General features: G+C 40.5%; 4 protein-coding genes across 4 annotated transcripts; 3 read left to right on the top strand and 1 right to left on the bottom strand.

Moving 5' to 3' along the window:
- Positions 1-84,395: 84,395 nt before the first annotated feature.
- Positions 84,396-85,367, top strand: LOC104255537 (2-oxoglutarate receptor 1). The gene has a single exon (XM_009809640.2). It carries the CDS (start codon positions 84,396-84,398, stop codon positions 85,365-85,367), a length of 972 nt encoding a protein of 323 aa, XP_009807942.2.
- A 21,103-nt stretch (positions 85,368-106,470) lies between these two features.
- LOC104251771 (2-oxoglutarate receptor 1) lies at positions 106,471-107,442 on the top strand. Its single transcript, XM_009812501.2, has one exon. The coding sequence runs from the start codon at positions 106,471-106,473 to the stop codon at positions 107,440-107,442; it is 972 nt and encodes a 323-aa protein (XP_009810803.2).
- A 42,924-nt stretch (positions 107,443-150,366) lies between these two features.
- Positions 150,367-469,931, bottom strand: HS6ST3 (heparan sulfate 6-O-sulfotransferase 3). Its single transcript, XM_059823629.1, has 2 exons — positions 469,372-469,931; positions 150,367-151,072 (listed from the first exon to the last, which is right to left on the bottom strand). Exons 1-2 carry the CDS (start codon positions 469,929-469,931, stop codon positions 150,367-150,369), a joined length of 1,266 nt encoding a protein of 421 aa, XP_059679612.1.
- Positions 469,932-495,071: 25,140 nt separating this feature from the next.
- Positions 495,072-576,505, top strand: UGGT2 (UDP-glucose glycoprotein glucosyltransferase 2). Its single transcript, XM_059835649.1, has 38 exons — positions 495,072-495,192; positions 496,338-496,450; positions 499,755-499,929; positions 501,873-501,969; positions 503,049-503,124; positions 505,740-505,840; positions 508,973-509,072; positions 513,813-513,873; positions 519,271-519,362; positions 520,947-521,097; positions 522,093-522,212; positions 524,825-524,910; positions 529,046-529,181; positions 530,728-530,859; positions 532,183-532,347; positions 532,792-532,915; positions 532,993-533,091; positions 533,465-533,482; positions 534,933-535,027; positions 537,674-537,880; positions 539,226-539,357; positions 541,325-541,452; positions 543,071-543,166; positions 544,948-545,050; positions 549,303-549,382; positions 551,028-551,217; positions 552,088-552,246; positions 553,364-553,449; positions 558,218-558,302; positions 560,029-560,114; positions 564,287-564,385; positions 565,660-565,744; positions 566,160-566,342; positions 567,569-567,729; positions 568,028-568,142; positions 571,783-571,899; positions 573,595-573,739; positions 575,735-576,505. Exons 1-38 carry the CDS (start codon positions 495,181-495,183, stop codon positions 575,755-575,757), a joined length of 4,233 nt encoding a protein of 1,410 aa, XP_059691632.1. The 5' UTR covers positions 495,072-495,180; the 3' UTR covers positions 575,758-576,505.
- Positions 576,506-576,716: the final 211 nt, after the last annotated feature.

Below are 576,716 nucleotides of genomic sequence, written 5' to 3'. Positions count from 1 at the left end.
TATGAATAGACAAGAGGAAAACAAAGCTCTCATTCACTGGCAGCTCTGTCCCAAGGCCCCATTGTTTCCTATGGACTGTTTTGCATATTATAAACGCAGCTTCCCAAAAATCCATTATTCCTCTATCCTGCAAGCATAAACTTTCCTTCAGGCTCTACCATCTCCCACCCAATTTGTGAAAACCCTCCCCTCCCTGGCACAGCTGAAATGAGCTCCTGCCAAGGAGGCTCCTGCCAGCCAGCCCTTGCTCTTCCCTCAATCACCCCCTCCACTCTGCTCTATTCTGCCCTATATAAAAAAGCAAAACAGACCCAAAAGAACCCCCGAAATAGTTGATTCTGGTGGGTCTCGAGAGACCCCAGGACACGGGTGGTAACTCCATCCATTATTAAGATGGCCTGGTGCATCTTGTCAGTATTTTCCACATTCTTTTGACTTTGCCAAACGAGAGCTGCCCGTGTTAAAAATTTTCCATGCTGGACATCTGCTGCAGGATTTATTTACTTTTCTGCCAAAACACAGTTTGCCCATTTCTGAGACAGCCTGGACAAAAACACGTTGCTCTGCCACTCTTGTAATTCACTCACCGGGGAACTCTGGCTCCCCTGCCCGTGCCAGGGCAGTCTTGAAATTTGGTGGAGTGCTGATCCCTTGCTTTTTTGGTTGTTGTTTTGTTAAATCAAGGCTATGTTTTTTGCTGTACTCATGAAAATATTTTCCTATTTGACAAAGCTTTAAAACCTGCTAGAATTCAGCTGACAGACACCATCTTTTTAATCTTTTTTTTTCCCCGATCTCTCCAGTGCAAGCCTCAGAAAATGTTCTGCATTAAGCGTCCACCACCACCTCCATTCGTCCGTCCGTATGTGGTTGGAAAGGCACCAGCCCCACAGTGCGTCTGAGCATGTAATGGGCTCAAGTTACAGGAGATTAGCAGGATTTCCCCTGTAACTGCTGCTCCCATCTGCCAGAGACCAGACATTGGAGCTGACAGCAGGAAGACAACCTCGCCTGTTGCTTTCATGACCCTTTGGCTGGTGCCCCACAGACGTGCAGGGGACAGGCCCTTGAGAGCGCACTGCAGAGGGGGTGTGAGAAAGGTTGGGTGGACCAAAACGTGACAAGAATCTAGGCAGAAGAGGCAGAGACGGCAATGAGAAGGAACGGAAGGAAGGATGAGATGCAAGAGTCAAAGTCCGGTTGTGCAGAAGGTTACAGCAAGGAAGATGGTGCCCAAGCTGGATGAGGAGCTGGGGCGAGTAAGTGGCACAGGCACCATCAGTCAGCAGGAGCCAACCGCCCTCCCCATGGACCACATGCACATTCATAGGGCAACACATGCTGAGAGCTTTTGTGGTCTGTCAGTTTGCTTCTAAAGAGGGAGGAAACGTACAAGTTACCTTAAAAAGAAAACCACCACACACACCAAAAAACCCACAAACCCAAGACAAGTCACTAACACAACGCCCTGAAAGGCACTGCCTGAACAACCCTACTGCAGCACCACCACTTCACAGTGCATATGCCAGTCTTCAACCGCTGTAGAGCTTCAATTGCAGTCAAATGGGACTGAGGTGCTCCCAGGTAGCATTCCTAGGACTCCCGAATCACGAACGCAAAACTAACAGCCATGTGCCCACCCAGCTCCTCGCATGGGTTATTACATTTTAGTTCCTCCCTTGCCAAAGGATCAGAAGCCCCTCAACTCAATAGGGCATGCTGAAAATAAATCACGTTACATTTGTGAACCCTTCAGCTAGGCCCCATCAAAAAGTTCAAGAGAAAATGTATGATCTTAAAAATGGTGCTCAAGTAGTTTGCAGCAAATAACGCGTGCGTTCATGGACTGAAGAAAGAGATATTTTTAAAAATACCTGCTCTATACATTAAGGAGCGAGGAGTTCCAAAGTCACTGATCTCAAATTGAGATGTGCCCATGCGCCCATTCATTTTTCACATTATTTACAAAGAAAAAGGCCAGGATCTCAATTTTCAGGCCAATTTATAAAATCATATTATATATTTAATTGCAAAATTACATCATCTTAGAGAAGCTAAGAAATTCAGAGGTCAAACACAACAAAGAATAACAAATAAGGGTAAATTCCCCAACTCAGAAAATGCCATCTGCTCTGCTTGACATGCTCCTATAATTAACAAATCAAAGGGAAAAATGCTGCTAAAAGTGATTATTACATACAATTTTTTGAAGGGCATAGATATAACTTTTGGAGAAAAGTGGACTATTTGAAGTAATAAAGAGGAGAAGAACTGGAACGTGCAGAACCCGCACAGTTGTTTTTCCTTCTTTACTCTTGAATCACAGTGATTACGTCTAATCCCAGAAACAACAAAACTTCTAGATGTAAAGGGAGTTTTGCAAGAAGTGTGGAATATATAGAACACTAACATTGAAGACCAAGCAATTTATGTGACATTCAGTACAGCAGAAAGATGATTTTGAGCCTTGCATAGATGACCTGTGGCAACAGTGACATTTTGGTAAGTTCAGCAATGGCAAGAACAACTTCAGAACTATTTCTTGTGTCAGTAATAGACTCTTCCCTTTGTAACTTCCCACAACTACTACTACCGGCAAAATTCAACCTTGATAGCTATGGTCTGAATGACAGCAAAAAGAAAAGTCAAGGCAGCTGCCAAGGTTTTAAAACTAGGCACCTAGATCTATTCATGCATAATACCACTGATGCCAGGCTTTGGAAAATACCTCACTCTCTCTCGGGGCTGAAGTGGTGGTAGAAATCTTTATAAGTTACAAGAATAAAGAGTAATGCCAAAATTCAAGTTACTAACTGGAACCAGGTATGCTATTCTGAAAGGACACTGCTAGGTCTAATTTTGCTTTTAAAAATATGATTATCAGAAAAACTTTAAGTCCAGGATTTAAATTGTTTTACCTTCCTAGCACCCAGACATCCCAACATCTCCCTAACCTAGGAAAACTGGAGATTGATTGTGCACAAACACAGACTATTTTCATTATATATGCCGAGAGAAATATGAAAAGAAAACACACCACAGAAGTAAGCGTATATTCAAGTTGCATGTTAGGATTCTATCTTACCAAAATCAAGGTGGCTTCTGGAGGCCTTCCAAATCCCCTCTCTCCTTCTGCTGGTTGCACAAGAAATTTAAGCCGTGTCTAAATTGTGAGATCCGAACACATGGGTTCAGTCTGCATCCTGACTTTATTTTGGGATGACACCAATTCCCCATCAGGATGAAAACTGAGTACACGTGCACTGTTCCTTCACAGGGTGGTTTCAGTTAGGAAGGGTGATGAAGGCACCAGCCAGAGGAGAGCTGCAACACACTCCAACCAGGCTTTGTAGCTGAACCTTTGAGAGAAATATCGTGGGTGCCATGGAGAGTGGAGCTGCCTCTGGATTGTAGCTTTACGCACTTAGCTTGAAACATATTTGACCAAATATAAACAAGCACATCTCACTGAGTCACTCTACTCCCCCTCTCTCTTACTGTCACTGAAGAGAAATAAGCATTTGTGGACTGTGATTCATCCTATCCCAAAGTAGTTATTCTAAGAGATTCTATCATATCCTAAAAGCATCTGTGTTTCTCTATTGGCTACCTGAGACGGTCACCCTTAGGCTCCTTCTGTCATGTCCTTCATTAAACATATAAGAGGTGAAATCTTACTACAGAAGAAGCTTTATTAGGAACACAAATATTTAGACACTTAAGTTACATGCACTGGATAGCACTTTTGATTTTTAAATTCATTTTAAATAACTGAAGACATTAACATATAGCTAAAGAACACCTGTATTTTGACAATGTACAGTTACAGCTTTGGTGTAAATCCTCAGCTTGGCATAAGCATGTTCCAGCTATGTTGCTATATAAGCTACATAAGTTTGTTCTCTAAGCTATGCTGAACATGTTGCAGGGTTTTTTTTTCGCTGACTGAATATCAATCCTTGCACTCACTCACGCTTTCTTCCTCTGAACAACTGATTGACACCAAATTAACCTAAGAGGAGTTGGACTGCGATCCTCCTCCTGATTGTCTTTTTTGTTTTGGAGGGGGGTATTTTTGGGGGGAGGGAAGGTTGGTAAAACAACCAATAACTTTCTGACTCTGTCTAGATAAGCCAGGTAGTATAAACTGGCAAAATAATAACCTAGGTAAAATAAATTGGCAAACCGTCTATATTGCCTTACTCTTAGAACACAGACTTATGCAAAAGTTTCCCCAGGAAAATGATTCAATTTTTCTTCATGACAGCTGAAAAAAGCTGCTTACAGTTTGCTGATCTGAAATATGAAATCACAATAGTATTAACACATTAACATTTGAATTTTAGTCATCCAAACCCAGACGTCTAGTGCCTTCTTAGATGCCCTAGGGAATTCCTGTTGGCCTCCACTGGCCACTGCTGGGAAGACTGGGTTACTGGTATGTCCTGGCTTATATCTGCCAGCCCCATGCAGACATCCCAGATATAAAACAGACTAGTGTCATTTTAGATGCCATATATTTAAGTACCTGTACCCAACCAAGAATGTAAACCATTTCCTCAAAACATATCGGAATAAATCTTCCCAACTTTTCCAGCAGAATGTAAAAGGGTTACATACAAAACAGAAATCCTTTATCTTCAACTGCTGAAGCCTACTCAGAATAGATGTTTTATGAATCACAAAGAATCATAGGGTAAAAGCACAAGCACTATTTAAGCCAGCAACATATATCGTAAATTCAAGATAAATCCTTCTCTTTGCTAACTGACTTCATGTCCCCCTATTTTGTACAGCATCCACCACAACCAGGGAATTAACTGATGGAAGTCTCCCAAGCCTCTCACTCCAGCTGAAATAAACACCAAATGCTTTTAAGTCTTCATAAAAATGTATTTTGAATCCATGTGGTTATGAAGAATACTTTCCAAATGAGCCAAATTAAGAAGAAAGCAAGCGTTGTACCCTTTAGTCTTTAATACCCAGTTGGAAACAATGCGAAGGTGTAGACCACCACTACTCACTAATGCCTAAATTATCTTTAGCAAGACCCCTGTGTATTGGGAAGTTCTTCCATTGCTGATAAAAACATGCTCCTTCCTCCTCAGATCCCTCCATGACTAATTTCCTCCATAGCTATTGTTCTGGCCTCAGATTTGGAGTAGCTCCTATTCAAACACACAACAGGAGGAAACCATTTGATAAATCACCTTGTCAGAGAACCTACTAACCTCAGCCACAAAGCCACGTGGGCATAGGAAAACCCTCTTGCGTTTCAGGGAGCATAGGTGGAGGATGCACATACTAAACTTCTGCCCCTTATCCTGAGAATTTGCTGGCTTCCCATAATAGCCAACCTACTAGGAAGATGCAGGAGCAAGATTTGTCCTCTAAAAAGTTCCTAAATTACCAAAAATAATACTTCACATAACTACATGAGAGAAGTATTCCAACTATGTTTTCTGCAGGTAAACCAAATATTTTTTTAATCTTCTACGAAGCTTCAGTTATCAGCCTCTAATGTATCCCAGATCCTGCATGTAATTCAAGCAATGGCTGAAAATAATAAATCTCCTGACCGGTGATGTAATGAGGACTCTCTAATTATCCTTTAAATCCAAAAGCTCTATTTTATTACTCCATTATAAACCCAAAGGGAAAAAGATGCCACTGAAACTAAGCTACATTTTTAATTTTCTCACCTTCAATTAGCACAAAAATAATTCAACTCACTCTTTCTAATTCATTAAAATCATCCTATTGTTTTTGCACACTACTGCAATACAGGTGTAAAACATCCCATTGCTATTTAACAGGCGATGCTAGCTGTCGCTTCCCTACAAGCTGCTACTTAACAGCCTGAGCCTGAAGGGTAGATGCTCAGGGACATGCAGCAAAATCAGCAAGCAATCTCTACTGTAAGCAGAGAAAATAAGCTCCAGGAGACTTCACAGAAAATGAGAGCCAATTGGATAATTTTTGGTTTTTTAAAATCCATAAGAGTAGGATTGAATCCCTCACCCTTTTAGAGCAATTAATAACCTGCACATGTAAGAGCAGAGGACTCCATATAATTAACAAAGCATTACTTTGGCAAGGAGGGAAGGCCTGGAGTATGTAAGTACAGGGTTTTATTTCTTTCTGTGAAGTATGGATGACAGGTAGGAGAAAGCTATGCCAAGTGAACTGCTGGCAAACAACTAGTCTTTTGGTTAGCAGGCAGCGCTGTTTTGTGAAGTCTATGAGTTTGTGTTCACATAGGCAAGTTTTTCTTTAAACAGCAGAGTTACATGCGTTCAAACAGTAATGAGTTTTGCACAATATTTCCATTTTCACCTCAGAAAAGGTTGTTTTATTTCAGCTTGCTCTCTGCTTACTGTGAAGTGCCAGGAATACTTTTGTTTGTATAACGTTTTGAAATGTTACATGTGGATCTTTGCCTAATTACTCTGCCACATAATACCGTATACATGATCATGAACCTTCATTTTTCCCAATGTCATGTAACAGAAACCAAAAAAAGTAGCTGTATACACAAAAAGGAACAGGAATTGTTTTCACTCAGGAAAAATAAGCAAACAAGAGCAATGGAAGGGCAAGAAACAAGGTCCTATAGCAGAAGCACTGGGTGTAGGATAAAAAGGCATCCAAAAGCCTCATCTCTGACAAAGCATGGTTCAAGCAGTGCACGTCAAGATTTAATCCCGCCACCTGAAAAATGAAATAAATTAGAGAAAGAATGCCTCAAAAATCAAGATGTATACAGGATTTCATTCACCAGAGGTCCAAAGATAGAACAGAGTATTTATTTGTAGGGAAAAGTCTGTAAGTGGCTAGCGTCCAGCTTTCTAACACGGGATACTTCACCTCTTTTGTATTTTTCTCTGACTCTCCTCTCCCTCTCAAAAAAAAAAAAAGTATTATAAAATTGACAAAGCCATTCATTTGGCTATTCCCCCTCATATCAACTCTAATAACAATAAAATATGAGCACTAATACATATCAGTAAAGCCAAAATAAGATTAGAAGGCATCCTGTCTGCTACTTTTGGCTTACTTAAAGGTAGTACTAGGCAAAGGGGACTGCAGAGGAAAAGCGCAAGATGAAGATTACACAGATCTTTTGCTGTGGGGTATATAGTCTTATGAACTTAAGATCATAAGGCCAATTTCACTGCAGTCCACCTGCCCTCTTGGTGACCGTAATGCTACCTCATCCTCTGAAGCCATCTTCAGCAGTCCCATAAGGAAGGGTTTTCCCTGTTTGGGCAGTGTTAACCATCAAAGAGTTCTGCCCCTTCCCTCTGGGCCAGGTGAGACCAAAAGAAACCTGTTGACAAAATAACCTGCAGGTCCTCAGGTCATAAATACTTAAGCCCACAATACTCATCTCAGTATTGGTCACTGAAGCATTATTGTATGAACTACAAAAGCTGTATTGAGAACATGAAATTAAGTTTGCCAGCCACCAAGCATCCCACAGTAGCTGGTCAGCTCTTCAAAGTTGTCTAAAAAATTCTTCACTTGGGGGGAATCTGAGCCAGACTCCTAGAAACTTCGGTTGGAAGAAACCTCTGGAGGTTACTTAGTCCAGCCTCTGACTCAAAACAAGACAATCACCACCAGCAGGAGATCCGGTCAGCCATGGCTTTGCTTTGATGAGTCCTGAAAAGCTCTGAGGACAGATACTAGCTTCTCTACATGACCTGCTGCAGTGCTGCATTACCTTCCTAGTAACAAGATTTTCCCAATGTCCAACCTGAATCTCCAAAGCAACCATTTGTTGTCATTGTACCTTGCTGCCACCTGGCACTACTTAGTAGAGTTTGGCCCTATTATCATCATACCCATCCTCCAGTAGCTGTAAACAGTTACTAGATTGACCCTTAGCCTCCTTTTTCATCCAACTAACGCAGCCCAGCTCCCTCAGCCTAGACCTCTATTCATAATAGTAGCTCTTCACTGGATCTAGATACGGCAACAGGACTTCATCTGAGCTAGAAGTACTGCCTTTGACAAAAGCAGCGACCCTGTGTTCAGTTCCCAGTGGATGAACTAGAGAGACTTCTGTCTTTATCTCTTCCCTTTACTGTTGGCAGCATATACAAGGGAGTATCACTCAGATGTTTTGCATTTGCTTCTTTTGAGTCTTTTTTGAACTGCTGACAGAAGGGATAGGTTAAAAGCTCTGGATCCGGCACAGAAATGTTCACAGAATTTTAAACCTTACTATTTTGGTCCTCTTGGATATTTTGTGTATTGAATGCACTTCCATTTTACAAAGTTATCTACGACCAAACCACCTAACAACAAAAAATGAAGTTACCAGTGCTTACTTTTCTAGAAGAGTTCTCTACAGGTCGCTCAAAAAACAAAATTTGATGCAGACACTTCCTATTATGGCCATCGTCAAAGATCTCTTTTTTTAGACAACGTAACTTCAAGTGTATTGGCAGCTCCAAAAAAAAAAAAAAAAGAAACACCAAAACCTTTAAGGATATCCCATTCATTCTGGGTTTTTTTTTCAGTCTGTTATGCAGAAAGCAACGAATAACTATGAACCCACTGACAAAATCCTACTGAAGTAAGCAAAGTGGAACTACAGCACTTTCAATCATTCCTCCTGTTTAGAAAACTCATCGTCTCAATCCTAAAAGCCTTGTGCACGGAGTTCTATACAAGCCAACATTTTAGCCCTTTCCAGTTTATTTCCAGCAGCAGCAGGGACCAGTTCTAGCAAGTTCGACACTGCTGGTACCACATAAGAAAAAGTGCTTCAATCATCTTTGAAATTTGTAAAGAAGAATGAGGTAAGCTTTCTAGAAAGTGAGAACAATGCCGTAATAATCCTCCTGTCAGCCCTAGGGCCACTGCCACAATTGAGATGACCAAACCGCTCTGCTGCTTTATGAGGGAGGAGTATTGAGCTCCACCCATCTCTGGCCTCCAGTTATTGCCACACTATTAGTCAAGAGGCCTCTTTATAGCTCAGAATGTGTATTGATTTTTCTTCCCCCTTCCTCTAATTCACAACAGTGAGGACAGGTTATTTCAAGAAAATGACTGACTGAAGCCATCGACAACATCTCCTTCTACTGGCATGTGCCTTAATCTTACCATCACGGCTATTACACCCTCAGTCTTCCTGTCCACACTCACCACTGCTCCCACAGGATGCACATCCAGGTCTAACCATTCCCAGGATTCAACAGCTTGCACCTCCAGAAAGACTCACAGGGTGTCCATGCCTCTCCTGTGGCACCCAGCAAACCGAATGGCACAGCCCACTTCATCTGCCATGGTATAGACTGGAACGGGCTGTTCAAGGAATTAAGAAAAGAACCAGAGAAATCAGATACCTTCTAAAAGCTTTAAGTACCAGGAGAAATACACTGCACCACAAACAGGAAGCAAAGAGCTTATTTATGAAATTAAGTGAATGAATTGAGTAACATAAGACCCACCTCTAACTGCCAACAGGCAATACACAATCCCAAGAGTGAAATACCTGATATGCATTGCATCACCCAAAGCTGTCTAGGTGAGATCTAAATCCCATGTCTTTTTGTCCCTCACAATACCAAATCAAAGACTCAGGCACAAGCAGATGGCAGGAAGCACTTCATTCACCTGTTCTGCAAATATGAAATCTAAGGTGCCTCTACTGATGCATCTTTATTAGATTTCATTAATCTGAAAAGCTAAAGCTAACATTTTTTCACTTAAAGACTACAACAAACAAACTGCCTTAGGAAGGCTGGCACTAACATCTTGTAACGGAAGGTAGCAAAATGTCCCAGAATGATAAATCTTCGGAATTTCAACAGATACGTTGACAAGGCTGAACATGCTGAAGTCCCCAAAATTAATCTTCTCATGTTTTGTATGAAAATCCAGTTTCCTCATAGTCCCCTTGGCACCTTCACAGGTCACCTCTGCTCCAACCTGAGGAGCTGGTCTTATTTTTGACCTGACCCTTGACAGAGAAGTTGAACATGAAGGATATCACAACACTACTGCCGTTACGGGAAGAGCATCACCTCATTCAAGCAAGTGAAAGAATGTCCAATTTCCCAGGAATTAGGGAAAGCCTCAGTAGAGCAAAGACCAAGAAACTCCAAAATCTTCCCCAGCTTGTGAACTGCCAGGAGGACAAGGGCCTGAGGGCTCAGGGAACCACTGACTGGTACCACTAGCAATGATCAAAAATACAGTCAGCTCCTAACAACTACTGCTCCAGTAGCAAACCCCAAAATCACCTTGATGTTTTGATATCTCACCATATACACACATAGGACAGAAATTCCAGATTTGAGAACAGCAAAAAAAGGCTGAAATAATTAATGCATCAAAGCCTATGCCTTAGGCCTTCAATGCTCAGGGCCTACGACGTCCACATAGGCATATTGCACTGCAAGGCAATGTTCTACTTCGTGAAAACCTTGTGCGCACTTGGAGAGCCCTCTCAGGTAACAAAAATGCACTTCACCCATACCCACCAACAGCCAGCTTACACAACTCAAGTTGAGCACATTTAGACACCCCTGCACCTTAAAACAGTTTTTTTTTTCTCTGAGACCTGTGAATTCAACCCATACACCCTTCCAGTCTTAAATCATTAACAAAATACTCAGAAGTTTCTTTCCCCCTTGGAAATGTAATAGTCCTACCATTCCTGAAGAAACTCACCATGGATAGACTGTCCCGGGCACTCACTGGCTAGTGCCAAATCTCCCATTCCTGAAAAAGGTCAGCAACAAAGCCAACTATCAGTTCTCTTAAACGAACCCAATGCTATAGATCAGGGACACCAAACTAAAGAGAGGACACGGACCTTCCTATACTTCAAAGTATCTCCTGTCAGAGGTGGTGACGGCTGATAGACACTCAACCTCCCAGACCTCCTTTTTGATACCATCAGGCACAAAGTATTCGTCTCTCACCAGAAGGGTGGGGACACCTCACAAGAGCCCACAAAAATATGATGAACAGTCTGGGTCCTTCCTGGATAAACCAGGAGGAACGGGGAAACAAGCAGCAGTACAATATAGCAGCAGTGGGAAACTGCTCCCCCATCACTCAGTCCTTCCCCTGTAGACACCTACAAAGCTCAATTCCCTCTACACTGCTTTCTAACATCAGCATCGAACCACCAGGTGAACCAGCCAGAAAGCATCTCAAATTCTCACAATGTGGAGACACAACAGACCTATTTATCCTTCAGCACAAACAGCTGCAGCACCATCAAAACAAGGAGAAGTTAAACCTAAACCTGGAATTCGGTGGTGAGCAGAGGAAAACACTGTCAAGAGTTTGCAGCCACAGATAGACCCTGGTTTTGTTGCTTTAAGATACATGATCCCAACTGGTCATAGGTCAGAGGTATTTCTGGACTTTACACTGACCTTATACTTCCATACTGAAACATTACTCAATGACAATGTTGCTGTCTCAGCTCTATCTAGGCAAAGAGTGACCTGCGTCTCCAGTACACTGCAGACAGCTCATGAAGCCTTCCAGTCTAGGAAATGTGATTTCTCCAGAACATGCTATGTCTTTCCCCAGTAATACAGCTGGGTATCATCATCCTCCCATCTTCCAGGCTCCATCCTCACAGTGCTCAAGCATCTACCTCCCATCTTACAGCTCTCTGTGGCCCTGGGCAGCAAAAGGGCCACGTTGGGCTCCACAGAGGAACAGTCCCTGACAATCATCGTTATCATCAGTCACCCAATGTGAGCCGAAAAGGTCGGTGTGCAGCTGCAAGTCAGGATAAACTGTTGAGTTATTCAACACTTCAAGCTCTCTGAAGAAGTCGACTCTTCCTTCATACCTGTAGCTGATTGAGCCATATCAACTACATTTTTATTCCAAATTTACCTGACTGTTTCAATATGCATTTCTCTGAAGCTGTAAGTGAGTTGTGTCGAACCCAGTTATCATAAATAATCCAACCACAACGATCAAGACAGCAAGAAGTGCAGGGGAAATATCAGCAGTAGAAAAGAAAGAGATTGTTTTTGTTTTTAAAGGTTTATTCATCAGAAATGAGTGACTTGAAACTGAAAAGCATTTTTGATCAACACTCTTCCTGACTTCCACTTCAATGACATTTTAATGAACACTTTCTAACTAGCTCTGCTTATGTAAAGTTGCAAATGAACGTGGGAGAATACTGAAGAAAGGTAATGGGGGTAAAAAAAAAAAAATAAAATTCCATCAGGTATTTTATTTCTTGGATGCCTCTGAGAAAATGAATAATAATTCATCTGGGGAAAAGTGATCCAGCAAAGATTCAAGTGGTAAAAGACATCTGGAAAGGAATAATAAGTAGACAGAAAGAGTCTGAATTATGATAGAGGGACATGAAGAAAGATACAGTGAGATCTGGAAGCCAATTAGGTTACTTTGTAATTCTGCAAAGATGAAGGTAGCATGTTCACATCTGTCCTGAGTACTTCAGCCCCTGACAGCAAACAATAAACTGCCAGAAAAAAAAAAACATATAGAAGAGCAGTAAATGCGATTGTAGGACTGGCTGGAGCCATCTGAAGTGAGATTTCTACCCTGATAACTGACAGTAAGAAAATACCTTCTTTGATAACAGGTTTAACATGGTTCATGGTCTAACATGGTTCATGGTCCTTTATTTCTGTTTTTCTTGGCAGGCTGGACCAAATTCTGAAACCTTCCAGTAGAACCACAATAAGACCTATGAGGGCCTATTAAAAGCGGGGGGGAAAGGCAATATAAACAAGCAGGCTGTTCATTCACCTAGCATGGCATGAGTTTCAGTGAGAACATGCCAAACCTAAATAAATTAGGCTGTGTAATTTTACTCGGCGGCGTAAGAAATAAAATAATCATGCAGTGTTGCTGAGATTCCAAGAGCTACCCAGAGGATGCAAAAACATATAACACCATCAGGCAGCAATGGGAATACCAATTTAATACGCTTTTTCTTCTTCCTGCCATAAATTTTTAACAGAACTTTTTCCAGTGTCTTGTAGCCAAGTTTTTAACCCAAGAAAAAGCAAGACTAAGAAGGTTCCCAAAATGGCAGTCACATGCCACTGGTGGCAGGATTCACGTACCACTTTTGCTACAGTAGGTATACCACAGTTCAAGAACCCCTAGGTTAGTAGAAAAAGTAGTCTATTTAGTATTGCACACTACAATTCTAGAGACTCTGCAACCAGCAGAGAAATTACAGAGCAGCTGTAGTACAAGAGATGAAAATTTCACCCACCAAGTGTTACCATCAAGTAGACTTTATTTTTAATCTTCTTATGACAACTGTTATTCTACAAAAGCCAAATTTAAGAAAATTATGCTCAAATGAAGATTTCAGACTCACAATCCCAAAAATACCAATGACAAAGATGTGAGATTTTAGCAGGTCTGCTCATGTCTAAAAACAGGCCATTTCTTCAGAAAGAGGGCCGTAAATGATAAAGGAGGTAAGTTTCAGAGGGAAAGTATGTTGAGGTGACACATGTCATGTCATCCACCCACCTATCCGCACAATGCAGAAGCGCCACTCCCTGTGGTGACAGCAGGGATGCCACAACAAAACAGCCCATCTTTTCGGCTATAGGAAAACATTACTGTATAGCCACCATCCTGCAAGTTACCTTGGACGGACAGACAGACCCTTACACTAGTGCAAATCGCTGCTGTAGCCCACCGCTATTCCAAACTTCACTCGCGTGTAGACGAGCCATAGCACATGCCAGCAACTACTGCAAGTGCCAAAGATTGGCATGCCCCAGCTCGGAGCTCCAGCCTGTGTCCCAAGTTTTGTTGCTAAGATCTCCAATGAGTAACACCGGCTGGCACCCCCCTACCACCTTATCACAGGAGACAGAAACCGCAGGGCTCTACCTGGGGTTCATACACCCTCTAGAAGCATATGAAGTTGACGCTACACAAAAGGGCCTTGTCCACAGCGGGAAGAGTTACACACCTCCCAGCAGCAGTATCAGCTGTACTGGATATATGCAAATAGCATTAATGACAAATACAAGTTACAAATTGGCATAACTGATGCTGAAGCAACTTTTTTTTTTTTTAAACATACTCAAAAATTGTACGAAAGAAGCTTTCCACTAGTACTTGACAGTAACTTTAGAGCATTTCCCAAAAGAGTTTAAACACGTATTTGGCACTAAAGCTTACTACAGGTACTTTTTTCATTTGCACAGTGTGGTATGTGCACACATGAAGGGAAATGGGAGGACAGATGGCTAAATCTATGCATATTTACCAAGGTACGAACACCACGTTAAAATCATAAGCACTAGGCCAAGTCACGTGGTTAAAATTAATTACACTTCCGCTACTACCTACAAGTCCACACTGCTTTAAAAATCTGCAAGTCTGAACAAGAGAGTCAGTGTGACATGATCGCTGAAATATATTAATCCCACATGGATATCCTCCGCAGCTGAATTAAAGGCTACAAGTTGTTCCACGCTACTGTTCAAATACATACTCAGCAACATTACTGCTGTCTGTTCCCCTCGCAGCAGAAATGCAAATACGTCTAAAAGAAACAGAAAACAAAACATCTGGAAACAGAAGCCTACAGGCAATGTTCTCATAGCTCAAAAAAAATGTGTATATATTCCATTTATACACAGATAAATATACATGTATGTACATACAGGGAATAAAGACACAGGGCTTCCGCGCCAAACCAGTAGCAAGAAAAACATTTTAACTTCTGCCAGTTGTCCCCCCCTGTCACACTCACCTTCACGGGGGGCAACTCCCCCCTCCCCGAACCCGCCCAGCGTTACTCACTGCTGGCCACCGCGAGCCCCCGGCGGCAGCGCCGAAGCGGGGGGCGCGAGGAGGCGATTCGGAAGGAGCTGCCGGGGCGGCCACGGCCCCCGGGGGCCCTTTTCCTCTCCCCGCCAGAAGTAACAAAAACTTAGGACTCCGGCTCGCTGCTGCTCCCCGCAAGCACGCCGTGCCAAATGCTGAGTTAACAAAACCATAAATCACCGCTGAACCAGATGCAACGGGCAGGCAGCAGCGCCCGCCGCCCCGCCCCGCCCCGCCCCACGCCGCGGCGGCTCCCCCAGAAAAGCGAAGGGGAAGCGGGCGGCGGGGGCAGGGGGGCACCCGAACAAGTGCCGGGCCCGGGGCGCCTTCCCGCGCCCTCGGCGGGGCGGCGGCGGCGGCAGCAGGAGAGGGAGGAGAGGCCGAGGCGGGCTCGGGGGCGGCCGCCGCCCGCCCAGGTGCGGCGGGACGGGCAGCGGCTCGGCCGGGCGCGCCCCGGCGGCCACTGCCCGCGCAAGGAGGCGCCGCGGGCCGCCGCCGCCGCCAGGCTCCCCCGGGGCCGCCGGCACCGCCGCCGCGGCTCCTCCCCGGGACGGCGGAGAAACGAAACTCCCGCCGCCGCGCACCCGCACCGGCCCCGCGCGGCCCGGCCCCGCGGCGGGGGGAGCACGGAGACGCCGCAGCACTCGCCGTCCCCCCGCCGGCGCGGGGCGGGGGCGGGCGCCGGCGCGGGGAGGTTGGCGGCGGCGGCGCGGACGGCTGCCTTACCTCGGAGCGGGGCGCGGAGGGGGAGCACCCGCTTCTCCCGCCCGGGCGCAGGCGGCTCCGCGCAGCGGCTTGTCACCTCTCCCGCCGCGACCGCGACAGCGGCGGCTGCTCGCGTAGGGGCGGTCCGGCCCCTCCCTGCCGGGGCCGAGCGCCGCACCGCACCGCCCCGGGGCCGGGCCGGGCCCGCCCCCCGCAGCCCGCGCCGCCCTCCGCGCCGTCCCGCGGCAGCAGGGGCTGGAGCGGCGGGCAGGCCGCAGCCGGCGGTGCGGGCTGGCCCTCGGCGTGTTGCGGGGAGCCCGGCCCGCCCCGCGGCCAAACCCGAGCGTTTCCCCCGCAAAGCAACGGGGGCGCCGCGGAGGGGCCAAAGCGCTGCGTTTGAGGCGTGTTGGTCTGCTTCCTTCGTGTTGCTGGAGCCATGGAGTGTCACCATCGCCGTAGGCGATTTTCTGGCGGAAACAGTCGCGTGGTTTGGCTCCCAGAGCTCATTCTTCCCGGAGTCGTGAAGTTTCTGTTCCCCTTCAGTGACATTCGCAGGCAAAAAAGTGCTCTCCCCTTGCCCACAGCAGCCAGCGCAGGCCCGTGGTACCCCTCGGCCCCCATCCTCCTGCAAGCTGCTCTCCCTGGAGCAAGGGTTGGCACCTTTCCCTAAAAAACATGGAATATCCCCAGCCAGAGAGAGAGGGGAGCTGCAACGGTTGCCAGTTTGCCTCCAGCCCATCAAACTGCACTTGTTCTCCACCGGGTGAAGCTAAAGGTGGGGTTCAGCGGAGCTGCCGGGGCACTGCCGACTCTGGCCGTGTGTCCCCTCGCCCCCCGTGATCTCAGCTAACCCCTGCGCTGTCGTCTGGAAGGGCTGAAGCCTCGTCAGACAAACCCCACAATTCGTTTCCAGGTGGTTTAGCCAGGAGCAGGCTCTCCAGAAAGGAGATGGTCGGACACGGCCAGGAGTGAGGCCACGGCTGCCCCACCCTAAGTGGACCTAAACTGCTGCAGCATCGCCATGTAAGGGGGGAATAAATCAGAAAGCATCTGCACTTCAGTTTCAACTAAATTCTTGTAGTCTATCCCCGAGGTCTTCTGCAAGAATCAGTAACTGAACTTCAGATTTTTGCTACTGCCAAGTGTGTTACATCTTGAGAAAGAAAGTGAGCCTTTAAACTTAGCCACTTCCTTTGGCGTTCAGAGGCTGAAAAAGAGACAAAAAGAAAACATTTTTCTTTTTTTTTTTTTTAAATAATGAGCAGAGTGATGAATTAATATTTTAAAGCTAGTTGGAAACCAGTTCTAACCAGTCTGTTCAAGGCGACCCCATGGATAAAGGTGTTTGAATATAACCAATGAGAAAAGGTATGTTAATATTGCTCTACTTTGAAAGGGAAATATCATAAATGGAATAAATACAAACCCCAGCCAGAGCCTAACGGAGGATGCCACCAGGTACAATAAGCACCCTCTCCTAGCTGTTAGGAGGAGAGAATGGCTTTGAAAAGGGGGAAAAAAATAAGAAAAAACATCTGCTACTGCTGCCCCAGCTTAACACACTACTGAAGACAGTAGTCTCCAGGCGACCAGGAGCAGCAACAGCAACATCTCTACTCATTCCTTGCCTCCATGCTTATCATTTTGGTCTTGGTGAATGGCAGTTCTGTGAAGCAAAATAAGTGAGATTAAAAAACAATGTGCAGGGAAAACATTTTACAATCTTTGTTAAATGAGAGAGGGTAGAACTGAAAAAGATGTTGTTAAATATGCAAAAAGCCTCCACAGGATGTTGCAGCAATAGGACTTCAGCACACAGCTGATACCATAAAAAGCAGGATCTCCTGAGAACTTCTATTAGCCATCTACTCGGAGTGAAGCAGGATTAAATATATTTCAGGCCAAATCCAACGTGTCTTTTTACTCCGCTTTTAAAATCCTCAAGTGAAGTACCTATTCTTTTCAGGCAACTTATTGTGCCCGTTAACAGTTTTTGCGCACGCCCCTCTCTCTGCAAATTAACCTGATTAAATTTGGTCTTCCTCCTGTGATTGTGGAGGAAAACTGATGTTATCCTATTTATGACAATCTTTTACATATACGTCTAGAGCTATCATGAGGTATATTTTCCCTTCAGACTTCTCTTTTTGATTCAAATTGTCATGTTTTCCCAAACGTGTGTCATTCTTGTTGCTCTCTTCTAGACAATTAAATGTCATGTCCACAATAGGACACTGTGGAACAGGCAAGCCTTATCAGTAATGAAAAAAGTAGAATAATTAATGATGACTTACATATCGTGTATTTGCCAATAGATCCCTTCATGAGATTTATACTTGTTGCAATGGCAACTTCATGTTGACTCATCGCGCAGGGGATCAGTGCCAACAGCACCCTTTATTCGCCAGCTATTCCCTGTAAGAATTTCACGCCTTCCTAAGTGCCTACCTGGCACTTGTCCTCATTTTGTTCATTTTGGATACTCTCCACCAACTGAGAGTATTTTTTCAGTAGCCATAGTTTATCAATGTACATTCTGAAGTGGCTTACTGATATTAGAACATGGATCTAACATTTTGCATTTTTCTTTAAAAATACTTTCTAAATCAGTTTAATGAGGCTTAGTCAATATTAACCTACTTTGAAAGGTGCCGCCTAGAAAATTGATGAGAAAGCAAGACGAAGTTAAATACCATTAACTCTAACATTTGCAGGGGTTTTTTTGTCTTATTTGTATTGTTACTTTTTACTAAGACCATACCACAAAGACTGAAGGTATCTTACCATTAGAACAAGTCATATGAATAGGGTCATTCATATTTTACAAAATGATAAAATGATATTCTGAAATTTTGCGTACTCTTAAAGCCCATCTGTCAAATCTTTTAATAGAGCATCAGATCCATTCTTCTGGTCTCCACTCTCCACTCCCTGCTGCTCCACCTGCACCTCGGGGGCTTGTCCTGAGGCCACCAGCCATGTCCCCTGCCTGGAGTCCAGGAGCATCATCCAAGCTAGCCTGCAGAAGGTGCCCGTAGACATCAGTTTTCCACCAGCAGCCATCCCCCACCCAGTGGTGCCCTCATGTGTCTCCACACGTGAATTTCAAACATTGGGATTCCAGGAATTTTTACGTGACGGTAGAAATGTGGTGTACGCAATCTGTACACTGTGCAGCCCCTTTCTCTGGAGCCTCAAATCAGTTTGGGAATTTCATACAATGGAAGATGTATGGAGTGAAAAAACTTGAGCCCATACTGGCATAAGCCGTGCTTTTAATTGAATAATACTAGGTACCAAGAAAATCCAACAATTTCGTTTAGGTCATGGCAAACTCCTAAGTTCAGACACAGATTCTCTTTGCCCCTTAATTTTCAGGGCTACCAATAAAAAGAAACTTTACAAAAGTCCCTTGTTAGTGTCTATATATTCACATGCTGCAGCAAGGGAAAGTTGGCATGCTTTCACTGACGTTATGCCTGTCTACACAAGTTGAGATTAATTTGTTGTTTCAAAGGCAGTCAAGTCAGTTCAACCCTATCTCATTTTTTTAAAGAACAGAAAAATTCAGCTGAGTATGAAGTTTTCCTGTATGTCGGCACCTGTATGTACATACAGAGGCCATTAGGATTCATAGCCAGCGCTGTAACTCATTCTTTTCTTTCCTTTTTTTTTTTTTTAATAGTAAGGAGAAAACATGAAACTTAACCTACACAAGTTAATTGAACAAATATTTTATTATTTAATGCTGGAGTATCAGGTTTCCGTAAATAATTCACCCAAAGTTTGTGCAATGACATCACCCAAGGAAACAAAGTCTATGAGCTGCTGCTTCTGCACAAGTTTTGCAATGCCTTTTTTCATGTATGCAACATTAAATTTGTTCATATGATGATTGGGTGATCTGCCCCATCTGTTCAAGGATGCTTTTTGGAAATAATACTTCAAATACCTTCACGATACGTTTATTAGGAAGTTTCACAGACCTTCATTATTTCAGCACTTCAGGCCATAGTGGATTAATAGATTACAGATTCCATGTGCCAAGTGCTATTAAATTTGCTCAAGACACAGCCACAGAGAGCCAGCCCAATGACTTTGTTACTCATCTTCAGCAGTCACAGCAGAAGCCATCTTATCCCATGGCAGACTGAGCTTTGCGTGCTATACTCAAAGAAAAGGAGAAACTAAGGTTGACCAAGGGCTTGGTAGGGGCTGGCTTCTTCTTTGATCTGCAGTGACGCCATATCTCCAGATAATCCTAAGAGAAAACCCGTGCCCTGTGCTCCAGAGGAAGGTAGGATCCCCCTGACTTGGAAGCAAATTCTTTCCCCTTTATAAATTTGTTGAACGCTTTGGCACTTTGTTCACCGTGTGACAGAGCCATATCAGGCAAGCATCTGAGAAGGAAGGTTCTCCATACGATTTCAGAAAATAAGTGCTTTCCCACCTATGTTCCAGCTCTAGGAAAGACTCATTTCCAGTGCGTCAGAGGGAGACAACACTCTACCCAGAAAATACAATTGGACTATTATTGTACACGAGAGAGGAGCCTTTCCTTACTGTGACAGCCAACCAGCTGAAGTCCAGACATAGAAGATTTTAATACATTCATTGTCTTAATGAAGAGCTGCAAATGTAATGAACATGCTCAGGGCAATACAGTGCTCATATCCTCCAGCAGCACTGCAGAGCTATACTACTACATACGACTCTTCTCTGACCCTGTGGCCAAGTGACACAGTGTATGTTGCATGGAGATGGCTAAACTTTCTTCTACGCCCAATAAAGCTGGCCACAGTTGTGCTGCCCAATGTGCACGGTTATTACCTGAGCTTAGGGGATGGTGCTGTCTGTTTGCATGGTTAGTATTGTCTGAAAGCATATTAGCTGTCGCGTAACTATACCATGTGTTAGGTAGTCATTAAACAGTATGGACCAACGCAAACTGCCAATGCTGAGCCCATACCATTGTCCTGTGCAGTTTGCTTGTGTGCATGTAACCTCATAGGCTTCTCAGCCAAAAGAAACATACAGCACTATGACCACCCATCCTGAAACTAGGCTAAATGATATGCGTGGAGATGAATTCTGATTAGGTTTTCACCCATTTAGTAAGCATGAGTCCTCCACCTTCCCTAACAACCTATTCCAACAGTTATGTTTGCTGCTAGCACACCACCTCTCATTTCAAGTTTGTTTTTAGCCAACTTCAAATTTCCAGCCACCGAATAGTGTTGTTTGTACCTTTGACATCCAGGTTCAAAAGCCAGCCCTGACTGAGATCTCTCCTTTGCTCGTTGCTATACCTAGCAGTCAATTTAATTCTCTTCAGTCTTTGATAAACCACACGCACTGCATTTCTCAAGTCTCAAATTGTAAAACTCCTTTCTGACCTTGAGTCTCCTACCCTGTAGATACAGCTAGTCTTGCCCGATCCCTCTTGGAATACATTGTATTTGGCCCTTTTAATTTGCCTTTTTGTTGAATTGTGACTCTCAATCAGATGGTTCAGCCCCACTGGCAAAAGTAGTACATGCTCTTCAATATTTAGTATCATCTGCAAACTTACCACGATATTTTATGTTGTCTAGATCATTGATAAAAGTATTAAGCAAAAAAATTGATCTCTGGGAAAAAACCCTCATCACAATAATTTTCTTTGTTATGTCTTTTCATTAACAGTGACAACTGGAGATCAATCAGTGAGTCAGTTTTTAATCCATGTAATGTTAATTTCATATAATGGAAGTTCTTTTAAATCAGTGTTATTGTGGTATTGACTAAAAAGCTTTGAAGGAATCAATGGCTGTTACGTGAACACAGTTGTCTCCAGCACTCAGAATTACATACTTTTCAAAGCAAGCGAAAAAGCACAGACACCTCCCCCAGCAAAGGAACCGTAGTAAGCTCTACCTTCTGGGATGCCATGTTGACTGATCTTAATTACATTTTAACCTCTAATTTTTGTTAATAAGATCCCAAATTAGCAATCTCTCTGCTATGGTGATGAATGAGATCGTTAATTATTCAATAGGTCCTTTCAGGCTTTTAAAAACTGAGGCAACTTTGACAATACTTTTCTGGAATTACCCAGGACCTAAGAAAATGCATTATTAGCAGCTGCAGACAGGTATTCGCCCGACTCCATTACGGCTGAAGTTAAATTTGAACAGATCCTGGCCTGCTTGCTCTCTTGCAGGTGATATTTATTCTTTTTGCCACTTTTTCATGTGGTTACATAATTCCTTTGTTCCAAATACCAAACAGAAATCTCTTATAGTGTTTACTCACCATACCTCATGTGTATTTGATGTCGGATTCTTCCTTTCTTTTCCTTGTAATACTTAGTAAAAGTGCCCTTTTACTGCATTTAGTCCAGTTGCCCACTAGTAGTCCAGCAAGTAACTTTTTTTTTTTAATCTCGATACTTTTAATCCCTGTCATTAATTTCTTTTTTTCTCACCTGAGTCTATACAAATTGATTTTATATTTTCTCATTTCCTCATTTCATTTTTTAATGAATGGGTGGCTTTCTCTCCAGTAAAAACTTCACAAGCTAATGAAATCATGGCTATCTACATATCCAGCTGGCTATCTTGGAACAACTGGCAGTTTCTCTTAACATTTCCTACTTCAAAGCCATGTTCTCTGTCCATTATGCTGACAATTAGTCTAAGCTTTGGGTAATTAGCTCTTTCAGAGTTTCATAAATGAATATTGGTGCTAGCATTACATGTTTACGCAAGTGGAGTGTAATCAGACTCTAATCAGAAATACATAAACAACAGAGTAATTTTTAGAGTGACAATTAACTATTCTTTGTCAAGTGAAGGTCTGATAATGAGTCATTCCCCTTGGGAGCAGGGCAGACTGCATTAATAAGCTTTGAAAAGAAAATAACCCTTCTCCTTGAAGTTTGTCACTTATTTTTCCATAGAAGCTATCCAGCAGACATTCCCTAGGTTGAATTAACCAATGATATATATTTTCCGTCTTGATGTTTTATATGTAGTTCATAAGCTTTAGCATAAACCAGTTTGTCACAAGGTAAGATCCAAATGTTTTGACAACTTATATATAGGAGAACATATTTCAGGCATTTTACCCTATAGCTTTTTAAGGCTGGTAGAGAGCACAGCAATAATCCAATCAGACCTGCATTAAAACAGGACCTACATCAAAGCCATATCCCCCTAAACTCACAGCATCAAGAGGTCAGATGTTGCACCAGTTATTCCTACTGCCATGACATTGTCTAAATCAGGGCAGAATTTAATACTGCAGATGCTCATCTGGTAGGGAAGTTGTATTTTTAAAATAATATTCTTTTTGTTTTTATACAAAACTCCATCATGTCTCTGTTTCTACACATGCTTTTTAAAATATAATTTTTGTACCTAATGTAACCAAACTGTATAATTCTGTAAAAAGATAGCACACATATTTTTAACTATTGTTAGTTCCCTACCAGAGAAGTTTTCTCAGACTCATTAGTAAGGTTGTTAAAGTTCATACTTTACAGCTTCACCTACATCTATTTAATAATTTACAGGGTGGGAATTGCATCACTGAATTCTGTTTTGACAAAGCACTTAACTTCAAGGATTTGTTTAAGTTCATTGCTATTTGTTAGGCCACTTAAGTATGTCTTGAAGTTCCAGTGGAGCCTTGGTATGTTTAAATGGTTTGCTGAATAGAGATGAATTTAAGTACGCATATTTGGTTTTTGGTTTTTTTCTTCTGAAATAGAGACTTATTCTGCAATTTAATATATACTTTCAGTGTTTCTCCTACTAAATGTCTAAGAATGATAGCTGTTTAAGAAATCTGATTTTAAAATTACCTAGGAAAAATATGCAAATATTTTTTATAATTTATCCTTTGAAATACAGAACAAAGCATTGAAATATCCAGTGGCTTATAAACTATAGTAAATTTTTAAAATGTTCAAATGACTCTTATAGGGATATGCTCAATGAATACTTAACAGATCCCTAAAGCTACTGGCACAACTTCACAGAAGTTATGTCAGAGTTTTATACCTATGCAGCACTGCTGCAAATGGATAATGTTTAAATAATTCATTTCCTTCTACAGGCAATGCATTGACAAGCATAGGTGCCCTCCTAGCTACCCGAGCCTTAGTTACAGTGTGAAAAAACAGTTGAGAGTTTCTGGAAGCACAAAGGTGCAAAAGTAACATAATGAAGTACATCGTGTAAATTTCGACATGAAAAATGAGCGTTGAAAACAAGAGGCAGCTAATCCATTTAAATTTTTAAAAATCCATTTAAATAAAAAAAAAATTTAAAAAAATTTAAAAATGTACAGTATAATTGTCCCAGCTGCAACGAAGCAGGTTCACAACCAGGTGATACCGAGTACCCTGGTTCTCATTGCTGTCTGAGTTGGGTATTCCACACACTCGGTGCAATCAGAGAGCAAAGGCCCGGAGAGGACAGCCAGGAGCTGCAGATGAGACGATCATGTTGGGTGACCCTGGCAGAAGGTGGAACTGGAACTGAGCAACCAATTAGAGCAAAACCAGAAGGGTTTTTATTTCCAAATCAATAGAGAGAGCAATACAAAGTGAAGTTGCAGATGGGAAAATGATACATGCTTTCACATCTACATAATTCACCACTGATGTATGATTCATATAAATGCTTTATTGTGGATAAATCCAGTGCTGCACTGTGAAGAAGCTATGCATCTGTAGGTTAACTAATAGGGTGTCTGGCACTGAACGGGGAAATCTTGTACTTGATTTTACATCTTGTACTGATGTTACATATGGAATAAAACTGATTTGGCAGCATCCTATTTCTAATTGTGATTTGGCTAGTCTGGACCAAATTTACAGCATGTAGGGTACAAATGGTGTCTTAAATATGTTGAACGTATGCTGTTACACTTAAATGGCTGTCTACACTGTGTTTTACAAATCTGAAGAGGCACATATGTTGGGTATAATCCCCATTATTTTATCTTTGGCTTTTCTCTCCTACAATTTGTTGAGTGCCCTTTTTTTTTTTTTTTAAACCAACATAACTCAAAAGAACTTAACAGTGGAAGTCCTCTGCCTACCCAGGTTAGTCTCTTCTTTATTTTGAAAACTTAAATAGAGCTTTATTTGGAATAAAAACTTTTAAAAATGAAGCAGTGAAACCTGTTTCACCTGGAAGCATTATGGAAACATGGTACTTCACCAGTGAAGGTTCAGTTGTAGTTTGTGACACTAGAAGAAGTTATGTTAGATAGCATATAAATATACAGTATAAATTCATTTTACCTAATCTTATGGATAAAACACTCATCTTTAAAGGTATGGTTATTTTATAGCAACACATCTTAAGGGAGCTGGGTGGAGTTGAAATTATGTAAGAATATTTCTGTTTCTTTTTGATGGATTTTAAACTGGATTGCGAAAACCAGCTGCAGCTGAAAGTTGCAACCATATGAATTCCTAGGTAATAACAAAGGTCAGCAGGATTTAGCCCTTCTTATTCTGTTATTTTACCTACCATTATCTACCTTTAAATGTACCATTGCTGGGGCACTTGAGTTCTCCGCAAAGCAAATTCAATCCAGTGGAACTATAATACAAAGTAAGAGTGGCACCGTAGAAAAAATGAGTCAGGCAAAATGGATATGAAATCACTGGATAATAAAAAAAGTGCACTGTGTGTAAACCGAGGAGGTTGTTGCACAACTATTTCTGTTACCGATCTTTCTAATAAATTTGGAAAACCAGAGAATTACATGGATTAATTAATTCAGTGGAAATCTCAGTTTTGGGCTTCAATTTCTCATTGCCAAAAACAAGAGCTGGGGGTCTGATACAGACTTTTCTATCCCCAAGTAAAACTACCACAGTCTTTTTAAATACTCAATAACATCTTTTTGCTGCATGATCAATACTTCACCGCACTTTGCCTCTTCAAAGTGCAACGTAAGTGCTACGAATTCAATATAATGTTAGACTAAAGTTTAATAGGCTAAGGATTATATTCATTTAAAAGAACGCTATCAAGTCCAAAATTACATTAAAGTAAGTCCTCTTATTTGTGTTATTGATTAGAACGAGCTACGTTTTCTTGGAAGACTGCTATGCCCACCTATATGGGTCCTGTCTATTTTAACACAAGACTAACACCAATCCTAAACCACCTTATTTCTTTTACTTTTTCTCTGCCTGAGCCATCATAGGGTTTCTGCACTTCATACCAATACCGCAATATAAACAAAGTCCCCATACCTTTAAAGAGGCAAAGGCTCATGCCTTAATAATCTGTACTGAACTTAATTCTTTGTATTTAATATATATTAACAGATTGTCTGTCACAACAGCTTTTTTTTTTCTTTTTTCTTTTTCTGTCTTTTAATTATGGCTGTATCTCTCTATACCAGAGGATTTTCCTATTTGCTCCCATTGCTTCTGCAAGAAATACAGTAAAGATTAGTGGTAAATATTACTGTTTTGAAAATACATCTTATGTATAGGTTTCCTGAGATGGTGCCTCATACGTCGGGGAGAAAAGGCAGCAACAGCACATTTCCCCTTAGGACAAGACATAAATGCTGCCTGGATCATGGCCAAACAGCCTTGGTGCACACACCACAGGTATATATTCTCAGTGCATCAGGCTGCCTGGGCTCAAGAGCACTCTAAGCAAAAGGAATACTTTATTTCTAGGCCCTGCAATGAAGCTAACGAGCAATATACTAATCCAGAGCCAGAGAGCATGGAGAAAATTATGTTTTTGAGAAAACATGGCTTCTCCAGGGGGATGATGAATGTGTGTGACAGAGGCTCTGGAAAGAAAACAGACTTAGCCAGATCCCAAAACACGCTGGGCTGTCTTAAGGATGGAAACTAACTCTGTTCTTTTCCTGTATCTGAAGAGGGCCGCCCCAGTAATTAGGTAAGTCAAAAATGTGAGTAGGTTGTTTGCCAGAGAAAATAATTTCTAAGCAGCACTTTACTCAATTTGCTAATAATTTTCAACTTGCTTTCAGAAGGCTCTTTTCTCATCAGCTATCGTGACTACCATGACAATGGGAGGTTGTCCCACGACACACAGAACCATCTGATTCCAGTCAAAGGGGAGGAATGCTGTGAAATTCCACACCTACCCATGAAAGGGGCTGAGGCCTAATGCTTAAAAGCACACGCTCATTTGCTCTCCAAATCATACGCCACTGCTTTACTGTATTTTATAAAATCATTGCGCACCATATGGAATTAAAATAGCATCTGGGAATTGGCTCAGAATTCCAAATTTCCTTATAATCCTCAGCCATATCTTTCCTATTCACACATATACCGTGGATATTTTCCGAATTATTTATAATGTCTACTTTCTAGATGACAAAAAAGGTTATCTATGTGGTTCTTCAGGAATTTCTTGGCCTGCTGTATTTTTAATTCCAACACACTGAATTAGAATTTTATGTCCCTTTTTACTTACAGACATATATACTTATAATCTGTAGGCGATCATCAGCACCATTTCGTCTTTGTATTTAAATCCCCATTCAAAATATTTTCTCTTATAATCTTATTAATAGTATTGAAAACAGCACCCATATATCTGTGTGTTTGCACTCTTGCAGATAATGGTGAAGACCCTTACATGCGTTTTGCAGCTGTGTACCAGCACTGTAATGCTTCCAGCAGATCCTTCAACACTCGGCACACACACATATAGGGACAGTCTTATTAATATTCTCAATCCTTTATAATGATGTTTTTTGGACAAATAGAGAAGTGGATGTCTACAACCATTTCAGCTTCCCAAAGAGACATGTAAATGAAGCCTGATATGCAAGTTCTTATTTCTCATCAGATATAGATCCAGAAAGAAACAACAGAGAAAGGGATAGATTTGGAGACATAATTTTATTATGCTGAAATTCCTTACAAGAGGAACCATGATACCACAATCTTCTTCAGATTGTCTTCTGGAGCATGTGAAATGGCAATGAGCAGTGACTGATATTACACTTGCATTATTTACAACTCTTTAAAAGGCAGATTTAAATTATTCTTTTAGTTACTATGGTAATCTAGGAGACCTTTGCAGCCTCCAGCTTTTCTGAGTAAGGAATGAACTGTTGCTTCAAAGCACTTTCAATATTGCTACAGAAGATTATTTATGATGCTTTTTTTTTTTAATCTTTCCCTTTTATATTCGTTTGGCTGGTAACACATTAGATTGCTGTCATCTGGAGTGGTGACTTCAATGTAATAATTCTGGCACCAGATCTGTAGACAGCATGGGTTAAAGATGCTCAGACTTTTATCCTCATGAGTAATGATGTAAACTTAGATTTGCCACAAATCAGATCATAAAGCTACTCCTGATTAATAAAATATGAGGTAAAAATTTGGAATTTAATTTATTATAACGTTACATAGATTTTTTTTTTTTTTTATGTCTTCATTGGAGGATTTACATTGGAGGTAATATTTAAATTACCCTTACAGATGGTCTCTTTCTGTTGAGACTTACGAGAAGTGTTTCAAACTACTACCTGAACTTCACTGAATAGTACTAAACATTGGTAAACTGCTTTAAAATATTACTCTATTACTCAATTTTAGTGCAACCTCGATGCAAATAAATAGATTTTTTAAAATAATTACATACCTATGAAAGGTGATGGACTGGGGGAGCCCTGAGATCTTAACTCTTAGAGAAGGTGGGATGATGAAGTGTGGTGGAGCATTTTGTGATACACCCACCAGTCTTCAGGGAAATCAGCCTGACATCACCTCGACTGTTTTTGGGAGTGGTCAACCTGATGATAACAGCTTTCAGTCATTAATGACCTGGATTTGACTTGAATCACAGATGAAAGGATTAGCTTTAAACTTGATTTATAGTTGATTTTTTCTTGTTTGAATGTCAGTGGATATAATTTGTATTCCTTTCATCCTGATTAGAAATTATAATTTCAATTAAAATACACATTTTTTAATTTTTTTCTGCTGCATTTTTCCCAAGTCTGCAAAGGTAGAGGCACTTAAGCATTCAAGGGATTTGGGTAGGCTTTGCATTCAAATCACTTTCTTTGTCCAACCTCCTGTACACACTGCACAGAAAATTTCACAAAAATATAACATAACTTAAAGTTTGTGTAAACAATCATATTGTGGTGGTAGCCACCATCTCAGAACTTCTGATAGCTTAACCTGTTTCTCTGGCGTTTCAATCCATTATCTGTGTAGCATCACAATGTAAGTAAAATCCATATTGCTAAAATTCATGCTTCTTTCTAGAGGAAGCCATCAAAATAAAACATTTGGATTTTTCCACCTCATTTTAGCCCATTCTTCAATTTTAAGCTTCTTTTACATGCTCCTTCAAAAGAATGCATATGGAATGACCCTGGGTTTAAGTTACATGAATTGTACACATCTTGCTGATCTAAAAGAAATGTTGAATCAAGTGACCAAATACAATTAGAAAATTAATTCAGCTGTGTCTACATTGACATTTTGGCTTGGACCCTTAAAGCAGTTTTGAATCAAATTCCCCAGTTGTTCACACTTACTGCACATTGTTGCGTAAAAGGAATGGGTTTTGTATACACAAACTAGATTTCTTTCAGAGAAACTAAATCTCAAGCCCCACACCAGGTGCTCCCCAAATGTGCTCCATCCCTGTGAGGGGGTCCAAACCACAATGCCCAAACCAAACTTCAGACAGTTTCTAGCTGCATGTGTGCCAGAGACATTTGGTCCAGAACACCAAAATAGACCTAGTCTGAGTCAAAACTTCAGACCACATTTATTGAAGATGTAGAAGGCTCAGCATCTGACAGTAGATCTATTGATCTGCTCCTAATGCATCAAACTGCTGGCTGACATACACATAGCCTGAGTTTTCTCTGCACGTGCAGGCCTGGTGCAGCTAGAAGGAGGGACGTGTCTGCATGCTTTTTGCACACCAATGTGCAAACCCGTGCTCTGAGACAGCCATTGCTGTGGTTGACTGAATCACAGCTACTAAACCTTGCTACAAGATGTGCCGATCATCGCACTAGCATTGCTACATGGCTTCTGCGTGGCTCAGCATGCGGGTCAGCTCGAGCCTGCCCGCCAAAGACTGAGTGCCCGTCCTCAGGGCACTGCTCCACATGTGCTGGACGAGATTCTGCACGAAGCTTCCTTAAGAGCAGGAAGATCACCCAAAGACGCTGTTCCCAGGCTCGGGGCCTGTTCCGGTGCCCCTCAGAGGAATGTTCTAATGATGGCATGCAAAATTATACAACGCTATCAGATTTCAGCCAAATCGGGACCATAGGTCACGTACAACACAGCGATGTCTGGAAAACAGATGCTCCTCATAGCTCTGGTTATCTAAATGTATGTGGTTGATTGCCTTTTTCACGTTAATGAATAGAAATCATGGGAAGACTTCAGATAAGAGATTAAAATAATCACAACTGCCGTGGGTCCAAGAGGTCCAAAGATGTTTTCAAACACACTTAAAAATGCAACAGCTCTGAAACTACTCTGAATACTTGACACAAAGAGTCATCTCTGTCAACATACATAATGTTCCCCTTATTGTTGTTGATGAGATATTCAGAATAAAATTCTGAGGCTTATTTTTAAGCCTATTTGTGGATTACTTCTGGCAAGTCGGTTTTACAAAACAATCCTAACGAAAAGCACACAGTGTAGCTTTTTATAGCAATATATTTTCTATTCCTCTTTTTTATAGATACTTTATAGTCCACCCATCTTATCACATAAAAGGAAAAACACTTTCATTACTGAGAACTGGCTTTCATATGAAATAGCATAACTCAATACTTTTCCGCTAGGTAGGAAAATGGATCCTTCCTTGTTAAAAAAAAAATCTGTTTTCATTTCATTCTTTTCTCTTTATCAACCAAAGTAAAGATGAGCAAACTTCAAACATATGTTCAGTATTTCAGCTAAAAATCCACCAGTGTATTTGAAAAAGCCAAACTTCAAAGAGGCCAGAAGACAGTTTTTCTCTTGTAACACAACTTCGAAGGACACTTACCAGAAGACCCATTCGGTTTTGGCCAGAAAATCTTTTAGTAACCAGAAATGACAGTTCACGCATACATTTAAGTCCTAAATTCTAATGCCCAACATTAAATGCTCAACCATCTCTACAGCCACCACGCACAAGAGCTTTGCTTTCTCTTTCTGTCTTCCAGTTAGTTCAGCTGCTTGCCTGTACTCATCTCTCCCTTTCTTATCAGACATGGAGACATCGTAAGATTAATATCTGTAACAACTTGTTCAAAATATAGCATTATTCCTGCAGGGTACAGAGGACTGGATGGCCAAGCAGCAAAATTTGCTACTGTGAGATTTATTCCTATAAAGTAAATGAGGGAGAAGTCAAGAAATTATTAATCTCCCTTAGAAGATAAATTCTGAATGCAACCTTGAAATGCTTTTTAGCATTTCACAGAATTTCATTTTCATAAAATTGATCTTACTGCGTAAAACATCAAGCAAATAAAAAAAAGGAAGGAAAAGCTTAAGTTAGTAACTCCTGACTGTCCTAGACCAAAACAAGTCATCTTCATTGTTCTAGAGATACTCACTGAAGCTGTTGTCACTAGCCAGAGCTTCAAAGTCATTGTATGGCTCAAGGCATTTTAAGGAGATGTACAGAAGCAGAAGGTAGTTTGCTCTAGTGCAACTCAATAGTGAAAAAGGAGTTAGTTTTGGGTAAAAAAAAGGCCTCTTGCCCTCAGCAATCCTTCAAACACGCTTGCTGCACAAACGTAAGCACCCTCTTGCTGCTTTTGAGAATGAGTCTTCCATCAGGCAATATAGTCCTGTTGGAGTCAAGCAAAAGTTAATACCAACTAGTCCTAATGTGACCTCAGCTGGACTCCTGTGTGCAGCTCTGCCCACCCATGGTTAAGAGAGAGGAGCTGAAATTCCAACAGTTGCAAATGGTATACAGATAATCCAGGGAATGGAGAGCTTGTTTTACGAGAGGAAACTAAAAGGCTTTGGATTGCTTAGTCTAGCAAAAGGGTGACTGGGGGGAATATGATTCATGTCATGTGCTTGGGCTTGTTCCAAGCTGTGTGAATCCTGACCCGCAGGCCAGAACACACGTGCTGGCTGGCTAACGGGCAAGTCGAACAGATCAAAGTCATGCCAGAGCCTCTCCAACAGTGGCCTGCTGATGTGGTTGCCTACCTAGCAAAACTTCTAGTTCCTTAAAACTCACGACAACTTAATATCTGAACTTTCAAGACCTCTGACAAATTCAGCTGAACCTGAGCCATGGCTTCAAAAGATACTGAGGCTAGAGCAGACTGAAACAGACCGAGTGACAGCCAGAGATACAGAATCAATAGTTTCTTAGGAAAGCAGCTGTGGACACCTTATTAAAAATGTATAGTGACAGTAAACATATCTTAAACAAGGAAACAATGGTGAGACAGAGGTAAGGGAAGAGCAAGAGATATTTGCATGCGTTGAATAAGCCAAGAGAGAAAACAGCTCTTTGCGACTTTTATCAGCACGAGCAGTGTATTACACTTTGAGCTTCTCCATTCAACAAATATACACTGCAAGTAGGAACAACTACATAAAAAATACAATAAGCAGCATACTATATTATTATTTCAGATGACAACAATCATAGTTTAAGGAACTGCGCTGAGGGGAAAAAAAACAGCAATCTGATTAGTGAATCTGGTTGCAACACAGTCTGCCTACTACAGGTGCTACATTTTAGCATTTAAACACTTACTTTAAGAGGACTGGTTCACCAAGGTACCCATGTAAAGAAAGAGATGGCTGTCTCTGAAGACCTCTACCCCTTCACTTCTTAAAGAACTTAGGCCCTTACCTTGGGAATGGTCATTCAACAGGCATCTAAAATTGAGCTACAAGTCAAATATCCAAGATGCATGGATCAAACATGATCCTTACAGGGAAGTATGTTCTCAAATCCTATTTTTTGAATCTATACCTTACCGATTGCAAGAAAACACTTATTTTCATTATTTTTTACACGTACACTGTGAACAACACTGTTTCCCGGTCCCCAGCATTGTAAAGTGTAGATCCCTCCCATGTACATTCAGCATTTCAACATCCCACTGAAACATTTCAATCTAGTTAAGGAGTTGGCTTGGAAGGCTGATGGAACGATCAAATAGATGTAACTTTCAGCTGCTCTCATTCATGGGTTTCCATAAGAAAATGCTGGGTTTTCCTCCAGTACGTGTTATGAGGGAATTAAATTCTTTTTCAGTCACATTCATTTACAGGAAGCAAGTCAAAAGTTAAAGACTCCACAGACCACCAGACTGGAAGGACTTGTAGTCAAGAATTAAATTGTGTTTGAAATACTCAAACATTGTTGTCTTGTACTTATGGCTTATAATCAGCAAGACCCATTGGTCACACTTTCTGCTAGTGGCCAGGGCTTAATTAGCACTAGGTATCAATTGCAACAGGCTGTCAGTACCATACAGACAGATTTTCTCAGGAGGATGAAGGCAATGAGAAATGGTACAAGAAGATTTTGTGAGAGGTGGAGGGGGTCCTGTACCACCTGCAACAGGAGGAATGCCAGGAGGATTGGCTTCTCTGTCATTTGTGTGGTCTGTCATGGCTTCTGAGACACACACACAGCAGAGAAGAACTGAGAAAAAGAAGAGCGCAGGGGATCCCATGTCACTCGTGGTCAACCACAAAGAGTGCTGCATCACGTCGGTGAGCAGGGTGATGTACGCAGTGCTCCGGGTGGCTGGGAGACACCTTCCCCCAAATCCCTGCTGATGGCAGCTTCTCTGCCTTGCCACTGCCAGGGTCAGTGCACACAAAAAAGACTGAATTCCAGATGTTGGGAGCTCTCTAGTGGCCCTTGTCTTCTGTATTTCTACCAGAAAACATGAGAGATTAACAGTGAACATACTACGTTCATCTGACAAACATGTCCCCGTGAAGAAACCACACGGAGACTCAGAACTGCAGCTTGACAGAGTTTTTACAAAGGTGGGGACTTCTTTTCCAAAAAATCCTAACTCCTAAAAAACAGAGAAAGAAAAAAGGAAAAAAAAAAAAAGAGAGAAAGAAAAAAGGAAAAAAAAAGAAACTCTGGCCTTTTCTCTCTTTATTCAGCCCACCGGTAAAAAGATGAGCCTGGCTTTTTATTCTGGACTGTTCTGCAGTCTAGTTCTCCACAGGAAGCCCATCTAATCTAACAACTGCCTCAGACTGACTCCAGGCCAGTAACTGGATCGGAGCTGGAAGACCAGTGCGTTGCTGTAAAGCCCCACTGAACTGGGCCACCTTTCAAGATGAGTCTACCTAGCACTGTAATTATGGAACAGTTTTTCAAGTGAACATGATGTATTTCAAGGAATATAATGTATTTAATACTTACGGTATCCTAGCACTTGTATGAGACATTAGAGAGGGCGTAGTAAAGCACAGTCTTGCCAGATGGACTGGATGATCCAATATAATGAAAACCTTTCATTTCTAACATCTGTAACAATGTCTCCATTTCAGGCATTTATGACAATGATCTTTACTTGCTGTATTTTGGATTAGTTGTCCAAGTGATATCCTTTCCAAGTATTAGCAGACAGAATAATAACAGCTCATCGTTGTAGATGGCAGCAGGCATAAACAGTAGGAGACATTAATTATCACCCTTTTGGTTTACAGCAGCAGAAACCACCATTAAAAGAAAAAGAAAAAACCCTAAGTACAGGGTAACTCTTTGCTATCTAAGCTTCGTTTCCTACCACAAAGTGACCTAAAAAGGAAAATAAAGTTGAACTTACACCAAATTTGGTTGTTTTTTTTATTAAATGAAGTACAGAGGCAATCTGGAAAAGTATTTTTGATCTGCCTATTGGTTACATTGGAAATTCTGACATGTAATATGTGGACAACAAAAGGGATGATGATCTGAGATGTACCAGTAGAAAGTGAGCACAGGAAGAAGGAAAGGACTTACTCAGATTAAGCGTTTGTGTATCTGTTAGTAGTGACAAGTCCAGAGTAAACTGGGACAAAAGGACAGGTGGCACAAAGCATAAAATATCACTTCCATCTCTGTTAAAACACCAAAAAAAAGTAGCCATGCTATTTTTTGCTAGGTGTGACAGTACACTAGTATCAACCCTTCTTTGCCTTAATTGCATTTTCTTATTTTCATTATTACATTAATAAATCTGCTTTTTTGCCACAAATAATTTGGGCGTTACTGCAGGGAAAGCTTTCATAAGTGTAGTGATTTTTGGTATCAAATCAATTCATAGCAGTTGAAATAGTGCTACAATCATTAAAATTGTAAGGTTCTCTATATGCATCATGCTTCCCAACTTTGTTACTATTTCTGTGATTAGACAATTTTTGTTGAGGTTTTAGAAAAGGTAATAAGAAGATCACGTTAGCGCTGAAGTCTCCCTCAGAAAGATATGGATTAGGGAATATTCTCTCTAAAGGAAATGTGATTAAAGTTGAGGTTCTAAGATTATACTAGCAACATTTAAAAACGATTGGGATAGAATTGAACTTAAATCATGTAATGTGACTTTACTCTGGAGATCTTTCAATGCCAAATCTGCATCCTGAAATAATCCTGCAATAATTCTGTTTTAGCAGTTCCAACTATTTTAGATTTTCTATTTGTAATCCTGAAGTTGACCAGAGGTGTTTGATATTAAGGCTGCGTAGAACTGTTCAGGAAAGAACAGGCACTAAAAGCAAAATCATTTATCCCACAGAAGATCTGACACTGATCCAATTGACCTATCATAGTATAAACAAATTGCTGCTATACCACATCAGCTCTTCCTGTGTGATTTATTAGATTGTGTGTTTGTGATCTCATCCTCTAGTTTTTCAAGGCTAATGATTCTTCATATACCTATTGTTGGAAATTTCTAATAGCCTCTGCTATGTATCTGACGTTTGATATATACCAAACCAATTCAATTTGATTTTTAATGCAGCACCCCAGCTCTGCTTTTCAGCAATATCTAATATCAACATTTGGATGAAAGTTCTTGAAATCCCCCTTCTGATGGGAATGCAGGAAGGAGAACTCTGGGGCACGGAGAGGCACACATAACAACCCCCCCGTGACAGTGGGCTTCAGGTGAGGTGTTCAGCTCAGGTATCATCAGTCTGTTCGTTGATGGCAGATACTTTTGCACAAAGCTTGTTCATGACAAAACCATAATTTGTCATTCCTAAAAAAGGCTGTAAGTCAAAGAGTGCTTAACAGTTTAAGATAGCACCTCCACTCTCTGCAGCTCATTCCCACCTCTGCACTACTGCCTCCCTTTTGCGGACACAGCTGCTTCCACAGCTCCAGGCTCAGTCAGACGGGAGATCGGGTCAGGCCCTGTGTTAGCTTTCAGCCTGGTCTGTTCCCCAGCCTTGTTCCTGGCGTAACCACGCAAATATGTATGACTCCATAAAGCAGGGAGTGAGCAGCTGGGGACTAGTGAAAGCTTATTCTGGTTTAAAGAGTTCCTCAAATTACAGACTTGGCTAGGAGCCACACAGAGTGATGGCTACTCAGGCCGGTCAAATCCTGAAAAGACCCCTAGGAACGTCAGAGGGACTTAACCTAGCTAGGCAAACAAATAGCACAATGGCAGACTAAGGTCAATGTCGCTAGATAATGCACGTGTGAAGGGAAACTTGGAATTATTTGTGATTCTTATTCAGGAAGGACACCTGCTTACCGCTAGGGACAGCTCAAGTGAAAGCCTTTCTTCAGTACACAACTATATTCAGAAACAAAACCTGGCATTAGATTGCCTGAGAACAGCACAGAAAAAACACCAAAAAATACTACATACCCACTATATTGAAAGAAAACAGTTGCAGAAGTGATCGCACCATCTGCCAACAGAACACGGTACAAAACAGAAGTTGCGGGTATTGAGAGGAAGGCAACAGGAGTACAGAAAAACCAGGCACAAATAGATTGAAATGATTGGGATTGTTCATTTCACAAAGCAGACATTTAAAAGAGAAGATGATAATAGTATTTAAAGTAAGGAATGGTACAGGCAAGGTTGATAAAAAGCTTTGTTGAGACAGCTTTTTTCCCTGGCTCAACGCAAGACTACGGAGACATTTAGTGAAATTGTACGGAGGCAAATTAAAAACTGATAAAAAAATTACACTTTCTAGCACAATATGTAATTAGAGGACACGGTGCTGATGCAGGCAGTGGGGTGTATGGAATAATTTGAGGTTGCTCACCCCTCAGTGAAAGAATAAGCTACTTAGCATGCAGGGTAAGGTAAGAAAGCATGAAGTTAGGCAGTTACTGTAGAGCAACACTGATTGCCACCAGCTGCTGACCTACACTAGCTTGCTCTCTGTCCTGACTTGTAACCATCCACCTCTGGTCTTGCTGAGGGGTTTGTAATCTGACAAACAGCAAGACTCCCATCTTCTGACTAGTGTGAGAGGTGTCTATTCAAAGGAAGTCAAATACATTCACTTTATGGGATTAAATGTATGCAAGCACAGAATCGTGTAGAAGGGGATTTCCTAAAAAAGAACGGTTTACAAAGGGACTTTTCTGTTCTGTTTCAGAAGAGATAAACTGTCATGTCTAAAGATTTAGGCCAATGCGATGCACCTGACCCTCGGTAGGGAGCTGAGGTGACAACTCTCGTTTTCCCACCATTGGGCAATCAGTGAAGGCCAATATGTGAAATCGACAAAATAAATCAGTTTGGAAACAAGATCTAAGGCTGCATTTATCAGAATTAAGTAAAAAATCTGCACATAAAACACTTCGGGCGGGGGGGGGGGAGCAGCATTTCAAAGCAGACTGTTGAGAAGTGACATTATCCCGTCACCTGCTAAAGACAAATGACTTGCAAAGACAACTACAGTGGAGGCAGCCGTATTTCACCAGTGGGTTCTCCGGCTCCCGTAGTCTCTCGCTATCAAACCGCGTGCCTGCGAGACCGCGAGTTGGCGTCGCCACGGCGGCCCTTCCCTGAGGAGGGTTTTGCCGCACGCAGAAGCGCGCCGGTCCCCGGCCCGTGTCACGGCGGGGCGGGCGGCCCTCTCCACCACCAAGCACCACAGCACGGAGGCCGCAGAGCCGAGCGCTGGCAGGAAGCCCGGTCCTTTAACGACGCTGTTCCGGCACCTCCCTCGCACGGGGAAGACGGCCGCCGGCCCTCCGCCAGCCCCGCCGAGACCGAGAGGGCCGCGGCTTCCCGAGACACTCCCACCCGGGCACGGTCAGGAGGAGGCAGGGAAGGGGCGGTCCGTCCGCTGAGGGCGGGCGCGCTCGCTCCCGGCGGCACCGTGGCGGCACGTCCGCCGCTCCCATCCCCCGTGCGCTTTTCCCACCTGCGGTGCCGGGCGTGCGGCGGCTCCGGGTCCCGCTGCCCTCAGGCCGCGGGTGGCGGGGCTCCTTCTCCCCGCGGCGGGCGCTGCTGGCGGTGCGGGGCCAGCGCTGTGAGGCGGACCGCCGCCAGGCGCGGGCGGTTGGCCCCGGCGGCAAGGCCTGTGCGCGACATGGCTCCTCGCCCTGCAGGGCCGGGCCGGGCCGGGCCGGGCGGTGCGCCTCCAGCGCTCCGGGGTGTTAGAGGCGTGCGGGAGGGTGGCACCTCGGCCGCATCGGGGCCAGGCCGTGGGGGCATGAAGGTGCTGGGATCCTTGCCGAGAGCGTGACCTCCGCTCCGTGACACCGTGGTCTTTGAGGCTCGGGCTCGATGTTGAGCAGTGCTGCAGAAGGTGTCAGGAAAATGGCAATGCAGTGCGTGGTTTTTAAGTGCATCCTTAAACAAAATTGTAACACTGCGTTTACACTACAGGTGGGGAAGAGAAAGCCACATGATACGGTTGGGGTGCAACATAAAACCAAGGGATGGTTTTATTTCACTTTCTTGGAGCTAACAATTCCTTTGAAAGAAAGTAAAACTGAGCAGTTGCTATAATTTTAGTCACAAATTTACTACGGGGGTTTTTTTTGTTAAGAGGAAGCAGAGACCCAGAGATGCACCAGCAACTGTGTTGGTTTCTCCCACTTTAAGGTCCTTCTCTGTCCTGTCAGCTGTGCCCACTTGTTCTCTAAAATTATTTTCCTCTTCGGTGAGCTGGCTTTACCGGGCCAGCTGTTCTGCTCCCCCTCAGTCTGCTTCGCTGATAAGTCCCACAGCCACAGAAGTTACTCTTCCCCCTGCCTCATCCAAAAATGAATTACGGTAGCAGCTCCTTTGCTTCGTTTTGGAATCACCTGCTACTATCTCTTTATGCAGCACAGCCTTACGTACACTGTTATCTCCTCTCTTCCTTAGCCCAATTTTTCATCTTTAATAATGTTTGGGGTTTTTTCTGTCATGTTACTCTGTGTTTGGTGATTGGGCTTAGGAAGGAGCAGAGTTACTCAGTCTAGTTATGGTCAGATTTTTGCCTTCCTGTGGTATAATTTTGAATATATTTTCTCTGACTTCTCCCTTCCATCCCATTCGTGAGGGATAAGGCAGCTCTGTTGTAATTTATATATATATGGTATGCAAGACGGCCCCACACTCTGGGAAGTATCTAAGCATCTTTGCTTTTAATAGGGCTGAAAACACTTGAGTATCTGGGCTTTGTTATTAGCATAGTCACAGCCAGATTATATTACTTTAGTTTGGTAGCAGTTTGTAGGCACTCTGTGAGAACACAAGCAGAAGGCAAGACAATCATTTAGCGAAGTCCTTGCAATTTGATACAGAGCACAGCAACTGTCCGTAGAAGGTTAGGACCTATTTGTCGAAGAGCTCACCAAATCATGTTTGACTAGCAAGGTCAAAAACTCTAGGAAATGAACCAGAAAACAATCTAAATTGACAAGGACATTTTTCTACAGAGATCTGGGGAGCTGTTTGTGCAGAACAAGCATCTGCCTGGAAGGCTGCAGAGGACTGTGGAAGAGTACATTCTGGGGGGGTTTTTTGATAGCAAAGCTTTGCTAAACTAGGTACCTGTATAGTCCTTATAGTGTTTGGGGAATGGCAAATCTTTCTAAATTATCCTTTGCCTTGACTGTTAAAATTTGCTTTAATCTCTGAACGATGTTTTGATAAAATGATCTTGTGTTCACAGACTACTAAGGGGAAGCATTATACCCAGACTGCCAGTATGTTTGGTACACAGGGTGATAGAAGAATTGCAGCATTGGCACCCAGAAGTTGCCAGAGCTCACACTTGAGGGGACATACCCAGACCGGAGAAGAGGCAGCTCGCTTGGTACTAATAGCGCTTGTGCCAAGAACTGTTAAGTTGTCTCGAGTTCGTGGAAATGTTGGCAGTAGCACTGAACAGTACCTCTGTATTTACTGGGTGAAGAGACAAGAGGGAGAGCAAGACAGTAGTAAATCCAAATGACCTATTTGTAAATGTAGAGGTCATCACATCCATTTTGTAACAGCTTTTGTTAAGTAATATTAGCTATATAAAAGTGCTCAAAATTGATGTTATTCTGGGCATGTTTTTCTCTGAGGAATGTTGAAGACCATTTTGGCTCCTAACCTCCATGTATGTTCTGTCACTGTTTTGAAGGAGAGCTACAATAAGCCAGTGAAGTCAAGCAGAAAATACTGGGCATAAGTGAGAAAGATAGAAAGAAATCCAGTGTTTCTCCACATAGCTAAAATAGACCAACACTGTTTGCTAGTTGAAAAAAAGCTGCTTGTTGTGTCAGCAGAAGCACAAGTTTCAGAGTTTACAAAGAGAACCAAAGCAGAGACAAATGTTAAACTGCCTAACTTTGTAATGTCAACACAATTTACATTCAGTAATTAAGTATGAGACTGACCTAATGAGACAGGCGATAACCGTATTTCAGGTTCAGTGGTTCTCAATAACAGCACTGTAAGAATGCAACCGAGACTGGAGACATGAAGGTTATTTTTAGAAGCACTAGTATTAGGGCAGTGAATAGAAATAAGGATGCTTTTCTCAGGTAATGAGTATCTTAACCAACAAGTGTAATTCCCAACATTTTGAGAGAAGACTGCACACCAGAAGTCAGGACCAAAAGCTTATATAGGAGCACACCTCTACTAAGCAAGAAGCAAAGATTAACTGCTTTCCTGCTGGAGGAAAAAGGGATGTCTACTATGAGATTTTCTATAGGGTAATTAGGAACCAGCTGTCTGCTCCTTTGGACAGGGAAAAAAGAAAGAGGGAGCCCAAGAATCAGGCTAGAAAACTTAAGACGGGACATATGAAGGAAAAGACCAGCACTGGCAGTTAATGGGGGATGAGGAAGGAGACTTCATGAGGGCCATGGCCAGCCAGTGTCTAGAGGATGTAGAAAGTTGTTGACCTAGCTTTTTACTCCCAAGCAGGTCTGCAAGGATAGGGAAACAAGTCCATGCCATCAGCAATCCAATAGCTCATCATACAAGCCTCAACTTACAATTAAGCTAAAGGATGCAGCTGTGGCTGGTGACATAATGTGGTGAAGTTCCACACATGTGGTTGAGACTACAACCTTGAGACCACTTTTTGTGGAAAGAAAACACTGGCTGTGCGGTTTATTTGGACGAAAGTGAACCCAGAAAAATATTGTCACCCTGAGCCTCAAAAAGAAATCCTATGGAATGAAGGATTGCTTCTGTGTGGCATTTTCTTCTAAACTTTAAGTGAATGCATAGAGGTTTTGGTCTCACTGAATACATTGTAAAAATCAACAAGGCAATGATCAATATTTTTGAAGAGATATTAAAACTGTCCTGAAGTGTCTGGCATCCTTGGTTTATTGAACTTAAGATGAGGTTTAAACTAATCCATCGATATTTTGTGATCTGCCGTTTACACCTATTAAACCCTTACATGCATTCATCAGTGGAAGCATTAATGGTGACTAGTACCGCTAAAAATTGGGTATTGCAATGGGGACTACATGTAACAAATAAATTCTCTTGACCCCAATGAATGTAAAATATTGCTGGGTTTTTAGTAATACCCAGTGGGACGCAGAAAAGCATTCCTGCTGGTATGCTAAACTATTCTGTGATCAATAAAAACTGTATGAGAACACGAGACTGGATAAATAAAACTGTCCATATAATTAATGTATTCTCTTCTTCCCCAAGTATTGTGTTGCTCTTCTGTACCTCTGAACTTCTGTGCTCCCACTGCACCGCTGTAGCTGTTTCACATTTTTATCATCTGCTATTTTGTTCTGCCTTCTCCCTTGTCATTGTTTTGTAGTGTGTCAGGGACAGAGGAGGAGGGAAATAAGGTTGTGATTTTGTCAAATGGCTACAACTGGGGGAAAAAACCCAAACCCACCAACCAAAACAAATATACTTGCTCTTACCAGGGACCCATTGTGAGAGCAATAGGATGGGAAGGAGACCTTGAGCTACCAACAGACTGGTATTCTCTACATCTACTTATGCCAGCTGTGCAGCTCATCAAAATCCAAAGCACTTTTGATACAAAATCCTAGGTCTGCCAAAACCCCATACTATGCAAAATGACACTTGCCAACCAAAATATTCATGTGTCTTCCCTTCTCCCTGCTTTTCCACTGACGCTCCTTTGCCAGTCACGTTTTCTCATCTGTGGGCTAGTGAGTGAGTGAGTGAGTGTGCCCCTACTACTCGGCACATCTACTCCCAAAAGCAATGCCCTTTAATGGCGTTTTACTTTTGGGCTTTTGAACCACAGAATCTGGTGACAATTCACAGATTGTCACCTCCAAAACCGCTGATTTCCAGTGCTCATTTAACCAGGTGAAATGGCCATGCTTTAATGGAGGTGAAATGGCCAAGTCCAATTAGATCATTGGTACTCACGGATGAAATAGCCCTACCATGTTCAGCAGTTATCTCAACACATTTTAGTAAATCTCATTGCCTATAAATTAACCTAATTCTCAGTCTTAAGTTGTACTGCGATACTGGTGTGCATTGTTATGAGCTGCTGGGAAGCAATGATAGCTGATGACTCTGCATATACTGTGCAGTAGTTTTGTGGGAAAGAATATCACAGAATCACAGAATCACTAAGGTTGGAAAAGACCTGTAAGATCATCAAGTCCAACCATAAAAAAAATATGTTTAAGGAACTCCTTTACAGGTAGCACAGATGAAGTTGGTTTTGTTTCTATGTGCCCAAGACAACCAGGGTGTATTTTCAGCATCTACTATGCAGAGATAATGCCCCTCTCCAGAAGGGGAGGACTGGCTGCTCCCTGGGGCTGGGGTGGTGGGAGCGGAGGTGGCTCCCCGGGCTGGGTGGGTGGTAGGGCAGGGCTGTCCCACAACCCCAGCCAGGAGCAGGGCAGCCGGGGAGCACTGGGGGTGGCCCTAGCCCCAGGCATCGGGTACCTCTCTGGGGATGAGCCGAGGCTGGGAAGGGACCTCGGCCCTGGCTCAGTGTGGCCCAAGTAGCAGCCGGCTGGGTGAAAATCCTAGCAGCAGTGTGTTCAACCAAAGCTAGAGTACAGAGGCAGCACCAGGTTTTCCAAACTTCGCTACTGAGATTTCTTATGATTTCAGAAACATCCTAGAGTAAATATATTCCTTGTACTCTATTCAAAGTAGCTGCTTTGAAAACTCTCCTACATATCTCTAAATGAGTCTATATCCTGCATTTAGCATGAAAGCATTTACTAACTCTGAAACAAAGGCCACTAAAGAGCTGAAAATACAGTTAATTTGCTGTTGAAAGTAGTTTGTCAGTTCCTAGTACAAGGTCTTCAAAGGTTAAACAGCTATATTTGAATTAATTTGAACAGATTCATGATTGCTGGGAGTGTTCTGGAAGCCCTGGGCATGGTGAAAGCTAAAATGTTGCCTTCTTAGTTTTACAGAGTGAAAGACATCTGAATTCAGTCCTTCCTTATCTATGTATTTATTTTTATAGTTATGGTATCACAAAAATAGATTCGGGGCGGGGAGAAAGCTGCTACTTTGAAAAGATTTATACCTCTGGCAAACTGGGAGCAAGGGTAGGGAAACAAGGAAGTTTCTGTCAGAGGGATTTCAGACTGTTAGTACTCACTGAATGGATGACAAAAAACAATTTGAGAAGATGGAAAATATTTAAGTATTGTATGTTAGTACATGACACAATTCCTTTACGCAATGTCCCATGAAATGAAAAAAACCAAACAATCTTTGGGTTTTGCTTCTGAACCACTATGTTCACTGAGCGCAACTGGTGAGCCGCTTTTCCTGCAGGAACAAGAGACAGTCGTGGCATATGGAACTGTGTATACAGTGTCTACACAAGTACGTAAACAATCCCTACCTCCTTCCCCACAGGCACGTTCTCCCCAGGTTTTTCTTTTCTGCTGAATGTGCAGTGTGGTAGTTGCTGTACAAGATCTAAAGAGCAAAAGGTTTTGAACTAGGCAGTGCCAGACCAGATCATAATTTGCTCCAGTGTGGAGCAAAAATGTGTTTCTCCATCACTTACTATAGGGAATGCGTGTAGGAAGCTTCATTCTTCCTTCTGTTCGAAGACCCAACTTTGGTTTACTGAAAGAGAGCAGAATTTTGTCATAAATCTCCTGCAAATTCTAGTTCAACATCTAAGTTACTTCCTGCATATACCAAACTCAGAAAAATTCCCACTATATTGTTGAAGGCATCTAAATGAGGCACCTCCATTGAAAGCTTAGTCACCCATGGTCCCTGTGGGGAAAGTGAAGGGAGACAGCCCTCTAGAGGTGTCTATTTTGCCCTGTTGAGATATTAATTCCTTTCTGGAGATACCACTATAGGAAACATTAAGAATCTGCATTCTCATTCAAGTATTTCAGTTAAGTAGCTAAAATGAGAGACCATGAATTTTTCCCAAAGCTTTCAAACAGAAATTCCCTCCCTGGGATTTCTGTTATCCAAGTCTTTGAACTATTGCTCCAAGATGTCTTTAGTCACTGCCCAGGCTCCTTATCAAATTTATTGCAGACGGAGGACTTACGCGCACCTTTCCCAGCATCCCGTCATCGTCCACAACTTCAGGACTTCCTGAAGTGAACACAGCGTGGAAGCCTTCGTGCTGGGTCAGGGTGATGCATGAACAAAGGGGCTGTTAAGCAACCAACAAGGCTTATTATAGGGTTTTCCAGGGCAAGGGGAAGGGAACAGTGGTATTAAAATGTATAGTGTTGTGGAATGCTTTTGTGTATTTCATATTCTCTATGACCAGATCCTCAAAGGCTCCCAGCTGATACTGAAGTGCCTTAACTACTACCAAAACCTAAGTTAAGAGTTAGGAGCCTGGTTACCTCTGTATATCATGGCCTATAGATACTACATTCAGGGATATGAAAAGCTGATGATCTATTTATGGAAGACCTTGTCTACAGGCATGTAAATCATGCAGATAAATTTTATTTAATAATGAGAACAAATTTTAATTGTGTTTCCTATATTAACAGTGAATGGCTGCTGTTCGGTATTCCTTGTGCAAACAGTGGATCCCACAGAATAAGACAGATCATAAAAGGCCAGATTAAATTAAGCTGAGGTTCATCTTGCACTGATGGAGTGGTACAAGATGTCAAGAGTGTGAATAAGGTCCACAAAAAGACTGAAAAGAAAGACAGTAATGATAATACTTGTAAATCATACCTCAAAGGCACAGTAAGTTGTTTTCCTTCTGCATCACCCTGACTTGAAAGTCCAAATGACTTTTAATGAAAGTTAGGCTGCAAGGTGCATATGGAGTCTTGAAAAATGTAACCTGTACTCTTAAAGCTTTGCTAGAGTAATAAAAGCCTTAAAGAAATGTACAAGCACAAAATATTGCCAGACAGTTGCTTAGTCTGGGAAGGAAATAGTGATTTGGGGTGTCGCCATGGCCTGACTATATGTAAGCGCTTGCTTTAACGCTGAGTGCTGTAGAAGAGTGCTGGGGACTGACGCAGCTCTGAGTCAAGTCCAGGAAAATCATTCCACTGTCTTCAGTGAAAGCTGGACTGAGGTCTTGGTTCTGAAATAAGAGGGTGGTCTTTCTCACCCATGGTAAAAGGCAGGCTGAGTTGCAGTCAACTTGACTTTAGTTTTTCTTTTTGTGTTTTTTCACTTTGTAGATGCCCTTGCAGGCTTTTATCTATTCTAGGAGTCCCATGAGACAAGAACATTCATGCTGATTTCATGGAATGGACTGAGAAGTTTCAAGAGGCTTTCTGAGAAGCACTTTATGCCGCTGGCTAAAATCTGAAATACAAATCTACAAGAGAATAGGGAATTAGGCTAAGAAAAAAAAAAAAAAAGAATGATACACGAGACAGAAACACGGCAACAGCAACAAAAACACATTTTTCTCTGAAACCATGTGCTATTACATTTTATTTTCTGTAGAGAGAAGAAAGAATTAGAATTCTACTTAGGTATCTTCAGCTGAAAGGCATGGAAGTAGGGGATTGGAAACAGATATTGATGGCTCTAAATAATCACTTTTCTTGACAGGGAATAGAAAGTTCATCCTGTAATGCACTCAGAAAACTGCTTACCTAAAGTCACCATCATTTTAAGAGGAACCTCACATGTTTGTTACTTGAGAAAGAAATCCCATATATACAAAGCTTAAACAAACAAAAAAGGAAAATACAGATACTGTTTTTTATCCACTCATTTCTGAAGGTCTCCATCACAGCAACATCTGAGCATCCATGGATTCCAGCCAGACCTTCAAAACATCCACAGAACATGCTAGTGTTTCTCTTATTTACTCTTAATGGATATTATTATTTCTTATCAGAAGTTGTTTCAGTCTGGAATTTAACTTCTTCTATGTGCATTTTTTTCTCTTTCCACTGGTATATATGAACTGTATTAGTATTTGGAGAGTACAGAGAAAGGAAAAGTAGTAGGATAAAAATGAATGGTGTTTATTTTTCTTTGATTAGATCGAACAGCAAACAGTGTGAATTTGGGTAGACAAAGAAGCCTGTTATTCCATTTTTGGGTGAGATTAACTGCTAAGTAACACTAAAGCTTGCACAATGGTCTAGAAAACTGCTATCAGACTAAAAGGATAATAAAATGTTTTGGACAGAATTCCAAACAATGGTGAGTAATGAATATCTAACGATCTATAATTCTGAGAAAGGTTTTTCTTTGAGGCTATGTGTTAGAATTACATGCACACACACATACTCAAAATACTGCAGTACTCAGCATAATTTATGTACTTGATAAAATGCCTCATAGTAGCACAAAAATAGAATTACACCAGGTGCACAACAAACAGACATGCTACTTTTAAAAAACTCAAGTAAGCCAACTGGAGTGAGAGCCAATGAGAGCAGATGATCAACATATTTATTTTGAAAGCAGCCAGAATGCCTCAACCTTCTTCAGTCACAACTATCTAAACGAAGTCATCGTAGTCCCAGATTCAGCTAATCCCGGTTGTGGCTCTGTTGTCAGGTGAGAGTAAGAGTAATTCTTCTGCTTGGGCCAACTTTACCATTTCTCATGACTGCCATTATTGTTTGCTTTCTCTGTCTGTGGTCAGATAAACCTGGGGCTTCCTAAAGCCATGACCTAAATTCCTATAACTTGATGTCCAAATAAAAACACAGAGAAATCCACAAATTCTGCCCCAGTAGCCCTAGGCTCCAGGGACACAAGAAAATAAGCCAATGACACAAAGAAGAGAATTGATACAAAGTCCAAGGGAAGGGGACGTAATTGCTTTTGTGGAGCTGAAGGACAAATATGACTGACAGTATAGCAGCGTCTTTGAAAGATGTAAACTGCAACTCTGAATTAAAACTGGACATTCCTTCTCAATAATTTTCGCTAAGCAAAGAAAAATATCTTTGAATATTGGGATTCAGATTCTAGATTTTAATATGAATGCTCAAGAAATAGATGCTAAGATTGAGGAATTCTAACTTATCAGAGGGAAGTAATTTTACAGGACTTTTTTTTTTAAATAGTCTGGGTGGCAAGGGAAATCGTGAATGTAATATCAAAGTATGGTCAATGGTAGAAAACAGGGGAACAGGATAAGCATCTATCTGGTGAGAAGTAACAATTTCCCAGAATCTAATTCTAGCATCAGAGTAACTAAGATTCAGCAAAATGGAAATACCGCTGATGTAAAGTTATCATTACCTAAAAGTTTTAAGGGGCATAAGTGTCCTGTCTGTCAGCTGTAAGGACAACGTACTGTTTGGTCAATTTGGTATCTTGGCTTTCAGAATTTATGGATGGTGAAAGCCTTCGCTGATAAACAACTTAGGTGACTGTGGAGGCACTTTGTGGTGAATACAAATAACTGCATAGGACAGGATTGGAGAGGAGAGTCAGACAGGAAGAGAAAATGCAAGAACAAGCAAGCAGATCTGGAAGTGACACAGAAAAAGCAGTAATCAAATGGTTTATGTGAGCAGAGAAAAAAGTTTGGGGACTGTGATAGGTAGGTGAAGTACAGGAATCGGACAGCAGAGGAGGTGGCTCTCATGGAAGTACCTTAACCATGATACAGTGATTTTACCTTGAAAACAGGTTGAGGGTGTTGGAGGAGAAGAGTAGGAAACCAGAAGGAAATCAGAAGGAGAGGAGTTGAACAAAATGGGGAGAGACCTAGAGGTACAGCGAGACTGGCAATGCACAAAGCGAACATTGTTCATAGACTTAGAAAGAAAGCTGTTGATGTGTATTTCAGTTGATGTGTGGCTATGAGAAAGGTATCAAAATGGAGACACATTTAATGATGTAGATCTGTCCTGGAACTGTGATGGCGTACTTTTGTCAATTAGCATTTTAATGAGTCATAATAAAATACAATATGCGGATGTAATCTGTGCACAAATGCTTGAGGAAATGAAAGACTGACTAAGAACCATTGCATAATTTCAGCACAGAGAAGTTATTGCCCAATTGAGATGTCAAAACCATGCAAATAGAGATGCCTTGGTCCTACTAGGTTAATGTTCAATTTGTTCTATTACCATTTCAAACATCAAGAAACACAGGCAATAATATTTCTGATTTGGATATTTAACCTTTATTCCAGTAGTTTCTCTTCTGGATGAAATGAAGCCTAGAGCTAAAGCACTCTAATTGAGAATAAGGATCTTCACCTACTTCTGTGATTAGGCAAGGGTCTTCACATAATAAATCTGGCAATATTTTCCCTTATATCAATATTTCCAGGACAAAAAGATCTGTTCCGTAGACCTTCAATTCCTAATTTATTGAACACAGACATTCTCAAATCCTGAATTCCTTTAGAACAACAGATAGTAAAGCTGAGAATCATTTTTTGCCATTTTTTTTTCAGTAGGAAAATGTCAATTTATTGAAACCTCAGTGATGTCTGGACTTTGACCACAGCACAGGGACCCCCAGGTGACGTTATGTCGGTCAGCTCCTAAGAAGAAAAAAACCATCCTGATTAAAAAAGAGAAACTTTTAAAATAATCCTTTTTTCTTTTTCTCATGATATTTGATTTGTATGCTTCATCAGAGTAGAAATGGATTTTGAAATCAGTTTTCCATACAGTTGGCAAAGGTTTTTCCTTACATGACTTTTCTTGCACAATGATATTTAATGTTCCCAAGAATAGCATGAAGAGAAGAGAATACAAAGTACCAAATCAGGGAACAGATAGTTGGATAAATAGGGAATTTAAGACAAGGAGCTGTTAAGCACACTCCTCTTACTTCAGGAGTGAGTCCTTTTCAAGGACAAGGGAAAAACAAAATGTACAATTCAGCTCCATGGCGGTAGGTGTAACATTTTAATAGCTGGCACACTGCCTGTATCTGATGCACTTGTTCAAATAGGCAGATGCTGGATTGGATAAATGGAAGGGCATGTAAGGACACGGAGTCTAGCTCCTCGCTGCATTTATTATCACAATATCTCACTGACTGCAGAATGTGGGAAGAAAGTTCCCTGGATGTTAAGAGAGGCTTTATACTGATAACCTGAGGTGGAGGCTTTTGTTGTGATTAATGGAAACTAAAGTCATAGAACAACTGAAACTATTCTATGTCCAACTCAAGTACTGCTTTTAACATTTACCAGTAGAAAAGCCTCTGTCTCCCAAATACCAACTCAAATTTAACTCACATGATTTATATTCTCACATGGGTAATCTTATACTACCAAATTCTTTATGAGCAGGTATTTTAAAGCCTGCACACTTCCATTTTTTTACAAAAGTCAAATACTTCTTTTTTTTGGACTGGGTATGATGGATGGCATGGCTGATTAAAGACCCCAGGTCTGTCTTGCCATGCTCCATGTCCCCCTGTAGCACCCAGCTGTTAAAGCCTGGCAATCAGTAGACTGATGACAAGAAAGCTTACCATTTTAGAGCAGAAAGGTGCCAGGTTTTCCGTCTTGTTTATTATGTTTTAGGGTTGACATTGACTTTCATCTCACCCAAGGTACTAGGGATGGCGTTTTTTCCTTAAAAAAAAGGTAAGGCTCTCTATGTCTCTGGAAATGATTTCTCATGCAAATTTGTTTGTGTGCATTTGAGAAGGAAAGCGGATTTTTAACGTGTGTATTCTTTTAGTCTTTGATGGTAGCACACCACACATTTTATGTATGTATGACGTTATTGTTACTAAAAAATGTCTCGGGGGAAAAGCTCTAACCGTATCACATGGTTTCTAAGGAAAGATGCTCGGATTTGCAGAGCTGCAGAGCACCTGCTTGCGCTGGGTGAATTACAGTCACAGAGGGTGCGATACCAGTCCCCCAGGTACGAAAAACAGCTTCTTAGAAAGTATATGCTCAAATATCTGTTGCTGCCATGAACAACGTCACAGGTGTCCGTGAGTCAGCACTGCAGTCCGTCCTATTTTAACGCAGAGACGGAACCAAAAACTTCCGCAAGACAATAACGCGGTGTGGAACCGCGGCTGTAATGTGTGCAGGGATCCTCCCGCCGCAAAATGAATTAAAAAAGGAAAGGAAATGTGTATTTGCCCGTGCAGCCCTGCTTTTTGGTGGTGGTGGTGGGTTTTTTTCGGCGAGCAATGACTGCTCTCTGCTACTTGATAGCCGAGGCTGGCAGCGCTATGGCAACCGGGCTGCGGGAAGGGCGGAGGGGAAAAGTCGCTTAGCAACTGGAAGCTTTAGACAGGCAAGGCTGGTTTAAAGCACAGCAGTTCAAAAACACCCAAACCAAACCACAAAATCAACAACAACAAAAGCAACAAAAATCCCCCCCACCCCATAGTTGCTACCATCAGAAGAGATGAAATGATTAAAATACAGATCACAAGAGTTGAGGATTTAGAAGAAAAGAAGAAAAAAAAGGAATGACAAAACCAGTAAGAAAAGGAGATAACAGCTTAGGGAGAAAAAAGTAGAGATATTTTATACTGATCATCCTAGATGCAAGCTTCATCAATGCAAACAATAGCCCTAAAGCAGCCCAGACTATTCCCCGTCACATCCCAATACTGTTCTGCAAAGCAGAACTCCCCAGGCATCATCCCCCCAGCCCCTGAGCTTTGGCGGGGAGTCCAGAGGGGCTCGATGGGTGCAACCCTGAGCCCCCATACAGCCCCCGGGCAAGGCTGCTGTTGGCTGCTGGCACCCAGAGCCCGCTGGCAGCGGGGCTGCAGCTCCTTGGGGAGGTGGAAGGGGCAGTGCCTGCGTAGTCTTGCTCCTGCTCATTATTTATAGCCTTCCTCCGGCATGATAAGGACTCCACAGGCAAGAAAAAAAAATAATGTGAAAGGTTATCCAATACACCAATTCAGATTTTCAGTAATAATTTTCCAGAGATGTTTTTCCAGTGCTCCAGGCACCCTAACACTTCATTAATAATGCAGTAAAATCCCAGCAACATCACATTAATCACTCCGGTGGGAACCCAGCCAGTCAGGCACCTCTTTTTCAGTCCTCCATCCTCAGCCTTCTCTAAGCACTGTCTCAAACAGACGTCTTTCACTGCATGCTTGGAAAGTTGCCCAATTTGAGCTATTTTGGACTAACAAAGGGACAATTTCATCCAAAGACACAGAACCCCCACAGAGCTGCTGCCCTCCCCCTCCCTAGTGTAATGGGGGCTGGGTGTTTCTGCTGACCATTGCCCAGGCAGGAAAACATGAAAGGAGAGACTAAGCTGGTCTAACCTTCCCTTTTAAAGTCTACCTAGAGGCTGAGGGGGAGCTAACTCGCATCTGCAGGCACGAGGAGCCACAGACTCCTTGCGGAGTGTGTGATCCAGCCACTGAGCTGCTACGTTCTGCATAAGCCACGGGGTTTGTTTTTGGTGGTGTGTTTTTTTAATGCAGAGAAATCATTTTACTGGTGGAAAAGCCCGATCAAGCAAAAATGAAAAGAGACGCTGGGAATATGTCAGTCTGGTCAAATATCAGCATAGTCAAGTCGCAGGCAGGTTGGCTGGCAGATCTGGATGGCATAGTTTTTTTTCCAGCCAAGCAACCCAACCGGCAGCCAGAATGAAGAAGCTGCCCGAGCTCCCGGCCACCCCTGCGCCCTGGCCGGTTGGCAGCCGGTCCCATCCTGGCTGTCTGCCTGCTCCCTCGGACCCCGCTGCGGCCAGCTGCTGACGGACAGCCGGCTCTCCGGCTGCAGCCTCGCCACCTCCCGGGCTCCAGGGCTCCTGGCTGAACCGGTGTTTTTAGGGCTTATAATGCTACAGGATTTTGTGTTCACGTTTACCAGCAGCATTGTCTCCCCAGTAGATAATGCTGACTAAATCGATATCTTACAAAGGCACAAAGGAGTCAGCTTGTGACTGATACACAATACTGGTTAACAAGACACATACAATGGTGGTATTAGTGGGAGGAAAGAAAAGCTCAACTTTCTGTCAGTCATAGGTTCATTAGAAAGTAAATAGTTGTTAGCAGGCAGAAAAACTCTTTAGACACGTGAAAATGGTACCAGTTCTGAAAAAAAGTAAGAAAGGAGAAATTAATCTTGCTTTAATGCTGGTGGAACTAACTCAAACTGTCTTCCCTCAAGTAACCTTTTTAAATAGAATTCTGAAATGTGTACATTAAAAGACCAAGATCTATGAAAATCCGATTTTTCTTCGTTAAAAATGCCCTCAAAGCGTCTTACATATGCTTTGGCCAGAGATACTGTCAACCTGAAGCTTCTTGAGGAATGTCATACATTATTGTAACACTAATAACCAATAAAAGCTTCTAGAGTTATAAGAAATAAATAACGTGGAAAGTACATTATCTTTTCCTTTTGTCTCTTCTAATGTTTTTCTAGAGTTCAGGGAGGTCTTACAGTCAGAGGATGTGAGAAGGAGGTATATAAAATGCTTTAAATTCTCCAGTCACAACAGAGAAAAGAGGCTAATTGTTGCAGACAGTCTCCATATTTTTCTTAAAAAAAATTCTGTGATTCTTGGGTTTAGAAGTCTGAGAGACATACCAGCATGCCCTAACAGCTAGGTGTTTATTTAATCTTTTTTTCTTTCTGACAGCTTTGTGCTCATCAGATGAGCTGTCAGAGGCTCCAGCACAGCCTGGGAGTCCTGCTCCTTTATTGCTGTACATCATTTTTGGCTGACAAATTGTACAAACCTTATTGCAGTTCTGCTTGTTTTGGAGCAGAAATGGCAAAATGTAACCCGTCTCACTCACATGCTCTTGTAAGTCAAATAGCCATAGATTTTAACATTGCCCATGGAATAAGGTACCACACTCAAGTCTAGGACGTCAGAATCCTGATACAACTGTGAATATGTAGATTCACTTATCTCTCTATCTTCTCACTCACCCCTCCACTTGAAAAAAGTCCCAAAGGTAGAAAAGTCCAGGTATTAAAAACAGCAATGTAAGACATATGAATATTGTGAAGTGCGTGGGCACTACCATTTACTGAGCTGCTGGCTGCCAGTGACATCAATGAGCTACTGGATTAAGCTATATAAGCTGTAAGGGTTAGTTTTGCCTTACTTTGCATGCCATATATTGCAGCAAATAATGTATGGGTTGGTAAGGACAGGCAAATGAATTGATTTTTTGTTAAATGGTAATTTGTGGGAAAAGATAGTGGTAGGATCTAATTTTAACATAATTCTTACTATTTGCTTTCTGTAATAACACTCTAAATTATATATGCCCTTAGAGGACAAATAAAAACAAAAATATGGAAAAATGAATGTGATACATGCAACTGAAGATTGTTGTGACAGATACAAAAGCAAGCTAAGCTTGCTCAGGCCACCTGTTTGCTAAATCTTGAGTATTTCACCTTGCAAGTTTAACGGTCTTCACCAGAAGTTTCTTGCACCCCGAAAAGCCTGACTGTTTTCTGTTTCTCTATGCAGGGACACTGTATTATATTATGATTATCATCACTAGGAAAGCCTGTGAAGACAAATGTGTTGCCCGAGTACCATCTAGTGGAGGGAATGCTGGAGAGCGATATAAATGAACATGCTGGACCCACCACCTCTCCTGGGGCTTTCCTGGCCTGCCTCCCTCCTCTGCTTCACCCCTGCCCTCTCTGCTGCTGCAGTCACGTCCACTGCCGAGCACTCCCTCCAGAAGTGATTGCAGAATTTGCAGAATGGCGAAGAAATTATTTGAGGTGGGATCCAAGCCCACCAGGGCAGTGTCGGGTCTTTGGGGAAAGAAGATGCAAGCCCGATAAATAGTTGTCTTCAAGTTGCGCAGAGACTTTCTCAAGGCTCTCTCTCCCCGAGTCCCACAGAGGCTACCTAGGATGGAAATGCCTTTTAATAATACAGACCGGCAAGCTTAAGAACATTTTGGAATTTTACTCTGTTTTCTGAAGAAATTTATAGGCAAACCACACGTCAGTGATGCCACCTGTTTCTTATTTGACAGCAACCATCTGGACAGCAAATACTCTAATGCCAAGAAAGTCATTGCAGTCTGCAAGGCAAGATAGAGAGCTGTAATTTAAATGCCCGAATATCAACCACAATATGAAGAATTATATGTGGCCCAAGGGAGGGATGCATAAAATGGAAAGCATGCCTGTAGCAATAAGACGTGCATTAGAGGAAACAATGATTAAATATGTAATGTATGGGCTTGACTGGCCTCCTACTCACCCTCCTTCTGTTTGCAACGACCACTAGACAGCAGAGAAAGCCTTTCCAGAGATAAAACCAACTTCGAGGTGGAGCAAGCAAAGCAAAAGTAGCAAAAAGCCAAGCGGACGCACCTCATGCACCTCATGACCTCATTCTTTCACACCCCCCGGACAGCAGTGAAGTAAGCAGCCCGTGCGTGCAGCAAAAATGCAGCTGACTTCTGGCCGCTGGCTGCTAATCTGACTCTCTCCTTCCCCTAATCTTCCTCCTCAGTGTCCCATCAGCCACGCGTTTCCCTTCTCCTCATTTCCTTCTACCCACGTCTCGGTTTATTTGGTTCCTAAAGATTAAAGTAAAATGAGAAGTAAAACCAGAAAGAGCACTAGGAGAGTTAAGGCCTGTATCTCATTGCAGCAGGGCAGTGCTCTGCACAAGTAAGAATAAAATTCAATCGAGTGTATAGGGCAGTAAGGCAAGAATAGGGAAAACATTGGAAATTGAAGCATGTAATTTGCTTTTGGAAGGTGGAGTACTGAGCCAGGCAGAATAACAAAGTGATGATTTTTAGTGCTGCTTGACCAGCTGGCAATCCTCCCATCTTCAGACTGAGCGCTAACTTTTAAACTATGCAAAGTGCCTCCTGGGGCCACAAAGCCTATCTCTAAATGAGAGCCAGGGGAGGGAGGGCAGGCTTCAGTGGTGGGTACTAAGCACAAGAGAAGTGCCTCAAGGTAGCAGTGAGGCAAACAAACAAACAACTCCTTATTTGCATTCTCGAAGTTCCTTACAATAGTAGTGGCCACATGGCAGTGATCAAGAGAAGAATTACCTGTGACAAAAAAGAGGAAGGAATTACTATCAGAAAGCAAGGCAACAGTGTTTACTGTAGTCTTAGGCCATAGCTGTAGCATACATTAGTTATGCTTGGTATGAGAGATCCAAGATATTTTGGAATCAAACTTGAGTATTTGATGCTTTCATTGGGTGATGGAGTAGAAGGTCTTTCCCACGTAATTCTCCCAGACATAGGTATCATGAGAGTGTTATCTCCATGGCTGTGGCCTATGCTCCATCCCGCTGAGACAGACAGCTCTACCTGACACCTGCAGCGGTCCCTCAGAAGACTTTAACTGGGCCTCCACCTCCTTCAGCACCAAGGGGGAGTGTGCCTTTGGTGGCCAGCTCCACGCTGGAAGACCTTGAGGGACAAGCCCAAGCCAACATCCCCTCTAGTCTCAGGAGTGCATGGAGATGCTAAAAAGCTAGCATGGTTATCTAGGTCAAAATTCTTGCTCACACCTAAACTGTGTGACTTTGTATGAAAACATTCAGCTAGACTGGTGTCTCCGCAAACCATGCCCCAAGACTTGCTTAGAGAAAAGGTCTAGAATGGATGGCATGGCAACTCCTGAGACCATAAGCATGGAAGAGACAGCATGGTCATGGCTATCAGTCCTACTAACTGTGCAGCCATGCAATATCCCTAAGGCTTAGTCTGCAGCAGAAGGGGAGGAGGCTGGTCAAGTAAGCACAGGCAAAGGGAACAGAGGTAACGAGCAGGAAGAGCCCATCTGTCTCTGCTATGTGATGAGTCCCATGGCACTTCCCTGCTGTGTCTGTAGGCTGCACTGCCAAGTGAATGGAGAGCCTTATGCTATTTCCAGTGTCTTGCTGGGAAAAGGAGAGGACATTGGAGATCAATGATAGAGCTTTGGCTAGGTTTGCTGAGTGATTGCTGGCATGTGCTGTGCTGCTCATTGGCAAGATCTGGGAACGCTACCAAAAGCACTCTGCTCCCTGGGAATGGCCTTTACTGGTCTGGAACTGGCTGCAGAGCGTCCTGCGTGCGAAGTTTGCTTCCCTCTTCTAACACGAGCCACTGCATGGGGCGGGGGGAAGACATAATGTTCCCACAGGAGCATGAAATCCCATGGAGCTCTGCCCAGGGTTGGTATAAAAGGTTTCTCACCAGTCTTGGTGTTTTCCCTGCCTCTGTTCCTCTGTCCTGAGAAGGGAGCAGTGCCTCTTTTGTCCCAGACTGCATGCAAGATTCTCCTCAGTCAGACCAGTTTTTTTAGGATCCTGTCCTGCAAGTGCCAGCCTCTTGCCAGAAAAGCACCTGGAAGGCTCTCTATGCTTAAAAGTGAATGATTGCATGTTACGCAATGTCTTCCGCTTGCCTGACAGAGGTTATGGTGTATTTAGCCTAGCTCACGTGGTTAGGGCTCTCAGGTCATCATTCCCCAGCATTTGAAACACTGGGCTTCTGGGCTGGAAAAAAGGCAGTGGTAGAAATGTGGGCAATGTTTTGGAGCTTCTTAAGCTCCTTGGCCACCAAAATAGAGACCAAGTCTCAGGCTGAACTGTGGAGAGCTGTACACCACAGTAAGCTGCATTGGATCCCCACTTCAGGTCAACGAGGGATGGATTTCTCTGCTGAGTGCCTGGCTCTGGCCAATGCCTGGGCTCACTTCTGCAAACTAGCTCACTCCAGGACAGCATGAACAAGACTGCACCAAGTGCGACTCCTTCCATCCTACACAATCTTCCAATGTTTTACACCCTCAGACATGCCATACACATATGCAGCTTCATGTTACAAAGCCACCACTCTGGCAAGCTGCAACACATTACTTCAGATATCTTGAACTGGGAAAAAAACCACATGAAAAGAAGCGTTTTCCATTGGACCTCATAGGCACCACATGGGGTGGGAAGTCGCAGGGACAAGAGCTATGTAGCATGGATCTCTCTGTGCTTACCACGTGGCCTCAGCAGTGAGGATTAGCTCCTGGCTCTCTTCTATTTAGCAGTGTAGCCATAGGGTCTAAGTAACCTTCTCCAGCCCTATCACAGCTAGAGTTGTAGTAACATAATCCTATTATTCTTAATATAGCTCAAGCTTAGGAAATTATTGTCAAATTCAGCCATCTTCCATAGGTACATTTCAGACTCTTTGAAGGATACGATTCAGCATTTCTGAAGAATAATTTCATGGTGGTTTAGATCCATATCCTGCATCAATAAATACATTCTAGGCCAAAGAACACATATATAGAGGTGTGGTTCTTATTTCTTCCAATTTCTTTTATATTTGAGGAGATTGCAGGTTGTTTTTTCTATCAAGAAGTATGATGTGGTGTGCATATGGCTATGATATAGATGCTGTATTTGGAATTACCAGAAAGATGAAATTTACTAGGCGTTTCAAGAGCTTTGCAACTGAAATACTAAGTCAAACATCATGGGCCCAACAGTGTTCTGTTTATACTGTAGCAGCCAGAGTGAAATTAATTCATAAAAGTAGAGCCAGAAGGATTTGGCCAAACACCTATTTACCTTAAGGAAGAGTTAAAAAAAAAAATTAATGATGCTTTGGGAAGATGTCAGATTGATAGCATGAAATGCCCATAACCAATAGTAAAAATCTACTCAGTTAAATGGATGCCATCTGTGTGTTCTGGCATTTGGTAACATAAACAGCTTTTGATATGTTTGGACTTAGAAGCAAAACTAGAACCGGTAAAGCTTCCAGAAATCATAAAAGGAATAAAAGAGTATGAATTCACGTGTTTCAGCAACTCGTATTTCACATTTGTAGCTCAAAATTTGTTCCATGACTTTATCACAGAAACAAGAAGAGGGACTACAGATACAGCAGCCAGGAAACGTCTTTGTCATTGACAAGGATTAAGGAAAGAAACAGGAGAAAATGGCTACAAGAGGCTCAGTGCCAGACTATAGCCCAATAGACAGCCATGATATGGATATGGCCTGCTAGGGGCTTGCCTGAGTCTGGGTCATCTCTATTACGACAGGACAGTAGCATTGTCACATAAAAACCATTTCTTTCATCACAGTTGTTTGCATTTAAAATGTGAGCTTCTAGTAACTTGATTCACCCATGAACCAAATATAAGCTGGTCTGATCTATGTTACGGGAACGCTAGTCTAACTTATATGCCCACTTAAATCTCTGTGCTTATCTTACCTGTGGTAGATTAAATTGACTTTCCTTAAGTCTTTCAGAATTCCTTTTGCTAAATGGAAACATGAAAAAACTCCATTTTGAGGCAGATTTGTTTGGGAAAAAATAATGAACCAGTGGTATGGAGTATCATTTTTGGAAGGGAGGTCATATTGGAAGATCATACTATTTACAGCCCTAGCTAATGCAAAACGCTGTTCCCAAACACTACCGAAGGGCAGTTAGTTTTCAGAGGAAGGCTGGTAACTGTTGATACAAATCTAGCAACGATACGTAATAGTTTTATACTTGGCAGAGAGCCAAGGAAACGCCACCAGTGTTTGAAACTGCGGGAGTAATATGCCTGTTGCCTATCTCAACTGAATTTGACCCAGAACACTGAAGTTAATGTAGCTGTTCTGTAGGGGAAAAAATAATTGGGCTTTGAAATAAAAAGAAGTCAGGAATTTGGATTTCCTTGCTCTCCAGCTGACTGCTCTCCAAGAGCACCGTACCTTTTCTCAAACGCACACGAGGGACCCAAAAACTGGCAGTGCCTGTGACCTGCCTGCATCTCGATGCTGTCTGAATCACAAGGCACTTCTTTGCTTTGGGCTGGTAGAGGGTTTGGTGGTGACGGATGGCAGTGGACCCAGCTGTAGGAGCGATGGAGGTCGGGTTGCATAAAGTGAGGAAAGCAGAAGCAGGTCTCTCTCAAATAGGTACCTAGACATAGATGGGATGTATTTCACTCACAGGTGCTTTTTTAAACCACAAAGTAGTTGATGTTATTCAAAGCACCAGAGAAAACATTTAAAAAACCACAATATTGATTTTCAATGTTTTCTGAGGAAAAGAGGAATGCCTAGATCCGCAGAGGAAATTGGGCACTGGAGTGCTCTGTGTTCCACCGAATAACTGACATAAACCGCTTCAACATTCCTTGCAGATGAACTGGGATCTGGGCTGCTATTATACCACATAATTGCCACGGAAGCAACTGGATTCAGTTTCCAAGAACTGAGTGCAAGTTGTAGCATCATGAATGACACATCAAAAGAGCCCGAAATGAATGCCTGATTTATGGCGACTCGGTGTTAATGGCAAAGATCGTCTTCCTGCTTTGCATTGAGCTAGGTCAGAAAGTCCTAAGCAAGATGGACAATCTGTCCAAAAGTCTGCAGGTATCAGATATTTTAGGAAGTAAATTATAAAAAAGGATTTTACAAGGTATTTTGTGAACATATTGAGTGCCCTAAAACTCTTTAAAAACCCAGCTTTGTGTACCCGTGCTGAATAAGTGACATACATACGTAGTCATTTATGAACATTGCACTGAAGTTGTAAATGTAAGTATTGACATAGTAGCTGTGCTATACTTCATATATGACAATGGAACATTAATCTTGGAAAAAACAATCCTTCAAAGCTGTAAGCATTGCTCCTGAATACTTTTTGGTTTTTTCCATTGAATTTGCTAAAAAGTCAGTTGGACTCTGCAAAGGCAGAGGGACAGACATAATTATTTCCCTTCTGACAGCTGAAAGGATTTTATTGGGACACTGAAAATATGAAATGCTTTGTTCAATAGTTGGCACTGATGCCTGTTTTAGGAGCATAGACGGAGTGCCACAGTTCCTTTTCATGGTGGCTGGATAACTTTTGTCAAAGAGGGACTCCATAAACAACTGCCATGCACGGGATTTAGTATGTAGAATGCTATTTAAGCAGTTAATTTAAATGTGAGGTAGTGCCCTACACATACGAAAGGGTTGTTTTCTTTCTTACCCTCTAGTTTCTAAAAAGGATCTTTGTCAAAATGTAATTTATAACGTATCATACAACATATTTTAATAGAATAGCTGAGATGGGTTGTATTTAGTCTAAAAATTACAGGGCCCCGCCACCATCATCAGAAATGCTGTATTACCTTTGAGATTTGGCAGGCTTTTAAGATCACCTCCCTTTAAATTTGAAAATGCTTGCTGACATTCAAGTCTTCCTGCCAGGAGGACTCAATTCATTAACGCACTTATATGGATGGCTATTTTACTGTTTCTTTAACTGAACTTTTATGCTGTCTGCCTGCTGTGTCCTGAGTGCTGCGAGCATTTCAGAAAGTAGGTGCATGCTGTGAAGGCAGCCCTCTCTGTAAATAATGTTCCAATTAATAAGACAATTATACAGCACTGCAGTGCTTTATTGGTCCTCTCTGTTACTGCAGCGTTGGTCTGAGCACAATAGTTAAGAGAGCATCAACATTTTCATATAAGCCCCCTTCTCTCCAGAAGCTTAGACTTAGAAATTCATACCATTCTGAAAATTCAATAGTGAAGAAACAGAAAGGCATGCATTTTACAGTGGGTTTATATAAAATTGTTTATAGATTATATGAGTAAAATTAAAATGAGAAGAGGGGATTTGGTTTAGCATCTTTTTATATGAAATGCTTTCTACTTTATGGGTTGTAAGAGTAAAAACAGAATGGAAATGTAACTTCAGTAACATTTAAAAATGTTTACTATAACTCTCCAAAAGCATTTTAAACTGAAATTTTACAGCTCATTAGTCTGTTATATGAACGGGTCCTGCAATGACTGTGGATTGAAATTGTTAAGGTCCAGGCACAACCTGTAAAGACCTGGGTAGAATTTAGCTGCCCAATACAAAAGATCCGGCACCCCCGCTGAGCTGCTCTGTCACCCTGGGGGTGCCTGTGGTCTACAGCTGCTTTGCTTTTTTAGTTCCCCAAATGTCTTGGCTTGTCCTTCTGGACACAGAAGGAGTTTCTGTCTAAACCACTTGGTACCTATGTCATGTCTCAGCCCAAAAGAGATGCAAGAAGTAATGGCTGTTCTTCCCTCCAGGCCCCGACACTGTAAGGGAGCCTCAGACTATCGCCTCCCAGGTAATGATGCCCTGAAGGGCTACCAAAATCCCACTACTGCTTTCTTTTAAGAAGATTTTGTCTTTTTCCCATATGACAGCTTTTTCATCAAATAGTCAGAGAACTAATGGAAGAAGGAGGATGTCCAGGATGAGGCCAAGAAATAAATGAAAAAAAGAAAACAGAAAGAACAGACCTACAGCCTGGTGGCGACAACACATGAGTGGAGGTGACAGTCCTAGGTCTCTGCATAAAATGCAGATACGGTCTTCCATCATGTTCACCTGTCAGTACATTTCTATATATACATACATAAATGTGTATGTATAAAAACACATTAATTTTTAATCAGTTAAAATGTTATGAGAATCCTATAAAGCATATTTCAGATGTAATCAAGCTTAAAATTACTACTTTAAATAATACTAGCATCATTTTTCCATGCCTCTGTTGCAAGCCATTATGAACCTTTTAATTCTATAAGATGTAGAATGTCTCTTTTGTATATTTGTGTAAATTTCAGTGCAATACAGGTCTAATACTCAGTTGGGATCCTTCAGCTCTGTGATAATATATAATAAGTATCAGTTTTGCTTATTTTATGCACACGTGGTTGTGCATTTTTCAGATTATCAGTTTGGAAATCCTCCTTTCTCTTCTTATCAGCTCTCACGGCGTTGTTGCAGGTTATTTACCGTGGCTTAGATTTTACAGTATAAAATACATAATACAAACTTCAGAGGCTTTTCTAATCTACTTGATGTAAAACCTGTGCTCAGCACCATTTGCCTGACAGGGTGAAGCTGTTCTTTAAGCTGGCCATCAGCCGAACCACATGAATTTGCACTATAGTTGTCAAAGGATGGGAAAAAACCCAGCTGTTCATGTGCTTGCATTCACTTTTCAGGAGCACTCCAAGGTCAACTACTAAAACCAAGCTGTCACCTCCACTCCAAGTTCTTTTGGCCTCAGTTTAGGTGCCTGTGGTGGGGAGGCCCACACCTGCACTGGCTATCTCATCTCCCATTATACCCAGACTGGCCTCGTCAGTAGAGTCACTGGTGTTTTAAGATCAAGTTGAAGTGCTCACTATAGGATGAGGTGCCTGTACCCTCTACACCGCTGACTGTATTGTCCAGCTTTCCATCCCCCGTGAAGACAACCTGGATAATTTGTTTAGCTGTTTTGAGGTGAAGCCACTCCTGACTTCAGCATTCCCGCTGACTGCAGAGCACGGGCAGACTGGAAAGCTGTCTTGCCATCGGTGTATATTTATGCATTTTTTTTACACTGGATCAGTATGGTGAAATCCTGAGGGGAAAAAGAGAGCTTTACGTTTATTGCAGATACAAGAAACCAGGGAAGTGGAAGAACAAGCACGCTCAAAAAATCTACCTACTGACAACTCTTACGGGGCTGTATGGCAAGCCAGATCCAGAAGAGTGAAAACCACAAAGCTGTTCCTTCCCCATGGTGCAGGGAAGGTTTTTCCTATCAGCCAAACTGAATGTTGCTGAAGTGCATCATGTTTCAGTACGTGGATGCCCAGCTCAGGATATCTGTGCTACAACACGTGCAGGCTGCATTGTGCTTGCTTGCAACTTCATACCAATAGTTTAGTCTGACTAGGGGATTTATATCACTTGGGTGTTTCAGAGATGCTGGCACATGAACCTGGCACAGCACGGATAAGAGTATAGCAAAAGTAGAAGCCGCTTTCATCATCTGGGCAGAAGAGCAGTGCTAAGCACGACACAGCTAATCTGCTCGGAGGGTGTTTTGCCTGCTCCCTTTTGTCCCCCAGCTCTGGCAGGGCTGTTGTCAGTGCAGCCTTGGGTAGCACTTACGTCCTCATTCACTTTAATCAGGCTGACTGAAGTGCAAAATGATGTCACATTTGAGAAGACAAATTGTAGTCGTTGAAACATTACTTTGTGAGGCTACGTATGAAGGTCTGTCAACGGGCAGTGGGAACCACTAGCATGAGCCTAAGAGAAAATACAGGCCATTTACAGATTGTTGGCCATGAGTTTAGCCTACCCATGCCTGCAAAGTAGAAATAAAGGTTTTCATTAGGCTTTCTGGGGGTGCAGATGTTCCCTCTGTTGGGTGCCCAACATAATGCCAAGGAGGTGCACTTGTTTCACTAGGGCATGCACCAGAGGAAAGGCGATTGTGGGGAGGAGAAAGAGGAAGCACGACACAGGAGAAGACACAAATAGACCTCAGTAATGTGATCTTTCTCCACTGGAAATATTTCTCCTGCTAATACACCGCCTCTTCTCATTGCTATTGGTGCCAAGGTAGGAAAATGAAAGCTTCTGGAGGAAACCAGGTTTCCCCTTTGTGGGGATTGTGGGAAGGCACGGAGGCGCTTGGAGTGGGATCATTTCCATGTGTGTATGGCCGTGGGGAAGAGGGCGATGGGGAGGGAGGTGTGCCCAGGAGCCAGGCTGTCCTGCAGGCCTTCGGGACAGATAAACATCCTTGCTCTAGAATTTAGGTGATAAAATGTTGTAACAGCTAGAGAAGGTTGGGGAAGGAGGGGTGAGTGAGCCAGCTTCCACCACTGACCTCCTCTCCACCAGGAACCAGAGGGGAGCAACAACGGCTCTGTCCTTGTCACACCAAACCCCCTGCTGTCCTGCAGACAGGGCACTAATGACTAATGAGGTTTATCTGTGGCAGCCAGGGCTCAAACGCTATTTTGGGTGCCAGCCATCACATCATGCAGTAATTTTACGGAGGGGTGTCGCACACAGATCCCAATGCCTGTTATGGAGATTGATGTGGCTGGAAGTGCTGAGCAGAATGTCTATTTTTGCACTGTTCCTGTTACACAGCTGAACAGCTGGCTCTGCGCTTTGACAGCCACCAAGGAAAGCCCAGCCTGGCTTAAGAGCAAGAGAGCAGCATGTCAAGATCCTTGAATTTCTTTTGGTAGTGTATAACAGAAGCAATAGAAGCAGAAGAAATAGTAAGAGAACCAAGACTTGTATGTCTACTTTATATATGTGTGTATATGTATTTTAAATACTGTTAGGTTTCTTCAGGCACCTTGCTTTGGGTTTGTCTGTGACATTACTTTTTCATTCCAATGTTATATAGTATTATTCTGAAAGCACTTACTATGAAATCTATAAATTCATACAAGCTTTTTTAAGGAAATCCCAGTCTTCTGAGCAGCTTTGTGGAGAGAGACTGTTTTACTAGGTCATTTGTGTGATTACTCCCCAGTGCTTTCCCTTGCACAGCCTTTACTGTAAGCCAAAGACTTTGCCAAGAAAGCAGGCCGAAATGAGGGTGAAGACTGATTACGACAAAGTTATTTATAACGACCATAAAATTAAGTCTTATCAAGTGACAGCATTATCCCATGGTAATAGACAAATTCTTCTTTGTTTGGAAAAGCTAATTTGTATATAAAGAATTCATGCTGACAGCTGAAGCATGACGGTTGATATGTGCAAGTTGACTTGCTTTCCTAGGGTTAGCGCATTTATTGCAGCTCTGAAAGCTCAGATGGACTGTTTACGTGCCTAACCAGTGGCTCAAAATGTAAGATGTTTGCAAACCTCGTAACGTTTTCAGCAGCTCCATTTCAGGCTATTGAAAACCATTAGTAATGCACCACAATAACTGGTTAAAAGAAAAACATACTGTTCAAACAAATCTCCATTAAACTGTCATCTTTATTTTTATACGTCTTTTATTGCTATTATGGGGATTTGTGTGTTTTTTCTTCATTTTCTCCATCCCTCCATTAGCAAGAGGTAAAAAGTGACTGCCTAAATGGACTTTTTTCATGATTTGAATTGTACACAAGTTGAGCACTGTGCACAGAACGTGGAAATAACACATAGCGGTACTAGTTTTGCTTGCAATGCAGATGCAGAGTCGTAAAACAAGTTCAGCTACAGCTCCTGCAAATATCACAATGATAACTTATGTCTGCTTCTTGCTCATGGGCAAGTAACCTTCACCTGGGCCAAATAAACTGCAGTGATTCTGGTCTGTGCATTAACAGCGAATAAATGTCAAGGTGGAAGGGTAGGAAGTTTATTAGATTGAGATACAAATAATGAATGACATCATAATGAAGCTTCTAGTATTTAAACCATAAATGAAAACAAAATGACAGAAAAATACTGAGCAAGCTGTCAGAGCACTAATTTTTTAAAGGCCAGGGAAGGACCCCTTTCCTGCCTCCTCTGTGGCGATGGCCTCCCTGGGGTCCGCCAATACCTCCTCCCCACAGGACGAGGAGTGAGGTGTTAGGGCTTCCCCCACTGTACAAATCAGCCAGGCCCCACAGGAGGGATGGTCATGGTGGTGGGGGGCGGCCGAGCTGTGCTGCGATAGAGGGAGGAAACCCAACCCTTCTCCCAGGTGCCCAGCAAAGGACAAGGGGTGACACAGTCAGTGGTGGCAGCAAGGAAAATGCCAATGAAATCTTCCCCATGAAGGTGGTTAAGCATTGAAGCTGTTTGCCCAGAAAGGTGGTGGATCCTTGGAGATGTCCAAAATTAGAGTGGTGTTCATTATTCCAGTTTTCTGTACAAAGTGATGGATGCTGGCAGCACCATGGTCTTTTGCTCTGCGCTTGCCTCTACTCAAGTTAGTATAGAGATGTTGTTTAAAAATACTGTGCCCCATAGCAGCATGACAGTGGCAAATATTTGTGGTGTTGAGCTGGCCTTAGCCACCCATGCCACCGCAGTGCCTACTGACAAGTCAGGCTCTGAAGGTCAGAACATCCTATAAACTGCATAGGATCTGCGATGCCTTTTAGCTCCTGCCAAGTCACTTGCTCGTGACTGCAAGGGCAAACAAATGCACGCCCTTGGCAGCCGTGCGGCTTTCGCTGTGCTACAGTATTTAATCACATGCTAGGCGTAGTTGATAGAAGCAGCTTTTCTTCCCCCACTCTTTTTTGGGTAGCTCTTTTGCAGTTCTCTTCCCAGTCTTAACACTTGTTTCCGTCCTTATCTTACTTCGGGAAATCTTTAGCTTAGCACTAACTCTACCTTTTGGGTTTCCTCTGTGAAACTTCAGACTAAACAGGTAAATTATTGATGTAATAATAGCAGCTCCAAGTTAGTTTTTTAGTATTTCCTTTTAAGAGAAGTAAAAAAATCTAGGCTGCACCAGGACAGTTTTCTAGCATAACCACCCTGGTGAAAAATTTTTGGTGCTTCCTCTGTAGGCTAGACTTTGGTGAACAAAGTTAGTGACTAAAAACAGCTGAGAATGTATTTTTGGAAAACTCTCTTTTTACCTTGAAAATATCATAGTATAAGCAGCCCACTGAAAACTATGTTAAAAAATGATACATAAAGTTCACACAATGTAAGAAAGGCATTAAACTATAATGTCAGGAACGTCAGTTGCCATTGAAGGCTATGGAGCTATTCAATCAGTGATTGGAAAGCACTGATTAAAAATATTCAATTGTCAGAACTAAAAGATCATATACTCCTTGAAAGACAGCAAATGACCAAAGCATGTTCCAGCTATAGCTAATTCCATTCTAAATGCACATTTGTAACGTTTTCTTGATTTTTGTAACGCTTTCTTGACTTTCACTGAAAATTTGGCAGTTGGACTAGGTGATCATTGTAGGTCCCTTCCAACTGAAATAGTCTAGTCTAGTCTAGTCTAGTCTAGTCTAGTCTAGTCTAATCTTGGTCCCTGCTGAAAGGCAACCTGTTTCTGAAGTTTAAGCAGAAATGTTAGACAAGCTTTGAGCAGGGAGAATGCTGGAAAAAATACCTCTTCTGAGACCTAAATATAGACATATATACACACATACTGTATCTACATACCTTGTTGATTTTTCTAAACAACTATTTAGGCAAAGTAACTAGGGAAAGATACTGAAATTTGGCCAGAATATAGCCAAAAAGAGGGCCTTTTGGCACTCTGGTGTATATTGCCTTACTTCATAGTGATGATCCTTTAAAAAAAAAAGTGTTTTTTTTAATACAATACATATTTTGCTTTGTATAGACTACCCATGCACTGACCCTAAGGCCCCAGCGCATATGTGCATGTGGCTTACTGTACAACTTGCCTCTCCTTCAGCTGTCACTCACTCAGCAAGGTACGGAGCAGACTTTTGTAGATGACAGCAGGTAAGGCAAGGCTGATTGCAAACATAAGAGTAAGCGCTCGCATTCATATCAGTAGGAGCACAAACAGTTTCAAAGACAGAGAGGAAAAAATGCTCTTTCCAGCAAATATTTTAATGTCCATATTTATTGTTTTGGGAGTTTTCCCTTTGAGCTCCTAGCAATGAATGATACTGTGGAAATTATTATTGTTAGATTTGGGTAACATTTTTTTGAGAAAACAGTTAACATGGCAAAAATGGTGGGTTTGTTTTTCTCCAAAGCAATACCAATTTCCCCCTGTTTTTTTACCTGGAATCGGAGCTGGGGTGGAATGGGAAGCTATGGTCATAAGCCTTGCGGATAAGTTTCTTCCACCTGCTGACTGGGTGGCCAGCAAGCTCCATCGCTCACTTGGGAAGTGGGGAAACTGAGTTTAACTTCTGGTACTGCCACCAGGGTTTTAAACCCAAATATCCTGCTTCTCGGGAGCATGCTGCACCCTCCTTGTTGTAAGATACAGAGGATGGAGCAGGGGAAACGCCCTCAAACTCTCTTGTCGATGGCACAAGACCTTGAGTGACTGGGCATCTGGTGGAGCAAGGAGAAGAGGCGATCACCCCGTCCCCCGGTGAGCAGTCAGCCCTCCCCAGCGAGCAGCGACACTCTTCCTTCGTTTCCCAAAGACTTTTTAACAACATGGAGCTGTGCTGCAGGAGAGACTGGCAAGCAGCCAGCCGTAGACACGCTGCTCAGGTAGCAGAGGCAAGTGAATGTAACTCCTCCTTAGGACAGGCAACTGTGCTCTCCCCGAGCCATTGGGTAAAAGCTAGCAGGAGCAGGTCAGATTTTGGGAGGCTTTCGGTAATATAGTACAGCATTTTGTTTCTTTTGCTTGTCTTGATGATCGAAAACTTAGCTTATTGTTTTATATTACAACATACTTCAGTTTTTCTCATTTACTTGTTCAGTGCGCACTCTATCTGTGAAAAGTGAAAGAAGATTAAGGTGTGTTTCAGGATCTTATTTTTTTACCTTTTTTTTAACAAAAACACAGTGTGAGATTGGAAGGAAAACCCCCACAATTATTGCCGAGTTTGTAGTCCATTAAGTGTTCATACAGCACCGCAGACACCAGCATGATGCCTGAACACTGCCCAAAGGGCTGTGAGTGGTCTGGAGGCCATTTGCTACAGACGACTTTGTCTACCTTTTTCCACCCAAGGGAATTACCTTGTTAGGAAGTTTCTAAAAAGCATTTTATTAGGGGTTTTTTGGTGGTTTTACCAGTTTTATGGATCCAGTGCTGAAGCCAAAGTGAAGAGTGGAGTACGTGTACTGGGATGGAGCTGGTGGTACTGGCATTGCTGATATCCAGAGTAAAGTGGGTCTTCAGCAAGTCAGTCCTAGGGCCTTTTCGCAGCCTGCAGGAGCCCTCCTCCAAGGGTGAGGTTTACCTTTCACCATGGAGGTCTCACAGTGTCCTGTCTCCTCTCAGGACAGGTCATGATCCTCACCATACTACTACAGCTGCCCAGCACTTGGGGATGAGCTTCTCTGAAGCATCGTGAAGGTAAGGACAGACATTCTCACCGTGAGCTGCTGTTGAGTGGAAAGTCATTGTAAGCTGGAGATGTTTGCAACAGTCTTAGCTGCTGAGGAGCTGCTTTATGCTCTGTATTAATATCCTAAAAGGGAGCACACAAAGCTCAGGAATATTGCCCTTCAGCATGGTAAATGTGTGTATAGCTACTGCATGGTGTTTATAGAGGCATTACAGTCCCGTATAATAATTCTGTTTCAAGAAATATAAAAAAGAACACCCTTGCACGATGTTTTATAATCACATATTTGATTCAAAATATGTCTACAAAGCCCAATTTTCCTGTCCTACCAAACTTCTGCTCACAGTAAAGAAAAGTGTGAGGCCAGCATAAGTCTCCCACGTCTTTTGTTTGCCTGACAGGCAGGTGGCTGTGCAGTGAGCTGATAATCAAAGGCTTTACTTCAGAGAAGCCATAATTTTTCTGGTCCCTCCATAAAACATATAAACCTTTCAGAAATAATTCATGTTTGCGACGATGTGTCCGAAGGAGGGTTGTGGGTGTTCTGTTTTTTTTAAGGATGAAGACATTACCACCTAGTGGCAAGACTTCAGAACATAGCAAACCTGGTGTCAAATCTTGGGTCGAAAATCAGGTATCCTGACTTTCTATGCTTGACATGGCAGGCATAATGAAAAAACAAGAACAAGGCAAAAAATAATTTGAATTGTGAATGCGAACAGGCAGCAGAAAACTGGGTGTACATGTGTATGAGGGGTGAATCTCTGAAATTCTCAAGCTGAAGCCTGCTGCTTGCCAGCTGCAACCGGTATGTGCTGGTTGTAAATTTTCATCCCACCTGAACTGAACAAACATGGCACATCCTGAATCCTCCAATTAATAAATAGACATGAGGCAAACCCTGCAATTAGGAGGCTGATCACACATTGTGCTTCCGCGCACAGGCTGTTTAGACTGGGAAAATTAGGCTCAGGGTGCTGGAAAGAAGAGCTGGTGCTGACGAGGAGGGTTTCCAAAATGAAATAGCACTCTCAGAAAGAAGAAGGGAGCCTGGAAAAAAGAAAGCAAAGATCTTGCCTGAAGAAATAACCCGACAGTGGGGGAAGATGCAGGAGACCAGACAGCTTGTGGCCCGTAATGCCCAAGACTGTTAACAAGGAGCAGCAGCACGGCATGAACCAACCTGACTTTCTGCTCAACCGTCCTGGGCCAGCAGCAGCCTCCCTGCTGAGATGGATAGTGAGACCTTATGACCATAGTGCTGGGGGTAGCAAGGGAGTGTGTGCCTCAAATTAGGGTAAAACTCTTGTCTCCCTGTTTTAAGAAACCCGAGTTATCCAGAGCCACTGCACGCTGTTGTTCACTGTCTCTTGCTCATGATGGCATCCTATTTCCAAATCACAGAATGACAGAATCACTAAGGTTGGAAAAGACCTGTAAGATCAAGTCCAACCATCATCCCAACACCACCATGCCCCCTAAATCATGTCCCACAATGCCACGTCCACATGTTCCTTGAACACCTCCAGGGAGGGTGACTCCACCACCTCCCTGGGCAGTCTATTCCAGTGTTTCACCGCTCTCTCAGTAAAGAAATTTTTCCTAATATCCAGCCTGAAACTCTCCTGGCACAACTGGAGGCCTTTTCCTCTTGTCCTGTCACTTGTCACTTGGGAGAAGAGACCAACACCCACCTCTCTGCAACCCCCTTTCAGGTAATTGGAGAGAGCGATAAGGTCTCCCCTCAGCCTCCTCTTCTCCACACTGAACAACCCCAGTTCCCTCAGCTGCTCCTCATAAGACTTCTGCTCCAGACCCCTCACCAGCTTCGTCGCCCTTCTCTGGACACCCTCCAGCACCTCAATGTCCTCTTTACGTCCCTAGTGAGGGGCCCAAAATTGAACACAGTATTTGAGGTGCGGCCTCACCAGCGCCAAATACAGGGGCACGATCACCTCCCTACTCCTGCTGGCCACACTATTCCCGATACAGGCCAGGATGCCGTTGGCCTTCTTGGCCACCTGGGCACACTGCTGGCTCATCTTCAGCCGGCTGTCAACCAACACCCCCAGGTCCTTTTCCTCTGGGCAGCTTTCCAGCCACTCTTCCCCAAGCCTGTAGCGTTGCCTGGGGTTGTTGTGACCCAAGTGAAGAACCCGGCACTTGGCCTTGTTGAAACTCATACAATTGGCCTGGGCCCATCGATCCAGCCTGTCCAGATCCCTCTGCAGAGCCTTCCGACCCTTGAGCAGATCAACACTCCCACCCAACTTGGTGTTGTCTGCAAACTTGCTGAGGGAGCACTCAATTCCCTCATCTAGATTGTCGATAAACATATTAAACATATTAAACAAGACCGGCCCCAAAACTGAGCCCTGGGGGACTCCACTTGTGACCGGCCGCCAGCTGGATTTCACTCCATTCACCACAACTCTCTGGGCTCGGCCATCCAGCCAGTTTTTTACCCAGAGAAGAGTGCACCTGTCTAAGCCATGAGCTGCCAGCTTCTCCAGGAGAATACTGTGGGGGACAGTGTTGAAGGCTTTACTAAAGTCCAGGTAGACAACATGCACAGCCTTCCCCTCATCCACTCGGCGGGTCACCTGGTCATAGAAGGAGATCAGGTTGGTCAAGCAGGACCTGCCTTTCATGAACCTGTGCTGGCTGGGCCTGATCCCTTGGTTGTCCTGCATATGCCCTGTGAGCACCTCTCCATAATCTTCCCTGGCACCGAGGTCAGGCTGACAGGCCTGTAGTTCCCCGGATCCTCCTTCCGGCCCTTCTTGTAGATGGGTGTCACGTTGGCAATCCTCCAGTCATCTGGGACCTCCCCTGTTAACCAGGACTGTTGATAAATGATGGAGAGTGTCTTGGCAAGCTCCTCCGCCAGCTCCCTCAGTACCCTTGGGTGGATGCCATCAGGCCCCATAGACTTGTGAATGTCCAGGTGGCATAGCAGGTTGTTAACTGCTTCCTCCTGGATCATGGGGAGTTTATTTTGCTCTCCATCCTTGTCTTCCAGCTCAGGGAGCTGAATACCCTGAGGATACCTGGTCTGGCTATCAAAGACTGAGGAAAAGAAGGCATTAAGTACCTCAGCCTTTTCTTCATCCTTCGTGACAATGGTCCCCCCCCGCATCTAGTAAAGGATGGAGTAAATGATCCTTTTCATCCAAATAAAATTTCCAAACAATGTAAATGACTGGATCCATGAGGTTTCCCTTGATGTTACCTAAACCCCTTGGTTTAATTAGACCTGTACAGCTGCCAATGATTTATTTTCTCTTGACACACTACCTTCCTCTTCCATAATCTCTTAGGTGGATGTGACTTGCTGTTATGAAATAAGCTGTACATTGACTTCCTCTGGAGAAATTCAAGAACTGCCAGACTGACATAAATCCCTGTCACTGCCTTCACTAGGGTTATTAATAACACTGTTAATTTGATAAATCTTAGATTTTTCAAAAATTCTTCAGAAACCAAGCATTTAATACTTGACTGAGATCTCTGTTGGAGTGGGTATAGGGGAGGGATTCAGAAAGAAAGGAGTTTCTAGCAGATGTGTATTAGTGAAATGTTTCGCCTTCAGCATCTCTTTCTCAAGTGATATCCCAGTTGTGTGATTCCTCCATTCTGCCTCGTTCTTGAAATTGCATATCCTCAGCAGACATTAATAATAAAGATAACTGGTGTCTCTTTTTGTAAACACCTGCTGGTCCTATACAGTGAAACTGAGCTTCTAGGGATCTGGAGACAATGGGAAGCATTTATGTAGTTGATATATCAAAACAGTGGATTTTTTTTCTGGTAGGAAAATTATCTTATGTGAAAAGTCTTTAAAGTGGTGACTATTTGAGAAAGAGCCTGATTTCTATAAGAGATCACCAGCCAGAACTCCAGCAGAAATCAGAAATTACTGTGATTTCCATGCTTCTCTAAAACATGAAGTTTACTTTTGGGTACACTGAGAATTGTCACCCCTGTGACAGTATCTAATGTTTCTGTTCAGGGAACTTGGTTTCTTCTTACCAAGAAAAAAAGAACAGAACTAATAGCACAGGTGCTTACACAGGTTTCAACTTTGCAGGCCTTTTACCCCTGTCTGGGCACGGGTCTGGTCTCCCAAGATACTCGAGGGGACTCTGAACATGTTATTCAAAAATAAGGGACGCATAGCAACACACACAATTGTGGTATGAATTTCTCTGCAACCTTCTGAAGGCTCCAGCCCTCAGTGCTTGGGGGATAACGGTGATGAGGTGGTTGCACAGCTGCCAGAGAGCTGTTGAGCAGAGAGGAAAGCAGGATTTGCCTGCATGGCCCAGGCTGGCAGCCTTTCATTGCCAGACATTACACTATCACAGATATTGGAGCGTATTTGGTTTGGTCTTCACACATAACACGGATGGCCAAGAAATTCTCCTTCAGCCCCTTAGTACCCAAATTTACTATTAAGTTTCCACTGGTTTATGTATCAAGATGGCAAGTTTTTGATGAGATGGGCAGTTCTGCTTAATTCAGCAGGGCCCCAACACACATTTCAAAGACTTGAGCTAAAGAAAAAAAAAGTACCAAAAAAACCCTAGAAATGCAGCTTTCATTAAAGACTCAGTATACCTTTTTTAGGGATTCAGAACAAAGTGTGGGTACAACATCTTGCCTAGGAAGGAGAAAGCTCTGAGGGTACCTTATTGCAGCCTTTCAATACTTAAAGAGGGCTTGTAAAAAAGGTGAGAGACTTTTTACCAAGGCCTATAGTGACAGGGCAAGGGGCAATGGTTTTAAATTGAAAGAGGGTAGGTTTAGATTGGACTTAAGGAAGAAATTTTTTATGATGAGGATGGTGAGACACTGGAACAGGTTGCCCAGGGAAGTTGTGGATGCCCCATCATTGGAAGTATTCAAGGTCAAGTTGGATGGGGCTTTGAGCAAACCGATCCAGTGAAAGTTGTCCCATGGCAGCGGGGTTGGACTAGATGATCTTTGAAGGTCCCTTTCAATCCAAACCATTCCATGATTCTATAAAAGCTATGGTTTTCTATGTAGACATCTTTTTATCTGAAAATAAAGTTTTCACTCAGTAGCAATTATGCTCAGCAGTCACTCTTCTCCCCCGCCGTACACACTTCTATAAAGGCTCCATCCTTTCAGTGGAGAAACCAATCTCTATACGTTAGGCAAGAGTGACATCTACTGTCCATCACCACCAGCAGAGCTGATACATCGTTGTCCCCTGGCTGCCACCCGACCTCCCCGGGTTATAAGGACATGGGTGGACTCTGCGCATTTCTGCCCTCAGGTCTTCAATCCATACTGTCAATTAAAATGAATGAGAGTCAGTGTTTTAGTAAATATTATTAAATCACCCAAACGTCTAGTTGAGGAACAAAAATGAAATTTGGAGTTAGTACCAAAGTTAGGACACGTATGAACAAAGCAGTACTACTAGCAACTCAAAAACAATGAATCAAGAAGGTGGGAGCTCTCAAGAATTGGGGGTACACAACCAGAGAGCCCAATCCTTTTTCATTTTGAAGCAGAGTCTACAGGAAATGAGAATCTGGGCTGTGAAATCAAAGTCAAATCAAGTACGCCATTTGAACGCTGAAGCATTTTTATATTGAAAACAGATTACAAAATAATCTGTGAGCGCAGATCTCAAAGCTTCCCTGCCAGGACTTGTGTGCGCTCCTAGCCTTGTTCTACAGTGAAATACCACAATGCAGACCTGCAAGAAAGCATTCCTGCTAAACAGAAGCTTGAAAATTTGTTTATCAGAAATTAGATTAAAAAATAGAAATATTTTTCAGGCCACAAGTCAAGTCAAATGAGTAATTTCAGGATACAAATTTATGTTTAAATCCAGGCAGCTTTCTGCATGTGAATGCTGGGGATAACCAAGCATGCACATATGCACACAGCCATACGTATCCAAATCCTAAGTATGAAAAAGGAATATAAAGGACTGCAATATCTTGAGGAGTAATAGAAAAATAGAAAACAAGAGAATTTTGCTATTTCAGCTAACAACTTCTCTTTTGCAGCCTTCAAGACTCCTGGGAAACGGGGATCAGACAGACAAGTCTGGCTGGTAAACAGGACTCTAGCTGTGGAAAGGGATTGGCTGAAGTCTAGCGCAGTTTTGCTATACCACAATTTGTCTTTCCTGAAACAGCAGGACACTTAGATACTTCTTGCTCTTGAAATGATGAGTCTTTGATTTTACCCTTGACCTTTACAGCCTGCAGACTTTGGAGGATCATCAGACCTTGGAATCAAACAGGTTGGAAGGGACATCAGGAGGTGTCTAGTGCAATTGCCTGCTCAGAGCGGGGTTGGCACTAATTTCAGACCAGGTTTCTCAGGTCTGTGTCCAGCTGGGACTTGAAAATCTCCAGAGATGGCACCTGCATAGCCTCTCCAGGTGGCCTGTTCTGCTGCCCAGCTGCCTTTACGGAGAAAAGGTTTCTCATTACATTATCTTACAGGGCTCTCCAAATTCTTTTTCCCACAAAATTTGACTGGATTACGTTTTCAGTTTTTAACCGCAAAAAGACAGCAACAGAGGGAATAAGGGAAAACACAGGCCTTTGCGAATGCCACCTGGCCCATGGGTCAGCCAAGCATGCAAGGGAAGAATACTGTATCAGGCACTGCTTAGGACTAAGAAATGTTTGACAAGAGGTGACCATCACACCTAGATCTGCACCGTCATCTGCTCTTCCACAGTGCATGCTCAGTGTTTGGTAACTGGTGTCTCTGCTGGACAAGGATGTCATATGCAAGAGTTTTATTCCTGTCTTACAGTGAAAGGACATAAGGGCAATGGAGATCCATGGCAATGTTTGCTTTTTGCCTGAGCTAGTCTTCACAGAGCATGAGATCTTATGGGCTTCCTGAGCCTCATCTTCCTCCCTTCCCAGCCAGCTTCCCTGATTCTCTGCTGGCCACCACTCTCTTCTTCTTGCCTTTCCACATTCATGCTGGTCTTGTTTTGCCTAAACAGGACCTCTGCAGCCAAACAAAAGCAGCAGGGTTCGTCTTTAACTGCTACGGACTGGGCATGTAAGTAACTCACACTGCAAACCCGGTAAAGGGAAGGGCAACTAGGAAATTACTTTGGAGGACTCAGCTGAGCTGCAGAAAGATCTGTCAATAACACCCATCCTTGGCAGAACACACACCCTGAAAGGTAAGAGAAATCCTCAGCAGGGTGTAGTACAAACAAGGAGAAAGGATTTCTCAATGCCATACCAGAGGCAGAGTGAAAAAAATGTCAAACTCTTGAAAGCTGAAGGAAAGCAGAGAATAAAACTAAGAAGCATGAACTTCTAGTTAAGACACAGATTGTGGGCCCCCAAGTGTGATTTATGATAACCCATCCCTGAAATATACGTTCTGCAGTAGTTGCCTAATTTGCCATAGCATTACAATCCCACTGAACTTAAGGAAAAAGTGCTACAAATAAAACATACCAAAGACTAATGTACCAATTACATATCCTGTTGTACAAGGACCCATGGGTATTTTTTGGCATGCTTTGATTTTTTTTTTTTGTTTCAGTCTAATAAACAATGACAAAACATGTGGGAAAATAAGTTGGGAACAAACGTACATCTGGAATATACCCATCTGACTTGCAGAGCTGCCATGCACAGGAAGGGTGTGCATCCATCTGGCATGTGCCCATCTACCCTGCTAGGTCCTGCAGGCACACCAGTACTCCCCTGGGGGCAAAGATGTGATACCAAGAGCAGAAAAAGAGATATTAGCATCATGTTTTAGCAGCCTGAGTTTCCCACTGAGCACAGGAAGGAAGTACTCAGTGCAGGAAGGGGCAATGAATGGCCGGAAGAATGCATGGTGTAGGCGCTTCAGAGGCAAAAATTGCCAAGCAGCCAACTCTCAGGGGACAGCTGCAGCCTGGGAATTTTATGCAGAGTCAAAAGGAAAGGAAAGTTTGTCCCAAAGGAAAAACTGTAGGTGTGAATGAAAATATATGCATGTGTTGTGCATGTTTTAAATAACCTTGATGGCAATCGGTGAACACATTTCAATGGCGAGCCCTTCAAATCTCTCTATTGCAAGTATAAAAACTCTCTGTTGGAAAAAGAGGGGAGCAACGCGAACAATGAAGTCAGAGAAGAGATTTATTAGAGGAATCAAGGGCAATTAGTATGCAACCCCTATTGATGTATGTAATGCCTTTGAAAACCTTCTATCGGTCCTTATGAAATCTGGCAAAGATAGATAACATCTTTGAAGTCTTCAGTTATAAGGGACCCAAAACATCACGTCAAAGTCAGAGCAGTTTCAAAGACAAACATTCTTTGCACAGGATGAAAATGGTTCAGAACTGTATATACTGAGATTACACAATGGATCATATGAAATTTGTGTGAAAACACATGCTAAAGAATATCTAAATTTGAGCAAAGAATCCAAGCTAACTAAATTATTTAATAAAAACTCTCTCCAAGGAGAAAATACAACTAGGTTTTGCTGGGAGAGACAGCAGGGGAATCCCATTTATTTTCTGGCCAAAAGAGGCAATCTCTGACAACTGGATCACCTGAAGGTATTTTACCATGACACACATTTTGGAAGCAAGCTGAAGACAACCTAGTACACAGTGTAATCACACCTGGAAAGCAGGAGAGACACTCTGACAAGGCCTGCGTTACAGAGGCTTTCCTCGCTGATGTTGCATGACAGAGGTTGCATTGCTGCATGAGTTCACTGCTCCATATGACAGAAGTGGGCAGAATAATACATTCCTTGTTGTGTTGTTGCTGATGCAGCGGCAGAATAAGTTTTTTGTGATCCTTAGACTCCATTCATTGCAATCCTCCTTCTCTCTGCCTTTCTCTTTCACCCACCCTGGGTGATGGTTTCCTAGCCCAGGACATCTCTTTACATTCCTGTCTTTCCACCATGGTGGCGGAGAGGAAGATTTTCTCCATTTCTAGATTTTTCAAGAGGGCAGGGACACAATGATCTTCTCTCCTCTCTCCCCCTGGCAGGACAGAGTGCCCACAATCATCACTTGGTGCTCCAGCTGTGGTAAGAAGGAATACCTATGTGATCAGTGGATGAAGGGACAGAGAGCCCCCAAAGCAGGAAGGATTCCCCAATTGCTGCAGGAGAACATTAAGGCTCAGGAGGGTCAAGTGTGCAGAACAGGCCACCTTTGACACCCTTCAGCAGCATCCTGCGGGGTAGCTTGGGCAGAGCTGACTGATGCATGCACACTGGGGATGCCTGGGATTTCTGCGAGTCTGGTACCACAGGCAGAGACGTGGCTCCAGCCACATTGCCTGCGATGCAGAAATCCACGACAGAGGCTGGAGGATGTCATGTTCTACCTAACAAAGCCAGTGGGCGGAAAAAAGAATAGGCTGTAGAAGCCCTGATGCTATTGCAGGATGCCCGAAGCTACCAAACTGATCAGGAAGAAGTATGAAAGGTGATTGGGTTATAATGTTTAAATACTTCCACAAAAACAGAACAGCCATTGCTAAATGGGCTTCTCTCTCCTTATAGCAGAGACACGTATAAAAAAGTTGAAAGGCTGCAAGCACAAACTAGAGAGTCATATTAAAAATCTAAGGAAATGATTTCAACTGTGGGCATGATTCACCTTTAGAACAAGCTATCAAAGCAATAAGAGGATTCTACCTCTCTCTTCAAATCAAGATTGTCCTCCTATTAACAAAAAAAAAAGTGCTAAACACAAGTTATTGGGAATTTTAAGCTAATTCCTATGGCAAGGCCTTGGGGATACAACCCTTAGACTGGGTTTTCTAGAGGTCCTACTAGCCTTTAAAACCTACAAATCTCTCCTGCAAAGCTGCATGATGGTATCATCTCATGCTGCTCTGCAACTGTACCAATGTTTATGAAAAAGACACTCGATGCTGGTTTAAAAATTCTGAAGTTGAAGAATCTACTATATTACTAAAGGGATTTGTTTTAGTAGCTACCCACCCTCACTGAAAAATACTTGTTCTTTGCTGCCAGCCTGGATTGGCATAGCTCCAGCTGATACCAGGAGTCTCTTCCCATGGATGTGATCATGGCTATCATCCATTCCTGTTTAAATCTGCTCCTGAATAAGTTAACCAGAGAAAATCTCTAAAGCCTCAAAAGTCTCTCAAGGCATGTCACAACATTTCTCAGTACTCCATTCATTCCTGAAGCTCTTTTCCAGCTCCTCACAATTTTTCAAAATCTTTTTCCAGAAGTACAAACACTGAAGTATTCAAGTAATGATCCACTTTTGATACCATTTGAATCATAAAGCCAGAACAATATCCACTTTTACTCAAAAATACCATGCCAGAGCAGACAAAACAACAAATGATTAATAAATTAAAAAATGAACAATGAACTTTATACATAGACAGGAATTTATAAATAAAATGCAGAAAGTTCTTCATCTATGTGTGTAGGGATAAACTGGGACTCCTGAGAACATACAGCTTCATACTCTTTCTATAAACAATGGTGACTCATATCGACTGTTACTCAGGGATATGTTGACAACTGTCAGTTTATTTCTGAACACTTGTATTTAGGAGTCCAAAATTAATGATCACATTCAAGGTTGATGTGGCCAAACTTATACCAGAAAGAGATAAGGAGACCAGATTACATACGATGGGTAAGCTGAAAGTCATTCATGCGAAGACGGCAGATACTGAAAACATCAGGTAAAGAAACAGGACAGTTATGCCATCATTTTCAAAGTTATATTTACTAAATAATTTGAACGTGATTCACCATTACATTATGCAGTACATAATTGCTCATGTTTCCAGGTTCACATCTCTTATCATCATGAGAAAGTAAATAATAGCTTCAAACGAGATCTGAAATAAAGTTCAGTGTTGGAAAACATTCAAGTTCTTTTCAGCCTCATCTAAACATTTCACTCTCAAGATAATAATTTTCCTACCTGTTTTTAAATATTTAATTAAAAATCAAATTTGGAATGCTTATGCTTTTGAAAGTGTTTTCTTTGGGGGGGAGGTGGGGGGGGGTGTGTGTGGAATAGAATCCTGGAACTGGTGTAAGGATCATTGCTTTGAAGCTGAAAGTCAACGGAGCACAGTTAGCCCAAGAGTCAAAACCTATTGAAAAGGAAGAGGGAGAGATCAAGCAAAACATGTAAATACTGGCTCTGTAGGAAATTTCCGCAGTGTCATAGTCTCAGGTAGCACCACACACTGGAAGGTTGAGTCACCCCATAAAATCTTTAACTTCCACACCATAATTACCCCGGCACCTCTGGGTGGGCCCATGCTCCTCACAGTTCACTGTGCAAAGGAAGTAAAACCCCTGTCACAGGGCACCCCAGAAGGTGCCTGTGCCCTTCTTCCCTCTCCAAAGGGAGAGGAGAATTCTGCTAGCCCCTTCTTGAGGGTTGGCCAGCACATTCAAGGAAATGCTGGCTTTCTTCTGTTTTATTGCCTGGACATTTGGGGACTGTAAAATGCTCCGGATCACACAGTAGGCTGCGTATTTTTTCAAACATAGGCAAAGGGAGCACATAGTTTGACTTCCTTCCTAGGTTTCTTCATTCCTCTGACCTCTGGACAAGTCATGCCAGCAGAAAAGCATATTACCCATGTAATACGGTCAGGATAGTTGTCTGGCCCAGTCATGCCATCCCTTTCTCCAGCAAAGCCCTCCTCCAGCCAGGTCGCCCTCACAAGCAGATGGTCTTAGATACATCTCCCAGCCACAAGACCCTGCTTGTGCCCCGGTTGCACAATCCCTGCTCTTCCAGGGAGCCAGGTCCCTCCCTGCAGGAGGGGCAGCTGGTCCCACCAAGCTCCCAATTTGGAGAGCATGGGTACCTTCACCCTCCTTGAGAGGCAAGGGTTTGATCTCAGCCCCCAACATCCACCAGACCCTCTTCAGGGCAGCTCCTGCCAGTTTGAAACCCTGCTCTCCCCCCACTTCTCTGCCCATCTCCCACCTTTCCTATTCTGTGCTCTAGGACATGGGGAGCAGATGTTCCTTCAGGTGGGCATTGTGGTGGTGCTGCTTCTCCCTGCCCGAGTGCTGCTGGCCAGCATCCCTTGCCAAGGGCCGGAGGTGCACGTAACAAACTGCTCCAGCCAAACCGGACAGGTTACAGGTGGTCCCAACTGATTTTGTGAGTGAGACAGGGCAGGTCCCCACCTTCTGTGCAGGTGGTAGAAATCAGACAGGAGGACAGCCCACACCAGCACAGCCCCACCACTGGGGATGTGACAGCAAGCCCGCAGGAAGGCCAGAGGGGTCAGAGCAGCTCTTGCTCAGCACTGTGGAGCCCACACTGCCTTCATCCGTCAGAGACCTGGAAACAGAGGCAGACCGTTCCCGCAACCTGCCTGATAGCCCTGGGGGGTTTGCTACAGCTTTCCCAGACAGTCTCACTGCACAAGCCTATGGAATCTAAAAGCGCACTTTGCCAGCTGGAGTAGGGTATTTAAGGAACCAGATATGAAGAGGAGAGAAGACAGCACCAACAATTTACAGGTAAAAAGCATATTTTGATTTAAAGCTGTGAATATAGAGTCAGGGCAAAGTGGAGAGAGTTGAGCAAAGGGTTAAAGGACAATGGAAGCATGGAGCAAATGAAACTTACCTGGGAATGCGTCTAATACTCACATTAAATCCACATACTTTTTCAGCATGGAGATACCTCCCTGAATTATAAAGGGTAAGGGAAGGAGGGCTCACATCTTCGTCCCTAAATACATCATTTGCACCTCTTACATCTCAGCCAGTGGAAGAGTCAAACAGTGAGAGCCAAATCCTATTTAATTTATTCAGCAACACATCTGTGTGAAATATAGTCCAATTACAGGCATTAGGTTACTTTGCTATGGCTGCAGCCATTTGGCTTTTATTTCCAGCAGGTTCCAATTAAATTATCACAATGCAGGAGCAGACAAGTTTCCCTTATACGTGACTGCAATTAAAGGCATGCAATCACAACATTTTTTAAAGTGACTCCAATCAATTGGTTACAGTAAAGAATACCATGTAATAGAGCAGTGACTCCACCGTTAAGACTGAAAGAGGGTTTCTATTTCAATAATCTAGTTCCCTTTTATTACGAGTTCTGTTCTTGGATAATTCATTTAAAGTTCATTATGTGTCTACAGCATATATCATTTGCCCTCAGCTTGGGCTGCAGAAGTCCCATTATGGCCAATTACTTAGTGTGATAAAATCTGCCACAGTACAAGCTGTTCTTTAATTAGATTTAACTTTTGTCTAAATTCTATTTGTAATTCAGACAGCAAAATAATAAGGCCAACAGCAAAGACTTGCTGTCTCCTTTCTTTGGTCCCTGTGGTAACCTGTTAGGTTGAATGTAATCTTAGGGGAGTTCAGAACTGAGATCCCCACACCCCTGTGCTTTTCTTGCAATACTTGTCCCCACTCGGGTTTCCTTAACCAGCGCTGGGCTTGGGGGTGGCCTGGCCTGGGAGGGAGTCACACGTTCCCTGACCCGAATCCAGCCCTATCAGATACCTCACCAATGGCAAAGGGGACGGCTCCGAAAGCACCTGAGAGTGTGTGGCTGTCAGTAGGGACTGCAGTGGCCGAGTGCCACTGCCGCGCTCTTTGGCGATCATAGCTATTTGCTCTCCAGCCTCTATAGATTTGCTGCGGCAGCACATTGGTTTGTGGGAAAAAAGCTGCTGACAAAATGATAGTCCTACAAAACCACGAAGAAAGTGGTGCAGGGAGCAGCACCCAGCAGTGCCCTGCAGCTCGCTCAATAGCTGTGCACTGTAAACACCACGGTGTTCACGGTCCTGGTGCTTCCAGCGGCAGACAGCACGCCGCAACCTGCTGCTGCAGGATGGGGCCTTTGCTATTAACCTGGTTAACCATTAGCCATACCAGAGGCTTCAAGTTTGTTTGGGGACAGCGGTATCACTGCATTACTTCTTAACTGAATTAGAGCCACTGAATTTATCTAAACCATGCCCTGCACCATCCCCAGCCATGAGAAGAGGTTTGAAGCTGTTTTGCACTTTAAAAACAAATGCCGGTGTTTGGCATGCATCTTCTCAAGCTCCAGCCTCAGTTTTCAAAGTGTTTTAAATATGTTTGAACCAAATGTTCTACACAAATCTAAATTCAAATCCTGCAATCTGTCTCTGTGAGATCTCACAAGTGAGTGAGAGTAGAAGCTACATAAAGAAAATTCAGACTGGAACAAGGAATCAAAGTGATGATTCAGTAGGATCCATTTTAACGGATCCAGGCCACAGTAATTTGAGAACGGGCATCATCCTGTAAGAAGTTGTATTCCTCCAGAAAAAAATTACTCTAGAGGTTTATTCATTTTTTTCCATCAAAACATTTACTCCACTTTAAAAGAAAGAAGGCATTCACACAAATGCACTTACGGTATGTAATATTAACAGTTATTTGCCATGTCCTTCAGTGGCCCCGTATTTTCTGTTGTAGAGACTATGTACTGGGTCATATTTACTTCCCTTGAATCCTGCTCAAGTCCCATATTGTATCTTGCAAATGGCTGCTGGGCAAAGTTGGATGAATTCATTCTGATATTGCAGAAAACTACTAGCTATGACTACTGTCTAAGCAAAACACCATTTGAAAGTTTTACAGGGATAGAAATTTACAGCTTATGACAAGCCTAAAAATAACCTATTCCTTTGCAACATCAATCTTTTTAATGGACTAAAAGAATGAAGTATTCCTGTATTAGCTGTTTCCAAGGAGCAGGGAGAAAAATGTTAACCAACTCCAGCACCAAAAAGAATATGAAAACATTTCAACATCTGTCCTGTTTTCCACTTAATGAACAAGGATGCAAATAGCACTTATGGAGCAGTTAGGTTTTGGACTTTCCTCTCTATACTTTTACTCAGTAGCATAACACAACTAGTCTGTCCTTCTGCTCCACTTGACCCCTGATAAGAGAAGAAGGTGAACTTTATATACCAGGGGACACACATCACACACTGTGGGGCTGGGAATCCCTTATATTACAGCTTCATTGTGCCTGCGCAGACCCTTCCCTGAAAATATGCGTTTTAAAATAAAATTGTATCTGTCTATATATAGATATGATAAAAGGCCTCTAGATCAGGATCAGTTCTCATCAAAGCAGCAAGACTTTTCCTTTATTAAATAATGGCACTTTAATAGTGGCACTGATGGGAAGTTGAAAGGAAAGACCTGGTTATTAGTTGTTTTTAAGGGCTATGAGAAGGTCTTATCTCCCAGTGAACACTAAGCATTTCTCTGTTCCTTAAGCACTAAGGAAAAAACATGAACACGACAAATGATGACTTAGTCAACCCCACCACCTGGCAAGACACTGAAGGTCATTTTTCCAGCTGGACTGATGTAGATGTTGGTCTGAAGACTTTGTACCTCCCCATTATGTACAGCATTATCTTCCTGGTGGGCTTCCCGGGAAACGTCATTGCAATTTGTGTTTACAGCTTCAAGATGAGGCCTCAGAAGAGCAACACCATCATCATGCTGAACCTGGCGCTCACAGACCTGCTCTACCTCACCAGCCTTCCCTTCCTGATACACTACTATGCCAGCGGGGAGCACTGGATCTTTGGCGAATTCATGTGCAAGTTCATCCGCTTCGGCTTCCGCTTCAACTTGTACAGCAGCATCCTCTTCCTCACCTGCTTCAGTGCCTTCCGCTACGTGGTGGTTGTCCACCCTGTGAAGTTCTTCCACATCCAGAGGAAGCGGTGGACAGCGGTGGCTTGCACAGCCGTTTGGGTGATCTCACTGGCAGCTGTCAGCCCCATCAACTTCTTGGACTCCTCAAAAGAGGCACACAACAGATCCTTATGCCTCGACCTTACCAGCAATGAAAACCTGGGCACAGTCAGGTGGTATAACTGGCTGCTGACTGGCCTGGCCTTCTTCTTGCCCTTGCTGACAGTGACTCTGTGCTACGCGCTCATTATTTACACCTTGGCTACCGGGCCCCACACGCAGGCTTGCTACAAACAAAAGGCTCGCAGGCTCACTGTCATCCTCTTGGTGGTCTTCTATGTGTGCTTCCTCCCCTTCCATGTCTTTTGGGCGGCTCGCATTGAACTACGGTTGTGTCCAGTCAGCTGTCACGTGGAGAAACAAATCTACTCTGCCTATATCGTCTCTCGGCCACTGGCTGCACTCAACACATGTGGCAACCTACTACTTTATGTTGTGATCGGAGGTAACTTCCAGCAGGCCATCCTCTCTCTTTCAAGGTGTAAGTGGAGCAAATAAGTCCAGCAGCCCAGGAGCAACAATTACGTGACTAAGTCAGAAATTGCATTAAAGTTATGAAGGAATCCCAGCAAACCTGGGATGGCTTTGGTGCTATAAGCTCCTGCAAAGGCAGGTGTGTTGATATGGTAGAAAGAATTGCAGCTGGCTTCTCCCTCTCCCTGCAGTAGAGCGCTTATCAAAAAGCTATCTCAGGAGCAGGTTTATATATACCTCTCTTAGCAACCAAAGAATGTGGAGTGAAAAGAAAAGATTGTAAGCCACCTCGAAGGTGGAATTTAAAACCACCCGACTGGACTCTTTCCAAAGACATTTGGGAAGTGCAGGGTTCTCTTGCTTCCAACTTTGCAGTTGATTACAGAAACACGGAGAGCTTAGTTTCGACATGAGAACAACTTCCATTGATTTCAGTGTTGTCACTGATGTAGTGCTTAGTTTATTACAGCCCAAGTGAAATGCATCAGATATTGTCACAGTTGCTGAAACTGCTGAACTACATATTTAGAAAGCACCTAGATAAATCTGATGTTTTCAGATGAGATGGACCTGATAAACTTCAGCATAGGGCACTGAGGAACTGAATGGTGAAATCTCAGAGCTGGCCTAGGGAAGGATGAGAGGAATACCAGAGGAGGACATACATGGTGAATGCAAGGAGCTATCTATATATACAAGGAGATATATATAAAAAAAGGATATATGTACACACATATATGGAAAAAATGAAGGAACAAGGAATTAACAGTGACATTAATGTCCATCTCAGAAAAATACTGAAACAAACAATTTGATGATAAGTCTACAGAAGATGAATACAGGTGAGTACCAGCCAGTATGGATCTGTCAGCTATGTACAGTCCCAGATCATTCTGATTTCCTATTACAACAAATTAACAGGCTTGTACATGAAGGAAAAGAAGAAGATGTCATATATCTTGACTCCAGAAGGAGTTTTGTCTGAGATGACACTCTGTGTGTAAGCTAAGGAAACAGTCTGGACAAAACTATTTTTGCTGGTTACAGAGCTGTGCTCAGAGTGGAGATATTAGTGATTTACTATCAGAGTAGGGGGAACCACTGAGTGGGGATTTGACCAGTCTGTCCCAGGTTTAGGGATATTTAGTGTTTTCATTAACAAATTGGATGATGAAATAAAGTCTGGTTATTATATTTGCAGATGACATGAAGCTGAGAGGACAAAATTACATTGACAAATTGCAACTATGGTCAGAATATGCACAGGATGCTATTAGACAGTGACAGCTGCGAAGTACTATGTTTAAGCAGAAATAATGAACTGTGCAAACACAAAAGGAGAAAAAAAATATTTAGGTAGCAGTTCAGCACAGAAAGATCTGTGGTTACCATGAATCACAGGCTGGACAGGAGCTGAGAGTTTCAGTGGGCTGACAGTGTCTGCTGTGGCAAAAAGGACAGATGTCATGCTGGGATGTATGAGTAAGAACATAATGCGTGAGATTTCTGTAGCAGCCCTTAAACCCTTTGCAGTCTTGTTACCCTCTCAGCTGGAGCACCATGCTGCCCTTCAGGGAAGACATAGATGAGAGAAACATGGTAAGAGCACTCAGAGAAACTACCACAGGGGAAGGAACCAGACAGAAAACCAAATGGTCTTAAAACCCCTTAAGGGTGGATATCAGGATGGACCTTCTCTCAGGACGGGTGATGAAGCACCGGAAAGGACAGGTGGAGTCTCCACCACTGGGTGCCCCTAGGAGCAGGCTAGCCAGGTGCTTAGCAAGAGGGACACAAGCCTGCCTGGCCTCTGGAGGTGCCTTTTGGCCATGAGGCTCTGCGATTAGGCATACATTGCCAGCAACATTGGTGCTAGTGAAACAAGTAGTGCCTGGGAGCATCCCCGGTGCCTGCAGGCAGGCAGGCAGCGCTGTGCAGGTACTGCACCTACACATGACAAATGATGACACTGTAGTGTTTTAACATGCCTTGTGGATATTTAAAATACTTGATGTGGTAAAGGCTCAGCCATCAGATGCATCTTCTCGAAGCAGTGCCACAGGCCTTTTGACCTGTTTTCTCTTTTAGATTGTCCTCTTTTGTATTGTTGTCAAAGTCTGAGTTCTACAGGATGCCACTATGTGGTGATCATTCATGGTCAAGGTACCGGGTTTCACATATGCATGTTTGATTCAAATCCACAAGTTACACACATACACAAGATGAGTCACACGAAATAAATATTGTCTGACCTAGATTCATAACGTCCCAGCTCTCCAACATGGCCAAAAAGTACAAATGAACTGCATAAATTCTCTTCCTCTTCCACATAAGTGAAAGCAGAAGATGTGTCTACCACTTACACATACACATCTGAAGGAGTGGATTAAAAATTATCTTTTTTCCTCTCTCAGAGCATTTTTAATTCCTGTTCTCAGAAGCTCTTCCTTCTCAAGCCCAAGCCAAGCTTATCACACACGAACAGAAGCACTTAAAATACAACTACACATACAATATAAAATGGAGCAGCTGAAGGTAAAAAGTGTGAAATGGACATGTTCAAGGCTTTCCCTCTCTGACAGCAAGAGTGACAGTCCCACAGTTTCAGTGACTTGGAGAGGGGCTACCTTTTTGCCTACTCCTCTCTCTCCTTAACATAGCTGTTGTTTGGTTGCCTTCTTCCTATCTCACCGGCTCACCCACCACCTGTCTTCCTTTGGTTTGGGCTAAACTAGCTGATTTTAAAGTGCCAAAGTAGATTAGGGAATGCTCCTGGGAGCCATAGTTCGCTGGTGGGGCAAGAACCTCCGGAAGGGCAGTCACGTCTTCCAGTAGCATGGCTGGATCTAGAAACGGAAAAAAGCTCAACTGTAATGCAGGCATTTTAAAAGCATTAAAGGACTGTTCAGGTGCTCTGCAGGACTGAGAGATCATTATCTCATGTGACTCATTCCTTTTGCTTACTGTGAAGGGTGACATCTCACTAGCTTCTATTTTTAGCAGCTGTTAAGTTTACTGCTGAAACAAGGATAAGTGCTTCAATTGCAGTAGACAGGAGATGCTTTCCAAGCTCTGTATATACAGTACGATAACACAGCTACATAAATTACTACACTATTGCAGGCTAATTCACAGCATAGTTATGGTCCAGTAACCAGACTTCTGTCAAAAGTCTCTAGCAGGTTTGTTTGCAAAGGCAGTCATGTCAACTCAAGTACCTAGCAGCAAGCTGCGCTCTGCCTGGGACCACTGAGGGACCAAGAGAATAACTTTGCAAGGTAAACAGGGTTCACACCTCTCAGGGGAATGTCAACCCTGATGATATTAAAGATGAAATTTTGGAATTGCCGACTGGTTTTGTAGACGTGTCAAACCTTACTCTTCACAATGACTCACATACTGTCACAGATTGCAGCAGAGCTATTTTCTATCCTTAATTGTCAGGAAAGGCAATCAGCAATTTTTTTCCTTTTCTCCCCAAATCATGTGTTCCCATAAGAAGTAAAAGCAAAAGGCCCTTCTTGTACTCAAACCTCTCAGAGAGCAAAAATGCTGACTGTCATATTCTGCATAAAAAAATTTTGCAAAATCTGTCCTAATCTGACTGCATCTAGCTGCCTTTCAAGCAGTTCTGTGTCATACTGAACAACTAAGAAGAGAGTGTGAAGCAGACTGCGTGTAGCATCAAAATGAATAGCTTGGTAAACAGCTAGTAGAGAGAAAGGCTAAAATAGCTTGAGAACGGTCTACTCTTATAAGGTCTGTGTTGGATATTGATGTGAGACAAGGCTGCGATTTTATCCCGGTGTAATGGTATGCGTCGTCAGGATGCTGCTGCATTAGCTGTACAGTGTAACTATGGTAGTGATCCACCTCATGAAGCAGAGGGTAGTGCCAGCCTCACCACTGAGTCATTTAGACCTCAGATAGATGTTGTCATTTTGCTGATAAGGCTAAGCGAGCAGAGTAAACATTGAATGACTGCTTCCATCTGTGAATATTTTGTACTCTGAAAATGCAAGTTCAGTGAACCTAGACTTTAAAACAGCAAACAACAAATGAACACATCGCTATTCAACTCAGAATCACAGAATCATTAAGATTGGAAAAGACCTGTAAGATCATCAAGTCCAACCATCAACCCAACACCACCATGCCCACCAAACCATGTCCCGCAATGCCACGTCCACATGTTCCTTGAACACCTCCAGGGATGGTGACTCCACCACCTCCCTGGGCAGCCTGTTCCAGTGCTTCACCATTCTCTCAGTAAAGAAGTTTTTCCTAATATCCAGCCTAAACCTCCCCTGGCGCAACTTGAGGCCATTTCCTCTTGTCCTGTCGCTAGTCACTTGGGAGAAGAGACCAACACCCATCTCTCTGCAACCCCCTTTCAGGTAACTGTAGAGAGCGATAAGGTCTCCCCTCAGCCTCCTCTTCTCCAGGCTGAACAACCCCAGCTCCCTCGGCCGCTCCTCATCAGACTTGTGCTCCAGACCCCTCACCAGCTTCGTCGCCCTTCTCTGGACATGCTCCAGCACCTCAATGTCCTTCTCGTAGTGAGGGGCCCAAAACTGAACACAGGATTCGAGGTGTGGCCTCACCAGCACCAAGTAACTCCTACCAGCCCCAAACTGTATTTGCCTTTCCCTACCAGCAGAAAAGGAGAAGAGATGTAAAGGAAAATACTTTGTGTGTTTCCTCACAGCTCCCTTATGTTTTGTGAACGTGGAGGCATTCAGCGGTGCCAGCTGATGCCACTTCAATGTAAAGGCCACAGAGTTAAGTCTAGGAGGGGTGAAAAAAGTTTACCCTAAAGAAAGTGTATTTCAGGGCCTGTTTTCTTAATAGCTACTGGAAAAGAGCAGTACTTTTGACTAAGGCATCTTGCTGACTCGGTGCCTGAGCCCATCGGGCAGAGCAGAGCGTGTCAGGCACCTCCTAAAGCAGGAGAAAAAATACATTCCTGCTTTTAGTCACAGCTGGACTCTGGGGCCAAGAAGGAGAAAAAGTAAAGTTGGTAAACACTGGGCTGAGTGTCTTTCTAAAGTAAAATTTAAAGCTCAGATGTCAATTTTTTAAAACACACAGCGGGAACATGATTTTTCAGGCCTGCTGCAGGCAAGTATAATGCAAAGTATGCTCCATTCATCATTGCTAGAACCTTAAAAGGCATTTGAATTAAAAGGTATTTTATCTTCTGAGATCCCTTCTTGGTTTTTTTGCTCCCCAAAATGGTTGATATCACTGATTTCTAAACCAAAGGAGAGGCGGTTGCCTGGAAACTATAGTACCGGTGATGCTCTCCACTCTTACAAGGAAAACAAAGTTCTGAGCTTCTGGGTTTTTTTTAAAAAAAAGGAAAGATGTGTTTTTCCAAATTACTTTATGGATTTCCTTTTACTTTGTGGAATAGTGAAAGAAGATAAGGCGAAGAAGAAAGAAATACAACTTTGTGCACAGACACACAATGCCATACTGAATCCTAATAAAGCAAGGTGGAAGGTAGAGTTCCTGGAGACATCTTCCTTCACGTGTTTTCATTAAATACAGTTTTATTTCCAGCACGCCCCTTGCTACCCAAGCTAGCAAACCTGATGCCAGGTTACTTGGTCCTTCCTTCTCCCTTCACCACATCCAGCCTGTTGCTCAAGACCCATCAACTTTTTGGAAAAATGATTAGGAAATTCATTCTGTCCCTTCTAATGGTTCTGCTAAAATCTTTGTGCTTCCAGTTTGCCCTCGATCAGCACGAGATATTTCTAATTGCCTGCATCCCAGGGCACTTTCAAGACAATTCCCGTGCATCTGGCAGAATTCATATTTTGTCAGTGGATCTGTGACAAGGTATTTTGGTACTACCACAAGAGCACCCTGTGATATTCTTACATCTCTCCTGCAATTTTCAAGGACTTTCATGGTGCCAGCCACCGTGCAAAGTGATGCCCTGGACCTGCAGCTGACAGGGCTAGAAAACACCTTCTCTGGGGGTGCCTCAAAAGGCATGCAAGGTAAAGCCTCCTGCTCTGCTCTTGTTACAGATCTGTTAAGCTGGGCAAAAAGGAGGTGACTTGGCACAAAGCAGGGAAGCATTATGGGTGGATATATTTCCAGCCCCAAATGATCCCAAAGGGGCAATTTTCCACTGTGTGAGCCAGGCTGGCCTGATCACTTACAACCTCAGCAATAATGAAGAAGACCTAGCAGAGAGTGGCATACAAATGCACTGTGCAACAATTTCAAGCAATAAATCTTCTTGAAAATTCCTTTTTCCCTTTACTTCATGATGCTTTTTATCAGCAGAAAGTTATCTCAACAGACAAGGCAGCAGTGCCTGCCTACAGGAGTTTCCTCACATTTACCTTTCTGCTAGTAAGCTGCTCTGAGATATTTATATATTGCCCCTATTTACAGGTGATGAAACTGAGGCATAGTGGAGTTAAGTGGCTTGCCTCCGGTCACAAAGCAAATTAGCAGCCAAGCAGGGAAGAGATCAGTTCCCAGCCCAGAGCTTTTATAAAGTGCATTTTAGGCTTAGGGTAAGATTTTCAAGGGAGTCTTGATTGCTCAGTTGTGGCACTTCAGTAATAAAAGTTGAATTAGAGCAGTTTCTGTGCTACTCAGGCCCTGGCTCATCCTCAATGCCATACTCTGCATCTGTGGAAGGAGCACTTCTGTTTTCTTTCAGAGAAGGTTTTTGGGGACCAGGTCTTTATCACCAAAGTTATTTGGCTACCACTGCGTGTGATCTCCGCCAAGAGCCAGTAATTAGCTGTATTCATCCCATTTACAAGTTTATATCAAGTATTTGTTAATTTGCAGGTTAACACGAAATATTAGCAGCATATAGGGAAAGTTTTCAGGCTGAAATGTGTGCATTGCACCACAGCTTGAGAAGTTGCTCTCCCTGGGATGCGAAGGTCAGAAAGAGGTTCCATAACTAGTGAGCTGCCTTCACCCAAGGGGCAGGGTACCACTGCTCACCATGTATGTATGCTGACGTTGGAAAAGCACACAGGTTCAGCTAACACACCTCAGAGCTGGGGCCAGCCCCTTCCCATCACACCATAGTTCAGATCCAGTGGCCCATGTTCTGCCTTCAGATATGGATGTCAGCACTTTTCTTCTACTGGTGGAAAGGAAAATGGGGTTGAGATGCAGATTTTTCATACATCTTCTGAATTTCCATCCTCACTTCAATTCAACATGATTAATACAGCTATACTTATGTACCAGAGCTAAATATTTGGCCAACAAACACCAGCGAAAATCTAAATCTGTTCCTCTAACAGAACAAAATCCTAGCAAACATAGCCCCCATCCTTTTTCCCAAAATACAAACCTGGATCTCGCTGAGGGAGGGGAAGGACAGCAATGGGGCATGGTGTTTGCTGGAAACACAATGAAGATGGGTCCTGCAGTAATTCTAGGCTGTGCCCAAGGGGCTCCAGCCTCCCATACTCCCGCAGCTGGACTCTGCAGGTGCTATAATTCAAATTCCCACTAGAGGGTAGACAAAACTCTTCCAGTAAGAGGATCACTCTGGAAAAGCATAAGTATGCAGGAAAACAGCGTCTGATTTGGAAAAGGTCTGCACTGGAGAAGCAGCAGAGAGTAGAAAAAGGAAAAACAAAATGATGTTCATACCATCTGCAAGAGCAAGATGGGAGCATTGATCCAACTTTCTCTAAAGAAACACAATCTCTGGTTTATACTTTTAAGTCAAATACAGCTAGGGTGGCTATGTGGTTATAAACATGTAAATGGTAAATCAAATACAGCTGATCTTGCCCTTATGGATGTTACCTTACAAACAGTGCCAATTAAGTGTATCAAACTGTTAGAAAGGATAAATATAGGGAATTAGAGTTTATCCACCTCGGGGCAACAGTGAATTCACCTTCTCCTGACTGCCTTGCCAGAAACATCAAACAGTGAATTTTTCTCTCTCTTTCCTTATTGACCGCTCTACTATTGCAGGAAATAACAGCTTGTGTTTTCTCCTCATGCATTCCTCCACTGCTGAAATGCAGACAGGTTTCTCTGAACCTTGCTGCGGGAGTGGAAAGTATGGCTGTAGGCATCAACACGTCTTCCTCTTCTTGCTCTCTCTGAAAGAGCAGATCCTTCTCCAGGTGAACCTGACTGTCTCAGGGAGCTCCCTGCATTGCAGATAAGGGCACTGGGAAAAGATTTTCTCACCACATATCTGACTTCTCCAAAGCAGGCTTTCACACTGGTTCAACAAGCCCAATGCTAGGAAAGCCAAAGCAATTCAGAGTTTATTTTCTAATTTAGTCCCAGATCTACAAAGATGGCATAAGATCTGGAAGCACCACCTATGTGAGCTAAATGCCATTTTTCAATGCTAAGCAAGGGTTTAATATGATCTTTTTAAATGTAACTTGTTTATGCTGACAGAGGTAAGAACCAAAGAAGGCCCGTCAAAGAAGTGGAGCTCTCAGAGGCATTCCTGCAGCTGGGATGCCTCCCACAGCTAGGACAATTAAAGGCTGAAATAATTGTACCTTGGAAGACAAGCATGGCAATTTTTGCTACAGCAAGAGCTGTGCTCTCTTGTCTCCTCCCTAAATAGATGTGGGTTTTTGAAGGGCACATTGCCCCTCTCTTCTGGATGGGTCCCACCTGCTGGTCCCACATAGTCTTGTGGGTGGCAATGACTGTCTCTCCAGTCAAGTGAGTTGATGAAACTGAGTGAGATGTGGCACTATAGGCAGTAGTATCCACAGTTGTCACATCAAAGGCTAAATAGGAAGTGTGCCGGAGAAGGATTACATTTGTGGCCCTAATGAGCAAAAGAGAGGAGCCCTTCAGGCAGCCGCACGTGTTTTCACTGCATTAAGGCATGTGAATCTATTGCAAAGAGATACTCATGGCACAATATTGGGAGCAAAGGATGAAGCATTAATCCTGAAAAACAGCCATGCCAAATGAGGTTAAATTATATATTCTCTGTTGACTTGTACCGTAACTTGTGAATGATAGCTCTGCTGGATACCAGCATGGGCTAAGGGAGGTAACTGGAATTTGGCACAAGGCTGCATTTGGTGTCTACCAGACTATTTCAAGAGATCAGATTTCTCTACCCTGTGGTTATCAATACCTCTACCACCTGAAAGGATAATTGGGACAACTACTTCAAGTGATACAGATCGCATGCAAAAAACTTCTGTCTTAGTCACTCTAAAGAAAAAGTAAATTTTTATTGAAGAAAGACTTATTGTTATAAATTCTGTGACAGCAAGTGAAAAGTGCAAAAACTCTCTTGCAGGGAGTCAAAAAGCTGGATTTGGTAAGGAACAGATGGATCTCAGCAGCTGTGCTCTTTCACCAAGTAGTTGCCTCAGGGGAGCAGTTGATGTTAAATTTTGTACAAAATTTGCTTTTCTTGCATGAACTAAGAATACTGAAATACAGAGAGATGACCTTTATTCTGGGCCCTCTTACATATTCACTTTTGCGGCCATTAGAGAAATTCAAGGCTGTTCCATCGGTTTAACAAAGCTTAAACCATGCACCTGGCTTCAGCTGTACAGTAAGTCCTCCTTGGTGCCGTCTTTCTGGGGTCCATGAAATGCATCATCTCATCAACACAAGTTTCCATCTTAAACCTTCCTCTTCCCAGGAGGACGATGGAGGCTTTCGTACTAGCACCCCTGTATTGTGAGCTAGAGATACTGGAGGGTGAAATGCCATGCTAAGCAGCTTCCCAACCAGGTCTTCAAAGAAAGAACAAACTATATCACTGCTGAATCCCTCTTTCTATTGCTTGCACAGCCCTCTCTGGTAGACAATTTATTGTCCTCCACCCTGGCACGTAGAGGCAACACAATACTTTACTGCCACTTAGCAAAGAGATCAGCAATTTACCCTTGCTGTCCAGGAAACTTCAGCTCAATCCAGCTGCTGCCATGTTAGTGCTGAGGATTATCTGTGTACACCCAACACTGAGGAAGAGAATTAGGAAAAATTGCCCTGCCCAAGATAAGAGAGATCCATTCACTCCCTGAATTAGGGCTGATTTCTCTGTAGCTAGTTTATTTGGGAAGAAATCATATATGCTGATTTGAGATAATAAAAATTTTCTGACAGAATGCTTTTCCCTGCAAACTGCTGAATCAACAGAATCAAAATGCCTCATGTGAATATCTTGACTCTATTAAAAATGTTGATAGAAACCAGGTAGGCAGCATCCAGGCTAGCTACCCAGCTAGCCAAGCAGTCCCAGACAGAGAACAGGGGAGTCGGTGATGGTGGGACGGAGAGGGCTGCTGCATCATCCATTGGTCCAGCATCATTCAGCTCCTTTCTTGGGATGGTGCAAGTTTCTCTCTGAAATGCTCTGGAAGGGGGACACAAGAGACACAAAACTTGATATTTTGCTTCTTTTCTCAGATTTTGCACGAAAGCTGGTTCTGCTGGGAGCTGTGATTGAGCTGCTACTCTAGGCACAGATAATATTGATGGGAGTTTCTACGAGAGAAGTGCAAGGCCCAGCTCTAGGATGTTTAGCATGACAAAATTTTCCATCAAAGTCCAGATTATGCAGTGAGCTCACCCTTATTATATTCACTAGTGATTTGGGCAACGGAGTAGAAAGTATACCCTTTAAGCATGCAGATGACAAGTGAGGGGACTGCTGGCATGCTGGCAGACAGCATTAGATTCAAAGCAATTTACAGAGATTGGAGAAATGGTCTGAAAAAACCAGGATGCCATACAATGAGGAGAAATGCAAAATTTATGTTTGTAGGAAAATAATCAAAACTGCACAAATCTGGCCTATCTGCTTAGGCAGCAGTACCGCAGTAAAGAATCGAAGGGCTACACAGGTCACAAGCTGAACATCAGTCAAATATGTTGTGCTGTTGTGAAAAGGGCAAACGGCAGAATGGGACATAGAAATAAGAGCACAGACTGCCAGGCAGGATGCGTAACCCTTCCGCTTTGGTAACGTGTCTCCCGGGGTGGCATGTCTGGTCTGACACTGCACTTCAAGAAGGAGGGGGGCCTGCTGGACGGGGAGCAAAACAGAGGTTCAAAAAAACAAAACCAAAAAAGAAAAGTTTGTGGGACCAAGAGTTGTTCAATCTAGGAGAAGCACCACTGAAGGAAAAACGATGGTGACCTTCACACATGTGACCTGTATCCAGAAAGCAGAATGCCCCCGGCTAGGGCTAGATTGGAAAGATGTTGGACATGAGGCAACATGTCCTGTGGGCACAGAGAAGCAGAGGAGTAGTTTGGTAGAGAGAAGATTTTAGAAGAGGTTCGAAAAGCATCTGCTGGGACTGCCAAGGATATGACCCTGTCTGGGGCAGCAGATGGACTGCATGTCCTGATGAGTTTCCTTCTACCCCACCTCCAGCAATGCTGTGGGCAAAACCCCTTTGAATCAGGACAAAGGATTTCAGGAGAGACAAGCATCTCGCTGCCTGCACCAAGATAACACCTCAGAGAGGAGAGGTGTCTGTGCTCGGCTCATTGCAGTGCCTGTGCCATGAAAGCCAATGGATTAGATACTCTGCTGGCATGGATTAACTTGGCTCCAAAGCCAGTGGCAACACACCGGTTTACACCTCCTTAGAATATGATGTGCAAAATCTGATGCAAAAGCCTGATTCCTTCCTCAGGTTCCAGCAAGCCATCAATCACGCCAATATGCAGCAGGAGATTTGTATGTTGGCAAAATGCAGACTAGTGGCTAAAATAGCTGGCCTGACCCCAAACAGCCTGAACACACGTGGCATTGTATTTTTTATATCCTTTAACACATTGCATCATTTCATTTTATCACCAACAGGTGATAAACAGGTGATAAACAGGTCCCTTTTGAAAAATAAAAAGCCAGGGTCAAGCGCACAGAGCTTCTTCTAATTGTCTTTTCTTGAGACGTGTAATCTCATGTCCTGTGGTGATGCAATTTCTTCCCTGTTTCCCTACTATTGTAAACTTTAATAGACACCGTCACAGTGTGACAGAGCAGTGCCAGCTCTGAGAGCAATGACAAAAATGCACTGCATCATTATTCTGTACCACTGGGTTCACAGAGCATTTGCTTGTGAAGGTAGCCAGGTTGACTGCTTTCTGCTAACTCTCTGCTTGGGTAGAGAGACTGAAATGCACACACTCATCTCGTGCTTTACTACGTATTTAGCTTCGAAGATACTGCTCCAGCAGAAGCCAGTTCCACTGCAGATGGCGGCAAAATGTTACTTTCTGAATTATGCGACTTTGATTTTCCAGTGCTCCACAATTTTTGCATTTGGACTATATAAACCAACGCAGTCGGTCCACTGCTCTGTCTTCAAAATGACAGAACGACACTCACATTTAACAAAGTGCTGGTGTTTTAGCTGAGTTCATGCCCTGATGGAGACAAATATGATACATCAGCTTACAGCAGAGATCCCCAGCTGACCCAAGTGTGGGGGATAAGCCTGATGCTGTGTTAGTTCAAGTCCTGCAAAGCTCAGAGGGAGAAGATCTGACCAAAGCCCAGGAGTGGCCCTGAAGCTCTTGGTGAAAGGTAGCACAGAAAGGCAAAACAAGAGAAAGCCTCTGCAGAGAAAAGCAGCTCTCTTTCATATATTTGATTTAGATGAGCAAAAAATAGCCAGAGGGTAAAGGTTAGGTTAAAAAAAAACAAAAGAAAGTTTGAATTCCACAGGCTCAGTTTGCATGAGTTATCTCTTTGAAGGCTATTCCAACAATCCATGCCTCCACCCAATCTGAAGAGCTGGAAAGCCATTTAATTGCCTGAGGATAATAATAATTAGCATTTAAGCATCGTTTAAAAAGCACAAGACCCTTTCAAAGGCAGGGAAGCTTCATGACTCTTGGGGTGAGGCTGGCAGAGCAGCCTGTGCAAGCCAGGGAGCAGAGGGAGCTGCCTTCACGCTGGTAGAGGGGTTCCTCTACCAGAAGGGATGAAAGGGGAAGGGTTTGGGATGAGGAGCCTGAACACCTTCCCTGTTTGCACAGCTCTCTTCTGGAAAGCAAGGAAGGTTACTCTGAAAAATACGAGCCCTTTGACTCCGCAGTGACAATTTGCAGGGCATTTCTGTGTGGGTTTCTAGTTTGTCTATTTTGTCGCTGTGGTCAAGCAACATCCTAATTTCACTTTGAGAATTATTTCTGCTTATTGTTTTATGATAGTAAAATTCTACCTGATAATTACTTACCTTATCAGAAACAAGCACTAGTAATGCAAACAACTAATTTACCAGTTTATAACTTTAGTAATTGTGAGAAGAAAAGAATTAAAAGAGATATCCTTGGGAGGGAAATGATGCTTTTAAAACACGAAGTGTATCCTACATGGCTGAGCTCCCTTCCCTATCCTCCCTGTGCTCCTCTTAGCACCAGTCCCGCTGGGAAAAGCTCATTTCCAAAGCGTAGGAGGAATTTCAGCAGGTGGGAGCTGCGCCCAGAGGGAGACCAGCGCAGTAACAAAGTGAGCCAGGGTCCTGCTGCCAAGAGCCAGGCATTAGCTAAGGGTTCGTGTTAGCTGAGGGAACGGTATCTGGCTAATAGAAAGGCTCATCTTTGGCTGTGTATATTAAATTCATGTGTAGAGGGCTGTGATGGTACAAGTCACTTTCTGAAGACAAAGCTTTATTAGAGTGGCCTATGGCAAAGGGCAGACTTTCCTTCACTTGCCTTAGCACCCTGCAAACAAATTACAAGAGCAACGGCACCACAACAGAATATATCTTCAATGACTGAAAACTTGCTTGTACGCTGGAGGCCACATTAACATCACCCTTTGCTGAATTCTGTACTGACACACCACTAGAAGCCAAGGATGTACATCTCATCTCAGAAGAGTTTAGAGGCTGCTTTGTCTGGGAATTGACGAGTGGCTGGAAAGCTGCCCCACAGAAAAGGACCTGGGGGTGTTGATTGACAGCCGGCTGAAGATGAGCCAGCAGTGTGCCCAGGTGGCCAAGAAGGCCAACGGCATCCTGGCCTGTATCAGAAATGGTGTGGCCAGCAGGAGCAGGGAGGTGATCATGCCCCTGTACTCGGCACTGGTGAGGCCGCACCTCGAATCCTGTGTTCAGTTTTGGGCCCCTCACTACAAGAAGGACATTGAGGTGCTGGAGTGTGTCCAGAGAAGGGCGACGAAGCTGGTGAGGGGTCTGGAGCACAAGTCTGATGAGGAGCGGCTGAGGGAGCTGGGGTTGTTCAGTCTGGAGAAGAGGAGGCTGAGGGGAGACCTCATCGCTCTCTACAATTACCTGAAAGGGGGTTGCAGAGAGGTGGGTGTTGGTCTCTTCTCCCAAGTGACGAGTGACAGGACAAGAGGAAATGGCCTCAAGTTGCGCCAGGGGAGATTCAGACTGGATATTAGGAAAAAATTCTTTACTGAGAGGGTGGTGAAGCACTGGAACAGGCTGCCCAGGGAGGTAGTGGAGTCACCCTCCCTGGAGGTATTCAAGGAGTGTGTGGATATGGCATTGTGGGATGTGGCTTGATGGGCATGGTGCTGTGTGGTGTGGGTGGGTTGTTTTGGTGTGGGTTGTGGTGTGTTTTGTGGTTTGTGGGTGGTTTGGGTTTTTTGGGTTTTTTTGTTTTTTTTTTTTTTAAGGTTGGACTTGATGATCTTACAGGTCTTTTCCAACCTTAGTGATTCTGTGATTCTGTGAAAAAACCAAAATAACAAGGCAGCAAATTGGTCCCCTCTGTTTTCAGACCGGCTGAGCTGGGTCATTTTCAGGAAATGCCCCATTACCTAAAACAATTACAACTGTTGTCACATCTCCGATGAGTTTAGTTTGGCTTTTAGTGTCTGCTGGGAAAACTTTAACTGGCACAGCTACTGTGTTTAAGGCCACTTCATAGCTGGGTGCTCCCGCAGCACTTTTTATTCACGGGTTTACCGTCTTGCCTGTGCTGTACCAAGATACCTGAGCACATATTGGCTTTAAGCAGGCAAATTGTCCCATTGTCTTTTCTCTCCCCATTCCCCTTGGGGCAACTCACCTTCTGAAAGCTCAGCGCTCATCTAAGGGCTGCAGTAGATTTTATCTTCTATGCCCGATGAGCGCCAATTCACTTCAAGGACTAATACTAGCCATAAAACAGTGCCTCAGATCCATACAGGCTATTTTTGGAACTGTATCGAACTACTTCTGCTCCACTGATGTGGCAGCAGCATTGCTTATATTCCAGATTATACATGCAATTTTCCTAAGGTAAAATATTCCTTTCCAGAACTTTTCATTAACAGTCTGTATTACCTACATAATTGGATGGCAGCATTTAACTGTGATTAATTTAGAGTTACCATGCATTTAGGGATTAAAAAAATTCTGCCCTTACCAGTCTGTCTCAGGGGAGAAATACGCAGGGAGAGCTGGAGCTGATTTCCCCATGTGATGAAGATGCACGGTATCATCCTCAACAGAACTGAGCATCTCCCGACGGTGGTGGTCTGATAACAACTGTAATTAGGTATTCAATCACACACAGAGTAAGATCAGCCAAACAAATATATGTCTGTTAAGGAAAGTAGCCCATGGAAAGATTATATGTTTGTTGAACCAAAAGTAAAACGAAAGCTCTTAATGCTCTGGAGCCTAGCCCTTGCCCAACAAACTGCCTATTTTCCTACATAGTTATTAATCAGAGCTATCCTTGCCATTTCTACTGTGACGCACTGGGTGCTGTCATGTCCGAAGGTCTGACTCTGAAAGGAGTCTTTCACTCATGCCCATGGATTTTAGATCAGGTTTTATGAGATGAGAATGGCCCCTGTGCTAGAGGAGCAACTTGTAGACCCTCACACCTATGAGTCCTAATTACAGTCAAGTTCAGCGGTGATGCTGAGACACCACAAAAAGCCCTGCTACGACCTCTTCCACCCCAATGCCCGCAAAAGCTAACGGCCAGCCCATTCGGAGGAAAGAGACATTGTTTGCAACCAGCCACATGTGATTTAACAGAACAAAGCAAAACAAAAGCATTGGACTTTGTTCTCCACTTCTGTATTTTAGACAGATTGTGTGCTCCAGGTGTGCAAACTCATCTGTCATCCTGTGCATCCTGTTCACCCTGCCATCACAGAAGGAAAAATACAATATGAAAAGATGATCCTATTTATATCATGTACTCTGTGATAGCTGACCCAGCCTAGAGTATAAAGTTCTAAGAGGAAGTATTTAATTAATAATCCTGCCACCAAATCATTCCAGCTTCCTTTCTATACAGTGACTAAGAGCAACATTTATATACAGACATGAACTCTGTAATTTTATAATGGTTGTTTCAGGAAAGGTGCCAATAGCTAGCTTTTTGCTGTTGGATTACTGATCTTTGCAATTCTTATCAATACTCATCAAATTAGGGGAAATGACAGCCCATCTGACAAATCAATCCAGCCTGCCTGGAGGACTGTTGAAACAAGAGATGAGTGCTGTCTCCAGGGGAGCGTTGCTGGAGACTAGCTTCAGCTGAGGGTGGTAACAGTGGTAAGGGCGAGAGAAACACCACTCCACAGCAGAAACCCCCCGTGCAACCTCACTGTCAGCGCGAGCCGGTCTACCTCTGCCGTCCTCCTCTTGCCTCTCGTCAGTCCCTCTCACTGCTTCCTGTAAGCCCTGGAGCCCGCGCATCCGTGAGAGGAGCCACAGCCCCAAAGTGTCAGAAAGCTAACCCAAGAATAAGAAAACTGGTTTGTTTTCAGTCAGCTCACTTATCCAATGCATCCCATGATTGCGCAAGCGCTGGGGCCATTGAAAATATGTGGTTTAGGATGAGAGGAGGCAGGTGGTGCTGCCAACTCTTTTGACAGCAGCCTGCAATTAGAGCCACTTAAGCTGCCTGTGAAACTACAGGGTATTTTGATTTCCCTCCAATGCTTGTAGAGGGGAGCAGGGTGAGGATAGCCTTAAAGACAAAAAGGGACATGTTTTTGGTAAGGATCAGATTGGTCTACCTATGGGCAGACTTAAAAGGGCCAAGGACCTGAGTTGGAGAAGCTACTGGTAAAGAGAAGAGGCCCACAAACTGAAGGGTTGAAAATCACGCTGCGGGATCAGCCTTTATTCGTAGAAATCCCCCACAATGCCAGGCAAGCAATTTAAATCATATATTCACAAGTGGCCTTTGTTAGTGTATCCATAATTTCCCAAGTGCCTGACACGAGCCCCTGGGCCAGCCTCATGGCTGCAATCGAAGACAATGTTTCCGAAGGTCCATGTGCAATGAGGAGTTGCTGAAACCCTGGTGAAGGGTGCAGGGAGGCTACGGGGAAGCAGGAGCCACATGTTCTCTACAGCTGATGATGAGACAAGATTTGGGTAAGCTAAGGAGTGCAGCTCGGTCTCCACACAGAGCAGCTCTGCATGAACGACCTTCTATTAGTTCCCCTTTCTTGAAATTGTTCTGAAAATGGGGGGTTTATTTTCTTTTCCTGCCCAGAGTCAGATACTCAGAGGTGACCCTAGTGCTTGCTTGAGACCCCGTTGCCCCAAATCCTGAGCAGTTCTGGGCCACAGTGCCGGAAAAGCGCATTTCTGCTTCACATAAGGCACTGCCACCGCCAGGGAAGGATAAATACCAGCCACTGCTGCACAGGTTTTCTATTGCTCAGGGGTATAATGTATTAAGTAATGGACGCATTAAATGATCCCTAACTATAATTAGCTCCCCCTGTGCTTATACCACTACAGCCTCATACAAATAGTTTCTAATGACACATGCAGTGTCTAGGAACAGGGTAATAGCTATTTAAACAGTTGCTGATCCCTGAGCTGGTACACGACACCGTATTTTACAATTACTGAGAAACTTCGGACATTTTTTAAAAGTGCTCTGGGCATTGACCTAGAGAAAAGCTTGGTCAGATGAGAACAGAGATGATGCCCTTCCCCTAATGGTAACAGATAGATAATGTTCTAGTTGTCAGACATTACTGCTGCCCCAGTCTTGATTGTCCCCGTTACCACTCTTTCCCTGCAGCATCATTAGCAAAACAGATAGCCTTCTTCCAGCTCATGCCTATGGTACAGGCACTCAAGGAGAGTCAAGAAGGTCTTCCTGAAAACATTCTTATCTGTGTAAGTCTTCCTAAAAATATTCTTATCTCAGTAACTACACTAACATGTGTAACTTTCAGAAATGAAAGCTTGCTCATTTAATGCCGGATCATAAGCCTTATCAGCAAGTAGGACCTATAAAATGTACCAAGGCCAAAAGGCTGCCCGTCACGCTGGGCAGCTGGGGCCTCTTTGAATGGATCAGGTTGCAAGCTCAGGGATGGAAGCCTGCAGGTTCAAAATTGAAGATACTATGACTTTTTTTCTTTTTAAATAATAATATCTTTTGATCTTGTCCCTCGAGCTAAGGATGATAATGAGATTTTTATTCAAGAGCAGTCTTTTGGTTCAAGAAGCATGGAAAATTGCAGCTGTTGTGAATCATGAAGCCTGAAATCAAAGACTCAAAAGAAAACAAGTTTGCAACTTCAGCTACCCCAGTAATAACCAGCTAATGCTAATTGTAGATATTTTATTCACCAGAAATAAGCAGAAAGTTTGCCACAGTTCCTGAAAAGCACATCATGCCAAAAGAAGCCTTCATTTCTTACATGAGATGAAAATTGTACTTTGTTAGAAATTTGCTTTTAATGAAGAGAGTGTGTCATAACATTTTTCACCTGACCTTGAAATAGCAACATGCCTTATTCACTTTGGTGATCAGGTTTCGCTTCACAGGAAGTGGAGAATAAATTTAATTTTCTTTTTTATAAACACATGCACGCACACATACACACTAATTTAAATGTGATCCGCTGCTATTTGAATACTACAGGTCTACTTCAGCACGCAGAACTGCTGCCAGCAAAGCATGGTCTGCCCACTGAAGGCAAGACAGCATGAATGACAGAGGGCAAAAGAGATCTCATACAGGCACCCAGGTCTAAGAGCTGATACCTGAGCAAGTAATGGAGGTTTTCTACCAGTCTCCTAATTTACAGCCACATGGAGTCTCAGTCTGCCGGGGAGCGAATGCATGTGGTTGCAATGCCGTACTAAAACCTGCTTCACTGTAAGGAAGACATAAATACATTTCATTTGTAATGCTTTCTGCTCAAAGCAATATCAAAGGGAGAAGCAGAATTGCAAGTTTTCAGGTAAGCAATATTTCTCCATTTTCAATTTGGAGGGTTCAAGATTGCAGTGAAGAACTGATCAGCAGTGCAGGAAAACTAAACTGGGGATGAATCAAGTATTCTAGAAAATTTTGTCTAACTTTACTTGAAATATACCAGTGAGAATTATAAATGTGGGTGACAGTGGTATCACCAAGCAGCCGAAAAGAGAGAAAACATGTATATCCCTAGCTTTTGTCTGAACGTAGATCTGGGTTTGTTTAAAACAAGCTTCATGGCCTTTACCTAATGCATCTTTGACTGCAAAGCTGCTATACCAGAGCTAACATTCACATTGAAAAGCATTAGCGTTTTAAGTAAATTATGGGGACACTGTTCAAATTTCTCTCTGAAGTGCTCCTGAGTAACAAATTGATGCCCATCTTTCTAACTGGCTATAATCAAATAATTCCTATTGTGTCCCAGCTTTAATGACTGGCTTTGTCAGAGAAAATTTGCCATGTTCTACCAGTCATTGGGATAATGCAGAAACATCCATACAGGTAACATGCTGAATGCTGTTAACTGAGTCACATCAAAAACTAATTCTATACACAGGATTTTCAGGACTACAATAAAGTACACTTCTGCCTTTTTTTTTTTTTTTTTTTTTTTTAATGCGATGACTTCATCCTAGATATTCAAGGTAACATTGGTTTACTTTAAAGACTGTGTTTCTGGAACAAGAGAGAGGAATTTGGGCTTCATAGTACCCTCTCTAGCACTTTATGAAGTCACTTTAAAATATTTTCTCAGATGGACTATGTTAGGATCTGGAGGAGTGGTGCTCACCTGAGATGCTGAAGACTCACAGTGACACGCTTCCAAAGGTTAGACCTGCAGGTCTGAACTAATCACCTTGGGCTGCCTTTGCCATCAATAGAAAGAAATAGGTATGCCAAAAGAGTAAATCATTTATCTTGGAAACCTCTCTTCTAGGAAGATACATTACATCCTGGAGGAACTACATCTCTCCCTTGATGATAAAGGGGGACTTAAGATGACTGGCTCCCCTTCAAGCACCTAACTTTTTGGTATTTGAAGTTAGATGAGATTATTTTAATTCTTGGTTACCATTCTTTCTGGTTAAAGTGCTACCAGGAATGGTTATGTCTTGAACTCACTGTGGAGAGATCCAAATTGGCCATGGCAAGCAAGAAATCTTTTCAGAGACAAGTCTATCTAGTTCCAATTCACACAAAATGGGAAGCAAGATCAGTGCCTTCACTCAACATCTGTGCTTTCCACCTTCCCTCTGTGCTTTGAGAAACAGTCTTTAATCATTTAAATCAGTTTTATGCTACTATGAAGCTTGGTGGGTTTTTTTTTAAATTAAGCATTCATACAAGTTTTATACTCTGATGACTCCAAGAGAATAAGATTACATTCAGGGAACAAGCTATGATTGTCAGGTTATGGAAGCATCAGGTCCTGACGTCTGTATCTGAACCTAACATCTTTTGATTTTCATGAAACCAGAACAGCATCTCTGGTTTCATGAGCACAAAACATGGATTAGCTCAGATTAATGAAGATAAGACACGGGTACAGTTCTACTTTCTGAAAGGCTAAGGCTAATTCACAGTTTTGCAAAATCTAAGCCCAAACTCTCTCTAGATCTCTGAATGTGTGCTTCCTACTCCTGAAGGTTTGCAGATAAGCAGTAATTGTCTTCTTCAACGTAAGAGGTTAAATAAAGCAAGAGTAAAATTAATCATTATCAAAATTAAATGTAAAGGAGAGGGAAGGGTGAAATTAAACATTTGAGTGGGGTTATCTAGGTCAGAGCCGGGTATGCAAATCCCTGTTCCCACCCTCTACTATGCCTTGTCAAACATATGACATTTGCTCCAGTGACAAAAGACTTAACTGAATGCATTTCTCCCCGCAAATCAATTAAAACTAAATATCTGATTTTTGTAAAGCTTTAAGAAGATTTCTGCAAACATGGCATCTGAACGCACCAGCAATTTTACTGCTCTGCCACTCCATGACCCGTTGACAAGCTGCAAGGATGAAGATTTCTTACAGGTGAAATCCTATCTCTCTGTCCTTTACGGCCTAATCTTCCTGGTGTGCTTCCCAGGGAACATCGTGACAATTTTTGTTTACTTTGTCAAGATGAGGCCCTGGAAAAGCAGCACCATCATTATGTTAAACCTGGCTATCACTGACCTATTATATATAGCCACGCTTCCTTTCTTTATACACTACTCTGCTAACGGAAATGACTGGATTTTTGGAGACTTCATGTGCAAGTTTATTCACTTTTGTTTCTACTTCAACATGTACAGTGGTATTGTCTTCCTTAGCTGCTTCAGCATCTTCCGCTTTTTTGTAGTTGTCCACCCAATTAAATGCTTCTTTGTTCAAAACCGGAGATGGGCAGTGGTGACTTGCGTAGTAGTTTGGATGATTTCCCTTGCGGCCATCAGCCCCTTGGGCATCTTGATTGCCACGAGGCGTACGCAGAACAGGACAATCTGCCCGGACCTGGTTGCTGCTGAGGACCTTGACACTAGTCGGTGGTATAACTGGCTGCTGACAATGTTTGCCTTCTTCCTGCCCTTGGTGACGGTGACTCTGTGCTACATGCTCATTATTTACACCTTGGCTACTGGGCCCCACACGCAGGCTTGCTACAAGCAAAAGGCACGCAGACTGGCCGTCGTCCTCTTGGTGGTCTTCTATGTGTGTTTCCTCCCCTTCCACGTCTTTCGAGGGATTCGGCTGGAGCTCCGAGTACGACCGGTTAGCTGCCACTTGAAGAACACGATCCTTTTTATGTTTATTATAACTAAACCTTTAGCAGCATTAAATACTTTTGGAAACTTACTGCTCTATGTAGTGACAGGAGACAACTTCCAGCAGGCGATCCTCTCGCTCCTCAAGTTTCGAACAAACAAGAACTTGAAGTAGAAGAGATTGATGCCCTAAAAGAGTTATGGAGGAAGGGTTCCAACCTGCCCTCAACCAGCCAGGCACAACCTCCCTGCCATCGGGTTAACCCTGCCAATGCCAAAGGAGAGTTAATCTGTTCTGTGTTTTGGAGTTGTAAATGGATCATCAAAAGAGAAAACTTATAATTTATAATAAAAAGCTTTAAATAAAGTACCGAAAAATTAAATGTGAAACTTCTCAGAGATTTCTCTGCATTTGCTTCCTGAATCCTTGATACCTCTTTTGGAGAATGGCCAACAGTTCCAGAAAAACACAGTTGCTTATTAGTGGCAGATACAGATTCAGGGTGGGAGTAATTTAATTTAATTTTAGTAACTTAGAAGTTAAGTGTCTAGTCTAAGCTAGGTGCCTGCCTTGAACTTGTTTCCTAAGCAATGGAGACAGGTAAGACCCTTCAGAGGGCAATTCATCACACCTGTCTTAGACCTGTAGGAGGTTCATCTCACCTCCCTGGAGACATTGACAGGTCAGGTGCATACATATAAAGCTAATCACCTGATCCTCCCTTTGTAATTTCCCATTATAGCGGAGAGAAATAAGCAGTATTAGAGTATGATTCACCTAATTATTCTTGATGCCTACATTTGGACAAGATGAATCATGACCTAGAAGTGCCTGTTTCTCTCCATTGACCATAAAAGGTAAACAGATCAGACACAGACCCAAATGTTCATGCCTGCCTTTACACAGCTGAGGCCCAGCTCTAGCACAGAGTGGGATGGATCACTCTCCAGAGGTGGCAAAAAGGGGGGCTTACACAATAAGACCCTGTTCAGTGCCTGATTAATGGTGGAATAATACAAGACCACTCCTATAAGGGTTTTCCATACTACTAACTGTGATTTCTGGATTAATTTTTGTCCGGAGGTGAGAAATGAATGGGCACATAAATGTGCCAGATCCACAGAATCATAGAATCATAGAATCATAGCATCATAGAATGGTTTCGGTTGGAAGGAACTTTTAAATGTCATCTAGTCTAACCCTCCTGCAACAAGCAGGGACATCTTTAACTAGACCAGGTTGCTCAGAGCCCCGTCCAACCTTACCTTGAATGTTTCCAGGGATGGGGCATCTACCACCTTTCTGGGCAACCTGTTCCAGTGTTTCACCACCCTCATCGTAAAAAATTTCTTCCTTATATCTAGTCTGAATCTACCCTCTTTTAGATCAAAACCATTACCCCTTGTCCTATTGCTACAGGCCCTATTAAAAAGTATCTTTCTTATAAGCCCCCTTTAAGTATTGAAAGGTCACAATCAGGTCTCCCCAGAGACTCCTTTTCTCCAGGCTAAACAATCCTGACTCTCTCAGTCTTTCCTCATAGGAGAGGTGTTCTATCCCTCTGATCATTTTTGTGACCCTCCTCTGGAACTGCTCCAACTGGTCCATGTCTTTCCTGTGCTGAGGGCTCCAGAGCTGGATGCAAGACTCCAGGTAGGGTCTCACCAGAGCAGAGTAGGGGGTCAGAATCACCTCCTTCAACCTGCTGGCCACATTTCTTTTGATGCAGCACAGGAGGCGATTGGCTTTCTGGGCTGCGAGAGTGCACATTGCCGGCTCATGTCCAGTTTTTCATCCACCAGTACCACCAAGCCCTTCTCCACAATCCATAGACAATACAAAGTCATTTTTGCCCATTTCTTTACTCAGTGAAGCTCTGCTTGGTCACACGAGGTGAGGAACATCTTTGAGTAATAACACATCTGATGGGCAATAAGGGCTGTCTCACAGGAAAAAAAAATAGACTCGCAGGAAAATGTGAGGCCAATACTTGCAGATACCATCTAGAGCGGTCCCAGGACCAGCTGAGGTACCCTAGTCAACAGCAATACAAAACTATTAGCAACACAATATTCAGAGCCCAAAGGTATGACCACAGAATGAATCCTCCAATACATTTTTATAACAGCCTTATTTCATGTTTCATTACTTTTGCTCTCCACTCTGAAATATTCATTAATCAATGGTAACACATGCTGCCACAAGGCTCTCATGTGACCCTTCTCCTTATCCGATCCTTCTATGCGTGGCCTGGTCTTCAAGTGACCACCAGACCAAGACCACCAGACCACCATTCCCATTAAGCACATGCCTGAGTGACTGGCAGATAGCCTGTGACTCCTCTGTGGCATGGGGGGCCCCTTCACTGCCTCTCTCAGGGCCAGCTAGAGGAGAACAACAGGCAACAGCAAGCTACAGGCTTGTCGAGGGAATGAGAGGCGGTAAGAAACCATCCCTGACATAGAAGAGCAGGATCGGGAAAGGAAGAACAGCATTTGTCCAGGATAGAGTAGAAGATGGGCTGTGAAGGAAGAGTTCTGGCAGAAAGCAGAGGAGGAAACAATTTTCCTGCAGAAATAGCCCATTTGATTTTAATCCACCCCTGGGTATTAGTCAAGGCAAGTTTTAAAACTTCTGCACAGTGTAGCATGATCTCCCTTGTGACCATTACCCATCCTCAAATTGTGGATGAGTTCTTTAGATGAAGAGGGAAGCTCACCTCATACAGACTTGGAGAGATGTTACATGAGGCGAACATCCAAAAAATGTAAAGAAAATGCCTCCCACCCCACATGCTGTGCTGGTTTTGCCAGTCTCCAAGGGGCAGCACCACCTTCTCCACCACACTTAAAGACTGGTCGCAACTGCTTGCTCCTGAGACACCAGGGGCAGCTGAATGACCATCAGAAGGCAATACTGAACATGGCATCTTAGCTGTTTTTTTCAGTTTAGGGTATCCTATCAACAAACCACCGAGTTTTTTTGAGCAGAACCAGGTAGATACATTACCTTTTAAGCTTCTACTGCATATAGACACAAGAGTTTCATTAACTCAGATTGAATTCAACCGTAACCTCTACATCGTGGAGTCTGGTTTTTATGGCGTTTGAGATGATAGAAAAGGAACTGCCTATGTTTTTGCAGCAATATAGGAGCAGTTTTTGCTTTCAACTTTAAATGAAGCTCTGCATTAGTCCCTTTTCAGCTCTACTTGGTATTTTCTGGATAAATTACTCAGCACACTCATCTGTTCTTACATCCAGGCTATGTACTCTTTTTTAAATGCAAGATGCCTGGAAGATCTTCAGTACTAGCATCATCACCAGGAATGATATAGGTAGATATCCTGAGTTGGCAAGGGGATGAACCAGATCTTAGTTTCTCAAATTTTTGTACAAACTGTGAAGAACAAACCTATAAGCTGTTTTATTATAAACAGTACATTTACAATTTCAGTAGAAGTCATAGAAAAGAGAAAGAGAGATCTATGCAAGAGTCCTGCCTGATCCCCTGCCCCCCTCCCGATCAATACTGGCCTCCCACTTTCATATTGCTCCATGCTGCAATAACCTACCCCCTCTGAATGTTGTCTGTGCATATGTACTTGCATTTTTCTCCTGCCCTCAACTCCCGCTGCTCCTCTGCCTGTCCGCCGTGCTGACTGCTATAGGACCATAACCGTTGGCAGGTTCATCCCTAACCTGGTATCTTATGATGTGACATTAGCCAACCAAATACAGTAATCATGGTTGCTGTGGAGTTGTCAGCATCCATTCAACTCTCCTTTCACCCCACTACAGTTCATCCTCAACTGAGCTAGGGAAAAAAAGGGAAAGACTATAAAAATGTTATCAAGAAACTGCTACCAGCTGACATGACAGTCAGGTCCAACAGCAGAACATGATCCTTGTATTTTAAGATTTATGTCACCACAGATAGGGAGAGAAGTTCAGTAATATTCATATTTTACTAATTTTTTATTTGACATCTCTAAGAGTTATATTTGTTTTTTTGCTTTAATTTTAAATGTTCTTGTAGATTTTTCAGAACTGCTGCAATGCAAAGGCTTGATATTCCTTCCAAAAACCTCTGATAAGTTTGCCTTAAGGAGAAAGAAACTACCCATGTTCAAAGAGTAAAAGACAGGCCTATATACTCAATCTGCTACAGGTAGAGCACCAATCCTTAGATAAGTATCATACTATGATCATTTACTGCTTATGTTTGCAATGTTCTCACAAGACTAGAGCATTATTACATCCACATACAAGCCACAGATACAAAATTTGTGTTTTACTGTTCTCAGCGAAGGCCCAGATCCATACCTCTAACCTCAGCACCTGCCTGCGCAGATGTGCAGGAGGAAACGATGTACTAGAAGAGGACAAGAATGACTTTTTCTCAGCAAGTACACAATGTCTCTCGTGTCCGATTCCCAGGAATAATAAAACCAAAAATGACAGTTCCTAAAATAATTCCTTCCATGAGGTAACTAACAGTGACCACTCTTGTAAAGCAAACAGTAAGGCTTAGGAGTATCATTGTGTGTACCATCTTGCACATGTTCTGCTCTCATCTTCAGGCTGATCTTTGGGATCTTTGCAGCAGTGTGAGAGCAAGGGCTCTGCTCCCCTGGGGATTTCTGACTGGTCTGTTTAAGGCAACAGATCCACCTCTGGAAGTGTGGGAGGTAACATTTTAACCCCTTGGGCAGATCCACCAGCTTCATCTCCACAAGAGGCTTAGCTATCAGGAAGCAGGACCAGAAGGAGGAGGCTGTAGGCTCGACAAAATGTCAGAGAGCGAAACACTGTTCTCCACCCGTCTATACCAACTCACTGTCCAACAGCCAGGAAAAACAGCGAGAAACCTTTTTACACAATCACAGGAGAAACCCATTCAAGGAGAAACCCAGCTGGTGCTACCAGCACGACAGTGGCTCAGGGACTTCATGACTGTGCCAGTGGAGAAGGTGACAAGGCTAGTTTCATCAGGTGAACAACATACACACCTCATTTTATCCCCACCACTAAGGAGACAGAAGTATCTATTTTTAGGATGCTTAAAGAGCCCAGCAGATAGTCTAAGCCTACTCAAGCAAGTAGCCTGAACTTACTGCAGACCCGTACATGTGTCATTCATGGGAGTTGTCATGGTTTAAGCCCAGCTGGCAACTAAGCACCACACAGCCGCTCACTCACTCCCCCTCTGCCCCAGCGGGATGGGGGAGAGATTAGGAAAAGTAAAAGCGAGAAAGCTCATGGGTTGAGATAAGAACAGTTTAATAAGTGAAATGAAATAAACTAAAATAAAAATAATAATGATAATAAAAATAATAAAAATTGTACTGAAAAGGAAAATAACAACAACAACCAAACAAGACAGACAAGTGATGCAAATGAAAACAATTGCTCACCACCCTCCGACCGATGCCCAGTCCAAGCAGTAGTCCCCTGGCCAGCTTTCCCCCTAGTTTATATACTGAGCATGGCATCATAGAGTATGGAATATCCCTTTGGTCAGTTGGGGTCAGCTGTCCCGCCTGTGTCCCCTCCCAACTTCTTGTGCACCCCCAGTCTACTCACTGGTGGGGTGGGGTGAGAAGCAGAAAAGGCCTTGACGCTGTGTAAGCACTGCTCAGCAATAATGAAAACATCCCTGTGTATCAACACTGTTTTCAGCACAAATCCAAAACATGGCCCCATACTAACTACTATGAAGAAAATTAACTCTATCCCAGCCAAAACCAGCACAGGAGTGTATGAGGGACAGTGAAATGGAGAAGGGAGGAAAACCCATCTCAACTTTGATGAGACTCTCACCTTCTCTGAATGAATATGATGCACACACCCCTTCCTTTTCCTTCTTTAATACCGTTTTCTTTTTTCTCTGGCAGCCTATGCTCTGGGATACCTCTGCAGATCCCGCAAGGAGCAGGAGATATGGGTCCACATGCCTAGCAGAGCTGTGGGAAGGGAAGGCACTGCACACAAAGACTTTGTAGAGCAACCCACAAAACCAAGTCAGCTGGTTACATTTGGTTTAGAACTGTAACCACACAAGGATAGACATACAAAATGCTCTTTGGTCTTGCAGCAGCGGTGGAGGAGAAGCAGCTTCTGCCGGTTTATCAATTGTGCCCATTCCCAAGGAGCAAACCTGAGCCTCAATTAAACATACGATTATTTAAGCACTGTATTTAAAAACTATGACTGCCAGTATCCTTTCTTTCTGTATATGTATAAATCCAATGCAAATAGACAGCTAGAATATCCCCACAGATCCATCAGCGGATTTCTACTTTATAAAACCACCTACCCAAACATTAACCTCAGTGGCTGCTCATGGGTTTGCATATGCAAACCCTGAGGAACGGAGACAAGGATGACTTAACTTGCAAGAAAGCACACGCACTAGGCTGAGAGCATGAAACAGGGGTTCAGGCATTAACCACAAATTATGCTGAAATTTTGAATCTGTTATCTAAAGCCTTCCCAAACTCCTGCAACAACTTGGGCCAGCATCACAGGGACAGTGGCAACATCAAAATAAATCATGGTTTTGTATTGTAGAAGGAAATGAGGGTGTTAGGGGTTTCTGAATGTTACGCAAATCTGCCAATGGAGGTACAGTGGACAATCACACCAGTTTGCAGCTTTTCTTCTCATTACTGCATACCACAACCACAACAGAAGTTATAGTTCCTACTGCTCTTCAAAAGTGACTTGAGCAGGCTTAAGAAAGCAGTCCATTCTACTCACTCTTGGTCACTTGGGCAATTTCACACCAGAGATATGGAAACACAGGAGCAGCAGCAAAGGCCAAACATCTGCATTTGTACCACCGTGTTTCTCCTCCACTACCCACAGTGGGGCTGAACTGACTACATCAGCAGCAGTGGTCTGGCTCGTCCCAAAACCAGTGGAGCTGACGACTGATGCAAGTGCAGAGGTAGCAAACTTCTGAGAGAGTCACCAGTGAAAACTAAACCTCCTCATCCTGAGCAAATGCAGGTGCCTGATTTTCAAGCTGGCTCTAGCAGCTTGCCTCCAGAGAGGGCTGGGGGTTCAGGGGTGTCCCTGTGCCTCACTTTTTGTGTCACCTCCATCCACTGCTCAAGGCGACCTCCCTCCTTCCCTGCCCAGCTATGGCCATGTGTCAGAGATGAGGGCCTGGACTTCAGGCATGGAGATGCTGGCGTTTTGGGAGAGCATTGCAGAAGGCTGACATGCAGAGCCAGGAAAGGCGGCACGTGGGGATATGCCAGAGCCAGTCCTTAGGGGTTCCCAGCTGACAGCGATGTCCCCTTGGGGACAGACGTAGGGGTTTGAGATATTCCTTGTACCTGCCCTTCTTTTTATGTGTGATGGAGAAACAAGCCTGTAGCAGGGAAACATTTTCTTTCCCCCTTGTGCCTTAAAAAGAAGTCCAACAACAGCAAAATCTTTTCCTTGCATGAGCCTTGGGTGTGATTCCTAGTAAGTGTGCACGTGGAAAACAGGGGCTGATTTATATCATGGGGGCTCCTCTCTGGGAGAGGACAATATTGCTGTGCAGCTCAGCCGAGGTCGGGGATGTCTTGCCACCCACCAGCACAAGGGAGAGGGTCAATCTGGCCGTGAGCCAGGTAGAAAGCCCGGTCGGTGCTGCTGATTCACCAATAAATCAGTGCCGGGCAAGTACAAATGCTTTTCCTGGTCTTGGAGCTGACCGACCCTCCCACCTAACCAGAGAGAGTCACTTTATCTCCCCCTAATTATTTCCCCTGCCACATTTTATCCTCTTAGAGTTACAAGCTCTTTGGGGCAGATGTCTCAGTGAGTATTTGCACAGCAGGATCTGAATCCCAAATGGGCCCTCCTGGCATTATGAAAATTCAGTTAAGGGCTTCAGCCATGAAAATGTAAACGATGTAGCTACTTATCATTTGTGCATATAGGGACACATAAACACACATATGCAGATACATATGCCCGGGGAAGCAGCACCTAATGCAAAAATATAACTCTTTTAAAATAACAGCGCTATGTTGTGTTTAAGCCCCTTCCTTTGGATATGAATATGTATTTTACTTGTTCCTTTTCTCTGCTGTAGAATAAAAATTGCATGACACTGGGGACAGAAGTTGGCTCAACAGAAATCACTTTTCAGGCCAAAAAGCAGTTGCTACAAAAGTAATTGCAGCAATGTGCAAAATCTTCTGAGGCAGTTTTCAAAAGTTTGTGGTGACATACTGGGTTAAATAAACATTATAATTTTTCAGACATAATTTTCAGCTATATACAAGTTAACAAGGTTTTACTACTGATTTGAAGACCAGTCTCTCAGTATGCTGTTTTATTTATGTTTAATATCAGTAGCACCTGGCTCTTTTTTTGTGCCATGGAAACACGCTGTATTTGCCTGTGTGATAAATGATAATGTTCTGTACTAAAATGGATTTGGATGTGTATTCAAGGGTAGGCTATTCAGGTCTGGGGTATTTGCTTGTGTAAATTTTGATGTAAATTTTGCTGTTAAGATGTTGATATTTCAAGATGATTGCGTGGCTTATTTCTGCGCTGCAAAATTGAGTGTGGCTCACTGTCCAAGCAGTTTAGGCTTATTCATGTACTTGGAATACAAAGAGAGTTCTCATCTGACCTGTTTTAAATATATATCTTACATTACATTGAGCTGTATCACCCTCTTAAGGTGACTATTTTTGTCCCACTTACTGTAAAGAAACTGTTTTTTTTCTCCTCTGAAAAAATTAAAAGTGTCTCTCTGTCATCCCTTTTTGTCTTATTTTAATTTTTTTTTTCTTAGCAGTCATTCTGGGTAAAACTTCCTCAACTAACTTCAGATAACATATAGGCCTAGCTCTGAGATAGCTGTCTAGGGTGTTTTTATAGTAAGCAGGGAGAAATGGGAGCTTGGAGGGTCCAATTATTCCCCCCAAAGTGGGCCAGATGAACTGTGCCTTCGAAGTGCCTGCACAGGGAGTCAACGGTGTCCACACTTCTGACTTCAACACCCAGGCTTTGGCATGACGGACCTGGTCCACTGTGTGTCATCTGAAGGTTGATTGTTATTGCTGTATGAAAAGTTTGGCAAAAAAGTAGGTTTTGATTTTATGACAGTTTTTTAAAGGATATCTGCAGGGCCCTTCAGTGATTTTTTACAATGTCCTCTGGATCATCATTACCTTCAGGTAACCTAGCTTAAGAAGTCTGGATTATATTCATATGCTTTCCTAAATGAGAGGCTACTGTTATGCAGAAAAGGAGACTATAGAATATCATATATGTCTTCTCTACATGTATTCTATATATTGAGAGAATATACAATAGCACACATGGAATTGTGAAGAAATAAAAATAAGTATAAAAACCTTTAAAGATAAGACCCGGCTCACATAGGTGGTACATGAGAGTTGGGATGCCCCAGGCTCTGCCCCCATCCCCAGTCCTTGGGGAGCATCCCACCCTCCTGCATGCACCCATGGGGGAATTCACCCCATTTAAGGGGTTGATTCACTTGTGCGAGCCAGGTGCTGACGGGACCCCGCTACGGGGGGGAGTGCAGGGCAGGCCAAGGGAGGGGCTGGCTACTGTGCAAATTTGTGCTGGGATTTGGGTTTGGGCATCAGAGAGTAGCAAGAAGGGAATTGGGAAGGATGACAGGAGCCCTTTCTAGCACTAAAAGAAAGAGCCTGGTGTTACAAGAAAAAAGCAAAGAACAATTGAGCTTACAGGATTCGAAAAAAGTATGAAAAGTTATGAGCAAAAAATAAATAAAATAAACAGGCAGAGAGCCATCACAAGGGAAGAAGAGAAAGACTCCAGTGTGTCAACATAGGAGCAGGTACACACATACAGACATGGAATTAAGGGCTGGAGAATATGTTCAGAGGGGTGGCTTATGCCCGAGTCCTGTTTGTGCACATTTGAAGTATCACTGCTTTCTACCTCTGCAAACTTTCTGAGTTTGCTGGAGAACTTTTCTGAATGGCCCTTACAGGACCATGTCCGAAAAGGATTTCTCATTAGACCCCTGTAATTTGCCATAGCTCTGAGATGGGACACGCTGTGACTGATGCCCTAAATGGGGTATTAAAAAAAATATTAAGGAAATTCAGAAGTACAATTTACGGGAGATTCCTCCCTGTAATGTAACCAAACTATGAAATTTCTTCATGAAACTTCTGAAGCACATAATTTTTGGCAGTGAAACTGAGGGACTGCCAAGTGCCTGAGAAATATAGATGACGGGGAGATTAAAGTGAGTGGCAGCCCACAGGATGACAGCTGCTGGAGAGATATCTTCACCACCTGTGGAACCTGCTCCTGAACTGACAAACATTAATGCTCTTTCCTAATACTTAGTAATCTCTAAGCTACATGTGTAGTTAAAAACTGACACAGCTGAAAATTTGTCTCAGGTGCACCCAAGCAATACCCACATCAAAGGTTACGATACAAAAATATCCTCCATTTACACAAGGATAATACAACATAATGGCTTAAACAAACATTGTGAGATGAACATGGAGGAAAGAGCTATAGAGGGATGTATGTGACTTATTCCTCATGTCATGAAGCCTTCGCAGTGTCTTGTTGATCCAGCTGTTTTTACACTGTCCATTCAACATTACCTTTGTCCTTTAAAATTTACAGAAGCATACCTACCAAGCATAGCAACAAATTAGGAGGAGATTAGAGAGCCCCTTATCTACTCACAGGATCCGTTTTCAAATAATCTGCCCTAGCTCTTCATAATCTAAGTTTATTCAGACACCCAAAAGGGCTCATAAATACAGGTCATTCTGATAAATTTTCTCATCTTGCTTACAGTGCTGTTTCCCCAAGAGAATCGTGCTTCTCCTCCACCCTGGGGGCTCCCGCGAGATCACAAGCTGGAGAGACCCCTCTGCAATCCAGCCCAGCAGATCGCGAGGTTCATTGCAACCACACACGGAAATCCATCTGCTCAGGGTGGGACCTAACGTGTGCCTACAGCTCAGAGGGTGGAAAATCAGAGGCCAAAATGTTAAGTCCCTCCATCCACCAGAGGAGAAAGGCAGGTACCCTTGAAGGCTGGGGGAGGAAGGGCCCCCTCTTTATCCATCCACAGCTCTGACCCATGGTCTGAGCTCTCCCACTTGGTCCTGCCTCCAGTTAGTGGAAAGAGGCAGGCATTCCCAAAAGGATTTGTTTCCTCCTAAGCCAGCTGGCATGAAGCACCCATGGAGTCTCATTTCCAGGCACATGGACATCTGCAGGTTACACTTCTGCACGTGGACAACACCGGGGAATCATAGAATGGTTTGGGTTGGAAGGGACCTTCAAAGACCATCTAGTCCAACATCTTTCACTAGATCAGGTTGCTCAAAGCCCCATTCAACACTTCCAGGGATGGGGCATCCACAACTTCTATGGGCAATCTGTTCCTTCCAGTGTATTACACATACAGGGAAGCTAAGCTGGATGCGACTACATCACCCTCAAAACATACTGAAAAGCCCAGACCTTGGGATCAGTCTGGTGAGACCAAGGGCATTTCAGCCTGAGTATCTCTTGCAGACAGGCATAGCTCACAGTCCATGCAGGGGGACAGGGTCTGCAGTGTCACCCTGCCATTCCCAGCAGCTGTGACAGCCACCAGTCAGCTCTCTACCAGCTTCTTCATCTCTCCCTTCCCCCCAAAAGTCACGCACCGGGAATCTCTTCTTTTTCCCTGGAGCCCCTTATTTTCAGGTTTACCTTCATCTTTCACTTGCATACCTGTGTGATCCCTTTTACTTCTATTTTAAGATGAAGATTTACTTATTATTCAGCTTTCATTTCTGAGGCAGTGGTCATTTGTCACAAAGTATGCATCTCTATAAATATTACCGTGTGGTTGTCACCCTCACTTGTCTGGTAGAGGGTTTTCTGACACAGACTAATGACACTGGGGCTGACTAGGGCCACCACTGCCAGCTCTTGCCTCACCACTGAGACAGCAGATTTGAGTATAACTACTGACTCAGTGGCAAGGTCAATGGAAAAGGACTGGAGCAGTGATGAATACGGATCCAAGACAGCTCCCAGCTAGCACCAACATCTTCTTTTATCTCTTTAAACAGCTTCACCAGGACTTGGTCCTCACACATGTTTTGCAATCACCAGTGGCTTATCAGATGTGCTTCTCAGGCGTGTGGAAAGTACCGTGCCAAAAGCACCCCTCGGATCAAGAGAGTTTATTTACCTTATTCTAGGCAGAGAAATGTTTTGTTAAATCTGGCTGCAGCTGTCATAGGATAATTAATGTACATATCTTCTATCCGTGACTATTATTTGAATAAGCACCTGTGTCTGCCCCCAAAATTGCACATCAGTTACATAGATTTGTCACCAAGAGATAAATGAATGCTATCTTCAAATTCATGATTCATGTGCTACCCTAGAAAACCAAATGCTGAGTTTAATTAGCTCCTGGACTAATTGCTTAATTTTTTTTTTTTTTTTAATTTTATATATATATATATATATCTCCTCTAAAGCATTCCTAGTCAAGCATTTGGGAGACTACTGCTTGTCTGAAAGGTACTAATGAGACACCAGCAGAAGATAAAGTCAACAGCAGATCCAGTGCCTGGGCACGCAGCCTCCCTCCGGCACAACGCTGGAGTACCATAGCCAGGCTTACTTATGCTTATTGCAACCGGGAGATCAGATGGTTCTTCTTTCAGTAAGAAACTGAACTTGGGGGTTGACCAAAAGGGTCACAATAAACACATTAGGACAAATTGATATTGGGTTCACTGGTATGGACTCAAACACTTGTAAGTATGAGTGAGCAGAACGATACTGCCAAAAATGAGAAAATCTGTGGTCTAAGCAGAGGCTACAACTACACTGATGTAAATATGGAAGACAGCTCATATTTAAACTTGGTTTTAGTCTCACTGTCAGTGAGATTTATTTAACTGCTTTACAGAATTGGGGTTTAGGTAAATACCTCCATGTATATTACATAGGTAAGAATTTTAACATGGAGCTTTTTCAGCCAGTAAAGCTTTTCAGATTGATAATTCTGATAAACACTTTTAAATAATGACTAAACAGTAAATACAGTACATTTATTGAATGTTTTTTCCTATCAACCCCAACAGGACCTAAGAGTTGTCAGGGCTTAGTAAGCCTGAACATTTAGGTAGTCTGAAGGAAAAAGGAGGCCAGATTCAAGTCTGCATGCTGAAACAAGGAATGAATATGTAAGTATACTGGAAAAGGTAATATTTAGCTATTTTTTTAATTAATTGTAATTTTAATTAGTATTTCAGTGCTCTGCAAACTCACAAAATGGAGTCTTGTTCACTGCAGTCTGTTTTCGAAGTGTTGGGCACTTCTGGTGACAGCTACAGGTTTTCTCCCTTCTGACCTGAACCTTTGAGCTAAAACGCGAGCTGTGGCTCTCTGTAGTGCCTAGAGGGCAATGCCCTCCCCCTCAAAATTCACCTGACTCCAGGAGCTGGGGCTGGGGCTGAGAAGCAACCAGCTAACCTCTGGACAGTATCAGGGCAAGACACTACACCAATGGCTTGCAGAAAAGCAGAAAACATCCTCCACCAGCATTGTGAAATAAGCTGGCCCTGAGATACAACCACCATCTACGCAATGTTTAAGGTAAACTGCCGTTTATATACCTAATCCAAACTAGCTCCTGTTGGGCTTGCACAAACATTGCCAGCAGCGATGCACAAAGCCTCAGAGCAAGACAGGGAGCGTAATAGTTCTCAGCGGTGTACTTCTCGCAGGTTGTAACATATTTTAGCAGACAAGGAGAGTCAGTGAATTCATGTATCTGCTGTAAAAGCCTGGTCTCACTCCCAGATTGTTTTACTGGGAGCACTTTTTGTCAAGTAATAAACATCCCTCTGATTAAAGACTAGGGCCCCAGTCCTGAGCTGCACCCTATGCACCCCAAACAGTATTGAGGGCTGCAAAGTTCATCTTGCACGTGCAGCCACCAAGTAGGTGTTTATTTGCTGCATAATGCATAGTCGTACAACCTGCACATTTCTATCAAACCCCTAATATTTAAAACAAAAAAATCAGTTCAAGATCCCTTTCAAAAGCAAGCAGGACACCAAAACAAAAAAGAAAAAGCCAGAGCCAGCTTGTGCTACACCGTGTGCAATGCGCCCTGCTCCTGCACAGCATTTTTATCCCCTGGGATGTTCACCTACAGATTGGACTCTGCCAGTTGTGAATAGCCTTTACCTCTCATCTCTTTGGGCCTGTGGAAATTATTTAGCTGGTGTTTAACCCAGAGCCAGGGGAGTTTAGCTGAAGGTGCAGTCCTTGTCTGAAAGATGGGGAATATCCTCAAGAAATTACTGAAATAATTAAAAAGCAAACAACAAAATATCCCCAGCTCCAGCTCCTTCTGCCAGTCTGCTCCTCACTATTATTCCCATCCTCTCCCTGGGCTCTTCCTTCTCATGTCACAAACACTTTGAACATTTATTTAGCCCAAATACTGGAGAATTGGAGCATAACAACATGAGCAGGAACACCACTATTTTTCTGGTCAGTAATTCAGTTCCTTGGATCGTCAGGATAAACTACGCGGCCTTGGAGATTATTCATCCACTTGGGAATTGGATTACAGCCTCATAAAACAGCACAGCGCTCCTATTATCAGCTAAATAAAGCTGCCATCATTCTGGAACAAATAGGTGGAAGTAGTCAGTCACCGAGTATCCAGAGTTGACGCAAAGAATAATAAACTGACATACAGTTCTTAAGAAATTCTTCACAAGGAGGCAGATTTAATGCCCTGAAAGCTAGGCTTTTACACACACAAAAACATACACTCATCTTTTTTATCACTGTCTTATCTAAAGCACTGAGAGCTCTGTAAAGACGGGATCCAGGTGCAACGCTTTCTGAATAGCTGATGATGACAATGCATCCACTGTATTATCCTCTCTCACAAGAGGATGCCTGAGAAGTTTCTCAGCATTTATAAGCTAGAAAAGGAGCTGGTTTTGTTACAGCTGCCCAAGATTGTACCTGGCTCAATACAAAATCCTGGCTGATTAAAAACCTCTCGCTGCAGGTTTCTGCAGCTTGTGGTGGAAAAACAAACCGCTGAAAGATAAGTTCTTCCACAGTGTCAGCTGGACCCTGTTCTGACTCCACTGCTGAGCCACTGAACAAGTCAGTTTAACTTCTTTGCATATGTATAAGAGGGGACAGGCTCATCTTTGCAAAAATCTTTGGGCAAGTCCCTATAGACAGTGATTCGTAAGTGTGACGTGTTGTCACTGTTTTTTCTGCTCTGGGTATGGGGGTGGAACCGTTCACCCCATAGTCGCCATGGGGGACCGCGCATTTGCACAACCCATTTAAAAGGTCTTGTAACTAAAAGATCAGCTCCTTTTCTTTTCTAGAAATGCTCACACAGCTGTTTCACAAGGTTCATCACATAAGACCTACCTTCAGGACCATGTCCCCGTGGAAAAATAGTATCATTTAAGGCCTAGCATGACTTCTCCCAAGCCCCTATCTCCAGCATCTAAGAGCTTGGGAAGAGGCCGGCTTCCCTCACAAGAACCAGCTCGGCCGTGCACAGGCACCAAGAAGGGACACGTCCTCTCCTGCCTCCCTCTGCCCTCTCCCCGCTCCCAGCCCTTTGCTCCTGCTGCTTGCTTTGTGCCAGTGAGGGACAGACCCTCTGTGAGCCACTTCCCCTCACATAATTGCAGAAAACTACCTCAGAAAAAAGCCTCAACCTGTGTAGTTTTCTGCTGTTGGAGTAAATTGAAGCAGATCACCCAGGAGTTTGAATAAAAGCCGAGCCTGCACAAGCTGGTAGGGAGTATACAGAGAGGAGCGGAGACAAGCAGTGGAGCAGGGAAAGGGCTAAAACCTCCCCCCATCAGCATCAAAAAGCAACGAGGAGCCATGACATTGGCCCATCTGTCTGTGGAGAGGGATGTGAGCGAGCTCAGGCAGTCCCTAGGCAAAGGATGGGGATTTCTGCTATACATGAGAAGGCAATGTCACTCCTGCAAGCAGGATCATTGGGATCGGTACCAGGCAGCAGTGTCCACTTCGGGTGCCCACACTTCAAATGGTTGTTAAACGCAGGTTTCAAAACACAATTACAGGACCAAACATACTGAGAAACCCCTGAAGTTCAACCTATTTGGCTTAACAAAGAAGGGGCTACATCAGGTTAGTCCCATTTTAGATGTAGCTTCATGATGAAATCACTGATAATAGAAAATTCTTAAATCCAGCAAACAAATGCATAGCAAGCACAGCCTCTGGGCAGGAAGCAGAAGCTAAATTAAGAGATTCAAAATGAGGTGCGCAGATGTGGTTGATTCCCCAGTACTCGAGGTGTTTAAGTAAAGGTGGATGCCTTTTTAAAGGCCATGTCATAGCTCAACGAGAAGTTACAGGCTTGATACAGCAATCTCTTATTACGGTTTTATGGTGTGTAATACACAGCCCCTTCTTGCCTTTAAAATTGCTGGAGGACCAATAATCCACAACAAAATGTGGGTCCTGTTGTTGCGGTGTGCTGGGCTCCTACAAGCCAAGCTGCACTTGCAGCCAGGATGGTCACTGTCCTTCAGGGCTTTGCAGTCCTCTTGGGTCTCTCCAATTGGCACATGTGAGGTCTGAATCTATTCTTTTCAATGTTAAGGTAATATTTGAGGTGTTTGAGCAAGCAGACATGGTTGGCAGGTTGCTATGTGCTATAAAGTGTAAGTGATGTCCTGGTAAAAGTTACTGGCCAGCAGTCCCCAGCTGCCAAAGGGGGCACAGGAGAGATGGAGCAGCCTTGGACAGTGGGTGTGAGACCCTGATAGGGAGACCCATTCCACACACGCTTTCTCCTCCCTGCGGCAAAGCGGGGGCCAGCAGCAGGCACACCCCCAGCCTAGAGGCCACCCTGCCCTCCCCGCCCATCCCAACAAAGCCCAAGTTAATTGTTTTTTTTCTTAGATCTCTAGTCACGCTTCTCCATACTTATGCCCATGCTATTGGCTCATCCACCCAAAGAGCTCAGCTTAGCCTTGCAGCTTTTAACACTGCCATAACAAGCTCTGGCAGCCCGATGCCCTTTTTAAATCACGTTTGCTCCTGCTGCCTGGCGGATGAGGCTGTGGCAGCACTGTGGATATTATGACATCCAGTGGTCACTCAGGTAAATCACCATTTCTTTCCAAGAACCCTCTCCCCAATTTAAGATCCCAAAAAGGTGCAGGGGTGACCACGTCTTCCTTTGTTCTGGAGCAAGGTGAGCGCATGGTCAGCTTCCAGTGATAACGCCACGCTCCAAGCAAGCAGACCTCAGCTCTTTCCAAAAACTGTTTGTAAACATATTTAGCCAGCAAGGCAATAACTCATTAAGGCAAACGGCTATCTACTACTCATACTTCGGGAGATAGAGATGCTATCTGAGAGCACCAACAAAAGTAGGCTGATGTGCTCTGTGAATACACGGACTCTGGAAGGTTTCCCTCTTTTCTCTCTCCGCCCAGCTCCAGCAGAAGCAGAGAGACACGGGGAGCAGGGTGCTGACAGGGCTTAGCAGCATCAGCAAGCAGGACCCAGCTGGAGCAGCTGGAGTGACCAGCCTCCTCGATTTCCACGGCTAATTCTGGGGTGCTTTAATGAGCATAAATGCAAGGAGTGCAATTAAAGAGCAAACTTAGGAGCAATGATATCAGGAGCCGGATATATTTAGTTTTCCCCAAGGACAGCCAGTGATATAACCAGAATTATTACTCACTGTTCCGCAGATGAACTGTTCTTTCAGAGCCTGCAAGGTGGTGGTTGCTTTCTTTAGTGCTGAATTCACTCCACTCCCACTCATGTCAGCAGCTTGGCTCACAGATGATTTTAAGTCTTTTAGCCCAAATTGCCTTTTTCTCCCCTTGCGAGTGCTCTCGCTAGGGAGCCTTCCTGAAAAGCACAGCAAGAACTAGATTGCTCAGGTTTACAACAAATTGGGAGAAAATGGAGTAGGAGCAACAAGGCAGCTGCTCCCCCTCGAACATTGCAGTAAGGACCTGCCTGCCGAGGAGACCTGACTTTCTCAGCTCCCCGAGGATGATGGGGACTTCAAAAGCCTCTTCCTGGAACTGAAATAATAATTCTGGAGTCATCAGCCTTAGCATACAGTCTTTGGTTTTTATATGTGTTTCATTAAAAGACAGATCCTGAAGAACAATGTCATTTTACAAAGAACTGGAAAAATATCCAAAGATAAAGCTTTCATTTAAACAGAAGTCCTTAATTTTGGCACAAAGCTACTATTCCTCTATGCTACAAGGAGAGTGCTATGAAGTTACTACTTCTGTATGTTCATATATCACACGTCTGTATGACACATCACTGAGCCCAAACTATTGCTTTTCTTCAATCTCACTGCTGTCTGTGTGATCAACCCTCCACCTCCAGGCTGTGCCAACCCTTAGCACACGGCTTGAAATCCTCACGGTCCCTGAGAGCAGAGGATACTTGGCAAGAAAAAACTGCCTCCTATCCACACCACAAAAGCAACGATATGGAGTAATGGTGAAACTTAGGTGGAGAGGTTGGGTGGCTATTGGGAATGTAACCTAACGTTGGAGCTAGCCCACCTTGCACACAGGCCTGGAGGGAAAGATGTGGTGCCCTACGCATCTCCCTTTCCAGCGGAGGAAGAATTGGGCTGCTGTAAAGACATCCAGAGGTTGATCTAGTCCAGGTAAGAGGAAATACTAGGCACCTCTGTCCTCTTACGATTTGTTTTGCCTATTCATTTTTAAGCAGAGGCACCTAATGCAACAGAGCCACCTTCTTTAGATGACAGATAGCATGGACAGTTAGGTAGTTCTAACTTTCTCAAGAGCCGGGGAGGGGAAGCTGGGCTCTCTCAGTTCTAAAAGTGCAGGTGGACAGGAGGTATCCTGTCCCCTTGGCCCCGGGGTGTTTTGGAGAGGGGGACACCCTCCACATGTCCCGCAGAAGCTGGACACTGCTCATCCTGAGAGCCCAAAGCAGCCTGCTCCTCCAGGAGGGGTGGCTGCTGGGGTGTGCGTTTGGCACCGGATCCCCATTCAATCGGAGGTGGTCCTGGCAGCAGGGACCGCCGGGCCCCAGCGGAGGGCACAGCACCTGGGCTAAGCGCCGGCTCCCTCCTGCATCTGTTCTTTGTGTTCGGGTTTCCCTTCAGCCTGGTGCACCAGGCTGCAGGCAACCGTGCTGCTTCGCGAGCGGCTCGGACGCCTCTGCCTCAGTGGCAGACGCCTCTGACGAGCCAGAGGACAAGGTGAATGGCGGGGGGGGTGGGTGGGCACAGCTTCTGCTGTCCAATTTTAATCTGCAATTGCAAGGCTATCAGCCTCTAATCCCAATTTAGGCAGACTGGCTCCCACCTTTAATAAGAGGAGGTGAGGAAGAGCTTCTTAAACTGCCTCTCATCTATGTCTGACTGTGAGCGTTTTTAGCCCATTGCACTGCAAAGTCAGATATTAACAGTGATTTATGCTAATGTCTTGGATATTGCGTGGAGAAAGCCTGGGATCAATGACTGGACGGCTACCACAGAAAGCCGAGGGGCTTAGAAGCTGTCCCTGTTCAGGTGTGAAGTTCCTCCTTCCTCCTGTCAGCGTAAATACTCACCTTCTGTTTCAGCACCACCACAACAAAACGTGTTCATTTAAACTCTGTGAGCGCGGCCAGGAGAGGAGCCTTTGCACAATTAGGCATGGCTCAGAGAAGGTTTAAGTGCTTTAGTGCCTCTTTGCCATTAGCGGCTGCCTCCCAGCTGAGACGTGAGGTCTGGCTAGCTGTTAATTTGGATACAGCAATTAGAGGCTGAGAGCTCTGCTGGGCCAGATCCCAGCCCCGATGTGCGATGTAGATACAGCTATAGCTGTGTTTCTGGCATTTGCAGTGAAAAAAGACATTTGCCATTGAGAACACCAGGTTAAATTTTATACACTTTATTTCCATCAAGGCTCTCTTGGTAATGGATAACATTTGCCCAGATGAGAGTGCCTGGTACTCCTCCAAATCTGAGGAGACCTGCAGCTGAGCTGAAATTAAAAACTGGTGATTTCAATGGTTGGGTCACTTTTGAAATAAGAATTTAAAAAAAAAAAAAAATCAGTGTCAGGAGAACTGCTAGAACTTGGGAGAAAAAGTCACAGTATAAAATGATACTTATAAGGTCACCTCAGTCACCTTAAATGAGGGAATGTTTTGGGGATTGGTCTCCTCAGCATCAATCTGACTGCACGTTGGCGGGGTGTGGGCACAAGCCTGACTCCCAGGAGGGGGAGTGGGAAGGAGGAAGGCCCACGATGCCATTTTGCTGGGTGAAAATCTCTGGGTGAAACCCTAAGAGTGCAGCAGGGCCTGGCAGCATCACGCTGCTGAGGTAGGCAGGAGCAGGGAGCAGGGACCTCTGGATCCCCTCACCACAGGCAACAGCATCCCCCCCACAAGCAATCCATGGGTGTCCTTAGAAGACATCTCCTAAGCTAATTTTCTTCTGGCATGTTATCTTCCTCTATGATGCCGTGTCTGTTTATCAAAAGCATAGACTGTTTTCTAAATCCTTCCTAGCTCACTGCAAACAGCTTCATCTGATGTTTCAGCCCTTCACCCACCAGCTGCATGTGATTTTTCCCTTTCCAGCTTCTAGCCAGCCCTCCCTGTGGATATAAGGGCTTGTTTTTTCATTTAAGCAAGCTTTTGCTAAGAAGAGGTATCTGAGGCATGCATAGACTGTTCTTTAATCCTTTACCTCCCACACTTCCCTCTTTTCTTAAACCAAGCTGTTAATAAGAATGCAGATTACTGTAGCCAGAATTTATAGCAAGAGTTCGCAGTAGCCAAATATAAATTTAAAAAACTGGCAGCAGCATGATCAAACCACAGCTCTGCTCATCAACATTTCTACAGTATATATTTTCCACAGTTTACCTATCACAACTTATAGCCATAAATAGAGCTTTAAATGAGTAGGCCTGTTTTTAAGGATTTCCTGTGTTTCCTACCAACAGCATTTCATATCTCAGTGTATTTAAGTCTACACTAACTGCAACGTCCCTATGTGATTATCACATGTAAATGGCAAAAAAAGGGGGAAAAAAAGTGAATCTTCCCACAAGTCCCACTGAAAATGGAGAACGCAAGTTCACCTCCATATAGCTGCGGTTTGGGGAGGAACTGAGCAACTGGGTGTCCCCCTGAAATGGCAAGCACAAGATGGAAAGGCAGAAAAAAACACCTTTTCTTCTTCATCAAGACGAAAAATTTGATCCGGGTTTGACAGACGCGCTCGGGTTGCCCTCGCCTGCTCGGGGGGGGTGGCACCCCCCAGCCCCTCACCGGGGCGCGGGGTGAATGCCAGGGAGCAGCGAGCTGCCTGAGAAGCAGATGGGCACATACAGAAACGAGGACAGCCTTGTGTGTGCACACAGATGCACGCGCCGAGCGCGGCAGGCAGCATGAGCCGACGCCGGGTTTAGGACACAGCGTTAGTACCGGGGCAAGCTGGGCTGGTGCTCGATTGCTTCGCCAACCCGCAGTCGCCTGTTTGCCCCTTCGGCTGCCATTCAGATGCCTTTTACTCCTCTTTTCCTCACCCTTTTCCCGCTCAGACTCACGGTGGCACAGCCCCACTGCCAGCGGTGGTCAGGCCGGTGCCTGGGGCACACCTGGGGCCCTGCAGGCCCCGAATCGCCCTGCTGGGAGGGACGTCTGGAGGCGGCTGCAGAGGCTCGGGGCTCGGTGGAGGGACAACCCCACCATGGCCGCCATGTGTCTGTCAGAGGATGCCATCACCTCCCTCACGCTCCTCTTGGTGCATGAGGTGTGGCACAGTGGGAAACCTGTCGCCACAGCTAGCGTCAGCCTCGGGCCGAGGAGGGGTTTCTGCACGGCACCGCGGCTTCTGTGCACACTCAGCCCTCCTCTTGTGCCGAAACTTCGTCCGGGATCACCTCAGCTCAGCCTTTCCTCCTCACCTCGGCGGTGAGTGGGAGCCACGGACAGATGTGCACCGTCCCCGAGAGCTACGGCACAGCGCGGCTGGGTGGGACCAAACTGCGGTTTGTTTTTATTTTAATGTAAAATAGCACAGACAGTATCTTTCAACGATAATTTACCAGAGCTGCATCTCCAGGGGTACCTTCCCCAGTCAGTAGCTTACGTATGTGTGACTTAAGTACCCACCTCCCTCTCCTGCCTCTGACCAAACCCCTGCCCAGCCGCTGGCTGCTGGTTTTGAGCAGCTGCTGTTGGATCCCTGCACTGCTGAGCCCAGGGGGCACGTCCCTGCCTTCTCTTGGACGAAGCTGTACTGAAGATTTGTAGGCATTTTTCTCTGTAAATTTTTTACGGTTTGCACCCAGCATAAAAACTTAAAATTAGGCACATTTTAAAGGCATGGTTTAGCCTAAGTACATTAGTCTCAGCTGAGTGCAATGCAACTTTTTCAAAAAGCAGTAACCCATCACTGAAAAGGCTTCTCCATTAGTAGCACTTGTGCTACTTATGCATGTTTCATACAAAATTGCCAGCGAGTAAAATGGCCATTACATCTCTCAATTAAATTGACATATGCATGTTACGCAGATCTCGCATCACCTTTGCACCCTCATTCACCGCTCGCTGGAAACCTCCGTGACACAGAGCTTCTCCTGGTGGCTTTCCCTGCAAGGGACAACAGGGAAGGACACCCTGACACCCCCTGACTCCTACGTTGTGCGGCATTTAGCACATGTGCCCCTGTTCAGATTGGGAAAGCCACGGCTAGTGCAAGTGATAGCAAATGAAAGTAAAAACTTACTAGCCATGTTCCTGAGAGATGGTGAGTTTTATATTGTTGCAGTCTCACACTTCATAGCTAAAAAAGCACAAGACAGGACAGAGCGTTCATTATTTAAAGATCCGTTTCAGTCAGCAGATGACAATGCTTGTAAAGGCAGGGAAGGTAAAGCACGTTACATTTTTGAGTTCACTGCTAGGAACACAGATCACAATGTTTAGACAGTCCGTGACACTAAAAATCGACAGCCTGCCAATGGCTTTCTGCCGCACCTCCAGTCTCTCTAGACAGGGGATGGGGCGATGGGTGTCAGCAGGGAGGTCCTGGGTCTCAGACAGGGTGCAGACGGCAGGGCGTCCCTGGGCAATAGAGGAGCAAATGGAGAGCGTGGCTGACAAGATAAGAGCAGCTATGCTGAGGGACTTGTGACCACAGACACTTTTCACAGAATCACAGAATCATGGAATCACTACGGTTGGAAAAGGCCTGTAAGATCATCAAATCCAACCACCAACCCAACACCACCATGCCCATTAAACCATGTCCCACAATGCCATGTCCACACATTCCTTGAACACCTCCAGTGATGGTGACTCCACCACCTCCCTGGGCAGCCTGTTCCAATGCTTCACCATTCTCTCAGTAAAGAAATTTTTCCTTTTCAGCTTTTCTGCTTTATCACCTGCTCTAAGGAAATCTGAACTCCTGAAATGAAGCAGCCCCGCTATGCTCTAGTCAAACTCATTTTGCTGCTGGTCAGAGAGACGTCTGGCAGCTGAAGGAAGCCTGCTTTGCTCTCTCTTTCCTTATCAAACTCTTTTATGAGGTTGTGACCCAGACTCCTCAATCACCACCGCTCTTTGTACCTATTGCTAAGTTGTAACTGCAGAAACTCCTGGGAGGAGTGGAAATCTTTGCCCTCAAATGCTGTCCTCTTCAGAACAGGCACCTGCACGCTGTGATGAACATACATATCTTTTGGGTTTTTTTTAACAAGTTACTTACTGCTCCCGCCAGCTGTTCAAGGTCTCGGGCAAACATCTCCGGCGTCTCCCATCCTGCTCAGGCCCATTGGCTCAGACTGGGCAAGCCTAGGAGCCATTTTCTGTAAAGGACTGGAGAAGGCAGCTGGCTACATCTACACTAGTGGTGTAAAGTGGGCCAGGGCCAAACCGAGGTGCTGTTGCCTTCTTAATGTGCTCCCCAGCACAGGTCTGACATGGCTTTCTCCCAGACACTGTCTGGGGGTAGTTTAGGGCCTGGCACAGTCCAGGAGCAGCTCCTAACAAGTTTCCCAGGTGAAGTCAGCCTGGTTTGGGAGGAGGTGACAGCATCTGACCATGCAGACATGAGCTGGGCAACCCAATCTCCCAGGGGGCCAAAGTGCAAGCTGTGGTGCAGGTGTTATTTGTGCAAGCCCTGCCCACCCATCCTTCTCTTTTGCCACCGTCTCATGTCCTGCTGCAGTAGAACTGCAACCCACTGAGCTGGGACCTTCCCTTACAAAACTACACCTGCTGTTACCTATGTTTAATGGTTGCGGCAATTCCTGCTCACACTATAAATTCAGACATCTGCCAGGACTTTGCAGGACCATTTCAATATGCTCCCACAAAGCAGCTGCTGTGGACCCAGGAATTGAATCATCCCCAAAATGACATTTCACTATAGCATGCTGGAGAGCCTGTAATGCCTTGTGCATGAAGCACACTCAAGATCTGGCCACAGAGGAAGATCCATGAGCTACAATGAGTAGGTAACTACTGTGCAAATGAAAACAGTCATAGCCCATACCTCCCACATCCTAAACAACCGCTTAGGACAAATGCTTTCATCAGACGAACTGTTCACCAAGTCTCGAGCCCCACGTTTGAAGCTCTGATAAGTAGCGGTATTCATGGGAAGGGAGAGCAACTTCTATCTCACCTTGTCAGAAATCATCAGCAGAAAATGCCACAACATACACTTACTATCAATTATTTCAGCAGTGGGCTAACAAACTGAACAGCTAGGCCAGGCATCACCACATGCAGGGCTCTGGCACTAGGAAAGGCCTTTGTAGCTCTTGAGCAATGTATATTTAACAACAGTATAGCCTGCGTGTGTTTGTGTTGACCAATGTGTTGACCACCTCATGACGTGAAAGGCAGGACAACCTATGTTTTAACTTGCTGTTCTGTTGCTGTCCCCTGCACAATTCTCCTCCAAAGGGCTTTTCTGTCTTCAGACTTCTGCTCCCTAAAAACATAGTGTTTATTATTTCTTAAGACAGGCCATATCAATTACAGTAGCTAAAGAATTCTACTTGCCATAGTTTTCCCAGAAACCTTCTTGATATTCATCACCTGCTTGGCAGATTGCATGACTTTGAATGCTGACTTACAGAATAGAGCTTAAAACCAATGTGATGTGATATATCTAGCCAGTTGGAGAACAGGACAAAGGGTCTCATATCCAGTTTTATTGAAAGGAAACATTAAATGCTCTATTACCCCAGTTCTGATAAGGGCCGTGTTATGCTAAATAATAGCTTCTGTATTAACCCAAGTATAAGTTCGGGAGGTCCTAAACCTAACATGGCTTCCACTTTTAACAAAACAGAAACTGAATTAAGCTATGTAGATTAACCCCCCCCCCCATCTTACCTTACCATCCTCTCCTCACCCCCACAACCCTTTCTATTTCCGACAGTCAAACTCCTCCAAATCCCACGATTTTCTCCCTGCACAGTCCTCCTCTCAAGCACCTCGTCAGCAGAGCCATTAGATGCTGGACTTCTTCAAGCAGGAGGTGCTGTGCTATTGCACTGGACCTGCCTGGCCAAGACCAGGTCTTGACCTTTCTCAGTACCAATGATGGACTTGTGTCCTCTTTCAAAACCATTATTTGGCTGGTGGCTTAGGTTCAGCCCGCAGCAGGTTACAGAGCTATGTTCTCACGTGTGTTTCCTGTGCCTCAGCAGGGACCCAGAGATGGTGACTGCAACAGATGGCTCCATGTACACCTAGGGTATAGTTTGCAAACATAAGACAAGATGATTCAGATCTTAATGGTAGGCATGGGGGAATCAATTCTCTTCGTATTCAAGCCAATCCTGATGGAAAAGAATGGTAATGTTTTCCCTGCCATTTTTTAGGTCTATCTCATGTTAGACTGACCTACCCACAGGCCTGGATCTTGCATTTGCTAGTGCTTAAGGCATGTCCTCGGAGATGGAGTGAGATCTCTGAAACAATGCTAAAGTGAGAGAGCCGCGTACCAAGCATCAGCCTTGAAACGGCAGCTTGTGTGTAAGAAAGTATGTCTCTTCGTGCTGGATATTTCAAATTGAAAGCAAACCAAGATTAAAAGTAAGATCTCTGTGGCAAAAAGAACATGAGGTCAGAACCAAAAAACCCCTCTGCATGGAAATGAAGTAAAGAGGGCAACCCAGACAAATCCACAGACCTCAGCAACCACTCTCCCTAGGAAATACAGATACCCAAATTTCTTCTTTGTTGAGATGAGCATCTAAGAGGCTATCATCTCCTTCACGGTCCCCCAGCTCAGCTGAAAATGGAGAGGAGAAGGTTGCTTACCTGCTATTCACCCTCCTCCTCCCCCTTCAGCTCGACTCTGCCCTCAGCTGAATGGACGACCATGCCAGGCTCTTGGGAAGAAAGACCTGTGGGTTTGAACCACCCTGCCTGGGCACGCCTAGGAGGGTGCTGAGTGGCATGGGCACAGCAGGCAGGATGCCAGCAAGGATGTGCCGTGGGCATGTTCTGGCCTGTTTAGTTCAGCAGCGGAGGTACAGTGTTCACTAACTAGAGACAAAGCCCAAGCCACTCAATTAGACAGGCTTTACCAGATCGTCAAGAAAAAAACCCCACAAACAACACAAACCCCCAAACCTTAGGGTTCGTCTACAAGGAAACATGCTTCTGGCATGAGTTTTCCCATAACCTTGTGTTGGTGTGGCCATGATGACACCCAGCCAGCTTTCTCTGCGCAAGGTTGATTTGCCTCCTCTGTGAGATATTGTGGCCACGAGCTGCCCAAACTGCTGTAACTGTTCCCAAGGGGGTGATGTCCCACGCACAATGTCCCACCACGTGCAACGTCCCACCATGTGCAGTGTCGCACCACCACTGCATGGCGAAGCGGCTGTCAATGTTTGAGAGTCTCCTTTGTCTACATAACTGCAAAACATTAGTGTTACCCAAACAGAAACTATAAACTTCGGGAGTTTGCCAAAGCCTTAAACAATTAATAAGCTAAATTTCTCTCCCTCCTCACTGAGATCCCAGTGTTGTCAGAAGGGCATCAAGGATTTCTCTTTGTTTATTGGAATTAATTTACTTCTTCCCCCAAATGACAACTGCAGCTTGGTTAAAGCAGTCAGTCTCACGCTAATTTATTTGTTCAGTGAGTACCATTCAGCTCCCCCCAGAAGTTACCAAATTAAAAATTGTAAGTTTCTGTAATGGTCTGACCTTTTCAAGCTGAAAAAGTTCAAAGTCTGGCCCACTGCATCCGAAAGGAAAGCTGCCAAGAGCAGCTGCCCACGCTGGAGCATCAATGTAAATGTTCCAACAGGTAAATAGTCACCTGGAGAGCCTGGGAAAATATCTTGCAAGTTGAGCAAGAAGACAAGGTGTCATGTCTAGAGTAAATTAAAAAGGAAATACCATTTTAGTGATACATCCTAGGGAAAAGGCAGAGCTCAGGTATCTATCTAATCAAACCCGGACACTGAAAGTTAATATATTTCCATACTCTGAATTCAAAAAAGGGCAATAACCAAAAAGCCAAGTTTGCTCGAACAGAAGCTATTAACCCTCTCTTGCCTGCTTTTCCTTTTTAATCAGTGTCTTTATTCACCAGTTATCTTTAGCAAACTTAGGCTTGGTAACATCCAGAGCCACTGTGCTACGGTGAATACCAATGTACCCTTGGAGACCGGCAGGGTTTGTGCTTGCTGCGGTCTCCCTGCAAGGTGCTGCTGGAAGAGATCCGCCCCAGTCTTCCCTCTCTCCCTGTTCCCCGGTGTCAGGCACTTGAGCACCCACAGAGGGAGTGGGGGTCAGCTTGAGCCCCTTCTCCAGGTCTTCCAGCGTTTGCCATCTACCTGGTGGCCACCCAACCGCTGGCTCCGGTGTGGGGGAGACTGTGGGTCAGGGTATGCAGGCAGGGGAGAGCAAACCTGGCGTCTCCCCTGTTAGAGGAGAACAAGCATAATATAAAAAGACACCCCGATTCTGTTCCACCTGATACACATGAGCAGCCCTACACAGTGCCAGGGCCAGGTCACACAGCCGCTTACACGGAGGCAGGATTAGGGCTGGGTTTTAGCCAGGCACAGATGCAGTAAATTTACACAGGGAAGGATGGGGACTAGCGAAAGCAGCGTGTTAGGATGCAGACCTTGGGCTGTTTGCTGTCGCTTGCTCTAACGTGGATTTGCTGGAAGGGTCTGTGATTTTGTTTTTCTGTTTGTTTGCAGTCCTTGTAAGCGCCACGTGGGACTCCTGTGACTCCCACAAACAGATGACTTCTGATGTAAACTTACTGACACATTGCAGTGTACAATTTGTTAATGGTCTTCCCACTAATGATGCAGATTAAAAACAACAGCTGACAAATCCTTGTCCAGACGAAAGTTTACAGCTCTCGCAAGCCATCAGGGCACAGAGCAAATCTGAGGGAGGAATTTGTGCAGCCATTCCTGCTTTCCATATAGCTGCAGCAATGATGGGGTTAACACACATGGCTCCTTGGAGTTGCCTCACATCTTTGATGAGCAGAGAGAAAGAAAGGGTGTCTCTCTTGCCTTTTCTAAGTCCCTGATAATTTTCTCAGGGACTAAAGATCTTCTGGCCTCTTGGCATGACAGTTACCACGGAGTTTAAATAGTAATTGCTCCATGGGCTGCTCTTGGCATCAACAGAGAGCAGCTTTTGTCCCTTGGATTTTATTTTTTTAATCAGAGATTCAAACATTTTACTAATATCTAAGAGGCAAAGTTGAAAGCTACATGACCATGCGCTCTAATTACACTATTTCTGGGAACAGTGGGGGTCTTCACAGGTTTAAGTGTTTGAACAAAGATTTTGGGGGTTTTAACAATTTTTGCCAGAAAAGGGAGGGCACTGAGAAGAGAGAATCAGCAGAGAGCTTACTGACTAATTACAGCCTAGAAAATACTATTCCTGGTCCCTGAGATTAGTCTGTTTTGATTACTGCACTTCAAGACCACATTGCTAGCTCTACAGACCTCTCTGAAAACATTTTTCCAGCGGAATCAGGAAGCCTGGTGTTTTTTCTCCACATGGTTGAAAGTACTGAGTGTGGTTAGCTTTTGCTTACTGCGAACACTTTCTTCATGAAGAGTCTGATTTTGCCTGCCTCCTACGCGTTTGACCTGGTGTCCTGCAAGACCCTCTCGGCTCCCCTCCTCCCTGCCTTGTGTCACTGCAACTTCCTCCCCAAAAGCGGGTCCTGATCCCTTCCGTTCCTTCCTCTGGGCCTGTTTCGCTGTGATGAACTGTAAAGTTAAACCAGAAAGTGGGCGGCTTGCAGGGAAGGTCCGTTGTAATTTCGTGCATGTGAATGACACATGGCCTAAAGAAGTTTTTAGTGTGCAGTGAAGAGCATGGAAAAACGTACCTGCAGCACACCTTTCTTCCTATCAGTGAAGTTGCATAGGGGTAGACGTTGTCTCAGCAAGTTTTATGTTAAATCTGAGGTTTGGGTGATATATTGGGGTATACTTCAAAAACCTCCAAGGGACTCTCTCGATGGGCAGTGCACAGGCACAACACGTGATTTTTTTCCATGCTGCATCCCTCACCCCATTGAGGGGCAAGGAGGAGCTCGGGGTTGCAGGCAGATTGTCTTGCTCACTGCTAATTAACAGTCTTGAATTAACTCTCCATCAAGAAGCAAAGTCAGGTATATTGTTGCAGACCTTAAAACATCTGTCAGCTTGAGGTGCCTTGCCTGGGATTTTGGTAAAAGCCAAACCAGTGCACTAGGTGCATGAAGCAACCAGAACCCAAAATTCCCACTGGGCAGAAGAACCCCCCTTGACCCTCCAAACCCACTCCAGAGTCACCCCATACCTGTGGGCAGGCAGCTTTTCCTGCCTGCTTGAAGAGAGAGATTGTATCAATATCCGTTACGTATTTACAGCCTTGGTGTGGAAATGGATCTCCTCATACTGCTGTATTATTTATAGGCTAGGCTAAACACCGGGATATTGAAGTAAGGCTACGAGACATTTTCAGTTTCAGAAGCAGCTCATAAATAAGAAGTTAAGTCTTATATTTTAAGAAGAAACGTTACAAGTTCTTGTCCTTGAGCCTTACCGGAAAAAGCTGAAGAAAATACACTCCACAATACTGCCAAAATCTATTAACCTGATTCTTCTCCAGCTCTCTTCTGCTGTAAACCAGCCTGACCCTGGGGCTGCCCTGCCAGCAGAGGGGAACCAGGCAGCTGCTGCCTCTCCAGAGAAAAGGCCAAAGCAAGAGGGATGGTTTCACCCAAAAAGTTGCCCAACTCCCTCTGCGACAGCTCCTTTCTCCAGCCATCTCTTGCTCGCCTCCAATTCCTGTCGCTCTCCAGTAACTGACCTCAAGGAGAAAGATGTCCACCTAACTTCCAGCTGCTACTTTTCTCCTCCTAACCTGGGATCTTAGGGGGACTGGTTTATGAAACTGGCTTTTGCTCATGATGAAGGCTGGCTTGCTTCCAACAAGTGAGGAATCGGGGTTATTTACCTCAAAATGGCTTTGGTATCCTTGAGCACCAGCCCTGGGTCATCTGCACACTCCTGGAGAAAAACCACCACAGATACAGACTGGGCTGTGTCAAGGTATCCGGGCTGATCCCACTTTCTATGGCTTCTAGAGTGAGTGCTTCCTCACTCATGTCTCCCTAATGCAGACATCCAGAGAAGTAAACGAGCCTCAGTTCTTGTACGTTATTGAAATATAAGCATTAAATCATTGTAATTATATCTTTCTGGCAGCTGCTAGGGTGGCAAGTTTGATTTTTGAGCTTCCAAACCAAAACACAATTAATGAGATTTTTGCAGAACGAAAACCACACCCCCCCCGCCCCTTCTTGACAATCTCTGCATGTAGCTCAGCCTTGCTTCCTAGTGCGTGTAAATAATAATGCGGCTATCAATGCATTTTTGCTATAATTTCTAAATGCAGTTGGAGCAAATTAAATCAGAAAAGGAAGATTACAGCACTTCACATTTTTCCCTATATGGTTTCATGCTGTGTTATACACAGTGTTCATCACATTCTCCGTACCTTATTTGCTGTGAGATATCTGAAATTCTTTGTCTTATCTGATCTATGATTTAAGATTCTGACCTTTTCAGGTTTCTGTAATTTCACTGCCAGCTCACTCAATATGTCTTTGTTTATAGCCTTACAGCAGAGAGACCAAGTGAAGACGGGAGATGCTTATGCGCTGGAAAGTCAGAAATTTCCATTTTTGCCAAAATTTGTGTGTGAAAGAGGGAGGCAGCGATATAATTTTAAAAGTTTTTTAAAGAATCTGAGAATACAGATGAGAAAGGGGATTAAACACCCTTTCAGTATGACTTTCTGCTAAAAGTACGAACCAAAAAGCAATACCTTTCTGTTTATGGCAACCTGTGTGAAAAGCAATTTCAACACTAATAAAAACTGATTTTTCAGCTCCATGGTGAGAGCAGCAGAATGGCAGCATACATCTCAGCACTTTCATCAAAATGGTTGGGAAGGCAAATGAAGCCTTTATATCTGCTACTGGGTTGTTATGTCGGCTTGCCTCAAGTTCTGCTCCCCTGCTGCCTAGGCAGGTTGCAGAATGAGCTCTGGGGACACTAATCTATGCTGGAGAATAGCTGCTAAATTATTCAGGGTGCTAAAGACAAGGGCTGAGTGTGAATTGCAGAAGACCCTCATGACATGGAGTGACAGCAATAAAATGACAGATGAAATTCAGCTTAGATAAATTTCAAGTGAGGCACGTGGGGGGAAAAAAAACCAATCAATTTTTCATACACTGTGCTGAGTTCTGCATTGACTATTGCTACTTGGAAATGAGATCTTGTCATTACAACAGATAATTTTACTGAAACATCAGATTTGTGCTCAGAACTGGTCAGAAAATAAGCCCTGAATTCTAGGAAATATTATGAAAGGAACAGTAAACAATGTGGAAAACATCACTTGCATTCACCGTACAAATCCCTGGTGTGCTTCTGTATTGAGTACTGTGGGCAGCCCTGGTCCTCCCATTTCCAAAGGAAGATGTAGCAGAAAGAGAAATGCTGCAGACAAGCTCAACCAGGATAATCAAAGACATGGATGCTTACGGAACAGTCTTATGTGCTTTCACCTGGTATAGACACATAGGAGAAGGGTTATGACAGAGGACCATGAAATCAGGAGTTGCAAGAAGATGAGCAGGGCCTTGTTGTTCAGTATCTCTTCCAATGTAAGAACTAGGCAGGCTTACATGAAACTAGAAGGTCTCAGACTCTAAACAATCAAAAGAGGTAGTTTCCTGTTGCACTCATGAAACTTTATTCACAGTTACGACAAAAGAATCTTTGCTAAAGGTACTAGAAGTTTACTTAAGTTCAAGAAGCAACTAGGTAAATTCAAAGAAGAAAAAAAGCCCTGTTAAATTCAGAGATTCTAAGTTTGGTCAAGGAGTCCTTGACCTGAAGATGATTGGCAGCTAGGAGACAATTGATCTCATTCATATATATATATGCTTTCCTGCTTTCACAAGAAGCCACTTGGGCCACTACCAGACAGAGGATGCAGATCTAGTTGGCCCTAGTTTAGCTCTTCCAAAATCTGTTTTTAATGTAAATCTCTATGGTTTTGTTCATAGGATGTTGTTGGCAGAGGGAGGTGAGCAAATCCTGATTTCTCCATTACATTAAAGAGGTCAGTGTAAGCTTGAAATATACAGGGTCCAGTGGGCATGGCATCAAAGCAGATAAATTAGAGTCCACCAATACAATTAATCTGCTTTAGGTTTCTTCAGTTTACCTCCCTTTGTAGTACACAGAAATAAAAAGGCAGATTAGTATGTCCTGTTTTAGGTAGGTGTTTCAGGAGATGAATCACCCTCTACTAGTGCCTAGAATTCCCAAGCCTGGGACCATTATGACTCAATGAGATTGCATATTTTGCCCAGGAGTACCAGAAATACATATTTCCTACATATTCATTCCTTCACATACTTATCCCATTTTGTCATTTATTTAAATAGGTTTAAATGTGGCATAAACAATGTTGACTGATAAATTCTGCTTGTAGTTTATAAATAAAGATGCTTCTTTAAAACAAAATCTGGCAAAGACAAGCCTGGCTCAGACCCAGGAGAAGAAGTTTAAATTCAGCCCATGATCTGCTGAGCTAGCTACCCAATTGGTCCAAACAGAAGATGAAACACCCTATGATTGTTGAGCTAAACCTTTCATAAACTGCAACTCATTTATTTGCCATTTAATTCTCACAAACATACAGCTGAGCAAACCTATGGTTGTGCAATTTAGATGGTCAGTGCTGAGGCCGCATCCCAAAGTCTTGGTCACTGCACGACTCACTACAACTGGGGTTGCCCATCTGTTCTTGTCTTCTTTGCGTGGAGAGCAGGATGCTTGGAGGGGGCAAGGGTATCCATCCCTATGCCCCCCCCCCAGTATTGAGCTGGGAGCCAGAAGCTGAGAAGAGCTCCTAGTTCATTGACGGCCACAGGAACTAAGTGCTTGTGTGAGTCTATCAGAAGTCAAAGGGACTCACAAAGCGAGTGAGAGAAAGCAAGGAACGCTGTGAGACCAGCTAAGGTCCGAAGAAGCTAACTTGAGATAGGGACTTGCTCCATGGTTCATAAAAGCAGCTTGATGCAGAGGAAAGGATTAGCTGGAAGAAGCATCAGTCCCTGAGAGGCCATTGACACAAATCCTACACCAAGAATGGTGGGGGACTGGGGAAGAGATTTAGTATTTCTTATTCTACCTTCATCTCTGAAATGAGTACTGTCTTAGAATTATGTTCTGCATAACCATTTGCTACCACCAGCAAGCATTTAAAAAAAATGGAGACAGAACAGAAAGCTCATGCGACTCCATCTCATGGATGGACGCTCTCAAGCTAGCAAGCCATTGGTGAGCTTTTGGCAATACTGCAGGTGAGGAAAAGCTCCTGTTCTCAGCAGTTTGTGCTGGATGGAGGACTGTTTCTCTGTATCTGGTCCTTACATAAAAATATCCCCCAAAACAAAGGCAGATGCATGGCTGGTCTCTCTCTGACTGGGAATCCAAAGCATATGGGTTTAGCACATAGGAATCAATCCAAACTCTACAGAAATTGCCAGCAGTGGCATTTTGACAGACACCATGTGTGTGCACACGTGGGCATGCAGACACAAGCATACACACACATGCGCGTATTAATCCCACCACTCCCTGGGACCATATCTGGAGCTGTGCAGCATTAAAGTCTTCCACAATGCTCATGCTTTCTTGGCAGTGTTTTTCTTCACATGATCCCTTTGCTGAAACCCTGTCCTGACTGGAACACCATCCATCTGCAGGCCAGTCAGATTCCAATGTTAATTATAGTAATGATAAAGTTTTATTTTGGTGTGTTGCTGATGGATTTCACCTAGGGTTGTTTTGTTTCCCAATTTAATATCCAGCCATTTTTTTGCATGCATATTCTCGCATCTTGTTAGTCAGAAACATTCTCACTTCTGTAGCTGTGACATTATCATCACTGCTTATCATAAGCATCACCAGCCCCAGATCTCCAGTCTCACAGCTGAAACAGCAAACGTGACACTAAACTTGGCGTAGACAAAGAGAGACATCGCTCTGTCTCTGCATATCTGTGTGGCAATAGAGGGCTGCTTGTTTGTCACTTGGATGTCATGCCGTGGAAGTGAAATCCCAGAGGGACTGCTGGGTGACTTTGCCTGCTTTTGGCAGAGCATGGGCAGTTTCGTATGACCCTGCAGACCCTGCCTCAAGATGCTGGGCCTGAGGATACGTTAAATACTCAGTATGAAGATCTCTGAGTAAGACAGAAATCCACCAAAATCAACGGCCAATTATTCCCTTGAAATCTGCATAGCAAAGCAGATTTTTCAGGGGACCTTCACACCCATGCTTGCCTTTTGCAGTGGGTGTCCCTTTGGCTCTCTGATGCTCGCACGCCTCTCCACTTCCCTCCTATTTCTTTGCTACCTCACTCATTACAGTGGTTTCGATCATCATCTTTGTACAGAGGGTCCCCAGATCAGCTCTCTCGGTCCTTAATTCTCCCTCTCTGATCTTTGTTGCATCTTCAAATGTCTCTACACCTATCCGCTTGGAAGCCTTACTTCCATTTCAAGTGCAGTCTTTCCAAAAGTGAAGTGCTGCCCCCTCGTCCTCCGGCACAGCTGAGGCTCTACCTTCTCTAAACTACATTTGGGGATTGTTTCCCCCTGTTTATGAACAGAGAGGGGAAGGAGCCATTTCTGGGATGAGATTCGTCTTACCCCATCGTAAATGTCTAAAGCAGGCCAGAAGCTCGTGCCCCGAAAGTCCATTTGCCTCCATTGCCCATAAGAAGGTCCCCAGCAGTTACACGAGGATGTTGGCTGCCAGCTGACCTCTACTTATGTGAAAGGAGTCTCACTCAATATGTTTCACAATGAAGTGGTGAGCTGCTTACTCAGCAGACAAACTCCTGCAGTTGCCCCCTTGTCTGAGTAGGGCAGGCCTTATTTATTCACACCGTTACACGGTTTCAGCACTCTGTGCTTTTACAGGACAGTAAGATTTGTAAGTCATTGACTTACCTCCATATTGTCTAATCCCACTTGCTCATATTCAGAATTTTAGGGGCATACTCACAAATTTCTTAGGAAATGCTGAAAGGTGTCACACCTTGTATAGCCTCTGCAGGTAAAACAGAAATAAATGTGAATGAAACCTTAAAAATCAAAGCCTTTCTCCAGGCATGCGTAACACAGTCCAGCAATGCTGAGTCTCACTCTTTAACTGTACCCTAAACTGCATATTACAGTACAACTTTCTGATGTATTTCTTGAAATGTAACCATGTATGTGGAAAAAAGTTATCTGTCGTCTGGTGGCAAAATCCATTTCTCCTTATCAGCAATACAGACATTTATTTCATTTACCATCTTGCTGCCCCGGCTTCATAACTGCTTTCACCAGAGTGCAGGACCCAGAGATGTAACAACATTCACTTTGCTCCTCCATCACTCACACTACCCTGAAGTGCATTTAATTTTGTGCTCACAACTGTTGATGACGAACTCTCAGCTTGCAGATTGTCTCAAGTGATGCCCCCAAATGGTACAAACACTGTGGGAGCTATTTGGGTTCCTAGCTGTAAGTCTTGAGGAACTGCAGCTATCTGAGACATCTGCACAGGGTTTACATATATTACAAAACATCTACTCTGACACCTGCATCCTTCTGGAGCAGCAGCTGAAGGTCAGGTGGGCAACTTCAGGGCGCCATAAACAGCACTGGATGATTCTGTTTAGCAGCCTGAATTGCTTCCCAGTAGTAAAAACTCCCTGTGCCATCTGGCTTTCACTGTCAGGATCCAGCCTTCATGCCCACTCAGCCATCAGCTTCTGGGCATTTGGTTCAAACAATAGTATGAGTTTCCAGAGGCTGACATCTGTCTCCCAGGAACTAAGCTTGTTTCACAGCAGCAACCAAGCAAGCAATGAGATACTACCACCACTATCTACAGACACCCTTTTGCTTCCCTAAAATGTTATATCCTAACACAAGTATGCGTGGCATGAAAATATAAACTTGCAGAGGGGTTTCATTAATAGCACTGAACGGGGCTACAAAAGGTTATTTAACACAGTCCTCTTGCAAGGCACGTGTATAATTGTACCTAGTTCTTCATGATTATTAACCTGGTCATAAGGCTCTCTGATATACTAAGAGTCCAGATGCATATACATACACATATATGAAGACTTCAAGAGCAAACAGGCAGTACAGATGAATTCAGTCTTGAAGTGAATGGAGCTAGAGAAATAAAAAATGGGAGACTGATATGAAAATAAATAAATTACTATAGGCTCAAACAGCTCCTGCTTACCATGGTGCTTTTTGAAGAGTAGCTGTTTGAATCTAAGGTGCTGTGAACACCAATTAAGAAAACAAAATTAACCAGAATGTTTGAGAGCTTTCTCTCTTCTGCTACCCACATCAAATGTGGTCTTTGTTGTGTCCCAAGAGTAATTTCTCATGCAGACTATATATATTTTTTTTACCATAAATACAGCTTTCCACAGCACTTACTTAGCAGAGGTCAGTTGACTTTGGTCAAAAAGGGGTAGGTCATGCTCACTCCATCCTAATTTGCCACAGCATGGCCTTCTCTTTTAACCAGACTCACCTCCAGGGATGTGGTATGTCTGCAAGGCTTGTTGTTGGGAAAATCGAGAAATGTGAAGAAGTTTTGGTCTCATAAAACAGAACAGGGTCCTGGACTACTCTTGGAAGGAGCAGACCTAACAGGGGGCCTCAGTTACTCTGCAAAAGAGAGGTCAGTGTTTCCTCCTTACCCAAGTCTGTCCATGCTCCTCCATGCTCCCACCCCTGTCCTAGTTCACTGTATTCATGCACTTACAAGAAATAGTATGGCTGAATAAGCACTCAGCTCCTCCCAAGGTCCCTCAGAAAAGATAAGAACACTCATACGAGGCTAATGGTGGGGCAACAGACTGCAACTTCTCATCCTTCCCCACAGCAGCTCTTGAGATTATCCTGACAGTTTGGACCGGTCCTCAGTGCCGCTGGAGTAGAAATGAAGTCCAATGAATTCACTACCACTATTTGCATACTTAATTCTGACACGGGGGTCACTTGAATTAGTGCTGGTGACTACTCGAGTTTCAAGTTTCCTGTCTTAATTCAATCTGAGATGAAGCCCACCAAAGTCAATTGGAATAAAAAGATTTGGTATTGGGCCCCAACATAATTAAATAGTAAGTTATATCTGCATGCTTTTCCTCCATGTACATTTTGTTAAAAAAACATAATTATGGTCACGGCAGATCTTTACTAATGCTTGAAATTGGCCCAACAGAAGCATTTTTAGTCATTTTTATGGTTATGTAGATAAGATGGAACCTTTAGTGTTTCAAAAATGCAAACAATATTTATTTGTTGCTCATAAGTAATTCATGGACCCAACAATATTCAACAAAACTTCTTCATTTTTAACAGATTTCTTAATGAGCATCATTTTACAGAAAACCACCAACAAATAAATATATGAAAACAATTGCTTTTGACATCACAATGGTTAAACACATTAAATAATTCATTAAATTGTGCTTTACATCAATGAAAATCCCTAGGTCTACAAACCATCTTGTAAATAGGAATAAAAGTAGATATGGTTACTCACAATACAATCTCTTAGTCGCAGAGTTCACACACATTATTGCACATAAACAGAAGGAAAATTCCTAAAGAATAAAGTAATTTACAGCCTATTAATTTACCCTTTCATCTTAAATATGGCAACTGATGGGAACCCTTGTTTTTTTTTCACTTCCAACAATTATTTGAAATTACAGAGCTAGTGATATGGCCAAGAAGAAAGACAAGGACATTGTTAGGCTATGGAACCCATTTCCCTCCACAAAATATCAACAAAGAAAGTATTACAAGAACCAAGCTGAAAGAAGTGTTTCAGTGCAAACTGGGTACCTTTTCCAAGTATGCTTTTCCACGTGTAGGGAGGATACAGCAATCTGCTCCAGCAGAATGGTTTTATTGTGATTGTTCATCTCGTACAGGGTAGTCTCCACCAGCGTGGAAACAAGATATTCCTTATCCCAGACCGAAAAAGAGTAATTCCACATATACTAGGGGAACAGTAACGGAGCGGAAAAAAAGGGTCAGTGAGATAAGATTTATAACATCAGTGCTCATAACCGATCCAAGACTGCAGGTGGGAAACAAGAACCCACTAGTGCAGAAGGAAGCATGTGTTAACGCGAAGGCCGTCTTGAGAAACCTCCTGGTTTAGTAGTGGATGCCAAATCTGAAAAATCTCCAGATGCAAAGGTGATGTGACCTGCCGTTTGGTTTGGTTGAATGGATGTGCTGCAGTTAGGAAGTGTGGCTCAGGATCTGACTTCAATCACTTTTTTGTTCTGTACTTCTGTTTTTAGTGAACTGGAAATAACTATTGCATATTGGGTAGAAGCCCTAGCATGGCTATCACAGCCTCACTGTTAACACAACCGCAGTGAAGAATACCCAACATCAGAAACAGTGGTTTTTTCTTTCCCCATGGTGAGAAAGCTTTTTATTGTTAGCACTGATAAGTGGGGAAGAGAGGACAAATTTTCATTCCTTAATAAAGTATGGCCCATAGGCAATAGGCTGAGTTCTTGGACTAGACATCGAATTACCAGGAACAAGTTTTAATGACACAGCATGTTTCTCTGTCTGCTCCAAGCCTACAGTGAATTATAACTGGAAAAGGCAGCCAGTGCTGAGGATGTGATGGGAGAGATTAGCAAGTACATCTCCATTACAAAAGAATGAGATTTGTTTCAGCACCACAGTAGCAGAAGCCAAATTGCCTTGTTCAAGCAACAAAATAACGCCAGGAAGATGGACAGAAATCCTATAGTGTTGTTGCTCACAAAGGTTTTAAAAGAAACACGCTGCACTCCAATCTTATATGAGCCAGTGTAATTACAGTGAAGTCCGTGCTGTCAGAGCAATGAAAACCTGGAGTGACAGAGATATGAACCAGGGCCTTTATTTTGCTTTTGCATTACATTATTTCGGGCGCAGCGCCCAGGAGGAAAAAAGCCGCAAGCCTGTGTCTTAGAAGTCAGCCTGAAAGTATTTCCAAACTGCTTTATTTTTCATGCGCCAGGAAATTCTGTAAAGAAAAACAGTGGTGTTGGTGCAGTGAGTTTGCTGGATCTACTGCTGGAGCTTGGGAAGGAGATGCCAGGTCCTTCAGTCCCAGGGGCACTGGGCAAGATCTCAGCTGCTGGCTGACCCCCCCGCAACTGCTCCTGCACACCAGGGATATCTGCTACACAGGCTCCAGGGAAAAAAACCCAACAAACCAATTTCAATTTTAACTAAATCCCAAGTGTTAAGGCAAATCCTGTTCACATAGATGCTACAGCACATTAGCAGCTCTTCAGGACTCTAATCCTGTCTCCTGGGAAATGACTGACGAAAAGGTTAGGCATCGCATTAAGGTCTTGCCAAACTATTAAAGCTAATGTAAACCACCCAAAGACTGCTTCGATTTTCCTCACTAGGCTTTGTTTTGTGTCAGGCAGAAAGAATAGTCTGGAGAACAGTTGGTGTGCTTAAGACAGCTGAAACTGATACTTACAGTCACTGGTGAGGCTGCAGGGAACAATTTCTGAGCTCTCTCTTCTCTCCCCTGAAAAGATAACACTGCATTTTCTAAATGAAAAACGAGGCCCCCATTGCCATGAGCAGTGCAGAGAGGTGGCCTGCTGGGGAAAGAGGCAGGGATGCAAGGAAGGGGACCCTGTTTTCGTGCTTAGGTTGAAAAAGAAGGGAAGCTTTACACCAAAGACGGGCTGGGACTGATTCTACTGCCTCGCGTATCTTCTTCCTTAATGAGAATTTGGCCTTGCACCTTCCCTCCTATGTGGCTGGCTCCTCTCCTGCACAGCCCTGCTCCTGCCAAGCCCCCCTGCCCTGCCTACCAGCCCTGCCTCTCCCGCTCACCCCGCACCACTGCCCACCCCACCTCTGCCTCTGCCGGGGAGTCCTTTGGGGCACCCCCAGCCCCCTGCACTTATGGAAACAAGGAGCGCACCTGCAAATCCTCGACAAGGCGTATCGGGTGCCAAAGGCATCCTTCCCCTCTCTTGCTGTGGGGTCTGCAGCAAGATGCAGCGATGGGCCTGGGAACGGGGAGATGAAGCAGCTCCCCATCATCCCTGCATCACCAGCCGGAAAGCTCCTTCCCTCTGCAGGGCCGGGGCCAGCCCAGCCTGAAGCCCCTTTGCCAGCAGGTAAGATGGCAGCTCGCTGCAAATTACCTGCACTGCGCTAAAGGTGCAGTAATACCAGTTAAGCTTAGCTCTTCGTGGCCTTGCCATCCTGCAGCCACCCAGAGTGAGCTTCAGTCCTAGACTGTAAACATTTCCACTTATATCTCTGAAGGTAGGTGTCCATATGTGAGCGAGGGGTCTGAGAGCTTCTTCCAGGTGATGGGGATCCCAGTGGTACCGTCCAGGGAGTCTAGAGAGCTCCCCACTCTTCTCTAAGGCAGACGTGCCATGCATGGGCAGGACAATAATGATGTGCAGTCCTGCATTCTCCCTTCTGAATGCGGAAGGGGGAGGAGATGCACATGATCCACCAGTGGAACAGGTATTACGGACCAAAAAACACCGCTACTCACCCCAAAAGTAGCACATTGACAACCAGGTGCAAAGCAGCATATTGCTAATAAACTACATTGATAATGAGGCATCATCTTGGTAGCCCTCTTCACTTCCTAATAGCCTTTATCATATTTCATGTTTAATGTATTACTGTATGCATTAATTCTCAGCAAGATCATTAGATCATATTTTTGATATTGTGCATAGATGAGTAGCAATAGCATTGTCAGAAGAAAAGAAGATACAGCATGCACTAAAAAAAAAGACTTGGAAATGAAGGGACAAATTTTCAAATTCAGACTCTTTTTTCTGTAACACATTATTTTTTTACCGAATGCATAAAAAGCTTGAATTTTGAAGATAAATGACAAATGCGCATCCACATCAGGTACTCTGGTATTTCTAATTAGCAAATCTGTAAGGTAAAAGCCATTCATGCATGCAATAATATACTTTCAGCATCTCGATTTAGCAGCCACGTTGAGGCACTTAGAGAAATTTCCTCCTAATGCTTTACATTTATTCTAGAAGAAGAAGAAGGAAAAAAACTCTCTCAAAAGATCTATGGTGCACAGGACCCTCTTTTTAAAATATCACTATTACGAATGGAACAACATAAAATCTTGGAATAAATAGATGCAGTTTAGCCGCAAGGATGTAACACGTGGAGGAAGAACCCATTGAATCTTTTTCTAGACAAGGAAGAAAAACAGATACAGATCTCTCATCATGAAAACAATAAATTTACAAAGAATCTTCATACAGAGTAATAAATATCAAGACTTTCCACATATCCATTACGTATCCTATAAAAATGAAAGCTGAATTTTTTTCTAGCCACTACTGCAGTTAGAGAGAAAACCAATTTAAATTGTATTCACTTGGCATCAATGTATTTTAATGGACAATATCATAAACCTGCCTACCTTCACAGACAATATATCTCCAGGCTTTTACAGCAAATCTGGAAAATGTCACACTAATATTTAAGCTTTTCCTGCTCTTCTCTTTCCTCTTCCCTGTAGTTTGCTTGGCCCCTCTTCACCTTTTGTGAATGCGAAGGCTGATTTCATTGCCTCCAGCCAGATAATCTCTGCGACGTGTGCCCAGCTGCTGCGTAGACCTCATTTCTCAAGGCTTTCCCTTTGCCACACGCAGTCAGAAAGACGGCTGCTACATGGCTGGGTTCGGTACTCTCAACATCTGCAGAGAAATAAGCTAACCTCTCCATCACTTCACTTATAAATCATCTCAGATTGCTGGCTAACAGAACAAGCGATGCCCCAATCCCACATTTCCTAGGTCTTTTTAATCACCTCAGCAAATTCTTCCCTTAATCAAAACGCAGCGTGTAGAAGTTTGAAGGACAATACGCTTTCCTCCATTTCATTCACTAGAAAGCTACGCACTACAGTTGCAAAGGACAGTATGAAATAAACCAGCTCTCATGTCACAGAGGAACCAAACCAGGTATTTTTCCCCAATTTTTCATTCAAGTCTGCACAAGTTTTGGTAGCTCAGATTGTATAGGGTACATCTGTTAATGCAAAGGATATAGCTCTCTCTTCAACCCATCCTCATAGCTTAGGGCTTTGAAGGCAGTCGTTTTGGACAGGAATCTATTCTACTGCCGTTTAATAACACTAATCAATGCCTATTGAGAAAAAAATACATTCTCCTCACTGGCAGAAACCAAGAAAAACTGAGACAAGAAGGAGTAGTTGTCAAACATGGTCTCATTTACCAAAGCGTTAAGCCTTCCTTGGCTAATTCCCAGGCAGCCAAGTTGCACAAACTCTCATCGGTTAGTCAAGATGGAGGAGCATCACCACCTTGCGACCTGACTATTATAATCTTCAGTAACGGCTACTTCTGCTGCCTCTTCCCTTGGCCACTGATGAGCTCTCTGCTCCCGCAGCAGCCGCCGCTCCTCTCGCCTCTTTAGCCGGTTCTTCTGATGCTCCTCTTGCTTGGAGTACTGGAAGCGCTGCAGGAACAGGTCCTTCGCGTATTCGTACAGCTGCACGTCCAAGAAATTCAGCTCCTCTATCCGTTGCCGCACATCCTCACCAATGTCCACGTTGGAGGCCCGCGTAACGTTGAATTGGGTGAATGGGGAAATGAATTTCAGGTTGAATGTCCTCTCAAAGAGATACTGCGTTTTCCTCTGAAATTCTGTGAGCCCGAAGAAGGCCATATTTTTCAGATTGTTCTTGGCGCTTTGGAGAAGAATCATATTTCTTTCACTCTCATTCATAAAAGTCAAGTTGTAGCATCCCACCAGGCTGAGGTCTGCTAGCATGCGCACCTGGCGGTTGTTGGCCAAGTTGTAGCTACAATCCATGAATTCCTGTAAACTGACTCCAGACCAGTCATCTCCTTCGTAACAGGTAGGCAGCTCATCTGGTGTTGGGCTTCTTCCATCACACATATGAAGGGAAGTTTTCCACGTCGCACCCCTCTGGACATGCTTCCATTCACTCAAGTACCGTGACACCGGGTCCCTCAGCATCGTGATGTAATAGAAGTTCCTGAAACATATCATTAAACACAGTTTTAAGATTCAGTGGATTTCACTTGTTTATTCTCCAGTAAAACGATTACCAGCCACCACCACCCCCTCCTTCACTTTTTCCAGTGTAATGTAGGCACTTGAAGTGACTGCTTCTGAGACAGTAAAAAAGTTAAGGCTTCATAAATACTGTGAATAAAATACAAGGTAAATTGGGAGAAAGAGAGAGAGATGAAAGGAAATAAGCAGTTATCAGAGAAAAGGAATGACTTTGACCTATCAACTGTTCAGTGGTAGTTACTGTATGTAGAAGCCAATTAACTGAAGTTTACTCCCCTCTACTTTGAAACGCTAACCCTCAGTAATATCAGAAACAGTGGGAAAAGAGATGTATATAATCTTGCCACTTCTCTTCTGGACTGAGACATGCATGTCTCACAAGATACACAAGATGATAATCCATACAGCGCTTGGTCAGAATATAAGAGAAGCATGAGCAATTTCATGTGGATGCTGCAAGTGCTAAAGATAACACTGTGTGGAAGACTGGCATGAGCCACCTACTTAAGAAGAACCCTATTATTAAATGGGTTGGATTGAAGATAATGCAAAACCCAAAATCCATTCATATGACCTAATTTTAGACAAGTGCTTGATTGAAATTAGTTGTAATTGTGTAGTACAAAAGCATTTGTTGATATAAAGATTATCATTATTAAGCTTCACCTGTCAAGAATACAAAAGAGACATCAAGAAATATTGATTTGAAACAGAGCAAATAACGGCAGAACTCACACTGTCTTTTAGCTATTGAATTCAGTTTGCACATCTATTTATGGCAATCTGAAATGGACTGCAATTGAGCATGCTTCAAGCAGGCTTTCACAGATTGAGGTTTTTTTACTGAGAAATGTTTTATTCAATAACAACTCACCTGAATTACAGGATGATATCATAAAGACAAAGCAAAACTAAAATACTTATGATTTCTGTCAGCTAGAAGAACCAGCAGAAGATTCATGATTTAAATTAACACAGTCTGGTATAAAAATAGGCTTGTGAGTTTGCATGACTCATCTGACTGCAAACAACACATCAATAAATCATGAGTCCTAAGATTTCTTAAGAAAAGTCTGATCTCAGTACTCTCTCTTGAGCCTACAGAAGGATGAAGCAAGTAAGCAGGGGGCAAGCTTGCTGAAGACAAGTTACTCTGTAAACGAACCAACCCTTTGCGAGGGCCCTCTCATACACGAGCTAACTTCAGTTAAGTGAGAAATCTCGAAATTGGTAACAATGTCCAAGGCAATTGCCTTTCTTTTTCAGATATCACCCATTTTCTGCCACTAAAGATGCCCCGTAGCTTCTCCATAAACCTCAGGTTTGTCATGAAAATAGGTATTTCCCCGCAAGGGAACAGGGCTGCATGCTTTCTCCTTAGTCATTCTGAGTTCTCCACCTACAGGATCTATAATATATTTTCTGGAATAAGGTTATGAGGCCAAACTATGGACTATGTTCTGTTGCAGGGTCATTTCTTGAACTAGTATCTAATGGAAACAGCTGTTTCAAGAATTATTTCACAGCAGAAGGGTTACAGGTGGAAGGATATAAACCAGGGAGTGCCATCGATGTATTTTCATTATCACTTGCATTGGAAGCCATGAATTTCTGTTGGCATCAGATGATACTCTAAAGGATTATATTTCCAAAATAATTTGGGGCTTGGGTTTTCTGGTTGCTGCTCACACATGATCAAACTGCACTTCAGCTGTTTTGATCCACTTTAGTTACTTACACAGCCCACATCAACAGTGGACCCAAGGATCACATAACCATTCATAGACTGGTATTTCTAAAATCCCTCTTCACTACTCCTGCAGAGTAGGAAGGACCAGAAATCCTCCTGTGTGCTCTGCAGTATAGCTCCACTGCAAAAAGAACTGTCTTTAAGCACTTCAAGCACAGTACTCACTTCTCAAATTGGATGCTCATCTCATCTTGGCTCTACCTTGCATGTATGAGAGCACATTAAGAATTGCTTTCCAACTAACAGCACAAAAAGTGGACACGTTTCACTAGCGTTGTGCAGATAAAGCAGCCAAACTCTCAAACACCCATCAGCTCTGAGCATGAGACACTGTTGTTGCAACATCCAGCAGGCACTGATAGGCTCGTGACAGGAAATGATTGAAGCTCCAAGGGAGCAGAAATGAAAAAAAATGGACAAAGATTCAGAGGCAGTTGCCAACATCTACATCGACAGAGACTTGGCATTGGCTTAGTCCTTGAATTGCTTCCCCTCCCCCCTTCGACTATTTTTGGATGTTGATATGTGGTAACAGATGGATTTAAAAGTTGCTGTTGACAATTATTTATACCTCTAATAATAGTTCTGTCTTTCCTCACCCATCTCCAGCAGTCCCAGTCAGGCATGACTCAGAGCAACAACAATTAACAAAAATACCTCCTTTGCACCAATCATTTCCATTTCATCCCTGGATATGTAAACATATTTGATGTGCAATAAACAGGCGTACGAAGCAAATGCAGGGACATGAGAACAGCATGTCTTTGTGTAACATCCGCAGCTTCCCTTATGCAGCCTGGGCGAGAAACTTTTGCCAGTCTGTTGCTGCTCCTCCTTGTGACTACCTGACTTCTGCATCTGTTTTTGCTACCCTGATTAATTTGCTTCTGGTTTGAGCATCTTTCAGAGTGTTGCCTTCTTGTGTTATCAACCGAGTGGCTTCTTCATCTGGCAGACAACCTTTAACAGCAGTCTGATACACATTTAGTTTCTGAGGCACTATTAACTAAGAGTGCATCCATCCCCACTGCATTCACAGTTTACAAACTTCTGTTTAACCTTCTGTTCATGACTCTCCATCACACTTTTAACCAATCTGAGGTTGGAAGACCTTACGATTTCTTCCACCTGATTGTGTCCAGATGACACGGTTACAAAGGTACACAGAGGATTGGGGGATGCCGCACAGCAGTTGTGGCACAAATTTTTCTTTCAGGGAAAAGGTTGTCATGTCTCTAGAATAATGATATAAGTAAAAAGTCATAGGTCATGCACATTTGCTTCAGTTGGAAAATTATAAAAATTATTTTAGGAAATTGTTTTCAAATGTTGACATTTATGGATTAAATATAGCAGCATTTCAGAGCTCTCAGTGCCTAAAACACAGTGTGCAATAACACTAGGAATGGCTGAGGAGTCAGCTCATAATAAAGACAAAAAGTAGTTCATAAAAATATGAAGCCGGGGGTGGCCTTCAGTCTCTCCCTTCTTCACTGTTCAGTAAAAGACTGTCAAGTCAGCTACATACTGAACATGCCTGAGCCACTCTGAATACAGATGTGCACTTGTTCTCATTGGTGTAAATGACCCCCTTGCGTGGCCCATGCTTATGCGGCTATGTTAAACTCCGCAGCTACCCACTGTGGGAAATACTAGCAAAGAATTACGTAATAACTTCTGTTACCCTGTTTGACAAAGCAAACTCATCACAGACTTACTGGCTTCATTTCAACGGACTCCCATCATCGATTACTCAAACTGCTGTCACAGATGGCCTCAGTGCTTAAAGGCTAGCCAAGCAGAATACGCTGGCATGTCAGTGGGATGTTTTACACAAAACATTCTAAATTAATTGAAAAACATACAAATTACATTTAAATCTATATCTATACCTACATCTGTATCAGCATGCGCACGCATGTGTGTGTGTAAAAACTTACATGGGAATGTGGCCATAAGCTGCAGTTGTCAATAAAAAAAAATCATAATAAATGCATAGCGTGCATTTGCCAAGGTATCTTGTGACTGTCTTTATAAATGCGCAGACATGTAACAACACTTTAGATTAAATCTGAAACAATCCTTATAACAACACCAGTCCACGAGTCATGACGTTAGCTCCTCCTGAAAGGAAACTTGATACAACTTCCCCACATTAAACAATCTCCTTTTGAGCATAAAGTACTGAAATTAATGGGTTATCGAAGTCACCACTATGGGGTGGTTGATTTTTTGGACAGATGCTAAGCACTGGCATTGTGGGATGTGGCTTGATGGGCATGGTGCTGTGTGGTGTTGGGTGGGTTGGTTGTGTTTTTTTTTTTTTTTTTTAAGGTTGGACTTGATGATCTTACAGGTCTTTTCCAACCTTAGTGATTCTGTGATTCTGTGACTCTGTGATGGTCAGGCTCAGCAATACATGCAAGGTCCCAAACAAGCACCAGTGTGAAGCATGGGCTGCATTACACTAGAGTTAAAAAGCACTTGGGAATTCAGAAGGCTCTCGTCCCACTGGCCTGAAATCCAGTCTCCTCATTAGCATTAGGCGAAGAAAACCTTTGATTAATAGAATAGCTAAAACGAGCTTCAAGTTATAACCTAAGAACATGTATTTCTTTCACATTATAAGGTACTTTAATATAAATACTCTAATCTTACATTAATCCTTCAATAGTATTACTCTGGTTTAGAAATTAATTTCAGAGGAGCAGACTCTGATGTTAGTGGAGGTGATCCCAAACCAGGGCATTTTGCCTCTTCTATCACCATGGAACAGACATCCCAGCTGAGGGAGATTTACTAAATATGGGAAGGATCACCGCATATCGAGAACAAAAACATCCTGTAGGGCCTCCTGGGGAAGAAGGATGAATGCATCTTCTCTGTTGCTCCCGTTCTTGTGTGGAGCAGCCGGCACAAGGAGAGCTCATGCAGCTCTCCTGGAGGCTGACAGAGGAGAAAAAACAAGCTATTCCCTCTTCTTTCAAAGCGTGAGGCAGGACCTTACGTGCAGAGAGTGATGAGCTTCATAAAAAGAGAACAGCACGCTCATAGCAGCTGATGCAGAGATGGAGGAATATTTGAGGTGGAGAAGAAGAGTCACTGGAGAATATTTTGGAAGACACTAACAGACAGAAGAAAGAAGAACCAAAATGACTGAAAAACCCAGGTGTATCATAAAACCATCCACATTCTGGTTCTTCCTGGTAGCAGGGAAAATAAAAGCCCCGGTCAAGTTTATGACCCAAGTTGAGACAAGAAGTTAGCAGCTTTAATCCTGGAAGTGAGTGTGCTCCTGAGGAAAGGTCTGAAATACCCATCAAAAGCCAACTTCGCAGCATGCTTCTGCTAACGACAGAGGTTATGACAAGACGAAGGGTTAACATGGATCTGCATTATGTGAACAAAAGCCTTATGCTTCCCAGTTTTATCCAGCAGCCCACATTCTCAGAGGCAATAGCAGAGTTAACCGCTGATCAGCAACCCTTCTTCAGTCAAAGTATCGTCAGTATGTCTAACAGCGAAGAGAAGAGCGTAAACAGATGAAATAAAAATATGAATAATGCAATATATGAACAATTAGGGAGTAAGAGCATGCAACGAGGATGGTGGGGGGAGGCAGACAGCGAAGAAACATTGTTGGGTTGATCTGAACCGGTCAAGTCACCCTAGTGTAACGCAGATGCGTAAGGCAGATGCCAGCTCATGGCTGGCAGCATTACTGTGCATGGTGTCACTGCATCTATGCTATGCTTAATTTACAGATAACCTGCCCAACGTAGCAAGAACTGACTCTATACTTCTTATTCAGAACAACAGTACTGTAATGAAAAAGCTATGAAACAGTGCACAGACTATATGCATGTCCATCCGGCTGCAGGAAGCATCATACAGCTTACTTACCCTCCAAGCCAGACAGATCAATACTAGCTAGCCCACAAACTTCTGTGAAGATGATGTAGCAACAGCACATAGGTTTCTTAAGCTTAACATCTGTTGCAGGATGCTAGACCACTGTGGTGGGAACAGTTTTCTAAGACACCCTTTACAAAAGTTTGTGACCTTAATTACTATTAGCTGTCCTATCAGGTTTGCAGGGGTTTCTTTAGAAGTCTTTTACTGAACGAACAGCAGTCACCATTAAGAGGTCAATGTTTATCCACTCTTACCACATACATCACCCATTCAGCATGTAGGAAAAACACTTAATTGACTGTTTTCTCAAAGGATATGAGCACCCACCACTTCTGCTGTTTTTAACTGGGATGATGAGCACTGTGCCTACTTAAAGCAGTGGCTGTAATGTCCTATAGACATTTACTCCACATTAAAGGAGAACTTGCCATTGACTTCAGGAGAGTTAAATAAAAAAAAAACCCAACTTGCATTTTGAGGTACAAAATTATAAAATTTTAGATATGTCTCATTATTCCTCTGAGATTTTGTCCCATGGCTCTGAATCCAACCAGAAAAAAACCTGGCCACTCTTTCCTATTTCCAAATTGGCCACAAGCTTCTGTTGGTTAACTACCCTTTTCGTTATCCCAGTGATGTACAGTGCAGCTAAATCTGTAGGACATGCCTGCTCAGAGAAGGGACTGGATACTACTTCCAGGCTAAGACATCTAAATGCAGTGGTCTACATATAAGCTTTGTGTCTAAGCAGCCTCTGAAGCCAGCCGGGAGCTGCTCAACACAGGCAGTGGTGTGTGTCTGGAGAGTGATGCAGATGGCCAAGGGTAGGTGCCAGCTCTGGCATGAGCTGTATCACTTGGGAGGCTCCCTATGCATTGCACTGTGTACCTTGACCACAATGGGAGCTTAGCTACCCACTAACCTGGAGATGTCTACTATGTAGGCACCTATATACAGGTGTCTCCATCTGTAAGGTGAACCCTCTGCCTGGAGCCAAAGACTCCCTGCATGAATGGACGCATTCAGAGTGCAAACTTCAGGCCAACCTCAAAAACTAACCAGTAACATAGCATTTTGTAATGAACGAGACGTAACTACAGAGAACCTACATTTCATGACTTTTTACATCTATTATATATCTACCAGTCATGTTAGGATATCACTTTCTAAGCATGCTTTTAGAGCTGGAGCATTCCCAAAGTAAACAGACGTTTTAAGTAAGTTTTGTATTATTTCACACAAATCTCCAAACCAGCAGTTAGAAGAAGTCTACCATAATTTTGTTGTCCTTGCTGATGTATCAGTGTATCAGTGAGACAGGGGGAGGGCTTGGAGTCAGACAGCTGGGATTGTATTTCTGGTTCTGGAAAGCGAAGGTGGTTGCTCAGGAAGTTACTTGTGATGACACAGTGTGTTACAGGCGAGAGAAATGTGGTGTTTGGGCCCTGGGAAGCACTTTGGAAACGGGAAACCTCACATTTCATTGCATGTTAGCTGGGATACTCCCTGTCACCAACTTCAGTTTCTTTTACATTAATCTGTTGCTTTAGGATTCATTATAGAAGTCCTGATTTTTCTGGTTAGGAATTGCAAGCCCTTTTTTTATTTAAATATCCTCTGAAATATCAAATTAAATTCTGTATCTATGCTATCAGAAAAAACTCAGGAAAGCTTTACAGCAGTATTTTACTTTTTTGCGTGTGTTGATCAGAAGATTAGTGTCCCACACCCGATTAGAGAACGACAAATGAGAAAGAGTGTCTTTAGAAATCACTCACCCTCTGACAACAAACAACTTTTACAGCAGCAATTTAGGGTAACCCAGAAGGGTAGGAGAAAGAGAGTGAACCTGTGGCAACACAAATGCTGCATGTACAACATCAGGAATTTTTCCACCTATAATCTCATTTTCCTTGAAGTGAAGCTAGGGCAAATTCAATAATGGTGTAGAGCTATGCGAGGAAGAGCGAGATACTAGGTAAGCTATTTGAACGTAGCACTGGTTTAGATTTATATTATATAGAAAAAAGATGACTTTCAAAATCCAGCGCTACATCTGTACCGCAAACAATCGTAAAAAACACATTAATGGAGACTCTGGGTTTTTTTTCTTAAATACTTTAGGAAGGAAGATAACTGGCCTGGGACTATGCAAACTGACAACTTCCCTTTAAAACACCATAGGCTTTTGGAGTTAGGACCTGTGATTTTGTACTTTTAAAAAGGAATGAATAACCATTAAAATAATAATCACATTTTCTACATATCACATTGTTACATGCCCTTCAAAATCATTAGTGAAAATGGATCTCAGGACCTACTGCTGCAAAAGGAAACTGGGAGTGCTGAGACATTTTTTCTTGACATAGGAGAATATAAATTTATGAGGATGCAGTTTGTAATGAAGTACTTCAAAGACATGTCTAAGATGTTATGTGGGGACCAAACAGCATCCTTCCAGTACCTAAGAGGAGGTCAGTGAGAAGATGGAGCCAGGCTCTTCCCTGGCATGCGTGGTGGGATAATGAGAGACAACGGTCATAAATTGAAAAATGGGAGGATACATGGAAAATAATTTTCACTATAAGAATAATTAAGCATTGGGAAAGCTTTGCCCAAAGAAGCTGTGTGCCCTCCATCCTTGGAGGTTCTGAAGACCCAAGTGGACAGACCCCTGAGCAACCCCATCTGTGCTCAGTGGTGACCTGCTCTGAGCAGGGAGTTGGACTGGAGACCTCCTGAGGTCCCTTCCCACCCCAGGCATTCTGCGATTCCGCGTGACAAGGCATAGTCTTCTGTCATCAAATGTACAGTCCTGTCAGAAAACACATCAAACCAGAAACAACTCGCCAACTAGATCATACCTGTTCTCCCTTGTTCTTTCCTGGCTACCCTAGGCAGAGTACGGGGGATGTGCTTTGCCTTTTACGAGATTGGGGGTTTCTGTATATGATTTTAACTAGGGCTGTAACAATCTGAATCGGCACACCCTGAATTATTGAGCAACTTCATGAATATTTATTTCAATGACACTTGTTCAATATAGAGTCTCTAGAAACTGGAGAGGACAGTGTAGCAACTACATGTCCCTAAAGAAATTAATTCTGTTCACAAGTATCAAGTCTGGATCTTGAACAGCTCCTAGACTAATGAAATTATGTAGCTACCCCTGGTTTTAATCCTAGTATTTTAGAAAATGCACATGAATAGCATATGAATATGTGTGAGCTTTCTGAGCTGATATATGTTTTTCCTGTAGGTTGCCTTTAGGATTTAGGCATAAATTTTCAAACACAGAGCATAGTTAGGCATCTAAATCTACATTTAAACATGTAGATAAACTCAGCCTCATTGCCAGTGAAGAAAATACACAGTAGTAGGGGCTAAGGATGCTCAGTTACTCAGAAAACATGGTTTGATGATTTATTTAGCAAAAGGAGACTCCCAGAGCTACGAGAGTGCCCTTCCCTGCCAGCACAGATAACAGTATTGTATTACCACCTTCATAAAACATCCTAGCCCCTTTTGAAATATCCTTTTCATGCCACTGCTCCCGTCGGAAAGAGTTTGTGAAGGTTGCTTCTCATGCTTAGGAACACGAGTCTCATTCCCAGAATAAACCTGTTCTTGGTCTACTTACATCCAGCCGTTCTTGTGTTAACACTGCAAGTACATCAAGAGGATTTATAAATGTAACATCAGAGAAGGAGAAATGGCATTTAGTTGGAGATCAGAGAGCAATCACGTTGGCTTTCATTTTACAAAGCTGAACTAGTTGTTGTCTTTTCTGATAAGACAAGCCAGAAGTGATAACGCTGCAGTCCCCCAAACCCCTCTGGTCACGCTTAGATTGCTTCACACAGAGATGCACCCTGCGTTTTCCAACATCTCAGCCTTCCATGCTAGCTTTTGATAGAAGGCTCACAAGAATAACACGTGCAGGAAGCTCCCGAGATCTGTTCTGGTTTTTGACCATCCAAGCAGTCCTTCCTGGCATCTGACCTTGCACAACTTCACGTTTCACTATACCTGGCTAGAACTGGGCAAATTTCATGTCGGGAGTTTCCCGGAGATGTCGGGAGTTTCCCGATGCCAGGAGTTGACCGACGGTTCGCGGCTAAAGGAACAGATGCGTCCGATTCAATATGAGTGATAAAGCATAGTCCACTTTATTATTCAAGCAACACATATTTATACCGTTAGACCTAATACGCGCCTACTTGTTAGATCCTAATTGGCTGAGCCTAAAAGTTACTTTTGTTTATGTTCTTCTACTTGCAGTTTGAGCAGCTGTATAACTCCCTTCTACTTTGATCATAACTACTTGTTATCTACATCCTCATTTCTCAAGGACGCCCAGTCCTTGCCACGTAGCCCTTATTTATTGCTTCGCTTGTAATTTTCCACAGGCCTGTCTTTGTCTCTCTCAGAACAAGCTCTGATCCATCAGCTGCACAGGACCACCCCAGGGGCCCGCATCCTGCCTTCCCACAATTTCACATAAAGCTTCACAGGTGCCCTGTACAATAAATACTTCCTTATCTCTACTGGCAATGTAAGCTCTGATACATCCTCACGTTGCACTCATTTTTTATGGGGCTGCGTAACTCTGGAAACTCATACTCACTATGTTACTGGCTAATATATAGAAGTCTTTCTGCTCCCCCCGTTTCAGCTCATAAGCACTCAGTTGATAGAGGAAATCTGTTTCTGCTGGCCTCAAACGCATGATCTTGCACTTTGTGCTACCGAACTTCATTCCACCTCTTCTGCTGAAATCCTCAAGGTCATTAAGCAAATTCCATTAACATACTTCAGCTTTTTGTGCCAACATCGCTAATGAAAACATGAAATAGGATCAGAGTTAAGACCAGCCCTGAGGAAATTCATTAATAACTTTTCTTTAAACCAGAAAGTTACTCTTTCAGCACATCCCATTTTGTTACCAGCTTCTTGTCCACCAGAAAATTCTTATGCTCAGCCTCGTGTTTTCTGCCTTGTATAATAACTTTTCAGACGCTGCTTTATCAAATACTTTACTGAAGGTAAATTCCCCTTCCTCTATCAGAGACAGATGCTGGGTATTTACATGTCTCAGCCCAAAGGCTGAGAATGGCGGCCCCAGTTTTGCCGCATGTGAGAACACAGAGAACGGTTAAGATGGGGAAATGACAATTTATTTGAGAGCGAAGAGGTCTGGAATAGAAATGTACAGATTAGGCGATTTGATGGAAAAACAAATCTGCCACTTTCCATCAAACAACCTCGATACAAATTGCAAATCATTTCTTGATGAGACACAAATCTAACAAAGTTCCCTCCGGAGATTTTTGTTCTTTGCCTAAATTATATAAAGCTCACTTGTTCTAAGTGTTCTTTAAATTGCTGAAAGGAGTGAAGTAGCAAGGGCCTTGCTGAAAGAAATATAAATATAAAATGCAATAATAAATCAAATAATAAGAATTTGTTTGTTCTATCAAGCACATGCATAATAAAAACCTTGTACCTTGTAAGAAATGGTGTGTGAGCACACACAGGAGGAAATACTGTTCAAAAGCAATAGATAGACAGATTCTTTAAAGACGCTGTATGCAAGATCTTTGTGGCAGGGAGGCTAATAAATCCCTTGTGGCCAGCCCTGGCAAAGGAGGAATCCATTGCTCACATTGTCCCCCTTCTACCTCATCCCTATTGTGCACAGATCATTGCTGGGTCTCAAAAGAACTGCTCAAATCTGGGGCACCTGTGACATCTTTACTCAAAAGTGTTGTTTCTCCTGTCTCTGCCTTTGCTATGGCACTGCGCAGAAGGGAATATGAAATAAGAATGTATTTGCACTACTGTACTACCTACCTCCTCCCAGAGCTGCCTCTAGCCCCAGCTTGGGAAGGAAGTACTGACCTTGCCTTTCTCAGAGAGGTGTTACGAGTACAGGGGAGACAAGGTAAGGGTATGACCCACAGCATCAAGCGGCAGCAGAAAACAAGGGCTGGCCAGAGAAAAGAAAGGTGATGACACACAAGGGACAAAAGAAGAGCAAACCTGGAGACAGTGCAGCATGAGGGACCTGCAGTTTGAGCTTGTTTTGCCAACTTAGCTTCCAAGGGTTACAGAAACCAGGCTAGGAAGGGACCCTCCTGATCAAGTCTGACGCCTATAATCATGGGTAAGTTTAGCCCAACAGGATTCATAAAATATCCCTTATGAACATAGGACAAGACACAAAACCTTCCTCACCATCAGGCTGCAGCCTCTGAGCAGCTGCCAGCAAGGTTAGAGCAAGTCCCTCTTTCAGGAGGAGTCTCCCTGGAGCAGGTTACTGCCTGGGCGACTGAGCATGCAGCTCCAGCTGCCCTCAGCACGCACTTCTCCGGCTCTGATGCAAAGAGAAGGGGATGCAGAACTCCCACCTCTTCAGTAACTTAAACAACATAAGGCCTTTTGTAATGATTATAAAGAAAAAACCCCTACAAACTTTCATGCAGAATTACGAGAGATCTGTTATCTCAAGAGTCCTGGCTGCCTACAAGAGTACACCTGATTGGAAAAATTCAATTTCAAAGAACCCCTGAAAAGACAAATAAAATGTAGCCAGACCCTTAAATCTTCTGACATTTATATTTCTTCAGTCAGATTTTATTAGGTCTGAAACACAGCAAAAATATTTATTTCAAATTCAACTACAATGTTTATGTTCATCCTCTCTTTTTTTGAAGCAGCTGTTGCTATACCATTTTATTCTCTGGCTAGGTAAGAGAAAGAGCAGGGACATCTCCATGTTCCTCTGTAGCTGGCTTCACTAGAAACCAAGTTTGCACCGCAAGTGGCATGCATCCAGGCTCCTTTCCTAAGCGAGCTGCCTCTGATTTCCAACTAATAGCTCAGTTGCAGATGCTCTCTTCCAAATCTGGGATGCTCAGATGAAAGTTCTGTGGGATTTTTCACTGCAACTCATTTTGAATCAGTACAGTGATTCTGCTCAATTAATAAAGTAATTAACAATAAAAAGGCTCAGTAATTGAAATCCCTTTGAAAGTACTTCAATTTATTCTCTCTAAGCTTTGCCTCAAGACTTTATTAATTCTGACATCAAGCATAATGACCATAAATTATAAATGATCATCACAAAATCCAGGCATCACAACCATTTTCTTGTCCTACATGCTGAGTTTCTAAAACATGTAGGTTTGCTCATAATTTTTGATATTTGCCTCCCATAAAGTAAACAATATGACAATATGGATATTAAAGATTTCAGGCGATTCTACTAACAAAAACATTGTAAGAGTGGTCTTTCCTATTCATTCATTGAAACAATTCACAAAAGCTAAGGAAATTGCTCAGCTGTAAGACAAAAATGCTAACTTTGTTTCTCCTAACATCCCTCTTCTTGTGAAGTAACTGTACAGTTTTTCCTGTAAGACATTAAGTAAGCAGATGATGGGGTATTTCAGTTGAATACTTGTAAGACAGATGACCGACTTCCCTTTTTACACTGCACATTGTGTTTCCACTAAAACTCTTGATAGGATCTAATCAAACCCAGAAATGTTTGCTATGTGAATAATACAACTCAAAGCTACAAGCAAAATTGCTGTCTTCTCCCTCCACTGACCTAACATAATTTCTTTCCACGTCAGTTTAGAGTATGTATGTGTGTGTATACACATATATCTACAATCTCCACAAGGGGGCCCTCTTATCTTCCCCAAATCTTAGCAAAGGCTTAACTTTCCAAAAATGTGTGTTACAAAGCTTTTGTCTACAGACACTAGGGTATCTTAGAACAATGTTTTTACCAACCAGAATTGAGCTTCTGATAGAATTTTATACAACAAAACCTGGAATTTGAAAGGGAATAATTTTTTATGTACAATTTCCACTATATACCTAGCATGCAGAGAACGTCAATAAAGCTTTTCCAAGTTTACTACTTGCAATAGCCAGCCAAAATGAGCCCTTTCACACATCCACCCCCCATCCCCCCCAAGTCAGCTCACACTGCCATGGCGAGGCAGCCTCCAAGATGCAGGCTGGCTCTATCTTATTTTGTAATTTGTAGGCAAGCCCAAAGTAAGCGCTATTAGTGATTTCAGCTCTGTATGAATGCATCCCCTAGGCACAACAGTTAAGGTACAAATGGTATTAAAGTTATTTGCACTGTCGTCTCAACTCCCAGCAGATATGGAAAACAAATCTTGTTTGGGATACCTTGTTATTTGCTTTAATATTCTGAATGTTTTATGGAGACAGTGTTACCAGTCCTCATCTTCTTAACTCAATTGTAGCTCTGTGAGGTTTTTATTATTTACCATCCCTTTGACCTTGGAATATCTAACAGAAATCGGACCATCTCCTTTTTCTGACCTCAAATCTTAACAAATCAAGGCTCTGACACACATGCCAGGCGGTGCACTGCCGTACCACTACCGGCTATGGATGGTATGCTCTGAGAAAGAAGGCAATAAGATGAAATAAAGAAGCCTAGGCTTCTAACCTCCAACTTTTATGAGGGATTCTTTACTTTTCAGAAGAACTAGCAAGCTATTACGTGAATTCAGCCTCGCTGATACAGCACAAACCTGCCAATCTGCTAACTCATTCAAGTAAAGCTCTGCACCTTGATCTGCAGCGCAAACTTTAAGCAAAGTTTTCACGATTGCTCAGCAGTACTGCCATGTGATACGGTCATGTTTAACCGATGTCGATGACAGAGTTCAGGCTGCTGCAATACTTGTAGATTCAGGTAAAATAAAATACCCAAGGTGCTAATGGGACTCCATATGAATTACTGTCCGCAGCAAGTCATCGGGGATGCCTTTAGCTCTGCAACCCTCCTCTGGAATGGACAAATCCTAATCAATGAAGCACATCTGTACAGTGGAGGAAAAGCACTTCCCAATGCCTTCAGGCCATGAATTGACTACTTGAAGCATGACACTTGATCAGCCTTATTATCGCAATTAATTTATACACAAATGTTGTTAGGGGCCATGAAGCCACCCAGCCCTTATCAAACACTGGCCACAGTCTCTGAGCTGATGTTCTCACTGTTCCTCCTTTTTGTCTGTAAAAACAAGGAGGAATTTCTTTTTTTGAACTGGGGGTTATCATTTTTGCAATTTTATTATTGTAAAGTAACCTCCTTCTCTTACATTAGCGCAGCAGAGTGTTGCCGTACTCCCTCACATATGCAAATAGGTTAGGCTTTCTAGTCTTTCCCCACAGAGATATTTGACATTGAGACTCAACATGATCTAGCATCTTTCGGAACTAAAGGCCAGGGGAATAGTGTGCGGGACTTTATTTTCAAATGTATCTCTCATGGAAATTAATGAACATCTGTGCAGACACTGAATGTGAATTCAGGCAGCAGAAACAAAACCTATCTGAGATTGAGCTTAAGGTCTAGGAATACCTAATGGTAAGGGGTTTTGTCTTTGAAAGTTGAGGATTTCCTCCCTTTGAAGAGCCAGAGTACTTTTCAGGTCACAAACTTATCTTGCTCTAAAGGAAAAGGGATGATAGCAGGGTTATGAAAGATATTTCTGCGTTAACAAGGAGCAAAGTTGCTGATATGTACCCTAAGTAACACAAAGATTTCAATATGAAACATGCATTAAGATTCCTTTATAGACTCTACAAATTGCTTTCTGTTTCATACAGAATATTACTGTCAATACAATCCAGCAGTGATGCAAACAGGAAAACAAAATACAGGTTAAAATGTCATAATATCATGAACATTTTTCTACAGTTGTAATGATTTCAGTGTTCGTATCTTTTATCTAATGGAGTAGATTACTCAGTCCGGGTCAATCTTATTTTTGAAACACATACTGAATATTACATATTTTTACATAAATTAATACCTGTGAATTTAAAAGAGAAATCTCATCATAGTTTCCTGAGCAACTGAAGATATGCTACCTGCTCAGTAAAAAAAGCCAAAAAAAGAAAAGGATGCAAACTAATCGTTTTTGTTTTTTTGCTTTGAAGATGTTCCTTTTCAACAGGCTTTTTCTAAGGCAAAATTTTTGTTTATAATTGTATCATTTTTCATATATGGCAAAACTATACATCCCAATAGTCTCGCCAAGTGCTGCTTAGCACTTGTATCTCCGCTCTCCATCTTGAGATAGCAGCTGCTGTATGTTCAGGCTAAACTACGGCTCTGCCTAGATGAAAAGGAAGTTTGCATGCACATAGACCTTTCTTCGTGACACTTTAATTTGCTCCATGGCCTTAATAAATACACCAGCATTAAGCATACTCATGCAAACCACAGCTCTAAAAATAACTCACTTCAGACATTCAGACATTTTTCCACGTTGTTTCCAGCAACACCACTCTTACTGCTAGGAACAATCATTAGCACAGGCAGGGATTTATCATCAAAAAATCACACTCAGAAAAGCAGCAGGGATCCTCAGAGGCGTAGCAGGGGACTAGCTGAGGGGTCACATTAGTATTCCCTGAGCATTAATGGAAAAAGCCCGGCAGTGTAGGTGGGCCACTGCAGTGAGCGGGCTAAGCAGGCATGGGCAACCCTCCTCATTCATCACACCGGCACCCGGCAGCACAGCCCACAGGTGAGGGCTGGGGGCAGTGGCTACCAAGCTGCACAGTCTCCCCAAGGTCCCCAGGGAGACATTTTGCTCAGAGGCCAGAAATGCACCTACCCTAGCCCAGCACCCCTCCCCAGACCAAAGTCTTCCCTGGCAGACGCCCCAGCCTACCTTGTCGGAAGAAGAGGGGCCGGTAGGAAGGGACAGTACAGGCTCCTCCTTAGCTTCATAAAGACAATCACTTAGCCCTAACCTATTTGCTTTTTCTTTTTGTCCCAGTATTCTTGACAAAACAGGAGGATGTGTTTATGACAAATGCTGTGCAAACGGCAACAGACCAGGCAATAAGAGAATACAGTTTTCTTGAAAGAGATTTTTACTCTTAAATGCAATTCTCTTTATCTCATCCTAAAACATGCCTGCCTTTATTGTAAAAAGGCAAGCAAACTGAATATATAAAACAAACCAATGGCCTACAAACACACATAACCCAGAGACTGAACTTTGAATTAAAAAAGCCAAACCTGTTTTCAATGAAAAATTCATGCTAAATGCCTTGGAGCAAAGGATCTGGGGATAAAATTTTTAAATCATAGAATCATAGAATGGTTTAGATTAGAAGGGACCTTAAAGATGATCCAGTTCCAAAGCCCTTGCAATGGACAGGGACACCTTCCACTAGACCAGTTGCTCAAAGCTCCATCCAACCTGGCCTTGAACACTTCCAGGGTTGGGGCATCCACAACTTCTCTGGGCAACCTGTTCCATCACCTCACCACTCTCATGGTGAAGAATTTCTTCCTAATATCTGATCTAAATCTACCCTCTTTCACTTTAAAGCCATTAACCCTTGTCCTATCACTACATGCCCTTGTAAAAAGTCCCTCACCAGCTTTCTTGTAGGCCCCCTTCAGGTACTGGAAGGCTGCTATAAGGTCTCCCCAGAGCCTTCTCTTCTCCAGGCTAAACAACCTCAACTCTCTCAGCCTGTCTTTGTAGGAGAGGTGCTCCAGCCCTCTGGTCATCTTCGTGGCCCTCCTCTGGACTCACTCCAACAGGTCCATGTCCTTCTTATGTTGGGGGATCCAGAGCTGGACACAGTACTCCAGGTGGGGTCTCACAAGAGCAGAGTAGAGGGGGAGAATCACCTCCCTTGACCTGCTGGTCACGCTTCTTTTGATGCAGCCCAGGATACGGTTGGCTTTCTGGGCTGCAAGTGCACACTGCCGGCTCATGTTGAGCTTCTCATCAACCGCCACCCCCAAGTCCTTTTGCCCAAGGCTGCTCTCCATCCATTCTCTGCTCAGCCTGTATTTGTGCTTGGGATTGCCCCAACCCACCAGCAGGACCTTGCACTTGGCCTTGTTGAACCCATGAGGTTCGCATGGGCCCACCTCTCGAGCCTGTCCAGGTCCCTCCGGATGGCATCCCTTCCCTCCAGCGTGTTGACCGCACCACACAGCTTGGTATCATCGGCAAACTTGCTGAGGGTGCACTCAATCCCACTGTCCATGCCGCTGACAAAGATGTTAAACAGCGCCAGTCCCAATACCGATCCCTGAGGAATGCCACTCGCCACTGGTCACCACTTGGACATCGAGCCGCTAACCACAACTCTCTGAGTGTGACCATCCAGCCAATTCCTTACCCACTGAGTGGTCCAGCCATCAAATCTATGTCTCTCCAATTTAGAGACAAGGATGTCGTGCAGGACAGCGTCAAATGCTTTGCAGAAGTCCAGGTAGTCTTCCCACATCCACCAACACTGTAACCCATCGTAGAAGGCCACCAAATTTGTCAGGCACAATTTGCCCTTAGTGGAGCCATGTTGGCTGTCACCAATCACCTCCTTGTTTTCCATTTCCAGGAGGCTCTGCTCCATGATCTGGCTGGGCACAGAGGTGAGACTGACTGGCCTGTAGTCCCCTGGGTCTTCCTTTTTTCCCTTTTTAAAAATGGGGGGTTTGTTTCCCCTTTTCTAGTCAGTGGGAACTTCACTGGTCTGCCACGACTTCTCAAATACAATGGATAATGGCTTAGCAACTTCATCCACTAGTTCCCTCAGGACCCGCTCGGTGAGCCCTGAGCACAATCATCTCAATACTCAAACTGGGAAAACAATGTTGTGTGCATTTTTCTTCTTCTTTTCCTCCCAGCTTCTCTCTCATTCTTTGGTACCACCTTTTTTTTTTTTTCCTCTCTCTCTATTTCTTTTCTTCTTTTTCCCCTCATTATTTGTGTTCTCACACACAGCAGCAGCATAACTTCATGTCTGGAGGAGCTGCAGAAGAAACAGAGCCTTGCCTTGAGCGATGGACTGCTGGGCTGATAAAGAAGAAAACCAATTTTTTCCTAGCTAGGGTTAAGCCCATTTGCTCCTGCACCAAGTTTCTCTGCACACTGAGCTGGCTGCAGAGAAAAACTGAGTGGGAGTGGGATGGTGTCACTCAAACCCCTTGCCAGCCGCAGAGCTGTGCCTGCCGCTCGCCGGGGTTGGAGCAGGGGCTGTGCAGCCGACTCACAAAGCCAGGCTGAGGGCAGGCTCCTGGGAGGCAAGTCCCACCCAGAGATGTGTTGGTTTAGGTATGTGGCTGCTTCCCCACAGGCCATTTTCACAGCACTGCCCTCATTTCTGCCTCTCCCTCTACTATCTACCGGGATAGGGACTTTTGTTCAGCTTGGGATTTTTTAATTTTAGCTCACTGAAACTGGATCCACCCAATTTTTGCATCCCAAATACACAAACTCTCCGAGGGCTCAATTTAGATCCCTGTGCATTAGGTACATTACTGTCGGTTCAGGTTTTCTTAACAAATCTGAGAGCCAGAAATGATTTTGCAAAACCTCAGTGTAACTTTCAATGCTGGACATCCTATAACAGTTACAATATTATGATATTGCATTTGGACTTCGTTCTGTTAAACCTAGCCTGAACTTGGCTTTGGCTTTCTAAAAAGGCTTTATAAGAATCATGTTCTATAAAAACAGCTGGATGAAAAATGCCACATTAAAAAGGAGTTCAAGAAGCTACTCGACCAGTTCATGGAAGAGAAACCCATCAAGAGTTACTAAACACAGAGACACCTCCAGTGAGCAAGATATTATCAAGCCTTGAATTTTTAGACTACGGGAGTATATTCAGGGGTATCTTCATTACATGCTTGCCCTGTTCCTGTCCTCCTTGGACATCAGTTGTTGGCCGCTGTTGGAGACCAGGTATTAGGCTAGAAGGACCTTTGGTCTGACTCAGCTTAGCCATCCCTCTGCTACTTCAAGCCACCCACATAGTCATACTTTCTTTTTATTAACATTGATGAGAGAAGTATCTCACATGCTGATGAGTTAATTCAAAGCAAAAAAAAAAGACAAAAGATCTGCACAGCTTTAGTCCTAAGTGTAAAGCAGAATTTGGATGTCATGCTTGCCATAGAAAATGTTCTCTCACCTTCAGTAAGAAATCTGTTTTCTGTTTTCTTAAAAATGGATCTCACAATGTGGGTGTTACGAATGGTAGCTCTTTCTCTACCACTTGTGAAAATGAACACTTTTCATTCATTTACAAAAAGACTATCAGAAAATATGTTATTACCAGGGGTTGGTAGGAGGTAACATCAAACAGCATGTCAGCTTTGAAAGAGAAATGAACCATGGAAACAGACTGAACGCAGGAACCGACCGCCAAGGTTCAGCACGCAGGAGAGGAGCATCCCATTGAGGCCACAATGCAGAAAGGGCAGCTAAGGAGATCTTCAGGTAGGCTGAATGATGGCTCACCTGCTTCCTGACAACTCCACCGCTGTTCAATGCCAGGTCTGTGTGTGGCTAGGTGGCCTGGCAATGCAAACATGACCCATGGCAAACATGGGCAATACAAATTAGCTTGAGTACATGATATGGTGCCTATGCTGGTTTTATGTGTTCACGTGTGCCAGACATGAAAGGACAGATGATATCAGATGGGACACAGGGTCATGCAGAGCCAAATCACCTATTCTGGCACAAAAACAATTTATCAACTTGAATTGGCAAAGTGAGTCTATGCTAGAGTAGTAATTTATTCCATTTGTTTACCCCGCTTTTGAGCAAGTCCTAGGAGATCTAAAGGCAGTTTGACTGTATTGTCAAAGTATGGCCTCGGTACCTACCTGTTACAACTGTGCAGGAGTTACTTTGGATTTATGAGCGTGCAACCACACCAGGATGATCTGCTTAGTTTTGTTTCCCTGTGCGCTTCTTCCCAGTGTCTGTCCTAACTTACCTAACCTCTGCAATTCTTTCCACGTTATATAAATTTCCTCGCTCCAGTGTACTAAAACTATATGAACGAGAAGAAAGTAAATGACACAACTGAAATATTAAATTCCTTACATGCTGAATATCACACATAAAATTTAAAGGAGTACAACATATTTAATAACAGTACCGTGTCAATTCCATGAGAAAATAAATGTATAAAAGCCGTATAAAAGCCTCTATTACCAGGTGAAATATTGTCCTCAGAATTAGAAAATGCCAGAAATAATATTATTTGTGCAGCTTTATTTTGCCATTATGATACCATATTTATTTGCAATAAAAATTATTATTTTTCCACAGGACCCCTGCTTTGTTCATTGCACAGAACAGGCAGTGCTCAGCAAGTGAGATGCCTGTTCAATATTTCTTTTTATCATCATCTGAAAGCCTGTAGTTCAGTGTTTTATTTACAGCATGTTGCACAGTCTCTGCTCAGGGTACAGAATGTCACATTTCTTTATCGCCTTTACTATCACCATCATCCTCGCAGTACATTGTACTTAATTTTTTTGGCTTACTATTTCCTACAACTCCTATTATAGTCATATCTTCACGCTTTTGCCCACTGAACCTTGACTTCTTTTGGGTTAAAAGGGAACAGCACCAACCCAAAGACTGCGACAAATTCATTCCTCAAAGAGGCAGGAGCCACTGAGCTGCAACGGTCTCATGGGCAATGGGAGAGGCAAGCTTGAGTCCCTCAGGCAGAGGAAGAAAATGAAGACACATCTCTCACTTTCTGCACACCATCACCAGCTTTTGACAAAAGCAGCTGTGACTACTGTTTGGTGTGGCACTCCCTTACATCTGCAGGTGCTATGTGGGCTGCACAGCTCCTGAAGCAAGGTGTTCCCCACTTGCGCTCCCTGAGAAGGACTCGTGGGGCCTCTCTGACCCCACAAAGCAGGCAGCTGTACTGCACATCCACAATAACACAACTGGAGACTCCTAAGAAACCTTACTAATCACAACTAAGGCTTCCTGTGACAGTGGAATCGGGCAAGGTTTTGAGTATGAGACTCCCAGCCTTGGTACTCACTCCTTATGGCTTGGGGTCTCAGACTACTTCATTAAATCCTGACATCTTTGGAAATTAGGCACCCCCTTTTCAATTCCGGCTGGAATCCTGAACTTGAGAAACAATATTTTAAAGTATCAGCATCTTGAAGATTTAGTGATTTATCTACCTTATAGTCTTGCTGTGCGTACTGATTGCAAGCGTGCGTGGCCCAGGATGATGAAATGGTTATTGGTATGAAAATACCATTACTACTAAACGATACATTCTCCTTCTCACTTTTTGTTTGGAAATGGCTGTCTCTGATTTTTCATTGCAACTTTCAGGCAGTACAAAACTTAATAAGGAAATGACTGACATTTATAAGGCAGTAATGTGTTTTCAGAGCCATCACTTAGCGGCAGACGCTAGGAATAACTAAGCCACAGGTAATGGACAATTAAAAGAAAGATGTTCACATAGCATGGGTTATTTTTGTCCACATGTTTCTCATGAAGAAATATATGCTTGAGTGCAAGAACCGTCTCCAAATAGTTGACAGGGAAAGGAAAGCCTAATACAAAGGGACTATTTGATACATCCACAAATAATATAAACCTGTTTTTTTAATCCAGAGGACGTATGGACGCAATATATTGTCAGTCAATTAGCAAGTAACATAACATCCTTTAGAAAGAAGTACATCTAGGATACATAGAAAACTTGATTTTAAAATCAGCCTGCCACTTTATACTCACTAATAAGCACAACTTCACAAGCAAGTTTACTTGAAGACAAAAATAACAATTCGACGAGATGGTACGAGGGACCAGTTGACTATCTTGTCACCATTACCACGTTGCACAAAGTTAAAGACGGGCTTGTGCACTTTGCTGAATAAAGACAGGCTTTAACTGCCTTGCTGCACCAGGATTTCAATTATTTGTGGGCATTTAAAAAGTTACTATCTAATTCATTATGCAGAGAGACAGTTGTGAGCACAGTAAATTAGCTGGATGATAGGTGGACTGTACATGCTCTGAATTAAAGTAATCACAGTTTTACTTCCTCTGACAGGGATTTATTCAGTCAAAGCGCAAATAAATGATGTAAATATGGGTAAGCACATAATTATTGCAGTATTGCTCCAGTTCTGGAGATGTTTTGCATTCATTTGTGCTTGAAACCTCGCTGCTTCAGACCTCAAGAGTCTGCGAGAAGGAGACACCACAGCTGACAGGAACAGAGAAGCAAAGGCTACGGGAGTCCTGCTTCGGTCCAAACGCCTGCAAGAGCCCAGGTTGAAATGCAGAGGTGAAAGGCTGCATAAGCCCAGTGAGACACTGTGACCCTGATTCATCAAGCAGCACCACTGTGCAAGGGTAAACCAGGAGGGGGCAAAACTGTGTGCTTCAAAGAAGATAGACTCCTTCAGTTTAATTTTTCAGATAAAATCGACGTTTTCTATCTTTGACATATGGAAAGATGCCCAAAATACGATCATATGACTCTCTGTGGGACACAATATCAACGACTATGAACAAGATTATATCTGATGTTTGATTTCTTCTTTTTCAATGACTGGAGATACCTTTTTTCAGGCAGTCAAAGCTTTGGAGATTCTTTGGAGCCAGTAATTCCACAAAATCTTTGCTTTCTTGTATTTACTCTGGTCTTTGAAGTCTGTAGCACACTACCAAACTCTTGAATCTCTCTTTTTTTCTTGAAACTTCAGAAAATCAAAATACTGATTTTTGTGAGATCTCTTCTAAATAACCATTGCCCTGATCTATAGACTCTGTTGGCCAAATTTCCTTTCACTCTTCCCAGTCATAACCTGAAAATTGCGATGCGTGTGTTTTGCTGTGAAGCACTGAAATAACTGGTCTCTGTAAAAGGTTTTTGGCTTAAATGCCCTCGCGCTGGAAGCCTCGGGAGTGCACTCTGCCAGTGCACGATGGTGTAGTACAGATCTCCATGGTCTGAGAACAGCTGTGTCTGGTCTTCCTTACCCTTTTGACATTTTATTTTAATTTAATTAAGTGGATAAAAACCTTCGTCTGGGGAATTTGGCACTGGGAATGGGAACATTTATCTAAGAGAGAAAACATGTAACTTACAAGCGTACAAACGCAGATTTTCTTCCAAGCTATCTCTTAAACATTAGCCTCCCCCATTTCTAATCTATCTCTTAGGATGAAAATGGTTAGAGTGAACACACTCAAAGTATCTTCAGTTCAACATACTGCCTTTTGACTTCTGCTGATACCTACCTCCTCTCACAGAACTTTCAGGGTAAGACCTATATCACCTGCTGTCAGCCAGTGTTAAATATCTAGTCTCAGTTAGGCATTTCAGTTCCCTCTGCAGTCAACAGAGAAAGGCGGGTACCTCCAGAGATGATTTTGTCTCTGAAGGTAAGCTCCAGTTGAGTTCTATACAGTTATATTCACTTTTGCTTGCAACCTCCTGCCACAGCCACCATCCCCATCACCCCATTGTTGATGTCAATGACATCAGATCAAATGCAACTCAACGACTGACAGTCATCACACTGAGTACTTAACTGCCTGCACTTAGTAGATGCTCCTTTCTTTTCAGTAATTAGATTGCACTCCTGTAATACCTGCACTGAGGTGATTGAAATCCCTGCAAGTTCATGCTGCGCAAGAAGTCGGCTGCCTTCTACTGGAATCTAGATACGCGTTTAAAAGCCTAATTTCCATCCCCTGTTTCTAAAACTCTTTGTGTCTGAGCTTGCAATTTATGGGCAAAATTGCTATCGCTTATCAAGCTCTTGGCTCAGGCAACCCATCACTGCATTTCTCAATGAAATCCCTCAATGTTATTGGTTCTTACCAGAAACAGAAGGGACTGAATAACCCCACGCTTACCATGCACATGCCAAATGGCATCGTACTGTCCTCTGCCAAGTGACAGCAATGAACAGGTCTTGTCAAAAGCTACAACACAAAAGAAGTTTGACAAATGAATTGGACCATCATTTATTTTGAATGATATGGCAATAAACCAATGACTCAATGGATCACTGAGCAGCCACATTTATGAAGCTGGAGAACTCAGCACAACAGTGAAACAGGATGAGTAGCACTCAACTTTTTAAATGCCAAAGAGATAACCATCTTTTCAAAGTCAGCATTTTGTAAAAGTAATGATGCAACCAAGTATTTTTTCCAGTAATGTAATTCACGTCATCTGGGGAAAATGTCTTTGCCAGCTGGTCATCAAAGACTATGACCGATTGCCATGTTGCTCACTAATTACTGAAAAGAAAGGAGCATCTACTAAGTGCAGGCAGTTAAGTACTCAGTGTGATGACTGTCAGTCGTTGAGTTGCATTTGATCTCATGTACTGCTGTAAAATCTAATATTGTCCCATAAACCCATGAAAAAAATGCTAACATTTCTCAGATGTTGACATGGTCATATAGACTGGTAATTAAATGATGGGGAAAAAAACCAGAAATTAACGTCAAGTCTGGAAATACTGCAAGGAGGAATGTATAATGGGTGCTACTTTGATCAATGCTATTGGATGCAATGTTATCTAGTGTGATATACTATGATTAAATAGTTTAAGAGAAAAGATACCAAGTGAACTAATTAATTGTGATGATGACACTAAGTTGGAAGATGACAAGTAACTGCATGAAAACAATATGAAGATACTTAGAGAATTCAGTTAAAAAAAATAAATAAAAAATTGTATGGAAACACATGAGAAAAATAGAATCCGAAACAAGTATTTTATGGGATTAAAACGTTTCAGGACTCAGAAATATGGAAAAATATGGGAAGTGCTTTTTACATATACACTTTGGGGAAAAAACAGGGAAATATGTCATTTCACACTCAGAAGTATCCCATTGTATGGTATGACTTTGCTGACTTAAGCGTATTAATGTCTGAATTAATGACAATGTTTTGGGATAAGAAAAAATACTAACAAGCTGGAGGGAATGGCAGCAAAGTGTTGACAGGACAGGAGCAGATCTAGGAAGCTGGGCTATGTTAACTCTTGCCTTTTGAGCCCTGAAGACAGTGGAAGTCAACTACAGCAGTTTGCTCAGTTGGGTTTTGAGTATCTCCAAGGATGGAGACTCCAAACTTCCCTGTGCAACCTGTGCCAGTGCTCAGTCACCCTCACAGTGACAAAGTGTTTCCTGATGTTCAGAGGGAACCTCCTGTGTTTCAGGTTGTGCCCATTGCCTCTGGTCCTGTCACTGGGCACCACTGAGCAGAGCCTGGCTGTGTCCTCTTTGCACCCTCCCTTCAGGTATTTGTACATCTTGGTAAGATCCCCCTGAGCCTTCTCTGTTCCAGGCCAAACAGTCGCAGCTCTCTCAGCTTCTCCTCATGTGTCCAGTGCTCCAGACCTTTAATCTTAGTGACCCTTCACTGGACTTGCTCCAGTATGCCCATGTCTTATACTGATGAGCCCAGAACTGGACACACCACTCCAGGTGTGGTCTCACCAGATGTCCTACCAGGGCTGAGTAGAGGGGACAAATCACCTCCCTTTATGTCAACGGTTGTAGGATGGAGTCCCTTAAGAATGATGTAATTTAAAACTACATCACTTAAAGCATACAAACAAAGAAGGGAAAGACGAATTAGGGAAACGTAAATGGCTAAACAGTAAGGAAAGATGTGACAATAATAAAAAAAAACCTGTTAAATTAAGCAGAAGAACAAATACCTGGATGGTGGAGGGACTATTTTCTCTGAGAAATTATGGCAACTGTACTAACATAAGTCACTTGGAGTTGTATTAAGCATAACCAGACCCAAGCACTGGGAACAAACACTGGCACTGGCAAAGAGAAAAACAATGTTAGAAAACGCAATATGTCTCTTCCGTTTTTAACTTCTAGAAACATGTGTTGCTTCTTTTCTGAATGCTAGCAGATGTCAGCGCCCTGCAGACAGGTTTCTCAGTGGAGGAAAAATCAGAGTGGATATACTCTAAAGGCAAATTGAGTAATTTACATTTAGACACTCATCCTGGAGCAGAGATTGTCATAAATAACATGCAGGCGACCCCTTCTTTCAAGACACTCAGCCAAATCCCAATGCCCTGTTCCCAGGGAGCAACTTCAATCAAAGGTACTGGCCGAAAGCAAACTCTCTGGCCTCTCACACAGCAATGCCCTCGTCAGAAAGGTGTATTAAAATGTCAGCAGGAAAGAGATGACAATCTCTGTGTTTCCTAGCGCACAATGACATTTTGAAAGCAGTGCCACCTGGTGACACCTGCCAAACAACACTCTGCTGCTCAGCAGAGCGTGCACTGCCTCCGAAATACCTCAAAGGAGGATATGGAATTGAATGAAACCAAAAGAAAAAAAAAAAGCGCATTTTTTTCTGTATTTCCTTTTATAATTCCTTGTCAAGTTTCCACATGCAAAAATCTTTTTTTTTTTCTCTGAATAGTGGTGAGAGCAGGCGATGGGTTTAATCACTGCCATCAGTTCCTGCCTGCTGGCACCGTAATTTATCTCAGCAGAGTGCAGCCTTCCCCTGTGATAAGCTGCCGTGATACCACGAGTTATGAATCCTCTCACTAACAGTGAGGCTGACCCATAACCAACAGTACCCACGCTTGGTACAAAGCAGGTTTTGAAGCACAGTTAAGCTGACGCAGGAGTGATCACACAGCCTCTAAATGCTGCAAACACCCAAACACAGTTTGGAGCAGCATCTCCTCCTCACATGGCCAACACAACGGTTTGGTGATGCTGGCCACTGCGAGAGTGAGCCTTCTGTGTCAGGAACAGACCCTAGACAAATCTGTACATTGGGGTTTATCTAGAGGAGGTGGGTCAGCTCTCTTCTGGTTCAGATGCTACTCTGTCAGAGGAAATCTCACCCTCATTCACTGGTATTCACCCCTCTCTCTAAAACAGCTCCTCTTTTTCAGATTCAGTCCCACATCAAACTATAAACTGTAAGTATAAAGGAGCCAAGAACCTGCAGGCTGAGAGGCAAACCAAAGCAATACCTTCTCCATAAGCATCTCAAATATGGCAGGGCTGTTACACAAAGCAAAAAGCTATTGCTTTAAACTGTCATATCCTTCAGCTGCTGTAAAAGTAGTCTTTTATCTGTCCTCTGGATCTATTTTTACCTGCCTATTCCCAAGTATCAACATTCAGCCAGCAGAGAGAAATCTGTTGCTGCTGAAGGTCTGTGCAACCGAAATTCCCCTTAGGTCCTATGTATGCCATCCTCTCTGTCCACTGAATGACTGACATTAATTACTTCAATCACAGCATGGACACTAGCTCTAGCGAAAGGGAAAGGGATTAAAGCAGGAGCAAATGGAGGAAATTTTCCGTGGGAGGATGCAACACCTCCGGACTCAACAGCAGCTTCTGCTGGTGCACTGTATGCTGCTAACATCGATCCCCATGCCAGACCTATCTGGATATTTGTATGCGTCCAGCCATCACAGTGTTTCAAGCCCAAAGAAAGGATGTGTCATCCCATCCAAGTAGGAATATATTATCATCCGTGCCTTTAGAGAGAGAGATTAAGTAATCTCAAAGTCACACAAGGAGCTCGTGGGAGAGAGAAAAACTGCATCCAGCTTCCCAGGTCACTCCTGATCTATCAACATGTCCTTCCAAACCCAAACCATCAACTACTGACAGACAAAAAAGCCGCTTTTACGTCATAATTTCCTGACTAAAGAAGAGATGGTAGGTGAGTGAATACTGAATATTCATTTCCAGAGTATTTTCCTTGCATCGCTCATAGACTGGCATGAAGTCGAAGAGGCAGGCACCCCCCCACCTCTTTGTGTTTCTACCTATCACATCTGATACATTTACATGTCAAGTTTGAAACACAGAAGAAAATGTAACTCGCCTAACCTATTTCTCCCTGCCCTTTAAAGACAAAACTGGAGAAAAGAAGCTTGCTAAATGCTTCAGGTTGGCAAGTTATTCTTCTCCATCTTCCAATTTGCAAATCATAAGACTTGATCATAAAAAGATTAAGAGCATTCTCTAAAAAACAGAACACCCAGTACACATGCAAATAATAAAAACATCAGAAAAGAAAAATCACTTGTCAAATTTCCCTTAGACTTCTGGGTGGTTTTTTTGAGAAACAAATGTTAATTGAATTGGATCTGGGAGGTATTTTTGATATATGTAACCATCTAGCTCCTAAAGATGATGTTAAGCCAAGAGAAGCCAGAGTACCACCATGAGACGTTCAAAGTTCTTTGGCCATTTTCTTGTTTCTCTTTAAAATGGGGATTTTTCTTCCTATTTAAAACGCTATTAAAACAAAGAGAGAGCTAGTGTCAATCCATGCTCTGGATCTAAATATTTTAAAAGGCAAGCAATAACCCTGAAAATATCTGGATGCATATATTCCACCATAAGTCATTATCTTTTAATATTTCGGTGTCTGGCAAATCACTGAGTGCATCACTGTCTACCCTGTGAGAAAATTAAGTTTAAAAGTCATAACAAATGTAAAATAACACATGATGAAACAATCCAAAAGCTATGCATTCACATTTTCCTTGGAATATTTTCTGATTACCCTCTTGCAAATTGTCAGCTACCCAGTGATATTAAAATTGTTTGAATAATTTTAAGAGAAAAATAACACATTAAGTTTTAATAATATTTTATGAGCCTCATAATTCTTTGGGATATAGTAACCTCTTACCCTACTGCGATGAGTCACTTGGATCCATCATGTTTGTGCCCTGGTATTCAAGACAATCTAAATTTTCAGTAATACTGGAGGAGGTAATAGAGATCCAAAATTATCACGGTCCATTTTGCTTGTAGTGCTATCCCTAATGGAAGCTTTTAAAAAAAATAATAAAACTAAACAAGAGAGCAAATTGTGAAGAGCCACAAGATGACATAATTTGCAGGAGACAACACTGTGATGGGACCCTGGTACAAGAATTTAATTATTATCTTGAGTAATCACCATTCTAATGATAGCTGTCTGAAACAACACTAGACACTGAAACTCCCTACTGCCAAGGCTAGCAGCAAGAGGCAGGAAGACGGTAAATCCCCCTTCAGCTTGATGGCGTGCAGGGAAATCTCACGTGAACGTCAGCAGCCCACAGCTCACCAAGCCCACCGTCCCGGGCTGTGGCAGGTCCTCTGTATCTCACAGAAGACCGCCTTGTTTCTCCTGCATTCTTGTCATCAGCACTGTTCGCAGTCACGTTTATCAGTTTAATACCTTGGCTAATTTCACCCCAGAATAATGTTTGTTTACCTAAATCTATTCTCTGTGGTAAAATAGCTAATGCTTGAGCGTTTCAAATGTTACCCTATTAATGGCAGACAGGACGGTGAGAGCAGACGTCCTATAGAAAATTACCACACTCTCCAATTGCCTGTGTTAGTCCTGCCTGTCGGTAAGTGGTGATTAACACCCCGCTGGCTGCAGCTGTACTTCTCAATATAGCTTCTCTGAGTAGGAGGATGCACAGAGAGTACCTCATTACTATGTCTTTAAAGCTGTAAAGCAAGGAATAATGCAAAATAAATCCTTTAAACTAAAGGTCACAGACCAGAATATGTCGGCATGAACACCTGCTCGCACTTTTTTTCTGATAAAATCACAAAGATAAGTGATTTATCTGCTTTTATTCCATTCCCTTTCATTGCAGGTATGCAGAGGCCACACAAGTAGATGTTAATAATTCTCAGCCATAGCGGTATGTTTTTATATAATGCCAGAAGAAAAGCTTAGGAGCTTAGCTAACAGGCTGCTTTGCTGGCTGAGACAGCAGAGTTGGTATTAGCTATTTCCCCGCCTTGCCCCGAGCTTTTTGCTCACTGCAGACTGGGGGAGAACAGACCAGCCATCTCGTTCCCTCCACGCTTCCAACACTGAAAAGTTTGCTCCAATTCAAACCCTTTTTGTGTGTAGATTTAATCCACAAACTGACAGGAAAAATCTGGCTGTATTGCTAAGCTATAAAATCCAATAACCACAGACTTATACGAGATAAAATTATTGCCTGACAATGCAAAGAAGTCCGCATGGTCACCACCTCAATAGATTTTGGTCTCCTTGTGGATAATGCTTCTGACCAGGGAGGACATTGCTGGCTACCCTCAATCTCTATGTCTTGCTGTCTCTCACACAAGCTCAGAGGCCGTGCAGTTACACAGACAAGGGCAGATGACACCGCTGCACATAAAACCTAGCAGCGCTCTGGTGTGGTCCCATCAGCTCCCTTTCTAGCTGGAGACAAACCCTTTGCCTTTTGCCAGACGCAGCACTGCCTTGCACCCCTAGACACTGCCGGGTGCTGTAGGGGTTCAGCCCCGGCATGGGGGGGGACACCACCGGGCTGAGAGCAGGCACCTGGTCCTTTTCCATAGGATCCTGCACCTCTTGGGAAATCTAGTCTCAAATATGAGCAGAGAACATACTTAAAACACAGACATACATGATCTCGTTGCCCCACTGCCTGCCGCAGGCATGCTGGAATAGATGCAGCTTCCACCGCTTCATCTGCCACAGAGGTGAAAGTCAGTCTTGGGCACACCCCAACAAAGAAAAATAAAAATAATAAAAATCAGAAAGAAAACTTGACTGTTGCTGGTGAAAGAAGCACAGGCTGATTCAGAAGTACTTGGACATGAAAGATTTTTACACAACTGAGTCACTGCAAAGCAAAGCAAAGGGATCACATCTCCCACTGCCGCAGGAACTGAGCACAGCACCCCTCCAGATCACAAACGCCTCGTAAGACAGACATACAGACTGCGTTGTCCCCAGAAGACACCACCTCTCACCGCGCAGAATTATCCTCCCAGACGCTGGGTTCACCCACGTCCAGTCTGGCCAAGCAGCCTGCTGAGAACCCTGCCAGGAGGAGAATCGGGAAAACATCCACCTCGTGTTTCTGTGACTGAAAGAAACAGTACGATGGTGACTGAGCAACAGCTCTGAGAGCTCTGCAGAGCTGCGAGATGATTTCTTAAGTCCTGGTTGGAGTACCGCAATATTTAGGAGCTGAGGGCAGATTTCCTGCAGTTCCCTGCTTGTCTTGCTGCTCAACCAAAAAGGTGCCAATGATACTAGTCCTGACAGGCTCTGTGATCAACCAACATCTACCTTCTTCCCTAAAACACTTTGTAGCGTTATTGTAACTTCAGAAATTATCATGTTTCTACAAAATTCACAAACCACTGCTGAACGTATAACCTGTGCCTTCTGTTTGTTTCTGAACTGGCTTGTTCAGAAAGCAGGAACAGGGGGTCCTGCTGTGACTAGGGATTATTCTTTGTCAGCTCTTGGGCTGCAGACTTTCACTGAGATGAAAGATCTCCTTTCCACAGCAAAGGAAAATGCATCCTGCTGGACCTCTGAAAGACTGGCTTCTGCTGTCTCCCCAAGTGCCATTGCTGCTGCATGAAGAACAGCCAGCAAAAGCCAAATTCAAGTAAGACCAAGGGATGGGCTGAAAGAAAATAGAAACACAGAATCACACAGAATCACTACGGTTGGAAAAGACCTGTAGAATCATCAAGTCCAACCATCAACCCAACACCACCATGCCCATTAAACCATGTCCCACAATGTCACATCCACACGTTCCTTGAACACCTCCAGTGATGGTGACTCCACCACCTCCCTGGGAAGCTTATTCCAGTGTCTCACCACTCTCTCAGTAAAGAAATTTTTCCTAATATCCAGCCTAAACCTCCTCTGGCGCAACTTGAGGCCATTTCCTCTTGTCCTGTCACTCGTCACTTGGGAGAAGAGACCAACACCCACCTCTCTGCAACCCCCTTTCAGGTAATTGCAGAGAGCGATAAGGTCTCCCCTCAGCCTCCTCTTCTCCGGACTGAACAACCCCAGCTCCCTCAGCCACTCCTCATAAGACTTGTGTTCCAGACCCCTCACCAGCTTCGTCACCCTTCTCTGGACACCCTCCAGCACCTCAATGTCCTTCTTGTAGTGAGGGGCCCAAAACTGAACACAGGATTCGAGGTGCGGCCTCACCAGCGCCGAGTACAGGAGCAAAAAAACAGGCAGCACTCTCAAGAATTCAAAACTCTGTGGAGTTTTGAAGCTGGATGGAGAACACCACTCCTTAATTCAGTAGGTTTACTGGCAGATCCTGGGACCCTCAATGAGCCGCAGAAGCCAAGGGCAGCAAGTATCACTGGAGACTGGCAGACAACTCTACCGGCCACCCAGCCTCTCGGCTCTCCCTGCATGTGCTGCCTCTAGGCCAGGTCAGTGCAGGTCTCCTGTAGGTAAGGAGCTCTGCTTTCCCCTTGTGTGAAACCAGGCAGCCTGGAGAAGACACAAGGCAAAAAAGTTCAGTGATGGATATGATGGAACCACCTCTTAGGCATGTATTCTGCCCTGACAAGCCATTCCGTGTGTAGCATGATTCAGCTTTCGGAACTGACATTTAATATTTGCATTTCCCTCTAATGCACAAGGGATTATGCCTGGATACCTGTCAAGTCACCTTGCGTTCCGTAATCACAACTGCCCATTAGGATAATTAAACTGTCACCTAACAGGGAGAAGCTTATGAGTGCAGGGGGCCAACCCGATGTAAGAGCCAAACCTGGATTACTGAACATTTTATTTATATACTTACTTATTTTGTCAGAGATAGGAATAGTCATGAAACACGTGCCAAACTGCAAAAAATTTAGCACAGCTTTTCCTCAATGTGTCATTTACAGATAGAAGCACAGAAAAATTCATAATTACAAGAACTCATCACGTCTAGAGAATTATAAGAAATAGAATATTTTTGCTTTTTTACACTTGGGAGACACTCAGACAGTCTGGTTATGTTATAAGGTTTTAGATTAGATTGATAATGCAAATATGTCAAACTTGCCCACCTGGAGAGATGCAGTACAACTAAGATTAATAAACACATCACCAGGAAAAGCTTAGGTACCAGAGTCTGCAGACTCGCAGCTCGAATTGTTGAGGCGTTCTTGGGAAAAAAATCCTTATAGAATGAAACAGTGAGAAAAGTTCAGAAGCGAGAGTCCTGACTGCAACAGTCCTTATTTATGCCCAGAATTATTTGGGGGGGAACCCCCCCTGTTTCCCAGCATCGATTTAAATCTGGAGATGATACCCAGTGGGCCTTTGGGCTGTTCCCAGGCAATCAAATTTACCTTCACCGAAAACCTCTGTCCCCTGGAATGCAGAAATCTGAAGGAAAATCTGAAATACATACACTTTTGCATGTGTTTTGGCTGAAACGGTGAATACAGAAAGCCCTCAGGTAGCAGCAAACTCCTTCCTCCCAAAGAAAGCTGCACAGCAAGATGGCAGAACAGGCTGGGAAGTCACCCCCCGTGACCACCAATGGCTAAGGCCATTAGAGGGTCCCGAAGAGAACTTGCAGCCAGCCGAGACAAGCGGAGGCACATCAGAGCAACCAGTCGCTGACCAGGGCAATCCCCTTCAAAGCCTCCCTGGCCGCGTCACTGCGTGATGGGCCTGTCTTGCCATCGCTGTGTCAGAAATGGGCTACTCCTGCTCGCCCCGAAGCCAGGGTCTGTGCCGGGGAGGGACGCCAGTCCTTCCTGCGCCCAGCTGAAGTTGAGATGGCCAAGAGCAGTGAAGACAGCCATGCTCCTCCACCCCACACGTCCTTGATGAAGCAGTGTCAGACCAGGCTGGCAAGCATCAGGGCAGACAACCGAAAAGAGAAGGATGCCGCCATCCCTACTTCTCAGATATATTTTTCAAGGCTGGTTGGAAGAACATGCCAAGGGCCTCCATCAGTCAAACTCAGGTCCCTTCTTCCATGGCTATTCTCACTAGGTTTGACAGCCAGAAAAAAACTTTTTTAAAAAAAAGCAGAGACTGTGATGCCATCACCGAATTTGAGCCTCAACCACTCACTGTTTGGTGAGTACTCCTGTAGGGTAACTGCAACCGCTGAGGAACCAGCACTGAGGAGGTGCCGCTCCACCCCGAGTCACGCTGGAGCAGACTGCATGGAGATACTGTTACACGTACTTAATGCATATTAAGCGTAAGTGTAACGTCTTTGATCGTGAAGAATGACTATGCCTTCCTGCATTAAAGGCACGGTTTGCCATGAGCCACCGAAAGTCATTATGGAGATTACTCCTCACCTGAAGACGAGCCGAAACACTTAAATCACACCTGAACCATGGCATAATTGCTGCTTTTCTCAACAATGAGAAAAATCTTTAATTAACCATACATTTTTGAAATTTTTAAATCAATTAACCAAGTGAATTTAATGTTTTAAAAAAATTAAAGATTGTGGGTTTTTTCTTAAGATATATGATTGCATTTTTAAATTAAAAAATTGAAAGGCGTACAACCTTTTGAGTGCTTCCATAATTTCACTTAGACCCCAAAATAATTAATGACAATGCAGTAAGTTACCTTGGAGTATGAATATAGACCGTCCAAACCAGTTTAGCAGTTTTTAAGTCTTCTTGATACTTTCATAGTCACTAACTATAACTCAATAGTACGCTCGTGGGAGCTCCACACCTAATTACCTTTCATAGGTAAGAAAAGTTTTATTTAAGTATCCATACTAAATGCATTTTCTCATGAAAGAATATGTCTCAAAGCTACATTAATGCAAAGCATGTACAAATAAATGCATCTGTGTAATTCGTGGTGGCTTGTTGATGTATTAGAATGAAGACTACAAAAGTTATGAAAAAAATCTGACATTTTTCTTAAAAAGAGGTACCTCCAGAATACATGCATAGTTAATATTCTCCATATGCACAGCACTCAGCTGAAAGATTTTCAGAAACAGCCTCATTCTATGTCATGGCAAGAAACAATAGAAAACATATTGGTTATTGAACTGCTGGCATGAATTTTTACTGCATATAAAGAAGCATTAAATTGCAGCGTGCGAGTTACCCAGCTGCCTTAACAAGAAAAAGTGCATATGATGATCACATTATTTTAATTCTGCAGTATGGATTCTTCATGAAGCCATTCTGCACAATGTTTATTTATCCGTGCCATATGAAACACAAAACTTCCCCTGATAAAAGGAAAGCACTGTTCAGAAATAATTATGGTTCACAAAGTTTAAAATATCCTTTAATCAGATTTTATTTAAACATACTGCATTTTAAAATAGATGCCTATAATCTGTTTGAAAAATTTTGTGTAGTGTCTAGTACTGGATGCCATTCTTGCTCGGGATTGCCTTCACCATGAGAGAAGCGGTCAGTATGATATAGGGGACCAGGCCTGATCAATCCAGGCGATCGATACAGCTGTAATCCTAATGTTTGTTTTGCAGCACGTCCTGCCTATGTGAGAACAAATACAAACACCGTAACTTCCAAGCAATTAGTTGTATAGAAGCAGCAAGCAGCTTTCCTACTACTTTCTAACTACGTTTCAGAAGCTTTACTCAGTCACCACAGCAGACTAACCAGTCCTACCAGCGATGTAAGAAAACAAAGAGAAGCTGTGCGCAAGTGAAGTTCAGCAGGAGCCAGCTGTCGGGCCGGCGCAGCGAGCAGGGTTTTGGTAAAGAGCCTGAAGGGAGAGGGAAGCACTCAGTAGCAGCTTGGTGCCGTGTAATTTATCACCGCACAGCCACAGGCTACGACGCGTGGCCCTCTCAGTGAAGCACCTGAAGGCAGCTTGGTAGGGCTCTAGGAAGATCAATGATACACCAAAGAATACCATTAAAAGACACATTCATCTTCCCCTAATCAATAATGGCCTTAAAATGATCTCCGTGACACACTATCCTTACAAGCATTGCTGCTGGGCTTCTTCAGCTCACTTGTCATCCTCTGGCTCAAGTCTCGCTACTGGCAACTACTTCACACGCTCCCCTTAGTGGAGGAATTTGGCTTTCCCTGAAACTTCACAGACAGAATGAGGAAATACAAAAGTGGCATCAAGTTCAGTGAAGATACTGAAGTGCGTTCAGTCTCTTCAACAACCTCTGAGACAGAAGATCCATGTGGCAAGTGATTTTTTTGTTTTTTTAGCAGACCAAAACAGTCTACTGTTACACACCGTTCATAGATTTTAGCAAGCCATTGCCAAGGGGATTCAGAATTAATGAAAAGCATCCTCAGATCTGAATAAAGAGCAATTAAAGAGAAAGACGCAGCAGACTAAAAATGCGAAGCTTGATTTATCTTTTTGCGCAGGCAAAGTGTTACGTGAATTTGTGTTCCCTCCACCGACAGGGATTCTCGCCCTCCTGGGATGAGCTTTATCCTCTGCGTGGAAAGCCGAGGGACAACCCCTGATGCAGGGATGTACAGAAGCGGTGTCTTGAGGGTACCAGAGTCCCGTATGTTTCTCGATCAGCCTGGCCAGTGTCCAACCTCCTGCATGAACGGGAACTGCTAGTGGCCTGTGTCCTTGCAGCTCAGCTGCCTTCAGGGTTCTTGCTAGTGGGCTCCCTACAACCTCCTGGACCACAACATGAAAGGTCTCTCTGTGGTCAGGGGAGCACAGAGAATGGCAATACTTGCTGTCAGGCCTTCCTCACTTTTTGGAAAGGTAGGTAGGCAATTCCTTCTCCCACACACAGGCGTCGCTGAGGCAGAGAGGATGCCTGTGGGTCTTCAACCCTTTCACCAGGAAATGATCTTTCTAGGCAATGCAGTATTCATTCCCGGAAAAAACAAATACTATGGTCTTGCTTTGTCTGAGACAAAACAGGTGCTGCTGTTGGCAGGGGCAAGGGGGCTAACACATGGGTTAACACATCCTAGATAAACCCCTTTTATTTTTGTTGATCCTTCTACATTGGCTTGACCAAGCTGCTAAGTCAAGATATCTTGAGCACTAATGTCAGAGCGACATCGTTCATCTGCCTTATAACGTGCTTGGTCAGCATTGTTGAGCCGAGTTTACCATCGCAGTCTTGAGGGCAGTAACTCAGAAGCCATTTAGGAAAGGCCTCCCACAGTCAATGTCCACCAGTAACTCTAAGAGACCTCCGGCACCTATGACACACAATTATCCCTAAGTTCACCACCTCTGATTCACTGCTCTTTAGTGCTGTGTTGAGCATGGATAGAAAGTCCACTGCTTTACTACCTGACTAGAGTTTAGTTCTGCTTCATTACAAACGTCACTCTAGCTAAATGAATGAGATTTCATTAGGATCTTGATAGATATTCATTTGGTAGGGGCGACACTCATGATAACTATTTTTCCTGCACCTAAACCATAGTTCAACCCGAGCTACAAAGTTCAGATCTAAACCCATTGTGCTGGGAAATCCCAAATCCATGCATATATTTGAATTCAAAATTGCGCCCGAGAAAAGTACTGTTATGGACCGAGCTGAGAGGCTACACCCCTACAGCATCCAGAATTAGTAGCTTTGCAACTGGGCCTTTGCCCGAGATCATTCTCCCATCTGATGCTGAAACTTGCAACTGTAAACAGGTTTATATATCCTTAAGAAACAATTACAGCTAGTGATGCAGAAATAATCCCCATGCCAAAAATATTTCAGAAATTAAGAGAAAATATAACTCAATTTTGATTATAATTAGGTTTCCTGTGGTTAGTTAAATGTTTTCTCATTTACCCTTTCATTCTACCAGTGTAATCAGTCACCTGGTTCTTTATGAACTATACACCATGGTGTACACACAAAACTAGCTGGAGATAGTCTCAGGACCAGCTTCTGCAAATGTGATGCCCCAGGCAGGAAATAGGCATGGGGCACATACATATTAAGAAAAAAAATAATAATAGTAATTAAAGAACAAAGCTTAGCTCCACTTTATTGCTTAAAACTAATGTAGTTATTATACTGAGCAACAGGACTTTTAATTTCTAATTACAGTATTTATTTTCCTAAACAGATTTCAAAGTTGTTGCAAAAACCTGGATAATTGTTTCACATGAGCAATTAAATATTAAGACTAAATAAACGATATTCATTGGATAATTATGTTGAACTATGCCATTGTTTAGGAAAACAAAAATGAATCAATAGTTTACATTTTCTAGCCTTTGGGGAAGAAACCATTTTTGGAGTTTCTTATTAAAAGTGGAAGGAATTTTCATACCTTGTAAAATTCAGACTTGTGCTAGTTCAGAAAGCTGTTTGCAAATTGGATCTGTATTTGCAACAAAGGTAAAAAATCCAAAGAACATTTTTCACTGCTTAAAACAAACTACTTTTGAGTATAAGACTCCTTAGTGAGATTTTATTTTCCTTTAAAGTGAAAAGAAAGGTTGGCAGGTGAGCTGAAACAGGGTACAACAAAAAACCTAACTTCTCCAAATCTTTCTGCATTTGCTTCCACTCCATTCCAGCTTCCCTGCTTTGCAGGATGAATCAGTAAAACATATTCAGACCTTTAAAGGAACATAGAAACAGAGCAATTCCAGCAAGTACCCCATTTACTACCAGTAGGTACATTAAGATGGGTCTTTGTGATTAGGTGCTTAGGCTCTCACTGAAGCTCACCAGAAGTTCATTAGTGATGCTCTAATTGCAAGACCACTTTCTGCATTCCCACTTAAACACTGTATTTCACCTGTACCGAAAATGAAGTGCAATATATGGTTTGGGTTTTGCTGTGGATTTTTTTTTGCTGGAAGTTCCACAGAGTGGGTAGGATAGCATCTACCCCCTATTGCTGCTATAGGTAACATTTTTGCAGTGGAGTTTTAAGTACTTTCTACTATGCTGTTCTTCACTTTAAGCATTCAAATAGCATTTTAACGTGAAGTGTTTCCTAGATCAAGACATCGATCTTTTGTTGTGTTTTATCACTTTAAGACTGGAAACAAATGAAACCTTTTTTCTTTTAAACTTTTAATTGTTAGCTGGCATGAGAGTAGCATCATAAAATCATGCCAACTATTCCCTAGATAATTGTGCGTATTTGTGCATCCATATGTGTTTATTTCAATATATTATCAGTATTAACCAGCTGTTCTCTTTACTAAGTACAGGGAATACAAGCAATACTCTAAATGTTGATGTTGTCACATCTAATTGCCCAAAATAAACCCGACAATCTTCCAGGGAAATGCACTGCAGGTATCACTTCATATGCTCACTGAGGGATGTCTAGTGAACAGTCAAAACAGAGCTTGGAATGGCAGAAAACACCGGTGTTCCCGCCTGGGTTTTAAATACCCCGGACTTTATCAAAACAAGTGATTGCAACACTTTGAGCTGATAGATATCCCTCCCTCTTGGCTGCATGTGGACTAGTGGCTCCATATGAGTACAGCTGAGCAACTGGCCTGGTATTTGCAATTATTTTTTGATGAGGAAAAAAATTTCAAGCCACGCAAAATGTTAAAGAAAAGGAAAATTTTATTTGGGAGGCATACATGACAAAGCCACTCATCCTCTAGAAATCCAGGCGTGTTTCATAACTAACAGTTTTGTAAAAAGGAGGCAAATTTCGGAGCCAGAAACCTGGGAGCACAAACAGTCCCAGACAATTTATAATTCTGTACCATAAATAGCTAGTCCATAATTCACTGACGGAGAGTTAATGAGAATATTTGTAACTAATACCCATAAGAAAGATAAGGGGTGGTATAATGTGGTTTACACTTCCCTACAATACTTTTCAAGGACAGCAGGGAAAGCTTCCTGACAGCAAAAAGCAACAAGAAATATTGCACTGACCTACCGATTTCTTACATTCCCATCAAAGTAATCCATGTGTAGAGACATTAAAGAACAATTTGTCCCAACTGACAGTTTCCAAATAACTAGATGCCTTTTAATTGCTGGCATCATTAACCTTAATAGTATAATTGTGTAGCTCCAAATAATAATAATAATAATAGTAATATAATTTCCCTTGCTTCCAAATAGTTCAGCAAAACCAGAGAACAATGATGTGCAGAATAAATTCTAAGAAGGAAGAGAAAGGGGGAAAGTTTCTAACAGATAAGAACAGGAACTTTATCAGTTTTATCTGTCATAACTCACAGCCTTTAAGGACTAAGTATCTGCATGTAAACTTCTTTAGACAAGTAATAAATATTAATAATTGCCAACTGCCTATAGGTTTTAAGTGACCTTTTCAAACAACATGTCAGCTTTCTCCGTTCTGAGGATGCACTGATGAACATAGTACAAAATCTGCGTTGTCTTGAATGATTCATTCCTGTGCACACCCAGGCTTCAGCAGCGCTACCTGCTAGAGTAACCTCTAGTGAAGACATGTTGACATACTCTTTTATCGATAAGTTTAACCATGCATACAAAAAAAGGAGGTATGTTCCCTCTCCCTAAACAGCCAAAAAGGCCTTTCCTACCTAGCCTGGAGTTCCCGAGACATGCAACGTTGGATACTGGTCACCACAAGTTGCTTCTGCACTCAAGAGGGAGGGAAAGACATCTTGAAAAGGCAATTCATATCCAATTATCTAAATGACCCTCTGGGGGTAGTAGATGGCTTAGACTGCACTTAGTTGGAGATGAGACGCATTTGGATCAGAAACATCTATCGTGTTTTAAACAGAATAGCACATGTGAACAGAAGGGAAAATTAATTTTGTCAGAAAAATCTGACTCAATAATTGCCATTGGTATAAATAGCCAAACTATTCTATTTTTTTGCCATAGTCATCTTCATGGAAAGGGAAGAACCCAACAGATCATTTTGTTCTTCTGCATTAGGGACTGCAAGGTAGCAAATGTCTGATCCAGCACATAAACATCTCGCTAAAGAGCACTGGACTTCAAGGGGAGACAGTTGCTCAGTGCTTAAATACATGCATAAGTGCTCTATTAAATATAAACCCCATGCTATGCAGTTCTCTATGTCAGTGAAAAACACAGAACTAAACCAAATAACCTGAATATTAATCTTTGGGAGAAAACCTCATTAGAAAGCAAAGACTCAGGAAGAAGAGCCTCCTGGATAATGTATGAGGCTGGTCCTTGGCTCTGTTCCTATTTTGGCCATTGTTATACTCTTACAGTTGTCCTTTGCCAGTCTCTTCATCATCTCTTGACTCTTTCCTCACACACAGAACAGGGGTAATGATTCTTAGCTCCTTTAGGTAGTGCTTCGAGACCCTTTGATAAAAAGCTAACCACTACAATGAGGTTTTCTACAGTAATTATAATTGTCCTGAAAGACAAAAAGGTATACAAAGAGGATAGTCCTTAAGTTTTGATCTGTAAAGTATGCTTCACAGAAATAATTTTTTAATGAAAATGTTCTTTCTTAAATGTTAAAAATTAAGCAAAGCAGTAAGATTACAAAATTTGTTTCTCATACCTTCAGTTCTGCATTAGGTACACTGATTTTTCAGTGAGGAGCTGCATCCAACAGCCATGAACACTTTCCTTTGAAGCTGTATTCTCTGACGAGCAGTACTATACTGTTTCCTGCAAACGTATTTCCAGGGAAGAGTCCAAGTTTATTTTGCTTAAAGCCCTGATCAATTCCTATAATATCCTTCTACTGACCATGCTAGGGCTTCTGTCTACCCACTTCTGCTGCACTACAGCAGGCAATAGCTACTCTCCACAAACAGGTCTTCCCTGAAGTAGAGTATAATGTGACCAGTTAAAAACTAGAGAGGCACTGGTGTACCTTCAGATGTGCTATTTTAGTTCTTGGGACAAAGGTGCTAAGCTTCAAACTTTGCCACAGGCATACTTAATGTCCTAACTAGAAAAGTTACGGAGTGGTCTGAGGACAGGTGTAGGCACTATTTCAGGTATTTTGAAATTTAGCACTTTTTCTGAATATCGCATTTTCCTCCCCACTCTATGCTCAGAGTTGATGTTTACATGTGAGTATCATATTGTGTGGCAGACTTACCAAAAACCAAGAGGATTTGATTCTTTGCCATGGTATATAAACACACATATACTTTGATATAAAAAAACCCAACAAAACCAAACCAACCCAAAATTTGAGTAACAGATGTTTCCATAAAGGCAAAAGCCATCTCTAGTGCACTATGAATATTCTTGTTAAAAGGGACATTTAAACACTGTGGCTCTCTAGAGCTGCTTTGTTGAGATCTATGTAGCAAGAGTATTACACATGGAACTCCCAGCAGAAAAGTTAAAAGCTTAAGACATCCCACGGACAACCAGTAGCAATCATGTCATCAATCATCTCCAAATTTTATCCAATCCAACTATCATAAACTGTTATTTAATATGGCTTTGTCTGGCTAGAGCTCCTAGGAGAGCTCCGGCTTCCAAACAGGGAAAGAAAAAAAGAAGTTCTGTTGTTAATCTTTCATGCTAAGAAAACAAGATTGAACTAGTAAAATACAATTAGCAAATCTGTTCAGTGAAGTGAAATCCAGCCAAGCCTGCTGCTTTGAAACTTTTTGCATTTTTGTTTATGCCAATTTTTGTCTTTCACTTGCATTTTTGTAAATTCCAAATTATTCTCTTTTTAGTTACATGGTTTAGGTATGCTATTAGGATAATTGGACATGGGCATAGGGGCATAAATGTTCCTCTGTGAAGAACTCTGGAAAGGTGGGGCAGATTGCGTTTTTGCTTTGCTACTGAAAATCTCTTTTGTTTTAATCTTCTCTATAGATACCCTTGGGGCTGCAAGAAGAAAATACTCAAAAAGAAACATGCAGGTTGTCTCTTATAAAATGCTGATATCAGCAGAGCACAGACTTTTTGTACATAGAGGTGATCTTTTAATCCATTAATACCTCAACCAAATATTATTACTTTTTATCACCTAGAAAAGTTATGTCTTATTTTTAGACTGCAGACTAGCGGTTGCATATTGGGAGATAGCTGTATAAACTGTATTTGCTACATGCTGCATAGCAAGAGAGTTGACATTTCTTGGGAACAAGTCACCACACTCACAGAGCTCTGTGTTACATTTGATATTGAGAGATGTTGTTCATTAGGTTGTGACAGCTGTTGCCAAGACTTTGCTTCAGAATGCACTGTAAGAGTGAAAGCATATCAAGATTAAAGGTAAGCTTTATAAAAAATTACTGCTGTAGAAGAGTTAGAAGAGAAAAAACTTTGGCTACTAAAATCACATGAGACTCCAGGACCAGATAACTAATCTCACCTTAAAGAAGCTCATGTCCCCTGAGATAAACTAGAAAACAGACTCTGAACTGAAGAAGATTCTTAATTCTGCAAGGGATCACACAAAAGGTACTCTGGAGGGATAATCAAGATCAAAAATACCTGCTCTGTGTAAATGAAGGTGATACCATGACTAGCATTAGTTAAAAACATATTTCTGACAGTTACAGTGACCAATGAGCAATTCTGCTATTGATGTGCTTTAAGAAGCTAGTAAGACTAAGACTTTAAAAGGGAGGTTACAAACAGGATTAAACATTGTACACTTCCAGGCACTCTTGCTTAATTTGATAAAAGCCCAAGAACAGTATCTCTCCAGACCACAGCAACAGATTATTTGATTGGGGCAAGAGTAATCCTGAGAGTCATGTCTCCTGCCTCTGGGTCTTCTGTTTGCTCATTAAAGATAGGAAGGGTTATTCCGCGTAACACTTTAGACAGGCCCAAATAATTGTGCCTTTCTGTAAAGCTCTTACCAGGAAACAACTGCAATTTATGAGACTGACGGAGTCACATGCACTAGTTTAATCAGTGTGTTACTGACTGATACTCTTCTTGACTTTTGCCATTGCAATTAGATTTTTCCAACTTCTTTTCTCCTTTGGCACATGGCTGTTAGATACCAATTTATATATACATACATATTTAAACACTTGTGAAGAAGTACATCCTTAATGGATCAAAGCCTTCTTCAAGCACAAGGTATGTGTGTTGTAGGCTTCTTTACTTAAGCCGACCAGATGGTCATATTACCCCACTCGCTGAACTGCTCCTACATGACACAGAAAGAGAAGACCGATAAAAATGCCATATAGAAAATGATGATGAAAGAGGAGTTAAAGAGAAGAAAAAAAGGGGTTACTGCTTCAAGTTGTGTCCAAGAGAAGAACTTATGTCCATTTACTGCAATCACTTACAGTATTAAACTGCACAGCTGTGATGTGGCCTGCTAGTCTCATTCTCTGTCGGCATCCCTGTGTCGACTGCAACTTCGTCAGGGAAGGTACATCACTCCCCATCCAAGCCAGTGGGCCAGTAAATAGCAAACAGCTCATAGTCCCAAAAGAAAGGCCCTCATTTTTGAAAGAAGCATCTCAATTCCTATGGAAATACTGGAATATGATTTCCCAAAAGACACATTAACCAATTGTGTTCAGCTTACTGTATTCAGCTAAAAGCTTATATTCAGCTCACAGGTTCCTTCTCCCTTTTTCAACAAAATATGCTTACTCCCCCTAAGGTGTTTCAAAAACAAGCTGTTTGCAACAAACACCGATGTCTCATCAAAAGACCAGTCAACTCTCAAAATCAGTCAAGGTCAATCAAATGTAGTTAGCACTGAGGAATCTCAGTGGTCTTCAATGTCGTTACAAGAGGTTTCTTTCTTCTAAGAAGAAGCAGGTCACTAACATGATGAATTATGGAGCTGAACAAGAATGAACTGCACTGGAAATTGTGGCTCAAGTAGCAGTCAGGCTCCTTAAAAAAAAAACTTAGTAGGTCTAACAGCATGCATGAAATGCTGTCTGCCCAACATACAAAGGATTCCTTTAAAAACATCTGCCAACCCTTGGAGCTTGCATCATACAGACATATAATGTAAGGAAAATTAACTGGACCTCCTCTTTTAAAATTCACTCAGTCCAACCTTCTGCTCCTGCTTCCATGTCTTCTGCTAGGAAATATATCTAAGCCAAAAGGGAAGAATTCACTTTTATGGGCAAGTGTGACCTGGTTTGGTTTAAAAACTTCTGCTCTGTAAAAAGCACGGTAACAAAACACACAATTTGGTTCCTGTTTACTTAATGCACTAGTTCCCCAGGAATTCTGGTACTGTCATAAATATCATTTCTTGCTTTTATTGCTTTGGAGAGATTTCCCTTTTTCAATAATTCTAACAGAACTAAATTGTTTACATAAATTTTGTCTTCTTTCCACTAACGTTACCAATCAAGCCTATATGATAGTAAGCAGTGTCAACATTTGTATGAACATTGCTCCTCTAGTAAGTCAGTGCAGATGGCACTTCGGTCTTTTGAAATGGGCCAAAAACTAGACTGTTCAGGGAAGAAATATCTGGCACTTATGTGTATCAGGCATAAACACTCCTATTTTTTATGGCTGCTGTCAGCCTGATGGATGGAGCAGAGGGCCAGCCAGCTCCTGTACAACTCCCCCCACTGCGGGGGTCCACAAGTTCCCCTTGTCACAGAGCTGCAGTGATGGCGATGGGGCTTGCTTGGGATGCACAGATGAGACACTGCATTTTTTGGAGCAGTTGGGCCAAATCCCTTTTCGAGATCTACTACTCCTTGTGAAGCTGGCTCAGGAAAGGACTCATCTGACCTCCTGTTAGATGTGAATCTTAATCAGGAATCCTCCGTGGCTCCTGGATTACCTTGTCTACTGCCCTTCTGGAGGTAACCTTGTCTCAGGTGGTCCAAGGCACTGACCACAAGTGCCAACTTACACCCGAATTCTCCAACAGCGCCTTGAACTTTGATCCTTCTGACTGCTCAGTGAGAAAGGACTAAGCACTACCTTTTCCCCTGGGGTCGAGCATGTCAAAAGGATTAAGTCCAGCTATGCAAGGAAACGCCTGTTTCAAGAGTGCACTACCAGGACGTTGGCACCGCCTGAGTTACGACTGGCTTGGCAGCAGCGCTTAGGTGGATGCTGCACTCTCATCACCGCAGAGGAGGCTGAAAGGCAGCAGCACGTGAATGGCAAAGCTTAGCACCACTGGGGAGTCACATCGAAAGTATTGGGCAGAAGTACACCCGAGATAAATTTAGTAAGTAGTATTGTCACAACGGCACTTTCTTTTTCCATTTGGAGAGCAAAGAAGACAGGAAGAAATAAGAACCACCACAGTGTATCTTTTTCAGTCTGTCCAGAGGTCACACTGCTGCTACATTTGCTTTTCCTAACTTTTACACAAAGTACTGTGTCATGTCTGAGACCTGCATGAGAGTTCCAGTTTACTTGGATGAAAATCTGAAAAAAGACATTCTTACTGTATGGCACTTGCAATTTTTTATTGACCTTTTTCTCGGGAGGAAAACAGTTTTTAATGTGTCTCCAAGATATTTATATAGCTTTCCACCTTCCTATCATAGGCAAAAATCCTTAACTCTTGTGTCAGTGTGCTCAAACCTAGGCACACTTAAGGTTTCTCCTATGGCTATACAGTGTCTTATCTATACAGTTTGCTTTAGTAGTAGATACATTCCTTACAATAGGTCTAACTTCCTAAGACTTTACTTACTCCTTACTCCTAAACAATATTTTAAGTAGCAGTTCAGACACTTGTTCTCCTTGATTGGGTAACCACAGATTCGTGCTTCTCTCCGCGACTTCCTCAGTTCCAAAACACTTGCGGGAATTAAGATCCTACTGTGGATGAGGCGGAGGGGGGCTGAAGACAAAGGATGCTCCTCCAGAAGAGTTTAATGGCCCCAAAGAGGGCACAAGGAGAAATGGCTTCTCCTACAGCTCACAGGTTGAAATACTACCACCAGTGTGGTGTGAACGCAGAGCTTGAAATTCTCATTTCGTTCCCTACATGAAGTCTCCTTATCCTTGACTTGAGAAGAGCAAGATGAATTTCACTGATGGAGAATTTCAGGACAGTGCTTGATGCATACTGGCTTTATAATTAAAAATATACGACTGAAGAAAAGATGGTCATAAAATGTCGCCTAGGGCTATATCTAATACATGATGTTGTTTTAGTTTCCTCCTTACATTATATTTTTATCATCAACCCAGGGAGTTCATTAAATCTGTAAAGCTGTTGGAAGTTATCTGACAGCGGATTGTATTACTAGAGAGAACTATTGATCCAGGCTACTCGATCCCATTACAATACACTTCCATAAAGCTTGTGAGAGGCAGCAATCTGTTGCTTCCGCACCGGCTACAGTTATTTCTCATGGATGGAATAATGAAATGTTTTCTGATGTATAATCATGATAGATTTTATCTGGCATGAGTAAAACAAGTAAAAGTCAGTCATAAAATACAGCACGGCTGGAATCAAAGGAAGCAAACTCCTCTGCTCTTCCATCAGACTGACAAATAACTAACACATTGTGCAGCTCCTTGTGTATGACATTAAATCTCAATCAGTTGTTTTCCTACTGTGAGATTAAAATGGAATTATTTATCTGGAATATCAAAAAGGGCACTGCATCATGAACTCTAAATTTCTTGTTTTGATGCAGTACCTTTCCCAATAAAGACTAAACAATGTCAAATGGACGCCCTCATCACTGAAGATGCGATATATGAAATCTTCACCTGGGCAGGGAATCACCACTTGAATCTTAAAAACAATTATTAAACTGGGCTTATGTCATACATAATTCTTATAACTGTAATGCACTAGCCTGAAATTCACAAGGAGGAACTCAACTCAAGCAAATTTGTAACACGAAGGACTCAGAGGAACTCTTTCAGCAGGTTTTACATAATGAAATACCAAATTACATGTACCAGTTCATGTTACTGTATTGACGGCTGGCAGAATTATATCCCACTAAAGCAGTGCCATACTTTCATATGATAATTTCAGTACTCACAATTTAATCAAATTTGAGTATTTGAGCTGAGATTTTCAAAGAATAGTATGTGCACAAAGTCCTTTTTTTTCTCCTGGAGAGTCAGCGTTAGAGAAAAATAAAACCTCTATTCTCCCTATTATCCGGTTCACATGTAAGAATTTAGAATTCACTTTATGGAAAAGCCTGAACACGATCATGCTTTGGAGCAACAAAACACAGCTTAGCTGCTCCCCTAGTGTCCGGAGCACATGCACGTTGAGGCGCTCTGCAAATTTGGCCATGTTATACCAGTTTTGTAAAACAGTTCATACATGCCGATACATGCAGGACTGACTACCTTGGGGAGGGAAGGGCAGTGGTAGAAAAAAAGAAGTTCAAGGAAAGACCAGGAGCATGCTTCCACCCAGAATTTAAAATTTAGGGATCTCTCAGCAATGCTCTGCTGGCAGGAGAGAGACCCGGGTAAGTGAGAACCTCATAGTCCTTCAGCCTGGCTGCTGGTCTACTCACTAGCAAAGAGTTACCTGCTGCCTCGTGAACTGAAAAGGTCTGGTCCCTGCTGTGGATGCAAAGGAGTCTTCTGCACACGATTTCTGTGAGACGGTTTGCATCAAGTGCTGTATTTTGGCACCTTGTCCCACCTTCTCCCTGTCCCCTACCCAGCAAACTTCTTAATATTTAAATTAAAAATGCTAAGATAGCAACAGTACAACTGGTGAATGAAGAATTCTGTATGCAACAGCTCATCCACCTCATAACACAGATTTGGCCCTTGTGCACTGTCTCACCATAATCACAAAATAAGCTGGCATCAGGGTGAATATACATAATAGGCACCTGTCGGTCTCACATCTGGATTATAAGTCATACGCATGAAAGAACTAAATTAAAGCAGCATGAAACAGTCTTACCTCTGGCATTTCTTGACTTCCACATGCTTAATTTGATACTGTAATACTCTTCTGAAAGCCTTTTTTTTCTGCGTGCATGCACGTCTACCTCTTATACTATTAAAAAGTACATTGTACTTTCATTGCATCCTATCAATGTCTGTTCAGTATTGGAGTACTGCTTAGAAAGAAGCATGACAAAATGTAATTTAATTTGGAAAAGGATGCCCTATAGATGCTTTGTATGAAAGAAATCAAAATGCAGCAGAAGATGCCCCATGTGAGCCTGTGGCATCAATAGGCAAGAAGGAACAGAGGTTGGGCATCTGGGCTAAGGCTCAAGCTCCAGTCACATCCATTTCTCATGGTTAGAACATGCAAAACCTTTCCCCTGTTCTTTGCTGGGGGCAGCCCACACTCCAGACCATGCAAGTAGAGCTCCTCCTCCCAGCTACCTCACTTTATGAAATGCATAGGGATAACAACCTGAGACCTTTCCACCTCTATCAATTGTTTCCAGCAGATTCACTGAGGAAAAACAGGCAGACAAACATGGCACAATCACATAACCTGGAAATGGCTTTGATTAAGTGCTGTTGAGAGCTGAACAGAACAGAGCCAGCAATCAATAACCCAAATGCTACAATTTGACAAGCAAAAGACAAGGAAATTTGACATGAAAGACAGCTGGCTGCAGAGACTTCACACATACGTTGTACAGAATGGTCAGTTCCATAATTAGAGAAGTGTAGAAACCTCTTTTATAAAGATGTCCTTAGATGCTACCAAATCATTTCACAAATCGTTTCTTGATACTTTTGCACAGGGTGGTTTCAGAGTTTAGATCACTACATCAGAGCTTTGTTTCTGAAAACTTGACCTCAAACTCAGTGGCTGCTCCCCACTGGGCTTAAGAATTAGCTGAAGATAAAGCACAAATAATTCTAGCAGGTCTCCTACCGGCAATAAAGCAAAAGCACATAACACAGTAGATCTTTTCTTGCCATTAAAAGTGCCCATTCCTTCCATAATCTCTGGACTGCCACATTAAATTTTTATTTTCTTCTTCAGAATGTAGTTTCTTTGTTTATTAGAGATGACATAAAAGATAGGAAAATAAAGAGGAACTCTCCCCTTCCCTTCTCCAACAAATTAATAATATGGTGACCCTTTTCTCTCAAAAATGGCAAAAAAGTTGAACTGAGTGAAGAAGTGACACAGACAATGCAGCAAAGATATCAAATGTAACCCTCCCTGGGTTGGATAAATGGAGCGACTAGGAGAAAGATAGCTTTACCTCTAAATACCGCATCGATGGGAACAATACCAGAACATCACATAGCATTCTGGCACTTTCCTTTTACAAGAATAAAACAAAACTGGAGAACCTACATAACATTTAAGTGAGAGCTGGGAAAAGGTATTCTAGTGAGGGAGTTAAGAAGTTAAAACTGTTTAGCTTTTCAAAATAAGACCAAGAAGAGATTTGATTACAGCAAAGCTGTACCTTTTCAGGGAGAAAATGCCAATATTAAAGGCCTATTTAATCTAATGGGGAATGGCATAACAAGAACCAATGACTAGAAGCTGAAGCTAGATAAATTTAAATGAGAATTAATGCCTCTACTTCTAGCAGAGAGGGTGATTAACCTTTGAAACAAACTACTAAAGGAAGTGCTAGATACTCCATTTATTGAAATTTCAGATGAAGACTGTATGACTTTCTGGAAAATACCCTTTAGTCAAACAGGTCAGTGGGCTCCACACATGAAGTTTTTCTGTGACTTCCTTAAGAGTGGAATCTACTTCACTTCTTGAATGACAGCACTACAGCCTTACACACTAACACCTTCACTTGTAAAAACCTCGGCTCCCGCCAAGGTGAGAAGAACTTCAGTGTATTTTATAAAGAGATTAAAGAACCCAAGACTAAATTGCTCCTCTTGCCTTCTCTCTCCACATTAAAAGAGAGGCAGGATCTATCTCCCATTTAGCATATTCACTTGCAGTGCACATTACTGTACTCCCAAGTCCTTGGTGGATCCCATACTGCTCTCCATTTCTGCTTCTGCCCAGCCTCATTCAGCCACACACCTTACTAAAGGATAATTAAGCTCTCATTACAATGGTTGGAAAGCTACCAGTCACGCAAACTGCCCTGTTGCCTAAACTCCTGTTCATGCCTCTAAACGTGCACTCTCCTCCACGTGGAAGGGTCTGTGGGTTGTTTGGGAATAATGACAAGACTCACCAGAGTGATGGCAGCTATCGCACCAATGCATCACCTCACCCCTCCAACCTGCCACAAGAATTTCAGTCTGGAATTACCACTGTATCATATGGCATGAAATTGTAATACATTTATGCGTGTTTCTTAACAGGATGATTAACTGATTTTCCCTACTAGAAAAAGGTGGCATCTTAATTTAGGTGCAAATTGTATTACACTGCCACCGTGATGTCACTGAGAATAAAGCCTCTACATTTTGTCAAGTAATGCATATGCAAACCAGGTACAAAAAAATGACAGTCTCCACACTCAAGTCATAGCCACCTTTCCATCTGACCTGTCCTGATCATTTTACTTTTGTCTTCTCATGCTCCAGAGCCCAGAAAAACTTTCCCTGCTTCTTGCTTCTGCTCTTTTCCACCCCAAAGCCATCCCGTCCTCACCTACAGAGGTTTGCTCTGTGAAAATCACAGAATCACTAAGGTTGGAAAAGAGCTGTAAGATCATCAAGTCCAACCATCAACCAACACCACCATGCTCACTAAACCATGTCCCACAATGCCACGTCCACACATTCCTTGAACACAGTTCATGTGAGGGAAAGAAAACTGCTAGATGACACAGTGCTGTCGGTCCTTGCTATCGGCTGTTTACCTGGGTGACTTTTACATTAAATAGGTAAAAGACTGGCAACAGAAATTTCACCACCAGCCACATCTCTCCCAGAAGACACTGCACAAGGCTCACAAAATTGTGGTAAGCCAGCCCACGTGTATTTTTTCCAAAGATGTCCGTTCACTGTTTGACTTTCTACTGACGGCTATGTTGCATTAAAAAAGTCCACCCCACTCATGAGCTATTTCTGACTGCAATGATATTCCCTATATTTAAAAGGGGGGGAATTGTCATTCCACGAATCATACAAAATATCTTTGTCTTCCTCACTGCAAAATGTCAAGTCCACAGTTTTCTATGATCCCTGGAAGTTTCTCTTTAGTTTATGCCCATTTTAATGCAGTATGCTTCCCTCTACTTTGGCTCAGGCTTTTCAAGTTAACCTTGACTGGCTATTTTGTGAGGGTTAAAAAACCACTTACCTGATGTGTCACGGGCAGTCTTAAAGATAGATCCGCTAAGTTTGTGTAAGTAGTCCCTCCCCACCAAACATTTAAATAGCAAGTAATTAATATGCTATAATAAAAAACTGCCTGATCCTTACAGCTCCAAAGTTTGCAATGCAAAGAGTGCAACTGATGGAAAGAAAATTCTAATAATTAGGCCAAAATGTTCTGCAGTTCCAGCATCAAATGACTGCATTACAGTTTATACATGACCCCCATAACCCAGAAATAGAAATGTAAACACTAACTTCCCTTGTGATACAGATGACTCATTATCTCTACAAAGAGCAAATCACCATGTATCTCCTACCAGGTTTGACTAAGTTTTCGAGGTGTTGCATTTAGAAAGTCTTTACATATTCTTCGAGGCATTTTTTACCACAGGGATATTTCCTGCATGTATAAAAGGGGTTATTGCTGGGAGGAAAACCAAAATGGAATATTTAAGTGTATTTATTTACAAAGTCTCCTTCAGCTTGGCTGAAAAATCAAAATGCTGCTTGCCTTGTTGTCAAAACTAATTTCTTTCAAACTTCTTGACTATAACCAAAGAGTCAGTGCCAAGTAGACCTCTCTTATACCACCAGAAACTCTGACCGGTGAGTAAGGGACAGTTCACCAAACCAGCTCCTTTCGCAGCTGGACACCCAACTTGAAGCATGCCCAGAAATACATTTCTCTGTGGTCTCTCTACCTCCTTCAAAGCCACGGCTTGACTAGGAAGTTCATTGAACATTCTCTAATGGGAGAATTCCACTCAAAAATTCCAGCATAAAAATTTCAAATGATTCTGCGAAGCCAGCAGTTTTAATGAGGCTCCTGAAGGAAACATGAGGCTCCTGAAGGAAACTTGAGACTCCACAGTCTTCTGAATTCTTGTATCCAGCTGGCCCATGGTCCTACATGACCACCCCAGCATATGCATGGTACTTTGTCTTAAATTACCTAACAAAACATCTCCTAAATATCTCACCTACATTCAAAAGATGTCCTGAATGACCATGTCTGCATCTGCAGGAACAGTTCCTACTGATTATGGACAAGTGTCTTGTCCAGGTACGATCTGGTCAATTCTGCAAAAGGAACTACCTGGCGGAGTCTTAAATGACCGGGTTCTCCACCCAGGATGTTAACCAACGGATGGAGACACAAATGTAGTCGCTACCAATTAGTGTAGGTATGGCAGGGGCTGTTTGGGTGAATCTACAGTTCTGTCTGAAATTCCTACCTGGAGAGCTCCTGCCCCAGTTAGTCAAAAACTGTGCTGTGAAGGTGGCTCAGAGTTGAATCAATTGCCTTGTCTCAAGTCGGTCCGTTGTGTCAAGCCAATCCATTGTCTCATTTACATACATGACTAACTGGGGAGCTCCCAGACCACGCAGGAAATTACAAATTTAAGAGCACTGGGTGTGCACACAAGTATGGTCCTGATACCCACCTACATCACAGTTATAACTACAGGACATGCTTGAATTTCATCCTCGTGTCTCTCTCGTAATTTGCACTTCATAGCTCTTGCCGCAGTGGGAACCTCTCCAAAACACAATACTCTTTATCTAATGGAATTTGAATAGTAGATGATATTTAGCTTTTACAGAGTATGTTTCACCAACGGAAATCAAAGGATTAACATTATTAATCCCATTTTACAAACAGACTTCACAGGTAACTGTAAAAGGGCAAAGAGACTTCCTCAAAAAGTTCCTCAGCCAAGCAGTGATATAGAAGGGAGAACATATGTAGCAGAGTAGGGTAGCAGGCTTAATTTCTGCTCTCTCAAACCTTTCATCAAAATGATGCACTAAAAAGTGCTCACCCGAAAGGTTGGTATCATCACCTCAATTCAACAATGAGGGGACAAACCCAGGAGATATCAAGGGATCTGACTAGGAAACTTGTGGCTGAGTCATCAAGAACCACATTTTTACTGACTCTGTATGACATGCTTTTACTCATTAAGCATTTTTCCTATATAGTCTCTCAGAAAATACATTAAGGATATAAAAATACACATTGTCTGCTTGAGTATAAGACAGACCAGAAGCCAGCTTCTCAGATTTATAATCTTGCCATCACTGAAATAACAGAACCTGAAGACAGAATGCACACAAAAAATCATAGTTTTCCTTAAAGCAAAAAACATCTCCTCACCTTTAAAACACATCCTCTAGGATGCTCCTCTCCTTTTTAAGTACAAAAGCACCAGGAACAAACCCCATTATGACTTAGAGGAACCACTGATAAATAAATTATAATTCAGCACTACAATTGTTAGGATGCATGGTTCTTTTATTAAAATCAGCCTTCGAGCACTAAAATGAGAAATCACAGGAAATTAGACCCATGTTTCTGCTGCACTGCAACAGCTCTGAAAATACAGGGCACTCGCTGATTTATAGCACTGACGTTGCCGATTCCACCAGCTGATGACTACCTACAGGCTTTGCTGTTAGTGTGAAATAGCAATGAACTTTAGCCAGTGCAGGAGTTTGATCATGGAGGTAATCTCCTCTTGCCCTATTCATTATGCTGATAAAACAGCAGCTAGCACTTCACATTAGGCGGAACTTCTACTTTAATTACAGGATTTTTACTAAAGCTTGTCTTTCGGTGACATTTCAGGAAATGTGGAGTCCGCATGTGTAACATAAAAACAACTAATTGATTCTGTATCACTGTGCCTGCATTACTACTTGCAATAGATGATGGTTCCTGGTATTTAAAGCGTGGAGAGGTAATATAGTGATATCCACTTGCTACCTAAGTAAATATTCTGTATGAAGAAAGGCCTTTTCCTGGATGGTAAAGCAAGCATAGAATTAAGTTCTTTCATGGTATCAGATAAAAGTTTATATTAAATACACAAAAGTTTGATTTGAAGAATATTTAGAAAAATGGTTATCTCTAAATGGCGACAGATTACTGAAGTTTAAAAACTGAGTCAAGTGTTGAATTTAATCAATACGTGATCGTGATGGCAAAGTCAGATTCATGAACATTATTAAGAGCAAACCTGCTAGGAATAAAAAACAATTCCTAACTAGGAACAAGCAGCACTTGACATGAATGCTGATCTTCCCAGCTTTATCAGTGATCAGCAAGAAATGCAGTTAGTAGCACAGCATTGCTGTAAGTCCTCTCATGGGCCACTGCATTTCTGAAAGTCTTAATGAAGGTCACAGGCTATGGGACATTATGAAGACTTCCAAGACTATGTGATTTTTGTTTTCTTCCCAGGCACCAGCCGTTTTCAGGAATCAGTTTTAGTCTCCCTCATCAGGCCCTCAAGGGGTCACCTTGCCTATTTAGGACATCTGCAGATGTATCCACCAATAGCCAAACAAGTCACTAGAAACTGGCACTTCAGGGTCACAAGTCACCTGACCCTTTTGGATGCCTTAGGATGCAATACATCGTGCCCCAGAAGTGTGTATTTCTCTCCATAGACTATAAGAAGAGCCCAGACAAGTAGCTCTGATGCAGCCATCTACAAATAAGTCAGATGAATCCCACCCTTAGTATTGCCACAGAGCCTCAAGCCCAGCAACTTGGATGCATGCTTCTCATACAAAGAGGATCAATATTTTCAAGTATAAGCACAGAATTTCTTTCCCAATCTCACTATTTTCAGTGTAACACAGGTAATATGTGACCTGCCACAGCAAAATACGCTTCACAGACAGGAGGAACCTCCATGTAACAGAGATACCGTCCTTCTCCACTGGTGAGAGGGTGTAAATGCCTTACAGCAAATAGTAACTTGAGGTCTTCTTCAGCCCTTGGGCAGCACAATATGATCTACTTACTGCCTTACAGGCACTACCACTTATCCAAGCTAGGATAGCTCTGTTTGCACTATTGTCATTCTAAACTTGTTGATGAATTTAATTCAGTCACCATTCCCCACTCCAAGAGGGATCACGATCACCTCACACAACATTTCTAGTAGGAAAACCCAATCTATTCCAGAAAATTACTGATCTAAGCATACTTTCCATAAATTAACAGTTCGGTTTTCAAAAGTGATGTTCCAGCCATAACTTAAATACAGATACCGAATGCCCTGATATCAATAGCAACACTCAGCACCAGACTATAAATAAGTGAGGTCTGATTCAGTCTTCCCTTTCATAAGTGTAACCCAGGTCTGCCCAGCTGCCACCACCAGTAAAGCTGCAATTGTCCAAGAAGCCTTATGCAGAGCGGCTTGTTTGCAGACGCTTAAGTGGCAATTTGAAAGAAACAAAACAAAAACGCATATTGCATATTTCTGCAAAATTTTATGCAAAAAAAGAATTATAAGGTGAAAGGCAAGATACAGATTTAAGACCAGCACTTACCTTCTCCCCCTGCCTCCCCCTAACCCCCCCAGCTTGTCCCATGCTTCAGTGGGCTCAGTGGCGGTTGCTGCATCACCAGCATGCAGCGTGCTGGATCATCACTTGAATGGGAGCCAGCCAGCCATGGCAAGGAGAGACTCATGGGCCCTAAAAAGAAAAAAGTCAATTTTGAGGTAATTATGTGTTGAATGCCCTTCTTAACCTGCAGCTGTTGGGGGCATTCAGCACATATGGTTAAGGTTGATGAAATTTTTAGTCACTGAAATTTATAAGGTTACCTTGGTAGGTCACCCAGCTTTAATTTTTTTTCTTGCTAGTGTACAGAAACAGCTGAGAGCGAGACTACACTGTTTACTGACTATAAAAGGGGAATGCAGCCATGCTGCATCAGAACAGCTCAAAGACCAAAACTGAACCAAAAATCCTCAGTGCTCCAGGGAAAAAGATTGAGGGGGAAGGAGGAAAAAGACAGGAACAATTATCCATCGCCTCCTTTAAAGTGCAGTATCACTGTCCTGGCTCTATCCATCCCTTTACCACAGTCTTAAAAGAGAGGGAAGCATTTGTAAAGATGCTGCTTTCCTTTCTGGCTGCTGCATGCCTTTTGATGTAGGTAGCTCCTGCAGTGAGAAGGGGAGCTCCTTATGGCCTTTAGACTATTTTTTAGCTCAGTGAGGAATTCTGACAATGTGTTTTGGATGGAAAATTCCTTGAGAAAGATCACTTTTCTTTCCTTTTTCAGAGAAACACACAGACAGGAAGGGATTAGCTCACAGAGTCTTGACCACTTGCCATTCCCCTTAGACTTCTGTCACACATCTCATGACAGTGGGTGTGTGACTTCAACTATGGTGGAAGTGAGTAGACTTAGAAAGTCATTACCTGAAAACAGACTGAAGTCAGTTGGGATCCCTATTTCTAGTCAGCTCTCTGTGCCATTCCCCACCGTCACAGAGCTGAACCCTTGGCTTTAAGAGAAGCCAAGCACTGAAGAGCTGTCAAGACCCAATAAGCCTTTGTGGCCTTGACAGTGCCAGGAGAATTCCCTTCCCTTACTTACCAATCCCTCTTCTGCTCTCCTCTGACAACTGAGAGGCCTCAACCACACCCTGCAATTAAAATAGCCATGACCCTGCTCTAAAATGTTCACTCGCAAAAAAGAAAATATGGTCTACAAATTTTCCTGCTTTTTGTCTTCTGAGTCAGTCTTCAAAACTGTGTCTGTTGTGTGCCTATGAACAGGTGTTACAAACAGACCTGTACAACGTATAGCAGGCAATAAGACGTTAGCTGAACTGCGAGTAAAGCACAAAGCAAGAAGTCATCTGATTTGGAGGATCTGAAATGATCTTCCCCAGCAAAAGGTTGTGGCTCCGTTGCATTCATCACTCTGTAGGAAGGCTCCAGTGTTCAGCCCTGTACAATCCAAGTTCAGTGTTATTACAGAGTATGTCCATGCAAGTCTGTGGAATTGTGTTGGCATTTTCAGAGAAATAATCATGATAAATGTGTTGCAAGCTTCTTTACAGCTTTTTAACGAGTAAAAATGTAGAGCTGGGTGATTCATAGATGATGCAAACTTCAGATTTTCAAAATTTGTGTTACAAGAAATCATAATAGCAGGAAAACCCTCCTGAGTCCTTGCCACTTACATTCCTCCATGACCTGATACAACAAGATGTAAATAGACCTGCTCTTTGGAAATCTTATCCTTTTATATTGAAATTAGTTGCAAATCCTTGATTAAGTACAGTCATGAAATACCATGGTGTAAACAGTGAATAACAGCAGTCTGCACTCAGAGATCTGGTTAAAGTACATAAAATCTTCACTAGAATCCAGGATTACTGAAGGAGTTCAAGGCAAAAAGAGGCTACGCATATCCATGGCACTAATATTGAGGAGTACTTACAGAAGACTCAAACGCATTCATCTTTATGTACAGCTGGTCCCATTGAATAGTTTCATGGCATTGCAGACACTTAAACAGCCACATACTAGTCAGATGACTGGTAAACTTAGGTGAGTAAAGTACAATTAAACTGCTATGTATGCATACTGTAATCTCAACAATCTGTGTACTTTGACGTAACATAGCACTTGAAAGAATTAAGTGAAGCTTTAAACATGGCAAGTGAAAAATTACCTATGAAATTGTCCCTTTTGGAAAACCAGACTAATTTGTGGTGCTGCTCAATCTTGCAACAGAGGAAGAACAAAAGCCAGCCATAATGGGCAAAGGCAGTCAAGCATCTCAGCCATCTGAAAGAAGGTAAAAAGATCTTCAGCCTTAGGAACAGAGATTGGGTTACAAATTCTGCACATGGAAAACTTTAACCTATGGTAAGTGTAGGTCATCTGCATGGGATAACAAGCCGAGTCACCGAATATTAACCAGAAAGTGAATGGGAATCACCGTATGTTAATACTTCCTATGTAAACATTATTAGAAGCCCCTCATCCCATACCCTGACTGTCAAGAAAGCAGGCTAATATAAGTAAGTTTGAAAATGAAGCCAGACTCCAGATGTGTAAACTGACTGACTGATGGACGTTAACCATTCTAGTTATTCTGCTGTAGATAGCTCTATTGCAGGTCTGTACTTTTAAGAAAGAAGTGAACAGCAAGCCACTGCTGAGACAAAAAGTCACATAGTGGTTTCAAGAGACTTTCCCAGGTAAAGTCCATATAAAGCACTTTCTTCCACAACAGCTTGCAGAGCTGTGTACTACAGTACTTTACATTACTACCCAAGAGTAATGATGGTGTTTACCAGCCATGTGCCTTAACACCACATCCTGATACATTCTGTGAGGTATAAATCAGACTGCACAATACAAATAGTCTAGCTGGGGCTACTAGAAATAATTAGAGTACTACCTACTGATGTGTTGTTATTACTGCATATGACTAAGAGTACCTAAAAATTCAATCAACTATATAGTCAAGCTTAATTCAGGAGAATCAAAAGGATTTCCTGACTCAAATGCTACAAATAGTTATGATGGACCTGCTCCAGCCTCTAAAGCCAGTACAGTTCTCCTGACTGAAAGAGCTAGTAGACAGGTTTGTTACTCCAACCCCTCTGAATGGATTTGGGATTTATGTTGCCATGACTTGCTGACCCAAAAGATGGGAAGAAAATAAACCTTTCCTGTTCTGCAACCTCCAAGCCGGTACTTTCTTCTTTTGTGTAATGCCTTACAGTATCTCTGACTTTGGAGGTGGAAAGGAGAAAGGTGCTGAAGTGAAGAGCCCTCTCTGCTCTCCTGACTGACTGGGGCAGAGACCAATGACATGTCCTTACAGGGAAAAAATTAACCTAAGTAGGTTAGCGATGGGTGGTCTTTCCCTGGAAAATGGACCATCTTTAGAACAGAATAGACTATTTCAGTTGGAAGGGACCTACAATGATCATCTAGTCCAACAGCCTGACCACTTCAGGGCTGACCAAAAGTTAAAGCATGCTGTTAAGGGCATCGTCCAAGTGCCTCTTAAACACTGACAGGCTTGGGGCATCAACCACCTCTCTAGGAAGCCTCTTCCAGTGTTTGACCACCTTCTCAGTAAAGAAATGCTTCCTAATGTCCAATCTAAACCTCCCCTGGCACAGCTTTGAACCATTCCCACATGTCCTATCACTGGATACCAGGGAGAAGAGCTCAGCACCTCCCTCTCCCCTTCCCCTCCTCAGGAAGCTGCAGAGAGCAATGAGGTCGCGCCTCAGCCTCCTTTTCTCCAAACTAGACAAACCCAGAGCCCTTAGCCACTCCTCATAGGACATTCCTTCCAGCCCCTTCAATAGCTTTGTTGCCCTCCTCTGGATGCATTCAAGGACCTTCACATCCTTCTTAAATTGTAGGGTGCAGAACTGCACACAGTACTCCAGGTGAGGCCTCACCAACACTGAATACAGCAGGATAATCACCTCTTTTGGCTGGCTGGTTATGCTGTGTTTGATGCACCCCAGGATGTGGTTTGCCCTCTTGGCTGCCACAGGGCACACTGCTGACTCATATTGAGCCTGCTGCCCACCAGCACCCCCAGATGCCTTTCTGCAGGGCTGCTCTCCAGCCACTCCTCTCCCAATTTATACCTGTGCCCAGCATTACTCCGTCCCAGGTGCAGAATCCGGCATTTTGACTTGTTAAATTTCATCCCATAATCATAGCCCAATGCTCGAACCTATCTAGATCCCTCTGCAAGGCAACTTGTCCCTCAAGGGAGTCAACAGCACCTCCCAGTTTGGTATCATCAGCAAACTTGCTAATGGTGCATTCAAATCCTGCATCACTGCATCCAGATCACTGATAAATACATTGAACAGAACTGGCCCCAGAACTGAACCCTGAGGAGCACTGCTGGTGACCGGTTGCCAGCCAGGTGTAGCCCCATTCACCACAACCCTTTGAGTCCTGCTCTTCAGCCAGTTCTTCAGCAAGCACACCATGAACCTGCTCATCCCACAGTGGGCAACTTGTCCCAAAGGATGCTGGGAGGGACAGTATCTTGTGAAGTGAAGGAAGATTTAGAGTATTTTTCGCAAGTCAGTCTTGAAACTGGAGGGAGCTGAGTGTCCACCAGAGAAAGAGTCTCTGCTGAAAGAGGAGGAAGACTGAAGAATCCGCGAGTGGGGCAGCAGGCCTGGAAGAAGTCAGCCAAGGATTTTGTCTGAGAGGGATCTGTTCGGGGAGATCAGAGACAGAATTGATAGAAACCGGGAAGTCAGAGTTTCAACCAAACAAACTTCAGTCTAGAGAGGAATGGAGCAAGTAAGTGTCATCGTTCAAACCTGTGTGACTTCTGTAGTGCGATCACTCAGTGTCAAGCTATTGTGCCTACTTGGCCTAATTGCTGTGCCCAACATTCAGCATCTTTCTTACCGACAGAAAAGTCAGAGTGCACTGAGTATTGATCTCTGCAAAGGCAACAGTTAACACTAAAGCAAACCTAGTTTTAGTTAAAGTTCTCCTGCTGTCTGCAGGAGCTAATTGCAATCACAGACTTCTTCCTCTCCCAAAGCACTAGCAATAGGTAATGGGAACATTTGTCATAATTATCCTTTCCGAAGAAGCGCAAATCAAATAAAATCACCACAACACTAGCTGTCTTGAAAAGGTATCAAGATGATCTATTTATAAATGTTGATATATAGCTAGAGACTAAGATGAAGCATTGCCTGTGCCTGCAATATAGTCCTATTCACTAATCACACTGGGACACCACCAGCACCTTCTCCTTTGAAGAACTGGGCAGTAGGAAACCAGAGAAAAAGAAAGGCTGAAAACCCCTCCCTGCAGTGATCTAACGTGGGGGCACTATATTTGTGTCCTGTATGAGGCAATTCAGAAGACCCATATGTTGTTACTATTCCTTTAACCATCCTTTAAGTGTTCAAACTTCACTGCTAGTGTGGGAAGTGTGTGACAGATACACAGTTAGTATTTCCAATAATGATACAAATGAATGACATTCTATTCAAACAGTTTAGACAACAGTGATAAAAATAAAAAAGCACACTAGAAAAGAAAGGGGAATGTGTCAAAAAACTACCTGTAGCTTGAATGATTTAGGAATAATTTAAAGGGTGCTATTACAGCAGCAGAATTCAAATGAATGTCAGGCAAGTTTGAAGCTAACATGCTCCTAATTCCTTTGATCACAATGTTTCACAGTATTTAGCTGGTGATGGAGAGCTTGCACTTATTTATGGTAAGAAAAGTAGGGTGCAACTTAGTAATAGCTCATCTCATTCACCAAGAATTCAAAAGTAGCAGGTGGTAGGGAACGGCAAGTAGTGAAATGGCTGTTTAGAACGCTGTTCTCCTTGGAAAGTTTTAAAGGAAGATCATATATAGCCCAAGCTGCTAAAATCCTTTTAAAAGATAATACAGGTTAGTGATGCCACTTCAGGGCAATCTCCTAGAAACCATCCAGTGACGCAGAAAGAACAAAGCCAGAACCCCAGCCAGCACTTTGCCATTTCAGTGGTTGTCAGTAGCATTCCAGGATTCCAACCCACCACACATGAGTTCTCAAATTTGACTCCCACGGTAAACCAACAGGAGGAATGATCTGCTTTTGCTGGACCACAGTAGGTATCTTCAAATAGTCTGAAAACCAGCACAGATGTGAGGATGGCAGAAAGAAGGAACAAATTGGGGGAAAAAAACCCAGACAAACAAAAAAAACCCCAACCAACCAACCAACCACCACCCCCAAAAACAAAAAAATGAAGCAAGGCAAAACTTGCTGCCTCTGTAACATCCACATCCTACCAGTTCCCTGGGAAGCCTAAACACTGGAGGGGAAAAACCACATGTATTTCCTCTGTGGCTGCTCAGAACCTGGGTCTCAAATTCCATGACTGTAAGTCTCAAGAATCAGGCCAACACCGTCCATTTGTCTGCCATCTGAGGGGGTGATTAGAAAATGTGTTAGGTTAGGAATTGGATGCGAGTGCTGATGGAGATACCTTGGGCAGTCATTCACTGCACCCTCCCATACTTACGCTATTCCTGGCAGATGTTTGTCCAACCTATTCCTAAAGAGCTCTACAAGCTCCATCTATTTCTTCATTATCGCTACTGTTGCAAAGTTTGCCTAATATAACCCGCAGCTGGCACAAAATACAAATTCCTTCCTCTGAACAGAGACTCAGCCTGTTGAAAACCTCCACAGGTGCACTTAGATACCTGTGTTTACTTGTATTTTTAGAAGCATGCCTACTGCTAAGCATGCATAAACTAAAATGAGCAATAAGTTAACCATGACTTACATTTTAAGACTCTCTAAATAACAACTCGGACTGCCAAAGAACCCCAAGTTGCACTTTAACTAACTACATAGAAAAATCACTTCATCACGAGCGATAAGCAGATACCACTGGGATAAAATGCACCATCTGCTTAACAGAACTCCATGATACTACAAACCAGTTTATGATAAAAGTGAGATGCCAGGAGGAAAGCAAACTGACTTTAAAAAATTCTTCATCTAGTACTCAACAGTTCTCCCTGTGTGCAATTCTAGTAACACCTGCTTTCCTCAGTGTCTAACATCATCTCCTTTTCCTCCTTCTAGCTCTGCCTAAGAGAGTTACGACAGCAAATGCTCCAGGTCTGGTCAGCACATCATCAACGGAATTGTTAATTAAATTGCAAGGTCAGATTGCACCCTCGCTATTCCAATCTAACAAAGTACATAATCTTTGGAACTTGACAAAACTGAGTTGAAAGCAATGGAATCATAAAACACTTAATTTCTCAAGAGTTTTTTTTACTTCCCTTTTTTAGTGGATGAAGCTGATGTTGTGAAATCTGTGTGAGTTTTTAGCATCAGTTTCAAAAGAATTTGGGGTTTGGGTCACGAAGGCTGCAGTTTTCACCAGAATTTGGCAAAGGTGTGCAGACTAACATGGAATTTGTATCAGGGGCCTCAGTTAACATTTTCAGAAAGTTGAACTGAAACAACTTTGGTTTGACCACACATAAAGTTGCAGCAATAAAATTAGGGCAATAAATTCACCTTGTATGGATGTTATTCTATACCCATCCAGCAATTCCTCTAAGAAGGGTGAAAAACAAACTGTGTAAAACACGTCCATAGAAATTAGCAATCATATGGAAAAGACATACCAGTTCACACATACCCATAACTGAAACAGCTATATCGGTACAAAAATTTGTCCTTACATTACAGTGTGTAAGAAGACACTTCTTCAGTTCTCCACACCACTGACACTTCATAATTCTTACAACTCAGCACAGCTCTAGCAGGAAAGACTAAGACAAAGCCATGCATTGATTCCACACCACAGTGGTTAAGGCCACACTTGCACGAACAAGTCCTTTCCCTGTCTAATTCAGAGTAAGGACATAACCTAAGCCTCCTCCATCCTGTTCTACACTTCTGGTATTCTAGGGTAGATCACTAAGTCTTTCCTGCTGGAGCTGTCCTATTTTAACTAACTGATTTTAACTAACCTTGATCAACCAGGATGATCAAGACCGATTGAGAGCTTGTATGTGCAGAAACGAGATCGACATTTAGGCAAATGGATTATTCACCTAGAGCTTGCAAAGGTCAAACAGCTACACCACAGAATTTAATATGCGGTGAAAGAGTTCCAGCATGGAAGAGGCACTCTGAGACAGCAGTAGGCTGGGGGCTTGGACAGTCTCCTGCCATGTGGAAGAACAGAGGTAGGAAGACCTGACTAATGAATTCATGCACTGAGCCAGTAAGGACATTAGGTACCATGTTACTACACACACCATGGATTGCCTCTCCTGTTTCGATCTAGACTGTTTGTTTTAGTAAGGCTTTACTGGAACTGGTATTTTCACTTGAAAATACTTATTTGTGATGAGTGAACATTTTCTGATAAATCACTTCCCAGCATATCCTCAGTCTCATTTTAGACGGATACGTGTCACATTCTGAACAGCCATTACGCTTCCTGAACACCCTCAGATATTTTCCCATCTAAATGCTAACTAGAGGTGATACTCCCTACTTAGAAAAGTCAAATGAAGTCATAGCCCACATTACTATAACAGCAATAAAAGGCCAAGAAAATGAGGAGCTGTGCTATTAAACATGATGAAAATAATAAATGTCTTAGAGTTTGCAAATGGGCTAGGAAATATTTTGAAGTGCAAGCATTTTTCTTCTCAGTCTAGAACAGAGCTTGCTAATGAGGAGCAAGGTGCCAGTAGCAGGCACGTTGCACTGAGACAGGCTGGAATTGGGGGATCTTTCCTGTTGTCTTACTGCAGATTAGGCAAAGCGTGAAATACACTCTCTCCAGTGTACTCAGGCTGAAAAAACTACTACCTACTAGAGGACAAGAGAGATTTCAAGGAGACACTGGCACTTTACAAGGAAGATACTGGGATTTTGCTAAACCGATCACTTTTATAAGAATGACTGAAAGTGGGTCTCAAGGTCTTTTATAGTAAGGTAATAAAAATACAGAACTTTGTGAGAAAATCTTCCACTGTAGCTGCAAAATGTGTCTGAAGCCAGGGGGGAAAACCAGAAAACTTCTAAAACTAGAATGAAAAAGTTACTTTTTTCTTCTTGGGGAGTTGCATCTCATTTTATAAAAAAGATAAGAAAGAAGTCCCCTCAATTTTAACACTGTCCTTGCCTAGGTACATCCTCACGGTTTAGATTTACTCTCCCATGATAGACTGCTTGCTGGTATCCAGAGCCAGGTTGATCGAGTATCGTTTACACCCTGGCTTTGCTGCTAGTTACGCTGAGCTAATCCACTTAGGGCACAGCTACCCATCTGCTGGCCTCAATCTGCCCCTTCATCTCTTCCTCAAAGGAGGAGATGAAACCTCGTTACACTTAGGCTAATTCCACATTAATCACGGGAGCTTTGGTAGGCTGGGTGTTATTTCCCTCCTTATGCCTTAAAAATGTGCAATGATACAGATGAGAAATAATGAGTCCCTGAAGGTGAGCAGATATAACTCTTCTCTGATAACGTGCTCTCAGACTTTCACAGTGGGGACCATACCTTGAGCAGAGGAAATATGTCTTGCAGAGGCAGTTCGATTCCTAGCTAGAGGAAAAGAATACGCAAGATGCAAAATAGAGGCCATATGCCGTGTTTTTATCCATTTAACTAACATAGAAAAAAAAACCATTTAGCTGCAACAGTGCAAGTTTCTCTGCAGACAAGCCCTAACACTGATATAGTCAACAAAGGAGCAGAGGAGCAGGCACTTGCACTGAAAATAACCATCAGCTACTCTCTCCACTGTTTTCCCGTTACTCTCAGCTAATTCACTCAGAATCCATAATCACCCATCTCGTCATGGCAGACTTTAAATTAGCTTAAATGTTTACAGAGTTTAATGCAGCCACTCAAACATTTCAGTTTAGACAAGCAATGCAGTCATCTATAGCCAGGATAAAGCCGACTGATGCAAGCCACTGGGTTTTCTGCGGGAGCAAGTCAGAGGCTGTGAAATAAACTCCAGGAAGACCCACGAATGACTACAACCCACAGCACCCTCCACTGCAGGAGTGAAGCACGCACCACTGACACTGCCCTCAGCAGCAGGCGCACCGAGCTGCAGCATACTGAATTATTAAAGAAAACCAAGCCACAGCGGGCTTTAATTTTTCCTCCAAGGAAAGGAACATGGGAAGAGTGAGATACGATACAGGCAGCTTAGCATACTCTGGGAAGTACTAGGGTGCTGTAATTCAGATGCCATACCTTTGTAACACTGGAACTTCAGCAGAGGAAAAGACAATGCAGTTTGTACAGCACTTTATTTTTAATTTGCTGTCATGCAATGGCTAGTTTATTCTAGAGTTGTGTTTTTACGATTATAGCTTCAAATCTGGCTTCTCAGTCTTCACTCCCTTTTAACATACATACACTCCCTGTTTTCCTGTTCTCAACATCAGTTTTCAAGAAAATTACATTACTATTCCATACGCTTTGGTGTTTCCCGCAAACATGACTGGTTTCTTTGTTTCTTCTTCCATGGATTTGATGAATGGTGACTTTACAAACCCTTTCCCCATAGCCATTCACATTAATGGAGTCTGTCTTTATTCCCCATTTCTCTTAACACCATTCTTACATCCTGGATCGTGTCTTCTTTTCAGTTCTCACAACTCTGGCTTTATCTTGCAAACTTGAATATTTGGTGCAAAGCCAAAATACTTTCTTTTATTGTTTAAGATCGACAGAGGAAGCCTTTTTTGGCTTTCTGTAGGGGTAGGGCTGTGCGGATAGATGATCTGAAGCAGAGTGTTTCAAGACCACAGAGCTTCGCATATGTCACTCAGAAATTTAACAGCCATCTTGCCTCCTGGCATCTTTGGACCCCTTCACCTCAACCCCTTTACTTATTTTACTGAAAGAAGCTTCACTTCCTATTAGCTTTAATCCACTTCATAACAAATCAGAATTAATGTAGGCTAAGGAAGCCAGAAAAAATCAGAAATGAATTTCCAGCATCCTGACATAGAGCCTCTAGCAAAGTTATTGGGCTTGGTCTCCAAGACTGCTACAAGCTACTAAGACTTCAGTGGACCAAATGTTGTGACCGTAACTAAAAGGAAACAACTGAAAGAACACAAATACCCTGCTATGATTTAGGTTTATCAAGGACATAGACATTAGGAAAGGATTTGATTTGTGGTAAACATGAAAAGAAATAAAACTAAGTGTGTGTGCTGCTAATTCACTACCCGCTGTGCAACCGTTGCTGTAGGCACTGTGGGTTTTATTGCTCATTAGTAAATAATCAAGTTAAAAATAAGATGGTTGGGAAACTGCTGATTGATGAGGAATAAAATAACATGACATAAACATCTGTCTCCCAGTCTAATATGTATTAGTAGAGGAAGACATTGCTAAGGCACTTGAATGCTCAATGCACTGATGTGATAGTGATCACACTGGGAACAGTGTAAAGCAACTGCAGCTGCCATTCCCTTTCCCACAAGGGGAACGTCACAGAAACGTGGGTCCTGGTTGTTTACTTCCAGAATGTCTTTAGTCCCCAAAGACTTCCACAGAGCACAAACTTTCTTTCCATACAAAGCTCTGCTCCCGAGCTCCACGGCTCTTAGGCTCTTGCTTGCAACATGAATCCCTCCTTTATTGGAAAACCCTTTCCCAGCTACAGACAGTGAAGTTGACATGCCCTCTCACCTCAGGCATGCCCGAATCTACTTTGTCAAACATAACAACAGACCTGGCAACCAGGAGCTTGCAAAGCTTAAGCATTTAAGAAAGGTATTTCACAGGGGTATCCCTACTTCATTGAGGAACTTCCCTGGCAGAGAAGGAGCAACACACAGACTCTTCCACTAAGGCATCTCCTTCAGTGGTCTCCTCTGCCAGGCTTCAGACCTACAGTATTAAAATGACTACAAATTTTACTACTGAACTCAATAATTCACTCAAATTTTAATCCTCTACCTACTGAACTCAATTTCTGTCCTCCAAAGAGGCCACCTGCACACTGCTCTTTTGGTCTATCTTCACATGGAGAAGAAAGGCTGCATTTGCAATGGCCATCTCTTTGTATTATTAAAACCATAATGACCACACACAAATACAAAACAGCCTCACCCTTTTCCACAATTAAAGACCAAAATACCGAGCCAGTATCTAGCACTGCCAAACAGCCTGTCCGCAGAGCTCAAACAGTACTTTGTGTTTTCTATACTTCGAGAAATAACTATGACTCAAACTACAAAGCTCAATACATCCTGTAACAGATGCAAATAATTTTCAAGATTTTAGCATCTACCTCAGATTATAATACACTTACTCAGACTTTTAACAGGCTGATTTCAGCCAGAGTTACGAGTAAGAAGATACCGATTTTATATTTAAAGGATCTACCTACTCTCCCTGGCCACCCCACTAAAAATGAAACTCTTTATTTATGCAAGAGTTAGAGAAAAAATGACTACCAAAAATATTAAAACGTGGCTCAAAAAGAAGAACCCTGATTTTGATTTTATTTCTTAGATAAAGAATCAGTAAGGGAATGAAACAGAAGCAGTATTTTCAGAATTTGGTCAGAGTATAATGCCGTACCACACAAAACTCCACCTGAAAAATAAATGCACTCACACTGAAAACTCTCTTAAAAGAATATAAATGAAGATTGCTAACAGATAATAAGTGAAAACAGTATGAAACAAGGACAAATAACGAAGAGTCCAGAATGGTACTGATGTCTTGGATTTATGTAACATCCTCATTTACAACGTCATAACAACAAAAAATACACTAATTTCTAATTTGACATATTAAATTGGGAGTCAGAAGCAGCTAGATCAGGGAGAGTGAAAAAATTGGGCAGAAAACAGTACCTAGTCAGAATACAAGAGATGAACATCTAAGAGAAATATGCATGACTAGTATACCAAAAGAGACAAGAGACCGCAAAAGGAGGAATGAAAGTAGAGGCAGGCAGAGAACAGGGAAATAAGATTAATTTGCCATGCAACATGGCTGTAGTGAAGGCACAGCAAGCTTGCCAATTTGCACAGGCAGAGCAAACTCTGTGAAGTCTGCGGCCAAACCCACATCTGACCAGACCACCACGAACGGCTGCCACCTTACCCACTGGTCAGTTTGCCTTCTATAAACACCACCACAAGAACACGTTTCAGAGTCCACCACACACACAGATCAGCAGGTCTCACACAGTAACTAGAATCATCTGTCTTTTGATACGGTCACAGCCAGCATCAGCACCCCCTGTTTCCAACCTATGCAAGAGCTCTGTGGTGGGTTAGACTTGACTAACAGCCAAATGCCCCCCCAGCTGCTCACACACTCCCCCTCCTCAGGACAGGGGGACAAAATAGGATGAGAAAGCTCATGGGCTGAGATAAAGACAGGAGGTTCACTTACCAATTCCCGTCATGGGCAAACCAGACTCAACTTGGGGAAAATTAATTTAATTTATTGACAATTAAAATAGACTCAGGCAGTGAGAAACAAGACAAACATTAAAACAACACATTTCTTCCCCCCTTTCCCATGTTCAACTTCACTCTAGTCTCCTCCACCCACCCTGAGCAGCACAGGGGCAGTGTGTGTGTGTATGGTCAGTACATACCAGCTGCTCTCTGCCGCTCCTTCCCTCTCACAGTTCCTCTGTTCCAGCGTTGGCTGCAGGGGGTATCTGATCTGGCACCACGGAGCACCTCCTCTTCCTTCTCTAACCTTGATGTTTCCTCCGCTGTTTCTCACTTTCTTCCCCTTTTTCCTCTGCCCGTCCGGGCAGCTTGGCTGAGGGGCTCCTGTGGTGTGTCCTGCGGTGGGTTCTTGGGAGCCAGCCGGAACCAGGCATGGGGAGAGCCTGGCTGTAGCACTGTGTCGGAAGCTGGGGTAGTGTCTTGGACTGAAAAGGTCTGGCTGTAAAGACGCTCTGGGGCAAGGAGTGATGCATGCCCAGAGGGAGATGGGAAAGGAGAGGCTAGTCTCTGAACAGAGTATTTCAGCCCAAAGCCTAAAGAGGACAGATGGGTGGCTTCTCCTGAAAGCCATCCGGAAAAGGGTGAGGGGAATAGGAAAGAAGGTCATATCTCACTCGCGGAGGATTAGAAAGTTTCTTCAAGGGCCTCTTTTCATCCGTCAGGGCCTCATTAGCCAGTTCTGCCCTCTGCCTCCTTCACACATGCCACATTTCCCCCTCCCAAACTGCAGCTGCTATTCTCACAGCCCTGTGAAGCTCCCCCTTCCTCCCACTGTCTCCTGTCAGCTCCTTGCAGAACCACAGGTAACTAAAATGTAATACCCTCCTGACCTTCCCTTGCTTTCCACTGAGCTGAATGCACCAGGACTGGTAAACCATCAAGTAGCCTCTGTGGGAAGAGGCTGTACCTCAAGATACAAGGTGGGGAGTGGTGTCATGAGGTTGCTGGAGATTGTGTTGGTGTCTCACACCAAATCGGGTGCACAGAAGGTTGGGAAAGACATACTCAGAGCAGCCATTCTGGTCAGGAGTGACTGTGGATCCAGGCCACGAGGGCATGTGCAGATGAAGCAAGTGGCATGTAGGGGGTATGCCAGTGTCCCCCATCCCTCACTAGGGTCAGGAAGAAAACATGATAAGGAGATGTTTGGGGCACCTACACTTTTTAGTCTTCATGTTACAATGATCACATTTGGTAAGACATTGACATTTAAGTGTATTCCCTTGGTCCCATTCAGTCCACTCCTGAAGGTACGGTGGTATTCATAGCCTTCACCAACTGGGGACCAGACAGTGCTATACAGCATGCCCCACACACGTACAGGGGGTGCAGAGGTCCGTGCTGTCTGCTGCTGCAGACACCGGTCATCACTATTCCAGTTTGGATTGATCTTCTACCCTACACAGAAGTTGGACAGCTCCAGAAAACACCTATGAATTCAAAGAGATTAGGTAACACGGGCATCAAGTCATGCCTTGAACACCTCTATCACTACTTTTTCACCAAGCTGGGCTGCCACTGACTGGGAGGAGTTGGGAATTTAGAAGACCCCATAAGATAGCCACCCCAGTGCACTGGTAGCAACTCCCAAAAGGTCATACAAGGGAGGCAAGCACACAGCACTTGCTCTCCTGAGCAGACCTTGGAAAGGGGCCTCCTCATCTACATGTTTTCCATGCACTTGTAGTCACCTTATGTCCCAACACGGGATGATATAGTCCCAATAGTTCCGGCTCACTGCCAGGCCCAGAGCCTTGGCTGTCTGTGGACAATACAGCCACATTGGCAAGGACTGGCAGAAACGCCGTCTTGACTGCCATCCACAGCCATATGTGAGCAATAGTGGTCCTTCCCAGAAGGGCTTAAAGGGCTCCACAGCTCAGTCTCCCCTCAGAAGGCTTCGTACTACATTTGTAGTGGAGATGTCCAGCCAAGCAGACCAAGCTATATTTAATCTAAAGTAACCTTTCCCAAAGATATATAATGAAGATAGGATGAGCAATATGTAATGTAATCACAGTTGATGCAAACACCATCAATTACATAATTTAAATTACTTAGGAATATTTGTTGGGAAGTAATGTTGCAGAAACAGGGTAATTGAAGAGATGACCTGAAAAGTTTCTGTTTCAGTTTTCACCGGTCAATAGGCAAAACATTTCACAAGCTGAGTGGGACCTGTGCTGCAGCCAAGAAGGTACGGAGGAAAAATATAGATCACTTACAACTACACTGTAGAAAACTAAACTAGAAGATCCCAATAATTACAAATTATAAAATTCTCAGGCAGCTAAAATGTACAGTGTATTCAAATAAAAAAGATGCTACCTATACCTTCTCTTGTACAAGCTGCTGACTCAAGATGGAATCTATTCAACAGTATTTTGGGAAGCTGAACCTCTTGTCACTTGAGAGAAGAACACAAAAGGTCTTCAAGAGCCATACAAGGGAAATTCCTCCTGCTTCTATTGAAAGCATGGAAGTTCTTCCCTCAGCTATCCCGCTGGTAGATTTCTACACCTTTTAACTTTTCTTATATGTATGAAGAAGCTTTGTCTACATTTGCCAAAAGCGTAATATTTTGTGGAACCAAAAGACTGAAAAGCTTCTCGGCCCCACTAGAAAGGGTCTTGCAGTGGTTACACCCTGATATTTTAATGACTCTTTCCTTTCCTGATTCACTATTTCCACATTTTTTATTGCTGCATTTTTTTTGGTTACAGTTGATGTTGTTCTACTTTTGGATGTAGTATGAACTACGTAGTGTTTTTTCCTATTCCACACTTTACCATACACACAAAGGAAATACATTTGCGTCTATTTTGAGATTATCTTCTCAAGGTCAGTTTCCCAACTTCTCCTGTTGTCAGTCAGCCCGGAATACACTTATGCGCAATGCTTAACTTTAAGCATGATAATCATCCCACTGTACAGTAATTTCCATAATGAACTCAGAGTAAAAACTCTCTCACCAGCTGCCTTGAAATTGAGAGATGCGGAAGGTCTCAAATCAACTGCCCAAGTACATAAATTTATTACTTTAAAAGTCTGTATTTACTAAAGCAAAACTATTGCAGTCTTAGGAACCTTATTGTCAGCATCCTTTCCTTTTGAGATTGCCATTTCCCTCTAGTGAATGAAGTCAAACCACCAGAAACTGAGCAGAGTTCTGCTATTAGTGGTGGTTGTGCATACGCTTTGTATTAATAGAATCACTTGCCCCAAGGAATTAGCCATCTATATTCATGAACTAAATGAAATAGTATTCATTGAGCAGTTGATGGCAGCACAGCTGCAGAACAGGTCAGTTCTTGCATTTAGGAAGAAATCTTTGCTTTCCGTTGCAGATGAAGGGTATTCTCTATGGGCTGAATAGTGTTCCACCCAGACCCTTTTCTCCTTTCACCAATGCTTCAGTCTCCTTCTCAATGTAACTAAGATTTTAACTAGCGTCACTAGATTGAAGTATGTTTCATGGTGACACAACAGAGTTCGAAGAGAATTTATTTACGAAACATGCATTAGTCACTAGTAAGGCAAAAAGCAAATAGCAGGTAACTTTTGAAGATATATCAGATGCCTTTCCTATCTTAAATGCTAGCTTCAAGCCAGCCTACTGTATGATGATTATATCACCAAAAAGTGATTCAGCAGTTGTCCTCCTCTCAGCTAAACGGTTCAATGTCCATTTATAGATCCATTTGAATCCAGTGAGGTATTCAGTGCACAAAGAAGGAGCAAAATAACAATGAATGTGTACAGAACTGATCTGAGATAAGAAAGGATGGAGGTAGCACTGTATGGTCAAGTACTAAGTTAGGTACAGTCTTTCATTAATTCTCTTTTTAAGGCCTTTACTTCCATTTTTATTTTTGCACTGCATCTTTTTCCCCTTTTAAATGACTCTACTGTGAGACATGTGAAACGGGTTCAGAAGTTACCTTCCCTTTATTCTGAATGTTGACATCAGGAGAAAACCTTGCAACACACTGGAGAGACCAAACAAAAGCAGAATCTTTCATTTCCAGCATGCACAGATACAGTCGTTGGATGTCACAGTCACACATGCAGCCTTGATAGAGGCATTTCACCTGAATGTATTCATGTAATGGTTTGCTGTGCCAATGGGTTCAAGAGATTTCCTTGGTCTGGATAAGCCCTAAGATTTGGTCTTAGCATGGCTCCTCTGCTGTATCTGTTGGGAGCAGGCTCCCATCCTATGATTACTTAGCAAAAAATGAACCCCTACCTTATCCAGTCTGCTTCTTTAGGACTTGTTCTGCCCTCTGTTGCCCTCTACCCAACAATTCTGATAAGCACACTTTTCTCCTTGAATGTGGACATCTTTGCCTCTCTTCATTGGCAGTAAAATGCCCATAGTGCCCTATAACATTCATTACATGCACAGACCTGGCACAGGATGCTGAAACCACCATCACTCTGACACTTCCCTTACTGCTTCAGAGCATTTTACTGACAGATCTTGAATGTTTCCAGGAATGGGGCATCCTATGTCTCCAAGTCATGGTGGAGATTGCTCCCATCTTCTGGCTAGGACAGCACTCTCTGGTCTTGGCTTGTCCCTTGGTTAAACAGGATTCCTCCTTACCCCTTCTCCCCAGCTCTGCCCAGGGAAAACATGCTCCTGTTTTATCCTCTCTTGCTCAAATCTTCTGAGCATTCTCAGCAAGTCTTGAGTGCTCATATTCCCAAGCGCCAGTTCTCTTGTTCTGCAACTAGATACTTACACAGCTCCCAACCTCCTTCTTTGCACATCCTCCTAATATGCCTGCTGCTTAGTCATTGTTAACGTCATTAAGCTTAACATCTCGTCTGTAGTCCTCATCTGCTAGTACATGTGGAAGAACTGGCAGGCAATTCACACAGACCAAGGCACTCTGTGAAAAAGCACCTTCCAGAATTGGAGAATTTTGCACAGCTGGTATCTCAATGGTCATAGTTGTAAATGCACAGAGGGTGCAAGATGATACAAAATAGTACCTGTGGCATTACTTCAAGAAATACCAAAGCCTTCTCTGTCCCCTCAGTTCATGGAGACGCCTTGTTCCACTTCCACATAACGTTTTTTTCTACTTCTCCGGAAACAACATACACTCTTTTCTTTTTACCTTACAGGGTCTCAGCCCGGCACCATACACATACTAATACAGAAATTAAACATTTGCTGAGTGGTTTCACAGAAGTTTAGAAAACAAGGAAATGAAGTAATTAGATTTACCCCAAGAAAATTACTACTAGGATCTTTTCAACCTTGGCCCTAAAGTTTTAAACAAAACAGAGTACAACGAAATCCTCTGGCAATGACTGTGCCTGCCAGATAGTTGGGTAATATACCTTTTCACTCTGGATCCTACTTACTTCACTCTCATTTACAGTTTCCCATTTGATATTTAGATAACTTTACAACATTCTTCATTATTAAGGCTGGATTCAAATCAATAACCTTAAGATGGGAAGTTACATATCCCTTTTGTTAGTCAGCTCTCCAGATAAGCACTTCTGCCTCAAAATCGTGCATCAGTTTTGAACATGGAAGTCACAGCTGATGACAAGGAGAAACAGTCTTCATTGATGTGTTGCTGATGCAATCCTGAGTCTGAGTAATTACACACAATCAACTGATTCTCTTAACATCAGGATGCTGAATGTTGCCTTACATCACTGCTACTTGATGGGAAACTTTCATTGCCTCAAGTGGTGAAAACAGTTGAGTTGTTAGTAATGAAAATCAGATCCAACATTTTGAGAGCAATCTCTTGAAGGCAGCTACATAGAAATGAAGACCTTTAACACCATTCCCCCCTTGTCGCACAGAAAACAACTTCAGCTCATGTTTTTTCTTTCCTACAAAACTGAAAAAATACAAGACATTAAAAGCTAAACACAAAATATTTAAACGTGTGCAGGAAGGGTGTTGTTATAACTCTTACAAGACTAAATTTGTATAGTGGGAAACTGGCAATACACTACCCAGAAAACAGCAGTTTTCCAGGCTCTTTATCCAAGGAACATGATTCCACACAAAATTCCAAGCGCTATGGAACAGAATCAGCCTTTCGTGGATAATCCACTAGGGCCATAATCTAAAATCAACCTTCACTCTGGCTCCAACTAATTTCACTTTTATTCAGAGTTCCTCATTTGACATTTGAATTAGCTAAAATATTGCTGGTCAAGACACCCTGAAATGCCAGTCATAACTAACATAGAGGAATCTGGTAGTGGGAGACTGTTCCTATGTTTGTAAATCCCTGTAGATGTGCAATAGCTACAGAAATAGCAATACGACAAGGCTAAGGAATACAGTAGCTGATAAAATACACTAAGATGAAACTATTGATATCATGCTTCCTAAAACAGACCGTACCATCAACTTGGCTTCATTTTCCAGGCTAAAAATAAAAATTATTTAGGTGTTACAAATCTACATAATTAGCAACTTGACCTGTATTTGTCAATAAGGTCTCCAGACACTGAATGCTGAAAAACATGGAAAGGAGAAATGGACACAGAGTGAGGCATACCAGGGTTTGACTGCCCTCCCTCCGGGCACACACCCGTCCATGCCCTGACACCCAAACCGCATCAGTGCCCTCCCCTGCTCTGCCACCCAGCTCCTTGGTTGTGCTCTTTGACACCAGCCTCATGAAAGGATTTAGGCATCTATAGCAGGACTTCTGAGTAGGTCAGCTACCTATGCCTGAGACAGGTCCTCAGAACATCCATGTCTTCATGTTTTATGCTGTTAACACAAAACGCCCTGTTTGATACTTGGCATTGTACCCCAGAGTTTTGTTTGGGCAAGTAACCTGACCACAGAGTTATGACCGTTCACTCATTTGTGCTCAACCTTTAATACGGCGTTATTTCAAAGCACTTCACTTCATAACCAAACAAAGGAGGGGGAACAAAGAGCCCCTAAACCCAGAAAAGCCAATTCCCCATCAGTGTGGACATCCTTAGACTAAAACCAGGATTGCACCATTTATCTGTTTCCAAAGAACAGCACCTGTGTAAGACTCCCAGAGAGGATCCCCAAGGATCTTCCGATGGCTCGAGGCTGGCAATTAAGCCTGGAAAGGGTCAGAATTGAAGATACAGCCTGAAACGCAGCACTTAACATTTCTTAATTTAGGGTGGTGCTGTGTACTGTGGATCTGGTTTGTGTGTAGCAGATCTGCGTGCAAGATTTCTTTTTCATGCTGTAAACAGAAGTCAGGCACCAAGATCACAGGTACGGATGCTCCGGGGACCTGGAAATGCTGAGTACCACCAAGAACAGGTGCTTTACAGGTACAATGCAAATGTACATGCCATGTGCAGAATTTGGATGTTTTTTTCCTGCCTCTACTGAAACCAATCAAAAACAGTGCCGACTGCCATTGCTACAAGAAGCAGAGACACCCCCTTGGAAAACAGGCATCTATTGACAGGTTGTCATCTCAGCTGAAGTCAGGAGGAAGTGCACCTAAATCAACCCTGGAAGATAAAACTTTTTATGGTAGCTTTGCATCACTGCAACTAGAAATGGAACTGCAGCTTTGTATTTTAAAGGCCAAATCCTTCTATTTCTTTGTTCTCTTTTCTCCTTTTTGCCTTTCCCTTCCCTTCCCTTTTCTCCAAATTAACATTTGAAACACTTGAGAATGCTAATTGGGTTTCACTTCATTCAGACAGGAAATAATGACCTCAAGCTAATAAGACAAGTTAATAGTCCCCTGCAGGTAAATTAACACAAGACCAAATGCTTGAAGACCTTGAGGATCACAACTGTTAAACTTAAGTATGCATTCAAAGCAACTCTGAGCATCTAACAAAGCAGGTCACAGATCATAAATCAGAGCTATTGAAAAAAAACCTCTTCCAAAAACCAAGGGAACTGCAGAAGACATGAAGTTAACTTTCTTGCAACATCTACTAACACTGCCAAAGGAAAGAAGATTTTAAGTAAATAAAAAAGCCCCAACCTGAATGCTCAATGTGCATGGAAAGGAGTGCTCAATGAAGACACTAACTCATTCCAAAATCAAACTAATATGTTTTAGTAAGCCATCTATCAGAGACAGCTGCCTTGCCATTGCAATAACATAGCATTTTCTTCTTGTAATCACTTTACAGGCTTCAAAATACAAATTCTATTATATTATGTCCATGAAGACAAAATGCTTACAGAAATCATAATGCTGTTTAAAGTCACAAAACAAACATTGCACAGCCCATAAACTGAAAAGTGCTATAAAAGTGCCCAAAGCATAATAGTCTCTCCACAAATCATCTTGGTGTCAGGATGGACAAAAATGTATGACCTAAAAAAACTTGTACAAAAATATCCTCTCTCTTTAAAATATAGTTGTTGACAAATAAATGGGTAATTTTGACAAACTACTCAAGTTTAAAACCCTCTATTAAAATAACACACATGTATTTTAAAAGTTAACATGTTGCTGAATCATGTACAGATTAATAAATCATATAACACTGATTTAAAAAATAGACAAGTTATGAGAAATCCAAAATTTGGGGATTCAATATAGTTTCACAGATATCACTGTATCTTATAATCCTTTAAGCTGCTAAATTAACTTAGTGTTTAGAATGGAGAAAAGCTGTTACTTACAATTTCAAGTTTTTATTTGGAGCTTTTTCCTTAATTACTTTTGGTTTCAGCACAACTAGCAGGTGTCAAGAGCGTATTTTCTTTGATTGCACAAGTTTGTCAAAAGTTAAGACACCAACTCGGAACTGAAAAAGCTGAAAAGCTTGTTCTCCTCTCCCAACACATGAATACAAATTACACTGTAAGAAGGAAGACCTAGTAAATACAAAAATTGAAAGACACGCACAGGTATTCATGGGTGCGCAACAGTACAGGTAGGCAGCTGATAGACCTTTCAGACGCATCTCAACAGGCTCTGAGCTGTAAAGCCATTACAGTCCTTGGTTTGTTTGGTGCTTCATGTCAAGGCATGCCCAAGAGAAGAGAGAAAAATGTAGGATGCGAAGGCTCTCAGGCTGTAGCTAGAAGAGGCTGAGCTCTGCCTGCTAGCCAGTTTTATTAGCTCTCCTGATAACTATAACAACAACAAGGCTACCGAAGACATCAGATTTACAGAACACTGTCTTCTTCGAACGGCTGCAAGCATAACCCTGAAACTTTACCTGCTGGGACACACTGTTGAAATCTCTACGTTGATAGCTGCTTAGATATCCAGAAAACTCAGTCCAACAGTGACTAGAAACAGTACTGAAATTGAGTAAATCTGTTGCTTTGAAGTGAAAAACAGACATTGACAGAACTACATTAATAAAGATAAAATAAATGCAATCACTAAAAATATGATTTAAAATTCTGGCTTTTTTTTTTAAGCACCCATTTCCAGCCAAATGGGAAGGGCACAAATCATGAGTGAAATAATAAGCAAATACGAAATACATCAAACAATGTTTTCTGCATAATAAAAATTAAACAGAATAATTTGATTGGAGCTTGCTAATGATTAAACTGCCTGAATTAATGTTCTGCAGAAACAGTATTCTGGGTTTGCAAAGAGAGGACTCAAAATTGAGTGTGAAAGATTGTTTCAATTAGAAAAACTAGATATGAACGGATTTCAGTTTTTCCTGTCCTTTGGTCTTCCTTCTGGAAACAAATACAAAAGAAGATTAAAACAAACCACTTAAAACTTATACTTGCTTATTTTATCGCTACTGTCACTACATTAAACTATCATTAAAGACTTTAAATCTTTTCTATTTAAGTCAGCTCACCCTTCTCATTTCTGTGCTATTTCCTGCACGGCTCAGTTCTGGTTTGCAAAGATTTTGGTCTTGATTCTTTCTGAACATTATGAAAAGCACATTCTGAAAAGGTTTCTATACAATTTTGTCTGTAGTGGTTACATGCATTGTAGCAGTACTTTCCCCAACAAAATTGATATCCTGTGAACAAAGCTCTGCAATCAAAACGCTGCATCATCCAGGTTCTGGGTGATCCCCGAGGAACCTGAAATGGTTTCCAGAGGCTTCATGCAAGTACACACAGGTCACAGTTACAGTGACTGGCCCAAATAAAAGAGAAAAAGGTGCTCCAGACAAGAGCTGATATTTATCCCAACATTTTGCTGCTAGTGCCCCGATCGAACATGAAAAGCACTCAAAATGCATCCCACACCATTAGAGCAGCACTGGTACCAGTCCACACATCATTCCAACTCAAAATAGTTCAGTTGCCTTCTCCTTCACCGTTTCATTCTCCTTTTCAATAAAAATGGTCCCCAGTGCAGCATCCTACTGATCTGTTGCTTTGAAACTAAAGAAGAGTTCAGAGCTTTTACCAGAAGTACTGTGGTCAACACCAGTTTTTAGTACCAGCAGGCATGAAAGTCTATCCTGGCCAAAGAACAATTAGGTAATTGGACCATAGTAGGAATAATACAGACCAACCTAATTAGGTTTCTTTTCTACTAAATCAAATGGATATAGTGATTACTTTTCAATTGGTTTAATAAAGTTATCTCAATACTTAGAGCAGGTCTCACTCACCTCATAAAGGAGGCCAGCATCATCCATAAATTTGAGGAAACCTAAATCCTTGTGTTTCCCAGACTTTGTGGCATCGCCCTGAATGCTACTGAATTCCACATTGCTCCCTAAAAACGAATGCCAAAAAGATCTGTGTAATATTTACAGTATGTTATACTGCCATGTACAGCACAGTTTCTAGAAGCACCTTCATACATAAATAGAGCATACTAAGAAAACCTCAGTTTCATTAGTATAACTTGTACACAATTCAATTCCAGATGAGGCATTTAAATGAGTCTTAATTTTTCACCCTGAGGTATCACAGCTGGAGTTGCTCTGATTTACTGACTTATGCCGAAGAAATACAGGTGCTGCAGCACCTTGTTTAGGGAGAGAGAAGAGAAAAGGGTACAGCATTTCCACAGGAAGTTCTGAGGAATTATGCATGATTCAACCCAAATTTAATACAATTTCATATCATCCTTGTTTAGATGCACATATGTAAAAGCCAAATTTAATAATATCAGAGATCTGCTTACAGAATTTGAATGCTCAATGGGCTCAGTCAACTTGAAAAAATTATAAAGCTGTGTGAAAATATTAGACATTGTTACAACTAAAATCTTACATGCCAATGACTGAAATGAGATAATGTAAAAAGACAGTTTATTTTACTTTTTCTTTATGTAGTTTGTCAGTTCACCTTTTGCTGTTATTCACAGGAGAGCAGAAAAAAATTGTAAAAATGGTAAAAGGATTTTTTGTTTGCTAAAAAAAAAATAGAAATCTAATTTGTCCTCTTACTGTAAGCTCTCACCTTCTTCCTACTACCTGCAGCTTTGGCTACCCATTTTTTAATTTATTTTTTAAGCTTTCTCCTTAGTTTCCTCCATTTTTCTTAGGCTTGGGAAGAACACAGCATGGACATTACCAGCTCCTGTTCTCTTTCAGTTCCTTCTTTAACAGCAAGTCTTGTGCTGTGATGCACATACATTACTAAATATGACTCCTTTGATGCTGAATTTATGAAAACTGACTTCTGTTTCTAGTGTCTATGCCCCTCTCTACATTCTGTCCTTGTACTCATCTATTGCCTAATCAAAATTGTGTGAACTTGAGCCAGTTTGTACATTGTTTGTACATAGTGCATGCCTGACTGAGGCCTTAAACTTTAACTGATATGCTTAATAGGAGCTGTATTGGTTAAAAATTTATCCTACTGCCATGCAGCTGAAAAGTCTAGGGACCAGACAGGCCCTGTTCTTTTTCCTATGTGCCTGCGAACACATTCCCCCAAGTAGCAGTGAGGGCCCCAATTACAAGTGGTCAGGAGATTCTGAGAAAGTTAGTGGTTCTCTGTAACATTTCAGGTTATAAGCCTCACCGGAGCAAATGGAAACCAGGTGGCACCGATAGATATTTGGGAACAGAAGGTACACGACATTTCCGGATCCCTGAGGCATCATTCTGCACCACCACCCAACCACTTCCCACAGGACTGGCCACTGTCTCTCTGGTGTCTATCTCCAGCCTGAAAGGACATGGTCTACAGAAGGCAAATATTCTTCACCTAGCTTGCTTTCAAGTTGGCCAACTGAACTGAAGACCAAGTAGATAACACTCCTTATTTTTTTTATACATACAGTTGGTATATAAGAGTTTGCCTTTTGCCTCTCACTAGCATGAGGCTGTCACTCCTAGTGATCATCACCACTTGCTTGAAGACCTGAACTTTCTGCACATACTGGAAATGCATTTAATTCATATTTTTACATCAGTTTTTACATCTACTGCCTTCCAGCACTAGAAAAGCAAATATCAATATTCTTTTAAGAAACAGAAGGGCTGAATCCAACTCACAATAATTATGTGCCTAACTTAACTCATGTGGACCACAGCAGGGGAGCAGGGAGCATGCTGTCTGCCCATGACAACTACTTACATTTCTTCTCTGGGGCAAGTACATTCCGCTGAAAGTCCATGTAACAGGAGTATCTTCTTGCCTCTATTAACTTCCAGAGACAGCCTAAGCCTGCTCAAATTGTGCATCTATTTCCTTCAGTGAGAGAACAGGGTACCAACTGGAAATGTGAGGCACCTTCAGTCACTCAGATCCAAGACTGGATTCAGCTTTTATCAGTAATGGTGTAATTTACATCCATATCCTGGGGACCCCTGAGCTGGGAAGATCAGTTTGGCATCCTCCTCGCCCATTAAACCAGCAATCTTCTTACCTGCGTTATTCCTGGGCCCAGCTTCCACAGCACAAAACGTGAAAGATCTTGCTGAGGACAGCTCAAGACCTAACAGTCAGGACAATTCCCTTACCAGGAGGTTAGGTCATTCTTCTCCAGGATGATCAGCAACCAGAATCTGTGTCCCTGTGCCCTGGCTGACAGCTTTAACCATGAAGAATAATGTAAAAGAGCCTATCATCAAAATCAGACCCGCCCATATCTTGTTTCCTGGGCATCTCTTGAAGATTTACACACCACCTTCCTAAATTCATCTGATAACAGGGCGTGAACCATCCCAGGCCACTGGAGTTAAGCATGTAGAGACCTTAGCGAATAAGTAATGAGTTCAAGAATGCAATTAGGCAGCCCTTGAAAGTCATCAGACTGGGCGGCTGTCTGGGCTTAAACTCTAGGTATTGAAATCTTACACAGCAGGGTTTAGGAGTCTAACCTCATACTCATTCATGGTCATCTACAGATCACAGGAGCTGCATCATAAACAGCTCATCATCCGGGCCTCAGCTGAATTTCCACAAAAGCAGAAGTGATCTGAAATCTATGGCTTCGAACTGCCTATGTAACCCTGAACTACCTGCATATATAAAGTGTGGTGAATAAAATCAGTAAGTAACTCAAAAGGTCACCTAACCATGAGTATGCACAAATGCCTTCCTGACAGATAGTCTTAAAAACCTTCAGCACTGCCTATGGAAATTGCGGTGTCACCTCGTGCATTCCAGTGTTTCATTACCCTCATCGTTAAAAGATTTTCCTAATATCTGACCCAAATCTTTTTTTTTTGTGACGTAATTTGTAATTTTGCTACCCTGTCCCTTCCGCTATGCAGCAGCGTTTATATATAAAGACTACATTTTTATACAAAGATTTCCTTAGTTCATTCTTAAGTTTCTCAAGTATCACTGACGCCAAAATTATAAATCTCTGCTTCATAAAGTGTAATAGCTGCTTCATTAACTCAGACAGAGTAATTGCAGTAATTTGAACAAGCCTGAATTACACCCATCCAACTAAGCACATCAGCATGATCCAAAAAGTTCCCAACTGCAATTAGCTGTTATTTTCTGTACCTGAAAGTATTGTGACCATACTGACATATTTGAGGTTGCTGTTCAGTTCCCCAGACCAGTAACCATGTTATAAAAAGTACCACAGAATATGGTGGCCTCTTGGAAGAGACTAAAGGACTGAGGGTGGACGAAGTTCTCACCCACAGCACACTTTGTCCTGTTTGCTGGTTTGTCTGAAGAAAAACTGGAGGTTGGAAATGACAACCTGCCACCTTCCCGAAGCGTAAATTAATATTAAGTTGTGCAAAAGGGGATACTTTCAGGAGAAACATTCTCTACTGGAACCTGGGGGAAACCACACAAAATGCAAAAATCCTGTTTCCTCTTACTAGCATGAATCCTTAACTAATCAGGGCTTCTGACCATTACATTGTTTTATTTATTTTAAATTAATCCAACATACCTTATATAAAAAAAGCATAGCTTTGTATCTTGCATCTTGGGTGCGTCTGCCTTACATTGAAAACAAAGACCAAACCAAACCAAAACATGCAGTACAGAAGGACTGCCTATAAATTTAATCAACTCTGACCCTTTGCTCACCCACTTTCCAATAGCTAGGGAAAAAGGAATTGAGCTGTAAAATTTGTTCTGGGCAGGAACTTGGCATCTGCTAACAAGTCAGAGATCAGAGCAAATTAGCGTCACAAATTGCAAATAGATTGACTTAACTCACAAAATGCAAAAACACAGCTTTGATTTAAATCATAAAGGACTAAATCCTGGCAGACAGTCACACCCATGCATGGGGCAGGAGGGATTCAGGCAAAGAGGGATCAGGGGCAGAAAAGTCCCAAAAGATTTTGCCCTGATAGGGGGATGAACTGTTTGACGCCTGTTTTCCAATGCTGTTTTCAAATACCAACAAATCCATTCCTGTGTCTCTCTCATGAAAAACTATTTAATCTAAAGCCTTTGACTACTGCATTCTTTGATCCCATCCTTTTTGACTAGGAAGTGTCTCATATTTGACACTTTTTGTCTGTTCTCTAGAAATGTTATCTTCATACTTAATTAGGACGCCACAGCAAACAGCAATCCTGTTCTCTCCCAGCATTAGAAGATACGATCGAAGCTAAAACAAGGTGAACTTCCTACTCTCCAATAAAAAGCATAAGCAAATGCAACTAATGAGAACCAGGACTGCAGAAGGAATACCTCTCGGTCCAGAGAACTCCAAGGATGATCATACTCTTGCAAGAGTAGGACTGGGAAAGGTAAGACTGGAAAAGATTCCTTGTCTTTAGTAGATCAATCTCAGCACCAACAGGCAGCAGAACGGGGAAAAACACTGAGATTCCTCATTAAAAATTTATCGAACACACCAGACAATTTTACTTTTGCTGAAGAAGAAAATGTCTGCTAAGGTACTGAAGTATGTTTTGTAACATAGTAAGACAGAAGCATTCACAGAATTTACAGTAATAAACAGAAGGTGAAATACCTTCTCATCAGTATTCTTCAGCGCTTTTTTATCTGAAATGCTCTTTTCAAAACACTTCTATCAGTCATCACAGATTACAGTCTTTAGGGGAGAAGAGAATTAATGTGGCATTTGCCTTACCTCTCTTCAACCTAATTCATGCTAGCACAGTTCTGATGTCTTCTGTGTTAACTTGTATACCTGTTGTTGGCTCAGTATCAGAAGAAAACACTGCTAGCTTCTACACAGTGAAAAAGGGTTTTGGTTTCTGTATTTTCAAGAAGCAGTCAGAAGCATTTCATCAAACCTGTAAAAGGGATGGGATTTCCAGAACAGGTCAAGTTCCTTCATGAAGTAAGGCTCATCTAAAAGACTCCTCAGCACTCAACCGCTTGGAAAAGGATCCACTACTGGATGAAGTGCTTAGTCCATGGTTTTATTCACAATATTAAATATTATTTTGGTAGAAGATTTTGTAGAATATTGTCTCCACCTATTTTCAGAACTGTCACCTTCCCCAGAACGTACGTATAACTCAAAGTACTTTGACAGAATAACTCATAGTTGCGATTTCCAGGCACCTGATTTCCCCTGCACAGCACCATTTCAGGACACAAAGAAACACGAGGGCAGTCATGAGACAGTCATATTACCTACAGTATCTTTCTGCTGCCTGTCTTGTCCTGGCGAAGAGCTCACTCAGTCTTTTGGAAGAATAGTTTGTAAGATGAGTCAAGGATGAAGGACTTGGAGAAGGCAATTTCGTCCAGGGGAGAGATGTAATGTTTTACTTATAATTGGATAGCCACTCCAAACACATTTGTAAGCCCCAAACTGTTCTTTCCGTTCAAATATGTTTCAGGTGCAGTGATTTCAAAGATACTTCTCTGTGTGGTGCATATTTTGCAAAGCAAACACCAACACATCATTATCTCCCATAACTATTTAAAATAGTTATCAAACAATTTCTTTTCTAAATTACATTACTGTGCAACTGGAACCATCACAAATGATCATATTGTTTAATTAGCCAGTTTTTCCTAATTTCTCCTACAATTCAGATTTTTAATTAACATTTCATTGCTCTTAAACTGAGTGTAATTACTAACAGCTCACATAAAATCCAAACTAAAATTGAATCTTTTAATAAACTGCTATTCTGGAAACTGCAGGGAAATACAATGTTTAATAATTAAGCATTTCTTTGGCTAAAATCGTTACCTATTCCAAAGGAAGCACTAGTTCAACAGTCCAACAGCACAGACCTATGCACAAAAAGCAAACATAAAAGTGAAGTAAAGAGCCCAAGCATACAGCAGTCTCTGTTTCAGAAACTAAAGTACTGTACAGAAAAAAGAGGATGTTGCATCCTATGTAAAAAAAAAAAAAAAAAAAAAAAAAAAAAAGTATGTTCTCACTTTTAGCTTCTGGAAGAGGTGGAAGGCAGAGTTTTGACTTGGTTGAAGATAAAGGCCATGAAGAACATGGCTAAAGTCATGGTGGGGAGCTACCATCTCAGGAGAAGGCAAGGGATTGATTTCTACAATCAGTGGAAATAATTGTGGGACAATCCAAGCTTTGGGAGGTACAGTAGGAGACTGTTGCTAAAGATGAAGGAAGCTACTAGAGAAGCAAATATTTTAGATTTTATATACATTAATGGGAAATAATTGGGAAAACTAAGTGGAAGTAAGCTCAGTGAAGCTCAGAATAAAGCAAAAGAACCTGCTATTTTAAGGTAAGGAATCAGTGAGAACTGAAGAGAAGGGTAACTGTCCTGAAAAGTGGAATTCAACCTATCCAGGGAATAGGTTGAAAGGGTCTCCTGGGAGAGAAGCATAAAAGATGGACGTTTCCTGGAGAGCTGAAAGAGTCTTATTAAATACAACAGCAACGAACTATGCTATTGCAGAGGAAGGGTACAGAGAACAGTCATAGAACAATATGACCGCATTCAGAGCTCTTCAGTGACCTCAGAACAAAAAAAACCCCACCAAAACCAACCTATACAGAAAGCTTAAATAAGGACACCTATTTAAGGACAAGAACAGAGGAACATCACCAGCATGTGGGAGCAACACTAGAAAGGTTATGACACAGGACAAGCTATAGTTTGTAAGGCACATAAGAGGCAAAAAAAAGGTTAATAGTTAGAAGAAATAGACAGGGAAACAGGGAAATAGAGTTTATTTCTGTAATGGGAAAAGAAAGCACATAATGGATGATGCAGGGAAGTCTTAAGTATTCAATGCCTACCTTCTTTCAGTCATTTATTCTCCCCCACCCCAAATTAATTAACCCAGCTTTAACAGCTGGACAGGATCGTAAAGGAATCAGCTAGGAATTACTAAGTCAGAAGTATTCAAGTCCGGGCAGCCTCTGAACTGCCTCTTACACTCTTCTAGGAAGTAGCTGAAGATGTCTTTGAACCTTAGCCACGTCAAAATATTGTCAACAATGTGAATTTGTTTAAAGGCAAAAGAATTGGACTGAAATCCCGTCTCTAACTAGTTCAGAGCAGGAATTTCTGCCAAAGTCTCCCTTCTTAGTAACTCTCCCGGAGCAGAATATTACATGAGAGCCTAAAATAGTGTCCTTAATATTCTGTTGGAGCTGTTCCCTTTTGCACAAAAAACTTTACCAGCAAATGAAATAGAGAGCAAGAGGAAAAATACTCTCTAATTTAGGTGATTAGATTGCAGGCATCTGGGTCCTAGTCCTTGTCCCAGTGACTGTTCTCATATCCAAAGTGAAACATGTGCATAGGAAAGGCAGAGGATGAGATCTGGTGCTTAGGTGTATTTCAGATTTGGAAGGTTTGGGTTTGTGCCCCTGAGCTAGAGAGAGGAACTGAATAAAGCTCTCCCACATGAAGGGTGAATGCCCTAATCACCAAATTAGTTATGGGATTAACAAAGAGAAAACTTCTAATTAAGTCTTGGATTTTTTCCAGCCACAATTATTTGATGCATTCAAATGCTTCTGAGACTTTAAATCACACTGTTCAGCAAATTTGCTGTTCCTCAGTAAATATAAACACACTCATACAGCCCTAATGATTATTGCCTGAAGGCGAACAGAGAAGGAAAGAAAAGTTGTAATTAGTTGAGCCAGGATACAACTTTCAGATGAAGTGTTCAGCTGGCAGTTATGGCCTTCATCCCTGCCATCCCCCTTCACTCCAGCTTCTTCTGGTGGACACTCTCTGCTGGCGCTGCCAGCTGGGAAAGCCCTGTACTTCCCACATGGCACGGCAGAGCTGGAGAGCAGCAGCAGCTACTTCATTGTAATACCATTTACATCACACAAATATGGAGAATTAGAGCAGATTTTTCATAAGACACACTTTTAAGCTCCATATGTTGCTACCACTGTTCTCACTCAGAGTTCTCACTCACTTGTCCCCCTCCTGATCTTCACATTTGCAAAAATAACACTGGGTTATTATACAGTCTTCCTTATATAAGGCATATGTAGAGCAGTAACTGGCAACAAAGGATGAGAACAGCGTATTAGCTAATTCTTGAAAATATTTCTTCTTCATGCATCCATTATCTCCTTTTATCAGGCTCATGTCTGAGTCAGCAGTTTTGCCCAGGCTGTTGTTCCAGGAGCAATGCAGTATCCAGGTGACAACGGTACTATCCACATCATCTTCATACTCAATGCTCATTGAGAAGGAGGGGAACGAAGCCAGATTTAACCCTGAGAAAAGGTCTGGGGCAAGCACTGTGGCTGCTCATCAGATCTGGACTTCCATCATCGCCCCTCCTGAATGCAAACCATCAACATATTGCAGGGGATTGAAGCCAACCATTCAAGAACTGCCAGCCTGTCCGTCCTTCTTCTGTGCCTATAAAATATGTTATCAAAGCGATTTCCATGTACTTTCCCTAAGAAGACTGGGAATTGATAGATTTTGATGGATTTAGCTTTTCTCCACCTTTCTCATCGTTTTGCATGAGGAAACCATTGTTATCAAGCTATCATTTTAAACTGCTAAATGGACCATGATGTGCCTGGAATTTTGTATTTTCTCTTTATAGTTAAAGCCGGTCATCTTAAATGTTTCTGCTGTGCGCCAGCTATGTTTTCCTTTGTGTTTGATTGCAAAGTCTAAATGGTCACATTTTTACTAACCCATAGGCTGTGAATACACTGCAGTTTCTCTTTTGGCTCTACACGTTGTTTGAAAGGGTTTTGCGTTTCTTCCCACCCAGACAATATTCCTTGACTCTAGTTTTCAGAAATTTAAATAATATCATTTGCCCATCAGTCTGATTACATGATGAAAATTTTTTTCACAACTACTATGAAAATCTTTATAGCTGTACTTAATTTTCCAAGATTTACAGCCATCCTCTATTAGAATAATGGAAAAGAAAATCACCCCCATAACTACAAGATTTGAAACTACCAAATCTCTTATTTTCCACTGTAGGACACATTATGACAAATCCATGTTTGTGGTAAGAGAAGTAAGGTTCCTTGAGCAGCAGTCTGAAGTTTTAAATCTTTGCATGTCATCTTGGATAAGCGTGCAGCTGAGCTTCTCTAAAGAGCAGCCCCAATATCCTTCAGGCCCTGAGTGGCCTCTTCCCGACAGTAAAATGTTGGCTTAACAAAGTGCAAGCTATGCTATTTGCTTTCAGTTCAAGCATTATGGGACACACCATTCTAAAAAGCTGCCTTTTACACTCAGCAAAGCCACATGATGAGTCTTCCCAACATGAAAGTGTTGCCGTTAGTGACACAGGAACTAGCAATATATGACTATATGAACCTATATAACCCTAGTCCTATATGACAAGAAATCCAGCAAAACCTGAGGGGCATGAGTGACAACTCACTGAATAGCTCGAACCCACGCTCAACGCATGTGCTACGTTATGTGACTTGTACCTCAGTGTCACACAGCTTGTGCTAAAAAAAGGAATTCAAAAAGGAAGAGTGATCATCTGCTCCTAAGTGGAAAAAATGATTAATATTCACATAGGAATAGATGTATTTAAAGAATTCCTTATGGAATTTTAATATAGTTTAATTGTATTTGTTCAGGATAAGCCGCAGCACATTACAGGCACCCTGTGATTAATATCACCTACAGAAAATGAAAAATTTGCAGCCAGCTGTAATAGCAGTTAATACAATAGAGACAACAATTTGTTTTAATGAAAGTTACTCTGAACTTCAACTATTCGAGAAGCCAAAAAACCTCTCAGGATCCACACTGCCAAACTTGCACCTTCATTTTAGGAGCCTAGAAAAGCACATCTCAAAGCAATGAGAGAGAGTCAGGTGTCCCTGAAGGCTTTCAGAAGGAAAATCTCTCTGCTCAACTTTAAGCCTTTTTGTTACCAGACATGTTTGCCTAACGTATTTTAAAAGATTCAGCTCTAAGCCCAGTAGTTAATGCTATATTATTAAATACTTCACTTTAATTATGAAATAAGTACTTGTCAATCTTCCTTGCTTTCATTCTGGATGTAATCTCCCTTCCAGGCCTCTATCACTAAAAATTAAAAGCTTCATTTCAGAAGTTGGTGGATAGCTTCTGCACAGGAAAGGACCTACTACCAGTAAAAGAAGAAAAATATACAGAAAAGTTGTAAGGAAAAGTAAGGAGAACTTGATATGCTGGAAGAAACAGTAAATTTGGTTATGTGTGACTTTTCTCTTGTTTTATGTATTATCTGCAGAATACCTCAATCAAGGAACACTTACTAAAGCTGACAGAAACAGAATAAGTAAGCTTTCCTCACTGGCTTCAGTTATTGTAACCAAAAATAAACCAAATTACAGAAAAGTGTACTTTTAATTTCATCTTGACATAGAAAGAAAATGAGGTTCATCTGTGTTGTTCCTAAAGTTCTTCCAAACCAAAAAGCTGTGTAAAAGTTAGTATTAGTTATACAAATCTTGGAAACTTGCTGCAGTCCAAAGACTGTGATCACTAATGGCTATAAAGCAGAAATCACAGCAAGGATTTAGCAACGAGATGGTTTATCTACCTGAAGCGTTAATGAGCTGCCCCACACTCTTCCTAATGACTTCAACCTCCACCTGCCAGACCTGTTTTAGTCCCTTGTTCCCATCACCATGAGATCTTCATTTGACCTGCAGCTGTGGTTTATCGTCTCCATTCACAAAAGCCCATCCATCTTCACCACATACACTGCTTCTCTCTCAGAAGCCTCTGTAGCTACACTCTCCCTTTCCAGGCACCCCCAGCACTCCTCCTCACCCTTCCCTTCTTATGTCCTGGCATCCAACTTGTATGTGATTTCCAGTGCGTTAGGTCAGAATTCAAGTTGTCTTTATGCTTCTCCACTGATAAAGCTGCTGAAACTGTGCATCTTTCAAACCATCTCTCTCTTGTTCCCTTTACGTAGCCCATGCTGCCAGTCCCTGTGCCTGGATCACTCCAATAGTTGCTTCCCCTGCACCTACTTTCACTCTACAAGGCACCTTTAGTATACGCTGCAAAGTATCCCCAGTGACACTCACCATCACTGATTCATCCACTCTTCCTTTAGCTCAGCCATCCTCTACTCAAACAATGCCTTCATTTTAACTTCAAGAAATCCCACACTGACAGTCCTAGAGAGGCTTGCGATGTCCAGGATTTGTTCCTCAAAATCCCAAAGCATTTCCTGCCTCTGCTTGTCTCTCCACACAGAATCTTGCTGATTTCTTTGAAAAAATACCAACTGAAAAATTATTTGGCCTTTTTTTTCCTTTCCATCCTACTTTTCATGGAGAGAAATGGGTCAGCTTGGCTCTGCCATGATCCCCATCTCTCTTGCTGGGATTCATCTCACCTCACTTTAGACACATCTGCACTGTAGAAGTCTACAATGCAGCCAGTTAGACTCAGTTGGTAATTTTTTGCCTTTTCATCAACAGAGAAATATGTCCTCTCAGGGCATAAATCACCTCCCCCCGGGTCAGCTTTAAAAGAGGACAGATAAGTTGTGGCCCCAAAGTGTCTGCTTCTCTGCATCATCTGTAACAGGAATCTCAACAACCACCTCATTCAGATGTAGCTGTCTAAATTTAAGCAACAAAACAAACCCCCAACTTGTGTTCCTATCTACCCTACAGCTGCCAATGCAGGTTCAACATGACTAAGCAAACACGTCATGCCTCCTTTCTTGTTTCTTATGATCACTGCCACAATACATATCTTGGACCTGCAACTTGTACATCAGACTTAACTCTTTTTTTTAAGATCCGTTTATTCAGGAGATCACTAAGCCCTGCACATACTTTCAATTTAATCACAGAATCACAGAATCATTAAGGTTGGAAAAGACCTTTAAGATCATCAAGTCCAACCATCAACCCAACACCACCATGCCCACTAAACCATGTCCTGCAATGCCACGTCCACATGTTCCTTGAACACCTCCAGGGAGGGTGACTCCACCACCTCCCTGGGCAGCCTGTTCCAGTGCTTCACCACTCTCTCAGTATCACTCTTCACCACTCTCTCAGTAAAGAAGTTTTTCCTAATATCCAGCCTGAACCTCCCCTGGCGCAACTTGAGGCCATTTCCTGTTGTCCTGTCACTAGTCACTTGGGAGAAGGGACCAACACCCACCTCTCTGCAACCCCCTTTCAGGTAATTGTAGAGAGCGATAAGGTCTCCCCTCAGCCTCCTCTTCTCCACACTGAACAACCCCAGCTCCCTCAGCCGCTCCTCATAAGACTTGTGTTCCAGACCCCTCACCAGCTTCGTCGCCCTTCTCTGGACACGCTCCAGCACCTCAATGTCCTTCTTGTAGTGAGGGGCCCAAAACTGAACACAGGATTCGAGGTGTGGCTTCACCAGTGCCGAGTACAGGGGGACAATCACTTCCCTGAATGCAAAACTGCTCTTCAAATCTCCTCCCATGGTTCTCCATTGCCCCCAACCTCAAAAACCTAGGCAGATGGTACTCTGCTCTTGCACAAAGGTCGTTGTTTGTAATACTCCCATTTGGAGTATTGACTGACATACTGTATTGTTCTCTTCCTTGTTCTCCTGAAATCATTTCTTCCCTTGTCTTAAGTTTAGTTCACAAATTCTTAGGGCCATAGATAATATTTCTGTTTTGCATTTACCCAGTGCTTCCTGCAATGGGATACTGTATCGTGACTATGCCTTTGAGGTATTATAAATACAAATAAATAACAAACAACCCCCCCCCAACACAATTACATTTTGGTTTTGCTTACAGCTATGCAATTTTGCTTGGGCATTAAGCAAAAGAAAAATTAGACCTAGCTAGTAAATGCTTCTGTGAGACACACCCCCCCCCCAATTATAATATTTCCTTATATTAGAAATGCCATGTAACAAATAAAAGAAGAGTAATAGAAAAGCATTAGCAAATTTACAAAAGGATCAAACAGCACGGATATAATTATATCTACTTTATTGCTAATTTGTAGGGCTCAGAACACTTCTGTACATTTACTTTCCTCTCTTTTGCTGACTCTTTTTAGTTTCCTCCTTTTGCAATAGCTCACACACTTGATGGACTTGACAGCACTAGAAAAATAAGGCAAGCCTACAGTCAAAGTGTTGTTCACAAATTCATCCAGCTCTATGAAAAATATTACAAGAATGCCCTACTTATTTTGATATTCTGCAACTCTAAACCTTTCCAAGTTTTCAAAGGTAAGGTTTTAAGAGCAATTCTTCCCATTTGTAGGAGGTTATTTAGTTATTCCCACCCGTCAGTCAAATATCCAAAACTGCCATCTTGCATGACAGGCAAAAGACTAAGCAAAGTCACCGCTGTAACCTGAAGTCTTTTAAGATCTCTTCAGCTGTTTTACAGTTCTGCTTATAATCAGTCTTACAGTAATAGGAATTTTTCCCCTCCCAGAATAAAATCATTACCTTAATGTTGAAGAAGCACGAAGACATGGAGCACACAACTTTTCACTACTTAGACTATACATTACCATATTTAATTACATAGCTACTAGTTTATATATACATACAGGCAAGCGGGACAGGGCTTGTTTTCAGAGGTTTAACTTGAAGATTTTTTTCTTTTCTTTAACTGTTGGCGATTGAAATCACATGTCTTAATGTTGCACAGCTTTGTCTTTTGATTACTGCATGTGATTAAGGCAACCAGTGGCAGTAATTTTTCACAGCACTATAAACCAACACAAAACAACACTTTCCAGTTCTTCATTTATTCATGTTACACAAAATATAGCTGGAAGTTCACTTGGATTCCAGTAAGGCAGTTCAGATGCAGATGACAGCCAGACACAGTCAAGGGAGTAAAGCTTTAACACATCCTGCCCACAATGCGAGAGAATCCTATGTTGGTTATAGGACATAAGGTTATTTATTTTTAAGTTGTCCATCCTTCTGCTTTTGTGTAAGAATGTTTCAAAAGCTGGATGACACACATTTTCCAAATCATAAAAGTTGAGTAAAATTACCATCTAGTTACTTGTTCAACCTATTAACAAAGAAGTATCCATGGCTCAAGTCAGGCAAGACTGATACAAAAATCTATCGGGGCAAACAAGAATCTCTGTTTTGCTGTTGATGATATGTATAAAGATTATTATTCCTACAGATACATATTCTGAAGTTTGATAGGAAAATGAGTATTTATGATACAGAAATTCTATAGTAGTAAAAATAATTAGTTATGCACACATTACAAATGCTACTGAATTATGTGCAACTTGCAAATAATAGGAGAGAGCAAGTAGAAATTTTGCAGAATCATACACTTCTAAAAATTACCTGTTGTGTGGAAACAAACTTTCCTTGGTATAAAGAAAAGCCAACAACCAACAGGACTTTTATACAGGTGCCCTGTGCAGGATTGAGCCACGCTTTTCAGAAATGAACATTTCAGCTGAGAAAAAACAGATCTATTCCATTGTGGTTACTGATAACCTAGCTTTACTTTGGGGTGGGCTTTTTGTTTCTGTGGCCAACAGGCACATGTGTTTGAGCAGCCACTGCTCTTTGTTCAATATTCTCCTCCACTCTGCTCTGTGCACCAACAGGGAACAAGAAGCTCCCTATCCCAACCCCTTGGAGGCCAAATGCAATGTGCTTCTCAAGCATCTGAGCAGCTGGTGATGCAGGTATAGTCTATGTCAGGCCAAATTAGAAATTAGAAGGCAAGGCTGCAAGCAAAATATGCAGTATAGCATAATGTAAAACAAAACTGAGAAAACACTAAATCAAACCAAAGCAACAATCAAAGACAGAGACAGCTTCAACTGTTTGTAATGACCATTTCTTACTCCACCTTTTATTCCTCATTCAAGCCATTTCTTCCTTGATGCATAAAGAAATACCTGACCCTGAACACTCCTACAATGGTACCTCCATCTCAGCCTTCAGCCTCCCTGAAGCTCACTGCTAAGGCACCCTCACTATGAATTGGCACTTGCTCTGTGAGCTGAGGCTATGCTGCTGATAGCCACTGGTGTAACTCTTTGTGCCCTTTATCCTCTTGACCAAATTTCTTGGATTGCCAGTAGGAAAAAAAAAAACAACACCAAACCATAAGCATTCAGAAGTCAACAGGATTTTTAAACACGTTTTTGTGATATTCTCTGTGTCACATTCAGCAAGGGGAGTTTTAGCTTCCTGAGATGTCTAATATTCTTCTTGCATTTCCTCTCCCAAGTAGTTACTGCACTCCTTTTAATGACTTCTAACACCGAGAAAAGTCAGGAAACATAGTGTAATTCATCCGACCTGCACTTCGCAAACTTCAAAAGAAACGTTGTTAAAGCTGCATAAACGACAACTTAATCCCACATCAGACAGAGGTAAACATAGCAAGAAGCCAAATTAAATGCCATCTCTTTTTCTGTTTTTCTCCTTGGACTGCCACACACAAAACACTTCATATGATCTATGAGGTTTCCAGGATAATAAAGCAGAAAGATACATTTGTATAATTCTTTTTGTATTTACAGCAAGACAAATGGTCTTGTTTTGAAACACCAGGGCTGACTGGAGTTGTACAATAGGGTATAAAATTGTCATTGCAGCAGTCTGTGTTTGTGTATAGTCAAATACCACATTGACAGTGTAACAGAAGCTGATTGCACGTTGAAAGAATTGTATCTACACATTGTTATCCAAACTAAACTCTTCAAACCTTGCTTTACATTTCTAATCTTCTAATTTTACTTTGTTTCTAATGTGTACAGATTGATTCAAAATGCAAATGCAAATCTGGAAGAATACCAGAAAGTTATTTTTACTGATGTTGTGCTGGCTCTACCGAGATGTTTTGGTATTTACATGAAACATGTTTTCCGCTTGCAATTTTTCTTCTGTTTGTTCTGTGAAAAACTGAAGTTACAGCAGCCAATATTTTCAATGGTGGTGTCTGAAATTATCCTTCCAGATTTAAGCTTACGGCCTCCATAAAAGCAGACATACTTTAAAAGACGTTGGGAACCATCCTATTTGCAATAAATTGATCATGATCTGATAATCTTGTACATTACTGACCTAATAAAACCAGATGCTGACACGTGGCACAGTTGATACAGTCCACATACGCTCCACCTGAATCCCAGAAAGTGCCCAGCATCCACATGGAGAAATCTCTAGTGTGTTTACAACTTCTCCCTGAGACCCTGAGGACTGGGGCCCTGCATCAATGCTCAAGACCAAATAGCAGCGCCTTCTGCCCCGTTGTCCCCTTGTAAGCAGCAGCCAGGACTCAGGTTTTGAATGGGACCAGTTCACTTCACAGACCAGCACCAGGACAGACGTACAGGTCAGATCAAAGGGTCCATAGAGCTTTGTATCAGGAGGCCACAATAAGAGAAGTTCAAGTGTAAGCATGGATATGCTCCTAGCATGCACCAACTTTTGGTTCATGGACTTTCTAATCCATTGGGGGCAACTTACGACTTCAGGGGATTTTTCTTTCATTCATTTGTTCAATGCCTTTTTGAACCTCTAAAAACTTACAGCATCCATTCATTGTCCCCTGAGGGGAAAAAATACTATGGCTCAAATAAACGTTGCGTGCAGAAGCATTTGTCTTTCAGAGTTGTGCTCATTTTTGTCATCTATCTCCAGAATTACAACTATTGACAAGATTTTCTCATCCTATCCAAAACAGACTCTAAAATACAAAGACTATCCAGTTCTAAAAATCTCCTCCTCCCTGAAGTGAGCCATGAAAGCTCTGACACCAAACCGCAGGTTATCATTCCTTCCCATTGCACAGGAATCTAATAGGAATGACTAGGACAACTTCCCAGCCTGCTTGGTGAAGGCACAGAACGCTCTTCAACATCTGTACTCCATAAGGAATTTGAGTACACAAGATTTTAAAAAAAGAGGAGGGAGAGAGACACAGAGAGAGAGAGAGACCAATTCAAGTCACAGGGAGCCAGCAGAGAAGACATACTTCACTTGAGGTCAAAAGCCTCAAGAGTTAATTGCTTGAAGTGGTTAGGAACGCTGACAGACACACGCTTTCTTCTCACCTCTTTGTGAAAATATTGATTGGCTTCGTATAAAGCTCTTGCACTGGGAAAGATGAAACCCAAGTAAGCTGTATTGCATGGCTATGAGTTTGGCATGCTTGAGAATGAAAACTGAGTTCCAGAGGGGTATGGTATACTGGTCACAATAAAGCAATTAAGTCATGAAAGTCATGAGACAGAAAATCCTCACCTACCTGGTAATCCAAAGTCATCCAGCAAAACACAGTCAAATCCAGGTCATTACAGGACTTTGCATTTCCCTTAACCGAACTTCATGGGGTTCCTGTCAGTCCAATTCTCCAGCTTGTCAAGGTCCCAGTGGCAACCCAACCCTCCTGTGTATCAACCACTCCTCCCATTTTATATTGTCTGTAAACCTGCTAAGGGTGTACTCTGTCCCTCTGTCCCATCGTCCAGGTCATTAATGAAGATGTGAAACAGTACTGGCCCCAGTATTGATCCCTGGGGCACACCACTGGTTACTGGCCTCTAGTTGGACTTTGTGCCACTGATCACAACAACCCTTTGAGCTTAGCAGTTCAGCCAGTTTCGAGTCTACCTCACTGTCCACTTATCTAGTCCATTAAGTCCCGAACAGACAATAATATAACCATTCTCTACTGAACTGAATCAGACAGAAAACAACAGAACCTTTTGGAGTCACAGTAGAGCAACGCACACCACTAAGCCAGATACTTCAGTCCAGCTTCATCCACCTTCAGCTGCAAGGTGCCTACAGCAGGACTTCCTGCGCCATAGGGCATTGCCAGTTGTGGTTCACTGAAGGTATAGACTTTCACTGTAGATGACACCATGTCACTGACACTACTCTTTCCTTCGTTGTTCCCCCATGATATTAAAGAAGATAAGGTCCTCAAGTGGGAAGTATATGCCCCAATACACTACTGAGGCCTTTATCAGTAGCATAGAACAAATTGTTTCCCTTAAGGAGAGGGTTATCCAACGGCCACGCAGGTTTTCTGTGACATGCTAGTCACCGTGATGTCTGTCAGACATCATGTTCTGTGCAACTCCACTAGGAGCAACAGAGCTTACGGCAGGTCCAGAAGGAGGATCTTCATATTCCAGCTCCTTTGCAGGAAGCACGCCCATGATCATGGTTTTTCTCCGTCCCACTGTATCCCCTGTCCAAAATCCACACATTTTCTGTAGAGCCTGACTGGACCATTGGTCACTCCCATCTAAAACCTGAAGAGTATTTCACAGGCCTAGTTTGAGTTTGACATCCGCTGCTTAGAGGTCTGTTGAACTTGTGGGATCCACATGCTGGGACAGGACCCACAAACTGGCACATCACGCTGTCACCCACTTCATGGTGGAAAGACTATGGCACTAGCATTTTACAACTAGCCAGATAAATTCATAGGCCACATGCACATGGGATCTAGAAGATTTTAATCTGTTTAGTGTGTCCATGCTTTAATTCTTTTCAGTATAAATGGGATTTTGGTTAAGAAAAAAATCAATAGCAGCTCTGCCTTTGAGCCTTGTTTCTGAGGGCTAAGCGACCCTTTAACCTGTTAATCCATAAATGGCCTGTTCCCCATTCTTTTCTGTTTCGCATTTCGTACCTTTGATCCTCTCAAAATCTATTTTCCCCAGGCGCTTAACATCTGTGATTAATTTGGATATTTCACACTTTGCTGTGTGTGGAAGTCAAGTTTACTTACAATCGTAAATGAACTAGGCTATAAATAAAGTCATCACCACACAGTCTGATCCACAGAGCTCCTTTCCTTTTCAGGTTGTTTCTTTTTTAATCTATCCAAAGCATCTGTACTACAAGCTGTCAGTCCTAATTAAAAGAGGATCAAGAGGCACTGGGCTAATTTCACCTTGTGTAGTTATTTGCCACCAGACAAGATGAATGTAAAAATGCAGCTATTCTATTAGGATACGATTTCAAAACTTTCGAACCCACAAATCTGGAGCAGCACACTTTCCAGCTACAGTCTCATTATTAATTTTTAAAAATGAAGGGATCATTACATTTCTCCTTCCATAAAGTCACAAAAAATAATGCAAATTCTTAAACAAAATTATTATCTATTGCCTGGTTTCCAAATTAAACAGTCACAAATGCCGAGGTCAGTACAAACACCTCTCTTCCTCATTATTCCAATACTAGAGAAATTACTGAAAAACTGCATGTTCACTTTTGTTTTGCCAGGGATCATTGAGAATTTCACAGTATGTTTCAGAGAATCCCGGAGAAGCAAAGCATCCCAAAATGTTTGCAGAAGATAAAGCACTCTGGAAAGAGACTGCTGTCTGCTGATCCAGCGTAAAAGCAACACAAGTGAGAAGAGAACTCAATGATTGGAGAAGAGCTTGGTAAGAGATGAATTTCAGAACCTTATCAATTTTTTTCATCTATCAGGTAAGCTAATAAAAGGTATCATCTCCCCCTGAAAATCAAAGCTCAAAAATGCGTGGAAAAATATTCAGTTATGAAATGAAGACCCACAGAAAAATGTACTAGGAGGAACAAGCAAGGGGAAAAATTACATTCTGCTTAAAAAAAAGCTGTACCCCATACAAAATGCATTTTCTGTATTTGATTAAGAAATAGGCAGGTTTGTGTAAAACTCTCATCAGAAACCAGAAATTAATCTTTACCCACTTGTCAGGTGGGGGGCTTTTTTCTCCCCCCCCCCCCCCCCCAGTGATAAAAGATGATATATGTAGCAGTGGGGGGGGAAGATGAAGGAGGGTGCCAACACAGCTACCTCTTCACAGGCTTGGCTCAGGATTCACTTCGGAATGTAGGAAGAGTTTGTGGCAGGTCCTGAGTTCCCCTAGCAGAAATCAATGGCATGTCCTAAATTTGCTCAGTGCAGGCAATGTACCTGCCTTCAGTAAGTGCCCCGGTGTATCTCCACAATGAAGTTAAAGAGCTGAAGCAACTTCTTGTGCAGGAAGGAGAATACAAAGCACACTCACTGCAGAAATAACGTTTCATTTTTCCAACTATGAAATTTAGAAAAGACTAATTCAATGTCTACATTAAGCCTACTGAGCCACTAATTCCAGCTTGGGCGTCAATTAGGAAGTAGAGCCTTTGCCTACAGATAAAACAGTAAAGCAATGCCCTCATTCAGGAAGGTAGATGGGAAATGAGGAAACTGCAGGGAAAGGCAAGAAAATGGAACTTTTTTTTACAAAATCAGGAAAAAATAAGTAACAAAATTCAAAAGATCCTTTACATCAACTTTCTTCTGTAAAGAAAGATTCGGGACAACTTCAGTAAAATAAATAAGAAAAGTCCCCCACCCCCTCTGGAAACCCTCTGCAGTTATAAGTTTAAAAGATTAAAAAAAGGAAAAGCTAGGCTAGTGTAGACTTGGCTTCATCCTGCCATACTGGACAGAAATGGCTGTAATTAATTATGACATATGCCAAGAGCACTCTAGGAAAAAATTACTTGAAAATAAATTTTGATGTACCTCTAGATATAAAAGATTCATCTTTTAAAGACAAATTGACATCCCAGGTTAATAATTTTCTTCTAATATAAAACACAAATGTATGTTCCTTTATGTCCTGTTAAGCATTCAGCATTACTTTTCCAGTTGTTTGTTTGTGGGGGTTTTTTTGTTGTTGTTGTTGTTGTTTTTTCCCCCCTAAAAAAAGTCTTCTCTTCTTAAGCTTTTATGTAAAATATCATGGACATTTGTATTTGTGCTGGAAATTAACCTAACATTCAATGTTATTCCAGGGCCAAAGACACTGGAAAGTAATTCAAATACTCTTGTGCCAACACATCAATGTCCAAACACAGAACTGGAACACCTTCCACTGCCAGTGGCAAAATACCTAAAACCATTTAGCTCAGTCTAGCACTATTAAAATCTGCATAAAAAAATACTTGTGATACTTTAGCAAACCATAAGACGATTTCTTTCAATGTTTTTAATGATATTTTTAAAGTCTTTCTCTGAAAAGTGCAATAGTTCATGGCACTGCCCATGGAATTAGTCCAACATAGGAGGTTGGTCACCAATCTGATTTAACATGAGCCAACAGCAGCAAAAGAGAACTAAATCTTGACATGATTAGTTTTTATACACCGATACATTCAATCATATCCTATCTCCTCAAAAAAACCCAAAGCAATCTATTCACTGATAACCACTCCTTCATATTCTACTGTTTTTTAGCTTTAGATACCATGGCTACAGAAACAGGAGTTGGATCAGGTGTCTATTAAAAATACAACTGTCTTCTAACTAGACACGCTCTGGAAACAGAAGGTGAGCAGTTACATACAAACGTGTGCTCATGCTGCTTCAGTCAAGGCGAGCAGATAACATGGGAGAATGATGCTTTGGAGAACTTCTTCACCCAGCAAGGTTCTTCCAAGGAAGAAGGAAGGTCTTATGACATTTTAAAGGGCACAAGCACTTAAGAGGCAGTCACTGTTGTGCTATTGTCACCAAGTAGACTGGGTTCTGTAACTGTTTCTAGCTCCCCGGCGTACAGATATTACACATTAAACTAAAAATGTAGGCCTCAAAAGAAGAATGCAACTCTTGGACCTTTGTGCGAAGGTGCACTAGTCATGAGTATGCACTCAATAAGAAACAAAGAGTATTTTAAAGGAAAGCGACTGGGTTTCTATGGTTTATGAAACAGACAATTGATAATACAACTGTCCTTTCATTTATGACATACTGTGTACATTAAGTCCTATAATAGAATGAAAACATAGGAAAATCGTAGAAGTAATCAATTAATATTTTTAGATTACATAAGGAAATGAATATAATTATTTTTTATGCTGTTCCAAAAAGGCATTTACCTTTCTCATTAGCAGAGTAAATTAAGTTATACATTTTGATAGCTGCAAAGGAGTTAATTTTTTTTCAGAAGTTCATGCAAAATTTCAGCATGATCAAGTACTGTTTATTTGAAACTAATGATTTGGGAAACCTTGTTATAGCTCTGTCGCTAGCGCTAGTTCTTTCAACAAATCTGCTCTGAGTACACTAATGACAAATAAAGTACTGTCCTATTCTTTTAATCTCTGTAGCATCATTCCCAGAAATTTATATGCCAACACCTTAATGTTCTGCACTGATGTGAGCCGAAGAGTACTTACAACACTTAAATGACACATGGAGGTCAGCATGCCGGTGCTTGCTACAAACCTCCCACTTTACTCCATTTCAGGGCTTTGAGAGCCCATCAGGTTCACCAGCACTTGTCATTTTCTGTTTCTTAAAGCAGAAATAGCTTTCTACACAGGAGACTCGCAACAAAGCAAAGCGAATACAGAAAACCAACCAAGCAAGCAGTCCCATCGTGTAACAGCCTATCTGTTGGGCTGGCAGAGAATTTGCACTCAGATTCTTTTAGGAGTGTGAAAGCAGGAGCCAGGTGTGAGGAAGCAAGCAGGAAAATTGCTGCATATATATCTAAACCCACAGACCTTGTAGAAACATCACAGGAAACTCTTCTGGTTTTTGTCACAAAACTTACCACATGGGAAAGTTTTCTTAAATTTCAGTTTCTAAAGGCAAATAGAGAATCTCAGCCCTTGTTTCTACACACTCATAAATATCCCAGGTCTACATTTGCTTCTAGCTTTCATTAAAATCAAAGTTGTGCGAGTACAGCAAAACAAGAAACTTATATTCATTACCAACCAGGCAGAGGTAATTTGTGCTCAAGGGTAAGCAACAGCCACACCATCCTGCAACAACAAGCGGGTTTGCATCGATCACAACTGGATTCTTGGGCAGCAAGGCAGATGCCTCATGTGCTGCTATCACCCCTATAAATCAGACCCCTTACAGTCCCTAAGTTTTTTCCTCAGTTTCATTGTTTTTCTCAGACCTAAAACTGTTTGGGGTGGTCCTTCTTACTGTACACCAAGAAAAAGATGGTGTAGAGCTGTAACAGCATAGGTTTTCAGAAGCCTCCCTAAACCCCCACGCTCTTCTTCAAACGCAATGGACCTGTTTCTTGTGTCCTCTCTTTGCTCCTTTCCAGGCAAGCAGTGGGAGCACAGTGAACTGCAGAAGCAGAGTCTTAAAATAATACTAATACCGATACTACTACTACTACTAAAAAAATCACTGAGTAATATACTTAAGCTTGCAGCTGCCAGCCAAGAAGGCCACATGGGAAATGCATTTTCCTGCAACTCCTGCACTTTCCCGACAAACGGACTCACCCCTCACTTTAATGCCTCCCTGCTAAGCCTATTTATGAAAAGTAAGAACTAAAACCCCAAAACCACAACAAAGAAGCCCAGAGATACAGCTTGAAATTTCTCAAAAGTGAGGTAATTAGTCATGGACAAGCTGAAATAAATCCTTGCTGGTAAACTTGTAATCAGCAGACTTAGAAAATCCTCAAGCCTACTTTTGGAAGTATCTGTATGAAGGCTCCTTTTCTCATAGAGTGAAACATGTTGTGGATTAGCCATCTCACAAAATGCATTTGAGTCACTCTTTTGTTTCACCTTTTCATTTTCAGGAGTGGACTGTTTATGTGAACAGACTGAGGACACTCAGCCTACCCAATATCCCAATGTTTTGGCAAGAGTGGTCAGTTGTGCTTCGCTTCGCTGCCTGCCAGGCTGCCAAGATTGTGCAGCTTTTCAACACCAAACCTGGTGTTTCTCATTTAAATAATTTACCACTAATGTCCTCAAGTATCTGTCCCCCTTGTGCTCCTCGTGCTTTCTCTGACGCTCGTGTGGCAGATGGTACAAATGGCTTGACATATGCTTGTCGCCTCGGTGCAGAGAAGGAAAGCGACACCGTTGCTGAAACCCTGGACACGGCCCTGCGGAGCCAAGACTCGTGGGCTGAGAAGAGCAGTGTCTGAATACTAAGTTGTGAGGGCTTGGATGGCTTTATGTTCTTTGTAGTCTCTTTTCTCTCTCGTTTCTCAGACCCTTTCTGCCTCTCCTCTACTTACACACTGAACCCACCGGGTGTCAGATGATTCCGCTGGACTGAAAGACGCCTTGTTGAGCAGAGCGGTTATTTCCAGCACCTTACTCCAAATCCTTACAGCAATATGGGTAAACAGCTCTCCGATGATTTACAAACCAATTGCCTGCTTAAAGTAAGTGGCTTTTGAAAGATTCCTTGAACTAAAGGAACCTATAGAAGTGTGGCATTTAATGCATAGGTGCTCCATAACAACTTGTGTATCTGACTGTAAGCCGCCCCTTCTCTTAACTGGGAACAGAGGAAAGGGCAGTACAGCATCAGTGTCTCCGACTAGCTCTGCTTAATAAACTCAGTGGGAAATTATCATCTGAGCTGCAGCTTCAGTGTGGTCTCAAGAAGACTGAGTAGGAAAGTAACATAGGTACCTTGTGATTAGCTAAAAAAAACCAAAAAACCACCCAACAAAAAAAACCCCAAACCTCACATTGGTTTGCTGGTCAAAATTGACAGAAGAACTGGCCAGAAATCTCTTTTGTTGTAAACGTTGCTAGGTTTTTTTCTTGGAAAACCAGATTCACTGAAATCAAAGTGCCTCAAACAGACTTCTGAATGGAAACAAGAAGGTAGAAACCCAACTGGTTTCCTGCCAACTCATCTGAAGAGATGCCGAAAACCCCAGACTTCCTGGCAGCGCAACTTCGCCTTGGTATTCAAGACCCTGGGGTCTTTCACCTCCTTGCAAGACAGTGAGGATACAGGACAATGGCTTTCCAGTGGGGATCCTAACAGCTCTGCAGCCACAGCCAGTACCAGGACTTTCCAGGTGCTCAGGCAGCGGGAAAAGATAGGACTTTGGTAAACTAGAAGTACAGAAATTGAGCTGCCAGGTCACACTTGTATTTTAATTTTTTTAAACTAAATATTTTCATTCATCCTAGAAGTTTTCTTCAAAGGAAGATTTTCATTTTTACACCCAGAAAAAGGAAATAGAAAATGGCTGAATAAAATACATCATCCTACTATGAAAGCTGACTGTTAACAATAAAACTGTAAGCAAATGCATTAGATTATATTTTGGTTACCTTTGTGTGCATTCTCCACAAACAACCTAAACCAGCTTTCTGTTTCTCAGAGACCAATGATGTTCGGTGATCCGGATTTCTCAGAGACCTTAAGATTTCCAAAACAATTCACAAAAGAAACAAACAAAAGGAAAGAAATTTGTTCAGGCTTATATTGGAGGTTCTATCTTAACTTGCCACCTAGCATAGCTGTAGAAGAAAATACCGAAAATACTATCAAGAATATCTACACAAGCATTGGGGTAATTTGAAATGCAAAAGAGGTATCTATCCCCAGGACACAGGATATCTACTTACTTTGTCCACCTTTGTGAGTTTGCATCTGTGTTAACACTGTATTAACAAAATCTTTGCAGCTACATTGACCCGCAAAGTAAAATATTTTAGGGAATCAGATGTCATTTTGTTCCTCCCAGCATTTACATTAATTTTACATTACGCATGCAACTCCACACTTTCGCATTTACTAAATACACAGTAAACTCTAATTGAAGTCAGTAATATACATTAATAGCCTCCAACTGTATGTTTACTAAAGTATTCTCGAGTATTCGATGCATAGCATGAACATTTCACAAACCATTTCATCTCAACGTGAAGATGGGTATATTTTCCTGCTAGCGTGAAGGCAATTCTACAATACCAATACCTAACACACACATTGAGAGGACATTCTTTGTTTTCTAAATCTTGTCAGCACTCATACGCTGGAAGGCATTGTGGGACTAACTGGATCACATTCTTCTAAAATTTTACCACCAAATGGCAGAAAAGATGTTGGTTTTTTTTGTTTCTTTGATGTAAAGGCAAGGCTCCCCTGTTAAGCAACCTTTGCCAGAGACTAATTCACTGGAAAATTGCTTCCCTAGTGCTAGTTGCTTTTCCCTCCTGAATTGTATCTGATTGTCTCCAGTGGCAGATTAATACACAAACACGACAGACGTGGCCAAGAATTACTTTACCCTTTCTGATTTCAAATTACATGTATTAAGCATTCCTCTGTATTACTCTTTTTAGTATTTGAAGTATATTTTTCTAATACTATAACTATCCCAAATCATTATTGGGAATATAAATTTTGTCAGTGTGTATTTTCTCCCAGCTTAGTTATGATTCTCTAAGGTTTTTATGTAGTTAATCACTGAGGTAAGAAAGAGCTCCACATAAAGAACGCAAAAGCTGAGGGGAAAAAAAAAGTCCTTTCAATTACTCTAGGAAGAAATGGGCAATTTCTTCGGATGGACAGAGGTGGGCAGATACCAGGTAACAGAAGTGTCTTTCCCAAATAATAACCAAATTAGCAGCTTTCCCCAACATCTCAAGATCTTTCCTACTCATCTGTGTATCAGCATGCCACAGATTTTGCTACGAATGAGGCAATACAGTTTTGTGGGAGTCCCTGATTAAGTTACAGACAACACATCACTGAAACCATCAGTGTTACTGCTGGACAGCACCTCAAAAACAAATTGACGTGGACATAGATGACCTTTGCCTAATGAGATGCTAGACATTTGCATCCCCCATCTGATTTGTATGCATTTTTGTGTCACATAAGTGACGTGAGAGAAGAAACTTTGTTATGGTGGTAAAGTCTATTATTTTCTCAAACAACCTGTAACACAAGTGACTACAAGACTGTGTGTAAAAATGCACTTTGACCAAAATAACCAGCACGTATTGCTTACCTCTTAAATAACAAGGAAGCATCTACATGAGAGCAGCTTAATAGAAGTCACTTAAATAAATTCATTTCAGTGACAGCACTTGAATAATCATTGCAAAAAATTAAAAATAAAAAAGTTCTTTTTAGGGCAACTGATGTTGTGCTGTCTCTTTCAATGAAATTTTTATTTGCCAGTCATTATCATTTTGGTGGAAGACTAAATTATTTGCTGCTTGTCAGTGAGGGGCAGAGTGTAGACGAAATGTAAGAAGTTGACAAGTTAGATGATAGAAATGAATAAAATTTATGTTCTTATGAACCTAATGGCAAGTAATTATCTCTGAACCGGCAGTACAAATGTGCTTTTTCATCATGAATACCTGACGTGTATTAGAAATTTCCAGAAGATGTATTATTTATACAGTAAAGCAACAGAGTGGAAAACTTGTTAAATATATGGCTTCTGCATCCAGCATTTAATAGAAAAGTTTAATTGAGTGGTGAACCTTTTAGAAAATTTTTATGCCATGTTAAAAGGCAGATGCTAAAAAACCAACAAAAAATATCCCCCCAAAGTCAACATCCTAATTTTTTTTTTTCTTTTTAACATTTATTTGAATCCCGATTTGGCTGCATCGTATGTTCTGGTTACAGACTCCAGCATTAACAAAGCTGGTTATAAGAGGATGCATGTATGTGTGTCTATGTAACACAACAGACAGTATCACAAAATATAGCACCTCATAAAAATAGTATTAAAGCTGTAAGTTGGTAGTCAAAAAGTTGCAGATATCAGAATTATGGTAGACTGTCCTACCTTCGTTCTTTTTCATGTGCGTATGACACTTACATACTCGGCACGGAAGTCTTGATTCACACTTTGTTTTTTCTAAGATAGGAGATCTGCCTCATTTGGATGCACAGCTCTCTATTCAACATTTTGTGTATGACCCTGTACCTCATTTAGTAAACAATATTCAGATTCTGCTAGAAAGACAGAATGTTTAATTTCCTTGTAGACTTTACAACATTACTCATCCCTTAAGTACTTAAGTGCTTCACTAATAATTTATCCTTACAATATCCCTGAAAGATGAACAGCTGGTATTATCCAAACTTACAGAAGAGAAAACAAAGCACAGAGAAATCAAGGTCAAATATGCCTATTAAATGTAGGTGCCTATTTTGAATATCTAGCTCACATTATTGCAGAAGACACAGCACAGCATAGCTACAGCTGCGAATGTTCAAGAGGAGATGGAAGGAGCCACCAGAGGAAAGCTCAGTGAGCTCTTCCTGCTCTGAGCTGAACCATGGTTGGGCACCCCCAGTGACAGCCCAAGCCCAGCTTCTCCAAGACATTGTCACAGAGCAGCAGATACAATGCTGCAGCTATGGGAGACCCACAGCCTTCTGGAATGGCAGCTGGAGGCCAGGCAGTGTATACTACAGCGACTCAATGACACTAGATGCCAGCATGTGGGCAACTGTATTGTGCCCATAGGTGGTTTGGAGTACAGCTTTCTGTATAAAAAAAAGAAGAAAATTGGTTGGGAGACTATTTTTGCCATAAAAAGGTTCATTTAGCAGTTCTGTATAAAAGAAAGTCATTTTCATATCGAGAAACGTCAGGAATTCTTAACATACCTGTGCATTAGTCTACGGAGAACTTAAATACATATGCCTTAGCAGTTTTAAGAAGCAAATCAGGCCTACTCACTGTACTTGATTTCAAAGTACTACTGAAAGAACTAAGTATTTTTAAGTTATGTAGGAGGACCACAAGCTCAACCTGTATAAAAATTATCTCAAAGAACATCTTTCATACAAGTGGGCAGGAACTGCTAACTGATTTCTAGAGTTGATACATCCAAAAGTGACTAAGAAAGTATGCCCGTACTTTGGTAGTGTTGCTTTAGTGTAACAATACTTCCTAAAAATCCCTGAGCGCTGCCTTGTAGCAGAACAATGCAGAACACTACAAATAATCCTCCGCAGAACTGACAATTCCAAGTGGATATAAAAAGCTACATTGGCCAGATTGCCTTGGGCTCTTCAGCTAAACAGTACCAAGTCCTTCCTTCCCAAGAGGAAAGAGGTAGGTGTGACTGAAGAAAACAGTGCTCTCAAAGGACCACGACTACGCCCATAAGCACAACCACATCATTCTTCTCTTCCCCAGAAGTGCCTATGCTCTCTCATGAGCAAGCAGGACACTGCTCCAGGAAGGAGCATCGAGGAAAGAGCACAAGTCTTATGAGGAGCAGGTGAGGGAACTGGGGTGGTTCAGTGTGGAGAAAAGGAGGCTCAGGGGAGACCTTATCGCTCTCTACAATTACCTGAAAGGAGTTGTAGCGAGGTGGGTGTCGGTCTCTTTTCCCAAGTAACAAGTGACAAGATGTGCCTCAGGTTGCACCAGGCAAGGTTTAGATTGGATATTAAGAAAAATTTCTTCACTGAAAGGGTTGTCAAGCACTGGAACAGGCTGCCCAGGGAAGTGGTTGAGTCACCATCCCTGGAGGTATTTAAAAGATGTGTGGATGTGGCACTTCGGGACATGGTTTAGTTTGGACTTGGCAGTTTTAGGTTTATAGTTGGACTCAATGATCTTAAAGGTCTTTTCCAACCTAAATGATTCTGTGATCTAGGAGTTCTAAAGAAATAGGAATTGAAGAATTAACCATCCAAAGTAAACATCTGACCAAGATGCTAAACTGAAACAGCAGCTGTGTTCAAAGAAAACAAGAGCTTTTTTCTGGCCCATATCAGAATCAAGTGTCAAGAGTAAAGGAAGGATCTGCTGCTTAGTACTGCTATACTGCCTGGAAAAGAGAGGTTCTGGAGAACTTCGAGGAAACAAAGAAAAATTCTTTTTTATTCTTTCAAAGAGCACTTTGGTACCATACAACTTAAGCATCAGAGGTAAATCTTGCTACTCTGAGGATTTCCTACAATGATGTATACAAAAGTTAGACAAAAAGACTTGGTTTTTTTTCTTGACTCTGGCAACCCTGGAGATGATGCACATTGTTTATCTGCAGTCCCAACTTAATTATCTGAAAGACCGTACGCCCAAAGTGATTACTCTCTATATTCTTCCATACTAGGGGCTAAGAAAAGGGTATAGCCCACTTGGATTTTCCCACATTTTTATAAAGCCCCCCATTACAGGTAACATTAGTCTCAGGACACAGCAGTGTCCTATTATTAAGTTGGCACCTCAGAGAGTACAAACAATGGAAAGAGCTTAGTTAAGTGAAAATAAACTTGCCTGAAGTTAAAAATTTTCAGTCATCGAAGAAGAAATTAGTTTTGTTGTAGCATTTGTCTTTACAGCCTGTCCCATTATCAAAATTTGCTGAATGCTGCTTGAGAATATCAAACCGTATTAGTACAGGAGTCCCAACAACTTCAGTATCAGAAGGAAAACGTCTCGAAAAGCAGAACCCCCTCACAGCTTGCTACCCAAGGCTGGTACCCCAGAATGAATTTTCCATTTTAGCACATGAGAAACACACTTCTTTCAGCAGGTTTGTTTTCACTGCATTATTTCATGATATACAGAAAAGGCATTTTATTGACAACAAAACTACAGTATTTACATCTTTAACACATACAAGGCTGCATGTTGTTATCCGTTACATCCATCAAAGACTGACAGGTATCAAGAAAGAGAATTTCTTTTATATTACTTGTGTGTGGCAGAGGGACAATATCAGTGAAGAGCCATAGGATAACAGCATTAGCACATGTGCATATCCTTCTGCTAATAGAAAAGTTATATATAATGCATTTCCTAACCAGAAATATCTCAGAAATCAGCCTGTACCTAGCACACAACCTAGACTGTACATTCTTTGCTGGGTTTAGTGTATGTGGGTTTTTTCCCACCAGCAGAAGGAGCTCTTTATTAAAGGAAAATTGTACTCATTCAGTTTGTTGGGAGGTTTACAGCCTTCTTGGCTCCACCTGGCCAGAGAGCAATCGAGAATTTAAGATGTGTGGTTGATCTGGGGGAAAAAAGAAAAGAAAAAAAAATGCAAACCCCAAACAAACCCAAGAAAAGAACCCGCACAAGAACAGCAAAGGCAGTACGTTTACTCCATCAGCTTCTGAAAAAAAATAACAAAAATAAGAAATTTATATAACATACATTTTTGAGCTTATCAGGAGGACTGCCAGTTCTTGAAGAATGCACAAATGCTGAATTAACTACGTGAAGTCAGTTACTGAGCTAACAACCTGAAGACACAGCACCTGGGTTTTCCCCTATACACAGCAAAAAAAGCTGAAGGAAGTTCATTTTCTGAAGTTAGAACACTTGTCTGATTCAAATAATCAGTTTAGGCATTCTAATAATAACATTTTCTGTTAACAAGTAGAGATCTGGTGCATGCTATTAAGTGTGGGAATATGGGCAAGAGGAATGCTTGAACTGGGCATTAAAAATGAATCCTCAATCTCCGAGAAGTGAAAGGTTCCCTCAAGATTTCTATTACCGTTTCTCAGCAGGCCTACACATGCGGTAGCAATTTGGAGCTCCCAAGCAAAAATACTAAAGGTTTAAGGTCAGTCTCTATTGTCCTAGTAGGAGAGAGAAGATAAAGCACTAAACAGCAGCTATCTTCAGTTACCCAGGATTATACAAACCTGAAGGATTCCATTTTATTTCAAGCCTATGCTGGGCAAATCGGGTTACTTCTTAAATCAGAAGACCCTGTTGCATTAGCTTTCTGCAGATACATCATTACAATAGTTTTCTTCTATTTTCTATAGGAACCATAGGCAACTGTACAATTTTAGAAAGTACCTCTATTACATACAGATATCTATTTCTCTTCCCTCTATCTGATTTGAAGGACAACAGATAAAATCTCTAATTCAAGTGAATATGTGATGCTTTCACCTTCTCCTTTATCTTCAAGTTTCTATTTTTTCCCCTTACCCCCTATTTTTTTAAAATGTGGAATACGGTCGCACCTGTTTCCCTTAAAATATTTCAAAATACAGTTTTGTTGAGATTACAGTGTTTAAATCACAGAAGCACGGGCCCAACCTGTGCAATTCTGTATAAATTCACTGATTTTACTCCATGTTTTGAGCAGAATACTTTTCATCCAACTACATCTGTATATTTGGTATTTACTTTAAGTCACTCTGTGGAGATGGACAGAGACGTGCCACAAGGCAATTTATCACAATCAGCTCTAACATCCATGTGAGGATGGACAAGAAATGCCCTCTGGAAAGGGTTTCTCTCTTTCTTGCTTGGTAGTGACCACTAGAAGGTGCCTAGATGATGAGCTCAGACCATCCACTTACACTTTATATCCCATATATCCACCTTTGGCAGGATCTGCCCCATCCATCATTGTCACACCAGAGTGCATCCTACAGTCCCACCAGCATACAGATAAGGAGGGCTTGTTCAAGAGCTTTTTTGACTGACACTCCCAGTGTCCAAGTCATTGCTTGACTCTCAGCAGGTACACTGCTCCGTGCCCATCGATCTCGTCTTATTCGCCTTCACCTACCAAACCTACTACCTGACCACAGCATGAACCACGTTTCCATTCTGCCTGACAACTCACCGTGCCATTTCTCCCCGGAGCACCTTCTCCCTGGCTGACCGACCCTTACGCAGGGATGAAAAGTGCAGTCAAAGCCTTTAAACAGCATCCCCACTCCCCTTCAAATTCTTCATGAAAACGTACCTCTGTGGTCTTCTGCAAAACACAACACCTTTGCACTAATGAGGCCACTGGTAACTCATGACTACTGATTTATACATGCAGTCCTTCCCCCATCACCCCCCTAAACAAGAAACTCCCTTGTCATCAGGCTTCCCAAAGCCACTAAGCAAATGCTTTTTATCTACCTGTTGAATCCTTCCACAATCCTAAACTTTAAGCTCTCTGTTTTTTTTTTTAAACTTTATTAGTACATACAGCATACATAATTGTATAAGACTCTATCCAATGGCTACTGTTATGCACATTATTACAAATAGCTGTTGCAGCCTACTGCTCCTCAGTTATAAAACAAATTCATTTTTCATGAGAAGATTATAGGATCTCTCAATCCTCCCTGTAAACTCAGAGGATTTATCAGAGACTGAGAACATTTTGTTAAAAGTGTTAGCAAACCATGCCTAGTGTAGACACCTCCTTTGAGGATTTTCCTGCAACTTCAGTAATTCTTTTTAAAACTCCTTTCGGAGTTAAAATCATTTGCAGTGATCTTTCTTTTCACATGAAACAAAGAACTAAGTACCGATTTAGCTCACTAAAGCTTAATCATTAAGTTAAGGTGACTAATTTAGAACTACAGCTATCTCCAAAGTGTCTTTCAAAGCTCAGTTACCTAATTCTGAAGGGGCCTATCTTCCACCGTTGACTACAAGGAAAGTATAAGCAATTTCATCGCTAATGCAGGCACTTCGGCAAAGTGTGTGAAAGTAGGTAAGCTGAATACATACCTCATGACTGTGGTGTGAAGCTTGGAAACCCAAAGTCTATGTGTTTGATAAGTAAGAGATAATTAAAATCTCAGTATTAACTATTTTTTAAAAGCTTTCCATTTTAAAGGTGGTGTAATAGTTTTCAATCCTACTCCATGATTACCAATCTACCATATTGCTGAGAAAAATAATACGGCACGGTGCTTTTGCCAAAAGTGTGATGGGATAATTTATGTCTAAGGAGACGTGCTGAACGCACGTTCCTTCTGTGTCAACACAATTTAGCAAGCTAAGGCAGATGAAGAATGGAGGTCGTGAGAGTTTCTTGTTTTGACTGAAGTTGAGCTCATTAAGACATGCCTGAAAAGTCCCACTTTCTAAGCAGAATTCTAGCTTGGGCTTATTTGTTTATATTGTGCAAGACTGTGAGTGTTACCATCAGCGGAGCCCTTTGGCCTATTCTTTTTTTCTCTGTATTTTATTTTATCACACACACAGAGTAGCTGCTGACCTCATTTGGACTACACTTTCCTCTCAGTTGACTTTGAAGAAAAACTGTATCAGCATCAATAGGCAAATTTACAAGTATTCACCCAAGCATTACAAAGGTAAAACCTCGTGTTTCCCTGCCCTGACATTCATCAAAGCCAAAGAAAGGGCACACTCCAATGACATACATCCAGCGATGGGAAACCTGCCACAGCATCAGTTCAGTGCTTCTCAGTCCCGCTACACAGCAGTTACACAGGCTGCTTACTCTGACCCCTGGAAAACTGTTCGTTTGCCGTAATCCCTGCTTAGCATCCGCAGCCACTTCAAGAACCAAATTTTGCCTGGTTTGCTAGTTTGGTTATGCCCACCTTTTCTCTTCAACTGGCAAATAATTAATTTGATAAAGACTGGCAATATGCAAACACATGTTTGATTTCTGATGGCAGGGGAAACCCAGAAATATTTAAGAATATTTCTGTTTTTCAGAAAAAAGAATAGAAAGAAGAAAGAATAGAATAGAAAGGAGAAACTGCTGGGTCTGTTGGTTTGACACCAGTGTGTCTATTTTGGGGATTCTGCTTATCTGATTGAGGATTCAGAGAAGCTCCTTTTTTCATCTTTTCTTGTGCACTGTCAGTGGTGATAAAGGAGTGAAGGGGGGGGGGAGGTTACTCCGCACTGTTGAGCACACCATTGACTTAACAGGAGAAAAAGGAAAAACTGTCAACTAAAATTGGGTGTCCTCCTCAGAAGTAAAGCCTCTGATCTGTGCCACCCTGCAAAACCAGGGAAGAGATCTACCCAAGTAACTCTGCAGAGCGCCGCTCGTTAGAAGTAACCATCTAAAACAGATAGAGAAAGAACAGGCATAGCGGCTCAGGCAACAACAAAAGAGCCACTTCTGTGACTTGAAAAAGAAGAGGTTTCTTCTCTCCCCTCTCCCCCAAATTCATAATTTTATAGGAGAAAAAACTCAAACAAACTGGATAAAGGAGAGAATAGACCAGTGAGCTAATGGATGAGAGGTAATCAAAAAGTCAAGCCAGGTAAGGTATAAACTAAAGGATTAAACTGAAGGACTGTGCTGGATCAGGCATTTGTGTGCCTGGGTGAGCTGGTTCAGGATTTGAACCCACTGAAAATTTCTGGGTTTTTTTGGAGGGCCTGTGGTGTCGAGCTGGGCTACTTTTCAGGCAGCTCAAGCCCCTAACCAAGACGACAGTGTGGCCTCAAAAGGGTTCACGCCAGCATAGTGCAGGAGGGTGAAAGAGCAGAAGCTGCTTTTTTTATTGGTAGAGCTGGCTGAAACAGTACGTACTCTGTATGGAAAATGTTCCATTTCTGCAGCTGGCAATGGCAATTTCAGGCAAGAAACAGAGAGGATGTGGGAGCTAACGGCAGAATATTGGTCCTGCAGACTTCAAGTTAAGCTGTTTCTTAGCATGGCAATTTTAATTTCAGCTATTTAACACTGTTGCTAACACCTTGAAAAATTGCATGCTACAAAACCTGCAATTTTTTTTCCTGCCACACTTCAAATCAATATGCATTGAGTGCTCCGTAACACTTCAGCAATGACCGCTCCAACAGCTCATCTGTGCGTCCCTCTGCAGCACACCTGTAGAAATCACACATGCCGACTTCAGAGACCCTGCCACCACCCCACTTGTATTCCTAAATAATAGCGTATGTTCCTCATGAATTAAACACCCACCATTGTGTCCTTTTATTTCTTTTTGCTTCACAATCCCATATGCTTGACATAACTGGCCAGCTGTACTGGTGCATGGGACCCTGAGGCAGGGAAGAGGCTATAGGATTGCTTGGCACCGCAAACTGGGTGCTTCCCAGCAGGCACCATCCCAACAGGAGCCTTTCTAGGAAGCATGAGCTGGTGCTACAGCCTTGCACCCACAGCTTTCTGCCATCTGGCTGTCACTGTATCTCGAGACATGGACTGACGCACTGGGACTTCATGAATTAGAGAACTTTGATGTGGTATTTCTGAAAAATCATGAGATCTGCCACTTGGTCCTGTTCACCTCATTGCCACTGTAATTTTCAACCCTAGTTTGTGACAAAGCACCAACAAGGGAATGTTGGGAAACATCATACTGTTACGCACTACAACACCGTGCCTAACCCCATCCAGCGGAGCACCCGACAGAAATGCCCAGAAAACGATCGGCCCAGCTCTGAAAGCACAGCCGGAACAGCACAGTGCTGCATCCCTGGTAGTTAACCTGAGATGGGGCCTGCTGAGGTCACCTGTGGTTTCCCTTGGTTTGGTTTTGTCTGTCCGTCCATCTGTTCCCTCAAACTGGCAAATCATTGTTGTCATAATGACCATCCGTATCAGGATGCATGTCAGCTTTCAGGTGGAAGGGAAATAAATCAATAAAAACTATGGTGAAACTAGAACAGTCTTCCCTGAGGACAGACTCAGATGGCCATTTTGTGTCATTTATATCACTCTCTTCTTGGATTCATAGCCACGAGAAGCAAAAGGAAAGGATGGGTCTTTGTTCCAAATCCATGGACAGATCTAAGATGAAACGCCTGAAGTAAGACTGCAGCACCCAGCAGAGCCGACCATGAAAAGCGCGCACGGGGGACGATGCGATGTGCCCAGAGCTCTGTTACTGCCCGTTTCCAGTTACGGCAGTATCCTGACTCAGTTCTCAGCCTGGAGACCACAGGAGTCACAAATAGCTGCTATTGTGCTTAAACCCACTCAAGGGCCTAATCCAGCAAATTCTCCAGCTTATCAGTCTACCTTTTGATAGACAGCAAACCACTAGGACCACGCTCCTGGGATGTGGGAGACTTGGGTCCCCTGCCTAGTCCGCAGCTCCCACTCCCAGCACAGTGCCCAGCCAGGACTATGAGCAACTGCATAGGGGTTTACCCCGCTTGGGAAGATGGGCCACTGCACAGCTCCAAACTGCACTTCACTGCACCAAAGACAGAATAAACATGTGCAAACCTAGTGTCAGATTCCACATGTGCATGTGTATTCCATATATTATAATTTTTCTAGATATGTCAAAACAATATTGCTAGATCCTATCCTTTGGTGAAGAACATGATTGCAAAGGGGTTTTTTTTTAGTTCTACACTTCAGGTATCTTAATCTGTCTGCCACTGACTTATTTTTGATAGTGTTTCTGTAACACCATAGAGTTGATGTGTAGGACCAGCCTCAAGAAGCACTGTTTTATTCACTGATTGAGGAAATTGTACCTGAAGTGAGTAAGGACAAAGCCCTATCTGTGTTCTGGATGCTAACATCTAAATTCTCTCCTTCAGAAGAAGAAAGCAAATAATCCACCATCCTATGCTTCTCTTCAACATGCAGGAAGCTGGTTGTTCACCTAACCCTAAGTAATTGTGAAGTCCTTCATTTGCCTATCCAACCTCTAAGCAAGCTCCTATCCTCAGAGCATTTCTCACCCATCTCCCTCCCCACTGCGACACAACATGCTACACTTGCTGCTTTGCATGTTAGCAGTACCCAAAGACCCTGGGACATTTCCTGTATCAATCTTTGATCACAGAAATAGATTATTGCCTCTTTTGGACTTAGTAATCAGCCAGGTGCTAGGCCGGACCCAAACCAGTAGCAGCAACAAGCCCATCTAAATTAACACCTGACACAGCATTACTCGAACCAAGGGCATAATTCTGAGCGATGCTCGCGATGGCATGGTGCAGGGCTGGTCAGCAGCTGGCTTGCAAATTGACCACAGGTCTGTAGATCAAATCAAACATTTTAATTATATTGTATTTTGCATGAAATCATTACGTCTCCTATAATCACCACCTGTAAAATTACTGTAGGGACAAGGAACTTTATAACTATCTCGAGGCAGTCAGGCATTTTATTCTGCCTCCTTGGTATCATTCATGTCTTACATTCCTATTAAGCAGCCAGGTCTGACACCTGTCTCTAACCCACTCCCACAGATAACCACGTACGTCTGCATGTAAATGATTAACACTCCCCTCTCGTGAAGCCACACATCTTTGCGCTCCAGTGAGAGTAACTGCTTATACTATTGCAAATAATAAAACGTGTCATTCAATCCTTGTAATAAAAGCTTAAAATCCAATGGGAGGTGATGTGGGTGTAAGTCAACATGAGCAAGTTGGACTCAAAGACAGTTTAATGCTATTCATGCGATCAAAGATGAGTAAATCAGCTCTCCTGGTTCCTATAACCTACTGTCATCCTAGTATTCAGACTTCTGCCAAGAATAACCTATTACACACTACTCAAAGCCCCACAGTGATCATTCCTCTTTGTCTACTCTCTCCTCTTAATTCTGGCATATAAATTACACTAGCTTTGGTTGACAAGGGAAAACGCAAAGCTGATGTGCAGAACAGTGTAAACAACCCGTATTTAATACCTATCAAAAAGCTTACTTCTTCAGTCATCTTTTCTGATGGGCATATGAAATCTCACAAAGCAGTACAATATTCCAGGAGACATTTACCAGTGCACACTTATCCAACTGCAATGTATTTGTACTCCCATCTTTTAACACAGTGAAGGTTTCTAACATATGTAAAGACAAGTATTCTGCCCTCCACCATAGATTTCCAGCCCTAAGTAACTGAGCTCCAGAGGTGTGTGTTTCTCCTAACTGTATCCTACCATGAGATACTAATATGAGCAAAGGAGAAACACAGTGGAAGCACAGCTAACATTTTAAATTGATCTGGTATTACTTAGTTAGAAAACAGTTTTTCTTCCTATTTTTTCACTTTCCCAGGATAGTATGATTTGTTTCTGGTTTTGAAAGCCTATTCATAGAATCAGGATGCATTAGCTTCCTTCCTTCCACTAGAATAGTATGTTCTTAAATGGAGCCCACACTGTATTGTACTCTTCACAACTGCTGCTAGAAGTGTTCTTGCTCTTTTCCCAGGATCAAGCAAGCCTCTGCTAGAGGGAATGCTTAAAGGCACAAAGAAACCAAATCTCCTACCCTCAAAGCGTTCCCGATTCTGGATGCAATGGTAGTGATGTCCGGTTCACGTAATGTTGTGATGCCATTTTTTTAAAGCCTGAGCTACTGGAATCAAATCATATTAGCAAATTTACTGAAACAACAAAAGCAAAGGACATTCAGAAAAATAGGCAAGTATCCCCTTACAAGGAGGAAGTGCTGTACCAAAGCATTTCAAGTCTTACACAGCTACTATTTACACAGACCTTTTTGTGAATACACTCTCATAGCTGTAATTTATCAGCCTTGCCCAACCTACCCAAAAGGTGATCTAAGGGCTCATATGCCACTTCCATGGGAGATGGGACATTAAAATAAAATATATTACAGCTCTTTGATTCCCATTGATTTTGTGGGTAATACAATAACCAGAATGAGATAGCTGAAACCAATAAAAACTGATTTATAGCATTAAAGGCATTCTTTATAGCACTTATTTATGGTACATTACATCTGAAATCCAATTTCACAGGCTGCTGTTTGAAACTTTCTGTTCAATCATAAATACACTACATACAGCATAGCTCAGTGCCACAGAGTCAGATTATACAAATGCCTATGTTCCCAGAAGGAACTGCACTTCTGCTGCAATTGTGGTAAATGAGTTTGACAGTAATTTTTCCCAACCAACTTCCAACCAAAAAGTTCCAGTCAGCACTCAATAAATTTAGAATATACGGTTACTCCTTTAATCATAATAAACATCTATTTATTCATACACTTCAGTTATTGAAAAGGCATTGACAGAAATCACAGAAAACAAACTTGGCATATGTTACGTGATAAACTACTAAGTATATTTAAGCATGCTAGCAAGGGGTACTGTTTGAAAAGCACACACAAGCAGGCACGTGTACCACTCCCTTTTATGGGGATGGGAACATTACAATCCTGCTACTTTAATTTTCAAAGGGTGAAAAGAAGGAGCCTCCTCAACGCGTCTCAAAGCTGCTCACTTCAAAGGAACAGACCACATTCAGGTCACTTACTATAATCATTGTCAAGAAAAGGGCAAAAAATCAGATCTGACTTTTACAAAGGCACTGTCATCTGAATCTGGAGCAAGTTCTCATTCAGGCTTTTCCCTGAAAGTAAAATCACTGCAAACTACATTTGTCAGGCTTTATACAAATTTAAGTTGAAAGATGTTTTCTCCCTGTCTCTGATACGAAGGCAGACTTTGTCTTTGTGTGATGTTTCCCTTCTCAGTTATAAGAGATTATTTTTAAACATGCAACTACATTGAAGTGTTACAGAACAGAGTACCTGTAGTGTTAGTACTTAAAGAACTAATGAAAAAAAATTCCTATTGTGGCATATCACATTTTGCTCCTGCAGAGACACTACTCCACAGAGAAATAGAGCGAAACAAAATTAAATCTCCAAACATACAGGAATACTCTTGGTCTTTGGTTGCTCAGCTATAAAGCCACAGACTCCTGTGGGGAATAGAAATGATATCAATGTTGTAAAAGCAGACAGTGGCTGGAGAGCTAGGGAGAATAACAAAATACATGTCAACTTGGTATACATTTGAGTATAGGGAGGGGGGAACAGGGAAGGGGAACCTAAATCCCAGGTTGCCAATTGAGAACAGACCTGACCTGACACATGTATTTTATTCAAACCTCTGCAGGAAGCAGAAGGGAGGGAAGGACACTTTCAGTGAGGAAACTTGAGACTGCAAAGCATTAATAATTTAATATCCAGTCTTTCACCTCCAGAACACCAATTCAAATCCAATTCACGTCAGCAGTGACCTAAACTTATTAACTGGCCTGCATGTTGAAATGATATGATAGACTTAATTGGTTTCTAGTGTACATGAGATAAAGCTGGCCACTACCTTTGACATTCATAGCAAACTAAACAATGGGTTGAAGACTATAGATAAGAAACACTCCCCCAGAATAGACTCCCCCCTCCAGTGCAAGTTGGGACAGTTCCCAGAAGAAATACTCTCTCGTACTGTAAACAAAAGGAACCTACCTAATGTTAAAGCAATATAAAACATAAATTAATGAGAATTTGTTAGCTTGTGGCATGTATTTTTCCAAAGAGTAATTGCTCTATAACATAGACTATTTTATTTTCTCTTTTCTTTTTTTCTCTTTTCTCTTTTCTTTTCTTTTCTTTTCTTTTCTTTTCTTTTCTTTTCTTTTCTTTTCTTTTCCTTTCTTTTCCTTTCTTTTCCTTTCTTTTCCTTTCTTTTCCTTTCTTTTCCACTTTTGCCACTGAAAGGAAGGTTTGGCAACTAAAAGCAAGTATTGAGCAAGACCACACAGCTGGTTGACATGGACATGATCAATCATTTGGCAGCTTGTATTCCTCTAAATTATAACCCAGATCTTACAGCTGTAGCATAGTGAACCCAAGGATAAAAAGAAGCAGAACGGAAAAGAACTGCAGATCCCGTTATCCAGGTCCTGGTCATAGGCAGAGAAACACTTTTCCTTTTTCCTTGCCATCATTTAAAATGACTCATACTTGAGAAAATATATTAACTGTGTACTGTCTGAGAAGTCTTCTGGACATTAAACACAGACTCAGGAGCCTCGCGGAAAAAACTTTTATATACATTTGTCTGAAATGAAAAGAAACCATAGCGCCTATTTTGAGTTTTAGTGAAATAAAATTCACTAAGCTTGATCATAAACTGTCCACATCCACATTAAGATTTCACTTCAAGACAAGGCATATCTAAGTACATAAGCGTACAGTATTTCTAAAAGAGATTTTAATGACACTTTCAGACCAAAGTCCCTTCCACAGTCTTCTTACATAAAATGAGCAGTACAGCTACAGAAACATTTCTTTCATTTTTCAGCAATCCAATGTTAACTTACACTGCAGCTGAATTTGTACCAGAATTTGTGAAGAGTCTGCTCAGAATATTAAATGTAACATGCTAGCACCTTGATGACCTTTCCCATGGAAAAACGTCCCCAACCAATCCACGAAACAAGCTGTTTGAAAACCTAGAAATTCTGTAATCTCTCTCAAGGAGAGATTAATAGGGGCAGCAAAATTTGCAAACTAGAGAAAAAATTTCAGTTAGTCAATCAAGATTTAAAAAGGCCTGAGGTCATTAGAAATAATTCACTCAGATCAATGGACAATATTAAACATATTATTGTATACAATGTATAATGCTTAGAAAATTACTTGAATCACTCATACTTCCGAATTCTTCATTAAGCCACTCCAATGTGAAAAGAGTGAAATTTATAGTGGATAGTTCCCTGACAATCTCTGCTTCATGTAGAGGTTCAGCTAAGAAGATGGAATGAATCTGAAAATTAATTAAAATATTAAATCTTTACTTTATGTTATAGATTGCAAACATGCATGGAATCATTTTCTTCAGTTCCAGTAAAGTATACTCTTTGAAAAAGAATATACAAGTGTCAGAGGGATCCAAAAATATAGTGAGAATGGTAAAAGACATGAGAACATCTCTTTAAGCAGCTAAATTACTACAATGATAAATTATGCTTGTATTTGCATTTACTTCCTATCAGACAAGACCAAACTCAAAGGTAATATATTTAATTCTGATTAAAGGAACTTTTAAAAAATTAATTATAATACATGCCCACAACATAAACTGCAAGCTAGGCTGCTACAAACACAAAAATACAATCCAACGGTGTTATGGATTATGACAACACCCCAAAATTACCCTAATGTCTTTTTGGTTTTTTCTTTTAAATGTAATACATAACTCCTTAGACCTGCACAAAGTGACAAATACAATGCTGATGCAGGTGTAATGCTTCACATTGACATACAGCTTTTCTCCAAATACCTGAGTAGGAAATTAATAGCATAACAGATGCTGAAGTAAACACATCATGAAATCTAGATCAATCTGGCTAACCAAAGAAAAGCAATAAAGAATCACAAAACAGATTCATCTGCAGCAGGAATTAGAACTTGACTCAACTGCCTATAGGGGAGACCGACGGGTGGACAACAGGACACACTAAACCTCTTCAGCAAATGCTTAGCCTCCAATGTCAGGGTAATTAAAAAATACAAGTGTCTTCCCTGTTTATGCAGTATGTTTGCTGTCATCTTGCTTCAGAAGACTTACTAAAAAAAGGCATAAAGACATATGTCTCCATTTCTGTTGTTTGGATAAGACCTTTTGGGTTCTTAAATTCATTTTCCTCAAATAACAGCTATCTCTCCCATGACACCTCTCATGAACGGATTAAGCCCCATTTTGAAAACAGCTGAGAGGGCAATTAGACACACAATAGCTACGCAACCTAGGATAGCCGCTAAAGAGATGCCATATGCAAAGCCTGTATCTCTCACGAGAGAAGTCAGGTGCAAGGACAAAGGAAGTAGGCATGGTGCACGATCTGCACCGCAGGATGGCACATAAACCTCAGAGTACATTACCTGGAATCCCACCTATCCTCGTAAATGTTTGAAGTTTCGTCTACACTGCAAAAGGACAGCCGGGGTCTGAATCTCAGCCCCACTAGTAGCTTCCTTTTCTTTTGGGCTAGTCCCATCTAGCCCAGACTGGACTGAGCAACATGATTTTTGTGTGTTTTCAAAGCACTTGAAATGGCTGTATTGCAATAAACAAGAGCAGGTCTTCATAGCACAAAACTGAGTAGGCACCTGGATGCCGTGGCAGGCAAGGGGCAGGCATGTGGCCATACCTGAGAGTGCCAAGTCTGCTCAGATAACGTCAGAGAACTGCATGGAAGAGAGGAAGATGAACCTTGTGCCTTTTTGTCCACAACGTTGTCTGAGAGCAGTCCCTACAGTGACATATCCCCAGGCGAGGTGAGCTCATACCTGTAAAACCATCTGCCTTTAGGAATGTGATGCACACCCCAGGAATCGCTCCCTCCTGAAAAGGTAACGGGTGACTGCTAAGATGACCTTATCACCAAAACTAGATGCCTTAGAAATGGGACAAAAGGTGGAGAGATGGTCCAGGGCCAGCACGAGAAGGGCATCAAAACCATGCGGAGGAACACTTTTATGACATCTACCAGCCCTGAGTTGCACGCTTTCAAAATCCTCTGGGGCCGCAAAGAGGAAGGGTGCACAGACTCTGAAATGGCCCCATGGTGCTCTCCTGCCTTCCACTCTGAAACGGCTGGAGCCTAATAAGCCATTAGCTGGGGGGGAAGTCGTCTTTGTTATTTTGTTCTGACTTTCAGGGCAATTTAAAACATTCTCTTTTCCCCAAGTTCTCAAAGACAACTGAAAGACCTCTGCCAATGTTTTCCCACTGGTACGCAAAGAGAAGTCTGAAAATCACAGTACTAAAAGTACTCAGCACTCAAAGTCTGAATTCACAGTACTTCCACCTACCATAAAAAGATCCTTCTTGCATTAAAATAAAAGGATAAGGAAAGATGAGGTAGTGCACTAAAAAGCAAATTTTAAATGGTATCCCAAACACTGCAGAGCAAACATTTCATGACGCATATTATGCATGTTCCTAATTTTTCCTTTTCATTAGAATCTCAGAAACAGGCATTTCATTACTGTGCAATCTACCATAATTCAGGCACCAAAAAAAATGTCAGTCTCAGCAATTCAGAGCTAAGATTTAAGAACATAATGTTGAAGCACACGATGAAGAATTATAATTATTAAAGCAAACTACACTTTGTATTTAATTTATTACACATCTAAAAACTTCATTATGTTTTATTTACTAATTCATACGATTGAAAAATTTGTAAAGCTCTTTCAATTATTGATGACTTAAGCTTTCAAATCTGCTCAACATATTCCTGGCCTCATAATCTAAAGCCTAGAGGCTCTTAATTTGTTCGTATAACTCCTGCCCAGCTGTGCACATACAGAGAAAAGAAGGGAGTCTCCCCAAACCAGCCACCACCACGCAGTATGAGACCTGTGGAAGTTTAATCTTGATTTTACAGTCTGATGTTACAAATCTCGGTAACAACGGGCAGGGGAGCCTTTCCCTACACCCTGAGGACGGGATACAGTGTATTCCCTTTCGTTTCTGGAGTACAGGTAACCACAGAGGACAGGTTATCATCAGAAATCTTGCCTATTTGGAGGGCTTCGCCCACTCTTTCTGTAAAATGTTAAGAACTTCAGATGAGAGAATCTCTATCGGAGAGTGTTTTTTTCTTAGTGTCTGTGACAGGTAAACAAAATATACTTGCTGTGTTAGCACTAAATCTTTCAGAGAGCATGTGTCATATCACGAAAACCAGAAATTCTCCCTTTTAACTGGTGTATCCCTAATTAATAAGCAAAGTGCTTCTTATGTTCTGATGACCATTTCCAATGAAGTCCATAAGCTCAAGGCAGTTGGGAAAGTTACTGCATGCCAGAAGTGCTTCCTAATTATTCTAAGTTGATAAATAATTTTTATGACCGGATAGATCAAAGCCAGTTCACTTCATTTTCAGTTAGGAGTATTTTTAAATGGTATTGTCTGCAGCAGTTGTACCAGCCGTCAACCAAGACACCTTGCTTTTTTTGAAAGTTCATAACATCCCTTTAATCAGTTGGCTTCTCTGCCATAATCCAGTATTATGTATTTCTGAGAGTTTCTTTGACTGAAAAAACAAGTCATACCTGCACAGAGAAAATATTGCCTAATATGTGCAGGCTTGCAAACATCTTTAAACTGGATCATTATTTTTTTCATCTTTTTAAAGTTAATTGTTAATGTTTTTGTAGCCATTAAGCTCAGAGGGGTGTGAGTGTGTTAAAAAAAGAAATAGTACTTGACTTCAAGTGGCGACCTATGGAAATAGCTCAGAGGGATGTAATCCTTGCAACTGAAGCCAGAGAAACAAATCGCAGTAACCCGCCAAAGCCTTCTACAGAACTGTGCAGCTCTATGAAGCTCTCTTGCAGTTAGGAAAGTGAGATCACGTTCCCATTACCTCCACGCTACTCAGTACAGTTTATTCCAGTGGTACTGCTTCAACTTTGACGGTAGGAGCAGCAAGGTACAAGCGGTCAGGTATAAACTCACTTTCACTACGCCTTTCTGACGTGACGGGTGTACAGCAGCTTCTGCAATTTTCAAGGATGTTTGTACTGAAAAATCTCACCACATGTATAACCCCTTTGGATATTGATGATGTACTGCCAAGAAGCTTCATGGGTTCCCGCTCTAAGTAAGTTCTGCAGTTTCTTGACTGCAGAACTGAAGATGCAACCAGGAGACCTACCTTCTCCGACTTGTGTAAGGTGGTGGGTGATTTCCCCATAGCCGTGGGCTATAAAACATTCCTACTGAAGTCCTCAGAGTCAAGGAAGGACTCATCTTTGACTTTTTGCTCTTCCTAACAGAGGCCCAGCAGAATAACCTGGGCAGGGATGATAAAAGGCTGACCAGGTGAATAGCAAGGCACGAGCATGCCAAGCCTCGCTTGCTTAAATTGGACAAAATATGTTTTCAGGTAAGTAATTTTCCTAAACAAAACAGACACTAAACTTGCCCATTACTAAAGGGAAATGCTCCACACAGGGCAGGGAATCCGGGAGGACGCATTTTAGTCCTTGAATTTTTAAATACCCTTTTCTCCAAAACAACGAGAGGGAAAGCAGAAGAGCTCGAGTACCTGCAAAACTAACTAAACTCTGAAGGAGGTACCAAAGGGTAAGGTCCCATTTCAGAAATATGTGTGAAAGATGGTACGATAGCTCAAACTGAGCACAGACACCAAACAGCCTGTCCCTAGGCAGGAGCACTGGGGAGCCAGCAATTTATGCTGTGAGGGAAGAGAACTGCAGAAAAACCTCATGAAACCGAGTGATTAGTCAATAAAATGGCAAGTAAAATTCAGTGTAAACAAATGTGGTGCACATGGGGAAAACAGTAATCTGAACCATGCATTCAGCCTAGCAATGAGATCTTAATGGCCTGTTTCCGCTCAGGAACGAGATTGTGAGATAACAGGAATTTTTATGAAAACATAAGCTCTGGGCTGATCATCTACGTATACTCCAGGGCTGGTGGGTCATCTGAACCAGATGTCCTTCTCTTTTAAACAATGTATTCAAATGTCTTTCGGCGACACATTTCTGTTGCAAAAATCAGATTCTGAGGCTTGGGCTGTAATTTGCTTTGTGCTTCTGCACTGTTACCATAATCACAATGGAACAGTTAAAATGCTTTATTAGGCCTATTTAGGTAAGTCCCACGATGGGGTTTATTATATTAGAATAATAATATGGTAAATTGTTCTTCAGCCATCTTCCCATCTTAAAAACACCACCACAACACTCAACATCACATCCCCTTTTTTAAAAAAACTGCACCCTTACCCAGGACTTACCCTTCATGGAAAGGGCTTTCCCCAGTACGTAGAAAAGCACATTCCTTAAAACAACGCTCCCTGGGAACATCTTGCAAAACAAAGTTACACTGCTTATTCGAACAGGCAGTGCAGTAATGCATAATTACAGACTAAGAGACTCAAGTATTTTCTGCTGTTGCAGCAAAGCACAAAATTGAGGTCCAGTCTCAGAGCACACAGGTAACCACACACTAGCTCCTTCTCCATTGCCCCTGTTTGGTACAAAAGAGGTGAAATAGAAAGAAATTAAAAATGTTTTGCACAAGCTTCATGCTACTCAGCCTGTCAACTCTGTTAATCTCAGCAAAGAGAAGGGTCAGAGGAGCCTAGGAGCTATTCAAAGTCTTCAAAGTCAGGTTGGACGGGGCCTTGAGCAACCTGATCTACCGGAAGATGTCCCTGTCCATGGCAGGGGGGTTTGGACTAGATGATCTTTGAAGGTCCAACCCAAATCATTCCATGATTCCGTGATTCTACTGAAATTAAGACTTTGGCAGCAACAACACAGGAGGTCCACGTAAGCAGCCGAGAGAACACAGCACTCCTTCACCACTTGCTCTCCTACCCACAGCGCAGAGGATCACCCAGAATGGGGGGAAGGACAATGATATGAACCCACTATTTATTCCTCCTTTGCAACCCCATAGCAACATAAGGACCATTGTGTTGAAGACAGGAGCAAGTACAGGAAAAAACAGAATCCCAGCAAAGATTAACAGGAAAGGTATAGTTCATGCTATTTGTCATACTACGTTTTGGTTTTCCTCTTCCCCAACAACTGTCCCCTCCCTGCACAGAAAGGAAACCTTTCTCATGATAAGGTAGTTTTGTGGTATGAAAAATTTAATGAGCAGATGGAACAGCAATCCATTATCCATTAAAATACTGCAGTGGGTTAATCCAGGAAATAAAAATGGAGAATGAAGCAGATGGCCGTTTATAGTTCTCTTGATTTCTTAAATATTCCTTCCCAGTGCACAGCCATTCTTGTATTTAACGTGAAATGCACAGTTCTCACCATGTGCACATTATGCAACCATTCACATGACCTCATAAACATTACATCTTATAGAGCAATTATTTTTTATGCCTTTTTTTAAAGGAAAAGCTGTATCATTTCATGGCAAATTATTCCCAGATCTCAGATATCTTGAAATAATTTGAAGTAGCTGCCGACAGCAAATGATAAATTCACCAAATGCAAATATTTGCTCAAGATACTTTTCGGATGTATCTTCATTTTCTGGGTTCAAGAAATAATACAGGAAAAACACTTTGACAGGGGATTTGGGTAAAATATTTCAAGTATTTAGTATTTTGTCAAACACACGTGCCAGGAAAATAGGTTTCTGAGCTCCTCTCTCAGTGTGATAAACTGGAAATAGCTGCTTCACCGAAGCGATTACAATTCATACTGAAATAACAACTGACTATAGGCAACTGCTACTTTAGATTTTATAAAAACATATTCTCTGTCACTAAAAAAAGTGAATATAAAAATCAGTGATTGTCTCTTAGTTGTCTGTATACATTACAACCAAATCCAAAGCTTGTCCATATTCCTTGCAAAAAGCTGACTGTGTAAATAGCTTAAAAAATACACTTCTTCTATTCTGAGACCCACATAAAGCTAACAATTTCTAAAAATAATTTTTGTCACTAGGATGCACTAAGACATTAACACACCAAGTGCAATTCATGTACCACAAATTAAACCTGCTATGTGCAAAAAGCCAATATGAGTCTAATACACCAACTAATCTCAATTACACTGACAGATAAAGTGGCATTTACATACACATTTTGCAATGGGGCATTGTCCACTAGGTAAAAAACAGAGTGTAACCATAATCAAGTTTTACACTTTTCCTCCTTTTTTTATTACTACTTTGGTAATCTACCACAGTGTAATCCACTGTGCAACCAGGACAGCACCCAGGAGAGCACAGGAGTGCCTAGTCAGAGCCCGAAGAGCCTCCATGAAGAAGAGGCTGGAAGAGGCAAGGAAAGGGTCTGTAAAAAGGAACCGTCAGAAAGAAAAGACAGAGCAGGACAGGTCAGAAGTGCTTTGGTAAAAGGAGGCAAGGATGGGCGCACCCAGAAGCACACTTTGTTCCAGAGCTGGAATGAACCCTGAGATTTCACCACAGGAAGCCAGTTTGTATGAAGCTACTGGAAAAGGGCAAGTCATTCAGAGGATGCAGCTGCTGACTGCTGAACTAGGTAGGTTTAATAGCAAACCTCTGCACAGTGGATCTCAAATTTTTCAGTCCTTCTGATGATCTGTAGGCGTACTGGCTTATTTGCTGCTTTCTTCCCAATGGATCTTCTTAAACTACTGGAAACTGCATGCACAAAATTTTGTTGAAACAACCTTATGGTGATTTTAAGTCAAGCACTCCAGAGATATGACGGCAGAAATTTGTTTCCATCTGCAAATTTAACTTACTCTTCCCCATGCACACACTATAATTCAGTCTATAATTGTCTGATCAGAGTAGTTCATGAAGGTTGGATTCAGACAGTGGGATCTATTTGCAGACTGGAGAAGCTGGCGACTTGTGGCTTAGACAGGTGCACTCTTCGCTGGGTAAAAAACTGGCTGGACGGCCGAGCCCAGAGAGTTGTGGTGAATGGGGTGAAATCCAGCTGGCGGCCGGTCACAAGCGGAGTCCCCCAGGGCTCAGTTTTGGGGCCGGTCTTGTTTAATGTCTTTATCAATGATCTGGATGAGGGGATTGAGTGCACCCTCAGCAAGTTTGCAGACGACACAAAGTTGGGCGGGAGTGTTGATCTGCTGGAGGGTAGGAAGGGTCTGCAGAGGGATCTGGACAGGCTGGATCGATGGGCTGAGGCCAATTGGATGAGGTTCAACAAGGCCAAGTGCCGGGTTCTACACTTTGGCCACAACAACCCCAAGCAACGCTACAGGCTTGGGGACGAGTGGCTGGAAAGCTGCCCCCGCAGAAAAGGACCTGGGGGTGTTGATTGACAGCCGGCTGACGATGAGCCAGCAGTGTGCCCAGGTGGCCAAGAAGGCCGACGGCATCCTGGCCTGTATCAGAAATAGTGTGGCCAGCAGGAGCAGGGAGGTGATCGTGCCCCTGTACTCGGTGCTGGTGAGGCCGCACCTCAAATACTGTGTTCAGTTTTGGGCCCCTCACTACAAGAAGGACATTGAGGTGCTGGAGCATGTCCAGAGAAGGGCGACGAAGCTGGTGAGGGGTCTGGAGCACAAGTCTTATGAGGAGCGGCTGAGGGAACTGGGGTTGTTCAGTGTGGAGAAGAGGAGGCTGAGGGGAGACCTTATCGCTCTCTACAACTACCTGAAAGGGGGTTGCAGAGAGGTGGGTGTTGGTCTCTTCTCCCAAGTGATGAGTGACAGGACAAGAGGAAAAGGCCTCAAGTTGAGCCAGGGGAGGTTCAGGCTGGATATTAGGAAAAATTTCTTTACTGAGAGAGTGGTGAAGCATCGGAACAGGCTGCCCAGGGAGGTGGTGGAGTCACCATCCCTGGAGGTGTTCAAGGAATGTGTGGACGTGGCATTGCGGGACATGGTTGAGTGGGCATGGTGGTGTTGGGTTGATGGTTGGACTTGATGATTCTACAGGTCTTTTCCAACCGTAGTGATTTTCTGATTCTGTGATGCCCAACAAAATCCTGAAGCAACAGTCTGGCTGTAAGTGACGGCTTGTGATCGGCATAGGAGGAGGTATTTGGCTTTTTAGGCAGACATTTTGCAGTGGTTGAAAACCATAAAGGTCAACTGAAAGCATCCTTAGGATAGGTAAAACCATCTGACAGGCACAGCAACTGAACCATGCTGATACTTGCCCAAATACACCTCTTCTTATTTACTACAGAAAACAGCCTAAAAGTGAATCTGATGCACAGGAAAGAAAGACGTTGCAGAAGCTTTGTAACGAAGGCATATAATGACAGAAATAATAATAGCAAGGAGTGAAAAGGAACCACTGTGGTTTTGGGAGTACAAAGAGATCTTACACTCCTGACATACCTATCACAAGTACATGTTTAGATTCTGATGGCATGAATCCACGTCAGGAAGCCCTCAGTCTAGGTTGATTCCTGGAGTTCTCTCACAGTTGTGTTTGAAGTAAGTAAAAGCTCTGTCTTAGAGTGCTAGTACAATGTCTTAGCACTACATGATGTTTTACAAAGCAAGGACTTTAAACATTTAGATCCTACATGCCTGAATATGGTCAACTCAAGCATAATAATTTTCCCCATACTTCCTCATTGGCTCACTCTCTTAGCTATACACCAGGCAAAACACAGTTCTTTGAGGCACCAACAAAACCCACACATTTGTGAGGCAAACAGATCTCACTGTGATGAGGAAAATAAATTTATTCTCACATAGCCAAGTTTAAAAAATATTAGTAAAGTAAGATATGGAGAACAGGCTGAACAAGAATATTATAGTAAGTTATTATATTTAAGGGAATGCCATGCAATCTACCGAAAGAGCAAGGAACAGATTCTGTATGAAAAAATAATATGAGATCATTTAATTGAAGACTATGCCACAGGCATAAAAATTAAGTCTGTATGCTGCTTTTGCAAGCTTATTATGGTCTTTTAGCAATTTCTATATTTGCAACAAATTTGTATTAATATTTCATGCTATACTGAAATAAGATAGATGCATTTCAACTGGAAATAATTGGTCTTCTGTTGTATTTATTTACATTCAGCAGTTCGTATTTGTTTTTCTATTTCATATATTTAATTTGCATTTATTCTGGATAGCATAGAATATTTAAAATGGGTATTACGAAGTCACAGACATTCTTACAGCATGAAAGAGATTTTGAGAGGAAAAATTTGTCAGTTTAAAATTGGAGCAAGCATAATTGAATAATGAGAAGAAATTTGAACCATCCAAAAGAATTATAATTAGAGCCCAAGTCAAAGATGACAAATTTCACCATTTAGAGCTATCATGATGAAAATGGTAAATATGAGTTGTCATGCTTTAATTAAAAAGGAGTGGAAATGGCATGAAAGCATTCATTGTTAAAATGTTCTTAGCACCATAATTATTTTTATTGATTAAAGTAATTATTAATTCATGAACAGGCTCTAAAATGTTGATACTGTAATTCATGAAATGAAGAAAGGAATATGCCATTTCATTTATTCATGAAACTCTTGGATTTCCATAAATAGATCTTTATAAATGCACAATACCTAAAATAAGCATATCCCAACCCGAGACAAACTTCTGAAAACATCCAAACTTACACAGTGCAGTGCCTCACTGAGAAATTTGCCCTTCGCTGTTTGCCGTGAAATTCAGCCCACCTTTAAGCTACACCATTGCTCAGCTGCTCAATGCATTTGAATAGCTTTTCAGTGAAATTGCTTTCAATGTATTAGCCTGGTCACAAGAATATTATTGATAAACTAAAAAACAGGGCTCTCTTCCCCCAGATCTGTCCTATTCTTCCTCCTGGAGATTTGTGCCTGCGTGGCAAGACAAAAATTGTGTCTGGATTTCTAAAATATCTGGGACATTTCAGACCTACTGTACATGCACAGGCTGGTCTGGATGAATGGGACCCCCTGAATAAAAATGTGTTGATACACACAAGCACGGCAGTTCCCAGCTGCGTCAGCCTCACTGTACGTGTAGTGCATATGCACAACAAACAGCAGCTTCACTGGACTCACTGCATGCATGCTGCACGGTGGACCCTGCCTGTGTACCTACGCCAGTACATCCTGAATGGGCAGATGCAGCTCTTTGTGGGCTGTATCTGCACCGCCGGAAAGTGAGCATCCTTTCTGAATAGGTGAAGTTCGTATTTCTTGGCTAGTGATGATGTATAACAGCTAAAACAGCTAAAGGCGACATGCCCAGAAAGAGCCTTGAAATAATCGCTGGATCCTTGCTCATTTGTTAGTGTATTTATGATGTTCACAATATGTGTAAAAATCAATACATTTCTACCTACAAAACAAGAGGACAAGAGCAAGTTGCTTTAAATTCAATGCCTTTCAAGAGGAAAAAAACCTGTGTGGCCTACTGATCATTACACTTGGTGGGGGCTGAAAAAGTATAGCCATGGTGACATGTAAGGTCATGAGTTTCCAGGTGGTGTCTGATAGAAGGAGAGTAGGTTAGTATAAAGTTCCATCAGCTGTGAGCCAGATGGACACCAATCCTGCGACAGGATGACTGTATGACTGTAAGCAGGATGTCAAAGAGATTTTAATTATGCAACAACTTAAATCTAAGTAAGGGAAAAAAAGGAGGGGGGGAAGCTCATTTTGGGGATGTCAAGAATACTTTGTGTGACAGATTGCTACATTCCTTTGTTTAGGAGGCTAGACAAGGGTCATAAGTGAGAAATAGAGGGAGCACAGCAACTACTCATTTGTTTTTAATACTCACAATTTTTCTTGCAGATTAGCTTTTCATCACGCCAGGGTCCTCGAGGAGAGAGCCAGAGGGGTGTTTTGTACGGCATACCGTGCTCACATCACTTGTGATTATCTAAGTGCTTCCATAACACAAGCACCCCTGACACAAACTGGAAAAAGAGAGTGAAAGCTTGGTGATTTTTGAGTTTGTCACTGTATTTTAAGAACTGTTCTGCCAATGCGCTTCTCTGACATAAGACTGTAACTCCAAGCCATGAAACACTATGAGTGTACAAGAAATATAAGCACTGGTCCCTGGTCATGGGCACTCACTAACATTGCGAACTAGCACTTTGGGGCAGTGGAAACAGAAACGGAAAATACCATATTAAATGGCAAACAGAATGCACAATCACTGAAAGAAGATACCCTTATTGTACATATTCTGGATGCATTTATGTACTATACCTACACCTCTGACCTTTAGCATGCAGCGAGCCAGGCATTTACTGTCAGGGTCCATACTACACAACACACTACCCAGTCTACAACTACTAATACTGATAAAATAAGAAATGCAAAGACCACCCACTGAACTACGAGAAACAGATGGTCTCTAACGGAATTTGTTTGCAAAGACCACACTTGGCCTACTGCAAAGTCTGTCAGAGATTGCCAACAAGCCACCTGATGCCCAGCACAATGCTATCACACAAGTAAATGGAAGACACAGTGGACAAAGACAGAGCAATCCTGACATCCAACCTTTGTCATCTCCTAAACCTAACAATCCTACAACCATACAACTTCAACCTTCTCTGTAAGGTGGAGAGAACTGTTTGCCTTCAAAAAAGAGACGTGAAACAAGAACCAATCCCATGATCTTTAAGTCCCAGCAACACCACAGGAACAATCTGTGTCATGTAAAATTGACACTACGAAATCCTGCAGAGCCCTGCTCCATTGAAGACCATTAATACCATTAAGTGTCATTTTGCCTAGAAAGCTCTGTGGAATCCTTTCTGGTTTGGATCAAGCATCCTTCAGAAGGATGGATACCAGAGTGGCCTCTGGAGCTAAGCTGCTAGCCCTGGGGAGGAAATTCCACACTGCAAGTTGCTTCACGACGAACTGAACAAATCAATTCATTTCCAAAATCTGTTTTAGCCCTCCTAAGTTTCCATAGACCTTAGACCTGCAGAATAGAGCCAGGCATCTCCTCCCATCTGTTTTTACAGGAAATGAACTCATAACCTTACTAAATGGAGAGAATTAATCATTTATGGAAACATTCTCATTTCTGACAGTACAGGAAAAGAAAAAGGCATTAGCAAAGTTAGATTCTCTTATCTTTTCTGCACCGTGAAAATGCCTACCATAATCAAGGCTCACAGAGAAGCCTGTTCCTCCTGCAAAGGAGGTTCTACTAGAACCAAAGAAAGTAAGAAAAACTAGAAATAGTCAGTATTTTGCTACAACCAGTTTTCAGAGGCATTACTGCAAGGGAGAAGACCTGCAGACTTGCATCATTACTGCAAGTGAGAAGACTCTGCAGACAGAGGAGAGACTGGCCAGAAAAATTTTATACCACCATGGCTCCAGCTGTCAGATGAGAAAATCTCACCCTTTACGGCCTGGCCTGTATTACCAATACCTATAATCACTTTGCTTTGCACTGGAATTTTTTAATGATATTTTTAACTACTGGTACTATAATACCTGTAGCCATATTTATTTATTCTGGACAAAATTTTATCTGGGTAACTCACCCAAACAGGCACAAACTTTGAGGGAGGAAAAAGAAATCCTAAGATGAAATGCTTATGTATCGCTAACTTCTCTAAAAGTGCTGACAGCTATTTGAGTTTGGATTCAGGATAAACACTTGATTGCCTACGGAGAAGAAAAATATTAAGGAAGTGTAGTTTTCTATTTTGAATTGAATTGCCCCACAAACAGAAGACATTATTCTATTGTTCTCTGTCCAACATGTCATTTTTGCAGACTTTTGGTTTAGTTGGAAAGACAATCTCCCGTGACATTTATACTACAGATTTTGAAGACAGTTACCTGCCAGGCTTTGAATCTCTTCAATGAGAACAGGAGGTAAAAAAATTCAGAGAGTCTCCAAAACTGCATTTACTAACTTCTCACTGTCATAACGGAAAACATCAGTGAATAAAGTATTCTTCAAAAGAAACTGCTGGGCCATTACGTTTAAAACATCCCAAACAATTTCCTCAATCATACATTATAGTGTGTATCACTGGAGTTAAGTGATGTACACACTAAATAGAGATGGTGAATCATTTGTAGAAACATTCTCACTTCCGACAGTGCAGTAAAAGAAACGGACATCAGCAAAACTGGATTCTCCTATCTTTTGAAAAGCATGATTGGAAATGGATGTGATCCCATGGGCCCAAGCACACCCTGGAACTTAGTATGTCACTAACACGCACTTGAGCGGCTTCCTATCCAGGAACACTCAAAGGCATCCTTGCACGGACTCGGTACAGATAGGAGACTGCTGAACACAGAAGTAGTGTGCTCCTGCTATCGTGGTTAGGAGCAGCATGGACACAACCAGCGGGTCCCACCATAGCACTTCTTCAATAGTTATTTTGGCATTGTATTGTAAATGGTCTTAAGCAAGGAGGATTTTATGAACGTCAGCATCCTATTGCTCCTCTTTCAAAGCTCTTTCCAGCATTACTCAAGCTATCATGTGCACAAGAGCTTACACTTGTATAGTCGTAACTCAGTGGACTATTCATTATACTTAAAAAGTAAGTGAAGGGCACGCATTTTGCAAACTCTGAAGTCCCGAAGTTTAATCAAATCGCACAAGAAGAAGGTGCTACTAGGACTCCAAAGCCTTTGCAAGTTAGAAGCCTGACTTCTGCATGAATCCTCTTATCAGAACAGAAATCAGACTCAGCGTCTTTCAAAGACAAGAAACATCAAACAAATTGAGTGAGTCTACAGAATTAAACACTTCCATGAAAAGCTGTTGAAATTAAAGTGACTGGATGCTGTAACCGCAGAGTGTGAGTTAGCACGGAGTTAGTCTTTGTCTCTTATTTTTACAATACATATAAAACCCAAAACATTTCCTTCTAAACAGCAAAAGTAGATTCCCCTATTGACAGGGATGCTAACAAAACAACTTCTACTACAACAGAAGCAAATTTTAAATGCACCAAATTATAAATGAACCATCATTTAATTTGACATTGAAATATGATTAAGCTCCCTGATTGAAATTAAACAAGAAAAAAGAATTGCAGTCTTGCATGTCTTCACTGACAAAAACAAGAAAACCTCATAGCACCTTCTCCCAACAAGGATATTTCTTCCCTGTCTCCTCCCTTACTTAATTACTGAATTCTTGAGGTACAAACTGTACAACAGACACAATGCAAAATACAACTGCTCTACCATATATTATCCGAACAAGAAACCTCCTCTCTTGCTAAAAGTCTGACCTATTTTTTGCAGTTACTAATTAGCACTCAAAAGCCCATTATTAGGTAGGATAATGAAGAATTCAGGAAACTGAAGAAAAAAAAAGTCCACAACAGCTTAGCACTAAAGCAGCAAATGAAAAGGATCTCTCATTAACTTCTTCTCCCAGTTTTACCAGCAAAGAAACCCATATCAATTATTTTGAAGTGTAACAACTGTCAAGTTGTGCATTAATTCAAGTACCATAGCATTATAGGCATCAAAAAGAAATCTGCAGTGAGGCAAAATGTATGTTTGCAAGCCTTGGCAGGCAATCACATGGCTGAAGGGAAATGCAAGTGTACTCTTGCTCGCAATCTACTGGTCTTTTGATGAAAAGAGAGGCAAGGATCAACCAAAACGAGGTGAGAGAAAGTTTTAAAAATATTTTTATTTAAAAAAATCTCAGTGTCTTTCAAAAGTTTAGTACTGATTTCTTTGAAGGCAAAACCCCAAACTAGCAAGACACAACAGATACATTCTTGTTTCCTTACCTTCCTGCTAACAAGAAGGTTGATGTAGTCATCTTTATGGCCATGATGTTGAGCACTTATGAGTGTATTTTTATACAGAGAAACATTCTAATTATTCATTTAAATGTATTTAAAATGCATGTGTTTCCTTTTTATGGAATCCTTTTAGTAGCTTCAAAGACTGAAACAGAAGAAAACCATGTAGACTCACCATAATTTAAGCTTAACAGTTTAGTAAGCCATGCATCTGTTGGGAAATCTCTAGAGTTCAAACACAATCTCGATAAATAGTCACTGAAGAGATTTGATTTCTAGGCCGAAAAGACCCTTGATTATCAGCTGCTTCATAGACTTATTAGTTAGCCTACTATATTGTATTTAAGTAGCAGAGATGCAATGAAAAGGAAATAAACCATTCACTGTTTTGTTCTAAATATTGTTGTTTTATATATAGTCTACTTTGCAGTCAAACTTCTATAGAACACAACTGCAGTTTTCGTATTACAATTTAAAAATCCAAGCAAAACAAAACCAAAACAAGCAAAATCCCCAGCCTCCTAGAGACCCTGACAATTTGCAACTAAAACTACTTTGGAGGCAGAAAGGACAAAGCTCAGGCTGTGTCCCTTTCAACACAAGTATGTGGCCACAGATACTGTTCTACAGAACCCTCGCATCACCAGAGATATTTACGCTTTTGATGACTTCTGTTTACTCTACTACCTAAGCAAACACCAAACACAGCTACAAATGACAGGGTTTTTTTTTTTCAAAATAAGGCCACAAAATGAAAGGTGAAGTGCTTAGAAAAACAGATATTCTCACTGATTGAGGTGTAGTTCCACTGCACATTCCCTGCTCAGCAGCCAGTGCCTGCCTTCAGCGAGGAGTATTGTATTTTCCTCCCAGATAGTGTTTGCTACTGCAAGAAAATGCTAGAGTAGCTAAGATCCTTTCAAACAAGGTTCTCTCCACTACTCAAAAATACTTGTCCTTCCTATACTGCTGCTACAAAATGGAGAGAAATTACATTTATCAAAAAAACAAGTAGGGTGTGCATTACAAAGGGAAAATTAAGCAAGCACTTTCTGGACCCTGAAACTGCTGAACTCCGTACGCGCCCTCATTCACCTTCCAACATGCGCACTAAATGGAAAACGGGTCTCACTGGAAACATGTTCTTAAGGACTGCAATATACGGACGTGCAAAAGGAGGGAGCAGTAAATTGAAGCAGAGAATTCTGTCTTTACAGGTACAGCTTTTTAAGTTTTTCATCACAATACTTACTGTATGTTCGCTCATAAGTTTCCTATGCATTTCAAACAAAAAAATTAAGAAAATAAGAAAAAGAAATCCCACCGCATTCCACAATTTATCAGACAGTGGCAACACTGGCACTACAAACACATTCCACTGGTGAAGAAAAATTCTGTATTGTGTATTCATTTTTCTGTCTAGAGACTAACATGTGGAACAAAATAGGAAAATACCCCTCCAGCTTGCCATGCCAGAAACATTTCATTTAGAAGAATGGACTAAACTTTCCGCATGAACTGGCTTGTTCAAAAGTACATAATTTTGGAAAAGTGCTTAAAAATAAAAGAAAATTGGTGTGTAGGCTTAAGGGAATAACTTTTATTTCCATCTAATTTTGAATGCAAATGTAATTTAATTCAAAGGCTTATGTTAAAAGCTGACCACATGATTTCTGAACCATCCTGACGTGTTTCTGAACCACCTTTCTGCTCACTCTCTAGGAAGCCCAACACGACCAGATTGCTAGCTTAGGTAACTCACAAGCTCACAGTTAACTGGTATGAATCTCCCCCTCTCTCCAGCTTTTAAACCATCTCCTACAAATATGGAAATGATTTTTTAAAAATTTTATGAAAACGGTATTTGCTATGCATAAAGGATCTTTTTTGGAAGAAATTAAATTCACTACACCAATGAAGAGTTCATGAAAAATGAAAGAAAGAGACCATGAAAAACAAAACAAGAAATGTTTATATTCTTATGCCAGTAAAAAAGATTTTAGTGCTGTGGAAATATTCCAAATTCATACTCCGGCAGCTAATGGAGCTGGCGGATTGTTCCCAAAATACACTGAACTTGAGAAACTGTAGGTTAATGAAGATGGACCTTGAGACTGAAAGAATGCTTACTTAGTCTCACCTGTACCTTGCACTAAAGCTTTCACTGATGTCAATGGGCTTTGCTCAGGACAGAGCTAGACACACAGCCTCACTTATGCAATTCTAATGCCATTGCCTGCCCTATACTAGTTTGACTTTTTTTGAAAATATTTTAGCCAGACATACCACGTGGAGATTTAAGTCACTTATATGAAGTTTCTTGAGCAAGTGTAGAGAATAAAGTAAAATCCTACAGTGAAATTCCATCTTCATTGAACCCGTTATTCCCAAGATTACAGAGGTTATGGAAACGGTGGATAACATATTCCATATACCCGCAGTAACTTGACAAAAGCAATTTGATTACTTCCATCCTCCATGATGAAGTTTTACCTTACCTTTGCACTTAGTTGAGACATATCCTTCGTTTTTATTTCATGTATTATAATGTTCTGCAAAATTTGTTATTTTGGTGGACTTGCTTCACCTAGACTTCATAAGAAGTATCAACTAAGAGCTCTTTCCATGAAGAGTTTTTTGATTGATGAACAGATGCTTAGTTCCTAATGATATTTCTGAGGTTAGTCTACTCTAAACGAAACAACTTAGATTAGCTAATTTTTAATCTCTAAAGAATCATCTTAAATAAAGGTCACTGAACATCTCATTATGCAATTAATAAAGATTCAGGTAGTAATTCCTTGATCAAATATTAGTATTTTTGATTGGTCCCAGAAGAAATATCCTCTTTTATGTAAACCTGGCACATGAATCAGAGCCACAGCTGCTGCCTGATATAATCAGTGTACAATATTCTAATCCCATGAACTCTGATTCAGCAAGCATCTGCCTTCCAAATAAACTTTATCAAACATCATTTTTTTCAGAACTCATTTTGTCAGCCAAGGTTTAAAAGGAGACAAATTTCAAAACCTTTCAGAGAAACACTTTGAAGTCAACCACTACACTTCAACTGCTTTCCAGAAGACCTTCCCTAGGAATTCAAATGGTTATGACACTGAGTTAGACTGTTTAATTAGTAAAGAGAGTACTGTTAAGGTTTTTTTTTCCTGACATTTTATGTAAGCTACAGTTAGAGGAGTTGTTGGATCCACAAGGTTTGATATGCAAGTTTTAAATACTAATGTTTTAATATACCAATATCCCCTGGCTGATAGGAACTAAAGTAAATTTGTAACACCTGCACTTAAAACTGTACATTCTAAGTACACACAGAAAGACATAAATAGTGGAGGTCCAGGGCCTGAGACAACAGCTACCATTCTCTCCTACTACCTTGCAATTAAAATAACAATTTTGTGATTGCAGACTTCCCATGCAGTTTGCCATTCTCTATACAGTTTGTACACTGAGATCCTTCCTACCACCAACAGGAAAAAAAAATCAGATGCAGATTCTTTTAGAAATGAAAAATGATAATATCAAAACACACGGACCTTCCATAACGCCATTTTTTCCTCATCTTTTTGCATTAATGCTTTCTAATGTGCAATCATTCAGGTTGCAAACAAGCAGTAATATTGTTCTCCACAGCTGAGGGAAAGCCAGAAACAAGAACATCAAAGGAACATAATCTTCTAAAAAGGAAAAGCACAAAACTGCAGAAATGGTGCCATGGAACCGTGTAACTCTGAGGTCCAACCAGCTTCCCGCTGAAAGGAGGACTATTACCAACATCGTATCGTTAGGTCACCTGTAGCTTTATCTAGCCAAGTCTTGAAAAACCTTCAGGAATGGAGACTCCACCACCTCTTTGGGTGACCTGTTCCAGTCACGACCCACCTACTGAAGTTCTTTTTCTAATGTCCGACCTAAACTCCCTCCCTGCGCAGTTCCCTCAACATCCCTCACACAGGATGCAGACTTGAGCCTCTGCTCATCCCAGCAGCCCTCCACAGCACCCATCCAGTTTCTCAACATCCTTACTATACCAGGGAGCCAAACCGAAGTGTTCCAAGTGCAGCCTCACAGGGTCACAGTGAGATGAATGAAAACTCCTCTCCATCGGTTGGCCATGCCCCTTACTTTGACTGTATACACCAGTGAAGAACCTCTGAGAAGAGAGTTAGGCTGGTATAAAGAAGAAACACAAAGGAGCCTTAGCATACCACACACCATTCACATAGCACCGACAGGCACGCAGCTAGAATGAAACACAGAATACAAGACTCATGCTCCATTGCCTCTTCTTCCCAACTTGAGGTAGGCTGAGTTTCCAAAGAATTTCGCTCCACCATGAGAAGAACACACTTTCTCTTCACCCACTGTATCTGTTGGCTTTTATTCCTAAGGGCTTGCAGTGCTATCTTTGCTAATTATAACAGGACTCAGTATGTATGGCTTAGATGGCTCGCTATTTTAGGGTGGATTAATTGCCCCCTGAAAGCACCTCTCTTACTCAAGTGAAAGTGGAGGGAATCTAGAGCTGAGATTCACTGTGTGTCTATCAGAGCTCTACAGCACAAATATCTACAAATGAACTAGTCATTTGGGGTGGATACACACAGCAAAACACTTCCACAATTTTATTTTTTTTTTAACCAGTACCTCTTTCCAAAAAAACTGTTACATTATATCCTTTTAGTTACTGACAGGTTTGAAGATACACTATTATAAAATAAATCAGCTTACAGACAAATTATTGCTATAATTGGTTAAAATGTTGTTCTCTATCCAAAATATTTTATATTAGAAACATTCCATAAGCAATCAATCAGTATGGATTCATTAAAAATAACTGTCACATTGAGATTATATAAAGTCTGTTCCCTTTTCTAAAGTAGAGTTGTCTAATAATCTAGAAAAGCTCCATTATAGGACTCCACCTTTCTCCAGCTGTTACCAGTTAAAATAGCCTATCTCTGTATTTAAAACTCAATTTAAGAATTACTATAAGAAGCTGTAATTAAGGTAACAGCACAAGAAACATTATTCCCTGTTATTTCTCCTAACTGCTAGTAAGTTCAGAGTAAAAAGTATTCTGTATTAGTTGAATACCAAAGTATGATTACCTAGTACAAAAATAAAACAGTTAATTTCAGTGGAGGAAGGCTTTACAGAATTCTGTTGCAGTGCCGTGGAATGGGAACCTTCACAGTTCTGAAACTAATTATTTTAGCTTACTTAAGTAATACATTCTCATTTTCAAAAATCTACTTGTACAGGCACAATTTGGTATTTTTATTAGAACTTCTGATCAGCTCATAGTTATATGCTGTATTAGTTTTACTGATTCTGGTCTGCATTACTATTTTTAATCTGTTATGCACTCAAAAGCTTCTGCAGGTCTATAATTGTTAATGACAAGTTAATAGCTGCAGTTTCAGGCCTCACGGAGCTAGACCCAACTAGCAGGTCATACTCTAGGTCATACCATCATCCCCACTGAGGATTTAAATCTTACGCAGGTCCAAGAGGCAGAGATAGGAGTACTACAGAAGTCCATATAACGTGTTGGTCTTGGAAAGGCAAAGGGAAAGGGAACATCATCTTGAGGTTCCCAAAATGCTGGAGCAGTTGGAGAGCACTCAAGAAAATCCCTAGTCTTCATTCAGCCTAAGCGGTCTGAAACGGCAAGCGGTGTGGGAGCCAACGTGACTAGAATATCTGCCCTTGAGATGTTTGCTCCAGCATGTAGCCCGAGAATAACAGAGAAGATACAGATACGGTGGAGGAAAGAGAGAGTCTTCAAGAAGGAGGAGTACACAGGCCACAAAAGGGGGGGAAGTAAGATTCCTCTGGCTATCAAAAGGTGACTGGCTACAGGAGAACAACCCAGAAGCAGAAAAGATAGAAAGGGAAGAATGTCATCAATATGGGATACCCACAAAGATCATAAAAATGATAAAGAATAACCATATGCTGACAGCGAAGAAAAGTAAACAGGGAATCACAAGGGGGGGGTGGGGGAAGGCAGGAAGTGAGAGCCTGAAGAAAACAACAGAGAAATCCAGGAAAGAGAAAGCAACATTGAAGTCACAACATTTTATTTATTTCAGATTTATGCGTTTCTATATTCATTTGTTGAAGGCGAGATTCCTTTTGAACCATCAATCATTTTTGCAAGATGTGACAAGTAGTTTTTCATCCAGACTCCCTTTTTCCATTTCCTTTTTCTTTGCCTTTTCAAAGATCGACAGATCACTTCACTAAGCTATCTATCACTAGCACTGTATGGCAAGGCAGCAATCTTGGGTGCACAGGCAAACATGCACACTCTTCCTCAACGACGCAGTTGGTCTGCTGACTCCACCAATATCTGCAAGTATATATATACAAGTACCATTTTTGTACACGCTTTTCGAGGTCGTGAAACATGACTCTTGTTCTTTCATGTGTGTGTGACACACACACATACTTAACTTCTGAGTCCACGAGTGTCTCAAAGACAGAGAGCGTATGGATAGAGATCACAAGAGCTTTACTCCAGTCCTCATCACCCACAGCAATGGCGTAATGGTTTCTAGAAGTTACAAGTAAACTACCAGGTGGGTTCTCTGCAGACCCCCAACACTGAGAAGTTTCTCAAGCAGCTGCAGGAGTAGCTGGAGTTCTAGTAAAGGAAGGAAGATATCTGCTAAAGAGAGGTGTATAATCAGAAGAAGAAAGTTTTTTGCTTGGAAATTGTTGAGTTAAAACTGGTCTAGTTTCTACCCATTCAGCCTACAAAATGAATAGAGGGAGGGCCTGAAAGACTTTGCCCTTCCAGTGTAAAATGGTAGGGTTTCAGTGATACTAAGGGTATCAAGCCAACCTGCAGCAATAGTGAATAATGTGTTTAGGGAAAATGAGGACTATTCTAATTAAACTGAAAGTCTGTAGAGTTAAATCTGTCAGTAATTTAGACACCACCTCTGGCTCAGACAGAAGGACTTCCATGCCATCTATAGCCTAGAAGATATGATGCATATGACAAAGATATGTTTTTGCAAGCAAGTTGTTATCAGTTTATATAATGTCCCCTGCAATCTATTACGACAAAATTGGACCTCTAAACATACACAGTTTCTAGTATGATGCAATAGTCTTCTAATGACAGAAGTGGATTTTACCCATCCATGAATGAGGATGAATAGTTGATGTTGTGATCTTGAAAAATTTACCTATTCGATGAAGTATATCTCACTTTTTAAGATGGAAGTAGTAGTGCAGGACGTTTTGTGTTCTCATAAGGAGGTACCTGTGGCTATGACTGCAAAGCAAAAAATATCTCCGTCAAATAAGGCACATGATCCTGGTGGGTCCTTTTCTGCAATTCAGCAGAACACCCTGAACTGCCAGTTTCTTTGTGGACAAACCAGCCGTTCTGGAAGAACTAGAATAAAGAACCTGGCCCTAATACAGAGATATGAGAGCCTTCATGCCTAGAGGTATGTTCATAATCTTTTTACAGACAGCATGACAAGGTAGATGAGCTTAAGCATTTCATCTGTATGAAGCTATGAAATAATTTTGAGCCTTCCTTCAGTATAAACTTCACTTTGGTATAAGAGGGAGTACAGGAAAAGCATGTGTTAGACCTTCACAGGAAAGCTCAAATGCATGTGTATGCTTGCTTATATTTTTGCACAAGCGTGTGATGTTTCTTCAAAAAAAACAGTAAGGCAGAGGGAAGGAGGGGAGACCGCCTTTCTTCTGGGGAACTGCTGAGCACAGAGAGAAGGACCTACCTTCCAGAAACTGCAGTGCCTGCCAAGACAAAAGGGAGTCACAGAGGCAAATTCCTCAGTATCAGAGGAGTCAGTGCAGCATTTGCTGCTATTTAGAGCCGTTAAACTGCCTGGAAGCAAAAACCTTTTAAAAAGACACAGTGAGTAGCAGATTTTTTAAATCAACAAAAATACTGTATACTTTCTTTTCATTCCATCTTATCTAGCTACTCCGGGTTTTCTGGATTTAAGAAGTTACTTATTCTAGCTTTGACTCAGATAAAATCTGTCTTGAGTTCAAAAGTTTTTTGTCCTCTTCAGGGAGCTTATTATAGTAGAAAGATCTATGCACATCTACCTCAAAGGTCTGACACAAGGCTTTATTCACAGTGTAAACGAGGAAAACCAGGAACAAGCCTTCATCTGGAGAACACCTTGCTTTGCCATGAACAGATTCACATGTAGGATCTCCCAAAAATTAATTTTGCCACTTTGTGACCTTGCCTGAGCATGCTGCTGCATAAGCACACGTAAGGACACATACATGTTCTTGGAGAACAAAAGAGCTAGAAATTAACCTCACTTCAATCCAGAAAATCCTGGGAGACTTGCTGACCTGAAGCAGAGCAGTGCAGAATACAGTGAAACTGTCCACTGCCGTTTGGTCCCATCCCATGGCTTCCCAAGAAATGACGATAGTTTCCAACAGCTGTGTAGGGAAAGAGGGCTCAAGCCCGACTAATTGGCTGCCCTTTAAAAGAGCAGATACTGGCTGTAAGAGACAAGAAATGACAGCAGCTGGAACAGGAAGAAGTCTTCTCTGTGGTTTGGATCATCTCAGGCAATTCACAGCATACTAGTCCTGACTAGGTTGATGGTTACTGATGAGATGTTGCCTCACAGAGCTTGCTCAAGTGACCTAATGTATAGGGACCCAGTATGGAGGATTTCAAGGAAACCTCTGTGACTTCCTGTGTTTAGCAAAAGGAAAAAAAAAATCATGTCTAGATGGTGTCTGAATGATATGCTGTAACTGAGGAGAAACTGTAGGTATGAACTTCTGTGGGAAATACAGAGACAACGGCAGAGGTAGAACACCACGTGCAGTACCACAGTGATCATGCACCAGTTTTTTGGAAACAGAGTGAAGTCCAGTACCTTTCCTTCAAATTAAATTACTCAGGAGGGAAGGATGAGTTGGAAGCTGATTTTGATTGAGTTCACCTGCCAACTCATGGCACATGTCAGGTACCTTGGTGATGAAGACTTTTTTTCCCTTTCCTCTGGAGTTCCCTGAAGAGACTCCAATACGACTGAGGATGACTCCGAAATGAAGACTGTACAATCAAGGATCACTTGCATGAAAGGAAACAACCGCAGCCCAGACTTCTGAAGGGCAAGGGTCTATAAATACCAAAACAAAAATTGAAGAGAAATTTTCTTTTCCTTTAGAGACAGATGATAACACAGATCATGCGACACTTAGGTCACTAGTTATATTAAAAGTCTTGGTGCTTTGCTCTACAATAGATGTGTGCTTTCATTAAAGTTTTCCACTTTAGTCCCCTGTGTTGTAAAAAAGGCAACAAAAAAAGCTTAAACTGACAGAGTAAGCAACATCTTGCTTTCTTAAAAACATAGGCTTCCATGAGCAATCAAGCAGCTATTTCCAATCCCAGATCTCCATCTCCCTAGGTTTCCCTACCATCTTTTCTTCCAGAACTGTGTGCTCCAAGTTGTATTTTCTGCAATTATGAGATTGTCACTGGAGCAAATCAGGATGCCCTGGTCTTTAAAATGTATTTACCCAAGTGAGAATTGACGAGCATTGGTTTGTAAATGTTTACTGCTGCTTCATGTGTTACTCCTCCCTTGTTAAACTGCTGTGAAAAGATTGCATGTAATTTAAAACTTGATGGATGTATACATACAAGATCAAGAGGCATAAGAAATTGTTACATTACTGCTAAAATGATTGAGACCATGTGATTACAGAAAGCTCCATAAAATGCTAAAAAAGCCTTTGATTCAGTAGAGTGGAATCATATCCTAACAAGGTCCCAACATCACGTTGTTCAACTGGTTGCAAGTTTCCTTACTGAATAAAAAGATGCATAGGAAAGAGTAATACTTTCACTTTGTTCAAAACACCAGTTAAGCCTATTCCTCCCTTTTCCGCACTGCATGTAAAGCAGTTATCAAATCTAAAATAGAAACTTCTATATTTCTTAATCAGTTATAGCAGTAAAACTGTCATGAAACTTCAAAGTTTCATGAATTTAATAGTTTTGGGACACTAGAATAGCAAACAATGTCTGGAAATTTTGCAATAAAAATTTAAGAAAATGTTATTTGTTTTAAAATAAGACACAATAAAGTCATTTATCAATACAATTCAGCCACATTGTCTTTATTTTACTCCATTATTCAAAAATTTAAAGCAGCGCTATTACTTCTTTGCTAGACTGGATGGCTACAATCAAAATGAATTTTCTGCCTCAACTCATCTTTCTATTCCAGACATTGCTAATTAGGCTGTTCTCAGGAATGAAAATAAGTGAAGAAAGCAAACTAAAAGGTATTTTCACTCATATCAAAGAAAAAAACCGAACTTGCATGATCTCAATAAACCCAATATGCCAGGCAAGGCAGCAATCCCAAGCACAGAGGTCCATTACCGTTCCAGCCAGTTCAGAGTTACTATTGCTCAGGTGGAGGTTCGTAGACTTTGCATTAACAAGCTGCTTCAGCATCCAAGAACAGCCTTGTCCTGAAAATCCAGTAAAACTACTCTGCTGGCATGAAGTAAGATAATACATAAACTGAGCAGTTTCTCCTCACTATTCATTCCCAAAGCAGCAGCCTAATACTCAATTCAGGCATACGTAGATACATGAACAATGAATTTTCATGTTGGGCAAGATCAGGAGGTACACAAGCTGTACATGGAAGCTATTGCAAGGGGATGGAAAGTCATACTGTGCTTGGCTACCCCAGTCCACACTTCACCTGTTATTTATGATCAGACACCATAGCTAACCTTCATCATCGCTAATTTAGGTGTCTAAAATTCAGGTCTCTAAATCTTGAGTTATTGTTATCACCCCGAGTGTACCTTTAAGTTATAAGACCTACACAGAAGAAAGTGAATCAACAAGCAAGACCTGCTGCCTGGTGGATGCGTATCAATCCACTCAGATAATAGTCAGGCCCAGTGACAAGTAATTATGAATTGCACTGACTATTAACATGAAAGACTCTGCTTTTAAAAGGACGATCTGATAGCTAGCATAGGAACCGGCTCATCATAAATCATGCAGACCAGCAAATCAGACAGCAGAAAAAGTCATAAATCTTGTACATCTCTCAGCCTTTGGGAAGAAACACCTTTTGGTGTTGAAAGGTAAGCTATACTTCATCAGCTCTATATTTTTCTAAGAAAAACAGAAATAAACCAGTTTGACAGAGACAAAACTGTTGCACCCTTAGGGATTGAGTACTTCTTGTATGTATTCAACTGTCACTCTACACAAATGTCCCTGATACAGATGTCCAAGTGCAGACAACAGAAAATTCAGAGAGTACATCTGGCGGGCAACTAGGAGAGTAAGGGACAAGTTATGGCACGTAAGCCTTTAAATACACGTTTCACTTGTGCAGCATTTGTGCAGCATCAGTACAAATCACAGAATGAGCGTCACCCACAACTTCTTAACAGCTTTCCCAGCGGCAGGTGTGTGACACATCTGTACTGTGCCAGCAGTCCCAGCAATACATCTGTATTGCAGTGTGTAACAAAGAGGCAGCGCTTGTTTGGCACGTTTCCTCCTCTAGTTCCGCTAATCGCCTAACATTCCCAGGTCACTCTACTCATCCCAGGCACCTTTTACAGTCAATAGAGAATAATACCTCCAGAAGGTGACTTACCCAGCCTCTTTTAGGTGCTTGTCTTAAAATTGTGAATCATCCCTTGGAGTATGTATTTCTCCCCCTTGACTATAAGTCAGTGAATCACCTCAGATGAATTCGCCAACTAGTTCAGACGAACATGTCAAGTCCAGACTTCTAAGTTACATGAAAAAATACAGCCACAGGTTTTAATTAAGATGTTGCTTTAGATCAATGGAAAAAAAAAGTTTACATTTTAATCAGCATCCATAGGTTATCACCGCATACCTATATAAATTTTTTATCAGTAGAAATGTAAAGTAAACAGCTTGTCTCAAGGAAAGAGGCAAAAAAGCATATTCAGATATTTGATTCAAAATATTGATACCACTAATAGTAACACTAAAAAGGAAAGCAATTTAGAAATTGTATTGTAAGTACAAAAATATTTATAAATGGCTGAACATCGATGCTTGAGGAAATGCAGAAACACAGGAAGCATTATTATTTGAACTCGCATAGACTATAGGCAAGATATTTTTGAGCAATACTGTAATTCAAAACAGTAAATGCGAAACAATTTTCAGAAGACCTATTAGTGACTATGAGCTCCTCTCAATTAATGACATCATTTTTGAGGACATTACAAGAGACAGTACAAGACATGAGACAATCTTAAAGAATCATAGCTCCATTAGTAGGAATTAGAAAAATTATGCTGTTATCTTCATGTCTGGAAGAAAAAGGCTTTGGACTCACAGTTAAGGAGGCATTAACACATCAGATTAAAATTTAACAAGAATAATAGCAATAGACAGCGGTGTTACAAAACACACACTTGGCCATTTTAAATGGAAGTGGAAGGGGGGAAAAAAGATCACCCCAAAAAAAGTATTAATTAGCTATTAAACTGGAGTAGTTTCAGTGTCTGTGGTAAATTAAAGGAGACGAAAACTTTAAGTAAAATGTGCAGAACTAATAATTACAGTATTTTCAACATTTTATGTAAATCTGAAGACTTAAAATGCTCTTTACCATACTTGAGGCATGAACAAAGCAACTGGTTGCATCTTTAAATGTCCTCTGTATTGTTTCACTCAAATTACCTTGAGATTTCCTATAATATAATTTGCTATCCTGAACTCCGTGAGGGTAGAAAGAGATGCATTAATTTGAAATTTCAGAGAAAAACACAGAATAAATTACAGTATGTAGTTGAGCTGGTCACTAAAATGCAGGTAAAAATAGGCAGCCAGACAGATCTGAGATTTCGAAGAAAAACAAACGGAAAAACAGTGTCTAATCTGCAAAGGCAATATCCAAAAGCCTATTCCACATCAGGAGGAGTGACTCAAAGCCAAATGGAGTAAGACCTTGCTCCTAGATACAAAGCTATTGGGGATTACTTTAATAGAGAACACTTAAGTAATCATGGTTGATGGGTGAGACTGCATCATTTATCAAAAATCTATGGTAAAATTTAATTTTCCATGTGAGTCAAAGACAGCAGTGGCAGCATTGCTTGTTGTTGCTGATCTGTGCCTGTTGATGCCTTCTGAAGTGGAAATGATGGATGCCACATGTTCTGGCTGTGATTAAATTTGCTTTGACAAAGCAGCATGGAAATCTGATTTTCAATAGACTCTTACATTTCACCCAGTGCTGAGTAAACAGATACACAACATAATGCTATATGGTTGTCAAGCTGATGGTTAATTCATTCTGCCAGTCCAATCAATCTATCCATTAAAATATTACCTGTCAATATCAAGTAGGTTCAGCTTGGAAATTGCATGGAAACGGGAAGCTGTTTAGAAGTAAACACTGCCAAAGCTGAATGTGTCATAAGTTATTTCTCCACGTCCTCCCAACAGCTTCAGTCAGCCTCAGTAACAAGGTCGGCAGAAGATTTTTGCTTCAGCGTGCTCGACGCTTCTCAAACCTGTCACCATCCAATTATGCCACAGAACAAAGGTACAACGTACCAAAACCCTCTCTTCCTGTGTTACTGTTTGATGAGAAGGAAGCAGAAAATCACATTAAGAATACAGCTTATCTAAATACTGTTATCCCAGTACTTTGAAAATACTGTACCTACACTACCTTCAGAAAAAGACATCCTTTATACCTTGACTGATGGGTAATAGGAGTCGGCAAAACATGCACAGTGACAAGAGATCTTTGACTACACTCAGCTCAGGCACCCTTACATAAACTTTTAGTTTTACCCTTCATTTGGAGGAAATTGGGATATTACCCACTAATTTTTATTGGCAGCAGTTCTGTGGACATTCCTGCCCTCTCCGCAGTGCCTGAGCTCTCCTGTCAGCTGTCATAACCACACATGCGTGGTGATGCTCCCAATATTATCTCTGCTTTCAGCATTCAGCTCCTCACCACACAGCAAATGACCATGGCAAGTGGTATGAGTATATACTGAGTATATCCTGTTGAAAAAAAATAAGTCTAAACCATCAGCGTAATGACTCTTTTCTTTTTTTTTTTTAATAAAAGGATGTCTAGAACCATAGTACGGATGCTAAATTGTAAAACAAGCCCCAGCCCTTTGACAGTGTCAAACAGAGCAGTAATTGGAGAGGGTTATTTTAAGCTTAATTGAATCACAATGAAAAGAAAAAACATGCTAATAAGCACTAACAAACACTTTCTGTTCTTCCTATTCGTCTGCTATTCAGACCTTCAGAACTTGGAAAAACAATCTGATTTAATACAAACTCCCTCCTAAGAGAAAAAGGAAAGGAGAAAATTTAATTCAAATTACACCAAGAGAAAGCTGAAAGCCCTTGGCTCATGGTCACATAATATAAAAGAAGCTGCATCCAGTGCTTGGCTTTGTCAGAAAACTATAATGGGATAATGCTTTTTATTTACTTCTGTAAATAAAAAAAAAATGAAAAGACACTCCAAGTTCTTAGAAGTTTATGCAGGAACTTATGCTTTCAATGTAAGACAGAATGAGACTGTTGTCCTCACCAACACTGCCCTCCAGTCCAAAACATCATTATATCGAGACAATTTCCCTGTCCACAGTCTTGCTTAACACACCTGGAACTGGTATGTTGATCGTCAAGAGAAAGGTCAAGGCACTGAAGAACACTGAAAGGTCCCACCAACTGAACAGAACCATAATTGGTATCTCAAATTTCATCAAGATCAAAAATCTGCCAGTCTGCTTATACAGTGCCATTCACATACATAATGAAATGATCAAGTCTTCAACCTGAGTATTATCTTGGGCCTTTCAGAAAACTACTTCAAGCTTGAAATACGGTAGCTTCAGCATGTTTGTAAGCAGTACATCCATATTTGCATCATTTTGAAATACCTGTTTTCTTGTTTGCTTGTGGTTTGACTGGTGTCATGTTACTTGGAGCTGAAAACAAAATTCCATGCCAGACAACATCCAGAGTCCACCTACTGAACAAGTCTCTAACAAGGACAGTGCAAGAGAAAAATTGTACATACTAATACGTATCTTACAGAAAAGTTTTAAAATATTCTCTAAAGTAAGCTTAATCTTGACATTAAAAAATTGCTTTCAGAGCTTAGTGTACTGATTCAGAAAGATGAACAGATGAATCTGAGATTTAAGCCCAAACCCAAAAGAGAAAGACTGCTGTCAATACCTTTATTTGTGAAAAAATGGACCATAAGTCATTACAATTTATTTTACATTTCCTGACTATGTTTTGTGACTTGTTGAAAAAAAAGCTGTATTTATAGAATTTATGTCAAACTTCTCTAAAGCTGCTGAAGGCACATCCACGTCAAGTAATGCATTACATTACAATCAAGGCAGCTCAGACCCAAGCTAATACATCCATAGCACTTATACTGGTTAGACACAGTAATTTGGGTCAAAAGGAACACAGTTTTGTAAATGTAGGGGGGAAAAAATGAAGCTGATAAGCTCTACCTCTTTGTAATTGCACTGTTCTTAATTCCACAGCAGCCCTGGATGAAGACTTGCCCAGTTCCATCAGAAGACATTTTCACTTTGGTAAGGACATGTCAGGTGCCCCATAACCATCTTACATACTCATATATATATTCTGGACATTCGTTCTCTAGAATATTAATCTGTTTTCACACAGAATCTGCTTAAACAGACCTTTTTCTCTGGATGAAGTTGAGGAGGTGAAAGTGCAGTCAGTTCTTCTTGCTATTTGCAACTGGAAGGCATTTCCTGACTCTGGGAATCCCAGATATCATCTGGGTATCTTTTTCATCCGCTTTGAAGAATGGGGTGGATAAGCATGGCTCTTGCCATACTGTAAATTTTCTGTGCACTTTGATTAGGAAACTTCCTTGATTTTCAGCTAGTTCTGTTGAAATCCTTCTTTATTCAAAGCAGGCTGATGTTACGCCCAAGTACTAATTTACCATATCCAAAGTAGTCAACACAGCTAGAAATAGCTGTAAGAAACAAAAGTGACGAACTAAAGGAAAAAGAGGATTTAGCCTACCTACCCCAAGATCAAAGATCAAATCTGAAAGCTTTCTCTCCCCTTATCCAGGGGTGACTTCGACACACACTGAGAGACTTTCTGCATGCCCTATCCTAAAGAGATGGCTTTAACTACAGAGAGCCCGCTGCTAGTGGCATGCACTCACCTTCACAGGTCATGTCCTCTTTGCACTCCCCTGGGGGTCCAGACAGAATTAAGTTTCCTCCCTTGAAATGTATCTACTACTTCTCCCCCCACCCCCGTAATTTAATTACTTCTAATTTACTCAGGAGAATTGCCACTCCTTGAAAATAACCCGCCTTTTGCTTCCTCAGATATGCAGAAGTTCCATGTCAGATTAGGCGTCATCTCTTGAGCAGGTCATCAACAGCTTCCCATTTCAATCAGAGTTGAACTCTTCCAGCCTCCCTCACTTATGTAAACCAATGTACATGTTTCAATCTGAAGAATCTCCATCCCCTGAAGTTTACATTTTGTACCTGAGTACATTCACAAACATGTCTGGAACAAATATGTAACTGGGCAAAACATGAGAAGGTCTCTTTGGGCTCCCTCAATAAGACAAGGAAGACCGGTCATTAACAGCTCTGGGATGGCAGTGGGCTGAGGGTGCTGACCTCCTCCATCTGGCTAATGGGATAAAGGAAATGACTCCTAGTAATGCTGAGCTGGTGCAAGTTATATGGCTCCAAGACAGTATTGCAGGCCTAATGCTAGACAGGACAACAAAATAAATGCACTTCAGAAACAATGTCTTGAGAGCAAATCGGAGAACCCAGATTTTCCAGGCCCTTTAGAAGGAATCACATCCTGGAATCAAAAAGCCTTACTGCTTTGAAGAACGAACTCAAAATCACTATCCATCCATCCTAGCTTCTGGTAAGGGTCTACTTGCAAGAAGCACTGCGCCAGCAGATCATTCCTATCCGCTTTCATGGTGAGATTTCCTGCCTTTTATTATACCAGAAGACTCTGAAAACTGAGCAGTCTGAAGGCTATGGTTACATTAAGTATTTGAGGTGGCTGATGTTTTAGTGGCTAACTGATACACCAGGCAAATAAGAAGAGGCAATATCACATAAGGTATCTGAAAAGTTTCCACCAGGAAGAATACAGAAGGGGCAGTTGCCTGGTGTAGTCCAGCACAGTGTCACATGGAAGAGATACAGCGCATTCAAAGGTCTAAAATCAGAAGTCCTGGAGCATTCAAATGCATTGTCTAATTTTCATGGGACATAAGAGAGAAACTTTTCATTATCAGACATGTTATAAAGACTGTTAGAAAGTTTCTAAGTAGAAAGAAATGGCATGAGACAATGTGGTACAGGCAAGACGCTCTAACTGGCATGAGAGGCATGGTTTGAACAGTGCATAGTTCTGTTTCACTATTAAAATATTAGATTGACTCCATCTTGTTTTATTTTACAAAAAAGGTCTAAGATTTTGGCTCAATAAATTAGCGCTGAAACCTGAGACACCTTCACCAGCATTTACGCAATGATATACTGTACAATCAAAAATTCTAATGAAAAGCTTCCCTCTAAAATGCTTCAAAAAATGATTCTTAAACTCTTATGTCATTAATTTTAGAAGTTTCAAGCACACTTTCATAATTAACTGACCCATCTGCCTACATTTGGGTGAAAATTTTCAAGTTGAAATTATTGAAAATAATTTTTGAAGAACAAAAAACACTGGTAGAGTACAGAAAAATATCAAACTTAAGCTCTGGGTAAATATATAGCAAATAGGAAAGCATTAATTTGAGTGTCGAAATAGGCTCTAGACGGAAAAAAATGAGCCCCATGGAATACTGTTAATCATGTCTTAACCAGATTAGCATTAAAACTAAGAGATAAATTAACCAGAAGACATGAAGTAGTAGCGTTTCTCTCAACACCAACACAAACAGAACTAGCAAATTTATCTTTGACAAAATAGAAACACCTCCCGTAATTAAAGGAAAAACAGGGTAATATTTAATGAAAGCAGAACAAAACACTATCACCAGTAGCAGATGGAAGGAGGGACAGAGGAAAGGTACAGAAAGAAGAAAATCACTACATGAAAAACCTATAGATAAAACAAAAACTTATCATAACAAAGAAAAAATCCAAATATGTCAGCCCCACACATTTTCCTTAAGGAAACTTTATAGGAATAAACTCACTAGAAGTAAACCTCTGAATACAAGACTTGCAAAACGAGAGTATCTACTCATTTGGTTAACAGAAAAAGAAAGCCATTTTTAAAAAGATGTTTGGAGTAAGGAAGAAATATTATTTTGTTGATAAGAAAAACAATATAGTGATCACACCAGCAGTACCTGCAATAATAGGTGACAGCTGTTTGCACAAATAATTTTTAATTATCCTTTCCAATTCAATTCTTGTCTGCAGCAGCACAGTTAAATTGCTGCAGAAATCAAGATGGCTACTGGTCATCTTTACTTTAGAAGGGGTAAATATGTAGCTTCCCAAATAAAACAGAATTATCATTCTCGGAAAGACTTGAAAATTCTGATAGTCATTCTGAATTTAGAACTTCTTACAGTTTTTGATTTTCCCACAGAATCACAATTTTGAGTTTCACTGTCCAAAAAGATTATTTAGGACACACTTTTGAAACTTGTCCCTGACAATCAGTCTAATCAGATGTGGCAGGCAAAACAGTCTTGACTCAGAGAATTTTACTTTAGTTTTCCTCCACTGCTTCTTCCTGTTCCTTTGCTCCTTTGTGAGTTCCTGGGGTCTCTTCAACAGGCTGCAGTCCCTTTGGGGTTGTTCAGGCACCAGCGTGGGCTCTCCACATGCTGCAGTCCCTTTGGAGGGGTACCTTCTCTGGTGTGGGTCCTCTCCGAGTGGCAATCCCTTTGGGGGGGTGTCTGCTGCAGCATGGGTCCTACATGGGCTGCAGTCCTTTCAGGGGTGTACTTCCTTCTGCACGGGTCCCTCCATAAGACACAGTCCCTGTTTCGGGATTTCCTAGCTCCAGCATTGGTTGCCTACAGGCCACAGTCCTATTGGGAGTGTCCCTCTTCTGCCACGGAGTATCTTTTTCCAGGAGGGCGTCTCCAGCTGCATCTCCAACCATGTCCTCTTCCACGCCTCTCTTTCATTCCTTATCCCTGTTCTCCAAACACACCTCTTCACGTATCTCATCACGTATCTCCCCCTACGTCTCCTACTCCTAGCAGTTGAGGCTTCTTCTTAAATGTGTCCAAGCAGAGGCATCATATGCTCCCCTGGTTGGCTGAAGTTTTGGCAGACGATGGGGTGTTTCAGAGCTGGCTCGAACTGCTTGTGTCTCGCACAGAACAGTTCTTGGCCTCCTCCGACAAGGCGTACCCCTGGCAGCACCCTGCCACTGATATCCTGCTGTTTATACCCCATACACCAGAATTTCAGTAAGGCACAAAGTATTTCACATTTTCACTATAATGGCGACATGGAAAAGTGGCACCCAGTGGCTGTGAAGGCATCAAACATCAGAGGACAAAAAAGGGCATTTTTCTAACACAGGACATCAACTACATGAACAATACTTGAGGGTGATCACAGTCTACTAGGAAAACAACATAAAGAGGGGTCCTGAAAGTCTCAGGAGTGAATTGACAAGATGTTCATTAGTTTCGACATGCATTCAGCCATTGAATATTGCTTTGGGGTTTTAGTATTTCTTTTAATTTTAAGACACTAATTTCCATTTTTATAATTCCATAGCTAAGGATGGCCCAAAACAAATGAATACGCTTCAGCATATAGACTACATGTCAGAACATTTGGTATGTTCATTTTTCATTGCAAATTATGCATGATTTATCACCAATTCATATCCTACTACTTCTAATTGATTAGCCAACACAAAAGTAAGCAACAAAAAAAGCTAGCAACACCAAAATAGCTTGGGAGTTGAATTTCAGAAGGGAGAGGAAGTGGGAAACAGGCCATCCAATGATTTATCCTGAAAAAATACAGTATAATTTCCAAACAAGCATCTTTAGAGTTTTTTACTCTTTTCAACACAGATCTACTGCCATGGGTAACTGACGCTATTCATGCAGCACTGCATACCATTAAGGCGTTGAAGAGTGCAACAAATTTGCTGTTATCTTGGTTCTAGAGAGTATGATGTGTTTCTCTGGGATAAGAACAGACTTACTGCGTTGTGTACTATGCTTGTTCTGTTTCCATTTTTTGGACTGTACAAGCAACCTATCTGCTCAGCTGAGAAGACAATATACAATTTACCAGTAATATTGGCTTCCCATGTCAAAAAAAACCTGTAAATTGAAATTGCTTTTGTCATTATGCAGTGGTAAAATAATGTTCTGAAACCATCTATAAATTCAGAAAGCAGTTTTCCAGCCAAGCAAAACCAGACATTTGAAGGAACACGAATAATTGAATCCAGAAAACACGCAGGTTCACTCTTCTACAAAGATTCATTTGATTCTAGATTATACACTCCTTGAAAAAAAACCCAAATCAAAATAATTTATCGATTAGCAACAGACTGTGAAGGAGGATGAGCCAACGCTAATGCATTACCAGCGATAAGGAAACCTAGGAAATACTTTATGCCATTCACTAAGATAACAAAATAAGATAACTTCTATATCAATTTTTGCTTTGACCCATAGCATTTTGATGGGTGGCATTGATTAATACATTGGTTGTAGCTCTAAGTTTTCATCTGACCACCCAAAATCAACAGGAATTTTATTGTTATTCAACTACCGTCAGGCAAAAACATGGGTAAATATGAATCATAATGTTATCAAAAAACCACAGCAGTGAGAGACTGAATATAAAAAAAAAAGTTTTGTGCAAGAACAGTTTATCAGTGATAAATAAGCAACATGCCACTGGGGCTTGCTACATAAATCAGGAAAGAACTGGCTGAGACAATGTTAGTCTGACTAACACCTTAGTTAACAGTCCACACCAGAGACCTCACTTCACTCCCGGTGTTCATAACTAAATATTTAGTCCCTCTGCTCCGCAAGCCCCTGTCAAGGTCAGGCCATCTCCCCGGCCACTGGGAGTGCCAGAGGCAGAGGGCACACGGAATGAGGGAGTTGTCACATACATATTGTTACCAGCCCCTGTATAATCTTCTCGTGGCACACATCATTGTCTTTTACATTAAAAGCATAGGAAGGTTAAGCAATATACTGCACAGAGCTTACGTACCACACTGATACACACAGTAACATGTTCAGACATAAGATACAGCCAGATAACTCTTGGCTGTTAGGGTTGGGCAAGCTCTGATAGCTCTATCATCAGGTATTTTGCATACACAGTTTCAAATCACAGTGAATTAATAGTACCATTTTTATCAGCAGACAAAATTACGTCTTTTGTTGTCAAATATTAGTGCGCTCTTTCATCCTTAAATTCATGCATTAAATACTTACTGAGCACACAAACAAGACTTTCAGCCATAGCAAGAGTATGTTAATTCCATCAGATGTTATTTATGTTTTACAATTAAAAAAATAGGACAAATAATTTGCTCAGTGCTTTCTTTTCCAGATAGTTGTTCACTCAGGACACTCAAACTTGAATCCCAATTAACTGAACATTTGGCTTTAGAGTTCTTTAGTTAAATTAGATCAAAGTCTCTGATTTGGAATATAAGTGAGCACACTGAAGTTTGTCTCAATTTTTAAGTGAATTAAAATAAATCAAATTAAGGCCATTGCAATTCTGAACCAGAAAGGTTAAACAAGAATTTGATCTAATTTAACTAACATAAATTTGGCCATGTAGTGAATTTAAAGAGATGGAACCTAATTTAATTAATCTACTTTAAAAATCAATTTGGATTAGTTTTCCTGAATGACCCTGTGTAGACAAACTCCCATTCTCCTAACACAGATAAAAGCATTACTGTGCTAGCCTGCACATATCGATAAAAGATTATCAGCTCTTAGGTAATAAAGTGCTGAATCAGCTAACAAATATCCCAGGTGGCAGCAAAATTATTTACCTCTGCTAGACGGACCAAATTGCTATGAATTATTTTAAGTGGAAGCATGCAGAGAAGCAAAAACTTCCTATAGGCTTTCCAAGCTCACTGTCCTGGAATGATTTTGGTTTTGTACTGATAACTGCTATTGAAATAGCAATGGAGCAACACCGAACAGTTGGCACCAGCCAAGCATGCTCCTTGTTCACTTAAGTCCTGGTCAGCATCAGTGACAGCTTTCAAGACAGTCGCACAAAGAGCTCAGGTGGGGTAATGCCAAGAGCCACCATGTCCTGTTATCCTCAGGCGCTGGATGGATATTCCCAGATCTGCATCACCTCCTACATGCCCTATACTTAACAGAAGTAAACCAGCTAGCAGGAAATATGGAGGAGAGGGACATAGAGAAGACCACGCTACTAGAGCTTGGCAACTGTCTTGTGGTGTACACTGAGCTTTCAGTGAAGGCAAGACTCACAGTTTGCACCCACACTTGCACAGCTTTGTCTTTTGGAGTACAGAGAACTGAGACTTTCTCCTACATTTTTCACAATACCCTATACTGACTGGAACAGTTCTCCAGTTCATCATCTGCTGTAACCCACTTAGGAGAATGGTAATCACCGAATTATGAGTTAGAGTAGGTATTTTAATGCCTTCTGTTGAAACTGTGGTGCTGAGCAGGGAAAAAAAAGCCTCATTCTGGGTTCCGAGACAGTAAGTAAATGGGACCAGGACACTGCAATCAGCAATAAGAACAGGGATATATTGCCAGGGGTATCTGCACGAGCAGTTGTGAGAGCAGGATGGGCTGGACGGCTTGGCTCCCCTTTATTCCTGGTCAGTGTCCAATCACTGGGCTTCAGAGCCATGCTCCACACTGCATGCCTGCTCTGCAGCCACAACCATCTCTTCCTACTCTGTCTGCATCAGAAGCAAAAGCGTCCCACCTGCAGAGATGCACTCTTATTTGGCTTTGGTTATTATCGGTATGCTGGCTGTCATGAAATGCACCCCAAAGCACCTAGGTCCTATTCACTACATATAGGATGAAGACACACAACTCCAGAATTCTGTCTAGAGAGCCAAATGCGTAAAGCTTAAATGCTGCAATGCTGAAACCCCTAAGTCTAAGTGCTGTAGCCAGTACATCAAGGGTGTAAATTAGAAAAGCTCTCCTAAGGCTGAAATTATCTAGTTTGATGCCGAGAAAATCAAATTAACTGGTCCACACTTACTGACAGCCCTAGCAGACCTGCAGGAAAAGACAAAATGTAACTGATAACCAGGTATCACAATAAAACCGGATCCAGAAAAATCACAGAAAATAAGCTTTCAGCTGTGGAGGCAGCTGACCTCATGTTTCAGCATCTCTGCCTCTCCTTAGGAGCCAGCATACACCTGAGTATTTGCTCAGGACTGCCACTGCCTCCTACTACCTACAGTTTATATCCAGGAGTTTCGGGACTAACAAACATTTATATAAAAATAGTTTGTTATTTCTGTCTGTGAAGAAGGCTTTTGTAGTTCCCGAAATTGTCACTGATTCAGTTGCATCCAGTTACCTAAAGCTACAAAAATAGCTGCCTCCAATTTGACAGAAGCAGCTGCGAGACTACCAGGTATTTACTGCACCAGTCCTCTTCAGCTCTGTTCTTGTGAGTCACTGCATGGCGCGCAGCAGGGAGAACAAGACCGCATGAGACATCCTATGTTTAGCTACAAATAAATCTAGCCACTGGTGTTTCATTCACCGTACTGAAAAGGAGCAAGTACCAAACCTTTCCCACAAGCACATTCAAAATCAAAAACATCACAGAAGAATGGTGGGGAGGTTTGTGAAGATTGCACTGGCCTGTTTGAGAAGATGAGCACAAACCAAGACACTTCTGTTGAGACAATTCCCAAGGAGTTTGAGGTTTCTTGCATTTTAACTGAGATATCTGCAAATACACCTTTGCTATTTACTGCCTTTCCACAGTATGCGAATATTACCATGCTGTTTAATTATTTATATCCAAATTTCATTGTTTTGGTAGTTTCTTAAACAACTGGCAAGAATTTAACCCCAGAATGTGGCTGGACTGTTCTATTTCAGTGTTTTCTTGGTATCCTCCTCTCAAACTGCTAGCAGCAATTGAATTCAAATCGCCTTTCTCTCCTTGTCACGCATTTGCTTTAATGCTTCGGAAGTTCACCAGAGAAGTCTTTGCGCAAGCCCTTGGGTGCTGAACCAAGGACACTTAATACAGTAATACACATAAACTAACATACTCGCACATCCAAACACTGGTTATTCTTTAAGCACATTAGCCATTTCTTCAAATCATTAGCCTTTAAGCTCCCTCTACAGCGGGTTCTTGCTGGTTTCCTAATAATTTCTCCCAAACATTTTCAGATGCAAACATAAACAGTTGTTTTAACTGGAGGCAAGCATTAAGTAGTTTGGCACCCATGCACCAGTTTGCCCAATACCGTCACATTTGGAACTCCCATTTTTCCTGCTCTGTTTGGGGATCCTAATTTTTAACGCACACGTTTGAGAAAACACAGATGAATACGAACATGACTCAAATTTTCTTCCTCCTCTTCAAATTCAGCAGCTATAAATATACTACAAATAAGTAAATATTTAACAACTCACAAGCATTCAGCAGTTAGGATGAGTCCTTGTTTACTTTTGCCTCGTAGGCTTTATGCCTTGTGATGTCTTCACCCTGTACCATGCCTTGCCTGTTGTGTACAAGGACATGAATGTGTTTTTCTTCTTTGTTACTATTAATTCAAATAAAATATATCATAGATCTAATGCCAAAAGCAATGGCAGGGACAATTGCAAAGCCACGTGGAAGCACCTACACCAAATGCTGCTGGAAGATTGTGAAGGGAAAGGACTGTAGTCTCCCTCACACCTGCTCCCATTGGGTGCAGCCTAAAAAAAAGGCTGTATTCGAGTTAGATGCAGCTCTTCTGTGACATCCTAACAGTAAAATGCAGCAAGAAAAATAATCTTTATTTGCATTCTTTTATATACCACCACTCCTGATGTAGAGACTTCGTAATTCTTTGACTTCCGGACTTTCAGTTATTATTAGTTCCCCAAATATTTTGGGCATATTAATCAAATAATAACATCAACAGGAAAACACACTTTCCTTATAAAAAAGTAAATATATTATTTGGTGAAGCAGATCACATTTGTCTTTCTGAAATTTATTTTCAGCCACTTACTTTTCTGAGAGTAATTCAGATCAAAAAAGATGATGCCAGAACGGATGTGTTTTAACACATCCTCAAAAGATCCAGAGTTTAATTCATGGTCCATACTGTCCTTGCATAAGTATCTACAGCCTTAGCAATGTAGTATTTTACAGTGCTCACATGACTAGACACAAAGCAGAGTTCGAAAGCATGTGAGTTGAAGTGTGACACGAACACAAGTGTTTTTTCCTTGAGTTTAAAACCTGCACCATTTTAGAAGCTCACACCATTTCATGACTCTCTAATGTTTGTGAACTATAGTGAGCATTTTCAAATAGGTGAAGGCATACTTCTGTACAAACTACACTCATTAAAGAACCAAGGAAACAAGCAGAGAAAAGAAAATACCTGGGTAACAGTCAAAGAGTTAGTCCCCATACTACCAGTTTAAGCTACAGTTCAAGCTTTAACAGTCAGCAGGTCTTTACTACCTTCTCATACATCAGAAAATCACCATCCCATGTGATCATTACCATCTTGAAACAATTATATAACTTTTTTCACATTAGGTGTCTGACTGTCTGCATGTACATTCATACAGACTACATACAATGAGAGCTGTTTCATCTAAATATGATCATAACTGTGAACCACAAACTTTTTTATTGCTGCTACTGAAACAGAAATGTAAATGGGGAAGCAGTAAGGATGCCCAAATGGCTATTGAGTTAACTGGATTCTTTCACACCTCTTCACAGTATCGTAATGACAGTCATCAATTCTGGCATTCAAGGACAGCGAATGATTCATAGCTGACTACACTAAACTAATTAAAAGCATCTTGCATAGCAAAAGATGAAAATACTGTCATCTGCTCTAAGTAGGGCATAGGTGAAAATGATGCTGCAGAAATATTTACAAGCAAGTTTCTTACCTATTAGAATTGAATACATACCAAGTAAAAGTCAGTGTTCCCAGTGTTCACATGGATGACAGATTTGTCATTCAGAATAATCAGATCAAAGGGAAACAAGATGAAATTAAATCAGGAATTTTATATTCAATACTATCTAGGCTCACACATAGCACTTTTCCTTAGTAAATATAAAAGCACTTGATTATAATTACAAAAAGCTAACAATTAACATATTTCAGGGTATAATTTACCAGGTGTTTTTACGATTTTCTATGCTAAAAAGATTTGCTGACTTTTAATGAGACTAGTGAAAATAAATCTGGACTTTTATCATCACTTTATGGAAAAGTGAGGGGGAGAAGCATTGAAGATGCTGATGGCAGTGTATTTTCCTTTCATTCTATACATTTAAGATCTGATTTAAGGATTCTCTTTGACACAGCAAGTTGCCACCACTTTCCCTTCGAAAGTTGCAATCCTTCCCAGGTATTGCTTGATGCAATCAGCAAGGGTCATGGCCAAAGGCAACAGGCAGGGTTTATATGCTGCACGTCCTGGCAGGCACACAAGCAGTATCAACAGTAAACTTGTTTTGCTAGAAGCAGTGCACAATCAGCTTGCAATTAAGCTAGAAAAAGGTGTGTGCAATGCTACAGTAGTACCTTATGCTCTGTCTAAATTCCCTGAGAATGCTTATGAGACTAAGCAATACTTGTTCCTCATCAGCAGTAGTCTTAAAAGTACATGCAAGAGGCTGGGTAAGACCACTCTGCTATTGGAATAGAATTATGTAGTAAGTGCGGTAGGAGAGTCCCCACCCTTTGAAACATCAGATTTCTTAAACTGATCAAGATTTGTGCAATTTTTTTTCATTGCATTCTTTTTCCTACAGAACCTGCCTGGCGTTTCCAGCTCACCTTGAAAACAGAGCTTTCCAAACAACTTTTTAAAAATCTGAACAAAGAACCTAAAATTCCTCAGCCAACTATCTAGTTTGTTGCTCACTTCTTCCACGAGCTTTTGTGTAATGCAGCACATTAATTTCTGTCCACTTACAACAATATATTTACCAAGAACTTGGTCATACTTGGCAAATAAACAAAATCTAATTCTGTTTCTGTGTTTATCATGCTATAATACAGGTTAATATGGAATAAATGATCGGTATTTGTCATCTATCTGAAAAATAAAAAGCTATAGCAGGCAGTATGTAAAATTTACAAGTGGGCAATGAAAAAACACAGAAGTATTTAAGGTGCCTCATAAGGAACAGAAAACTGAGAGATAGGAAGGACAGAAGTAAGCAAAACAGAGTATATAACGAACTAATGCAGAGATAACACATTGACTCGTTTCTATTTATAATCTCAGAAGAGCAAGGGAATAAAGAATGAATCTGAAAGGCAAAGGCAATACATTTAGAATTAATAAAAATATTCTAATTCTAACACATTTTCATTTTTATAAATTAAGTTCTTTTTTTAATTTCTAAACCGTGCATAATTAACCATGGAAATTGTACCACGTATATACATATGGAAAAGATATTGACATATGTGTCAAAAAGCTTAGACAGATTTGAAATGAGATTACATACTTACCTAAGATGGGAATACACAATTACAACAGATAAGATAAAAAGAGCATAAACCCCTACAGTGCTTCACAGAATAAACCATGACAGATGCGTATTGTGCAGCGCCGCCAGATGTGGGATATTAGAAAAAAGATGTTACTGGTTTGCTCCAAGACAGCCATTCCTGATTTTCTCCAGTGACACTGCTGAAAGTCAGGGAACTGGCAAGCCCATTTACTGTCTCAGTTGAATTTTTTAGTTTTAGTTCAGTTTGAGAATAAGAAAAGCATAGGCATGTGGTGTTTCAATTATTTTTGCTTAGATTACGACTTTGGCATTATCAGATGGCCCCATATTCCCAGAAATTTTCAGGATCTAATTCTCGCTACCAGTACCCCACTGATAGCTTGTTGGCCCAGGCATGGATCACTGTGTTCTGTGTGAAAATGAGATGGAAAATCTGACCTTTTTAGGGAACATCCCAAAGCTGAAAAAGGTTTTGAAACAAATGAATGCAGGAAAGGGTAATACCATGTAGACGCACACAAATGTAAGCCTTTTTTAGGCAACAGGAGGAACATCTACACAAAATAAATTCTTTTATATCTCAATAATCACCTTCAGACTTGTAGGAAAAAGGACAATAGCTCATATTAATGCTAAGGATGTTCAGCAATAACACACAACAGGGTTTTGAACCAACTATTTACGACTGCAAATCTGTTAATTAATGGAAACCCTGAAGGGATAACAAAGGATTGATGGCAGTCCACTGAAGGCTGAAAGGCAGCACTTCCCTCTCAAGGAAGGTATTTTTAGAGGTATCAGCAGCAGAGGAAAGTCGTCCGACATCACCCCCAACAGCCCTCGATGCTGTTATCAGAGTCAGGCCAGTGTCATAACCCCAGGAATCCTGCCTGCTTCCAGGCCAACTAGAGCAGAGGCTAAGGATGCAGAAGACAACAGGAGGCCATTGTGCCAGAGAGGAACCAAGTCAGAGTCTTTAAAAGCCCACCCTGAGTTTTGAGTCGTGGATCCTTGCCACATGAGGCAGCTATGTTTACAGAAAGCACATGCCATAAGTTGAGGGGAAAAAATGCGACGACAGTGAAACAGGATTTTGGTTGCATTATTTTTCCCCAAAAAGTTCACTGAAAAGGAAATGCAACTGGTGCTCCCACTCCAACCACCCCCAGATGAGTGAAGATGTATGTTTTTCCCCTGCAGCGCTGGCCGCCTCTGCCATTCAGTCAGGAAAACACCAACCAGCACTCACTGGGATCCTGCAGGTCACCCAGAAGAGCCTGGGGCCAGAAATGATAGGGACACCACGGCTGCATGAAATTGCAAACTTTAAAAGCAGTTTTTCTTCCAGCACAGAATGATGGCCCTGGGAGAAGAGAGACTTCCCAGTCATCCGCGTGTGTGCGTGAAAGCTAAAAGGTACTACAGCAACCACTTTGACTTTCACTCAGCTGTAGAGCCCTCCAACCCCTTCTCCGCAAATTCATGCAGCAGTTGCATATCCACCAGAAGTGGCCGATATGTTGTACAATAGCTGAGAGGCACAGCTTCGCAGCCAAGCCAGTACAGGCAAATCTAATGTCTTATTTGGGAACCAAACAGATATTACTCTCTAGTGCTGAATTACAGCTTCAGCCTCCGAAATCTACAGCATGAACAGCACATTGTCCCTATTTCACCACTGCCTCTATAATACTCTCTGTACAAGCCCCTGCTACATTTTCAGCTGTAGTGAAATTGTCTGCTTGCAGCTTTGTCACATCCATGTCACAGCTCTGCAGTCCTCAAAGACGAGGGCCACCACACCACCAGTCCCTCACATCTACATTTGTTCCTCCTTTGTTTTAACGCACAATTCAAAATTGCCTTCTCCTTGTTTTTGAACTCCTTTACTGATGCGTGGCAAGCAATCTCAGATTGTGCTGCCCTTTAAATCAACCCTTCTCTTCACTTGGCATAGGCCATCGAAGACGCAGCAGGCATGCAAGGTCACATCATCAGAATTCCTTATCTTTAATCAGACTTCCCTTTCCCCCCCCTGCTTTAATTGCTTTCCATCTCATTTCAGATCTCAGCAGAGTTTTTTCACCTTCCCTCATTCTTGAAGTTTTCCTTCCTTCTGTTAGCTTATGTGATAAAAAGCTCCTCTGCACACACACACCTATTACTACTTATTTCTGTAGCTAATGTTATTTAGGACTGCACAGGGTTTTCAGAGCGTAAAATCCATGGACAATAAAAAAAAAAAAGACTAATATACTCTACAACCTCTTATCCTACATTACTGAGGACAAAGAAGGGAAGCTTAGCCTAATTTCTGGTAATGAACAGAAGAGAAGCAGGACATGACAAGGCTCTGGCCAAGTACCCTTGATGGGCATTGGAAAGATCTGTTCAGATGTCTGTTCCAACCGAATGAACCTACCTGCACCGCTCTTTTGAACTCCAGCCTCCCACGCACAGCAAAAGAAATGGAAGAGCAGTCTTATTAAGTCAGACCAAAGCGCCTTTTAGCTCAGGATCTTCAGCAAAAGGACAAAACGTCACACACAGACACACTCTAGGGATATGTTCCCAGCCATACGCAGACCAGCATCATCCTGAGTCACAGGCATGGTACCTGTGTGCTTTGACAGGGATTTTTTCCGTATTTTGTGACACATTTTTATTCCATTTTACTCAATTACTTTCTTTTCTGAACTCAGGTAAAAGTCTGGAACATACAATATCCTTGACCACACAATACATGAAGCGTCTCCCTTTGTTCTGAACCTGCCATCTATTAGCTTCATTTGTTGCCTCTGAGATCTGGTGAGAGACAAACATCCTGAATGAGAACTACTTGCTGCTCACCTTTTCCATTTGTGCTTATTATTTCCACTGCTCAATCCTCTCATTCCAAGGATGGCAAGTCCTGGTTTATTTAATCATTTACCTGTGCAGAAGCTCTTCCATACCTTTTCCTGTCCTTATTACTCTGCGTTGCACCTTCTGCTGTTCTATTTATTCCTCTTCAAGCTGCGGGGACAGAACTATACAAGTCATAGGTTTCTGCAGAGCTGCCTGCTTTGCTCTTTATTCTTCACAATCATCCCCAATATTCTGTTTCTTTGACTACTGTTGAGCACAGAGGTAATGTTTTTATGGAATTACCTGTTATAATTCCAAGATTTTTTTTCTCCAATGGAACTAAAACGTACAGGGCTCATTGCCACGCATATAAAGTCAGGATAATTCCTCCTGTCCCTGCCCCTCAATGCACACCTTAGTATTTCATACAAGAACTGAATTTCACCTGCCATCATCCAGTCACTCAACACTTTTAATTCTATATTTCAAATTAGTATCAAGTTTAATAAATTCCCTTCTTACATGTTAGCGTTCACTTAGTGAGTTCACTTAGCATACGTTAATTAAGCAGAAAACAAAACTTCAAAACAAATAACAAACACTTGTTAGCTCAAGTAGTGTTACCCCCCTCCAGTGTAAGTTTACTCAGCTGATTTATTAGTCACACGCTGCTATTACACAGCGCTGTAATACCTTAGCATGTTCCATTCTGCCTGGGTGCAATCCAGGTAGATTTTTCTTTCTTCCCTCCAGGTAAATTTGTTCAGACAGGCTCAAAACAACACTAACAGCTTACTGTTCTTACATTATCCAGTGAAGCTAAGAAGCATACCCAGGAATGATTTCAAGTATTCACAGATGTTTTGCTTCCCTTGTAACTAGTTTAAGCTGACTCTGCCTCCAACACACATCAGCAGCTGACACACTGGAAGATACAGCAAAGAAGGTAATCAACACGTATCGGTAACAAAATACGCTAGTGAGAAGACAGATGAGCTGAGCTAATATAAGTTGTCTTCCCTTCTGTGACTGTCTAAAAATAAATAAGATACCCTTCTAAATAAATAAAAAGGTATATAAAAAAATCTGTGACTGACCAGAATTTTTACTGTTTTATTTGTGGAATTTAAAACTTGTTTACATTTTTTCCTGCTTTTTCCTGCTCCAAAGGCTGGGGGAGTGAAGGGTTTATTTACTTGTTTCTTTTTCATTTATTTTATTTCCTACTTCACACCTGGGAACTTCTGGGAATATTGCAGGTTTTAAAATAATTACACTGGGCTTAGGACCATGCCTGAGATGTCAGCATCACAAGACCAAGCCATCAGCCACTGGAACGTAAAGCGTCCGGCTGGGCTGGGTGCCACAGCATCACAGCGGGGAGCGGGAGCAGCCGGGCACCTGGCAGTGCACACTCATATCGGGCAACTCGTACGACTGCCCAAAGAAGCATCTCAAATGTTGCCCTGCTTCCCAGCTTACAACTTCATTAATGGTAGACCCAGGCTAATAATTTGGAACTGTAGCAACACCCACATCCCTCAGTCACTGTTCCTTGCATACAGAGATGCGACCCTCTTCAGTTGGAGAGGGTTGAATGGAGAGTCCATTCATTCCCGGGCTGTTATATGACCCACTGTCAGGAGGCGAGGAGGCGGGGGAAAGCAATGGCCATGAACTCCAGAAACCACTGAGTTTTTGGGAGAAAACAGAGCAGCTTCTGCAGCTACTTTTTTTTTTTTTTCACAGAACAGGAAAAAACCTGAAGCCTAAACCGAAAGCCCAGCTATTTAGGACCTGGAGAGCGGCTGAGGCAAATGGCAAAGTGAAAGCAGAGAACCACAGAACAGTAAGAAAAATCAGGCCTGAGCCGGTTAGGAAAGATGATTTAATTTGAACTCAGTGAAAAATTAACTTGGGAAGCAGAGAGCGGATTTACATGCAGGATTGATTTATTTGTCCAAACAGCAAGTCAAAGTCCCAACAAAATGAATCCACACGTGCTGTTCCTGGATGCACAAACCGGGCACTACGTGATTGCAGCGGGACATTCAAGATCCCAAGCCTGCAATCCAGTTCCCGCAGGCAGGCACACCTGACGTCTGTAAAAGAGGTTTCACAAACATGCAAAGTCATAGGCCAAGTCCATCCAGGCAGTGGACACAGAAACCGAACACGGAGCACCATCGCTCTTTGCCGTTCCCATGCTCACCACTGCAGTACAAAGACATGCGACAGGCAGAGGTGCCTAGAAAGGAGTACGCGACAGGCAGCACCTGGGTGGCACCCGGACAGTTGTTCAGCTGGACCTGCAACTTGTGGAAGTTGTACATTCATGCATCGTGTCATGTTTTAGTTGCTGGACAAATGCCGAACTGCCGTGCCGCTACCAGGCTGTTTTAAAATAGTAATCTATTTTACAAATTATTGAGCTATTAAGTCATACCATATGTATGCTGTTCAAAGTAAAGGGTTGCGCAACAGTAGAGTACAAATATATGTATCTTTAAATCCAGGTTAAGATGCAGGCTGCTATCCTGCTGCAGTGACACATCTGAAACCCAGGTGAAAACTAGTATCTGTTGGTCACTACCAGCGTTTTTATTGATAAATAGAGATCATAAACAATGTTTTGCCTATTTTTATGTCAATTTACATGCCTATCCCAAGAATAGATATGAAAAAAGACAAGTCAGCATCACCCTCTAACCAGTTACCCTTTCTTCAGACATTACAAAACTTCAGTACCTAGGAATTAACCACTGGTTTGCTGCCTAGAGCCACTCAGAAAAATACTCTTCTTCAGTTACACTTAAACTCAACTTTTTTTAACGCATGTCTGAACCAAGGTGTTTATTCTAAACAGATGCTGAATTTGTTTAGTCCCTTTTCCTGCAATGGTGGATGAAGTGTAGACAAGCAGAGCCTCAGTGATTTCTGTATGTGCTGCCCAGATGTTACCTACTTGTCGTGGTTTAACCCCAGCCGGCAACTAAGCACCACACAGCCACTCGCTCACTCCCCCCCTGCCCCAGTGGGATGGGGGAGAGAATCAGAAAAGCAAAGGTGAGAAAGCTTGTGGGTTGAGATAAGAACAGCTTAATAAGTGAAACAAAATAATAACAATAATGATAATAATAATAAAAATCGTAATGAAAAGCAAAATAACAACAACAATGACAAATAAAAGCCAAGACAGACAAGTGATGCAAATGAAAACAATTGTTCACCACCCTCTGACTGATGCCCAGTCCAAGAAGCAGTCCCCCGGCCAGCTTTCCCCCTAGTTTATATACTGAGCATGACACCATATGGTATGGAATATCCCTTTGGTCAGTTGGGGTCAGCTGTCCCGGCTGTGTCCCCTCCCAACTTCTTGTGCACCCCCAGCCCACTCGCTGGTGGGGTGGGGTGAGAGGCAGAAAAGGTCTTAACTCTGTGTAAGCACTGCTCAGCAGTAACTAAAACATCTCTGTGTATCCACACTGTTTTCAGCACAAATCCAAAACACAGCCCCATACTAGCTACTATGAAGAAAATTAACTCTATCCCAGCCAAAACCAGCACACTACTGCAATAGATATAACATCATAAAAAAAAATAAGGTTTCATTTTCTGTTCTTAAAATAGTACTCATGGAAAACCTGGCTCTCATGGATGTTCAGTGATTATACTCACACAGACAATGTTAGGCATATGAAAGAATGTAAGAGAGATTAGGATCCCAGATGTGTGGCTCAGATTCTACTGTGGACTACCTTTAAGAAATTATCCATATTCTCTTGATGCTCTGAGTTCCTCGTTCTCACAAAACCCACATTAGGGCAGCCTTAAACTCATACGCTCTTACTTCAGAAAGAAAGTCACTTGTGGTATTTCACTTCAGAGGAAGACTAATTACAAGAATTGCAGTAAGGTGCTCAACCCTCTGAAATCCAGCTACCACATTTTTTACTGATCTGCATAACTTTTTCCTTGTGACAGGCATGAAACTATTTAAAAAAAAAAAAAGAAAAAAAAAAGAGATAAAAAAGCATTCCACCTAGAAGTACCACACAATATCCAAAGATAAAATGGTAAGTAAATACCATGAAGATTTAGGAAAAATAATTTATCTTAACTGAAGATTCAACTGCTCCAATGTAACCTTGATTTCTTCATAGAAGTAGTAAAGTGCATTTTGATTTTAGTATAGAAGTTCTTAAACAGACTGCATAAATAAAAAACAATAAATAATTTTCTCTACAGCTATTATCAGGTAATGCTTTAAAATAAAATAATAACAAAAAGAAGAAAATAAACTACCTGCAAGTGAAAAGGAAAAAAGCCATTAATGGGATAGGGATACTGAAATATTAGTAAGCCAAAATTTTCTACCCAGACCAATTTATTTCCTCTAAGTGCTTCATTTAACCCTCAAAAAACCAAACCAACCCTGTCTCCGTTCTCTAATGTATAAGGTTAAAAGGCAGGGAATATTTTGCAAGTTGTTTACTCGGGCAGGAAACTCCTGAGACTGGAGTTTAAATCGGGCTGAGCGATGACTAGTAGGGCAAGAAGACAGCCTGAAGAGCCTTCTGCTGTTCTGCGCTTCTTCTCGAGATTGAAATTCTCTCCTCTACTCTTCCTCCGGTTAATAAATATGTAAATACAACCTGGTAGCAGAAGTATAGAGTGGGGGAATTAAGTAAGACTCATGGTGAGAGCTGGAGAAGCTGGTTACACAGCAGCTAGGCTATGCTAATAACTTCCACTCTCAATGGGTATGGTCCACTGCAGAACAGATTTTGATAGAAACCTTCTAAAATAGTATGTGCAGCCACAGCTTCACTTCTAATGTCCCAGCATAGATCAAAAAGAAGGATTCAACTAAGCCAATGATGGAGAAAAACTAATTTCATGGTAAAATAATTCTAAAATATATTTAAGGTACATTGGCAAGGCTACGTTAAAGGGAATCTGCATTACAAAACATGTAAGGGAATTGAAGACTATATTCTGATGCTCTCCAGCTGCTAAAAAAATAGTTATTCTTTATCACCTTCTGACTACGGTATTTTATGTAAACAATTTTCTGAGAAGAATACTTCTTCCTTTCTTCACTGTATTGGTTTGGGTTTTGTTTTTAAGACAGAATAGAAATAACTGCCGCTTCTCTATCATCCGGAATTTCTTTTTTCCTCTTAGACAACACAAAAATAGGATGGAGAGGAAAAACTGAAAATAACATTTTAACTAAAAAGGCAACTGTCTAAACGTGAATCCTAACAGCTGTTCACGAGAAGTGACTTAGAACAAATGTAAAACTGTGGTGCGGCTTTTACACATGACAGTACCAGGAGCCACTCCAGAAAACTTGTCTGTAACCTGTAACTAAACTTTGCATGTTTACAGAGCGAGAAATGGAGGACTGTTATGCACTCCCTGCTGCAGCAAAATGTTTGCAGGAAGAGCAGCTTAATGTTAGACAAAAATGGAATAACTAGGTTTTCAAACCTGTACTTCTCCAAAAGCAAGATATTAGATGTTTGAACAATACCTGGGGTCCTGAAATGGGGGCATTAAGTTTTGACTAGAACACAGAGTAACTGAAAATATCATTAGGGATCGTAGATTGCTACCGTATTCACTACCAGGTTAAAAAACCCCAAACTACTAAAGATCAAATAGTTTATACATGAGTGTTTTAGAGAAGTGTAGCATATTTTTTTCAAAAAGCAGATTTATAAGGGAAAAGAGCTAAGACCAACAGAAATGTAAGTACATTTAACAAAGAGCATAATTAAACTATGCAGTGCCATTCAAAATCCAAGTTTCTGGTTAATGCTCATTTACGTTTGCAATGCCAAACTTCATACAAAAATAATATATAAAGAACATCTTAAATACAGTATTTTTCTCTCATTTATGCATCTTGTACCTAGAAAAGCAAGTCCTTTGGCTAGAGAAAGCTAGTTTAAAATCACATTATTTAAATTATATCACTTTTCTGTAATTGCAAGGTTTTGTTATTATTATATGTGATTCTATTGGATGTAGCATAACTTGGATGTAACACTGAATTTGCAGACCAGAGCTGAAAAGGAGTATTAATTTAATTTCCATAGTTAAAAAAAGCTGAAATGGATTACACATAGAAATAAATTGGTTCATTTTCACGTCATGCATAATGTGAAATTAAATGGTCAAAAAATGAAAGATGAGCACAATATAACACCACTCAAAAATCATTTCTTTAGGAACTCTTGTTGGTGTGCGACATGTATTTTGTTGTATGAATTTCAAAATTATTTACAAACCCCATGGCCAGTTGCTCTACAAAGGCTCTATTTGGTTAGAAAAAAGATGTAGAAGACAACCATAACAGATTTTTTTTTCTTTTTTTTTTAAAAACAATTTTATTCTACCATTCTCTTTTATAGGCAACAAGCCTGTAACAGCAACTTATCCTTTTGCTTTCTGTCTATACTTCCTCATCACATCAGATTCTGGAAATAGTTATGAAGGAAATCTCATAAATGCCAACTTGTACTGCATCTTGACACATGTTATGTGATTTGCACTGCAGCCAAATCAACCTTCATTTGATTCTTGACACTGATCCATGTCACCTGTCCAAGGAGCTCCACTGGTCACTACAGCAATACTGCTGAGAACAAGTTTTATTTATGCTCCAAAGCAGTAAACTCTCTCCTCGCAATATCCCCCATCTGGCCACAGACCTTTTTCTTCCATGTTTTTTTTTTTTGTTGTTTCTCAGATGAAAATTGTAAGATTACTGTTATTTTTATGTTTATAATTAAGATTATTATTAGCTTGCTGGTTTTTTCACCTCTAAGGGATTTCTCAGGTGCTAACAGACCCTTGCTCAAACACTGTCGTAACCTATGGATTGCACTGCAGTCTTGTCTTATCTGCTCCTGCCTATATTCTGTATTCATTTCACCAGCTCCCACTCCAGTCCTTGTTTGTTTTGCTAATGGACTTGCTGCCACAGCATACATAAAAGTAATAGTAATATGATCAGGGAATTTCAAGTCCCCAAAAAGCAATCTCAAAACGTTTCACTTTCTATACTGCGTTGTTACTATAGCAAGTAAAAAAGTTCACAGCTAAGAAAATGCCAAGAGCAAACAAAGAAACCCGAAAGCCAAAATTGGACATTGAAGCTTGAACATCAGATATATCTGTATGCGAATCGTTATCCATTTGTAGTTGGCGTGTTTGTGTTAAAAAACAACCCTGCATTATTGTTTATTCTGAATTTTAATCATTCATTTCAGGTAATGAGAAAATATATCACATGGATGACCTTTTATAATTAGACTGATATAGCACTTCAGTCCTATACATTGTGGAGCTTTACTTTTGGACCACATGAGTGAGTTGAACAGTGGCCCTGGGCAAAGCAATTAATCTCACTTTATACCGATTCTTCTCTCAGAAGTTATACTATTACTCTTTCATCTCACAGAATCTGTGAGTAACAATGGTAAATATTCTGAAGGCGAAATTTTGCATAAAAGGCCTTCCAAACCCAAAACCCCTGTTAGCTCATGATGGCTGTTTCCAGTTCTCCCTGTGATATAGGAGGGATGACACATAGCTCTTGCTAAAAACAAATGTGTTTCAAACCAAATGTTTACAGAGAATCATTATATGCAGCTAAGGAAAGACAGATAAAACTTGCCAACATGAAACTATGAAAAAACTATACTCTTAAAAAATAACTTGGGAAAATTCAAGAGACTTGGATAGACTTGTACACATTTAACCAAAACTTGTTTTCTGTTCTACCTCAAGAGGCACATGATGATGATATTTCCAGGGCTAAGTTAACGTGGCCAACATTCTGCAATGTAAATAGGCTCCTATTGATTAAATTAGGCATGGGGTGAACTTAAGCTGTTTTATCTGACCGTCAGTGAATGCTTTGCTGGCTGGGAATGTCCCCAAAGAGGAACAGAAGTGCTTGGAATCAATACTGTCCAAACCAATTTTTTCTCACTGTTATCAAGGACAGCCCTGTAATTAAGAAGCAATTCCCTTAAACTGTCCACCACAGTACACAGAAACGAGAGTCTAAGACAGCTTCTCAGAGATAGAGTTTGCATCTTGCCTGGTGAGTTTAAATGATGTATCATCCAAGCAGACTCTTAAGTGTATATAAAAGGTTTCATTGCAATGAAATTTTATTTGCTGGTTCAAAGACAAAATGCCTTTCATATTTACCTTGGTTTAAACAGACATCATCCTGAAGGAACACAGGGCATATTACATAAAGTACATACAGTCAAGTTAGTCTCAGATTTTAGTTTTGTAATAACCTTGATATGTAGGAAATCCTAGCTACATTGCAAAACTACAGGAAATTTATCCTAATCCACAGAGGTAACACTGCTTATCCATCTGCCTAATAACGACTGCGATGTTTGACTTGAGAGATTCTGTCTCAACACATTCCAAAAGCATGTTCAGTAATTTCCTTACAGCAGTAGCTGTGACACACCCTCACAACATGCCTGTTCCATCCATGGTCCCATCACAGACCTCCCTCCTGAGATCTGAGGTTTGCAAAACATTCTGTGTGCTAGTCTTAGCTTTGTACCTCCTCACTCTCTCTGTATTTATATTGAGGTGGGAAACAGTCCTCCCTGCCCAGAATTCATCAGGTTTCAAAAAGAAAAACCTCCTGAAATTCGTATTACAGTAAGATGTAGAAATGGTTACCAACCAAAATAACAATCAAAAAGTTTCCTTGAATTTCTAATAGAAAAGTTATTCAGTTGAACAGCCTTACCACAGGCTTTTTTTCTTTTTTCATTTTTTTGTTTTTAGATCTAGTTTATCCATAAGAAATACAAACTGCTTTACAAATCACCTCCAAATTTCACAGAATTTGGAGTTACAAGTCATTTTATTAGAAATAAGCATTAAGGTAGACTAGCAATAGGAACAAGGTAAAATGACGTTCGGCTTCCAGTACAGTACTTGAAAACAACTGTTTGACAAATGTTTGAACCAAATTATTTTGTCCGCATGAGCTATTTATTAGAACTACCACCTGTCTTGGCAAAGACTATTGATTATTTAGTAACTCTCACGATTGAATTGTTTAGTTTCAAACACAGTAACTGGCAAATGATTTTTGGCATGTGTGTTCTTTGTTGAGAAGCTGTTTTCCTATTATTGGATAAATTAAAAAATACATACATTTTAGGATAAAATTACCTGTAAAACTGATACATTTCTGTTGTGTATCTCAGAACCTGGAAGGGTACATGCACAGGACTTCTCAGAATGAGTAATAAAGCACAGCAGCTTGGAAGAAATGAAGCACTGTAATTTTGCCTTTTTATTCATTAATACTTCAATGCCCTGCAGACCTGCTTCTTCTCACCAAGCATTTGAATAATGTGTGGTTCCTGAAGTCCTGCAGCTCCTTCAAGGAACATCATCAACTTTATAAAAAGGAAAGGGGTTTTGGGTAAAAAGCGATAGCTCAAGTTAGATGGTGCTTTAAAAGTTATTTCAGCTGTAAAATAGACAGAAAGGGTAAACTATGGAAATGTTCTTTAAGAAAGGAGATTCAACATCATGAAATCGCATAAGACTCATGTGATTGAGATGTCTTCCATTTATCAGGAAAGATAAACAAGGCAAAGCAAACATTAGCTAGAGATCAGAACGGAAGACAAAGTTCCTCCAAGTTCAGAAAGCATTTTATGTGACTATTGTTCTACATCAATATTCAATCAGCTGCACTGTAAGTCCCTAGCAAAGTAAGAGTAAAGAAAAGCAGCAATTAGAAACAAATAAACCTAAACCAGTATTTATGGCTAATACCAGGCCTAATGATCATTTAATACTATGATTTGGCTAGGAATTAATCGAAGTTACCTAAAGTAATGCAACAGTTGTTCTTACTCATTGTGGGGAACAGAGTAATACGTACTGAGTTTTTAGGCTAAGAATGTACACTGCTGTAATTTCAGGATAATATCAAAGTCATAGATCTTAAGGAAAAGTACTTTGAAAATTTGGTTCTTTTCTTGTTTTAATATTTGCTTTATAAGTAAATCAGAAACTTGGGAAAAGATTAGCTAGAGCCCACTTGGAGTTGATGATGTGCATGTTAATACAAATGCAGAGAGATGTGACTTCCTCTACCCTGCACTCCAAAGATGGTTTAACAGAGGACCAACACCATCCTATCTCCAAAACATATACACACACACCGCCCCGCAGAAAGCCCCAAGATGTGCACAGGCACAGGGGGAGAGAACAAGGTGCCTTCTGCTCCTAAGGCAGAAAGGTATGCAAGACTTAAAAACCAGAGGGGTAAGATCGGGGAGCAGCACTCAGCAGGAGATCAGGCACTCTCTGAGAAGTGAAGGGGAGCTCCTGCTCCTGAACGGCTCTGCCTTATTTATCATCCAATGGCAACCTTATCAGGGAAGGGTATGAATGGGTTTAGACCAGGAAATCGGAATGTGCAACTGCTCCCTCTCGTTTTATGAATCCTAAGCACTATACTTTGAGTGAGACGACTGTGTTGAGACACTTACAGAAGTGTCTCTGCTTCTCAGGAAGTTACGGTGAAAATATTATGTATGTCACTCATTCTGTCACTTGCATACAGGGTGATCTGTACACACCTCAAAGGTTCTTCAGAGAGGAGGATGCTCAAAAATATTCAAACCTGTGTATGATGTACAGACCTCTCTGCTAAGACTGCTTGCACTGCTAGAAGCGTGCATAGCAGACTTTCAGGCACCAAGGGAATTTACCTGGAGCTACGTGAGCTAAAAGTGCTTATGGACTTGGGATTTGATGGAAATTTGCCAAAGGTTAGGATGACACCATTAGACTCTGACGCTTAAATTCCTCCCAGGCCCCACTTCACATCTATCAGCCTTGCTTGGATTGAGCGCTTAGCTGTTTAAAGAGAAGAACAAAATCAACTTAAAATTAGGTTATGATTAAAAAACAATAGCTGTATGGAGGAAGAGATAACTCTTACTGCAAGCTTAGCAGGATAACTAGGAATGAAAGAGAACCCTTTACTCAATATAGGAAGATGCTACTGAGCCCTGTAAGGGAGAGTTCATGAACTACTTGCATTCAAGAAAGGGGAATATTTTTAGAGTAACCCAGCAGACCTGAACATCATAAAAAAACAGATAAAAGTAGCAAAGAACAAATTAGAAACATCCTTCGAACAAGACAAAATTTTGCTGTTCCCACTTTAAACTCTCTGTCTGAAATAAGCAAAAAGGAAACTGAAATAGCAGTGATGAAACTTTTGAGGGAAGCATGTGAGGCAGAACCAAGGACTCTACACTGGGAATGTTCTATGTGCAACTTTCTGATATGGAAAAATAGATCAGTAAATTGACGCCAAAAATCCAAGTAAATAAATAATTAGCAACCATAACGCTGGCTAATCCTTTCGCTTCCGAAATCTAATGCAGCTATTACTCAACCAAAGGAAGATGCTGCATAAGACCAAAAGTTTTTAATCTGCTATTCTGTTTCTGACAGCGTCCAGTAATAGAGACCTAAAAGAGATGATAAAAATAGACCAAACTTGTAATGCTTTTTCCTTAGCATGTCGTTCCAATTTCAGTGGAGATTTCAGCTCAGGGATTTCCTGAGCCAGAGATGCTATGTTTGTGTTTAATATCCCTCAGCAGATTTTTCTTCCATCAACTTGTCTTTTTCAAACACATGAAGACTTTCAGCATACAGAAGCATCCTCTGGTAAAAAGTTTCACCATTTCATTAACTTATGTGAAAAATTAAACTCTGTTTATGTTGAATCTGTCATCTGCTGACATTTAATAACTCTTAGTTCTTATATTACAAAAGATAATGACAATCATGTCTCATACAAAACATTATTCAGCTAGAACATGGTTTTACAAATTCTCAGAAGATCCCTTTTTCTTGAAGCAAGAAACCTAGAGAAAAAAAATTGGTGCAAGACAAGTAACAGTAGAAGTATTTTTTAATATATTGAGTTTTTCTCCTGCCTTATTCTAGTTGATTGTTTGGCACACAATCCTAAGTGTTTACTGCATATTAAGTTCAGAATTGTCATGCTAAGACTTACACACATATTTGCTATGTCTTGATTCTGTACCAACGGTTTATCATTCTGCAGGCAGTAATCAAAAAAGGATAGGACATCCACAGCATGACCAGCCTCAAAACTCCCATCAGAGAGATAATGATCCAGTCTTCTTAACAAGGGGAGCTTGCAGGAAAAGAGAAAAAGTATGCCATGGATGCCACCAATTAATTTTTAATTTTTCCTGTACAAGCAAAAAGCTAATTATGTTTCCCTTCTTGAACAGCATTTGTTGGTTTTTTTTAAGACAGAAAATCCAGGCTTTATGGAATTCACAGAATTTGTTGAAGTTAGCAGGTTAGTTCTGCAGTATCTTTACATTCCATTTCCAAATTTTGAGAGGCTACAAAAATACCGTTAGTCAGGACACCCTACACTATATGTTATCGTAAGACCACAGCCAAGTGTTAAGCAGTTACTATAACCAAGTTTTTTTCTGTTTACTATTTCATATTGCAGTTTAGCTTTTTGGTTCTCACTATATAACAAACACTAAAAGCTGATAACAAAAATGTAATGTAAAAGCAACATACACACTGTCTCTCTAGTAGCCTATTTTAGACTCCAATTTCTGATGGCTTCAAAGTTCACAAATGTGAATCACAGCTTTTTTCTTTTTCCCAGAAATACCAAGCATATTTCATCACTTGTTGAATGATGAAAAAACACAAAAACCCACAAGGAAAAATGTCCATGAGCCTTCCTCAAATCTAAAAAGTATACAAATGACAGACTTCTGCAACATCTCAAAATGTCAAAAATCCTTTTAGATACTTCAAGAACTAAAAACAATTATAAGGATACAATTCATTTCTCAAACACATTTAGTCTAAATGTTCCTCTTTGCACAGTTATCTTTTCTATTTGAAGGTGGCAAAGCGTTAATTAATCCAGCACAATGAATCATCCATTGCAGCATCACAAAAGTAGCTTACATGATCACATTGTACATGGGTAAATGCTTATGTTTCTTTTACAGGAGGAAAAACATCACTGTCTAGATTTCTCAAATTCTTATTTTGGAAAAGCAGTAAGAACCCAGTTTAGTCTTGTACATGAAAATTTTGCTTTTGCTACTGGTAACTGGTCTGGTGTTTGTAAACACATAGGTAATTTTGTATGGTAAAATAAAATAAAGGACTTTTGCATATACTGTAGATTATCAGTGAGGATACAGATGCTCCTGAAATGACAGCTTCAGAATATCAAGTGAAATTCAGATTGTCTAAGAGTTTCAGAAAGCACCTAAGACTCAAACAGCAATGCACAAGCATCCCTGCTCCTAAAGCCTAAACCATAGACACCGAACTAAAAAAAAAAAGGTAACTCTGCTTTGCTGAAATGCTCCTTGACTCTTATCCAGACATGGTCAGATGTTTTTTGAAAGCTGGCTGCTTAACCCACCCTGAGCTCTGTTACAATCCAAGCCCTCAAAACACAATATGAGCTTCACCCACTCAGCACTGGTACAGCCACATCTGCAGTACTGGGTCCAGTACTGGAGAGAGTCCAGCAAAGGGCCTCTAAGAAGATGAAGGGACTGGAGCATCTCTCCTATGAGGAAAGGCTGAGAGAGCTGGGACTGTTCAGCCTGGAGAAGAGAAGGCTTGGGGAATCTCATCAATGTACATAAATAACTGAGGGGAAGGTGCAAATAGGAGGGAGTCATCACTCCTTCCCTACTACTTCCATCCTTACTTGTGGCTGGCATTGGATGCTAAGGAAAAGAATATGCCATCCTATTTCACAGAGCAATGCTTCCTTCCCTCTGCCCAACCCTCCAGCAACCTTTCATCTTCCTGTAAGTTGTGGTTTAGGGATTCCCAATTCCCATCATTGTGCTTAATAGCCCTAGATGGAAGTATCTGTCATGAATTTGTCTAATCGCTTTTGAACCCATTCAGACTTTAAGCCTCCACAACACTCTGCAGCAATGAATCCTGCAATTTAATTATGCATATCAAGAAGAAGTACTTCCCTTCATTTGTCTTTGAGCTACCGCTTGATCGTTTAACTGGATATCCCCTTGCTCTTGTACTATGAGAAATAGCAAATAATTATTCCTTTTTCACCTTCTCCATGACATTCATGATTTTATATACTTCACTCTGATTTCTCCTCAGTCATTCCTCTTCTAAACTGAAGAATTCCTTCTTATTTAAAGTCTCTTCACATAGAAGTTGTTCCTTCCCCATGATGCAATATCACTATGGACTTACACAAGAGCATGATGTTTTTCGTTAATGCTCTCTCCTCCTCTCCTGATCATTCCTAACATGATCAAAACCTTCCTACAATTCCCGCTTTTCAAACCGAAGAACTTAATCTTTCTGTGTGCAGAATCTGTTCCATCCTTTAGTTAATGCTACTACATCCTTTCTGCGGCTGGGAGACCAGAACTGCATCCACATTAGATGCCATGCACAGTAACATAATGGCGTTCTGTTTTGTTCTCAGGCTGATGCTACCTGGAACTATTCTATTTTTATCGCAGATCTTAAGATCTAAGCTTTTTTTTCATTAAAGTAGGAAGATGTTGAAATAATATAAGAAAGAGCCCAGGTCAAGAGAGAGAGAACGCGTTTTGAGTTTTGCTCCAATCAATAGACAGCTTTTTAAACAAATCTCGAAACAGACTGGAGATGTTTCTATGACAAATACCAGCCAAAAGGTTCATAAAAGTTAATAAAAAGTCAATACCACCTTGGAAAAACATGTCTCTGTGTGTGTTGGACCATTTATTACCACTAAATGATGCAATAGCAGATAGTATGTTTTAAGGTATTGTTTATGCCAAGTATGAAAGCCAGCCATTAGCTTAGCCACACACACAGAAGCCTGGCTCTCCTCATTCTGTCGACTTTGCCAACGTGCAACAATCTGGATGACAAAATTAGCACTGAGACAGCGGGAAAGAAGATAAATAAGCACTTCAAACAAGAACTCAGAAGAATGAGGAATGTGAACAAAATAGATATGTAGGATAGAAGGAACAGAGACAGGAAGGAAGGGAATGCAAAAGGGCAGTGGGAAGAGAGCATGAACAGAACCAGAGCAGAGAAGGATGGGATACAAGATGACAGCTTGCAAAAAACCTGTAGAGAACAGGAAAAAAGGCACAGGCATGAACACTCATGACAACTATCACATTAAGGAGAAAAAAGAAACATATTATGGGCCCTAAGAAAAGGGATGCAGGTGGGATTATGATGACTGGAGAGCACTTCTTCATAAAGTCAGCTCTATTCTTCTGCGAGGTTTGCGTTTTTTGCTGATCTCTCTGGGATGGTCTATCATTCTCCAGCAATGCTATCTGAATTAGGGAGACTCTCCTGACTTGGCTACAATAGGTAAGTGCCTGAGCGAAGTCACTCTAAACACCACTCTGTTGTCAGTTTAGCTCTCCGCCATCTTCTAGGGGGAAGTCCGTCCAAAGATGACATTCTCCTCATGCTAAGAAAAGCCTGATAGACAAGCCCACTGTAAGAAAAACTCAGACACCACAGATGATCCATCAAGGGGAAGGAAAGGAGAATCCATACAGTTTCAACATACTCAGATTTTCAAACTTGGACATTTAGAATGTTAAAACACAAAAAGGATGCTAAAATTTCAAGTCCACCATTCAAAAAATCAGCAGATGAGAAAACAAACCCTGCTTAAACAATGTTAATTCATCATCCATGTCTTAGGATGCAATATGTGATTACATGATCATGTACTCTTTCCTCTATTAAATTACATAAAGGACAGACTAATCTGAGAATGTCAGTGATACTTGTCTACAGAATCAGCCATATGGCTCTCCTTATTTCTGCTGTCACAAAAGTTAGAAAGTGCGTAATGAATCTGACAGTAGACTTCAGAAGACAAGCAGATCCCATGGTTCGGGGTGGTTTCTGCTCTCCAGATCTGGAGAACTGTATGCCATCTCTAACAATGCTTCATAACCCCTGTATGATGTTGATCAAGACTCCTCTTCAAAGATAATCACAAAATCCAGATTCTTTTCCACTAGCTGGAGGTATTTAAGTCAGGTATCTACATCAGATGGCTAGAGGTAGCCAGGTGGACTGACTGCTCTCTTGTAGAGCTTTTCTCCTCTATAGATTTGAGTGAGTGTTGGGCACCCAGCGCTTTCCATCTAGATGCCTTCCTACATCTTTACTGCACCCAGTATGACAGCTTGAGGTCTGATTCATTATTTAATAAATCCAAATAGCTATAACTGCTGTTGATATAAAAACACAAGAAGACAGTGCTAAATAAAAGTGTCCAGTCCCAGACATTCTCAAACCCTTCAGTCAAAAATTATTTATTATAATCTCTGTGCCTTATTTCCTCATGTGTGAGCAGTGATTACAGCACCACCTCACTTCACGGGGATGCTCTAAAGATTGTTTGCAAAGCTCTAAAGGGTTGCTGTAATCAGGGAGAAGAGGGTGGTTTTTTCTAACGTGCTTTTGATAACTTGACATCCTACAATGAGGGCTACAAAGAACAGCTCAGGGAAATGAAAAGATTGTACCTGCTGTAGGATGCGGCTGTCATGCATAAATGATGCACAAAAATGCACAATAAACATGAGCAAACAGCAAGTGCGTCTTCACTCAACATGACTCTGGAATGAATGAGACATGGATTTTTGCTGATGACGAGATGCTTGGAGAGTCTTCGTATTTTCAAGAATGTTTTCTTAAAATGTTTTCAACTTTTTTTGTATTAAAAAGAATGATAAAGAATCATATTTGTGCTTCTATGTATCCAGTAAAAAAAAAAAACACAACAGGTAAAAAGCCAAAAATTTCACCGGTATTTCATTTTTGATCACAATAGAAATGTAATTTCTATCCTACTTGCAGAGGGGAGAAAACAAAAGAAAGGATTTATAAACATTAGCAAGCCAGATGGATTTCACATCTCCATAGCCCATGGAAGCCATCCCCCAGTGAAACAAAAGTGTGTTATAAGACCAAATGCCCTAAGAACAGCTGATTCAATAGAACACTGTATGGCTTAAGTACCCGTATTTGATGGAAATAAATAATTCCTTCAGTAAATGCAGACTTTTTACTACTTTCTGAAAAACTCATACGCAAAACTCAACAGGAGTGAATACGCAACACAGCGAATCATCTCAGCAACAAATCAGTTCCATTTAATTCTTCAGGGTTCTTTATAGATTAAATCTGATGAGATGTCTGAGTCAGTAGTGCTAAAAACATCACAGGAATATACCCTGTTTATAAATTTTCACGATTTTGAGTTACTATGGAAGTGTGTCCAGTCTTTTGTTTTTTTAAAAGCTGTTCCTCAAGTGTCTGCAAGCATGTAATCACAGAGGCGTGTTTACTGTATTTTAAAAGACATTAATAGTTTCAGTGCTTTGTCTAGGATACAGAGGTAGTCACATAAATCTCCATGTCTGTTAGGGCAGCAAAAGTGTAACCGATTACTGATCCTAGACCAGAGACCTCAAATATCATGTGCGTATGAATGTTGCATAGCATTACAAATAACAAGCATTATTTGAAAAGAAACTAACTGAAAATGTTTACCTTCTACTATCCCATTCTGAGAAGTGTCATGATCTTTCTCATACTCTAGGTTATACAATGTTAGCACAGTGAAAGGGGAGAATACACTACGCAACTTTCAAATCACACTTCTCATTTGAATGTGTGTATTGCCTCCCCTACTTCATAAGGAAATAAAAATGACTCAAAGCACTCGTGCCACATGGAGCTAGGTCAGATGGCTGGTTATGATTAAATTCTGCCTCAGCTTACTGACTTGAATAAATTCTAAGGCACACGGAACAAGATGATAAAATCTCACCCAAGAATACCAACCACTTTCTCTAATAGCTAGATGATGCAGAGTGATTCAGTATTACTCATGGGACATTTTAAAAGATAATCTTAGTCATGGCTTGTGTTTTGATTTGGGCAGAGTAATTCACAAATTTACCAATGGGATTGTGAAAGGCAACTAGAAACATTTGTGATAGATTACTGTAAAGGAAAAATAACCTAAGAAAACCTTGAAGACTATTCTCTCCTAATCGTAACTACCTTGTTAGTTTTACTTTAAAATATTTTAATCAATGTCATGTGACAGCCTGTTTTATGTCACACCGAATGTGCCAATGACCCTGATTTATTTCTCTGTAAATATCAGGTGATCCTGGTTCAGCGCTTCACAGCACAGAATTATACCGAAGGCCGGAAAAATAGGCTTGCCAGGTTTTTTTTTCCTTAACCTATTTCTTTCCAGTTTCCACAATGCACTATACTATCTGGCATCACTAAGGCACAGTAACTCACTTTTGAATACGTGAACAAGTTTGAGCCCAGCACATATCCAGATCATTATCCATTTCTTCATTTATTCTTATTTGGTGGATATGTTTTTAGATCTACCCACTGAAAGCTTTCTGATTTCACAAAGCATTTCTGCTTAAGCATAATATTGATTGGCTCTCTTTAAGGAGAATGAGGTGCAACTTATGAGAATCTAACATATTTTCCTTTAATCTACTAACACATACTACATGAAAAATTAGTCTCATCAATACCTTTTTACCCATGATATATAAATACAGTTCAGAAGCGACATAAAAACCCAGCGATACACATAAAGATGAAATTCTGATACCACACTTGAAAGATTTCAATACAAGATTTAAGTTCGTATGTAGTGTGCCCACTCCCACTTAATCTATTCAGTTACTTCCACAAGGTAGTTATGAACACACGCTACCAAAATACTTTGAAGATTGTATCTTCTATTATACAGTACTGCCTAAATAAATCAGCACTAAATATCAGTGACTAATACTGCTGGGACAAACTTCATAATTAGAAGAATATAAAGGAATGAAAAATTGGACCATTAACATTTCCTGTATTCTGATACTCATGCAATTGTTAACATACTTCTGCTGTTACATGCAAGTCTGTTTCTTTGAGAATAACATTAAACATAATATGTGCAGAATAGGAAAATAATCAGAAATTCTATAGCTGGTAGATCCAGAGGAGCATTTAGTGGATTTCTGGTGCACAAATCAAGAGTATGATGCAACCTCCACTATTCATCCTCTCCCTGTGATGCAGTTCCTAAATTCACTGGTCTTTCAACATAACAGTTTCCTAAGTACCTTTAGGGTATGTTGTGCACACATTCGGTTCTTTCCAGAACTGAGCAACTGGCTACTCATCTGATTACATCAGATTTGAGGCCAGGAAACTACAGAAAGCAATGCAAGAGCTCCCTGAACAGCCAGTCACTAGATAATGTTCATGGCATCCTACTAAGTACCAACTTCATATGACCATCCCAAAACAAGAACTAATTCTTTTCTTTTTAAAACTGAGCTGCTGGGAGAAAAGTTTCCTCATTTATTAGCCTCCCAAGCTCATCTCTCCCCACAGACTGCAGAATTAAAACTCATGCATCTTACCACTCTAAAGAGCTCTGCAGCCCCCAGGTTAGACTGGAAGGGCCACCTTTTCCCTGTCCTGTTGAGACTTGGCTAACAAAGCCACAACGAATACAAGAGCTATGGGGCATGAGGGTGTATTGGGCATAACTGGCAGGGGCGGGATGGAACACGCATGGGTGACCTGTGGAAGAGGAGGTCAAGGACTGCCCTGTGCTGGTCACAGCCACTTCAGCAACAGACAAAACGGACCCGTCACCTACCAAAACCAGACAAATCAGAGGAACATATGGTGACTCTGCAAAAATGTATTTAAGAAAGGGCAGTATCCTCTACGGGCAGGAGAGACACTGGAGAGAAGGAGAAACAAGAGCAGATGCCTGAGCAGGGGCAGATGCACAGAAGACAACACAGGAGACAACACCTCTGAGGGGATTACAGCCCATGGAGAAACCCACACCAGAGCAGGTACCACCCCCGAAATGGACGGCAGCCCATAGAATAACACATGCCAGAGCAGGTACAACCCCGGAAAGAGACTGCAGCCCACGGAGGAGCCCACACTGGAGCACACAGAGCTCCTGAAAGGGACTGCGGCAATTGGAGAAAGCCACACCACAGCAGCTGAGTAACAACCAAGGGGGGGGCAAAAAGCTAATGAACACCACCACACTGAGCCCACACTTCTGCACTGCCTGTTGCCTCAGCAAAGGGACTGTACATAACATGCAGCCAGGGGACTGCAAACCAGGAAAGGGGAAGGAGAACTGTCTGGAGGGAGGCTGAGGTTTTAGTTCTCTAAGTGTTAGTTTAACTGTTCATCTTATTTCTTGATACTGGAATCAGAAATTACAAGTTAATATAAATCAGCAATAAACTAACTTCAGTAGTAGTCCCTGATGCATGACTGATCTTGCTCATGATGACTCTCCTTTAGTGTGTTCATCTGAACTTTGGATGCTCTTCAGCTTCTGTCTTTGTAGAATTGTATGAATGAGATCACAAAAAAGCCTTTTCTGAATGGCTTTGATGGATGGCCCTAAGTTATGGAGTCACAACACCAAATTACTGTTAAAAGTGCCATCTTTTTCGGAATCAATTTGAATATTCTTGTAATTCTCTTCATCTAAAAGACATACATTTGGATTAGAAGAAATACAGCAACCAACCTGTGGAACAGTGTCGTAAGAATTTACTGTGCTGTTACATGAAAAGTACTGAGGATAGCAATTCCTCAGCCTTCTGGGCACAGAGTGAGTCACCATTTAAGATCCATAAGGATCCACAGGGACCCATAATCTTCCGCATAACATGTTGTACACAAAATTTTCCACTCAGCTACAGTTCTCCACAGGTGGTCTTCCAATTTTATCTTTTCAAGACAAATTGAAAAATATTAATTCCGTGTAATGAAAGTACAAAGCTCTTCACCTCCTGGTTTAACATTTCTATCAAATAACAAGAACTGTGTTCCTTTCCAGAGTTTTTTCCATAGTCTTCCACTTCTAGGTTTTCTCTATGCCATTTTTGAAGCTTTATTTTCCACACAACTTACTTTTACAATGTATTTGGGTAGACAGGCTGGAGATCCAGCTCCATAAACTTTAGGTCTCCCATCATATTCAGGAAAATCTGCCTCTTAAATCCTGGCAAATTTCTCAGCAATCCTTCAATTTCTAACCCCCAGTCTTCAATTCCTATTGGACTACAGCCCCCTGAATGCTTTTCTTCTAATCTGGTAGGTGGAATAGGAAAGACATGACACCATCTTTAAAAATGCAAAACAATACTAAAGTCCAGAAACTTCAAGGAACTTGCCTTGTCAGCAGTCAAGCACAGAGTTACCAGTAAAGCTACAAGGATAACACCTTCTGCTCTAAAGCTGCTCTTAAAGTTACCGCTTTTTAACTGTTTCTAATAATCATGACCACTACTCACCAAAACCAAGGCTTTTTAAAGACACACTATTAGCATCCACCTCTTGTCACTGTCTCACCTCTACAACTGCCCTTCATCTCTGCTATGCCTTCAGCACTACAGATCATACAGACTTACTGGTCTGGACAGAGGACCACCAGAGATGCATACAATTACTATTTGCTCCATCTATTCTGCATAAGTGGTGCTAGGAGACTATTTAGGCAGTGATTTCTATATGTATACCTCTTGTGGTTAAATGTTAACCTATGTGGAAGACCAGGTGTACTCGGCAAAACCAAATGTCAGTCTAACCAACCTCCTCTCTAACCAACCAGGTCTAACCAACCTCCTCTCTCTAATAGCAGCTGTAGGAAATGCTGAAGAAAACGTCATTAAAAAAGTGGGCGAAGTATGCAACTAGCTCTTCCAATTTTCAGCAATCTGTGTTTTAAAGACTTCTGAAGCTGAAGAATATGTACACATCCTTGTGTTTATCAGTCCTTGATTCACCCTCCCCGCCTAATCCATTCCGTGGACATTTTGATGTTTGTCCTTTGCAAAGAGATCCACAGAATAATTAGGTACAGCATGAAAACTATTTCCATTAATTTATTTTAGAGATGCTTCCTGTTCATTTTACTGAATATCCCCTAGTCTAGTGTTCTCCAAGACCTTTATGATTTTTATTTTTTTTAAATATACTTTTATTTATATATACACACATATATATAAAATCAGCTTCTCCTCAGTCACCTCTTTTGTAAACTGGAGAGCCCTAGTCTACTTAATTTCTCCTTGTACAGTAGCTGTTTCCCACTCAAGATGCAAGTGTGCAATATATTTAGAAAACCCTTTCCATTTTGTTTTCACCTCCTCTCCTAATAATTTTTAACATTGTTCTGATGGGTACTAAGCACAGCACCAGCATTTTCAGCCTCCGATCACAATGATTTCCAGACCTCTTTTCTGAGTGCTAATGGGTAATTTACAGCCCATCACTGTGTTAGCAGCAATAGTTTTATCCCCTATGCACTACTTGGAATTTATTGCTGCAATTTCATTTGTTGCATTATTGCCCAGTCACTGAGTATCACAAGATTCTTATGTAATTCTTTGGTTTGAATTTAACGTTTTAATTATTTGATGCTACAGAATTATGTCTTTTCACTATTCGTCCTTTTTCCAGATTCAGAAATATGTTGAACAGTACATATTCCAAGAGGTTCCTGTTAGATCCCGACCATAATCTCCTGCCAGATTTGTGGTAACCTCCCCCCAACAAAGAAGTATCATTTACATACACTGTCTCATATTATTCCCAAATTGAGTTTGCTAACAAAACTCAGCCCTACATACTCCTGCCCAACAAAATAATGGTGCTATCTTCAAGATCCCAAAGCCTCAAAGAAATTAACGACTGGAAAAACGGAATTCATTATCCCAGAAAGAAGACGAAGGAAGACAGGGGATGAGTGTATTCTAGTGACTGCTGACTGCTATGAATCCTCAGAGCTCTTCAACTTATCCCTCTGCTTTCTCCAAGTGCTTTCTCAAACAGGATTTAATATTTCAGACAGCAGCAATATGAACAACTGGATATTGTTTTTAGAAAGTGTCAATCTTCACTCAGAAATGCCTTGGTTAAACTGGCCCAGACTAAGGCAGCAATCCCATGACTAGCAGCTAACCTAGCAGCTCACTATTGCTCCAAGAGCAACAATTTTCCTCTTCCCCTACCCACACAATCCTTTGGCATCAGGTCTAGCATGTCTTACATCTTTTCATGAGCTGATTCAACTCACTAGCCAGAAAGAAATTTAATTTATTTCACTAGCCTAGTTTCTTTCCAGGCTAGCGAGTTTAACTGTTAGGCAAAGCGATAGGGTGAGCATCAGGGACAGTGAGTGGGAGCACAACTGACCCCTTTGAGACAAGTTCCTCCTGTCTCACACAGCCCCACACAATCAGGGGCAGAGGAGAATGCAAGTTGCAACAGCAAGGCTGCCTCTCCCCCTCCCACGACACATGAGATACAACCTCCAACTCAAGAGACAAATATACTCACTCAAAACCAGAAGTTTCCTTTTTAAACTGAGTCTTTGCTAGATTAGCAGAAAATAAATGAGAAGCATTTTTTAAATTGTATTAATAAATTTCAAAATCGTATTTAGAATCACTGTATCAAATTAGTCATCCCCAAATTATCATTTACTCCTCTAGAAAATATGAAGATTAATTGCCTGTAAATTCCCAAAGACACTGAATACTAATAATATCACTATTAATGTGCATTTACTTTAATTAAACTGTAAACAAGCCTCTGGGCTTGAGACTTAAATGTCCATTCAGTGTTCCAGGGAAACTGTTATTAGGTGTCATGGTCAGAGTATTATTTTCCTATCAATATTACAAAAATTCTTTGCAATTACTTAGTGCCTATGATCTGTGCATCTCAAGGTGAATTTACACTCATTATACAATCTGATCATGGTAAGATTCAGAGGGAGGCAAGCTTTGACGTGATTCAGGCTGCTGTAAGAATCATCATCTGTACAAAAAAAAAAAAATAATTTTTCACTTGAGTGAATGCATTCAACATCCAATTCATCTCCAGAACCATGGCCTGATGCCTATCGACTAAAACCATGACACTGGGTACCCCAATCCCAACCTAATCACATCCTCATTAGGTGGGACACAGCCAAATCTGCTCAGAGCCACAGTGACTGTGCTCTGAGTTTCTAGAGCAGTTGTCCAAGCATTAGTTGCCTTTGGCTATTCCGTAACATTGTATTAGTCACATTCGATGGCTAATGCTGCTTCAAGTTATGCCAGTTAAGCAATAACTAATTCATCCTGCCCTCAGCAACCAGGCTCTAATGCAGCTAAATCTCGCAGAAACGTGCAGTCAATTGTTATTAGATTATTATTAGAGCCTCCCTGACCTTTGGTGTCTTGAAATTAAGCTGCTCAGGGACTCAAATAAGCATCTCATTTAGGTGCACAGTAGTAATCTCATCTTGAAGTATAATGACTGGAAGCCATTTATAAGTATTTTCTAAGGTATTTGAAACTGTTACTTAGTAGTTGACATTTCCAAATTACACACCTCCTGAACTATTCCATATGGGGTAAAATGGCATCTAATTCAGCTTCTCATGCTCTTAGCTTTACGTTACATGCTTCATGTTGCAAAACTTTGTGGGCCTATTAATCGATCCACCTCCTAGGGTGTTGTTAAGCGTTTTCCTTAAATGCCTACAACTGCTTCGTGCATAACACGCGGAAGTGTTCAAAATAAAAATGATTTAACTGCTGAAGCACATTAAGTTGTCTCTCCTCCATGCATATGCAGATTTGCTGGAAGTAGGAATCCTTCACTCTTTTTCCACACACTTTTAAGTTTGCAGTAGGTAGCTTTTAGCACCCCATTGCATCTCATCATCAGGGTTTTAAGACTCGATTAGTCTGGAGATAACACTTGGTTCCCTATATTACATCCACCTATATAAGTAGGTAAGTGTCAAAGAACTGTGTTTCTCTAACTTTTCTAATTTCCACTGAATTTCCTGGGAAATAGTGTAACAAATTTCCCAAACCCCTGCAATAGAGATTAGAGAAAGTATCAAGGGAAAATAATTGCCTGCTTCACTTATAGAATGACAAAGTATTATTAACCATATTTATGAAACTTTACAAATTACAGAAAGAAGCATGGAAGACTACCAGTCGTTTACTTGGGAGGACAACTGTCTGAACTGAACTCCTTTCTAGCAAAGAAACAATGATGTAACCTTCTGCAAACATGAGAGAGTTGAACGGTAGGACAGAGAGGATGAACAGATAGTGAGGAGTTCATGGCTAAATTTATGCTTGAGAGAATCAACCCCAATTCCCATCAGTTGTGGTCTTTTGGACCTGTTAATTTCAGGGATGAGCTTACACTAATGTACTTTTAACTTCAGTTAACAGATTGATACAAGCTGCGTATAATTTTTCAATGTTTCTGAATATATCCAATTACTTGTTTAGGGTAATAAAACAAGCTCAAAGTGAATCTCATACCTTGCAACCAAGACTAAGGAAAAATTTATGACTGTCTGCTGAGAACTTTTTCTATTCAGTTCTTTTTCTATTCAGTTCAATTTCTTTGAAGAAATCTGGAATTGTTTCTTAAGCAGTTTAGCACAGAAAACAATAGAGCTTGTAATATAAGACTGACATGATTTTAAATAAAAGTTTTATTGATTTGATAGTCACTCTGAGCACCAAATAACTTTTGCAGAGATGCTACAGACATACACCAGTGTTGTAAAAGCATCTACAGGTGAGAAGTTCCCTAACTCTGCCACTGTTTCTTTAGAACATCTTATTACATTCCCACCTTAACTTTCAGTTTTCACATACTGAAACATTCATTAGTCAAAATAAATAAAAATAATAAAAAATTGTGAACAGAAAGCATCAGTCTCTTAAAGAAAAGGAAAGATCTGGAAAGCTAGAAGAGCAATGAATTTAACAATCATTGTTTTTTATACTGCCAGAGGTGGACAACCTGGTGCAGAGGTGAAAAAACCTACTGAAGCCCAATACCGAACGGACAAACTTTATCACCTTCCCTACCAGCAGGATGATCCTTCAGAGTCAAAGTTCAGAAACGTATTCTATATATTGCACCACACCAAATATATTACTTGAATTACAACCTCCTTGAATTATACTGTCATTTTGTATTTTCAAAATAGTCAATACTTTTATACTAGAATCTTCAAAATGAGAAAGAGGAGTATAAGGAATGATGCAACATCTTCAGAAAGCCATCATCACTCTAGTTGTGAATCTCCTTTAGGTGTGTACCTAGCCTGCTTTTCATCTGTCAGGAAATACAACAGATTCTGCTTTGGGACTGGGGACAGGAATAGATGACCATCCCAGGAAGATCTTCTGTGACTGCTGACCTCTCTATGGCAAGATTTCAAATTCATTCTCATTACACTTGCAAACCTTACAGAACAAGTTCAAGCTACTATCAACACCATATCCATTCAGAGCAGGAATGACACAACACAGACTTAAAGAAAGGCAGTAAGTGGTAAAACACTGTTAACTGAACTCTTAGACTTTGTACCCCATTTCTCTTGCATAGGGGAAGGAAGACATAGAGGCTGTTTTCCTGATATATCTAAGTTTTCTAATGAACTGGCTCAGCCTTTGGCAGGTATGGTCAACAACTAAGCTTCACTATTATTGGAGAGACCACAACAATTTTCTTTACCTCTCATCATGACCTGTGATGCTGGTAACTCATAACATGTAAAGGGACCGACCGCATATTGCTTAACCAGAAGATGATAGTAACAACATGATCAAGCTCACTATCTGACAAACACATAGCTCTTGAGGTCCTTCAACAGAAACAGCATGATAGCAGGGTGAAAGAGTAAACAAAAATACAAATATAAAGTTGTTTTTTATAGGAGATCAAAATTGAAACCTACACAGATGCTACTTGAAGGAACATAAGGAAGGTAAACAAGTATAAGAAGTGAGAAGAACAAATGATATCTGTAGGTGTTGCATAACTGGCCTCCCTCTCCCAGAAACAACCACCACAACAACAAAAAGTCTCAACTGCCTTGCCCCCTCCTCCTACACATCCCAGGTAGGGATTTGATGGGGTGGCTTGGACAGCAGAATAATTTTAAAGCCTGGGCTTACATGAACCAGGGCCAACCCATCCAGACCAAAACCTGAACAGAAATTCCACCCAGCCGTCTGTACTCTCTACTCAGTTGCAATATTCTATAACACACAAATGCAATATCCTGTTGTTAATCTTAGCAAGATAAGAAAGTAATTTTCCTCATAGTCCAGACTGAAAGAGATCAAGCTGCTTTTTTGCTTTCATAATGAACTGGTCAGTAATTCAAAGACTCAACTGTAACAACTGGCGTGGGTAGAGGGACAAAGGTTTCAACAGACATAAGACTTGGCAGAAGGCCAACAGACTTGTGGTACCATCAAAGGAGAGACAACAGGAAGGAAAAAAAAAAAAAAAAAAAAACCAAAACAGGAGGATTAGTGGACCCGAGCTTTGGAATAACAATAAGAGAGCAGAATCAGGTCATCTTTTCCTGACATGCTCCCTAATTGAGACTTAGATGTATGCACAACAGGTGTGTGGTTAAATATACATGAATTAATAAAGATGCTGCCTGCCATCTGAAGTGGCACTCGAGCATCTGTCCCACCCCCTGCCTGAGGCTTGAGACTGACCAAAGCACAGGCCAGACTGTGAGGAGGAATACTCATCTCTACAGTTTGCTTGGTAGACATTTCCAATTGTATCTGTTGTTGATAAATCCCTAAAATGTACTTGACATAAATAATTAAGTACTTCTCCCTGAAGTCTATGAAGTGTAACTGTAATGCAAAAAGGCTAGCAAACAGAGGTTGCAATAAGCAAATGGTAACAAGTGGTGGGGATTACATAAGTGTTCATTAGTATTGTCATACTCAGCTACAATGAAATATAAAAAGCTATGAACTGCTCATGTCCAACAGGACAACTCATCTAAATGAATCTCCCTAACCAAAACAGTTCACAAAGCCTGCAAAGACAGCGATGCCAATGAAGTTGGAAGCCGCTTCCCCATAATCTAGAGATCATTTCTTTATGATCACTAACCAACAGTATTCAACTAAATCTAGCTTACTGCTCTAATGGGAAAAAAAAAAATCAGAAACCAAAATTAAAATTTTACATGGAGTAGAATCATAGAACCATTTAGGCTGTAAAAGACCTTTAAGATCGAGTCCAACTGCAATAATCCTGCAGAAAACTCAACAGTGTTCACAGTCATCTTGAAAGGTTATCAAACTAAGGCAAAATGGCAATTCTTTTGGATCCCACCTCCAACTTTTTGCCACTCTTACTTGTTCCTTTTGGGAGCAAATATATGGCCCTGTAGGCACTGAATAAAGAAGGGTTTATTCTGAATTTCTCGTCACAGTTCAAAGAAAGCATCTTATATTAGCTTTTGAGGTTAGAAATTCTACAAGCCAGTGTCCAGCCAGTATTTCTGGATTCTGTTTTCAAAAAAAATGTAATGAACAAAGGTGATGTGTGCCACAAAGCAATAAGATAAGCCTATGTGTTATCTTTTAACTCCCATGATTTGTAATAATTATCCAACACCATGACTTAAGATTAAGTTTTTGCCATAAGGACCTAAAAAGAATGAACTTCTACCACCTATTGCAGAATTAAGCTTTTCTGCTCACAAATATCAGTTACTTTTGTAAATATGCTGCACTCAAACTGTGTAAGAACTAAGTCATCACTATACACACATCATATTTCTCAGATAACCTTTAAAAATGTCCCTGAAAAATAAAAATACTTTAATAAGCTTCCATCCTTAGATAACCTACCCACATACAGAGAAAAAGAAAAGGAGAGAAGATTTTCTTCCTGTTGCAGAAGGAAAGGGGAAGGGAGGCTTTTTCCCAACTTGGGCCAGAGAAACTTTTTATTTATCTTATTCATAAGTTTAGTGTAGTCTAACTTGTATCACTGCTGTATTGTACTATCATTGCATCATCATACTACGAACAAGCGAGTCATTAAGAACATAACAGGGCTTAAAATGCACTGACACTATCACAGACAAGCAGGATTTAAATAAGCATGAGGTGAATGAAGCACGGTGTCCATTTACTGGAACACTTGGAAACAATGATCAGTGACACAGATCTCTAGCATCTTTTTTGATTTGAGCAAGTTTGATAGAACTTCACATAAAGAATATATGCATTCTTCCCCTGCATTAATTTTGAAGGCTGGAAAGGATAAGAAAAATTAGCATTGGTAATTACGTGCAAACAGATCTGACGTTATTTTATTTGAACAAAAAATAGATCATTCAAAATAGCACAAACAGTGGATGCTGAGATGGATTAGTGGCAAGTAATCCTCCCAATACTTCCTTGTAACAGCCGATTAAATTGTTTGCAAAACTGCAGGTAAGTTGTCCTCTATTTTTCTAAGAAACTCACACTGTAATTTACTTTGTAGCCATCCCACCACATTGGGCACCCTATATTTTATTACCCTCATCAGAGCTGTCACTAACATGTTATAAGCAGATTTTTAGCATTTTTTATTTCTTCTGGTGAAGGGACCACCACCTTGAGCTACTGTGATTCTAAGGATGGGTCTGCATTACCCAGCCAAAACAAAGATTTCGGACAATGCAGAGTAGGACATAAAATAACTGTATGAGAATAGGACATCCTCTATCTCTGACTCCAGCCTACCTTCAGAACCCAGTTGCTGGGGATGTAACACATTTACGATTGCAAAATGCATTACGTTTGGAAGATACCTGCAGAGCTACAGTGCAGTTATTCTGCACTTTCTTGGTGAATTTAGTCCTTTCAGGATTTAATTTGATGGAGTAAAAACTCAACAGTCTGCATTTGTTCATAGCTGGCCAAGTTGTTTTGATTCAACAAAATACTAGCAGTGATTTCTTTTTATGCCAGTATCAATTTTTTTATCCATAGCATAGTTATAGGCCTTCAAGAGGGGGGTCCTGTGAGTCCCATAGAAGCCTTCAGCAAACAGTGTTGCCTTCGCAACTTTTTCCCCAAAAAGCAGGAGTTTTTAAGGGGAGGTAAGATACTAAGATACAACCCTTTTGAGTGATTAAATGCCTTTTCACCAGTCCAATAATCAACTGCCAACAATTTTCTGTAGGTTTGCTCATTCTCTTGTTCCAGCAATGGTACAGGTGTAACAGCAGTTCTCGATCTGTAAGTCTATGTTATTTATCACTACTGTCCTTTGTTACTAAAAGATCTGAAAAGAAGAGGGATTTCTGCAATCTCATTGGTACATCCTGTGAAACACAATTCAAAATGCAGAAAGAAAATTAATGATCATTCTTGCCTTTTTTTTCCCCCCTAAACCAACATTAAGATTTTTCCACCTCTTTCTAGTCATGAGCCTGTAACATTGGACTAATTTCTCCTGATCTGAATGTATTTTAGAATAAAAACCTCACTGTTTCCCGCAATTTCCTAGCTATAGATATTTTCCTTGGTGCCCTTCCCTTACTCTTTCTAAAGGAACTCCCAATTTTCTGTCTATATCTTCCTCCCAGACAATCTCAAATACAGTTTTCCTCAGTTCTGGGAAATCAGCCCTTTTGATATAAGCTTGTTTTTGGACTTGTCCTCTGTTTGCCTATACTAAATATAATCAGGTCAGGATTACTGGTCCCTAGGCAACCATCAGCTTCCAGTCCAGTGGTTAGTTCATCTTTATCCATCAAAATGAATCCCGGAATTGACTTATCATACATTCAATGCAATACCTTTTTGCTTTAGCAAATTATCCTCTATTTTCTAGCAACAATAGCTTGCTTTTAAGTCCAGCTGCACAGATCTTCCACTAAATGTCTCTTAAATTGAAGTTCCCCCATAACACCACCATTTTATTAACTGTGAATTACAGAGGTACTTAAAGTAACTCTTCTTTTCTGTAGTATCATTTGATGGTTGGTAACAGATCCCTCCGGCAGCATATCGATCCACACACATTCAAAAACCCATGGTTACATTCTCAGTAACTCTAAGAAAGGTAATGAAGTCTTTAAAAAACAGAGTGATACCTGACTTGTTATTCTCTCTATCCTTTATAAAGTGACTGTAATTCAGTTCCAATGATTCTACCAGTTATACGCAACTTCTCATCACACCTTCTGCTTGTTATCTAGACATCTACCATTATTGAAAAAGGAACTGAAAAAAGTATTCTTCATGTTATACGGAGCTTCACTGCAATTTTTCTAGATGCACCAAGTTGTAGTCTGTATGTATTTGTCTTCCTTACCAAATTCTTATGAAAATGGTTATTTAAAACCCTCCTGGCTTTTTGTATGAAGTTTCAAATCAAGATAATTAATCTTCTTCCTGCAAGATGCAGAACACCTTGTTTCTGTGGCTCCCCTGACAACAGATGCAATGTAGTGTTCCACAAAAATGGACTTTCAGCTTTACCTCCACCGGAGTGCCTCCTGCTTAACCTCCAGCACTTCATGGAGTCACAAAAGAGGGAATGCATAAAGGTCTCCAAACAGATCAAAATCATCCTGCAAGTTTTGGATTTTTTTTTCTTTTTCTTTTCCTTATACAAAGCATACATTTGTCTGGCTAGGACAATCCCTTTGGGAACTATTAAGAACACGCATGGTGCATACCTTTGACTTCACTAAGCATCAGTGACAAAAGATCAGTAATGCTCTTTTTTCCTAATTCAAGCAGATCATGCTCATTTAAAAAGATAGTTCAAAATCAAGTGATAATACAGAAATTCATTAAAAGGCATGGGTTTTCTGATAAATCAGGCTTCGCCTTATAGTATTTAAACAGAATGTTACAATGCAAACAAATAAATCCTGTCTTCCATACTGAACTATGTTACATGGTTTTATTTAAGTTACACTTAAATACTGCTTAACATCAATTATTTTTTAATCTTAATTCTTGTAAACTAGTGTTACAGATTTTTAGAAGTCCAAAATACAGAAGTATAGCCCCCAGTTTTGATAAGAAAATATCTAGCTTAATTTTCAGCTCTTATCTCCTTGACTTTGCTGTTCTCTGAAAGGAAGTTGGCTATTGTCCAGCTTAACTCATGTAACATTTTGTTGCTTATGTTTAATGCAATTGCAAACATGACATGCATTCATAATTAAGCCCAAAGGGTAAGCCTAGAGCCTGAGACATGCTGGTGAATGCTAAAATAAGAGTGGCTAATCTCTTCAAGAGCAAAAAGTGGAAAATATACTAATAATGAAAATAGAACAATAAAAATACCTACTGTATTTCAAACATGCTGCAACACCATTGACCATGACATTGAAAAGTATGTAGCCACTTTACTAATGAAGTTAAATTATACTAGTTATAACAGACATGAGTCTGCACAGCCTACTTAATGAGTCTGTAAATCTAATCAGAGGAACCTGTGATAGTCTGGTCCTGTCTGGACAAACCTGAAAAGCTGGAAGGCTTTCACTACTACACAGCAATAAAACTTAAAAACCTTGCAACACCACTTCTGACACTTGCTCCTTCCTTTCCCTTCACTCAATCTGCTGGAAATGTAGTATCCTACATTACCTACATGAAGCCTTTCCAAAAAAATCCCCAAACACTTGAATAACTGTGAATGCGTCCACACAGACCTCCTTTGACACTATGACCTTGCCAGAGACAAATTATTTATAGGAGTCTTTATAGCTCTTGGCTGTAAGAAAGGGGGAACGAAGACTTTGAGCATGACTGATGGAAGGGGAGTAACTGTTTGCTTGGAGATTACTGATGGCAACATCCCAAAAGTAACATTAAGAAATAACCCCAATGACCAGTACCCAAAAGTAAAATGAAGGAGTAACCAACAAGAATAGAAAATGGGATATGAGATGACATCATTCAAAGTAGTATTAGATTCAGGGACTCATCTAATGCTCTAATGCTCTCACCTAAGAGACAGGTGACACCACCTAGCACGGTAGAGCAATTCCAGCAGTGGAGAGGGGGAAGATCCTCCAAAGACCTGGAGGAACATCAGCCAGCAGGACTGACAACTGTGCAGAAGCACTGGGGCCTTTTCCTCATTGTTGGACCTGGGACAAAGCTCTACGTTGGTCCCTGATGTGGACTGTGGTCAGCACAACCCCATCCTGATCAGTGATCAGAGCCAACACAGGTAGCCTCCCTCAGACACCCATCGGGATGGATAAGCAGGAGCAAGACTCGCTCTAGGTAGCCACGGCATGGGCAGCAGAGAGTAGGCAATTGGAAAAGGTCATAGGAAGTGTTATTATTTGTTATTGTTTTATATAGCCCTTTCTTTAGCTTTACTGCTTTACTAACTTCAGGTACTTTAATCAGTGAATAAACTAAGTATTTCAATTAAGCGATGGTTTGTCTATTTCCCTGGCATTGCCACAAGCACATTAATCGATCGTCTGTCACAGCCCTACCGTGACAAAGTTCAGTGCACAGCATGCAGGCAGGAGGCACTGAAGGTATCGAAAGCTGCACATCGATCCCTGTGCTCCAATGCCGCGGCTGCCCTCTGACAAACTGGGGGAGCATGCAGGCAGTGTGAGGCTGCCCCTGCAACGAATAACTACCCCCCGTTACTAACTCAGTAGAAAGCAGAAGAGACCATGATATCAACTGTGTGTTTATTTTACAAAGACAATGTGATGCTTGCATAGATGCCCACGTCCAGTTTTAGAATACAGCATGTTACGTCTTATTTTCTTCTCTGAGGACCTAAATAACCAAGAGAAATTGTACTAATAGGCACCAACAATTATGAATAATAAAAAAGGAGAACAAAATAAAACTCTGTAGAATATCTTTGCATCTGGCTGACTGAAGGAAAAAAAAATATCCCTTACAGCCCCACAGAAGAACATCCTTAGATTTCTCATAGAGCAATGGGAGACTAATTACCAGGAAGACATTAACGCATGCTTATGTATCACAGCTTAACAGGCAGAGCAAAGCCAGGCTTATTCCTCAAATTTACAAAGCTGAGGGGTACTAAGATGGCAGCAACCCATGGATCTTCAACATTCAGTGTCTTAGAGGATACAGAAGAAACTGGAATAGCTTATGGCATTATGAACTTGTAAATCCACTGTAGTAAAAAGATCAAAAGAAAAGGCTGCCCTTATGAAGTATGAACAAATCATAAAGCATAATCAGCATTATGCTGGATTTTACTGATCATTCCCATCCATACCTAAAGCAAAACCAAAAATGGAAGTAGATTAATTTTGATGTGGGACAGATTCTGAGGAAGAATCTAATAAAACTGCAATACACAGAGGAAAGACTTGACAGCAACTGGTATCAGTCTATCCAGGCAATAATAGGAGAAGAGACTGTAATATGTGTACAAAGTCTCTTTTCCCATAAAGTGTTTCATTTTTTCCTCGCTTCTGTAGCTCCAGGTCTACAAAATCTACAGTTTTACAGCAAGTACAAAGAACTTAAGAGCTGTTCTGAGACTAAAATGTAGAAGCTGGAAAACTGAAAAAAAAAAGACAAACCCAACCTTACAATTCTCACGCAAGAGCACAATCTTCTATATTGTAAAAACAATGAACTCCAAGAAGCACTGGAGCTGAATAATACAGGCTGAATTAATTTTTCAGAAAACTGTAAATTTTTTGCAACTTAAGTATAGAATTAAACAGCATTTCGAAAATAAATGTTAAATAGCTCACTAAAGTAAATAAATAAAAAAATAAATTAGAAACAAATATTGAAACACTGCCAAAAATGGACAAAAAAAAAATAAAGCTAAAACTGCCAGGTGCAGCAGAGCAAGAGAACAGCAACAGGGCTGATACATGGGGACTGCATTAATTTAAACACTAGGTTGCCTTAAGACCAACATGAAACATGTCAAAAGCCGCAGCCTGCTTGAAGCTCCTAACCCTCCCAGCACAAAAAATTTTTAAGAAAAACTCTTGTATAAAGCTTTAAGAAGAATCTTCCAATGTCACTGTTGTGGATCCGTGCACAGTGTATTTGGGGAAAATCATGTTCTCGCTTGCTAAACCCTGCATGTGTAAACATAAAACTCAGAATAATCCACTAGCAAGCAAGAATACTAACCTTTACGTTTTGGGAATATAATGATAAGTCTCACCCTACCCATGTGATGATCACTGGATATCTTTACATTACAAATTTTACAAGATTCTCCTGTATTATGGAAAATCAGACACTGACAAGGCCTCTTCAAAAATAAAAAAACCCCCAGAAGAAATGTTGTTGACATCGTATCTTATAATACCTAGTTTCAGCAAGACTAAAGAAAAACATAGAAGGTATTACCAAACCTGCAACTCACTGTCCAGTCTGCAGTCTCCACTCTGTGCCTGCTTACCATAGCAAAAATCAACAGACAACCCTTTTTAAGAATTTTATAACATAAATAAATGCAAAAGGACTGCATGAATACAAGTGTAAAAGGGCAACTGGAAAGGCAAGCATGACATCTCCGTGCATCTTCCTCCCCAGCAACAATGTCAGGCAATAGCTGCAGGCTTTCACACAAGAAACATGACAGCTAGCAAAAATGGAAATAATACAATTTCACCTAAGTATCATTTGCCTCCTCACCTTCTTATTAGGCAGCTGAAAGTTGTTCGAGAAACAGCAAAACTGTAAGCCTCTGTTTCTATAGTTTCTTTCCAAAGCAGAGAAAACAAGCGTACTAAACAATTATGTCAGTACAAAAGTATTAAATAAATCAATTACAAGACAGTATATCTTATGCAAATATAAATATCAAAGCATTTCTCATTCATATTTCAAACTAAGGATTGAGAGAGCAACCCAATCATTCACTCAATCTGCTCATTTAAGAATCCATCAACCAAAGAGATTAGCATGCCTTATGGTTGCAAAACATGAGACAGCTTTGTCCCCATATCTGCATTAGTCCCATTAATAAATGCATTCTTAGCATGTATTAACATTTCTTAGCTGTCATCTGTGAAATGACCCTGAATTTGAGGTAATGAAAGCATTCAACTTTCATTTCTCCCTTGTACCATACAGCAGCTACAGTAAGGAAAGCCAACTCAAGTAATTTATTTTTAGCAAACTAATAATTGTAAAAAGGTTGTTCATTTTTCTTTAGGACACCAAATAAAGTAAGTGAGAGAATATTTAAGTCACACTATTTAAAGTTTAACTGCGTAATGATGAGCCTGTAACCAGAGGTACTCTGTTGCGCAATTACAAGTGATTAGAAGCATAAAAGGATGGTAATAGCTGTTCTACCTAAAAATTCATGTAGCAATCAAAAATACTTTTTCATTCACAGAAAACACTAAAGAAGAACTAGCCAACAGAAAGACAGCTTACCATCCCATACTACAATATGTCCTGCAAGGAACTGGGGAAGAAAAACCAACCCTGAGATTGCCATCTCCCCTTCCATCCACAAGCCCTGCCTTGTCTACTACTGCTCCCAAACTAACGATGGACAGACGAGGGGCATTATCAGCACTTGCTCTTTGCTGGGAGGAGAACACGTGCATCTCAAACCCGTCACTGACAGCCTGTTGTTTGAAGAGCACTGCTATCTCCTTTGCTTTAGCATCACTCTCAACCACACAGGGACCACAGCACTGCTCTGAGGGAGCACTACAATGCTTGGCCACAACCACCACCCTCCAGATACCTGAAGCTGAAGCAAGAGGGGGGAAATGGAAGCAATACATAACAATTGTCAATCCAGACTGCTTCTCTTTATTTATAAATTATACTCATAAATACATGCACTATTTAGCCAGGTCTGTATCAAGTGTTCTACATAACTCACAAGAACCGTTGGGTTACTTCACTGCTGATTCACAATTACAAATGGCAAATACGCATCTCAAATTCAGCACAACTTCTTACTGCTTACTGTAAACCAGAGTGCTCAATCTAGATAAGGGTTATAATAGAAATCTCATCTGAATTCCACCTTTTTTCTCCACATGGTGTACAGAAAGATAGCTATTAGGGTGACAGAGTACGAGAGGGCAGAAAAACAATTAAGTACCTTGACTGCAATAGCCTGCAGTATTGCTATGGAAAAGTGATTAAGACACAACAAGGTCTCACCTTCAAAACCAACTTCAAAGAACACACATGTTAAAAAATGGAGTCTGAAATAGCCATAGCAATTTCTGTATCAAGGAGACCTGAAGAAAGGCATTGTTGCAAAATGCATCTGCATGAAAACACACCTTTTTTTTAAAAAAGTCTAGGAAACAACACTGTACCTATTTCATGTCTACAATGATGTTATGCAACAAGTCAATCCAATTTTCATGGCATTCTTTACGTCCTAAAACCTGATTTTTATTACGAGTTTGCCTTTTTTCATATTCTGTCATAACAGCTTTAGTCAGAGCACCACAACACAGCCCAAATCCTCACAATAGGATCATGCTTCGGGCATTTTATTTCCAAGGATTATTTGTCAAAGCTGTACTCATGCCTGTGCTCATTTTCTGTACAAGCAGAATATATAAGCAGTATAACTACATTTCAGTAAGATACACATTTGATCTATGGACTGAAGTGAAGGTTGTCTCAGTTCTGAATAAGCACACCAAGTATGTTAACTAAAAAGCTCAGCAACTGCAGTTTGTAAGCCTTTACATTAGCCAATTAAACCAGGGGAGCAATAAAGGAAGGTACTCACCACAACGCATAGCTTAGGATGTACCTGGCCATACAGTGGATCCAGATACTGCAGACACTTGTGGAGGAAGCTTGTCTTGACAGTTGCTATAATGTGGGAGGGTATATATAAGGCTCTTCCTTTTGCTCTACAAATATAGCAAAAGCAATGTGTTATTTTTCCCCTTGATCCCCTCTCATCAGGGGGCTATCAGGACTATCACCCACAGAGGATAAGCCTTGAACGTACACTCAATCAACTTTAACTGATTTCCATTGTTTACTGTCCCTCGCCTTCTTGTTTGTGTGGACCTTGTCTCTAGAGGTGACTTCAAGCATGACACATTCAAAATCTCAGATTGGGATATAAATCTCAAAATGTTTTGGAGAAACAGTGGCTAAGACAACTTATTCAAGTGGAACAATACTCCTCAGTACATTAGCACAGTACTTCCAGGGTGGCTGGAACTAGTTTCAATTACAAATCGCTAGGATTATGAGAAAGTGTTTCTTTGTACGTATCAGGAATCACATCCATTTTTTTAATGAAGTCACTGATACACCCTGACTTCCTGCAAAGCATGCTCTCATTACCCAAAGTAACTCCAGCATAGCTGGTTCTACACAATCTTGGACAAGGCTGCCATCTCATTGAATAGCTGCTGAAAGGAGACTGCTGAACTTTTTGGTTTCTTAGTTATTCACATATTTACAGAAAGGTCATCTGAAAGCCTTGATCCTGGGCAAGTAGAAGGATTGCTTTCCACAAACAGCCTATGTGACAAGTATGGCCAAGCCCCTGGTTCCACAGAAGGAGGCTTGGAGAAAAGCAGAAGCAGCTGAATTTTGTGACTCGGAAAAAAACCCAAGAGTCAGGCACAACATCATGAAGGGACTAAACATGGACACAGAGAGAGCTTACTCCCTGTGGTATGGGGCAGGGGGCAAGGGAAGAGAGACAAAAATCTCTCAAGTCTCCTGCTAAAGATGATAACCACCAGAAAGACCCCTTTCCTATTTTTGATCCAGGAGAAAAGTTCCCAAGACAATCTGCCGAAACGTTTGGCAAGCCCATGAGACATACCAAAATCAAGTATATTGAATGTGGATTATTACACTTCCAGAATTCAAATCTCTTGAGAGAAAAGAAGAGATCTTGCGTCACTCTGTTAGCTGATGCGTAACTGAATCCATGGAAAACTGCAATCATGTGCTCCAGAGTGCCCTGAGTTTGAATGCAGTCGGTATTCTTGAACGACTAGCTCTTCAACAGAAAAGCTGTCAGTCAGTCTGGGAAGGCAAGAACAGCAAGTCTCTGCAAACACTAAACAGCCCTTACGGTATCTGCAAGGAGGATCAGGTTGATCTTGGAAATAGGAGAGGTCCACTCTGAAAGCACTTCCTCTATTTCCTGAGGACAGGATAATGTGACCTGAAGGCGAAGCCAAGAACTGGGTGCCATACAGGTGTGGGGTCGTCTCTCTTCCTGAGCTGGAAGGCAGGTCCTAAGAATCACAAAATGAGCCCTTACAGCTAAGAAACTGCCTTGTGACACAGATTTTGGAGTGACGGAAGCCATGGTTGTCATGACAAACTTCAGAATTTACAGAAAGAGTAATTATCTTAGTACATTCATCAGGAGACAGAAGAAATATCTATAACATTCTCTGGAAGGCATTTGAAACCTCCTTAGATAAACCTGCCCTTTGCCACCAAAACAGAAATACAGGACTAATCCCATCAGCTATTAAGTCTCAGACTGATGGTGATCCCACACAGGGCTCATAACTCAAAGCTCCAAGTGCTTTGTGTAATCTGCATGTAGCCTGGTCTCCTCTCTCTCTTTCTCCCTTTCAAACAGAAGTATTACTATATATATAGGGAGTTTCTATGTCTTTCTGTTTAGTTCAGACCCTATAATTTCATTTTGTCTACCAGTGAGTCCCCTTCAGCCCATGCTTCCATTCATGAAACCGTATACACCTACTGTTCAACTTCAGAGGGGCTTCAGTTGTTTCCAGGACCTGCTCAGAAAAGCATACTCCATATGGGGTAAGACCTGGGCACACAGTGGTCTCTCTCATGGGCTGGTTTCCAGTACCCCACCAGCACCCATAACCCCCATAAGAACAGTGACACCCTCCAAACAAATATTCAGTCCTGTCACTGGGTCAGCTAGATCCCAATATGCACAAACTTAAGTGCAGACTTAAGTAAAAATGTGCAGAGGCCACATACAACAGAGCCATCGTTTGCACAATCTCTCCTAGTATCTCTGGCAAATTTACAAACCAAATCCAGGCAAACCCTCAGTAGGTCTATGTTGTCCTATTTCCATCAACATCAATGAAGCTATGAAAATTGAAGGCAGCAGAGGATCTTGCATCAGACAACTACATGTCATCCTTCTCAAACCCTTACGCTGTGATCCACAGGAAATAAATCATCTTAGCATACCTCAAATGCTAAATATCCATTTTTCCTTGCTCTTCATTGTACTCTAGATGACAATGGAAATCGCACATCGCAGATGTTTAGGCGGGAAGACAGACCCTCAAGGGTTTGGTTTTGACGCTCGCTCCATCTTTAAATGCTTAACCAAACCTGTAGAAATCCCTTGTTGCCTTGTAATCTAAGCACAGAACACCTGGACACATACAAATTTCCACAACGACTTGTGCCACTGATCAAGGAATAAGACGATTAAAGAAAACATTCAAAGGTTTTAGTTTTATTTGGCATAAAAGAGACATCAACAGTTCGGACTCTTGGCCAAAGCTTCTTTGAACATTAAGGACTATATCTGGCAAGGAATTTCAGAGTTAACTTCATGCTAAAGCCCAAGAACCTGTGCTTTGTGCATAGCACAGAAGACAATAAATCTGCTTTTTCTATTAAAAAACATAAGCTGATCTATTCTTAAGCAAAGAAGGCACAAACATATGGGGCCAGATTATCAATCACTTTTACAAGGTATTGGTTAAAAACACCACATAAAATTAAAATGGAGGCTTCAGTGTGGATACCATTCCTCTGAAAAGGCACCAGACACAGGGCCAGAGGAAGACCAAAAGCACTAAAATTATCAATGAAAATGAACCCGAAGTGTTGGGGAAAAAGCCTTCCTTCTCCATGCTTTGACACGTATTTTAGCACAGAAAGTTATAAATGCACGGTGCTTAGAATGGGTCGATCAACTGAGTCCATCAGCTTCGTAATTTTTTCTTTTCATGTTCAACATTGAGGCTGGCTTTCTCTTCACTTGTAAGAACATGGGCAGCCAGTGTCAGCTGGACATGCCAACTAGCTGTTGGTTGTGACTGTGACCTTCTTGGCTGACTGTCTGCATTCTGAGTTTTGTTTGGGATTTTTTTGTTTCCTTTTAAAGATTTAACAAAAGCCTTTTCTTCCCCACCATCACATTTATCTCAGACTGCTCAGTAAAAGGCAGTCTGTTAAAAAGCAAGAGCGGATTAGCAGAACAAATACTGACTTCATTTAAAATGAATACTTTAAAAGTTTGAGCAGAGAAAAAATATTCTGCCCTTATAAATCATCTACTCCTGTACCAGACTCTAAGTATGATTCAACCCCAGGTAGAGATACCTAAACATAAGTGTCTATAGTGCTCTTCTACTCAGCAGAGATCTAGTTGCTACAGTCAGCGAATCCTAGAGAGCAACTCGGCTCTCCTGCGACAGACACCTATGGCTGGTCAGCTTAATCACTATTTAGGCTCCGCCACTGTAGTGATTTTATCTCCTTTGACTAGAATGGCATGCTCATGGATAGATAACTAGATTACAGGTGTTTTCATGGAGTCTCTTAATTTGGTATGGACAGCGAGTAAGGCTTTATTAACCAAAACAGCGCATCTGATTCTTTGGTGCGACACCACCCCAGGAGAAACCAAGCGCGTTCATGTCAGTGGAAAGGCCAAACTGAAGGTGCTAGACCAAACCAGGCTCTGCCAGTACCAGCTCACTTGTGCGTTGGATCAACGGACCAGCTTGAATGGACCAACTCAGACACACTATTTGCTGACAAAACATGTGTGTGAAGTGGCGTTAATGTTACCAAATCTGCATAATTTAAAGGTAGACAAGATTCTTGTTCCTCCGAGTTTTTAGTCTTACTACAATACAAAAATTGGATCTACTTGAAAGTCTTAATCCAGAATATTTTTAAAAAATAAAATAGGCTTTTGAAAAAATGGGAGTTCTCCCAGGCAATAATCTTCTCCAATTATTATTATTCTAGTTGTTGGTTGCTTCCAAGCAAAGATGCTTTTGTTGCTATAGCGCCCTCCACTCAAAATAGGAAAAGCCACGTTTCTCAATTTATTTTTCTGAAAACTAAACTAGCTGAAAGCCAATTGTACAGGCTTGCCATACCAAAGGCAGCAAGCTGTTACATAAATAGGTCAAAAAAATACAGATTCATTTCATGGCTTTATTAGTGGCCTTGCTGAAATGAAGTTAATTAACCTAAATAGCCTAATGTAAACTACTTCAAGGCACACAAGAAATACAGGTGACACTTATGACATAATTAAATGAAGATGCTAGCAGCTTCAGCAGTGTCCCATACAGGTTACCTATGGCTGGGGGTTAAAGTGTTTGTGGCAGTAGTAATGGCAATGCTCAACTTCTTTCTGCTCTGCTTCTCAAGGCAGTCCAGATACTGCAGGACCAAACTAAAATCCCTCTGCTCCAACTTACTCAGCTCTCCATGATATTCTATAACTAAAACACAGCATAAGTCAACACAGACACATACAACAAAACACTTTTGTTGTATCTTATCTTCACCCAGTTGCATAAAACAACAGGCCCTTACCCAGCACCTATTTCCTGCCATTGAGTATCCCTCTGCCAACATCTACTACTGTCCTCCTATGAGGACAGGAGAGTTAAGACCTTTGTGGTATTCTCAGCACAGGCTTTGAGAACACCTGATATTCAGTAATATTCCTGTTAAATATAGTTATTTAAGGCAAAAGATTAATCTAATAGCACAAGATACAAAAATCTGTCAATTTTCTAAACGAATGCATTGTTATTAACATATTATCATGAATCAACTGAGACGCACCACTGAAGCCTATGTAAAAATAAATAATGTGTCATTTAGACCCTTCTTTAATTTTTACATAAAATCTTTCCCCTGTTTGTTTAATCTCCATCTGTTCTAACAACAGCAGTCACACCTCCTACTCTCCAGGAATCCAGTCTCACTCAGGTTACAATCAGTCTGATTTCCATGTGCCTTCATAGCCACTGTTTTCACACTGCAAGTGGAATACATGAAGGAAACACTGAAAAGAAGAAAAAAGCAAAGAACACAAACCAGTATGTAGTTATCAGTGAAACACTGCAGTACAAGCTGCTTCCCCTTACTAGATAATCAATAACACAGTTTTCAGATCTTGATTATATTACAATGACCTGTGCAAAGTGAAATGGCATTTTTACACTTTTTGTCATTTGGTTATTGGAATTTCCAAGTATTTAGAGCTCCTGCAGACTAGTCCTTCGGTTCATCAGCACTCTTACATAGAACATTTGTGAATAATGATCATAATGACCATTTTTAAAAGTAATAAGCCATTAATGCATATTTGCGATAAATTTTGTTTTACAACTTTTTACCTTTCAGTAAGTATTTTAGAAATGTGAAAACAAGAAAAGAAGCCCAAACCAGAAGAATTAAGCATAAATGGGGGGTGTTTTAATTCTTTTTGAAGCCACCATGATCCCAGGCTAATTACATACCATTTGGGTTTTACATCTACACAGCTGCTAGGTGGAGTGAACTTAGTGAGCTAACTGAGGCAGCATTAATCTGTCTCAGGGGGATACTCACAGGTCTGAAGACTAAGCAGCCAATCCAGACATGACCTCAGGCTGACCTTCAGCACCTGAATCTGCTGACATCGCTCTGGCTTCACTGCTTCTTGTAACTCAAAAGCTGCTTGATTACACATATCCACAACACAGTCAATTCTGGCTTTTGGCTGGACCAAGTTTTATGGTATCAGCAAATGGCAACTTGCCTTACCTGTGGAATAGCATACAGGCATCCAAGATGGAGCTGTGATTGCCATCCTGAACTTCCACAGTGACAAATAGCTAAACACTGGTACATTTCTGAGCTCTTCTGGACCCTCACAGTAAACCTCAGGGGACAAACACTGCATGAGCTGAGAACATACACTTTGCTGTGGAAAATTCTGTACAGAAGAAGGGACAAGCAAACCTGCCTGCAAATTCCCAAGCTATGATACCTTTTACTTGTCCTTTGCAATTTGATCAGCATCTGTTCAGGGGACCAGAATTGCACTCAACACTCTCCTGCACCTCCTGTTCACCTAGTTTTCTTGGTGAAAAGAATCACTATTCAGATGAAGTGTTGCCATAGAAGTTTCAGTTCTCCCTGTGAGGTTACTTCAATCCCTTGTATCTTGATCAAAGTCTCCGGTAGATAACCCACCAATTAAGGTGAACCTGCCTGGGTGAACTTCATCCAAAGATCTTTTTACATGAACAGAAGCTTAAAACAAAACCAGAAAACCACTATTAGCCCTTTCAATCTTTTTTTTCCTGCCATGAACTTCACTCTTCCAAACGAACGCTCAAAACTGGCAAGATCTGTTGAAGTACCTGCCACAGCAGATTTCTGAACCTTCTTAAACTTTGTCTTCACATTGAGAAGCAGCTGTCTGCTACTTTCATTAAACTCTGGCTTAAATATTTCTTTAAGCCTAGAGAAACCACATTCATCCTCTATCCTCCTATTGCCACACACTCTTATGAAGCAGGTGTGAGCCTCTGGCACCAGTCTGAGAACCAGGACCTCTGCCAGTCTGATATGTCTTTTGGGATCGGGGTTTATGACCCTGGTGATTCCTATTCATGTTGGTAATTTGAAGCATATATGCGGGACACTGTCTCTGCTAAATTCACAGAAAATTCAGGGAAAACTATGACGTTAAACATTAAACATGTTTTCATTATTTCTCTCTAGCTAATTTGTGAGAGAGTCAGCCAAGGACAGATTCACCCCCAAGCTCAGTTCCTGTACTCTGGTAACAACACAGACATCAGAAAAGGGCATTGTCTACATGGTGCAAGTCCTGCTACCTGAACAAGAGCTGGATCTTTTACAAATTCTAGCATATAGGACACTCCACTCTGAGAAGAAAGAGTGCAACACCTACCCCTGTACCTCTACCGAGGTTTTGGCTCTATAGCTTACAGTTGACTGTTCCTCACTGCTTACAACAACTCAGACACTAGTATCCAGAACAAGCAAAGTGATGATAAGTAAAACTATCTTTTATGAGAAAGAGACAAGGAACACAGTCTCACCAGTATAAATTATAGGCATATTGAAATTGTTCAAATGTGTCATGAAGATTGATTCCACAGTAGCTACCAACATACGGCTGCACAGTATATATGGGTGGCACACAGACAGAGGTTAAAACTAGTTGGAAGTCCCAAAAGCAGGAGAGTCGCAATATCATCAAGAAGTGATGTGCAGCCCAGGTGAGGAAGTGATAGCACAGTGTTTGCTTTTGGTATTCACACTAGCTTCACTGCATTGCAAAGTAGCACATAGCATTGATGTTACCTGAGTGTCAATTTTGTCAGCATCAGAGACAAGTGACTACAAGCTTCCAGGATAAAGAACTGCATCTCCATTAATGAAAACACAGGCATGAAAGTATTATACAGGAGGTACTTTTTTTAAAAGTATGTATGCACACAGGTATATACAGATACATTTAATTTTAGGTAAAGGAGATGGAAAGCTGCAGTTGAAAAGCTGTCTAATTTTGGGACAGTATCTATACTCTTCAATACTAAGTCAAAGAAATGAAGTTCAGCAACTCATGGGAACTTAGCCTATAATAGTCTCCATATTATGCCACTTAAATACGTTAGATGGAGACATCCAAGTCTTCAGATTTCTAATTTACTCACAATCCTAAAATAAGACTTTTAGAGGTATTGAGCACCTATTTCTTATTTTTTACAGTAAAACCTTGCTTTGCCTAGACAGACAACTATCATAACCAAAAGAGCCTAGTGTAGAAGAGCATTCTTGCTAACACACTTTGACATAGCACCTTAAAAATACCAATAATTGTAAGGCAATTCTGACAGCTCCACACAAGGACCAGCTGGCAGCAAAATGGTATTCACAGGGGTGAAGGTGGCCCCTCAGTCCCAGCCCCCAAGGGAAGGGACCACCTCAGCTTTCTCACTTTTCTACCTCTCAGCTCCTGCATTTCTCTGCAAGCAAACATGACTCATTCCTCTGTCCCTGCCAGAACACTGGCAGCACAGTGAAAATTAAGGAAACGGTAGATAATTTCAGTATTACACTACAGATTTCTTATTGTGAGGAACACATCAAAGGCAGACTTGTTACTAAGATTTTGATTTATTTTATAACAGACATCTCATGTTTTACACTCCATCAAATACTAGCATATTCACAGATCTAAAGATAGGACAGTTCTGAAAAGTTTGTTCTCTTTTTTCAGTCATATCACCTTGTTTAACAGACTATTCTCTCCTTTAAAGACCCTTTTCTTCTCCAGGATATTCATACTTCTTAGTAAATTTGAAACCAAACAGCCAGCTTGCTGGGCTGTTAGCGGTTACCAAACAGCTAACTCCATGAGGGATTCATAAATACAAGACAGTACTATTATTGTTTGGAAACAAAAATTGTCCTTGTTGACTAGTCTGCTGCCTCCACATGTCATGAGACAGTTAGAGCAACACGAACATAGTTTGTGTGGTGTTTGCATATTCTGGAATTCATCCTGCTTTGTACACAGTATATACTAGTTCTAGAAATAAATACAGATGATTTATTTTTAATAACAGACTGGCTTTCCACTCAGTAAGATTACATGTATCATTTTCAGTTCTAAATAATAAAAAACATTAAGAAAACTTTTAGGAGTTGTTTTCAAGAACAGCTTTCAGACTCTGAAACGCTAGTTCTACATTTTCTACTTCAGAAGGGACTCAGTAATCCTCTTGTCCTCCCCCCATTTCATTCTCATTCAAGTGTAATGAAGCAACATGAAATCACTTTGCAAAATGTCAAAACCTCTCCATTCTCCATTCTTTTTTTTTTTTTTTTTTGCAGTGCTGCTGCAGACAGGACAGGGGCCACAGTAAGGAGCTAACAAATAGGCAGGTACGACTAGAAGGGGCCCAGACTAGAAAATAAAACCATCAGTAGTTTTTTCTTTGTCACTCCTTGAAAAAAAACTTCAACCCTAAAGACTGGAATAAATTTGGGTCTTAGGAAGTCCTCTAGAGACCAACTCCATGCCCCATAACACCAGGATTGACTTTAGCAGTACAGCAGTAGAGACAAACGTGACTTGCAGCAGCAATAAGGCAGCTGTTGAAAATACTCCAAGAATTTGGGTATTTTAATTTTTATACTTTCTGCTCAGCTATACAGAGGACTAGGAAAAAAGGCAACCTATTATCTTGGTTTCACTCCCAAAAGCTCAAAAATCTTAATATTTACATACTCCACCACCGTCAAATTTGAAGGGAGAAGAGACAGTCACCGTGGGACATTTGAAGGTCCAGCACTGCTGCTTTCTGTATCTGTCATTTATTCTAATTTTCATAAAGGCAAAAAAGTGCTCAGCTGAAGAGATTTACCACAGCTGAAATAACAAGGGTGTATAATATCGGCATTTCATCAGGAGAAAATTGGAGGAGATGCTCTTTCCTAACCTAATATAGAAGAAACTAAACTAACCAACATTTTGTCTTTGAAATACTATGATCTGTGGGTGCAAGTTCTTGCATTAGTTGTGTGAGATGGAAAAGTCTAGAACCACCACGTAACAGAGTACAGCAGTATTTAAAGCTTGAGACAGTTTTGGAGATGAAGATCCAGAATCCTCAAAGGCTCTGCTGACCATCTCTGATTCTGTAGACCCATGTATTCCCATACAGACAGACTACAACAACTGTTCTGCTCAATATCTAACTGAATAGGACAGAGAAACTACAAACTAAAAGTCAACTTTTAGACTGGAAGTGGTGGAGGAGGGTCGTTTGGATTTTTTGTTTTCACTAGTGAGAGCAATGGTTTTATTTCTACTATCACTGTGTATCTACTTCTCAAAGTTCTTGCATTATACGGAAGTTTCACTGCTGTAGTTGAGCACTACAGTTTCTTAAAAGGGAATCCAGTTTGTGATGCTGAGCTTTATCAGAGTAAAAGGTTCCTGCCTGCACCCACTTCCCACAACACTATGAATTTCACTTTTGTATCATGCTTCTCTGTCCCACTCCAAGAGCAGAGCGGAGACTGGCAACTTTTACTTAAAGCTTCCCGGAGCCCAGTGTCCAGGGTGGTATTCTGAGATGTGGAGAAGGTCAGCTGAAATAACAGCCAGCAGCTTAGCTTTTGTGACTGGCTTACTGGCAAAACTAACAGAAGTATTTGCAAGGGGAGAATGGTGGTATTAAAAAAAAAAAAAAAAGAGAAGAGCAACAAATAAAAAGAATAAATTAACCACAAGTTACTGTTCTGATTTCCCCTCCCACATGTGGGATTACCTCTCCGTAACACAGAAATAGCACTATCCTACAAGTACCCATATAGTTACCCACTGAAACAAGCTTAAGTGCGTCACAGGTTACCAGGCTGACAAAGGCTGACATCTTGCCCAACCAGCTAGGTCTCCTCCGTCCGAGCAAGTGGTCTGCAGCACTGCATGTAGTCCCATGGCCTAAGGGAAAAGATGCCTGGTCCTGGCTAGCAGCACTCTGGGATCTACCAGCACATGGACAAATTTCTCAGTCAGCTCAGTAAATGCTGGGGCACACCAGAATAAGAACTCACAGAAAACTCTGGCCCAAAATTTAAATATTTATGTTGTCTCTAGACAGAATACTTTTAAACTTAGTTTCCAAAATTTTGCCAGAGCAGCACTTTAGTCATCAAAATGGATTACCAGTCTCCAATCTATACACACTGAACTAGGATCCTTTTTTTTTAAAAAAAAAGTAATCTCAGCACTTAAAATAGCTATAGAAATGGATGCTGCATTTAGTCAAAAAAACCCTACAATAAAAAAGTACACTTTACACAAATATTTCATGACTGCAAGATTAAACCTTTCATTATACACTTAAATTATTGGTATGTTTATCCATTGTTATGAAAGTAAAACCGCTTGTATTTTATGACTTTTCTGATGATTTGAGAACAAAATAGTTGAAGATTTAAGAGTATTTTAGAGTGTAAGTTTACTGTTACAGATTATTTCTCTATCATAACTGAACATGCACTTTCATACATAAAAAGAAATACATACCAAAAGTTATATCAAGAGAAAATCACGGCAAGCATCGTGTGAGATTTAGATATTAATAATGAAATCACAAGGATAAAAAGAAATTCATACACAGTACAAAACTCTTGAGCATCGTAGCAGTAATCAATGTACAGAAACAACGCTAGAAGGAAAGAGCGAGAAAATAGTTTACTCATACTAGGAATCAGAAATCATTTTCATTGTTATGAAATCCTAACAATTTGGGGTTAGCCTTTGAACTTTGGTGTTAGAATTTTGGGTCGTGTCTGCACCCCTGCTATCAATGTTTAGAAGTCCTACTTGCTAAAAAGAACATAGGGAAGCATATAGCAGCTGTCAGAGAGGAAAGGGAATCTGTTACCTTCTACTACTGAACCAGAGGAACAAAGGCAGCCAAACCTTATTTGCATGTTTATAACCTAACATCACTGAATTAGGGTGAATAAAATTAATTACAGACCAGGATTAGTGTTATTTTTCAATTACCAGAACAGGAAAAGAAAAATGTAGTGTTCAAAGGGAAAAGTCAACTTTCTCAGCACTTCCCACAGATTCTGGGTGCTTCAAAATTCTCTTCAGAGCTGAGCAGCCAACTTGAAATCATCTGATATGGGTCTTGAAATATTTCAACAGATATGCTAACAGAGAAGCAACCTTGCAACCTTTTTAAATATTGAACTTAGAAAAGTGAATATATAAAACTGCACTGCATCCGTCCTCAATAACAGAGGGATTGTTTCACATCTATGAGCAGCAGGGTCTATGGAAAAGTGAGTTTTTACCTACAGAATTTAGCTTTTTGGTAGAGAACTGACATATTTTTCAGGACATAATGTCAACAGCCAATCTTTTAGACAGATATCCACAAAGTCAGAGTTGCAATATGTAAGAACAGAAGGGAGACTTAAGGAGACATCCTTAGACTGCAGTCTACGTCAGATCTGGTCATTCCATGGTCATTCCATGGGAGTATTATGAAAAAGAAAGCCACACACTGTACAGCACAAGAAGGTCCCAGAATGGTAATCACGAAAAAAGAAAAAGGCAAAAAGAAAAAAAAAAGGAAAAAGAAAAAAAAAAAGGTGAAGTCCAAAGATCACCTGACATCTGATTTTTCTTTGGTCTTTTTCCTCCCTTCAGACAGAAAAGGCAGGAGTATCTAAACAAATCAAAATTGGTTGTTGATAAGCACTCAGAACTCTTCAGTCAATAACACTATTTAAAACATTTTCAGCTCACTGCCCCAAGAATTTTACTGAAGAATTATTTCAGGGACAAAATATTAGTTTGAACACTGAAGCAACTATTACTGTTGACTCAGCTTTGAATGGTGACGCAAGAGGGTTCTGGAGAGGTGGACAAGGAGGGATAAAGAAATCCAAACATCCCTTACACAGGTATTGTGAGCACTAGCTTTGCCTACTGATTTTTAGAAGACTATACACCAACAACATCAACTAGAATTAAATGAGTTGGAGAAACTTGTATACAGTTTGAAATATTATTCATCCCAAACTCAAATTAAGTTATCAGAGGGGAAAAAAACAGGCAAATTAGTTTTTTTTAATGGTGGTTACATAAACAAGAGATGAACCAGTGGCTCTTGTTTACATCAGAAAACTTATTAGATCCTGAAGTAAGGATCAAGTATCATAACACAGTATGTAAAAGTAAGGATCAAGTATCATTAACACAGCATGCAAGAACAAAGAGTAAATACTGCCTACCGGCCCTACTAGATCTGTAAATGTAAGTTGGGAAAGATAACTATTTCTCACTGAAAACTGTAAGGATATATGACTTAATTGCAAGAGCCGCCTTGAGGCAATAAATACAGATATATTAATCTTATAGATAGGAACTGGCAGCATACCAGGTTAAAAAAAAAAAAGTATTGAAGAGGCAGGTTTTGCTTTGATTTCTTTTCCAGACAAGAGAGATTTTAAAATGTTTTCAGAGGAAGAAGATGAGAAAAAGGAGGCACCATCAGAAAGGCAACATTGGAAACAGTGCTGAGGACTTAATTTACCTGGGAGGTACAAAGCTATTGATAAAAACTTTCAGTGATTACTCTCAGCTGGGTGTGCCAAACCATGATGTAGCTGCTCCTAGGGTGATAATTGTGACTGCTAATGCTCTCAGTCAGATCGCAATACTGAAGCATATTATAGAAATACTACTTAAACCACACCATGAAAGCAAATGAGACCTGAATTCATTCCACTACCACTCAGGAACAAGACTTACTAACGAGGTATGCTACCCTCACATTGCAGGAGTGCATTGCTGGACAGGTCTGTCGCTTTTCCATTTATAGTCCTGTCACAGTGTAACCCGAAGGTAATTTCAGTAGAAAATACGAACCTATCTCCTACTGCTTGCGTTCAGATCTCATCTTCACTCCACAAGAAGCAACTCCCTACCATGACCTTACTACTTACACCTGGAGGCGCAGCATTTCCAACTGAGAGACACCAAATTAACTGATAGCTTTCCTAGATACAAACAAGTATAAATTGTTCTGAGGTTCACTGTGGTATTCAATTGTACCACGTGCATCACTCCGATAGACTAGATGACGCTGAGTAAAGACAGAAGATGAGGGAAGGGAGAACAGACCTGTTGGCTTAGCATGAGGTAAAGGTACTATCAGAATCACTGTTGCAAGAGGTGCAGTTGTACAAATGTTTAAACCAATTAATTATGTTCCCCACCTCCGTAAGTCTTAATGCAACTCGTAACAACTTAGACTGTCTTATGCTCGTACATACTAGATGTTTTAAAAGTCAATAAAATTGTGGAAGTTTAATATTTGTATGTATTGTTTCCATATAGGCCAAAAAGCATTTACCTAAGGATGTGCCGTTTGCTCCCCTTCTCCCCCACAACAACTATTTGAACCCCCTGAGTAGCCTAAGTTCAGGACGAGTCCCTGGGAAAATGGATTAATGGGAACACCAAAGGTGTACTTTACCGTGTTAACAAGTTACTTTACATGTACTTTTAACATTGTAACATGGGCAACCTACCAGGTTCTGCGCTGTATCTATCAACAGATAAAGACTCCATCAACAAGGCTACCTAAAAATCACTGAACTCATTTAGAACTGGAATTCTTTTCCATAAACAAAAAGGTAAATATTCCCCTTATTAAATAGGATCAGTGCAAATTATCAAAAAACCCTGTGAGTTTCATGTGAACACATGACCTCCTCTGAGCCCCTTCTCTGACATTAGTTCAGCATCTCCTACAGCCTCCTAAGAGGTCAATAAAAGACCACCAGCTTGAGGCATTCACTAACAGTGACTACGCCTCTCACGCTACATCACAGTTAATAAAATGCATTGTGACATTAAAAGCCTTTTTAGAAGAAACCTTTACTGTCTCTAAGCAATCAAATCACCAGGTTTTCTCTCCTACTGTTGCTCATATCCTATATAGTGGAAAGACAAGAAATGTACCCAGATGAATGGGTTTTGCACTCGAGGCCAATATGAGTGTTCTCTAAGTATACTAAAACCCTTAAACAATAATTAAGCACCAAATGAACCATTTAAAAATTCACCGCTACCATTAGAACAAATTAAATTAAGCCAAGATTAACATATTAAGTTTGCTCAACCCAAAAGCAGATTATTTCACATAGTCCCTGTTTAGCTATGTGTAAACTATTTTTCAAAACATCTGACCGTAAAGATGGGCCAACAAATAAATGCAAATGAGTAAATGAGATAACTGGGTAACTTATACTCAAAGTTTAATGGTGAACTAGCTCTTTATTTTTTCCCCTACAGTAGTTAAGATGCTCAGTGTCCAGGTTTCTGCTGTTAAAAATTCTGTTTTTCATTCTAATGTATTCTATTACTCAATGTACAAAGTTGTGTCCCTTGTGATTAGCACCTGTATTTTACCTGCTGATTCTTGTGGGGGAGGAGTAAGTGAATTTCCACAGGATGCCTTAAATACCTAGACAGTCTATTTTACTGAAAACTATTTTGCTCATTATTTCATTGTAATTTGTGACATACCTGTGACCTTTATGTCAATGAGGACAGCAGGCTCTAGGTTGCTGCAAGGCTTCTGTACACAGTAGGTTACCTTCTGCGTATTATTCAGACTAGGAAGTATCAAATATGGGGTCATTATACAGGGCTGTAGGTTAAATTTAGATGTTTGAGTAATTCACAGAAATAATCCAAATTTCAATAATTTTAAGAGAAAAAAAATCCAAACATTTTCAGACACACTTGCATGTTCCACAGCTTACAAGTGAAAATAACTTAAGGTTTTAATTAAGTAGAGGAGGAAACTCTGTTCTTGGAGAATTGCTATCTGTTACTCATCAGCAATCATGGCAATGATAAACAGGTAATGTTTGCTTGCAAGACTATTTACAGGTTCAACACTTTTTACTCCTAACACTGGTATTTTTTTTCATTCTTATTATGCAAGCAAGCACATAATTCCTATAGCAAGCTAAATAGGGCCATCCTTTTAAATAGTCACCTAGCAACTAGTTAGGAACTAATAAGCTCACATTTTTATGTAAGTGTCAATAAAGATTATGCATTTCTCTTTAAATAGTTTAGAGATAAGTTCAAAATTATAAAAAAGACACCAATGTTAGGAAAAAAATTCCAGTGTTTCCCATGTTCCAAATGTTTCAGAACATTTGGGTTTGTTCTTCATTTCACCAGAAGATAAAAGTGAAGTATCTTAGTATGAAATTCCTAACAAACCAGGTTCCCATGTAATGATTATTCAGGAATATAGTAAGGTTGCAAAGCTTTTAAATTAAAAAAATGCTTGACAGCAGACCAATTTTCAGTGCAGCTACTATTTATCTTATTCAATAACCAACTACAGTCTCTTGCATTTACAATTGCCTCCCCAAATCTTTATATTCTTTTCAATCACAATTTCAGCGTAAACTAACCAAATAGGAACTAAAAAGCCAGGCAAAATAGAAAGGCTGAAGACCAGTACTGAGAATGAACAGCAGTTTATGCTATTGATGATGTCTAAGAGTGGCTACTGATGTGCCTCGTCCAGACAGTTACAGTGTGAAGAATAGAGAATAGTGTAATTGTTCCCGAAGCTGCAAACCTCCCAGCACAAACTGACTAACATGACACTGCAAATAACATTTAAATTTCAAACGCACTGCAAGATAATCTTTTCAACAAAGTTGGACATGGCATTTTATTGCCAACTGACGCGGCCTTCACATTTAACATTACTTACACTTCCGTTTATGCTACTCAGAAACCTAATTATCCAACCCAGTCATTCTAACCAAGTCTGAAAGCTACCTAAAATTGAATTCAACTGGTATATCAAAACTTCACCTCATTTTCAATTCAGTTATTAAGCTATAACTATATTATACATTTCTTTAGCTTGTATCTGGAAAATAAAGATGCATATCAATAGAATAAGCAAGCACATTTCAAAGTTTCTACTTAATTCTGCAGTATTTACAAAGCAGTAAAGAGAATAATGCAAATAAACAGATGTAAATGTTAATGAAAGAAAATTAACAACCTGTTTAAAAACACCTGAGAGTTCTGGTGGGGGTGGTTCCACTTTCTTGCGATTGCCCCATTATAGCCACAAACTCCTCAGGCATGAATCTGTAAGTTATAATCCTTCATAGTTTGAGACAACATTTTTCTCTGTGCTCTATGCTGTTAGAAATTCACAATTAACAGCTCTGCTTTGTAGTGGTGGTTTTTTTCAAAGACACTGGAAGGCCAGAAGCAAGCATAACACCCATTCTCACTGGCTCATACGATGCCTATAATCAACAGTAACGAATTAGAATCTCCTAATCAAAATCGCTAGTCTGCTGCCAGCAGTACACTCCATGCAACAGTTCTGACAACAATCTATGCACTTTTCAGAAAACCTGCAAGAAGTGATCATAAAGGCTAAAAAACTGTGCAGGACTCTGTTCACTGTCTTTCATGTTTCGTATCCCTTCACAAACAATTGCACAATCCCAGCAGTGGGATCAAGTGTGATCTTGTATGGTTGGAAGCCAAATTCAGTACGTTAAGATTTCTTTTCTTCTTTGCCTGTCCCACTCTAAGCTCTACTTATGTTCTGCTCCCACACCTCTTTTTCATATCTTTTGTTTCTAGAAGTTTTTCCAACTACTGGTATTTTTTTTTTAAATAATGGTAACATGCCATAGGTGATGACCATTTTAGGACCAATTCCACTGGGAGCAGAATTAGGCTAATCACACCTTTTTAATTCCTTGTCATGTTTTTGGGGGGTTTTTTTGGTGGTGGTGGGTTTGGTCGTTTCTTTTTTCAGGGAGGGTGAAGGGGTGGGGGGCTGGTGTTTGGGTTTTGGTGGGGTTTTTGTTTGGTTTGTTGTTTTTGTTTGGGGTTTTGGTTGGTTGGTTTTGGGTTTTGTTTGTTTACAAACAACCCATTATTAGCCACTACTTCATCAAACTGGACTTCAAGGGCTTTCTCCCAATACTCAGGAGACACATCTCCTCCCACCATCATCAGAGATGCTCATGCACAGATTTGTTGGGAAGGTAAGGTAAACCGTTACAGATATTCAGAAATCACATTAATTAACAACATACACCATGTATCACTGTCTTTGCTGACAGCTATCATGCATTACGAAGCTCCTAGTTTTTACCAGGAACCGAAATACTGTTACACTCCACCACTTGAGGTCATAGCCAAAAATACTGGTTGACAAGACTTCAAAGACATACAGCATGCCTAAACTATCCAATAATTAATAATTCAAATCTTTTGCAGAGACAGGACATAAATCAGTCATTTTTTCATTGAAGTAATTGACAATACATCCACTGGATGGCAAAACTTCCTCCTTAGAAGCAATTAGACTTCCTCATGCCTCTGCAAGGTCAAGCACATTGAGAAAGATCTACAGGTACTACAGGTACAGGACTACAGGTACTCATGATGTCAAATTGGTAAAATTGAAACAAGTGTCCTGTGGCCTATTTCTCTTTCTCCCTTTATAAGAAAGAGCTTCTATTGACAGAGATTTTTTTTAATCTTGTCCCCACTCTCAAGTTCACTACATCTTTGTCAAGGCTATAAATGCTGGAGCAGGAGTATAAAATTAGGAGCAGCACCTTGACTTCTAGCTTAGGGTTTCGAGGTAGCCATATTGAAACACTTCTAGCATTATAGTTAATTAGTCTGCATCTTAAAGACACTGAAGGATAGAGTACAAAGCAACAAAGTGCTCAGAGTATTCACAATATGTACTGCACTGCAGTTACTGTCCAACCTATGTTTTACAGCAGTACAAAAACATACAAGATGTGAATACGCCGCATAGGCACTGCTTATGGCTTATGGCACTGCCTTGCTTTGGTACAGGTGACACGAATGCCCACTTTGTGAATGCACACGTAGACAAGGGAGAACACCATCATTAGATCTGTTCCAGCCTTCAGTGAACTCCTGCCACCACTATGCCACAGAGGCCAGCACACAGCGTCTGTAATCAGGCTTGACAGCACCCATGCCCAAGCCAAAAAAGAGCATGCATAATGGGTACACACACTTTCTTATTTGTCAGCCAAAGGCGACAGCTCTTAGCCTAATAGAAGCCATGGGTGGTAGAGTAGAGGCCACACAGTGTAAGCAAGGGCTGTGAAGTTTACTTTGCTGGGCAGCAGAATTTGAAGATTTGGAAACAAAGGGTGATCTCAGGAGAGGAACAAGAAAGGCCCATGACTCAATCACTTCCCTACAAAGCAGCGGTCTGAAGTAGAACAGCAACAGGAATTTCTCCCACAGAGCAATCAAAATTCAGCCAAATACCCAGATCATCAGGCCACAGAGACATTGGCCTTGAAAGCAGCTCCTGGCCTGTTTCCATATCCCACTCAGCAACTACCAGCTGATTGTGTACTTGTTCCAAAAGTTATTACAAGAGAATGACTCTGGCACTGATATCGCCCACACACGAAAATTATTGCTGGAATAAGAAGAGTTGGAAAATGGAGATAAGGTAACAGACGTTGTTCACAACATACAGGAGACCTACAAAAATATAATACAGTTGAGAAAATTTATATTAAGGCTCAAACTAAAAAGTTACCACCTCTCACTTTAAAAGGAGAAGGCAGTTGTTAGATCTAGAGAACAGTATAAGGGACCAGAAGTGCATCAGAACAGAATTAACACAGTTGAGGTTTTTATTACTAGGAAGGAAGCCTAAGCAGCGAGACAGATTACTCAAAAGAACTTGCAGAGTGGATTTTGGGTGCCTAGGAAGCCAGAACTGACAAATTGTTTTTTACTGATAGGTCACGATCAAAGGGTTCGTTCCGAAGCTGCCCGCTTGCAGTGCACACCTGCAAGACCAGTGCTCCTCTGCCATGGGAATACATACAAACGACGAGGAAGAATTTGGTTTTAAACAGCAAAACAAGCTGACATGTAAGCATAAGAAGGCATCTTCTTTTTTGCAAGCAAATATCCAGAAAAGCCTCCAAAATTAAAACATCTAAGAAGCTTACAGACGTTTGGATTTATTTTATTAATTCTGAAATGCAATGCTGCTTTCTTTTAAAGCCAAAATGAAATTAGAAGACAGTATTTCAAAACAATTAGCACTGTTACTTGGTTAGTACCAGAAAAGAGCACTCTCACTTTCCAAGCAAGAGGTTAAGTATACAACTGTGAGCATCAAGGAACGTATTCAAGCACCAAGGGAAGAAAAGAAGAAAGACAAAATTGAGGAGACAGATCTTGCAAGACAGCTCTAAATGGAAAAGAGACTTCAAACTGGGACTCTGCCCCACAAATGCCATAGCTGGACAAATCTAATTTTATTCAGAAACCATTACTGAGAAAGAAATTGTTACAGACCAACAAAAAACAGCTGTTCTAAAATGTTAAAATGACTAAAGCAAAAAATTACTTTCCCCTTCCCCCTTCCTCCCAGCATAATTTCTTTTATTTCTATTATGTGCAGGGACAATAATAGCAATAAGCTTATTGCAAGATTACAGGAGTAATTGAGGGGTTAAGATTAAAAAAAGTATGCACTACAGTAGTGGTATTGTAAAAGAAGTTTTTTCTCCTCTTTTCACTGATCTTCATATAAAGCTGTATTTAAATATTACCAACTTTAGAATCTTAATCATTTTCACAATTATTTTACATAAAATCAGTCCCCCTCTTCTCAGCAACTGGTGGAAGGTGATGTCAATCCAAATGAAGCAATTATGTCAGAAATCAAGTCAAACCATTTTCCTTTTTATTCACTGTAACAGCCTTTAAGTGTGATTAATCAAATCAACCTTCCATTTCCAGGCAGAGCTCTAATTGCTAAGTGCAAATTAAAGCATATTATATATGACATATGATACTTAATCTGAAGACAAATTTTTATTAAGGTTTAAGTCAAACTTAGTTAAATGAGTTAAAGATACCTGCTGAATATATCTTAACATTACCTACATGCCCTACAGGAAAAGAAAATATATTACAAAAATACTTCAAACCCCATAGATAATCCAATTGCTTGACAAAAAACAAAGAGTAACAGTAATAAAATGTTAGTAAGGATAAATACAGTATCTTCACGGATCCTATCATGCAGTTTAAAATGGGGTAGCAGATAATTTTACATTATTATAAGAAAACTAGAACAAAACATCCCAAACCTAGGATCTCAAACCTAATTCTTTTTCAGCATAATGCACAACAGTCCTTCACAAAGATAAAGCAAAACTACATATACTACTGGAGTAAGCTGATACAACTTCTATGGTTTTAATAATTGTGGACAACTGTTGTGAAACCCATTGCTACCACTGTCCCCTAAGCAAACGGGGCAAAGAAAGTACCCCAGTAAGGAATTTAAAGGTTGAGAGTTGATATTCGAAACCCCAAGGTTTATTTTACCTTCTTAATTTTGCATCTATTGATAACCACATCAATGCCTTCTAATGTGATGAAATACAATTCTTTGTCCTACTATGTGTGTGAGTAACTGTGAATCTATTTTATTAACAAAAGCTGGAACAGAACAATATAGTCTCAGAAATGTGAACAGGAAGACACAGCCTGCAGAACTTCTGAAAAACCTTCACAAGCTAACAGGAAAAAAAAAAAAAATCCAAAACCAAACCTACAAAAACATGACATGGAGTATCACTTTAGTTCAAAAAGGAAAAAAAAAGCATTTGGGGACATAGTGCTAGTAACAGAATACAATACAACAGAATAGCAACATATTAAAGGATGTACCATTATGAAGAGTTAATCAGTCACTTTTAGGACAGTGTTTTGTCCTACGAATAATCCCCCTCAGAAAGGGTTTGCTCCACCCCCACCCCCAATAGACAGCTAATAACAGAACAGCTAATAACACTGGTGTTAAAAATGAAACCTTATATTTATATATAAAAATAATTAAAAGACACCTATTCAGTGTCCTGTGCTTTTTTTTTTTGAAGTACACCATCAGTCCTCTTCGAAAAATCTTACCTGAAATAAATACACTGTTGTGCATCACAAGAAAAAAGCGTGTTGTATCAGAAAACACAATGTTTTCTACCCAATTCACATTATAAGCCATCCATTTAGAATGTAAGCCCAAAAGTAAAATAATTTCAATTAGGTGTGAGATTGTTATACACGAAGATGATTTCAAGGCTGTAAGTCCTCTCAGTTCAATGTGAATTAAGGAAGAATGAAAGGGTTGTCAATATCTAAAATCAATTCTGGAAAGACTCTTTAGTTTAAGTACAACTCATCTAACTATGCCACAGCACAAGCAGGGAAATGAGAGAACTTGGTCTCCAGCAAATGTGTCTTCTTTATCCCATGAACATCCACAGCCAAGCCCCTTCGGTCAGCTTTCCTTTCACACAGCCTATGACATCCCTGCTGGACAGTATACTCTGACACAACACAGCCTATAAAGGATCTAGCAGGTATATGATGACTGGCCAGCTGGCTGCCACTATACAGAACAGGATACAGGCTCAGTTCCCCCCTCAATAGGGAAAAGTGCCTGTTTATTTCCTAATTTCAACAGTCACAGAACAGGAAATCTAGCACCTTTGGGAACCCTATTTTTCTTTCCAATCTGACAACTGGCAATAGCTTCAGAAATTATTTTAGGGAAAGGAAGATGCATTTGACAAGACAGCTGACAGCCAGAGACCAAGCCTTTGACATCCACCTCCTCTTGTCAGAAATCCAAGATGAAATGTGCTTGCGCGTAAAACTCACATAATCCAAGTGTGAATTTGCTCTATTCAATTCTCATTTTTCATTCAGTAATAGCAGTGCTTCCTATAGGATGGATATATCCAAACTACCCACACAATGAAGAATAAACCAGAGACTCTAAAGATAGATTTCAAGAAGCCTTCGCTGCTAGGAGCCTTCTGGGTGTGAAAGCTAAACGCAGACTTATCTGTTCCACTGAGCAATACCTTAACTCTGTCTGGTACCTGAAATACCTTTTTAACCTTAACTCAAGGCACACCTAAACCATAATGCAATTACCACACTTCTCCTCTTTTGTTTTTCCCATTAATTGTTGAATAGCATTTCTAATTGGCTATCACTAGTTTAAAAAATTGTTACAAAGCAGAAACAAGTTTATCTCCTAATTCCATCCCTGCTGCATTCCTGTCATTACATATACTTCAAATTACCAGTTTAATATCCCATCTCACTTGCACTCACCTGGCATGGGCAGCAGGGTATGAGGAAGGGGAAGAAAAGAAAGACAAAAAAGGGAGAGAGGAGAAATAAAAAGGTGCAGCTGACCAAGTAGTATAAGAGACATCTAACTCTCCATACCATGTCAAGACAGCATTTCCTAGTCTGACTTTGAGTCCAAATAGTAAATAACACTTTTACTTCTGCAATGAGGCATTTTAAAATGCAGTTTTCCTTGTACTGGACACTTCTGGCAGATGTATATCTAACTGGCTTTACTACCTGTTGTTTTTTCCCCCACAAACAGCCATCTCTTAAAGGTAACCATGTTATTTGAGAAATAATTCAAAATTAATAAATGCTATGAAAGTCATATGTTGTTCACTCACAGGAAGCAATCTAACAGCTCAACGCAGCAGGCAATGCAGGGTTTCCTTACCAGAAGTTTCAGCCTGAACACATATCCAGTGACATTATCTGCTGCAGAGCTGCTCCTCCTGTTTCACTGCTTAGGTGAGGAAAACAGAATATTCCTCCCCCACCCAAGCAGTGCTCAGGATCCAAAGCTTAAACCACGTCTTCCACAAAGTGGAAGAAAGACTTCTTTCTGAAGAAAGAAGTATCAAATTCTAAGCTGTCAGTCATCAGAATGACACTTCACATGCATACTACACTATTATTTGCTGTATGTATAAAAGTATTTTTCATCTTCTGGAAAAGTTTTCCTTTCATGACACAGTCTACCACAACTGCTATTTGTTGTAAAATTCTACACAGAGTGTCACTTTTTGCCTAAACATAGCCAGACATTTCATGAAGTCTCTGGATTTACAAAGTTTTCTTTGAAGCTGCCTTATCTACAGGAAGGTTTTGGGCTTCTTTTTAATTACGAGTTAAGAGAAGCCAAGGGCAAGATGATTAGTACTCACAACATTAATCTTTTTGCTGTACCTAACAACTTTAGTTATTGTTTAAGACACAAACCCTTGTGGAGTTGCTGTTCTGCTGAGCTGAAGTTCATGTAGTTGCTAGGAAGTTACTTCTACCTCTTCTGTTCTCCTCTGAGATGTAACAGATGTGCTCTCAGGAAATTGAATCTCATAGAAAACACTTTCACTGACTTCAGTGAACTCTTAGAAGGCTAAAACAGAAAAATAAGGTTCAGAAGTGACAAAGGAACCCAACACATTTCATTTAAATACAAATACTTCTCTGACAGTGGGAAAGAATTCCTGCATCAGCAACGAGATTTAGAAAATATACTGTCTCTTAATATTATCATTAACACTTAAGAAAGGTGTATTTTAACAATTTCCAGGAGAGACTTTACATACACTGCTTTCATCAACGGAAAGGAGTTAACACCATTCATACAATACACATTAAAGACCAGACTCCAGCCCTTAACTCCCCAGCACAGTTGAGCATCTTCATGCTACATTAGTCTGGTAATGCAAAGAGAACCCAAAAATAGAGACATTTTTAACCTGGACTGTCTAAGCCTCCAAGGAAATGAGGCTTAGGCAGTCCCACATCTGTTCACTTGTCACATTTAACTTCTAAAGTTGCTGACCAATTTCAACTAAATTTGAAAAAGGGTTTGGAGACTCAAAAATAACTAAGTTCCTGTAAATTTTACAAAAATTAGAAGCTGAGTACAAAAGAGACACCTACATAATGCTCTTACTGAAGGCAAAGGAGTTGAGACTAATCTATTATCCATCACCTAACTAATGAAATAAACACACCCAGTGTGTTTGTCTACATACTTGAGTGTATATATATATATATAGTGTGTGCATATTTGAGTATATATACATTGTATATATTCAAAACCTAACTGGACATGGTCTAGACAACCCTGCTTGAAGAAAAGAGTTGGACTAAATGATCTTTAAAGGTCCCTTCCGACCCAGACCGTTCTATGATTCTATGATCTCAAGAGGTCCTGTCCAACCTAAAAAATTTTGGGGTGGGGTGGTGGCGTGCTGTGCATGTGGCTTCACAGTATCAAACAGGAAGGCTAGAAGAGAAACTCAGGGGGAAAAAGGAAGAAGAATCCTTTGGAAGGTAAAGGACATAAATCCAAAAGCAACCGAGCTTTAGCAGTTATGATATTAATGATCCTTTTTCTTCAGCGACCTTCAGAATTTCACTGAAGACTTGTCACTCCACTGCTTATGTGCTATTAGCAGAATCACTTTAAAGGTGATCTCTAGGAATACAAGCTACACAACTGTAATTACATTAGTGTAAAACATACTTTTGATAGCAAAGATCATTCCTCTAACCTTTTACGCTGATGTGAATGTACACACATTAAGAGTTGCATAGCTTTCTAAAACATATACTCCTTATTAAATTATTAAATGAATACAAAACTGTAGAGATCAGGCTTAAAAGCAAAATTTATTTTGACCTGCCATTTTGGTGGAGGAGAGTATTGGAACACAAATTTTGAAACAATTACTAGGGGAAAAAATGAGAACCAGCAAACTACAGCAAATAGGGAATTTTGGGAGATGACCAAACACTTCCAGCCTAACTGAATGCTACAGAAGAGTCTTGTACAAGCAAAAGAGCAAGAGTGGGGTCTGGGGGACCCATGGCTGGGTCCTCCCCACCAGCAGACCACCATACGGACACCTCTTGGACAAAGTGTACACTCCTTTATGGACAGGAACAGAAGGAAACTGAGAGGAAGACAAAAGTGTTGTGTAGACAACTGCAGAGTGATACCACAGCAGATGCAGGGTGGAAGCCTGGTGAGCAGAAAGGTGACAGGTCACAGGAGCAGGATTACTCCTGACTGTGGACATGCAAAAAGTAGGTATCTGCAAGTAAGCTTGTCATCTAAACTCCTCTTAACAACAATGGGCCATCAAATCTATTCATTCATGAAGACCAGAACAATCCTACTTTAGAGTCAAGTCAAATGAGGAACTTAACCACACCAACAAATAGGATAGAAGAGGGCTTCAGAAGCCTAAGAAATTCTAGGTTGAAATTCTGTGCCTAGACAGGAACTAGACTACAGGTCATAACATGGTCTGGATGCTGACAACAGTAATAACACACTGAAGGAAATCAGAAGCTGCAAAGCCAAGAAACACCATCAATGGCAAACAACAAGACCTGACAGAGTGGGTGAGCGCTTGGTTGGGGCACAGTGCCCAAATGAAGAATTGTGACAGAGTTCAAATTTGGAGAAGCATAAGGAGAAGCAAATCTTGATATGGCTTGGATCAGCACACCAACCAAGTTCATAAAACTGTTGAAAGGCTACTCTGGCACAATGTACTTAGATTCAGCACTCCTGCAGGAGCAACAGAAGTTAAAGGGTTCACTAGCATTGTGCTTCATTTTAAAAATGGAAAAACAGCATGAAAAATCATGAAACTTTTGCAAAGCATTATAAAAAGGAAAAGCTTTGTGGGTAATCTCAAAGCTATTTAACTAAAGGGTAAACTGAAATACGTCATCTATCAAGGTATTTGAGAAAATACAAGTGAAAACCATGTGGCTGAGCAAAAGAATAATGTAGGCTATTAGAAGCAAAAAATATTTTTTTAAAATGGGCCTATTGAAATTATAAAATTATAATTCTGACAAGCTAAAAAATAAAAGACAATACATCATGCCTGAAAAGATTAAAGGAACAATCTGGAAAAGACACAGAAACTAATAATGCCACTTCTCAACTAAAACTTCCGTCATACCAAAAGACTAACATGACTAATGGGACACTAACCTTTGAGAAGATCTGGGTAAGTACAAAGCAGTAAGCCTCGTAAAGTACACCAGACAAAGTGGGAGGAACTATTCTGAAAAACAGTATTAATTACTACACAGACAAACAGGACATATTGTGAAAGGCTTAACAAAGCTTTTGTAAAGCGGTATCATGATTGACAAACCTTAAAAGAAGGTTCCGCATGCAGGAAAAGCGAATTAGAAATCCCATCAGGCACTATTAACAAAAAAAAAAAAAATCTTTCAGTGTCCTTCACAAAAAGCTCTTAAAGACACAAACTGCCACAGAATAAGAGGAACATTCTTGCTTGGATAGATAACTTTACGAAAGACAGAAAACCAAGGAAAAAGAAATGGGCAGTACTCACCCTGGAAAGACATTGCCGAGCAGTATTTCATGGGAATCTGCTCAGATCCACTGTACTCTGCTATCTATAGACAATCTAACTATTCAGCAGCAGGAGCAGAGAACATCATGCCTTGGTGTAAATTCATGGAGCAACTCTGGGTGCTTCTGATTCCTCTTATCACAAAAAGAATGTAAATGAGAAAGATACTGAGAAGGACAGCAAGCACCTTCAAACACACGGAACAGATTAATCTGGGGAACCATTAAGACACTTGGACTCCTCAGTCCAGAAGATGAAATAACTGAGATACAACAGTAATTTATAAGATAATGAATAGCATGAAAAAGGAGACAGAACAACTGTTCAGTGCATCTTCCAATTTAATAACCAAGGAACATTAAATGAAACTAGTATGTGGCAAGTTCACAGAGGTTACTCCTCACTATTTGCTATGCTATGAATTTCCTTGCTGAAGTACCTGCAACAGCCCTGAGAAGTTTCATATGTTTAAAAAGCAACTGGACATATTTTTTGGACTAAAACTCCTCCAAGCTATAGAAAACAAAAACCACCACAGGCTTGGAGAGGATTCTGGGGACTCTGTCCAGCCAGCAATGAAAGTCACCATCCCGTTGCCAACAGGAGACTTAAACCAAAGTCAGTGCACCCATTTGTATATTTTACTGGCACATTTCAAGTAAAAAGCATTGCTGTAATGACTATCTTCAGACACTTCGACAATGCGAGATCCTCTAACCTTCAACACTATATTCACCATATTCAGAGTAAGATCAAAAGAGATCTATGTCCAACAAAGAGACAAAGAAAACTTGGCTTTCATACATGAATAATTCAGAAGACACACCAACTGGTGATTATTTATATCATCCCAGATTTCCAGGAAAATCTGTACATTACACGTAAGTCTTTATAATAAGCTTCTGCTACATAACCAAGCTGTGTGATCAACTTCAGAAGGCATCAAAAGAACTAGTCTCAGCTCTTTATATGCAAAGCAATGCTTTAATTATATTTCTTGGCCTTAACTTCCAGGGTAGGCAGGGAAGAGTCAAAGTAGTAATGTACGTGTAGCATCCCAAGCTGGTGTCTTTTGCTGTAACACATGCAGCATAGAAATAATATCACAGAAAGAAATACTTTAAAATCTTCATATATTCTATATTAACTAAGTAAGGCAGTTAAATGAAAGTATGATATAGTAAAAGTAGCTGGAGGCACAAAGGGGAGAGGGGAGCACAGGGGGAAGCAAGATATGATAGTATTATATATCCCCAATGACATGAACAAATTATTTTGTTTACACTTAATCTTACTATACCCTCCTTCCCAAGCTCTGAATTTCATTTATCACTGTATGTTGGGAAGCTGTCTGATGCACAGGCAACACTTTCATATATTTTTGTGCAAGAACAATAAAATCTTGATCCTTATTAAGGCTTCCTGAAGAAAAAAAAACAAAATAAAACAGTAATTTATATTATTTTTATTTTTCATCAAATAGAAAGGGAATTTGTTCCACAGGAACAGAATATTTGAAGCTTCCCTTGGGGCAGGAGGGGGAACATTACTAAAACAGAGACAAAATGGTTGGTTTGCAACCTGTCGTAATAGGTTAACCAAAGTTTGAACTGTGAAAAGTTGACATAATACATGTTTTACAAGATGAGAGAAAAAATGAAAAGAGTTCAGAATTATCTTTTGGGGAGATATATATACTGCTATTTTAAATAAAGCTTGTCTTCAGGAACCCGTTCTGAATCAAAACAATTATTTCAAGAACATAATCCAAATCTGCCTACAGAGCTGAACAATATTCGTAACAGAACTGACACTTATTTCCATTTTTTAAAAGAGGTTAATAGTTCCTCTCCAGTACAAAACAAGAGGAGTAAAACTTGAAGAGTTAACTCAGACTCTGCGTGACACTTAAGAGTAGAAGAAAGAACAAAACCTTTGAACAGTTCTCATTCCTACAAAGAAACATGTATTGAAAATATGCTGAAAAATTAAGCCATACGGTGAAGCTGTTGGAGAATACAGACTGTTCAGCATCCCAAGATCTACAGGGTAACTGTTGAGTTCCATGGTGATAGTTGAGAAACTCCAGTTATTTTTACAGTATACCTTCAGAGATAAATCTCCAGAAAAAGATACAGAAAGTAATTACCTTTAACATTGCAATGATACCAACACCCAGTGTTTCCTTTAATATGTTGAGGGAGGCTAGAATTCAAACAAATTTCTAGGACAGATAAGAGTATTTTATCTGTAAGCAGTATTCAGTCTTCTCATAGCTATGCAATATAGACTTCTATATGCATCCTTAACATATTCAAGTCAGTGACATGTATGAGCATATCTACATAATCATCTATCTGTTCACAGACTGTGCAGACTCAAATATTTGACTATCAGGTAGAAGCTGTGTATCCAACTTACTGTACATGCAGACATACAAATATACACAACTAACCAAAAGATAGCTTTCCAGTATGTTATTGACTTGCATGTTATCTTGGATACAGAGCATGTTAGGCAAATCTCTTGATTTTCAGCTGCTAGTTCTTTTGCCAGGTTTCTTTAGCCCTCGGGACCACTACTCAGACAAGGTCTCATAACACCTAGAATGGGTTTTGATGGCCCATAGTCACTTGTGGCTAGATAATAACATATATACCCAGTCCTAGAGACTATATTTTTCTGCTTAGAGAATCAGTCTAAGAAACTCTGTCACAATACAGCTTGAATAGATTTAGAGCCTTCTCATATTCTGAAGGCAGGCTAAAGAACAAGAAACTTTGTGAAGTACTGAAGTCCCAAGAGAGAACCAGGTATATCACACCCAAGCATTCTTTCAGCTGCTGCCAGTGATAGAGCAGGCACTGGACAGAGATGCAGCTGCATCCACCATTCCCCTAGTAGCAGAAGCATCCCCTTGCCCTTTGATTTGACTTGAAAGAGAAGAAAGTTAACCTCTCCTCTGCAATGGCAGCTGTCTCTAATTTCTAAGCAAGAACCATGACACATGACAGCTCCCGGGAACAATGGAACTTACCAAAATGTTGAAGCTTATGCTACCAGCCCATAAGGCCACAGCACTTTCTAACAGGACATCTATGATGCCAAGATACTCCTTCATCTTCACAGTTACTACTCACATCCACACAGCAAGGTATGAATTATTTTTCCGAGGCTGGGACCAGCATCGGTACTAACGTTAAGCTGCAAAAAGCGCTGCTGGTACAATGGAAAGGGGTGTAAGAATTGGTTGGAGCAGTTTCAGCTGTTCTTTAAGAGTCCCCGGTCTGCCAACAGTCACTGTCAGAGAACTTGTAACACTTGCAGCACTGACAGTCACAAGCCGAAGCACACCGTAGAACACCGGCATAAACACAAGGGCACGTCTGCTGCGATTTAGGCCTGTTCAAAGCCTCTGAGGGACTAAGCAGGAAGATCACCTCATGAGGATGCTAGCCAGCTGGCACGCACCAGATATACTGGCTATTCACATTCCAAGCACAGCCCAAGAGACATCTCCATTCAAGCAGAGGCAAGCGCTTGGGTGGGTACACAGTGATGTGTATACAACACATGTAAGTATGTATGTGTACAAGCTGATGCAAGTAATAGTGGTCAAGCACAAAAAAAGAACAACCCTGCATACACCAAGCCAGAGCTAACACGGGACTTATTAAGAGGCCTTTGAAAAATAACCCAGTCTAATGAGTGTATGCTGTTATTGTGATTTCGGTAACATTTTAGAAAACGTTGTCTTCCAACATCAGTTTCATGCCAAGTACTTCACATTTACATTAATGTTATTTGTTCGAAAATTGTGTTGACACACACCATTCTGTGGTGTTAGACTGTGTCAGTATATACCTGGTGTTAAATATACCTTTTGTTAGTCACATACTCTGTGTTAGTCACAAAATAACACCCAAACAACTTTGAGGGAAAGATGGTCTCTGTTTATTCTCTCAGAATAAGGAACCCTTGATGAAAATACACAACTGAGGTTCATGCAGTGCAGAGCAAGTGACAGATGCAGTTCACTGTGTCCTTCTTATCTTTGTCTCTTCAGCTTCAAAAACAAGTTTTCAGTATACAAAAACTAGTTTGAGGAAATTCCTATATTGCTTCCTTTAACTCCTTACACCCCATGATTTAGGGCATACTGTTCATCATGTAGTACAGACCACATCGTTATGATGTTCAACTGGTAAGCATAGTCAAGCAGATGCTTTAGTGCAATATGGATCCCGGTCAACAAAACCTGTGGATATAGACAGCAGCTACTCAACTGAGCCCATAGTACTAATGCAGATATTTGACACAAAATTAGTCAGATACAACAGTTACTAATTTTAATCCAATTCTCACAATGATGTCTGTATTTATCATCAGTCCGTGTACATTACACATACATAGTTTGTCTTCTGTAACCATTTGGTTATAACCTGCTTTATATAAGAGCGTATGATATACATCATGGTAAAGACCTATACATGGTGTTTACTTAGATGGTCTAAAAAGTGGGATCATGGATAGCAAATCAATAGGCTTTTGGACTAAGTAATCTCCATCACCAGTCAGATCAACTTAACCCATCTGAAGAAATGCACAAGACTTCCAGTACTCTTGCAACATTGATTAATGTGTTCAATTTTGAGTCATTTTTGCATGTGAAGATTTTATTGAGGTACTAAAACCAATTTAATTCTGACTTCTGCTTGGAGGTAACCTATTGCTTACATCATCACCTCCTTTTAAAAAAAAGTTTAATTCTACTTACAGACCTACCAGCTTTAACTTGTTCCTATGAATAGCTAAGGCAGCACAGTAATTCTGTGAGAAGTCAGGAACAAAAAAAAAAGAAGAGTGAAAGGAAAAGAGGTATCATTTTACAAAGAACATCTATGCAGAAACTCTTTTTAGACCAAAAAAACTAAGTAATGGAAAAACGGTTTTGCCTGACATCAGTTTTTACTGACCTGATTCTCTTTGGAATACACTATCTTAAAAAGGTAACTTATCATGTGCTCAGTTCTCCTCTCTTTTTATCTAATGATACACACAAGCAACAGTCTTTTGAAACTTTTACAGAAACACTGTCAGGTACTTAGTTCCTACTGAAGACAAAGTATTGAACTACACAAAAGAAAACCAGCATGATAGAAGTTATATATGTCTTAACTCTGGGGGATAACAAAAAGGCAGGAATAAATAGCCACAGTAAAGAGGAAGTAACACAAAAGGATGGTCGCAAGCAAAGAGCTCTTACCAAATACAAAAGGATACAAGGCATACTTGACAACAGTTCAAATCAAGCATTAAAACAGTTGAGTGCATTCTGAATTCGGGGGGGTGAGGGGGGATTGCCTATAACAGGTAATATGTAATATACCAACAAATTTCATTAATACTTGACACATGATAAAAAGCTTCCCCACTAAAAACAGGTAAAAGCCCCAGCACAGGTAACCTTACATACATTAAAAGATATCGTTAATTGTATTAAATATTCTAAAAACGCTTACAGAATGATCACTTACCTATATTTTTTGTTTAATGAAATTCCTTTAAATAAAGATTTTGACAATGCCATCTTGGCACACAAGGTCAAACGATGCTTTGCTTTTGACTTCAGTCAACATGCGAATTAGTTAAATCTCAGAGACAAGGATGATACGAAGGGAAGGGAATACTTCTGTTAAATTTAATGTGTCAATAAACAAAATAAACAGGTAACTATTACTGTTCTAGTCAACTTATCTTCAACATTCAGGCCTCAAGTTCCACCAGGAGGTGAAACACCCAAGAGGACTGGAGGAGTCCATGCAGGAGGACTCAGTCAATAGACTAATGGTTATTTTCTTTTATATATTAATGGCACCAATTTTTTTTTCCTGCACCCCAACAGATTGTGCACACACCCTACTTTGGAGACCACTAGTCTCTAGCACCAAGCCATCTCTTACCCATGTACTAGTCCCGCAGTGGGACAAGAAAAAGGGGGCTGCATATTCAGCAATCCAGGTCATTAAAGTGCACAATGGAGACAGCTTTCTTGTTCTGCAGAAACAACCTTGAGTGGTACTCAACCACAACTCAGTAACAGTACAAGCTGATAGCACAGATTTCTCTTTGCAGCTTTTCTATGACATCTTATATAAGCAAATTTTCCAGATTTTTCCAGTCTCTTTTGTTGTGTTCCAGACTCTGTCCCAGATAATGAAGAGCTGATGGTGAAGCTGCCTTGCTATTTCAGTCCTACTCCTGAACAGCTGATGTTGAAATACAGACGTTGGCTGCTATTACTCAGCTAGGGTGAAATTACATCTTATAATTCAAGTCATTGTCTTAAGGAAAAAAAAAAAAAGAAAAAATCAATAGGCTAGGGTTTCTATTGCCATTTCACTGTCAAACTAACTAATCACTGAATAAAACCCAGAAACCTAATTACTTCTCACTAGTAAAATAATTTTAATAAGAGCAGAAACCAGGATTTCTCTCTCTTCTGCATGCTGCTTAAAAAGTGTAGCTGCAACAACAGAAAGGGGAAGCCACAAAATCAGCAGGACTCGTAAGAAAACACACTAAATGCATCAACACTTCCTAGAGAAGAGCTCCTGAACAAGAGAGGGTATCATTTGTCCTCACAATTATATGCAGAAACATAAAGGGGCTTTTAATTAAAAGAGTACTTTCCAGTCCCAATTTATGGCAAAAATAATAGTACAAAACAATTTTGAAGTGTCGCCATCTGTTACATGAAGTCAGAAACAGCTATCAAAACCAGCTTTTGTATTAGGCACTCCAACTAAGACAAGGCAAACCTTAACTGCAATAACCATCACGGTGCAAGGTTAACATAGTAAGTGATCAAATTAAACTTGCCTTCACAGTTGGTTCTCCGCCTCAAAAGCCTCAGATTACACAGTCTCTCTCAACCTTTTAGCCACAACATATAAACTGAGCAGTGAAGTACAGTCTCTTGCACAAAGACTGAGCTCCAGAACCAAATGTAAACAGCACATCCCAAGCTGAAGAATTAAATAGTAATAAAACCCAGAAGCCTTTATGCACATCCAGCAACTCCAAAGTTTATAGAAGGTGACTCTAACACTTAGTTCCTACTACCTCTCAGGTCTACATCACTGTCTCTCTCTGGCTGCTTCCCACAGTGACCACAGCAGCAGGCTCAATGCGGGGAGTAGAAAGCCCAGTAACAGTCACTGGAAACACCATCTATTCAGGTTTCGTAAGTTCTTTGGGTTTTTCCTAATCTCAATACCAAGTTACTCTATTTAATGTCAGATTCCTTCCATTTAATGTTTAATAGGTACTTCTCCAAAACAAATTCATAAAGTGAAGACATTTGGTAGAAAATTAGGCAATTTATATCTGTTCCCACTGCTGCTTCCTCCCAACTTGTGTGCATATAAATAAAGTCAGTCAAAGGGAAGCAGCAGCCACAAAACATCCACTGCTTCAGCTCAGCATCACCTCTGGTTGCACCTGACTGCTCTGGAGAAGTGCGTCCCACTACAGTTCCATGAAAAGCACTGTCATTTAACACAACCTCGTGGTCTCTTTACTGCTGTACTGGCACAGCCAAGCCAAACCTCCTCAAATAAGGGTGCTGGCATTAGCTCAGTAACAAGTGCTGTACTGATCAATTATTTAGGAGAGAGGCCACTCCTACTCTCTTATAAATAGTGCTATTCAAAAAAAAAAAAAAAAAGGCAAAAAACAGATGACTTCCCTCCCAAGCAGGGAGGAAAACCAAATTAAACCAATACCAAAAAGAAATAATCAGAATTATTTCCTGAACCACCACCTTGCTTCTATGGCAAGCCTCCACAGCATGCATGTGGTGGTGAAAGGAGTATCTTCTCATACAAACTCACTCCTTTACAATGCAGGTAAGGGTGTGTTTTAAATTACTATTCCTCCCAAAGGCTCCTTTTAACATTATGAACATCTACAAGTCATTTAGACGTGCTTTATACATAAAGACAGTTAGAAACCTCACAGCAGACTAAAAATCAAAATTTATGCTCATTTACTTATAGCTGAGTAACTTTAAGACTTCGATCAAGATAGAGCAACAGGCATGAAACAAAATTCTCAGAGTTATTGGTTTCTCAGTTGCAACAACCAACTCAATTCAGACAATTCATTCTTCATTTTCACAGAATCACAGAATCATTAGCTTGGAAAAGACCTGTAAGATCATCAAGTCCAACCATCAAGCAACACCACCATGCCCATTAAACCATGACCCACAATGCCACGTCCACACGCTCCTTGAACACCTCCAGTGATGGTGACTCCACCACCTCCCTGGGCAGCCTGTTCCGGTGTTTCACCACTCTCTCAGTAAAGAAATTTTCCCTAAAAACCTGAACCTCTCCTGGCACAACTTGAGGCCATTTCCTCTTGTCCTGTCACTCGTCACTTGGGAGAAGAGACCAACACCCACCTCTCTGCAACCCCCTTTCAGGTAACTGTAGAGAGCGATGAGGTCTCCCCTCAGCCTCCTCTTCTCCAGACTGAACAACCCCAGTTCCCTCAGCCGCTCCTCATAAGACTTGTGCTCCAGACCCCTCACCAGCTTCGTCGCCCTTCTCTGGACGCACTCCAGCACCTCAATGTCCTTCTTGTAGTGAGGGGCCCAAAGCTGAACACAGGATTCGAGGTGCGGCCTCACCAGTGCTGAGTAGAGGGGCACGATCACTTCCCGACTAATTTTCTCATTTTCAAATTTCTAATGTTCTGAAATGCTCAGAGTAAGGCTCAAAACTAACATATCCTTATTATAACTTGATTTCAGTAGCTTGCAAGAAGTTTTTTTCTCAGCTCTATTTTAACAGCTTTGATGATGTGCACAGCACACAAGAAAAAACACAGCCGTGAAAAATGACAAAACAGCCCACTTAGATAGACTCAGCATCTTAGTTCCTGTGAAAGCACTGAAAGGCATGAGAGATGAGAGATCTCAAAAGAAAAGGCGTTAGCTTGTTATTATAACTGCATACAGGAATATGACTGTGGCATATATGTAGATTGTAACCCTGTCCTGTCCCTGTTGCCTGTTGCCCTCCCCCTCCCCTTTTTTTTTTTAATGGAAGAACAGATCAGAAATCTCAACAGTACTGGCTTGGCACCCTCCACAGTGCCACAGAATACCCCCTGCCCAATGCACATCTAGTTTAGACACACTGCACAGTGCAGGGAGAGTGTCTGGCAGACGTCAGAGCTGGAAGATGCTATCCTCGTTTAACTACTTTTTAGGGCAGTTTGCCTACATCCCTATGCACCGCAGATTCACCCATGGATGCTCGGGTTGCACAAGTTCTTTTTTAATGAGAAGGAAAATACCAGCAATGATGAGTATTTCACAGGAGAAAAAAAAAAGAAAAGAAAAAAGAGTATCAAGGACACTTAAACTGGGAAGAAGAATATAACAGAGCAGGAGAACCTCCTCTGTCTCAGCTATGAAAGATACAATGACCCAGTTGGTTATCTCCTTTCTTCTTTATTGGAAAGAGCCTACAAGTTCAGGGCAGCTAGAATACAAGGTCCAGCACAACTCTACTCACACCAGCTACTCTTTCCCTCCACCCCCAAAAAGTGATAAAAAAACCCACAAGAAAGTAGAAGTAGCTTATTTCCGAGGCACACAGACAGTTCTTCTGTCACCATCAAGAAAACAAAGAAAACAATTCCCAGATCCCAAAACATGGACATTACCTTGATGAGAAGAAAAACCTAGTCTTCTATTATATTACACAAGGTGACCTAACATTTGAAGAGTGCAGCTAAAACCCATGTCATTTAGGGTATTAACCTGAATACTGTTGGAATTACTTGAAACAAACTAATTCAGCTTATCCAACACCAAAACCACATACAAACATAGCTCATCATTGTGGGAATTGGGTATGTGTTCTTTGCCTCTGATGTATCTCCTTTTTTTTTTCCTTTGTACATCACAATATTTTAATTGAGTTATAGATGCCAGACATCCCAAAAAACTGTTAAGGAAGCATCGTTTCATTCTGACAACTAACTTTGTACATAATCTTTGAGAAGTCCTTTTGAATTCAAAAAGTTGCTCTGTAATCTATTAAATTATTACTAGATTCATCAGCTCAAAAAATATGAACACAGCGGATATACATTAGAAATGTATGGAACATGGTAAACACTGAATGTCAACACTTTAGTTGTCAAATCTTGCTTTGCAGACATTAACTTAAAACTCCTACTTGACTAAATAGGAGTTTCTATATAAGTATTTTTCCTTTCTCTATTGAGCTGGTTTTCCTCTATTTAAAGGGAAAAACATAGCTGAAATTATTTAGTATCTATGTGCTTTATACATTACCCAAAATTAAGTAGTCATTTTTCTATAAGGAAGGAATATGACAATCATGTACAAGCATATTTAAAATCTGCTGTTTTGAACATCTTTTTTGTTTGTTGCTGCAGGGTCCAAAATCCCCAAATAATTATTGGAAAGGCCCACTGCCATCTAATTGTATAAACACAAATAAGCCTAAGATAACACCCCAAGCACCAAGAGTAATGACAGAGGTGGAAGAGAGATAGTTTAGTCAGGCATGAAATTGATTTTATAATAGCAAATATCTGTTGTCTTCCATGTGCTAAGTAAATAATTCTGAAGAAGAGAGTAAAGATAATAAAAACAAAATCATTAACTGCTCCTACTGAATCAAATGAAAGAGAGAAACCTGTTCTCACATTGACCCTGAAACCTGTTTAATAGCTAATTAAAGCAATTACTCCAAGCATGACAAAGTCCTTAATCATCAACACCTTCAGATACAGAGGGGATTATTTTTTTTTTACTTTCTTCAAAGATATTAGTATTTTATTTAAATGAGAAGTTTATGCCAGCAGAACTTTCACCCGTTAGTCACTACATTGTTTACCACCAACACAGTCCCCAAACTTCGACCAGTCTTAACAGAAGATAGTCTGCACAGACTTTAACAGATTTGACCACTCAACAAAAGGAGTATTACAGTATTTAATAACTTCAGTGCTTTCATAAAAAGATTTCTCTAAAACACTTGAAGGTAGCTCTAAAATTGACTTTTTTTCCTCACATTCAGAAATAAACTTGATAGCCAATGGAAACTCAGTATTATTGCAAAGCAGCTACAAAAACAACTCTGCTGGACCCCCCCCCCCCCCCGCCCAGCATCTGGAATTCTGCACTCCTTCGCATCACTTAACTCTTAAGCTTACCTCAGTTACTTTCCTCCTCTGCCCCAAAGCCATCTGACACAGCCTTAACTTGGATTCCTTCATTTGTAAGTTCCAGCCACAAACAATGTTTCATTTTTAATAAAGCTTTATGTTCAATAACTTTTCATAGCCTTTTAATAATGACTAGTTATCTAGTGCCATTCCTAGTGCTCTACAAGAGTTAATTAGGCTGCTGTTTTGAACACCGATCATTTTCAAGTTACTAAATGTTTCTGTGCTGTAACAGTACACAGAACAATATCCTGAACTAATGGCTTGACCATTACTAAGTGTTCAGCTTGACAGTTTATCCAGTCATAAATTAAATAACTAGAAGGTTAACAAAAAGCAAAGGCAACTTTATGAAACTTTACCTTGAGCTTTGCTATTTTTGCCTGTACTTAAGCTCCAGAAAAACAAAGTATTCTTATGTAGATCGCAAAAAGATGGAAATACAGTATTAAAAACAAAGGAAACTCATTCAGTCCTATTTAGGAAAGATCTAGAGCAATTACGAGTTGAGGCAGGGGAAGCTCCCAAATAAATTACAAGTTGGAGTGAATAACCACATTACTAAAACAGAAATGCTCAAAACATTGCTATAGGGATGACATTGCCGGTAACACAATAAATAGAAGTATGCTCTCTATAAGAACTAGATATTCCCAAAAACGTGAAAATTGCATTTAACTAATATAGCAAAGTATCTTGCCTTTAATCAACCTGTCTTCCGACTACTTTCTAAGCTTTACTAGTTCCATATGGAATTTTATTCTGGCAGTTGATTTTTAAGAATTTAACTGACGCCATTTGTGTGGGGTTTTTTTTTTCTTTATACCTGTGAATTTTCATAGTTATGAAAGTATTATTCAGATAAGCTGGCGACATATATCCCGCCCCACTCACCTGCCCAGTTTACCCCTCTCCTACCATCCTGACAGGTGTTTTGCTGATGTGCTGCAAATATTTCAACAGGAAGCTACAACTAAATCAATTCTCCCTTGCCTATGATGAGCCTCATGTACCAGGGCTAGATGTGCTGAGGAAGAACTTCAAAATCTGTTTATCTTCCTAGTAAAATAAACATGCTTTCCTAGCTAAAGAAAATAGCACAATTTGATAAATTTACGTTCAAAGCACCTTGCAATAGATATTTACATTCTGTTCCTGAAAATTAACCTAACACGGTGATAAAGCAAAACAATATTCAACTTGCATACTAGGAAAAACAGCCAAGAAAGAGAAAAGAAGTGCTAAGGATGACACAGATCTAGGAGAACAGGTCATTTTATAAGAATATCTTGATTCTTAAAAAAACATTCCTTATATCCATTTGAATTAAATTCAGTTCAATTCGGAAACAAGCGATTTTGGAAGAGAAGACTCCCTTTAACAACCTTCACTTCTTCAGTCTAAGCTGTCCTCAATTATTCCTAAGCTATTATCTTATTTCTTCATACACTTCTAAAGGTCCTCTTCCCTCTGGATTTTGCCAGGTTATACAAAGAAATAACCATACATTTCTGTGCATATCAAATACAGACATCTTTAGCATTTATTTTAAAAATTCTATAATCTGGCTCCCTACAGAAAAAAAAAAATACAAAAATACTGCCCAATAACTACTTCCACCAATTTGTGAGCTCACTGACAAGCTTCAAACAAATTTTACAAAAACAGAGTCCTCAAACACACCAAGTTCCTACATATTTTATTTTAGCAGTATTTTTCAGTACCTGGAAGAAATAAAAAGGTCCAAAGCACTGATGCTTATAAAAGAAAGGCAAAAATGGTCAATCTTTATTGTAACTTTGGGAATTGCCACATTGTAAAATAAAATAGGAGAATCCAAACCTACTTTTTAGAGTTTTACCATTATTCTTGGTTGATTCAAATTACACCAGAAAAGGCAAGCTTGAAATCTCTACACATCTATCCCCTGAAAAGGAGAAGTTATAAAAAATGGCTGCTGATTAAAAAAAAAATTTAAAAATTGCCCCAATGTCATTTGAGTAGAGAGTGGTTCTTCTGCATATGTTATAATGCAGGCATGTTGCATGCACTATTAAAAAGAAACCATGGCTCTAAGATTGTCCTGGAAAGTAAGAAAAAAACCCCCACACTTTACAGATCTCCCTTCTGACCTGTATCTCTACAACAGCAAGGTAAGTGTTTATCATATATAAAACAAATTTTTTCTATAAATCATTCAAAACTACTCTAGTACGCCCTGAGGTTGCTGACCAAAACCTAAGAGACAGCTGCTGCTGTCCTCATCATAGAAGGGACAAAGGACATGTACTTACACACACCCTCCCCCAAACATACCGGGAAGAAGGGAGAAGGGAACCATTCTGAAAGAAAAGTAGCACGTGAGAGTTTGTCAGAAAGACTTAATTGTTGAAAAGACAGTCAGTAGTGAGCTGTATCTCGTTATTGCTTACGCACTACATTCAGAGGTAGATAAGCCTTCATTCCTGTAAGAAATACGCAGTAGCGTATGATACACTTAGTAAAGAAGATGTGTGTGTACAAAGGTAAATACAAAAGACTGCTGAAACAAAGGGAAGTCTTTATCACTTTGCAATCTGTTTACCATTTCATTTGTTCACTCTGGAAGAACGCCAGGGGCCATGGCAAAGAGCACAACAAAACACAAACTCGAAGACAAGCTTTAGGTTCCCTTTCTTAAAGTCCAAAATAGAAAAATAAACCAAAGTTTTCTGAGCCGTCTAGGCTTTCCCTCCTCAAAGCCAAGCTTATTAAGTAGCACCACTGCAAAATTCACGGGAGTAGTTTCAGAAACTGATGTCTTCTATAAGGGGTACCTCTAAGTGTCAAGCAAACATCTGAAAAAAGTAAAATGAAGTTTTATGGTTTCAGTGCAATACAAATATGCCTCAGGCATAAATTTTTATTTGCTGCATCAAACCTTTCAGCACTCTCAGAATGCCCCAGTCATCACTAGTGAGCCCAAACTTCTTCCTTCTCTTCTGCCCACGTTATGGGGGCACAGGTGGCTGAAATGGTCAATTGCCGTGTAGGACTCCCATAATGTCTCCCAGACATACACTGCCACTAGATATCACAAACCTTCCTAAACGCACACAGATGCACTCTCCAGATGCCAAACTAGAACTAACACTTTCAGCTAACATATTTCAGAAACTACAGATCAGAAATAAGGGCCTCGTAATACCTACTCATTTACCTCACAGCAATCTACACTATTCCCTGGAATACTACATCTGTTTCCAATGCCACCATGAAAAGAGTTTTTTAAAAAAATTTAAAACTGCCTGTACTTCAAAAGTCCTATTTGAGCTGCCAGCCGAGGTTGAGTGCACTCAGCCTGCACTCAGCCTGCTGAGTGCAGACGGTGTTCAGCTGTCCCCAAGGGGGAAAAGGATCCTTGCCCATAAGTTGGCAAACCTCATCAGGAGGGCTTTAAACTAGACTTGAAGGGGGAAGGGGATGAAGCCAGGCTACCCAGAGATGAGCCTAGGGGTGACGTGCCATTGTCGGGGGCAAGACCGATAGCCCAGCTCAAGTGCATCTACTCCAGTGCACGCAGCATGGGCGGCAAACAGGAGGAGCTGGAAGCCATCGTGCGGCAGGGCAGCTATGACGTGTTCGCCATCACAGAAACATGGTGGGACGACTCGCATGGCTGGAGTGCTGCGATGGAGGGCTATAAGCTCTTCAGGAGGGACAGGCAAGGAAGGAGAGGCGGTGGGGTGGCTCTGTACGTCAAGGAGTGCTTTGTTTGTATAGAGCTGGATGATTGTCACGACGGGGTTGAATGCTTATGGGTAAGGATGAGGGGGAAGGCCAACAAGGCGGATATCCTGCTGGGGGTCTGTTATAGACCACCCGACCAGGGCGTAGAGGCCGATGAAGCGTTCTACAAGCGACTGGCAGAAGTCTCACAGTCGCAAGCCCTTGCTCTTGTGGGGGACTTCAACTTACCGGATGTCTGCTGGAAGTACAACACAGCTGAGAGGAAACAGTCCCGGAGGTTCCTCGAGTGTGTGGAAGATAACTTCCTGACGCAGCTGGTAAGCGAGCCTACAAGGGAAGGTGCCCTGCTTGACCTGCTGTTTACGAACAGAGAGGGTCTGGTGGGAGAAGTGAAGGTCGGAGGCTGTCTTGGGCTTAGCGACCATGAAATGACAGAGTTTTCAATTTTTAGCCAAGTAAGGAGGCGGGTGAGCAATACCGCTACCATGGACTTCCGGAGGGCAGACTTTGCCCTGTTCAGGACACTGGTTGAGAGGGTCCCTTGGGAGACGGTCCTGAAGGGCAAAGGGGCCCAGGAAGGCTGGACCTTCTTCAAGAAGGAAATCTTGAAGGCGCAGGAGCAGGCAGTGCCTGTGTGCCGTAAGAAGAGCCGGCGGGCAAGACGGCCGGCCTGGCTGAACAAGGAGCTTATGCTGAGGCTCGGGGAAAAAAAGAGAACTTACCACCTCTGGAAAAAGGGGCAGGCAAGTGAAGAAGAATACAAGGACCTCGTTAGGTCATGCAGGGAGGGAATTAGGAAGGCGAAAGCCCAGCTAGAGCTCAACCTGGCCACGGTCGTGAGGGACAACATAAAAAGCTTCTATAAATACATTAACAACAAAAAGGGGGCCAAGGAGGATCTCCATCCTCTACTGGATGCGGCGGGGAACATTGTCACGAAGGATGAGGAAAAGGCTGAGGTACTTAATGCCTTCTTTGCCTCAGTCTTTAACAGCCACACAAGGTATCCTCAGGGTATCCGTCTCCCTGAGCTGGATGACAGGGATGGAGAGCAAAATAGGCTCCCCATGATCCAGGAGGAAGCAGTTAACGACCTGCTATGCCACCTGGACACTCATAAGTCTATGGGTCCTGATGGCATCCACCCAAGGGTGCTGAGGGAGCTGGCGGAGGAGCTTGCCAAGCCACTCTCCATCATTTATCAACAGTCCTGGTCAACGGGGGAGGTCCCGGATGACTGGAGGATTGCCAACGTGATGCCCATCTACAAGAAGGGTCGGAAGGAGGATCCGGGGAACTACAGGCCTGTCAGCCTGACCTCGGTACCGGGGAAGGTTATGGAGAGGTTCATCTTGAGGGCGCTCACGGGACACGTGCAGGATAACCAAGGGATCAGGCCCAGCCAGCACGGGTTCATGAAAGGCAGGTCCTGCTTGACCAACCTGATCTCCTTCTATGACCAGGTGACCCGCCGAGTGGATGAGGGAAAGGCTGTCGATGTTGTCTACCTGGACTTCAGCAAAGCCTTTGACACTGTTCCCCACAGTATTCTCCTAGAGAAGCTGGCGGCCCGTGGTTTAGACAGGTACGCTCTTCGCTGGGTAAAAAACTGGCTGGATGGCCGAGCCCAGAGAGTTGTAGTGAATGGGGTGAAATCCAGCTGGCGGCCGGTCACAAGCGGAGTCCCCCAGGGCTCAGTTTTGGGACCGGTCTTGTTTAATGTATTTATCGATAATCTGGATGAGGGGATAGAGTGCACCCTCAGCAAGTTTGCAGACGACACCAAGTTGGGAGGGAGTGTTGATCTGCTCGAGAGTAGGAAGGCTCTGCAGAGGGATCTGGACAGGCTGGATCGATGGGCCCAGGCCAACCGGATGAAGTTCAACAAGGCCAAGTGCCGGGTCCTGTACTTGGGTCACAACAACCCCAGGCAACGCTACAGGCTTGGGGATGAGTGGCTGGAAAGCTCCCCCGCAGAAAAGGACCTGGGGGTGTTGATCGACAGCCGGCTGAATATGAGCCAGCAGTGTGCCCAGGTGGCCAAGAAGGCCAACGGCATCCTGGCCTGTATCAGAAATGGTGTGGCCAGCAGGAGCAGGGAGGTGATCGTGCCTCTGTACTCGGCTCTGGTGAGGCCGCACCTCGAATACTGTGTTCAGCTTTGGGCCCCTCACTACAAGAAGGACATTGAGGTGCTGGAGCGTGTCCAGAGAAGGGTGACGAAGCTGGTGAGGGGTCTGGAGCACAAGTCTGATGAGGAGCGGCTGAGGGAGCTGGGGTTGTTCAGTCTGGAGAAGAGGGGGCTGAGGGGAGACCTTATCGCTCTCTACAACTACCTGAAAGGGGGTTGCAGAGAGGTGGGTGTTGGTCTCTTCTCCCAAGTGACGAGTGACAGGACTAGAGGAAATGGCCTCAAGCTGCGCCAGGGGAGGTTCAGGCTAGATATTAGGAAAAATTTCTTTACTGAGAGAGTAGTGAAACATTGGAATAGGCTGCCCAGGGAGGTGGTAGAGTCACCCTCCCTGGAGGTATTCAAGGAGCGTGTGGATGTGGCATTGTGGGACGTGGCTTGATGGGCATGGAGCTGTGTGGTGTTGGGTGGGTTGGTTTTTGGTGTGTTGTGGTTTGTTGTTGTTGTGTGGTGTGGTTTTTTTGGTTTTTTTTGTTGGGGTTTTTTTTGGTTTGTTTTTTTTTTTTTTGGTTGGACTTGACGATCTTACAGGTCTTTTCCAACCTTAGTGATTCTGTGATTCTGTGAGATACCATGTATAAAGGCACTATACTTAGCTTCTTTCATATAGGATGGAAAACCTCTTGTTGCATTGACCTGGACAAAATTCTGCTTACTACACCCTGGACTCAAGTATTTGAATGTACCCTGAAGCATTTGTACAACATAACACTCACTCTTAGACTTACAAAAAGATAAAAACTGGCCCTTAGTTTCACTTTGATGCATCTAAGGCATTTTCTCTGTGAACTAAAGTGACCAGGGCCACAAGAAAAGATCACATTTGGCATGCCCAGGAATACATACACATATAAACTTTTAAGTCTTTCTGCTGCTTTCATACCTTTCGAGCTTTGCATCTTTTGTATCTCTTTAAACACAGCTCTCGGGGAAAATCCATATATCCAAGCAACAAAAAAGTAGGGACAGTCAGATCAAGATACATCTATACACTTGCATGGTCTGATCACACTGACACACCATTCCATATGTCTGCTTCAACTCTACACTCCTTGCAAACAGTGGTCTTTTTTCCCCCTCAGAACTGCCCCATATATATATTTTTATATATATATACACACACACACAAATTTCAATATAAAACCTAAGTACAGTAGACTGTGAAGACTGAGCACACCGGAAAGAAGAGCTGACTGGAAGGAAGAGGGAAGCGGGAAAAGGTGCTACGTTCACAATGTTTCCACAATCCATCTAAAATTAGAGCCAGAGTAGGAAATCAAACTTGTTACTAAAATAAATTTTAGTACTTACATATTTATTTTTTATTTTCCACAGAAAAAGTTTGCCCTCCGTGAGCTGTCTTCTTTTCTAGCTGACATCCAAACTACAATGCTGGCATTTCTCTGGTGGCCCAGAATGTAAAGAAAACAAAGGCTTCAACAAAAGCAAAGCATTCCCTAGGGGGATGCACAACAATCTCTTATCTCTATCCAGAATAATTCTGTCTTCTGAATTTAGCCAGCAGTAACTGCTACTTAACTGTGCAAACCTCTGAGCTATATGACACTTTTCCGTGTTTGGCAACACACGTGAAATACAGAAACTTCGTAACTCACCTGCTTCTGGGTCTAGGAAGCAGGTAACATGACAAAACCCAAAACACTTTGCCTCTTGATGAAAGATGTAAACAAGGACCATTTAAGAATGAGCTCCCTATCAATAAAAGCTAATTTATCTTTCAAAGAGAGTTAAAAATTCACTTGTAGCTAAAAAAGTAACATAATAACAATATTTTTGTAACAAATCATTTGGATTTGTGTATTGCTGTTCACTTTACAAAGCTAAATGGAAGAAATCCTAAATTCAGTTATCATCAACTTCAAATTTAGAGAAATTATTTTTTGAAACACTGACTGGTTAAAAGTAGTTGGAACTGCATACCAATTACACTGTCTTTCCAAAAGCTGTCACACTACTCCAGTATCCAGAAGTTAAGGGAGCAAGGATAACTTGGCACCCTTTTTGCAATCAAAAAGAATGGAATATACTCCATTTGCTACCCCACTTAATAACTAGATTTCTACATTATTCTTTGTTTCTCTTAGGAAGAAATGTTCTAAGAGACTATCACATTTTAACAGAAAGACAACAGTCTCTGCTCAGTGCTCTGATTTTCCATATCCGGCATACATTTATGTACAAACACATTCCTCTTACAAGTTTGAAAGTACTCTAGAAATATCCAGGTAGAAAGATAAATCTCTAAACTGTACAGAAAAATGAATAAATCGTAAAGTTTGTGTGGGGAGGGACGTTGTGTTTCTTTTAATGTAAATCCTAACTGCTGTTCACAGCCATCAAGTGGAAGTTCAGTGCTTGAAACAAGAAGCAAGGACCAAGACATCAAACAACAAATGACAGGATTCAGTTTTTAGTCAAAGTTCTCCCCAACAAACTAACAACTAGTGAAATGTAACTCTTGAAGCCAATTTAGGATGAATTCTATACCATACCCTAAGAAAAAAAAAAAAATACAAAAATTGCACAACCACACTGACGAGAGAAGATTAATGATGCAACACAAACCCTCCTTTGCCTTCAGGCTGTACCTCATTCCTGTGGAGAATTCCTGTCACTCCTGCCTTGACTTGCAAGGAAAACAAGAACGTGTGGGGTTTTTTCAAAGCATCCATATCACGTGTAATAAAACCAATGTCAAGTACATCTACAAAGAGCTGAAGTTTCTTTCAGACTAACAAGGAAATCAGGGGAGCATGCGCACAAGTCCCAAGGCTGGACTTCCTCAAAGCTGTCTACCAAAGGAAAGAGATGGAGACTCCTTGAATCACCTGGAGTGCTCAGCCTTCAGGGTCATCTATGGAAGAAATTCAGAGCAGCTCCGTGAAACGGTAACAAACCCTCCAGTTAATGGTCTCATAAACTGTATCAGATTACAGATTTTACCCTGCTCCCTCTTGGCCTCTCCTTCCTCTCCAGACATGCTTACCCTTTCAAGACGTAAGCAACGCCCCCAACATACACGTTCAGCCATTAACTGACATCTCCAGCAGGAGGCAAGAATGAAGCATCAGGAAACACTGAAAAGGATCAGCTTTTGGCAGAACAGCAACATCCTTCATTGGCTACAAATGCATTTTTGAGAAGTTTCTGTACCAAACACCCTTAACTGGCAACTAACTCCTGTTGCCTTCTCCCCTCTCCTTTAAGGTGGCTATGGGATGGCTACAGTTGATTCAGCACAGATTCTAATTAAGGGAATAGAAACCTGCAGAGACATGTAAACGTTCATCTGAAAAAACATCAAATATTTAAAAAAAAAAATCAATTACCATTTTCCTCTCTTACAGTCACCCATTCCTAATGTATCTCAAAAACAAACAAAAAAAGACAATAGAGCCCAGAGAGATTTAATAAGCTCTTGTGAAAGCTCCATCAGCTACTTCATTCCTGCAACAACAATCTAAAAAGACAGTTTAACTAATACTTTCTTTAAGGAACAAATGTAACTAATTACTCAAAGTAACAAACACTTGTCATTTCATGAGCAAATATAGACAAGACTAAGGAAAAGTCAGATTTTAAAGGCCCCACTTTTTTTTTTCTTTTTTTATTATATAGTGCTGCCTTATTAGATTTAGAAGCTTAGGTAACTTGTTCCCAAAGTTAATCCTTCACAGGTTCTTTTGGTGCCACCAGAGAATTTCCGAGATACAAGACAATTCCACTGCCCCTCAACAACCTGTGTCAACTCAGTTCTGCTTTGCAACTTTACTTTTACAAGTGGCAATAAATCGTCTTAAGCATTTATTTGCCCTCCTCCCTCCTTTTTTTTTTTTTCTTTTTTTAAAAAACCACACCACTTTCAAAGTTGATTTTGAGGTCACTGACTACGTACCCACCACAAGACACCAGCAGATCTCCAAGCAGAACCAAAGCCCTGGACAGTCACGCTTCAGGAACAAAACAGCAAACATGTGCTGTTCATCTTTCTTCAAGCTACCTTGATACCTCTTCATTTTTTAATTGTTAAAAGATTTTCTTATGCTTCCAATCCAACTTCTTCTAGTGAAATTCATACTGTAGCTAGGTCTGAAAGAACAGGCCCAGGGTTCCTGCATGTTATTTCCAAATTACAGTCCATTCAAAACCAAGCTTTTATCTTACTGTTTCAATAACATCACATAAGTATCATCTGCATAAAATCCCAGTGAACTTTCTTTTATAGCAGTAATGAATGCCATCATAGCTACTTTCCTACTACAGGAATTTCACTTTAAATTTTTAGTACAGCAGTTACATTCACAGGAAGTGAATTATCCCAATCTCTATCATTTCAGGCATGATGGCTTTAGTTACAATAGAAATTACTTCTTTTCATGGGCTATTACAGTAAACACGTGCCACTAGATTTTCTATTACAGAATGTTCTTGATACAATTAAACTGTTTTAATTTTTTATTTTAATCTCATTGTATTGGGTCTGGCTGAGATTGAGTTTTTTCCCCATATCAGCCCTCATAGTGCTGTGCTTGTATTGGTAGCTAGAAAGGTGTTGATAACATACCAGTGTTTTGGCTACTGCTGAGCAGTGCTCACACAGCACCAAGGCTGTCTCTCCAACATTCCCCCCTCACCAGTAGGCTGGGGGTGGGCAAGATCTTGGGAGGGGACACAGCCAGGACAGATGACCCAAACTGACAAAAAGGGTATTGTATACCATATGATGACTGCTCAGCAACAAAAGCTAAGAGAAAGAAGGAAGAAGGCGGGGCATTTGTTATTTACACTTGTCTTACAGAGCAACTGCTATGCATACTGAAGCCCTGCTTCCTGGGAAGTGACTGGACATCACCTGCTGATGGGAAGTAGGGCATAAATCTTTTGTTTCCCTTTGCTTCCATGCACAGCCTTTGCTTTTGCTGTATTAAACTGCCTTTGTCTTGACTCACGAGCTTTTTTTCCACTTTATTTTCTCCTCCATGTCCTGCTGAGGAGGGGAGTGATAGAGCAGCTTGGTAGCACCTGGCATCCAGCCAAGGTCAACCCACCACACCCATATATACTCCTAACAACCCTACCTATCCTCCGCAGCCTTCGCAACATCAGGAGATGGACCAATAATCCCAGCTTGTACATAAGGGTAACACACACATTATGCATGTGTATCAGGACTCAGAAAGAGTCCCACAGTATTCTCCTGGAGAAGCTGGCAAATTGTGGCTTAGACAGGTACACTCTTTGCTGGGTAAAAAACTGGCTGGATGGCCGAGCCCAGAGAGTTGTGGTGAATGGGGTGAAATCCAGCTGGCGGCCGGTCACAAGCAGAGTCCCCCAGGGCTCAGTTTTGGGACCGGTCTTGTTTAATGTATTTATCGATGATCTGGATGAGGGGATTGAGTGCACCCTCAGCAAGTTTGCAGATGACACCAGGTTGGGTGGGAGTGTTGATCTGCTTGAGGGTAGGAAGGTTCTGCAGAGGGATCTGGACAGGCTGGATCGATGGGCTGAGGCCAATTGGATGAGGTTCAACAAGGCCAAGTGCCGGGTCCTGTACTTGGGCCACAACATCCCCAATGCAATGCTACAGGCTTGGGGACAAATGGCTGGAAAGCTGTCCAGAGGAAAAGGAGATGGGGGTGCTGGTCGACAGCCGGCTGAATATGAGCCAGCAGTGTGCCCAGGTGGCCAAGAAGGCCAACAGCATCCTGGCCTGTATCAGAAATAGTGTGGCCAGCAAGAGTAGGGAGGTGATCGTGCTCCTGTACTCGGCGCTGGTGAGGCCGCACCTCGAATCCTGTGTTCAGTTTTGGGCCCCTCACTACAAGAAGGACATTGAGGTGCTGGAGCGTGTCCAGAGAAGGGCGACGAAGCTGGTGAGGGGTCTGGAGCACAAGTCTTATGAGGAGCGGCTGAGGGAACTGGGGTTGTTCAGTCTGGAGAAGAGGAGGCTGAGGGGAGACCTCATCGCTCTCTACAATTACCTGAAAGGAGGTTGCAGAGAGGTGGGTTTTGGTTTCTTCTCCCAAGTGATGAGTGACAGGACTAGAGGAAATGGCCTCAAGTTGCACCAGGGGAGGTTTAGGCTGGATATTAGGAAAAATTTCTTTACTGAGAGAGTGGTGAGACACTGGAACAGGCTGCCCAGGGAAGTGATGGAGTCACCTTCACTGGAGGCGTTCAAGGAACATGTGGACGAGGCATTGTGGGACATGGTTTAATGAGCATGGTGGTGTTGGTTGATGGTTGGTTGGACTTGATGATCTTACAGGTCTTTTCCAACCTTAGTGATTCTGTGAAAGAAAAGAAAGATCTAGTGCTGTGCTGGCATTCTTGTTAATTCAGTTTTTAGTGGGCAGTCTTCAGTGTTCATTTTGACAAGCTAGGATGTCTCTCCACTCCACCCACTGCTTAAATTCATACTGTTGGTAATGAAGATTGCTTTTCTATGTATGCATGAAGGTTTACCTGAAACATCAAGGGAGGAAATATGACATTCAGTGGTACCAGACAAACATAAAATGAGAAAATGAAAGATCCAGACATTAAGAGCAACAAATGAATATTCTTCTTCATGTGTTTGCAACTTTCTATAAAGAACTCAGGAAATTCCAAAGAAAGTATGTTTTCATGGTTAAGTATGGCTGAAATATTAAGCAGAACTACTAGTTAGCTGCTCAAACTTTTTCAAGGCATAAACAAGCCAAGTTGCTGGTAAGATGGAGCTGCTGCATCTTCTTTGGAAGAAACACTTCCAAACAGTGCCCAGGATGAAAGGAGGTTTTTCATTAGATTGTTATGTCTCCTGTCATATCATAAACTGTATTTCATATATAAGGAGACTAAAGACTTCAGATTTTATACATTACTTGAGACCAATGTATTTCACAGTATTAAAAGCAACAAACCTAAGAAAAGACTAATGGCAATGCAGTAAGAGTGAAGACATCCTCTAATGCTGTCCAGTTTGGAAACAATTCTTAAAAACCACTGCTCTGAGCAGCACTATTGTATCTAGTATAACACAGTAACTTCTGGCATTCACTTACCGAGAATTACACAGGAAACTGCGAAGTCCAGCAGGGACTTCAACTGTAGGCATTAAAAATAAATGTTACCTTTACCAGCGACAAACTCAGTGATAAAGCCATTCAGACATCTCCATCCTTAATAAATGGACTTTAATGTGTTAAGACTTTTAAAGACATTTTCTGGGCCAAAACCCAAAATCCAATACCAAGCAAAGAACATTTCATGTCACGTTATTTCATCTTCTGCAACTTGTATGCAATAGCTAAGTGTTACTACAATCAGAAAAAAGTGTTAACACAGTCCTTTTATACACTGCTTTCAAACCACAATAAAGAAATTCATATTCCTGAACATTTCAAAGTGACTGTATAAAGTCAACTCTAGTTACCGCATAGATTAAAATATTCTATTGTAAACATAAAAATCTCTTTGAAAAGGGCTTATGCTAACACATCTTGGTTCATAGAAACATTTCAACAAAATAAATTACCTGCCAACCCGTGACCCCAACTTTTTGGGGACTGCTCATGATAAATCACCTGTTTTCACTGCTAGCAAAATTTCTTCTCCTGGCCCTGCAGACCATGGACTGCAAACAACGCAAGACACTTGGCATCTGAAAGCAAAAGCCAAAATGTCTTTTCATGAGAAACCACTGAAGCAAGCAACTGCCTTTTTTCCCCAGATGGATTTCTGATACATTTTTTTGAGCAGCAAAGAAGTTGCACGGGCATACTACCTATACACAAAGCAAAGTTAACCCTACCCCTATGCTACACATTTTAAGATGAAAAATTCCATTTTTGGTTTTAAAGTTCTACAAATTACTCCACATGACACTTAGTATGGAAACAGGCTGACCAAATGGGCAGGACTGATCCGGAAACTACTCGTCATCATGAAGCATGACAAATTACAAGCTAGTTGATGTATCAGGTAATCTTAGTCTTAGAGACCAACCTCCAAATTGGCCTTTCTTAGAAAATGTTTTTGTAAAGCAAGAAAATGTCTTCTTGGTTTAAGCGTTAATAAACAAAACGTCAAAAGCTACTCTATTCACTCTTGACAATAACATGACTAAAGCTTAGTTCTCATTTGTAGATTTTACCCTGTTTATCCATTAAGCAAATACCTCTGAAAGGGACTCGCAAGCTTTTTCAGGTACTCCAGTTCTAGCCCCATGATATAATGACGGCAGCCTAGACATGAACACAAATCTTAAAAATAGAGAGCATATTGCCCATGTTTCACTCACTCTGTTCAACCATGCGTATAATTTTAAATCTCTGGTGCTGATGTATTTGCATTGTGCAGTATTCCCATGAAGCAAAGTGGATGCGTACCACACTCAGCCATTTCCGGCGCTCGTTCAACCAAAGGAAAGTTTCAAAGCAGGGGCGCTTGCGGGTAGTCAGGCTGGTCACCTCTTCAAAATGCCAACCCTTGTTGCTCAAGAAATAGGAGCCAGAGTCCTAATTCTCACATTGAAGAAAACCTCAGGGGGTCTAAAGTCATAGAATCGTTTAGGTTGGAAAAGACCCTTAAGATCATCGAGTCCAACCATTAACCTAACACTGCTAAGTCCACCACTGAACCATGTCCTTAAGTGCCACGTCTACAGGTCTTTTAAATACCTGCAGGGATGGTGACTCAACCGCTTCCCTGGGCAGCCTGTTCCAGTGCTTGACAACCCTTTTGGTGAAGAAATTTTTCCTAATACCCAATCTAAACCTCCCCTGGCATAACTTGAGGCCTTTTCCTCTTGTCCTATCACTCGTTACTTGGGAGAAGCGACCAACACCCATCTTGCTACAATCTCCTTTCAGGTAGTTGTAGAGAGAGATAAGGTCTCCCCTGAGCCTCCTTTTCTCCAGACTAAACCACCCCAGTTCCCTCAGCCGCTCTTCATAGAACTTTTCCTCTAGACCCTTCACCAGCTTTGCTGTTGTTCTTTGGACATACTCCAGCAATTGATATGGGGGACACTTCTGCCACTGGACATGTGAAAAGCAATACAAACAAAGGGCTAAGTTCCTCTACCATAAGGCAAAAAGAGTAAGTAAGTAAGACATCAGTGCAGCAAACTTAGCAATAGGGTAATTCACTAAGTGATGTGAGAGCACTAGAAAAGTCTCTTCTGACAGTTTTGATGCAGATTCATGCATTGATGGAATAGGCCAAACAAGCAGCAAGGATATTGCTGCCTTTAATAGTCTGCTAGGGTGAAGTGGTATTTTGCTAGAGGCAAGAAGAACTGAAGAGAAAGAATTAAAAATAAATAGGCCAGAACAAAGCATATTTTCAATTTCAGTTGCAAAACCAATGTAGCAACAATTTTCTTTTCTTTTAGTATGAAAAATAATGCTGGCAAATTGCAATGTCACCGACGTAAAACAAAGACTGAACACCAAAGAGTTTTTGGTGCTTGCTTTTTTTCATTATTTCAAGAGAAAACTGTTTGCTATACTAAGTTTCTTACATGTAGTGAAGGGAAAGTGCAAAAACAACATGTAAATCTAATATGCTCAATCTCTGTATTTGAGTTTCCACTGAAATAAAACAAATTAATGTTCAGAACTATTTGAACAGTTAAAGAAGTCTCAAAAATAAGGCTCACAATTGCTTCATTTGCTTTCAGTCACTAGGATTTTATTTATGCATGGTTTAGTGTTTGTTCCAAACTGACTGTACGTAGGCCCCAAAAAGCAGTAGTTTAGGTCATGAAGGTCAAATAAAATTCAAAGAAAAATCAAACAAATAGATTTGGGAGGGACTTTAAGCTATCGATCCTAAGAAATGTGTTTTCTCTTTTGTTCCTGAAGACCTCAGACACTGGAAACAAATCTCTGGGCAAAACATACCAGTGGTTCACTTGCATTGCTGTTAAGGGTCTGCCAATCCTTAAGAGAAAAAGGAAAAAGTTTTATTGCAATTTACTGTTGTTACTTCTTGCCAGGTCTATTAGAGACAAATGGAATTCCTTCCTCTCTGCACTGCAATATTATTAACACACTGCTTCTCAGTTGTATTTTTACAGGTTAGGATAAACTATCTCTACTCTTCTCCTTTGGAAGTCACATACTTTACACATTTTTCTGAATAAGGTAATGTTTCCTCTTTAAAGATGAGGAGTCCAGTGATGGGAGGGAGTCCATTTCAGAGGTGGGACCTGAGTCTCCTGACTTTTCCTTACCAAATTTTGGTGAAAGTATGAAAATAAACACTGTGTCATCCATATGTCATACATGTCAGCTCTGTAAGTTTTTGAAATGGGATATTCACCAGGTAAGAATAGAAAAAATGGCTTAGTGAAAAAACGAGTATAAAAATAGATATATATTATATAAATACACACATTTTTATAGGTTAGGATAGATTATCCCTACTCTTCATTTCTCCTTTTGAAGTCACATACTGTAGACCCTGAGTATTCTTATTCCTCTCTTCTGCATTGTGTTTAACTGGTACTTATCTTTCCTAAAATACAGTGCCCAAAATAGGGCAGAATAATGCAGAGGGTTTACCAATGCTGAACAGAGCAGAAACTTTACTTCATGTGCACCATGCCTGCAGGCGATGCTCTTCTTTATACAGCCCAATATAACTTGCCTTTCATCAAAAGAGCTTGACATCACTGAATTACATTCAACTTGTGATCAGCTACAGCCTCGTAACTTTTTTCTGCCAAACTGAAAAGTAAATGAGTTATTCCCATGTTTCCTCTGTGGGGTTCATGTTAGCAGCTTAGGCAGGGAATAGTGCAGAACGAATCCTGAACTCAGCCCCTCACATACTTCAGACCACTTCTCCAAATTACCAAGCTCCCTTTAAATTCTGAAACCGTCCCTTCAGCATCCCAGCAGATGCTCTCAACTGTGTCAAACATCCATATCATTAACACACTAACTACTGCTGTCTTCAGACAGATGAGCCTCAGGACTATACAGTAATACCCTGCAAAAGTGGAATGCTGAAAACTATGCTGGATACAGTTTGCAAACCAATTTTGGACCTGACTTGTATTCCTCTCCCCTAAGTCATTCTTTCCATGTTTACCTTGTGAATAACTCATTATTAGAGGTCATGTGGATGACATAAAATGTTTTGTTTCATACCTTCACCAAAATTTGGTAAGCAAAAGTCAGGAGACTCAATCCCACCTCTGAAACGGACTCCTTCCCACCACTGAACTCCTCATCTTTGAAGAGGAAACATTACCTTATTCAGAATGGCAATGCTCTGCTTTCTCTGTTAGCTGGGTTTTTGTTAGATTTACTTAACCACTCAGATTCCCCCAGCTGATCCTACTCACTTTTTGAAGTTAAAATTCTGACTTACCAAGGGAACTGGAAGGCTGATAGGGTCACTCCAACTTCATAACCTTAAACATACAAGCCTAAAGACATGTAAGTCAGGTCACAGATGGTGTTCAGACAATACTATGCAAAAGGTGTTGAGCACACAGAACATGACATTAGCACATCTAGAAGAGGATCCAAACAGATAAACAGATTTTATTTTAAAGAAACGTGGCTACTAAGTATAGCCTTCATTCATACACTAGAAAAGTACTCTATGGTAAAATAAATCAGTATTTTAGCTGTTTGAATTTTAAATGGTTTTGTTGTTTGAGTAGTACTTTCTGGAAAGATGAAATACTTAGTTTGACTTCAGTTGATCTTCAGGTCACTTAAATCCAGAACCTTGGAAGATAAATAGATAGTTAACTTCTAGTTCATCAAAAGCCATTAGGGTGACGGAACACATTTGGAAGCCTGAGCTTTGGTCTCTCTGATTCTCAAGTCCCCATCTGCAAAATGGTGACAATTTTTCCCTGCTATTTCCCATCATATGAGGGCAAACTAGTCAGATAAGATGATCACAGAGACTATCTAAGCAACTGCATTGGTTTAATTCTTGGGGTTGTTTTTATAGATTTCAATACTTTTAAAATATTTGGGCTTCCTCTAGCAGTACATTTTCATGCAATGCAAGATATATTTATACACCTTTGTTTCTGGAAGTATTGCTCTTAATGCTGGCACAAGTGCAGCAGAAACAACAGTAATCAATTTGATTTGGCCTTATGAAACAGGTGTCATTTTGATAAATGATCCTAATTAAGTTGATATTTCAAGTAGAAAGTGTATTGAGTTAATGTGTTGGCACCTCTCTAGTTATCGTCAGACAAGTACAGATGTCGCAATAAAGTAGCAGTAGTGCATTATTAACTTTGCAAGTCACTCAGTTTGCATTCACAGAGTTTGATCAAAGCCACACAACTCAGCAACTGAAATAAAATGCTGATTTTAAGTTTTAATTATTCAGCAACATACACAAGTAGTAGCTCCAGGAAGTTTCAAAGCTATAGGTCATTCTGTGATGATCCCTCTCCAGCATGGAAATGATTAATTAGTCTAGCAGCAGCACAGTAGTTAGGGCAGGAGTCACGTTTGTTTAGAAAACCTTGCTCAAACAGCAAAAGACAAAACCTGTGTTTCTTCTCTTTTACATAAATCTAATTACACAATGTCCTGTTAAGGCTAAAAGACACCATACATTTACATAAATCTAATTACAAGATGTCTTGTTAAGGCTAAAAGACATCATACGCTTATGCAGTGCTTTCTTATGCCTTGGAAGTCTTTGATACATGGCACATGGTTGTCAAATACAAGTTTGTTTTCCATTTAACAATGGTAGCAGACAAAATAACACACTAGTCATCTGCCCTGAAGTCAAAGCAGTCTTACATTTTCACCATTTTTCTACTGAGTCCTCTGTAGCCCTAAATCAATTTATTGCACGTATCAATTTACACAATCTACACTTACTATTAAAACACAACTCTCGCAGTGAGGGAGCTGCTTTCTCACCTAGCTCTCCCACAGCAGGTAGGACTGTAGAGTATTGGCTTGCAGCTTAAGCACCAGTAAGAGTAGTTTGATACAGTCAGGTAGGTAACCACAAACATCAGGGAGACTCCATGCACATCTGCCACTGCAAGCTTGCGGGACTCCAACACAGGCTTGAACTAACTTCTGAGATAAGAGAGTTACGCCCCCAGACACCACAGGGCTACATGACATTTCTGGAACCAACAATGAGCTGCCAGCCTGCTGTGCAGCAAGCAGCAACTTAACTCGAAGGCTCCTTCCCACTCTCAAAACACATCTTCTTAGAAACATTTCCAGAAGCATAGAGACTGAAAGGGACAAAGCACTTCCTACCTGCAGGAAGTTTCAAAGGAGTTTCAAGAACCATACCACAACTACTCAAATCCTGGCCCTTTGGAAACTGTCTCACCTTCTTTTATCAAGTTTGGCCTGCTAAAAACAAGCGTCTGCTAAAAATAATTTCTGATGTTTCTTGTATCCAATTACCTATCTCCTCAGGGGTTTCCTCTTGCAGACAGCTGAGCAAAAAGGTTTATCGTATTTTCTTCAGATCCACAGAAAAGCTCCCTCTGGAGTATAGAAAAAGATTCTGTTCTTGGTATCTACCTGTCAAAAATCAGGATATTCTCCATTAGGTGTTTAACCCACAGAAACAATCTTGACATTAGGTCAGTCTACTTTCATGTTGTAGACCATGAGGTAGGGATCAGTCACCATGGTTGAAAATCTTTCAGGTTGACACATCAACTAAGCCAGTCTAGAAATGGACCTACCATGGGCATGACAACAGAAGAACATGACATCAGGCAGCCATGCTTCTGTCAAATTCAGAAAACTCAATACAAAAATAAATTTAAGAATTGCACACCACAGAAAAATACGTACTTCTATACTGTAATGAGAACAGCCATATAAAGCACAGAGACAGGGAAAGAATAACAATAAACTCAGTTGAATGTGACAGTAAAATACTCTTCTCTGGTCACAACATAATGGAATATTCAGGCATCATTCTAGAAAACAGGGCAAATTATATACCTATTTCCTTGATGAAACTATATAATTAGTAGCATTGCCATCTTAATGGTTCTAAAAATTATTTATATTCACAAAATAACCACGAGAACACAAAAAAAATGTCACTTTTAAGCAGACATGTAAGGACATAGTTAATTTGCTCTACTTTCCCCATAACTCTGTATTCTAAGAAACTTTAGCCACAAAAAACCCTAATTTTAGAGCAATCAGGAAGTGGGGCATGCAGAAAAACACATGTACTGTTACATTTATCACAGGATGAAAAAGACATGTAAGAAGTCTTACATGGTTCCCTCCGTTAGGTTCAACAAGGCCAAGTGCCGGGTCCTGCACTTCGGTCACAACAACCCCAGGCAACGCTACAGGCTTGGGGACTTGGGGACGAGTGGCTGCAAAGCTCCCCCGCAGAAAAGGACCTGGGGGTGTTGGTTGACAGCCGGCTGAAGATGAGCCAGCAGTGTGCCCAGGTGGCCAAGAAGACCAACGGCATCCTGGCCTGTATCAGAAATAGTGTGGCCAGCAGGAGTAGGGAGGTGATCGTGCCCCTGTACTCGGCGCTGGTGAGGCCGCACGTCGAATCCTGTGTTCAGTTTTGGGCCCCTCACTACAAGAGGGACATTGAGGTGCTGGAGCGTGTCCAGAGAAGGGCGACGAAGCTGGTGAGGGGTCTGGAACACAAGTCTTATGAGGAGCGGCTGAGGGAACTGGGGTTGTTCAGTCTGGAGAAGAGGAGGCTGAGGGAAGACCTCATCGCTCTCTACAATTACCTGAAAGGGGGTTGCAGAGAGGTGGGTGTTGGTCTCTTCTCCCAAGTGACGAGTGACAGGACAAGAGGAAATGGCCTCAAGTTGCACCAGGGGAGGTTCAGGCTGGATATTAGGAAAAATTTCTTTACTGAGAGAGTGGTGAGACACTGGAATAAACTGCCCAGGGAAGTGGTGGAGTCACCTTCACTGGAGGTGTTCAAGGAACATGTGGACATGGCATTGTGGGACATGGTTTAATGGGCATGGTGGTGTTAGCTGACGGCTGGACTTGATGATCTTACAGGTCTTTTCCAACCTTAGTGATTCAGTGATTCTGTGATTCTGTGAAGTGTGGGATGTATTGATAATTAATATTTGCAGAAATACAGCATGAAAACAGACAGGTCATCCACTTGGTGCAGAACTTAAAGTATCCTTCAGCTATGAAGCACCTTTCTAGCAGATACTAATACCTGACAACTCCACTTAGGTTTGAAAACCTCTGTCAACAACAGATGTCAACAACCTGATTTCAACAACAGGAGCAAGTCAAATAAATGAAGAATGACACAACTCCACAGTGGTGCGTACTCTCTTTCACTCACTAGAAAAACTGTTTTAACTTGTCATTTTGCATCTTTAGCACAAATACAAATGCCAAAGAGGCACTATGAAATTGCTCATATGATTTTTTCAGGATTCTTTTTTTCTTCAAAAAGAAATGAAGTTTTAATTTGCTGCAAATTTTGCCAAGAAGGCAGGGTATCTAACACCACCATAAAATCTTGCTGGATGGATGAGGAATATTAGGAGTCAAATATTTCTCCTCCCTCACAACAGTCATTCAAATGTGGACAGATCTTGTAAGACAGTCATGCTTTAAGGTCATTAAGCACTAGTACTAGAGACAAAGAGATTGACTCATATGCAAGAACATAAGCAGTCCTAACAAATGACAAAGTGCTTTGTACACTTGTATTCACTCTTCAGAGATCTGCTCGTGCTCACTCTTGCCATCAGATAGGGAACTACAAAGAAAAACAACAATAAATGAAGTTTCATTCAGCAGCACCAAAGCATTGCAGGTAGTACCAAATGAAGTTACCTATGTTGTTGCTATAATAATCACAGATGCAAGGATTTTCAAGAGTCTCATTTACAAAGATGGCTCTACCTGTCAACATCTGGAATCTCAGCAATTTTTTTAGAAGCTGTGTTTTATCTTGGCTGTGAAAAAAGAGTACTTTGAGACAACTAATGTTTTCTATGCATCAAGGATATTTCTTGGTGCTTTTCTTAGAGGGACTGATCCTGGTTACATGCTGGCTTCCTGCAAGAAGGAACAACTAAATACTAGGTTCTGACATTGGTAATGACACCACTGCTGATGCAGAGAATTAAAGAATTATCACCATCAACTACAGCACTCAGCTAGTGGTGACTGCAAACACAGCTTGAGGGAAGCATGTCACGTGTAGAAGCTGAACTGGAGACTGTACCAGCTCTACCAACTACTTTTAGAAGAGGAGGCTTCTAACTGTTCCGAGGATAAACATTTTCACTTCCTCCGAGACCAGCATCAGGTTACACATTCACCCAACACACAACTGTGCCTGGCTCTGATGCAGAAACAGGGCCAGTCTGCAGTGCTGGAGTGGTAGCCTGCAGAAGTGAGGCAAGAGTGGTTAATCTCTACTCAATGAAGAGGATGTTTTACTAACACAGTTGCCATGAGTTTTGCAGACACTGGATGGCTAAAGCTTCAGATGAATAGTATTTCCCTAAAAAACTACCCATCCAAGTTAGATTCGGAATCTCTTCTTGTGGACTATGAGAAAATACAGGTGCTGACAGCTATCTCTGAACTTCCCTGTCTTCACTGAGAAGGACCAAGTCAGACACAGAGTCCAATAGAGGCAATGTATTAAGGCAGAACATGCAGCTTTCTGTGGCTATCTGTAAGGAGTTAAAACAGTGTTTAAGAGAAGCATTGATGGGTCTGACACTTTGATTTAGTGACAACCTTGCTAAGGCATTTTTTAGAGAAAGGAGGGGAACATATCTTCTGCTCTAAAAAAAAATAAAATAATACAGAAGAGTCCTAACATTATTCTAGCAGTAAAGCTACTGTAGACTAAACAAGAAGACACCACTGGGATCATACACTACCATGACAGCAAGATACATTTGTCCTCAGGTGGTACTGCAAGAGGACACCCCTTGCATGTCAGCTTGGCCCAGAATCAGCTGTTCTGTTTCCAATCCTGCATACGTCTATGTATAACCAAGTGCAATTCATAAGGGAAATGCACAGTAAATAATTGTTTTATTCATTACAAAAATAAAAATTACCAAGGCCATAAAGATACAGGAGGAGAGTTCAAGATTTGGAATCTAGAAGAAAAAATTCTGTATCAGAATCACTTCCACCTTAATCATGGATAAATCTATCTTAAGTACTCCTTTACGTACATTGTATCTATAAAAGGGACAGCATATAATACCAATAACATCGATGCTTCAACAGCAACCCACTATTTAGTTTAGTTATTTTGCTATTCTATTTAATCACTTCTCAATGGAAAGAGCATGTCTGCACTAAGCACCACACAGAACAGTTTCTAAAAACAGGGTATTACTACCACTAGACTTCATCTATACAAGCTTTCTTTTGAAATTTTTTTCCCATCACAGATTGCTGAGCATTCCTGCATTAGTGACTCAGAAGCAAGAATACATAAAAGTTGCAATTCATTTTACTGCACCATCTTGTGGTTGATAGTAGCAGCCACACCAAGAATGATCGAAACACAGACTGCCAAGTGTTGACAAGACTCCTGCTCTGCCCCATGCTTTTGGGATTAAAACCTATTCTTTCAAAGCATATCATGGAAAGCTATCCGTCTCATTCCCTCCGTTAGGTTCCAACAGGGGGTGGAGAACACTGCAATTTCTGTTATTGGGTGTTTATTTGGTTATGCAGCAAGTTTTAAGTGTCCACCATCATCTAGCCTGGTCATCTTGCTTAACTCAGCATTTTACCTTCCCCTTGACCACTTCACACTCCCTACAGGCAGCTGTACAAAGCTGTTACAAATGCAACCAAACCCACACCCAACCAAATTCAGGCATACAAGATGAGAATCTGGACTAAGTGGCATGTGGCATTGCAAAGGGGTGTACCACCTCACACAGAAGTTCAGGTCTGACACATCGTAGCAGAAGTACTAGTTTAAGAAACTTAATGCACAATGGCTCCTTGAATAGTCACTTCAGAGAAAACTGCAGGATGTTTGCAAATAGCCACAGACCCTGGCTAAAACTGACTACAGTGATTATATTCCCTCTTAGCAACTCTCGTGGGTGTGGAGGAGGCAAGGACAATTTTCATACAGGTACCATATCAGCACGAACACATTTTAAAAACCAGTCCAGCATTTTTTATTGTTTTCCAGTATTCTTAGGCCAGGCTGAAAAAACAAGCAACCAGCACTCTTACTGCTGTATTTATAAATGTCTTAATGCTGCTTTTGAGATCAAGCAGGTTTGTTAAAATGAATACAGCTGTTTTACTACATAGGGCAGTCACAGGGACGAAAACCAGTAAACACTTCACAAGATCAGTCAATACATCCTTGCAAAGAAGAGTTTTTGATGACTATTAATAAATATTCAAGTAGTTAATATTTGGAAGGCATTTAGGCTCTTCAACTAAATGACAAAAAGCTGCACGCAGTTTAGTGTTTTTCAATAAAATCACTTTTTAAAATTTTACAAAATATCAATAAAGTATTATCTTCCCATGAGTAGAGAGCTATTAGCTCATTCTGATTAGTGAATTTAAAACATTCTCATCTCCTCAAAAACCATTAGCCACCAAAATATTTATGCACAAGCTGTTATAAAAGCCACTTTCTAAAGCCAGATAATTTTACTATTCAACGGTGACAAATGAAGCAGATACCGGTACAAATGAAGAAAAGTGCTTAAAAGATCACTAAAGGGAAAAGGAGGGAGCTATTGATGATATAAGCGAAGACCCCCTTAACAGGCTAAGTTTTACGTGGCATTGTTATTCATGGAAAAGTTACTAACACAGTAAATCTGTATAAATAACTTTAAGTGTTCTAGTGCTGATTCAGTAACACTTAGAGCCGTCAAAGCAATTACTAGCTGTTAAACCTGAATAATGACCTCTCGTTTAGGCAACAAGTACAAATGAAAGAAAAATGCTTCATCTTAAACTAGGCAGATTTTTCCTCCTTAAACACACTGATCAATTAACAAATACCGTTTCAACACGGCATTGTTGCTCCACAAAAATCACAATACCTCTCCATTAGTCTACATACCTCCCAATCAACTTTTATCCCGTAGGCTTGCTGCCTGCAATTACTTTGCCTACAACAGTCAAACCATTAAACTGAAACCTTTCATTACTCTATTGTGTTCATGCTCTGCACAAGATGAAGAGCATGGAGCTTGTTCAGAAACACTCATATTTCCCTTTCAGCTGTAAACATCAAAAGCACCAGCACAAGGTACTGCCCAGACCCCTATCAAAGGCATTTAGCACCTTCCTGCAATAGTACTATATATACTCTGACAATCAGTCGTTAAACAAAAAGTTACCATCACTACTCCATGACAGGCTAATTTGCTTCATAAAACATGTCTCTATTTTAGGTATTTCTTCCTAGAGTTTACATCAGCATCCTTGATGTTGTATTAAAATGCTTGTACTGCCCAATCTGCAAAAAGCCAAGGGGAATAAATTCATATCTATAATTTATTTACAAATATTCTTTTTAACTAACCAATCTAAAAGTATATTTAAAATTATTCAAACCTATTCTAGAAGCTAACCTAACTAAAATCTGTTCTAGAAAGCTTAAACAATGTATTAAGAAGCAGTACATGTCTTCTCATAAAATTGTGAAGTTGCACCAGTGTCTGACACACATGGAACTACAAATTCCCAAAGTGGTAACCCAGTTTTGCCAGTAGCATCCTCTTCTGCAGGACAAGAGGTGGATTTTTTGCATTTTATTTTGTTCAACTGGTTCCACTCATTGCCTAGCTCCTTCATAATTAAGGATCTGACTGGGAGCTGAAGAGGGAGGAAAACTTTATGCACTTTCACGTGAAGAATGAGTATCTTAAGGTGGACATGACAACCCTGCACACACCACACACACACAGAGCAGTATGAAAACGTATGTCTGATGAGAAACAATGGAATTACAATAGTGTAGTTTTAAGGAGATCTTTTAAAGATGAGGGAAAGGCAATTTCACAAACAGAGGAAAGAACTGCAGAGTTCTCAGTGTACTATTAGCAGGAGTGTTACAGATATCATACAAGAAAAAAAGATTTTAAGAAGTAAAAGGATTACTAAGTACCAAAATGTATTTTCTTTAGTCTAACATTCTTTTCAAAAACATATGCAGTTTAATATGAGACAAAAAAGAAGACAGGTTTAAGTGGGAGCAATGAAACATGACAGACCCTAATTAGATGGACAGAAATGAACTCTATTTGTTAGCTTTTTCTACAAAGGTAAATAAATGAGGACTTGGTTTCATTCACTAATAAAAAGCACATGTACAATTTTATATCTTAACATATTTCTATTTAGCTTCATACCACCATTTAGCTTTGATGAGCACTGCATATATTTTACATCCAAGTGAACAGCACAATTAATAAGACAAAGTAATTTTACAGCAGCTTTTCAATTTAATCAATCCGTATTAGGTTCCCATATGGATGTAAAGACAAGATGTATTACTGCGACTGCTATCTCTGAAATACAATTAAAGCCTCATTGGTGAAAAGCACTTTAAGGTACACATATAAACAAGGATCTGATGGACATGCAATTAAATAAATTACACTTTCAGAATAGTAGAATAACTCCAAATGTTAAGAAATACATCTAACATAAAAACAGCCTTCCAGAAAGAGGGGGAAAAAAAAGGAAAAAAAACCAAGCCATGTGCAGGCATTTTCAATCAAACATCAAAAAGAACATCTGAACATCATTTTACTTGCATCAACTAAAAACTCTTTCACTCAAGTAAGTGGCAATACTAGTCCCTTCCTGGTTTGCTCTTGTGAGCTGTCTGTAAATAATCTTTAAACAATCCCTGACAAATACTTTGCCTTACTCTTCCAGGATCTGGATTAGGATGAAGAACATTTCCAAACATCTTTGGAGAAGGTGGGGGGGGAAGTGGAACCAGACATCTAAAATAAGGCATTAGAATTATCTTGTCTCACAGCCCTTCCCATCATGGTTCATATCAGGTTGGATTTACTATTTTTGCTCTTTAAAATAAATACTGTGTCTTATGTTTGGTACTCAAAGTCCTACTCAAGACAAGCAAAATCCCTAGACAAAACTCAAGAGATGAATGTTCAAGATTGCTGAATACAAAGTAAGTTCAGAGCTACTTTGATAAAATAAGTCTGTGGTTTCTTATTACCACATATAGATGCGCAAACTTATGTCACTGTCATTTTTGATCCTCCCTACCATCCCCTACAGCGATTAGCATATGTGGAAAGGAAAAGGCATATGTGTGGGAGAGAGAGAGAGTCTAGATTCCAAGTAGTAACTATAGTGAATTAAAACTCAAACAACTTCAGGATTTTTCTGCTTTATGACATACAATTTTCATTATCAAAGAATCAGATGTGGATCTCTATATTGTTACGAATTTCATGCTTCCTTTTTCTTGAATTTGGATTACTTATCCTATACACAGGGCATACAATGAAAGTCAACAATAAACACATGGCAATGTATTTAGGAGAGTCACTGTCCAGAAATTAATTACGAAAAATAGAAGTATATGCACACTATATCAGAATTAATATTAATCTTAACTATGTCCAGAAAGCAACTATCAAGACAAATGACATCCAAATGGGTAAGACATTCCTACTCCTTAATTCTTTCTGACAGTACTGAAGGCTTCTTGGAGTGAAAATTTAAGCTTTTTATAGCCTATTAAAGATTATAAATTCAAAGTTGTCAAACAAGGAAAAGGACTTCAGTTCCTGTATGAATGGCTCAATGAAACTGAAAGTGCAGTTGCTGTTTAAAACAAACTTGATCTAAGCAAACAAAATCAAAGGACTGGAGAATACAGGGATGTACATACACCATTATGTGGCCTCCTTTATAATACTACATACCATAAATCTCTAAAAATCCTGACATCAGAGTGAACTCAAAGAAAGGCCACATGACTGATCTAATACGTAGAGACTAAGGGGAGACCTTACCGCTCTCTACAATTACCTGAAAGGGGGTTGCAGAGAGGTGAGTGCTGGTCTCTTCTCCCAAGTGACTAGCGACAGGACAAGAGGAAATGGCCTCAAGTTGCACCAGGGGAGGTTCAGGCTGGATATTAGGAAAAAGTTCTTTACTGAGAGAGTGGTGAAACACTGGAATAGGCTGCCCAGGGAGGTGGTGGAGTCACCATCCCTGGAGGTGTTCAAGGAACATGTGGACGTGGCACTGTGGGATGTGGTTTAGTGGGCATGGTGGTGTTGGGTTGATGGTTGGACTTGATGATCTTACAGGTCTTTTTCAACCTTACTGATTCTGTGATTTAGAATGGTTTCCATAAAAGAGGAATAAGGGTAAACAAGAACAATCTATAATCTTATTAAAAATGTCTACAGTCTCTGTAGTATGTGTGTGGATAGTTAATAGATACCCATCTGTTCTCCATGCAGAAGAGGGCAGTCAGTAAAATAAGCCAATGAAAAGTCAACAAAATAAGTGTCAAACAGTAAAGACCATTACATGCTGTATAAGATTTCAGCGATGATTGCCAAAGTTAGTCAACGTCAAAACTCAGAAGGGACTGACATTAATGGACTTACCATAGTTAATGAAATATAGGTGCCCAACTGCTTCTGTCAAAAGAGAATTGAGGAAGAAAGAGCATAATCATTTCCCACACTGACCCTACAGAGTCCTTTGGCTTTTTTTTTTTTTTGCTGGTTTTGCTGTTTGAGGGTTGTTTGTTTTGTTTTTTTCTTTTAAAGGTCTGGTAGTGAACACAGCTAGCTACCTGTGATCTAGACAGACCAGAGGATTTCACCCAGCATGGCAAATCTTGTTCTTCTGTATGGTTTTCTCTGCGCTAGTGTGCATCTTGCCAACAGTGACGTAATTTGCAAACATCCATAAACCAAGTTGCGTATGCGACATTAGAAAACCCTCAAATCAGAAGAAGGCCACTAAAAACATAAGCTATTGTGCTGGTTTTGGCTGGGGTAGGGTTAATTTTCTTCACCGTAGCTAGTATGGGGCTGTGTTTTGGGTTTGTGCTGGAAACAGTGTTGATAAAGCAGGGATGTTTCAGTTACTGCTGAGCAGTGCTTACACAGAGTCAAGGCCTCTTCTGCTTCTCACACCACCCCACCAGCGAGTAGGCTGGGGGTGCACAAGAAGTTGGGAGGGGACACAGCTGGGACAGCTGACCCCAACTGACCAAAGGGATATCCCATACCATATGATGTCATGCTCAGCATATAAACCTGGGGGAAGAAGAAGGAAGGGGAGGACGTTTGGAATGATGGCGTTTGTCTTCCCAAGTAACCATTACACACGATGGAGCCCTGCTTTCCTGGAGATGGGTGAACACCTGCCTGCTGATGGGAAGTAGTGAATGAATTCCTTGTTTTGCTTTGCTTGCCTGTGCAGCTTTTGCTTTACCTATTAAACCGCCTTTATCTCAACCCACGAGTTTTCTCACTTTTACTCTTCCGATTCTCTCCCCCATCTCACCTGGGGAAGCGAGCGAGCGGCTGTGTGGTGCTTAGTTGCCAGCTGGGCTTAAACCACGACAGCTATGCAGCCAGTCTGCTTTGTACAACACCAAATCACAAAACAATTTTGGTTGCACAGGACCTCTGGAGGTCACCTAGACCCAAACACCTGCCCAAAACCAGTCTGATCACATGGCACTGGGCAGTGTCCACTCATGAACATTTCCAAGGACAGAGACTCCACCACTATGTGTAACAGCCCGACCCAGTATTTTGACCACCCAGGTGGTTTAACAGAAAAAAACCCTAGTTTTCCTAGTCCTGGGCTGCAACATCTCGCATGCCTTGCTAGCTGCTGAGCCCCTTCACAGGTCCCCAAGGCCCCATGCTGCAGCCCTGCCAGTCGCCCATGGGGAGGCACCCCTGACACCACCAGCTGGTCCCAGACAAGGTTATCCCACCCGTGGGCAGCACCAGGACCAAGACTGTCCCAGCATCACGCAGCTGCCCCAGAGGCCTCTCCACTCCTGCACCCTGGTCTTGTCACCCCTGAGACCTCCCTGACTGCCTGGGGCTATGGCCACCCACAAACTCCCCACACCTGACCTCTCCAGCAGCCCTTGAAACCCTCCTCTGTATCACCAGCAGCTCCGGGGCCTCCAAAACACCCCCCAACCTGAACCACCTTCCCTTCTCGCCAACCTACAAGCCCACTCAAAAGCTTTGCCACTCACTTTACTTGCACCCATGGGGCCAAGGTGGCCCTGCATTCCCCCTGAGCCTGCCCCAGTACTCCATGCCCGCTGCTCGGCACACCCGGCCACTTCGTATGTGTCCTGGGAATCTTTTCTTTTTCACTGAGGTAGCAATCTTGAAATATAATTAACGTACATAGTAACAACAGCAACATCTGTACAAAACAACGGAGAAGTGTCTCCCATCGTCAGAGCTCTGCAGGCAGCAAGTCCCACGCCCTCTAGAAGAGCTGATGGAGAGGGGGAAGATGCGAAACATATTTGCTAACCATGGCCCAAGCAGGAGCAAAAAGGGGAAGACCAGCACAGGAATATGAGCTCAATGCTGTATGGAGAGCCAAAAAAAAACAAGTACCTCTTGCTTACAAGCGGTAAAGGGGCATATATTCAACCAGACACTTATTAGCCAGAAGCTAGGAGAATCTGCAAGTGCACAGGATCATCCCTTTCTGATAGCTATGAGAAGAGTGTCGGGGTTTTTGGTGTCTCACTCAAGCATTGCCTCTAGACGGCATAGCTTTCTATTTCAAATACCAACTGCAGTCTGGTAGGCTTTTCAAACCCTAGGACTGGGTGGTGGGATTGATGCTTGGGTGGGTGGGAGATACATGGAGACAGAAGGAGCAAGGAAGTAACAGGATTAGAACAGGAAATAAGGGTGAGGTAGGAACATGACACAGAAAAAACACAGTAGGAATAGCAAGACAGTGGCATAGAAAACCAGGTAAGAGAGTCTGCAAATTGAAACCAGGAAGAAAAAAGAGGAGGTGGAAAAAAGTATGGAAAAAAACAAAGAAGAGACAGCAAAAATCTTTGGGCGTAAAACAAATTCAACTTTTTTCCGTTATCAAAGTTAATTTACAATACCACCCATTAAACACAACACTCCAAAACCAACTTAACCTTCATATTCTCCAGGGTAACGGAGTGTAGCCTTTTTTCCCCTTGGTATTTTGAGTCTATTTCTTCACGGTGAAGGAAGAGATTAATCAGAAATTTTTGAGGATGGGAGATTTCTCTAATGCTTTTTGACTCCTTAGGACTGTATGCCTGATGTTTCCATATGCATGCTTCTCCCCTGCTTGAAAACGTCACCTGTGAGAACTGGTGAATCCTAACAGCAGATTGTGATGCCAAATGCTAAAACATGATGGAGGCAGAATTTCACATCAAATTTGATCTGAGTGTGATCTAAAAGCTGCATTTGTATAGGATATTTCTACAGCTGCTAAACTCAACCGATAGATTGCAACCCACAGCACTAATCAAGGTGGCAGAAGCAGCAACACTCAGCCCTCCGAGCCTCAGTTGTTATCCTTACGCTGTCTTCCCTTACATGCAGCTGCATGAACATAGATATAGCTAATTTTAATTGAAATAGATCTCCAAACCAATTCAATTCACAGCTACACAAGCTCTGGAAAGCTGGGGGAGGCGAGGGTAGAGACACAAGCATTAGCACAGTAACTGAGATGAGGTAGAAGGGAGCAGGACTTTTTTTGAGGGAATGCCAGTTTATCCTGGCTTGAAGTCTTCCGCTGCAGTTTCATACCCATTTTAAAGCAGCTCACAGGACTACCACCTACATGAACTCCTACAAGATCTCCTCTGAGACAGTAAAGATACAATAATGTGCTTAACCACAGCACAACCACTTTTAAAAGATAAAATAGTAATGAAGACATCTTGTACTATGTACCTAGTCCCGTAATAACCCCTCATCAGCTTCCTGAATTTTAAAAATAAAGGACCTATCCTTTGCAAGGCCACATTTCCAGAAGCAGCTATGAATAACTAAAGGCATCTAGTTGTTCAGAAGTCGCAGGCACAAATAGCCCGTTTCCCAGACTGGGAGAGAGAACCTAGATAAACCAAACCCATCTATAATTTAAAACCTACATAAATTAGGCATAGTGGATTTTGCGTATTAGGCATGTAAAAGCACAGTGGAGAAAGTAAGTGTCAGTGATGCTGCTCACTGAGGAACACAGAAATTCCCAAGCTAGTGTTAATACAGATTTCTCACCTGGATTCAGATGCACTGTTTTTGACCCAGTAAGCCCTACCAGGCTTGGTTTGTACAGAAGCTGTGCAACCAACACTGCTTATCTCCTTTTGTATCACTTGCCATTCTGAGGTTTGCACGTGTGGAAGGAAACGGCCTACTTTTTCTGTACTGACAGTATATTTCATTCACACTAGGATAACCCAGGTTTGGGACTACAAGCTTTTCTGTAAGAGAAATAAATGAGAGAAGATAGTGTATGTCTGTATTAGCTCAGACTAAGACAAGAGGGGAAAAAAAACCCCCACAGTTTAAGTTTTAGGGAAGCATACAGGTTACCATATCCAGGTCTCAGGAAAGTCAAAAACACATTGAGCTGAAAAAGCAAAATGGAACACTTGCAAGTGCCAGTAAGTTCTTATAAGAGTTTTGCCTCAGCAGAAAAACCTTTTCCTCCTACAGTCGTCGAAAGCAACCACAGTTGTATAATAACTAAACAGTTGTATTGGTCCTGCAACCAGTCACTAGTTATTCAAACTCTTGATATTGCCACAAAGCAGGGTGTTCCCCCCAGCTATATAACTAAGGAATTTGAACAAAGGAACAGAGTGTTGCCTTTTCCTTTCCACTTTAGCAGTGCCTTGAACTTATGCTAAGGATACACTGAAAGTTTTTCCTGCACATTCTTGTCACCACTACAGGCTACCAAATGAGAGAGGAGTTAACAGGTACAGTTACACTGCCATTTACTGCACTGGGGAACCAGTCCACCAAAATTTCTTACAACTAGAGGTAAACACAATAGAACTGCAGAATTCCAACAGTTTTATTTGATCTAGCATCCTGACATATGAAAACACTGCAGGATAAAACTAGAAACAAACAATGAGATCTTCTCAAAAGACTCCTGTAACAGTATCTTTAACATTTCAAGGATCTGAATTAACACTTTGTAGAACTAAAGCATTAATTAGGCAACAGTTTGAGACATGTCAACTACTATAATAAAATGCTATGGGCATGAACGGCTTTGATTAATCTTACTCTTCACATGCTTGTACATAAAATTAATTTATTATATCCTTCAAATAAAAGCCTGATATATTTCAATAATCTTCCAACTAAACATTTTTAAACAGCACATAATTGTTTTCAGAAGTTATCCATGGCAGATTCAGAGCAGATATTAATACATTTTATCACAAAAAATAAGCTTTACTGTTCTGCTATTTAGGGTGGTAACTTAACTCTCTTACATAAGGAATCCTTATTATAAGATTCAAACAAATCTTTGAATTTTTAAGAGGTACTTTTTTCACTACTCACTCTAGCTTAAGAAAGTAATGCTGAAATTCACATGCAAAAAATACTTTATTAGTTTTGGGGGTTAAGTGGTTTTTTATTTGTTATCAATTAGGTAGGGAGGAGGTTTGGGTTCATTTCGGAGTGTGGGGGGTGTTTCATTAAGAGTTAGGACGCAATTCTTACCACATTTTGCAAACTACTTCAAGATACAATACTAAATTGGACACAGAAGCACACAGGCCAGTATATTCAGACAAATAAGCATACGTACCACAGATGACTAGATAGGAAAAACTCTCAAACAGTTCGTCTTTGTAAACAAGCGAATGTTATAAAAATAATTAATTGCACACCAAAAAGCTTCAGTGGTAGACACAGGCACCAGAAGAACAACCCAAAGCAACCTATATGAACTGGTTACTCTTGAGAAATACAGTAAAAATCATAAACTTGTAACAGGAACCTTCCTGTCTGGGACCTCTTGGGCAGATGATTTCCCGAGGACCCTCCCAACCTAGACCACAGAATCATGGAACGGTTTGGGTTGGAAGGAGCCTTTGAAGATCATCTAGTCCAACCCCCTGCCATGGGCAAAGACATCTTTCACTAGATACAGTTGCTCAAAGCCCAAGATCATTCTGTGATACTAAGAAATACCCATATGATAAGGTCTTAAAAAACAAATCACAGAATGAACAAACATAAGAAAACTGTATTGCATAGAGCAGACAAAAATTCAGAGTACGGTCACTTGTTCATAAATGCTTACACACTCACATATCCAAAATGAAAATCAAAATTTTAAATTAACAGAGGCACTACGTAGGTCACATCTATTCGCAACTTTGCGGTTTCTTCCTCCATTAGTTAAGAGCGTGCACAGATTACTTCAAAATTTGCCTAACATTTTATCAACGGATTCACGGAAGGACCAACATTATGTTACATCAATGGCTTTTATCTGCTTTAACGTGTAAGAAAAGGCACTGACCATCCATGCACAACACTGGTAACCAGAATCTGCTTTTTGTATCCATAACAGCTAAAGAGTAGCCAAGGCATTTTGATTAATATTATACCGTAACAAAAACATATGAAAAAACACTAGCTCAAATTTTGCTTCAGCCTTCAGCAGGATACTCAAGTGATAGAAATACAACAGCTACATAAACCAGATAAAACAGTCAGAACAGTTGGAATACCTTCTTAGCCTTAATTCCAAATGCATTTCTTAACTATTAAACTGTTCCAAATTTATTGCCCACTGCATCAATTCACTTCCCATTGAGATGGTTTTAAAACAAATTACTCCATTCAGCAATGTCGGTTCCACCAGGAATGGACTTCAATATTCATACAAAGATGACTGCTAAAACAATCATCTCCTATTATTTTCATTTTAATTTATCACATAGTAGTGTCTAAAATGTAGTAAAGGCAAAAAGACTTGCCAGAGTTTTTCTTTTCTGCAAGTACACTATGAACACCTACCTTATAAATCCAGAAGATTATTTGGTTAAATTGCCCTTCCATGCATTTTATGCAAAGAAAGTCCCTCTCAAACACTGTTTTATATATTTAAATTATATTTATTTTAAATTACATTTTTAAAATAACAATGATGATAATATAAGACTTTCTGGTCTTATTGAAGATTCAATAACTGGAATTGAAGATTCAATAACAGCTTGGGCTACACAGGTGCCTCAGAAAACAATGCAAATGCAGGTTAGATAATAATGCCTCCCCTAAAAACTCTCTCAGTATCCAGTGATTCCGCCACAGAAGGGCCCCAAGCACTTCTGGGACCTTTGTATAGCTCTCGATGAGTTTTCTTTCCGTGACTTTGTCTAGTCGTTTTTTAAAGGCTGTTTTCAAAAGGAGCAAAGCCTAAGGTACCTAAGTAAGTTACTCCTTTGCTTTTTCTCACAACACTAAGAAAAGTAATTTTTAAAGCCACAGGAAGCATACTAAGAATATTGAAACAGGTGTTTTCTTCTTTTTAAGTAACATTGACATCTTCATGCAAACTCCAGGGAAGTTTACAGCTGGAGAATTTGTTTTAAAGAAGCTAATGGTTACTTCCCTGTCAGATTTACTTGTAGAGATAGAAAGCTTGCTTCTTTCTTGAAGTGCTGTGATGGTATTAGAAATATTTTCTACAACACACATTTGAAAATGTTTTTATCTAATGATAAACCTTTCCATAATAATTTCATGATGATACTCTCATGGCAATAATGAAATGTTGTAAATACAAGATGACTTGATGTTGTAAGTGATTACTAACAACATTTCTACCAGACAAGACACAAACTACATGCTGTTATTCATGCAACTCCTAACCAAACTAAGACAAGAATCCCTTAAGAACTGACAAAAAGAAAACACTCTTGCTGGTCAGGTATAAAACTAAGAAACCTAAGTCTTTAAAATGCAAAAGAGCTGGGAAATGAAGATTTTCTATGAATTAAAGATGACAACAGATTATCTTTCAAGCACAACCAAGCCCTCAAAAGAGGCATACCTTCCAGCTTTGAAAAAGGCTGTGGAAAACGTACTGGTTTTTGCAGTCTTCTCCACTCTTACAAACAGCATACTCTTGGTATGTCTGTTTACATCACGACAACCAACAAGGGGCTACAACATAAAGACTGGCAAGAGAGCTAACAGGTATGTAACTCAGTATGGGGAAGAGGGAGGTAACAGAATAACTTCTTGAAAAGATAAATAAGATTTTGAAGTAGTAATTTGAACAGGACAATGACTCAGTACTTTCAACTCAGTTTGTCTGACCTGGAGAAGATGACTCAACCCAGTATTTGGAAGCAAAGAACCACCACAAAATTGAAATTGCTAAGCTTGCCTATTTCAAAAACTACACATTTAACAGCTTCACATATATAAGAAATATTTTTCTGACTTTTCGGAACACTTAAGGCTACTAACCTCCTCTTTTGCATATTTTCTAGTTACACATGAGATAAGGTGAAGATTCACAGGCATTTTGATTAAACTTTTTTATCCAACTTTGCTTCAGTTGCTGACAACACACAAACATAGGACTTCCTACCACTTTGTGGAAGAACATCTATTTTGGTCCAAAAATCCTTGAGGAGAACATCTCAACTAGAGATAAACCCATCACCAAAGATGTAAGATACACAGAACAGTCTTTCATGCAAGATACAGATCAGATATTTACTAAAGTAACCATTTGCAATGGTTACTCATTTAGTCCAACATTGATTTTTTCACTCCCTTAAGTAGTTAGTGGCAGTATTTTTAATAGTATACAATAAAACCTGGCAAGGAATGTCCAAGAAATTAAGTCTAGAACAACCGGTTCAGATTTCTGATTTAGCAATGAAACATTAATGGGAGTCTCTTAACTCCAGGCTATATGTGTCTATTAATTTGGGCCCAAACATCTCAAACACAAGTTTCCTCAAGTCACTGAATATCTCTCAGTGTTTTATTATTAGAGAAAAAACAGGTTATACAGTATGGCTAAATGACTCCCGTCATACCCCATTATTGTTTGCTAATAAGCTTTGTCAAGCTTTCAGCAATAAGGATAAAATTTATCTTGCTTACTGTCTGTAGGAGGCTTAGGGAATACTTTGAGGAAGAAGAACAGCAGACCAACATAATGAGACACAGATATACAGGAAGTAGTGTAAGAGAAAATTTCTGTTTCTTTTTTCCCCCAAAAGAAAGATTAATTAAAAAAAATCTGTCTGTACTTAAGAAAAAACTTGAAATCCTTAAGCTATGAAATGGGAACTTCCATAGAAGAGGACTTAGAGTCAGGAATTTTCCTTTTTCTAATCTGAATGAGAACTCATGCAAACATAACAAAGTTTGAAAAATCAGAGCAGATAGACACTAACAGTCCTCTGAGGCATCTTAGAATTTAACAGCATCTTCAGATATTTTCAATTAAAACAAAGTTTTATTGAAACAAAGCACCTATGAGTACACTTTGGCTTGCCAAGGCTCTTTTTTTCTGGTGGCTGGCACATCAGCTCCCCTTGCTGAGCATGCTGTCTATACACCACCACCCACTACCAGAGATACAGAAGGTGCACTGCTTTCAGCTCTGGACTTACGACCAACTATTCTTTTGCCTCAACCACAAAGTCACTGAACTTGACCTATCATGGTTTCTCACTCCACTGATATGAGAGAGGAATGTCAACATATAATTCCTCTTCACATCTTTTCTACTGTAATTGTTACTCCTAGCTCTACAGAGACCAAAGCTAGTTCAAAAACTGCGCTCACAGTAACTTTTTACCAGCTGCATGCTGAACTAAGTGAGCTGACTAGGGATAAAATCTGGACAAAGGCAGTTTGCTTAAATGAAAAATTAATAAGACGCTTTATTAAGGTTTCTAATATCCGAGTTCTGCCAATAAGTCTTCTTACATATGCCTAGACCTGACTCCCTGTGCACCTACAATTTAGGAACCTCATCTGTGATCTTCAGAGAACTCTTTCCTCTGTCATTGATTAGGAAAGATCCACCCTAGGGACAATCAGCATTGAACAGGGCCAGAGGTCCTGAACATGGAATGTGATGATTTTTTACTTCTCTTGCCTCCCTGTTCATAAGCTCTTTTCCTTACCCACCTTTTCTTCTTTTATCTTTTTCTGTCTGTGGCTTAATTGGAGTCTTCTTCAGGCAAGACTAAATCTTTTTCTGTGAGTCTGCAACTATAGAGGCAATCACAAACAGTATCTTAAAAAGCCAGATGCTGCTACAAGCTTGGCAGGTCTCCAAGTGGCTAATAAAACTGTATCCTGTGCCAACCTAGGCCAGAAGCTGCAAAGTAAAGGGTCAAACACTAAAACATAGTATTTTTCCTTTTAATCTTTCACATTGGATTGAGAGCAGCCCTGCAGAGAAGGACTTGTGGATACTGGCAGATGAAAAATTGGACGTGAGCCAGCAACATGTGGCTGCAGCCTAGAAAGCCGATTGTCTCATGGGCTGCATAAAAAGAAGTCTGGCCAGCAAGTCAAGGGAGGTGATTCTCCCCCTCTGCTCTGTTCTTGTGAGACCCCACCTGGAGTACTTTGCCCAGCTCTGGAGTCCCCAGTCTCCAGCACAAGCTGTGGACCTGTTAGAGCAGGTCCAGATGAGGGCCATGAAAATGTTCAGAGGGCTGGAACACCTCTCCTATGAAGAAAGACTGAGAGAGTTGGGGTTGTTCAGCCTGGAGAAGAGAAGGGTCCGGGGACACCTTATTGCAGCCTTTCAAATACTTAAAGTAGGCTTGTAAGAGAGATGGAGAGAGGCTTTTTATCAGTAGTAGTGACACTGTAGTGACAGAACAAGAGGTAACAGTTTTAAACTAAAACAGGGTAGATTTAGATTGGATATGAAGAAATGAGGGTGGTGAGACACCACAGGTGTCACAGGGGAACAGGTCACCCAGAGAACTTGTGGATGGCCCATCACTGGAAGCATTGAAGGTCAGGCTGGATGGGGCTTTGAGCAATCTGATCTAGTCAAAGATGAACCTGCTCATAGCAGGGGTGTTGGACTAGACGACCTTTAAAGGTCACTTCCAATCCAAACCATTCCACGATTCTGTGATTCTATATTCTTCTGCTTTCCAGAATCATCCCTTGACCTCAAAAGGATGTTGAATTTTTTTTGTGAGGTTCTCAAACATTACAGCAATGAGCACCACAGAGAAGTTCACACAGAAATTAAGAGCCTACAGCAAACAGAGCCTGAGGGTCACAATGGAAAACCAGGCTAAGGTAAAATATTGATTAGTGTCTTAGGAAGTGAGTATCATCTGTCCTCTTCACTGTATGATGCAGGACTGTGGGGGGAAAGAAACACAGGAGTGATTATGCAACTGAAAGTTTTATCATGCTGCTCATGCACAAGGGGACAAAGGGGTAAATGCAGAACACACCCACCATCTTAGTTATGGGATTTCTTAAGTGTTTGATGTCAATTTAATATAGTCTGTGCTTATAATTAGCACTGCTGCCTTTCTACCATCAAAATACACTAACAATGAATTTAGAAACTTCTTTAATCATCTCATTGATTATACTACGATGCAAGCCAGTGGGAGACATCAAAATACTGAACATCATATTATTTTATTGACATTTTGTCCTTCAGTTTTAAAAATCCTCAAATGTAACCTATAAAAAAGGCATTTTATTAGAGTTCTTGTTTGAATGCATTAGACTGCAAGTAATTTATGTGTGCAAACATTCACACTATCATAATCATCAAGCATTAAAGGAAAACAAGCATTTTGCCTGAGGAACATTTATGTACTTACAGATGTGTACAAAACTAAACTAAATGTGCCTGCGTTTCTCCACAGAGACAGATGCAGCCTCCACTGGTAAGACACTTAGGGTGTAAACAGAAAAACAGATTTCAAAATGTTGAAACACTCGGTATTGCCTCTTAGGTGGTTTCTTTCCTTCTGGCCATATTTCAACTTTCCCAAAATACATAAAACATATTTAAGTTATTAACATACAAAAAAACCCTATAAATTCTACAAAAGACATGGTATTCTGAATTATGTTCTCAGGTATTATGTTTTTCTGTCTGTAGTTAAATCACAGTAGCATCTTGGATGTGTAATGTGACCTTGAAATCATGAAGCAGCAATAATATACACCTTGTAGAAACAGAAATTAATACAGTCCTAGAAAATCCATGAAGTCCAACTTTTGGGGATGGAACTGAAGTACAATTATTTCCCTGCCTATATATATACTACTGTAATATTTAAGACCACTTCAAAAGTGGACTTGGACTGTGTGTTAACTGGACATGCAAAGTCACTTTTACTCAATCCAGTGATTCCTAGAAGCCATTCAGGGCCAAATAAGATTCAGTAGTTTAAATGCAGACAATCAATTCTATTGCAGGCATCCTAAGGTAATCCCCTTCTGCCGCAGCCTCCAGGTTTTGCTTTAAAGTACTGCAGGTCTCCTACAAAAATCTGCATCTCCATCTCATCTACCAGCCAGCTGCAAATGCCTAGTGTACCCTAAGGGAACTAGAACCAGCATCAGCTAGTGGACTAAGTAGAATATCTTAAAGACACTTAAAAAGCCTCTCAACAACATTTATATAACTGATTCCTGCCTTCAGTTCTGAAAATGGAGTTTCTGTTTGAAGTTAGGCACCCACAATTTCTAGTCACTTTGAAAAAATGTTACTTAAAAAAGTTATTAATTCCAGTCTTATCCTCATCTACACGTCAAGCTGTTACAAGTCTGGTTTAGATTTCATACAGCAGGGTTTTCTTCCTTGTTTGGTGCTTCTATCATTTAGTTTCTTCTCTTTTGTTAAGTGACTGTCTGTTTTCCCTTGGAGTATATTCTGCTGTCCTCTCTCAATCCCTCAACTACCTTTACACTTATAAAAAAAGTTATGCATAACAGACCAACATCAGTGAGCAAGTATACCAGATTAATTCCACATATAAACAAAATACATGTAATGCTTTTTAAACCTACAAATCCAAAGCATAATTGCCACTTAGAGTCATCAAAGCACATGTATATTATAAAGCTGGCTTCCTTAGTAATGCCAAACAAGAATAAATAAGTGATAAAAAAACCCAAAGGGCTGAACATTTCAGGAACTGTGCAAATCAGTACTGATTTTTAAGGGCCATAACTATTCACTCTCACTTCCAGTCTTCAACAAAATCATCTTCCTGACCTCAGTGCAAATCTGAAGATGTCTGCTCATTTCTAGAAACATTTGTACCGAAAAGTATTAGCCCTTGAAACTGTAATGCTATTCTTTTTGGTCAAAAAGATAACCATGAACATTAGTTAACTCTGCATAAAAAAACTCTGTTCAATATTTTGCTTTTTATAATCTTCAAAATTACAGAAAAGCTATGTCATCAACTAGAATCTCAACACTGATTTATTTCCTGCTCTATTCCATAAATAATGTCCAGCAACAGAGAACAGACAAAAAAGTGATCTGATAGCTAGTTTACAAAATAAATCAAACACATTTTCTACAATTTTCTCTAACAAGAAAATAATTACTGCTACTGTAAATCAACTAGACCTTTGAGTAGTAGCTTGCAAACATTCCTCTGAAAAAAATCAACGATTCACATAAAAAAAAAATGTAAAAGGATAAAAGATTTCATGTGGACTTGCAGCTATGTCATTCTAGAAGAACACTGTTCCATGTTTTACATACGTCAGATTTAAAAAAAAGAACAGATTTAAAACCTGGAATACTATAGTACATACTGAAAGAAACCAGCTGAAATTTGTAGCACTCTTGAACAGACTACCATTATGCTTACTTTCCAATGCAAGAAAAAGAAGGGCAAAGCTCCCTGCCTGTTCACCATGCTTGTCACTTACGGAAACTTCCCTACTAGAGGGAGGGCAGTATATCTTGGTGCCATTAGGACTATATTAAAAAAGTTTGTTCTGGATAGATTTTTAAGTACCCATAATTGCAGATTTGGAGAAATTCCAATAGATTTTAAACAAATGCAGTTGAGACCATAGGTCCCTCATATTCTTAACACACACACACACACACACCCCCCTCCACACACCCACTGCACGCCCCCTTATTCAAAGATTATCTTGCTGCTAACGTCACCTACAAGTCAACGAAGTCTGCACCACTACCCATTTTACTCAAATGCTGGCAGCAGGTCAACACTGCCAGTTGCCATTTAGTCCCTCACCAAAACAGTTAGCTTAGAATACAGATTTGCGCAAATCTGCAATTTCAACACCCCCCAGAAAACTGTCAATATCAAATTAGCTGGTCCACAAAGCATAGGTTTAAAGAAGCTCCTCCTCAGTCATTTTAGCTCCTACGTGAGAGGATAAAGTTGGGGAAGACTTATCAAACAACCTGAACCCCATGGTTCTGTGATATCTCTGAAGTAGTTAGCTGAGGGTTTTAAGAAGAGAGGAATAAACAGATCTTGTCTTGAAACTAAGAGGCAAGTTATACTGACTAGCTGGCAAATTATTTTTGGATCACTGTATGAAGATTTCTATTAAAAGGTGAGTATACCTCATATTCTATCAAGGAAACCAAGTAACAGCAAACCTCTAAATTTCTTTATTTGAGAAGAATTTCTTTCCACTGGTATCACTGGTAGAGATCTCAGGGTGGCCTCTGAATCTTCATAACATAAATTTTAAGTTTAGTAAGTGTCACTTGTTCCAGATGAAGCATTTGAGTCAAGTAGTCTGAAATACTGAAATAAGCAATTGGAAGCAAGCAATAAAATACTTAAGATTACTCGGTGACCTGACCTCCCCATTTATTACTACTTCTCAATAGCAACACAGGAATATGCGAAGATATAGATAAGCATTCATTCCATCTTCTGAAACAAAGAGATGTTGCTGACATCGTGATTTTAAATCTTATCCAACTGTGGAAATTTGCATTCTCTGCTACACATAAGAAGTATTTTAAAAAAACCAAACCAACAGTCTCTTTGGAGGAAACCATTTCCCCTTCCCTTTCACCCAACAGCCAGAAGATGCAAACGTAGGCTATGTTATTTGATAGGACTGCACAACATATGAGACTGAATTGGAAAGGCATGCAGCAAGGACACTTACGCAATTGTAAATAAAACACTGTGTATGTGCTGGGGGAATAGTTTGCCTACAGGCTAGGCGATAACAAACATTCCTAAATTAGAACAGATGAACTTCAGACAGTTTCATTTACTCATGTCTATAAGCATGAATGGCCCTTAATTCCATATAAATAGGAATTCATGTTTTTCTTGACATGTCAGCATTGAAACACTATTCTTTTGAGAAGTTCTGCCTCCTTAAAATATATCAGTAGTGCACCACTAAACACCTAAATATATTGTCTCTGTGCCAGTAGGGATTTCTATTGTTGTGGTTCTTGAAAATGACCTGTGATTTTGTCATGTACTCACCTGTAACCATAATCTTTTCCTGGAGTTTTCTCTGATTAAAAATGAGGAAAAAAAATAGGGGTTCCGCCGCTGTTGGACTGCTGCTACAAGGCAGCGTGAGAGATATAGGAGAGCTATTTCACTATGTATGCAACAACCATCAGTTGTTTTATCTTTTCACAATAGGCAATATTGTTCCTTCTTTTCTGAAAGTCAAAGCTGGACTTTGTTAATGAGACTGAACTGAATCTTTCCAAATCACAGAATCACAAGATCACTACGGTTGGAAAAGACCTGTAAGATCATCAAGTCCAACCATCAACTAACACCACTATGCCCATTAAACCACATCCCACAATGCCTCATCCACACGTTCCTTGAACACCTCCAGGGATGGTGACTCCACCACTTCCCTGGGCAGTTTATTCCAATGTCTCACCACTCTCTCAGTAAAGAAATTTTTCCTAATATCCTGTCTAAACCTCCCCTGGTGCAACTTGAGGCCATTTCCTCTTGTCCTGTCACTCAACACTTGGGAGAATAGATGAATCTTCCCAGGATGTGCAAAGCAAGTAACTACGCTAATGTAGTTATGGTAAAATACCTCGGTAATTGGCAGTCATCCTTCCACCAAGATGATGCCTAGGTGTGTCTTCTTCAAAACTGAAGCTCAAATAACCTAGAGTAAGACTAATCCGTGAAAATATAATCATTCTCAAGTTTAAACAAAATGAAGTCTGAAGTCCCACAATAAAGTGTGCATGTAATTTTTGCGTAAGTAGGATATAATATAATTAGGTTTACACCCACTAAGCTTATCCGTTACTTGTAGATTTTATTAATTCCTCAAGAAAGTTAGGAGAAGAGAAGTTGTTGCAATCAGTGGAAACATTAGACCTTCATACCACCAACTGCAGGTACAAAGTTTGCTCCCATTAACGTCAAATAAAAAGGTTTTATAGTGTCGTTACACCATTGCTATTTACATCCAAAACAATTATTAATGATGGAGGTACACACATTGCAGTGGAGAAAAGGAAATAAAGCAAGGGATTTCTCACTTAAGTTCTTGGGAAACGCAAAGAAGCTTTGTACTATCACTCCAGCTCTGGAGCTGCTTGCCCACCTGTCCCTCCTTAGCTGTTCCCCCTGCAGGCAATTCAGAGAGACACACAGCACCAAACAATACAAAGAACAGCTCTGTCTGGAAAGCAGCAGCAGAGAAGTACCTTGGCCCTTTCTCCCCACTCCCTTCTTTACACTGAGTAGCCAGTCACCTTTACGTAAGAAAATAATAACGTACTCTTATTTTAACAGGGGCAAAACCAGTCTCAACCTACTTTCAACAGAAAAAAAATATTAATGAGACATCATTAGCTTAAAATTTCTTCCTATACACTCCCAAAATATTAAGGACTTTTTTTTGTAAGAAGTTCTTCTCCACAATACACTTCTTACCTCTTCTCTCCAAAAATACATACACATATATGCAAGAACATTAAGAGGTGCAAAGGAATGAGCTGACATAATCTGAATAAAAGAAGATACGACTGCTCTAATCAAAGTTACAAAGAAAAAAAAGTCACCTAGTAGCGGTAAAAAAAAAGTGAAACCACTGCGGGAATACTGAGAGTAAACAAACAATATTTTCCTATGTGTAACCAGGTTGTAAATGGTTGAGTACAAGCGCCTGTGAGCAAGCACACAAGAGAACAAGAGCGTGGTAAACCCACATTTAATGTTATGCTAAGGAGATACACATGCTTTATCGAATTTGGTATCTTCATTACTTTATGAGGTTACATTTTATAGAACACAATAAAACTCTCTGCAATTCATAAAATGTCATGTGACAAAGACTAAAATAGCAGTTTTAGGGAATAAGTTGGTGGAGAAGAAAAGAGACTAGGTGTGCTGGTTTTGGCTGGGATGGAGTTAATTTTCTTCATAGTAGCTAGTATAGGGATATGTTTTGGGTTTGTGCTGAAAACAGTGTTGATAATACAGGGATGTTTTAGTTACTGCTGAGCAGTGCTTACACAGAGTTAAGACCTTTTCTGCTTCTCACAACACCCCACCAGCGAGTGGGCTGGGGGTGCACAAGAAGTTGGGAGGGGACACAGGCGGGACAGCTGACCCCAACTGACCAAAGGGATATTCCATACCATATGGTGTCATGCTCAGTATATAAACTAGGGGGAAAGCTGGCCAGGGGACTACTGCTTGGACTGGGCATCGGTTGGAGGGTGGTGAGCAATTGTTTTCATTTGCATCACTTGTCTGTCTTGTTTTTTTTGTTGTTGTTATTTTCCTTTTCATTACAATTTTTATTATTATTTTATTTCCTTTCATTTATTAAACTGTTTTTATCTCAGCCCATGAGCTTTCTCACTTTTATTTTTCCTATTCTCTCCCCCATCCCACTGGGGCAGGGGGGGAGTCAGTGAGCAGCTGTGTGGTGCTTAGTTGCCAGCTGGGCTTAAACCACAACAGTCCTTTTTTGGCAGCCAATGTCAGGCTCAAAGGGTTTGAGATAATAACAGATTCAACAGAGCATATTAGAAGGGATTTCTATCTGTTGAAAGTTACAGGTGACGATATTGATTCATCTGTTCTGGACATCAGTTTATTTGATCTGCACCATGCTCTTTTTTTTTGCTGTACCTGTTAAAGAATGGTGTTGGCTTTTTCAGTTTGCTGTGCTCTGTAGTGATTAGTGATGTTTTGCCTGGGAAATTTGTTTTTAAAACACTGACCTTGAGCTTAATCTGGTATTTGGTCTCTGTACTGAAGCCATTACTGTACTTTGGGTACCATCTCATGGAGACATTTAACAATTATACTTCTTCCTCTGAGAGGTTTTTTGTGGAAGAAATACAGAACGGCACCCTTGCTACCTTCTTCTGTGAGGTTGTCTCCCTCATTACAATGACTTCTCAGTACCTTGAACATCCTTGGGTAGTTAAAATACTCCTATTGGTATTTCTTAGAAATATTGCTTCAGTTTTGTCTAAAGTTATCAAGCGATTTAGGAATATGACCCAGGCTCTGCAAGAGTATGGTCATGGGTGGCATGCCATGTGGGAGAATACGGGCAGGTATCTAGAGAACTTCTCACCTCCAGTGGTCTGGAACTTCACTCCCGACCAACTACAGGATCCTGATGAAGTGGTAGAGTGTTTGAAAAAAAAAAATGCCGTGGCTACTCCAAAGAGGCACAGCTTACTGCACTATGCTGGGCCCTGGCCAGTATCTACCAAACACTGCTCGATATCATGCAGCACCCTCAGGGAGAAGAGAGGGAAAACAAAGCAACAGACACTGTGGCTAAACCAGGCACTGTATCAGTCGCCCCTATAACTAAAAAGAAACAGTGGAAGCGGAAATCAGCTCATTAAGTAAGGGATGAAGAAACTTCTCCTAAGAGGGAGCAGGAGAAAGGATCAGAAGAGGCAGCCTGTTCTGCAGCAGAGCAGCCACAAGAACAGGAGGAGGAAGAGACTGAGATAATCAATGAGACAGAAACCACACGCTCCCTATCCCTAAGTGAGCTGCAAGATACACTAAAAGATTTTAGCCAACCAACTGAGCTAATTCTCAGCTGGTTGCTTCAATGCTGGGATATTGGGGCCAGTAGTCAGGAATTAGAGGGTAAGGAAGCCCTGCAGCTGGGATCCCTTGCTAAGGATAAGGCCATTGACAAAGGGATTGGAAAAAAGGCAGGAGGCCTCAGTCTTTGGCAGCGACTCCTGTCATGTGTGAAGGACAGGTATCCCTTCAAGCAAGAACTTGCAAATTCTCAAAGGAAATGGACCAACATCGAGGGGGGTATCCAGTATCTGAGGGAATTAGCCGTGTTGGAGGTGATCTGTAATGACCAGGCACTGAAAGACCCAGATGAAATCCGATGCACACGGTCCATGTGGTGAAAGTTTGTACGAAATGCAGCGACGTCATACACCCACACCCTGGCCATAATCAGCTGGACAGACACTGAGGCACCAACTATAGATGAACTGGCCAGGCAACTCCGAGAATACGAAGATAACCTTGCTCCCTCCACGTGTGCTTGTGTCTCGGCTGTGGACAGACACAGACTGACCCAAAAAATGTTTGAGGAAGCTGAGAAGGGTAGGTTTTCCTCATGCACTCCAACCAAAGCCTCAGCTATTAAGAGTCAGCCTTTTCCTGTTCAAGGGAAAGGGTACTGGTGGCGCACACCACATGCAACCCTGTGGTTCTTCCTGCATGACCAGGGGGAGGACATGAGGAAGTGGGATGGTCAACCTACCTGGAGACTAGAAACTCGGGTCCAGGAACTGCAAGCAAAAACAACAGCCAAAAAGCATCCACCCAGGAAAATTACTGCTCCAGTGTCTGTTGGGCAGAGTAGAAGGGCTGACCGTACTTTTGATCCTGATGAAGGGACTTCTGTTTTGCACTTACAAAAAACAAGTAATGAAGACTCAGACCAGGAATAGAGGGGTCCTGCATTCAGTCAGGCGGAGGAAAGGGCCAACCAGGTTTACTGGACTGTGTGGATTCGATGGCCTGGCACATCAGCCCCACGGGAGTATAAAGCTCTAGTGGACACCGGTGCACAGTGTACTCTAATTCCATCAGATTACAAGAGGGCAGAATCCATCTGTATTACTGGAGTGACAGGGGGATCCCAAGAACTGTCTTATGTTGGAGGCTGAATTAAGCCTAACTGGGAACGAGTGGCAAAAGCACCCCATTGTGACTGGTCCAGAGGCTCCATGCATCCTTGGCATAGACTATCTCAGGAGAGGATACTTCAGAGACCCAAAAGGGTACCAGTGGGCTTTTGCTGTAGCTGCTTTGAGTATGGAGAAAATTAAACAGCTGTCTAGCTTGCCTGGTCTCTCAGAGGATCCTTCTGTGGTGGGGTTGCTGCAAGTTAAAGAACAGCAGGTGCCAATTGCTACCATGACAGTGCACTGGCAACAATACCGCACCAATCGAGACTCCCTGGTTCCCATCCATAAGGTGATCCGTCAACTGGAAAGTCAAGGAGTTATCAGTAAGACTCATTCACCCTTTAATAGTCCCATACAGCCTGTGCAAAAATCTAACAGAGTGGCGGCTAACAGTGGACTATCGAGGCCTGAACGAAGTCACACCGCCGCTGAGTGCTGCCGTACCAGACGTACTAGAACTTCAGTATGAACTGGAGTCAAAGGCTGCCAAATGGTATGCAACAATAGATATCGCCAATGCGTTCTTCTCGATCCCTCTGGCAGCAGAGTGCAGGCCACAATTTGCTTTCACATGGAGGGGTATCCAGTACACCTGGAATCGACTGCCCCAGGGGTCATGGATTGATACAGAGTGCACCGGAACAAGGCAAATCTCCCGAACACCTGCAGTATATTGATGACATCATTGTGTGGGGCAACACAGTGGAGGAAGTGTTTAAGAAGGGGAGAATAATCCAGATTCTCCTGAAAGCTGGTTTTGCTATAAAACAAAGTAAGGTCAAAGGGCCTGCACAGGAAATTCAGTTTTTAGGAATAAAATGGCAGGATGGGCGTCGTCATATCCCAATGGATGTGATCAATAAAATAACAGCCATGTCTCCACCAACTAACAAAAAGGAAACACAAGCTTTCTTAGGTGTTGTGGGTTTCTGGAGAATGCATATTCCAAGTTATAGTCTGATCGTAAGCCCTCTCTATCGAGTGACCCGGAAGAAGAACGACTTTGAATGGGGCCCTGAACAGCAGCAAGCCTTTGAACAAATTAAACAGGAGATAGTTCGTGCAGTAGCGCTTGGGCCAGTCCGGACAGGACAAGATGTGAAAAATGTGCTTTACACCTCAGCTGGGGATAACGGCCCCACCTGGAGCCTCTGGCAGAAAGCACCTGGGGAGACTCGAGGTCGGCCTCTAGGGTTTTGGAGCCGGGGATATAGGGGATCTGAAGCCCGTTACACTCCAACTGAAAAAGAAATATTAGCAGCATATGAAGGAATTCGAGCTGCTTCGGAAGTAGTTGGTACTGAAGCACAGCTCCTTTTGGCCCCTCGATTGCCTGTGCTGGGCTGGATGTTCAAAGGGAAGATCCCCTCTACGCATCACGCAACTGATGCTACATGGAGTAAGTGGGTTGCACTGATAACGCAACGAGCTCGGATGGGAAACCCCGACCGCCCGGGAATCCTGGAAGTGATCATGGACTGGCCAGAGGGCCGAAACTTCGGACTGTCACCAGAGGAGGTGACTCGTGCTGAAGAGGCCCCTCTGTATAATGAATTATCAGAGACTGAGAAGCAATATGCCCTGTTTACAGATGGATCCTGTCGTATTGTGGGAAAACATCGAAGGTGGAAAGCTGCTGTGTGGAGTCCTACGCGACAAGTTGCAGAAACTGCTGAAGGACAAGGTGAATCAAGTCAGTTTGCAGAGGTGAAAGCCATTCAGCTGGCTTTAGATATTGCTGAACGAGGGAAATGGCCAGTACTTTATCTCTATACGGACTCATGGATGGTGGCAAATGCCCTGTGGGGGTGGCTACAGCAATGGAAGCAGAGCAACTGGCAGCGCAGAGGTAAGGCCATCTGGGCTGCTGAATTATGGCAAGATATTGCTGCTCGGGTAGAGAACCTGGTTGTAAAAGTACGTCATGTAGATGCTCACATACCCAAGAGTCGTGCCACTGAAGAACATCGAAACAATGAGCGGGTGGACCAAGCTGCTAGAATTGAAGTGGCTCAGGTGGATCTGGATTGGGAACATAAGGGTGAGCTATTTATAGCTCGATGGGCCCATGACACATCAGGACATTTAGGAAGGGATGCAACATACAAATGGGCTCGTGATCGAGGGGTGGACTTGACTATTGATGCCATTGCACAGGTTATCCATGAATGTGAAACATGTGCCATAATCAAACAAGCTAAGCGGCTGAAGCCTTTTTGGTATAGAGGACGATGGCTGAAATATCAATACGGGGAAGCCTGGCAGGTTGATTATATCACACTACCACGAACCCGCCACGGGAAGCAGCATGTGCTTACAATGGTGGAAGCAACTACCGGATGGATGGAAACATACCCCGTGACCCATGCCACTGCCCAGAACACTATCTTGGGCCTTGAAAAGCAAATTTTATGGCAACACAGCACCCCTGAAAGAATTGAATCAGACAATGGAACTCATTTCCGAAACAATCTCATTAACACCTGGGCCAAGGAGCATGGCATTGACTGGGTGTATCACATCCCCTACCATGCACCAGCCTCTGGGAAAAATGAACGATACAATGCACTTTTAAAAACTACACTGAGAGCAATGGGTGCTGGGACATTCAAGCATTGGGATACACATTTAGCAGAAGCCACTTGGCCAGTTAACACTAGAGGCTCTGCCAGTCGACCTGGCCCTGCCCAATGAAAAGCCCTGCACGCTGTGGAAGGAGATAAGATTCCCGTGGTACATATAAGGAACTTGCTGTGAAAAACAGTCCGGGTTATTCCTTCCTCAGGAAAAGGTAAACCTATTCGCACAGCTGGTTTTGCTCAAGGACCTGGGTGCACTTGGTGGGTAATGCAGAAGGATGGGGAAGTCCAGTGCATACCTCAAGGCGATTTAATTCTGGGTGAAACTAATCCATGATTTAAGTTACATGTTACAGGAATTACTATAGCAGGGACCACCTGAACCAATGGAGGACAAGTCTTACAAGAAGCAGTGCAGGTGCAGCAGTGACCTGACCTGAGCTGGCTGTGGTGCCCAATAACTCCATGCAATACAAGACCTCTTCTGTCCTGAGTGACCACCATAACAGATGGAGCCCAAAGTCATGGACTAAATGAACTCAGTGGACATTTATGGACATTTCATAGGGGTGATCCATAGACTAAGGGAATGATATCTGTGTACTATATCAAATGATGGGAAGGGTGATGGTAGGTAATGAGAATGTATTGGATAGTGTGCTACCTGAGCATGACAAATGGTATGGAATAAGGGGTGGAGAATGTGCTGGTTTTGGCTGGGATGGAGTTAATTTTCTTCATAGCAGCTAGTATGGGGATATGTTTTGGATTTGTGCTGAAAACAGTGTTGATAAAGCTGGGATGTTTCAGTTACTGTTGAGCAGTGCTTACACAGAGTCAAGGCCTCTTCTGCTTCTCACACCACCCCACCAGTGAGTAGGCTGGGGGTGCACAAGAAGTTGGGAGGGGACACAGCCGGGACAGCTGACCCCAACTGACCAAAGGGATATTCCATACCCTATGATGTCATGCTCAGCATATAAACTAGGGGGAAAGCTGGCCGGGGGACCGCTGCTTGGGGATAGGCTGGGCATTGGTCAGAGGGTGGTGAGCAATTGTTTTCATTTGCATCACTTGTCTGTCTTGTTTGTTTTTTGGTGGTGGTGGTATTTTCCTTTTCATTACAATTTTTATTATTATAATTATTTTATTTCCTTTCACTTATTAAGCTGTTCTTATCTCAACCCATGAGCTTTCTCACTTTTACTTTTCCTACTCTCTCCCCCATCCCACTGGGGCAGGGAGGGAGTGAGTGAGCGGCTGTGTGGTGCTTAATTGCCAGACAGGGTTAAACCACAACACTAGGAAAGAAAGGAGACTGCTTCCCTGAACACTGAGCACTCTTAGCCATTAGAAATACAGAGAAGCAGCATAAGTGACAGAGAGGGACAGTTGGCAAGTAAGGAGGCTACAGGGCAGCTAAGACTGACAGTGTTCTTGACAGCTTCAGAAAGCAGAACCACAGTCAAGCCTCAAAAGGTGACTGAACAAGATTTTCTCAGGGACTCTGGAGGAAAAACCTCAAGATGGAAAATGCAGATTGTCTCAAGCTGAGCAACCACTGAGAGAGGGAAGACTGAGCAGGGTTAGAAAGAAGGAGTAAGGAAAAGCCAACACACTTGAATGACATGTGAAGCAAGTAGTAATTTGTTTTCCAGCCTTACAACTAACTCTCCCTCACCCTGAGGTTTTCCTATTTTTATCCTGGTCAGATTTGATGTGTTCTAATAAAGTCTTCAGTTTCAGGGATTGAAAAGTTTAGTCTCTCTTGGCATGCTCAACAATAATGGAGATGGGGAGGCACAGAGGAAGTAATTCCACCTAAACACACTGTCTGATTCAGGGTCCCAAGAGATTGCACTGCACTTCTGAAAAAAAATAATTTCTTAAAAAGCCTTGTAGTTGAAGATTTAAAATTACAGTTTCAAGAGTCAGTGTAGTTTATCTTAAAAGTGCCAAATGAAGGTAAAGGATTTCTTTGCTTTATACATATTTAAGAACTCACAGGTAGTATTTCTAAGCATCGCTACCATATGTACCTATGCTAACAGCTGTACCACTGAATAAAAAGCTGTCAGAATTTGCAGATTCAGAATTTCAGCTGAATGGGATTTACCACAGCAGATGTATCTAAGCACGTCTTTTTATGTGCAAGTACTTTTCATACCGACATCTCATCAAGCCAAAAATGCCTTTTCATTATGGAAAGGATTAAAAGGTGCATACATATGCAGCTCACAGAAATTTCACACAAAGTTTATTGTATTCCATAATGATTATTTTCATTCAATGGATTTATAACCCATCTATTGCAGTGCAAGTGTCTGCATAAGTCTGAGTCTGAGTGCTATAAGAGCAACCATGGCCAAGAAACTTGAAACTGATGTGACAAACCAAGTACCTGTAAGGCATGAAAGAATTAAGGCATGCAGAAACTTCTTGCCTCCTTCCCTCAAGAGTTTGCATTTATTCTGAAAAATTAAAAGGATTTCACTGTTGTTATTTAGAAACTATTTCTCTATCAATGATGCTCAAAATGAGCACTGTCCTTAAAGGACTCTTAGTGTACAAGTTTTGGATAGGCAACTGCTAAGAGTTCAAGTATTTAAGTTACTTTTGAAGACAGGAAACATGCATTAGGCTCACTTGTGAATTTTAAAAGCTGGAAAGAGCAATAGGCTTCTACCCTACCTCTGTGTTCTATGGATGGCAGTTTAATTTGGATTGAATTGCCTGTTAAAATAAATATATAAAATTGTAGCCAGTTTTCAAAAACTCCTCTTAAAACCTCCAGCTGGCTCTGTTCCGCTTCACTGCTGAGCCACACATACCCTTCTGCTCCTCCTCCCCACTTAGTTTCAGATGTGAAAGGCCCCAGTTGCTCAGTAACATCCATGGCCTTACCCCCTTCTGCTCTGATTCCACCCCTGCAATCCACTTACGTTTACAATGCAGCACGTCCCATGTCCTTTTTCTTTCTCTACCAGTCCTCCCTCATGCACTCCTAAAACAAGGGTCCTCTAGACATTCTGTATTTAAGCAAAGACAGGAGTTTGTCAACTGTAAGAACTTCCTCTGCCTATCTACTTCTCGCTCTGGCCACACAAAACACACTTGCAAGAAGCTAGTGAATAACAAATCACAGTATCACATGGCTAGCAACATCATGTCATCCTATACTTCAGGCACATTTGAAAGGTCTTACAGGGAAGGAGCACACAACTTTCTGCAGTTTAGACCATCAACGTCAGACCCAGTCCCTATGAGAAAATGAAATTAATACCAGTTAAATTCCACATTTGTATCCCTTCCCTTGTATCAATCACAAATTGCCGCAGGGTAGGGAATTTGCTATTGATATAGCAGAATCGCTGCAGCCTCGAAGTAAGCCTCCTCAATCATGGTGCCTAGAAAGCCTCATTTTACTTTCACCCCAAATAAGAAAGAAAAAAAACAGTATATATTGAAAATCTATTATTCATCCACCCATTTAGTCACACATCTTTCTCAGCCATACCCTAAACGTCATCTCAAGTGTGTTCATAAAATGAACTTCAGATATACTGACCACACTCTACCATCTCTACGCCTTCCAAGTCCTTTAATTCATGTATCAAATTCAGAATTCTTGTCTTGAAAAGGTTTCCATAATTCTACCCATGCCATTATCCTTAACTGGTTTCCAAACTTCTTTAACCCAGGTATTTCTGATTATTGTCTTCTTGCAACTAAATTTGTCACCTTTTTCCACACCTCACCCACTTTTCCAAATCACAAGGAATAAGTACGTAAATAAACAAAACAACTAGTAGTCAAAATCATCTGCTTTACATGAATGGATGGGGTTTTTTTTAATTCACTGTGTGAATTGCTCATTTGTCATCCTAGGGTTCAATTTCCTAAGACTGAATTTCACTCAGACTATCAAGTCTAACATTCTGGTTTCAGACACTTAAACTAAAGCCACATCACCAGCAATGCAAGAAAAACACCAACAGCAATAAAATAAGAAAAAAAGAGTTAAAGGTACAGCGGCAGGACAAACACTCAGATCAGAGAAGAAACTTTAATTTACAACCAGCACAAGCACCATTCTGCAAAGCCCCGTTCAGACCCCTGGCTTGCCACCATTGCTGCACAAGCAGTAGATAAAGCTAGTTAGTTTACAGCATGAACTTCTACACAACTTGCAGTTACATTCTTTGCAACACAGTCACATAAGCATCAACAGTAATTGAGAGCACTGTATTGTTGGAAAAGTGCATAGGCCATTAATCTGTTCTGAATCAAAAAAAGAAAAAGCCAAATCCCGCTAGTAGTTTTTCAATAAAAAGATACTGCTGCTGAACTTCTCATTGAAGAGATCCTTCTTCACACAGCAGTGCTTCAGCTCTAGAAGACCTAAACTTAAGTGTGCTACTAATGCAAAAGAAGTATATCATAATATCTAAGAATAAGCTTTTAGTTCTTCATTTGGAATCCTTCCACAAGACTGCGACCAGAAAAAGTTTGAGATCAGAAAAAATTATGCAAAGACAGGTATGTTTACCGGTTTTATCATCTGCAGCCTTTGAATTGAAAGAGGCAGCCCACTGAAAAGTGACACTGTACTTAAAAAGCATTTTCACGTGCACAGCTAACCAGCCCGCATCTCAGATAAGGGAAGAATTAATCTTCATTCAGGAACTGAAGCAATACCATGGATCATAGGGCCCATGTGTCTGCGGTGCCAGTAACTGGAGTGAGCAAGGATACTTATGTCAGTGTGCGATCACTAGTGAGTATCAAGCCAAACTAGTCAATGAGTAAGTTAAGTGACTGGGGAGCCAGGTATCAAAGCGGCCATAAGTCTAGGGTGTTTCTCTGTGAGGAAAACAACTGAAGGAGTCGGCTACTGGAGGGTCCAGGAGGTCCAGCTAGACCAACTGCTAGAGAGAACATACAGTCTGGTTGTCAACCAAGAGACATGTTTGTATGTACGTGTGTGTCTGAGACACAGGAGGAGTTGGCTACCAGAGGAGCCAGGAGGTTCAGGCCAACTACTCAAGAGACCATAAGGTCTGGGGGTCAACTGAGAAGTGTGTGTCTGTGTTGGTGTATGCAAGGGGGTCTGTAACAACAACTGGCACATGGCTATAGGCCTCAGGGGCTCACACACCCAGGTACCAGCAGCTGAGGAGACTGGGGATCCAGGGGCCAGCTCCTGGACAGACAGTGTCTAAGGCCAGCTACTGAAGGCATCCCTGTTGTGTGTATACATTTCCCACTAATGGACTTTGATCATGATCAATGAGAGAGGGGAACAGGATAAGGTTATTGGTACTATTTATGCTTCCATGAGTGCTGCACTGTCTGTCTGCATTGCCCTCTGTAACTGGCCATGGATATATTATATACATGTATTTATGCAGGTGCCTACTGGGAATACATACTCAGCCTTGCCATTGGTTGGACCTGGGGACATGGAGCTGTAGCACCCTTGCCTCCATGGAGCAACTGGAATTGGCAACCCCCAACAGACATACTGGCCCAGACCAAAAGTCCAGATCCTTGCTTCTGACAAGGAAGTGCTGATTAATAGGGAAATTAACCAACAAGGACAACATCTAGTATACCCTAAGTACTGATTCAACTTTCAAAAATTTGTGGCCTGGGGACTTCCCAAAATGGTGTATTTAAAAGCTGTTGACAGACTTCTTTATAGATGTACCATTTTCATTTGAACCCAGATTAACTTTTAGTATCCACAGTGGGAAGGCTCACCTCCTCTTATTTTGAACCTGGTATTTCCCCATTTATCTAACACTCCTTGGTTATCTGTTCCATGTGACCTACAGTTTACATAAAACAGTTCTAACTCCCCCAGCACCCAGTCTTTATCCTAGCCAGTCAAACCTGGCCCTTTAAAAAAAATGTTGACGCAGAAGCCATTCCTGCCTTTCTCTGAACATTAAGCATCAGATCAATAAAGTTAAGGTTAGGAGATCTCTGGCAAGGACATCTCCTAAGGTTAGGACATTTAGCTCAAACCCCTGCTCAAAAGTCAGTCTATCTAGAGCAGGTTGTTCTGTGCTTCGCCCAGAAGTTTTGACTAACACCAAGGATGGAGATGCCATAGTGTCTCTGAGCAACCTCTTCCAGCATTTGACCACTTCCATGGGAAAAGAGCTTTCCTTCTCACTGAGCTGAAATTTCCCATTTTCCAATGGGTGTTCATTTTCTCCTGTCCTATCACAGTATGCATCCAAAAAGAGTCTGGTTTGTTTGTTCAGTTAATACTGACCTTTAGGCAGCACTGGTATCACTGTCAGTTCTTGAGTGACACCACAAGTAATCAGCCACCAGCTGGATGTTGAACCACCCCTCACCCCAACTTGCAGCCCAATAGGCAGCTCACCATATTGCCCTGTCACCTAGTCCATGTCTCACCAGTGTGCCTCAAATAACACTGTGGGAGAGCACGGCAAAGTCCTTGCTAAGGTCAATGCAAACCACAACCACTGCTCTTTCTTTGTCTACACAGCCAGTCCACTCATCATGGAAGGTCAGGCATGGTTTGCCCCTCGTAGCTTTTTGCTAGCTGTTCCCAGTCCCCTTCTGACTCTTCACAAGGCTGGAAATGGCTTCCAGGGAAATTTGGTCAATCACCTTCCCACGGTGAAACCAACCAGCCTGTAGCTCCTTGAATCCTCCTTGTTGCGTTTCTTGAAGAGGAGTATATCATCTCAGAGCCCATACTGTACAAGTAAAACTAGGATAGTTTGTATGCATCACTATACATTTACCAACAAATCAAGCCAACTGTCATTTTAGCACTTACCTAAAAAAGTCTTCCTGCAAGTCCTCACAGTCGTTTTTTTCTTCACAATTCATAGTATCATTATCTCAGTATTCATCTTCTTTCCAGATGATATCCCCTTACCTTTATTTGTCAGCATTTTAGAAAATAAACAAACACATTAAAAATAAAACAGAGGAAGAACATTTCTCCACCCATGACATGACCTTTCTTCTCATTTGAGAGCAGCTTAGGTTCCCACAGAGCTTTCGATGGAAACACTTGTTGAATGCCCTTGACAACCCAAGCAGACTACAACCACCAGGTTTCCTTTGTGATCATGGTTTTTAACTCCTTTCCAGAATCCTACAAGATTATTCAGGCATGATTTCCTATTGCAAAAGCCACATGGACCTCCTACTGTGTTGTACTAGGTAACTATCCACTAATTCTATTCCCTGTAATAGTTTATCCTAGTTTTGCCACTGTAGATGTTAAGCTTACTGGTAAGTAGTAGAGGTCTTCAAAAATTACTTTCAAATTTTCCAAATACCAAATTTTAAGCAGGAGATCACAGCCACATTTAGTAGTTTGGTTTTTTAATTCTTGAGCTCCTTTAAATACCATCTGGTTCTGGCAACTGGCATGTTTAAACACCATCTGGTTTAAGCCTTTTTTTTTAAAAAAAAAAAAAACTTGTTCCATAACTGCTTCTACCAACACTTCAATCTGAAGAGAGATCCTTTGATACATCCTCCATAATGAAAGGTTCCAGATCAAAACTGCTTCAAAGCTCAAAGATAAACACAGATGCAAGAGGTAAAATAGTCTCTTTTTTCATAGAGCTTTATTTCCAATTAGAGGATAGAAGGAGAGATCATCTATTAGTCCTACACACTCTCTAACAGGCTTCTCGTTCCCAGCGTGTTTCAAAAAGATTCATTTTATACCTTCTGCAAATTGTTCCTCAAACATCTATCTTAGCCATACTGCATTGTTACCTTATCCTGCCAGAATTCATGAAACTTCGTACTTTGCTCTTGCAGACAAAACTTGACCTTCTAAAAAAATGGTGAAAACTGCTTTGTGTAACTACCTCTCTTACCCTGCTGTTTAGCTATGCCACACCAGTTTCTTTTTGGACTTACTATCTTTGATGGGTGCTTCCATTTTCTCCAAGACTTGCACATGGCGTCTTCAAGTAGTTCCCATGTCACTGGCAAGAATTTTACTGTTATAAATTGTCTTCAACATGCTTTTTCATTTTAAGTAGTTTTCTCTAAAAAACAAAACCCCCAAAGCAGGGGATTTTCAGAGGTAGAAGTGTTTGATCCTGTGAGAGATTTACACACATTTCCACAAAACAACTGTCTGACAGTTAACACTTTTAACCAGTTCCTGCACACAATGGTCAGAACCACATAAAAAACTGCTTCTCCAGCTTCAGGTTTACAGACCAACTACTCCATGAAATACTCACTAACTGTGTCTAGCAATTTAGTCTCCACATCAATCATTGCCGCAGCCACTGCCACTACCGTGCAGGCACCAGGCTGACCAGGGAGCAATACAACTAAGAGGCCACAAGAGAATGAAAGGGCTCCAAAGAAAAAGGGGAGGAGAACAACCACACAACAGTAGTGTGCATTTATACTACTTCTGTGCATTTATACACCACATTGCTCATGGAGCTCCAGGTCGTGGAATTAGACATTTATAATTTCTCATGAGCTACTGTTTCTCTTAATTTCTAACCTGTGACTGCAGAGAAAAAAATAGAATTCAGATACTAGATATGAATTCAAGAAGCAGAAAGCAAGCAAATCTCTATTAAAAATAACAAGAAAGCATAAGCTAACTCCTTAAAACTAGCTCTCAAAAATTTAAGAGAAATTAAAATTTGACTACTGAGATTGAGCAAGCCACTGCAAAGCTGAAACACCTGCTGAAAATTGACTTGATAGAGCTATGTGCATTCCTGTGTTTTGATGCAAACAGATGTTTATTTGGATCTCCTTGCTTATTGCTTCTATCATGAAATCACTTTTCCCTTTGTGTACCCCAGGAGTATCTCCCCCTCTACTTGTACCTAAATTCTCCTCTTTACTTCATATCCTTCTAGTCCCATCAAACCATCACCTTTTTTCCCCAGCTAAGTTACAGAAGCATTAGCAATCTTCCTTCTTTCCCTCTGTGGCAGGGGAACAAAGCCAGGACCTATCTACCTTCCTTCACCTGCTGTGAAGGACTCCCCTGCTCCCTGCCTCAGGATGAAACTGGTGGCTTACCCTGCAGAGCTGGGTTTCAGTACTGCCAACCAACAGCTGATGGTAAAAAGCACAAATTTTTTCTGCCAACTCTGTCAACACTAGTCTTAAATACCTTCTTCTCCAAGACATTCTAAAAGCAAAAGACTGAGGCATGTGCTACAGAGACAACTTGTGATTGTTTAATACTTTATCCTAGGAGAAACTGAATACATATCAAAGGGAAACAACTGTAAAAGCCCTCTGAGCAGCAGCTTGAGCGAGCAGATAGAAACACAGAGGAGTTAGACAGAAATGCATCTTTTCTGTCCCCTGTCTTTTTAGACAGAAATGCATCTTTTCTGTCCCCTGTCTTTTTAGGTAGGGGGAAGGAACAGTTCTTTTTTCTTATCAGTTTGTGTACTCCTAGGAACAGAGGGAAAATAAAGAATTTAAGACAGATTAAAGTAGTCAATTCTGTTAGTCCTTGCAAGGCCAAACAGCTAAAAAAAAAATCCAAAAGCCCCTTTGAAGCTCAGTAGGGCAGACAAGCTCATAGCCGAACAATTCAGGCCTGCAGCTTGCCAAACAAGCCAAGCAGCGATGAGCGCTACTCCAACCAGCTCATTCTGTACGCAAAACAAGCAGGTACAATGCAAAGAGGATGTGAATCACACAAGAACAACATATAAACAAAAGCACGAGAGCTGGCAAGATAGCAAGGACAGCGATGTGGCAGAATGGGCAACATCAGGCTCACAAGAAGGTATATCAAAAGTGTAGTATGCAACCTGGATAACACAAGAAATAGGAGGCATCTTTACAGAAAAAAAGAGAAAACATGATTGTGGAAGAGGAACTTCCCTTTTCCACACATCCTTTTAAGCTCTTCTGTTATCTATGCATATGGCACAAAGTGAAAATCCTCTAGTCTTATAGTACTAAATTTAGCTTGTTAAATGATTGATACGCAACTTGTAATTTTAAAATATCAATGCAACTACAATGACCTTCTTACTATGAATACTTCCTAATTCACTTGATTTTTATGTTTTGTTTGGGTTTATTTTCAGTATCTTCTTTGGAACTACCCAATAATGGACTGAAATACAAGTAGCAGAGCATGAAACAAGAATGATAAACATCAACCATTCTCACAGCTCTCCTAATCAAAGCTGCAGTTCTGTGTGGCCGCACTTAAGCTTCTCAGTCAATCTGTTTGTCAGATGCAGTCCATCAGTTTTACTATTACTCTATAGCAATGCCCAGCAGTCCTTTAGGTGCCTGCTACTGACCCATATCACAATGGGATTCTTTATCCTATTGTCAGTTATCTGGCAATTTAATCAAAAGCAAGAGAGATATACACTAATACGAAATAATCTGCAGAAGTCAGAGGCAGTGCTGCAAAACCCAACATACATTTACATCCTCATTGACCTGCCAGCTTTGTACAACAGATGCACAAGACTGGAGATCAAAACGAAGACTTTGCTGAAGAAGGTATTGTATTATAGGGGACCTGGGCTTTTTAGGAAAAGCTATTTTCAGTTACTCCCTTCATGTAGGCAGCTAAATTCTCTCTTTGGAGGAAGCCATTTCAATGGGCATTTTCAGGTTTTAAAATCTCGTCACAAAAGGCATGACCACTGTAACACAGTTGAGCTGAAGTTTGTGACACAAGTCTTTAAATGGGGACTTTAACATTTTTTTGTGAAGTGTAAGTTTAAGTAGTAAAAAATACATACACATACAAACTAATTATTTGAGATTTCTCCCCAGCAGCTTAATAAGTAGACTGATTAAAAGCTTTGAAGATCACATCTGAATTTTTCCTACTTACTGTGTTTAAGCATTTATAGTCCACTTACAAGAAATGTAAAGGTATAAACACCAGTTCTTTGCCTGTATAATTATTCTTCTTTTGTGGATTCTCTATTTGCCTACAGAAGATTTTATACAGAAGTTTTGAACCTTGCACAAAACATTCTTACCTATATTGAAAGTTCATTCCAATAACTCGATTTTGGAATAGGAAAAAGAAAGGCAAACAGTTACATTCTTTCATTGTAAACTCTGGGAAGTTATTTCATGTTAACACATGACAATTAAGGTTTTACACTATAATTTAGCTGTGAACAGTTTAATAAAGAAAGTTATCACTGTAGACAGAAGTCAAAGAGCTCTGAAGAACACTGTGCCATGTGAATATGGAAAACTATAAAAGTGTTAGCTTTCTGGATAAAAATAATTTGAATAGAAACGCTTGACTCAACATACCCTGAAACTATATAAATATTACAGAACACTAGGAGTCCAAGTATTAGCTACAACAAAAAAAGACAAGTATGTGACCACCTCTTCATTTATTGAATTGCTAGTCAAGTTCTATTTTATCTACTAAGCTCAGATTAATAAGAAAAAGTGGACCCTCCCTGGCACCAGAGGAGCATACCATCCCAGCCTTAAAAGAAATGTACAAAGGAACATATTTACAACACATGCTTGACTTGAGCTTTGCACCAGTTGTCATGGACATATAACACATTAAAAAAGTTATTGCTGGTAATAAGTTGTTTCCTTCGACAAACTAAAGTAATGCTCACAGTGAAAAAGTCATTGCATCTACCCCTCCTTTATTTATTTATTATCTGATTCTGTTCACGGAACAGGGAGTAGTTAAAATACCTACATCAGCATGCTGCAGCATCTTCTCCATTGTAACTTCTCTCCCTGTTGTCCATAAATAAAAAGCAAACCTCACGCTTACCTTCAAGAAGGATTCGAGGAGCTACAGGCTGGTCAGTCTCACCTCTGTCCCTGGGAAGGCAATTGAGCAAATTTTCCTGGAGCAGCTGATTTGTTTGCATTGACCTCAGCAAGGACTGTGACACACTCTTCCATAGTGTCACTTTAGCCACACTGGTGAGATATGGACTAGGTGACAGGGCTATATAGCAAGATGGCCTACTGAGTTGCAAGTGGGGATGAGGGGTGGTACAAAAATCCAGCTGGTGGCTGATTACTCGTGGTGTCACTCAAGAATTGACAGTGATGCCAATGCTGTTTAAAAGTCAATATTAGTGACCTGGATCATGGGACAGAGTCTGGTCTCAGCAGGTTCATGGACAACCCCAAATTGGAGACAGAGATTAATACTCCAGAGAGCAGTGCTTCTATTCAGAGCAACCTCAAGAGGCAAGAGAACTGTGCTGATGGGAACCTCATGAAGAGCAACCATGGCAAGTGGTTTAATATGAGTGGTGAGACACTGGAACATGTTCCCCAGAGAAGTTGTGGATGCCCCATCCCTGAAAGTGTTCAAGGCCAGGCTGGATGGGGCTTTGAGCAACCTGATCTAGTGGAGGGCATCCCTGCCCATAGCAGGGGATTGGAACTAGATGATCTTTAAGGTCCCTTCCAACTCAAATCATTCCATGATTCTGTGATCCTAAGTAAAAAAAAAAACTTGCACCTGAGGTGAAGTAAGAACACACAACAAGACAGGCTGGGCACTGAGCAGCTAGGACACAGCTCTGCAGAAAAGGATTTGGGGTTCCTGGTGGACACTGTTGAGTAACTGCCAACAACATGCCCTTTGCAAGTGAAGCAGGCTAACCAAGTATCAGGCTACACTAGCAGGAGCTAGCCAGCAGGCTGGTGGGAAGTGATTTCCCCTCACTCCCCCACTTAGCAATGGTGAGACGGCATATGGAGTGATGTGTCCAATTTTGGACTCACCAATAAAAGACAGATCTCAGTATAATGGCAACTGCCAGCAGAGGGCTGCCAAGATGATCTTGATGATGGCTGGGACATATGACACAAAGGAGTGGCCGAGTGACCTAGGTTTGTTCAGCCTGGGGACAAGGTGGCAAACAGGTAGACCTTATTACTCTGTTCAACTTTCATGTGGGAGTGTATGGAGAAGTTGTAACCAGACTCTTTTTGGATGCACAAAGCGATAAGACAGGCAGAAATGAATACAATTTGGAAAATGGAAAATTTCAGCTAAGTGAGAAGAAAAGCTCTTTTCCCATGAAAGTGGTCACAAAAATCAAAAATACCATTTTTTTCAAATTCTCATCCAAGGTCTAAAAATGTCAATGGAAAGAGCTTGCTGACTCAGATTTCCATTTGTAAGACTTTTGCACATTATGCTTTTAGATGTATGTTAAATGAAATTTTAGAGGTAGTAATGTAGGAAAAAGCTTCATGTTTTCTTTTCTTTAACAAGTAGTCTATTTCTAACGTGTTTTTTGAGGTGGCTTTTGTTTAAGTAGCAAATACATTTGTATCTCAGCGTTTGTGTATTTTTGCACTGTAAAGTAGCTACTTGCAATTTTTGACTTTATTTCCATGTGTCTTTGCACACAGGCTGTGGCTGAGAATGTGGGGGTAGGTGGAATAGCAACTGATGGTGTTTGCTTGAGGAACTCCTCAGAGTAAGAGGGGAAAGAAGAGAACCAGTGTAGGAATAAGCTGTGAGCCCAAAGTGTCTGGAAGACAGCAGAAGAGAGCAGGGAGCAGAAATAAAGCTACAGTCTTGCAAGGTGAAGGAAGGATCGAAATTATGCAGTTTGAAAGTTCATTTTTTCCAGATAAAACTTGGGTACCAAACAGCACCAGGAACCACATGGCCAGCCTTCTCATCAACATCAGGTTAATTCACAGAACTGGGAAGTATACTCTCAAGTCAATTATGAATACCACGGTTTGTTTCATCAGTCCTTCATTGTTTTGACTTTGGAAACTGAAGTTGCACCTGATCATTGCTTTCACCATCCCAGCATTATTCTTCATATGGAATTCAAACTTCCCCCACTACTAAGCCAGTATGTTTGGCATCTCTATCAGTTTGTAGACACTCAGAGCCACACTTCAACCTGCATTAATACACTTTCACAACTGACATATTAGAAGTGTTGCATTAATACAGTTATATGTCTGAAATCCACTTTACATCAACCATTTTCTAACAGATTACTAATTTTTAAAGAAAAGAAGGGGTTTAAGACATGAAGTTTAAACCATTAACTAAAAGCCAATCCCCCCCCAGGCTTTTTCTAAGATGACTAAGCTGCGGGCCAAACTCCAGAACTTTGTATAAGTATACATGAGGCCACCTGACAGTGAGCTTCATAGCAGAAACAAAGTCCTCAGAGCTTGAAGATAAAAGACCCTATCCTTACAAGAACCCATTTTATACTTTTTTAGTCAACATATATTGAGATCTCGAGCACTGATCATGCAACAAGTACTTCAAGAGTTATTCATTTTGCCACTCTAGAATTTGTTCTGAAAGAAAATCCATGCTATCTTGAACAAAATCCCAAAATAGTTCTGTTGTTAATTTTTTCCCCCTAAATTAGTAGTTGTTTCAAGGCTAATGGCAGTCCAAATTAGACCCTTAATTCGTATGATCAGCCTCCTACAGTGTTTGAAAACCTTTTTCAGCAATAACAGAACTTAAAAGAGACTTTAAGTTACCTTCTAAGGCAACAAGCAACATTAAGACATCCAGAGTAGTTTAGCACTAGAAGTGTGGGTTATAAATACTTCCAGAAAACAGGCAGCAAGTTGAATACAGTACTAAATACACTAAAGAATACAGGTTCCCTTGCTTTCATCTGGTCTCATTCTGCACAGAGAGCAAGAGTTTTGAGTTATTAGCTCAATTCACTACCATGACTGCACCAAACTCTGGGAGGAAATGCTTTACTCTTGCTGACTTAGAAGGCAGTGTATGAAAACTGCTAACACACCTGAAGGGAGAAATCATTCAGTCCAACCAGCTCTCTACACTTTCCATTGAGCTTCTTTGTGATCACTAGAGCTGAGCTGGCAGAGATTTTTCTTCTTCCTTCACAAAGCATTCTCAAAAAAAAATCAGGAGTAAGCTCACAATTTTATCCCTATTTTTGCCACTGGCTGGGTCTACAGTTTTAATATCTATCAGTGTAATGACATTAGACAGCAACTTTTCCCACTCACACGATAATTTTTCCCATTCCACCTCAAACCGATACATATCCCAAAGCTACGTAAGAATTTATTTTAATCAATATCCTATTCAAGAGGATTGGAAATTACTCTAAATTAAGCAGGTAGATAACAGAAATTAAAAAGCATTTTAATAACACGAGAGAGTTACAACAGCTGCTATGTCTTATAACACTGTACAGCCCTAGGGAATGCTACTCGCACTTTCACTCATTCCTCCCCCAGGGTTTCTCTGCCTGGCTCCTGCACAAAGAAGAGAATAGCTCCTTCATTTTAAAGAAAATCTTATTAGATGGCCTATTTTCCAGAATGCAGTATCAGAAGCAGCAAAACACCCACCCCAACATGATATAATAAGCCAGATTAAAAAGGAAGCAGCAAGGTCTGCATGAAAGGAGCAAGCAAATTTGCTTGAGTAAATCACTAAGTTCTCTTCCAGGCAACTAGAAGAACTGCTGCTCAGGTGATTATTTTCACAACATGCACCTCCCTATCAAAAAACTTAAGTTTCACAGTTATCTGTAAATTACAATGATGGGTGAATAAGAACAATCAATTCCTAACTGAATGCTGACCACTCTTTTATCAATAATAGCAATTAATAGTAAACATGAATTCCAGCCATTTTTGTAGTCCCCAGCAAGACAACCTGCTGAGGCTACTGCTGCAGCTTCAAAAGTCTGAAGATAAGACTTATCTTTGGGTCAAAAGTTTTCCAGAGCTGTAACAACCCCGAGGTTGAAAAGTTCTGTCCCCATCAATCATTTGTCTGCTACTCTGGGCAGGGGAAATCTCACAGGAGACAAGTACAATGCAAAAAGTAGTTAAGGAGTGTTGCTAGTTGTTGCCACAGTTTTAAGACAAGTTATCATCTTTAAACGCACAGAAGAAGAGACTAGCAGACAGCGTTACTGTCTCAGTCAAGCTGGATCAAATCAGTCTAATTTCCCTCTAAAATATAGTCATTGACTTTGAATAGGAGCAGTAGGAAGGAAATGCTTTTTTAAGAAGTATTAAGAAACATGACTTTAGACAACAGTTCCAATTAGTGTCATAAGCCAGAAAAAACACAGTCTAGAAAAAATATGATGTGGCAGGGGCAGAACTCCCTGGGAAAGCAATTCTGAGAGTTATATCATACAAAAGGTTTATTACAATGGGATTTAATTCTACTCAATGTTTGCATCAACAACATGGATGATGAATACAAAACACATTTATTAAAGACGCCAATGATGAAAAGCTAGGAAGGACAAAATTAAAATTTAAATCAACTTTACAAATCAAAGAAACTGACAGAAGAGGAATGAACTCCAGTGGGGACGAGCACAAAGCTCATCTAAAAAGACAATGGGAAATGTAAGCAGTAGTCTTTAAGAAAATGAATAGTGTCTAAATTCCAGGCTAAACTGTCAATATCAGGGAACTGCAAAATAGGCAAACATCACAGAAGTGTACAACCACAAGCACAACCTTCAGAACAAGCAAAGTAATCTCTTTTGCTCCACTTCGTACTACACTTACAAACGAAATACTGTACTCCCACTGAAGCACCACATTTCAAGAAAACAACTGACATGAATCTGAAGAACACCACAAAGAATGACCTACAATAAATACAAAATGAGCTGGATTTGGTTACATTTTAAGAAGAGAAGGTTGAAAGAGGACTTCCTAAGAACCAAAGTAGCTAGTAAGCTACTGCTGAGAAAAGGGGACCAATTTGTTCTCAGTTTCTCAAAAGACAGAAGATGCAATGGGCTTAAAATTGAAGTTAAGATTCACACTCAGCGCTGGGGGGAGACAACACCACTTTCCAATAGTAAGGACTATGAAACCATTGAGCAGATTACCAAGATTCTTTTAACTGTCTCCATTATTGGATGCTTTAAGGAAGGAAAAAGCACACTGTCAGCAGCAGGACCTCAGGAAAGTGTTTAATCCTGCTGTTCCTCACATTTATTAAAAAACCAAACTATATAGAGCTTACTGACTCTAACATTCATTTCAGTAGAAGACACCAAGGTATGGTGGAGAATTTGTGCTTTTTTCAGTTTAAACATTTGTGCCTATTATCTTCTCCCCACTACCTTTAGTGCAGTCTTAATTTTCAATTAATGCTCTTCTTACATTTTTATGATTATCATAGTTACCATGGCTGCAAAGAACAGAATCCATCTTACAGTCTGTTATTGCTAGAGCTTTAAAAGCACTCAATAGTCAAATACCGGACTGCATAAGAAGAAAAAGGAATCCTTCTAATAATTTCTATTCAACTCTCCCAATTCCAAGACCCATGGGTTTACTGCTGATTTATACTTCTGTAGAATAACAGAGCACACAGTAAGTTAAACAGACACGAGGAAATGAAGAGTATAATGGAAGCAAATTAATGAAAATCAATAGTTTCGAAGACTAAACTGCACTGATAATAAAGCTCATGGGGTTTACAGAATTAGACTGATTTCACTGTTTCGTAGACAACACTTTCAATGCAGTGTTCTTTCAAGTGGGTAGTTTAAAAAATTACCTTCCTAGTTTAATCAAACTTGTAATAAATAATAATGAATAAGTATTAATGATATTGCAGGCACACCAGCAAGGGATAACATGGGCCTTGCTTAGGACTTTACGGCCCCCTCTCAATCCCTCATACATGGAGTGGAGAGACAAAGCAAGCCCTACCTCACACACCAAGTTTTACCTGGCAACCTAACAGAGGCAGACAATCAGTTTGACAATGTCTCTGCAACATTAGATGCTGAATTCTTCTCATCTGGTTTTAGACATCAAGTCCTAATTAGCTATTCCAGGCTTCCCTAGTAATCAGTGAAAGGAAGAACTGTCCCTCCAGAAGACAATTCAGCAGTTCTCAGACACGTCCTAGACCATCCAAAGGTCTGCCTGTCTTATTCCGTTTCTCCCCACTGTTTACAGAGGCAGCCTAACATCACTCACTCAGGCTTGAGACTGACTCTTCCCTGGCATCCCAGGTTAGACATCTAACAACATTTCTCTTCCCTTCCTTTCCTCAAGCAACATTGGCTAAGGCTCCATAGTCTCAGCTTCTTGGCACCTCTGAAGGAAAGCCAAATTCCAGAGGTGGAGCTAAACACAAGCATCATCAACTTCAATGACTTCCAGTGAGGGCAGAGCAAATACACAAGGAAATAAGAGACTGTTCCTTAAAAAAAAAAAGATTGCGTGCCAGTCTCAGTTACTTTCTGTTGTAACAGCCGTTTTTGTAAGGCAGAGTAAATAGCTCAAGTTGTAGACACAAACGCACAGCAGTTAACTCTCCTGTCAAATCAAATGTATGGGGTGCTACGCTCCTGATGCGAGAACTATGTGAACCTAACTGCATCTTCATGGGAAAAGTCCCACTGCTTTAATTACACTAATTATTTGCAACATTGAGCTGAAAACTACACTAATAAGAATTTAATTTCAAATTGCATCAGCTGCATACCCTTCGCAATATCCTCACTATCCATACAGCAACTTTTACAAAAGCGAAAGCTATACATTAGTATGAAAAACTTATAGCCTGGCTCTGTAAACACTTAAGCAGGTATTTCAGCAGAACATCTCACATCCTGACAATTAAAACATATGCAAATGTTTGAGAAATGAAGTCTCACGTTGTTGGTTTGTTTTATTGTGGGGGTTTTTTTCCTCCTAAGTAATGGCATCCAAAAGAATAACATTGATTCTTAACAAAAAAGATAGTTCTATAACTTCACAATAGCATCCAACACATTGACAACAAGCAACTTTTCATACTGAAGTACCTAAGCTGGGACGAGGGCACAGGACACTTCATATCATTAAGTCACAGAAAGGTAAAGGTCCAGTGACATCAAAATCAGAGCTGGCACTTGGGCTTGAAAGAGTTCAAATTACTGGGGCACGGCAGCAACTTCTGCCCTGTGTTCCTTCTTGGGACTCAAGATCTTAAAAACACAAACATCAGAAATGGGAAAAGCTGAAAAAAGTCTCTCCAGAACCCTGACAAGATTTCAGAAGTAAAAGATCTTTAAACACACTGCCTGTGAAAGACAAAGAAGCCAGGGTGAGGTGAGGTAGTGCTTCACACCCCTCCTAAGACCCTTAGGACTATCATCCACTCCCTCCTTCCCCCACTACCTAGCCCCTTCCCCCATGAATTCTAATTATAGTTTCTTCACGAACTCTTCTAAAGACCAGCGTTAAAAGGTAGGACTTACTCTAACTTGCTCATAACAAAACAGAAAGAAAATACTTCCAAGAGCCTCTTAATTTTTACTTACATTACACTATTACCAGCCTTTCAAGAAGCAAATTTTCCAAATGCGGCTATTTGTACTCTAAATCCCTTATTCCCTCTATGTAGTAAAAGATAGGCTACACATATAGAGATCTGAAAGAACAGATTACATTAACACCTTGCTATGAGGAGAAAAAAAAATCCGAAATACACTTAACATCATCCTTACTGCATCAAATATATGGCACAGGAGATCAAACGCCTTGGTACCAAATGCATAATATGGTTTGTCCTGCTGCCCTCCTAGCCACAAAGAAAATTAATTGTCAGATATTTAACCAATTTAGCCTAATTTTCTGGTTCCATAGCTGGAAGGTAGAAGAGAAAAGTTGAGCTATTCCAGGAAGTCTAACGCCTCAAATACATTCAGAAGCTTTAAAGGATGACTTAAAAACAATCACTATGCTTTACTTTAGACTCATAAGCTAGTTTCTTGCTTATTTTAAGCATACATTCTCCTCATTCTCAATTCTCTGTTCAGACATTAAAAAAAGATTTAGATGAATGCCTTTAATAGTACAGTCCCCCAGCAAAGTATTTTAGGCTTGATTCCAACTTTACCAGGAGCAAAGACATTCACAGCAGAGTCAATCTGTACTTCGGGGTTATCTGATTCATTTGACAGCTCCTTGAAAAACTGAAGTGAAGCTATATGATTATAAAGAGAAAACAAAGGGAAAAATGAAAAGGTGTCTGCCCAGCACAGGATATAATACAAGAAGGAACGAGTATTAGAACGATGCAAAAAATCATTATTCACAGCACTTTCCTCACGTAAGTATGAATCAAGAAGTGCAATGTCACACTAACCAAGTAATTCACTAACTAAACAAAAAAATTAAGAAAACACTATTCAGCTGTAATGGTGAAATGTCACTACATGTGTTTCTTCAATCAAAATAATTACCAATTATCCACCAAATAATCACTATGACATGCTTTATAATTCAACTCAAAGTTTTAAATTTACTTAATATAATCATGGTTTTTTATTTAGGAGTACCAAAGCCACTACTCCAACTTTACTGCCTGTTTGTAGTCTTTGCAATTCATTTTAACACTCAGTTATTTACCTACTAATATTCTTCATGAGAGAGGAAAAGAGGACACCAATGGCAGATCATGCATTTTCATACATTTCTACAAGTCTTACTCTTCCTCCTCCCCTCCTTGGTTTACAAGTTTCTTGAATATTCCTTAAAGCTATTCAGTTACCACCAAGCTATGTTGTCCTTGAAGGCATGCACAGTATTCCTCTTCCACTAGCACACAAATCTTTACACTTTATCTTCAGCTAAAGATTTTTCACAAAATTGCACGAATAACCTTAACAGTATCCTGCAAGCCCAGGATACTGGGCTGTCTGTCCAAGTCCACAACCATCAACAATAAATTCGAATTATCCTAGCTGGAGTCATGCCAAATGTTACTAGCTTTGCGCTGTGGGAGGGCCTTTGATGTTCACATCAAATAATCTTCCAATTGTTTAACAACAACAATAGTCGACTCCATTATCTTGATGACTAGGCCCTGTGAAAATTAGTCCATGTCATGGACTGTACATGTTTTTAAATGACAAGACACAAAACAATATGTGACAGAAAATTTAAAGTTTGCAGACTCATAAAATTAAGATGGATAGCAAAATGAAAGAACCTAAGTTATCTGGAAAACTATATAACTAAACAAAAGGTATTTTTCCTAAACATTTTATATACGTTGAAGTTATAATCACTACAGCGCAAAGGTTTAAGGAAGAATTCAGCTCGTAACTTCTTACAACACATGTTCAATATCTATCATGCAAATAAAGATAGGATCTAACATTAGCCTGAAAATCTGGTTTAATGGTAAATAAATCAGAACAAAGCCCAAAACTTACTGAATTCACCTACAGCTATCCCATATTGAGAGAGATTAACCATCTGACAATTTTTCCATTTTAAAAAATGGAAAGACCTTTTGCAAGACCCAACAAAAGCGCAATACAAGATACCAGGCAAAGAGACAGCATGCATCCAAAATTCTTAAGTTTTCCACTGTCCTCAGATCATCCAAAAAACATTAACACTGCAATTTTGCTAGTACTGCATTTCCTGCACAGAGCTTGGCACACATCGTCTCCTGACTTTCAGCTCGCACATATAGCAAGCAATTGGTACACCACGTGAAGCAGAGAACTAGTCTATCTGCCAACATGAAACGAAAACAAGAGTTTAAGGGCTTATGGATATTCCAAACTCCACCAGTTACACCATTCAGCAGCTGCAGCCATACACTGGATTCTGCAGAGGCACTCTTCTTACGGAGAAGAGCATCGTGTTTTGTTAAAAACAAGTTTCAAAAGGACAAATAGATAGGAGAAACTTGCATAAAAACGGGTAAGTTTAGTTTCTCTCGCCCCAACCTGCACAAAAGGCAGCTGCATACGCGCTACGTAGAATCAGCACAAATTTGCGGCGAAGCAAAATGCATTACAGGTAGGGTAGGGTAATGCATTAGAGGTAACAAACAGGGAGGGGAACAGCCCAAAGTAGAACCTCCTCTGGGAGATAAGCCTTCTTCTCTTTCCGTTTGCTTCTTAATGACGACGGCAGCGGAAAATTCTTGCCAAAGCGAGCAAGGTGAGCGGGACCCACTTACAGGGAGCCTTCCGACCGCGCTGGTAAAGGCGGGATCAGACTTGGAGCGAGGGGCAGTCAGGCCCCAGGCGCGAGACCTTGGGGCGCGCGGCGGCCGCCCCGGGCGGCCTTCCCCGCCCCCTCCCGCCTCCCCGGGGCGGCGGGCGGCAGCCGCCCTCCCCCGCGGCCGGCACTGACCTGAGGGTGCGGTTGCCGGCGCAGCCCCGGCGCTCCATGGCGGCGGGCACGCAGCTGGTGAGCTCGGTCCAGTCGGCGTGCAGCCCGCAGCTCCAGCCGGTGGAGAAGCGGGAGAAGAGCCAGGTGTCCTTGTCGCCGCCCGGGCGGTGGCAGGCGCACTTCTTCTGCCCGGCCCGGCAGTAGCAGGGCTGCTCCAGGCGGATGTTGCGCACCAGGTGCCGCCCGAAGGTAGTGCCGCCCGTCTTCTGGATGTGGAGGAAGACGATCACGTCGCGGCCCCGCATGTCGAACCGCACCCGCCGGCACAACTCCCCCCGCGCGAACGGGAACTTGGCCACCAGCCGCGGCAGCGACGCCTCCGCCGCCGCCTCCTCCTCCGCGGCGCCCGCCGCCGCCTCCTCCCGCTCCGCCGGGCCCCCCGCGCGGCGGGCGGCGGAGGCCGGCGGGCGGCGGGGGCAGGCGGCGCCGGGGCAGGCGGGCGACACGTACTGGTAGACGATGAGCAAGAAGAGCAGCGCCAGCAGCGGCGGCAGCAGCCACCTGTTGAAGCGCTCGTCCATGGCGACGCGCGGGTGCAGCGCGGCGCGGGCTCAGGCGCTGCCGGGCGCTGACAGGGCGGCCGCCCCGGTCGGATCCCGCAGCCGAGGGGCGCCCGGCTCGCTTCCCGACGGCATGGTTGGTCCTCGCAGGCGGCCGCGGCTCGCTCCGCTCAGCTCAGCTCAGCCCAGCCCAGCCCAGCGCGCCGCGCTCCAGCCCGCCCGAGGCGGCCATCCCGCGCCCGCTCCCCGCGGCTGAGGCGAAGGGGAGCCGCCCGTCGAGCAGGAGCCTCCGTGGCGGGAGCGCCTCGCGCCGTCCCCGGCACGCGCTGCCGAGCGGCAGCGGCACCAGCTCCGGAATCCGCTCCGCCGGCAACTCTCCAGCCCAAACACACCGCTCGGCCCCCCGCGGGGCGGGGCGGCCCCGCCCGCCAGCCAATCGGGGCAAAGCCGGCCTCCTGAGCAGCCAATAGGCGGGCCTAGCGCGCCGGCTCTATCGCCAATGAGAGCGGGCGGCGAGTAAAGCGGGGTGGTGGGAGTCGCTCCTCGCTCCCCTCCAGGTATCGAACGGAGACCGATAGCGCGCGGGTGGGGGGGGGAGGCGGAGGCAGCCAATGAGGCGGCGGGGGCGGAGCGGAAGGCAGCCAATGAGGTTGACAAGGGGGCTCCGCCAGGTGAGCGGCGCTCCTGCGGCCGCTGGCGGGAAGCGGCGCGAGGTGGGCTGGCAGGGCGGCGGGCCGGCCCCAGCACGCGCCCGCTGCCCCGCGCGCGCGGCCGGTGTGGCACTGCTGCCGCCCCGCCGCCGGGACCGCGAGACGGAAATAAACAACATGATTTCTTGTCTTTTGAACTCCTTAGTATCCCGTTACCTTTGCGTGGCGGGCGGGGCGGTCGCAAATACCGTTCGCGGTTTCAAGCCAGTGTTCATCACCCCGGTGTTTATTTCGTGTAGGTAGGTCGGAACACGCTGCTTACTACACAGATGGACTAATTGTAGATGAAATGATCTGCAGTGCTGCTGGTTCTGGGGGTCGTTGAAGTCTTCGGAGCAGAAAGTCGCAAATACCGAACTGACTTTGAGGAAAACCTTACACCGCCCCTCCCCCCCCCCGGGGCAGTACCTACTTTATCAGAGTTTGAAAAGTTAACTCCTCAAAAGCCCCTTCACATACCTGCAAGAGCTCCCAGACTGAGACGACGTCGTTTTCCCTGTTTAATAGACATTTAAATGCCTAGCGTACAGGCCGCACCTCGCCGAGAAGTGTTTTGTCAAGCACTGTTGTGCCTGCAGTGAATTCTCCCTATTTTTACAAGTCTGTTACAAAGGCTTCATATCCAAATACAAGCCTTGTACAGCTCCCGGATTATAATACATTAATATGCAAAGCATTTCGTGTTAGAACTGATTGCACATCTCAGTTACTTAATTACAGAATGTCTTTATTTACTGAGGGATTAATTAGATCTTTGACAGCACTAAAGCAACTTTTCTTGCTCAACTCTAAAGACAACTTCACCTCTGGAAGGCTGAGAAGAGTCGTGTCTTCCTGTGGGCCATTTAACTTTAAAACTTAAAAAAATAGCTATACCAATGTCTTCTAAGCTGAAGATTTTTCTACAGAAAGTAAGAGTATTGGGACTCTTGAAAGACAGTATCAGCTTCCATTAAATCTTGCCAGAAATAATAGAAATTACCAGAAAATTATCTAAACGAAAGCAGTTACAACTCTAAACGTTGTGAGATGTTCCAAAAGTTGCTACCACAAGAACAAGGGCATACACCACCCGACTTCGAACACACAAACATACCGCGCGCACACACACACACGTTTCCAGGGTCCCACCACCCTGTTAAGGTATTACGCTGGTAAAAGTCTTAAGAGTAGCAGATTCTTGAGTCTTGCCAAGACATCAAAAGAGATGCACTTTTATCTTCAGTGAAATTTTGTAAGGAGAACGCCGCAGGTTACCTGGTGAAATTCACCCTCGTACAACCATGCACCACGGTACTGAAAGCCCAGTCCCTCCATCCTCTGGCAAAAGAAAATGCAATCTGGTGTCAAATGAACCTGTGCAGGATTTTCATCTGGTAGCACTTCATGTTCTCTCTATAGAGGTCCACGTTACTGTGCAAGGCCCTGTGGGATTAAGCTTTAATAAAATGGGTTGGATTCTTTAGAAGTCAATGGCTGTAACTCATTAGCACCAATGAAGCGATGGTAAGGGTCATTTTGAACACAGTCGTGTTTCCATCGATTTAACGGGAACACGACTGGGTTCAAAATGAAGCCCTATAAATTGCAAACTCTGTTCAATCCCAACATTTTCCCTTTCAAATATAACTCATCTGTAAATCTCCAATGAGGGTTTAACCACAAGGAAAATCCAAAGCCAGTTACAAGCTAGTTTTGCAATACTCTTACAAAATGAGTATAGTTTCTATGGATTTCAAAATAAACCAATTACAAATAAGACTTAGGATTCTCTTATTTCTACCATAGTAATTCTCCAAGATCCTATGCTGTCAGTGTATAGCTCAGAGTTCAACAAGTGTTCAAAGAAAACAATCCCGAAATTACCTAATCCTTGTAACAATTTCAGGCAGAATACTTTCACCTGTTAAAATTTATGTGCCAGCTCTACTGTCATTTCTACCAGAGATGTGCTGACATGTGAAAATGTGCACACAAAATTATTTTAAAGTTCCAACACATTATGTCCTTTCTCCTTGCCCCTTCCAAGGTAACACACAACACATTTTCCGAGTTGCTAAAAATAAAAATTGGCATACTTACCATTTGTTTTAAAGGTCAATACAATATTTGATAATCTGAAGCAATGGGCATGTGGAACAGTGTCAGTGCCAACATCAAGGTTTGTACAAAACGCATGAGTAAGCAAATGATATTATGAAGGAAAGGTATAAAACATATGATTTCATTTAGCAATTACCTGTCTGACAAGGTTAACATCTAATAGCTCTGTTAATGTAAAATTAAAGTGACACCTACCTCACACTGGTTTCTTTAAATTATTTATCATCACTTGACCTAAGCTGTTTCAACACTTGTGGCCAGCTGAGATTTCCAATAAACCAATTTTTCATCGTACAGCAAGTCCCAGGTGCCTCCCTTATCACAAGGATAAAAACTGTTAAATTAATAAACTCAAGCTAACTTCAGCCATTTCTCTGGGATTAATTTGTTCAAAGGCTTCTAGTATAAACCTCCATTATTTTTGTCAGATTAAATTTTAATATGTGCTCTTACTGAACCTTCTATTTCAATGGGACACTGAGTGCTGTATTCTTCCTTTTAAAGCAATTTAGGCATTATACTGTCACCAGTCCATCATCTCGTAGAGTTGCAATTCATTATGAGGCTTGTTAATTTTCACTTCTCCTGCTTACCATTCTTTTTCTGGATGTAGTAACTTTATTAAACGTACAGTCCCCTTCTATTTCCTTTAGTCAGAACACAGACAATATAGAAACAATGTTTTCAATCAATGTCCCATATGTGCCAGTCCATAAGCAGTGGCTTCTGCAAGTCATTCCTTACACATCACTGTGTGTTTTCCTTATGAGAGAAAGGATCAGCTATATTCTGCTTTGAATATTCATAATTCCACCTGTGTAAGACACTGACCTAGAACAACTGGAGCATCTTAAATCACTTCTAGCATTCCACTAATTTTTCTTTTGTTTAAAACCATATAACTGCTCATAGAAATATTACAATATTATTATTTTTTTAGTTAGAGTTGTTGGGAAGATAGTTTCCCGAAAAAGGAACGTTTCTGAAAACTTTGAGCTAGATTTTTTAGACCAATGCCAAAACTAGATATTTATAGGTAGATCTCCTTTCTACGACATAATCTCAGTCATCTTTTGCTCTTGCACCATTGCAGCCAGTCCTTAGACTCACGGTGTGTAACAAATGAACGACCACCTTGGATCATTCCTGGGCTTTGCAAAGTGGACATCTAGCAGAGTAAAGAATGAGAAAATGCTCTAACCATGTATGGGCATTGGGCATGTGCCAACCAGCACTCTCCCAAACTACTCCTGGACATAGTTTGGGAGTCAAACCATTCCAGAAATCATTTCCAAGCAGCACTCAAGTCACTGAGATTACAGCTTCAACACAGGTCAGACTACGTCATGCTATTTGGCCTCAGTAACCAATACAGTTCCTGAACTTGTTTCATTTACTTACGTAGACAACGCCACTGAGCATTTGCAGCTTTTAATTTAAGGAAGGAAAATCTGTGTTCTCTCTTGCCTTTTGTACCGTGGCATAGGCAACTAACCTCACAAAACTCAGGCTGACGTTCCAGGATGTTAGCTAGCAAAGAAAATCTCTGTCATGTAGGACCACGTATGGGGCTTACTGCAGTCCACTGCCTAGAGAATGGGGTGGCACTAGGGACAAGCAATGGTAAGCCTTGCTGGTATCCAGCTATAATCAGGACTGTAACAAGGAGGACGCAAAGCGTGACCAGTGGCTGCAAATTGGCCACAGAGCCTATGGCTGCTGTTGGCGTTCAAAAGACATATGCAGCTTCACGATACAGCCAGGCAGAGTTGGCGAGTGGGAAGGTACTTCGAGCGGAGTTACAAATATTCCAGTTATTGCAGGCTGCAATATCAAATGATTAGCAGCAAGTGCTGGTCCTGCACCAAACGGAGAAGGCAAAGAGTATGAATTCAGGGTGTTTTTATGTAATCTCAAAGAAATGAAATATAGGGCTGTTTGTGCACGCTCTACAACGGGAATCTGCAACGTGAAGACAGCCTGAGAAAAGCATTTAGCAGGACAGACACAGCAACTCGCTCTCCCATTTCCATTCTGTGCACAGAAAAACGTAGACATACTTACACACATTCCTTCCAGCCCTCAGCTTTCTGAATCCTGCAGTATCTGTGATGCAAACTCTGGAGTGTAGAGCAGCTTTTGTGGATCTACTGAAGATCAAAGGCATGCCACCTGTACCACGTCCACATTTATTTTTCCAGATTCAGGTACAAGTAGAAATGCTACAGACTCGGTCACTGTCGATCGTGTGAAAGATGCTACTGCATTTGCATATGGTCTTTTGGTTTTCCCAGTAAAGAACAGTCTAACTGCACGAAATAAATTCCCTTGTTTAAAGATTAAGGTGTCCAAGTCAACACCCAAGTTCCTAGATTGTAACTTCCTCCCAAGAATTGACTCTGATCAGGGAGATGAATGCAGAGAGAGATCTGTCTCTTCTGAAACTGCTACATGCTTCCTTCTGCCTAGCAAAAACTAATACAGATCCCTATCAGTACTCCTCCCAAGACCCCAAAACGTCTCATGTAGTAAGGTATGGGAGTTGCAAGACTGTGTAACACTGCCACCTGGTGATAGGCGTCATAGCAGTTTCTTCTTCCTCCTACCATCACACAAAAACCTTTTGCTTCCTTTCAGGTGATCTTAACCTGCAAGTCCCCATCAAATATAACTTATCCCACCAGCAGTTTATCTTGAGCACCTCCGCTTGTGTCTAGAAGCCACATTACTCAGGTTTTCAAAGTTGTTCAGGCCATATCCTGTCTTTTCCTTCAGGATTGACTTTTTGATGTGCTATGGGTAGACACGGTCTAACTTGATCCAAATCCCCATCACAACTTTGTATGAAGTCTAGAAACTTTAGTGTCTTCTGAGAAATAAATCTGAAGTAATATTAGCAATGCTCCACTAGGCCTCCCCTCCCTCCTTTTTTTGTTCGTCTTTTCAGCCTTTGGGATGTGATGTATAAAAAAAAGCAAAAATAAAAAAGCAAAACAAAACCAAAAAGCCTCAACAGCAGCAACAAAAAATCTTCCAAGAAGTCTCCCTCTCCAAGATGGAAAAAATGATTTATGTAGTATTTGATCTCAGACTCTTTCATCTCTTTCATCTGATCTCTGTGGGATACAGATGGAAAATGGAGAAAAGCTTTGCAAATGGTAGATCAGACTCAACTTCTAGCACCCCTATCTGGCTTTCACAGCTGTCTGCAAGTCTGAACCTTTCTTTTATAACTGACCTCCAACTCCTTACTGAAAATCACAGCAAGTTCAGAACCGTTATCGCTTTCTGGGTTGCCACTATTTCTTACTAGACCTGTCTTGGATTCATTTCAGGAAGCCGACCTGGATACTTTGAAGTTTGAATTCAAGAACTGCACTTTTTTTATGTGCTGCTACCGGTGTTTTTAGAACAATTCAACCCCTTCTGAGAAGGACTCCAACTCTTGTTTGGGGATTTTTCTTAACTCTTTCTTATTCACCTGTCGTTCTATAAGCACCTAAAGGCATGTGATTCTTCCCTAATGTATAGACATACAAAGATTTAATGTTATCTTTTTTGTGTATTCGTAAAATGTATGAATGGCAATATTTATTCTCTAAATTATCCTACCAAGATCAGTGAAATACTGGTCCTGTCATCAGTTAAAAGTTCAGTTGGACTTCTGGTAAATGCTGAGAGGGATTCAGGTTTAATTATGAAGGGATGTAAGTTATCTCACAGCTGGGGCTCCAGTGGAATTACCCTTATTACCTCAAATCTGGCTGACCTACAAAACTTACAGTGCAGAAAAGTTACTAGTACTGTAGATGATGGGTTAGATACTCATATTCAGTTTGAAGTCTTGGTTTGAGACATCTGCCTCCAGCACTGATTTATTTTATGAGCTTGGATGAAAGTACGCTAGGAACTGTAATTACCGTATGAACTGGGAATATTAACCTATAAAAGCAAATTGTGACAGCAAGTGTCAAGGTACGAATAGTTCCCCTAATGCTTAGCAGAGGGAAGGATCTGTTGGCCTTGCAGACTGTCTGTGACAGACCAATGACTAGGTAAGAAATACAAGAAGGAAGAAAAATTGTTCAACACTGTGACAGGTTTGAGATTAATAAACTGTAAATTCAGAGGGAGAATTGAGGTGAAGATTGCTTGAGTGTTCGGATTAAGAATCGGCAAAAAATAAGGGAATAATTCTCTGGCTAGCAGAAAAGGAAATCAAAATATGGGTTGGTCAAAGCAGCTTGTTTGAACAAGGGGTCTAAGGGCATCTGAAGTTGAAGTTGTTTAGTGAGGAAAAGCATGTACCTACAAACTACTGACACTGTACATCATTTTGTGGCAAAAGGAAAGCTGAAATAGAATAAGAATTGCATTGGTGAGAGAAGACAGAAGTGGCCCACAACAGTGTCATCACATTGTGGCTTGCAGATCATTGATGGTGAGTGAAATATCAGAATTTGATCTGTAAAACAATTACCAGCCCTTCACACTCATCCGTGGCTATGTGGAAACATAACTGGGAATTAACACCCGTTAAAATATTTTCAATTGAGGTTTATGATTATAACATAAAAATTCGTATGCTGTAAAGCCTTCCTATGTAAATACAGGTATTTTTAACATAATTCTCATCTCCTTTCCCAACTGCTAAGAAATAGTAAGATATAAGTTGTCCAGGGATTTTATAATTGCATTCCTTTAATAAGCCTTTGAGAACCCCAAGTTTATAGCGACAATGTGGAGAAAATGGGAGCTTACGCTTTCTTTCGGAAGGACTTTTAGAAAGACTCTTTTGGAAAAGTTTGCTGGGGCCTCTAGCAGGCAGGATTTCATTTTTCATTCTTTAATATCCTAGAGTAGACTGTAATTTAATATTAATCCTTTCAGAAGGCCTAAGTATATCAGCCTAATATAGTAAATTGTTTATGATAACTGTCAGAGTTACCAAAATTATCGTATGAACAGCAGTTTAACAAATGTGAATAACCAGTACAGGCAGAATGTTTCTGATTTAACTTCATTTAATCTAGGAAGTCATGATCAAAGAATAATGGAAAACCAAAATAAGGCCATTTCCAGTCAGAAACCTAGCTTTATTACAAACTAATAGATAAACATAATTTTCCCTTAGTTTAAGATGAGATACTAGCTATACGTGGTTATGATGTATACTTGTGTATAATCTTAGAAGTTGGCCAAATATCTGTCTAGATGCATGACCATTTTATTTCAGTGACAAAGATATTCAGAAGAGTATGTAACAAGATAGCATGCATCTAGTTGCCTGTTGCCTTCTTTTTCTTCCTGCATCGTCAGTGTCCCATAGCCTGGAACTGCACATCACTGCTCCAGCAGCATTAGGGAGGGGCGAAAAAGTCTGCACAGCACATCCCACCAGCTCTTACCTCCCCACTGCGCTACGTTTGCATGGCTGGGAATCCCTCTACCAATAGAAGGATACTGGAGATACCATTAGCAGAAGCTAGCACATTAGGGGTTAAACAATTTTTATTTCATTAATAACACTTCGTTTTTGCCCTCAAAGTTTATCTACATTAAAATATTCTAAATGTAGTGTGTTTCTGTAAGTCTAATTATATGCGGTATGTGAAAACATATTTGATAATCACATTTCTAATTATGTGCAATCACTTCAACACACAGGTGCAAAGCTCCAGAAATATATGCATATTTGGATCTCTTTGTATACAGATACAAACCACAACTTTGCAGTTACTTTAGTGTTCAGTGACCAGTTATTTCTCTGGGACTGTACTTCCTTGGTTTTTCAAGTGGCTAGTGCCATTGAAACCAAAGAAATGTGCTAAGCTAATACAAACCTAGGACTGAATTTATATGTGTATGTTCCAGTGCAAAAAAACCTGTAATTCCTGACTTTTCCATGGTTTATGAACATTTTAAAGTACACTTTTTATAATTTATTGACAGATACATCATGCTGACTTCAGAGATGTGGGAATCATAATTTTTAATTTTCTTCTGGGAGCTTTAATTCTCACAATGTTCCTTTAGTATATATTTGCCTGGAATACCATACATATGTGCATGTGAATGTGTCTTTTCCAACTTGGATTAAACTTAAGGGACCTTCTTAATGGTTTAATAATAGAAGGTAATAAAAGACTTGAGCAATAAATCCATTTTCATTACATGTGTAATAGCTTGTGGCTGCACTTTTTGCTTCTCTTTCACTCATGTGTAAACTGTTATTTTTTACATTACATTTGTCTTCTGTCATGTTTATGTGTAAACTTATTTTTTACACTGATTTTTGAAGCTGTCTTCACAATGGATTGCAATTAGCTTTGTGTATAAATCATAAAAATTGGAAATTTTATATACTCAGATTAACTGAAAAGGACATAAAATATTATTTTGCATCATTCAAAAGTAATACTTCTATGTTCCCTCTAAAGATATTCAGCATAAATTATCGGAAGGAATAGCTTTAGATGACTTGTCCATAAGAATTCCTTTTCACATTTGGGAAGTGAGCGGAAATGAGCCCTGACAGGTGAGAAACCTATCTACCAGTTTGCTACTAACATTACCAAAATGATAGGACTGATGAGAAGGGACATAGCAAAATCTGAAAAGCAGCACTGGAATTTGTTCCACTGGAAACAAATCCATTGTATTTCACACAATGAAGAAGGATGGCTTGTTCTGTTTCGCTTTAGCAACACAAAGCTTTAATTAAAATAAATTACACTTAAGAGTCACAGAATAGTTTAGGTTGGAAAAGCGCGCTGGAGGTCATCTTGTTCTACTTGTGCATAAAGCAGGACCAGCTTCAAAGTTACCTCAGCTTGCTCAGCACTTTGTCCAGTCAAGAGTCACAGCCACACGAAAGACAGGGTGTAATCCTAAGTGTCACCACTCTCTGAAGCCAGAGTCTGGGAACAAGAACAACATAATACATAGGGGAGCATCCTTTTAAGAAGTGCATTATATTTTTCTTTCCTGCATTAGAGGTGCGCTAGCAAGACGTTCAGTGGAAAATGAGGGATACCATTCCCAAAGACACAAGATTTCTCCTGCCAGCTCCTCAGCCACACACAACCTGCGAGCCAGCTGGTCCTGCACTTGGCTTCTGCTGTGGCCTGAACACTGTTCACACACAGCTGGAACAGGGAGTTGCTGCAGAAGAAGTTACCTCTTTAGGAGCACGTGCCTTCTCGCATGGCAATGGCTCCTTACTCCTGCCGAATCTGTAATTCAGCCTGAGCCGGGAGATGCTGCATCCAACAGCCCTGCCTCCCAGCGTATGCCTTCACTGGAGGATGCTGGATGGTGTGGTCTATACATAAAGCTGAACAGGTGAAAATACAATTGCAATTCTGACCCAATCTCAAAAGGATAGAAGAGTTTCTTGAAAGAAAAACTGCACTTGGCTTCAAGTAGACAGTATGTTGTGATTCTGCAGTCCTCACTTCTGTCAAAGGTGACTTGGCTGAGTGCACATTCAGGACTCGCTGGCTAATTTTCCAACTTACCTTATGTTTTCTAAGGTATCCTGGAAAGGATTCAGAACTCAGCTCACTGATCTGACTAAAAAGGGAAAATCACTGATATACTTCGTTGTACAGGTATTTCGTCTTTGTATTCTCCACCTTGCATGTTGCAATAGCACCTTTTGATTCGTACATGATAGGCCTACAAGTCAAATCCTACATCTCTGTTCTGGGAAATACCGTATTTTCTCAGTGAACGCACCTGTACTTTCACACTAAACTCTCTTTTAATGCTGCTGTTGCATTATCTGGCCAGAATTGTCTTGAGGCACTTCATTGCATGTATCAGCTTACAAATTAATGTAAAAATACTCAGCTTAGTACTTTTTATTTATAAATATTCTACCTACTGAAGTCATAATCTCCCAAACATTTGCATGTGACAAACCACATCTAAAATACAACTATGGGGCTATTATTTGAATCATTAACAATGGTGATTTAATAGCCTTACTGTACATTTTAGGCTAATTTTGTATCACCTGTGTATCATCTGTGTTCCTTTCACTGAGTACGTAGACAGATTCACAAGTTACAATTAGGGAAAGAAGGAAAAATGTTCTTTTTTCAACACCTGAGAACCTCACAGGGTTCTGTAAATAAGAGAATGATTATAAGACAATGCCAGTTAATGACTGGGAGTGTTAGTTGTTAGTTGGCATCTCACGTTACATGATGAGCTTGATCCAGTAAGCTAAGATTTAGCATAGTCAGACTTGGAAAAACCTGTGATGTTAAAGCTAAGCCCTATTTTTATCCATTGGCACAGTTACTTGCTCAGATTTGGCATGGTAGGAGCCGGGACAGTCCAGAAATCAATGCAACCACACCGTCCTGTTGGCACAGCAGAGCAGTGGCATTACTTATGAACCTGACCCGGTCTATCCAAATGGAGCTGCAGTCCCCATTACGGCCATATTTTACTGTCCTCCACTATGCAGTACATACATGCCCAGAGATTCATAGGAAAGTTGTTGATCTGGCCTGGGGAGTATATTCTTTACATTTCTGAGGTGGGTCATCTTAAATAAGAAGCTGTAACTTATGTGGTTTTTACACAGCAAAATGTTGCTTCAGTTTCTTTTCAATAAAATTTGGAAAGAGAAGCATACTGGAAGACAGCCATTTACTGTCACTGCAGCTGCATGTGTAGGCATAGCAAAGCAGCATAAATTCTCATTGCCAGAAAGTTGCCACTGAGCAGCTTCTGTGAGCTGTTGAAACCAGGCTTATGTTACTTCTGCATCAATTTTTCTTTCACTTGCTCATCCCTGTAAATCAAAATGAAGAGCTAACAGACTATAAAATATATTTTGCATTGTTTATTACATAATACCACTATATTGATATATGCTAATCAAATAACCCAAGTTGGTCTTTATTTTCAATGGAATGGACGAAGAGCATCCTTAATCTCTTCAGGGTAACACCTCAAATTCCTGACATAAGAGTGACTTTGACAGGTTCTGAAGAGATTAGCCTCTAATCTCGCAGCAAGGTAAAAGGATGCCAGCAGTTACTGCTCAGGAGGCTGTCAATTAATAACCAGATATCAGGTATATCTTTTGACCTGTGTTTGACATTTACATTACCTCCAAGTTAGGGAGAAAGGGAGCCTTTCAGCTCAAAAATTGTTCTCAATCTGTTAAAAAATAAAAGTTTTATTTTCAGCTAACTGAATACCCTGATGAAGCTCAACTTATTTTCACTTATTGCTACTGTTTCTATTAAATAGACATAGCTCACTGTGACTTATATTATAAAACATTTGCATCTTACTGAGAAGTCTTCATTAATCACTTCCTCTGTTCACACTGAAACAGCTATGATAATCAATTCTTATTTGCACAGCTGTGATACGAATAATATTAAAATTTTGCTGTAATTGTTTTTCTGTTCTGTTGAAAAATGGTTTCAGAGAACTAAGGGGTTTTCTCACATAGATATGGAATGTACGTACAAGAATGGCCAAGTGTTATTTGGAATACTTAATTACATAAAATTCTGCTGTAGAAATGAAGATTAAGTCTGCTCGCCATCTTCTAGGTTTGCACGCTGCTTAAAAGATTAAAATCTGCCTTTGTCCAAATAGAAAGAAATAGAAAGTGTGTATTGAAAAGTGTGTATTGGCTCTTTGCGGCTAGAATGTAACGAAGGTACCAAGCAAGGGAGGATGGATAAATATGCAAAACTTTTTATAAGGAAGGTAATGTATTTCTTTCTGAGGAGCATTCAGAACTGCATCTTAAGCAACGGATCAGGTTGCCCAGAGCAGTTGTGCAGGTGCCAGCCTTGGATTTTTTCAAGACTTGACTGGACCTCAGAGCTGACCATGCTGTGAGTAGGAGGTTGGACTACTGAGGTCCCTTCCAACTTCATTTAGCCTGTCTATGATCCTAAATTTTAGGCACCTGATAAAACAGTAATCCTAAACAGGAGAGGGAGACATGTCTTGGCAGGGAGATTCTTTCTGTCTCATGGAGATCTCTGAATTTAAGCAGAAAGGATAAAAACTGGACAAACTCTTTTCTATAGTTCACCACAGATTAATTATCTGACCTTTGATTCAGAGCTACTACTTTATCTTGACACTGAATTCAAAGCTAGTTGCATTTCCATAACCAGTGGCAACAAATTTTTATTTATCTTTTTGTATGGCAAATCATAAATTGTCATGGCTCAAGATGAAACAAGTACAAGCTATTAAGAATTCACATTTAAGCAACAATAGCACCTCTTCAGTATCAGTATCATCCAAAATGTAATACAGCAACTTTACATAGAAAAGCAATTGAAAGATTAGGGTAAGGTAGCTGCATCCATCATCCCAAATACGTAGTATCACATGGAGTTATGAAAAACGTGTGGTATATGTAGATACATGGGGAATGTGATTAGTAAATTTCAGTTTTGGCTGAAAAACAAGAAAAAAGCAACTCACTAGTAACTCCTCTAACCATAAAAGCATTGTTGGGTTTGTTTGGGGTTTTTTTTTGATACATGCTCAGTTTAAAATAGCTATAGCCTATTCTGTGCAGAACAAGTGTAGCGCGAGTTCTACTAAGTCCATCAAATGCATTTTGAACTTTGCTAGTTCCACACTGCTGGAAGTGTCTTTTATCAGTTCATCACATGTGTTTTTACTTTCTACAGATACAAGAGTTTGGCCACATACATAGGTTATTAGCACAGAAAAACAAGGGGCACGAAAGGTTATTAGCACAGAAAAACAAGGGGCCTGAACTTACTTATCTGTACACTACTCTGACCATGTCATCCCTGTTAGCAGCAGCAGCTTCTGAACTATCAATGTAAAAGACAAAAGCTGCTCAGACAGTGTATCACAGTCTTTCTCCGTAAAAAAGACACTGAATTTTGTTCTTTCTAATGGCCTTACACACGAACCAATAGAAATACTCCTGTGCTTTTAATTATTTCTGTGGAGGTATATGAAGACTTTACTAACAGTCTTATGCAAGGTTACTTTAATCAACGGATTTACATTAAAGTTGGCATCACTGATGTGTCACAGTTGTACCTGAAAATTATCTGAGGTCTTGTAACAGCACAAATTTGTGGGGTAAGTCCAAAAAAGATCAAAAACAAGGGCCCTAGACTGAATTTACATATGAACAACCCCCAGGGATGTCTTTATCATACTTTCAGATGATAAAGACCCATCATCATGTAAGTACAGGCATTTTGTTTGGGCAGAGTTTCTGTACCATAGTTTGAGAACACCTGGCAAAGAGATTCCTTTTGCTTAGACACATGGTGTTATACTGACCAGTCCTGAGCACTACCAAACCAAACTATACAATCCATAGCCTGCTCCCCAGACTAGGGCCCTAACTGGCTCCTGCCATCCACACAGCAGCTTTAAACAGTCAGGAGGTGACTGTTAGCAAAATAAATTAAGGTGCATGCAGTAGTGAAACGTTCCAGGTTTCAGCTTCTAATTCCATGTTTCATGGGTCACATTTTCACTGGAAAAGGTGATACACTTTAGTTGTAATACAGCTGGAGGATTCTTCCTCCAATAAACAACTACTCAGAGCTGCTCCATATTCACATCCCACAACAGTACTTCAGAAGCACCTGTACCAGGTCTGTTAGTGTTGCTATACAGCTGGGGAAAATCTTAGGAAGAGAGGGCAGTTTTGTTGAGCAAATTGAGCTAACTCGTGAGATTTCAAAAACAGATAAATTGGAGACCACAAGCCTGAAATCTGAACTTTCTAGATAGAGGTGGGGTTGAAACTACTGTATCTTAGTCTTTCCAGCAAAGCTCATGTCTATTGAGGAAAAAGTTATGTTGGTAGGAGACACAACACATACCAAAATAGAAATTGGTTCGGAAAACTTTCACTGAGTGGGGGAAAAAAAAATTAAGTAATTCCCTTTTCCTGTACCAAGTATATATGAATATACATATGTATTCTATATGAAGCTACTCACACTTAGTAGGTTCCTTGCTACTATTTTTAGCCGAACAAGCCTTTAGGACCAAGCACAAGAGAGGCACTGGGAGGTCTGGGGAGCGCCAGGTAAGGCTGCTGCTGTCCTGGCTCCGGGATAACACGGCCCTGTCTCTCCTCAGCTGCGAGCAGCCACTGCCGCTGCTACCGACAGCGCCCACCTGAGGGAGCGCACCGCTCAGAGGTAACGGCAGAGCCCCACGAGGGAAACCTGAAGGTACCCCACACAGCACCCAAGCTTATAAAACAATCCACAAATTAAAAAAATAACGGAACTGCCCCAACGTTAGCACGGCGACTGCCCGGCCCCTCACAGGGCGGGGACAGGGCCCCGCCCGAAGGGCTCGGGGTTAACGTCGCTTCTGAGCTTGCGCGGGGGCGCGAGCCGCGTGACGTACCGCCCCCTTAGCCGACACCGAGCCACCCGCATCCCGCCCCCAGCGCCGCGTGTCACCACGCGAGCCTGCATAGCCCCGCTATTTATTTGGCGTCCGCCCCTAATTGGTCTCTGGGCTGACCAATAGCCCAATAGCAAGGGCACAGCGCAGCCAGTGGGAGCAAGGCAGAGGCCGTGTAGGTGGGGCAGACGTGCGCGCGCCGAGGCTGAGGCGGCTGTGCGGGGCGGCGGCTGCTCCTCCGTAGCCTCTCGGCCCCGTCCTTCTCATGGCGGGCCGGCTGCTGCTGCCGGTCCTCCTCCTTGCCCTCCTGCGTGCCCAGCCGTGCCCTTGCGGCAGGGCTCCAGCCTCCTCCCAGGCCGTGACGGCCCGGCTGGCGGCGAAGTGGCCGGCGACCCCGCTGCTGCTGGAGGCGAGGTGCGTGCAGCCTCCTCCTCCTCCTCCCCCTGCTGCCTTCCTCGGCTGCTGCGCGGGGCCGTTAGGCCGGGGAGGGGGAGCAGTGGCGATACCTCCCCTGGCCGTCTCTTGCGGGGCGGGGGCGCCTCGCTGAGGGGGCAGGAGGAGGGAGGGGCCCCTGTCTTCTCTCCGCTGCGCGTGTGAGGGGAAGGTGGGCTGTTAGAAAGGGATGGCTGCGTTTCTCCCCTCTCTTCCTCTGTCAGTGGGCGTGTTAAGGTAGGCCTTTGGTATAAGGCTTAACTGTTCTCCACCTTTGACAGGCTTTCCCACGTTCCAAGTGCGCTATTTAAATGGCTGTGTATGTAACCTACTCGGGCGTTTTGCAGGTTAGGTTGAGGAGATGTAATGGGCCGATCTACACAATCCCTACCTTCCACTGAGTAACAGTAGCTCTTCCTCTCACCCCAATTAGTTTACTTTGACTCATGAATGAAATAATTGTGTGTAAAGGTATTAGTGAAGATGTGAAGCTGTAGTAGTGAAGCATGTCTTTTTTTGAAAAGGTATTGTTAACTTGTAATCATAATTTCAAAATAGGAAGTGAAAATGCTTTCCAGTATTATGTGCGTGTGGCTCCCCTGCCAGTTTGGCTTAAAATCTTTTCTTTGTTTTGTTTTTAAACTTACTTGCTGCTGTTTGGAGAACTCCCATGAAGGGGAGAATTGCAAGCTTCTGTAATCGAAGGAGTGGCAACCTTCCAAAGTAAAGATAAGGAAACAATACACTCATGCTAGCAAGTAGATCTTTTTGGCACACACAAAGGGGGTGAGGAAAAAAAAGCAACTGATGCTCCTGTAGGAAAAAATGCAAAACTGGAAAGTGTTACCAGTAAATGGAAGAATAGTATTTGAAATAAAGCAAACCTTACCTTTTACGCTTTGTAAGGATTAACCCACCTTTGAAAGTGTTCCAGAGACTGGGGACCTCCCCTGCATAGCAAAGTAGACATTGTCATTGATAAAAGCCTGTAATTTCATTAAAAACTATAACCTGACAGAGTGTGTGTTCTTACTGTATATTTAGCCACTATTAAATAAAGTTTGTGTGCTGAATTGATTTTATTTATAACTGTATATTGGAATACCTGTGGAAAAATAAAGTGGAAAATTGTGTTTAACTCTGTATCTGAGAATAGTCTGCTTGCTTTACAGCTCTGATTGTTGAGTTCAGATTGGTAGTATTTTGTTCAAATTTTTTTTTAACCAAAATATACCACTGTTCAGTGTTTTATGCTACAGAGATATTAGATGGTCATTGAATACTTAACACTTGGTTGTTGCTGGGTATTTGTTATTTTAAACAACTGAAGATTTTTATTGTGGTACATCTTTGGACAAAGTCAACCTATGGACAATTCATTTTTATTTTTAAACAGTGAATTTATTGCAGAAGATGGTAATGAGAAGTTTTGGCAGTTCTTGGAAACTGTACGAGAATTAACAGTTTATAAGCAAGGAGGTAAGTTAAACAGCATGCTAGTTTTAATATATTATCTTGCACTGTATTTAACTTCTAAACATCAAGCTAACACATTAACTAGTTCCAGTCAGGTAAAGCTTAACTCTTCCACTATGGCTTACTAAGTAGTTTTCCTTCAGGAAGTTGTAGCATGTTTTCCCCTGGGAGCTCTACCTGTAGAGGAGTTCTAAAAGCAGAGAAGACAAGATGGACTGAACTGTTGTTACAACATGGAACAGAAGTGTAAAGATTAAAGATACCTATCTTCTTACAAGACTCAGCAAGAGCTTATAGGATATTCAGACTTCATGTTTTGTGTAAGATTGATGTTTGTAGGGGAGAGAATCCCACAAATGACTAAAATGAGAATGCTAGCTAAAGGAAAAAGTGAATGACCAAAAAAGATTTAATACTTGTAGATGGCATAGAGACTGTTTTCTAGCAGCAATACTGGTGTTCTAGAATAAACTTTTATCACTGTCAGAATAGGATTAAAAAAAACCTTGCATGATTAGAGAGAAGAATATTAAGTTGTTAGAAGTTTGGAGAGAAGAACAAAGCATAAAACCCAGCAAATGAAGCATAAAAGTGAATCACCCCAGAAGATACCTTGGAGAGCAGTTTACTAGAAATGACCATGGTAATGAAAAATTGGGAAACCTCCCAGGCTTTACAACAGGTTGGTCAATAATTAGACCTACTTGATAGGTCAATAGATGAATGAGGTGAGAAAAGCTTCAAAACAAGGTAAGGCTTTTTAATTTTGCTCTTTACTTCAAAATAGTACAGCTCTTTAGGCATGAGTGTGAGGACCTAATGCTACTGCTAGAAGAGACTTCAGGTAAATTGAATGTTACATTAATAGTCAAAAGCTAACAAATTGTTGAAAGGTCATGTAGGAAATGGCAGGGAGATGACAAAATAAGTCCTTGTTACATGAAAAATGCTGTATATGGTAGGGAGAACTTAAGAAACAACATGCTTCAACAATTGTGACTGACTGAATACAAATCAAAAAGAGATTGTGGTGTCCATGTGGATAGGTCAGTGAGAATGTTATTTGAGTGCTCAGCAGCCCAAAGCAGCTGATAGACCTAAAAAATTACTGGGAAGGGAATGGACCCACATGGTAAACAACATTTTGCTGCTTATGATTCCATGATGCGCTTTTGTTTTGAGTAAAGCATGATGTTCTACTTTACTGTCTCCCTGTATTTTTCTCTTCATTTCTTTAGAAAGGATATAGTAAAAGCAGAAGATGTACAAAGAACTGTGACTGTAGTTGTGGGATATCAACTGGAGAGGTTAAAAAAAAAAAACCAAAACCCAAAACATTACTGTGAGCTGATGAGAACTGGGGATGGTCTGAGGTCAGAAGTATAAACAAAACCAGAGAGAATTGCTGAGAACAGTAGGTCTGGGTGGTGAATGCTGCTCAGAGCCATTCTGTGTAAGGGCATGAGGACATGGAAAATGGAGGTAGGTGCAGAATTTGACCTGTGGTCAGCTGCTAGTAGCATTTGTTGAGGCAAGTACTGTTGCCTAATGCTGTTTAAGGTCTTTGTCAATGCATGGGACAGTGGCATGGGTTACACCCTCCACAAGGTTGTGGATGACACAAAACTGGGAGAAGTTGAGAAGCTGGAGGGTAGGGCTGCCATTAGAGGGGCCTTGGCAGGCTGGAGAGATGGACCAACAGAAACGGGAATTTCAGCAAAGGCGCTTTACAGACTCCTGCACGTGGGCTGGAATAATCTCTGCAATAGTGCAACCTGAGCACTAACTGACTAGAAAGCATTTTTTGAGAAACAGGCTTGGGGATTCTTGTCAACAGTGAGTTGCATTAAATTCTTATGCTGGTGAAGACTAACTAAATGCGGGGCTGCATTAGCAAGAGTGTAGCCAGCAAGTGAAGAAAAGTGATTATTCCACTGTATGTGGCACTTGCAAGACCACCTCTGGAGCACGGTCCAGGTTGGGGGCTCCCCATTACAAGAAAGACATGGACATACTGGAGCAAGTCTAGGAGAGGATCACCCCAGTGGCTGGGGAACTGGAGCATATTTCTGAGGAAAGGCTGAGAGAACTGGGTTTTATTCATCTTGAAGAGCAGCAGGGTAAGGAGAGACCTCGTATCCTCAACTTCCTAATGGAAAGGTATAGAGAAGATGGAACCAGACCCTTCCTGAAGGTACACAGTAATATTAAAAAAAGCAATGGGCACAAGTTGAACCATGGAAAGTATGGTTAATACTAGGAAAGTGTTTCTGCCGTGGGATTGGGTTAACAGTGGAACAGGCTGCCCTGGGAGGCTGTGGAATCTTCATTTTTGGAGGTACTCAAAACTCTGCTGCACGAGGCCCTGAGCAGCCTAATCGAGCATTGAAATTAGATCTTCTCTAAGTAAAAGTTTGGATGAGGTGACCTCCAGAAGTCACTTTTGACTTTTCTTTTTTTTTTTCCCCCTATGTGTGGTTTAGATGCAGCTGATCTTGCCCTGAGACGAGACTGAGGTATTAGATGTGTCAGGGTTTTATATCAGCCCTGTCTTGTCTGCCTGCTTGGACCAACTTTGCAAGGAATTTGAAGCTTTAGTGACATTTGCTATTAGTGACACGGATGTCTGTTGAATTTTGCTGTTAGCTGCATACTTTACCTATTTCACCTGGATAAACTCTCTGTGATTGAGAATTAATAAATTACCTGTAGGATGATCTGCATGGTCTATCTTGCCAATTAAGTATTAGATGCTGGTAGTAGGGAACCTTGAGAATGTATGAAAATGTTACTTTAAGCATATTAAGTAATTGATGTGTATATGTTTGTTTATCATTATGGCCAACAAACTTCTATGTTTATAACGCAGGAAAATTGAAAGTTTTGGCACCAACTAGTTTTCCTAAAAGTCAATTCATAGTTGGGGTAGTATTATACAAGCAAACCAATGCTCTTTATGAGCAGGATGAGAAGGAATGATTCAGTTTTAGAGGAAAAGTAAGTAGTTCTTTAATGACAAAATCACATCAATATGGATTCTTCCAACTTATGAGCGTCTTACTGAAGTAAACATACTAAATGTGAAATAGAAATATTATGAGCATCATATGTATCCAGCAATAGTTATGCCACTTTCAGTAGGGAAATCTGCATTAGACGTCTACAATAAAATGGTCAGCTAGAGTGAAGAATACTGATACTGAAATATTGGAGTGGCACAGTTACTGAGAGGTGTGTAATAATATACCTCTGAGGAGAAGTTGTTTCTCTGGGTGGTGTGGAATGGTTCTTAGCTGTTGCATGTCAACACACAGTGACGTAGAGCAGTGTTGATGATGCACTAAGGCTGAAGTAACAATAACTACTTGAGCAAATTAAAGGATCTGGCTTAAAAAGGATGGGTTGGGGTAACTGACTTTTCAGTTCTGCTTCGGATGATATCAAGAGTAGATAGAATAGATAACTGGGAAATAAAGGTTTTGTTTTTAAATAGAAACATTTTAATAGAAGTTAAAAAATTCTTAGATTTGAAGCTGAAAAACTGGGTTTATAGGAGAATTGGAGGATAGGTTTGTATCGCAAACTACTGTTGAGTATTTCAGAAGAGTCATGAAGTATTAAAGCTAAAAGCAACTTAAAATCAAATATGGTGGCTTTTTTTTTTTCTTTTAAATCATCCCTTGGATGATTTCCAATCCATTGCTTATCAGTTCTCAAAACTTGTTATTTCAAATTTAGAATAATCAAGTCAACATCTGTTGTCAACTTGCTCATTTAAAATATTCAGCCGTAGCAAATTAGGTCTAGTAATACTCTGTTTAGCTATGATGTATGTAGCAATTTAATGGATTTGGTAGGAACAATGTACGTGGAATTTGATAAAGCTTTTAGTCAGGTGATGTATTTGGTTGTTTTAATGTTTTCTTTAATATGAACTCAAATCAACTTGGGCATCATTGAGATTATACACTATGAAAAACAAAGTTAATGATGGGATACACTCTAATAAATTAGATTGAGGTCTTCAGGTAGCATGGACAGCATTGTGTATGTCTACTTAATATGCAACATACTTGCCCCCAGGCTTGTGGAAGATTTGGAAATGCAGATGACGCTATTTCAGGCTGCATGTATGTTAAAAAGAAATCAAAGCTGCAAAAATTTCATATTAAAAACAGCACAGTTACAAAACACTGAAGAGTGCATTTTAAACTTGCTGCTGCTTTTATATCTCAATTAGGAATTGAGATATAATTTAGGAACACAGAGTAAAGGTAAGTAGCCAGTTCCCTGCTGACTAATTGTAACTCGAGTGTTTACTGTCTTCCCAAGTGGTTCAGTTTATATATTGAATTTTCAGCAGCCTCTTAAATATATTAAAAAAAAAAAAAAAAAAACCCACACAAACATATTAATAGGGAAACTATTTTCTCTGAAAAAATACAACAGTATATTACATATAAACAGCAATCATGCAAATTATTTGTTGTAATCTAGAAGACTATACGTTATTCACAACTAAATTAGGTAAGTATTTTTTATGTATGTATCAACCTTAAAGATGCAAGAGGAATCAGTATCACAAGCGTGATACTTGTATAATAAACATGCGATAAAATAAAGTATTCCCTCTCTACTGGCATCTTGCTTGAATGTCACAGGGATTTGATTGGCCAGTGATTGCTTGAACTGCTGTGACCTGGGATTCCCTAGCTGATCTATAGATACAGATATACATATCTATGCAGTTGGAACAATCCCCATGCTCCTATCCCTCAAAATAATGATCCCAGCACCCTGTGCTCTTTTGACTAATGATGTCCCTTACATTTACTTTCCCTGCCTCCTGTGCCTCAGTAGTTTGAATTCTCCTGCGGGCCACCAGCATATATTCAGATTAACTTTGTGCTGCGTGTGCAAGGGATCTGAGGAGCTGTGATATGGACCTTTACTTTCCTTTTGTGACTGTCCTAGTCGTCTCCCTTGAATTATTTTTAATCTACCTGTGATGTGAAATACTGCTGTAGATTGTGGCTAGTAAATGTCAATGTTTAAATGAGTCTACTTAGCTAGCTGTTCAATTCTTGTTGTAGTCAATCTAATCAGTTTGGCTACAGGAGTTGAGAGAGCTATTCAGCTGGCAAATTTAGGCATCTTTAGAGTGAGCTAAATAGCTTTTCAGGTTTTGTTGGCTGCTAGGCTATATCTCTCTTGGCTAGAATGGAAGTTTACGGATATGTAGCTCATACACGTGTTCAGATGTCTGAAATCTGGAGCTGTATTCTATTAATGTTTTCCCATGTATTTATTTTTAAATCAGCTTTGTTAATGAATGTAGCTGTCATATGCTATCATGCAGCATTTTATGACCAGAAACATCCATTTCTTCGTGGTTCCCTGTAACATCCTAAGAAATTTATTATGACTTCTACTCTTCGTCATAGAGTGCAGTGTTTTAAAACATGCCTGGAGGGCAAGTAGTTACCAAGTTTCAAGGAGCAAATAGTATGTGAGAATAATTTGCAAAACTGTAACCATAGTTCTGTATGTAATTTAAAAAAATGTTTTTGCATTAGGTGGATCATATAGCATGTGATGTGGATTAATTTGTCATGCTGAAATTTAAAGTACAGTTGTATTCTGAATGAAGCCAGCAGTGTTAATACAAGTTGAAGTAGTAGGAATGGATGCATGATTTGATAAATGTAACCTTGTCAACATGTTATACAATTATTTTTGAAGGCACATGACAAATTAATCTTTTTCTACTTATTAAAATCATCATTGTCATAATCATCTTCCAGAGCAAAAATGTTAGCTGTTTTATATACAGCTGTGAAAGCACAGCTGGAATTTGTAAGCCAAAGAATTTAAAGACTTGTGTAAAAATATTATATTAAGGCGGTATCTTTAGAATTGTATATTTAATAACTCTTCATTGTGTTCAATAGGATGTTATTTGGGGCTGAGTGGAGAGGCAGAAATTTCAGATCGAATTCTTATTTTTGTGGAGATAATTTGAAGAAAATTTGAAAGTGTAGTTATTGGAAAGACATTTCAATCTGGAAGCATTTGCCACTTCCAGATTTTTTACATTCACTGCTTGGAATGTGTGAAGCCAAATTTATCTTGTTTGAGTTCTGCCAGGGCTATGTGTAGGTTTAGAAAACATAAACAAGAAGGATTTTTCATCCATTGAATTTAATGTTAGACAGTAATTATCATATACAATTTATGGGAAGGCAGCTTTCTGGAAATGCAGATCATACGCTTTTGCAATCTTCAGATTATTTTTTTTCTACTGAATTACAGCAAACTCAGCCTTTCTAAGTAATGAATTATAAGAAGGAGGAAAAGGCAGGAAGGAGATCCTAGAGGCTTTAAGAACAAAAGAAGGCTAGGGGTTGTAAAAAGGAAAGTGAGAGGATAGGAAGTGCTTAGTTATGAAAATTGTATACAGAACTGCTGGGAGCAGTTAATGGGTATTTCCAAAACTATGGCCTGCAGGGCTATTGTATGTGGTCTAATGTTTTGCTGGAACCTAGGCCATGGTGAGGGAGTGGCATTTTGATTGCTGCAATCATCATTTGATAGGAGTACTGATGAGAGCTACTGCAGCTGAGGCAGGTAAAATCTGGCAGGTTAAATCACGTGAGATGATTTTCACACTGTGTAAAAATTTGGTGGTGCTTTGGACCCCTAAAGGGGTTTCCTACTGGGACAATCATTCCACTTTCACAGCAAGAGGACCTTTAAAATAAGGTGTTGACCTAAGAACACAGATAAATTCAAGCTGGACAGCTAGAATGGTTCCTCCTTGCAACTCACTTTCCCTTTGCTGCAAATTTTCATCTTTATATGAGACTATTTGAATTACATGTGAAAAAGATCTTGAATCACTGCAGTTTCCAGGTAGTATCTATCAATGTAAGTGAAATACATGCTGACTACATAACTTTTTTTGGGAGTGGGGGCAGGCATAAATTGGCAATTCTGTACTGCTTCACACATGTTTCAGCTGTTCCTCCTGTGCAACCTTCCTCCTTCCAGCAACCTCCAGAACAGGGATGGTGCACAATGCTTGGTATGGTCACAGCTTTGGTTCTCTGACTCCAATTTGTTTGTGTTCAAGAATATCATATAGTACAATGTGTACAGCCTGATTTAAAATTTTGGTAAGCATTATTCCTTAAACAGATACAGGTCTTTTTCACAACTTGGGAAAACAAAATTACAACCTATTTCTAATTAGGCTTCTTTGCCTCACAGTCCAAGGACAGCATGAGACTATTCACTTGAATATGCCTCTAGAAGAATAAATGAAGGTTAACTATTTCCAGCCTATGTTCTTTATTACCACTTCTGTCATTCCCAGACACCATCTACCTTCCTTCTTACTTGGAGTCCTAATTTTGCCCTTGAGAAGGCAAGATATGCAGAATGGGGGGAAGCCACTTCACATGTTGCATCCATTCTTGTACTCTTGTTTATCATGTATCTTTAATGAAGAAATAAGATATGTGAGAGTGGCCTGAAGAATGTCATCTTTAAAAGATTTTTTTTTTAATTGACATAAGTTGCATGGTTGGAGTGTTCCAACACTAGATGTGAGGAAATAATTTGTAAAATAATGCTGCTTGAAAGTAAGTAACCTTCAAAATTTGCATTAAAAAGCTAGCATAAGCTTGACAAATAGAAATAAATGAATAAGCTCTATTCAAGACTTTCCATATGAGTCTGCAGAGAGACATTATTGTCTTGAGTGGTTTTTTTTATATTGCTGAAAATGATTTAGATGTTAACTAGTGCTATTGCGCTCACTTTTGTTGTATTTATGTTGCATTAGGCCTTTAGAAATGGTAGTAAAGGAAATAATTATCAGTGGACAACATTCAAGACTTGAACTGCCAAGCAGAGCTAATGTAATATTTGCCTATTATGTAGCACAGGTAGATATGCCACATGATTTATGGCTAAATACTATAAGATTGTCTTTTTTTTTTTTCCCCCCAACAGATTCAGAGCATTCCTATTACAATTTAATCTTGAAGAAAGCAGGACAATTTTTATCCAATTTGCAAATCAATCTATTGAAGTTTGCACTTTCCATACGGGCATATTCTCCAACTGTTCAGATGTTTCAACAGGTGACTATATTACCTGATATATTTGCTACATAACTTTATGTGGTATTTTGGCTGCAGAGTGAAGAATGTTCATTATTACAGTTCAGTAAAATATATGCTGACATTATTTGGAATCAAACATGATCCATTTATAAAGGTGATGCTTTATAAGCTGGTTATATTGACAGGAACAAATATTCATGTTTAATTGTATGGATAGCATTATTTTCAGGGTAGAATTTTTGGAATTGTTCATTTTTAAAACTCAGGTTGTGGGGTTTTTTGCATTGCTTTAAATAATCCTGTGGGAATTCAGAGATTGCCAAAGTAGGAAATTTCCTGTTGCTTCAAGTAATTTATATTTGTTATTTAGTGGACTTCTCATCTCTCTCATTATTTTAGTATATGAAAAGTTGAAAGATAGACTACTCAAATACCTGCTTTGTTAATGAAAAAGTGGGAGGACATAAATTCACTGTGCCTCTAGCCTAAAACTGCTCCTCCTCCTTTTAGCAATGCCACCTTCAAGATAAAGTGAGAAATCCATGTTTCTGAAAGGTAATAAGCTGTAATAAAGTTAGGGTTTTTTTGCAAGTGTTCTCTGGAGAAATATCATCATCTCGGACTCATATCTTTTCATTTTTATCTTTCGGCTTGTGACTCCATACTCATTGACATGCAGTCATATGATTTCCACTTTACATGGGAGTAGCTGAATAGAGTTCAAAAAAAAAAAAAGGCGGGGGGTGGGAAGGAGAGAGAACCACAAAAAAATTGATGTTAATTGTTTGTGATTTATTGGTTAGCAGTCAACTCTTTGTACGTTAACCTGATTGCTGATAGTGACTAAAATTAAAAATATCTCAGAGTACATTCTGTGATTTTAGCTTGTGGAGGAGATTTCTCAGCCCTGTCTTTACAGAACATAAATGGACTTGCATTTTTTTGAGTATGACTGCATTTGATAGACTACATTTCACAAAGGTTATAAGGTCTTCATTTTCTAATATTTTCCATTACTTTTTTAACATGTACCCAATTTTGAATGGGCTTAATTAGAAACACAACTCAATGGCAGCTGTTGAGTTATTTTAATCACAGGGATGTGAGTTTAATTTGAAGTGCAATCAAAGCATTCTGGTTGAGTATAATTGTTGAAATATTAGATTGCAGCTGATGAACCTCCACCAGAAGGCTGCAGTGCATTTGTGGTTATCCATGAGAAGCACACCTGTAAGACTCATGAAATAAAAAAGCTGCTGAAGAAGGCTACTAAAAGGTAAATGTAATGATCTGTTTTAACAGGAAAAATAGATTACTAAAGAGCAAGATGTATTATTGCATATATACTTGTAGTATTTTGAAATTCTGTGTTCTACTTGCTTGATAATGCCAAGCCCATAAATCCCTGTTTACTGGATGTTTAAAGACACACCTATTTAAAGTATACATTATTTTAAGAGAGTTACTTTTGGTTTTGAAATACTTTAAACACTTACTGTTATGACAATTCATCAATTATGAATCAAAGCAGGGTTTTAAAATAAAATCAGAGCTTTGCTCCTCCATAACCACATGGATAATTTTGTATTTCTTCCCTTTTTTTTGGTATGGGATAGTCAAGTGTAAGTTACAGTGTACTTTCTATACAAACTTAGCATTTAATGCATCTGGGATAGAAAGGTCTGTCGACAGAAGTACTGCGTAGTCAGTGCCGCTGCATTTGTGGTTTTCTGGATTGTAAGTGGAAGAGGAGTCCACCTCAGCTGGCATAACCTTTCCTCACCTTGTGCTAGACTTAGCACCTATCAAGCCTTACTGCAGGCTTTGTCAGTGGAAACTAGCATCAGTTCAGAATGAATTTGGGCCATGAAGTAAAATATGTAGAACGTCTTAAAATAACAAATAACAAAATAATGAAAGCAAAATGTTTGATCTCTATTAAAAAAAAAATTCTGTTTTTTTTCAAGACCTGTATGTAACATTTTTTTGTTTCTTTTTTTCCTGCAATGGTCAAAGTCACCATAATATACATCAGTGTCCATACCCTCATCCACTTCATGGAGATATCTAGAGCTGAAAGAATGATTTAGTAGGGCATGTTTCTTGGATTTTGCTTGCTATCAAATAAAAATTTTCCTTTTTGTTTCATTTTCTGTCTTCTGTCTGTCATGACTCTTCCACTTAAGCCAGGCCAACTTAAGCTAGGCTTTCAGTTGTGTCCTAAAGTTCCCCATATTGGATGAGGGCCCAAGAAATGTTCACATTTTAGGGATGATAGTTTCAAATCTCACTGGAAGAGAAAGAAGAGGCTGCAGCATTATTTTATGCAGATCCATCAGCTCAACCTGAGATCCAGGAAGTCTCAGGCACTTTGGACTCAGGAGAGCCCAAATAGTCTGCATGTCAAGACCAAGGTTTTGCTTCATCCAGTCCTTTATGCAGCAGCTACTGTGATTTGGTCTGTTGCACTTTCAGCCATGTTGCAACAGACTTCATGGCTCTAATTGGAGGTATTTTGTGTGGAGGTGCAACAGCCGTCTCAAGGGCACTGGGTGTGTTAAAGGAAATCTTCAGTGGTTAAATGGTTGGAATTGCTTATCTTTTTAACTGTCCAAAACACAACACTAAAATTTCTGGGGCTGTTGCTGCCAAGAGCAGAAGCATTGATGGGAGTCCCATTTTGCTCAAAACAGTCAGTGCCTTAAAAGGTTTGTCAGTACGCATGTCTGCTGTCTTCTGTCGATCACATTGCTTCTACATCCTGTCTTGGCAACTATTTAGGCAAGCATATAGTTGCATGTACTACCCTAGTAACTGGTTAGCGAGTGCTGAACTCCACATCCGTGTATTTTTTTAATCTTTTTTTGTCTGCCCAGCTGCTGTTCCTTCCCTTTCGGGCAGCCTTCTCATGAGAATCTCTTATGGCGGGAAATTAATTAGCTTTCAGCTCTAAGCAAGAGAGTCAATTCCTTCTCACTACTATTCAGTGTTGAAGAGAAACAGAGAACGGAGGCTTATCTTGGATTTACAAGGTCTGAACGCTTTAATTCTCCAATCCAAGGTCGTTATGGTAGTCCTATGCAGTGTTATTTCACTGCAGCACTTAATTTTTTTAGTGACGCATGTTCATTATACTGCTTCCTTTGAGACTGTCAGTGTTCAAAAAAGTCATGGCAGCACTTGGTACCCACTTTTTGAGAACAGGAGTCATTCTTCTGCTATACTTAGGTGACTAGTTAAGAAAAGAGAAGCTCTCTTGATTTAGTTTTTCACCTCTCTATAAATGACTGTGACAGTTCTTGTCTCTCTGGATACGAGAAGGAAGTTGCACAAGTCACATCCCGTATGTATGCTTTCACTGGGGCAAATCTGGATCTGTTCTTGAACAGAGCTTACTCATTCAAGAGTTGTTTCAGACTTCCTGATGACACCTATGTTGTCTGCCTTGTCCTGTGATGACAGTGGGAAAGCTTGCCTGATATTTCTGTGACACATGGCTGCATGCACCCAAGTTAATTCTCAAGCCAGGCCTCTCCTTTTGTCTCTGCCTTACAAATGAGGTCTTTGGTTGCATACCTACCAAGCTTACATAGGACGTTGATGTTAAGGCCCTGAGTAACCTGTTATAAATTGACCCTGCTTTGAGTGAGGGTTTGGAGCAGATGACCTCCAAAAGTCCTTTGCAGTGTAAATTTTTCTGTGATTTTTATATTGAAGATATTCCTAAGCTTTGCATCATAGAAACTGTGGCATGTGGAGCTCTGCTTACATCTTCCCAGTGTGACTTTTCAATGAGTATCTACTACAGGCATTTCTGTAGTGCCTGTTGGATTAGAGTTTCTGAACTTGGCTTGAAGAGGTTTGGAGGGAGTTTACTGGTCTTTCAAGTGTGACTGTGCAAAGGCAACTTTGAAAAAGAAGTGTAGTGATTAATAATTAGCACTTTGAGTATATTATTCAAGCATATCCTCTGTTACTTTTCCATCTTTCCCAGGTTTTATGCAAAAGATGTATGCTGTCATCTAAGAAATCATTGCAGGTATAGAAAGTGTAACTTTTCTAGTCATGGCTTTCAGTGAGGAGGGTAGGTAGGCAGGCAGTCAAAATTTGCAAAATCAGCCAAATTAACAGAGCTTGATGGTGTTCAAGAAGTATAACCCCCGTTAGTTTCCATGTGTGTTAGCAGCTTTGTCAAACTTCACTGAATATCCCTCTGCTACTCTGTTACTCACTGATTGCTCTGCACATCTCTAATAGATATAATGCATCATTTAAATTAAAAGCTTGAAGCTGTAACTGATTCTTGCGCAAAATCTCAAAGTGCTATGCTTTTCATTTGCTCTTTGTATTGTGATTTGATAAAATACATTAAAATTATTTATAGTTAATGCTGATTTTTCGGTTTCTTAGACTTCAATTTGGCAAATTTGTGAGCAATCATGATTATTTTGTGATGATTTTGACATGGCTTGTATATTTTTAGCATGTAAGCTAAGTTTTTTTATTATGAAGTAGAAAAACTGCCACTGTTTTAATTTATTTTCTGAATATATAACACAAGAATTTGTTTTTAAAACCAGACCCAGGCCATATCTTTTTAAGGGAGACCATAAATTCCCAAGTCTCAAAGAGGATGGCCCAGTAGTTGTTCTTTATGCAGAAATGGGTACGAAAGACTTTGTCAAATTCCACAAGATTTTATCTGAGAAGGCGCAAAAGGAGGAAATTGTTTATGTTCTCCGGCATTATGTTCAGGTATGCAATTCAATTTAACATTGATTCAGTAAACTGTTAGTATTCTGTCTTTATTTTGCTTGCTTTTTGACAAAACACATTTTCTACATTTATTTTTGCATTTGCTGAAATCATGTGCAATATATATTCTAATTTTAAAACTTCCTAGGTGAAGTGGTTCACCTAATTGAAACTTTGAAGCAGGGAAAGCATGATATTATCTAATCCTGCATGCAAGCGCTGTTTGCATCACTGATTGATCTTGAAATATCTCTTTTTTTGGTTATATGTCTGTTTTTTGTATGTTCTACGAAGATCTTGGGTGAATTTTGGTGCAGCAGACTGAATGTATTAGTAACAAGAATTAGAAAAATGGGAAGTAGAATAGAAAATCAAGTTGAAAAATATTTAATTATAATTTTATATATTCTCAGTATACTTTCATATGTTTGTTGTAGTACAGCAGCATGGGCTATCACAGCCAACATCACTGGCCAGTTTTTTGACACATTCCACAGTGTCGGTATTTTAAACATAATGTTTCTGAATGCTTTTCTTAACTTACTCTTCTCCTTGAAACAAAACAAGACAAATACCAGTACTTGGAACTATATTGTTCCCAGTTTTGGTTATTGGAAGTTTTTTGTAATTTATATTCAAAGTACAGCTCTTAAATAGTTTGGCTAATACAAGCATAATCTGATGGAGTGAGAGGTTGCTGTGATTTATGTAGACCAGGCATTTCAGGGAGATGAGATCCATAGTTTGCAGATGACTTTGGGTTGTTTGCTCACAGTAATGAAATAGAGAATTTGAGGAAACCAGTTTTAAATTCTAAGTTGTGTGGGGTATAGTTTCTACTGAACTTCATGTTGTTTTATGCACTTTTATTTCAATTAAATACCTACAGTCTCCTTGCTCTGACCAGCTTCTGCACCATGGTCCCCCCAGTTGTGTGTTGTCTTCCTTCCTGCACGTCTCTCTTCAGACTGCTCTTCCCTTTTACTCCTTCCTCACAACCTCCATTTTTATTCTTTGCTTCCCACTGAGATGGATTCTCCCTCCTTTTTTACATTAAATGGCAGAAGAGAGAGCATTGAGAGCAGAAAAGGTACAGTCTTTCTGCTGTCATTTTTGGTTTTTGCCAGTATCACCAACACTGCTTGGAGAGTGCAGTGCTCTCTCTGCATTGAGATTTGCTTAGAGGAGTAACAGAGAAAACCCCCAGCCTTGCTGGGTTTTCAGTTGTGGACTGGGGATTCTTAATACAGAATGACTCTTAGAAATTGCAAGCTAAAGCTGAAAGGCTTTCAAGAAATTGCTGCTGTTCATGTGCAAATTGCATTTTGGACAAATTAGGGCACGTTTTCAGAAATAAGTATGCTCTGAGTAATAATGCTGTTGAATATCAAACTTCCACTCCAAAGTTAGAAATACTTGTTTGTTTTTAATAAGTGACAACCTGTTTTTAGCAGTAATACTTTAATACATTTTCTTAATCCTCCTTCCAGGAAGTGATTAACTCTTTCATCAAAACTTTTTTAAAGAATCAGTCTGATGCAGAAATAGAGAATTTCCTCCTAACATGCTGAAAGTCTGGCAAAATTACAAAGAAATTAATAACAGTTTAAAATGTGAATTGCTACTAGCTCTGCCTGTTCTAGTTCTTCTAATATTATGTGAAGGGATGACAATTTTGACACAGCCTTTCTGTGGTCTGCAGGATATAAAGGAAGTCCTTACTTTCTGTTACACACCTTCTCAATGGACTATCAATATGTCTTACATGACTCTTGTAGTTTGTTTGGTGTAGCATTTTGTACTTTGAACCATAAATTGAAAGATGAATTTAAGTTATGACTGTCATAACATTTTAAAGTTACAGTATTGGATATTGTTAATCTCCTAAGTACGGTTTTTTAAGTTTTTTTTTTTTGTTCTGTTAAAATAATATCATCAAACAGAAACCAAGTTCTAGAAAAATGTATTTATCTGGATATGGTGTAGAACTTGCAATAAAGAGCACAGAATATAAAGCAGTAGATGACACACAAGTTAAAGGTATGTGGGTTTTTTTATTTATTTATGATATCGTATTGGAAATACTATTGAAATATGTCATAATCTTCAGTTATAAAGTCCGTAATGTTTTGAAGGTTATACTTAATTTCTTTTTACAGACAGAAGTCTCAGGCATTGCAAACTAAGACATCAAAATATATGCGAGCATTTATGAAGTGCCGTGCTTAGGATATAGTTCATTATCTAACCTCTAATTGTTGTTTTCTGTAGCTCTTCAAAATCTAACCCATTCTTATTCCTTTCAATAAGTATAAGATTTTTTTAACCTTTATTCTTCAATTACTTTGTTGGCATCTCTAACATGCTAATTACTACAGTATCTACACATTAGTGTTTCAGGGGTGAGGGGTTGTTTTCTGAGTTTACGTGGAAATACTGTCACAATCTTCTGTAGGAAAGATATGCTGTATCGTAGAACTTGGTACCAGTGTATGTTACTACATGTTGAAATGAGACATTTACCACAGAAAGTGGTAGCTATAGCATTCTGACACAGAGAAATTACTTTGTGTGGACATTTACAACATAGAAAGAAAGTTAGTTAACTCTCTTTGGTAAGACTAAGGTTTAATAGCCTTTGAGTCATGTCAAAAATAGTTTAATTTTTTTAAGGGAAAGAAGCTGATCTCTGACTTAGATCAAATGCTAGCTGGGGATTCAAGTCCTTTAAAGTCGTCATGCTGTTCAATAAATTTGGTAGTATTTTCAATAAATTTGGTAGTAACTGGCTGATTGAGAGTTATAACTTACCACTTAATCAAACTGAGAAATGGCTGTTTTAGGAAGTGAACTATTTAACCGTATCAATTTTGTTTATATAAAAAATGTAACCATTGGATGAATTATATTCAAAACTTAATTTGAATGTTGCTGAGTTCTGTAAAGTGATTCATTCTGATGCCAAAATATGAATGCATAAGTATAAATCTAATTGAAATTACATCTGTGAACGACAACATTCTGGTTGTATGTTTCTGTTAACTGTTTTATAATTCATAAGAACATAATACATCAGTAACTTTCTTGGTTTATATTGTCTACGTGTGCTATGTGTTCAGGAGCAAATGAGACAAAAGAAGAGGAAGATGAGGAGGAGGAAAGTGATGTCCAAGGATTTCTCTTTGGCAAATTAAAGTGAGTTGATATAATTAAACTTCTGCATTTTTTTTCCTGGAACCTGAACTAAAAATAAACATTTTTTCATAGATGAAGTGAGATTTATGTTGGAAATTACTTTATTTGCCACTGGTGAAAATGCTGATTAATTTTTTTGTGTATGTCTTGTGAATGTAAAGATGCAACAGTTGTTTATTCTGTTCATTTCAATGTATTGCTTTTAGTTTTCTAATTCTCTTCCATCTATACAGTAAACTGTTAATTAAGGTAAAAAAATTTCCTCTGGGCAACAGACACAAAAACATAGAACACTATGTTTTCATGTTTGTATCTACAGTAAATATAATTAGAATCAAAATGTTGGTTTTCAAAATGCAAGTAGTAGCACAACAAATCCAAACCCATGTGTTGTAGTTACATCAGGTGTTTTTAAGATGGATAGTCATTCATTTCTTAGAGTTAAGGAGTGATATTTCTTGGAGGATACGCTTATTATAGATGTCTTTTTATTTTGGAGTTCGTGAATTTGTGTTCTGTTCTAGCAGGAACACTTTTTTATCTCTAAGTTACAATCTCTTAGATGAAATTGGATGCCACCCTACTGAGGGCTCCTTCCGGTCCTCCACTGATGGATTCATTTCGTGGCTGCAGTCATCAAAAGTGCTTCCCTTTACTGTAACAAATCCATGGAGTGAATCATAAATCCTGGTGTTTTTTTTCAACAAGAAACTGAAGAGTGTGGGTCTTCTCTAATGTCATTCTCTCTCTTATTTTTTTAAAGCAAAAAGTGAACTTGTTTGTAGGTTTTCTCACCAAGCTGTAAGTCTTCTCAGAGTTCAGAGTTGCTAATGCTGTCCAAATTTTTGAGAGCCCATCCCCTTTCTGCCTTGTTTAAAGTAAGCACATTGAGATAGAAATGCACACAGATCTGCAGGCTTCCGTGTTGTTTCACTTGGTATTAGAGACCTTCCACAGCAAGTAATATCAACTGCTTAAGTCATGTTTATCTGAGCCTTTTTTCTTCTTGGACTGTGCTAGGTTTAGCTATACTTAGGTTCTCAATGTTGCACTGTGACTAATTTGTGAAGCTGTCAGATAATTACTCAGACTTTTTGACATTGTTTCTAGACTCATTTTTTCTCCTTTTCATACTGGAGATGGGAGATGTTTCTGTAATCTGTAAATTGTCCCTCAGTTATAGCCATGTTAAGGGTTATACTTCACTTCACTATACTGTAAAATAGTTGTGAATGTAAGCAGAAGACATAAAATCTCAGAAATATAACTATTTGATTGGGCAAATTAACATAATTCAATCCCACATCATGATACATATCCAAAGAAGGGTAGCTTTTTTCAGTTGGCTTTGTGTGTGTTTGATTTTGTGCATACATTGACCGTAGCATAAGTGAACAAGAGAAATGAGGGACCAAGCATCAACAATAGATCTTGGTTGTGGTTTGTGGCTAGGTCTTATTTGCCAGTTGTCCTTCATTCACAGAAGAATTGAAGGTCTGAACAGAAAAAAAATATATCATCAAGGTAAATTTGCAAAGAAGGCAGTAAAAACAGTAATTAAAGAGCTCAAAACTAGTTAAGAGTTTGCTACTTCATAGAGGGATTTCTAAGAGTATGATTTCTAAGAGTATGAACTATGTTTGTCATTTCTAGGTCTATGTTACAAGTAAGAAAAAAGGGAATTTTCTGTCTTTGCTTCCCTCTTCAGCTGAGTGTGCTTCCTTTGAGGAACTTGGACTACATTTTAATTTCAGAACAACAGTCTTCATCAGTGATATTTTTCTTTTTCTATAAAGAATAACGGTTAATATCATCTAACAGCTAAAAAATAAGGAGGGAGGGATTCCCTGTGAAACGTCTTAATATCTAAAATAAAATATGAAATATTACAGAACTTAAAGTCTTAGCCAAAAACAGACATCTAAAGCACTACTTTTTGCTTCTTGTTCAATACTTCTAGCAGAAGACTTTTCAGAAATCTAATGGAGATTGTTTGATGTTCAAGGGTGTCTTGTAACAGGCTGAAGTCTCTGCCCTCAAAACTTCTTTGCACAACTATCTTTTAAAAAAAAAAGAAGCCAAGCTTTTAGGCACCATGCTCTTTTTCAGGTCTGACTAGTGATTTGTGTGCTCAGTAGCATGATTTTGTCAGTGATGTTAATTTGTACAAAATGTACTCAACATTGTCTTGCCTATATCTATTGTAGGTAATACAACAAACTCTGTGTGCAGTTACAGTTAATCTATAGTACAGTTAGTCTACAGTTACATATACATTATGCTATAGTAAACTAACTATGCAGTTACCTGTATTGTGTGTTAATACTATTTGATCTTTGAGTTCATTTATTCCATCAAAGTTTATTTGGCAGGGTTTGAGTCAGATCGCTACAAAACAATTGAACTCCTTCTTGTAATTAACTGATTTTTAGTCCTCAGAAATCACCTCTTCTTACCCCAAATCCTCATTTTTATTTGAAGAATGAATTAAAATTTTAATTCTTGCTTGTTACCCTAAAGATACAGTATTAGCTGTGAGTAATACTGTGGATAAAAGCAGACATCAATGGATGACATTGATTTTGCCTTTTTTTTAAAAAAATGTTTTATTGTAGACAGATGCATCCCGATCTGAAAAATAATCTGAAAGAGTTTAAAAAACATCTGATTGAAACCACTAACAACATGGAACCACTGAAGGTTTGGGAGCTACAGGGTATGTATTGCGTTTTTCTGAATTAACACAGTACTCTGTTTAATTTTCCATTTGTTATGTTGATGTATCAACATTATGATAAAAGCTTCTTTTAAAGGAGACATAGGGTTTCATAAAAAGGCAGTATTATATCAAGTATTTAAAAAGAATGTGTTGGCATCTTGTCCTAGTATTATAGGCTAGAAATTAAAGGTGCATTGAAGTCATTTTATAAGATGGAGAACCATAACTAGCTTTACTGATTTTAAAGGTGGAAGTTATATTGCCCAGTTTTCTGCCTGATCTGTTATCTCAAATGTTGAATTTAGTTTCAGATTTTTTTTTGAGAGGTCAGGCAAAAAATACCAGTTTGACATGACTATTGAGTTGGGATGAAATACAGGTTAAGACAGTTTGTTTAATTTATAAATCCTAACTTTTATCAGTGTACTGGAGTTCACATTGATAAATTTTTTTAATATAAGATCAAATGCTTTTAAAAGCTTTCCTGCAGAAAAGGACCACAAATATGTAAAACAGCTTCTGTGCTGATGACCTGCAGGACATTCTGTGTAGCGTGAATGGAATTATAAATCGCTCTAAAATAGGTCCCTAAAATGTCATGACATGTTTAGGCAACTAAATTTTGCCTGTTACATTCTTCAGTTTTAGAGGACAACCTGATCAAAACTAATTTGCTGTTATACTAGTGCAATGAAGGAGACTGAGCAATCATCTGACCCTCAATTTCTTTTTTGGGACCCTGACTGTTACGGAGCTTGCTAGCATTATCCAATCTGAAACTAGCTATCTGAGATAATTGTAGTTCACTTGTGGTCTTTTGTCAATGAACTCCCCTTCAGCTGCAGGATTTATCTTGGTCCAAAATTAAAAAAAAATTGAAAAAACATTGCATTTCAGTTCTCCTGAGAAACCTACTGTGCAAATAAAAAGAAAATTCTCTTTTTGTCTATTAATTTTTTTTTTACATGATTGAATACCACTCTGTTGATATGCAAGCAGAAGTAGCTGTGAAACTTTGATCCCTTCAGTGTCTGCCTTCAAAAGCCATTATAAGGTTTCTATTTAGTAGTGGTCTTTTTTCTGCAGTGTCATAGCTATAGAAATAAAAAATGAAATTGGTACTGCTCCCCAGGCAACCAGTTCATAGAGTGTTGAGAGTAGTTAAGCGTTGGGATGCTGTTTAGTGCCAGGAAGACATGTACTGGCTTGTGATAAGTACATTCAGGGCTTTTTCAGACAGGGGTTCTTCAGCCTCCTCTTTGTATGGTGCAGTTGTTTTAATACTCTTACTCCTGACATCACTGGGTGGTTTCTCTAGTTCATTCTTAATGACTTTAATTAGCTTCCAAGTAAAAATTTAACTAAATTTAACCAAAACTCCTTCAGCTATAGGGCATACTTCTATTTATAAATGTCCCTAAACACGATTCAAGAGTTATCTTTCAAGAGCCTTTATGTTTTAGGTAAATAATTAGGTTTACTATTCATAGTGAAAACTTATGCACAGAGTACCAATATGGTATTCCCTTTAATAACTCATTCTTTTACCTGTGTGAACAGCCTCTCGATCTCCGGTGCTTCGTTAGCTTTCAAAGCATGCTTCGAGATCTGCTTTAAGCTCAGGATTATCTTTTCCCCAAGGTGTCCTACACTGCTCTCTCAGCTGTGTTAGGGTGCCCCAAGAGGAGGTCTGTAGGTGACAGTCCCTGACCAAAGATAACCAAGAAAGTAAAAATACATGTCAGTTTGCCTCAGTTGGATTCGGATATTCGTACTCTAGCTGTACAGCATAAAACGGAAATGATTAACAATTTATGAAGGATTTTAAGTGTGTGTCCTAAATGCACAGAAGGTAAGGCATCACTATCTGTAGTAACAGCAGCAATTGGGTATTGCTTCACCTGATCACAGCTTATGTGGCTGTTGAAAGAATCTGAAACGTTCTTTTTGAAAACAGTGATCTCTTTATACTTTTTGATGAAAGTATTAAAAAATACAAGTTAACATTCCACCTCTGACTCACCTTTTTTGCAGCAAGGTGTACCTTATCAGGCTAAACTAGGAATGTGTGCTATTCACTTTGCTTCAGCATTTTTTTTTCAATTCCTAATTCCCTCAAAAAGATTGTGTAAAGTTCTACTAGGCAGCATCCTCGATGAGTTTCTGCCCAGCCTTTTTTACTGTATGTAGCATCAGCTTTCTTCAAACTGAGTAACCTGAGGCCTTCAGTTTCTGCTTAAATGTCTTAACTAGCAGATTACGAGGAAAACGCATCATTGCCCTGAGGTAATTAGGCAGACTGTATCCAGAGTACATGGAAGCACCTGGTACGTTATTGCCTTACCCTATTGGTACCAAAATTGGATTTTCCCCATTCTCATGCGCCAAGATTTGTCACACCCAAGTTAGGCACTGGAGAAGGCTAACTGAATTCCATCATTGTTTTTCCAGTGGATAGGCAAATGGATTATAAATTGTCCTGATATATGAAAATTCACTTCATTCTGAGAAAAAGCATAGAGAGAAAAATGAGATCCCTTTAAAAATAGTGCTAGACACTTAGGAGAACTGAAATTTGACAGCAGATTGGCCTTTCTTTCATGAGCCTCCATTTTCTTTTCCTGTGAAATAGCTGCTGCTTTTGAAAATTGTACACCTCACACACTCAATACAGCCTTCTACATTTAATATATCTGTTCTCTGAAAATCTTGTGAAGTCATGGAGCTGGAAAGATCTTAGTCTTTACTGCAGTTATGGGTGTCTGTGGGTGGGTGTGTATCTAGGTTTGAGCATGATACCCTTGTGATACTGGCATAATACCACATGATGAATTGTCTGGTTTTTTCAGTGTGCTTTTGTAAACTTAGAAATTAAATGTACAATGTGCATGCTTAAGGCGGCCAAGCAGAATTCTGTAGGAAAGCCTGAATGTGGTAATTCCAACTTCTAAGTGCCTATCTTTTCGACCTTAATAATGTTACTTCATAATCTTTTACAATGTATAATTGAAACATAAAAAATGTTAATAGTGAGAGTATGTATATGGAACAGTTTTCTGATTGTGGGCTGTATTGATTGAGAGTGATATTTCCAGTGATTTTTTTTTTTTTTTCCCCCGCCCCCCGCAGATCTTAGTTTTCAAGCAGCTGCTCGAATTATGTCTACCCCTGTTTATGATGCCTTAAAGGTAATGAAAGACATAGCTCAGAACTTCCCAATAAGAGCCAGGTATGATATTTAAGCTTGTTTTTTCCAAGTACTGTTTTTATGTTTGCATTTGAGTTTAATGACAGTAATACAGATTTATATCCAAATTCTGCAGTCAGTTATTCATGTTTTACAGCTTGCTAGATGGATTCCAGGCAATTTCATTGAGTAGAAAATAACTCCTGGGAGAGCTCATGATCGGTCTCTTAAATGTTTCCTGTCTGATGCAGGAGATGCCGTGAAGACATCCTAATCCTTCAGGCACTTAGGGTTGAATACCTAGTCCTCCCAGCTCTTACTGGAATTATGTTTTCCCAGGTGGAAAATTCTGTTGAATTTAATAGCAGATCTACTCACAGTAGGAAGAAGCAAAATTCTATTAATAAATTTTGTAGGGGATCCACCCACATTAGTTCTAAGCACAACATTGCTGACAAGGTTGGACCCCAGCTACTGTATATTAGCGTTCTTACTGGGGAAGATCTGTCTCCAAAAACAGATTACTTAATAAAAGATCAAGAAAAATATTAAATAAATTAATAACATTTTCCTCTGTACTAATATTAAAAATGGCTCTTCCTGTAAGCCAATTGTATTGTAATTGAGAAATGCTTTTCTTTAAATTTAATAAGATCTTCATGTAATCCTATCAGCAATATTTGCTTGAATTACTGAATTAAATATGATGCTAAATAGGTTTCTTAATTCAGTGTGCTTTCACATTTTACAACTCTTGTTTAGTTATCACAGTGTTTCATTGTCATCTCTGATTTTCTGTTAGAGAAAACCTACAGTGTAATGGAAAAAACTACCTTTGTAACATCTTGTTTCAAGGAAGAAAAATGACTTTTAAAATGCCTGAACATAATTATTGTGAAATAGTAAGGTACAAGTTTACACTTAGATTAGCAATCAGAAAATGCAGCTTTCCATTAGAAGATAGTACATAATGACGTACATAATGTTGAACTGCAAGGCCAGTTCTATTCTTTAAAGGACAGGAAAAGGTTCGTTTGAAGTATGCTTTGTGGCATTTAAATCATTGATTTAAAATGTCATTAAATTGTTACATCCCACTCCGACTCCCGCCATGTATTTGTGGCATTAGAGCACAATTTACCCACTCTTCAAACATTTTATTTTTATGGGTAAAAGTATAAGACTTTAGAATTATTAAAAGGGGAATTGCAGTTCCTGTCTGGTGTGATTTATTCTAATATGCTAATCTAGCATGTTATTTTTAACGTGAGAGATTACAAATATTTAAATCATTTTAAGTTAGTAGGTCTGCGTTGACAACAAACTTAAATCAAAGGGGGATTGTGTAAAAACCGTGCATAAAATATATTTCCTTAATAATCTAATCATGCTTAACCTGCTGAGTCAAAAATACTAACTTGGAAAAAAAAAACCTAGAATAAACAGGAAATGAAAAGGTATTGCTTAATCATTTTAGACAGATAACTGATCATTATAATAGTAGTATTTTTAAATTGCTTACATTTCACACAGTTTAGATACAAAACCAACCATTTTTTAATTATGCAACTTTTTGTTTGAAAGGGCTGTATAGCAATTTTAGAACTATAGTTATGAAAATAAAATTAAATATTATATGTACCTTAAAAATGGAGGGGTTACTTAGACCATAAATAATGAATATACCATTCCTCTGGAAGTTTCTTTCACCTTCTAGTTTATAATCTGCTTTTTTGTGTCTTAGTCTTAGTATTTCCAGTTGGAAAGGTTAGTCTGAGGTAGATTTTACAAAATGTCATCAGATGTAGACAGTGTAACAACTGATATGTCATGGCGACATTTTGGTAATTCATTTTACAGGGTATTTTTCATCTTTGTTTTGTTGTATATGTGTCATAATTATCTGTTATTTAAGAATGCAATAATGAGAATTATAATACTCTGTTTCTTGCTATTATTTATCAATCATGAACGTTAACGTTATGAACATATTAAAAGTTTCCTTTTTTTCCCCGGTATGCAGTACTAGATAGCTACATGTTCTGCCAGGTAAGAATAAAGATGCATAAAATTAATGATGGAAAATATTACAACCTTAAGGTCATACAAAAACATTCCTACATCATATAGAATGATAAAGAGTATCCACTTACTTTCAGACAGTAAAGTGTTTCTCTTTAGTGAGTCCTTAGCACTTAATATTTAGAAAAACATGAGTAGAACTTTGCAGTTCTGAACAAATTGAACAAATGACCGAACTCAAAATGAACATATGTCTTTCACAGGTTCTTTTACACTTGTTACCTGAAATTCTAGGGTGTCCTTCTCAAGGATCGACCATCACACTTTCTCCTTAAAATCTTGCTGGAATCCTGCATAGTCAACTACTGTGCATAGACAAGGAGCTAGTTAACGATTCTTTCATGTACTGCTTTCTTATTACCAAAAAAGCTATCAGTAAAGCTTATCTTTTGCTGAGAAGCATTTTGCCTCCTTGCTAATGTTGGGCCAGCTTTGTCTTCTCCTTTCCACCTTTTGATTATTTTCACATTCATTTTTATGTTTCTGCCTAACTACTCTAAGCTATTTGGAAAGATTTAGGTTGCTCTTTTTATCTGTGCCGTTTTTATCACCTGTGTATGTGGAATGAAGCATTGATTCAGAGAGCTGCAGGCCCTACTACTATTTATGTTGAGTTTAGCAAGACAAAAATCAGAGCTTATTTTTTTTACCAAAGTATTTTTTGCTTCAGGACTCTCTCAAACTATTGCTATGAAGTCAGAATAATAGTTGTGGTAGTAATTGCTACACACTAAATTTCCACCTTGTTATGGAGTCCTTCTGTTAAGTAGCTCTTTGCTCATTGGCTAAGTAAATTCCCAATGATAATTCCCATCAACTACAGATGTTCTTTTAATGAGAAAAGTTCTGTAGTGTTCCTGAATTATGTCTATTGCTGGTAAAAGGTCCCTTAAAGCACGGTCCTACATAGTCAGCTTTTGTGACTTCTGACTTGATAGTGGTTTTTTCCTAGTCCTTTTCCTCCATTTTTCCAAATTTAAATTTGGCTTCAGATATTCTTTTCTTTGTACTTACAGTTTCTTTTAATGTTTTTTTTTTAATTTTAATCAGCAATGTTTCTTTTTCAGCAGAAATGTTTATAGTTTCTTGCTTTCAGTTCTAAAATTTGTATCTCAAAACTAGTGAACACAAAGTGGTACAGTATAAGATATATTTACTCAGTATTGAGTACACTTCCTACATTCTTTACACGCATAGAGTACCTTAGCAGTATGATTATAAAAGCTTTATAAGAAAGAGTTTAGATTAGTTGAACAATAATAAGCAAGTTATTAAGCTCATCCTCCAATGACTACTGATAATATACTTGAATCATGGTGACTGTTTTTTAGTGCTGTCTTTGACAACACAGTTTGAGTTACAACTTTCTCATTTTAAGCCAAGGAAAGCCCACCAAGTATGGGTTGGTATAAATACAGCTCCTTCTTGATCCTCTGTTGCCCTTTCATCATGTGGTCCAGAAAAGATTCACAGTGACAAAAATAATCTGCCAGAATATTTAGAGGGTGTGAATAGAAAAGGGTATTTAGCTGTGATGAACTGTGTAGCATGTATAAACAAATCTTGGAAATAATATGGTTTGCACTTAATAAATAGTCTCTTTGATCACCTGGAAAGCTTGAATATTTAAAGTAAACTGATTTTATGTCTTATTTCTGACATACTGTGAAAAATTGGAGTTTACTAGCAAGATATATTCTAAATCAGTTTCTTGGGGGGGGGAGGTAAGGATGAATATAAATACTAATTAAATAACTGCTTTATTATCCATAAGTATTGAAGTTGGCTCAGTAGGATCATTCTTAGTTTGTTTCAGGTTTAAGGTGACTCCAGTTTTTCTTAAAGCCCTTTACAGATTTGCTAAAACATGTACAATCATGTTTTTAAAAAAATATTTATGTAGGCAACTAGAGTATTTATTTTGGGATTTATTGAGAGAATCAGATTTAGGTTAAAATATGGTTTAGTGTTTCTTAAAACATGGAGAGATTAATTTGCTTCTGGGAGTATTTTATGATAGCCTAGTAATTATAAACCTCACACACAATACATTGTAGCAGAGGAAGTTCTTCCACAACATTCTTGAAAGGTAAAAAAGACAAAACAATGGATTATCTTCTAAAGGTAGAATGACTAAGGAAACTAAAACTAGCTGATATTAGAAAAGAGATTTACAGATTGAGACCCCTGAGAATGTTAAGTATTCACAGACAGTCAAAATCTTGAAGTGGTTATTCTTTGCATATTTCCTTCTTTGGCCAAAACATCAAGTTGTATCCTTGGCTGCCTGTGCTGTAATGTTGAGTAGCATGGAATTATTAATGTTAACTTAACAAATGCCATATTTGTATATTTTTAGGTAATAATTTAGATGATCAAACAACATTTTTAGAATATGCATGCTATTTTCCAGAAAAAAAACAAGAGGAAAGATGGACAGTGGTAAAAAAATACGCTGATAATATTACTTCAAAGAAACCTAGCATAAATTTGAAACCTGGGTTTCCTAGAGTAACACAGCACAAAATATTTGTTTTGAAAATAAAAAATTTATGACACTGCATTACTCTTTTTAAGTCTCAATTACAGCATTCTTCAATTACAGTGCACTGGATATGGTATTAAAATACATATTTCACATTATTTAATGCATTTTTAAAAATACATTGATTGAGTGATACCAATATTTTATTTTTACAGATCACTGACTAGCGTGCCTGTAGACAAGAAAATGCGGAATGAAATAGAAGAAAATCAGAAGGTTTGGTTTTATTTCTTCAAGTGGACATTTGAGTTACTATCGTATTACTGCTTTTGGAGATTTTTTAGTGTAGCAACTTTCCCATGGTTTCTGTCAGAGAAAGAGCTAATTGTTCTAAACATCTTTTTTTAAATAGGTAACACTGAAGTACTCAATTAAAATTTTTCACTTTCTGCTGTTCTTGGTACTTATTCCCTTCCTTCTTTTGATTTTACAGAATTAGGCAAGGACAAACAATTTTTAGAGTGTTGTGTTCAGTCATAAATTGTGTGCTGTGAAAGCAAAATAGGTATCAGTTAATTTTTCTAGAGCTTTGGTGTTGAATCTAGGCCTGCTGCTTGTATTATGGTCAGCACATGCTAGCTTTGAGCTTTCCACACTCTCAGAATCATGCATGCAACTGTTCTGCAAGGTATTTTGAACATAGTCTATGGTAGGTGATGGTTTTGTTTTCATCATTTGATGCACTGCATCTTTTGTGCCTTGTATCACATGAGGATTTTTTTCATGTGATTTTGACTGATCTGAGATTTATCCTGAGATGCTACTTTGTGTTTGTCGAGTTCATGACATCGATTGTATTTTCTGTCTCAGTTCAGAGTTGGGACTTCTTTCTTTCAAGTTGAGTGTTAAAATTAAATGTTATCCACCATGCTTTTAGGACTGGTCACATGAAATGCCATCCATAGCACTGTCCTTAATCTTGATCTTCAGAACATATCTTTTCATATGGTGTTAAGACTAACCAACCGCTGGAGTGAAAGGGATTTATTTCTTACTTATGGCACTCCTGTTCTTTTTTAACACTTGCATGTATCATTTTGCTTTGTATCCCTTCAGGCCTTTTCCGCTTGCCTTGCCAAGACTAGTATCTCCAGGGGAATGCCTTTCCAGTTTCTTCCACCTTCCAAAACAGTGGAAGTGAACAACGTCCCTGTTGCACTGATGCAGCCTTCTCATAAAGAGCTTGTAATCCCCCTTGTAGCAAAAATTTCACATAAATGTGTTAGAGCTTTCTGCCATGCAAAACTAATGTAAGGCTTTCCAGTCTTGAGTATTTCCTGCTCAAATAGTGACAGGCTCAAGTGTTACGTCCTTGTAAACGGTTATACAAACAACTGTATAGGGCTTTTTTTGTCCTTAGGTGATTGGGAGTGGGACTGGTCGACTGAGAATACATTTCACATGTCCCAGCAGTTCACCTTCTTGAGCCCTTCAGCTTTCTTGTGTGCAGGCTGCATGTTTGATTTGTGAGTTTTCACAGAGATCTTAGAGTGGGCTCAACTTTATGCAGGCCTCTTGTTTCTTGCACTAGTGACAAGTCCCATAGTTTTTGCTCAAGGGACCAAATTGATATCTGCACCCTGCTTCATTGCTTTCTGTATACAGCTGAGATATAGGAAAATGCATATCTCTGTTGTTAGGGTTATAGTCAGGATAAAGCAAAACAAAGACCTGATGATCATAGTTTCTCCAGATATGAGTGTTGGTATCAGGACTTTCCTTGTTTCTTGATGAAGTCTTTACAATGTCTTTCTCAAATTGCAGCTCTGTTAACACAAAAACCAGAAACAGCTGCTTAATCAAAAACTAGTCCTCTACCCCAAAATGCAAAAAAAGTCAAGGTATATCAGGAATTAAAATGGCTATTATTACTAAATATAAGGATTAGGAAGAGTAACTAAGATTTGATTTGAAGTTAAGATATCTACATTTAGGCACATCTGTATGGTATCTAAACTCCTGTTACGACCATGAGTAGGTAGTCAATGGACATCAAAAACAATTTTGCTCACTCAGTGGTTGTTTTGTGGGGCATGACTGAGTTGCCTAAACCTGAACTTCTGATGTCATCTGAGATGCTGCAGGCTATCCAAGATAGCCACACAGGTCTGACAGATGTGTCCACTGGGACATCCATTCCCTTCTGTCTGATCTGTACTTTCCGGTCCAAGATGTCTTATCCTGAAAGAAATGACATTGGATATCTATGTGGTTGGCCAGCTGAATCACTCCTATGATTCCATGACTGTTAAATACATTAACTATAAGAGGATCTTAGGCACCTATCACACTAAGCTTAAATTTCGTGCTACATCCTACCTGTAGTCTAAAGGCTACAGGCCTTTAGACAGCTAAAAGCTAAAATATGTTGAATAAAAGTAGGGAAACTTCCTGAATGCTGCTGCTAGAGCACAATAAATTGGCATGTGCATTCTTGAACTGCAGTACATCCATCTAGCAGCAGGAGAGATATGATCTCATGCTGTGTGTAACTGGATGATTCCCTCTCAAGATAATGAAAGTTGAATAGGAAATGCAATGGGAGGAAATAAAGGTATTAAAAGTTGAAAGGCATGTGATGATTTAGGTGTAATGAATTGATACCTAACTAAGAAATAGACAAAGAACTGCTATAGATAAAAGAAAAAATAAAATCTCATTAAACACAACTCACAACTTCCAGTGCAATAATTTGCTGACAGTTTAGCAAGAAAATACTCTGAGTATTATCAGCGTTAAATTCTAGTCTTGGATGCCGAAATACTTCTTCCATCAAAGTTGTTACAGCAAATGGATGCTTTTCTGAACAATCAAATGCCTGGCATCAAAATTGTATAACGAGTCTCAGCTCTGATTCAGGTCAGTTCTTTTCCTACTGCAGTACTGAAGGATTTGAAAAACTTCTAGATTCCGATTTCAATACCCAGTGGCTAAATCTTTTTCATTATTCTTACATTCATTTTAGTTAGTATTAGGATTTTTATGACCTACATCAGCCAGTTGCAGTTCTTCTCAGTATCTGTGTTTACATGAGTATTTGGGCTTATAGGAATGACCACTAAGCTTTCAGTAGTGGTAAGAGATCTCTTATCCTAAATGCTAATTTCAGGAGAGGGCCTGTTCTAGCTGATCTCACAAGATCTGCGCAAGAGCCCTGAAGGATGCTGGTAAGATTTCCTGAGACTGCAATCCTCCTTGCATTTATTGTTCGCTCCTTGAGTACAGTGCCATTAAGGGGGATTCTTCTGCAGTCACAGTACTTCAGGGCACAACGCTGGTATTAAAACTGTAATCCAAGCTGGATTTGCTAACTACAGAAAAATTCCAGGTATACCCAGGACTTTGGGTGCTTCTTTGCCTGGTGCAAAGGAGTCTCATCATTGTGTGCCTGGCTGTTTAATTTTGTCCCGTCTGCCTGTTTTGGTTGTGTCTCAGGATCAAACTCTGCGTAGGTAAAATGATCAGATATTTCACCTGCTGCAAGGGCACTTGGCATTGTCAGGCATCTATGAATTTTGGCTGCTTAGAAGGGATGTGTAGAGTGAGACCTTGGGAGGGCGTGTAATTCTGTGTGAAGCTGTGGTAGGAAAAATGTAAATGTCAGACACCAGCTGCTACTTCTAGGTTTAGTTTTAATGGTTCTATGGGGTTTAACAAAGATAAATATGAAGTCCTGCGCTTGGGCCAGCGTAATCCAAAGCAGCAGTTAGTTGTAAAGAAGATAGAAGTCCTTCCTCTTCTGTACCAAGTTTTGGGACATACAGAAAAACAATTTTTGTAGTTTATATGACTATATGATTGGGAATAAAGTGACTTTTATAAATTAGGAAAGTAATTAAATTATCTCTTTCTTTTTTTCCTTATCTGATCACAGGAAACTTACTGTCATGCATTTATGCTCCTCGTTTTTGAAAGCCCACAGACATCCATTTTTTAGGTGCCTACTAAAATATTCATGAAAAATACTAACTAACTAAATTAAAGAAAAAAAAAGTCTTTCTGGTTATTTCTTAGCATTACTGGAATGCAGCCCCTCCCAAATCCACAATACTCTTCACATTATATCTGAGTTTGAATATATGTATTTAGATACTTTATAACAAGCATAAGTAATTATATTACTCTTCTGTAAATCTACATTAAAAAAACAATGAAAGCACTACAAAGCTCAGGTTACACCATTAGAATAAATTAAATTTACAAATATCAAAATTTTTCAAGGTCAAGGACAGGTTTTGGACTTTCATAAAAATGCTTTTTGTGTTAGGCTCAGGCTTACCACAGCTGCATTTTTCTTTCATGGAGAGCCCTGCCTTTCATATGCTGGTGCCATTACATAATTTCATTCTGCTTTGAGTTGTGAAAATGTTTATATATACTAAGGAATATGGTACTTTTTCAATGAATGCTGAGTAATGTGTGCATATGTTGTGATTACAAGGAGTTTCATGTAAACTGTTGTCTCATATATGTGGGGTTGCACTTGTAATGCCACAAACCAGTTAGCCTGGAGTTTACTTACACTTAACTGTGTGAAAGTAACCATACTACTTGAAAGAAATAATACCACTTTCAATGTTTTCCTGTTTTCTCTCTCATTTGTTCAGTGACAGGCTTATAAGTGGAGTAATATACACAGCCTGGGTTGCTTGCTCTAAGTGTGCTTTTGTTCAAAGTGCATTTTTTGGTCACACTTATTTTGTTCAGCAAGTGGGAGCTAAATGGGAAAAAAATATATCTTTCTTGGCTGGCTTTTTTCTGCATATTTTTCGTGCTTTCCATTCCTCTGTTGGGAATTAAGACAGATCTGGAAATCTTACTGCTTCTCATGGGGTGAGTTGGAATAAACTACTGCTGTTGCTCCTGTTACTTATCTTGCTACAGCCACCATAGATTGAACAGTGTGGTGCCTCACAGCACTCTGAAATAAAATGATAAGGCATACTTTACTCCCTAAATACGCCCTTCCTCTTGTATTCATTTATTGTGGATTTTTTTCTTCTTTGCAAAGCAAGGATATGCTATGCTATGCTATCCCTTTCTGATCTATGTTTTTTTTCCAAGGTCCCTTTGTTAGATGAGATTGCATGTTTCTAGCCTGTCTTTCCTAAACCCCCCTAACAATTACGACTACACATTTTTTGGAATTGTGAAAGATGGTAAGCTATTGAGAAAGCTAGTTTCAAGTGGAGGTCTGAAGGACACATATAAGGTCTCCCTTTGTTGAATGGATCTGTAGAAGTAATTTTTCAAAAACTTACAAGCCATATTTCTCTGTGTGTGTGTATTTTCACTTTCTGTTGGCAGACACTGGGAGCGTGTCCTTGTCTCTACCTTGTACAGGCAGGGACACTGTAAGTTGTTTGGGGCAGAATTATCAGCTATTTTCATTTGTATTTGTACATGAAAGTGTGTTAAATAGCACTCATAAAAAGTATGTTTTCAGTATTTTTACCAACAACACTCAGCTAAAAGAAGAAACCATGTGGAGGAGACTTGATGTTTCTGTTTTGTAGAATTACTTAAATGTTTGTGCTTTTTTTCTTTTTATATATATATGTTTGTTAGTGTTGACATATACCTAATAAGTGAGCAGTATATTTTACATTTTAGCATTTTCATGAAACCCTTGGAATCCAACCTGGAGAAACACGTTTATTTCTAAATGGCCTTCATATTGACCTGGATTTTTATGATCCTTTTAGGTAAGATGGTACATTTTGTTTGAAGATTACAGAATTACTAATAATACTGGAGAAGGTGAGCTCATGGTGATAGTCTCATTTGTTGCATTTTGGGAGCCAGGAAGTGCTCCAGTAGAGGGAATACTGGTTTACAGTGGTTTTGCTTTGAATATGAACATTGCATAGGTAGTTGAAAACAGCATTTTCTCTTGGAATAAGTTTTCTAATTTGCTTACAATTTTACAACACACCATGTAAAATTAATTCGGAAATGGAAGGAATCCAACATGTATGTATAAAAACGTGGGAAAAGCACTTTATAAAAAGTAAGTTAAGTGCTTTCACATCCCTATTTCTTAAATTACAAAAAACTTGCAGGCATTAAATTGAGATACACAACACCTTGGGTTATTTTTGGCATGCTTGTGAGTCTGTCTGGCCACCTTTTATAATTAGTTCTGTTAATGCAGAACTAATATGCCTAATGCTGATATGCTAATATAACTAAATATGCCTTTTGGTATAAGAAATACTTTTCCAGTTTGTGTGATTACAGTATAATTATTTTCGATGTGACTTGCCTCTTTTATGCAAGTGCTTATAAACTGTAAATATTTTCCCTTGCATTCTTCTGTATGTTGTCAACAGCAGGACAGACTTGTCTACTTCAAAATGGTGACCAGCGATCTGTCAGTAAATCTACTGATGCTAAGGCTGAGGTTTTTGCATGTTCCTATGATTTGTCAGAGTCTACAATTTTTTATTTTCTATTTTTCAACTCAAAATGTCTTCTTTTCTCCTCCATGGAGATTCTTAAACTTTCTTGGTTTTAGCATTTATGCTTGCAATTTTTACTTAATTTTTTTCTCAGACAGAATTTTGAGATGGAGTCACTTGCATCTTCTTTGGTAATGTTGCAAATATTAATAATGCTTTTTAATGCTAGTGCTAGGTTTAATTTCAATATATTTTACAAGAAATCTTTCAGAATAGAGAAAACTCAAAATGAAGCAAGATAAAGGCATTTGTAAAATCTTGCCTGCTGTGTTCTGCTGATGAGTACTTCAGGTTTGTTTTAATTCTGCTATTGACTTTTCGGATTACAACAAATGTTCCAGAGTCCTATTGGGTCTTCTGGGAGAGTTGTCTTCTAGAGGTGTAGCTATGTGTTTCCTCCGTGCTGTTTTCAGGGCTTGGCTAGAGCTCATCTGTGTCTCCATCACTTGCTGCCTGCTTCTCTACACGCTTGAAAGCGTCCTCTTAGGGTACCCCTCCGCTTGGGTTTCTGCCTCAGCCAGGATAAGGCAGCAAGCAACCTTCCACTCTGCCATCCTGCCACGTCTTACTAAAGATGGATGAAATCCCTTCATATAAAATAAATGTGACTGAACAAGAGAGTTATATAATCTGTTATAATTCTGTTTTGAAATAAGTTGGAGACATATAGTGTTATTGATTTTTTTGTTTTAAACATTTGACTGCAGGAGAATAATTTATTTAACACTAAAAATAATCTGCACATTAATAGTCTTTGAAATACTTTTTCTTTTTATGTCATGACAAGAGTTCTATGTAGTCACTATGCATTTTGTCTTCCTGAAAAAGTATCTTAGAGACTCTTAAACTGGAAGGAAAAGCGATGCATGGCCTTCATGAACTTGGAATCAAAGAGGAGATCCTGAGTAAATTTATGAGGTTGCATATACATCCTACAGATGACAGTTATGCACTAGATATTCGGCACTCTTCAATAATAGTAAGTAATTAAACAATTATTTATTTAAATATGACATACTTGATAATGCTGTATATGAGACAGTCTATCTTTTTTTTGTAGTGTAATTGAAATACTAGGCATAAGACCATATATCGATAAGCAGTTTTAGATGTTTTGGAGGGTGATATCTCTTCAATATATTTTAGGAGTAATTTTCTCTAACCTATACCTTATAAAATTTTAAGATGTAGGATGTTTAGGAGAAAAGAGGAATGTATCTAAGAGTAGTTGCACACTCATAGCTATGGAATTTGACTTCACAGCAATTAATCTAGCTATGTAATATCTTTGTATTATGCAAGACTTTACAGGTATGATAAGTGGTCAACTTAAATATTTTTTTTCTCATTGTCCAATGACTCTACCTTTTTCCCTTCTTCAAAACTTATACAGTCTTCATTACAAAGGTTATATGCCAGTGGAAAAGGCATTAAATACCAATTTCCTTCACCTGAAAGAACCATATTTCAATCTTCTGTTTGCCAAGTATAGACAGGCTTGCACAGAAAACAGTAGAAGAACAAATTGGCCATATATCAATTAGTTATTTTGATATATCTAAAATGCTGCTGCAGGTTATAGATAAGTATTGTATTTTGTCTTAAAGACAGTTATGCTCTGTTACACACATATCTGTGTGATACGTTGTTATGACCTTTGTATTGTGACAGTAGGTTCCACACTTGAAAAAATGGTTTTATTCGCATCCTGATACAGAGTACAAATGGTCTTTTTTCCTTTTCCATTTATTTTTAGTTTTATTATGTACTGCAAATAAAAACCCTGAGCAGTTTGATTTAAAAGAAAAAAAATATTAATTTTAGAAGCTATTTTCTGTTACTATTTCAAAAACGAGATAAAACATTTTACTCTTTCCAGGCTTTACATATGTTTTAAAATATCTTTATTTATACATACATATTTTACTCAATGTTTAATGTGTGTTTTTTAAAAGGCTGCCTTTTTTGTTTTAGTGGTTTAATAATATAGAACAGGATCACAGCTATAGCACATGGCCTGCAAGCTATCAGGAACTGCTAAAACCTGCGTTTCCTGGAGTTATACAGCAGATTAGACGCAATTTATATAATTTGGTAAGTTTGGAGAACTTAATTTTTTTGCATAGTGTATGTATTAATATGTGGACAAACAATTTATTGAGAAACGCACAAGCTGTATTCATTGTCAAGATAGGTTAGAATTTCATGTTTTCTATGTGGGTCTACTAATAGTAGTAAAATTTTTTTTTGTCTGTTGAGTCATATGTGATTATTAATCTGATTTCCAGAAGTGGATTTGGGCGCAATTTTCTCAGGAGCTTTTCTGTTCCTTTCCATGCTACATACAGATAATTCCCTAATATCAATGAATTTTCTTTATAGTACACTACTGAGAGAAGGTAATGGTAACTGTCCTTGTTTTAGAGATGGTGAACTGAGGTACAAAAAGATTTAAGTTAAAGCATACTAGTTATGAATGTCTTGTAGCCTAATTTTCCTCTGTACATAGCATTCTGTATCATTTAGTAAGTTAAGGAGACAGCTATTGTTGATTTAAATTGAAATTTAAATTATAAAAGGTAATTGTACGAATCAGAGTCATAGAATGGTTTTGTTTGGAAGGGACCTTTAAAGGTCATCTAGTCCAACCCTCCTGCAATGAGCAGGGACATCCTCAACTAGATCAGGTTGCTCAAAGCCCTGTCCAACCTGACCTTGAACACTTCCAATGATGGGCCATCCACAACTTCCCTGGGCGACCTGTTCCCCTGTGACACCTGTGGTGTCTCACCACCCTCATTTCTTCATATCCAATCTAAATCTACCCTGTTTTAGTTTAAAACTGTTACCTCTTGTTCTGTCACTACAATGTCACTACTACTGGTAGAAAGCCTCTCTCTGTCTTTCTTATAAGCCTACTTTAAGTATTTGAAAGGCTGCAATGGGGTTTCCCTGGAGCCTTCTCTTCTCCATGCTAAACAACTCCAATTCTCTCAGCCTTTCCTCATAGGAGAGGTATTCCAGCCCTCTGATTGTTTTTGTGGCCCTTCTCTGGACTTGCACCAACAGGTCCATATCTTTCCCATACTGAGGACTCCAGAGCTGGATGCGGTACTCCAGGTGGGGTCTCACCAGAGCAGAGTAGAGGGGCAGAATCACCTCCCTCAATCTGCTGGACACGTTTCTTTTTATGCAGCCAGGATACGGTTGGCTTTCTGGGCTGTGAGCACACGTTGCCAGCACATGTCCAGCTTTTCGTCCACCAGTACCCCCAAGTCCTTCTCCACAGGGCTGCTCTCAATCCCTTCATCCCTCAGCCTGTATTGATACCAGGGGTTGCCCTGACCCAGGTGCAGGACCTTGCACTTGACCTTGTTGAACCTCATGAGGTTTACATGGGCCCACTTCTCAAGCTTGTCCAGGTCCCTCTGAATGGCATCCTGTCCCTCAGGCGTGTCAACCGCACCACTCAGCTTAGCGTCATCTGCAAACTTGCTGAGGATGCACTTGATCCCACTGTCTATGTCATTGATGAAAATATTAATACTGGTCCCAATACAGACCCTTAAGGGACACGACTCATCACTGACCTCCATCCAGTAATTGAGTCATTGACCACTACTCTCTGGATGTGACCATCCAGCCAATTCCTTATCCACCGAACAGTCCATCCATCAAACCCATCTCTCTCCAATTTAGAGAGAAGGGTATTGTGGGGGACCGTGTCAAAGGCCTTATAGAAGTCCAGATAGATGACATCCGTAGTTCTTCCCTTGTCCACTGATGTAGTCACTCCAAGTGACATGAAGTTCAGTATACAAAAAGACAACCAAAATACAAGCAATATGTAACCGAAAAATGCATGTTTATAATGAAGCATAAGATGTGTGTAATATGAAGTAGATTAGGTTGTATTATGTATTCAAAGTTAAACATTGGCATAGATGCATAGAACAGCTATATTATAGAAATCTACAATATATCATCTAACTGTAATCTGAGGGGGAGGGAGTGTTTAAAATTTTTCTGCTGCATTTCAGCTAGTCTAGCAAAATTATGATAAATTCTAAGGGGAGTTGCAGTGCAAAGCTTAACAAGTAAGGTACCAATGTCATAATTAAATCTGCACAAGAATAATCTACCTATGCAAACAGATCTCAGTTTTAGATTCTGTGCATGCCTGAAAGATCTGATTTTACACTTCAGGCTACAATAAGTGAAAGAGTGAATACAAAGATATGTGAGATAGGAAGGAAGAATCCTTTCCCAATGCTCCATTTCTTAATTAAAGTTTTAAATCAATATATTCTGTTTATTTTTTTTAGTTTGGTATTCACAACAGAAGAGTTAGTTGAAAGAAGTAGTAGAAAAATCAGCATTAGATCCTTTTAAATTAAATATCAAGTTCATTAATAAAAACAAAGTATTGGCACAGAGTCTTTCAAAGGTGGGTAGTGATATCACTTGGTTTGAAGTTCAATAGATGGTTAAATCCTGTTTTCAGTATTTGGTCCAAATTCATTAATTCTGAGGTTATCTTCATTTATCTTCTTAATGTCTTCTTACAATGAATGAACTAGGAAATTGAAAACAGTTGGGGCACACAGCTCCTTTGGAAATTTTTGTTTTTATCTTAGATTTTATGTCTGGAAAAAAACCCAACTGATATCAGGAATAAATATTGGCTGTATAATATATTTTCTTAGGTACTTTTTGTTGATCCTGTCCAAGAAGACACAGGTGATTATATGAAGCTGGCAGAATTATTCTATCATCATAATGTACCACTTAGGTAAGGAAACCTGAAAGTCTTAGGACAAGTCTTAAAAGAAGGTCGCTTTCCTTTTTTCTTCTTCATCTTCTATTCTGCTAGGCAAAGATGTGAACTCAAATGAAGTCCAATGCAACAACATTCTAATAAGACACATTGGTTACCCACTTGTGTTAAGCTTACTCGGGCATTAAGTGTTCTTAAGCAAATAGGTTGCAAGGGATAACATACATGAGTGTGCGGAAGATGAACTGCGAAAGTCTGATAAAAATTATCTTGTCAAATAGTCCCACTGGATGCCCATGTGAAGTTGTGTTCTAAGCAAAATATTCTGTAAGTTAAACATGAGTTAAGGGCATTTTTGAGTTTAGTTCTTTCAATTGAGGTTGCTTTACCTAATTTTGGTTTCGTATGAATACTTAGACCAAAGCAAGATTATCCTAGCCAAATTTTGAATTTCTAAAAATTAGTTGTCTGAGTTTGAACTAGTCATCATTTGTGAGGAAGAATCTGGTTGATCAGAGATGCCTACTTTAAGAAAAAATGGATTGCTCTCAGAAATGCCTGTGTATTTCCACAGCTTATAAAAGAAGATAAGGGTGTCCAAACTAGATCCAAGGTTCAGCAAGATGAATTCCATGTTAAATATTTAAAATCTTCCTGTGAAATGGCTTTTGTTTCCTCAATAAATTACTGTTTTTTCATTTTCCTTTAAAATTTTACTTGTTCTGATCATTGTTTTGTTTTTTCTTCTGTTTTTTACCATTCTATGACAAAAAAATAATGGAGGACAAGTATTAGTTATCTGTGCATTTTGTCACTGTTGTCACTACCTGGGAGACAATACTGCATCAGTCCTTGAGGAGAATGTAGCCTAGAACCTAATTTGCCTTTTCTGATACATAGCAGCATAAGAGCAGCCAAACTAGGTCAGACTAAAGGTCCATTTAGGTCAGTCTGCAACAAGCCACAAGGAGCTGCTTAGGTACAATAAAAAAAACAGGGCAACCAGGTACTTTGCCTGAGTATTTTCCTGGCCTTTGCATTTGGAAATCAAAGAACTCCAGACACACATGTAGTTTCTAAAGATTTAGAAACCCTCACTGGGTTTCTCTTCATTAAACTTTTCTGTTTTCCCCTTAAATTCATGTAAAGTTTTAGCACCCACAGTATCCTCTTCCAGGTGTTTTCACAGTTGAACTATGTGGTGTATGAAGAACTGCTTCATTTGTTTTGAGCCAGACTTCCAATAGCTTCATTTACTGTCTCTGTAGCTCTTATAATTGGGAGAGAGACTAAGCAGTCCCTCCTGCTCTCTAGATGCCAGTCATGATTTTATAAAGCTCTGCCATATTCGACCACAGTAGTTACTTTCCCTAGGTTACTAGTTATTCCTTGCCTGGAAGCTGTTCCAAAGATTGTTTTGTTTTGAGTTGTCCTTCTCTGAACTTAGTTTTAATATAACTTCTCTGAGATGAGAGCAACAGCCATGTACACAGTATTCAAGATGTGGACAAGCCATGGGGTCTATACTGTCGTATAATATTTTGCTTTGCTGACTGTTCCTATGGCACCTAGATGACACAAGACTTCAGGACAAGTTATTTACAATAATGAGAGATGTAAAAAATGTGAGAAGCAATTAATTGTAGAACATGGTGCATCTCTATGCATTAGTTATCATTTATATATTTTTAGAAAACTTGCTATATTTCTTACCTTCCTCTGTCCTTTGATCTGATGCACACCTGATTATGTCCTGAACATCTGTCTATATACAATTTTATACTGATATGACAGATTTTGTTTTAATAGTTTTAAAATATCTAATGTGAAACGGCTGTCCAAATGAAAAGCTGACTTCCTAAATCAACTCATTGAATTATCGCTTGTAAATATGAAGGTCTTCTGAAACATGGGCTCAGCATTGCAGATTGTCATGTGGTAGTAGCTCTCATGTATCATGAGATCAGTAGGTCTCCCATGGTCTTGTAGCAGCTGTGATGGAGCAGTACGCTTTGTGGAAATATTTGCAAGATGCACAGTGTTCTGTATAGCAGAAGCCAGCTTTGAGTCTCTGTGATACTCCTTTAGAAAGTCTGTGATTCCCTTGTTCTGTCTCACAATTCACCTCTTTTTGATAGTTGGCGTAATTTTCCAGCTTTCAACTGACTGTAGCGTGTAGAACATTTTCTATTGCTGTCATGTGTGTCATCAGGAATAGGCAGCAGCTTATACAGCTGTATTTCATAGATGGCTGCAATTGTGGAAGCCAGTTAGCACATTATTAAGTGGCTTGGGTTGCAGTTTGGCAGCTGGAGACATCCCTACCTGTAGGTTTGCTAGAAAGTAAATGTAGAGGAGAACAAAGTTGAATAGCTGCTTCTGTAGGGATTTTTCATGGAGCGGCTTTTTTGTTCACTGTTGGGTTTGTCTTGGGAGAAGTGACAGCTAATGGTAGAGGATTTTGCTGCAGACCTAGCATGAATAGCATTAGCTGCACATATTCAGGATGATTCAAGGATGTGTTCTAGAAAACTATGTGAAGTTGATCCCTGAACTGCTGCAACAGCAAAGTATTCACATAAAATCTCCATTTCTGATTCATAAAAATATCTGGGTTTGGCCATCTTCTTACCATTCCTCTCTCCCATTATACAAGCAGGCTTAATGTTGAAGTGCAGGGGTGGAGGGGAGGGTATCTGTTCTTCTAAGAAAACTTATTGATACCGGACAGGGGAAGGCTTGGAAATCCTTAGAAGAGTTCTGATGGCTTTGCACTCTCAAAATTCCAGGTGACTGGCAGAATCCACCTTTCTAGTCTTCATCTCTTAATGCAGGCAACCGTGTTCATGAACAGGCATATATTTCTCCTCTTGGGAATCTGTATGTTCTAGCTATGGGTGTACACATGCTCTGTCACTTGCGACTGGAAAATTTTCCTTTGACACTTTCGTACTCTTGCTCCTTCTTAGCTATTGCTTGTGACATGGCATGCAAGATGGAGCTTGTCTACTCTTTTTCCTTCCTTTCACTGTTAGAAACTGGCCTACTGTTTTTTTGGTCCAGGTCAATTTGCTGGTCCCAAAGATCCTCGACGGAAGGATCTTTCTTGTCCTTTTCCTGAACCAGCTAAGGTGGAACTGACTGTAATGATCAGAAGTCCTTTCAAGTAGTGTAGTAGAGACCAGAAGGATTCTTATGTGTTCTCAGCAAGGTATATAACTTCAAATATCTTCAGTGTTAACTCTCCTGAGTCTTCAGTCTGTGAAAGACTGTGCTTTAGTCATTGTGCCACTATTTGCAGTCTGTTTGACCAGATTGTCTCATTGCTCCAAGCATTTGTTCCCTGGAGAAACAGGATCTTCACATCAGTGTCAGACTTTTGAGCTTTCTGGAGTGTGTGCCAAACCTTTCAGTGACGTCTTCATGAGTTACACGTGCAAATGATGGTGCTTGATTTAATCAAAATGTTTTCTACAGACAAACAAGTGGCTGTTAGGTTTGAATTTCCCCTGCTGTTGTAGAACACCAAATCTCTGTTACACTTCATGCTGTAGATAGTATGGCCTGATCAATCCAGGGTTTTTTTTGTGAGAACAGTGTCAAAATACCACCTCCACTAAGAGATTTCTCAGGTTTTTTTCCTCTCAAGCCTCATATTTCTAGGGCTTTTTTCATTTAATGGAAATGTAGGGAATTGTAGTAGCTGTGTTGAAATTGTTGTGAATGGAGAATGAATGGCAATGGGAGTGTGGGGAAGCCCCCGAAGGTAAAAAAGGCAAGAGAAGGGCTAGTAAGAATGGCATGTATTGATGACAGGGCATCAAGACCCCAGCATGTCTAAATGCAGCTACTCAAGACACCCATTTCAGGAAAAATAAGACCGATTATGCTCAGACTAAAACAAAGACTCAAGGTTAAGAGATGATGGCAGGAACGTAAAAAATGACATAACCTTTCATCAGATAAGGAAAGAAAGGGCTGTGAGTAAATCCTAATGATTCCCAGAAATCTTAATTACTGTCAGCTTTTTGTGCCTACATGCTGAACAGATTACTTGAATGCAAGCATCTTGTTCTTCTTTGTTGGTATTAGAATGTGTGTGAAACTGATATTGTTTTAAAATGTATGATCTCTTTTTGTTTGTTTATAGAATTGGATTTGTTTTCATTTTAAGTACAAAAGAAGAAATTGATGGAAATGAAGATGTTGGAATAGCTCTTTGGAGAACTTTTAATTACATTGCAGAGGAATCGGACACCTTTCAAGCCTTTACCTCAATAATTAATGTTAGTTCTTTCACAACAAATTACCTCTTTTTTTTTAACTTTTCTGTAGAGTTAGGATGTTGCTACCTTGTGGCAACACAATACATTTGCATTTACTTCACATGGAAACCAAGTATTGAAAACATGTATAGCATTAATATGCTATAGAATGATTTGCAGAAATATTATTCTCGTCTAGAAACCAAGTTGTTCTTGTCAGTTTACCCATCTACAGGCTTTCTTCAAGAATGTAAAAAGGTAGATGCATACCTTAGAGCTTTCAGTATATTCTGGTGAGAAATGATTCTGTATTATTTGTGTTAATGTGATGTGCCTGCCTTTGTGTTCTGTATCTCTTGGAGTACAGGCATTTTAATGTCACTTTGGCAATCCTATAAGGTTTGAAAAACTCTTGGTTGTTCTCTAGTGTAGAAAGTGAAGCAGAGTAAGGTGAGTTCTTTTTTGGTCATGTTTGAGTTGTTCATGGGTGTAGAAAACAGAAATATTCCAGGCTTGCAGCTTAATGAATGAGCCAGGTTTCCTGTGCGAGAGACTGCAGGTTCGTGTAAAGACAGGAATTTCAGAGACAAGAGATGAATGGAAATAAAGTGAGCAGTCTATGTGAAGACTCTGCAGGCAAAATTATATCAGACAATATGGAATTAATACATAACACTTTTTTCTTACTTTTGTTTTCTATTATTCTGTTCAGTGCCTAGAAACTAATGTCATGGACAAACTCAAGAGAGCCTAAGATGAAAGGAATTGAAGTAACTAGGAATACCTTGGAAGAGAAATAGAAATCCACAAGTGCTAGAAGCTGACATGCATGCGTGACTATTATCCATGACCAGATCACAAAATATCGATTTACAGTGTGCTTTTTAAAATGTTGTGTTCCTCTGTTTACTTTATTTCATAATATAAAAAGGAGGGGATGATAAATATCATTAAAAGATAACAAGAATAGAATGAATAAAATACAGGTTTGAGATATTCAGCGCTATAGAGAGAAATGTACTGTTCCTCATTTGAAAAGAAATTGATTGAATAATTTTCACTTCAAATTTCTTTTGTATGTTTGATGAAAGTAATCAAATCTTATGCTGTGAAATAAAATGGTATTGGTAAGGAAAAATTATCACTCTAGGAAAAAGTATCACTGGCTAATTCAGGCTTGGATTCATCCCATATAGATTCAGGTAACTACCCATGATTAGGTAGTTTATAGTAGGAATTTACATTCCTTCTCTAATCAGTGGAGAGAAATAACCTTTCACATTCAGCTCACATAAGTGTATTTACTCTGCCATTTCAGATTTAGACTAAAGGTATAATAACAGCTTAATCAGAACAGTGCTCTGATGAAAAAATGTGCATACGTGAGATGGTGGTAATTACTAAAGCAATATAAAAACTGCAATATAGCAATAAAAGCAATATAAAAGTATACAGATTACAGCACTATAAAAAGATGATATTGTTTATCGACTTTTAATAGTTTTATTAAATTATAATTGAAAATTTATTAAATTTTACTTGTTTCTTTCTCCTATAATTCTTACAGATGTACCATGAAATGAAAGATGGAAATGTTCTAACAGTAAATCAGGTGAAAGATGTTCTTAGAAGCAAATACCCCCATGCTGATGTTCAGAGTATACTAGGTGTTCATTCTGAATACGATGAAGGGAGGAAGGTATGTTGAGAGCAAATATTGCGGTACACAATTCATTGAATTTGCTAAGCTGAAAGAATGCTAAATGTTAAAGCACGGAAATACAGTATCTTTGAGTTAAATTTTTCTTCAGACACCATTCAGGCATTAGCGGAAATGTTGAAAGTGTTTCTGTATTACTACTCTCACTAGTAAAATTTACTATTGCCTGCTGCTTTCAGGCACACAAGTTTTTTTTTCTAGTAAGCATGTCAAGGGGTCTCTCTTGCGCTACAGAAATTGTTTACCTGTGTCTTCTGGGTGAGGAGCTGAAGCCTGTCTTCTAGGTGAAACACTGTTTCCTTTATTTGTGCTTTCTGGTTATAATTTCCTTTGGGAAAGACAGCTATAGATTTTGATTTAAAGGTTATAGAGAAGACATATTTTTATCTATAATTGATTACGTAGACAATTTTCTGCTAGCATACATATAAAAATACCATTTTCCTTCATGTGTCTTCAGCCATGCCGTCTACATAATCTTGTGTTTCTGACACATGCTGTCCACTTTATTTATTTCCTTTTAAAATTTGTTATATAATGTGTATTATGGTCCTTTAAAAAGGTGCATCTGGGCAGCCAGAAAAAAGGTGCTGTTTGCTTTATGCTGCTTGTTCCTCATTGAGTCGCATGGAGGCTTTGTATGGAAGGGCAGTTTGAATCTGCCCTGGAAATAGTTGGATACACTTAGGGGAGGAAAGCTTCCCACAGAGAACATTAAGGGAAGAAAAATAGATGGAGACCCTCCAAGAAGAAGCCCCCTGTATGAGCAGGGACTATGAGACTGCGATGAAGATCAGGGAGGAGACAGTGAGGTGGCAGAAAGACGAACACATGGATACTGTCATGGAGTTTGTAGCCTGTTCTGCTGTCTTATTGAATAAGGCTTGGCTTCTGAACATAAAGGCTTTTGAGGGGTTTGGGGGTGCTGTCTTTGGGGAAAAGGTCTAGGTCAATCCACCTCAAACTATGACAGTCTCAAGGTCCTTCTCCAATGTTATTTGCTTAATATTTTTCGCTAAGAATATTAAGCAAAATAAAATGTTCCTCAGCAAGATGATAAAGCGAAAGTTTAAAACACCACATATGGATCTATAATTTCTTTTGTCATTCTAGTTGAGAAATGAGTCCCATGTGTCCTGTTTGGTTTCCAAACTTTTCCTGTTTTGTCCCTGCTACTCATGAGAAGGTGTGACAGTGAATAGTGCTTGGAGATTAGAGTTCATTGTCTCTTGATATTAGTTTCATTTTTTGCTACCGTCAGCCACAGTCTATTTAATCCTGTGATATTTCTGATATGATCAGGCAGGAGCAACCTTTTATAAAAAGACTGGCCTGGGTCCATTGCCTCAAGCTCTGTTTAATGGCGTGCCCTTTAACAGAGAAGAGATGGATGCTGCAGAGTTAGAGACAGTTATTCTTCAGAGGATTATTGATGCCACCGGGTTCTTCCAGAGAGCAGTGTTCATGGTATGTTTAACATTTCCGAATGAACACAAGATGAAGTATTTGGCAGTGGATTGTTTGAGTCGTGTTTGTATAAAAAATTCTTTATGATGAGATGGCTTGAAATTAATAATATGACAACTGAAATTACGTTGTTACATTAATTTGCGGTCATGATTCTGAAACTGTGTGTTTAGATTACACAAGATTGAAGGATCAACTAAGCATATAGTAATCATATGGAATTTTTCAACCAGAAACTGAAGTTGTTCATTGAAAAATGTGTATCTGATATTTTGAAATATTGTCTCTGTGATATTTATTTATACATTTTTTTGACTTGCCATTGTCCATAACTTGGTGTATATAGAAGCTTTAAGCTCAGTTGAAAGATTTTGTACAAATACTTGGTCTTTGTTTGACTTGGATTAAATCTGTACTTTTATAGTTTCTTTTCTCTTACTACAGGGTTTGTTAAATGATCATATAAATGCAATGGATTTTCTTATGGATCAGCACAATGTAGTTTCCCGTATAAACCCCACTATTCTTGGAGGAGAAAGAAGATACATATATTTCAGATCCACACCTGGTAACTACTTTTCTCAGATTGGCTGTTGTTATGATGTTCCATTTTAAGTCTAACATGTTGTGTTTTACGTTTTGCAGTTCCATTTGATGTGGAAGACTTCTCTACTTTCTCCTTTTTGGACTCACAAGATAAAAGTGCTGTAATTTCAGACAACATGAAGTATTTAACAAAAAAGGGTATATTAATTTTGTATATGGGATATATATATATATATGGGTATTACAAATTGTTGAAATTTGCCAGTAAAATATCCCAAGTAAGTATCCCAAGGATCCATTTAAATACATTTCCCAGTATCCGAGTATCTTCTTTCAGGAGCTGGCTCATATCCTAATATTATAAACATAACAAGATAGTTATTTTAGATTTTGTAGTTTTGGAATGGTATCAATGTTGTGGCTAGTTGTTTTTTGTTTTACAGATGTGAAGTTAAAAAACTTTCCAAGACTTTTGCAGCTTCAAAAACAGACTCAGTTTTCATACTAATATGGTTTTACTTGAGGATATTAAAGAGAGTATATTCAGTTTTCAAGTGACTCTTAGTTGCAGCATTATCAAGTGAAGAATGTATGGTCTTTGTAATATCTGTATCAAAACTACGCATTTCTACAATTTAAGGAATAATTGGTTCTATTTCTTATTTATTAGCATTTGGTATCTCTATTTTTCCTTTAATTAGATTGTTTAATTTTGATATCTGAAGCTTTGTCTTTCTGTAGAAAAGAAAAAAAATTCTGATGGATTATCACTCATTTATACATTTTTATCTTGCTAAAACTCACGCTTTTTTGTACATTTAAAATATTTGTGACGTAAAATATTCTTATTGCATACGCAAGTACTTTACCTTGGAGTTAGAAGAAATTATAATTACAACAGTGAGGGCATAATACTGCATGGAATTTTGCAATAGTCTGTATCTTGTTAAGTTCTAGGAGTAGACAGTTAACAGCTGCTCATTGACATCAGTCCATCAAGAGACAGAATAATCCTGTTAACAAAGTGCTATTCTGTCAGTAATTATTATGAGGTATTAACATAGTTTTTGCTTACTCCATTATCAGAAAGAAATGCCCTATACTACATTTCTTTAGAATAAAGTTATTTGACTCTATTTGATTCTCTGTCTACAACCACAGGGACATTCCAGCTAATTGTCAAATGATGACTGGCTTTCAATCTGTAGGCTCATTTCTAAGCTTCAGATCTCTTGTGTAAAACCCATAACCTTTAAGATGGAATCTACACTTCAAATCTCTGTCCCCAGTGTGTTTCTCTAGACCCCAACAACACTTAATCATAACTTCTTCCTAGAATCTCACCAGAACCTTGTAAAATTCCTGTCTATATGTATTACCTTTTAGGGGACATATGATAGACCTGAGTAGACTGATATTCTTTTACAGGTAATTTTGCAGAATTTTTCATGTACCATTGCCCTTCTATGAAAAATAAAGAACCAGGATGTAACAGACCAGGAAAAAGGGACATTTTCTAAGTGTACACCTATACTATAGTTTACTTTCTTTGGGCTGTATTTGGTGTATTCCCATTTGTGTCCAGATATGGTAAATTTTACTCTGCTTTTGGTTGAAGGACTATCCTTAGCTGCTGGGGAAAGTGAATGGCCTGATTCATGCATTCTTGTAACTATGTAAGTCTTTTAATGTCTGGCTATATGATCAGCCTCCATCAAATGTTCACAAGAAACGTTTGGTAAAGAAAGTTTTTTTTTAATTTGAGCTAACTTATTATTTAGGGCCATCATGTTTCAGTGGTACAGCAACAGATCAGCTATTTTAGTGACTCTTATATTAACATGATGAAGTACCCCCTAATAATTTTTGTTTCAGTTCAGAGGGCAAAAGATTCTTACGTGGTAAAGATTAGTCCTACAGTTGAAGTTAGCAGTCAAACACACACATAAACTTCAAAATCTCAAACAGAATGAATTCATTATTCATTACTCATGAGAAGATTCTCCAGCATGTAAAGAAGGATTATCTTTAATTTTCAGATGAAGATGCATTATATGCTGTTACTATCTGGATTATTGCTGATTTTGATAAGCCAGCTGGGAGACGACTGCTTTCTAATGCTTTGAAACACCTGGTGAGTTTCTAGCAGTTTTTGTTGAAATAATTGCTATGAATATGATCTTAACAACACTGTGCACATTCAAAAAATTATACTCTTAAATAAAGGTGTAACAATATTTTTTTTTTGGTGGGTCAGGTGCAGACTTACAAGACTGTGCTTTCATTTTGCTTTACTCTTCTGCAGCACTGGCATCTTATGGGCCTGTAAATGATCATTTGGTTCATGGACTCCTGACGCAGGAGACAAACTATGACACTGTGCATTAAAAGGGTGAATTTCTTCCCAATTACAGACCTTCTCCCATGAGGTAACCTAGCATGTTACCTGGGCCAGGGAAGTTAGGATAATGCTTGTTGATGTGAACCATTATTCAGTGTTCTGTATTGTATGGCATAGCTGTGGCCATGAAGTGACCATTTTTCCACATATTGTATGTTTCTGAGACAGATTTTTTTTTTGTATTTTAATATGCTAGGAGGATCATCCACATTTTATGAGTTTGCTTATTTTTAAGTTCTTCAGTATTAATAATAAGATTTAAATTATACAAGTAAATGTCACATGAATATAAATGACAAAAAACCCCTCAGTTCTGGGGTTAGAAGAGTAATTAGACTGAAATTGGGAAAACATCTAGATTTACTAATCAGGAATGAAACAGCAACGACTCTAAGGGAATTATAAAGTTGGTATGTTGCAGGGAGCCTGTGATACCAAATATGTCCTAAAAAGATGCTTAAACTCTGAAGAGGAATATGCAGTGCAAGTCCTTGTTACAGAAAAACATTTCATTTATCTGACTGCTAGATCTGTGACCCAAGCTTGACAGATGTATTCCCTCTGTAGTTTGTTTTCCCCCTCTCCTTTCAGCAGGGAAAATATGCTATAGCTCCCAACTAGGAAGTGAGAACTGTGTGGGCAAGTCCTCATGTGTTAGTGAGCAGAATCTAGGAAAAACATTAGAAAAAGCTGTTCTAAATAAGGTTTGTTGGATCTTCTATGAAATTGTGGTTTAATTGGTTATCTTCATTCTAATTCATAGATTTGATTTAGATAAACCTTATATACTGCTTGGTCTAGTGATTTCCAAGTTTCATGACAAAAAGACAGAAACAGTGTTTTTTTTAAAGTCCGTTGATTTGTATGGAGACTCTCTTATCCTTTCCAGTCCCTTTTGTCTGTTGGGTCAGGGTCTAGTAGAATTTCTGATAGGTGCAGAACTGGCAGAGACATCTCTTGCACATGACTTGCCATCGGCATGGGAAGAAAAGCGTGCAAGAATCTGGGAGGGAAAGTGGCTGAAAGGAACTCACTTTTTAACTATTCCAGCTACTATATAATATTTTGAAAATTACTAATAAATTTTTACTTCATTTGAAGAAACTAGAGATGTCTTAGCTGGAAGAGATCTCTGGAGGTCATCTAGTTCAGCCTCCCACTCAAAGTAGGATTATTGGCATCATTAGATCAGGTCAGCTGTAGGTTTGTCTGAAGGAGTCCTGAAAATCTCCGAGGAGGCGACTCTGTCCCCTCCCTTGACAATTTGCTCTGGTGTTGCACTGCCTTCCTAGTGTAGTTCTTCCTGCCAGGCCAAAATTTGTGACCATTACCCCTTGTTATACTCTTTGCCACTACCAGGAAGAGTTTGGCCCTGTCATATTTTTCACTCCCTCTTCCATAGTTGTTGGTTGCTATTAGGGTTCTTCGTAGCTGCCTCTTTGCCAGACTGAGCAAGCCCAGCTTCTTCAATGCCTCCTCATAGGCCACTGACCATCTTGGTAGCCCTTTGCTGAAGCCTCTTCAGCATCTCAACATGCTTACTGCACTGGGGGGACCAAAACCAGGCACAGCAGTCCAAGTGCAGCCTCACAAGTACTGAGTAGAGGAGAGTAAGAACTTCCCTTGATTGGCTTGCCCTGTGTCTCCTCATGTAGCCTAGTATGCTGCCTGTCATCTTTCCAGTGAGACCATGTTTCTCAGGAACAGTTTAAAGTACACATTTTCAAGCTTTTCAAATAAGTGTTTTAACAAAACTCTTCTCAAGGGCTGCAATTTAAAGTTTGCTGATTAAACATGTTGAATACCGGTGATTTCATTGCTTATTTTTCTATTCTGTACTGCAATAGAGTCCATTTACCTTTTTGTCAGCTAGTGATGCTGTTTGATCCTACCTTAGATCATTACTCTCTCTAGTTAAATTTAAGTGGCATCACTGATTTTAGCAAGTGGAAGACTTTCCTGCTGATTAACATTAAAGTGATAAGTGGATAAATTTTCTTGTATTTATTTTATGCTTAGTTTGATAGTTTTTGAAAAATAGAAAAACATCTACAAAACCAGTTCTGAAGTCAGTAAATGAACACTTGTGCATGTCCCTTGTTAAAAATACACTTCTGTAGAATGCTCAAAGGCCATTGTTCTACACCGAAAAAAAATTCCTCTATTTATGTATTACGGAATAGGTAAATCCTTACTAATAACATTTTTACTCCTAGTTGAAGTTCTGAATTAGGCATTGATGTATGGTTTCTAAAGACAAATAGCTGCAAAAAATTAAATACTTAAGAGCGTTTCACAGAATTATAACAGATATGAATACAATGGGTAACGGCAGATGGAACTGTGAAGTTGTGTATTATTCTGTGTTTTTCTTTGCAGAAAACAAGCAGTCATACACGAGTTGGGATTTTGAACAATCCTTCATCAAAAATAAAGGAAGATAACACAGCCATTGCAAAAGGAATTTTGACTGCTTTTCTAACCCAAAACAACAGCAACTTAAAAAGTTTCCTAAGTAAACTCAGTAAGGAAGAGACAGCAAAATCCCTTGCTGCTGGAACTAAAATTGCTAAATTCCTCATCCCAGTGAGTGCAAACTAAATTAGACTACTTTCTTTTTCATTTGACATACATTTTATTGTAAGGAGATGTTGAGAGTAACAGTGTTCGGCCAAGTGCTATGAAGTTTATAATCCTTATACAGTTTCCCTTATACAGTCTGCTGAAGCAGATCTGGATTTTAGTAACTTTTATGTGATGGAAGAATAGAGAGTTTCTTTAAAGGAAGAAAATAGGAGAATACTGAAAAATACAGAGTACAGATACTGGATTATTGAGACAAAAATAGTTTAATTTTTAATTGTTGATTGTTTTTTTTAATAATGCTCAATTAAAATTACAAAATTTGTCAAGAATTAAGACTTCAGAAGTAACTGGTTTTATCTTGCTGTTGTCGTTGTGAGCAGTAATAGGCACAGGCTGAAGCAGTTGAAGTTAACGAGCATTGTATACTTCTGGCCAACATTTTCTGGTGTGTTTCTATGAAAATTCATTGGTTTAAAATACAAATGTTGCTGATTCCAAAGTTTACATGTAGAGTGGAGTTTGGTTATCAAATAACAGCTGCAAACTACAGTTTTGGTTTCAGAAGGAGCTGTAAATTGTAGTGTTTTTAAATAGGAAGATTTGGAAGACTAAGAGAACTCTCTGGCACCATATTGGAAAATTAATTACCTGGTTTGGGTCATGCTCTTATTGTCTAATAAATTTTGAAAGACTAATTAAGCAGTGTATTCATGTTACTAATTTATTTTGTTATACTAATTGTATCTGATTGAATCTACTTGCTTGGTCTGTGTATTTCTAAAGAAATACATATCAGTAGAGTTTAATACAGCAGGATAATTTTGACAGGTGAGGCACAGTGCCATTGTAAGCATGGCAAAGTTCCAGGATTTTTTTCCCACTTTGAATATTGATTTGTTATGTGTCTTACTGGATGATGTTCGCTTCCCCAAAACATGTTTAAGCTGTATCCAATGACCACATTAAAATGACTGTTAGGTTTTTGGAGTATTATGGATTTTTTAATAACTTTTTCCTCAAAGTGAGAATACAGTTCAGTTGTTAACAGAGAATGTTGTTTTTCGTACAGCTGTGTGCTGGATTGTAGGAAAAAGTGCTTAACCCCAGGCTCAGCTTTCCTCTCATGATTATTCTCAGTTGCCCAAGGGTAAAAACTGCCCACGAGCTAGCTGGGAGACCGTGGCTTTACACCAACAGTCATGTACTTGCATTGAAACTGAGGTTGTTCTTTTACTTTGATTTCTGGTTACCACATAACTTGAAGAAAATCTTTGATTACCTCAGCTGTTACAAAATTTATTTTTGCTGAATCATTCCACCATCTCATGCTTTACCTTTGCTTTAGGGAATGGATGATGATACTTTTGAGAAGAAGTACAACACTATAGGACTGGATTTAATTAAAACCCACCAGATGTTCTGCCAGGAGGTTCTCAAGCTGCTTCCTGGGCAAATGGCTGTTATGAGCAATGGCAGGGTAAGAAGGATATTAAGTCATCTCTCAACCTTTTTCTAGGTATTTTTTACTTCCTGGAACTTCAAGCTAAAGAAAATGCATTATATTGATTTCCCACTTGTGCACCCTGTTGTTAGAGAATGGTATGAAAGTTTGCCTTGTTTTTTATTTTGTTTTACTCCTAATTTTTTTATTAGCTCCATTCCATTGGAGCTACTATGTACGTATGTCATTCCCACAGCTATTCAAGAGTTAATCTGACAAAATTCTCTAAATAAGTTAATATTTGATGTATTATTAATAATGATATTTAAGAATAAATTTTTGTCTGGAAGTTACCTATATTTTACACATTTGGGGATAGGATGAATACTGCATACGTAACAGAAAATAAATTACATTGACTAGGGTAGTATTTCAAGCTCTAAAATCCCCAAATTGTTTATGAATATTAAATTGTTCTATAGTCTTAATTTTTAATGTTCAAATAAAAGTATAGTGGTCTTGTTTCGATTTCTTGTATGTACATTCTGAAACCAATAGCCTTAATTACAGTGTGGCTATAGATGAGCTGTGATTAAAAAAAATACAATATTGGGTTCAATATTTAGTACTTGTTAATGACAGTCATTACCTTACATGACACATACAATTTCTACAAACTACTCTGAGTTAACTGTTTACTATTTTCTATTTATTGCTCCATCATTAGAAAGAAATAGAGATACTACATTGGTATCTCATTACTTGGAAACTCTCTTTAAATTGTGTTCTTAATTACTCTTGTGCATCCTACATGGCTTCTGAGATACAACCGAAACACCACTAACGTACCCACAGAAAGCGTTTCTGTTGATGAAGCATGAAAGAATTGTATTGGCTTTTTTGTCAACCACCCCCCACCAACTAAATATGCAATGTTGCTATATAAATGGTTATTACTGTTTTCCATGCCTAAAAAAGCTCAAATAATGTCATATTTTAAGTTTTGAGGAAATAAGTTTCTTAAAAATACTTGTATGAATTTAATAATGTGTATTCATCTATCTGAAATATTACTTTTAAAAAAGACATGGTATATCTTTCATTTCTATCCTTGCTATTTCAGCACTAAAGTTTTGGTTTTTATGAGCAAATATATTTTTTTCTAATTATGACTTGTACAAAAGTAGCATTTTATTTCATAATCACACTATGGCTTTCTCTATCTCATGCATCATTAATATTAATCAAAAATTGGGATTTTGTTAGATAACCTCTCATTTCTAGGAAGCAGCTGAATCTTGGGAGAGAGGCATTCAGCACCAAACTTACTATGACATTCTACATCCTGGGAGCCCTGTAGACTCTTGACTTTGACTTGAGTCAGTTTAGTCTGGTAGACTATAAGTAGGAAATCCAAGCAACATCCTCAAAGCTATTTTCTAGGACTTCAAGGCACCTTATTTTCCTTCAGACATAAAAAAAACCCCCAACATTGTAGTTCTGTTTCTTGTCTCTGGGTATCTTGCTGTTTTTATCCTTTGCTCTTTTCTTCCTTTCTATCCATCTGCTTCACTGAGAAGCCTTGAAGTTAAGATTGTGTTTGCAGAATTAAACAACTAAAGAGTGCAGTAGGTAGATAGTAGTTTGAATTTCAGTTTAAAATAATGTACCTAATAGAGCTGTTTCTTAAACTTAGATTTGTTATTTCTAGATAGGGTACTCCTTTACATAGGTGTGTAAAATGAGAAATATCATGGATATTTACATTGCAGCTCTTCTTTGTGATTACGTAATTAATTGTAATTACGTAACTGTAAAAAAACCTACTCCTGCATAGTTACTATAGAGTTTAGTACTATATAGTTAATACTATTGATGTATATAGGGCTGGGGGTTGCATATTGAATATTGTGCATTCATTTAAGATACTGGTATGTTTTTGCTTACAGAAGAAACATTATTGTGACATTCTATGCTTAGTAACATTTTTTTATCTATCTAAGGTACTGGGTCCTTTAGATGAAAATGAATTCTATGCAGAAGACTTTAATTTGTTGGAAAAAATAACATACAGTACATCAGCAGAGAAGATTAAAGCTATTGTCAAAGAGATGGGAAACAGCAGTAGAAGGTAAAATTCTTTTGCATTTTGAGGCTTTATGATATACTGCCTTGTTTATTGCCTGTAACTAATAATCCTTTTGCATGGGAAATATGAACAAATGTTCAAATATATAGTCGTAGTGCTCTTCATACTATATACTCATATGTATACACTCTACATGCACTTAGTCAAACTGTTTGTTTGCGTGCTATATATTTGCTATCTTCTTACTTAACATCTGAGTACTTCTATGTAGACAGGTTTAACTGTCCCTCATTTTTCCCTGACAAACTTAGTATACTTACCTACTCAAACATTTGCCTTATTTTCTAGAAGAAATTACACATTTCCTAAATTTTGTATTGCCTTTATACCTGGCTAATTATACTATTTAACATAGTTTTGCACTATATATATAAACTGTGTATGTTGGTTTTCAACTGCATGTGTCATTTACCCTGCTGCTGGCAGCCTCTTTGGTACCTCGTTGTTACAGCACAGAGCAGAAAAAAAGGCACCCTGTGTTATTCAAGAGACATGCACCCTTTTATCATTGGTCATATGTGTGATGAGGTTAAGGCATAAGAGATCACTGCTTATCCAGAGAATCATATCCTCTTGCCTCATATCATGTGTACAGCTTTGCTAAATTACTCCAAATACTTTATCCGGTTTCACTGTACTTACAACCAAGAGACAAGTACAGCTAACTAAACAATTCCTACTAGCTTTTGTTTACTTAAGAGTAATTATAAAGAATAATAATAAGCTTGATAAAACCCACTGCATCTTACAACCACATTAATATCCGAGTATTGATATTTTAAGTAAGAAAGTGCATTGTCTTTGAGAATCATTAGAAAAGGAGTCTGTAGAGGCATGGGCAGATGTGGTGCTCTGTGACACCCTGCTAGACAACATTCACACACCTGTTAATTGAAGAAGTGTAAAGATGAGTTCTAGCCAGCTTTTCATCTGAGGATCCAGATTGTGTACAAAGAAGAGAGCAAAGTTATATTATTTTTACAACTATCTATTGACTTCCTGTGTCTGAGTATCACTTCTGTTATCTGGAAGGGCTGGCACAACTGAAAGAATAGCTACCAGAAAAACAATATCAAGAAGAGGTAGAACTATCAAGGAGAGAAGTAGTGAGAGGCAAAACATATTTAATCAAATATTAAGACTTAGTGACACTGAAATAGAACTACTAAGGTTTCTAAGGAAATTCCAGTAAGAAATACAAACAAAATTAAAAGATGTGGCCAAGTAAACTTGAAACTTGTTCACTTATGTCTATTCCTAGATGTTGTCATAAAGGGAAAAAATTGCAAAAAAAAAAAAGGAATGAAGAGCTATAAATATCAGCAGATTGTACCATGCAAACTGTGAGGCTGAAGAGTAATTCTACCAATTCTGAATTGCTTAATTTTAAGAAGTGTACAGTTCACAAGGTTTAAGGCAGCAGTGGTTCTTGGGCATTGTCATACTAAATGTTTTACTCAAACCTACAAATCTCGAGGTGATAATCTTTTAAGAGTTCCGGATGTGGGCTTTAAAATATCCCTTATGTAGACAGACATACACTAAAATGGGAATGTTTTACTCCTAATTAAAAACAAATTATGTGCCTTACTTAATATAGTGGCAGTGATTTGATTATGAAAATAGATGCCCTACTGTCGTCTTTGCCTAAAACAGAGATGAGACAAGATGCTGAATTACTCAAAGAACAGCACAGGTAAGTTCTGTTTGCCATGATAACGCACTTACAGTACTTTCATATTAAAATTAGAATGTATTGATTACTACATAAGGTCTTCGAAAACTTGAGTAAGCATTCCAGTTTTAAAATAAGTCAATTTGTATGGTTGTATGAGCAACCTGTTCATCTGCCCTGGTGTAATGCATCTTTACCTCTCTCTTAATAAATTCATTAGTAATACCTAATGATTTTCCAGCCTTATCCTTCGCTGAAAAAAGAGTGATTACAGTTGGTGTGAATAGAAGTGGTGATCTGGAGTTAGAAAACTTGGAGTCCATACGTTTACTAAAATGTTAGAAGTAATTTCACAGATTAGAGCTTAAAGAAGCCCCCACTAATTTTCATTAATGTGGAAAATGTGTTTGTGGATCCTGAGTACTATTGTCAAGGCTAATATACATATGTTTATATTGTATAACAGTTTGTGGCTTAGCAGTCTCACTCTTGACCATAGGTCCTGTGCTCAGCTTGACTCTAAATTATAATTAGATTAGACCCTAAAATACAACTAGATTATATTCAAATGCAAACTGATGGGGAACATTGGCACTTAATTCCTTAAGAGAAACTGAGCAGACTGTCTTCAGTTAACAGATTTATACCTAGTGAGCTCATATTAGTGTCATTAGTGTATTTACTTGTACGTTGGCTCCTTGTGTTTCTGATCCTAGATTTAGAAAGTGAATATGCCACAAGCATTGTCTTTTGTTGTCATTGTTAATGAATGAGACATACCAAGATGTGCATCTGTGAATCCTGTTGTCTTTGTAATGGAAAACTAACAGTAGCCATTTTTAATTTAGAGCTTAGCTGGCGCAAGCTTTCTGGAGCAAAGACAGGTACATTTTTTTTAAAAGGACATATGATAGCACAAGAACCATGATCAAAATATTTTTTTTAATGCTATTTCCAAATCCTTACTTGTTTCTATTGGTAAAGTTGCTCTAGTGTGCTGTGCTGATGTGCTGGCCCTGTCTAATACTTCTTGAAAGACAAGGAGTGAAATCAGTAGCCTGTTTTAAGTGGCTAACACCTTTTCCAAAGTTACAGTAATAACAGGGAGTACTATGCTACTGCCATATTGGAGGGAATTTGACTCACTAATGATACTCACATTTCTAGGTATATTTTTTCTGGAAAACAAATTCAGGTAGTCCATTTTGTGTATTTACAGCATATGATTTCTTTTTTTAAGTTTTAAGGTTTACTAACATTTTCTTCCTGTAGATCCAGAGTACTTTAACTAGGGTCTCCTTGACTTAGTCTAATCAAGTTTATCAAACTAAATTATTTTGTGGACTGCATAAAGCTAATCCATCCTACCAAGTTTCACACTTCTCAGTTGCCATTTTCCCACTGTTATTTTAAAATTGTGTTACTGCTGGCACTTGTTGAGTCTGATGATTGTAGATATCGGTAAAGGAAACTGTGGACCAGTGACAAAAAGGCCATTTTTAAAATTTTGCTGCATGTTTTCCTTTTATTTTACTGATTTTGTAATGAGGCATGTATTTAATCAATAACCAGTATGGAACTATGTAGATTAATGCTAAATTTTAATTGCTGTTCACATTTAGCTTTTCTAGTGATATCACAGGGAGCAATAATGATTACTGCTTGAAATGAGGGAAATGTCTTCACAAGCAGTAAAATCTAAAGTGGCTCTGATATTACAAATTTATGCCTAAAAATGTTTGATATTTCCACAAATTCAGTTTAGAGTTTTCGTGTCACTTATTCATTAACTTTTTTAACAGCGTAGTAAAAGTCGATCCCCGACAGAATGAACCATTCTATGATATTATTGCTATCGTGGATCCATTGACAAGAGAAGCACAGAAGATGGCTCATTTATTGATTGTAAGATGGTGGTAATTTCTTTTAATTTGCATATTTGTACTTGAAGTTTTATAAAACTTTTTCTTATTTCCATGTACAGTGTAGTAAAGCAGTAAACAAAAGTTAGGTGTTTTTAATATAGATATATTTGGTTATGTAAATTCATATTAAAAAGTTGGGGATGATCTAATTCATCATTGTAAGTACCATATTTGCACTTAAAATTCAGATGCCCCATGAACCAGTCTTCTTAAAAGTGAGTCCATAAATGCTCTTTATAGTCAATAGAAAGAAAAGAGGAGATTGTCTGCGTAATATGGAGGGAAAGGATCTCCCATCTCAAAATCTTAAGAAGCATATGCCTCTTTCCATTAAACCAAATCACCTTAGTTTTCGAGGTACCTAAATGAGGTGGTCTAAATCTGACCTGTAATATTATCATAAGAAGATTGGACTATAAACCTTTCAGGTCTTGGAAGGGTATTTCTCAGTTGATTGATGCTACCAAGTATATCTGGAAGTCTTCCATTGTGTGTAGCTATTGATCAACTAAAGAGAGACTGTCCTAAAAACATAGCTCCTAAATTGATTTTATTTTTCCCCAAGCTGCAGAATATCACTCTACCTCAGGTTCCTTTATAGTTTCCCATAAAAATGTAAATTTTGTCTTCTCTGAAGAAGCAATTCTGAAGCCTGTAACTTGATTTTTGCTGCATCTTATTTTATCTTTTTCTCTGTAGTAATTATGAAAGTTTCATAAATTCTTACATTGCTTTTTCCCCTCCCATTTTCATGCCCTTTTATAGCTTTTGTATAAAATGTTGAAGCATCTGCTTACTCTTCATAGTGCAGCAAAGTAAAACATTTAAAAATTTCATGAATATTCTGATATTTCAAGACTGTGAAATACTAGCTTTTCTCTAGAATCAGATCTTTCATTTCACCATTCTCGGTAGAAATGAAAGCTTGGTATTGCCACATGAAAATATTTTCATTTTGGAACTGACTGGAAACTCTCTGCATTCAGCCAGAAGTTCATATTGTGGTAAGTTGTGTCCAGGAACTTGTAGCTCAGAATAGAAGCCTCCATTCCTCCTAGCGCAACAGGCTCCCTCATGAGCAGTGTCTTCCCTAATGCATATCTAGGCAAATGACTCCCATGGTGTACCAAGCTGTTCAGCCATCGCAGATCCTACTTGATTCATGGGAGCTATAGTCTTATTCAAGAAGCCAGCCCTTAAGAGAGAATAATGAAATGCTGTTGAAACTAAACAAATCAGAAATATTTTAATGTAGATTAAACTTATTTTCAATTTTTTAATTATTTTTTAAAATGAAAAATAAAATAACCTGAAAATTAAAAGAAAAAGATATATCTAGTTATCTTGGAAGCCACCTCCTCCTGGTGTAGAGAAAAAAAATGCATAAACATACAGCACGCCCCAAATTCAAAGTTCCTAAATGGGTGCCTTTCCAATTATCTTGCTATGTATAGGTGACTTAAATAATGTAAACTTTAAGTACTGGGATATATGTATGTTTAAAGGATCTTTTTTTGAATAACATAACTGGATTAGTGCCCAGTATATTGGGATGGTGGAAAATATTCATGGTGGAAAATTTGTGTAGTGACTACCACAGCAAAGCACATGATCCTTGCCCCAGTCCATGCTGAATATGTTCACGTTGTTTTTTTTTTTGCCCTGGTGAAAACATGCTATTATATTACTTTGTGTCAGTTAATAGTCACTTCAAAGAAATATTTTGGTAATTTTTTTAAAAATACAAATAAAAAGTTACTCAAATGAAATTGAAATTGAGAGGGTGTGAACAGCTATAGGTAAACTGTAAAGTAGTTTTACTGCTTAGTCTGAGAAAGTGGCAATTTAAGGCCAGGGGCCAGGTGGGTCAGAGTGTGAATGAGAGCAGAGTCAAGGCTTTTATCTGTTTTAAAAAATATACTGGATTGTATCATAAGAACTGCTCTACATTCTCTCCGGAGAGAGGCAGGCAGAACATCCCATATAATGCATGTTTTGCCTTTTTCAAAAAGTTTTGTCATAGACTTTAGTGTCAAATATTTCCAGACAAGACAACAGTCACTGTCCACAGTAGATTTTTAAATGCTAGCCCTGGCTTGACAAGGGTTGGACCGTATCAGTTCTCAGCAGAATACATGGAACAGCTAGCTAGTCCTAAAGTTCTGAAGGTGATCCCTAAGGTGATGGGAAAAAGGTAGAAATTCCTCCTTCTAAAAATGAGGACAAAATGGAAGAGTTGTGTTTTTTCTTTCCTCATGGTTAACCAAAACAAGCTGAGAAAATATTACATATGGCACCATTGAACACACTACGTGTCCTCTAGCCTAACTGCTTTGCTCCAGCAGTATGTAACTCTTAGGATCATCTACTTTTTTTTTCTTGTTCCAGTAACTGTCAAAGAACTTAAAAATGTGGAGAGAAAAATCAAACCTTTTCTTTTTTCCTTTCAATTATCTTTTGCCTTTTTTCTTTGTTCATTCTGTCTTCAGGGAGAAACTCTCATTCCATCCCTAAAGCGAGGAGAAATCTCTAAAGGAGCCCCTTTTGATAATCTAGTCTGATTTCCTATATAACCCAGGTCATAGGACTTCTTTTTATCAATTAGCATTTGAAGTAGAAATAATTCTTTTTAATCTAATCCTAATTTAAATATTATGAAGCCATTGAGTAAGATCACCGCTCCTAGTGAGCTTTTCCAGTGGCTAATTAACCTGACTGTTAAACTCAGACTTGGAATTGCAGAATTTTATTTAGCTCTATGCTGTAAGCATTCATCTTCTCATCATTTTGCCATCCTGTTGAAGAATCTATTGTAAGAGTTCATTTTCAGTGTATATGCTTCATATCCGTAGGTGATGCTGACTCAGAATTCCAAGTGATTGGTTGAATAATTGTGGTTTAGTGAGTTAATGCTTTTCAGATGAGTTATGATAACTTACAATAAGTTTTTTGTAAAGGGACTACACATGTAAAATAAAACTTGGGCTTAAATAATTTTCAAACCATGTAAACTGAAGTAATTCAGCCATTTGTTACAGTTTGAAATACTCCCTGAACAAAACTTCCATGCTCTTCTTTGCATTTTCTTAATTAAAGTAAACAGACTGAACTCTTCAAATACCCTGCTATAAAAAAGGTTTTCTAGTCTTTTAAGCATTTTCATGTGTTGACTTGAATGCCATGGCTTTTCGTGTCCACATAAGCCCTAAATAACAGAAACGACTTCAGTATTCCAGAAGTCGCATTGTTGGAAAACACAGAGATAATGCATTTTTGTCTTATTTGTAATTTCCTATTTAAATTCCTTCAAAATGTTAATTAAGAATGGCGTTATTCTTTTGGCTACAATACTATATTAAATTTCATGGTCAGCTGATGAATTGGGATGATACCTCAGTCTTTTTCAAGATCATTTCATTCTGCACACAACAACCTATCAATGCAGATTGCTGAAGTATTGTTCTTACTAATGGGACGAGGTTTTTGCCTTGTTTGAAGATGAAGTCAAATACAGGTTTACGTAATTTTGGATGCAACATCTTTAAAGACAAAAATTTCTCAAATAATGTTTAAAATTCTGGGTATGTTATAGTACATGAGACCAGCTAGCGCTGGTTACAAATGCTTTTTATTCTGAATGATGGATAGATACTTGAGTCACTTTGACATCTATTTTGATGGTCTTTAACCCATGTCATGTAATACTTGCCCTTTTTATGCTTTCAGTGCTGTTTACATTCTCGTTTCCTGCTTCTTCACTTGTTCTCACCCTTATGCCATTCCCTAGTCTTTATTTTTTGCTCACTAGTTTTTCAGTGATGGTATTCAGGTGACACAAAGGATGAGAATGAGGAACTAGGAGCAGAACACGTCCCTAGGACTATGTAAAGTTGTAGAACAATCGAAGAAAGGTGATAATGCAATTTACTTAAGCATTGGAAAACGGGGATAGCTGCTCTTTAAAAAACCTGCATCACTAGGGAAAAACACTAACATTTTGACTATCAAAAATGTTTTGTGCTAAATCATGTGGTTTTAAAAAAGGTCAAATCTTTATTTGGAATATCTGACAACATCTCTTAGTATACAGATACATTTAGATCTTCAAAATGTTTGAGATTTCTACTGAAGCTTGAGAAATGACAGGATGTTGCAAGGATAACTTTGGCTTATTTTCAAAGTTTGGTGATTACCAAGAACCATTTTTTACACAGATTTTTTTTTTTCTGTAGGTACTCAAAGACATTATCAATATGAAACTCAGATTGTTTCTGAACTGCAGATCTAAGCTGTCAGAAGTGCCGCTGCAGAGGTAAGTATTTTATAGCTTTTCTTACGAATATATGATCTCACTTGGTTTGGAAAAAACAGTCTTAGCAGCATATGTTCCCTTAAAAATAAACAGTGGCTTGTGTTTCTGGATTCTTTTGTTGCATTAGTTATTTTCTTTGAATGTAAGTTGAATGTTACTGAAGCAGTTTACATTTGTCTAGAGAAAAATTCTAATTCTAAAGTGTCAAGCATAGTATCACAGGGAACTGATCTAGTTCATCAGATGCACCTCTCCTAACCAATCCTTAGAGAAATCCACGGAAAGTCTTTCATGCCTGCGAAAACTTGCAGAGGAAGATTGTCTGCCTAACTTGGTTACTTCTTGCAGCCCACTTACTGTGTAATGCATTTTACAGATTAAGTACACTGAAATTCATCTGAGTGAATGTACAGTTTGCATTTGAGATCTCATTATAATTTGTTAAGAGTGTTATACCCTGAAAGTACCTGCCTTATTAAGTTTCTTTCAACTGGCTGTAAGGACCAGGGTTCACTAGTTAAGTTCTAGACATTTACACTGAATTGAACTCCCCGGAGAGGATTCCTTTCCCTCTGAGAGAAAGATTTAAGCACTGCCACCCCTTTTGCAGATATTGTACCTATAATCTTATTATGAGAGAGAGCTGGTAGTCTGCACTTTGCAGGTGTTAGTGCCTGGTTCTTTCCCCGTGCTTGAGAAAGGTGAGAGGAAGAAGTTGTCTGGCATCACTTAGAGAAGTTGTGGATGCCCCATCCCTGGAAGTATTCAAGGTCAGATTGGATGGGGCTTTGAGCAACCTGATCTAGTGAAAGATGTCACTGCCCATGGCAAGGGGGTTGGACTAGGTAATATTTAAAGATCACTTCCAACCCAAACCATTCTATGATCTTCCCTGTGGAGAGGTCGTATTTTTCTTACGGAAATGGTTTCATATGAATTGCATTCATATACTGTCCCAAATACTTTGTAGGAATTATATTTCTCCTGATGGGTCCTGGAAGAACTTGTCATAGTAATGAAATGTCCTTTTTTTTTCCCCATGTGAAGCACTCTGTTTAATGCTTTCACTCTCTCCATCTTCAGTACCCTTCTTTCTCTGCTCTGATTCTTCGCATTTTGTTGAATATCGGTAGTGGAAGGAAGAAAACGATCATTTTGTTGTTGTTACAAAGATCTTTTACCTGTGGAATAAATGGAGTAAGCATTGGAGAGGAACAGAGAGATGTCTCCTTTCCTGTGCTCTCTGGTTTGCTGCTGCTCATGTCAGGAGCTGTTCCCAAAGACATTTTTTCTTCCAGTAGAGATTAGTCCTTCTGCTTAGTTTAGTGATACAGATTCTGAGAATTCAGGGCAGTTCAGAGTCAAGATGTTTAGATGCACCTCTTGGGTATGCACCTTCCCAGCCGTTAAGAATTTTCACAGCAAAAAACTATCAAAAGCAAATAGATCTGTGTTCATCTACCAACCCATTTGAGATGCTATAGGTGTTGTCTGGTGGTATTCCAAAAGAATAGGGAGTTACTGTGCCTCCAAACATCATTAATTTGATAAACACTCACTATACTTCAAAGTATTTTAGAAGAACTTCATGTTTGGAACTTTATGCTTCAGTAAATGTATTTTTTGAACATTTCTTTTTCAACAGCTTCTATCGTTTTGTTCTGGAACCAGAATTAACTTACGGGATCAACAAGCACCTTCCTTCGGAACCTATGGCAAAATTCCTAGAACTGCCAGAATCACCCCTTTTGACTCTAAACATGATCACTCCTGAAAGCTGGTTGGTTGAAGCAGTAAACAGTTCCTGTGATCTCGATAACATTCACTTACAGGATGTAAGCAATAGTTTGTAAACATTATAAAACTTGTGTTGTACCTTCTACCTCAAGAGGGAAATGGAAATCTTGTGGGATTTTTGTCTCTTGTTTTCCAGAAATGCTTTCTCTGGTAATTGATTATTTGGTCAGTATTTTACCATTTTTATTTTCATAATCTTTTTTTCACATTCTCTCTTACTTCAAAAAAATCCCAAGTCTTAAAAGAAAGCAATGAAACAGAAAAATCAGAATGTAAAATACAATTAAAAGCAGTTTATCTGCTGTGTTGACCTTTATAGTGTTTATGGAAATGCTCCTTTTTTACAAAAAAATAAAGCAATTAAGGGATTCTGTGTGCTAGCTTTCTATTTCTCTTTATTTTGTAAATATTTTTTGTAATAATAGGTTTAACCTCGGTAAATCTTCAAATAAACCTGGATGTATTGCTGTTTATTAATACATATTAAAAGATATTTGACCCATTTTTATTTCAGTGTTTTAAATTATGTTTTCAATCCCTCAGCTCCAAAATCACTAGATTTGTTTCTGTCACTAAACCTATGCAAAATATTGAGGACGTTTGATCCACCAAAGCTGTGTATTTGGAAGGTGTATTGTGAAAACAAAGGCTGGGATTTACCTTACTAAAGTTGAGATGGCTCAGCTTCCTCAACAGTCAATGGAGAGAAGGTCCCTCCAGTGATTCACCCTCTTATCTCAGATACATCTTTTAAAATTGAGTGAAGTTCCTTCTGGAAGGGCCTTTCTCTTTTTTTTTTACAGTTGAATTTAGATGAGGTAAATCCCACACATGTTTGTCATTGTAATATGGTGCTTTTCCCACATAGTTAAATGACATAATTTATTGATTAAATGTTCCTTCCACAGATAAAAGGGACTGTTATAGCAGAATACGAACTAGAATATATATTGCTTGAAGGACATTGCTTTGATGTGACAACTGGACAACCTCCTCGAGGGTTGCAGTTCACTCTGGGCACAAAGAATAATCCTGTCATGGTTGATACTATTGTGATGGCCAACCTGGTAAGTATTAAGTACAGAAATAGTCATTAACAATTGCACACTCTTAATGAGAATCATTATGAGCTTCTTGTTCTTTAAATCCATTTCTCTGTGTTGCAAACTTAGTAATGCTCAGCGTAGCAGGAGTATCCTGGAGTTGAGACCATCTACAAAAGATGCGCATCTTTAATTTGCTGAGCTTTCCCCTTGTCCTCTTCTGATCCAATATAGGTTTGGATATAGCCTAATTTTAGAATCTTATCTGAAGTGCCTAAACTGGGAGCCTAATTATCTTAAGTAGATGGTAGGAGGTAGTTATATTCAGATGGAGATTCCACTGACAAATGTAAGGTGTGAATCACATTGTGATTAGAATAACCATTTTTGTTACACAATGATCCAGGCAAAAGAAGGTTCCCGATTTAGATGCTTCAGTTAAGTGCTTAAAGCCTCTGTGCGACAGATCCACACCTGAGAATTCCTCTGGTCATCCAAAGTAATTTTTTGGGGGGTTTTGGTAATTTGATAGGGAAAGATTAATTTTGATGCATAAGATTGGTTACCTATCTGCTATTCTCTGTTCTCTGTAAATATTGTATCACAAGGAATTAAATACTTCATAAACTGTGAGTCTTTGATTTTTACATAAGTACTGAATACGGTCTCAGCAGTGGATGATGTTCAACATGATGAAACTTCTAATGATTCTTCACATTCCAAAGCTTGCTTCATCTGGCTTTCATGCAGTGATAGCTGTATGCAGTGTTCCTAAATTGGGAAGGAGCTGTATTGACTTGGAAGTTGTTCCAGACAAAACTTTTAGATTTCAAAGAAGCTTTTCAGTTTAGGTTCAGTTTAATAATTTATTTCTTTACTTACTATTCTAGGTGGAGATTTTGTATACAACTCAAATTTAGCTGAAAACAAATGGAGCACTGAAAGGCAGTAATATGGACATACAGGAAAGGTGGTACTTGGTTGCATCACTGCCATATTACTTTCAGGGCTAGTATGACAGTGGGTCATGGTCACTAACATTGACTGCAGTACCAAATGTTGGATAGTTGATGTTTGTACATGTACGTGGTTGATTCTGAAATGCTGACAGAACAAGTGACTGTCTTTCCTTTTTTCTTAGGGGTATTTTCAGCTGAAAGCAAATCCAGGTGCTTGGACACTGCGATTGCGTAAAGGAAGATCCAAAGAGATTTATCAGGTTTTTTCGTAAGTATTAATCTATCTTTTGGAAACATATTTGTAAATGAATCTGGAAGTGCAACATATTTTGGAAAGATCTGATAGTACTGAAGAAAAATGAGCAAAAATAACGTGAAAAAAAGGAACAAGAAGCAAATGATTATTTAAGGTTTATAAGAATTACCTTATTTCCTGATAGTGTAAGTTGTTTGATTGCTCCATGTGTTCTTGAAGGCATTTGGATACGTTAATGCATAATAAGCCTAAGCTGCTCAGCTAGACTTGAAACTAGTAAAGTCTCTTACTAAATAGCTATGCAGCTACCAGACAATTGCCCTGTCAGTTCCAAGCATGGTTAGCATCATCCTGCAACTGCCTGCACCAAATTCTGTAGAAGTATCACTGGTGGTTTTGTTGATTAATATTTTGGCATTCCCAACATATTTAACATATACTTCCAAGAATATGTCTGCTGGAACATTGCTAGCTCTCCCGCAGCATCTTGATCAGCTGGTGCAAGTGCCATCAATTTCCTTCTCATAATTTTTTTCAGCCCTGAGGGTGCCTCTGAATGCACTGTTATTGATGGCTGGCGTCTTTTTTTAACAGGAGCATCATACTCATTTCAGCTCTAGGCTTTTTTCTTCAATTAATTCCAAGTATTTCTTAGTTGTCTAAGTCATCTAAGAATTGTTGTGGTTATACCTTCATCTGGGGACTTAGAAGCACCCTTCAGTTCTGTACCCTGGCCGCAGGTTGAATGCGCCACATTTCTCTTTCTTGGAAAAAACCCCTGTGTATGGGAATTGACGTTGCACTTCAGTAACTGGCATTTAGTTGCTGCCTATATGGCTTATAGACCTGCAATTTCCATGGCTGATTTTCGTATGAGGAACAGGTGCTAGCCATTATTCCAAATATTCCTTGGAAGAATCATCTTTTTCATGTTTTTCGTAACAGTATAGTTGTGTAGCATATGAGGGCTTCCTCTTGAAGCTTTGGATCTGGGCCCTTCTAGAGCAACAGCATTGTTTTATTTTATTTCAGTTCTTAACTTTTTTTTTTGTCTTTCTCTCTCCCTATAATTCTGGGGGCTGAAACAGGTCTATTTTCTTATAAAATATTTATTATTACTTGTAGTTCGGGAAAACATAGTTCTGTATGATGTTTAGTCATCAGCTACTATTAAAAAATGAAAAAATTGATGAACATGTTCTCTGTTTTGAATATTTAGCTAATGCATTAATTTCAGTGTTACAGGAAGAAATGTTAACAGGATATTAAGTCCATTCTATTTGTTTGGAATTTTCAATTATTTTTTTTTCTAGAAACCACCCACAATCTGTTGGAAAAAGCAGAAAAACAGTCTTTACCCTAAAAAGTTCACTTAATCTCCACCAACTGTAGCTATATTATTTGTCTAATTTATCATTCAATTCCTAAGAGATATAAAGTGATTTATGAAAGATATCAGTGTAAAAAAAAATATGTAGCGAGCTATAGTTGAATTAAAAAATGAAATTAAATGAAACAAAACCATTCTACTTTCTAGGTGGGATCAAAGGAAACTTAAAACATCTGCAGTTTTTTAAGATTACCGATTTTCCCTAAGAAGTAATACAAATGAGCTTAACAGCTCATTTCAGCTAAATTATGGAAAATTAATACTTGATGAGGAATCTAAACAATAACATTTATTTCATTTAATTATTAGAAATCATAGGCTTAGAGTACAACAACTGAAGTATCTTTAGGAGGCTGTACCAGGATCTTTGCTATTACTTTTAATGATATCAGTGTGAATGGTATTAAATTGCTATCAGAACTCAAGCAACTATTTGACAGGATGGAATTTTGCCAAGCGGCATTGCAGGATATTCTCTATCCTCGTATACTAGTCATATCCTCTCCTGTTGAACTGGGAGATGACCTGTTTTCTTTGAGGCAGAGGCCTATACATGATAACAGGAGTTTTAGGAGAAATACAGGAATTTGAAGTTACAGCACGTTTTCCACCTCAATACTTTTTTGCTTCTCTCATAGTAGCATCTAATACACATGTAAGTAATTTATTTTTACTCTATGTAAATACACAGTTTTTGAAATAAGCTTCTTTATTTTTCTCTGAACACTGCTTCTAACAAGGAACCTTATTTTGAAGCAGTCACCCTTGTAAATCAATTTGTTATTAATAAATTACTATGACTATTAGGAAGATGAAAATATTAGTATACTCAAAAAATTGGTATACTCAGCTACAGCACAGCTTATTATTGGAACTTTGATTCTGTGATGTTGTTAGGAAACCAGATAGGTATAGCAAGATAAGACTGCAGAAAATAGTTTATATCTAGAGAGAGAGAGAGAGATACAAGCTCCTGCTGAATATTTCATTTTTTAAAAAAGGCACATAGATACAATTTATTATTTTTTGATGGTTATCAGACTACTTAACTAAAAGTTGTATCTTTTATAATTTGGGCAAAGACGGGTTTTTTTGTTTGTTTTGACATTTTAATGGGTCTCCATTTGTTGAACTTGCTTTTTTCCCCTCTATATGGAAAATTATAAATTATATTATATTTATATTTGTTTGTGTTTATATGAAAAGTATGTAGGTGTTTTGAAGCATTTTAAAGCTGTGACCTAAATAGTCTGCTGGACATATTTAGTTTTATACAACAATTACATAATAACAAAGTAGCTATTGTTAAATATTTAATAGTGCTGTCAGTATGCAAGACGTCTTGCTTGGATTTAGGAAGGAAGTTGTGCCTACTTTCAGTGAGTTTACAAACTAAGTTATACTAACAGCATTCAGTACCTTTTGGACAAAACACGAAATCCTTACTGGATTTGTTAAGGCGGTTTATAAATCATGATCCCAGTTCTTCCAAACCCCAGGTCACAGTCAAAACCTTATTCACATGATCGCTCATTTGAAATGTGCATCTTTTACATGAATAAAATTACAATGTGCTGAATATCGTATGGATAGAGACGGAGGAAGGAGGAGAGGTCCTGTATAAGATTCAGCACACTGATTTAAAATTAGAGGACAGTATGATGGACTTGATTTTCTTTCAGAGAGATACCTACCTAAAAAGCAAGTGAATAGCCTCGTCTGTAAATAGCCATTGAGCACATAGTTGGGTGGCTAGGAATTGAAATGAAGAGAGGTGCTTGGTCAGGGAAAGAAGTTACCATAGTGTAATAGTAGGAAGTATACAAAGACGTGAATGGAGGAACAGATAAATCGCATCTTGAGACTAACATTAAGTGCCCGAGGTAACTAATGGTAACTATCATTATTTTCAGCACATTGTTCATACTGGGACAGAAATTCATCACACTGAGTGCTGTGCAGAGTAAAACAATTGGGACTCTGTAAAGAATGGAGCTGGCAGTGAGGGATCCACAGAAAAGATTTAGGGAGACAAAGCAATGTTATTAAATTTACAGCCAAACCAAGCACCTTGAGAATATTGTAAAGACTTTGGAAAAATCATCTTCATCAGCAGAGCTGCAGAGCTAGCTACAGAATTCGTAACATAGAGATTTTGAGGTAACTCAGGGAATATTAGAGAAAATTTTCATTGTGTAAAAACTGGGGGCAAAAATGGGAACACTGTGCCAGCTGCTGCCATTTCTGCTATCAGCAGTTTGTTTGGATCTAGTTTTATTATTTTAGAGCTTTTTAATGACATGCTTTATTTAAAAATGGAGATCTGTGCTCTTTTATGTTGAGTACTATACATCCCTATGATAAAAAGGCAGTTTTTGTCCCAGTGTTAGAAGTGTGAAAATGAAACTAAATCAAAGAGTAGAAGAGTCAAGATAATCCTGAACATTGTTTTGTGCCAGAATCAGCTCTCTCTATAAAACTTTGTAATCCTAGGCACATTTTACAGAAATGTAGTAAATAGAAAATTCAGATAAATATATAAAATCCTGTCCTTTTTAGAAACGGATTGAAAGAAGACTTTAACATTTCTGTTTTCTAAGGAAAAAAAAAAAAATCAAGCCTAAGGGGTAGCAGATTACTTTCTTAAACCAATTTTTTGTATGTGTAGCCTTAGCAGGAGGAAACCACATAATGCTGTTAAAAGACAGAAAGAATTGAAGGAAAAATATATGGGCTATTGAGGTATAAAAGCTGTAAAATTTGAGACTTATATTATTACACTGTATCACAGAGTGATAGCAACATTCCTCATATTTGTTACTCAGTGGGCTGCAGTACATTTTTGAAATGCCTGAATGGCTTTGAACTGATGTTCACTAGGGCAAATGTTCATGTGGTGCCTTGCACAGCCATGTCTTTAGGGGTACAGTTACCAAAGCCAACCAGCTGAAAGCCAATCTTTACTATCTCAGCACTGTGATGAAGCTTTCCTTAGACTTTTTAAAGCAGATTTATTTTAAAAGTATATTTAATGCTGTCGCACATCAATTTCTAAGATGTTTTCCATATTTGAAAAATAAAATATTTGAAAGTAATGTATCTCTGTATAATACATAATAATGTATTCAGCTCTAGGTTGCTGCATTTTTTCATTGGTTGATAACATTTCCTGTGAAAATCCAAATTAAAAAGTGAGGGCTACCACTGTGGACAATGTCTAGTGATGAACAAAACTCAAAGTTTCTGAAATTAAGATATAATTAGGTGCAAGTGAAGAAATTTTGTTTCTATAAATATCAGCAATCATAAACTTTATACTCTAATTAAACACAAGTAATAATGCATGTTTTAATGAGCAAGTACATTTGCATGGGTTTTTTCTCCTCACAGCCATGAAGGAACAGATTCTGTAGCTGACCTGACAGATGTTATCGTGGTATTAAACAACTTCAGAAGCAAAATTATCAAAATCCAAGTATGTAAAGAGATACCTTTTTTGTCTGCAGTATTTCCTTATATTAAATATGACTAATGCTTACATTAGGCTATATTCAATTGGAAGATTTATACTGAAATATATAATTTAGATTTTCTATCATTAAATAGAGAAGGGTATGCAAATGAATGTAGTTAATTTGACCCTATCAGGTTATACTAATTGCATGGGAGATGATTAAATAGCTGTTAAAATAATACATCTCTGTGCGTAACATAGATAGGATTTATCTCATCTAGCTTAAGAGCATAGTCTAGGGGCCTTAAACTCCCTCTCCGCTTAGTAGAATGAGAAAGACAGTCCAAAGGACTGCTCATCCCAGCTCACGTATCTATTTAAACCAAGGGGATGACCACCTCTTGAGACATCCAGTCCTCTCTTGTGACTGGGGAGGGATTTTACATGAAGTCCAGACACCAGAGTGGAAGTTAATATTAGGTATGTTGAATTCTACCCTAAGCTACCAAATTTGTGTAAATGACATTACATTACTTTCATTCTTAAAGAAGTATCAAAAAGAGATAATGAAACATGAGTTATATTAAGGAGAAAGAACCTCACAGTATTACATGTTTTCCACTATTTTGTAAATAACATTTTGTGTAGGTGCATTTGGTACATTGCATCCTAATTTTAGACATTGAGAAGGAGGGAGAATGATGTAAACAAAAGTACAAAAAGAGTTTTTAAAACCACATATATGAGTCTCTTCCCCAGTCCTGTAACTGAAAGTTTCCAGAACCTGGAGAAAAACGTGTAAAACTCTGGAGCATGATGAGCCTGCCTTTAAACCACAGAGAATGGGTAAAAGGGTGCCATTTGGGTCAAACTATGAAAATTATCCTATGTGAAAGGTGGTGCATATTAAGCTTATAACTAGAATATGTAAGCTCTATCATTCAATTGAACTGTAGAATCACTTCAGTAATACCTAGGATGTGGCTTCAGAAGCTTTAGCTAAAAAGACGTATGATTTAGTGTGAACAGAAATCTGTAACTGTTAGCTTGACAGTATAAACATGTGACATTAATATGGGTAAAATTGAATATGTTCAAACATTTAGTGTTTTAGAAGCTATTTGGGTTTCAAAAACAATTAAGTTTCTTTTAATCAAGGAAATTAAGGTCAGCAAACAATTAATTTGGAGCCTTTATTAAGCATCTGGGTAAGACAGCTGAAATTGCCTAAGTTGGACAGGAGAGCTTATGTTTCGGCAACAAATTTGTCACTTTATCCCTGTGAGGGGCTTACGAGAATCAGTTTCCCTTCAGGTAAGCTCCATGCATGGTGCAACACCCTGCTACCCTTCTTTTGCCAGCTAATGGCTGGATCACAAACTCATGAGGGAAGAATGAGGTACAATTTCCCTCACTTTTAGTTACTGTTTGCATAAAGAAGTACAGAGGGCTTGTACATGCTGTTTGATTTATTAATCACCATTTAATTTTTCATAATTGATTACTTTTCTTCTTATTACATACAGTACACTATGTACAGTTCTGTACATAGTTTAAAAGTATGGAATGACATTTTTACTGTTCAGTTTAATGCAGTTCAGTTAAGTATTTTACTGAAATAGGAATTGGTAAGATGTTGGCCCAGCTCTAGGCGGTAAGTACACCATAGTTAGATATCACAGTTGAAGTAGTAATTATTATCAACTAACTTCCCAAATTACACAAATACATTTATTTTAATGACTAGGTACAGAAAAAACCTGATAAAATGAATGAAGATCTCCTTACTGATGGCACAACAGGAAAAAAAGGAAACTGGAAATCAGTTACAAGGTAATGCATAATTTGCTTATGCTTCAGCCTTGCCAGGACATGTTTATTACTCATAGCAAGTATGTGTTTCTTACTTGATAGTGATATAAATATGTAAAAAGGCTCCCCAAGGGATTTATAATATAAGTAAAAGGGGGGAAAAGACAAGCTATGATGTCTTGCACATCTCATTATTTACTTCCTTTTTAATCCTTCCTTTGCATTTCTAGTTCCTGTTCATTTTCTCTATTGGCATGATTTTTATTTTGTTGTGGCAGGGAATCAATGTCAAAATCTCAGCCAGTAATGTGGTACTTGGATGTATCAAACTTTACATCAAAAAGCAGGCTATGATGCTGCTTGTCTGCTGCTAGACATAATTTATGAAAGCTCAAGAAGTGCTTTTGTATTTTTCAAAAAATTCCTTTTACTTTAAAGTTTGAATTCTATAAATAATTGTAATAAACATCTCAAGTTTTACATCTGGGGCTAATAACACTGTAGTATTTCTAATTTGCCATATACTGTTGTAGAATTTTGTGTTCAGTTGCTCATAATCATGTTGTCTGTGGATGGTGTGTGGTTCAGGCTGATTTTTTTTTTTAAATTGAGTTGTTTTTTTAATAAATTACAAATTCCTATGAAATTGTTAGATCATTTTTGAGAATGAGATAAGGGCAAAAAAGGATGTTTCACTTTTGCTTAGAAATATAATTTTAGGGTTTTTTTTAATAGACTAGTATATCTGTGCTGTGGATCAGAACGGGGGTTGTTGTATCATTTTCTAAGACATGTTAATTGTCCTTTCAAGAGCATTTCAATCAGATGACCTTTGTCCAACGTATTTTAGACACAGTGGCCTAGATGCTCTCCAGGAATTCTTTCCTTGTAACACTTCAGAGACCTTTTTCACAAGAAACATCTCAAAAAGATAATGTTCTCAAGTGTGAAAATTGGGGTGCTGGCAAAAGTACTTACTGAATTCCCAATAATTTGATTTCTTAATGTCAAAGAAGAATGAGCTTGGGTCTTTAATGTGGAGTGCTGGTAACACAATAAATTCATCCACTTTTTCAAAGTGATGATAATTCCTCTTCTGGATCTTTAAGGCTGTTGTGGGGGAGACTTAATTTGAAATACATTATTTCCATACTAGACTCCATCCACTTTGTAGAAAACAGTCATGTTTGCTCTCGGAAAGTCTGATTTCCAGCACAGGTTGTTTCTGCAGTATGCTACCAAGTGCTAAGCTGTCATGGCTGTGTAATTGCAAAGGCAAAGAACTGAAGGTAATGCCTTCTGAAATAACCAATTCATGGCTAATGACTTGACTGTGTAAACTACTTAATGCAAGTAATCATAGATCTCTTTGCCCTGACAGAAAAAAGAAATTGCAGTAGCTTTGTCCATAATTACCTTTAAGCATTCAAGATTTACTGTCAAGGTAAAGTCTGGTTTCCTCCATTGTTCAGGAGAACATCTTTGGACTATAATTCAGCTAGTAAGAAAGGGATAATGTCAGTATGAGGGTTTTAAGGAGAATGGCTTTTTCATCACTATTTTCTCCATACCTTAAAGACTTTCTGGACCCAAACGACTGCTTGGAGACTCAGGAAAGGTTTTCTTCCATTTCCATAGCCTTGGCAATGGTTGTCAGTCACAAAGACTGTTAAAGAAGATAAAGAAAAGGCAAAGGAGTTCTACTTTATCTAGTAAACACTTGACCCCAATTAATCCTCAGCACACACATTTCTTGATAGATCCAGGACTGACTTCTGTTTCAGCTTTATGATCTCTCCTGACAAGGTCTCTTGAATCTCTTTTATTGAGTCTCTGTTGCTGATTTTATGTTCATCACCATTTATCCACAGATGATTTTACTGTTACAACATTGACTAGATATAGAAAGCCTTCCAGACTACTATACTACAACTCTCAAAAATTTCTTCCTGAAGCCACAGGTCAGGGAAGTGGACCGACATTTCTGCACAAAGGTGGCCTTTTTTGCAGAATGATGTTAGCTGAAGGCATTTTTCATCTTCAAGTTTCCCACTTCTAATTGGCTGCAGAAAAGGATGTATGTGCAGTGGTCAAAATCTTAGCTCCCTCTAGGAAGGTTACAAGGCCAGAGATCTCACGGTCTTTCCAGGTCTAGCCTTTTTTCACAGTGGGTTGGTTCACCAGTGTGCATCAGGCTCAGAGCTTGGCTGGGCTGTTGAACCCCTCACCCAAAAAAGTTTATTTGCTCTTCCCGTTGATTCAAGTTTGTGGCTCAGGGGCATGATTTGAAGCCTGCCATTTGTCTGTCAGCTTCTTGCTATCTAGGAACTTGTCAAATATCCTTCCTCTTTGATATCCCAGAATGAAAAGTGTATCCTGTCAGCACACTGTTCGTTACAGGAATCGTCATGTGCTGTGACATGGGACACGTGTGCATACCACATAGCCCAAGTCCTTTCGTAACTGAACTGACCTTCTCCAATTGACTGCTTTTCCCATGTGACCTACAGGTTAACCCAGCCATCTTCAGAGCAGCTTGTTCAATTTGAAAGATCTCTGCCTTCTGTAAAGCTTTGCATAATGAATAGTTTCAAGATCTTTGCATCAAAAACTGATTTTCTTTTTCACATCTGTCTTTGTAGTCACACGTGGTGATGCTTGCATTATAAAGAGCTTGACGTTCTTTCAGCCCTGCTATCACTAAGTATAAGAAACAGGACAGAAAGTCACAAAGACAGAAGACATACTGCTTGGGACTGTGAACTGCAGTCTATTTAGCCTCAGTGCTAGTTGAGGGGTTGTCTTCCTCGGAGATGCCACACCGTGCAGTCAGTGCCGCTCCACTGATGTCCCTTTCTTTTGCGTTTGCTATAGTCCTGACCAGGTAGGACTGTGCTATCTCCTCTTACCATTGCTGAGTGAGGAGAATGTGGCTTTCTCAAAAGATTATTCACACCACTTACACACATTGCAGCCTTCCGAAATCTCAGCTTTGTATTAATGGAGTGATGTGAATTCTTTTCAGTATGTTGGAGATCTGAGACTTGTCTCATCTGTTCTTAAAGATTATGAGGGGTACTGATCTTACACTTTTTAAAGTATACTTCTAAAAGGGATCTAACCAGAAGAAAAAATAATAGGAGTGACTTATGCAATCTAAGTGTGTGAGAAGTGACTCACCTCAAAAAAAAAAAAAAAAAAAAAAAACAAAAACAAAAAAAAACCCACCAAAAAAATCCCCACAGCTATTGAGGTGAATCTCCAACAATATTAAGCCATACTGTAACCAATTTGGCTAAGGCAGCCTTTGCAGTTTAGAGATCTGTGAAACAGTGCTCTGAGGGAGACTGCAGCAACCATCCCCTCGCTGTGTGTGCCAGAAAGGCATACATGATTAAAGACAATCCTGGTAGACTTTGGTATTCGAAGCAAGCAAAGAATGCTGTGCAGCATAAACAGAAAGCCTCTGGACAAACGTACATTAAAGATCTAGGGTAGCTATAGGGAGAGTAATTGGATGAATATAAGGAAGAATTCAGCAGTATTATTAAAAACACTTCAAAAATCCCATCACCACAGACCACTGAATGTTATGAGAGTACTCTGGGAAAGACTACTGCTCCTTGGCCTTGTCATTTGTTGTTGGTAAGGTTGGCAAAGGCTAAATATGTGGTTTGGCCTGGTGTGGCCATCTTTATATTGTGTTCAGTCTGTATTTTAGAGTATATATTCAGCTCAACCACCTATGGGGTTATGCAGACATCCCTTACCTCAAGAATATGCATTGGTTCTTCTGATGTAGAATGCACATGGACAAAGCTTGAAAAATAACTGTTACTGATTTTAAAAATAACTAGTTCTCAAGATATTTTGGCTGTGTGTATTTCTGATTTTTGCTTTGATAAAATGTGGAGTTCTTGCCAAATTTGGGTTCTGTTTGATTGAAAATATTCGCGACTGCAGTTGTGCCATTGTTTGTCCTGAGTGACTGGGTATGAGGTGTTACTCCCAAAAGATTTTGTTATCATAGGCATGTGCAGTGGGAGTAGAATAGAAGCGTATTCAGTTACTGTAGGATGAGTATTTCTTTTGTGTATTTTCTTACTTTTGATTCTTTACGAGCTTAATGTAGTACTATTTTCTTTCTGCTGAATGTATATTTTATGTAATAAATAGGGGGTGTTTTTCCATAGATTTTCAGAAGAAATGCTAACAGAAGAGAAGGAAAAGAAAAGTGATATTCTTAATGTTTTTTCAGTTGCTTCAGGCCATTTATATGAACGTTTTTTAAGGTAAGGAAAGGTAAAAGGGAAAAGAGAATTTCATAGGGATACCGTAAACATTCATCTTAAAATGCAGCAGCTTAAAGAAACTGACTTTTTGACAAGGTGTAAAGAATAAATTGTTGAAACATAGAAAAGTTGCATACAGCAAGGACCAAATTCATCTTTGAGAACAAAGCAATTCAACGTATACATGTTCAAAAATACCATTATTCTCTGAAGAAAAATGTTCTGCCTGTCTTCCGTGACTGCATCTGCAAAGTGTGAGCATAAAGGATGAAGCTCAGCCTCTCTTTATAAAGACCTAACAGCAGTGACTTCATTAGAGTTGTATCTATTTATGTTTAGTCCAAACTATGGATACTCCTATATGCACATGCAGCCTTACTTATCTCAGTGTTCATTCAATAAGCAATGATCACTGTAAAGGAATTCTTACAGTGTTGCCTAATCTGTTCACAACCATCTCTGTTACTTTCCTGATTTCTATGAGTACATATCTACAGGCGTCAGATTTAGTGAGTTTTCCTATCTTAAAATGGAATTTCACAATTCTTCCATGCGTATTTATTTGGAAAGTAGTATTCTGTATGTATTACTTTTTATTTCTTAGTACTATGATGCAGTTTGAACATCTGCGTTTCTTTCCTTCAGCCTGTAACAACCTTATAAAGGGAAAGACTTGTTTGTTTTAAAGATGGAAAAAAATTGCTTTTAAAACTTTCTACATGCTTCTTTACCTTATTTTAAGGTTTAGTATTTCTTGATTTTTAAGGCAGACTTGACCTCTTCATAGGGCTGTAAGGCATTGCTTATCTGTCTGGTTACACCAAACAAATGCCACAATTGCAAGAAAATTGAACCCAAAATAGTGATTTAACTTTTCCACATACCTGGAATTTTTTACAGTTATCAAGGGTCTTCTGAAGAGGATTTTAACTTGAACTATGCTTTCTCTTTCCCATTGTTTTTCTTTTCAGCAATGTATTAATTGTTATTCTGATTTTGTCAGGCACTTCTTTTAGAATAAAACTTTTTAACAGAACCACTTCTGAAACTGTTTCCTCTAATATTGCTTAGCCAATATGGATCAAATAAATCCATCTCAAATTAGTTTTGAACACATGCTCTTTAAAACTTTTTATTAGAAATAGACAGAAATTTCTGCTTAAACTGGGTTAAGAAAAATTATACTTAGAAAGTTTTAGCACCTTTTTAGGTGCAATGGAAATGTAATGACCTGTGTGTATTCATTTGTTTATTATAGACTTATATTTCCACAGAATTATGATGCTTTCTGTCCTACGTCATACAAAAACACCAGTTAAATTTTGGTTTCTGAAAAACTATCTGTCCCCAACATTTAAGGTAGGAGAAAAGTCTTCCTTTAATTAATTTTTCTTTAAAATTTTAAGTAGTTTTAAACAAATATTACGATTGAGTAATTATATGATTAAATTTTCACAGTTGGAAATTATCTCTAAATGCATTAAATATGAATAGTTTTAAGAGTCTCATGTGTAAGGTGGTTCTTTTCTGGAACCCAAAGCCCAGTAATATAATAATTTATTCTCTTCTGATAGCCTCCAAGAGCTTGAAAGACATGCTTTTTATATTTATGTAGCTGAGGATAGTGCTAGAACTAAAGAAACACTTTAATAATTTATGTAGTCAGTAAGGCCAGCACAGTTGCAACTGTGTTGTAACATTCCCTGTTTTTCCTTCTGAGTCCTTGTGTGTTACATACATGTGCAACTAATAGTTTTTTTGGTGTTTCTTCTAGGATGTTATTCCTCACATGGCTAAAGAGTATGGTTTCAAGTATGAGTTAGTGCAGTACAAGTGGCCCCGCTGGCTTTATCAACAGACAGAAAAACAAAGAATCATCTGGGGCTACAAAATTCTTTTTTTGGATGTTCTTTTCCCTTTGGCTGTGGATAAAATAATATTTGTCGATGCTGACCAGGTAAGAAAAAATAATGCTGTATAAATGTATGAGGAATTCATTTGGGCTTAAATTGATCCAGTTTCATTCCCTGTGGCTATTTTATTCAAATGTTGGTCTTTTAAGACTATTGCAGTTGTAGAAGCAGAACCAGTGGTGTTACAGAACATGAAATGCAATAATTTCACTTGTCTTTAGTCATGTAGAAATTAAGAGCCTTACCACACTGAGTTGCCCTAAATTGGCCGTGCAGAGAGAAAGGCACCTGGAGAGGTATGTGCCATCTAAAAGGTGCGTTTAACCTAAAGCATATTGGAGTGGTTCAGCCTCTGGGCTGATTGTGAGAGGACTTCTCCACTCACTATGGAAGGAGTCTGAGGTAATTAGTTTAGACCATTTGAATAACTTATAGATGGCTCAGTTTTTTCAAGATGAATTCTGTCTCTGTTTTTCTTAAATTTCTATGTAGTCTCTGACACAGAAATGAATATTGTATAGTATACTGAAAGGTAACATGCTGTCTCAAACAGACGAGACATTGAAGAGTCTATCACGTGGTTATTAAAAACCTCAGAACAAATATTATGTATTTTGGTCCTTTTCCGAAGCTTGAGAATAAATTAAATTTAGATGTGGCAATGCAGACTGCAACTTCCTGCAATTTCATCTGGATACAGTAGTAGTACTGGTTGTCTGTCCTAACTACTGTAAGGATTTCTCTGTACTCTGAAACAGCTAAAAAATTTTTTTACCACTGATAAATTACATTAGTAAATATATTTGTAAATATAACCTATTTTTAAAAGTACTTTACTGCTAGATACAAAGATTTTTCAAATGATGCAATAATTTTTGAGTGCCTAAGTTAATGTAACAAATGGGAAGGATTTTTTAGACAGGAGATGCTCAGTAGATTTTGAAAATTATATTCCTGCATGAAGGGACTTAATATTGGGCAGCCAGAAACACTGGTCCATAAATTAAAAATGCTTTGCTTGTTTTATTTAATTTACTTATTAAATGTGTTCCACAGATGGCCTCAGAATAAACACGCATTTTTTTTCCTGGAACAATAATTTGGTAAATGTCATTCCAGTGGAATTCTTTATCTATACTCCACTGTTTTAGTCTCTCAGGTTTTTTTTTTAATTAAAATTAAACTTCGGGAAGCTTGCTGCAATAACTACCCTCATATGCACACCTTAAAAACAGTATTAATTTATAAAAATAAATACATTTTTATTTAGATCGTGAGAAGTGACCTAAAAGAACTCAGAGATCTAGATCTAAATGGAGCTCCCTATGGATACACACCTTTCTGTGACAGCCGTAAAGAAATGGATGGGTACCGTTTCTGGAAATCAGGATACTGGGCATCACATCTTGGGAAAAGGAAATACCATATTAGGTAGGATAACTCCTTACATATTTTTGTGCCGTTTGTGAATTTGATTAAAATCTGGGTCTTGGTATTGATCACTGAGGCATTCAAAAGCAATTGCCCTATAGTCATTCTCAGTCAGAGGTGAATAAGGCATAAATTCTGATGATGTTGATTTCACTTTTTTATTGCAGTTTCAGCTACTTAATTTTAAAAATATATTCCTTTAGGATGGGAACAGTTTTTTGCTTCGTGTTACTTTTATTAATGTTATCAAAAAGAAGGTGAAACTCCACAGATCTTAATTCTTTTTTTATCTTTGTAGTGCCTTATATGTTGTGGATCTTAAGAAGTTCAGAAAGATTGCAGCAGGAGATAGGCTTCGGGGCCAGTACCAGGCTCTTAGTCAAGATCCAAACAGTCTGTCAAATCTAGATCAGGTATATATGGCTTTCAGCAGTTTGGTTTTTATTTTCTTTATCTTTCTCAATATGCATGGAATTGTTTTGTATCTCAATGTACATGTTACATAATTCTGAAACTATTTGCCCTTTACTGCTGCTTTAGCACATTTTCAGGTGTGCATATGAGCACAGTTCAGAAAACCAAATACTAAATGATGATTAATTGTTTAATATGAAAAAAATCAGGAAAAAACAGCGTAGAGGACTGCTGTCCTTTATTTGTAGTTGTTCTATGTGCACTTGTGTGTTTTTAATGATAATCCTATATTCTGATAAAGGTAATTATATTCTTATTTACAAGAGCTTTTTCCTCTTTCTTCTTCTTTTTTCCATTAATGTAAATTTTTAATTTTTGTAAACTAACTGCTAATGCATTGTAGCGGTTGCTGTACATGGTCACCCTGGGGTGACTGTAGCCTTCATTTATATACCTCCACCAATTTTTAAAGCTAGGTGGGGTAAGTCAGGGTGCAAGTCACAAGCATGTAAGTAGATCCCAGATGTACAGACCATACTTAAATTTATTATTCTCTTCTGTAGTAGAGGTTCTTTGACTCAATAGAAGATTGATAATACAGCTCATCCAATTTCTGCCTGAGTAAATGATGCTTTTTATTTATGTCTCTGTTTGGATGAACTTCAGAAGGCTTCATAAGTGAGATTGTCCCTGCTTTTGTAATTTTCCTTCTGGAATTACTAAAGCACAAAAGGATTTTACGTGCCTATAGCAGTAAAGGGATCCCACAGTAGCAAAGCCCCCGTCTCTCAGTGCCTGCATTCCACCCCCTTACTCTGCAAGCGAGTTTCTCTCTTACATAAGTACATTAATGCCACTTGCGTTTTTTCCAGAAATGAAATTAAAAATTGAAAGTAGCAGTTCTTATAATACTGGACAAAGAAAAATGGAAATACAGCTACACTACAAACTCAAACTAGACTGGACACAGGGAGTTGGAGAAGCCTTAAGCTGTAACTGTTAAGAGCAAAAGACTGAAATAACAGCAACAGTCAGATTTTACCTCTCTTTTCTGGACAACAGAATGAATTATTGGCCCTGTAGCACACACTCGAGAGTTCTGATGTGATTTAGCTGTATGTTTTTCAAACGTAGTCTTACCCATATGTACAAGGTGTCTTTCAGAAAGACCTTTGAGATTCAGAAGCTGGTTACAGGGCTTCCACTGTATTGCTGCTTTTCAGAAATAGTAATTAGTTTTATCTAATGTTCTCAAAATATTAATAATGTATATCTTTCCATTTTAAGATTCTTATTTTTTCAATTGCAGCATTAATACCTGCTATCATGTATCTCATAAGTCTGTTGGATCAAATCGAAAGCCACTTAAGTGTCAGCTACCCTTCCCTCAGCACGTCAGTACTGAGAGCAGACACTAAGGTAGCTAAGTCTTGGCAGAATGGAATTGGAATTACTTTGGAAAGGGAAATATTTCCAAGTAATATTTTCAGTTATCTGCTTTCTGACTGTATTGGTAGGAATCAATTTCTGTCTTCATTGCTACTACTTACACCAAATACAGCAACATTCCTAGAAATACAAACCACAGTGCAATGTATTTTACAAGAGTCCTGGAGAGCTGTTATCTACTGATAGGGACTCATGATGATAAATTTTTGTCTTTTTATTTTTATTGTAAATATCTGACTGGAGTGCTCACTGCCCTTCTCAAAGAAGCAGCAATATCTCAACTCTTCGCTAATCTGCCAGCACTACCACTTCACGGGTGGTAGTTAAGGTTATGCTAATGTAAACCACAAGATAGAAGTAGATAGAGTGGAAAAAAAGTAATTTTAAATGACAAGGAGAGTAAGTAAAGAACTCATGGGGAGAAAAATGATACGTGATAAAAACTAGACTTCCAGTACAGCATATTTAAAAAGAACAATTAAAGAGAAGCATGGAAATGTCTATGTATAGATGAGAAAACAAATACTTGACAAATATTTATACTAATAGCAATTCGTTAAAAAATAGATAATTAACCATTTTTACTTAAAGAATAAAAATTGGCAGAAAGGAATGTGAGACTAATTCTTTTATTAAGAGGCAATGTTTTTATATTTTTAAATTGAGGTTTTATTTTCTAATAAAGATGCTGCTGTTAGAGGAGTTCCCCTTTAAAATTTTGTAGGTTGTCTGACTAAATGTGAAAACAGTTGTATTCTAAATCAAATTGAAGAATAATATTTAAATGATGTTTGTGAAAGTCTAGAAGACTTTAATTTCAGTAGTTTACATATTTTGAATGACCAAGAATTTTGGCACTGACAATTAAAACAACCTGTACTTACCCTTATTCATTTATTTTTCTGATTCATTAATATTTCCTCTTTGATCTTCTAGATGTATTTTAATGTTTTTGAGGATAAATCACTTTCTTCTGAAAGGATAAGCAACTTTTTGTTTAGAATGTTTTTTAAAATTTTCTTCTATTTACTTTAAATCCTGGAACTAGCAGCTGTCTTTCTACTCCATATAACAATTTGTAAATTCACAGCTTTCAGAGTTACTGTAGTAACTCAGGAATTGTCATTTCATTTAGAAAGTCAGAGAGGCACAACAGAAAACGATCTCTCTTCTCTAGAAATTGAGATGGTGATAAACCATTTATTTTATCTTCCAAAAATTCATAGACTTGACATTTTTCAAAAAATAAAGCATTTAAATTAATGTTTAATGTCTTGACTCTCGGTATACTTATATTTGATGTAATTTTCCTGTACTAATGTCTATATTTGCATTAAATTATATGCCTTTCATAATGCAGTTCTATGTGCTATTTTATTCTGTCACATTTAGCAACATGAATTGGCAAAATAAGATGTGACATACTTATTGGAGTACTGACATTTATTTTTTTAAATATAATGTAGGGGTTGCACATGTGAAAGAGTTTATGAACGGATCTACCAATGACACCTGTTATTTTTAACTATGGCCAGAGTACATGTAGTGTATGACTGCCTCAGGTTTTTCTTGTTTGTAAATGCTATTCCCTACATTCAGCAAGATACTGGTTCAGAGTTTCCATGATGAGAGTACTTGACTGTATAATAAAGGTTAAAAAAAAAAAGACGTTTTAAGTGAAGTAAGGAATATAGCCAGAACAGCAGTTTAATCGCTTTTCTTTTTCATGCTCGTGTTTCTGCAATCCATTTTCCTAGAAGAAGGCTAAATTTAGAATAGTGGCATAATCCTGGATTATATGCTTTTGAGCTTTTTTTGCAAATTTGAGGAATGGAAAGATGGTTTAAGTTTTGCTTTAATAATTTCACACAGTCTAATTCTGCTCAGTAATATTTATAGTTTGACTTGCAGTATCTGAACCGTAAGTATCAGACAGTAGTATTGCTTATGTCAAGCTAAGGAAGAACAGACGTAATTACAAGAAAAAATTGTTTTAGAAATGAGAGGTGGGATTGGCCATCAAAATGAGCATGACTAAGTTTTGAAGGTACTTGAACTAGGCGAGCACTTAGAAGGAAACGTAAAAACAATTTGCAGAAATGGTAATAGGCAAAGATCTTCTAAGTAGTTGCTTGATAACCAGTTACATTAAATTCAATGCTAATTTATGATTTTACAAAATTTGTACAGGATCTTCCCAATAATATGATTCATCAAGTAGCTATTAAGTCTCTCCCTCAGGAATGGCTTTGGTGTGAAACCTGGTGTGATGATGAATCCAAGAAAAAGGCTAAAACAATAGACTTGGTGAGTTGATTTTGAGTTAAATTAGTTTTATAGATTAAAAATTTCACTATCGTTTCTGTGGCTTTTGAAATGCGCATATGCAGTGTCATGGAGGCAGCCTTGCTGGAAGGCACTGGAATGCTACTGCCCGTTCCCTACAATACAGCAACTTTTCTCCTTTCCTCTGAGACCTCTCCTGCTTGCTTTCTACCAAACTTGCTTATGTTGAAGCTGAAAACTGTACCCAAAAATTAGATATTGCTATCTGTAACTGGACAGTATCAGGGTTTTTCACACCTGTACATATATTTTCCCTATCTTTTTTCCGTATTTAGTCAGGTTAGTGGACCTCTACTAAGTACGGCTAACTGGGTATTGTGTGCTGCTATTGCGCTCCCTACAAAGCAGGTTCTTCCAGAACCCGCTGTGTAGAGGATTAGTATTATCATGGTTTTCTCTGTCCATTTCACCACTCAAAACTGCAGATAAAGCAGAGCTTAAAAAGCATAATGCTGAGGAGACTACCCACGTTTAGAAAGAGGATGATGTCTGTCTTTGGGAACTGATATATATATAGAGAGAAAACATTCGTCTCTGTCATTACCTCCATCCCGTTTTTCCCCCATCCTCATTTTTTGACAATCCCCATGCAGTGTGAGTGATACTTCAAGAGCAGTAATTCTGAAGAAAAACAGGCAATTGGAATCTGGTGCAAATATTCAGTATGTAAATAGTTTTGTTTTCTTTGTGTCTTTACAGTTGTTAAAAAAAACTTTTGTGCACTAAACATGGGTACCATCTATTCAAGAAAGATTGAAATTAAATTACTAGACCTTCTTTCCATCCCCATTATCATGTATCACTTTTTATTATGATTTCCACTTATGTTATTTTATGGAAGTAATCAATGCATTTTCTAGACAAACTAGAGGAAGCATCACAAACTTAGTAAAAAACATACAAGATATACATTAGCATATTGAAATTAAATCTGATATCTCCCTAAGTAACTTTGTCTAAATATTAGTAGTCTTGTGCTAGCTATGTCTCTGCTATCCATATAGTAAGGTGAAAATAAAAGTATTTAGAATAAAATGTTTTCAATTATTTAAACAGGATTTATTTACAATTTGTTTTGTGTGATTATTTTTTTAATTAATATCAAGGTAAATTACCTTGCATGCTGTCCTTCAATGAAATTGTAAATGCTGGCAAAATTACTTTAGGTGTGAAATAATTTAGAGCAAAGAAAAACATTGGAGAGTGGAGATATTTCTGTGAGCTGGTAAGCAATGGCCATGTTTATAAAATATGAGAATTTTAGCCAGATATTTAAACTGGTATGGTGACTATAATCTACAGTAAATAGGAGTTCTCTGCAAAATATTAAGTTGTGGGTTTTTGTGTAAATGACTTTTTACTGTACTTCTCTAAATTCCTTGTCAAGAGTCATGATTTGCTGTTGAGTAGTTTCTGCCTGATGTTAAACTTATTTTTCACTTTGAAATAATTGTAGACCACTTTGAAACATTCAGAGTATTTTCCTAGTCAACATATGATTATGTATGTCGTAATGTATGTAGTGTTGTAAAACAATAATACACGTTTGGTGTTATGCTGTTTAGTGATGTTGAGGGGGAGATCACTTAAAGTTCCTTGGAGAGGTGATATTTTCACATTTACTTTGTTTACATCTAGCATGTTTTAAACTTTCAGTGCAACAATCCCCAAACCAAAGAACCAAAATTAAAGGCTGCTGCCCGGATAGTTCCCGAATGGGTTGACTACGACTCTGAGATACGAAAGTTAGTGCAGCAAATTGAAAAAGAGAAGAAAAATCTAACATCGTTCTTTCAAAAAGGTAATTTACACACACATTTATCTGTTAGCTCTTTAAAGTAAATATTTATGTGGTTAAAATTAAGATTGGGGTCAGTAGGCACAAATATTGTAGTATTAGTGTAATTTTCCCTGCTCTTAGAGAAATTGTATGAGTTTTATGAAAAGAAGCATCATGCGACTCTTAGAGTTACACTAAGACGATCAAATCTTTTGTTTCATTCCAAAATCTAGAAGAAAATTGTTAGCAGTGTCCTATTCTTAGAGTTCAAACACAATCAACTGTTCCACATGATTTGAGCCATAAATACTGAATAAAGTATACTAGCTTAGACCTCACTTAGAGAATCTAAAGCTAATGCCTTGTAATTCAGTGTGGTCTGTTAAGCAGTAGGTTACTGAGTCTATTAATTCATTAGTTCACAAAAACTTTTTCAATAATCTGAGTCCTCGGTGTCAATCACCTATATCAATTCAGTAGTAAGGTATCCCTTATTTATCTTTTCTTATTTATCCTTTTGGCTTGAAATTTGCTTGAAAGCCACTTGCTGTTTAATTTTCTTGCATGAATTTTTTTTTTTTACATAGCTCTTCTGACTTCTTAATCTTATAGAGCCAGTGCTTATTCAAAGTACAAAATGTGAGAGATTTAGAAAAATAAAGGACAAAAGCTGTACACAAGAATATCTTAAGGTTAAAAGCCTCCTTCCCTCCAAAGCTAAGAACTGCCCAACACTGAACCATCGAGATAAATGTGAAATCTGCCAGTTCAGCAAGTGCTGTTTGTCTCAGCAGCTCTCACTCTGGCTTATCTACGTGGGGCCTTTCTGCACCTGGCTGAGCAGAAGGGTCTCCTTCGCTTTCTCCATACTGCCCAGATTTGCAGCCGCGGTCTCCGCACCTGGCTACTTGTGCTCTCCTCCTTTCATCTCATCTTCTCTCAAAATGTCCACGTTGCGCTCTCTGTCTTCAGACTGTAGTTTACAGGTTTCTCCGCAGCCCTGGCCCCCAGTCCCATTTCCTTTCCTATAGCTCTGTGTCCCTGTATGCTCTACTCAACAGCTACCGCAACCCAGGTGCTCGTTGGCAGCTTTCTTCTCGGCCTTGCCCAGGCCAGAAGGGAGGGAACCAAGAACAGAGAAACAGGGAGGCTTTCTAGACTGGAGTCACTGGGAAACATGGGTAGGATGTCCTGGGAGGTCTCCTGAGCTGCTCTTACCTAATCTGTTATTGCATGGCCAAGTTTGGGCAGTGTTTCACAGGGATAGGAACAGGCATATTTGTGCCAGTTCAGACCTTCACCGCAACACATGGGAAAGCTGCAACTTCCCAAATTAGAAATGAACAGAATGCTTTCATGAACAGGTATATTTTTTCCTAACTCATGGCATCAGAAGACACTAAAATAAATTTGATGTAGCAGACGCCTGCCAGGAAAACAATTATTATTAAGGATTGGCAAAGTTAGAAAAAATGGAAAACATGATCTTTCCGCAGGATATGGCATGCAGCTTTCATAACTGTACTACATTGCTATGCTTGGTAATATATAGTGTACCTAGAAAAAAAAGACAGTATAAATGGTGGTTTAGTTTACAAATAGATTTTAGTTTATTTTTTTACTGAAATTGTTTTAAATTGAGTTAATTAAATAGCATGAGGAAAAAAACCCCACTCTTACAGGACTTCCAATAAGACTTGACCTCATGGAGTAATGTGAAACAAAAAAAGGTGATCTCAGCTCTCAAGGTTGAAGAAGAAACTTAGCAGATAAATATTTAAAATATTTGAATCAGGGAACAAATTCACTTTTCATTATGAAGAAATCTTTGTAGTTTTTATCCTTTGTGAAAGCTTATGGTCAACTTTTAGCAAGGCTCTAAAATGAAGTTCATGTTGCTGAACGGTCTGACTAGCAGTAAATAGAAAGTAAAGGGCTTTCTCCATATTTTACAAAACTAGTCATTAAGTCTTTATGCAATTGGGTTTTATAATCCTTTTTTCCCTTTGGTTACAGGTCTTAAGCACGATGAACTATAGCACAGCCTGTAAACAGCAATGGTGACAGCCCAATAGTCTTCTACGAAAGACTGAATGGAAGTTACGATTGTTACATTGGCACTATTTGTAACATTCTTTAATGTGAAGTCAAATATTTTATAACTTATAGTGTTATTTAAAAAATTTTAAATGAAATACAAAAACAGAAGAGAGAAATCCACAGGTACTTGATTTTTTTTCTTAACCAGTGTAGAGTAGCTTTCCTCATTTCTTTGGTTTTCTTTTCCTTCTCTAAAGGACAGTTTGCCCAGAGGATTTTAGAATATAAAGATAGATGTGTTTGTTCAGCTCTTCAAAGATATGTTGTGGCAGCCTGGAGGAGGACACACACGTCCAATACATACATGAAAACTATTTTGTGCATATTACGTGTATTAAGCTAATGTATTTAAATATGAAAGATTTTGGTTATACATCTATAGTTTTGTCCCTGGAGAAATGCTGTGGTCACAAGAAAAAAATCTCAGTGTAGCAAAGATACTAGATAAAAAAATAGTTTGTGTAATTTAGACCACACAAATCTAAGTCAAGTTTGAAGCTCACTAAAGCAAGGAGTGTCATTTTTCATTGATTATGCAGGATTGCTGCACTCTTACTAATTTAAAAGAATAATTTTTGATTCTTAAGCTCCGTTTGGTCACTTGTACAGTATGTCATAGAATTCCATTATGTTTTTTGGTTAAGATTATTTTCCAACCAGCATACATTGTATCAGAAGGTCAGTACCTGAAAGCTGTTTCCACTTAGTTTTGATTATCATCATATTGTTTAGAATTTAAAATAAAATAGTCAAAAATACTCAAGTATTTTATTATCAGTGGTGTCTCCTGTAATTTTCTAAGTATATCCTCACAAAACTATTGGTCTAATGGGCTACTGATAATTTGATCCCACAGAAATTAGCAGTGAAAAGCTCTTGCAATACACATATTAGAAAA

The sequence above is a fragment of the Gavia stellata genome, chromosome 1 (assembly GCF_030936135.1).
Source record: "Gavia stellata isolate bGavSte3 chromosome 1, bGavSte3.hap2, whole genome shotgun sequence".
NCBI lineage: Eukaryota > Metazoa > Chordata > Aves > Gaviiformes > Gaviidae > Gavia > Gavia stellata.
Note: the sequence above shows the minus strand (reverse complement) of the source record. Positions and strands in the feature narration are given on the sequence as shown.

Bases quoted from the DNA above. Each gene is read 5' to 3' on its own strand.
- LOC104255537 (XM_009809640.2), top strand. From the start codon at position 84,396: ATGAACACGACAAATGATGACTTAGTCAACCCCACCACCTGGCAAGAC.
- LOC104251771 (XM_009812501.2), top strand. From the start codon at position 106,471: ATGGCATCTGAACGCACCAGCAATTTTACTGCTCTGCCACTCCATGAC.
- HS6ST3 (XM_059823629.1), bottom strand. From the start codon at position 469,931: ATGGACGAGCGCTTCAACAGGTGGCTGCTGCCGCCGCTGCTGGCGCTG. The intron at 151,073-469,371 runs GTCAGTGCCGGC...GATATGTTTCAG, and splicing joins GCCGGCAACCGCACCCTCAG to GAACTTCTATTACATCACGA.
- UGGT2 (XM_059835649.1), top strand. The intron at 539,358-541,324 runs GTAAGAAGGATA...TATCTATCTAAG, and splicing joins CTGTTATGAGCAATGGCAGG to GTACTGGGTCCTTTAGATGA. The intron at 551,218-552,087 runs GTAAGCAATAGT...TTCCTTCCACAG, and splicing joins ATAACATTCACTTACAGGAT to ATAAAAGGGACTGTTATAGC.